Raw genomic sequence first — 491,530 nt, 5'->3', positions numbered from 1 at the left:
CCCACAGATGAGCTCTGGTATGTGCGCCAGTCCCCCCCAGGAATTAAGGGGACCTGGACCATTCCACAGATGAACCCTGGTCTGTAGGCCAGTGCCCCCAGGGATTTAGGGAACCTGGGGCAGCCCACAGAGGAGCCTTGGTCTGTAGGTCAGTCCCCCCAGGGATTTAGGGAAGCTGGGACATCCCACAGCTAATCCGTCGTTTGTAGGCCAGGCCCCCCCCAGGGTTTAGGGAACCTGGGATGTCCCACAGTTGAGCCTTGGTCTGTAGGCCCTCCCACCCTGTGATTTAGAGAACCTGGGACATCCCACAGATGAGCCCTGCTGTGTAGGCCAATCCCCCTGGGCTTTAGGGAACCTGGGACTTCCCACAGTTGAGCCTTGGTCTGTAGGCCAGTCCCCACCCCACCCCCCGACATGTAGAGAATCTGGAACATCCAATGGATGAGCCCTGGTCTGCATGCCAGTCACCTTGGGCAATATAGCAAGGACCCATCCGTACACACACACAGAAATTTATTTGGCTGTAGTGGCTCATGCCTGTAGTCCCAGCTACTTGGGAGGCTAGGATCGCTCCAGCGTGGAAGTTCAAGGTGGCAGTGATCTGTGTTCGTGCCACTGCACTCCCGCCTGGGTCACAGAGACCCTGTCCAAAACAATAACGGCAAGAAAAAGAGCTATATCTTGGGGTGGCATATTCTAGTCTTCTAGGCTGTCTTCCAGAGTGACTGTGTACCATTATGCATTCTCCCAGCAATGAATGAGATTGCTGCCTTGCCTCCAGCAGTGTTTGTTCTTTTTTTGTTTTCTTTTTTAAAGAGTTTAGCCGTTCTAGCAGGTGTGCTCTGGTATCTCATTGCTGCTGTAATCTGCTCTTGCCCTACGATATATGATGCGAGCATCTTTTTGTATGAATATCTGCCATCTATATATGTTCTTTGGTCACGTGTGTGTTGAGATCTGTACCCCTTTTTAATCGAGGAGTTGTCCTCTCATTGTTGAGTTTTAAGACATCTTTTTATATGTAGAATGTGAATTGTTTGTCCGGTATGTATTTGGACATATTTCTTATCATTCTGTGGCTTGTCTTTTGATTCTCTGAATTGGGTCTTTCACAGAGGATGGCTATTGAACGTTCTAACAGCCATGGTATTCTTTTTCTGTTGTGGATCAGATTCTTTTTGTTGTTGTGTGTTAAAACCCATCACCAAACCCAAGGCCACGTCAATTTTCTTTTTTGTTTCTTCCCCGAATCTTTAAAGTTTTGCACTGCAGTTGAAGTCTGAGGACGGTTTTGAATGAATTTTGATGTCCGTTGTAAAGTTTATAGCTACACTTATTTCATTATATATGCTTTCCCCTTAATTGTTCCCTCCCTCCCCGATTTTCTGAAAGACACAGGACAGTGAGCCCATCTGACTTTCCATTTCCAGATCCTGGCTGGGAAGACGCTGAACTCGGAGTGTCACTGGCTCTCCGGCAAGGCCAGGAGGGCGAGTTCGCCGCCGTCCCCGCCCCGATGAGCAGCGAGGGCTGCAGTGCCGGCGCGGGCCACCAGAGGGCGCAGCGCCCTTCATGTCCCGCGGCGGCTTTGCCTGCGGCGTGAGAGGACGCGGTGCCCCCACGTTAGCGTCGCCCCGCAGGCGCTGCAACCATGCCGCCTGCCGGCCTGGCCTCAGACCCGAAGCGACCGCGACCTCCTCGTCCGCCCTCAGACGCGAGGCCCCGAGGGTGAGTGCGACCTTCCCTTCCGAGCCCGCGGGCACCGCCTTCCCGTGCACAGCCGCCTGCTGAGGGGCGGCCGGTCCTCAGAGACCCGGGAGGGGCTCCGTGGGGACATGTGGAAACGGGGCACCCGCACTCTCCACCCCACCGAGGTCCCCCCCGCCCAGGACGTGGTGGCCCCGGGTGTGACGTCCACGCGGTGGCCTCTCCACCCCAATGGGGTAGCGGCCTCTGAGCTGGACGTGGGTCCGGCTCAGCCTCTGTGAGGGAGTTCGCTGTCCTCTCTGTGTCACTGGCAGGGCGTTCAGGTGGTTGCTCATGAACACAGTTTCCTTACAGCAATTTCGTCCTTCCCGGGAACGTGGCGTCGCCGCGCAAGGGCCTCTGTCTCCCGCCTTCAGAGTCTCCGGCGTCCTTGCCGTGTGAGGTCTGCTGCTTCACGGGGAGTCCTCCCGTGTGTTTCACCGTGTGTTTTGCAGCAGCCACACGCTCCCAGCTCATCACCGTTAACCCCAAATCAGGGGTTCCATTTTTTTTAAATAGTAGCCTTTCTAGTGTGTGTGAGAGGGTGTGTCATTGTCGTTGGAATTTGAATTTCGGACGACCTGTGACCTGGGCGTGGACTCTGAGCAGGTGCAGTTGCTTGTGTCAGGAGGACCTGTGACCCTGGCCGGGACTCTGAGCAGTGACAGTTGGTGGAGTCTGTGAGGACTCCCTGTGACCTGTGACCTTGGTGCAGAGTCTGCACAGGCACAGTTGCTGGTGTCTGTCAGGGAGTGACCAGGAGGAGGGGGTCCCCCTCTCAACCATGGGGTGTGCTCCCTTGCACATCCTGGGCCGCTCCCCTGCCCAGGCCGCCTGTAGCGACACAGGACTGTGTGCAGTTGGCACGGGCCTGGGGCTGGGTGCAGGTTGCTCTTGTGAATTCAAGTGAAGTTTGGGGAAGACCCTTCCCTACAAAACAGGAAAGGAGCCCTTCTACCTACAGTTTTGGAGGTTTTGAACGCAACTCACCTCCCTCAGTACAGAATAGGGTAGATGCAGCCACATTCCCGACGAACGAGCTCAGGGGAGCTCAGAGGAGTGAGACTTTAGGGTGGAAGACAGGAGCCTCTATGTGTCCAGAAATGACTGAGGTACACTGTGTGGGCAGGCAGAGCCAACCCCGGTGTCCTGCCGCCTTCCTCCTGCCTCCCACAGCTCCCGCTGGAACCGCCTCCTGGCCCACAGCAGCAGCAGGGGCTCCGGCCATCACACACAGGCTCCACACCCGATAAGAAGGAAGAGACGGGTAACGGCTGCTCCTCCCTTCCAGGTCAGCCCAGGAATTCCAGCGGCCCTCTGCTCATCACTTAGTCCTGTCCCGACCCTGGGATGTGCAGGAACCAGGGAGAAAAAGCCTTCTTAGATGCCCTGCCCAGCGAGATCCTGATCTCTGCCAGAAAAGGAAGAAAGACATGCATTAAGGTAACCTAAGTGGCTGTCACAGTCTCCCACACATTGGGGCTCCTGGGAGAGTCCCCAGAAGATCTGTGGTCTGTAGCCCAGGCACCCCAGGTATTTAGGCAACCTGGGACATCCCACACATGAGCCCCGGTCCGTGGGCCAGTTCTGCCAGGGTGATTTAGGAGACCTGTTACATCCCACAGATGAGCTCTGGTCTGTAGGCCAGTCCCCCCGGGGATTTCGGGAACCTGGGACAGCCCACAGAGGAGCCCTGGTCTGTAGACAGTCCCACAGTGATTTCAGCAACCTGGGCCACCCGACAGAGGAGCTCTGGTGTGTAGACAAGTCACCCCCAGGGATTTAGGGAACCTGGGACATCCCACAGAGGTGCCCTGATCGTAGGCCAGGCCCCCAGGGATTGTGGGGACCTGGAATAGCTGTAGTCTGTAGGGTAGTCCCCCAGAGATTTAGGGAACCTGGGACGTCCCTCAGGTGAGTCCTGGTATGTAGCCTAGTCTTCCCCAGGGAGTTTGGGCACTGGACCAGCCCACAGGTGAGCCCTGGTCTGTAAATTAGTCCCCAAGGTATTTGGGCAACTTGGGACATCCCACAGTTGAGCATTGTCTGTATGTCAGTCCCCCCTCTCCCCCGCCATTTAGGGAACCTGGGACGTCCCACAAATATGCCCTGGTTTATAGGCCTGTCCTCCCCAGATGTTTAGGGACTCTGGGACATCCCACAGATGAGCCCTGGGCTGTAGGCCAGTCCCCTCAGCGATTTGTGGGACCTGGGACAGCCCACAGAGGAGCCCCGGTTTTTAGGCCACTCCCCAACAGGGATTTAGGGAACCTGGGACAGGCCACAGCTGATCCCTGGTCTGTAGATGAGTCCCCCCAGGTATTTAAAGACCTGGGACAGCCCGAGGATGAGCCGTGGTCTGTACGCCAGTCCCCCTAGGGATGTAGGGAACATGGGACAGCCCACAGATGAGCTCTGGTATGTGCGCCAGTCCCCCCCAGGAATTAAGGGGACCTGGACCATTCCACAGATGAACCCTGGTCTGTAGGCCAGTGCCCCCCAGGGATTTAGGGAACCTGGGGCAGCCCACAGAGGAGCCTTGGTCTGTAGGTCAGTCCCCCCAGGGATTTAGGGAAGCTGGGACATCCCACAGCTAATCCGTCGTTTGTAGGCCAGGCCCCCCCCAGGGGTTTAGGGAACCTGGGATGTCCCACAGTTGAGCCTTGGTCTGTAGGCCCCTCCCACCCTGTGATTTAGAGAACCTGGGACATCCCACAGATGAGCCCTGCTGTGTAGGCCAATCCCCCCTGGGCTTTAGGGAACCTGGGACTTCCCACAGTTGAGCCTTGGTCTGTAGGCCAGTCCCCCACCCCACCCCCCGACATGTAGAGAATCTGGAACATCCAATGGATGAGCCCTGGTCTGCATGCCAGTCACCCTTGGGCAATATAGCAAGGACCCATCCGTACACACACACAGAAATTTATTTGGCTGTAGTGGCTCATGCCTGTAGTCCCAGCTACTTGGGAGGCTTAGGATCGCTCCAGCGTGGAAGTTCAAGGTGGCAGTGATCTGTGTTCGTGCCACTGCACTCCCGCCTGGGTCACAGAGACCCTGTCCAAAACAATAACGGCAAGAAAAAGAGCTATATCTTGGGGTGGCATATTCTAGTCTTCTAGGCTGTCTTCCAGAGTGACTGTGTACCATTATGCATTCTCCCAGCAATGAATGAGAATTGCTGCCTTGCCTCCAGCAGTGGTTTGTTCTTTTTTTGTTTTCTTTTTTAAAGAGTTTAGCCGTTCTAGCAGGTGTGCTCTGGTATCTCATTGCTGCTGTAATCTGCTCTTCCCTAACGATATATGATGCCGAGCATCTTTTTGTATGAATATCTGCCATCTATATATGTTCTTTGGTCACGTGTGTGTTGAGATCTGTACCCCTTTTTAATCGAGGAGTTTGTCCTCTCATTGTTGAGTTTTAAGACATCTTTTTATATGTAGAATGTGAATTGTTTGTCCGGTATGTATTTGGACATATTTCTTATCATTCTGTGGCTTGTCTTTTGATTCTCTGAATTGGGTCTTTCACAGAGGATGGCTATTGAACGTTCTAACAGCCATGGTATTCTTTTTCTGTTGTGGATCAGATTCTTTTTGTTGTTGTGTGTTAAAACCCATCACCAAACCCAAGGCCACGTCAATTTTCTTTTTTGTTTCTTCCCTGAATCTTTAAAGTTTTGCACTGCAGTTGAAGTCTGAGGACGGTTTTGAATGAATTTTGATGTCCGTTGTAAAGTTTATAGCTACACTTATTTCATTATATATGCTTTCCCCTTAATTGTTCCCTCCCTCCCCGATTTTCTGAAAGACACAGGACAGTGAGCCCATCTGACTTTCCATTTCCAGATCCTGGCTGGGAAGACGCTGAACTCGGAGTGTCACTGGCTCTCCGGCAAGGCCAGGAGGGCGAGTTCGCCGCCGTCCCCGCCCCGATGAGCAGCGAGGGCTGCAGTGCCGGCGCGGGCCACCAGAGGGCGCAGCGCCCTTCATGTCCCGCGGCGGCTTTGCCCGCGGCGTGAGAGGACGCGGTGCCCCCACGTTAGCGTCGCCCCGCAGGCGCTGCAACCATGCCGCCTGCCGGCCTGGCCTCAGACCCGAAGCGACCGCGACCTCCTCGTCCGCCCTCAGACGCGAGGCCCCGAGGGTGAGTGCGACCTTCCCTTCCGAGCCCGCGGGCACCGCCTTCCCGTGCACAGCCGCCTGCTGAGGGGCGGCCGGTCCTCAGAGACCCGGGAGGGGCTCCGTGGGGACATGTGGAAACGGGGCACCCGCACTCTCCACCCCACCGAGGTCCCCCCCGCCCAGGACGTGGTGGCCCCGGGTGTGACGTCCACGCGGTGGCCTCTCCACCCCAATGGGGTAGCGGCCTCTGAGCTGGACGTGGGTCCGGCTCAGCCTCTGTGAGGGAGTTCGCTGTCCTCTCTGTGTCACTGGCAGGGCGTTCAGGTGGTTGCTCATGAACACAGTTTCCTTACAGCAATTTCGTCCTTCCCGGGAACGTGGCGTTGCCGCGCAAGGGCCTCTGTCTCCCGCCTTCAGAGTCTCCGGCGTCCTTGCCGTGTGAGGTCTGCTGCTTCACGGGGAGTCCTCCCGTGTGTTTCACCGTGTGTTTTGCAGCAGCCACACGCTCCCAGCTCATCACCGTTAACCCCAAATCAGGGGTTCCATTTTTTTTAAATAGTAGCCTTTCTAGTGTGTGTGAGAGGGTGTGTCATTGTCGTTGGAATTTGAATTTCGGACGACCTGTGACCTGGGCGTGGACTCTGAGCAGGTGCAGTTGCTTGTGTCAGGAGGACCTGTGACCCTGGCCGGGACTCTGAGCAGTGACAGTTGGTGGAGTCTGTGAGGACTCCCTGTGACCTGTGACCTTGGTGCAGAGTCTGCACAGGCACAGTTGCTGGTGTCTGTCAGGGAGTGACCAGGAGGAGGGGGTCCCCCTCTCAACCATGGGGTGTGCTCCCTTGCACATCCTGGGCTGCTCCCCTGCCCAGGCCGCCTGTAGCGACACAGGACTGTGTGCGGTTGGCACGGGCCTGGGGCTGGGTGCAGGTTGCTCTTGTGAATTCAAGTGAAGTTTGGGGAAGACCCTTCCCTACAAAACAGGAAAGGAGCCCTTCTACCTACAGTTTTGGAGGTTTTGAACGCAACTCACCTCCCTCAGTACAGAATAGGGTAGATGCAGCCACATTCCCGACGAACGAGCTCAGGGGAGCTCAGAGGAGTGAGACTTTAGGGTGGAAGACAGGAGCCTCTATGTGTCCAGAAATGACTGAGGTACACTGTGTGGGCAGGCAGAGCCAACCCCGGTGTCCTGCCGCCTTCCTCCTGCCTCCCACAGCTCCCGCTGGAACCGCCTCCTGGCCCACAGCAGCAGCAGGGGCTCCGGCCATCACACACAGGCTCCACACCCGATAAGAAGGAAGAGACGGGTAACGGCTGCTCCTCCCTTCCAGGTCAGCCCAGGAATTCCAGCGGCCCTCTGCTCATCACTTAGTCCTGTCCCGACCCTGGGATGTGCAGGAACCAGGGAGAAAAAGCCTTCTTAGATGCCCTGCCCAGCGAGATCCTGATCTCTGCCAGAAAAGGAAGAAAGACATGCATTAAGGTAACCTAAGTGGCTGTCACAGTCTCCCACACATTGGGGCTCCTGGGAGAGTCCCCAGAAGATCTGTGGTCTGTAGCCCAGGCACCCCAGGTATTTAGGCAACCTGGGACATCCCACACATGAGCCCCGGTCCGTGGGCCAGTTCTGCCAGGGTGATTTAGGAGACCTGTTACATCCCACAGATGAGCTCTGGTCTGTAGGCCAGTCCTCCCGGGGATTTAGGGAACCTGGGACAGCCCACAGAGGAGCCCTGGTCTGTAGACAGTCCCACAGTGATTTCAGCAACCTGGGCCACCCGACAGAGGAGCTCTGGTGTGTAGACAAGTCACCCCCAGGGATTTAGGGAACCTGGGACATCCCACAGAGGTGCCCTGATCGTAGGCCAGGCCCCCAGGGATTGTGGGGACCTGGAATAGCTGTAGTCTGTAGGGTAGTCCCCCAGAGATTTAGGGAACCTGGGACGTCCCTCAGGTGAGTCCTGGTATGTAGCCTAGTCTTCCCGAGGGAGTTTGGGCACTGGACCAGCCCACAGGTGAGCCCTGGTCTGCAAATTAGTCCCCAAGGTATTTGGGCAACTTGGGACATCCCACAGTTGAGCCTTTGTCTGTATGTCAGTGCTCCCCCCCCCCTCGGCCCCCAGGATTTAGGGAACCTGGGCCATCCCACAAATAAGCCCTGGTTTATAGGCCTGTCCTTCCCAGATGTTTAGGGACTCTGGGACGTTCCACAGATGAGCCCTGGGCTGTATTCCAGTCCCTCCAGGGATTTAGGGCATCTGGGACGTCCCACAGATGAACCCTGGGGTGTAGACCAGTCCCCCAAGGGATTTAGGGAGCCTGGGACATCCCGCAATGAGCTCTGGTGTGTAGGCCCGTCCCCCCAGGGGGTTAGGGAACCTGGACAGCCCACAGAGGAGCCCTGGTCTGTAGACAGTCCCACAGTGATTTCAGCAACCTGGGCCACCCGACAGAGAAGCTTTGGTGTGTAGACAAGTCACCCCCGGGGATTTAGGGACCCTGGGACATCCCACAGAGGTGCCCTGGTTGTAGGCCAGGCCCCCAGGGATTGTGGGGACCAGGAATAGCCGTAGTCTGTAGGATAGTCCCCCAAGAGATTTAGGGAACCTGGGACATCCCTCAGGTGAGTCCTGGTATGTAGCCTAGTCTTCCCCAGGGAGTTTGGGCACTGGGCCGGCCCACAGGTGGGCCCTGGTCTGTAAATTAGTCCCCAAGGTATTTGGGCAACTTGGGACATCCCACAGTTGAGCATTGTCTGTATGTCAGTCCCCCCTCTCCCCCGCCATTTAGGGAACCTGGGACGTCCCACAAATATGCCCTGGTTTATAGGCCTGTCCTCCCCAGATGTTTAGGGACTCTGGGACATCCCACAGATGAGCCCTGGGCTGTAGGCCAGTCCCCTCAGCGATTTGTGGGACCTGGGACAGCCCACAGAGGAGCCCCGGTTTTTAGGCCACTCCCCAACAGGGATTTAGGGAACCTGGGACAGGCCACAGCTGATCCCTGGTCTGTAGATGAGTCCCCCCAGGTATTTAAAGACCTGGGACAGCCCGAGGATGAGCCGTGGTCTGTACGCCAGTCCCCCTAGGGATGTAGGGAACATGGGACAGCCCACAGATGAGCTCTGGTATGTGCGCCAGTCCCCCCCAGGAATTAAGGGGACCTGGACCATTCCACAGATGAACCCTGGTCTGTAGGCCAGTGCCCCCCAGGGATTTAGGGAACCTGGGGCAGCCCACAGAGGAGCCTTGGTCTGTAGGTCAGTCCCCCCAGGGATTTAGGGAAGCTGGGACATCCCACAGCTAATCCGTCGTTTGTAGGCCAGGCCCCCCCCAGGGGTTTAGGGAACCTGGGATGTCCCACAGTTGAGCCTTGGTCTGTAGGCCCCTCCCACCCTGTGATTTAGAGAACCTGGGACATCCCACAGATGAGCCCTGCTGTGTAGGCCAATCCCCCCTGGGCTTTAGGGAACCTGGGACTTCCCACAGTTGAGCCTTGGTCTGTAGGCCAGTCCCCCACCCCACCCCCCGACATGTAGAGAATCTGGAACATCCAATGGATGAGCCCTGGTCTGCATGCCAGTCACCCTTGGGCAATATAGCAAGGACCCATCCGTACACACACACAGAAATTTATTTGGCTGTAGTGGCTCATGCCTGTAGTCCCAGCTACTTGGGAGGCTTAGGATCGCTCCAGCGTGGAAGTTCAAGGTGGCAGTGATCTGTGTTCGTGCCACTGCACTCCCGCCTGGGTCACAGAGACCCTGTCCAAAACAATAACGGCAAGAAAAAGAGCTATATCTTGGGGTGGCATATTCTAGTCTTCTAGGCTGTCTTCCAGAGTGACTGTGTACCATTATGCATTCTCCCAGCAATGAATGAGAATTGCTGCCTTGCCTCCAGCAGTGGTTTGTTCTTTTTTTGTTTTCTTTTTTAAAGAGTTTAGCCGTTCTAGCAGGTGTGCTCTGGTATCTCATTGCTGCTGTAATCTGCTCTTCCCTAACGATATATGATGCCGAGCATCTTTTTGTATGAATATCTGCCATCTATATATGTTCTTTGGTCACGTGTGTGTTGAGATCTGTACCCCTTTTTAATCGAGGAGTTTGTCCTCTCATTGTTGAGTTTTAAGACATCTTTTTATATGTAGAATGTGAATTGTTTGTCCGGTATGTATTTGGACATATTTCTTATCATTCTGTGGCTTGTCTTTTGATTCTCTGAATTGGGTCTTTCACAGAGGATGGCTATTGAACGTTCTAACAGCCATGGTATTCTTTTTCTGTTGTGGATCAGATTCTTTTTGTTGTTGTGTGTTAAAACCCATCACCAAACCCAAGGCCACGTCAATTTTCTTTTTTGTTTCTTCCCCGAATCTTTAAAGTTTTGCACTGCAGTTGAAGTCTGAGGACGGTTTTGAATGAATTTTGATGTCCGTTGTAAAGTTTATAGCTACACTTATTTCATTATATATGCTTTCCCCTTAATTGTTCCCTCCCTCCCCGATTTTCTGAAAGACACAGGACAGTGAGCCCATCTGACTTTCCATTTCCAGATCCTGGCTGGGAAGACGCTGAACTCGGAGTGTCACTGGCTCTCCGGCAAGGCCAGGAGGGCGAGTTCGCCGCCGTCCCCGCCCCGATGAGCAGCGAGGGCTGCAGTGCCGGCGCGGGCCACCAGAGGGCGCAGCGCCCTTCATGTCCCGCGGCGGCTTTGCCTGCGGCGTGAGAGGACGCGGTGCCCCCACGTTAGCGTCGCCCCGCAGGCGCTGCAACCATGCCGCCTGCCGGCCTGGCCTCAGACCCGAAGCGACCGCGACCTCCTCGTCCGCCCTCAGACGCGAGGCCCCGAGGGTGAGTGCGACCTTCCCTTCCGAGCCCGCGGGCACCGCCTTCCCGTGCGCAGCCGCCTGCTGAGGGGCGGCCGGTCCTCAGAGACCCGGGAGGGGCTCCGTGGGGACATGTGGAAACGGGGCACCCGCACTCTCCACCCCACCGAGGTCCCCCCCGCCCAGGACGTGGTGGCCCCGGGTGTGACGTCCACGCGGTGGCCTCTCCGCCCCAATGGGGTAGCGGCCTCTGAGCTGGACGTGGGTCCGGCTCAGCCTCTGTGAGGGAGTTCGCTGTCCTCTCTGTGTCACTGGCAGGGCGTTCAGGTGGTTGCTCATGAACACAGTTTCCTTACAGCAATTTCGTCCTTCCCGGGAACGTGGCGTCGCCGCGCAAGGGCCTCTGTCTCCCGCCTTCAGAGTCTCCGGCGTCCTTGCCGTGTGAGGTCTGCTGCTTCACGGGGAGTCCTCCCGTGTGTTTCACCGTGTGTTTTGCAGCAGCCACACGCTCCCAGCTCATCACCGTTAACCCCAAATCAGGGGTTCCATTTTTTTTAAATAGTAGCCTTTCTAGTGTGTGTGAGAGGGTGTGTCATTGTCGTTGGAATTTGAATTTCGGACGACCTGTGACCTGGGCGTGGACTCTGAGCAGGTGCAGTTGCTTGTGTCAGGAGGACCTGTGACCCTGGCCGGGACTCTGAGCAGTGACAGTTGGTGGAGTCTGTGAGGACTCCCTGTGACCTGTGACCTTGGTGCAGAGTCTGCACAGGCACAGTTGCTGGTGTCTGTCAGGGAGTGACCAGGAGGAGGGGGTCCCCCTCTCAACCATGGGGTGTGCTCCCTTGCACATCCTGGGCCGCTCCCCTGCCCAGGCCGCCTGTAGCGACACAGGACTGTGTGCAGTTGGCACGGGCCTGGGGCTGGGTGCAGGTTGCTCTTGTGAATTCAAGTGAAGTTTGGGGAAGACCCTTCCCTACAAAACAGGAAAGGAGCCCTTCTACCTACAGTTTTGGAGGTTTTGAACGCAACTCACCTCCCTCAGTACAGAATAGGGTAGATGCAGCCACATTCCCGACGAACGAGCTCAGGGGAGCTCAGAGGAGTGAGACTTTAGGGTGGAAGACAGGAGCCTCTATGTGTCCAGAAATGACTGAGGTACACTGTGTGGGCAGGCAGAGCCAACCCCGGTGTCCTGCCGCCTTCCTCCTGCCTCCCACAGCTCCCGCTGGAACCGCCTCCTGGCCCACAGCAGCAGCAGGGGCTCCGGCCATCACACACAGGCTCCACACCCGATAAGAAGGAAGAGACGGGTAACGGCTGCTCCTCCCTTCCAGGTCAGCCCAGGAATTCCAGCGGCCCTCTGCTCATCACTTAGTCCTGTCCCGACCCTGGGATGTGCAGGAACCAGGGAGAAAAAGCCTTCTTAGATGCCCTGCCCAGCGAGATCCTGATCTCTGCCAGAAAAGGAAGAAAGACATGCATTAAGGTAACCTAAGTGGCTGTCACAGTCTCCCACACATTGGGGCTCCTGGGAGAGTCCCCAGAAGATCTGTGGTCTGTAGCCCAGGCACCCCAGGTATTTAGGCAACCTGGGACATCCCACACATGAGCCCCGGTCCGTGGGCCAGTTCTGCCAGGGTGATTTAGGAGACCTGTTACATCCCACAGATGAGCTCTGGTCTGTAGGCCAGTCCCCCCGGGGATTTCGGGAACCTGGGACAGCCCACAGAGGAGCCCTGGTCTGTAGACAGTCCCACAGTGATTTCAGCAACCTGGGCCACCCGACAGAGGAGCTCTGGTGTGTAGACAAGTCACCCCCAGGGATTTAGGGAACCTGGGACATCCCACAGAGGTGCCCTGATCGTAGGCCAGGCCCCCAGGGATTGTGGGGACCTGGAATAGCTGTAGTCTGTAGGGTAGTCCCCCAGAGATTTAGGGAACCTGGGACGTCCCTCAGGTGAGTCCTGGTATGTAGCCTAGTCTTCCCCAGGGAGTTTGGGCACTGGACCAGCCCACAGGTGAGCCCTGGTCTGTAAATTAGTCCCCAAGGTATTTGGGCAACTTGGGACATCCCACAGTTGAGCATTGTCTGTATGTCAGTCCCCCCTCTCCCCCGCCATTTAGGGAACCTGGGACGTCCCACAAATATGCCCTGGTTTATAGGCCTGTCCTCCCCAGATGTTTAGGGACTCTGGGACATCCCACAGATGAGCCCTGGGCTGTAGGCCAGTCTCCTCAGCGATTTGTGGGACCTGGGACAGCCCACAGAGGAGCCCCGGTTTTTAGGCCACTCCCCAACAGGGATTTAGGGAACCTGGGACAGGCCACAGCTGATCCCTGGTCTGTAGATGAGTCCCCCCAGGTATTTAAAGACCTGGGACAGCCCGAGGATGAGCCGTGGTCTGTACGCCAGTCCCCCTAGGGATGTAGGGAACATGGGACAGCCCACAGATGAGCTCTGGTATGTGCGCCAGTCCCCCCCAGGAATTAAGGGGACCTGGACCATTCCACAGATGAACCCTGGTCTGTAGGCCAGTGCCCCCCAGGGATTTAGGGAACCTGGGGCAGCCCACAGAGGAGCCTTGGTCTGTAGGTCAGTCCCCCCAGGGATTTAGGGAAGCTGGGACATCCCACAGCTAATCCGTCGTTTGTAGGCCAGGCCCCCCCCAGGGGTTTAGGGAACCTGGGATGTCCCACAGTTGAGCCTTGGTCTGTAGGCCCCTCCCACCCTGTGATTTAGAGAACCTGGGACATCCCACAGATGAGCCCTGCTGTGTAGGCCAATCCCCCCTGGGCTTTAGGGAACCTGGGACTTCCCACAGTTGAGCCTTGGTCTGTAGGCCAGTCCCCCACCCCACCCCCCGACATGTAGAGAATCTGGAACATCCAATGGATGAGCCCTGGTCTGCATGCCAGTCACCCTTGGGCAATATAGCAAGGACCCATCCGTACACACACACAGAAATTTATTTGGCTGTAGTGGCTCATGCCTGTAGTCCCAGCTACTTGGGAGGCTTAGGATCGCTCCAGCGTGGAAGTTCAAGGTGGCAGTGATCTGTGTTCGTGCCACTGCACTCCCGCCTGGGTCACAGAGACCCTGTCCAAAACAATAACGGCAAGAAAAAGAGCTATATCTTGGGGTGGCATATTCTAGTCTTCTAGGCTGTCTTCCAGAGTGACTGTGTACCATTATGCATTCTCCCAGCAATGAATGAGAATTGCTGCCTTGCCTCCAGCAGTGGTTTGTTCTTTTTTTGTTTTCTTTTTTAAAGAGTTTAGCCGTTCTAGCAGGTGTGCTCTGGTATCTCATTGCTGCTGTAATCTGCTCTTCCCTAACGATATATGATGCCGAGCATCTTTTTGTATGAATATCTGCCATCTATATATGTTCTTTGGTCACGTGTGTGTTGAGATCTGTACCCCTTTTTAATCGAGGAGTTTGTCCTCTCATTGTTGAGTTTTAAGACATCTTTTTATATGTAGAATGTGAATTGTTTGTCCGGTATGTATTTGGACATATTTCTTATCATTCTGTGGCTTGTCTTTTGATTCTCTGAATTGGGTCTTTCACAGAGGATGGCTATTGAACGTTCTAACAGCCATGGTATTCTTTTTCTGTTGTGGATCAGATTCTTTTTGTTGTTGTGTGTTAAAACCCATCACCAAACCCAAGGCCACGTCAATTTTCTTTTTTGTTTCTTCCCTGAATCTTTAAAGTTTTGCACTGCAGTTGAAGTCTGAGGACGGTTTTGAATGAATTTTGATGTCCGTTGTAAAGTTTATAGCTACACTTATTTCATTATATATGCTTTCCCCTTAATTGTTCCCTCCCTCCCCGATTTTCTGAAAGACACAGGACAGTGAGCCCATCTGACTTTCCATTTCCAGATCCTGGCTGGGAAGACGCTGAACTCGGAGTGTCACTGGCTCTCCGGCAAGGCCAGGAGGGCGAGTTCGCCGCCGTCCCCGCCCCGATGAGCAGCGAGGGCTGCAGTGCCGGCGCGGGCCACCAGAGGGCGCAGCGCCCTTCATGTCCCGCGGCGGCTTTGCCCGCGGCGTGAGAGGACGCGGTGCCCCCACGTTAGCGTCGCCCCGCAGGCGCTGCAACCATGCCGCCTGCCGGCCTGGCCTCAGACCCGAAGCGACCGCGACCTCCTCGTCCGCCCTCAGACGCGAGGCCCCGAGGGTGAGTGCGACCTTCCCTTCCGAGCCCGCGGGCACCGCCTTCCCGTGCACAGCCGCCTGCTGAGGGGCGGCCGGTCCTCAGAGACCCGGGAGGGGCTCCGTGGGGACATGTGGAAACGGGGCACCCGCACTCTCCACCCCACCGAGGTCCCCCCCGCCCAGGACGTGGTGGCCCCGGGTGTGACGTCCACGCGGTGGCCTCTCCACCCCAATGGGGTAGCGGCCTCTGAGCTGGACGTGGGTCCGGCTCAGCCTCTGTGAGGGAGTTCGCTGTCCTCTCTGTGTCACTGGCAGGGCGTTCAGGTGGTTGCTCATGAACACAGTTTCCTTACAGCAATTTCGTCCTTCCCGGGAACGTGGCGTTGCCGCGCAAGGGCCTCTGTCTCCCGCCTTCAGAGTCTCCGGCGTCCTTGCCGTGTGAGGTCCGCTGCTTCACGGGGAGTCCTCCCGTGTGTTTCACCGTGTGTTTTGCAGCAGCCACACGCTCCCAGCTCATCACCGTTAACCCCAAATCAGGGGTTCCATTTTTTTTAAATAGTAGCCTTTCTAGTGTGTGTGAGAGGGTGTGTCATTGTCGTTGGAATTTGAATTTCGGACGACCTGTGACCTGGGCGTGGACTCTGAGCAGGTGCAGTTGCTTGTGTCAGGAGGACCTGTGACCCTGGCCGGGACTCTGAGCAGTGACAGTTGGTGGAGTCTGTGAGGACTCCCTGTGACCTGTGACCTTGGTGCAGAGTCTGCACAGGCACAGTTGCTGGTGTCTGTCAGGGAGTGACCAGGAGGAGGGGGTCCCCCTCTCAACCATGGGGTGTGCTCCCTTGCACATCCTGGGCTGCTCCCCTGCCCAGGCCGCCTGTAGCGACACAGGACTGTGTGCGGTTGGCACGGGCCTGGGGCTGGGTGCAGGTTGCTCTTGTGAATTCAAGTGAAGTTTGGGGAAGACCCTTCCCTACAAAACAGGAAAGGAGCCCTTCTACCTACAGTTTTGGAGGTTTTGAACGCAACTCACCTCCCTCAGTACAGAATAGGGTAGATGCAGCCACATTCCCGACGAACGAGCTCAGGGGAGCTCAGAGGAGTGAGACTTTAGGGTGGAAGACAGGAGCCTCTATGTGTCCAGAAATGACTGAGGTACACTGTGTGGGCAGGCAGAGCCAACCCCGGTGTCCTGCCGCCTTCCTCCTGCCTCCCACAGCTCCCGCTGGAACCGCCTCCTGGCCCACAGCAGCAGCAGGGGCTCCGGCCATCACACACAGGCTCCACACCCGATAAGAAGGAAGAGACGGGTAACGGCTGCTCCTCCCTTCCAGGTCAGCCCAGGAATTCCAGCGGCCCTCTGCTCATCACTTAGTCCTGTCCCGACCCTGGGATGTGCAGGAACCAGGGAGAAAAAGCCTTCTTAGATGCCCTGCCCAGCGAGATCCTGATCTCTGCCAGAAAAGGAAGAAAGACATGCATTAAGGTAACCTAAGTGGCTGTCACAGTCTCCCACACATTGGGGCTCCTGGGAGAGTCCCCAGAAGATCTGTGGTCTGTAGCCCAGGCACCCCAGGTATTTAGGCAACCTGGGACATCCCACACATGAGCCCCGGTCCGTGGGCCAGTTCTGCCAGGGTGATTTAGGAGACCTGTTACATCCCACAGATGAGCTCTGGTCTGTAGGCCAGTCCTCCCGGGGATTTAGGGAACCTGGGACAGCCCACAGAGGAGCCCTGGTCTGTAGACAGTCCCACAGTGATTTCAGCAACCTGGGCCACCCGACAGAGGAGCTCTGGTGTGTAGACAAGTCACCCCCAGGGATTTAGGGAACCTGGGACATCCCACAGAGGTGCCCTGATCGTAGGCCAGGCCCCCAGGGATTGTGGGGACCTGGAATAGCTGTAGTCTGTAGGGTAGTCCCCCAGAGATTTAGGGAACCTGGGACGTCCCTCAGGTGAGTCCTGGTATGTAGCCTAGTCTTCCCGAGGGAGTTTGGGCACTGGACCAGCCCACAGGTGAGCCCTGGTCTGCAAATTAGTCCCCAAGGTATTTGGGCAACTTGGGACATCCCACAGTTGAGCCTTTGTCTGTATGTCAGTGCTCCCCCCCCCCTCGGCCCCCAGGATTTAGGGAACCTGGGCCATCCCACAAATAAGCCCTGGTTTATAGGCCTGTCCTTCCCAGATGTTTAGGGACTCTGGGACGTTCCACAGATGAGCCCTGGGCTGTATTCCAGTCCCTCCAGGGATTTAGGGCATCTGGGACGTCCCACAGATGAACCCTGGGGTGTAGACCAGTCCCCCAAGGGATTTAGGGAGCCTGGGACATCCCGCAATGAGCTCTGGTGTGTAGGCCCGTCCCCCCAGGGGGTTAGGGAACCTGGACAGCCCACAGAGGAGCCCTGGTCTGTAGACAGTCCCACAGTGATTTCAGCAACCTGGGCCACCCGACAGAGAAGCTTTGGTGTGTAGACAAGTCACCCCCGGGGATTTAGGGACCCTGGGACATCCCACAGAGGTGCCCTGGTTGTAGGCCAGGCCCCCAGGGATTGTGGGGACCAGGAATAGCCGTAGTCTGTAGGATAGTCCCCCAAGAGATTTAGGGAACCTGGGACATCCCTCAGGTGAGTCCTGGTATGTAGCCTAGTCTTCCCCAGGGAGTTTGGGCACTGGGCCGGCCCACAGGTGGGCCCTGGTCTGTAAATTAGTCCCCAAGGTATTTGGGCAACTTGGGACATCCCACAGTTGAGCATTGTCTGTATGTCAGTCCCCCCTCTCCCCCGCCATTTAGGGAACCTGGGACGTCCCACAAATATGCCCTGGTTTATAGGCCTGTCCTCCCCAGATGTTTAGGGACTCTGGGACATCCCACAGATGAGCCCTGGGCTGTAGGCCAGTCCCCTCAGCGATTTGTGGGACCTGGGACAGCCCACAGAGGAGCCCCGGTTTTTAGGCCACTCCCCAACAGGGATTTAGGGAACCTGGGACAGGCCACAGCTGATCCCTGGTCTGTAGATGAGTCCCCCCAGGTATTTAAAGACCTGGGACAGCCCGAGGATGAGCCGTGGTCTGTACGCCAGTCCCCCTAGGGATGTAGGGAACATGGGACAGCCCACAGATGAGCTCTGGTATGTGCGCCAGTCCCCCCCAGGAATTAAGGGGACCTGGACCATTCCACAGATGAACCCTGGTCTGTAGGCCAGTGCCCCCCAGGGATTTAGGGAACCTGGGGCAGCCCACAGAGGAGCCTTGGTCTGTAGGTCAGTCCCCCCAGGGATTTAGGGAAGCTGGGACATCCCACAGCTAATCCGTCGTTTGTAGGCCAGGCCCCCCCCAGGGGTTTAGGGAACCTGGGATGTCCCACAGTTGAGCCTTGGTCTGTAGGCCCCTCCCACCCTGTGATTTAGAGAACCTGGGACATCCCACAGATGAGCCCTGCTGTGTAGGCCAATCCCCCCTGGGCTTTAGGGAACCTGGGACTTCCCACAGTTGAGCCTTGGTCTGTAGGCCAGTCCCCCACCCCACCCCCCGACATGTAGAGAATCTGGAACATCCAATGGATGAGCCCTGGTCTGCATGCCAGTCACCCTTGGGCAATATAGCAAGGACCCATCCGTACACACACACAGAAATTTATTTGGCTGTAGTGGCTCATGCCTGTAGTCCCAGCTACTTGGGAGGCTTAGGATCGCTCCAGCGTGGAAGTTCAAGGTGGCAGTGATCTGTGTTCGTGCCACTGCACTCCCGCCTGGGTCACAGAGACCCTGTCCAAAACAATAACGGCAAGAAAAAGAGCTATATCTTGGGGTGGCATATTCTAGTCTTCTAGGCTGTCTTCCAGAGTGACTGTGTACCATTATGCATTCTCCCAGCAATGAATGAGAATTGCTGCCTTGCCTCCAGCAGTGGTTTGTTCTTTTTTTGTTTTCTTTTTTAAAGAGTTTAGCCGTTCTAGCAGGTGTGCTCTGGTATCTCATTGCTGCTGTAATCTGCTCTTCCCTAACGATATATGATGCCGAGCATCTTTTTGTATGAATATCTGCCATCTATATATGTTCTTTGGTCACGTGTGTGTTGAGATCTGTACCCCTTTTTAATCGAGGAGTTTGTCCTCTCATTGTTGAGTTTTAAGACATCTTTTTATATGTAGAATGTGAATTGTTTGTCCGGTATGTATTTGGACATATTTCTTATCATTCTGTGGCTTGTCTTTTGATTCTCTGAATTGGGTCTTTCACAGAGGATGGCTATTGAACGTTCTAACAGCCATGGTATTCTTTTTCTGTTGTGGATCAGATTCTTTTTGTTGTTGTGTGTTAAAACCCATCACCAAACCCAAGGCCACGTCAATTTTCTTTTTTGTTTCTTCCCCGAATCTTTAAAGTTTTGCACTGCAGTTGAAGTCTGAGGACGGTTTTGAATGAATTTTGATGTCCGTTGTAAAGTTTATAGCTACACTTATTTCATTATATATGCTTTCCCCTTAATTGTTCCCTCCCTCCCCGATTTTCTGAAAGACACAGGACAGTGAGCCCATCTGACTTTCCATTTCCAGATCCTGGCTGGGAAGACGCTGAACTCGGAGTGTCACTGGCTCTCCGGCAAGGCCAGGAGGGCGAGTTCGCCGCCGTCCCCGCCCCGATGAGCAGCGAGGGCTGCAGTGCCGGCGCGGGCCACCAGAGGGCGCAGCGCCCTTCATGTCCCGCGGCGGCTTTGCCTGCGGCGTGAGAGGACGCGGTGCCCCCACGTTAGCGTCGCCCCGCAGGCGCTGCAACCATGCCGCCTGCCGGCCTGGCCTCAGACCCGAAGCGACCGCGACCTCCTCGTCCGCCCTCAGACGCGAGGCCCCGAGGGTGAGTGCGACCTTCCCTTCCGAGCCCGCGGGCACCGCCTTCCCGTGCGCAGCCGCCTGCTGAGGGGCGGCCGGTCCTCAGAGACCCGGGAGGGGCTCCGTGGGGACATGTGGAAACGGGGCACCCGCACTCTCCACCCCACCGAGGTCCCCCCCGCCCAGGACGTGGTGGCCCCGGGTGTGACGTCCACGCGGTGGCCTCTCCGCCCCAATGGGGTAGCGGCCTCTGAGCTGGACGTGGGTCCGGCTCAGCCTCTGTGAGGGAGTTCGCTGTCCTCTCTGTGTCACTGGCAGGGCGTTCAGGTGGTTGCTCATGAACACAGTTTCCTTACAGCAATTTCGTCCTTCCCGGGAACGTGGCGTCGCCGCGCAAGGGCCTCTGTCTCCCGCCTTCAGAGTCTCCGGCGTCCTTGCCGTGTGAGGTCTGCTGCTTCACGGGGAGTCCTCCCGTGTGTTTCACCGTGTGTTTTGCAGCAGCCACACGCTCCCAGCTCATCACCGTTAACCCCAAATCAGGGGTTCCATTTTTTTTAAATAGTAGCCTTTCTAGTGTGTGTGAGAGGGTGTGTCATTGTCGTTGGAATTTGAATTTCGGACGACCTGTGACCTGGGCGTGGACTCTGAGCAGGTGCAGTTGCTTGTGTCAGGAGGACCTGTGACCCTGGCCGGGACTCTGAGCAGTGACAGTTGGTGGAGTCTGTGAGGACTCCCTGTGACCTGTGACCTTGGTGCAGAGTCTGCACAGGCACAGTTGCTGGTGTCTGTCAGGGAGTGACCAGGAGGAGGGGGTCCCCCTCTCAACCATGGGGTGTGCTCCCTTGCACATCCTGGGCCGCTCCCCTGCCCAGGCCGCCTGTAGCGACACAGGACTGTGTGCAGTTGGCACGGGCCTGGGGCTGGGTGCAGGTTGCTCTTGTGAATTCAAGTGAAGTTTGGGGAAGACCCTTCCCTACAAAACAGGAAAGGAGCCCTTCTACCTACAGTTTTGGAGGTTTTGAACGCAACTCACCTCCCTCAGTACAGAATAGGGTAGATGCAGCCACATTCCCGACGAACGAGCTCAGGGGAGCTCAGAGGAGTGAGACTTTAGGGTGGAAGACAGGAGCCTCTATGTGTCCAGAAATGACTGAGGTACACTGTGTGGGCAGGCAGAGCCAACCCCGGTGTCCTGCCGCCTTCCTCCTGCCTCCCACAGCTCCCGCTGGAACCGCCTCCTGGCCCACAGCAGCAGCAGGGGCTCCGGCCATCACACACAGGCTCCACACCCGATAAGAAGGAAGAGACGGGTAACGGCTGCTCCTCCCTTCCAGGTCAGCCCAGGAATTCCAGCGGCCCTCTGCTCATCACTTAGTCCTGTCCCGACCCTGGGATGTGCAGGAACCAGGGAGAAAAAGCCTTCTTAGATGCCCTGCCCAGCGAGATCCTGATCTCTGCCAGAAAAGGAAGAAAGACATGCATTAAGGTAACCTAAGTGGCTGTCACAGTCTCCCACACATTGGGGCTCCTGGGAGAGTCCCCAGAAGATCTGTGGTCTGTAGCCCAGGCACCCCAGGTATTTAGGCAACCTGGGACATCCCACACATGAGCCCCGGTCCGTGGGCCAGTTCTGCCAGGGTGATTTAGGAGACCTGTTACATCCCACAGATGAGCTCTGGTCTGTAGGCCAGTCCCCCCGGGGATTTCGGGAACCTGGGACAGCCCACAGAGGAGCCCTGGTCTGTAGACAGTCCCACAGTGATTTCAGCAACCTGGGCCACCCGACAGAGGAGCTCTGGTGTGTAGACAAGTCACCCCCAGGGATTTAGGGAACCTGGGACATCCCACAGAGGTGCCCTGATCGTAGGCCAGGCCCCCAGGGATTGTGGGGACCTGGAATAGCTGTAGTCTGTAGGGTAGTCCCCCAGAGATTTAGGGAACCTGGGACGTCCCTCAGGTGAGTCCTGGTATGTAGCCTAGTCTTCCCCAGGGAGTTTGGGCACTGGACCAGCCCACAGGTGAGCCCTGGTCTGTAAATTAGTCCCCAAGGTATTTGGGCAACTTGGGACATCCCACAGTTGAGCATTGTCTGTATGTCAGTCCCCCCTCTCCCCCGCCATTTAGGGAACCTGGGACGTCCCACAAATATGCCCTGGTTTATAGGCCTGTCCTCCCCAGATGTTTAGGGACTCTGGGACATCCCACAGATGAGCCCTGGGCTGTAGGCCAGTCTCCTCAGCGATTTGTGGGACCTGGGACAGCCCACAGAGGAGCCCCGGTTTTTAGGCCACTCCCCAACAGGGATTTAGGGAACCTGGGACAGGCCACAGCTGATCCCTGGTCTGTAGATGAGTCCCCCCAGGTATTTAAAGACCTGGGACAACCCGAGGATGAGCCGTGGTCTGTACGCCAGTCCCCCTAGGGATGTAGGGAACATGGGACAGCCCACAGATGAGCTCTGGTATGTGCGCCAGTCCCCCCCAGGAATTAAGGGGACCTGGACCATTCCACAGATGAACCCTGGTCTGTAGGCCAGTGCCCCCCAGGGATTTAGGGAACCTGGGGCAGCCCACAGAGGAGCCTTGGTCTGTAGGTCAGTCCCCCCAGGGATTTAGGGAAGCTGGGACATCCCACAGCTAATCCGTCGTTTGTAGGCCAGGCCCCCCCCAGGGGTTTAGGGAACCTGGGATGTCCCACAGTTGAGCCTTGGTCTGTAGGCCCCTCCCACCCTGTGATTTAGAGAACCTGGGACATCCCACAGATGAGCCCTGCTGTGTAGGCCAATCCCCCCTGGGCTTTAGGGAACCTGGGACTTCCCACAGTTGAGCCTTGGTCTGTAGGCCAGTCCCCCACCCCACCCCCCGACATGTAGAGAATCTGGAACATCCAATGGATGAGCCCTGGTCTGCATGCCAGTCACCCTTGGGCAATATAGCAAGGACCCATCCGTACACACACACAGAAATTTATTTGGCTGTAGTGGCTCATGCCTGTAGTCCCAGCTACTTGGGAGGCTTAGGATCGCTCCAGCGTGGAAGTTCAAGGTGGCAGTGATCTGTGTTCGTGCCACTGCACTCCCGCCTGGGTCACAGAGACCCTGTCCAAAACAATAACGGCAAGAAAAAGAGCTATATCTTGGGGTGGCATATTCTAGTCTTCTAGGCTGTCTTCCAGAGTGACTGTGTACCATTATGCATTCTCCCAGCAATGAATGAGAATTGCTGCCTTGCCTCCAGCAGTGGTTTGTTCTTTTTTTGTTTTCTTTTTTAAAGAGTTTAGCCGTTCTAGCAGGTGTGCTCTGGTATCTCATTGCTGCTGTAATCTGCTCTTCCCTAACGATATATGATGCCGAGCATCTTTTTGTATGAATATCTGCCATCTATATATGTTCTTTGGTCACGTGTGTGTTGAGATCTGTACCCCTTTTTAATCGAGGAGTTTGTCCTCTCATTGTTGAGTTTTAAGACATCTTTTTATATGTAGAATGTGAATTGTTTGTCCGGTATGTATTTGGACATATTTCTTATCATTCTGTGGCTTGTCTTTTGATTCTCTGAATTGGGTCTTTCACAGAGGATGGCTATTGAACGTTCTAACAGCCATGGTATTCTTTTTCTGTTGTGGATCAGATTCTTTTTGTTGTTGTGTGTTAAAACCCATCACCAAACCCAAGGCCACGTCAATTTTCTTTTTTGTTTCTTCCCTGAATCTTTAAAGTTTTGCACTGCAGTTGAAGTCTGAGGACGGTTTTGAATGAATTTTGATGTCCGTTGTAAAGTTTATAGCTACACTTATTTCATTATATATGCTTTCCCCTTAATTGTTCCCTCCCTCCCCGATTTTCTGAAAGACACAGGACAGTGAGCCCATCTGACTTTCCATTTCCAGATCCTGGCTGGGAAGACGCTGAACTCGGAGTGTCACTGGCTCTCCGGCAAGGCCAGGAGGGCGAGTTCGCCGCCGTCCCCGCCCCGATGAGCAGCGAGGGCTGCAGTGCCGGCGCGGGCCACCAGAGGGCGCAGCGCCCTTCATGTCCCGCGGCGGCTTTGCCCGCGGCGTGAGAGGACGCAGTGCCCCCACGTTAGCGTCGCCCCGCAGGCGCTGCAACCATGCCGCCTGCCGGCCTGGCCTCAGACCCGAAGCGACCGCGACCTCCTCGTCCGCCCTCAGACGCGAGGCCCCGAGGGTGAGTGCGACCTTCCCTTCCGAGCCCCGCGGGCACCGCCTTCCCGTGCGCAGCCGCCTGCTGAGGGGCGGCCGGTCCTCAGAGACCCGGGAGGGGCTCCGTGGGGACATGTGGAAACGGGGCACCCGCACTCTCCACCCCACCGAGGTCCCCCCCGCCCAGGACGTGGTGGCCCCGGGTGTGACGTCCACGCGGTGGCCTCTCCACCCCAATGGGGTAGCAGCCTCTGAGCTGGACGTGGGTCCGGCTCAGCCTCTGTGAGGGAGTTCGCTGTCCTCTCTGTGTCACTGGCAGGGCGTTCAGGTGGTTGCTCATGAACACAGTTTCCTTACAGCAATTTCGTCCTTCCCGGGAACGTGGCGTCGCCGCGCAAGGGCCTCTGTCTCCCGCCTTCAGAGTCTCCGGCGTCCTTGCCGTGTGAGGTCTGCTGCTTCACGGGGAGTCCTCCCGTGTGTTTCACCGTGTGTTTTCCAGCAGCCACACGCTCCCAGCTCATCACCGTTAACCCCAAATCAGGGGTTCCATTTTTTTTAAATAGTAGCCTTTCTAGTGTGTGTGAGAGGGTGTGTCATTGTCGTTGGAATTTGAATTTCGGACGACCTGTGACCTGGGCGTGGACTCTGAGCAGGTGCAGTTGCTTGTGTCAGGAGGACCTGTGACCCTGGCCGGGACTCTGAGCAGTGACAGTTGGTGGAGTCTGTGAGGACTCCCTGTGACCTGTGACCTTGGTGCAGAGTCTGCACAGGCACAGTTGCTGGTGTCTGTCAGGGAGTGACCAGGAGGAGGGGGTCCCCCTCTCAACCATGGGGTGTGCTCCCTTGCACCTCCTGGGCCGCTCCCCTGCCCAGGCCGCCTGTAGCGACACAGGACTGTGTGAGGTCGGCACGGGCCTGGGGCTGGGTGCAGGTTGCTCTTGTGAATTCAAGTGAAGTTTGGGGAAGACCCTTCCATACAAAGCAGGAAAGGAGCCCTTCTGCCTACAGTTTTTGAGGTTTTGAACGCAACTCACCTCCCTCAGTACAGAACATAGGGTAGATGGAGCCACATTCCTGACGAACGAGCTCAGGGGAGCTCAGAGGAGTGAGACTTTAGGGTGGAAGACAGGAGCCTCTATGTGTACAGAAATGACTGAGGTACACTGTGTGGGCAGGGAGCCCAACCCCGGTGTCCTGCGACCTTCCTCCTAGCTCCCAGAGCTCCCACTGGAAACGCCTCCTGGCCCACTGCAGCAGCAGGGGCTCCGGCCATCACACACAGGCTCCACACCTGATAACAAGGAAGAGACGGTAACGGCTGCTCCTCCCTTCCAGGTCATCCCAGGAATTCCAGCGGCCCTCTGCTCATGACTTAGTCCGGACCCCACCCTGGGATGTTCAGGAGCCAGGGAGAATAAGTCTTCTTAGATACCCTGCCCAGCGAGATCCTGATCTCTGACAGAAAAGGAAGAAAGACATACATTAAGGGAACCTAAGTGGCTATCACAGTCTCCCACAAATTGGGACTCCTGGGAGAGTCCCCGGAAGATCTGTGGTCTGTAGCCCAGGCACCCCAGGTATTTATACAACCTGGGACATGCCACACATGAGCCCCGGTCCATGGGCCAGTTCTATCAGGGTGACTTAGGAAACCTGATACATCCCACAGATGACCTCTGGTCTGTAGGCCAGTCCCCACAGGGATTTAGGGAACCTGGGACAGTCCACAAATGAACCTGTTCTTTAATCTGCCCCCCCCCCCCAGGGATTTAGGGAACTTCAGACAGACTAGAGATGAGTCCTGGTCTTTACACAGGTACCCCCAGGGATTTAGGGAAACTGGGACAGCCCACAGATGAACCCTGGCGTGTAAACCAGTCATCTAAGGGATTTAGGGAGCCTCAGACATCCAGCAGATGAGCTCTGGTGTGTTGGCTAGGCCCGTCAGGGATTTACAGAATCTGCAATAGCCCACAGAGGAGCCTTGGTCTGTAGACTGTCCCACAGTGATTTCAGGAACCTGGGCCACTCGACAGATAAGCTTTAGTGTGTACAAAAGTCACCCCCAGGGATTTAGGGAACCTGGGACATCCCACAGAGGTGCCCTGGTTGTAGGCCATGCCCCCAGGGATTGTGAGGACCTGGACTAGCTGTAGTCTGTAGGGTAGTCTCCCAAGAGATTTAGGGAACCTGGGACATCCCTCAGGTGAGTCCTGGTATGTAGCCTAGTCTTCCCCAGGGAGTTTGGGCACTGGGCCAGCCCACAAGTGAGCCCTGGTATGTAAATTAGTCCCCAAGGTATTTGGGCAACTTGGGGCATCCCACAGTTGAGCCTTTGTCTGTATGACTGTCCCCTCCCATCCCCCGTGATTTAGGGAACCTGGGACGTCCCACAAATAAGCCCTGGTTTCTAGGCCTGTCTTCCCCAGATGTTTTGGGAATCTGGGACCTCCCACAGATGATTGCTGGGCGGTAGGCCAGTCCCCTCAGCGATTTGTGGGACCTGGGACAGCCCACAGAGGAGCCCTAGTTTTTAGGCCACTCCCCAACAGGGATTTAGGGACCCTGGGACAGGCCACAGATGATCCCTGGTCTGTAGATGAGTCCCCCCAGGTATTTGAAGACCTGGGACATCGCAAGGATGAGCCGTGGTCTGTATGCCGTTCCCCCCGGGATGTAGGGAACATGGGACAGCCCACAGATGAGCTCTTGTATGTATGCCAGTCCCCCCCCCCCCGGAATTAAGGAAACCTGGACCATTCCACAGATGAACACTGGTCTGTAGCGCAGTAGTCCCCAGGGATTTGGGAACCTGGGACAGCCTCCAGAGTCACCCTGGTCTGCAGGCCTGTCTGACCCGCCAGGGATTTAGGTAACCTCCGACATCCCACAGAGGTGCCCTGGTTGTAGTCCAGTCCCCCAGGGATTTTGGGGACTTGGAATAGCTGTAGTCTGTAGGGTAATTCCCCAAGAGATTTAGGGAACCTGGGACATCCCTCAGGTGAGTCCTGGTATGTAGCCTAGTCTTCCCCAGGGAGTTTGGGCACTGGGCCAGCCCACAGGTGAGCCCTGGTATGTAAATTAGTCCCCAAGGTATTTGGGCAACTTGGGACATTCCACAGTTGAGCCTTTGTCTCTGTGCCATTCCCCCTGTCCCCTTCCCCATGATTTAGGGAACCTGGGACGTCCCACAAATAAGCCCTGGTTTATAGGCCTGTCCTCCCCAGATGTTTTGGGAATCTGGGACCTCCCACAGATGAGTGCTGGGCTGTAGGCCAGTCCCCTCAGCGATTTGTGGGACCTGGGACAGCCCACAGAGGAGCCCTAGTTTTTAGGCCACTCCCCATCAGGTATTTAGGGAACCTGAGACAGGCTACATATGATCCCTGGTCTGTAGATCAGTCCCCCCAGGCATTTAAAGACCTGGGACATCCCAAGTTTGAGCCCTGGTCTTTACGCCAGTCTCCCCAGGGATGTAGGGAACATGGGACATCCCAGAGGGAAGCCCTGGTGTGTATTCCAGTACCCAAGGGATTCAGGGAACCTGGGACATCCTACAGATGAGCCTTGGTCTGTTGGCCTGTGCCCTCAGTGACTTAGGGAACCTGGGACAGCTCTGATCTGTGGGCCAGTCCCCCCAGGAATTTAGGGAAACTTGGACATCCCACAGATGAACCCTGGTCTATAGACCAGTTTGCCCCAGGGATTTAGGGAGTTGGGCCAGCCCACAGGTGAACCCTGGTGTGTAAATCAGTCCTCAAGGGGTTTGTGCAAGCTTGGACAGGCCACACCTGAGCCCTGGCCTGTAGGCCTGTCCCCCCTTTGAATTTAGACAACCTGGAACAGCGCACAAATAACCCTGGTCTGTAGGCCTGTCCTCCCCAGTCATTTAGGGAACCTGGGACAGCCCACAGAGGATCCCTGGTTGTAGCCAGGCCCCCAGGGATTTTGGGAACCTGGGGCTGCCCAGAGATGAGCTCTGGTCTGTAGACCAGTCCCTTCCTGGGACTTAGAGAACCTGTGACAGTGCTCAGATTAGCCCTGTTTTGTTGCCCAGTCCCCCCCCCCACCGGACTTTAGGAAACGTGGGACAGCCATCAGATGAGACCTGGTCTGTAGGCCAGTTCCCCAAAGGATTTAGGGATCCTGGGACAGCATACAGATGAGCCCTATTCCGTTGGCTAGGCCCCCTGGCATTTAGGGAACCTGGGACATCCCACAGATGAACCCTGTTCTGGGGGCCTGTGCCCCCCCCCAGGGATTTAGGGAATCTGGGACATCCCAATAGTTGAGCCCTGGTCTGTAGGCCAGACCCCAAGGGATTTAGGGAACCTGATGTTGCCCAGAGATGAGCCCTGCCCTTTAGGCCATTCCCTTCCAGGGACTTAGGGAACCTTACAAACTCCAGGGATGAGCCCTGCTCTGTAGGCCAGTCCCCAATCCTGGGATTTAGAGAATGTTGGACAACGAACAGATGAGTCTTGTTGGGGCTGCCATGTCCTGCGTGAGAAGTGGGGACCAGTTCCCTGCATGAGGGGAGATGGGGCTAACGCATCCCACCCACTGTTAGAAGAGGCGGGGACACAACGCGCTGCTTGATTGGAGACAGGGACCCTTGCCCCGAGTGAGAGGAGGTTTAGCCAATGCACTCTCAACACCGTTAGAGTAGGCGGGGCTGCCGCGTCCTGCATGGGGGGAGGTGTGGTGGCCACGCCCTATGGGGCAGGAGGCGGGGCTCCTGAGCCATGCCTGGGAGGAACTGGGGCCCCCATGCCCGATGGGAGAGGAGCTGGTTCCTGGTACCCTGCATGAGGATGTGGGGACCCGAATCATGTGTGAGAGGAGGGGGAGCCATGTGCCCTGCATCAGAGGAGGCACGGCCCCTGCGAACTGGTTAGTATGAGGCGGCCCTCCCTGCCCTGCGTAAGAGGAGGAGGGGCCGTTGCGTCCCATACACTGTGAGAGGAGTTGGGGCCACAACGCTGTGTTTGAGAGGAGGCGGGGCTGCTTGCCCAGAGGGAGGGCGGTTTAGCCAATGCACCACCTCCACCGTTAGAGCAGGCGGGGCTGCCAGGCCCTGCATGAAGGGAGGTGGGATGGCCACATCATATGGGGGAGAAGCCGGGAATCCTGAGCCAATCCTGGGAGGAGGTGGAGCCTCCATGCCCAGCGAAAGAGGAGGTGGGGTCCCATAGTGTCTTTCCCATGATTCTCAGGTAGGCCCGCTGTGGACGCCTCAAACCAGGATACTATCAAACCTTACTTATACTATGATTTTTTCCTACACATACATGTTTATGATAAAGTTTAATTCATAGATTAGGCATAATAAGAGATTTACAACAATAATAATAAAATGGAAGAATTATAACAAAATACTATAACAAAAGTTATGTGAATGTGGGCTCTCTCTCTGTCAAAATAACTTACTGTACTGTACTTGCCTATTTTCAGACCTCACTTGACTGCTGGTGACTGAAACTAAGTATAAGTACATATATATGCCCACTGATAACGAGAGCAAGACATTTTAGCTGAAAGCTCTTCCTTCCAAACTCCTAGGAGAAAGGACAAGAGGGAAAATATGTGAGCATTATAAAAGTATGCTTATCACTGATACTGCCTTAAACCACAGGTGTACGGGATCTCCTCCCGTTAGATGTCAGATACAGACTGACTGACTTTGATAGACAACCTACTTGGAACGCAGATTTGGGGTGACCTTGCCAAATTGGTAACGGCTGGTCCTGTTCTTGTTGCAGTTCTGTTTGCATATGCACGGAATGGGAATGTAGCACCTGTCTGCAATTCCTCTTGACCACGGATTAAAAAGATATTAAAACCAGGTGGCCGGTTTTGTTGCCTGTAGAACCAGCGGCGCTAGGACCGCAGACGCCGGCTGCCGCCTTGGTGCCTGTGGGGACGGAGGGCGCCTGCGGCTGCGCAGGAACGTGCTGAAGCAGCTGCGGCAGCGGCGGGAGCCGGGCGGGAGCAGAGGTAGGAGCGCGTGCAGGGCTTCGGCGGGCACAGCCTATCCGGGCGGCCGGGCGGCAGGGAGGAGCGGCCCGTGGGGACGCCAACTTTCCCGGCGAGGGCACCTAACTTCCCGCCTGGCTGCGGCCACGGCTGGTGAGGACACACAGTAAGTGCCGGCTGCAGGGCCCCCGTGCCTCCCGGCCTCGCCCGGTGCGACCGCGGCGTCCTCTGAGGCGGCGGGCGGCCAACATGGCGCCCCCCGGCCCCGCGCCCGCCCGTCCCGGCTCAAGCCCCAGAGGCGCCGGGCGACGGGAACAGGCGGCTCCGGAGGGAGGGCCGGGCGCGGGGGCGGCGGAGCCGGAGAACAATGGCGGGGAAAGCCCGGGGGCGCGGGGCGGAGGCCGGGAGGACGGCGCGGGGCCTGCTCGGCCGGGAAGCCTCGGAGTCGCGTGAGCACGCCCGCCGGGCCCCGCGCCACCCACCCGGCCAGGCCCCCGGCCCTGCGCGGTGGGGCCGGCGGCAGCGCAGCCCGGCGTGCGGACGGCGGAGAGGAGAGGACGCTTCGCGGGCTCCGGGCGCCGTGGGCGGTGGGAGCCGCGGCGCAGGGTCGGGCGAGGCCAGGCGGGGGTCCGTGCGTGCCCGGGGGGGCTGCGGGCGACCCTGGGAGCGAGGCCGCCGCTGCCTCAACGGGTCCTCGCGGGCCTCCGGGACTGTCCTGCGGGGTCCGCCGCCTCCTCCCGCCGGAGCTCTGGGGAGAAGCTGCCGGGCCGCGCTGGGACGAGGGGCTCCTTGGGGGGGCCGGGCGGGAACTTTCCTTTGCTCTGTCCTGCCTGGCGCTTTTCTTCAGAGCCAGCTGTGGAGGCGCTTGCGGGGGGTGTGTGTGTGTGTGTGTGTGTGTGCGCGTGCGCGCGCTTTGCGGGGTGTGCACAGCACCTGGTGTTTTACACGGCGCCCTGTGTACTGTGTGTACACACTGCCCTTGTCACGCTGTGTATGCAAGTGCTACCTGTTGTCTCATACAGTGTATACGAAATACTTGGTGTCATAGACAACGGTGTATACATAGTACCGCATGTCATACATGGTGTGTAGGGAGTATTCTTGTCCTTAATCCCTTACCAACATTTTTACTAGGAATTTTCACAAGAAGTAAAAAGTAACTGATTTGAGTTCAATGTCTACTTGTATCTCTCACGTATTAACTTTGAGTTACTTACTTGCAGTCCCCTGTCACATTTCAAAACAAGTATAAATCTGCTTTGGCGTGGAGACTCTGTGCAGAGGGTGCACTGCAGGTTGTCAGTGTTTTGCCCCCCAGTAGTCTTGGTTTTTGAAATGTTTTGGTGTCTACGATTTTATAACACAGATGAGTTACAATAACATGTATTAATATCATGTATTGTCTGTCTACTGTATATCAGCCACTGTGCAATTATTTACAAACATTATCTCACTTAAAACCCTTACGTATTATCTTAAAAGCATAGCAGTCCTCCTTTAAGTTATAGAAGGTTCCCCTCCTTGTAGCACACCCCTCATCCCATCCCATTGCGTGACAAACAGGAAAACACACACAGAAGAGAAGTGGGTGAATCAGATGTTTTGAGAGAGAATGTGATCCGTGTCACATGAAAGTTTGAGAATCCCTGGAATAAGAGGTAAATGATAGAAATGAAGATAATGGGAGAGAGATAAGACTCTAAATCTAAATACTCAATAAAATAGTCTTTTTGAGTAATCATGGCTTAACTTTAATTTTTAAAACATATACAGAAATGAAGTATTGCTTTAAAGAAAGAGCTTATGTGTGCGTAGGTACCTGCTGTTATGTTTTTTTCTGTAGGAAATTCATAAAAAGTTACTTAGTTTGTATTGTGAAAATGCTATACGAGCTTTAATATCAAAATTAGTTACAAATGGAAAGAAATAGTCTATAACATAAAAATTATTTGGAGTTTTCTTAGTATTTGTATAATCCATTACATACTTTAGGAGGGAAACTTAGGAAATTAGATATTTAACTCAATTCAACAAATAATCTAATTAGATATTTAATCTTTCTTTTTTGTATATTTTCTATTTCAGAGTAGTATTCTGATTTTTAACTCAGGTTTCTTTTAAGGGAAATTTAGCATCTTGGAATATATTTTCACAATTAAGGTGCAGGGTAAGATCTTTTAAATGTGTTTGATCAGAAGCAGTAGAAATACCCTTATGTGCAAACACTGAAGCAATTTATTCACACTATTAAATCATTGTAAAGTTGCATTTGCACTGGGTATGTGGCAGATTTCACTTACAGTTGGTAACATCAGCAATTGTCCAGACTGTTTGCTCCATAAATGGCTAAAAGTTTGTCTACCTTTATGTAAAATTAAAAAGAGAAATGATGAAGGTAATAGAATACTGTTGCATCAGAGTTTTGAAGGAGTCATATAGACTGTTATCTATATGTTCTTCAGAAATGAGAGAGATACATTTCCAGATCACATTATCTTACATGTTAGTTGGAAAATGTGTGTTGCTGAAAACTTGTACACAAAGTTTTATTTTTTAAACTGAATAAGTATAGTAGGTAAGCTAGTTTTATTTTAAATAAATGCTTTTATAGTTCAAGTTACTTCATAATTAAATCTGTTTCATAAAATCACATTAAAATTGCATTTTTTGTACAAGTAGAATATATGCAATTTTAATGTCTTAACTTCATTTATTAATACATTGTTATTTATTGAAACTCTGCTATGTGCCATACACTTGCTAGGTGCTGAGGTGAACAAGATAAGAGAGTTCTTGCCATTGCGGAGTTTATAGTTCAGAGTAACCCAATTACAGAAGGAAGCACAATAAAGTGTAACAGAAGAGAGTAAGTCCAGGGTACTGTGGAACAGAAGCTGAATTAAGATACATCGTATTTGAGTTAAAATTACTTAGGAGGTGTTAGCACTGATGATTTAAAATTTATTCTAATTTGTAACTTTTTTACTGTATTAACCACCTGAGGGTTTTTAAAATCAACTTACTTTTTTTTTTTTGGCTACAGTGCCCTGGCATCAGCCTAGCTCACAGCACCCTCAAATTCCTGGCCTCAAGCAAACCTGCTGCTTTAGCCTCCTGAGTAGCTGGGACTACAGGTATGTGCCACCATGACCGGCTAATTTTTTCTATATATTTTTAGTTGTCCAGCTAATTTCTTTCTATTTTTAGTAGAGCCAGGGTCTCGCTCTTGCTCAGGCTGGTCTCGAACTCCTGACCTCTAGCAATCTGCCCATCTCAGCCTCCCAGAGTGCTAGGATTAAGGCATGAGCCACTACTCCTGGCCTAAAAGCAACTTTCTTATGTTAATTTTTTACAGTACTCTGTTAAAAAGTAGACCTGTATTAAATATCAAACATATACTATATTCTCCAGATATTATCTGGGCATTTAAGTGAAAGGTAGACCCATTTAAAAGTTTTCAGTGTTGGGTTTTTTTTTTTTTTTCCTTGTTTGGTCAGCTTGTATGTTAAGTAAATTTAAAATATAATTTAAAGAATGTAGGATCTTCTTTCTTAGGTTAAGCATTTATCATATGGACATAAAAGCAAGATATACAAATATTTTTCAATGGATTTCTGTTGAGAGCTTGTCACATTAATTCTCATAAGTGGGATTAAAAATACTACTTAAAAAAATTTAGTTAGATACTATGGTTTATAGTTAGAGAATCTGACTTACATACATTTTAATTTGACTATGCACATTAGATTACTTTGCAAGTCCACTTTGCAAGCAGTTTCTAGCAAGCTAGGTTTTATCACAAACAGTGCCTATGGCACTACCATTTTTTTTTTTAAGATGTCCATCATTGAGCATCTTCCATACTAGGCAGTGTACATTTTCCATTTAGTCTTCACAACAGCATCATGAGGGGAATGTTGTTATAACGATTTTATAATAAGGGAAGAGACACAGTTAAATTGCTGGTACCCAAGTTCACACAGACATAATCAAATTGGTTTCAATCCATGGGTATGACTACCAAACCTATGTTATGCTATTCTGTCTCCCTAAAACCCATCAACCTCTTGGGTCTTTGTACTGATATGCCTTCATGTTCCCAATGTACCTTTATAAGTCTACAAAAGTATGTAATATTAACAGAATATAAAAACTATGCTCATTCTACCTACAAAAGCAGGAAGTGGAAAGGCAGGGATATTAGGAAACTCCTGGTAATCAAAACATTCCATATATAAAGTTCTGGTTAATTCCAATTTCACTGGTGATGATTGATAGCTGGCAATCTAAGAACAAGTGTGGATAATTGGCTCATTTTCTTGCTGTCACTATGGTAGCTCACATTATAAAGATAACTTGAGGCAGGAGCAGTGGAGGTGGGGAGACCTATGATCTTTATTTTAATACTTATGTAATGGAGAAAAATGTTTGAAAACACTTGGAATTAACTCCAACATTAAAGCATTCTTGTCTTCAAAGGGGAAGTCATTGTCTTGAGGAATCTTTTAACATACCTTCTCCTGGATAACTTCAATTTACATTGAAATAGCTAATTTCTTGAAAGCTGTGGTAAATGCTAAGGCTTCAGAATTCCATTAGGTGTGCACTGTCATCTAAAATAAAATACCATTTCATGAGAAGCATGTGGTGAAGAGAGTAACAGATCGAGTGAGTTATAGCATCCACAGATCCAGATCATCCTGATAGCCATCCACAGTAATGTTCCAGTGGGTTATTAAATATGATTTTCTCATATTTGATAGCTATGGAAAGATTTTAGAAAAAAAATTTTTTAAGGAAGGCTAAGTATAGAGAAGCTCTCTCAGCTTGAAAGCTATTATGAATTTTTTAGTTTTCTCTTTTAGTAGATTCTTGATTTACCTGCTTATTGTTTTTCTATCTCAAAAGTGCATCTGAAAAATGCTGTTTGAGAGAGCAAGTCCTTAATTTTCAATTGAGTTTTGACATGGGGCCCTTCCCCAATTAATATAAAATATGCTTATTTTAACTGCCTGGTCAAAAAATAAGAATAATTTATTTTGGATTTCCATTGATGTCAAATTTAATAGGTTTTGGGAGGAGGTGTATTTACCATTAGAGATGTTATCTTTTTAAATTATAGACAATATAAAGTCTAAAGTAATTTTTTTCTACTGTACTTATAATTTATCATTTCTCTTTTATGTTTGGAAATATCAAGTTTAATATCATTTAATATCAACATACCTGAAACGTTTCTTTTGAAATACCTACTTATTTACCACTCTTCACATATATGTTCTACACAATCTTAAGAAGCCTCTTACTTGTGATTAATATTCACGTTGGTTTGTTTCAGGCAAGAAACTGCCATTTGAATCATTTGAAAGTTTTTATTGTTTTTAAGGACTATTCAAATAAAACTAGTTTTAGTCCCAGTTACTTTCAAGTGACTTAAAAGCCAAATGACGAGCAGTCTAATATAAAGTTGGATTTTCTCTTGGTTCATCTGCATTTTTAGACAAATGCTGATGAAAAATGTACTATTGTAAGGCTTAGTTACAGCAGTATTTGTACCATATTGTTTTAAATGAATTATTTGGGATTTTAGGTGATGGTGCTACACAAGTCACATTAGGAAGAAACAATATTTAGCATGCTGGTTCTCAATCATGAGTGAGCATCTAAATTGCTTTTTAAATTTTTAAAAAAACATTAAACCAGAATCTCTGGGGATGGATCTAAGCTCTAAGTTTTAAAAGTTACACTTTTTTAAATGTTTCACATTTCAAATTTCTTATTTTTCTAAGTGGTATTCATGCTTTCTTTTTAAATATTTCTTTTTGGAATAGATTATAGAAAATGGTGTACCCTGGGACCTTTAGCTCTAAATCTCAGAAATTCTCTTTCAAGAATCAGATCAATTAAGTTTCCTGGGGAAAAAAAGACGATAATCAAAACAATCTGGGGGAAAAAAACACAACCTGAAAAATAAATGCATCCTGGAAGAAAGCCTTGAGTCTTTTCAGGTTCCCCAGAAATGCTACCGTGTTGCTAGGTAAGATGGATATCAAAGGTACCATTGGCTGATGTTCCCCGGTAGGCTCAGATATAGCTATAATCACAGGTAAATATGTACCATATCTTGAGGTAGGTAATATTCAGGAGATAGGCTGACGTCCAGTTTGAATGTCTGGGCGTTCCAGTAACTGGACTGAAAAGCAGCAGCATGGTGTTCCTGCCCCTTCTGCCCTCAGAGCTCCGGATTTCTCATAATCCTGTAGGAAAATCAGAAAAGCTTGGAAGCCTTTCCCTAGGGCAGTCGGACTAACCATCTTGGGGTCACATCTGCACTCCGTGGTGAGACAACCTGAGAAAGTTTTCCGGGCTGTGCCCTGCTCTCTGGCTAGCGTCCTCTTTTCCCTGGCCTCTATCTGGGTTTCAGATGATTCTTCCTGTTCCTTCAGGTTGGGGGTGGCATTTCCACCTACAGGTTGTTCAGTGGGTATGGCCATCCAGAGGAGGAGATTCAAAGTCTTTCAGCTGAGTTCTAGAAGATTCTGACTTACTTCTTTTGCCCTGGGAAGAAGTCCTTGAGCTGCAAGACCCATCCACAGCAATAGACTCAAAGCCTTTGGGCTGAATATGAGGAGAGTGGGACTTAATTCCTTTGTTCTGGGAAGAAGTCCTTGAGCTGTAAGACTTACTGTGGCTTCAGCCACTATTGGACAATATCTGTGTTCACTCCTCGCTAACTGGATTTCTCACACAAGCATTTTGAGGCTTGATAGTGATCCTAGGACCTAGGCAGTTGTGATAATTTCCACAGGTTTCTTTAATTCCTCTGTAATATAGGTTCATAATTCTCCACCAGTTTCACAAAAGTCAAGGTGCGTGGCAGATTGGTTTTAAAGGAACAGGGACATGTAGAAAGTGACAGGAAAGCCTCCCTGGGCCTGGTACTGTTGACAGGGTGTTCAGCAGAGTCTGGTCCGTGTTCTTTATTTGCTTCTCCCACTGTGTGACACGGCCCTTCCCCAGGTGGCTGGATTCCCAGTGGTGTCAGTGTTCTGTCTTCTCAGTTTGTCTCGGGGGAGAACACACAAAGTTCTGTGTTTTTAAAGTGTGTTCAGTCAAATTTTCTAAATACACATAATTTTCTCAGTTTCAGATTATCCGATACAGTCAAGAATTATATTCTTAATTGCTGCTGTTAGAATTGCATTTTAAAGAGAATATTTTTATAAAATTTGATCTTGAACAGAGTAGAAAATGTTAGGTGGTTATACTATTGTGAGTCAGTATTCTTAAGTAGGTACCATTTCATACAATTATCCTAAATATTGTAAATAATACAAAAGGAAAAGAATCTGAAGTCTGAATCACAGAAAATAATTGCCTTTGAAAAATATGAATTATCTGAAAAAAGGCTAAACTGAAAATTGGCCACTTCAGTCTCTGGTCTCTGTCTCCACAGCTCAGTCCTCAGGCTCCTTTTGGAGTCTCCGTCCCTGCACTGTGGCCTGAGAACTGCTTCAAGGCAGTGAACTGGTGATATCTTAAACATAGGGTTTACATTTGGAAGAGCAACACACTAGTAAAGTATAACTAAATATATTCAGTTACCTTACATTTTAAATATCTGTACTCTACATTCTGGGTATGTTTTGGTGTATATGGGGATGGATTTTATACTTTATCAAGCCTCACACTTTAAGTAGACATTATATCACTTAGGAGAATGGCATTTTATCGTGAGAAAGGACAAAGGCTGAAACAGTCTAATGAAGTGCATTGTTTTCACTCTTCTTTCTCTTCCTTTTTTATGGAACACTGCTCCTTAGACGATGCAATGGTCACTAGTTACCTTGCCCATCCTATCTTCAAAGATAATGAAGGGGAATGTTTGAGATATGTCATTGTGAGTGAAGGAAATAGTTTGCCAGAATTCACCCAGAGTTAGCCTGAAAGCGTTACATGCCTGGCCCAGCACCATCCTGGCAGGTTTGAGTGATTAGCCATGCCTCAGGCTGTGACCTAGGTCTTGGCAATTTCAGGAAAATAATTTAGATTTAAAATACATGGCACATGTTAATAAACTATTGTAGCACAAAGGCTTATATAATTCTCTCTACTTTTGTAAGCTTGAAAAATGTCCATAACAGATACTTTTAAAAGTTAATAGTAACAGTAATGATGGAAACTTTCCTAGAGGGTGGGGGAAAGTCTCAAAGGAAGAGGAGACACACGGAAAAATCAGGAATCATTGAAAATTCTTTGTTAATTGATAATTTTACATAGAAGCTACAAAAATAATCCTCTGCTGCCTGCCTACTTGAACAAAGTGACATGTAAATTGGCTCCAGTGACTTTTTTCCATAAATATGATTCTGTGGCTTCTAGTCTATTTACAAGGTTTTGCAGCTGTTACTAGTATCTGCTTTTAGAACATTTTCACTGCCCCCAAAAGAAACCCCAGATGCAATATCAGTCGTCTCCCGTTCTCTTCTCATCCCAGCCCCTGGCATTCACTATTTTACTTTCTGTCTCTGGATTATCTATTCTGGACATTTCATATGTGTGAAATCATATGATATATGGCCATTTGTGTCTGGCTTCTTTTACTTAGAACGTTTTCCAGGTTCATCCATGTTGTAGCATGTGTCACTACTTCATTCCTTTTTATGGCTGAATAATGTTTCATTGTGTCAATAATATTCCATTGGGTGTAACACATTTTGTTTATCCATTGATCAGTTGATGGACATTTGAGTTTTTCCCAGTTTTTGGCTATTATGGATAATAATGCTGTGAATATATATATACCTGTTTCTGTGTGGACATATATTTTCAGTTCTTTTGGGCATATATGTAGAAGTGGAATTGCTGTGGTCATGTGGCAACTCTGTTTTCTTTTTGAAGAACTGCTGAACTGCTTTTGAAAGCAGTTGTACCATTTTACATTCCTACCAGCAAAGAATCAAAATACCAGTTTCTCTGCATCTTTGTCAGCCCTTGTTATTGTCCAGATTTCCTGACTACAGCTATCCTGGTGGTCGTGAAGCGGCATCTCATTGTGATTTTCATTTGCATTTCTCTAATGACTAGTGATGTTGAGCATCCTAGTGCTTATTGGCCGTTTGTTTATCTTCTTTGAATAAATGTATGTTCACATCCTTTGTCAATGTTTTAGTTGGGTTGTCTTTATATGGAGTTGTAAAAACCTTTTATGTGTTTTGAGTAGAAGTCTTTTATCAGATGTAGGATTTGCAGGTCTTTATGACCATTCTGTGGCTGTCACTTTCTTGATGGTGTCCTTTGAAGCATAAAAGTTTTTAATTTTGATGTTGTCCACTTTATCCATTAATATTTTTTCTTTGGTTGCCTTTTGACATGATATGATCCCTTTTTTCCAGTTTGCATTCCACTGTGTAGATGCCCTGCACTGTATTCCACCAGTTCCTTGTGGATTTACTATTACAAAGACTGCTATAAGACATGAATGTGTATGTACATCATTTTTGATTTTGCCAGTGGGATTGCTGGGTCAAAGAGAAAATGTAGATGTAATTTTGGTGGTTATTGCCACATTTCCCTCCATAAAGATTGAGACATTTTCTGTTCCCACCACTGCTGTATGAGAATCCCTGTTTCTGTACAGTTGTACAACAGAGTACATTGCCAGGCTTCTATAGTTTTGCGAGTCTGATAGGTATTAAATAGAAATGCTATATTAGATGTAGTTTAGAAATTGGTCTTCTCTAAGAGAAATTGTCTTTCCATAACTTGACCTTTTGTGTTGTGTTTTCTGTTTGTTCATATCTTTTGCTCAGTTTTCCCATTGAGTTTTTGGGGCTTTTTCTGAAATTTTAGAGGTTTCTTTTCTTTCTTTCTTTCTTTCTTTTTTTTTTTTTTTAACATATCGAGGATATTAACCAGCTTGAGCAACATAGCAAGACCCTGTCTGTATAAAAAGTAGAAAAATTAACTGGGTGGGGTGGCATGTGTCTGTGGTCTAAGCTACTTGAGAGGCTAAGGCAGGAGGATGGCTTGAGCCCAGGAGTTTGAGGTTGCAGTGAGCTATGATGATGTCACTGCACTCTAGCTCAGGCAAGAGTGCAAGACCCTGTCTCCAAAAACAAACAAACAAACAAAAAAAAAAAAACTGGAGTCTGTCTTCCCAAACCCTACCACTGCTTTATCAATTAAATTTATTAAATCCTTTGTTGTCATTTAAATGATGTTCACTGTATCTTCACCAGGAGTAGATTCTATTTCAAGAAATCACTTTCTTTGCTCATTCATAAGAAGCAACTTCTCATGTGTTAAAGTTTTATCCTGTGATTGTAGCAATTGAGTGACATCTTCATCTTCCACTTCTTTTTTTTTTTTGTTCAATGTAGAAGGCATTCACCCATGATTTTCTAGCTTCCACAGTTGCTACTGAGAAATCTGATACCAGTTTGTTTTATGACCTCTCCTGTCACCCACCCTGGGGAGCCTTTCACCTCCTCTTCTTACCACCAGTGTTTGACTTTCCAGGTGGATGTGCTTTGCACTTCCTTCCATTCATATGCTGGGCATTTCATGGTCTTTGTCCATTTGCAGATGCCAATTTTCATTGGTAGGTACTTTTCTTGAATAATTTTTCCCCTCTGTTTTCATTCTGTAACTCTTGTTATTCAGATATTGTATCACAAAGTTTTTTTCTCTTATCTCCTATTTGTGCATTTCTTGTCTTTTGTTTCTACTTTGTGCAAGATTGCCTCAACTTTATTTTCTAACCCTTTAATTGAATTTGTTTATCATATTTTAAAGTTTTTTTAATATTTCTATTTAGAGTATCCTATTTATGGTTTATAGGTGCGATTCCATTTCTTACTCTTCTATGATATCAATTATATATATTTTCTGTTTGCTCCATGTGACCTCTTTCTCTCTTTTGTGGAGAAGCCGATCTCAAATGTCTGGTGATTCCTGGCTGTCTGTTTGTATTTATGAGTGAGACATTGGGAAGCTAATTGGACATTCTTTGTGTGAGTTTTACTGTTGGGATGTCAGGTGGTCAGATGGCTGATTCTTTAGGTTCCTTCAGATGTCAGTGTCTGAAGATTCTTTCTCTGAGATCATTTAATTTCTCCAGAAAGGTACAGTTTGGTCTCTTGTCTGAGCCTGAGACCAGTCATCTGGAATTTGGTGGTAGAAAGGGACTTTACCTGTTCATGATTCATTAGGTAGCTTTTCCCTTTTTTTTTTTTTTTTTTTTTTTGAGACAGAGTCTCACTCTGTTGCCCAGGCTAGAGTGAGTGCCGTGGCGTCAGCCTAGCTCACAGCAACCTCAAACTCCTGGGCTCAAGCAATCCTCCTGTCTCAGCCTCCCGGGTAGCTGGGACTACAGGCATGCACCACCATGCCCGGCTAATTTTTTCTATATATTTTTAGCTGTCCATATAATTTCTTTCTATTTTTAGTAGAGATGGGGTCTCGCTCTTGCTCAGGCTGGTCTCGAACTCCTGAGCTCAAACGATCCGCCCACCTCGGCCTCCCAGAGAGCTAGGATTACAGGCGTGAGCCACCGCGCCCGGCCTAGCTTTTCCCTTAAAAGCCCTCCCATGTCCATCCCCCCCACTCCAGCTTAAAATATCCACCTTGCTCGCCTATGGGAATGGTATTGAGCCCAAGCTGCCCACAGTCTGCTTTCAATCCTGGGTGGCCTGATCTGAGTACAGCTCTCCACCTCCTTCATACGATTCTCCTTATTCACCACACTCCCGCCACTGTCCTTTCTCAGTTATGTCTTTGCATGTGTTTTCCCCTTGGTGTGCCTAGCTCTTTTTCGTCATTTAAATTTTACTTCATTTATGATCTCCTTAACTTTCTATGATAGGCAGGATTGGTTAGGTTGTGCTGTGAAACAAGCAACCTCAAACCTCAGTGGTTCAAAACAAAGGGTCTTGCTCATCATGGGTTAGTGGGAGCTCTGCCTCGAATGGTCCTCCTTCTGGTAGCAGGCTGACAGCAGCCACCATCGGGGCGTTGCCATTGCCTGTGGTATATAGAGAAAGCGTAGCAAATCAGAGTAAGATTCTTGAATCTTCAAATGGCAAGTGTCATAAGTCACTTTTTTAGGGCTATGCAGAAGTGTGACAACCCAAATACGTGGCCAGGCAAAGATCTCAATCAGTGGAGGGTTACGAAGCCAAAGTTCAAGGACAAACCACAGAAGCATCTGTGACCTGTGCTATCTGAAGAGGGATTTGGAAACTCAGTATTTAAAGAGTGAGGGCATATAGAAAGAGAAAAGGGGAGAGGGTGGGCCATGATGCAAATGGTTACATTTTTGTGAGATTTTAGTTAGTGCCAGGAAATCTGCATTTTACACAGGGTTAAGGAAAATGTTTGAAGAGAAAAGGGAGTAAAGGAAGAATCGGTTATGCAGATGTCCTTGGGTAGCTGGAAGAAAGAATGGTCTTGTCTCTGTTCTGCACTTGGGAAGATAAACTTGTAATCCACATTATCAGTGTGGAATCAAAGTGGCCTTTAGTTTTAGGAGCTAGACTTAGCCTGCAGACCCGGAAGTTACAATTTGCATGTCCTCATTGATGGGAGGCCAGCAAACAGTGTCCTTATGAATGATCTGTGGGAACTGTCTGTGTGGATGCCTGAAGCCATTTACCTTTCTGTGGCAATCTGGCCTGTAGTGTTAGTAACAGCTGTTCATTTGCAAGAGGGTGTTGCATGACTCAGCATCTAGGCTTGACCTTCCCTTTGGCATAAGGAGTTGGAGGGTCCTGAGATTTTTATTTTCCTTTACAAGTGCAATACTGCTGGTGCTTAGGACAACTAGAAGTATTTAGTGAACAACACTGATGACCACCATAGCAACCTTGACCACCCAATCTAAAGTGGCCCTCCCCATTGCCTGCTGTTTTTTTTCCTTTTCTTTTCTTTTTTTCACAGGACTTGTCACTATCTGAAATTGTCTTTTTGTTTTCACATTTATTGTCTGTTCCCCCAATACCCTCAAATATTAACAGTAAGCCATATAAGTATAGGAACCTTTCTGAATCATTCACGACTATATCCTGAGTACCTAGAGCAGTGCTCAGCAAATAGTAGGTGCTCAGAAACATTGGATGAATGATTCTAGGTTAATTTTTGAAATAAGTAAAATTTTATAACACTTCCCACTAAAGGGAATATGCACTTTTAATAGAACTGGGCACTTTTCCTATTTTCTTTAATGTCCATTAAACAAAATTAGGTGTGCTTTTGATATGAATTGCTATAGACAACTGAGAGTAATTTTTTTGATAGTAATAGAGTTAATTTTTAAGTATTCAAAAACATTTTAGGAAAAGTCATTAGAAATGACCATCATTAATCAATACAAACCAGAAAGTTATCACAAAAATACAATGTATTATGCTTATAATTCCATAAACTTCCAATTGCAGTATTGATTTAGATCACTGGTAAAAAACTTTGTTGGCCCAACAACGTGGAGTGCAAAATTATGCAAAATTAGTAGTGTTGTCTAACAGCAAATATTTTCAACTCTTACTATATTTTTATGAGAATATTTGTTTATCTTTGCTGAATAGGGAGACATTTATGTTATATTTAATCATAATTTTACATCACAAGATGTAAAAAAAGAAACACCTTTTAACCTCCTTCTAGTTCTTTCTGTCCCTGCAGAAATGAATACTCACTAATAATTATTACTCCCTTTTGCTTGCAAATGACATTCTTCCTTATGAAAGAGTTTTTCCTTTCTGTGAATAAAGAACTTTTTACATTTTGAAATTTTAGCTTTATATATTTATAGGCTGCCCTCTATTAGAAGTGTAAAATATTAGGGTTTTTAATGGAGGAAATTTGTGACTTAATATTTGTTAGGTTTGGACACATAACCCACTTTGGATAAAACCAAAATCATTTATAGCAAGTACAGAAACTAACAGCCTAGGTTTCATAATGTAGTTCTAAAATTTTTAGATTAAGGTGATATTCTCATTTTTTTATGTAGTAAATTGTTGATAAGCTATTATTCAAATCTCTTCCATAATTTATGATTTTTTGCAGACTTCCATTTTTATGGAGAAATGTGTAGACAGCAAAACTGTGCTTTAGGTCATTTTTGTATGTGATAGTGTCTTTGATGTGTTCAGAATGTAAAAATTTGGCTCACACCTGTAATCTTTGCACTCTGGGAGGCTGAGGTGGGAGAATTGTTTGAGGCCAGGAGTTCAAGACCATCCTGAGAAAGAGCAAGATCCTGTCTCTACAAAAAATAGAAAAAGTAGCCAGGTGTAGTAGCACACGCTTGTAGTCCCAGCGAGTCAGGAGGCTGAGGCAGGAGAATCGCTGGAGCCCAGTAGTCTGAGGTTGCAGTGGGCTGTGATGACACCACTGTACACTGGCCCAGGCCACAGAGTGAGACTATTTCAAAAAAAAAAAAAAAAAGAGAGAAAGAAAGCAAAAATTTGAATTATGCAATCAGCACCCAAAATTTCTGTTTATATAGATTTATTTACTTCCCCAGGATACAGTGTTGTACAGTGTTTTGGAATTATTAAATTCAGACTTTTCCATGTTAACCTATGGATCCCATGCTGAACAGTGTACGGTCTCTGTCCCACAGAATGTAAAGAAAGTGTCAAAACAAACTAACTCTTATGGGAACTGTGCTGTGCTCTGGCAGGTCCAGTGCAGGTTGTGTAGATACATAGGACATTTTTATGCATCAAATACTTGAAGCTAACAGAGAAGCCCTTTATAGTTTCCTGCTTTTTATGATTAAGCAGGAGAAAATTGAATACTTTCTTTTCACTATTCTTTTATATTGATTTCAATAATTTTATGGCATATCACTGAATTTCTATTTAGGAGAAGATAATTATTTTCCTTAGGATTCTTTAGATTTGTAAATATTAATAAATCTTTTCAAATGTGGCCAAAGTTGTTAATTTATATGTGATATACTTTTTTTGTTGTTATGAGAAAGTATGTTTTCTCTGGCTTGAATTTGATCTTCTGGCTTTAAAAAAAGTTTGTGTATGTCTTTTCTCTCTTACATAGTCAACCTCATTCTCTCTAGTGAATCTTTTTATAGGATCTCAAACATTTTGAAGTCTTTCGTATTTGAAACAAACCGTTCAAACCTGACCTTTGTTGGAACAAGATTAACTGAATGTGCATTCTTTCCTGAAACCTATCGAAATGAGCGTTATGGGTGTATGTGTGTGTGTGTGCATGTATGTATATCCATATATATAGACAAAAAGAATGAGATAGACTAGAGTGTAGAAAAGATGACATTTTGGAAACTGGAAAGAAAGTGGTGGAAGTGTCTTTTGATTTAGCAGGAAAGGTAAGTGCCTGAGAGGGAAGGTCAAGGAACATGCCAGTTTGAGCCTCAAAACCATGGAAATCTCAAGAATTAGAGGCACCAGGTCCCTCTGGGAGTGGAGAAGTGAAGGGGGCTGAGAATAGGGTGATCGCTCCCAGTCTGTGGTAATTACATGCACAGAGCCCTTCCCCAGCACCTGCAGCCAGCTCACTACCCTTTTCTATACTGCAAAAGCCTTGAGGTGTATTTTCTGAAAAGGGCAAATGAGAACAGTTCTCATTTAGAGTGTCTTGAAAGTGGGTGATGCCCTTCTAGAAACAGGGGTACTAGGAGACAGTCTAGACTTCTACTTCTGGCCAAGGCAGAGCAACTACTAATGGGCTTACATTCCCACCATCCATGATGAAACTGGGTAAAATACACGAGGCTATTGCTTTCCAGCACTGGGCAATAGGCGACTGCAGTCCCGAGAGGAAGTAAATAGAGGAGATGAGCCCACAGTTGCCCTGCTCTGTGTCTGGGGAAATGTCTGGGCTGGGTCTTGGGGAGCTGGAGATGTGATAAGAGTTCAGAGCAGTTGTGAGTGTCAGCACAGTGTCCTGGTAATTAAGACAGTGAATGCTGGTTCAACTAGAAAGTGGGGTATGACTTTATTGAGAAGATAAGAGGAAGGATAGTGTATGTGCGTTTGTGTTGGGGGTGGGTGTATATGGAAGAGATTAATTGACTTGAGGTAGGACGTCAGTAGGTAAGGGTGGGGCTTATAAATACAGAGGTAAGTACCAAAAAACAAAACTAAAATAGAGGGCAGGGGTTGCCGTAGGGTAGCAGCAATAGGGGACGGGGTTTGGGATTGTTTGATTTTTGAAAAATCATATGTACGTATTTTAATTAAAACGAGGATAAAATTTGCATAACTGTAGACCTTCCTGTGCCTTCTCATCTCTTTCCAGGTCCTTTCCCATCTGCCTCCTCCCTTTGTCCAGTCTGTCTTCTAGGAAGGGCTCTCTTTCTGTTTCAGTTTCTCCACCTGTCACTTCTTAACCCACCCTGATCTGGTTTGGAACAATATTATTTCAACAAAATAATATTACTCTTGCTAAAGTCACCAGTGACCAACAGTTTGCTAAATCTAGTGGACTTTTCAGTTCCTTTTGCTTTTTGACTTTTCAGTGATACTCTGCACTTTTTGAAATCCTATCTTCACTGGATTTCTATAGGATAGCTCTCCTGGATTTGGTCTTAGTTCTTGGGGCCTAGGTCTCTTTCTGCCATATTCTGTCCTGGGGAAGTCAAATCTGCATTTATGGTTTTGGTTACTATTACATGTCTCACAGATCTTCAGCATGTGCTCTCCTGAAGTCCTCAGCTGTATCTCCACATAGCTGCTTGGCATCTTCCCTGGATTTCTAAAAGGCATTTGAACTTAGTCTGCCCCAAACCAAACTCAGCACACACCACTGCCTTCTGCAAACTTAGTCTTCTTCCCACAGTCCTTACTTCAGTACCCTGTGTAAGACAGAAACGGAAGCTTTGTCCTTGAGATTTGCCTCTGCCTCATTCCCCATCCAAAATTAAGTCCTGGTGATGTTTTGTCTTCCTTTTGCACCCTGTAGCTGGAAGCAACTTAAAAAAAACTATCATTTTCCAAAACTGCAGTTAGTCTTCCATTCCTTGTCCTGCTTTTTCTCAACAACTCTCCTCTTCTTCCTCCTCCTCTCCCCTTCTTCCTCTTCCTCCTCCTCTTCTTCTTCCTCCTCCTCAATTCAAAATTTACTACAAAGCTACAGGAATCAAAACGGTGTGGCACTAGAATAAGGATAGACATATAGACTGATGAATTAGAATTTATTGTTCAGAAAAAACCCATAGATCTATATGGCCAGTAGATTTTTGACAAGGACACTGAATCCATTCAATTGGGAAAGAATAGTCTCATCAACAGATGGTGCTGGGATAACTTGATTTCCACATTGTAGAGAATGAAGTTGGACCTCCTACCTCACATCATATATAGAAATTAATTCAAAATGGATCAATGACCTAAATATAAAATCCAGAACCCTAAAACATTTAGAGGAAAACAGAAGTTAATCTTCAGACTTTTGATTTTGCAATGGATTCATAGGTATGACACCAAAAGCATGAGCAACAAGAGAAAAAATAGATGTTATAATTTATCAAAATTTAAAACTGCTATGCATCAAAGAACATTATCAAGGAAGTATAAGGACAACCTACAGAGTGGGATAAAATGTCTACCAAGCTTATGTCTGACATGGGATTAATATCCAGAATCTATGAAGAACACTTACAACTCAACAACAACCAAACAGGCAACCCAATTCGAAAATGGTCAAAGGATTTGAATAGACATTTCTCTAGAGAAGATAACAGATATCCAATAAGTACATGAAAAGATGCTCAACACCATTAGTCGTTAGGAAAATTGTGATCAAAACTACCATGTGATACTGCTTTACACCTACTAAGATGGCTGTTTTATTTTTTTTGAGGAAAAAAAAGAAAAAATGGGAAATGGCAAGTGTTGGTAATGTGGAGAAATTGGAACACTTGTACAGTGCTGGTAGGATTGTGAAATGGTACAGCTGCTGTAGAAAAGTGTTTGCTGATTCCTTAAAATGTTAATCATAGAATTACTATGTGAGCTAACAACTCCACTTCTGGGTATATACCCAAAGGAATTAAAAGCAGACTTCAGCAGATGCTTGTGTGCCAGTGTGTCCTGCAGCGCTATTCACAGTACCTGAAAGGTAGAAGCCACCCACGTGTCCAACAGAGGAATGGGTAAGCAGAGTATGATATCCCATACGGTGGAATATTATCCATCCATGAAAATAAATGAAGTTCTGACACAGGCTGCAACATGGATGAACCTTAAATTATTATGCTAAGTGAAATAAGCCAGACACAAAAGGACAAATAGTGTATGTTTCCACTCATGAAGTATCTAGAATAGGCGTATGCATAGAAACAGGAAGTAGCTTTGAGGATACCAGGGGCTGGGAAGAGGGGAGAATGAGAAATTAGTGTTTAATGGTTATAGAATTTCTGTTTGGGGTGACAAAAAGGTTTTGGAAAATAGTGATGGTTGCAAAACACTGAGAATGCACAGTAATTAATGCCAGCAAACTGTATACTCAAAAATGGTTAAGGTGGCAAATTTTATGATAACATATTTACCACAATTTAAAAAAATTAAAATCGAATCCCCGTCCCCATCAGCCTCTGCGGTGGGCGCAGGCGGCCCGCTTAGCTGTCCCCGCAGCGCCACCTGTGGGCCGCCACTGGCACAGCGGGTTCCGGTGTTCCGTAGGTGCCATGACCGGGGGCTTAAGAAAACATACAAGTTGTGTGATTCAACAAAGCTCACAATCCCTCCGCCTTAGGGATCTCTTTTTTTTCCTTTTTGAGACAGAGTCTCGCTCTGTCCCTCGGGCTAGAGTAGTGTCGTGGCGTCCTCACAGCTCGCTGCAGCCTCAGACTCCTGGGCTCCAGCGAGGCCCTGGCCTCCTGTGTCGGCCTCCGTGAGTGGCCGGGGCTGCAGGCGCCGCCGCGCCCAGCCGGCCTCGCTGACTCCAGGTGGGGACGGGCCTTGCCCGGCTCGGGCGGGTCTCGAACTGCTGGCCTCGGGCAACCTCCCGCCTCCGCCTAGAGCGCCAGGGTTCCAGGCGCGAGCCACCATGCACGGGCAGGGTTTCTTAATTTAGGACTGTGACGTTCGCTTTTCCTCAAAGTTTGTGTATGAATCAACATTTTTCTGATAAGAAAGCCGAAGTCTCGGCCCGGCGCGGTGGCTCCTGTGATCCAGCACTCTGGGAGGCCGAGGCGGTAAGATTGTTTGAGCTCAGCAGTTTGAGACCGGCCGGAGCGGGAGTGAGACCCTATCTCTACTAAAAAATAGGAGGAAACTTGGGCAGGCAACTAAAAATATTAAAAAAAAAATCAGCAGGGTATGGTGGCGCATGCCTATAGTCCCAGGTACTCGGGAGGCTGAGGCAGGAGGATCGCTTGAGCCCAGGAGTTTGAGGCTGCTATGAGCTAGGCTGGCGCCACGGCACTCTAGCCCAGGCAAAAAACAAACCAAGAAAAAAAGCCCAAGTCTTAAAAGTGCTCGTGACCCCCAGAGAAATAACTGTGTTTCAATATGTAGAGAATCTATTGCAAATAGTGGGCCAGGCTTCTCTTTTGAACAACTCTCTCAATGGACTTTGCAGAGGAGAAACTTGTATTTGGCCAAAGTTTCCCTTCTCCGCAAATTACCTCAGGGCAATTTTCTAGGGGTGATTGTGGGTATCTTTATGGCCTTCTCTCCCACCCTGACAACTGAACCTAAACATTTCTGAAGGAAGGATTCTCTTTGCCAGCAGGGAGCCTGGGGCCATCTATCAAAAGAATGCCTTTGTGGTTTTCCCTTTGGGGGCTGGAAAACTGATAGTGATCGCTAGACAAAGGCCTTGGAATTGAAGTGCCTGGGGACAGAACGCAGGAGAAGGAAGGGGATTTGGTTAAGTGTTGGTGTACACTATGTTTTATCCCTTTTTGAAAAGAAAAGAGTAGAATTTCTTTAAATTCTGGCTGTGAAACTGTGCTACTTATCCAGGCACATCTTAAAACAAGGCCAGGGAGGACCAGGCCTTGTAAGAGTTATTTTTGTGTTGCTAAAAATTTAGAAATGTGAGCTCCTGTGTCAGTCTTAGTTTGAATCCCAACTCTGCCACTTACTAATTGTGGGACTTCGGGTTGGTCACTTGGCCTCTCTGTACCTCAGTTTTCTTATCTGTAAAATAGGAATAGTAGTATCTATATCATAGGGTTGTTGGGAAGATTATGTGTGTTAATATGTGAAAAGTATCTTGAACAGTGAATGCTATATAGTATCACTCAATAAATGTTAACTCTTATTGTTCAAAGAAATTTTAGAATGGAGATTTGGGGATGAAAATGGGACTTTGAGCAGTATAAGTTATAATTATTAATAGTTTACAGTACTCTACTTAATTTGAATACAAAGAGCCTTGGAAACGTGAAAGAATGAGCTATCACAGTGTCTACATGCTAGAACTTTATAATCTCTTGTGGAAAATATTTAACAATTTGAGAGCAAGGCCTAGTTGGCAGTATCACACATTAAAAGCACAAATGCTAAGATTTCCCAAATAAGGTGTGATAACAAGAAAAGACTCACTGGTAGACAGAACTCAACCTGAAACTTCGATAAGGTTTTTGATATGAGAGAAAGGCATCCGAGGAAGGAAAGGCGTCCTCTGTATGGAACACAGAGTGAGAGGAGGATGTGACCATTAACAGCTAAAGATGCATATGCTCCCGTTTGAGGCAAATAAAAACAAAGGTACAATACTCCATCGGCTGTACTGGGGTTTTAAACTCAGGATTCTCATAGTATTATGTTTATTTATGAAATTTGTATAAAAATATCCATGTCTTTTGCCTGCATCTGGTGGTAATCATCGACTCAGAATGGGGTGGGCCAGGTAAGGCTCAGCAGAGTGACGTTCTTGCTTCACTTTCTCCAGCTGACTTTTTTGTAGCAATTTTTTGGTAACAATCTCTTTGTAGAATTGCTGTTTCCTAAATGGAATGGCAGTGGTAACAACTTACTGTTGTGGTTTTTAAAAAATATTTATTTATTTTTTACTTTGAGTTTTTGTTTTATAACTATTGTGTTTTTCCAGAGTTAGTTTCATCCTCTGCAACTCAGAGAACTAGGTAAAATTACATGGATAAATTGAGGTGAACTTTTGTCCTAAGTGGAGCTTGAATTCAGTTAATATTTCTGATTTGGTTAAAATCACAACATTTTTCTTTTAGGCCAACGTAAGTAAGTACATTTCCTACAATTGTTTTTTGTAATAGAAGGAAAAGCGCCTCTATTTTCTTTTTTCCTACTCACTTCCTAACCCATTCCAGCCTTGCTTCTATACTCATCACTGCTCTGAAGCAGCTTTTCATGGATGTAGTAGTTCTCACTTATCCTCAGGGGATATGTTCCAAGACCCCCAGTGGAGGCCTGAAACTTCAGATAGTACCAAACCCTATATTATGTTTTTCCTATACGTACATACCGATGATAAAGTTTCATTTATAAATTAAGTACAGTAAAACGATTAATAACAATAACTAACAATAAAATAGAACAATTATAACAATAGACTGTGCACAATTTCACAGATAAAAGATTTTTCTTACCGTAGATCTTAGCAACCTCAGCCTACTTTTTTTTTTCTTTCCTTATTTAGTTGAGAACTTTCACTTTTTCACTTAAAGGAAGCACTTTGTGGCTTTGGCATAGCTGAGTTGCCAGCATCATCACTCTTGAGCTTGGGGGCCATTATTAAGTGAAATAAGATTTAGTTGAACATAAGCACTGTGACACTGTGACAGTCAATCTGATAACTGACGTGGCTACTAAGTCACTAATGGGCAGGTAGCATATGCAGTGCAGAGGTGCTGGACAGGATGATTTCATTCTGCTACTCAGAATGGGAAAAGATGCATAGTTGATAACCTCAAGAGCATAGATAAGAGTAAAATGTAAAACTAAGAAGCGATGAGTTTTGAGTATTTATGATCTGTGTTTTTAATATAATTTAATTATAAGTTTACATAATTTAATGTTTAATAATGGCTATTTAAAACCTGTCTCGGCCGGGCGCGGTGGCTCACGCCTGTAATCCTAGCAGGCCGGGTGCGGTGGCTCACGCCTGTAATCCTAGCACTCTGGGAGGCTGAGGCGGGTGGATCGCTCAAGGTCAGGAGTTCGAGACCAGCCTGAGCAAGAGCGAGACCCCGTCTCTACTAAAAATAGAAAGAAAGTATATGGACAACTAAAAATATATATATAGAAAAATTAGCCGGGCATAGTGGCGCATGCCTGTAGTCCCAGCTACTAGGGAGGCTGAGGCAGGAGGATCGCTTGAGCCCAGGAGTTTGAGGTTGCTGTGAGCTAGGCTGACGCCACGGCACTCACTCTAGCCTGGGCAACAAAGTGAGACTCTGTCTCAAAAAAAAAAATAAAATAAAATAAAAAAAATAAATAAAAAAAAACCTGTCTCAAAATTTCTGAAAATTAAACTGTTGGCTCTCATGAGGCAGTGTCATCTGGCTCCAGCTTACATCACAGCATCCCATACTTCCTATCCAGCTCAGTAGTCACTTTCACAGGGAGCCTTTCTAAAACCTTCAGTGCACATCAATATCCTTATTATATGTTCTCAAGATACTATGTACCTCTTTTTTATCACAGGGTAATTTTTTATTTGACTGATTGATTAATTGATTAAGTGCCATGAGGGTAGGGACAGAGATTGTTTTACTTTTTCCTCTATCTCTTCCATTATGTAGCCCAGTGCTGGAAACAGCAGATGCAATATTTGTTGAATGACTGAGTAAATGATGAAAACAGGGGGCATGTATATATTTATGTATTCCAGAATATCTGTTCCTTTGAAAAAGGTGTCTTTTTCCCTATTATAAACAAACTATGTACAATGGAGTCTCCTCATATACAAATTTGGCTTATGCAAATTCAACTATATGAGCTTAGCCCCACAAAAATAAGAGAGGGAGAAAGCAACAGTCTAAATGGTGCATTATACTGCCTGACATTCCACTCAGTGAACCATAGGGTGAGCATGAGATGAAATGTGTAAACCTGCTTTTTCTTCACTGATCCCAGTTTCTGGGTGTCTCTGATATTATCATCTCACTAGATTAAGTGATTCTAAGAAGAGATACAATGTAGATTTTTCTTATGTTACCCAGTTGCTTTTCTGTTGCTCTATCTGGTACTCAACTGAAGAAACAGCAATAATTCCAATGGTAGACAGAAAATGGGTTGTATTGCAAAATTACCCTGAACATTTCTTCAATCACTATTGGACTTTCTGAGAGACAGCCCAGTTTAAGGGATGTTCAGGGTAATATTACATGAATGACTTTTGTTTTATGTGTTAGCTTGGTGCTGAATCTCCATGGAATATGAAACTACATTATTTTAATTTAAAAATTTGAAAATATAGAAAATTGGAAGAAAGTGTACATACTTAAAGCCATAAAAAAAAACCTAACTGTAAACTTGAACATACAGTGATAGAATATTTCCTTTTAGTTTCTTTTCTAAGTATTGTGTTTTGGGGTGTTCGTTTGTATATTGTGGTACATATGTAATTTTGTATTCTTATTTCTCCTATTATAACTGAGAAAGAAAAAAAACTACCCTTTTTATCTGAGAAATTCCAGCACTTTTAAACTATCAGGCCAGGAGAGGCATTTAAAATATAACAGCGGTCACTCTCACTCCCCCTTGAGCAAAATAATTACCTCTTGAAGCCACTTGCTGTGAGGCTCTAGACTAACCTGATGCCAAGCAGCCATAAAAATGCCATACACCCTATAGTTCAATAGTCTATAGCCAATCGCTAACCACTGTTGTATCTGTAAACCAATGAGAATTCCTGCTGAACAACTTTTGTAATTGTCCCCTCTCCTGATTTGTCCTTTTTTCTTTAAAATCTTGAACATTTCCTTGCTCCCTGGAAGACTCCTCAAGGCAACTTGAAAGTGTTTCCCAGGCTACTGTCCTCAACCTTGGCCCAAATAAACTCTCTATATTAATTTTTCATCAGCTTCTTACTTTTAGGTTGATATAACACAGAAATTTTTATATTATAATAAATTGAGTATAAATATATATGTTGAATTTCCCAAAAATGTATTATAGGTGCATTGTCTTCACATCATGTTCTAAAGATGACAGTTTATTAACTATTACTCTATATAAGAGTTAAACAAGGTTTATGGGAGGCCACTGTTTTGGACTAGCCACCTGCACTAGGCCCCAGTAGACCAGGCCAAACCGGAATGGGTTTGCTTGTGCTAAGTGCCACAATTAAATAGAACTTTGAAACAGACCAGTTTCCCAAAAAGCAGGTGAATACCAGTCAACCAACCTGAGTCGCATAGTAAGGAAGTCCCCTCTTTTTTAACCCTATAAGAAAAGTAACTTTGAAATGGCCAATCCATTTTTTGTGTTGTTTCTGCTTTCTGCAGCATTTTTTCTGCCTATAAAGCCAGACTTCTCTGCTCAGTTCATTGGAACACTCATTCTATTTTCACAGAGTGAGGTGTTGCCCAATTCTAGAAGCACAAATAAAAGCTAATTGAATCTTTAAATTTGTTGTAATTTTGTCTTTTGACATAAGTTAAACACCCTAATAACAAACAAAGGAATGAACAGATAATGCAGACAAGAGAAAACCAAGCCTGAATGGCTACAGACATATAAAAAGATGCCCAACCTCATTAGTAATTAGAAAAATTCAAATGAAAACCACAATTCCATATTGTTGTTGTTGGTTTTTTTTGGGGGGGGTGATGGAGTCTCGCTCTGTTGCCTGGGCTAGAGTGCCGTGGCATCAGCCTAGCTCACAGCAACCTCAAACTCCTGGGCTCAAGCAATCCTCCTGACTCAGCCTCCCGAGTACTTCTATATATATTTTTGGTTGTCCCTATAATTTCTTTCCATTTTTAGTGGAGATGGGGTCTCGCTCTTGCTCAAGCTGGTCTCAAACTCCTGAGCTCAAATGATACACCTGCCTCAGCTTCCCAGAGTGCTAGGATTAGAGGCGTGAGCCACCGCGCCCGGCCATAATTCCATATTCTTTGGATTGGTAAAACCTTAAACGTGTTGTGACATCAAGTGTGGTGTGGATTTGAGAAAGACAACTTGCTTGTTGTGGGAGAGCAAATCATTAAAATTCCTTTGCAGAGCAATTTGGCACAATTTGGTAAAGCTGAAGATGCACAATTATTTGACCCAGCAATTTTACTCCAGGATGTACATCCTAGGGCAGTGGATCTGAAAGTGTGGTCTTCAGGCCAGCAGCATCAACATCACTTAAAAACCTCTTTTAGAAAATGAATCAGAACCTCTGGGGGTGGGATTCAACAATCTACGTTTCAAAAAAACCCTCAGGGGATTCTGATGCATTCCAAAGTTTGAGAACCACCGGCCAAGATAAATGCTTGCAAATCAGTGTAAGGCATAGATTTGGTGTTCATTTTAGCATTGTTGGTAATAGGGTAGATGGGATAACAATTTAAATGCTCATGAATATGATACAGAATAAAAAATAATATATTTAAACCATGGAACACTACACAGCAGTTAAAACAAATGAATTAAAATTATGTGTATCAAGCTAACTAAATCTAAAACACTTGAGTGAGAAAAATAAGCTTGGAAGGATGTATATGGTATTATACAATTTCTGTAAAGTCAAATATCATGCCAAACAAGATTATATTTTGTTAAGAAATATACACTTGTGAAGCAAAAGTATAAATACTTAAAAGGGAATGACAGATACTATTAAGATAAATTAAGACAGATAAATTAAGAATATTGTCCTGGGAACACGTAGGGAGAAGAAGAGAGTCTGTTGTGTTTAGAAATGTTTTATTTTAGGCTGGGTAAGTGTTCATTATATTACATAATGTATTTCCTAGACTTTACTGTTTTTTTGTAAGGCAAGCATGGAAATGAGGTTTACTGAGGAGAGAAAGATGGGATTATAGGGCAAGAGCAAGATACAGGTTTACAGAGTGTGATGCATACACCACAGATGACGACCAGACCCATTGTCACAGCAGGAAAAGAGAGCTAGGCTTTTTTTTGCTTGACTTGTTTTATGATGAAATAAAATAAAAACCTTATATGAGTTAACTCCAGAAGAACTCTCTGATACATAATCCTCTTGGGATCGTTGTACTTTATTCTTGATCCTAATGTAAAAATATATGAAGAAAAGACCTTTTGGGACTTTTCTGGTCCCCCATGGCTCTTTAACAGTAAAATTTAGTATGTAATTAAAAAATAGAATCCAAGATTCATAGGTCTTAATATATTTAGTAACTCTTATTTATTTATCTTTATAAATTCTTACTTTGTGCATGACTTATTTCTTATTAGCTTCATGCTCTTATTTTATACTGATCTTGAATTAAATTGCTGAAGGGGATGTTACAATAGGGTTATTAAAAATATTTCAAAACTATTAAAGTGGAAATAATTAAACTCTGCAAAACAGTTTCAAGAATAGTACAAAGATATCCTGTGTTCCCTCAGCCTGATTTCCCAGTTGTTAGAAATTTACCACATCTGCCTTATCATTCTCTCTGTCTCTCTGTGTAGATACAAGCCATTTTTTTCTGAACCATTTGGCAGTAAGTCACAGACATGATGTCACAGGACCCCTCAATACTTCAATGTCTGTTTCCTAAAAAATAGACACTTTTCTACATGAATCACATTATGTCCATCAAAATCAGGAAATTAATACCATAGCACATTCTAATCCACAAACCTCATTCAAATTTTACTGGTTTTCTCCAATAAAGTCTTTTATAGACCCAGGATCCAACATAGGATCACACGTTGCATTTCACTGTCATGTCTCATTAGTTTCCTTCTATCTGGAGCAGTTCCGAGTCTCTCCTTCCTTTCATGACCTTGATATTTTGGAGAGGACAGGCCAATTACTTTGCGGAATGTCCATCAGTTTGTGTTTGTCTGATGTTTCCTCATGACTGGATTTAGGACATGCGTTTTGAAAGGCAGCTGTGCTCACCACTATACCAGCAATGTACTCAGGACAGGCGTTTTTGGCAGGAATACCACAGAGGTGATGCTGTGTTCTTCTCGATGCATCTATCAGAAGGCACATGATGTTGATTTGTCCCATTGCTGATGAAATTTACTTTTATCATTTGGTAAGTCTGCCAGACTTTGCAATGGAAAGTTAATGAATAAATATTGTCTGGAGGTATTTTGAGACTATGTAAAAATCCTGTTCCTGATCACACTTTCACCCATTTATATTAGTATCCAGTTTTGCTCCTTGACCAAAACAATTATTATAAGGGTTACCAAATGGTAACCATCCCTTCCATCATCCTTCTACATTTATTAGTTGACCTCCTATTGTAAGGGAAAGCTTTCCTGCCTCTGTATCCACCCCCCCATTTGTTTATTAATTGATATCACTATGGGCTCCTCAGTTCCTATTTTATTCAATGATTTATAAATGATTGCTCTCATCATATCATTTCTTTGATGTTCAAATTGTCCCAGATTTAGCCAGTGGGAGCCCCTTGGTTGGCTCCAGTGTCATTTTGATATGTCTCCATGATCGTTTGGGAATTTCCATACTTTATGGTACATAATGTTCTAGGCTTATTAAATACTTTCCCTGCCTGAGCCCTGAAATTAGCCATTTCTCTGGTTCCTTTTGAGGAGAATAGGATTTAGAAACCAAAGTCTGGATGTCTGGCATGCTCATTGCTGCTGGTATACTCATCTTTGTGTTTATGTGTGTATGCATGTATGTGTGTGCATGTATACATACATACATACATACATATAAGTTGTCCCTTGTTCCTTAGTGGGGGATTGGGTCCAGGACCTCCTACAGGTACCAAAATCCATGGATGCTCAAGTCCCTGATATAAAATGGTGTAGTATTTGCATATAACCTATGCACATCCTCTTATATACTTTAAATCATATCTAGATTACTTATAAGACCTATAATCCCTAATGTAATGTAAATGCTATGCAAATAGTTGTTACATAGTTTAGGGAATAATGACAAGAGAAGAAAGTCTGTACATGTCCAGTACAGATACAATTTTTTTCTCAAATATTTTTGATCTACAATTGGTTGAATCCATGGATGCAGAGCCCACAGATAGAGGCCTGACTGTGTATGTATCTATGTCTATACACAGATAGATGTTTTTCTATCATCTATCAATCAGAAACCAGGAGTTTTTACTGATTGTTCCAATTACAATCCAATCTTAGATGTTTCTAATTCTAGTCTTTCCCCCTTTTATATTTGTACCTGCCTTCCCTAAGAGTGAGGGTAGGCACTCAATGTATTGACATATTTGCTTAGTCCTTTTTTTTTTCTGTCTTTTTTTTTTTTTTTTTTTGAGTCAGAATATTGCTCTGTTGCCCAGGCTAGAGTACCATGGTGTCAGCTTAGCTCACAGCAACCTCAAACTCCTGGACTCAATCCATCCTCCTGTGTCAGCCTCCCGAGTAGCTGGGACTGCAGGCATGTGCCACCATGCCTGGCTAATTTTTCTATATATATTTTTAGCTGTTCATATAATTTCTTTCTATTTTTAGTAGAGGCAGGGTCTCGTTCTTGCTCAGCTTGGTCTCGAAATGCTGAGCTCAAACTATCTGTCCGCCTTGGCCTCCCAGAGTGCTAGGATTACAGGTGTGAGCCACTGCACCAGGCCTGCTTAGTCCTTTTACATGTAACCAATCGCCTGAGCATATGGCCGTCTCCTCCTCTTTGGCACTGCCAACTCAACTGTGGTGGCTGAGACTTCTTCTCCAGTCCAGCTATTGTTTTTTTTGTTTTCCAATCTAGGTTTGACTTAATTGCACATAGTGACAAATATGGCAATGAAACATTATTCTCTCAATTTAACTTGCAGGCAGCTGGAAACAGAACTAACTTTTTGGAGAGGCTACAGGAATTCTCTTACTTCATTTAATTTTTTAGAAGACCCTTTTAAATTTGGTATTACTTGAGTTTACCCCAAAACAGTTAAAGATATTGTCCAAGATAACTGGTTAGGCAAGACAATCCACTAGATGGACAAACTGCACTTCAGTGTTAGCTTTTTGGCTACTTTCTTTCTGATTGCATGAATGACAACTCCTTCCAGTGATGTAATAGGCCAGATGGGGAGGGCCTGTTTCATAAGCCACCTCCAGGAATCTGGATCAGAGAATCTGGTGGACATTGTCATGAGTGGCAACTCAGCATCTCCTTCCTTCCTTCCAATGAATACTTTTTGGGTGCTTATTCTTAATAAATAATGGTATATTAATTCAATGGAATACTATGCAGTTAAATGAGGCAGATATATTTGTAGTCAATAAAAAATATGCTGTTTTACACTTCTAAAAAAATTAAAAATGTTATATATAACAAGTACTAAATTGTATACTTCAAATAGTTAAATTGCATGGAGTGTGCATTATGCCTCAATGTAACTGTTTAAGAAATGAAAGATCAACAATTTCCCCACCCATCATTTTGTTTTATAAACTGCTATCCTGTCAAATCCCAAAGCCTGGAAACATACTTTTTGCTTTACTAGTTTAACTAAAAAAATAATTGAAACATTTTATAAAACCGAATAAAGTATTCAAAATGACCTGTTTTGCTATCAGGAACCTTGATCAATAAGTTGCATAGTGTTATTTCCTGTTCTTAATCTAATGTACTTTGATGCCAAAATAAATAAATAAACAAAAACCTACCAGGAAGTCTAATTTAAGTACTCTGCTTTGCTAACTGTCCACATTCAGTGCTTGCCACACTGACTGCTTGGAAGTTCTTGGAGAAATGTTATTGATAGTTATTCTTCTTAAAAAATGGCTGGTTACTGGATCTTATTGTTAAGGACTAACTTTATTTCTCCTCCCTTTATTTTTTCTTTCAGTTAGTTTTATTGTGGTAAAATACATGTAACAAAATTTATTATTTTAATTATTTGAAGTGTACAGTTGAGTGTATTTACATCATCTATAATGCGCGGTTCTCACCACCATCCACCTCAGTGGCGCTGCCGTTTGGTAACCCTGGAGCTCTGCACCCACTAAGCAGGAGCTTGCCCTCCCCTGCCCCGGCCGCCGGCAGCCACCCGCTCATTACTATCTCAGGGTTGGTTCGGGAGAGTATTCAATTGGTGAGTGTTTATTTAGTGTCCATTTAATGGTAAAAATTATTAGTGACATAAAGAATGTTGAAAGCATGGCATGCTTTAAAACACTGACAATATTGCTGGGCAGATAATACATATACGATAATTATATAGGAATGAATGAAAACATGGAATTATAATTGTAGCTTTTAAATATGTAGCTTGTATATGCAAGTTGTAATAAATTATGGGGTACTAATAAGAGACCAAACAGATCAAAGAAAGTAATGCCAGCATTGATAAGAATTTAATTACGATGCTGGGCAGTGGTGCACACCTGTAGTCCCCGTTGCTCCGAAGGATGAGGTGGGAGGACGACTTGAGCCTAGGAGTTCGAGTCCAGCTTGAGCAACATAGTGAGACCCTGTCTCTAAATAAAAAAGAGTTTAATATACGATTAGGAATGTATCACATTTTGTTGGAGAAGAAGGAAATCTTTCAGTAAATCATGCTACTTCAGTTGTTGCCTCTTTGGGAAAACACTGCATATTCTCATTTAATGTCATATAAAAAAGTAATTTCGTGGTTTCCAGTCTGGCATTTCAGGAGCTCCTAAGTCCCCACTTGATCCTAACAACAACTGGAAAGCTGAACAGTCAAGAAAACCCAACTCTTATCTCTTTTAGAGGAGTCAGACCACAGGACAAAGTGCTGCACCAAAAATGAAGAGACAGGCAGATACAAAGAATCCCAGCTCCTCACAGCAGAGGCCTGCAAGCAGAAACCTCTGCGGGAACCAGTGCTGGGGCCGGAAAACCTGAGCTGTAACTGGAGAGTTGCTGGACATTCTATGTGGACAACTCAGAGTTACAGACTTCAGAGGGCCTGAGTCACAGGGGAGGGCCTCCGTGCATTGCTGAGTTTTACCTCCAGGAGCTCAGCCAGAACCTCACAGTGAATACTGGAGAAAAACCCCTTTGTGCTTCTCACATGAGAAAGGAGAGACGAACCATTCTGATAGATGCTGGAGCACTCTGTTCTTCACGAGGCCTCCCCTCTGGAGAGGTGATTCTAGCAGAGCCTAACCTACCTAGGGGAAGGGAAGTACCCAACTCCAGCCCCCTCTATCATTCTACTGGGGGAAAGGGAAATAAACAACCTCAGCCTCCTCCAGCCGTCGTGCCCCACCCAAGGGGGGACTGTGAAGCACCAGTGAAGTTCACAGTGCAGGGCACAGGCTCACCAAAGACTGCAGTCTGATGACAGGGCTGGGAATGCCTCCCTCCCACACCTCACACTGCATTACTGAAGGCCTGGGTACCCTGGTTCCTTGTACCCAATACGTCATGTTTGCCTTTCAACAAAGAAGTGCAAGGCCTACTGAAAGGTAAAAAATAGTTTGAAGGGACTAAACAACCACAAGAATTAGAGTCAGATATGGCAGAAATGTTGGAATAATCAGACCAGGAATTATTAAAGGCCATGATTAAAATGGTAAGGACTTTAAGGCAAAAAATAAGCAACATGCAAGGTCAGATTTGTGATCTAAGCATAGAGGTAGAAATTCTAAGAAGAAACCAAAAAGAAGTGCTAGAGATAAAAAACACTATAGCAAAATGTACACTGCCTTTCATGGGCTCACAGGACAGGGCTGAGGATAGACTCTCACAGCTTGATGGTTGGAAACTTTCAAAACTGAAAAGCAAAGAGAAAAATGTTGGGCGTGGGGGAACCCAAACCCAGAATAGAATATTCTAGAACTGTGGGGCAGCTACAAAGAGTGTAACGTATGTGTAATGGGAATGCTGGAAGTGAAGAAAGAAAGGAACAGAAGCAATATTTGAAGCACTAGTGCCTGAGAATTTCACCAAATTAATGTCGACGCCACACCAATGATCCAGGAAGCTCAGAGAACATCAAGCAGAATAAATGCCAAAAATACCTAAGCATATGATATTCAAATGTCAGAAAATTAAAAAACCTTTCCTATAAAGGAGCAAAGTTAAGAACTATGTCTTTTTCCTCAGAAACTAAGCAAGAAGAGTGGAGTGAAAATATTGAACGTATTGAAAGAAAAAAAATCCACCCACCTAGAATTCTGTATCCAGCAAAGCTATATCTTCCATAAAAAGTAAAAATAGAGACTTTATAAGACAGACAAAATTGAGGGAATTTCTTGCCAGTTACCTGCCTTTTTAGAAATTTTAAATGAAGTTCTTCAGAGGAAAATTATATAGATTAGAAACCTGGATCTTCCTGAAGAATGGAAGACCATTCAAGAAGGAATAAGTGAATGCGAAAAAAATGATTCTAAAGTTTATATGCAGAGGCAGAAGACCTAGACTAGTCCACATAATTTTGAAGAATAACGAAGTTGGAGGACTGACAGTACCCGACTGCAAGACTCACGGTGATAAAGGGATACATAGCTAGATTTCAGTATAATTTTATTTAATGTTTCTTAAGAGGCAAAGAGAGAAAAGTATGAGTAATGTTAATATATGAAAAATTAACACATAAATGGGAAAATGGTATGAATAGATGAGGAATGAAAAATAATTTAAAATTGCTAGTAGACTTTTGGGGAAAGTTCAGACTTACCGAAGTAACAATGAAATGTACATCCAAAACAAATGGGATTAATTTTTTAATTTTATGTAATATTTGATGCAAATGTTTGAAAATATTTTTATATTCATTTTATGCAACATAAAAAAGCAAAAACTTCAACCCATTGCAAGTAAAACTCAGAACCTGTTTGATGGTGTGAATTCACATGTGGCTTCCCTGGCTCTTCCCTGTCCCCTCTCTGTCCCCTCGCTGCTCTCCTGCCTGTTGTGTTTATCATTCTCTTGCATTAAAGCAATTTTCACATACATGTATATCCCCAAGCAGATTGTTCAATTTTGCCCATTTTAAAGTTTTTCCTGACTTGCTTTCTCCTTTTCTCTCCTCTTTTCCCTGCTGTTTGTGTAAAGCTTGTGTGGGTGCAAAATACGACGCTGCTGTGATGGAGGGGCTGCGGTGAGCCTGCGTTTGTAGGGTGGAGAGTGTCAGTGTCGCCTGGGGCCTCATTAAAGTTACTCACAAGTTTTCTGTTTTTTATTTTTGAGGGTCACGAGCTACTTTTACTGAAAGGAGTCTGTTGTATTCCTCAAATGCATTTGAGCAAAAAAAAGATTGAGGACTATAGCAATGATCTCTGCAAGTCTTCCGGTCTTGGTCTTCCTTTTTGATGTCTCAGTCTTTGATAAAACAGAAATGAAGGCTTACTCTAGGATCTTGTTGTTTACATAACAGCTGAAAAAGTTGAGTTTAAAAATTTTGTATTGCAGATTTAACATGTTGAAACCTGTGCTAGGCACCTTGAAAGACATTAGATGTAAAAATAAACGACATGTCTTATCTTAGTTGAATTAAAAGAATTCTTTTGAGGAATATGTAGTTATGCGTACAGGCAATAAATTTGTGAGAGAGTTATAAACAAATTACTGTTAGAATACAAAAGACAATTGAGTTTGATTTAGTTTGGTCAGGGAAGATTGGATTAGAGTAAGTCCTAGAAAGGACAGTTTTTACTAATTAGTAATGGGGCAGGGGAGAACATTCCAGAAGAGAGAACTGCATAAACAAAGGGCTAGAGGTGTGAGGTTTGGGGGCATATTTGGGAATGTGAATAGTACAGTTTAATAGTGATAGAATACACATCCAGGTAAGAAGGGGCTGAAAAGTTGGTTTGGCCGCATCAACAAGGACCTTAAATGATCACCTGTCTACACATAGGATCTAATTTTCTTTTTATTGGTGAACACCCAAATTACAATTCTTTTCTTGTATCTAGTCACGTCATTAATCATATTTACTAGATTAGAGAAGGATTTTTGTCTCTTTGCTTATTGCTGTATCCTTAGAGCGTCGAAGAGCTCCTGGTGTTGTCACAGTCGAATGTGAATTATATGTTAAATCAAGGAATAAATTTAGATTTTGTAAGAAGAATGTCAGCGGTTATACTTTAAAGAGATCTTGTCTTAATAGGTCAAGCTGTTTTGGATACTTTTATAGTACGCCCCAAACTTCATTGTATTCACCTCACTTGGATTTGTCTTTCTCTTGCGTTCTTTGTCATGTTCTACTTGTCATGTTCTACATGTTCTTTTTTTTTTTTTTTAATACCTGTCATGAATTTAATGTAAATCACAATTACGAGCCTGTCACAATCTCAAGCCTTAAAATACTGAATACGTGTACAGTGTGACAACAGTAGGTAACTTGGGGCCCCCATTCGCTGGAGCCAGTCCCACATGGAAAGCGTGTGGTAGGAGTGAAGAACAGAGTGGCAACTGCTTGGTCCCACTGGACCTTTGGCTCGTCTTCAGGAAGGACACTCCGGGTTGGGGAGGCCACATCCCGGCCCAGCCAGTTGAAATCGTCAGCGTCGTTCCAGTGATTTTTGCTCCTGTCTAAACCAGAGCCCTCGAGGTCTCTGTCCATCCCCGGGTAGGTCCAGGTGGAAGGGGCGAACTGGATCCCACTGCGCCCCCCGCGATGGCCCTGCCGACCACCTGCAGGAAGACGCGGGTGTCTCCGGTGCCCTGATGCGGAGCTGTCGCGGGCCACGGCCAGCACACAGTCTCTGCGGTCCTCCAGGGACACGGAGGCGGACCCGGGCCGCAGAGCAGCCGGCAGCCGCGGGCCTTGGTCGGCCCAGGGTGCTGGGGTCGCCACGCGGCTCCACCGCGCATCGCTCGGTTCGGTCAGACGGGCTCGCGCTGGTGGCTCCTCGGCCTCGTCCCCGAGACTCGGGACTCCGGGCGGGAGAAGCCACAGCCCCAGCTGGAGCCGCAGCCTCCCTCCTCCTCCGAGGGCCGCCGGGGACGGGAGCCGCGTCCACTGCGCGGCGGAAGCGCCGTCCGGCTCCGGTTCTGGGAAGCGAAACGCGCCTCCGGCTGCAGCTCCCGCCGCTCGGCCAGGGCCGCCCGCACCGCGCCAGGTCCTCTGTCCCCGCCAGGTCCCCTGTCCCCGCGCAGGTCGCAGGCGGCCGGGAACAAACCGCGTCCTTGAGAAGTTCCTGCAGCCCCCGGAGCCGAGAGGCTGCCTCCTCCAGCCGTGGGGGCGACTCCCCGCCCTCCAGAAGCTTCCACGGCCGCTGGCTCCCACGAAGGCAGCGGTAAAAAAGTCGCTCTTCTCCTCCTCCACCTCCTGGCCCTGTCTCTTTTGCTTCCCTACTTGGGCTTCTAGTGCGAATGACCCTCCCCACAGGGCACCTGTATTGCGAGGTGTACCTGCTGTTTGTGTCTTGGTTCAGGCAGAGCTCACAAATCTTTGATTTTAACATTGCATCTCTTTTCCTGAGGTGTGTAGCATTGCCTCATTCTTTAATCTCGATTTTAATCATTTCTAGAAATATGTGACATCACTTTTAGCGTTTTTGCCTCTTGGTTCCCACTGTGTTCTTCTGCTTGTTATAGTCTATAAATAGTTGTGTTTCCTATTTTAATATTATTTAGAAATGTTAGCTTTGCTGCTTCATATTTGATAGTTCTGAATAAATTATTTATAATTTTATATATGTGTATTTTGAAAAAACTTACAAGTTTCATTATATATTAGCTATACCTATTTGTATTATTCCTTAGTGTTCTAGAAGTTACAATATGCATGCTTAATGTACCATAGTCTCCCATGAATTAATATTATTCATTTACAATATATAATATATAACATTGTAACATAATACCACTTCACAAAAAATGTAAGAGATTTGCAATAGTATCATTCTGTTTATTCCCCCTTTCCCATCTGTTTGCTGTGGTTCTCATGTATTTTACTTCTACATGCATTATAAACCTAATGACACCTACCAATTATTTTTATCTTTGCTTTAAGCAGCCAATTATCTTTTAAAGAAATTCACAAAGGAAAAGATTGGCTCTTATATTTTTCCATATATTTACCATTTTGCAGAAGACATCTCTTTCTTTCTGCTTAATTTTTACTGAAGCTAGAATTAATGTCTCGCCATCTGAATTTTCATATTGTGGACAATTTATATGTCATATATTACCGTACAATTCATAGTTCCATGCATATGCCAAATTTTCTCTACTGGTTTTAGGTTATTTTTTGGCAAGCATCAGTATTTTTTACTTTTTTTTTTTTTTTTAGACAGGATCTCATTCAGTCACCTATTCTAAAGTGCAGTGGTGTCATTACAACTCAAAGCAACCTCAAATTTCTGGGCTCAAGTGATCCTCCTGCCTCAGCCTCCTGAGTACCTGGGCATAAGCATGTGCCACCATGCTTGACTATAATTTTTTTTTTGTTTCCTAATTTTTATAGAGATGAGGTCTTACTTTTGCTCGGGCTGGTCTTGAACTGCTGTCCTCAAGCAATCTTCCTGCCTCGGCCTCCCAAAGTGCTAGGTTTACAGGCATGAGCCACCATGCCTGGCCATTATTTATACATTTTTAAATACTTCCTTATGTTTAGCACAGTGCTTTACACAAAGTGGGCAACTATGTATCTTTTCAAGTGTGTAAGAATGACTGAAATTTTGTTGTTTTGTCTGAGTCTTTGTATAATCTCACAGGGTTAAGTTGTATTATTACAGTTCACCATTAGATGTCACTTTCTAACATATGTTCTTACCACTGAATTCCTGCTGTACAGCTGATCAGATCCTGAAAGTTGGCACTCCTCTATGAGTGCACTTAAACTGAGAAGTTTCTGTCTTCTTTCGTCTTATAGTTTCTTTCATCTTAAAGTGATTACTCTAAAACAGAAGTGTTTCTTAATTGTAATTTTTATTATCTTTTAGTTTTACATCTAAGTTTGTACAGAACCAACTGATTTTCCTTAAGTTTTCTTTAAATTTGAATACTGGCATTATTTTTTATTTATTTTCTTGGAGCAAAGTCTGGAACTATTATAAGTAAAAGTGTGAAGAAGTAGGATATTCAAGAATACCTTTTAAAACATGTTCAACATGTATTCTGTCGGTAGTGTAATTCTGAAAACCATCTCATTCTAGGAGCCCCACTGACCCCAGACTGACTGGAAGTGAGTCTTCTCAGGATAAGCTTTGATAGCAGCTGTGGGGTTTACTTGGGTTTGTCAAGGAAAGGGAGAACTGAGGAGGCTGTGAAAAGAAGTGTGGACGTGGAGAAAGAGGAGATTCACAGGGCTCAGTTGGCAACCACGAAACACAGTGAAGTGCTGAGAATGAGCTTCCCTCGCTCATTCTCTTCCCTTACAGGACAGGAAAGGTCCGGGCAAGGAGATTTTAGGAATCCCAGAAGCTTTAACGTGTACTGTATTTTTAAGGCCTAGATTTTAAACTTAGCATTATAATCTGTAAGACTTAGAGATATGTTTCAGTTGTTGCCAAATGCTGGGATTCATGATCTAACACAAAGTTCGTGGTGAAGGTTTCATAGGCTCACTCTGTTCCTAACAGATGAGTCCCTCCAAGCTGAGTCAGGAGAGGCCTCTTTTGTAAAACCCGCAGTCACCAGACACCCAAGCTGTGGCCCCAGGGTTTTCCCCAGTCTTGCCAGGCACAGGTGGAAAATCATCTGGAGGTCGGGTGGCTATTTTCTTCAGTTACTCCAGAATACTGAAATGTGAATAAAATAGCAATGTTGTTTCTTAATAATGTAATAAATACCCCTGAAATTAACATCTATTCAAGAATATGATTGTTCCTAATAATTTGTGGCCCTCTGGTATCCTGTTTGCCAGCTTTTCCCATCTTACCCCAGAAGTAACTATTAATACTTTTTGGATTTTCTTTTTTTTTTTTTTTTTAATTTTATATATATTTTTTTTTTTTTGAGACAGAGTCTCACTCTGTTGCCCAGGCTAGAGTGAGTGCCGTGGCGTCAGCCTAGCTCACAGCAACCTCAAACTCCTGGGCTCAAGTGATCCTCCTGCCTCAGCCTCCCGAGTAGCTGGGACTACAGGCATGCACCACCATGCCCGGCTAATTTTTTCTATATATATTTTTAGCTGTCCATATAATTTCTTTCTATTTTTAGTAGAGATGGGGTCTCGCTCTTGCTCAGGCTGGTCTCGAACTCCTGAGCTCAAACGATCCGCCCACCTCGGCCTCCCAGAGTGCTAGGATTACAGGCGTGAGCCACCGCGCCCGGCCTGGATTTTCTGTTCATGGTTTTATTTTATTGAAATGCTTTCATTTATCAATATATGCATACAGAATTGGACTTTTTAAGCCATGATTATAATAAACCAAAGTACAAACAATTAGGGCATTTAAATTCCATTTTATATTGATCAAATTACAAACAATGCATCATTGATAAATGAAATTTTGTCTTGTAATATTTCTGTGCATTAGAATAAAACTTAAATTTATTTAATAAAACATGTTGGCAGAAGGTAGCCACTTGTCCTCTTTGGGAAAACCTTAACCCTTTCGTTTTTAGACTCTCACTTTTTGTGAAGTAATGAAGCAAATGGTAACCTGTATGAAGAAGGTGGTGAGGTGGATGGTAGGGAATGAGGCAGAAAGTTGGCAGTGCTACCTGCTACCTTGGTATGATCAGTAGTCAATAGGCACTGATGATGGTACTCACTTGTGTTGATAATAATTCAATTTGTAATGTTTTTTTCCCTTATGTTTTTATGTCTTACTACAGCTAAAGAAGTAAACAGGTCATGGCACGTTTAACAAAAAGATGACAGGCGGATACAAAAGCTATCCAGCATCTTTGGGCAGCCATTGAGATTACACGGAACCAGAAGCAAATTGCCAACATTGACCGTATTACAAAGTAAGTAAATTTAAACAAACGAACAAAAAAAATCCCTGTAAAATTTCATGTGAGACCTTGGGGGGAAAGTCCAAAAATACTTTATTATGCTAATCAACATACATTACAAAGGACTGAAGTCACTTACCTTGCAGGAGTATATAGTTGTTAGAAAAACAAATACAGAAACATACACAAGCAACTTGTGTTTATAAAATAAATATTAGATAAGTAAAATATCAGTATGTACTTTATATAATAGTTTTGCAGTTATCAGAATTTTTAACTCTTTAGGTCTTTCATTAAAATGCCTTTAGTTAATCATTTGCTTTTATGTAGTGAAGCTGTCAAAAAATAGTATACTATTCGTTACTCATTGTAATACAGGACAAGCATGGTATGTGCAGTAAGTAAATAACATCTTGCCTGTGTGCTCACGCTTGTAATCCTAGCACTTTGGGAGGCTGAGGCAGGAGGATATCACCTTAGCCCAGGAGTTGGAGGCTGCAGTGAGCTATGATGATGGCATTGTACTCTAACTGGGGCCACAGAGCCCCTCAAAGACCCTCTTAACAAAACAAAGCAAAATTGCATTAGGTCATAGCCCACTGACAGAATTTTTAATAATTTCATTCTATATTTTAGAAATTATTAAACAAACCACTCAGTTTTTAAAAAGAAAGTTCCTCCCCACCCTGGTTTCTAATGCTATTTATATTGTAGACAAAGATTCAGGATACAAAATAAAATCAAACTAATTTATGACTCTTCTATTTACTTGTTATATACTAATTATAAGGATGTCTTAAAGTAAGAACTTGGTTTTATTTTGTTTCTCTGGGTATTTTTAAAGGAATAAAGCCAAATTTATTCTAGCACTCTGGGAGGCTGAGGCGGGCAGATTGTTTGAGCTCAGGAGTTTGAGACCAGCCTGAGCAAGAGCGAGACCCATCTCTACTAAAAATAGAAAGAAATTATATGGACAACTAAAAATATATATAGAAAAAATTAGCCGGGCATGGTGGCGCGTGCCTGTAGTTCCCAGCTACTCAGGAGGCTGAGGCAGGAGGATTGCTTGAGTCCAGGAGTTTGTGGTTGCTGTGAGCGAGGCTGACACCACGGCACTCTAGCCCGGGGGACAGAGTGTGAGACTCTGTGTCAAAACAAAACAAAACAAAACAAAAGCCAAATTTATCCTTTTAAATGTTTGGAGGTTGGTTTTGTTGTTGTTGTTGTTGTTGTTATTGTTAATTTAGATAAAATTTCTTTATACCTATATCTCCATATTCTTTAAATGCTATGTGTAAAAATGGAAAACAGATAATTTACAAAAGCTCACTTAAATGCTTTTTTTTTTGGCCTTTGTTAATAAGTAACAAAATTGAATTACATATATTTTTGTCCCTTCCCTGTATTCTGGTGAAGAAGATCATAAAATTACCTGCAAGGGAAGGAACAGAAGATAGAGAAAGGGTTCAGGCTCTGTGTGGCTCTGACTCTACACTCACGCTCAGAATACTTTAAAGCTGACCATGCACAACTCTTAGCTCCTGTAGGTTAGTGGAAGGAACAAAATAATACTGTATGAAAAATAAGAATAAAAAGTACGTTGTTTTAATTATTATATTTTTAATTAAAGCAAATAATTTGAGGTGTGGTAGCTAAATACAAATTACAGAGAGGTGATGTTGATAACACAAACATTTAAAAAATCTCGAAGACTTAAAAGTAGTATTTTCTTATGGTTGAGACTTTTAACAAAACAGTTTTTGTATATCAAAATTGCTCACAGAAGGCTGCTGAAATGCAATACTGTTCTTTGGATTCGCTTTTAAAAATTAAAATCATGTAAGCTTGACTGAACCATTTCAGTTTTTCAGACTACTCCTTTTTCTCACGTGTGGAGACTTTCTAGATCTCACGTGTAGCATCCTTCTAGAAGCTCTAGGGATGTTCCCTAGGAAGCTGTCAGACTCTCCTAGTGAATGTTGCTGTTAGGTTGTGACCACCTGCCGTGTGGGAGTCAGAGAATTAACCCCACAGTGCCGGGTGCAGAGGTCTGTTGGATTATCACAGCACCTGTGTGTGCGCAAGTTAAACTGGGGCAAAAGATGCAAAGATTGTTAAACAGGATTGCACACGCCTTCTCCTTCTGTATTGCGGCTTGTCGGTAAGTGTTCCTTTCTCTCCTTGCTTCATCAGTGTAGCCTTAAATGATGCCAAGGGTTATCTTCCTTCATGTTCTGAGGTCCATAGCTCCTAAATTAAATATCAATAAATTTATTTTACCTAGTAAATAGTCTTAGTTTTATTAGTGTCATATAAAGATGGACGAAAAGAGAGGAAGAAAAACCGAGGTTAAGTGCTCAGGAGGGGTTCCCCGTGTGTCCTCTGCCTCGTCCCCTCTGAGAGCTGTGGGGTATTTCCTCCCATCACAGTGGCTCACGTCTGAGCGTTCTGTGCTTCTTTCCCAACCTCAGTCACAGTCTTGACTATCTCCCTGCTGGACAGTTGGCTCCAGGGGGGACTGTGCAGAGAACTGCCTGACCCAGTGCCTTTGCTTCTTGCCTGCTGTGCTTGCCTGAGGTCAGTTAGGAAGTGGCATGGGGCGAGGACAGGAAGTCCAATCTTTTGCTGTAAAGCCTGATATTCCTATTCTGTACTTTCAAGCTTTGGATTCATTTTAAGTCAAGTTGTTCTGCTTATTTACAGTTAAGTCTGAACATAGAGGTGACTTTTAAACTTCAGAAATGGCTGAAGTTACAGAAGGCTGCAGAAGAATTATTGTTAGGATTGCATATGTAGTCATTAAGTTTCACTCTTTATTTTGACTGGTGACTCCATTATAAAAAAAAATTGAAAGCTACATAGTTTGAATCGTGCATTCAAAATTATGGGGTTTGGTGTGACCACCTCTTAGGCAGTCCTGCATCCTGCGTCCTAAACATTATCATTTACTTTGGTATAATGGCTTCGTTCTGCTTGTTTCTGTTCTTTTGATCCGTGGATTTCTCATCCATCTTTTTTGTTGTGGCTTTCATTTGGGATTTATTGATTGGGGAAACTGGGTCATTTGGTTTCTCACAGTCTGGCTTTCGAGGATCGCAGCCCTGTGTTCCAGTTTGACCTGCTGCTCAGTCCCCTGTATTTCATGGAAATTGATGGTTGGTCCAGGGGCTGTGGGTGGGTCGAGGCTGCTGCACAGGCTACGGAGAGTTGTGTGTTCAGGAGGCACATGTGTCAGTCGTCTCGTTTTGTGATATATGTAGCTATTGATGCTAGATCCAGTAATTCACTAAGAATTGCAAAATGGTGGTAATCTAATTTTATCTTTCCTTTGCTAACTGGAATGCTTCTGCAAGGACATAGGCTTCCCATTATCTGCTATTTGGTCACGCTGTGGTATGGTTCACATGGGAAAAGTAGGAGAAGTGTTTAATTCCTTCTCTTCATGTATTTATCAGTTTTCAAAATAGCATCCTCCAGTGGTAACCAGCTAGGTTTTTTCTTTTAGTTGTCATTTGCAATCCATGGACTTAAATACACTTGAGATACTTGAGTCCGTTTTTGACAAAACCCTTACTGATGCTGAGGTTTTCCCAGCTTTGACCAGCGGGAGCCTCTGTGTTGGCTCCCGAAGTTCATTGCTGCTTTCTCGGGTGACAAGGTTTAAGGCCCATTTTGTACACATCCTAAACCACTAGTTTCTTCCAGGGGCTCTGGTTTCTTTAAGTTTGAAATTGTATTTCAACAGTACTTTCTGGCCACTCATGTTGCTACCGTGTTGTCTCTGTAGGCCTTGGAATGGACAGAGTTAGGAAGTCAATATACTTTTAAAAGATAAAAACACCTCATTAATTCATACTGATATTTTCCATTCAAATTTATGGCTACTGGGTTTTATGTATCTCTTCTATCTAAAATCTTACCTCTCCTCTGACATGGTGAGAATCGTGGATATCATGAACAATAAAATTTTAGAATATCATATAATTAGTCAATATTTTATTAAACATTATATACACAGCTATCTGAGAATAAGATACTTAAAATTATATATAGTTATGATTATTTTACTATTATATATATTTAGTTTTTATTATTTGAGGCCTGTCTTAGTGTGTTTAGTCTTCTTTTCCTGTCTTCTGTGTTTGTAATTTTCAATTGAATTCTTTTCATCTTTTTTCTTTTTGATTTTTAATTTTTTCATTCTTTGCAACTTCTGTTTATCTGATATTGTCTGCTGTATAATCACTCTTGTGTAGCTTCTAGTTTACACTTCACTTCTGAAGTGATTTCTTTTCCATTTACTTCAAATGTTTAACTCATTCCTGAGTTTGTCTAATTCTGATTTACAGCTTTCCTATTATATCATTTTCTTAATGTCTTTTCTCATTTCTTGAAACAGTGGACCCTGGTTTTCTTCTGTTTTGCAGGCGTATCTTTCTGACACGCTTTCATCATAAGGGTGTCACTCTGTCCTGTGAGCCACAGTCCTTCCTGTTGTCATTCTGGTGTGAAAATCTGTTTTCCCAAACCTGTAGCAGGGAGAAGTGGGTCTGAATCCTTTTACTAGATTCATGGCTCTAATGCTTTTCTTACGCCAGTTTTATGAAGTGCTAAAAATATGGCCTCATATTTCTTGAGATTTCCTAGGTTTTTCTCTATCTTTCCCCCATTTTTCCTTTAACCACCCTTTCTTATACTAAAGGTCTTTTTAACTGACTCCAGTAGTATTTGATACTTTAATTCCTCACACTTCTCTATGATATGTGGCTTTGTCCTGGAAGGGAGCTTTGCCTAATTTTGAGTGTCAGAGGGCTGTCATGCTCCAGCTCCTCGGGACTTTGCCGTGGATCCGTGCGTTACTGTGGATCGTCTCACGTGAGGGTGTCTCACCCTGTCCATTGCAGCTGCGAGTTTGGTCCTCCTGTGCTCAGCTCCCCTAGATTCCCCGCCGTGTCCCTCCTTGTCCTCCGTAGATGTCAGTACCGATTGCAACTGTAGCTCTTGCAGATTTGTCCTGACTGCTCAAATTTTGGGATTCACAGGACTCCTTATCGCTTAATTTTTTTGGTACTGTATATGTTGTCCCAGGGCCTTTTGCTTTGTTTTGTTTGCTACTCTTCCAGTAACTCTCTCTAGGAGGTTTGGGGGCGAGTTTAAAACTGTTACCTCCACCATCTTCCCAGCTGACAAAAATCTTGCGATTTTTCTTTAAAAAAAAAAAAAAAAAAGTTGTTTAGCACTCTGGGAGGCTGAGGCGGGTGGATCTCTCCAGGTCAGGAGTTTGAGGTCAGGAGTTCAAGACCAGCCTGAGCAAGAGTGAGACCCCGTCTCTACTAAAAGTAGAAAGAAATGATCTGGCCAACTAAAAATATATATAGAAAAAAAATTAGCCAGGCATGGTGGTGCATGCCTGTAGTCCCAGCTACTGGAGAGGCTGAGGCAGTAAGATTGCTTAAGCCCGGGAGTTTGAGGTTGCTGTGAGCTAGGCTGATGCCATGGCACTCACTCTAGCCCAGGCAACAGAGCAAGACTCTGTCTCAAAAAAAAAAAAAAAAAAAAGTTGTTGCTAAAGCACTGGATATTTTCTGAAGTTCAAAAGCAGAGCTAAAAGCAATAAAAAAAAAAATCACTTTTAGCAGAAACAAACCCAAGGCATGTTCTTTATGTTTGTATATAACACTGGACACCACAGAATCCACAGCAATATCACCATCAAATACAGGATCCTTAATGTAGTAAGACTGACGTTGCAATTTTAAAAGGAAATTCCACGAGTAGAATTTGTGGCCTTTTAAAACAGTTATGCCTCAGATCCTCATAATTGATTGAACTCTTAGCAACTAATAATAATCTTCTTATCTCAATAACAAAATAGGAGAATGTATCTGTGTTCATTCTAGATGTTTATTCCACCTAAGTATGATGATATCCACCATTCAGAGTTCATGGCGGTACCTGTCCATGACACCTCCCCAGGAAAGAGTGTTCTGAGTCCTTTTTACCACTTTCTTTTAATTTTCCTTTTTTAAAAGAACTGCTAGTGTATCCAAGAAAATAGGAAATGTGCTGTAAGTTACAGAATCACTGCTGAGATTTATTCAATAATTCAAATCTTTAAAAAAATATACCTAAGGGAAACTTCTTTCACAAGTTTTATTATTTTGCTATGGAAAGTATTTTTACTGAAAAGATCAATCTGAGCTCAAAATACATATCTGGGATAAAGTCTGATGTTTTGATTAACGGTGAAGCTGTCCCTCTGGTTTAAAGCTCATGTTTATAAATTAATAATAACATAAATTCTATAGATGACTTCATTTGGGAACTAAATAAGCACGAATTTTGGCCTCTCAGTAAAAACATTTTACATTTCTAGAAATGGAAGGATGTCTTCTAATGTTTACTCATCATAAAATTGAAACAGTTGAGTCATTTTATCATTAAAAAAGGAAATTGAGGGTTGTATGAAGATACGCCTAGGTAATCGTAGTCCTCTTTTCAGTTTAAATGTCTGTAACACTATAGTTGTCACATGAATTCGTCACTTTTATGTAATTTGGATAGGTGTCATTAAAGCTTTGAAATACTCGGTTACTTAATATTTCTATTAAATATTTATAAAATATTTTTATGCTTAAGATTATGTTAGCCCTTGTTTTACAGATTTCTAATCAAGATATAAAGGGTGAAGAATCATATAACAAAAAATCAGTAACAAGTGAAATTTAATCCTTCAATCATGCAGATTCCTAATGATTCATAACTCATTGTCATGTTATTTCCCTAAATACCATGTATAGTTTAATGTCCAATAAAATCAAGTTACATGTATCACTTCCTTTTCTTCTTTAATCCAAACAAATTATGCACATCTAATTTGGGTAGTTATAACATGGCATTAGAAAGTTATAATTATTTTAAGTAATAGTTATAGTTTAAAGACATGCTTTTGAAACAGATATGGATTTTTTACTAGTCTCTACTGGCATTATTACCTAGGCAGTGTGATGGGGGAGGTTAACTTATTTTTTATTGACTACTTGGAAAAAGCAATCAAAATAGTCAACCTATATGTTTCCTTTCTGTCTTGAGTAACTTTGACTTTGTGTTTCTAGAGGTGATCACATTGTGACTAGCATGATTAGACTAGCAGTGGATTGGTAGACTAGTCCCATTCATGTTAATGTCTCAGAATAAGGCATCATTTAATTACATGTATTGCTTACTTTAGGGTCAAACCCCAGTTAGAAAAATGTGTGACCTCTGACTTGTGACATGTTTGGCGTTGAAATTTCTGAGTTCTCCTGGAGTTCTTCCTGTCACTACAGATATACATAAGCCCAAACTGTAAGTCCTCTTCGTGTGTATGTTGACTTTGAAGTTGCAACTAGGTACATATTATTTCTTTTTTTATGTGTTATAATTTAACTCGTTGAAGCCCAATTTCCAGGAACAGTTTATTTAAGTTAAAGTTTGCTATGTCTCTCTGTCTTAGAATTATTAGAGAGGAGGAGAATGGCCATTCCTAAGTTACTTCTTTGTAAATAAGTTAGTTTGAAAAACTACCAGTTATTATCCTGCTTATGTAATTCCAAGGATTCTTCTTGGAATTACTCATTGTATTCTCCTTTCGATCTGTGGGAAGTTAGCTACACTCCCCGCAAAGAGGTTTTTTTTTTTTCTCTTTGTTCCGATCAGGTCTCTCAGGCAGGGGTCATCGCAAAGGATGAAAAATATAGTAGGAAACAGAAATAAAAGATAAAGTAATGGCAATAATAATACACAGAGCCAAAGATATAGTTTATAAAGTAAAGGTTTATGAAAATAAATAAATAAAGGAGTGTATCCGGATGGATATATTTTTACCCGCATCAAATATATCCCTGACTGAAACTCCACACAGGTATTTTATAGGGTACATACAGGCTCCCCGTTGCCAAGGGCAACAGGATTTGCATACTAACAGGCAGTTTGCTTTAGGGTCAAAGTCTCCTAAAAGGCTACTACAGATCCTTAAACTAACTCCAACTAGAGAACAATGAGTTATAAAATCGTCTTGGGGCAAACTTGTAAGTTTTATGATAAGGCTATTACTTTAGCAAAAAACAGGGACATCTTTGCTCCGGTGATTGTGTTCTTGGGGACAGAGATGATCCCAGAAGTCAACATGAGCTGTGCTTTGTGTTAATTACTTGAACCGCATGGTTCCATCTGGGCCCGGCTTGGGCATTAGTGTATCTATATGATCAGCTCTCATCTCTGGGGGTCTACCTGTCAGCTCCTGCAACCTTTTGGTTCTAAGGAAAAGGCATGCCTTGTCTTTCAAAACAGGTGAGAACCAAAGGCCCAGTTTACAGCTGTCTCTTTGAAGTGCAGCTTCTACTGACCAGCGAGATGCCCTCCTGAGATGAGGCAGCTTTTCAACTAACACATTTATTTTTTCTTTAAGGCAAAGCCTTATTTGACTTCTGAAATCAAATCTTGTCTCCAGAAATACAGGCAGCATTTCTATAACTCAGTATTCTTAGGCTCAACATCAATCTATATTGATTTATTCTTCTTACATATCTTATTATGAAAGTGGATTGGCAGGTATACTTTACCACTGTTACCATTACTATTTTATTTTACAAGATAGTGTTATACAAGAAGTAGCTAATTCTGAATAACCAAAGTCCATGGTGAGTTTTTTCCAGGATGCGAAAATCTTCTGACATTCATCTTGCCTTGGATTGTTGTCTAGGTGTTTTTGTGTGCTTGACATTTCTTTGCAGTTCTGTGAAGGAAACATACAGACAAGGCACATAGAAATGTAAACAGCTGTTAAAGAATGAGACAGTAGTACCTAGTAATAGAAGAGGGTCGTTACCACATGATGAGGGTTTATTAATTTACAACACTGGAGGCTTTGTTTGAGGGGAGAGACACCAGGAGAGCTCGGAAGGCCCTGTGGGTGGCATGGAATTAGTCAGGCCTCAGTGGTTGTATAGGGTTTGACGCGGCAGAGAGGAGAGTCCAAGTAGAGGGACTGTGGGGTTTAAGGAAAAGTGGATAAAAAGGCAGGGAGGGTCAGACTAGGAAGGCCTTGAGAATGCTGGCATTGACATTTTAATCCATAGGTAGAGGGGAATAGTGAGTGCTTTTTGAATAGGGAAATGGTAAAAAGTAGAACATACTCATTTTTTTTCCTCCCAGGCTAGACTGAATGGTCCCCTCAAATGTCTCTTGAGTCTATCTGCTCTTCCCTCTTCTGGGCTGGGTTTTCACTCTTGTGATTTCCTGCCTGTTTTTCCAACCCCTGTTTTTCCACAATGTCATCTCAGATCACTGTACAATCGCAGGCCTTTCTCTCTTGCCCTCGAAGACCCCATTCCTGTGCAAAGGTGTCGCTGTCTCGGCCTGTGTCTTCCACATCACCTCTGCTACCCCCCACTATGCTACGCTCCAGAAATCAGAAATCAGAGATACGCTGGGCTGGTCCTCAGGTCTGTGTCTCCCACATGCCACCTGGGATGACCTTCCCAGACTCCTCTTTCAAGTGTCATCTCCTGAGAAGTCTTTCCTGACACCGTTAAGTCAACTTAATTTTACCAGTTATTTTTCTAAATTTTAGGTCTGATTGTGTTCTTAAATCCTCTTTTGATTTCCCTATTGTGCATAAAGTCCAAATAATGGAGCAGGGCATTTGTATAAAGCTCTTCACAATTAGATCATGATATTTCTTTCTTCTTTTTACAGCTAGCCTTTCCCCTCTCAGTGTTCCATCTGATGAGACAAGTGTCAATGGCCTGAGCACTCTATGGCTTTTTTTTTTTTTTTTTTTTAAGAGATAGCATCTCACTAGGTTGCCCAGCCTGGACTCAGACTCTTGGATTCAAATGATCCTCCCACTTCACCCTCCTGAGTAGCTGGGATTACAAGCGTGTGCCATCATGCCTGGCTTAGATTTTTAATTTTGTATTTTTCCTTCATTAATGGACAAAATCATACCCAGGCTTTCAAGATCCAACTCAAATATTATCTCCTTTGAGATTTTGATACATTCCTCATTGTACCCAATCCTGTTCCTCTTTCTCTTTGTTCCCCTAGTAATGGATATAAAATTTGATTTTATTAGTTATTGAAGTCTCCTATGATCTTTGAAATATATTTCCATTTCTTTTATTGACTGTGAGAACCTTAAGAGTAGGGAATATGTCTTTTCTCTTTTTGTATATTAATGTGAAACAGTGATTGGGACATTAATAATAATATTCAGTTTCATTAACTGCAGAAGTGGTTTTAAGGAGGATTATAATTGGTAACATTAAATGAGCCATTATTTTCTGACAAGCACTGTGCTTTTTATAAGTATCTTATTTAATTTTCACAGCAACACAGGCATGTTGTTGTTACCCCCACACTGCTGAGAAGATGCTGTAGTAAGAAGGTGAAGTAGATTGCCCAAAGTCATCCAGGTTGTTGGTGGCAGAGCTAAAATTTGAATATAGGTCTATCTGATGTTGGAGTTCAAGCTACTAAACATTTAAAATTGTTTCTTCTGGTATTTAATGGGTTTATATTTATATCTTTGCAAACTTTGAAGTTTTCAAAACATGATCATCTCCATGGTACTTACATATTATCTCATTTCATACTCACAACTGTGAGTTAAAGTTAGTCCCACTTTACAGGTGAAGAATGCGGCTCTCAGAGTAAATTATTTGTCCCAGGTTAAGTGTTAGAATTAAGAAGAACCTAGTGCTTCAGAATATATTCTAGAATTTTAAAATTAACTCCATTGATGGAGGATCTATAAAGATGCTGTTTAGGTTTTAAAGTTTAACACTTTTTGTTCAATGCAATTTTAAAGTAAAATATTTGTTTGCCATGAAATATTCCATTTCTAAAAGTAACATAACCATATTATAGAATACTCGGAAAATAGAAAAACAGAAAAATAACCACCTATAATTTCTCTACCCAAATTCAAGTAAGGTACTCACTTTGATTTTCTTCTTTCTAGTCATTTTCTGTATAGGTGTGTGTTGTCTCAGCATGGCTGAGTCTTCTTCCATGTTGTTGCGTGGCCACCGCAACATGTGATGGTGGCAGGGGGCTCCCCATGGTGAGATGGCACCTTCACATGCCTGGGAGGGAGGAGAAGCGAGGGGAACGAACACTTGTTACGAGGTTCACATTATCTCATTTACCCTCAAATCAGCCACATGGCATTGGCTTTAACAATTCCACTCTATAGATGCGAAGATGGAGATGCGGGTGGGGTGAGGCTTGTCCCGCCTGCAGCAACGCGGGGAGCAGCCGCTGTGCACACAGGACCCGCGAGACTCCGGAGGCCTCGCCTCCCCCGGGCTCTCACGGTGCCGCCGCGTCTTCTATTTAGTTCTCGTAACAAAGCTCTGTGCTCCAGCTGCACAAATAAATAAACAGTGGGGTGAAAGCTTAGGGGGTAACCTATACCACGTAGCAGGAATTACTGTCGTAGAACTAAGGGCAAGGGACTGGGCATTTTCCGTGCATTACCTCGTCTGGCTCTGTCTACAACCCTAAGGGGAGTGTCCTCTGCCTTTTTCTTCGCCATGCTCTGTGTCTCCTCGCATCATACCCTTTCCCCGTGCTTTGGATTATTTCCCTACCGCGGACACTCAGGTGAATGTCTCCAGCTTCCCTCCGGCACAGAGGACTGTGCATTGCCCCAGCTCTTCACGGCCACTCACTGGGATGTACGTCCAGAGAGAATTCCTCCTTGGTGATACCGTATGCATATGGGTAATTAATTTGACTAAGCTCTTATGAAAGATGCCTCAGTCTACAAGTTCGGTAGCGCTGTGCACATTGGGTTTTGTTTTCCTGTACATCTGCATATACTTGATGTTCACTTGCCCAAATTTTGTCATTCAGAGGGATGTTTATTTTATTTTATTTTTTTTTGTTGTTGAGACAGAGTCTCACTTTGTTGCCCAGGCTAGAGTGAGTGCCGTGGCATCAGCTTAGCTCAAAGCAACCTCAAACTCCTGGGCTTAAGCGATCCTACTGCCTCAGCCTCCCGAGTAGCTGGGACTACAGGCATGCGCCACTATGCCCGGCTAATTTTTTCTGTATAGATTTTTAGTTGTCCATATAATGTCTTTCTATTTTTAGTAGAGACGGGGTCTCGCTCTTGCTCAGGCTGGTCTCGAACTCCTGACCTCGAGCGATCCACCCGCCTCGGCCTCCCAGAGTGCTAGGATTACAGGCGTGAGCCACCGCGCCCGGCCAGAGGGATGTTTTAATTTGCATTTCTGTATTTGGTTTAGGCAGCTCGTGGTGTTCCTATATGGTTCTGGGGTTCCTTTGCTGCGGGTGCCTGTTACTGCCTTCTGCCCATTTCCCACGGGGATTGTGTCTTTTCCTGTAGACTTGCAGAAGCTCTTGTTACACTGGACATTAGTTCCTTTACAGGTTTTATGCTTTGTAAATATCTTTTCTGTCATCTATTTATTAATTTTTTCCATAGTTTTCTTTATGAACAGAAAATTCTAATTTGGATGTGATCAAATTCAGTCTAGTTTGCCTACTGTTTTATGCTTTTGAAATTTTATTTAAGAAGTCCTTAAGGCAACAATATTCCCTACATTTTCCTTTACTAACTTTATGGTTTTACGTTTTATAGTTAGGTCTTTAAACCATTTGTAGTTATCTTTTTATGTGTTAGGTAAGGATCTACCTTACCTTATTGTTTGTTGTGACTCTATCTTCTTCTTTAAACTTTAAACTTAAAGGTCTTAAAAACTCTTGTGGGAGGTACTTTTAAAGGTCTTAAAAACTCTTGTGGGAGGTACTTTAGGGGCCCCTGTAGCAGACCATGTGGTTGAATTGCTTGTTGGCGGTGCCATAGCGTTCTTTGCCCTCTGCCGTAAAACCTGTTCCCACCACTGTGATCTCTGTGAGGTCGGGGTCTCTATTGCATGTGGCTGGCATGTGGCACTCACCCAGCAGTATTTGTTAAACGCTGGGTGAACGTGAGCTCTTTTCCTGCAGCCAGTTTGTCCTTCTGAGAGAAAGCTTGAAAATGTTAATAGACCGAGACTAATGCTAATATTGCTCTAGTATTAACTGGCTGTGTTTTCTCGAGGAAGTCGTTTTTCTTACTTCCTCTGTAAATCGGTGCCTCTGTGTCACCACCGTCTCAGTCAAAATACAGGAAGTTCCCTGTGCTCCTGTGTGCTCAGCTCACCCTGCCCTCCCGCCCCACTCCGTCACCGATTGGCTTTCTGTCACAGTGATGAGCTTTGCCTGCTTTGGAATTTTATATAAGTGGAATCATACAGTGTATTATATTCCACAATTGGCTTTTTTGGTCAGCATGTTTTGAGATTCATCTGCTTACAGATGTTGGTGGTTCATTCTTTTTCATTGCTGAGTAGTAGGCCATTGTGTGTATATATACCATGATTTTTTAAATCCATTTATGTGCTGGAGAGACTTTTGGGGGTTATCATGACATAAGATAGAGTGTGCTTTTATGTACAGGTGTAGGCGTGTATTTGGATAAATACCTAAGAGTGGAATTGCTAGGCCATATGATAAATGTATGTTTAACTTTATTAGAAACAGCACAACTGTTATCCAAAGTCAAGAGTTTACATTTCCACCAGCAGTATATGAGAATTCCAAGTTCTCCGCACCTGGTATTGTCCGTCTTGTAAAATTTGTGTCATTCCAGTGGGTTTGTTAGTGGCATCTCACGAAATTTAAGTTTGCATTTTCCTAAAGTTAGCATCTTTAATGTGCCTATCGATCAATGATATCTTCTTTCACAGAGTGTCCGTTCAGTTCCTTTGCCCATTTCTTACTGAATTGGTTTATTTCAGTATTCTTACTGAAGTGTCACAGAGTTCTTTATATATGCTGGATACGAGTTCACTAACAGATCTATATAGCTATGGGTCTAGAAGGAGATAATAGAGGAAATGAGGAAGAATCACTATTTATAGAGATACTGGGTAAAAGATACTAGTACTCAATCCAGCAAGCCCAGTGAAGAACAAATCAAAAAAGGTATCCACATTTAGCCATATTATAGTGAGAACTGCAGAATTTACTAGAGGGAAAGAGAAAACCTTAAATACAGTCAATAGATTTTTGAAAAGACATCATTTATAAAGGTGTGGTAGTTAGACTCACGACTGACTTCTTAACTGCAGCACCGGAGTTCAAATGACTGGAACAATAGCTTCAATATGTCTTGAGAGATAATAACTCTCAGCCTAGAATTACTTACTTTTCAAGGAAGAAATTGAAATAAAGGCTTTTTTAGACAAAGCCTGAGACAAAAGAAATTCTTAATGGTTTACGTTAGGAAGAAAAAAAAAGATCCCAAATGAAAGTTCTGAAATGTAAGAATGAATAAGGAACAAAGTTAATAAGTGTGGTTAAAATTAAAGCATGAACTATAAAATATAAAAATAACATTCAATTTGTGAAAAATAATCAGGCCAGAGGAACTGTAACACCAGGAGCAGAATACAGAAACATTACAAAGGGTCATTAGCAGCAGAACGGATAGTCGTATGTTTATATAACAGGCTATTGCACTACAATAAAAATAAACTGTCGCCTCACACATCAGTCTGGATTAATTGCAAAAATGTAATATCAAAGAAAGGAATCACATTACAAAAGAATACTTGCAGAATGATTCCATTTCTGTAAAGTTCAAAACCCGGCAGCACAGAGCAACGTGTTTTAAGGGATGCACATACACAGGACTGAAGGGTATGAAGACAAAAACGGGGAAACGGTTAACACAGAGTTAGGGACACTGGTGGTGGTGGCGGGAGCCGGCAGGAGGGGCCTATCCAAGGAGCTTCTGCTCTCTCTGAGCAGAGGTGGTGGTTTCTCTGGTGTTTCTAATTCTTCAAACTGCACATATTTTAAAATACTTCCTTGTATGAGTAATTTCTAAATGAAAAATTTTAAACAAAGAAGGAGTAAGTGGATGGCACCGAAGCCTGTTGGGGAACGTGGATGATAAACAGGGGTCGGGAGGTGGGATAGATATGTAACGAAAAAATGGATTATCCTCCCTGGTCGGATCACTGCTGTGTTGCCAGCAGAGCTTTCCTTCTGTTCCCAGACGTGCACGTCTCTGTCACTTTCAGGCATTGACAGCCCATTCGTTTTAGGGAACTGGTTCATTCAGTAGTAACCATCATCATTTAAGTCAACTGTTTCTTTTTAGCTATTTCTCCTTTCTTCCACTGGAAGACTTTTCTATGCCAGATTATCAAACTGAAAATGATATCCTAATTACATGGAAACTACATTATTTGAATGCTGTGTGTTTCTGAACACTTAGTACTATAGAAAGAAGTGTATTTGGCTGAGTGTTTTTGTGAATAGAATTCTATCAAGTGTTATCAAGAGGAATTTCATACAGAATTGAAAAAGAAGGCCTAGTATTTACCGTTAATTATTTTTCTCTGACAAATGGACAAAGCATATAATTTTATTGTGACCATTTTTTTTAGGTTTTTTTTTTTTTATTTCAATAGATTTAGGGGGTGCAAGTATTTTGGGTTACATGGATGAATTATAGCATGCTGAGGTTAGGGCTTTTTGGGTACAATGTACATTATTGTGATAATTTTTTATAATTGAGTTTAAAATGAAAATAGAAGTTTTAAAAATGTATATGATTTAGAAAGATGTAATTTTCTAATTTTTAATTACATAATTTATTTTGAAAGAAAACCCATTCAATAAAATTAGTAGGTTATACATCATAAACTTTGCTAATCATTGAAAGTTTGTCTTAGAGTTCTGTTAAAATAGATTGTGTACTAAATGTTGTACAAAATACAGTTAGATTTGGTTTAGGGCTAGTAAATGTATATAATAAGAAAAACAACAAATGTTTTCAGTGGTGGAATTGAGCTTTAATGTAACATTTTGAAACATCCCATTTCATTATAAGACGTTGATTAATTCCTATTCTCAACTGCTGAGGAATGGAGAAACAAGAGATAGGAATATTTGCTGCTGGCCAAGAGTGAGACGGGCGCTGTCACCAGTGCTGTCGGTGCAACATGCGAGCCACACAGTGCAGGAAGCAGGGTCCCCCATCATCCTGGAGAAAGAATAAAATTCGGTTGGCTTTTAATCTATGTGTGTGCATGTGTGCACATTGTCCTCATGTGTATCGATAAGTATACACGGTATATTTTATTAGAACTTCTTTTGTTCCAAAAATATTTTGAGGACAATTAGAAAAGAAGAAACAGAGTAAGGCTATATATATTAGAAGGGGATGAGAAGGATGATGAAAAGAGAAATGAAGTTTAGGATCTAAAATAGAGCCAGGAGGAAACCTAATACAAGAAAGTCTTCCGTGAATTCCTACAGCTTGTTAAGGATGTGTCACAAATTTGGCTTTTGGTATAAAAGGGCAGGCTCAACATTTTAGTGATGGCCATAAAGCAAATCGGTTGCCCAGGTGATCCGTAGCTATTGTTCACAGTACTAAGACTAGAAGGAAATTTATCCTGAGGGTTTTCAGAAAGGTAACCGTTTTCTAATTGATGGCAGAGTGTAGCCCTGTGTCTTGAGTAGTCAAGGTTGGGCTTTCGGGTATGATTTTGACTAAACTGTTACTGCTGTGTGATGAAGAGTGTCGCAGGACAGTCCTCTGCTGTTGCCTGTGCTTTTTTTCCCAACAACCAAGGAAATGGACTGTACAACTTACAGTATATTTTAGGCCTGGTGCAGTGGCTCATGCCTATAATCCTAACACTTTGGGAGGCCAAGGAGAGAGGATTGGTTGAGGCCAGGAGTTCGAGACCAGTCTGAGCAAGAGCGAGACCCCATCTCTACTAAAATGGGGGGAAGAGCCAGGCGTGGTGGCATGTGCCTGTAGTCCCAGCTACTGAGGCAGAAGGATCACTTGAGCCTAGGCATTTGAAGTTGCAGTGAGCTGTGGTAGTAACACTGTACTGTATTCCAGGTAACAGAGCAAGACCTTGTCTCCAAAAAAAGAAAAAAAAGACACCTCCCCCCCCCATTTACAATATATTTAATCTTTAGATATGAAACAAGTACATTATTCTTGAACCTATGGTGAGTTTTGCATAGTTACACAGATATGTCATTTTCATCAGTTGTGTCATTGTTATAGACTGGTAAGTTTTTAAGAAGTTGGTAAAACTTGGGGATAGGTCCATTTTAATTGTGTTAAAAGATTAGAGCAAGCTATAAAATGTACAATTCATCATTATTGAAATCATAACTTTGAATTAAAAAAAAACTCTCTTTTTATAAAATGGAACCAATATTAATAATGTAAGTAGTGTATGTGTCACAGTAAAAATGGTTTATTTCCCCCAAATGAAAACTTTGCCTGTTATGGAAGGGATAGTTAAGTCTCTAGTAGCTTTAAAATAAATAAATGTTTTACTTTTCTAATTTCAATTACTGTCACTGCATAAATAAGAGGTCAAAATCTAAGGTAATTATTTACAGTGTGACCTTTGGGACAGATTAATAGAGAAACTTTTTAAAGAGAAAGTATTTGTAATGCCTTCGCTATTCATGAAAGATATAATGGAAAGAAAAGGGGTTTTATTGGTTAGTTAATCCCCATAAAATCTATACAATCTTTCACATATATTTTTATTTCTCTTGGGTATACACCTAAGCGTGGGAATGCTGGGTCCTATGGGAGGTAAATGCTTAACATTTTAAGAACCTGCCCAACTGTTTTCCAAAGCGGTGGTTCCATTTAACATTGGTACCAGCGGTGTGTGAGAGCCCCACTTTCCCCCATCCTTGCTAACGTGTGGAGTCAAGACTGGCTATATAATTTGCTGGGTCTGGGGCAAAATGGAAACGCCGGGCTCCCTGTTCTAAGATCATTAAGGATTTCAAGATGAAAACAGGAGGGCATGAAACAAGGCTCAGGGCCCTCCGTGCAGGGGCTCTGTGTCGCCACACAGGTCACAGGCCCGCGAAGCCAGCCCTGCATGGCCCGCCAGTCTCTTTCTTTCAGCCATTCAGGTAGATGCGCAGCAATTCTCACTGTGGTGTAAGTCGCGTTTCCCCCACGACTAATGACATTGAGCATACTGACCTGTCTTCTGAGCATCTTCTTTGGTGAAGTATCTGGCCAAATTTTTTGCTGATTTTGTTATTGGGTTATTTATTTTTTATTACTGAGTTTGAGACCTATTTACATATTCTGGATAGAAGTGCTTTATCAGGTACAGGCTTTGCAAATATTTCCTGCCAGTCTATGGTTGGTATTTTCACGCTAACAGTGTCTTTGGAAGAATATAAGTTTAAAATCTTGATAAAATTCTGTGTGTTTTTTCAGAAAAATCATGCTTCAGGTGTTATATTTAAGACATCTTCGCCTAGCCCAAGATCACAAACATAGTCTATTTTCTTCTGGAAGTTTATAGTTTTACATTTATGTTTATGGCCCATTTTAAGTTAATTTTCATATATGTATGAGGTGTGGAATGAGTTAAAATTTTTTTTGACACATAAGTAGCCACACTTTCCAGCACAATTTATTGAAAAGACAATCCTTTTTCCACTACATGGCCTTTGCTCATCTGTAACACATTTGTTTTCCATGCATGAGTGAGTCTATTTCTTTTCCTTTTATTTTTATTTATGTATTTTTTTTTGAGACAGAGTCTTGTTCCATCACCTGGGCTAGAGTGACACGGTGTCTGCCTAGCTCACTGCAGCCTCTAGCTCCTGGGCTTGAATGATCCTCCTGCCTCCGCCTCCTCAGTAGCTGGGACTGCAGGTGCCACCACCACACCTGGCTAATTTTTTTTTTTTTTCCTATTTTTAGTAGAGACAGGGTCTCGCTCTTCCTCAGGCTGGTCTTGAACTCCTGACCTCGAGTGATCCTCCCTCCTCGGCCTCCCAGAGTGCTGGGATCACAGGAGTGAGCCACCGCACCCGGCCATGAATCTATTTCTGAACTCTCTATTTCATTCTATTGATCTATTTGTCTGTCTTTTACCACTGTCTTGATTACCATAGCTTTATAAAAAACCTTGAAATTGAGTGGTATTAGTCCTCCATCTTTGTTCTTTTTTTTTTCTGGAGGACTTATTCTACATCATTTGCATGTCCACATGAATATTAGAATCAGCTTGACAATTTCTACAACAGAGAACACTTAGATTTTGACTGGGCTTGTGCTGAATCTGCAGATCAATTTGGTCAGAATTGATGTCTGAGTGTTTTTCTGAGCTGCGAAGATGTATCTTTCCCTGTGCTGAGGTCTCCTTTATTTTTACTCTGCAATGTTTACAGTTTTTATAGTACAGGTCTTCTGTAGTTTTGTCAGATTTAACTGTAAATATTTCTTTTTAAATGCTATTGTAAATGGTATCATTCGTAATTTCAATTTCCAATCATTCATTGCTAGTATATTCAAATAGAATTTATTTTTGTATGTTTGTCTTATATCCCAGCAGTCCCCAACCTTTTTGGCACCAGGGATCGGTTTCACAGAAGAAAATTTTTCCACAGACCAGGGGAGGGGGGAAAGGTTTTGGGATGATTCAAGTGCATCAGGCCGGGCGCGGTGGCTCACGCCTGTAATCCTAGCACTCTGGGAGGCCGAGGCGGGTGGATCACTCGAGGACAGGAGTTTGAGGCCAGCCTGAACAAGAGCGAGACCCCGTCTCTACTAAAAAAAAAAAAACAGAAATAAATTATCTGGCCAACTAAAAGTATATATAGAAAAATATTAGCTGGGCATGGTGGCGCATGCCTGTAGTCCCAGCTACTCAGGAGGCTGAGGCAGTAGGATCACTTAAGCCCAGCTGTTTGAGGTTGCTGTGAGCTAGGCTGATGCCACGGCACTCACTCTAGCCAGGGCAACAAAGCGACACTCTGTCTCAAAAAAAAAAAAAAAAAAAAAAAAAAGCGCATCACATTCATTGTTCAGTCAAACCTCTCTGCTAACGGTAATCTGCATTTGCAGCCACTCCCCAGTGCTAGCATCCCGGCTTCCGCTCCACCTCAGACCATCCGGCATTAGATTCTCATAAGGAGCCACAACCTAGGTCCCTCCCACGCGCAGTTTACAGTCGGGTTCGAGATTCTATGAGAATCTAATGCCACCACTGGTCTGACAAGAGGTGGAGCCCAGGTGGCGATGTGAGCGACGGCTTCCTCCAGAGCAAATGTTCCAAGAGACAGACAGTGGAAGCTGCTGGTTTCATGAGTCCTGGGCCTGGAAGCTGGCACCATGTCATTTCCACCATGTTCCATTCACCAAACCCTCCTGTATGTGTTCCCTTCATCTCATCAGCCCTTTGCTCTGTTTTCTTTTATGACTTCTTTTGCATTGAGTATTTTTTCATTCTCATTGCCTTTGTGGCCCATTAGCTATAACTTTTTGTTTTACTGTTTTAGTTATTTAGCTTTAGCGCATGGTTTCTCAACCTGACATTTTGGGTTGGATAGTTCTTTGTGTGGGCAGCTGTCCTGTGCAGTGTAGGATATGTCACAATACCGTTGGTTTCTACCTTCTAGTGATACGACACCACTTTCTGTGCGGTGTAAGAGCCGTACAGCATGCTCCGTCCTTCCGTCGCTTCCCCTTGGGTCTCTGTGCTATTGTCATACGTGTTACTTACACATGTGTTATACGCCCCAATTTCATTATTGTTATTTTTGTTTAAACAGTCAATTATCTTTTAAAGACGTTTTAAAAAGAAAAAAAGTCACATACTACCCATTTGGTTACCATGGCCAGATCTCTAAACATAATCTCATCTGGTATCATTTTTCTCCTGCCTAAAGTACGTCTAACATTTCTTGCAGTTTAAGAGTCTGTTGCTAATTGATTCTTTCAGCTTTTGTGTATCTTAAAAAGTATTTTACTTTAAACCTATTTTTCCTGTGATACACACAATTTGCCACTGTAACCATTTGTAAGTGTAGTTCAGTGGCGTTAAGTACATTCACAATGTTGTGCAACCATCATCATTATATATTTCCAATTTTCTCATTATACCAACCGGAAGCTCTGTAACCATTAGGCGGTAACTCCCATTTCCCCCGCCCTCAGCCCCGGGTAACCTCTAATATACTTTGTCTCTGTGAATCTGCCTTATTCTAGATATTTCACAGAAGTGGAATCACATGGTATTTGTCCTTTTGTGCCTGGCTTATTTTATCATAATGTTTCCAAGATTCACCCATGCTGTAGCAGGTGTCATAACTCCATTCCTTTCCATGGCTGAGTAATATTCCTGTGTGTGTACTCGCCACATTTTCTTTATCCATTTATCTGTTGATGGACATTTGGGTTGTTTCTGCCTTTTGGTTAGCGTGAATACGGTTGCTATGAACATTAGTGTGCAAGTGTAAGTTTGAGTCTCTGTTCTGAATTCTTTTGGTTACACACCTGTAAGTGGACTTGCTGGGTCATACGGTAATTCTATGCTTAACCTTTTGAGGAACCACCAGAGTGTTTCAACAATAGCTGCATCATTTTTCACTCTCGTCAGCCATGTATGAGGGTTCCAGTTTCTCACAGGCGAGGGGGATGGAGGATGGGATGCCTGGGCTGGGAGTCGGTACCCAGTGTTCCCTCCTGGTCTTAGACCAGGCTCCTCAGCTTCTTGACCATCGGAGCAGGGCTGCTCCCCGTACCCACTGTGGCAGTCCCCTGGAGTCCCCCAGGCTTCACCAAGCAGCGCCCAGGTGACAGGTCCCCAACAACCCCCTTGGACACGCTCAGACACTGCGGGGCTCTGAACAATTAGAAGCCTGCCCTCTGCTGGCTGCTCAGTGACATAGACACCCCGCCCCAGGACCCGGCAACGGAAACAGGAACGCGCAGGCGCAGCTCTCACGCTGGGGCGGGGCCTCGCAGGGCGGAGCTTCCGCTCCAGGGCGGGCTGTGGCTGCGGCACTTCCGGCTTCTGAATTAAAGAGACCTAGGCTGGGGCTGAGCCCAGAGCCCAGAGCCCGGAGCCCCAGCGCTGGCTCGGCCTGAGGGCGGGCTCCGGTCCAGCCACTGCCGCACCCGGGGCAGAGGCTGCGCCCGAGGATCGGGCCGGCTCAGCCACGGTGAGGGAGCGAGGCCGGCCCAAGCCACTGCCCCCGCGTCCCCGCGTCCCCGCCGCTCCCTCGCTCCGGCGTCCCCTTCAGGCTCCTGCCTTCGCCCACAGCCCCTTATTGCCACCCGCTCGGTTTCCAGTTCCCCCTTCCCCGTGCAGCCCATTCACCTGCTGGGGTGAAGCCCTTTAGGTAGCACCCCCTTAATCTCCCTTCCTCCCTGTGACAGCCTTTTCCGCGTTCTCTTTGCCACCGTCTCTGCGTCCTTTAACCCTGACCCTTCCTTCTTTTTCTCTTCCATTTTATCTTTTTCTGTCTTGTGTGATCCTCACTCCTTTCTCCCTGTTTTGTTGCCCTTTCTTCTCACTCCCCTCACCATTTTATCTCCACTGACCCCTCCTCTCCATGTCCCTTCTCCCGTCTGTCCCCTCAGCCCCCTCAGCCAAATTTCCTCCCCCTTATTGGACGTCGTCCTCGCCCGCTGGCACAGCTGTCCCCATCTCCTTCTTCAGGCTTCAGGGGTCTAAGCAGGAACAATGTGAGGACCGTCTCTTCCCAGGAACTGTAGGGTGGGCAGATGGGGGTTTGTAGTTTTCTTCTTCCTTTTGTGTTTGGAGAAAGGGGAGCTTGGAGGTGTTGAAGAGAGTCTGGAAGCCTTGTTACCTACTGTCACGGCAAAACCTGAGAGATGGTGTGTTACAGCGTGATAAACTGAGGGCCAACATGCATGGTGACACCTTATGAAATATTTGCCTTTTTGACAAAAGCAGCTAAAAAATATTTTGATTTTTTTTTAATTTTGAGCATCTTTTAGTAGGGAGAAACAGCTTCAGAAATTTAAAAATATTTATTTACAGGCTTGACTATTATAACTTAGATAAAATGATTTGTGTTTTTTTTGGAGGCAGAGACCAACGGCATTTGAGGACTGACAATCACCTTGCTTGGCACTCGGATTGTGACAGCTTCTTTAATACCTTCCAAAGGGTTCATTTGTTTTGCCCTCTCTTTTTCAGTTGGGAAAAACTTCTATTTGCAAATTTTCCCCTTCCTGTTTCAAAATAGCTTGAGATTTCAGTTGGTTTTTTTTCATTGAGTTGAATTACACCTGGTTTGCAGTACATTTATTAAAAAACATTGCTCCAAAATATGCAACAGGCTAAATTTTGGTCTCCGAGAGGGACAGAAATTCTAGTCAAAACAAAATCCCAATAATCATATTCTCCTAGGATGTTAGTCATTTTCTATTTATGGAGATGGCTTCTTTACTTAAGCCTCATGCACCAACTGCTAGCTTCATCCTTTTCTTCTTCAGCTTCCTCACCTCTCTCAGTCTTCATGGAATTGAAGGGAGGAGCCTGCTTTAAATTAGATTTTGGCTTAAGGAATGTTGTAGCTGGGGTGATCTAGCCAGAGCACACAAACTTTCTCTGTATCAGCAATAAAGCTGTTTTGCTTTTTTGTCATTTATGTGTTCACTAGAGTGGCACTTTGGATTTCCTTGAAGAACTTGTCCTTTGCAGCCACAGCTGGGCTAACTGGTGTGGGGGGCCTAGCTTTCCCTGAGCTTTTGAAATGTCTTCCTCATTTTTTGTAGAGATGGTCTGTCTACGTTGCCCATGCTGGTCTCAAAACTCCTGGGCTCAAGTGATCCTTCTGCCTCAGCTTCCTGAAGTGCTGGGATTACAGGTGTGAGCCACGGTGCCCACTGGCCATGATTTTGACTGTATGTTCTTATTTATAAAATAAGCTAGCAAATACTAAATTGTTGGCATAAATAATTTGAGGCCTAAAATGATATTATTTTCTTCCAGAGAAGTCTTACTTTCATTTCTTCCAGGTGCCTGGCAGAACTCATAACCCAAGATCATCTCAATCTGATTTAGGGACTAAATTCTGAAGCTGAGTTACAGCCCTTCTGAGCAACATGTATTTCTAGGGTTCAAACTTGTTCTCCTCAAGTACAGCCCACTGGGGTCCGAACTCCCATGCTGAGAATTTACCAAGACTTGATCTGCGGGGAGTTAGCTATGTTCCCCACAAAGAGGTGTTTTTTTTTTTCTCTTTATTTCGATCATGGTCTCTAAGTTGACTATGCCAGTTTGCAGGGAGTTAGCTACACTCCCTGCAAAGAGGTTTTTTTCTTCAGAACAGGTCTCTCAGGCAGGGGTCATCGCAAAGGATGAAAAATATAGTAGGAAACAGAAATAAAAGATAAAGTAATGGCAATAATACACGGAGCCAAAGATATAGTTTATAAAGTAAAGGTTTATGAAAATAAATAAATAAAGGGATGTATCCGGATGGATATATTTTTTACCCGCATCAAATATATCCCTGACTGAAACTCCACACAGGTATTTTATAGGGTACTTACAGGCTCCCCCGTTGCCAAGGGCAACAGGATTTGCATACTAACAGGCAGTTTGCTTTAGGGTCAAAGTCTCCTAAAAGGCTACTACAGATCCTTAAACTAACTCCAACTACAGGAACAATGAGTTATAAAATCATCTTGGGGCAAACTTGTAAGTTTTATGATAAGGCTATTACTTTAGCAACAAACAGGGACATCTTTGCTCCGGTGATTGTGTTCTTGGGGACAGAGATGATCCTAGAAGTCAACATGGGCTGTGCTTTGTGTTAATTACTTGAACTGCATGGTTCCATCTGGGCCCGGCTTGGGCATTAGCGTATCTATATGATCAGCTCTCATCTCTGGGGGTCTACCTGTCAGCTCCTGCAACCTTTTGGTTCTAAGGAAAAGGCTTGCCTTGTCTTTCAAAACAGGTGAGAACCAAAGGCCCAGTTTACAGCTGTCTCTTTGAAGTGCAGCTTCTACTGATCAGGGAGATGCCCTCCTGAGATGAGGCAGCTTTTCAAATAACACATTTATCTTTTCTTTAAGGCAAAGCCTTATTTGACTTCTGAAATCAAATCTTGTCTCCAGAAATACAGACAGCATTTCTATAACTCAGTATTCTTAGGCTCAACATCTTCCCCTTTTTTATTTTTTGAAGAAAGTGGATGGAATCGGACAGCCATCACAGGGAGGCGTTGGTCTCCAGATTCTTGTCTTCTTTGGAGTTTTCTCCAGACTATAAATAAACACAAGCAAAGGATTAAAATAATGCCAAAAGTTACAACAGTGGAACTCCCATAGATCTTAAGATGATAAAGTGGATCAGCTGACTCTAAACCAGAAGAGATGTCATTAATAATGTCAGCTTCAGAGAGCAATTTAAGTTTGTGACTGAAGGTACTTAATATTTCTTGTTGTAAGTTTCCAATCTCTTCAGTCAGATTTGCTTGGTTAAGTAGATGTTTTCCCAAGGAAACCGAGTTTGATTATATATATGAGGTGTAACACAAAATTGAGTGATATTCCAATCGCAATGAAGTCTAAGTTGCTTTTGTAGACTTATAACCTGGTCTCCCAACAAGGTGACTGCTTGTGGTAAGTCAGCCACTTGAATAGCTAATTTAGAATCAATTTGATTTTGGGTAGACCATAATTGATTTAAATCGTGGTGCCAATTTTGAACAAATTCAGTGGTCTGAACGGTCTGATGCAGAGCCACACCTGCGGTGGCCACAGAAGCAGTGACAGCAATGATTCCCAAAATAGCTGCTATTAACAGACCAATAAATCTTTTTGTACATTTAAGAATGTGGTTAAGAAGTTTGTCCAAAAGGAACATTGCTGGTGTTTCTTGCCAGACTCTATTCATTTTAACAGGTAACCACAGTCCTGTTCTGGCTTTGAGAATATAAAATGTTTCTTTATAAGGAAGAACTTTATAGAATTGTTAATACAGGTATAATGAGAACAGTTGTCACAAGTCACTAGGAAAGAAGGTTCATTATAAACAGCATGTCCAATCATAAATAAGTAAGGCAGTCTAACACAAACTTGAATATAATGAGTAGAATTTAAATTCAAAGTCCATTCTCGGCTATTGTTTGGATCCAAAGTGTGTGTGCTAATCCAGGCCTGCAAAGGGTGCAAAGCAGCTGATATTTTCCACAACTGATCATGAATAGGGCCATCTAAAATATGAGGAGCTGAAGAGCTCATACCATCATTGAGCCGTGTAATATGACTTTTAAGGTCAGTGTCTTTTACAGACATCGAGGTGGCAGTTTTATTCCAATGAAGCTTTTTAAAATTGTGAGAGAAGGCAGGATGTCCATAGGGACTCCAGTCTAGGACAACACCATAAGATGTGGACCCAGCAAGAATGCGCCCCGTGTGAGCTCTACAATTGTCCCATTGTACCCAAGTTTTAGGGTCAGAAATTATTACTTTCCTACAAAGGGGTATATCTATGGGTGCAATTTTAGAATGCTCAATAGTGATGTGTCTGGTTGCCAGACACTCTTACCACCATGCTCACCACGCAGATCACGGCAAGAAAAAGATTTACAGATGTTTTAGGTACAGATGTCTGGTTCAATATCCCATCTGCTTCTTTGTATGTTCTCTTCAGCTGTCCCCACGTCATGGTCTGTGCCTGATGTGTCTTCCGCTTTTTCCCCTCGAGTTTCCACTCTGGGTTTGATTCTTCTGTTTGGAATCCAGACTGTTGGTCTGTCATCTGTCAAAACACAAGCAAAAACTCTCTGCCACACATTTGCACATCCTTTATTCCATTTATTTTCTACATCATCTTTCCACCAGATAGGCTGGTGAGGGAAAGAGTCTGATTTGGACTCCTATTCCAATGCTTTTCTAATGCTGTTAATTTATTTTCCTTATGAATATTCAAAAAATTTTAGGTAAATGAGGCTTGATTTATTCTATCTTTGGGAGACTGTGTACCTCCCCCTTTTTGTTTTAATAACATGTTTTTTTAAAGTTTGATGTGTACGTTCCATAATGCCTTGTCCTTGAGGATTATAAGGAATGCCAGTAACGTGTTTGATGTCCCATTTAATACAAAAAGCTGTAAAGGAATGACTAGTGTAAGCAGGGCCATTGTCAGTTTTAATGGTGGCTGGGACTCCCATGTATATAAAACAGGAGTGTAAGTGTGAGAACATATGTCTAACAGTTTCTCCAGAGGATGGAGTAGCCATAATAAGACCGGAATAAATATCTACAGTAACATGTACAACACCTAACTTGCCAAATTCAGGAATATGTGTAACATCCATTTGTCATAATTTATTTGGTGAGAGACCTCGAGGATTAACTCCTGCAGAAAATTTAGGCTGATTAATTAATTGACAAGTGGGACAATGAGAAACAATATGTTTGGCTTGATTATTGATTGTATAACTGCATTGACTTTTCTTAAATCAGTTAACATTTGTCATTTGCCAGATTTCTTTTTTAATAACAAATATAGGAGAATTTCACGGACTGGTGGACTCCTCTATATGTCCTGCTTGTAATTGTTCTTTTACTAATATTTGAAGAGCACCCAATTTTTGTTTTGTTTCGTTTTTTTGTTTTAGTGGCCACTGCTCTGTCCACATAGGCTTTTGTGATATCCAATTTAAAGCCAGAGCAGAATGGTGCTTTTCAGCAGCAGTGGCCGCAAAAGTATGTGCCTTTGGTGCCTCGAAAGTCTTAGCCCCTTGGCTCCTTTTACCCAAACCAAAACAAGGGTTATAATTCATATTTAGCATAACCTGTTTAGCAGATGTATTAGGTATATTGACGTATGCTCCCCACTTCTGTAACAAATCTCTTCCCCACAAATAACAGTGATGTTAGCCATGAAAGGTTTTAAAGTGGCTGTCTGTCCATCAGGGCCTCAACAATTTAAAATTTGTCGACTTTGAAATATGTCAGTCATCGTTCCTATTCCGGTAAGAACAGTAGGAACTTGTTGTAAAGGCCAAGCTTTTGGCCAAAAACTTTTAGAAATAATTGTAACATCAGCTCCAGTATCTGTAAGTCTAACAAAAGATTTGCCATTTAACTTAATTTCTAATTGAGGTCTTTGAGCATTAATAAAAGTTTGCCAATATTGAGCGGCGGATGTAAAAGCTGCTAACACTTTGAATTAGCATTATTAAAAGCCAATATATGTAACATTAAATTTTTCAAGTCAGGCGGACTAACCGTTTTTTGCACAACATCTTGTAGTTCATAAGTTTCATAATAAAACTTATGAAATCTGCATAAGTTTTATTAACATTTTCTTTAACATTTTACACAAGAAAACATAGACTGTTTAGGAGAAGCTATTTTCTCTTATGCTCTAATATAGCACTGTTGAATTTGAGCAATAACTTGATCATCTTTTTTAAGATCTTAGTTTTTTTTTGTTTTTTTTTTTATCAACCTCTCTCAAGGGTGGATCATGCTTCTGGGAATCGTTTACATTAGAAAGCAGTGGTTCCCAAGCTTAAAGCAGCTAGCATGAGCCATGCAGAGAGCTCTTGCTTAAAGTGAAAGTTTAACCCCCCCCTTTTTCCCTTTTTTAATTTTTGAACTAACACATTTATTTTTTCTTTAAGGCAAAGCCTTATTTGACTTATGAAATCAAGTCTTGTCTCCAGAAATACAGGGGGCATTTCTATAACTCAGTATTCTTAGGCTCAACACCCATGCCCCCAGCTGCAATGCTATGAAAATGGCCCATGCCCTCCTAGCTTCCGCTCTGCAAATAATACTGGGGGAAAAGTACCCCCCAAACACTGGTCATACTTTGAGACTCCTCTTTGTACCCTTATCCAGTAATTCATCATTATCTAGATAGCTCATCAGTGCCTTCAAGCAGTTTTTTTTTTTTTTTTTTTAATATTTATTCAGGTTTTCTAGTTGTTCTCAGTGGACGGTTGGCTTGAGTCATCTACACACCTATAACTGGAAACAGAAGTCTCACCTATGTTGTAAAAAGGTATTGTATATGTTCACTGGTGGTCATTTTAAAATATATAAGCAAATTCTTTGATATGCCTTTCTTTAAGAGGTGGGTTACATTTCCCTCCCCTTGAGTATGAGTTGCATGTAGTGACTTTCATCTAATAGAATGTGGCAAAATGATGGATTGTGATTCCTGAGGGTGGGTCAGAGCAGCTTCCACCTTGCTTTCTTGCTCAGGGGAGGCCAGCTGCCACAATGTAAAGGGATTCAAGGAGTCCTGTGGAGAGGCCCATGCAGTAAGGCATTGAGGCCTCTTGCCAACAGCCATGTGAATGAGCCGTCTTAGGAGACCCTCCAGGCTCAGTGTGGCCTCTGGGTGACTACGGTCCAGGCCAACTTCTTTACTGCAACATGAAAGACTCTGAACGCAAACTACCCACCTAAGCCAGCCTTGAATCTTAATCTGCAAACTGTGAGATGATGAATGTTAAACCAAGCAATTTTGGGGTAAATGGTTTTATATTAATAGTAATATGTTTGTTTTTAAATTTTATATTTTATTATTTTTAATTTAATATTCATTTTATGTGAGAAATGAAACCAATAGCTTAAAATTTTAAAGTAATATTTAAATAAAAAAGAATATGTTGTATGATCTCTGCTTCCAGTTAGGAATAAAAACAAGAGTTTTTCAGAATGGATGAAGTCATTTCCACAATAGTATTAACAGATAAGCCATTCAGAAACCCTTTAGGATTTATTCTTACTTCCTGAAGAGCTTCTATAATATGGTCTCTAGGCAAAGTGAAAACATACGCGAGCATTTGTCTTTCCCAAAGTAACACAATCTGACTATAGCTAAGTTATTGAATGGAACTATGCTTTTACATAAAAAGCTTAAAACCAATTAAAATATAATTTTAATTCTTACCTGCTGACTTCTGGATGTAGTTCAGCCAGTCACTTCATGATCTTGGTGAACGCAAGTTCAGAGTATTTGGAGGTATGAATCTAACAGGTGCATCAGGTAATAATTTAGCAGATTCAATTTGTTTACAATTCTTCACACCCTAAATAAGCATTTTAAAAGTTTTCTTAACACCAATACATAGTGATAATCCAGCTTATTCAATTAAAATAAATTTTAAAACTATAAATAAAATAAACTGCTCTGAAAATTTTACTTTAAGATTATTTATACCAAGTAAATTTACTTCAGTGGTGTTCAGGGCTATGTATTAAGAAAACATGCCCACATAATTTTTTATAGTAATGATAAAGTCTATGAGACTATGTCTAATTCAGCCTTTCTCAACTGGGATTCTTCCTCTGAACCACAGAACACAGCAAATGATGTAACTATTTTCTCAACCCTCCCAAAGACAGGACATAATCAGACCCATTCTAGATGCCAAGGAGAGGGGTTAACCCATTAAATAAAATGAATGTTTTAGGGTTAGGGTATTAAAGCTTAATTCTTTTAATCAACCCACCTGATAAAAGGCTGGTCTGAAGAGTAAATATAAATATTCTATATTTTATTTACTAAATATCATATGTAATGAACACAAACTACATGCCCAGAATTGTATCACAGGTTATGGGGGGGGGAAACTAGTAATATAAAGTGCAGCCTCCTTCACTTGTGAAAGATAAAATTAAAATGATCAATTAGTTACTATTAACCATGCAAATAGACTATAAATGGTGCAAAACCACTGTAAATCCTGTAAAAATTCAACAAAGGAAGGGCTCAGACTTTAAATCCTAGATGAAAAGTCAGGGTAAAATACATAAAATATTAGCTCTGTCACACCAGAATATTACATTTTACTTATTGCCATTATCTCTCCCACTAGATTTAAGCTTCATATAAAAGCACAGATTTTTGTCTATTTTGTTCACTGTTGCTTTCCCAGTTCCTAGAATAATGTACACAGTTGGTATGTAATAAATAACTCTTTGTTCAATAAATAAGTGAAAAGATTGGAATGTAATATTTAAAGTGATAGTTGAAACCACAGAAAAAATGAGCTCTCCAAGAAAAAGCCAAATTACTGGTATGTAACAGCAACGATAATAGCTGTACTTACTGAGTACATCCTCAGTACATTGTACTGAGAATTTTTCCATATTAAGCTCATTTTAACTTCTAAATATTTGAGGTAAGAACTATTATCCTCATTTTAAGACAAAAAGCTCAGAGAGTGAGGTAGCTCTCCCAGAGTTATAGGATGAGCAGGAGGCAGAGCAAACCTCCATCATTTTCCACATCGTGTTTAAAACCTCAGTGAGGTACAGATGAGGGCATAAAAAAATAAAATGACTACCTTTTATGGTTTTAATAATTATGAGATAACATTAGCTATAAAAAGTGGTGAAAGTATAATAATTAGTTACTTATAGAGTAGCACTATTCAAGAATAAAGAAGAAAAAAAAGACTGGAAAGCAGCAGGCCCCCACCTTTTTGGCAGCATTCATTTCCTTCACAGACATCTTTATATCACTGTTTTTTGTGGTTTTTTTTTTTTTTTTTTTTTTTGGAAAGCAAGAAATGCATATCTAAAATAGAAAAGCAGAAAACCAAAAGGTTTTTCATTGACTTTAAATTACCTCAAACTTAATTTTGTAATCACTGGCTCAAATATAGTTTTCACAATAATAAATGCTCTTATAAAGGTTGATATACTAACCTGGGCGAGGTAGCGCACGTCTGTAATCCTAGCACCCTGGGAGGCCAAGGCGGGTGGATCGCTCAAGGTCAGGAGTTCGAGACCAGCCTGAACGAGACCCCGTCTCTGCTAAAAAAAAATATATATAAAAAAATTAGCCAGGCATGGTGGCACATGCCTGTAGTCCCAGCTACTCGGGAGGCTGAGGCAGGAGGATCACTTGAGCCCAGGAGTCTGAGGTTGCTGTGAGCTAGGCTGATGCCATGGCACTCTAGCCCGGGCAACAGAGTGAGACTCTGTCAAAAAAAAAAAAAAAAAAAACCAAAAACAAAAGGTTGATATACTTAGCTTGAAATCAGGAAGACTGTTTATTTAGGATAACTAAATAAAAACCAAATTAAAGATGAGAAATAAAAGACACTAAGCATTTCTCATAAATTATCTCCTATTAATTTTATATTAAAATTTAATGTAAAACATTTGCAAAGCTGATATATGATAAAGTTGCAGAGATTAGCAATCTGGGGACTATTTATACTAAAAAAATTAAAATTAATTCCTATGTTCAAACATAACCTCCAGATGACTCAAAGGCTTGCAATGTGAAAGTCAAAATTTAAAACATTTACCAGAATATTTAAGAGAATATCTTTATGGCCTTGTTGTGGGGAAATATTTAGACCAAAAAACCAAAAAAAGTTGAAACATCGAATCAGAACTTTAACCATATAATTGAGAAAGTCAGGCAAGAGCTATTCCTATAAAAGCACCAGACCTAGAGAGTGTCAGTGGAAGGATACATACCAAATCTGAAAAGTGGTTGTTTTCAAATGATGGGACTATGGATAATTTTTTATAACCTCTTTGTATTTTTGCATTTAATTGTATTTTCTAAATTTCCACACAGTATGTATAATACTTAAGAAAAGAAAACCCCACAGTTTGTTTTAAGGATTCAACAAGATGCTAAAAGAATCTTTCACATCAGGTAATACTACTAGGTTTATAATACTACTTTAATGAACTGTATTAATACCACATTAATGAGTAAAATTTAGAAAGCATATACTCTTAGGTGACTCCATTAAATAAAATTAAACACCTATTTTTTAACAAATTTCAACCCCAACTACAAACAGGATTCTCTCTTTTTTTTTTTTTTTTTTTTTTTTGAGACAGAGTCTTGCTTTGTTGCCCTGGCTAGAATGAGTGCCGTGGCGTCAGCCTAGCTCACAGCAACCTCAAACTCCTGGGCTTAAGCGATCCTACTGCCTCAGCCTCCCGAGTAGCTGGGACTACAGGCATGCGCCACCATGCCCGGCTAATTTTTTTTTTCTATATATATATTTTAGTTGTCCATATAATTTCTTTCTATTTTTAGTAGAGACGGGGTCTCGCTCTTGCTCAGGCTGGTCTCGAACTCCTGACCTTGAGCGATCCACCCGCCTCGGCCTCCCAGAGTGCTAGGATTACAGGCGTGAGCCACCACGCCCGGCCAGGATTCTCTCTTAATTGATAAAGATTTTCATATCTGAAATGAACAGCCATCATTTTTTATCAGCAGACAGTAAAGGTATTTCCATCACCACTGTGATTTGAATGATCTGACAATGTCACAAAATAGAAAGTAGCAACATACAGATTGGAAGAGATTATATGTAGATGATGTAGCTATCTACCTAAAGTATAAAAGTGTCATCTAAAAAGTAATTAAACTCAGAAATAATAGAATACAATTTTCTGAGCATCTACTATGTGCCAGGCTTTACTCCTAGTTCTTTACAAACTTAACTCATAGTAGTTTCAAACAATGCTATGACAGTACTATCGACCTCACTTTATAGACAAACAGGAGGCTGAGGTACAAAAAGGTCAAGTAAATTGCCCAAATTTATTCATCAAGTTGCTGACAGACCTGGGAATTGAGCCAAAGTTATCTCTTTCTGGAGCCCATTCTCCTTAACTAAGGCTCTCTACATTCCCTGTGAAACAGTGCATAACAAGATAAAGTACACGGAAGTCAGTCAGTCTGCTACATACCACTAGTAACAAGCTACAAAGTATAATCCAAGAAAGATCTGATTAAGAACAGCACGAACCAATGACTGCAGCTATTTGTCTATAATGACTGCAACTATTTGTCTGCACCGCCCCCTATACTAGCCTGGGACCCTCCTGTGGGAATGGCCTTTGACTTTATCCCCACTGTGGCTGATGTCTGGTACAGAACCTCTAGTGAGCAGTGGGCACACAGTAATGCACATCGGACTGAATTTGGGAAACACACCTGTAGTTAGTAGAAGAATCATAAATTGAAATTTCAGAAACTAGGTATTTCTGGAAATGAGACCTTCAATCAGCCTAAAAAAAGAGAAATAATATGAAGTTCAAAAAGAAATCTTGGCATACCTCAGATACTGAAGGGCAGAGACCACCAACATGTACCAAATAACCTTTATCTCTTCGAAAGGGTTCAGCATACATTTCTGCTTGTAGAAAAACAGAATATACCACAGAAATGATCATCATTGTATTGAGATGTTTAAGAGAAAATGAAAACTTGCTAAATATTTCATGGTTTCTTTTTACTATCACAAAGCTTATCAAAAAGTTATCAACAAATATCAGCATGACCAGACTGAAGACCAAAAGCCTGGAGTACAATGTTAAGATTTCTGGGCCTTAATCATATCATCTTGAAAAATAAATGGGTATGGATTAGTTGATATTAAGTCTCTCATAGCTCAAATGAATAAATTACATCTAAACGGAGTAATCAGTTACAGCTGTCCTTTGGTATCCCTGGGGGACTGGTTCTAGGACTCCCTGTGGATACCAAGATCTGAGGATGCTCAAATCCCTTATATAAAATGGCACAGTATTTGCATATAATCCAAACACATCCTCCTATATACCTTAAATTACCTCTAGATTACTCACAATACCTAATACAATGTAAATTCTATGTAAATAGTTGTTATGCTGCATTGTTTAGGAAATAATGACAAGAAAGTTTGTTGAATCCTTGAATACAGAACCCATGGGCTGACTGTACATCACGACTAAAAAAGTCTGTCATTTGCCCCTGGTTGAGAGAAGTGCTATGAGAACACTGGATGTACACAGGATCTTAACTCCTTAGTGTTAGTGCTGGCTAGAGCTAGTGGTTTCAGAGACTTCTTTACATACATTCCTTTGTTTGGGAAATAACGTACCAAGAAAACCTTTCAATCAGACAAATGTCAACAGCAGGTATTATATAGCTTGTGATAATGTTAAGAGCACATAAGAAAAAAACAGACAAATTACTTGAGTTAGACAGCATGATTTTGGAAACCACAAATACTAGGATTATAGATAATTTTTTTTCTTGCTTGACAAAAAAATTCAAAATTCTTAGACTGTCATCTCATAGTCAATAATGTGAAGGGAACCTGGTCTGAAATCAAAGATTCACTAAATTGAGACTTGAATTACTAGCAAATCCTATACCTGGCACAGAGGGAGTACACAAATATTGTTGAATGAATCCATGAGTACTTTTACTTATGTTTTAATAATTTTTAAATACTAATGGGAGATTTGTAAATTTTATTGTGTTCATTAAGTAATAATAGTAACAAGAGTAGCCTAGCACTTATTGAATGCTCTGCTCCAGGCAACATGCTAAGCACTTTATATACACATCACCTCACATGATTCTCCCAACCACCCCGTGAGGGAGCTATTATTAATATTATTTACATTTTACAGATGATGATACTGAGGTCATAGGAGTTTAGGTCACAAATCTGTTAAGTATTGGTGCTAGAATTCAGACAGAGTCTTTCATCTTTAGGTAATCAATACCTAACCTTCTTCATTAACTTACTTCATTTAATTTGTTAATCTCTTTGGATTATAAATGTATTCTACAGAGAAAACAGTGAAACTACCTAACTTTACATTTTTATATTGCAGTGAAAAAGAAGTAAAGAGATATAGTACAGCAAAGGAGTCAGAAGGTATACATTACACCCATCACCTAACCCTTCACTAATTCGATACAAAATATCTACTGGATACCCCATGGGCTGCACGCTGTACTTGGCAGTGAACAAAATCCCTGATCTTGCTGAGCTAGTATGTAAGGGTGGGAAGACAGTGAACCAAGTAATCAATCAAGTATCAAGTAAGCAAAACACACAGTATTGTGACAAGTGATATGGTGGAAAATAATGCAAGGAAAGAAAAAAAGTTACAATTAAATCAGATGATATAATATTTTAAGTTGTGTATATGTATTAATATATGCATAAAGAAATGCATTGAAATGCTCACTAAAATATTCATAGTGGTTAGTGAAGGTTGGAGAAACTTCAGGTAATTTTAATTTTCTTATATTTTCATATTTTATTTAAAAATCTTAATAAGCCATTATTTATACAAGCAGAAAAAAATAAAACCATCGCTAATATGGAAAATTAAAAAACCCACAGAAACATACAGATAAAAATAAAGAGAGGTAGCATAACTATCACAAGAAATGATAGAATTTTCTCTAGTGCCTGTGATTATTCTAACTATTATAAGCATTTAAGGACTATCTAAAGATGAAAATACTCCTGAAATAGATGAAATTATTAAAGTGAGGGAAAGTAAATAGTTTCCATCACTAATACCGATTTGATAGATTAGTACTGGTTATCTGAGGAAAGCTGAGAAGTTGGTTTTGTTCCCCAGGTAACCACACCTGGAAAGTGTCCAGTTAGGGCTCAGTGGAAAAGAATGCAGCTTATCTACTTGCTAACTAAATCTTGGGTTTAAGCTTTTAGCAATTTTCTGTTCTTTAAAAAGTTGACCTCCAACTGGCCAATTTCTCGTTTTGTATAAAGAAAAGCCGCAAACAGGAATAAAATATTAAAACAGCTCAGGCACCCAACACAACCCAGAAGCAGGTAAATATTATTTTACAAATAGGTTAGGATTCCTCAGTAAATTGTTAAACCAACCTAGTGTAAACTTCAGATTCCATCTATCTTGTTCTATTTGATTTTCTTTCCTTCCTGAGAAGTCAAATCCTGTCAGGTTTTCTTTAGCATCAAACCAGTCTTCACTTATTTCTTGGTAATTTCTACAGTCTCATAAATTGAAAACAATGAGCTATGAATTACCTACAATGTTTAACCCTCTGAAAAGTTATCTAAAAAGCATGATGAATCACTATAATTACTTGTTTTATATACAAATCTAAAGATGAATATTAAGCAAAATAAGAGAACCAAGCATAAAGCTTCTGTGAGAAGGGATTTCAGCAGTCCCGAAATAAGAAATTCTTTTCAGTTTGAGTGATCAGCTTCCTAGTTTCCTTTAATTAATATTGATTCTCAGTTTATTAAAACTGTTACTATTCTGATTTTTCAATTGTTATTTATTGGAAAAAAGACATTATCTTTATATACAGAATAAGAGAAAACTTCTTTAAAAGGACTAACTAGTGCTGCAGCTCTTTATATCATTAAAATTAGTGATCTTTCGGAATGACCATAATCTCTTTTCATAGAGGAGAAAACTAAAAAAATGTACACAATTTACAGAGATACAATTAGACACAAGAAAGAAAGTTTTCAAATTGGAAACATGAAGCAGAAGAATAAAAGTCCATATTATTATTCAGCATTATCAGATATATTTGGTGACTTTAAAGACAAGTCAAGCAAAAATAAGAACATACTTAACATTCACAATCAGAATGATGCCATTGTAGTCAATTAAAAATATTTATTTTGACTTAATGAATAAAAACTGGAGATATTTTAAACCTTGACTGTTTTCTGGCAACTATGAAAGATAATATATTTTTATACTAACTTTTATCATCAACTTTCAGTTGATCAAAGTCTACATTTATATCACCATTTTTTAAACCGTCTTTCTTGGGTGACGTATTTTGTTTAGGATGACTACTGTCAGAAAACAAAGATATCTGAGGATTAAGATAATAAAAACAATAATAAGGACTAGCAATTTTTGCGCTCTTACTATGTGACAGGCACTCTTCACTGGCATTGTTTAGCCCGTACAATAATGAAGGCTATGAGAGTAAAACCATCAACCTGACTTCACAGATGAGAAAACTGAATCTAAGAAACTCATTGCGCCAAGTCACAGTTAACAAGAATTAGGATTTGAATCCAGTCTGTGTATAGTTACTATGTGCTAACACTAGTATTTTGGAAAGTGTGGCAGATACACACTAGAAGTACTTGTGATAACTTTGGGAGGTATATATAAATATTAATAACATTAACCTTTAACAGTTATGTATTTAATTTAGTGTATGCTTATGCATATCTTTTATTTATGGGAAGTAATATTTCTTTCTTATATGTAAGAGTGAACTATTCTTCACACTTAAATTTTTGTGAAAAGGAGAATCATTTAAAGAAAAATACAGAATAACATTACAGGTAACATAGGGCTATGGTAAATTGTGAATATGGTACATGAATAGCTGAAATTTAGAAATACTATACTACACTATACTGGCTTTCATGCATAACTAGTTAATTTAATGAGACAGGGACTAAAATGTGTAATCCCAACTTAAAATAGATATTGTTTTATAGCCAAAAGTATGATTATAAAAATTGTTACACCTACATCTTGTACTTTTAAAAATAATTTATTCTTCCTAAATATGCAGGTTATACCGTTGGTACCATTGCAATGAAAATAAAGCCCTTAAGAATTATAATATAGTACTAAATGTATAAATTGTTTAAGCAAAGTATTAATATGTAAGAAATTTAAGTACATGAAAATCTAGTTATGAATCTGTTAATTCTTTGTGGATAACTGAGTTTTTTAAAAAATGAATTTAACGATAGAACAATTTGTTAAAACAATTTACTTTTTATCATTCATGTTAGTAGAAAGGAACATATATTAATCAAGTATTTCACTTTGGACTTGGGAATCCATCTTGGGGGATTACCTAAGACCACTCAAAGAATGAAACCTTAAAGTTAAGACCAAAGTCAGAAAAGCAGAAATAAACTTCAGCTTTCCTATTGCATTGCCTCCTGGCTTGATAATGGAATGTAACTTATGTTACTATAACACTTTATAATTTGCAGGGTGTTCTTATATAGATTAAACCATCTTTTCTGATTGTCATCTGACCAAGATCTCCTTGGTGGAACAAGACAGAATGAGAAAATTTATGAGAGGCATTTAAAAACTATTTTCCTCATTTCAACAAAGGAGAAATTAAAACTTTGCTCTACCTAAAATAAATGGAACATTACTTTATTCTACCCCATGACATGAAGGTGCAAGATATTAGTTTTAACTACACTCATGCAACGTGATGGTGGCCATATATCATGGATTTGCCCTGGACAGTCCAGATTTATACCTATTGCTGTGGTGAATGATTAACATTACTATTACTCTCTTTCATCCTCAAAAGTCTAGTGATTTGGTGATAAACTATATGCTTACCCTACTCAACATATATTGCTGATATCTGTTTTATTAGGCTTAAATACACCATTATGTTCCTCCTAATTAAAGTAAGCTATAAAGTAAGCTAGTTGAGTGAAAAGAAGGATGTTGGAGTCTCTAAAAATTATAATTTTCTTAAGCCATAAAATTAAAGATTTGGGGCTGGGCGCTCTAAACTTCTGACTTCTGTCATCGACGGTTTGCAATGTGGGATATGCTCGCCTGAGGGAGGATCAAAATGATCTACTGGGAAGTTACAGGAAAATACTAGAACTTCCTTTTTCCTTTTTTTTTAGACAGAGTCTCACTCTGTTGCCTGGGTTAGAGTGCCCTGGCATCAGCCTAGCTCACAGCAACCTCAAACTCCTGGGCTCGAGCGATCCTCCTGCCTGAGCCTCCCAAGTAGCTGGGACTACAGGCATGTGCCACCATGCCTGGCTAATTTTATATATATATATATATATATATATATATATATATATATTTTAGCTGTCCATATAATTTCTTTCTATTTTTAGTAGAGATGGGGTCTGGCTCTTACTAAGGCTGGTCTCCAACTCCTGAACTCAAACAATCTGCCCACCTCAGCCTCTCAGAGTGCTAGGATTATAGGCGTGAGCCACCGAGAACTTCCATTTTTATTTTTCATCTTTTAAAAAATTAAGCTGTAATAATGATTATAGAGTGACAAAGATGCCTGGTGGCTACTATGTTATTTCTACAAGAGTTACTAGGAACAGAATAAGGAGAATGTGCCAAATTAGATTCATGCCTAACCATACTGGAAAATAAACATAAAAACAAAAGATGTTATAGTATATAATGTCTTAAATTAATCTGCTTCAATTTATCTAAATGTGCCTTTTTCTATACCTTGAAAGAACTGATTTTATGTTATAATATAAATGGAATTTGAACAAAAGTGTGGAAGACTTCAACTGGAGAATTTTAGTTTAAGAAATCTCTAATTTATGTGTATAATCTTGAGGTTCACAAGGTATTAGTCAAAAAAGTCAGGCTTACTGTTCACTCTCTCTTTTGGTTTTTCTTTTCTTTTTCTTTTTTTTTTTTTTTTTTAAGACAAGTGCAGTAGTGAGAAGACGGGAAAGAGCAGAACAAGGCGTTCAGTCTATAACTGACTATGAACAATCGAGATAACTGACTACCTCCAGACCAGCCTGTTCACTCTCATATTAAAATGTAAGACAATACAAGGCTAAACTTAAAGAAGCACGACTACATTCTTCCCCAATTGCTAAAGGTTTTAAAGTCTGAAGATACAAAATAATGGAACACTCAAACTGCTGGTGAGAATGTAAAAGAATAACATCAACTTTGAAACAATTTGCTCTTGCATGGTTAAGGTGAGCTCTTTAGACTTTAGAGCCAATAATTTCACTCCTAGGTATATACCCTAGAGCAGGGGTCCCCAACCCTTTTTTGCACCAGAGACCGGGTTCATGGAAGATAATTTTTCAGAGGGGGAGTGTGGGGAGCCATGAGGAATGGCTGTAAACACAGATGATGAAGTCGCTCATCTCTTGCCATGCAGCCCCCCAGTTCCCAAGTTTAATGGAAGACAATTTTTCCCACAGATTGGGTGGCAGGGGTCGCTATTCTGCCACCTGGTTGTGGGGGCACAGCCCTAGGGAAACTCATGCACATGTTCACCAGGCTACACACACACAAATGCATAAAAGAGCAATGTTCTTAATGGTCGCATTGGGTATCAACCTAGATTATAAAAAAACTATAATGGATAAATCTATTATGGTACAGCCATACAACAAGACAATAAAGAAAAATGAACATGAAATTTAGCTGCCTACATGAATATGGATCAATCTTATAAATAAATAAAATATTGAATTAAAGAAGAAAACACGAAGGATCGCCTCCAGTTATGACTCCATTTAAAGTCAAAATAGGCAAGCTAAATTGTATTGTTTAGGGATACATATATAGATGGTAAAAATCATGGAAGGAAGGAAGTACCATAAAAATCAGGGTAGCAGTTCCACCAGATGTTGGAACAGGAACGTATGTAATTGGAAAGGACACAGGAGGCTTCTGGGGTGCTGACAATGTCCTATTTCTTACCTTGAGTAATATTTGCTTCACAATACATTTGTTTCATAATTATATGTACATTTATGTGTAAATAAACCCTTTTAAATTATCAATTTTTTATATCATAATGATATTGTGGTTAAGTCTTTTTTTAGGGATACATATTGAAATAATTATGGATAAACTGATATGCCTCAGATTTGCCTTCAAAATTATAGAGGAAAGGAAGAGAGTGGATAGAATAAAGTAAAGATAAGAATTGAAATTGTTGAAGCTGAGAGATGGATACACGGGGCTCATCATACTACTGTCTACTTTTGAATATGTTTAAAAGTTTTCATTAGCACAAAGTTTTTTAAAAGCCTTTATGGAAATAACTAAACAATGAAGACATACACTAGCTTCATAAATAGGAATACTCACATCTATAGATTTAGTGCAAGTCTAATCCAAAGTCCAACAGGGCTTTTGGAAAACTTAATAAACTAATTTGAAAATTTACATGGCCATTCCATGTAAATATAATATATAAATATAAATAATATTTATATTCTGTATAAATATTTATACAGAGTGGCCATATAAATTTTAAGAATGGCCAAAACATTACAAAAGAAGAAGAAAAAGAAAGGGACCTGCCCTCCCAGGTATCAGGACACTATAAAGCAAACTTCAGAAGACACTGTGGAGTTGGCACGATGCTGAACCAGTGGGCTAATACAATCTATAATCGAACGCATCATGTATGGGAGCCTGATACACTATTCTATACTGCACACCAGTGGTGAAAGGAAAGACTACTCAGTAAGTAGTTGTGGAACAGAGGGTTCTCCATATAGAAAATAAATGCAATTAAATCCCTTCTTCAAAAATCAATTCCAGGCTTCTGTGTAAAAGGCAAGATTTTTTCAACTTTTACAAGTAAATCTGGATGAAATCTTTATTACCGAGTGTAAGAAAACATTCTTAAACACAAAAACATACGCCAAGAAGATGTTAGTTAAGTATGTTTTAACACATATAACCAACAAAGAATTTGTTTTCAGAACATAAAGGGAGGCTTAAGAAAAAACAGAAAAATGTGCAAAAGACATGAACAAGCATGTTTTTCACAGAAGAAACCATACCAAGCAATTAAGCACATAAAGAAATGCCTAACCTCTTAGCAATCAGAAAAGAACAAGTCCATGAAATCCCATTTTACCCATCAGATTAGCAAAAATTTAAATGTCGGAAAAAAAATCAAGCATTGATGAAGATGTGAAAGTGGAACTTACACACAGTGACATGGGAGCAATTATCACTTTGGAAAATCATGTGGCACTATCTTGTACAATTGGTCATGCCCACACCTCACAACTGAGAATTCTACTTCTAGATATATGTTAGAGAAACAAGGATACTAAAAGTCAGGGGGGTACTAAGATATAGGTACAAGAATTTACAGCATAGTTTGTAACAGAAAAAACTAAAAACTAGAAACTAAACTGTCCATCACTAGGACATCTGTGTTGGGAGGTGGCTTATACCTGTTTATTGGTGTGCATCATTACATAAGTTTTATTTTTTTTGTATAAAAGTTTCAAAAGGAATTAAATCTTTCCTTTTAAATATTATTGATTACTTTATCTGATGTCACATTTTAAGTAACTAAAAATTGCAACAACCTCATGTTTGCTAAGAAATGACTCGCTTTGGCTGGGTGCAGTGGCTCACTCCTGTAATCCTAGCACTCTGGGAGGCCCAGGCGGGAGGACTGCTTGAGCTCAGGAGTTCGAGACCAGCCTGAGCAAGAGCAAGATCCCATCTCTACTAAAAATAGAAATAAATTAGCCAAACAACTAAAAATAGAAAAAATTAGCCGGGCATGGTGGCACATGTCTGTAGTCCCAGCTACCCGAGAGACTGAGGCAGGAGGATCCCGTGAGTCCAGGAGTTGGAGGTTGCTGTGAGCTAGGCTGACACCACGGCACTCTAGTCCAGGCAGCAGAGTGAGATTGTCTCAAAACAAAACAAACAAACAAAAGACTTGCTTCATTTTGAGGTATGTAGTTTAAAAACTCCAATCTGAACTGAATAAAGATCAATTGAAGAAAAGCATTAAAGCAAAATTTCCCCTGACACTTACAAACCTACAAAGACATTATGATTTCAAAAAATAAAAGGCTTTCTACTAACTTCTTACCCCCTTCCCCATATTGAACTCACACTGAATGCTGTGGACATTAGATCACCAACGGACAGCTCCGAGCTGGTTAAGGACACAAACAACAGGGTGGGCACACCAAAACCTGCCTGCTCCACTGCTTTGCCAAGAGACTTTCTAGTTTGTTTTCAAGTACATATGGCCAAATTTGAACTTTCTTCACAGTTATATTAAAGGAGCTGCAGAGGTGTAATCCACAAGGAATACCATCTGCTACACCCCAAAGGGACTGTCTGCAACAAAACACGGTGGCCACTCCTAAGGCAGCAGAGACAGTTCCAGTATATTAAATGGCCTTTGGAACTTCTAGGTTTAACAGTACAGGTAAAACATTTCAATCGGTCCTCTAAGATGCCTTTCTAGAAAGTACGGTTCTTTTTCATTTCCCAACTGATAATTTTCTATTTTTATTAAGTGAACTCATTTATTTGTTTTGAGATGACTGGTTATAGAATGTGGTTTTGTGTGAAATTAAACAAATCAAGAACATGCACATTTGTGTTTTCAGAAAAAGAAAAAAGACATTTCTATTACACTCACGCCTCACTTAGGGTGTGGAACGTGGTTCCCGAAAGTGGAGGTGCTGAGCGAGCCTGCACCGTCCGGGGCACCTTCAGCACAGCGCTACAGAGACACAGCGCACTGACCAGTCGCTCCTCTGCTTTACACAAATCCCTGAAATCAGGGAACGGCCCCAGTTAGAGTGTCTCTGGCCACCTGTCATAGAATTGTTGGTTAATCCCCTCGGGCTGCACTAGTGGCTCTGATGTTTCCAGAATGTCTAATGGTCTTACAGCAACCCAGCTCTCTACTGATCTGTCCCCCTCCGTTTCCTCAGTCACTTCCCCTGAAGAAAACTCAAGCTGTCCACACAGTAAGCACAGTGCTCTTCCTTTGCTTCACCAGGGCAGGTCCTCCACCGGCACCAGCACACATTTGCACACCCCGTTATTATAGGTTAAAACTGTACAGCAGAACAATAAATGGCAGAAACAAAAGCCGCCACCAAGAATAAACAACCTTATTGCAGAACGTGCTCTACGCTCCATTCCAGACAGCTGAGGGGTCCCAGGGGGAGTGTGCGGAAGGAGCAAGGTGGCTCGCGTGGCCAGAGGGGACAGCGTGGCCAGTCAGTGCTGGTTCTCAGTCGGACGCATGGTGAGCCAACCACTAGAAAATGTGCATGTCCTTCCACTTCATTTTTAGTCAAAACCATTCAATGATAAAAAGAATAAAAACCAAAGACGTTCCATGACCTGGAAGGCCAAACATGAACTGCCTTTGGTCACCTCTCTGGCCTCACTCCCACCCCTGGCCCCGCGGCTCGCAGCCACTCTGCCTTCTTCAGTGTTCCTCTCCCACACACAGCTTGGCACTTCCTAATCCCTGATGAAAATGCTCCGCCCTCCGGAGCTTTGTGGCTGATGCCCTTAAACCCTTGCCTGTGTTTCACCTCACTGATGCCTTCCCTGAACACCTTATTTAAATTAACATCTCCATCTCTCCCACATTCTCTATCTTCCTTGTTTTCATTTCATTTCAGAATACTACAGGGGTACAGACGTTTTGGTCACATGGATGCTTTTGTCATTCTCTATCTTCTTTTCCCACAGAGCAGTTATCATCCCCTGATATCACATACACATTTGTACAGTAAACATCTTCTCCACTAGAGTGAGCGCCACGAGGGGAGAAATGATGTCTGTTTTATTATTATTTCATCAGTACCTGGCTCATTATAGAAATACCAGAGTGTTACTAATTGTACAAATGTATGGTAACTGCATATGTGTCTAAAATGATACATTTCAGAGACAAACAGTATCACAAAATATCAGTGCCATGTGGGGAAACATTAGATGGGAAGGCAGATAATATAAACAGAAAAGTGGCATTTTTTCCCCTGTAAATCAGTGTTCATTGCTTTTAAGCTCACCTTACAAGTTCACCGGCACTGTGATGCACAACAGTAAGTGGGTAAAGAATCCACTACAGTTCTGTAAACAGCTAACAGATCTTTCTCTTTTGTTTCAAACTAAATTGCAAGGCAGCAACCACCCAATTTAAAATCCATAACCTTTGCTGTATCTGGCAACAGCAACTCCAGCACTTACAGTCAGTTAAAAAGTTTCAGATTACCACGGCTCAAAACATTGGGACCTTATTATACTCTGTATTGTACTGTGTTAAAATGAAGGAGTAGGAAGAGAAAAATGATTCTTATGCTACTACTGAGAAAAATGCGTTCTATTTTCTTCCCAATATCGGGTTGTTCCTTTTTCACACATGGAATGTGCAAGAGCAGGGGTGATAAAAGAACAAGTGGGAGAATTGGCACGCAGCACTTTATTTCAATAAATACTTTAGAAAAGATAATTTCAGAGATGACCAAGCAGCTTTCAGATAAGGCAGTCTTGCTACAGTCCAGTAGAACATTAAGGATTTTTTTGCAGAATGTAAAGAGACATAAAATTATTAATGCTTTCTTTAAATCTGTTTCCTGATGCCAACAAGCAAGCTATTATTCCACTATGATGACCACAGGCCCTGCAGGCCAAAAGGTTAAGAAATCAGATGACCATGGAGTTTCTGTGGAATATTTCACATAAACATGTATTTATTAAACAACACAATGCTGACATGTTAAATATTGTATGCAAAAAAAAAAAAACCAAGTTGCAAATCCTCAGCAGAAAATGTATTTCTGATGTTTCATTCTTGCAACTCTAAGGCTTCATGTTCCTGTTACTTAAATTTCTAATCTGTGCCTTTCTACTTTAGCTATTGATAAGTATACATTTATAACATGCCTGAATAGAAGTCACTTTATTATAATGTGAATACTGGCAAGCAATCAATCAATCTTGAAAAAATATGGCAATCTGACTTCTGGTTTCTGATCTGTAAGGAGCTTAGAAGTCATCATTCCCATCCACAGAACAAGAAAAAGGCTGAACAAATGGAAAACCCAACATCTCAGATCCACTGGAGAAATGAGGGTACACAGAAAACTGCTGCTCCCCAAATGAGAGAGACAGGCAGGCAGACACAGAGAACCACAACTCAGCCAGAACAGAAACCCACAAGCAGAAACTCTGCAGGACCCAGTACCAGGACAGGAAAATCTAAACTGTAATTTACGACTAGCTGGAGGCTCAGCGTAGACAAGTTTAAGAGTTAAGGATGCCAGGGGTGCCTGGTCTTAGGCAGGCCCCCACACGTCTGTGGGTTTCACCTCCAGGAACTGTCCTACCAGGTTCCCACAGTGAAGGTCAGAGAAAGTCTCCTGTGCCTCAGCAAAGGGAGGGGAAGGCAGCCATGGTGCAACACACCAGAGCATTCTGTTCTCCTAGTAAGGCTGGCCCTGGAGAGAAACTTCACCGGAGCCTAACCAACCAGGTTTCACCAAAAACTAACCAAGTTGGGGGAGGGGAAATAAATATCCCATTCCAGTCTGCTCCAGCCTTTTTGTCTCACTTGGGGGTAGAAACAAAACAAAACTGAGAAGCACTTTTGTGTAGGTCACAGCCAGGGGCACAGACTCACTGAAAACCTGAGAACTAACCACAGCACTATCTAATGTCTCCCCTCCCCCCACACCTTGTCACACACCTACAGGGCTCCCACATAACAGGATGACAAAAGAAACAAGCACCTTATTAGTCTCAAACTCAAAGACAAGAGAGGACAAGCATAAGGGCACAAGAGGAAACTTTATCCTCCAACACCTAAAGCTAGTAAATAGTAAATAGTAAAAGTAAATAGTAAAACGGCCTAAACCCAACCAGATAAACATAAAACCTCACAGTAAATGCCTATTTACCATGGCTCATTTTACCCAGTATATCATCATGTTCAACAAAAAATTACAAGGCATACTTAATATGGCAATAGGACTCAAGTGTTCCACAATCTTTTAAAACGCTGTTGAAAATGTAATCTTTGATAACATGGTCGATTATAAAAAGTCAGGATAAGCAGGGATATTCAGCCAACACTAGCACTATTCAACATTATACTAGAGGTCTTAGTTAATTCAGTTAAGATTCCAAAAGGATAAACAGTTTAAATATCCGAAAACAACTAAAAAATGCCACTATGTGGAGATATTTGGAAGACAATAAGCATTTCAACTATCAAACTAACTGAAAACCAGGCCCAGCAGTGCATGCCTGTAGTCCCAGCTACTAGGGAGGCTGAGGACGGAGGATCACCTGCATCCAGGTGTTTGAAGACCAGCCTGGGCAACATAGCAAAATCCCATCACAAAAAAGAAAATGATAATAACAAAAATAAAATTTTAAAAACTGATTCAAGTGTTCAGTATGGTGTTTGGATTAAAAATTAGCATATAGGCCGGGTGCGGTGGCTCACACCTGTAATCCTAGCACTCTGGGAGGCCGAGGTGGGCGGATCGTTTGAGCTCAGGAGTTCGAGACCAGCCTGAGCAAGAGCAAGACCCCATCTCTACTAAAAAATATAAAAGAAATTATATGGACAGCTAAAATATATATATAGAAAAAATTAGCCGGGCATGGTGGTGCATGCCTGTAGTCCCAGCTACTCAGGAGGCTGAGACAGGAGGATCACTTGAGCCCAGGAGTTTGAGGTTGCTGTGAGCTAGGCTGACGCCACGGCACTCACTCTAGCCTGGGCAACAGAGTGAGACTCTGTCTCAAAAAAAAAAAAAAAAAATTAGCATATAAAAATTATTAGGTTCCTATATATTAATCAGTTAGGAAAATATAACAATAGGACTTCAAATAGAAAAAATAAATCCATAAAATACCTAGAACAAATCTAACAAGAAATATGCAAACTTACATAATAAAATTTTACAACTTTACTAAAAGAATATGAGACTGGGCGCTGTGGCTCATGCCTATAAACCTAGCACTTTGGAAGGCTAAGGCAAGAGGATTGCTTGCGGTCAGAAGTTCAAGACCAGCCTGAGCATGAGTGGAACCCTGTCTCTAGAAAAAAATAGAAAAATTAGCCGGGCATGGTGGTGCATGCCTGCAGTCTCGTATACTCAGGAGGTGAGGCAGGAGGATTGCTTGAGCCCAGGAGTCTGAGGTTGCTGTGAGCTAGGTTGATGCCACAGCACTCTAGCCCGGGCAACAGAGTGAGACTCTGTCTCAAAAATAAATAAATAAATAAATAAAAGAAGAAGTACCAATACCTGCTCAAATTCCTGACCTTCAAAAATGAGAGGTAAATTATTAATAAAAGAATTGCTCGTTAAAACCACTAAGTTCTAAGATAGTTTGTTACATGGCAATAGATAACAGGAACCCGTACATGATTATTTTCATTTAGTTTGTTTACACTTTTAACTAAAGATTTTCATGTTTTTGAGGAAATCTTTGTGTAACTAACCTTATTGGCCCAAATGAGGTCATCCAATTCCTACCAAGATTGCAAACTGTCATGGGCTTCTGTCCCAACAGAATCAACCCTGGGAAGGAAAAACCATAGAAGTAAATCCAGATTCCAGAACAGTAACAGCAGCAGCAACAAAAACAAACAGAAACTGCTGGAGATACCAGAAGCTGTACTGAACTTATCTGAGAGGAAACTGGTGACCATAAGCAAAAGGCAGCAGAGGTAGGAGTTAAAAGACAGATTAGCTAAAAGCTTTTTTGAATTCTGCCCTTGCCCCTCCTTGATTGTCCCTTCTCCACAGACATTAGCAGCAACAGCCTAGATGTCTTTGGCAGCAAGATATAATGCAGAAAACACAGAAGCGCTGTGGGGGAAAGCTGTGGAAACAGGTACAGCACCCTCGGCGCTCACCCTTCCTGCCCCCACTAGGGCTCCCACAGCAAGGGCCAGGGGTGCGCAGCCGAGAGGGAGTTATGATCTAAGGACACTGCCTCTTCCCGATATTACTCATTCTGAGAGTGCAAGAAGCAAACCCTCATCAGAAGTTGCCTGATGCAGCATCAGCCGAGAGGAGACTCAACAGCACTTCAGCGGGGCCAGGCGGCTGGCTGACCTGAGACTCAGGCCCTTCCTCTCCTTAAACTCACCTGGACTGACACAAATTCCAATAGACATTAGAGTAAGTAACTAATACCGCCCCCAAGGACATAGGCAAACTGATACATCTGGAGCATAAAACTACTGTAAAAGAAAGACAACACACTAAACAATTTATGCCATCTGAAGTAGAATTATTGGAATGGAGGATCTAAGAATACACCCCTAAGAAGTCAATGAGAGATGTAAGCACTATGAAACCAAAACAAGAAACAACGAAAAAGAATCAAGTAGAAATATTGAGCATGAAAAAGAGACAATATCCAGATAATCGGAGTTTCAGAAGGAGGGAAGAAATAAAACATTTCAAGAAATAATGAGGGTAACTTTCCCAGAATTAAAGATAAAAGAAGTCAATATTATAAGGGCTTAAAGAGCCAAATAACAGAGGAAACTATTCCTAGAAAATTTAAGTTCACCAAAGAAAAAATTCGAAAACACTGAAAGAAAAGAATAGACCAATGCCAAAGCAAAAGAATAAGATTAATATATATCGCAGTAGGTAACACTGGATACAAGATGGAGTAACCCAAATTCACAATCCATACTTCTTGAGGCAAGGGTTTTTTCAGAATTTAAAATTGCTATAGCTTGAATGTATCCTCCAAAAAGCATGTGTTGGAAACTCAATATCCAATGCAACAGTATTGGGACTAAGGATCAGTCCTCACGGACGGATTCATGCTGGCCCTGCACTGAGAGTGCGTCCATCAGGAAGGGTCCATTGCAAAGGGGTGAGTTCCCCGACTGCCCTTTCTCTCTCCCTGCTGCCCCAGTGAGATACCAGCCTCTCGCTCTTGGACTTCCTATCCTCCAGAACTGTCAGCCAATAAACTTCTGATTCATCATAAACTACCCAGTCTGTGGTATTCTGTTACAGACAGACAAAACAGACTAAGACAAGAACTTTTCAGATTTTACAAAAGTAATATGGTATATATCATATATTATGTAGCATCCAGAGCAGTGTCTAAGGCACTAACCCATAATTGAACTCATTAATATTTTGAAGCAAAATCTGTAAATACTCACACTAAATGAGCTGAATAAAAGCCATAAATACCCTCATGTCAGTTCAGGTTGGGTTCTTCTGCCAAATGAGCCAAAAATAGCCTCATGTCAGCTTGTTGGGTTTTGTTGCCAAATGAGTTACAAGAAGTCCTTTGGTTTTCAGATCTTTTTTTGATTTTGGAATTCCAGGTAAAGGATTGTTACCTCTATTTTAAAAGTCTTGAATTAAAAGAACTTTACATTTAGAATTTTCCATCCAGACAAAATATCATTCCAATATGTTAGGCAAAAATATTCTCAAGAACACAAAGCCTAGGCCGGGCGCGGTGGCTCACGCCTGTAATCCTAGCACTCTGGGAGGCCGAGGTGGGCGGATCGTTTGAGCTCAGGAGTTCGAGACCAGCCTGAGCAAGAGGGAGACCCCATCTCTACTAAAAATAGAAAGAAATTATATGGACAGCTAAAAATATATATAGAAAAAAAAAAATTAGCCGGGCATAGTGGTGCATGCCTGTAGTCCCAGTTATTTGGGAGGCTGAGACAGGAGGATCGCTTGAGCCCAGGAGTTTGAGGTTGCTGTGAGCTAGGCTGACGCCACGGCACTCACTCTAGCCTGGGCAACAGAGTGAGACTCTGTCAAAAAAAAAAAAAAAAAAAAAAACCACAAAGCCTCAGAATGTCATATAAAGCCCACTAAGCACAATCTTGGAGGAATATTGAAAAGAAAAAGAAAAAGGGAGAGACAAAGTAAAAGTAGTCAAATGCCTTGATATCGAACAAAACTCTGACCTAAAATACTAGCAATACAGTCACTGGGGACGGGGAGTCAGGACACACACCCAGAGAACATAAGAGTGCGCCAGAGTATCTGTCATATGTGGGGGAAGAAAAAGCTACTTTAAGTGTAACCAATATGCAGAAATAAACAGGAATGGGTCTAAAGGACAACCAGCATAAGAACAATAATAGAAAAAATACTCAATCTATGCAATGAAAGGAGGAAAGGGGGAAAGGACCAAAAGTAAGCCCAATTAGAGTAATTACAACAGGGGCCAAGGCAGGAGGATCATTTCAGGCCAGGAGTTCACGACCAGCTTGAGCTAGAACGAGACCCCATCTCTACAAAAAATAGAAAAATTAGCTGGGCAAGGTGGCAGGAATCTATAGTGCCAGCTACTCCAGAGCCTGTGGCAAGAGGACCACTTGAGCCCAGGAGTTGGAGGTTGCTGTGGGCTATGATGATGCCACGGCACTCTAGCCTGGGAGACAGAGCAGGACCCTGTCTCAAAAAAAAAAAAAAAAAAAAGAATTAAAATAATGTAAACAAGTTGAACTTGCCAATTTAAAAAGAAATTAGGCCAAAGATTTTATGGTGGGTTAAAAAATCATAAAGCAATATAGTCCCTACAAGAGACATATTTAAGAAAGGATACATCAGATGAGTATGAACCGGGCTAGAGTGCCGTGATGTCAGCCTCGCTTGCAGCAACCTCAGACTCCTGGGCTCAAGCAATCCTTCTGCCTCAGCCTCCCGAGTTGCTGGGACTACAGGCATGCACCAACATGCCCGGCTAATTTTTTTCTATATATTTTTAGTTGGCCAGATAATTTCTCTCTATTTTTAATAGAGACGGGGGTCTCGCTCTTGCTCAGGCTGGTCTCGAACGCCAACCTTGAGTGATCCACCTGCCTTGGCCTCCCAGAGTGCTAGGATTATAGCTGTGAGCCACAGCGCCCAGCCTAGAAAAGCCTTTCTGAGCCCATTCCTTTCAGCTGGGACTTACTTAGTCACACAGGTTTTAATTTTATGCAACTTAGTATATTTACCTGAAATGCTGATTTTTTAAAGCGAATTAGGAGTGGAAGGTGGGAGAATGATCTTTTCAAGTCACAGTGTTAATTTTTCCTCCCCACACCCAGGGTCTCATGTCATTCTGGTTCTCTTAAACCTATAATAAATCACTGAGTTTTAAGTTCCTGTATAGAATGGAATTCTGAACCTCTTACTTCAGCTGCAGTTGTCCTCTACCCTAGGGCCATAGAAAGTGGTTTGGAGTGCAGTTTCTGCCACTGGGAAGAACTACTGATCTCCCTAACAAGGATAACTTTGCACTGATACATAGCACTGTCAGGCTGCAGCCCGCTGCTAGGTGTGGCCTGCACTGTGTGCAGTGGCTTCCCTCGCCCCTTGTCAGGCACCACCACTGTTCTGCAGTTGGACGCGCAGGGCTGTTTCTCAAAATGCATTTTGAGACCCCCTGCTGAGGCAGAAGGATTGCTTGAGCCCAGGAGTCTGAGGTTGCTGTGAGCGAGGCTGACATCATGGCACTCTAGCCCGGGCAACAGAGTGAGACTCTGTCTCACAAGGAAAAAAAAATAAAGGCTTTTCTTTTTTTAAGAGACAGGGTTTTGCTCTGTTGCCCAGGCTGGACTGCAGTGGCACAATCATAGCTCACTGCAGTCTCAAACTCCTGGGTTCAAGCAATCCTCTTAGCTCAGCTGGGACTATAGGCATGCGCCATGATCCCAGCTATTTTTTTTTTTTTTTAAAGAAACAGGGTCTTGCTGTTGTCCAGGCTGTTCTCAAACTCCTGGGCTCAAGCGATCTTCCCACCTCCACCTCCCAAAGTGCTAAAATTACAGGTGTGAGCTACCATGTGTTGCCCCAAAAAGGCTTGTAGAAGTGACAGGCAGAGCTTTAGTGTACGAAAAGCACTCACCCTAACAATGGCCAGCTAATTAATTAAGGTCACCAACTCTATTTACATAAGCATATCCCCTTAGATGGCAATTATTTCCAGCTACCTCTAAACTGGACCATCAACTAAAAAACTGGAAATTTAGTATCAGTTTCCATTCCCTAAACTAGTATCAGACTTTAAAATATTTTCTATCTATAGGCCAGACATAGTGGCTCATGCCTATAATCCCAGCACTTTGGGAAGCCAAGACAGGAAGACTGCTTTGAGACCAGCCTGGGCTAAATAGTGAGACCTCATGTCCACAAAAAATTTAAAAATTACTTGGGAATGGTAGTGCATGCCTGTAGTCCTAGCTACTTGGAAGGCTGAGATTGGAGGATCGCTTGAACCCAGGAGTTCAAAGTTACAGTGTGTTATGATTGTACCACTATACTCCAGCCTGGATGACAGAGCAAGACCTTGTCTCTTAAAAATATATATATTTATATACATTTTTTTCTAGCTATAGATGAAGATTTTCACATTGGATCAAATTCCCAAAACTGAAGAGCTAATACCAATTATTCTATTCCCTGAAAGTTTCCCAAACTCCTTCTTTATAGATATTAACATTTAGAAAGGGAGAAACTCAGAGCCATTAAGGCTGATGTGTGAAAAAATATCCCATTGTATTTCTGGGTTTTAAAAAATTTCAATTTCTACAATGTGTACATTCTCTCACATTTGGTGAACAGATTATTCCTTTTGTCTCTGTGGGGGATGGGGGGCTCAATACCTAAATCCAACATATTGCTTCTAGTAGACTGGTACGCATAGCGAGACGCTATGAAGTCAGAAGGGGAAATCAGGATCAGAAGTCAGCCATATGACCACAAAACCAGGAAACTAAAACTGTTAATACTGCATAAATATTTTCTGAGTTTTTTCCATCTCTAAAATTGCTATATTCTGGCCGGGCGCGGTGGCTCACGCCTGTAATCCTAGCACTCTGGGAGGCCGAGGCGGGTGGATCGCTCGAGGTCAGGAGTTCGAGACCAGCCTGAGCAAGAGCGAGACCCCGTCTCTACTAAAAATAGAAAGAAATTATATGGACAACTAAAATATATATATACAAAAAATTAGCCGGGCATGGTGGCGCATGCCTGTAGTCCCAGCTACTCGGGAGGCTGAGACAGGAGGATCGCTTAAGCCCAGGAGTTTGAGGTTGCTGTGAGCTAGGCTGATGCCACGGCACTCACTCTAGCCCGGGCAACAGAGTGAGACTCTGTCTCAAAAAAAAAAAAAAAAAAAAAAAAATTGCTATATTCTTTTCCTATCACCAGTGAAAAAATAAGCTATCAAGATAACTCACTAATCAGATAATTACAAAAATTAACTTATTCAACAAATATTCACTGAGCTCCTACATATTAGGACCACATAGATATTTTAATAAAACATACATAAATTAAATATAAGTTAACATATTATAAAACTATATTTTTAAAAGCACAAAAATAAAATAAGCACTATATTCTTGAAACTACCATAGAAGCAAAATATTTGTAGATGACCAGAGATTAACTACAGTGCAGTTTAACAAAAGTAACTTTATTTTTAGTTTGTAGCAACTGCAACACAGTGACAATTAAACACTTTTTAAGATCATTTTATACACACTTTAAAATCTGGCCTATACAGATGTCAAAATTGAATTGACAATATTCAACATATACTTCTGATTTTAATAAGTCTTAACCAGCAAACCGATCTCTTTCACATTTATAAAGCACACTCAAAGGCAGACATAATGCTTAATCGTTTCTAGGACATAGGTGCATCTTAAAAAAGAAAAAAATGCTCTGTGTCAAAATATTATAAACATTCCAAAAATGTAAGCATTTAATGGAACATCAGAAGCATTAATTATTGAACAAGACAAGATGCTCCTTATAATCACAATGTTCTAGAAGTTCTAGCCAATGCAATAAACAATCTGGCTCCAGAGTCCATTCCTTTTAATTTTCTACATCTCTCTTTCAAAAGAATAATAGATTTGTGAAGACCACTTAAAATCTTTTAAAATCCTGAAGGAAAAATGAAAACAGGTAAAAAAAAAAAATACATCAAAAATGTTAAATCTCAATACCAATTAAAGAAATAAAAATGAAGAAAATAACAAATATTTCCTGCTCAAATGGGCAGACTTAAAAAATATTATAATTCTAAAGATTTCATGAGTTCAGTGAATAGTCCTAAGATTACAGACCAGAACTTCATAATTAAAGTTTAAAAGACTAAGGTGCCATCATCCTTACCCCTAGAATCCCAATCCCAGGAATCAAGTTTCAGAAAATACTCATGGATGTGCCCACACTGAACCTGGGAGTGGACACTGGGCTGCGATTACCCTTGCCATGTTTCTGACAGACAACACTGATAGAATTTTATTTTAGAAAATGTGGCATCAGAGATTTGTTTCAATTTTTTTAGCCCATCATGTAGCTGTCATATGTGATGGGTTAAAAGTGCATTTTAAAATTTTTCTTTCTTTTTCCCCGTACAGTAAGATTTCAAGACAGTCCCTTCTTCCCCCTTCCCTTCCTCTCTCACCATGTCCTCAAGAAAGTCCCTGCTGAAAAGAACAGTAACCCAGTGGGCAAGACATGACGCCTTCCGCACCGGCCCTGAGCAGCACAGCACAATCCACAGTCTCAACAGCGGTTAAGGGCACAGACCTCAGAGCCAAACGCTCTAGGTTACAACCTCAATTCTCCTATCTCCTAGCTGAATGAACCTTGATAAAGTCACTTAACCTCTCTAAATTTTCTCAAGTATATAAATGAATACAGTTTATTAAACAGGTAAGTTAAGATAATACAGAAAAGTACTTTACACAGAGCCTGGCATTTATTTAGTAGTTCAACTAATGTTAAGATATTATTATCTGTATTATTAGGAAAGAAAAAAAAAGCCACCTGTCCATTCCTTAAAAAAAAGATTGTCTTACCTGTTCGTGTTGTTATAACAGAATACTTGAGGCTGGGGAATTTATAAATCAAGGAAGTTTATTTGGCCCACAATTCTGGTGGCTATAAAGACCAAAAGCATGGCACCAGCACCAGCTCGGCTGCCGGTAAAGGCCTCAGCTGCACTAGCACGTGGAGAAACGGAAAGGCAAGCAGGCAGGTGTGAAGGGGGACCACACAGGAGAGGACCCTCACTTTACAGCACCCACTCTCGGGGAACTGATCCATTTCTTCCCACAAGGGAGAGAACATGCTCCCTAGGGAGGGCATTAGTCTCCTCAGGAGGGATCCACCTCCCTGACCAAACACCTGCCACCAGGCCCCACCTCCCAACACTGCCTCACTAACTTTTTTGGCAGGGACGAATCACATCAAAACCACAGCAGAGAAGTCACATTAAATACACAGTATGTACAGTCCACCCTCAGGATCCAGGGGTTCTGCATCCAGGGATTCAACCAAGCATGGATAGAAAACATCTCAGGGGGAAAAAATTCCACAAAGTTCCAAAAAGGAAACCTTGAATTTGTCACATGAATAAAGTGATATACAGGCATCATAATGGGTATCAGAAGTAACGATTTAAAGTATATGGGAGGATGTGTGTAAGTTATATGTAATTACAATGCTATTTTATATAAGGAACTTGAGCACCTGTGGTCCTGGAACCAATTTCTCACAGATAATGAGGGATGTCTACCAAATTAAACTTTCTAAAATATAAAAAGTTCTGCAATTTAAAAACACACGTGGGCCCCAAGATTTTGAATAGGTGATTGTGGTCCTGCACCTTTATAAACTCTCCTTATGAAAAAATAATTAATACTGACTTATTGTATTTACTTTTTTAAGTCAGCCAGATTCCAAGTTGCCAATAATTGTTTATTTTATGGTTCTAGAGGTGCCAAGCGTTCAGCAGGAGTCCCTGCCAAAGGGCCAATCACTGTAGATGAACACACGCTCCTTTTTTCTAGAACCCTAACTTCCGTTAATAAGAATACATTCACAGTAAGACTGTTCACATAACCTCACTCTCGTCGAGTTAACAACAAACTCCATTTCCAATGGCGTGGACTAAATATTTGTTTACCACCTTAGTCCTTGTATTTGGAACTGAAAACAAAATCAGTGAGTAGATTGCATTATCTGCTACCCGGCATAACTGTATTACAGGCTTACTTGCCTAATTCACAATTCAAGATTTAGTGAGTTGGCTGGGCGTGGTGACTCATGCCTGTAATCCCAGCACTCTGGGAGGCCGAGGTGGGTGAATCGCTGAAGGTCAGGAGTTTGAGACCAGCCTGAGCAAGAGCGAGACCCCATCTCTACTAAAAATAGAAAGAAATTATCTGGCCAACTAAAAATATATATAGAAAAAATTAGCCGGGCATCGTGGCACATGCCTGTAGTCCCAGCTACTAGGGAGGCTGAGGCAGGAGGATTGCTTAAGCCCAGGAGTTTGAGGTTGCTGTGAGCTGGGCTGATGCCACGGCACTCACTCTAGCCCGGGCAACAAAGTGAGACTCTGTCTCAAAAAAAAAAAAAAAAAAAAAAAGATTTAGTGAGTTACTTGAGCTCTTACTATAAAGGTATTTAATGAGTGATGAGAAGGATGTATCAGGACATTTTCACATACATGTAAGAGAAAAATCCAAAGCAAATTGGATTAAACAAGGTGTTTACTGACTCGTATAACTGACAGTGTAAAGGCACAGCACCTTCACGGAAGGCTTGAGCTGGCAGCTCAACTGAGGTGACCAGGGCATGGTTTTTCTCCACTCTGTTCCTTCAGTGTTGACTTCTTATTCAACTAGATTTCCTTTGATGGTCAGAAGATAACTGCCAGGAGTTCAGTGACTACGTTTTCAGGTTGAAATTCAGAAAAAAAGTGCCTTCATCCCAGCATTCCTAGCAAATGTCCTAAGATTCATTCTGACTCATCAGGCTTAAGTCACATGCCTGCTATGATTGGTTTAGGTAAGACACATGATCCATTCCTACAAATCCATCAAAACTTATATGAAACAAAGCACATTAAAGTTGACCTTAGTGATTTAAATTTCTTATATTACTAAACAATGATATTACTGCATTTAAACTGATAGGTAAAGCACATCATGTAACTTTCCCTATCTTCTTAAAAATTACTCTCCCAGATTTTCATCACAATCTATCAAGAAAAAAAAAATTAAAATTTTCCCTTAATGTAAATCACTTTTTGAAGGATTCAAAATGTACTACTAGATTACCTGGTAAAATCAAAACCACAAGTTCATGATTGTTCTTGTTAACATCACTGAAAGCAACATCATAGATTTTCAAGAAGAAAAAGAGGTCCTTACCCCATACTTTTTTGAGATTATAATAACAACTTAAAAGATAGAAGAGTACAGGAATATCTTGACTTTGGCAAAAAAGAAAGAAAGAAAGAAAAAAAAGAAGTGGTTTGCTTCATACAGCCTTAAAATATAAGCAACTAGATAATCCATCCTATGGCTCAAGACCCCTCTTACCATACTCACCACCACACCTCTTCTTTTGCCCCGCCCAAAACACGGGTCCTAGGAACACAGTGGGGGATGCGCACTTTAGGGAATCTTACTGTGAATGTGCACTCCAAAGCCAAACACAAATCATTCCTGAGCTATGTTTCCTAATGTTCACATCCCTCATTCTTACAATTAGCACAGAAAACACAAAGTTTATTCTCAGATTTTATAATGGAGAAGAAAGCAAAATTGCATTTGTTAGACTAAAAGCCAATACTCAAACATGTACAAGTATTCTGGTTCTGATGGTAAAGTTGCACAAAAACAAAAGGCAAAATCCAAGCAATATGTTTTAGAGTAGAACTAACCACCTGAACATATATTACACACTAGTCATCTTAAATAAAAAGTCAAACTTCACTAATAATCCTAGAGGGAAGTAGTGTGGTTAAAGAAAAGGACGTGAATTAGAAGAAAATCTCTATTCAATTCCGTGGACTGGTTTTTCAAATACTCCACCATTCAAATAATTCAGTTCAACAAATATGTACTTAGGAATTCACTAAGAAGAGCACACTAATGTCAGACACGATAGGGATATAAACATAGCCTTTGACTTCAAACATTCCTGAACAGCATAAAACATATTGAAGTAGAAATGCCTGAGACACTAAAAGATAGGGCTTTGGGTAATCAGAAAAGGAAGAAATCAAATGAATGTGGATGATTTCTATAGCAAATAACAGAAAATCTCAAGGCAAAACGACTTAAACAATAAAGCAATTCAGGTAGGGTGGCTGTAGGCACAGTAAACGGGGCTCCAGTTCTACTTTTCTGCAATCCTGTTGGTGCTGCCCTCCGTCATGGAGGCATCGCCTTCGAGCTACTAGAAAAACGGCTACAGCAGTCCCAGATGTCACATCCAGCTAAAACCAGCCCTGGACAGAAGAGGGACCATCTTTTTTCTTCCTTTTCTCAAATGCAAGAAAACCTTCCCCAGAAGCCTCTTGCAGAGTTCTCTTTTATCTCCCATCAGCCAAAACTGTCTCTCATATCCATTACTAGAACAGTCACTTCCAGAGAGAATGAGATCCACTACAACTAAGATTACCATGGATACCGGTAACGATCATGACCATCACTTCAGTGTTGGCTGAGTATTTCAAGAATATTTCTGGCCTTGGAATGAAGAAATAAAAAAGAAAAATACAGAAGCAAAGGAAGAGATGTGCCTAACTGGAAGAAGAAAGCCAAATTCTGAAATCATACATTAAATACACTGTTAGGGATAAAGAATTCTCTTAGACTGCACTGTTGTCTTTCCCAGTGATACAAAAATTAACTTACTGTTCATCAGTAAATGCTAAGAATGCAGAAGTCGTCCTATTTTTATAGAAAGGATTGAGGTTATTTAATTATCAGTGGGGACAATCAGACTATTACCCTCACTTAAATAAAAAGGAAAATAAAAATCACCCAGGGTAAGAACTTGCCATGCAGCAAATATGTGCCAGAGTTAGGGATCAAACTGAGGTGTGTCTAACTCCAAAGTCCATATTCTTTCTGCCACTTTATGGCACTTCCCAAGCTACTGACTCTGAAAAATCAGAAAGGACTTCAAACGTGAGTTCTGCCACTTACTGTGTGACTAGTTTCTAAGCTTCTTTAGAACAGTTTACAAAAACAAAATAAATGTAAAAAGAGGACGCTAAAAACTCACTGGAATGAAACTTTTTAAAAAATAATATTTTTTTAAAACAGCAAAATGTATGGAATAATTCTAAACACTTTTCTCGAATTTATCTCAAGATTCACTTTACCTTCCAACAAACAGAGACACCTGCATATCCATTCACAAACATAGAATGTGGATGAAAAACATTTTTTAATGACTACACTGCCAGTCTCTAAACAAGAAATACATCATTTCTCAGTAAAAAAAGTCCACAGTGACTACACTGCTTTTTATTCTTCTTTACCCTGTGAGAAGCGCTTTCCGCAACACACGCACCGTCCAGGATGTGGCATTGCGGGGTAAGAGAAATGGCCACTGAACAGAAAAAGACTACAAGAGCTTGCGAGCAAGCAGTAATACAACACAGAAAAGGGCATAGCTAAAAACAAGGCAAAACAGCAACAGCCTACTCTACCCTAGGCAACAGATATCACTGTGGCAAAGGAAAAAACATTTAAATTATAAAACCCTTAAAGGATCTTTGATTGGCTTTAAAAATTGCTACTTTAAGGCCCAGCACAGTGGCTGGTGCCTGTAATCCTAGCACTCTGGGAGGCCGAAGGAGGAGGATCCCTTCAGCTCAGGAGTTCAAGAACAGCTTGAGCAAGAGTGAGACCCCATCTCTACCAAAAACAGAAAAAATTAGTCAGGCATGGCGGCGCATGCCTGTCGTCCCAGCTACTCGGGAGGCTGAGGCAGGAGGATCGCTTGAGCCGAGGAGTAGGAGGTTGCAGTGAGATATGACGACTCCACTGGCACTCTAGCCCCAGCAACTGAGTAAGACCTGTCTCAAAAAAAAAAAAAAAACTGCTACCTTAAGGCCCAGACAATTACTTGACAAGATTGGGACTGGTAATTTCCAAGGATGCAATACACCAATACATCTCAGCAATTCTTCCACAAGAATTTTCACAGCCATAAAACAAAAGTCAAATCTAACATTAACATAAGAATTCTTACATGCTAAATTTTCTTTTTCTAAGAACTCCCTCACTCTGACACATAACAAGGGTAGCAATATCTAATAAAACTGCCATACTACACATAGAGGAAGGCTGTCAAAAAAACACATTTTTCTTCTAGAAGTATTTTAATATTAAGACATCAGTAGGACTTGGGCAGTCTAAAAAATATGAACGTATTTACAGGCCCATATTTCACCATAGGGCTATTTAAAATAATTCTACTTTACATAGATAGAGTCAGGAACGGTTTTTGTTAGCTAGTATAAAACAATCAGGCTATTGTACAATGGTGACAGAGCTCTTGAGAAAAAAATTACTGCTTAAGGAATTCTTGTCTCCAGTTGACTCTGCCACATTCTGCTCTCCATAAACACCATTGTTTTTAATCACAACTTTGCTGACAGCTTTGCCCTTGTCAAACAAAATTTTCACTTTCCAATAAGACCTTTTCAAACTGAAGTAATAAAAAGCAATGCTTATAGGATCATAATATTTGCTAAGGTAAAATGTTATAGAATACTATGTATAATAAGATCTTACTTTTGTGAAAAAGCATATATTCACTGATTTATCTGGAAGGACATTCATCAGAATAATACCAGTGGTTGGTTATCTTGCGGTGGTAGGAGTAAAGGTTTCTTCTTTAGCTTACATGTACTTTCTGATGCTCTACATTAAACACTTTTTTTTTCACATGTACATAAGAAAGAGAACAATTTGAGTTAAAGGATAGGAAACGTAGGTGTCATATTTTATAATAATTCAATACCATCCGTTCAAATCCACTTATTCAGAATTAACATAAAGCAAATGTTGCTCAAGAAATACCAATAAATTCCCCTGAGTCAACAAAGTTCAATTTTTAAATGATAAACTTTCTCAAATAAGAAAATGATGCCTGTAATTTCATGTCTCTTTACTGGAGACCTGGGGGGAGGGTTGGAAATGGGCTGGAATGTCCAGGTAACCATAGGAAAGATAATAGGAAAAAACTCGAGAAACAAGACAAAATCATTTCATTGATTTAGTGACATTTTATTTGTAGAAGAAATCATGGAGTAGCGGAAGTAAATGATCAGAAAATGTAAGCAAGCACTTTGAGACTAATAATGGGCAAAAGAAGAAAAAAGCCAGGAAAAAAAAAAAAAAAAAAAAAAGACCTGAACTCAGACATATTTATGTAAATCATAGGGGGGAAAAAAGGGTAGATAATGCTATATCACTAACTGAATCAGATCTGCTTTCTGGATGAGAAAAGGAACACCTTTCAAAAGGCTTATTTACTGCTCAGTAGCGAAACCAAGAACACTCTCAGAGGAATCTGAAGATCTTTTTTGCCTGCGTTGGAATAAGCTAAACTATTAGATGTACAGTTAAATAATTAACCTACAAACATATAAATAGCTAATTTTATGCATTAAATGAACCTCAAAGTAATCATCAGATGTGAAGGGAACATAATTTTGAAAAAGAAAGAAGGTAAAGCACTGAGGTAATTTCACTAACTCCTATGAAGAAATTATCTTTAAATCAAAACAGGTAACTCTACTAGGTTAAAACATAAGAAATTGCCAATAGTCAAGGAAACACCAGCAATTTCACATGGGCCCACCCAGTGGTCTCCTGATAAATATTGAACCACAACCTCTTTTGAAAAAAAGGGCCCTGATTTGTAGCTTTTGCCCATTCCCATGTCGGAACTGTCCCACCACGGCCAGTTTCAAGCTGCCAGATGATGGCACCGAGCGCGGAGTTGGAGCGAGAGGCGCAGGCACCTCACCAACTCCAGCACACCACTGGCTCCACGGAACACACTGAGGATCAGAGCAGGTCCCAAACTGTCTCACCCTGTTCTAAAACCAGGCTTTTGTCTGATTGATCCAGTTTCTGTCTTCCCTAGGTTAGAAGAAATATGCTCTTGACAGTTTAAAATACTAGTACACTGAAATCATTCATAACAAAGAACAAATGAGACTGGTACCTGGTTTCATCCATTCAACACTTTACTGCACACCTGTTTGGTGCCAGGTAGCATTCTGGGCATTGTGGACAGCAGGGAACAAGACAAAGGAGGTCCCTGCTCTCCTAAGAAATATATATAAAAATACATAATTTCAAGGACTGAGAAATGACCTGAAGAAATTAAAACAGTAATGGGGAAGCTATTTTAAACTGAGTGGTGAGTTAGGTGATATTTAAGCTGAGACCTTATAGTTAAGGGGCCAGGCTCAAGATCTGGGAAAGACCATTCAGACAAAGGAAACGACTAGCGTAAAAGTCCTAAGGCAAGACCAAGCATGGCATGTTTGAAAAAGTGAACAGACTAACTTGGATAGAGCCTAATGAGCAAAGGTGAGATTGTCTGAGAGGTCGTCAGAGGCAAGAAGATCTCCTGAGCCCAGGAATTCGAGACCAGCCTGGACAACACAGCAAGACCCCATCTCTAAAAAAAAAAAAAAATTCTGCTCAGCTGGGCACGGTGGTACATGGCTGTAGTCCCAGCTACTCAAGAAGCAATGGCAGGAGACTGCCAATGTAAAAACCTCCAATAGCAGTCTCATAGTTTTAGGGAGGGATTTTCAGTGTACAAGAATGTATTGGTATGCCTGTCCTCTTGGTACTGTGCCACCTATTTAGTCCCCCCTTAAAAAAGGAGAGGAGTATAAGTGCATTTATTATTTTGCACGGTAAACTAGCAGCTAGCTACAACAATCCCAAGAGTTATGATCACACCACTACACTCCAGCCTGGGCAACAGAGCAAAACCATGTCTCTTTAAAAAAAAGAAAAAACAGAAAACCGTGACTATAGCTGAAATAAACTTAGTGGTAGGACTACACACCAGCTCAGAAATAAGGATCTTATTAACCCAAGATGGTTACTTCATACGTGAAATGATAACATATGAATCCAAGTACGTCAATGTGGAATTCTAATGAAGATGACCTAATTAGTCTATAAAATAGATTCACTATGTTGTTCAGGCTAGGACCATTTCAAAACCATAGGCAAACACTTCTTGCGTGTCATCCAAAATCATTTTATTTGGTATGTAAATAGACTTTTTAAGAATTATAAAGGTCATGTTTATTTTAACATGAAAGAAGAATATAATACCAAATCTGATTTTTGTTCAAATTAGTGCTTAGGAGTTAAAGTAAAATATCAGCATATCAGTCTAAATTACATGTTCATGTTACAAAAACTGTAAAGAAATATACACACACATACACACCCACAATCCCTATAGCCATGAAAACCAAGTCCACATTATGGCCACATAAAAGTCCCACAAGTCAACAAAGACAAATTTTTGCATATTACACAAAAAAAGGAAACTGTGTAGACTGGTTTGAGGAGAATTTATACTTGCACATAAAATTATTTATTCATTCTGGAACTACTAAGCTACTCATTTCAACAATTTATCTAAAAGATTTTTCTTTTTAATCAACCAATAGGAAAGGAGACCTACAGCTCAGGGAAAAAAGGTTAAAAGAAAAAATCTTGTCTCAGCAGAATGAAATACTAAAAATCTGCATATCATTAATTCCCCTTACACTCTCATTTCCCAACTAAATATCAGTTAAACTCCATTTTTAGACTATGCATTTAAGTCTGTACAAGCATTTTTCTTTTTTTTTTTTTCATTTAAGAGCACAAATAAGCATATGCATTTAATACTACTCAATAAACTTGTGATTATTGTAGCTAGCTGCTAGTTTACCATGCAAAACAATAAATGTACCTATATTCCTATCCTTTTTTAAGGGGGGACTAAGTAGGCAGCACAGTACCAAGAGGACAGGCATTCCAATACATTTTTGTACACTGAAAATCCCTCCCTAAAACTATGAGACTTCTACTGGAGGTTTCTACAAAAAAAATAAAAACTGCTAAGAATACCATTAGGCTTTCTCAGTAATTTCTCCTTTTCTTTAACAAAAAGAGTTGAGCAAAACACAGAAGAACAATGAAGTTTTGGCTCCTGATCTCACCTGAGCCTACATCCCTGATAAAAACAAGGGTATAATATAGTCCAACTTGAAGTGTCTAGTCCATGAAAATCACCAACACTCAGAACTCGAGAAATGTAACTGAAAAGAAATATGGAGCAAGCCCAAAATAAATTTTTTACATGTTGTCACCCTATTTCCAAACCAGGTTTTCCTCTTCTTTATTTCATTTGCCTTAGCTCTCTTCATTCCTTTCCTATCTCCTCTGTCCCTTACCATTTCACTGTGTATTTTCACTTCCCATACACAAAAATTGACTTGAAACTTACTTTATATTCTTGCATCTAAATTTGTTTCTACTTAATTCTTACAGGACTATACGGTTTTAGGTGAAGTTCAAATACTTTTGTTATAGAAACATGCATATAGGCTGTAACCAGAATCAGGAGTAACAAGACAAGCAGCCATTCATGCAGGAACTGTGAGTGCCCATCAGGAACCAGCCTCGGTCCTGGGGATTCTGCAGTGAATAAAACAATACTCTATCCCTGAGGGCACGAAAGCAAGACTGCGCCTGGAGGATGCCTGGGGGCCAGAGTAGAGGAAGCCAAGGAGAAACCTGATTGTGTAGGACACAAAACCAGAGAGGCAGGAGGTACAGATCAATGGAGGCTCTTATAGGCACAGTAAATATTCTGGCTTTTACTCTCAAGGATATAGAAAGCCACTGAACGGTTTGAACACAGGAGTGAAATAACCAGACTTTCATGTTAAAAGGATCACCCTGGTTGCTGCCTTGAGAATAGAAAAGTGCAGAAGCAGCGGGGAGACTAGTGACTATGAAAATAACACAAGCAAGAGATTATGGTTGCTTACTGGGGTGGCAGCAAATTGTGGTTCCATTTATAGTTAAGGCAGCATTTAAAGTATATAAAGAATGTACTTTTGTGATAATTATTTGAATTAGATGTGGGAGTATCAGAAGGGAGTATCAAGATGTCTATGAGGTTTGGGGCCAGAGAAACTGAAAGAGGGAGTGGACATTTAAAAGATGAGGAAGAATGGAATGGAAACAATTATTGGAGGGGGTGGGAGAGAAGAAGGAGGCGACGAGTTTTCAGTTGTGACATGTTAAATTTGGGATCTAGATGTCTAGTTAAATTAGACATCTAGCTGAAAATGTTGAGTACGCAGATGAACATACAAGTCTGGACATTAGGAAAGAAATTCAGACTGAAGACAAAATTTTTAGTTAGAAATATATAATTCTAGCTAAATGAGATGAGATCATAAGGGACTAAATATAAATACAGAAGAGGTCTAAACATATATCCCTGGAACACTGCCTCATTTTTTAGAAGTTGGAGTGATGAAAAGGAACCAGCAAAAGAAACTGAAAATAAGCAGTAATATCCCAGAAGCAAAGGGAAGAAGGTTTCAAAGAAGAGAACATTATCAACCACATCAAATGCTGTTATTGCTGCTATATTCAATGACATTAGAATTCACCAAAGAGGTCACTAGTAACATCAAAAAAGAGCTGCTATGGTAGAATGGAAGAGAAAAAAAAAACCTCACTGTAGTGGATCCAAGAGAGGGAGGGAGTACTGAAGACCACAAATATCAACTTTTCTGGAGAGTAGTAACTAAAGAAAGATGTAGCGTGGAACAAGGTTTTTTAAACATGGGAGATATCAGTATCTATATGCTGCATATGTATCTATATGCTGACAGGAATGATCCAGTAAAAATAGGACACTGATGCATCTCGTTGGCACGCACGAGGGGATGGACATGGAAGCAACGCAGTGTCCTTGACAGGAGGAAGGGAGAGAACCCAGGGCAGCCATGGAGACCTGGGTGAAGAACAGCAGGAAATGCAAAGAGCATGGGCAGAGGCCTGAGGGACATGGAAATGCTTTCTGATCGCTTTCATTTTTCACACACAGGAAACACGTTATCAGATGAAAATGGAGAAAAGGTTAGAGGTTTGAGGAGAGAGGTGTAAAATAGTCACTTATGGGCCGGGCGCGGTGGCTCATGCCTGTAATCCTAGCACTCTGGGAGGCCGAGGCGGGTGGATCGCTCAAGGTCAGGAGTTGGAGACCAGCCTGAGCAAGAGCGAGACCCCGTCTCTACTAAAAAAATAGAAAGAAATTATCTGGCCAACTAAAATATATATAGAAAAAATTAGCCAGGCACGGTGGTGCATGCCTGTAGTCCCAGCTACTCGGGAGGCTGAGGCGGTAGGATCGCTTAAGCCCAGGAGTTTGAGGTTGCTGTGAGCTAGGCTGACGCCATGGCACTCACTCTAGCCTGGGCAACAAAGCGAGACTCTGTCTCAAAAAAAAAAAAAAGATAGTCATGGGAATGCTAAAGTGATTCAACCAGGGCAATGTACTAGGATTACACCACTGTCACCAACACAAAGGGCTTTCCTGAGGTCAGCGGTCAGGCACTGAACGGGGGACCCAGGTCAGCATGGGTGTGTTTTTCTCAGAGCACGGTCTACTGCCCAGGTGCAGGCTGAACCGGATGGAGAACTGCATATAAACGGTGTGGGGTGGAGGGCTGGCCAGGGGAGTGCAATGGAGGAGCGCCCTACATGGAACTGAGGGCATATGAAAGGGAGAGATTATAATGGTGGACCATGGATTCAAGGCAGGGAAAATATTCAAGTAAGGATGTGCAGGAAGGGGGACAGTACAGAGGTGGCAGAAGCAATGGACTGCAGGTCCCAAACAGACAGAAGTGCTGTCAAGGGGGGGGTTACAGTTGTCCCACGGGGGTTTGGTTCATGGAACCCCACCATACCAAAATCCCCAGATGCTCAAGTACCGGATATAAAATGGGTAGGTATTTGCATATAACCTATACATATCCATAGACTTTAAAGCATCTCTAGATTACTTATATGTAAATGCCATGTAAGTAGCTGTTATCCTGTAGTTTTTAAATTTGTATTTTGTTTTAGAGACAGGGTTTAGTATTTTTGATCCACAGTTGGTTGAATCCTCACATGTGGAACCCACAGGCACAGAGGGTCTACTGTATCTGACAGAAGTTGGAAATAGAGGATGCAGAGGCCCCAGTGGAATTATGCCAAATGAAATATCCTTAGTAAAGTATGGGCAGTTCTGGTTAAAATGTTATAGAACTACCTTAAACACTAAAGCAAAACGTCACCCTGGGCAAAGTGGGCCCGCAGATGAGGAAAGCTGGGAAGCGAAATTAAAGATAGAGAATTATATCACAGGAATAGTAGCTGAGGTTCCCAGACATAGAATTCTCAAGAAAACTATTTCCAGCAGTCCTAGGGCATCAGCTTTGAACAACCTGTCCAACTCAGAAGACAAAAATGCCAGATCACAATCAGATGAGCTAAAATAAACCATACCTTTCCCCTCAATCCCTTTTCTGCACGGAGCTGGACCCTGAGCAGGTGAGGACGTCATACTGAAGAGAATCTGGCAAAGTAACAAGAGAAATCCAGTAGGAATCTTCCTCCAAAGCAGGCTTCTAGGTCTGAAACAGTGGGAACCAAGGAAGAGTTCAGAATTGTGTGAGAGTCTCAACACTGATTATACTGAACTGCACCTTCTAATGACTAAAATAAGATTATGAATGACAAGTGACCACAAGAGTTATTACCTGAAAGTTACTGGAAAAGCTATCTGATCTTACTAAGAGCTCATCCAGAGGTAGAGACTGAATCTATGGAGGGTCTGAAGGCACAGTGAAAACTGTTTTCTGCTTAACCTTACCAAGTCCCATCCACTGAACATACTAGTTCCACAGATACCCATGAATTCCCACTACATGTAAGGCATAAAATATACCCAATGCTAGATGTAGTAAAAATTCATTTTTGCTTTACTAAGCAAAAAGTGAAAGCAAATTATTAAGTCAAATAAAACAAAAGTCGTTTTAGGTTTGAGTACAAGTACAAAATTTGATCACGGAAGATGTCACAAGAAATCTTAGCATGAGTTTCTAAGCGGGCAAGCAACAAAATAGAAACATCAGGGCTCACCATTTAGTCATTTTCAAAGTCACCTCTATTTAATGCGGACTTATCTAATGCATTCTAGGAAAAGGAGTGAGTATGTGTTACCATAATTTTGACTAAAATACATTTACAGGTATTTTATAGTGTCAAGATAAAGACAATTTATTACCAAGTCTTTTTGGCATTTCAATTCAGAAACCCCATCTGGATGCAGTCGCAGAGCAGTCTCAACTAAATTCTAGTCCATTCATAATTTGGTAGTATTACAGCAAGAGTCGAGCATACTTAAGCTTTGAACTGAGGCAGCAAGTCAATATTTAATATGCTAAATTCCAAGTTTTTCCAGGAAGTATGAAAAAAAATCAGAAAAAATGCTATCACCTAACTAGCAAGCAAGCATTAAGGATAAGCACATGTTTTACTGAGTTCCTCTCAAGAATACACAGGGAACCTACAATGCCCCATTCTGACACATTACTAACATTTAACATTCAATAAAATGTTAAAATATTTGTTTCATAAAAACTGAGATAAGAAAACACTAAAACAGGCCAGGTGGGGGGCTAGTACCTGTAATCCCAGCAGTTTGGGACACAGAGGCTAGGAGTTCCAGACCAGCTTCGGCAACATGGCAACACCTTGTGTCTACAAAAAATTTAAAAATTAGCCGGGCATGGCAGTGCAAGTATATTATCCCAGCTACTCGGGAGGCTGAGGTAGGAGCATTACTTGAGCCCAGGTGTCTGAGGTTGCAATGAGTGACAGTCATGCCACTGCACTCCAGCATGGGTGACAGAGTGAGACCCTGTCTCTGAAATAAAAAAAAAACAAACTAACAAAAAAAAGAAACACTACAATAAATCAAAACCAATAAGCATGTTTCATTGTGAGTGAAAAATCTTATAAAACCTTAAAAAAAATCCCAGATTCATCCTAAAACAGATGAGAAACCTAAACATTTTCATGTTTTTTAAAAAGACAACTGGGAATTAAAAACATAATAGCAACCTATACTAGACAATAAACGTCAGAAATCTGTTATATAGCATTTAAATAAAAATTTTAAAATTCAAAAATGTTTTCTACAAATGCTAATTAATAAACTCTCACAATCTACACAGGCAAACATGGGCACAGCTGCAAATGCCTTGTTAGCATCATTCTTCATCACTTGATTAATTACATCTGAGAGAAAAGAAATTCCTTCTAGATCACTCTGAAGGGCCTTACAAAAAAATGAACCACCCTCCCCAGCAGACACATCTACCTCGACGAAGAAAACACCAACATTTCAAATATTCCAACAATTACAAAATAGGATAATCCTGGAATTTACTCAGCCTCAAAACATTATGAACTACTCCAACACAGGAATAATACTTTAAAAACATTTACAGTGTTTTCTAAAGTACAAAAAATATTCATTATGAATCCTGATTTCTTGGAAAAAATTATTTTAACATGTCTCCATGCTGTTGATTGTCAAGAATTCTGATGATGTGCTTATCCAAAAAGAATGCCAGGCACTTTTTATTTAACATATCACAGCCTGCTTACATTGTTCTTTATCACCACTATTAGATTTCTTGTCAACACCAGACTGATAGTGGTAAATTGTCAAGAAATACACATTTCTTCCTCCAAGAAATACACGTTTAAAGAAAAACTATCACAACTCTCTACCACTAAAATTTGAGGGATTCCTTCCCTTATTATTCCTAGGAACAACAATCATAAAAAGCTAATAGCCAGTAAGTCTAAAATCTAAAACTTCTATTTGAATGTATACATTGTTTTCAACAATGTATAAACTATTATAAGCATTGACAAGTCAAAAGGGTCCACCAAAATTCAAAAGCTAACTGCAAAAAAATTAGTAATCTACATTATTTTGTAAAGATCAAGATTGGCTTTGGAGTACATTAACTAAGACTTCTGAAGAGGCCAAATATTGTTTTTAAACATATGTAAATAAGATAAAAATAGGCAATGCAACCTTACAATAAATGCAATACTAAAAATTTCATCTTCTTTTTAATAAGCACTTTTATCAGTTGTAAAACTACAGGTAAAGTTCATATATGGAACCACAAATTATTACTAATAAACCTTCCAATTTCAGCACTATCAACACTATCAACGAACTTTATGCTCGTTTTAAAAAAGGATTATTGTGAGTTTTGTTCGTCCCCAGAAACACCACTCAACACAGATCTCAGCACATGATAGATGTTTAATGAATATCTGTTGAGTAAATGGTAATGTTTAATTGTATTAGTGCAACATTAGTTTTTTTTCCTCCTTCAATTTACAGTTCTCCCTTTTTGGAAAAGACACTCAAGACCATAGCAGTCCCTCAAAAACACATAAACAACTTTATTCACAATGAAAAATAAAGCTGGGTCTCAAAATACAATCCCAGCGCCTCTTTATGTTCTCCATTATTTTTAAAGAAAATGAGAAATAAAGCCTGCTTTTAAGAAATAGATAATGTAGGCCGGGCGCGGTGGCTCACGCCTGTAATCCTAGCACTCTGGGAGGCCGAGGCGGGTGGATCGCTCGAGGTCAGGAGTTCAAGACCAGCCTGAGCAATGAGCGAGACCTCGTCTCTACTAAAAATAGAAAGAAATTATCTGGCCAACTAAAATATATATAGAAAAAAAAAAATTAGCCGGGCATGGTGGCGCATGCCTGTAGTCCCAGCTACTCGGGAGGCTGAGGCAGTAGGATTGCTTAAGCCCAGGCGTTTGAGGTTGCTGTGAGCTAGGCTGACGCCATGGCACTCACTCTAGCCTGGGCAACAAAGCGACACTCTGTCTCAAAAAAAAAAAAAAAAAAAAAAAAAAGAAATAGATAATGTATACCAACTTTCCTCAAAATAAAAAATTCACATTTCAAACTTATTTTCGATGTTAGTAGTACTGAGAGTAACAACTGATGGTTCCAAAGTATGCATATATTGGGTAAAAATCAAAAACAAGCATATAAACAAAACTACATGTTTTTTGCCAACGTTTTTCCCTTAATCTTAGTCAAAAGGGTATGTGCCTAAATTTTACTAGATGTGAGACCAGCTTTGTCTGATGTTTCCAGATTCATTCAACAAATATTTTAATGAGCATCTACTGTATTCCAAGCCCTTTAACGTTTACGTTTGCAAACTGCACACCACCACCGAATTCCGCTACGAAGCCTTATCATTTAAAATAATTGCAAGGTAATAAGGAATCTCAACACTGTTTCTTGTACACATTAAGCCAGTGGATTGGGGCGCTTTTTCAGCCGTTAAAGCGGCATCAGCGAGCCGCTACCGACCACACCCGGGACCAAAATCCCAACCAGGATCCACAGCCGGTGAAACCACCTGTGAGAGTCGCCCGCGCTCCTCCTCCGAGGAGGGGGCCGGGACTTCCGCTCCAGCCCAGCGAGACGCGCCGGGCGCCTCGGGCGACAGTCGGGGCTCCGGAGCCGGGTCCCCGCCCCACCCACCCTCACCTGGAGACCCCGGGCCGTCCCCATCCGCCCCTCGCGCCACCCTCGCGACCCCCAGACCCGCCAAGTGGGGGGAGGGGTCTGCGTTTCCGCTTTACCGCGGCGGGCGGTCGGCGCCTTGGTCGCCCGCCTGCCTGAAGGACGAAACCCAAAGGGAGGGTCCTCGGGGAAGGGACCTCGCCCGAACCTGGAAACGGAGCCGCTGGCTCGGCCCGGAGCCCGGAGCCCGCAGCCCGCAGCCCGCAGCCCGCAGCCCGCAGCCCGCAGCGCGTGGCGGCGCTGACCGCGGAGCCCTCGGGGACCGGGGTTCGGGGCTTCAGGCCGCCGCCCAAGGGCCCGAGAGGGCGAGGCGCGGGGCGGGCGCTGCACTCACCGTCGCCTTTGTCGCGGCCGCCCGCTCCCGCAGCGCCGCTCTCGGCCGGCTCCGCAGCTCCTGCCGCCCCGAAGCCCGCAGCTGCGCTCCCGGCTCCCTCCGCCCCGCCCAGACTCGTGCGCCGGCGCAGCCAGAGGCGTCGCGCGCTCCGCGAGCGGTGGGGGGCGGGGCTTCATCGCGCAACCGCCGCGGCCGCCACGCTGGCCCCGCCCCTGGGCCCGCCCCAGCCAAGGCCCGCCCCAGCCAGGCCCCGCCCCAGCCAGGCCCCGCCTCGGGATGGGCCGGCCGGCGGGCGGCACCACCCCCACCTTGGAGCCACGCAGGCTGGGCGGCCGCTGCTGTGGGGAACCGACCGCCCACAGCAGGGGGTGGAGCCTGCGCGGGAAAGCGCGCGCGGAAGATGGCGACCGAGCCTGCGCGGGAGCGCGCGGGAGCCTCTTCCCAGCCCGGCCCGCAGGCGGCTGCGGCTCGCGCCCGCCCGGCCGCGGAGGGGCGGCGTCTGCGCGCGGTGTGGGCCGCGGCCGCGCCCTGAGGAGGAAGCGGGGTGCCGAGCTGGCGGGGGGCGAGGTGTCTGTCGGTCGCAGTTGAGACCTCGAGGTCCTGAAACCCTCCGACCATTGTTTTTTTCAATGTCACAGTCAGAATCGTTTGTCATTCACTGGCTTCAGGCCCGGCACATCCAGCTGGCATTTGCAATGCGAAAACTGTTCGTGCCCCAGACCCCTGTGACTCCTCCCCCGGATCGCATACATCCCAGAAGTCGGGACACGTGACAGTGTCCCAGTCTAGCGGCCAGTACTCCACCAAAGGACCCGCCAAACTCTGCCTGTGGTCAAAGGGACAGAGAGAGCCAGGTGCTGGTGTCAGGGCATCCTTCCAGCTGCTCAGGCCACAGACTTTGGTGTCATCCTTGGTCCCTCTCACACTCTCATTTTCACTTCCAATCTGCCAAGAAAGCTCGTTGGTTCCACTTCCTAAATAAATCAGACTAGTTCTCACCTGCGTTACTTCCAGCATCTCAATTATACCTCAGGGACCTACTAAACTACAGGGCCTCCCTGCCCATCATCTACTCTGTTTACTGTCAAAACAGCCGGAATATCCTCTCACGAGGAAATGTCACTTAGTGTTGATACTTAGGCTGAGCCAGGTATTTAAAATTGCAACCGCCAGACACCAATTCTCGATCCTTCCTACCTCATTCTTTTTCTTTTCTTCCCATGACACTTCACACCTGGTAGCGATCTCTATGGTCAGCTTTCCGGATCTATGGTTAGGCATTCACAGATTCAACTAACCGCAGATCAAAAATAGTCAGGAAAAAAAAATTAAATAACACAAAAAATACAGTATAACAACTATTTATATAGCATTTACATTGCGTTTGGTATTGTAAGTAATCTAGAGATCATTTAAAGTATACAGGAGAATATATATAAGTTATACGCAAATATTATGCCATTTTATATAAGGGACTTGAGCATCCACAGATTTTGGTGTTGATGGGGATCCTGGAACCAATCCCCTAAAGATACTGAGGTATGACTGTATTTATTTTATATGTTTATCTTTTAGTGTCTTTCTGGTCTTCGCTGGTAGAAGCTGGGATTTTTGTCTGTTTTGTTCAACTGATGTACCCAAGTGCCTAGAATAAATGAAAAATTTTTAAATTCCCTTAGATAATAAAAAGTGTAAAGCAACAAAAAATGACCCGGTTTGTATTTTAAATTTCCTCTTGGTTTCAATTTCTATCAGTTAATTTGGTCAATATTATATTCATAACACTCTTTACATATTTAATGTAGCCTTTAAGATTTAAAATAAAACAATTTAAAGCCACAGATTATACAGTACAGTTTGGATTTTTTTTGTTTGTTTCTTTCTTTCTTTGAGACAGGGTCTTGCTCTGTCACCTGGGCTAGAGTGCAGTGGTGTCATAATAGCTCTCTGCAACCTCCAACTCCTGGGCTCCAGGGATACTCCTGCCTCAGCCTCCTGAGTAGCTGGGACTACAGGCACACACCACCACACCTGGCTAATTTTTCATTCTAGTTTTTGTCGAGACTGGGTCTCACTCTTGCTCAGGTTGGTCTCGAACTCCTGACCTCAAGTGATCCTCCTGCCTCGACCTCCTAGAGCGCTAAGATTACAGGCATGAGCCACAATACCGTGCCCCGGCCCCGCCCCCTCCCCTCCCCGTCCGCCCCCCGCCAGCCCCGCGCTGCGGCTCCGCTCGTCCCCCCCGCGGCCACACAGGGGCGCAGCCGGACAGCGAGCGAGGGCGGGGCGGGGCGGGAGGACCGGGATGGGGAGAGGACGGCGAGGGGCGGGGAAGGGGGCGCCGGGGAGGCGGGGGTCTGGCTGTGTTAAGGGGCAGTTTTCCCCTAAACTGATCTACAGACTAACCAGGATCCTTACTGAACCCTGGCAGCGCCTTTTTTTAGTGGAAATGACAAGCTGACCCTAACATGTGTATGGAAATTCAGAGCATCTAGACAATATACCAGCCAAAACAATTTTGAAAAAGGAACAAAATTGAAGAACTTACACAACCAGACATCCAATTTTACTGCAAAGCTATGGCAATAAAGACAGTGTGATGCTGACACAAAGATGGACCTACAGCCAAGTGGAACAGAATAGAGGTCCAGACTTAAACCTTTCATTTATGGTCGATCAATTTTAAACAAGGATATCAAGATAATTGGATGGGGAGAAATGACAGCTTCAACAAATGGGACTGTCTACAAAGGTCTGTTTGTATATCGTCCATAGTACCAAATTGGCTTATAAATAAATGAGTATTCGTAAATTGTGCAAATAAGCCCAGATGCTATTCAAATGCACAGGACTTAGTAATCTTTTGGCAGATGAGACTGGTCTAATATTGGTTTGATGGGAATGGCCAGGTCTTCAGCTAAATATGCATATATTTAACTTTAAGTTTCTTACTTTTATGATGCTTTCTTGGCATGAAAATTTAGCCTGGGATGATGGCTATATTTGTCTGATGTCTCATGAAATTTTCCAGGCATAATTGTTAAGAATGAATAAATTGGGTAGATGTGGCTAGGAAAAAAGTTTGTAAATAAATTTTTGATGATGGTTATATTTTGTAACATGTTTACTTGGGGAGGTTTCTCAAATATTTTAAGTAAATATACCCTTAGAGTTTTACTAAGTGAAGTTAAATGATGAATATTCATTGAATATATAGATATTATCTAAATAAGATAATTCTAAAACAGTAATTGAACATTAATTGAATAAGAGTTTAGACTCATATACTTTTGACTTCTTATTTCAAAGAAACAAAAGTTATCTGAGTCTGTTAGTGACCTCTGACTCTGTTTAGTGAAGTACCTCAAACCTTTTAACATCTTTGGCAGGTTTTCCTGGGATCAAAATCCTAAATTAAATCTTTTTGACCTAAAATTAACTTTGGTATTTTCCAGTTGGACCCCAGGAGAGCATCAAAGAATGTATATCTCTTCTTGTGGAGATATTAAACTATTAGGCTAATTTGGTAAATCGTATAGGAAGCATTGCCAAATAAGAAATGATATTTAACTTGGTCATATTTGTGTAAATGTGTTATTAAAATGTATTCCAAAAATACGTGATTCTGAAAATTCTAATGTGTTGTGTTATGTGCTATCAGTCATCGTGATTACTATGTTAAACTGTTATATGCCACAGAAATACCTAAATTTTCTTGCCAATTGTAAACTCTCATCAGACTTTTGACCATGGCTGTTCTGGGTTTCCACAGTTATTATTTTAAATTCTTTGATGGAGGCATTTTCAATCAGCTATAGTCCAAAATTGTTCATCAAGATTGAGAAAAACAATCTTGATTACATGAAACTAAGTAATTGATAACAATACTGCTTTTATGCCTTTATTTAAAATATTGATTCTTTACCTAAATGTTTTCCAGAGTCAAGGAAATTTTGTTTCATAAGCTCTGTATATGAAATTTGCAACAATTTCGTAAAGTATCCTATTGTGAACAAAGATGAAAGCATTTGCTTTTTCTCCCTACTCAATTCCTTCAAAATTCCAGAAGTATTTGTGAATATCCTTATCTTTATTTATATAAGTTCAATAAAAATATGCTGTCTCTTTACAAGCAGGATACAATTGGAAACACTGGCCATATTGGCAAGGATTTGACTGAAGTGTCATATTTAAGACTATGCATAAAATGCCAGTGTTCCCAGCCTTACAGTGAATGAGTAAAAATTGTCACTTCCTGGCAGGTCTGAGAACCTTAAGACTATAAGTAAAACCTAAAGCCTGCCTTGGTTTGGCTTCCTCCTCTCAAGAAGTTCTAAAATCTGAGATTCCTATATGATCAACATGGACAGAGAAAATCATGCTTCTAAGGAAAACGAAAGCACACCTGCTAGTAGATTGAAGCCCTGTGCACTGTGTTCAAGTCCTTGTTATCTACCTGTGGCCTGGAATGGATCCTAAATCCCCTGATTTCCTCCAATATTTGGCTACAACTAAATCCTGCTAAAGTCCCCGGGATCTCGCCCACCAGCAAAGCAGGGATACTCCAGGGCCATTCATGGAACACGACCCCTATCCAGATTAACCAACTAAGAGAATTAAATATTAAGATTGGAGAGGAGTTAGATATTAAGACTGGAGATGTGGGTGACACTGGGGCTACGCTGTCTATCCTTAGCCCCGGCACACTGTCTCTGTGCCCTCCCTGGGGTTCTGAATTCATCTAGATGGTTGCAGTGGCCAACGAATCTATGACAGTTCCTAAATCTCTACCTATCCTCCAACTAGGACCCCTCGTGACAGCCGTGGCCTTTTGCTTGTCCCGTCAGCCCCCATACATCTCCTGGACAGGGACTTCTTAAAAACCTACCAGGCCCATACGTCCTTCTCCCAACTAGGGGAAATAATGCTTGAGTTATTTTCACCAGGAGACTTTGCCACACAACGGCTTTTACCCAAATTCCCATCCATTCAGTTAGCCTCGCCACCACTACCCACCCTGCTCCGTAAGAGCTACGTGGGAGTCTGGGCACAATCCAACACCGAGGAAAACCCTCAGGTTGTCAAGATGACAGTTGTGTACACTCCCCAGAACGCGATTCACCCCAGGAGTCGACCCCAGTGAAGGAGCGAGATGGGGAAGGTTTCTGTGGTCCTGCGTTGGACGAGGTTCTGCTTGGGATGACCGTGTGGTCAGAAACCTTCCCCATGCCGTGAACAGAGCTGCCGAAGCCACCAGGGCGCAGCAGCGGTCCCCAGACGCCCTCGCGGGTCGTCGCAGCCCAGCCGCTGGGAGCGTTAGACCAGCCCCGCTGCGCAGGTTGCGTCGCTGCCGCTGCCCACACTCCCGCCGCACCTGGGTCACGTGACAAACCTAAGCTCTTGCAGCAGCGACGCTCTGACAGACGCGTCTTCAGAAAGCCTCCCGGCCCCGGCTCGACGGACTGGACTCAATTTCCCGCTCTCAGCTGTTTCCAGATCCCGTCCGCGCTCCACCCCTCGGGCCCTAATGAGCCTCCTCGCATCCGGGCTGGGCTCGGCGTCCTCCCCACCCTGCCTCAGCCGTTCTCACAGGCGTCTGCGGGAGGCCCCGGACCGCGCCAGGCGACTCTCCGAAGCTGGACCCGCAGCCGACGCGACCCAGAACCGATCCGTATTTCACAGGCGCTTGGGCGTTTCCCAGGCACAGGGCTGGTGGCGCTGCCCGGCCCCTCCACTGCCGCTGGGGTCCCGCATGGACTAGGGGGACCGGGCCGGCTGCAGCCGCTGCCCAGGACGGGTCGGCTCAGAGGCAGAATGCGGACAAATTTGTACCTGAAAGCCCATCCTTCAAGACGGACCCGAGCAGCCGAAGGGTCTGATTTTAACATGGAGCCCAGAGGTCATTTGCTGACTGGAGGCCACGCCCGCACCGCGCCCGCACCGCACTGGAGTTCCCCAGAAACCTGAGCCTCGGATCAGCTTTAGCACTTCTGGAGCTCAGCAGCACTGACCAATGAGACTCAGCCACACTGACCAATCAGACTCAGCTGCATTGACCAAACAGGATTCAGCCACGTTGACCAATCAGGACTCAGCTATATTGACCAATCAGATTCAGCCACACTGACTAATCAGGATTCAGCCACATTGACCATCAGGATTCAGCCACAATGACCACTGAGACACAGCCACACTGACAAATCAGACTCAGCCAAATTGACCAATCAGGACTCAGCCAAAATGTCCAATCAGACTCAGCCACATTGACCAATCAGGCCTCAACCTCACCGACCAATCAGACTCAACCGCATTGAGCAATCAGACACAGCCACGTTGACCAATAAGGACTCAGCCACACTGACCAATCAGATTCAGCCACACTGACTCATGAGGACTCAGCCACACTGACCAATCAGATTCAGCCACACTGACTTATGAGGACTCAGCCACAATGACCAATCAGATTCAGCCACACTGACTAATTAGGACGCAGCCACACTGACCAATCAGACTGAGCCACATTGACCAATCAGGACTCAGTCCACTGACCAATCAGATTCAGTCAAATTGACCAATCAGGATTCAGCCTCAGTGACCAAACAGACGCAGCCACACTGATGAATCAGACTCAGCCAAATTGACCATTCAGGAATCAGCCAAGTTGTCCAATCAGACGCAGGCACACTTACCAAACAGGCCTGAGTCGCATTACACAATCAGTCTCAGTGACGTTGACCTATCAGAACTCCGCAGCACTGACCAATCAGATTGAGCCAAACTGACATATCAGGACTCAACCACACTGACCAATCAGATTGAGCCACATTGACCAATCAGGACTCAGCCGCACTGACCAATCAGACGCAGCCACACTTAGGAAGCAGACTCAGTCAAATTGTCCAATCAGACCCAGCTACACTGACCAATGAGGAATCAGCCGCACAGACCAATCAGATTCAGCCGCACTCACCAATCAGATTCAGCCACAATGACTAGTCAGGACTCAGCCACACTAACTAATCCGACTCAGATACACTTACCAATGAGGAATCAGCCGCACTGACCAATCAGATTCAGCCACACGGACCAATCAGGTCTCAGCCTCACTGACCATTCAGACTCAGACAAATTGACAAATCAGATTCAGCCACGTTGACCAATCAGGACTCAGCAGCACTGACAAATCAGATTCCGCCACACTGACTAGTCAGGACTCAGCTACACTGACAAATCAGACGTAGCCACACTTTCGAAGCAGACTCAGCCAAATTAACCAGTCAGAATTCAGTCAAATTGCCCAATCATACTCAGCCGCACTGACTAATAAGGACTCAGCCACACTACCCAATCACATTCAGCCACACTGACCAATCAGGACTCAGCCTCACTGACCAATCAGACTGAGCCGCATTGAGCAGTCAGCCTCATCCACGTTGGCCAATCAGGACTCAGCAGCAATGACCAATCAGGTTCAGCCACACTGATTAGTTAGGACTCAGCCAACCTGAGCAATCAGATTCAGCCACATTAACAAATTAGGACTCAGCCACACTGACCAATCACACGCAGCCACACTGACGCAGCAGACTCTGCCAAATTGACCAATCAGAACTCAGCCAAATTGTCCAATCAGACTCACCCACACTGACCAATCAGGACTAAGCCTCACTGTCCAATGAGACTCAGCCACGTTGACCAATCAGGACTCAGCAGCACTGACCAATCAGATTCAGCCACACTGACCTATCAGGATTCAGCCACACTGACCAATGAGACTCAGCCACATTAACCAATTAGGACTCAGCCGCACTGACCAATCAGACGCAGGCACACTGACGAAGCAGACTCACCCAAATTGACCAATCAGGACTCATCCAGCTTGACCAATCCAACTCAGCTACACTGACCAATGAGGAATCAGCTGCCCTGACCAATCACATTCAGCTACACTGACCAATCAGTACGTAGCCACACTGACCAATCAGACTCAGCCTCATTGAGCAATCAGACTCATGCATGTTGACCAATCCGGACTCAGCCGCACTGACCAATCAGATTCAGGCATACTGACTAATCAGACTCAGCCGCATCGAGCAATCAGACTCAGCCACGTTGACCAATCAGATTCAGCCACACTGACTAATCATATTCAGCCAAACTCACTAATCAGGACTCAGCCACAGTGACCAATCAGATTCAGCCACACTGACTAATCTGGACTCGGCCACACTGACCAATGAGATTCTGCCAAATTGACCAATCAGTATTCAGCTGCACTGACCAATAAGACGCAGCCACATTGACGGAGCAGACTCAGCCATGTTGACCAATCAGGACTAGGCCAAATTGTTCAATCAGACCTAGCCACACTGACCAATCAGGACTCAGCCTCACTGACCAATCAAACTCAGCTGCACTGGCCAATCAGGACTCAGCCTCACCGGCCAATCCGACTCAGCTCACTGACCAATGAGGACTCAGGCACATTAACCAACAGACTCAGCTGCATTGAGCAATTAGAAGTAAGCCACAGTGACCAATCAGACTCAGCTGCATTGAACAATTAGAGGTAAGCCACAGTGACCAATCAGACTCAGCTGCATTGAGCAATTAGAAGTAAGCCACAGTGACCAATCAGACTCAGCTGCTTTGAACAAGCAGACTCAGCTGCATTGAGCAATTAGAAGTAAGCCACAGTGAACAATCAGACTCAGCTGCATGGAACAATCAGACTCATCTGTATTGACCAATCAGGACTCAGCTGCACTGATCAATCAGACCAAGCAGTGAATCCCTCATTTGTATAATGAACCTGACTGGAACCTGGGCGGGAACTTCCGCTGTGTGACCTGAGCCTTCCCTGTGCTCTCTGGAACGGCCACCCTATCACACGGAAGGCGGGGTCTCTGGAATGAGTCTCTTTCCTCCAGACTCCTTTTCAGAGAACTTCTGTTCCTGCCACACACCAGACCTTCCCCAGCTGTCCACACCCTCGGGCCCGCCCAGCCCCGCCCTGCACCCTCCCCAGAGCTCCCGCTCAGGCTGCAGCTCATCCTTGCCTGGGCCTCATGGGAGCTACTGGAGCCCCGAGGGCACGGACCTCACTCGCTCGGCAGTGGGCTGCATGGTCGCCCTGGCCGGCAGAGGCTGCCCAGCTCCCGCGCAACAAAGGGCCCATCCTCCGGGCGCTTGGGAAACTGGGGAGCCACCGCACCCCGGCTGAGAATCCTTGCTCAAGGCCAGGGACCCTGAGTCCCCACTGCGACCGCTGCTGGTGGCCTTTTGCGATCTAGCTTGAAAGCTGCCAGCTGTGCCAGCTTCCTCTGCCATGTGGCGCCCTGCCTGCAACCCGCACAGCTCCCCACTGCCTCCTGCTGGTGTCCTTGGCTGGACTTTGGAACGTCCCAGGGGCTACTTCCCCTTGCTCCCCAACACGTCTGCTGCTTCCCGCCAGGACCCTGCTTGGCCAGACCGGCGCCCTAGCATAGGTAGCTTCCTCTCCAGGGCCCTGGGCATCTTGAGGCTGGCAGGTGTCGGGCCAGCTCGCAGCCCCAGGCACATGGGGGGCTGTTGGCCTGCTGTGAGCCTACTGCATGTACTCGGAGCCTTCTGATGTAGAGGGTCAGCTGTCTGCCCTGCGGCCAGCCAATTCCCACTAAGTCCCCGCCTGCCAGGGTCAGAGGCCCCCACGTGTGTTTCAAGAATCTCCTGAATTTGGCTTTTGTGTCCCTGGTGGATTTTGAGGTGCTTTGCAAGGTGCTCACAAGTGCTCACAAGCAGGAGCTGTTGATCACTGCCATATTGCCTCAGCCCCCCAACCCCCAGCAGCTGCCCACTCCAAACAAAATGATGGGGCACGTTGGGGAGGCCCAGGAACACAGGCAGGGCTGGGACCAGGCAGGTGAGGTGCTGAGCTGCGTGGTTCTGTGCCCAAAACAGGAACCAGGTCGAGAGGCCCCTGTTCTGGCATCCGGCTGCTCGAGCCCCACGTGGCTCCAGTGAGAGGGCCCTAGCAGTGCTGCTTGAGGACAGAGCCTGCCCTGGGCCAGGTCCCCGGGAGGGGCTCAGCAGGCCCGAGGCTGCGGGCAGCCAAACTCCAGGGCCAGGGGCCAGGTGTCCTGTGGGCTGGGTGGTGTCTGATGGGGCTGGTCCTGCCTTGGCTCTGCGGAGGGGGAGGGTGAGAATGGTGCTGCTTCTCCAGGGAGAGGCTGAACAGACGTCCAGGCGTTGCTGAGGCCCAGCATGACCGACCGCCCACTGCCAGCAGCCCCAGGCCACCTGGAATGAAACTCCAAACCCCGGAGCTCCCCGGGTGGGAAGGTGGGGGAACGCTGAGGGGGGAGTCGAACCATGCAGGAGGGACAGAGAGGGGCCTGCAGGGCCCGGGGGATGAGCAGAAGCCCCTTATCCCCTGCACAGTCCTATACCTGTGGATTGGGCACAGGGAGCTGCCCAGGAGCCCTGTGTCCCCGAAACTTCTGCACCCCACAGCCACACCCCACCCCGCTGCCAAGTCAGTGTCCTGACACCCTCCTGGCCCAAAGCAGTAGCCCAGGGTCTGGTCAGCCAGAGAGCCTTCCAGGAGGGAGAGCTGCCCCCTCCCCACCCTACTGCTGCAGAGGGCGGAGGGGTAGGACAGGTGTGGACACAGGTCCCCCCGCTCCCCTCTCTGGGCTTCCCTGGGAGGCTTGGTCCCACCAGGGCCTGACCCACACCTGGCTGTGTAGATCCCGCTGGTTCAGGAAGGCCCTGGGACTTTCTACCAGGTTCACATGGTTGGGGAGGACAATGGGGCTCCGTGACCATCCTTTGGTAAAACCGAGTCAGTTCCATCCACGGAGCTCCAGGGCAGGTGGCACTCCCAAAATGTTATGTGGTGTCGCTGTGCCGCCCAGGTGGCCACACCTACTTGCCCCCTCCTTCCTCTGCGTGTGTGACCATCTCCGCCTCTTTGTCTCCCCTGCTCTCTGTTTCTCTCTGTCTGTCTCCCTCACTCTCCTGTCTCTGTCTCTCTCAGGAGGGGCAAGGCAGCCGCAGAGTCCAGAACCTGACAGGCAGGGAGTGGGCCTGGCCCAGCCAGCTCAGGTGTGAGCAGAGGGCAGGGGAATGGGCACCCTTGAGAGCCGGCCTCCTGCGGGGACCTCTGAGCTCCCAGCTGTGCACAGGGACCCTGGGCAGGGAGCTGAGCAGGGCCATTTGGGACCTGGCCCTCCGGTGAACACCCCTGGCAACTGCTCGTGCCGCTGGTACAGCTGGTGTGATAGCGCCCCCAAATTCGCATCCACCAGGAACCTCAGAATAGGAACTTATTTTAAAATAGGGTCTTTGTAGAAGTAATTAAGTTAAGGATCTTGAGATGGGGGCCCCTAAATCCAGTGACAGGTGTCCTTATAACACACCCCAGGAGGAGGCCCCATGAGGACAGAGCAGCATTATTCACGGTACCAAAAGGTGGAAGCAACACAAGTGTCCACTGACAGATGAGCAGATATATAAAACGTGGGCCATCCACACAGTGAACTACAATTCAGCCTTAAAAATGTGGAAATTCTGACATACGTAACAACATCGTGCTAAGATAAACAACCCAGGCACACAACGACAAATAGAGTGTGCTCTACTTATGAGGTAGCTGGAGTAGTTTCCAGGGGCTGGGGAAGAGAAAATACGAAGTGGATGTTTAACGAGTACAGGTTCCACTTGGGGAAGATGAAAGCAATTCTGGAGACGGATGGTGGTGATGGTTCCACAGCGATGTGCACGTGGTTCGAGCCACTGCAGTGTGCACTTAAGAACGGTGAATGCTGTGTATATTGAATCATACAGAAAAAAGGAATGAAGTACTGATGTATATCACAACACGGATGAACCTCGAAAACGTCCTAAGTGAAAGAAACCAGGCACAAAAGGCCACATATTATATGAGTCCATTTGTATGAAATGTCCAGAGCAGGCAAATCCACAGCGATGAAATACAGATTAGTGCTTGCCGGGGACTTGGGGGACAGGGAAACGAAAGTGACTTCGTAACGGGCTTCGAGTTTCCTTCAGAGGAAGAAGAAAAACATCTGGAACTATTAATAAATAGATGGTTGCACAACCCGGGCAATGTACGACACTCCATTGAATTATATATTCACAAGTGGTAAAAACGGTGAAATTTTAAAAGGTGCTTTCAGATATTTATATACGTTGTCATAATATGGACTAGGACTTTATCACTTAACTATATCGATTGGTGATGTAAACATCAGTGGGCAAACCTGAGATACCTTGCAACCGGTGTGCACACACATGGCTAGAGAATTACAGTAAGGTAACATGTGGTTCAGTAAATTCTTATGAAATTTCCATGATCAAGTGGGCCATTTGCCATTCATTTGGCAGTGAGATTTAATTTTTCTTTACTAATTATCTCAAATATGAACTCTGTGTTTAGCTACTATTTCCTTGGTTTATGTATAAATTGAAGGTGATTCTTGCACATGATATATCAGATAATAATTTGGGAGGGGCTGGGTGCGGTGGCTCAGGCCTGTAATCCTGCACTCTGGGAGGCCGAAGTGGGCGGATTGTTTGAGATCGGGAGTTCAAGACCAGCCTGAGCAAGAGTGAGACCCCATCTCTACTAAAAATAGAAAGAGACTAGCTGAACAACAAAAATATATAGAAAAAATTAGCCGGGTATGGTGGCGCATGCCTGTAGTCCCAGATACTTGGGAGGCTGAGGCAGGAGGACGGCTTGAGCCCAGGAGTTTGAGGTTGCCGTGAGCTAGGCTGATGCCACGGCATTCACTCTAGCCTGGGCAACAGAGTGAGACTCTGTCTCAAAAGAAAGAAAGAAAAAAAGAAATTCTTTGCCTTTTGAAAAATCACATCACCCACTTTTTCTACTGTTAGATATGACAAACTGCTGTGACTTTAAGTGTCTAGCTGGGCAAAGCCTTAGAAAATCTGCTAAGGGTGTCCACTGTGGGGACAGGTTGACAGAACCCGAATAAAAGCCCGGAGACACCAACAGCCTGCTGTGCAGCTGAAAATGACAGCAGAGTAGACTGCAGTCAGCTGGGGTAGAGCGACGGGAGAGGGCGGCAGGCAGGACCGCGGGGTCTGCAGACAGCTGAGGTAGAGCGATGGGAGAGGGCGGCAGGCAGGACCGCGGGGTCTGCAGACAGCTGAGGTAGAGCGACGGGAGAGGGCGGCAGGCAGGACCGCGGGGTCTGCAGACAGCTGAGGTAGAGCGATGGGAGAGGGCAGCAGGCAGGACCGCGCAGGGTCTGCAGGCCGTGGCCAGGCCTGTGTGCTCAGGAGGAAGCGCTGCCCACACCCGCCTTGGAGTCATCTCTGCCCTTTAGATCTGCCAAGGCGGGGAAACTGAGGGACAGTCTCAGAAACGGTTCCGGGAAAAGAAAACTGGAACCAAAGGGAAAGACACATTTTTCCCCCAGTTGGGGAAGGCGGAGAAGCGGGCCTGGGGGATGGGACGGTCGGGGACAATGGTGTATTTCCTGATTTGGGGTCAACGGTGACGACCTGGGAGCGTGTGCCTGCTGCAAAACACACGGTGAAACACACGGGAGGACTTACCGTGAAGCAGCGGACCTCACACGGCAAGGACGCCGGAGACTCTGAAGGCGGGACACAGAGGACCTTGCGCGGCGACGCCACGTTCCCTGGAAGGATGGAATTACAGTAAGGAAACTGTGTTCATGAGCAACCACCTGAACACCCTGCCAGTGACACAGAGAGGACAGCGACCTCCCTCACAGAGGCTGAGCCAGACCCACGTCCAGCTCAGAGGCTGCTACCCCATTGGGGTGGAGAGGCCACCGCGTGGACGTCACACCCGTGGCCACCACGTCCTGGGCGCGGGGGACCTCGGTGGGGTGGGGAGTGCGGGTGCCCCGTTTCCACACGTCCCCACGGAGCCCCTCCCGGGTCTCTGAGGACCGGCCGCCCCTCAGCAGGCGGCTGCGCACGGGAAGGCGGTGCCCGCGGGGCTCGGACGGGAAGGTCGCACTCACCCTCGGGGCCTCGCGTCTCAGGGCGGACGGGGAGGTCGTGGTCACTTCGGGTCTGAGGCCAGGCCGGCGGGCGGCATGGAGGCGGCGCCTGCGGGGCGACGCTAAGGTGGCGGCACCGCGTCCTCTCACGCCGCGGGCAAAGCCACCGGGGACACGAAGGGCGCTGCGCCCTCTGGTGGCCTGCGCCGGCACTGCAGCCCTCGCTGCTCATCGGGGCGGGGACGGCGGCGCCAGGGAGCCCTCCTGGCCTTGCCGGAGAACCAGTGAGACTCCCAGTTCAGCGTCTTCCCAGCCAGGATCTGGAAATGGAAAGTCAGATGGGCTCACTGTCCTGTGTCTTTCAGAAAAACGGGGCGGCCCCTGGGAGGGGCCTGTGCTGAAATGGCCCCACCTAAGATGGGTCTCACCTGGGGGGGGTCACCTTTAAGGGTCTCATCAGAAAGGAGCCTCGTGTAAAAGGGGCCTCGGCTGAAAGGGCCTCTCCTGAAACGGCCTTTCCTGCGAGGGCCCGAGGGGTCCTTGGCATCGCAGTCATCCGCGTGGCCGTGGCAGACGCAGCGGCCGCCGACGCCAACGTCCCTGATGCCGCGATAACACCGCCCTGCCGGCCCGAGCGCCAGGCCCAGACCCGCCCCCGAGTCCCAGGGCCTCGGGCCCAGGCTGCCCCCAGAGCCGGCTCCTGCCCCGTCCGCCAGGGGCTGCCCCGCACGCCAGACAGGGTGGGATCACCCGGCGCGTGACCGTGGGGTCCCGCAGCGCCTTGCCCGTGAGGTGACCCCGCAGCGTGTTGGTGCGCAGGAAACGCAAGCGGACGTTGGTGGCTTTGGTGAAGTTGCGCAGCAGCGGCGAGTGGGAGCAGTTCATGGTCCCCTGGGCGCCTGTTCCCCAGGGACACCACGGTCCGCAGACGGCGTGGGCGGCGAGGCCAGGTGTGGCCGCCAGGAGTAGACTGGCAGAACCGCCAGCACGCTGTCCCCGGCCCACCTCGCCGTTCTCCGGGTCGCGAGCGCGAGTGCTCAGTGGGGCAGATGGCGTCGTCATCCCGCGTGATGGGCGCCAGTGTCCGCGGCCCAGGTCGCTCCAGGCAGTCCCTCTTGGAGGCCGCAGGAAAGGGCGGACAGGGACGGCTGAGGCCACCAGAAAAGCCCGCAGGCCCAGAGGCGGGGCCCCTGGGCTCCCTGACTTCCCTGAGCCTGACCACCCGGAAGGCTGCCTCTGGGACGGGTCACCTGAGCCTGAGCCCGGCCACCTCATCTTGAGGTGGGAAAGCTGCGCCCTCGATGGGTCACCCAGCCAAGGCTCCACCCGCCAACAGGACTTGGGGCAGAGGTCACTGAACCCGGCTGAGGGAGGCGCTCCCGCCCCACTGGCCATGCTGGACGTGCACCGTGAGTGCCAGGACCCGGCTCTCCTGACAGGCATCTGAGCTGGCAGGAAGCGAGCTGGGAGCCGCCAGGGCCCTGTGTCACCACCACAGGGAGCTGTCGAACATGAAGCCAGCCCAGAGGGAGCCAGGAGATGGCACCGAGATTCCTGCCACCACCAGCCCCTGGGTCCAGCTGTGCCGGAAGTCAGGGGTGACCTGATGAATTTCCCTTTGCCTCCCGGTCCTCAGACAGACGATCCTGACCCGCACAGAGGTTGGGCATGAGGGCCGGGCTGGTGACCGAGACCTCAAGAAGCCATGGTCACAGCAGCCCCGCTGGGGACACCCCCCAGGCCCCACAGCTCCCGAGACTCACAGGCGAAGAACTGCCACAGCTGGTAGGTGTGGCCGAAGTCCCTGGACTGCTCCAGCACCCAGAGGTCTGGCCCGGGGTGGGGGGGGAGTTGGCAAACTTCATGAGCACATAGGCCACATGGAAAACCTGTGGGGACCTAGGGTGTCAGGGTGCCCCTGCCCATTGGGAGGGCCACAGCAGGTGACGCAAGACAAAGGTGCCCCACAGGGGCATCTGTGGGTTTGCTTGCCAGGGGCAGAAGGACGCAGGGGACGGGCCTGCACTGGGGACAGTGATGAAGATAGTTACCAGCCCTCTCAGAAACCCCCTCCTGAGCCTGGGGTGCCTTGGCTGGAAGCTCGGAGTCACATTGATCCTTCAGGCTCTGTGGCTGCAGACAGGGCTCACGGGGGGAGGTCCCAGGCAGTGGGCCTGACCAAGGTGGAGACAGGAGCACATTCCAGTGTCCCCACAGCATGATGTCCAGCCAGGACAGGTGGCCAGGCAGTGCCCCCACCACCAAGCAAGTCCAGCCCCCAGAACATCTGACAGTCAGTGCTGTCTCAGGACAGGCTCTGTCCTGTCATCCACTGACTGGCCCCCAGCCACTGAGTCCCGGGCCAGGTGGCATGGAGCGAGTTGGGACCCAGTGCTGCCATCAGAGCCCTGGGGGGAGACAGACTGGCAAATGGGCCCTTCTAGTGCTGAGCCAAGCTGGGAGGCCCCACTAGCCCTGGCCCAGGGCAAAGGGAAGCTGTTCCTCCAGGGGCACCTGGAACCCCCAGGCCCTGCCCAGGGGGTCCTGCACCGCCTCTCCTGCTTTCTCCCCAAGGCCCTGCCTGATCCCAGGGAGGTGCCCGTAGCCTCATTTCTCATTCTTCTGGCCAGAGGACCGCATCTTGGGCTGTCCCATGTGCCTGTGCCCCTGGGGCTTAGTAAGGCCCTTCCTCAGCCCAGCCTTCACAGGGCACTTTGGACACTGCCTCCGGGAAGCCCTCCCTGACTGCAGCCCATCCACCCCGCCCTTGGCCCTGGGCAGCCCCCCGCTGGTCATCACTGCTCCAACTGGACATCTGCACCCACCCATGATGGCCCTGCTGACCCCATGCCTGCACCCGGGGTGCACACGCGCCCATCAGCCCAACAGCGTATGCTGGGCCCAGCTCCTCAGGTCACCCAGGGCTGTTGGGACGAGCCCCTGAAGCAGCAGAGGCTCTTGGGGGCTGAGGGTCCTTCTGGGCTGGGGGCTGGAGGTGGGCTCATGCTGCCACAGGTGCCCCCAAAAGCCCCCAGGGACTTAGCACTGGGCAGCTCCACCCCCACCCTCCACAGGAGTGGCTCCCTGCGGGTGGGGGCCATAGTCCCCCAGGAGAGGTCTCTGGCCCCTAAAAACTGCCAATGGCGACAGGCTGACCATGGAGTGGGCGGGGAGGGGGCACAGAGATCCTCTCAGGAGAGGGCGAGTGCCCAGGTGGGACCCCACCGTCACACCCCCGGTGTGCATGTCCCATGCAGATGTCCCCATGTCCCATCCACCTGGGGGGCAGCCAGTCTCTAGGCTCAGCCCCCACATGACAATGGGGAGGGGGTGTAGTTTCCAGGGAGGGTGACAGCCCCCCACACACTGCAGTGCAGGAAACAAAGGGGAAAAGGCCCCGCCTGCCGGGAGGTCCCTCCATCTGCCCCCCATCTGCACGAGAACCCAGCTCCCAACAGGAGTGGGGGGCTCCAGACACAGGGCAGAGTCTCAGCTGGCGCGGACCCCTGCTCACAGGTGGGCTCTGAGCTGCCCGCCAGGCCTCTGAGGGTGGCTTCAGACCCCAGGGTCCCCTGGCACCTACTGCTCCAGGGGAAAAGAAGACATAATATCTCCTTTCTCTCTTCCATGTAGTTTTCATCACTTCCAATGCCCAGAAGATTCCAGAGAAGCCAGCTAGGCTGTGTGGGTCTAGAAAAGAGGATTCTGGACTAAATATGGCCCCGGGAAAAGGCAGTGGTTCTGCACAGAATGTTTTAGGGCATCCACTTGGCCAGGAGGGGTCCATTCGGTCAGCAGGTGGGGGAGGGGGACTTAAGATTTTAGTTTAGTTGACAGAGACACCAACAGTAAAATCACACCTGTGTGGCCAGAGACTGTACCTGCCCCTCACCGAGCAAATTTTGGCGACCCCAATGTAATCCTCTCCCTTAACTAACTCCTGGACCTTTGGAGTTTCCCAGAAAAGAAGGATTTTTTGCAAGACAAAGGATTTGAGATTCTGATCAGCCAGGGAGTTTTGACCTGCTCTGTTTCTGACCTGAACGGATTCACTCCTCCTTAGCCAACCTGGTGGTCGCCCGCTCCGGAGAGGTCACCATGTTGATGCCGAACTTACTGCGGACACCTGATGGGCACAGCGCGCCACAGCCCAGAAGTCCTGGGCTCCAGCGATCCTCCCGCCTCAGCCTCCGGGTAACTGGGACTGCAGGCGTCAGAGTTCCAGCCCCGGGGCTCGCCATCCGCCCACCTCCGTCGCCCCCGGGGCTCGCCGTCCCCCATCCCCACCTGCCCCGGGACTCACCGACACCCCCCCCACATCTGCCCTGGGACTCACGGACACCCCCCCACACCTGCCCTGGGACTTCCCACCCCCACAACCTGCCCCAGGAGTCGCCACCCCCCACACCTGCCCCGGCACTACCTCCCCCCTCCCACCTGCCCCGGGACTCGCCACCTGCCGGGCTCGCGTCCCCTCCCCGAGAGCCCGAGAGCTCCCCTAGCCGGAGACGGATTTGAGCAGCTGCTTTTCTCCAGGTCTGTCCAGTTAAAAATTCCTTCCTTCCTTGGCAACCCTCTCTCAATCATTGGATCTTTGTGCGAGAAGCACCTGGATCTAGGCGCAAACCCCCCGCAGTCTGGACAACAGGAAGACTCTTCCAGAAGGTGCCATTGACGCCAAGACCACCGAGAAACCGCAGGGCCTGCACAAGCAGACCCCAGGGCCAGGACTGTGCACCCCGCGGGTGACGGAAAGAGCCTACAGTTGGCGACAAAGGCCGGGGGACCACGGGAAGGGCCGAAGAGGTTTGGCGCAGAGAGCCGAAAGGCCTCAGCGAGGACCGAGTTAGGACAGAGAGGGCTGAGGATGGACGGAAACCACCGAGGGAGGAGGGAGAGAGCCGGACGGCGGATGTGCGGCGGGCGCTGCAGCCGAGGCTCCGAGGATACTCGGAAAGAACGGAGGGAGGAAAGGAGAGTGGCCGGGCGGCCAGCAGCGATGAGGGCGGGGCCGGGTGGCCCGGATTTGGGGGGAGCGGTAGGAAGGGAGGGGGCGGCAGGGGGTCCCGGAGGGGGTGGCTGGGCGGGGCCGGAGTGACCAGGTGTGCAGGGTTGTGGGGGGTGGCCCGCAGGGAGTGACTGGGTAGGGGCCTGGGGGAACCAGGTGTTCAGGGTGCGGGGAAGCTGTAGGGAGAGCTGGAGGTGGGTGGGAGGGAGTGACTGGGCAGGCGGTAGGGAGGAGCTCTAGGGAGGGCCGGAGGTGGGGGTTACGGGAGGTGGAGAAGCGATAGGGAAGGGGGGTGGCCCGGAGGGAGTGACCAGGAGGCAGAGAGCCCCACTCTCAGCCAGCGGGGTGCCCACGGTTTGCAAATTCCTGGCAGCTCCCTTGCCCAGGGCTCCCACAGCTACCCAGGACTGTGTGACTTTGGGAGGGGCCTGGGGCTGCCTGCAGGTTGCTCTTCTGAATTCAAGTGAAGTTTGGGGAAGACACTTTGATAGAAAACAGATGAGGAGCCTTTTTACCTACAGTTTTTGAGGTTTTTAACGCAACTCACCTCCCTCAGTACAGCACATAGGGTAGATGTAGCCACATTCCCGACGAACGAGCTCAGAGGAGTGAGACTTCAGGGTGGGAGACAGCAGCCTGGACGTGTCCAGAAATGACTGAGGCGCACTGTGTGGGCAGGGAGAGCCAACCCCGGTGTCCTGCCGCCTTCCTCCTGCCTCCCACAGCTCCCGCTGGAACCGCCTCCTGGCCCACAGCAGCAGCAGGGGCTCCGGCCATCACACACAGGCTCCACACCTGATCACAAGGAAGAGACGGGTAATGGCTGCTCCTCCCTTCCAGGTCAGCCCAGGAATTCCAGCGGCCTTCTGCTCATCACTTAGTCCTGTCCCCACCCTGGGATGTGCAGGAACCAGGGAGAAAAATCCTTCTTAGATGCCCTGCCCAGCGAGTTCCTGATCTCTTACAGAAAAGGAAGAAAGACATGCATTAAGGGAACCTAAGTGGCTGTCACAGTCGCCCACCCATTTGGACTCCTGGGAGAGTCCCCAGAAGATCTGTGCTCTGTAGGCCAGCCCCCCCCCCCAGGAATTTAGGCAACCTGGGACATCCCACACATGAGCCCTGGTCTGTAGGCCAGTCCCCCCTCCAGGTGATTTAGGGAACTTGGGACAGCCTGGAGATGAGCCCCGGTCTGTAAACCAGTCACCCCCATGGATTTAGGGAACCTGGGACAGCCCACAGATGAACCCTGGTCTGCAGTCCAGTCCCCCCAGAGATTTAGGGGACCTAGGACATCCCACACAAGAGCCCTGATCTGTAGGCCAGTCGCTTGCAGGGATTTAGGGAACCTGGAACATCTCACAGATGAGCCCTGGTGTGTAGGCCAGTCCCCTCTGGGATTTAGGGAACCTGGGACGTCCCACAGTTGAGCCTTGGTCTGTAGGCCAGTCCTCCCCTGTGATTTAGGGAACCTGGGACATCCCACAGATGATGCCTGGTTTATAGGCCTGTCCTCCCCAGATATTTAGGGAATCTGGGACGTCCCACAGATGAGCCTGGTCTGTAGGCCAGTCCCATGCAGGGATTTAGGGAACATTTCAACAAAGGAGAAATTAAAACTTTGCCCTGCCTAAAACAAATAGAACATTACTTTATTCTACCTCATGACATGAAGGTGCAAGATATTAGTTTTAACTGCACTCACGCAACATGATGGTGGCCATATATCATGGATCTGCCTGGGACAGTCCAGATTTATACCTACTGCTGTGGTGAATGATTAACATTACTATTACTCTCTTTCATCCTCAGAAGTCTACAGATTTGGTGATAAACTATATGCTTACTCTACTCAACACATATTGCTGATTTGTTTGAATAGGCTTAAATACACCATTATGTTCCTCCTAACTAAAGTAAGCTATAAAGTAAGCATATAAAGTAAGCTAGTTGAGTGAAAAGAAGGATGTCAGAGTCTCTGAAAATTATAATTTACTGAAGCCATAAAATTAAAGATTTATACAGATGAACTTTCTAAAAATCTTACTTCAGAGAGTGTCTTTTTTAGGTTCAAAGAAACATCAACATCCTGAGCACTTTGATCATCTAGTTCAGAATCTGCTCCTGAAAAGCTAAACAGATAAACACTTCAGAAAGAATAAGATCTAATGTTTGATAGCAGACTATAGTTAACAATATATTTTATATTTCAAAATAGCTAGAAGACAGGACTTGAAATGTTCCCAACACAGAAATAATAAATATTAAATATATGAAGTGATGGATGTCCTAAATACCCTGAACTTGATTATTACACATCCTATGCATGTAACAAAATATTACATGTACCCTATAAATATGTACAAATATTACATATCAGTAAAAAAGATAATAAACACTTCATTAAAGAATCCACCAATGTTTTCAATAGGGACCAAAACAGAAAATTTAAAGTTAACTGGATTAAGTGATTTCAAAGATGTAATGAGTTCTAAATTAGATGAAATCAACTCACACGTGTGATTCTTCTTCCATCAGCTGTAAAGACAGAAAAGAAAAATCTCTGTTTAAAATGTTTTCTGTCTAAATGAAGTAAAGTTTTTATTCCTAAAACACACACACATACCCGGGAAGCGAAAGCAGAGCAGGCGGATGGCGACCTTGATCCCACTGACGGGGGGCAGCTCTCCCAGTGCTGTGCCCTCGAGTGGTTTTTCTTTCAAACTCACATGTCTACGTCTCCCAAAAAGGACAGCAGTGCCGACCCTAATTCCTTCTTAGCAGAGTTACTTTGTAAATTCCTGTTCAAAATGTAAGTCCACAAAACGAAATTATTTCGGCCTAAGTCATCCATTGAACACTAATATTAATATAGTATACGCTTAGTGCTAACTCTCTAGATCTTAAATTTTTTTCTTTTAAATGGTGAGTAAAAGAAAGTGAACCACAATTAATGTGCTTTTCTAAGGGCAGCACAAACATCTCTCAATGGATAAATCAGAGAGAATGTGGTAGAATGTCATGCAAACCTCCCCTGACTTCATTCTTACTTGGACGTTACAGAAAGTTCAAATATATTACTTTTTCTAGGAAAAGTCCATTACCCCTAGGCCAGCTAAGAAGCCCAGTTACAATCTACCCCTCATTCTGCCCTTCACAAATGAAAATTAAGAAAAATTTCCAGAATAAACTTAAAGGCAGTGATACATTTCTTAAAAAATGCAGATTTAAAACCAATAAACACCTATTTAATCCCTCCCCATTTTCCATTACAAGTTTGTAAATATCACAACAATGATGATGACACGTCTGATGGTGAACATTTAAAAGGTGCAGCTCTGCTTTCGTGGCTCTCTGCATTATTTTCTGACAGCACACTGATGGCAAATTCTCCATCTCTTTAAAAAGTTGAAATTCCCTTTAAAATAAAAAAAAAAGATTAGGTTAAGATTCCAAACATTTTTCTATAGCAATGACAGGCCTGTAGAAACATTTTAAATTTCTTGCGTTTCTCTGTCAAGTTTAAATGGATTCTACTCAGGATAGAGAGGCTGTGGGAACACAAAACAGCTTCAGAAAACAAGGACATCAAGAATTATGACTAAATATATTCTTTCTAGAAGTCAAGGAAGTAAACAATTCTCAAATTCATACTTTCTTTTACCAAAAAAGGATTCCAATCTAAGGTAATAACTTTATCCATCATCAATGTATTTTTCAACCTAAATCAAACTTGGCCAAGATTTTTTTAAGTTGTAAGCACTTTGCATGGAAATTGTTCTTAAACATATTATCTTTTTAACAGAAAATAATTTACATTTTCCTTAACATAAGCAAATATTTTGCTGTGCTATTACAATATATCCATCGAAAAGCCCCAAGTCACTACATCTTTTTGAGTATTACTGTTATTGGAAGTCTTCCCTTGTTTCCAATTGCCACTTTCAGCTGTCCTCAATACTTCTGCTTCTGGAGTTGAGATGCCAGAATAAACTCATCAGAAGAATGAATGATGGAAGGAAAACGTAAATGACCTCAGAACATTATAACTAATTTGGCTTCTTAAACACCTCCCTGTTTCTCTACCTTCCCACTTCCTCATTCTTCATTGTGCTCTGAATTATAAGGGTATTTTAATAAATGCAAAGCAAATTATATAATAAATTAAAATCAAGATTAAAATGCACCAGTGAAAGTAGCTACTTCTTCAAATTTATGACATTTTCAAAAAACATTTTTTGCTTTTGTCTATAGGGGAATAAAATGAAAGAAAATGGAAAATTAAATCAGTATGAGTTTGGGTTGAACAGGTAAGATGCCAGGAGTTTCTGATGAAACCGAGACTGAAATCTCAATAAATGAAGAGCTTTAATATTCTATATTGTTTTATGTATTTGTTTGAAGGCAAATGGCTAAAGCAGATGATTTCTTAAGGTCCCTTTTAGCTATTATTCTGTATGGTTACATATGCTACACAGAAAACAAATACTATTTCAATTTCCCCTGACAGGTATCTGCAAGCTCATACATCTGACGTGCCTCTCAGGATGTTTCCTTAAGTCTGTGATATCAGATGTTTTTCTTAATTCCAGGGAATCCTGAAAACATGATTTTAAATTAAATTATAAATATATGATAAATAATACATGGTCTATCTGGAGTTCCAAACTAGTATTAATAAAATGTAAAATTCAACTTCTAATGCACTTTGTGGCAATAGCAGCCATGAGAGGATAGAGCTGGTAACAATCTATATACCCTTTTCCCTCTTCTAGCATTTTCTCACAAAAGCCTCAATATAATCAATGAACCAAAAACATTTGCTAGCATATACTGTCTCTTTATAAAGTCAAATAAAATTCTGTTATTAATCATATTGATTTTACCTTATTTAGAAAATTTCCATTAGGTTTTAAACTGTCAACTGAGGGAGATTTTCCTGATCCTTCTATCACAGCCGCCTGAGTATCTACACAATCTTGACCCTATGACCACTCTGTATTACAAGCCACACTTCTTTGTTGCTCAGGAAAACAAATTTTTAAAAAGACTCAGAAACAGGTGAACACAGAATCAACCACAGAGAGAACTGAAAAGGGTAAAGATATATCCTGTAAAAAGTCCTATCAAACTTTCTTTGAACAAAGAGAAATGGTGACAGGCAACCTTAAAAACTAAGCTGGGCAGGGTGGCATGTGCCTGTAGTCCCGGCTACCAGGGAGGCTGAGGTGGGAAGATCACTTGAGCCCAGGAGTTCGAAACTGTCACAAAAACAAAAACCCTAAAACAATAAATAAATAAAGCATTGAAGGGAGAAGGAAATAGCAATTTACATGGGTACGCATTTATATGTGTAAGGAGAAGAGGTTTTCACTTTTTCTTATTTATTTATTTGAGACAGGGTCTCACTCTGTTGCCTCGGCTAGAATGCAGTGGCGTCATCATAGCTCATTGTAACCTCAAACTCCTTGACTCAAGCAATCCTCCTGGCTCAGCCTCCCAAGTAGCTAGGACTACAGGTGCACATCACCACACCTAGCTAATTTTTTGCAGAGATGGGTCTCGCTTTGTTGCCCAGGCTGGTCTTGAATCTCTTGGTCTCAAGTGATCCTCCCACCCTGGCCTTCCAAAGTGCTGGAATTACAGGCATGAGCCACTGTGCCTAGCGAGGTTTGCACTTTAAACAAGGTAGTCAAGGAACACTTCTCTGATAAGGTCAGACTTGAACAAACTGAAGGAGAAAGAGAGTCACGTGGCTATCTAACCAGTCAGGAGGCTAGTGTAATAACCTAGGCAAGAGACAGTGATGGCCAGGACCACAGCGACTGCAGCAGAGGAGGTAAGAACTGATTAGATCCTGGATCTATTGAGGTTAGAACTTAAAGGATTTGTTTCTGTTGGTATAGATATGAATTCCGAGAAACACATTAATGCTGAGATACATATTAGACATTCAAATGGAGAGACAGAGGTCTGGAAATCAGTGAAGTTAACAAGAGCTGCACTGTCCGGTAGCCACATGTGGCTATTAAGCACTTGAAATGTGACTAATCTGAATTGAGATGTGCTGTAAATGTAAAACACACACCAGATTTCAAAGACTTAATACGACAAAAAATATAAAATCTCATTTTTATTTCATTACATGTTGAAATAATATTTGATATACTGGATTAAACAGAACATATTAAAATTAATTCTACCCATATCTTTTAACCTTTTTTGATGTGGCTACTAGAAAATATAAAGTCACATATATTGCTTATATTATATTTCCACTAGATAACACTGACCTAGTTAGTGATGTAAATCTGGGATTCATTAGAATGGAGATTTAAATCTATGAATTGAATATAATCACCTCCTGACTGCAGAAAGACAGAAGAGACTCAAGGATTAAGCACTGAGGCACTCCAAAGTCAAAAAAGGTTGAAGGGATGAAAAGGAACCAACAAAGGAGACTTAGAAGGAAGAATATGTGTAGCAGGGGAAAAACCAGTAGATGCAGATATGGAACAGTGGAGGACAACAGAAGAGGGTGTGTAAAGGAGGAGGGGATGGTGATTGCGGGGTAAGATGAAGACTGGAGGCCGGGCGCGGTGGCTCACGCCTGTAATCCTAGCACTCTGGGAGGTCGAGGTGGGCGGATCGTTTGAGCTCAGGAGTTCGAGACCAGCCTGAGCAAGAGCGAGACCCCATCTCTACTAAAAATAGAAAGAAATTATATGGACAGCTAAAAATATATATAGAAAAAATTAGCCGGGCATGGTGGTGCATGCCTGTAGTCCCAGCTACTCGGGAGGCTGAGACAGGAGGATCACTTGAGCTCAGGAGTTTGAGGTTGCTGTGAGCTAGGCTGACGCCACAGCACTCACTCTAGCCTGGGCAACAGAGTGAGACTCTGTCTCAAAAAAAAAAAAAAGACTGGAACTCGTCACGGAATTTGGCAGCACAGGGGTCAAACTGACTTGGTCAGATGATGGGAATGAATGCCTGTTGGGAGGAGATTCACAAGAACTGGAGACAGTGAGTGCACACAACCCATTCAAAATTTTTTGCTGTAAAGGAAAACAAAGAAATAAGGAGATGTGAAAGGGAGTTCAGGAACAATTTAAAAATTTCTTTGAAACAATTAGAACCAAGAATGAAATTAAACAAAATGCTAAACTAAGGAAAATTATTTCAAACAAGGAGGTAATAGACTTAATGCAGAAAGTGTTCCTGCACACTAGTAATATGCCAAAAATATATAAAAGCTGTGTTTGGACAACTTCTAGACTCGTAAGCTCAAATATATTTTTAAAAGATGTATAAACACATTACTATCAAAAATGCAAATTAAAATGGATGGATTTTTACCTATCAAATTGGCAAAGACTGATCTTATGTTGTATTATTAAGGGTGATGAAATGGACATTCATACATCATGAGAATTTAAATTCTCCCAACCCTTTTAAATATAATGGAATACCTATCATGCAGCTTATATAAACAAAAGAGATAGATCTTTCTTTACTGACATGGAACATGTTTATAAAATACTGAGAATTTTTAGAAGTAATTTCCTTCATGGGACTTCAGTTAAACCCGTGTTAGATCTTTTCAATATCCATCACATCTCTTTGCTTCTGTATTTTTCCATCCTTTTGTCTCCCCCATGCTTCAGTCTGGACAGTTTCTTATAACCTACCTTCCATTTCACAAATTCGTTCTACAGTTGTAACTAATTCTGATGTGAAATCCATCTATTAAGTTCCTAAGTTTGTTTACCTGAATTTTTCCGTTCTAGAATTTTACCCAGTTTTTTCCGAGTCTGTTATGCCATTTTTAATGTTGTCTAGTTTGTGGTAAATTTTTTAACGTTAGCTATTCTCTTCTAAAAGATAGTAAATATAGTTGTTTTACAGCCTGTATTTCATAATTCCAGTAAGTGGAATCCCTGTGGATCTGTTTGTACTGTCTATTGTTTTCTGGCTCATGATGTCATTTTGGGTTCCTGGTTATGTTTTGATTAAGTGCTAGACACTGAATTTGATAAGTTGTGCACATAAATAATTTGAACCCAAGGATGATGTCACTTTTCCTCAGAGAGAAATTTTGTTTGCTACTGCCAGGTGGCACAGGGAACTAGTTATGTAGAATCCCTTTATTCTGACCAAAATTTGAGATTTCTCTAGGCTACTCAGATAACTATAGTCTGAGGAAGGGCTGGTTTACTTTAATTCTAGGGCACAGCCCTTTGGGATCCCATCCTCGTAAGCACATTGGAAGGGGTACCTTACCTGCTCCCACCCTTGACAGACCAAGGACTCTGATTTTTGTCCTTTTATTGTCAGAAGGCTGTCAAAAGCATAGCCTACTCTCTGTTAGGCTATGCTTTTCAAGGCAAAATTGTTCCTAATGCTAGGCTTAATTCTCGGGGTTCCCATTCTTTCCTAGGTTGTGGCCTGGCAATTTCTTCTTATCTGGCCAGTTCTTAGGTGCTTTTAGGAAGATTTTAAAAATATTTTTTCTAGGTTTTTTAATTGTCTTCAATGGGTAGGAGGTCTAATTACTTAGCTTGCCATTATCTTTACTTTTAAAAATTTAAATACAGTTCCTATGTGACACAAGTATAATCTCTTGATTTAAAGATTAACTATTTATTTATTTTTTTTTTTTTTTTTTTAGACAGAGTCTCACTCTGTTGCCCGGGCTAGAGTGAGTGCCGTGGCGTCAGCCTAGCTCACAGCAACCTCAAACTCCTGGGCTTAAGCGATCCTACTGCCTCAGCCTCCCGAGTAGCTGGGACTACAGGCATGTGCCACCATGCCCGGCTAATTTTTTTGTATATATATATATTTTAGTTGTCCATATAATTTCTTTCTATTTTTAGTAGAGACGGGGTCTCACTCTTGCTCAGGCTGGTCACGAACTCCTGACCTCGAGCGATCCACCCGCCTTGGCCTCCCAGAGTGCTAGGATTACAGGCGTGAGCCACCGCGCCCGGCCTTAAAGATTAACTATTTAAATGATCTGTTTTTAGAATATTAAGTTCACTTATAAACAGAAATGGGCATTTTAGAGAATTTATGAAAATGATTTAACAACCTTACAAAATTGAGAAATATTAAAAAGTAGACATTACGGCAGCAACAGTGGGATTCAAAACTTTTTTTTGTTTGCTCCCCATAGTCCCCACCGCACTTTCAAAACTCCTTGCCGGGTGACTACTTCTGGGCAGAGCGCTCTGAGCAGAAGAAGTGTACGTTATTTTAAGGTTAAACCATAGAATAGCTTCATGGAGTTTTAACTACAAATATACACATTAGTATCTGTCAAGGATCAAGGGGGTCTCCCTGAAGATTTCTGGAGCTCTTTTTCTACATAATTCCCTTCTCTCAGGAACACCGCCCTACAATTTCTAACTGCCTTATCTTTTATGAACTCCAATCTCTGCCTTACTCAGGGAGACCTCTGCTTTGCTTGAAGTCTGTCCTTGCTCCATGGTCTGCAGGGTGCTTCCAAGCAGGAAGCCACACTGCCACAGGGCTAACGGTGGATGTTTCCTTTCTCTCAGAGATCACGGTCCTATACTGCCTGTTGTCTGGTGTGTTTATCATGGACAGAAGCCTCAATATGCTTGAGAGTATGTGCTCTAACTACAGTATAATTAAGAATAAAAAAGATAATAACTTCCCTAATATTTGGAAATTAAGCAACACACTTATAAATAATCCATGGGTGAAAGAATGTATCACAATGAAAGAAATTATTTTGAACTAAATGATTATGAAAATACTATATATCAAAATTTGTAGACTGCAGCTAAAACAGTGCTTAGAGGGTTTATAGCTTTAAATGCTTATATTAGAAAAGAAGAAAGGTTTAAAAATCAATGATCTTAGGTTCTATCTTAAGAAACTAGAAAAAGCAGAAAAATTAAGCCCAGAAAAGTAGGATGGGAACAGAAAAAGGAGAAGAACACAAAAGTATATGAATAGATGAAAATAAACAAAACCAAAAGTTGTTTCTTTAAAACGATTAATAAAATTTATAAACACTTCACAAAACTTATCTAAGAAAAAGAGAAAACACAAATTATGAATGTCATGAACAATAAAGGGAACATTACTACAGAACACATAGACATTAAAATAAGGGGGTATAATAAACAACTTCATCTGATAAATTCTATAACTCAGATGGACATAAGTTCATTGAAAACCACAACCTTCCAAAATGAATACAAGAAGAAATAAATCATATGAACAGTCCTGTCTCTTAAGGAAATTAAATCTGTAATTAAAAATTTCCCCCTCAAGGAAAATGGCAGGCATAGATGGTTTCATTGAATTCCATCTACCAATTAATGTAGAAATAAAGCAGGAATTCAATCTTTTTTTTTTTTTTTTTTTTTTTTTTTTGAGACAGAGTCTCACTCTGTTGCCCGGGCTAGAGTGAGTGCTGTGGCGTCAAGCCTAGCTCACAGCAACCTCAAACTCCTGGGCTCAAGCGATCCTCCTGCCTCAGCCTCCCGAGTAGCTGGGACTACAGGCATGCACCACTATGCCAGGCTAATTTTTTCTATATATATTTTTAGCTGTCCACATAATTTCTTTCTATTTTTAGTAGAGATGGGGTCTCGCTCTTGCTCAGGCTGGTCTCGAACTCCTGAGCTCAAACGATCCGCCCACCTCGGCCTCCCAGAGTGCTAGGATTACAGGCGTGAGCCACCGCGCCCGGCCAGGAATTCAATCTTAACTAACTCCATGAGTGAAGTGAGGAAGAGGGAAGACTTCTCAGTATGTTTGTTTCACAGGGCCAGCATAATGTTGATACCAAAACCTGAAAAGAACACTCCAAAAAAAAAAAAAAAAGCAATACCTTTTATACACAGACTATTATATGCTAATTTTTTTACAAAGCAAAAAAAGGCTAGTACGTCCAGATCAAGTGGAGTTTACCCCAGGAAGATGAGGGCAGTCCAAAATTTGTAAATCAATTGATGTTATTCACGACAGTAAAAGAATAATGGAGAAAAAAATCACATGATCATTTCAACAGATGGAGAAAAAGAATTTTGATAACATTTGTTAAAACTCAAAACCAATTCATGACAAAAAACTCTCAGCAAATCATGAATAGTAGGAAACTTCCTCAATCTAATGATGGCTATCTACAAGAAAAACCCCAAAACCTATAGCCAACATCACACTGGGTACTGAAATACTGAATAATTTCTGTCAAAAACAATAAATTTGTTCTCTTACCTCTTATATTTATTATATCAGAGGTCCTGGCCAGTGCAACAATGGAAAAGAGGTAAAACTGCCTTTATTCACAGGTCACATTATAATGTACAGAGAAAAAACGGAGACATACAAAGAAACTATTGGAACGAATAAGTCAATTTAGTAAGGATGAAGGATACAAAGGTCAATATACAAAAAAATCAACTATATTTCTATATTCTAGCAACAATTGTAAAATGAAAATGTAAAATAATACCTACCATTTATAAAAACATAAAATATTTGGTGATTAAAGGTAATAAAATATGTGCAAAACTTCTATATTAAAAATTATAAAACACTGATGAAATTAAGGAGGAACTAAAATAAATGAAGAGCTATATCATGTTCACAGACCAAGAGACTTAACATTGCTGAGATCTGTTCTCCGCAAATGGAGCTGTAGATTCAACACAGTTACAATCGAAATTGCAGAAGAATTTTTTTAGAAGTTGACAAATTTATTGCAAGTTAATACGGAAATGCAATGAACCTACAATAATGAAAACAATCTAGAAGTTAGATGACATATATTTCAAGAATTGTAAAGCTATAGCTATTGACAGTATAGTATGTCAGATTAAAAGATTAATGGAACAAATTATGAGTCCAGAAAGAGAGCTACATGTGTATGGTCACTTTGTTTTTGAGACGGTCACTATTTCAATTCAATGTGGAAAAGAAAGCATAAGGTATATTCAATAAATGGTACTGGCACACCTAGATTTTACAATGTAGTTTTTTTTTTTTCTAGAGGAAAATAAATGCCTAGACCTGTATCTCATACCACACCCAATAATAAAAGCAAGCTGAGTCATGTTTCTAAATGTGAAAAACAAACCTATCACATTTCTGAAAACATAGAAGAATATACTTATGATTTGGGGTGGGCAAAGATTTATCAGCTAGAACACTAAGGCATTAATTAAAAAGTTGTTGATTTCCCGCATTCAGTGGCTCACACCTGTAATCTCAGCACTTTGGGAAGCCCAGGTGGGAGTTCAAGACTAGCCTTTGCAACAGTGAGATCCCATCTTTACAAAAAGTTAAAAAAAAAATTAGCCAAGCATGGTTCAAGAAGTTCTAAAATCTGAGATTCCTATATGATCACGTGGACAGAGAAAATCATGCTTCTAAGGAAAACTAAAGCACACTTGCTAGTAGATTGAAGCCCTGTGCACTGTGTTCAAGTCCTTGTTATCTACCTGTGCCCTGGAATGGATCCTAAATCCCCTGATTTCCTCCAATATTTGGCTACAACTAAATCCTGCTAAAGTCCCCGGGACCTCTCCCAGCAGCAAAGCAGGGATACTCCAGGGCCATTCATGGAACACAACCCCTATCATGATTAACCAACTAACAGAATTAAATATTAAAATTGGAGGGGAGTTAGATATGAAGACTGGAGATGTGGGTGACACTGGGGCTACGTTGTCTATCCTTAGCCCCGGCACACTGTCTCTATGCCCTCCCTGGGGTTCTGAATTCATCCAGATGGTTGGAGTGGCCAACGAATCTATGACAGTTCCTAAATCTCTACCTATCCTCCAACTAGGACCCCTCGTGACAGCCGTGGCCTTTTGCTTGTCCCGTCAGCCCCCATACATCTCCCAGATAGGGAGTTCTTAAAAACCTACCAGGCCCATACGTCCTTCTCCCAACTAGGGGAAATAATGCTTGAGTTATTTTCACCAGGAGACTTTGCCACACAACGGCTTTTACCCAAATTCCCATCCATTCAGTTAGCCTCGCCACCACTACCCACCCTACTCCGTAAGAGCCATGTGGGAGTCTGGGCACAATCCAACACCGAGGAAAACCCTCAGGTTGTCAAGATGACAGTTGTGTACACTCCCCAGGACGCGATTCACCCCAGGAGTCGACCCCAGTGAAGAAGCGAGTTGGGGAAGGTTTCTGCGGTCCTGCGTTGGACGAGGTTCTGCTTGGGATGACCGTATGGTCAGAAACCTTTCCCATGCCGTGAACAGAGCTGCCGAAGCCACCAGGGCGTACCGGGGGTCTCCAGACGCCCTCGCGGGTCGTCACAGCCCAGCCGCTGCGAGCGTTAGACCAGCCCCGCCGCGCAGGTGGCGTCGCTGCCGCTGCCCACACTCCCGCCGCACCTGGGTCGCGTGACAAACCTAAGATCTTGCAGCGGCGACGCTCTGACAGACGCGTCTTCCGCTCTCAGTTGTTTCCAGGTCCCGTCTACGCCCCACCCCTCGGGCCCTAATGAGCCTCCTCGCATCAGGGCTGGGCTCGGCGTCCTCCCCACCCTGCCTCAGCCGTTGTCACAGGCCTCTGCGGGAGGCCCCAGACCGCGCCGGCTGACCCTCTGCAGCCCACCCGCAGCCAATGCGACCCGGAACCGATCTGTATTTCACAGGCACTTGGGCGCTTCCCAGGCACATGGCTGGTGGTGCTGGCCGGGCCCTGCGCTGCCGCTGGGGTCCCCAGTGGACTAGGGGAACAGGTCCGGCTCAGAAGGAGAATGGGGACAAATTTGTACCTGATAGCCCATCCTTCAAGATGGACCCCCAGCATCACAGAGTCTGATTTTAACATGGAGCCCCGAGGCCATTTGCTGACTGGAGGCCGCCCCCACGCCGCGCCTGCACCGCACTGGAGATTCCCAGAAACCTGAGCCTGGGATCAGTTTTAGCACGTCTGGAGCTCAGCTGAATTAAGGAATTAGAATGCAGCTGCACTGACCAATCAGACTCAACCACTGCCAATCACATTCAACTGCGTTAACCAATCAGACTCAGCTGCATTGACCAAACAGGGACTCAGCCACACTGACCAATCAGACTCAGCCACACTGACTAATCAGACGCAGCCTCATTGAGCATTCGGACTCAGCCATGTTGACCAATGAGGACTCAGCAGCACTGACCAGTCAGTTTGAGCCACACTGACTGGTAAGGACTCAGCCACACTGACAAATCAGATTCAGCGACACTGACTAATCAGACCAGCCACATTGACCAATCAGACTCAGCCACGTTGACGAATCAGGACTCACCTGCACTCACTTACTAGATTCAGCCACACTGACTAGTCAGGACTCAGCCACATTGACCAATCAGATTCAGCCACACTGACTAATCAGACTCAGCCAAACTGACGAAGCAGACTCAGCAAAATTGACCAATCAGGACTAAACCAAATTGTCCAATCAGACTCAGCCACACTGGCCAATCAGGACTCAACAGCACTGACCAATCAGCTTCAGCCACACTGATGAATCAGACTCAGCCAGTTGACCAATCAGGACTAAGCAGCACTGACCAATCAGAATCAGCCGCATTGGTAAAGCACGTTCAGCCGCACTGACCAATCAGATTCAGCCACACTGACCAATCAGATTCAGCCACACTGACTAATCAGACGCAGCCGCATTTAGCATTCAGACTCAGCCAGGTTGACCAATCAGGACTAAGCAGCACTGACCAATCAGATTCAGCCATGTTGACAAATCAGGACACAGCCACATTGACGAATCAGATTCAGCCACACTGACCAATCAGAATTCAGCAACACTGACCAATCAGACTCTGTCACATTCACGGAGCAGACTCAGCCAAATTGACCAATCAGGATTAAACAAAATTGTCCAATGAAACTCAGACACATTGACCAATCATGACTCAGAAACACTGACCAATCGGATTCAGCCGCATTGAGCTATCACGTTCAGCTGCCATGACCAATCAGATTCAGCCACACTGACTACTCAGGACTCAACCACACTGACCAATCAGATTCAGCCACACTGACTCATCAGCCGCAGCCGCATTGAGCATTCAGACTCAGCCACATTCACCAATGAGGACTCAGCAGCACTGACCAATCAGATTCAGCAACACTGACTCTTCAGGCCTCAGCCACACTGAGAAATCATATTCACCAACACTGACTAATCACAGGCAGCGGCATTGACCATTCAGACTCAGCCATGTTGACCAATCAGGACTCAGCAGCACTGCCCAATCAGACGCAGCCACATTGACTAGTCTGTGACTAGTGTGGCTGAATCTGAATGGGCAGTGCGGCTGAGTTCTCATTGGTCAACGTGGCTGAGTCTGATTGCTCAATGCGGCTGCGTCTGATTAGTCAGTGTGGTTGAGTGTGATTCATCAGTGCTGCTGAGTCCTCATTGGTCCACGTGGCTGAGTCGGAATGCTCAATGTGGCTGCGTCTGACTAGTCAGTGTGGCTGAATCTGATTGGTCAGTGTGGCTGAGTCCTGACTAGCCAGTGTGGTTGAGTGTGATTCGTCAGTGCTGCTGAGTCCTCATTGGTCCACGTGGCTGAGTCGGAATGCTCAATGGGGCTATGTCTGATTAGTCAGTGTGGCTGAATCTGACTGGTCAGTGTGGCAGAGTCCTCATTGGTCAACGTGGCTGAGCCAGAATGCTCAATGTGGCCGCTTCTGATTAGTTAGTGTCGCTGAATCTGATAGGTCAGTGTGATGGGTCCTGACTAGTCAGTGTGGCTGAATCTGATTGGTCAGTGCTGCTGAGGCTTCATTGGTCAACGTGGCTGAGTCTCAATGCTCAATGGGGCTGCGTCAGATTAGTCAGTGTGGCTGAATCTGATTGGTCACTGTGGCTGAGGCCTGATAAGTCAGTGTGGCTGAAACTGATTGGTCAGTGCGGCCGAACGTGCCTTACCAATGCGACTGAATCTTATTGGTCAGTGCTGCTGAGTCCTGATTGGTCAACGTAGCTGAGTCTGATTAGTCAGTGTGGCTGAATCTGATTGGTCACTGTGGCTGAGTCCTGACTAGTCAGTGTAGCTGAATCTGATTGGGCAGTGCTGCTGAGTCCTCATTGGTCAACGTGGCTGTGTCTGAATGTTGTGTGGCTGCCTGTGATTAGTCAGTGTTGCTGAATATGATTTGTCACTGTGGCTGAGTCCTGAAGAGTCAGTGTGGCTGAATCTGATTGGTCAGTGCTGCTGAGTCCTCATTGGTGAATGTGGCTGAGTCTGAATGCTTAATGCGGCTGCGGCTGAGTCAGTATGGTTAAATCTGATTGGTCAATGTGGCTGAGTTCTGACTGGTCAGTGTGGCTGAATCTGATTGAGCAGTGCTGCTGAATCCTCATTGGTCAACGTGGATGAGTCTGAATGCCCAATGCGGCTGTGTCTGGTTAGTCAATGTGGCTGAATCTGATTGGTCAGTGTGGCTGAGTCTTGACTCATCAGTGTGGCTGAATCTGATTGGTCAGAGCGGCTGAACGTGATTGCTCAATGCGGCTGAATCTGATTGGTCAGAGTTTCTGAGTCAGATTGGTCAACGTGGCTGAGTTTGATTGGACAATTTTGCTTAGTCTTGATTGGTCAATTTGGCTGAATCTGCTGAATGTGACTGAGTCTGATTGGTCAGTGTGGCTGAATTCTGATTGGTCAGTGGTGCTGAATCTGATTCGTCAATGTGGCTGAGTCCTGATTAGTCAGCGTGGCTGAATCTATTGGTCAGTGCTGCTTAGTCCTGATTGGTCAACCTGGCTGAGTCTGAATGCTCAATGTGGCTGCGTCTGATTAGTTAGTGTGGCTGAATCTGACTGGTCAGTGTGGCTGAATCTGATTGTTCAGTGCGGCTGAACGTGCTTTACCAATGCGCCTGAATTTGATTGGTCAGTGCTGCTGAGTCTTGTTTGGTCAACGTGGCTGAGTCTGATTAGTCAGTGTGGCTGAATCTGATTGGTCAGTGTGGCTGAGTCCTGACTAGTCAGTGTGGCTGAATCTCATTGGGCAGTGCTGCTGAGTCCTGATTGGTCAACGTGGCTGAATCTGAATGGTCAATGCGGCTGCCTGTGATTAGTCAGTGTGACTGAATCTGATTGGTCAGTGTGGATGAGTCCTGACTAGTCAGTGTGACTGAATCTGTGAGTCCCACACTGACCAATCAGATTCAGCCACACTGACTAATCCGACTCAGCTGCATTCAGCATTCAGACTCAGCCACGTTGAACAATCAGGACTCAGCAGCCCTGACCAATCAGATTCAGTCACACTGACTACCAGGACTCAGCCACACTAACCAATCAGATTCAGCCAAACTGACTAATCAGGATTCAGCCACATTGAGCAATCAAACACAGCCACCTTGACCAATCAGGACCCAGCTGCACTCACCAATCAGATTCATCCACAAGACCAGTTGGGACTCAGCGACACTGACCAATCAGATTCAGCCACAGTAAATAATCAGGACTCAGCCACACTGAGCAATCAGATTCAGCCACACTGAACAATCAGAACTCAGCCGCATTGACCAATCAGACTCAGCTACACCGATGGAGCAGACTCTACCAAATTGACCAATCAGGATTCAGCCAAATTGTCCAATCAGACTCAGTGCCACTGACCAATCAGGACTCAGCTGTTCTGACCAATCAGATTCAGCCAGACTAACCAATCAGGACTCAGCCCCACTGACCAATCAGCTTCAGCCACATTGATCAATCAGGATTCAGCCACACTGACTAACAGACTCAGGTGAACTGACCAATCAGAACTCAGCCTCACTGACCAATCAAACTCAGCTGCACTGGCCAATCAGGACTCAGCCTCACTGTCCAATCTGACACAGCTCATTGACTAATCAGGACTCAGCCACACTAACCAATCAGACTCAGCTGCATTGAGCAATTAGAAGTAAGCCACAGTGACCAATCAGACTCATCTGTATTGACCAATGAGGACTCAGCTGCACTAGTCTATCAGACCAAGCCAGTGAATCCCTCATTTGTATAATGAACCTGACTGGAGCCTGGGCGGGAACTTCCGCTGTGTGACCTGAGCCTTCCCTGTGCTCTCTGGTATGGCCACCCTATCACACAGAAGGCGGGGTCTCTGGAATAAGTCTCTTTTCTCCAGAATCCTTTTTAGAGAACTTCTGTTCCCGGAATGCAGGGGTCCCACAGACTTTCCCCCAGCTGTCCATACCCGCGGGCCCGCCCAGCCCCGCCCTGCACCCTCCCTAGACCTCCCGCTCAGGCTGCAGCTCATCCTTGCCCGGGCCCCACGGGAGCTACTGGAGCCCTGAGGGCACGGACCTCGCTCGCTCGGCAGTGGGCTGAATGGTCGCAGTGCCTGGCAGAGGCTGCCCAGCTCCCGCGCATCAAAGGGCCCATCCTCTGGCCGCCTGGGACACTGGGGAGCCACCGCACCCCGGCTGAGAATCCTTGCTGAAGTCCAGGGACCCTGAGTCCCCACTGGGACCCCTGCTGGTGGCCTTTTGCGATCTAGCTTGAAAGCTGCCAGCTGTGCCAGCTTCCTCTGCCACGTGGCGCCCTGCCTGCAACCCGCACAGCTCCCCACTGCCTCCTGCCGGTGTCCTTGGCTGGACTTTGGAATGTCCCAGGGGCCACTTCTCCTTGCTCCCCAACACCTCTGCTGCTTCCCGCCAGGACCCTGTTTGGACAGGCCGGCGCCCTAGCATAGGTAGCTTCCTCTCCAGGGCCCTGGGCATCTTGAGACTGGCAGGCGTCGGGCCAGCTCGCAGCCCCAGCACATGGGGGACTGTTGGCCTGCTGTGAGCCTACTGCATGTACTCGGTGCCTTCCGATGTCGAGGGTCAGCCGTCTGCCCTGCGGCCAGCCAATTCCCACTAAGTCCCCGCCTGCCAGAGTCAGAGGCCCCCACATGTGTCTCGAGCATCTCCTGAGTTTGGCTTTTGTGTCTCTGGTGGATTTTGAGGTACTTCGCAAGGTGCTCACAAGTGCTCACAAGCAGGAGCTGTTGATCACTGCCACATTACCTCAGCCTCCTGACCCCCAGCAGCTGCCCACTCCAAACAAAATGATGGGGCATGTTGGGGAGGCCCAGGAACACAGGTAGGGCTGGAACCAGGCAGGCGAGGCGCTGAGCTGCATGGTTCTGTGCCCAAAACAGGAACCAGGTCGAGAGGCCCCTGTTCTGGCATCCGGCTGCTCGATCCCCACGGGCTCCAGTGAGAGGGCCCTGGCACTGCCGCTTGAGGACAGAGCCTGCCCTGGGCCAGGTCCCCAGGAGGGGCTCAGCAGGCCCGAGGCTGCGGGCAGCCAAACCCCAGGGCCAGGGGCCAGGTGTGCTGTGGGCTTGGTGGTGTCCGACGGGGCTGGTCCTGCCTTGGCTCTGCGGAGGGGGAGGGTGTGAATGGTGCTGCCTCTCCAGGGAGAGGGTGAACAGATGTCCAGGCGTTGCTGTGGCCGAGCATGACCGAACGCCCACTGCCAGCAGCCCCAGGCCACCTGGAATGAAACTCCAAACCCCGGAGCTCCCCGGGTGGGGAGGGGGGTGAACGCTGAGGGGGGAGTCAGACCATGCAGGAGGGACAGAGAGGGGCCTGCAGGGCCCGGGGGGTGAGCAGAAGCCCCTTAGCTCCTGCACAGTCCCATACCTGTGGATTGGGCACAGGGAGCTGCCCAGGAGCCCTGTGTCCCCGAGACTCCTGCACCCCACAGCCACAACCCACCCCGCTGCCAAGTCAGCGTCCTGACACCCTCCTGGCCCAAAGCAGTAGCCCAATGCCCGGTCAGCCAGAGAGGCTTCCAGGAGGGAGAGCTGCCCCCTCCCCACCCCACTGATGCAGAGGGCGGAGGGGTAGGACAGGTGTGGACACAGGTCCCCCAGCTCCCCTCTCTGGGCTTCCCTGGGAGGCTTGGTCCCACCAGGGCCTGCCCCACACCTGGCTGTGTAGATCCCGCTGGTTCAGGAAGGCCCTGGGACTTTCTACCAGGTTCACATGGTTGGGGAGGACAGTGGGCCTCTGTGACCATCGTTTAGTAAAACTGAGTCCGTTCCATCCATGGAGCTCCAGGGCAGGTGGCACTCCCAAGATGTCATGTAGTGTCACTGTGCCACCCAGGTGGCCACACCTCCTACTTGCCCCCTCCCTCCTCTGCCTGTGTGTCCATCTCCGCCTCTTTGTCTCCCCTGCTCTCTTCTCTCTCTGTCTCTGTCTCTCTCACTCTCTTGTCTCTGTCTCTCTCAGGAGGGGCAAGGCCAGCCACAGAGTCCAGAACCTGACAGGCAGGGAGTGGGCACGGCCCAGCCAGCTCAGGTGTGAGCAGAGGGCAGGAGAATGGGCACCCTCGAGAGCCGGCCTCCTGCGGGGACCTCTGAGCTCCCAGCTGTGCACAGGGACCCTGGGCAGGGAGCTGAGCAGGGCAGTTGGGGACCTGGCCCTCCGGTGAACACCCCTGGCAACTGCTCGTGCCACTGGTAGAGCTGGTGTGATAGTGCCCCCCAAATTCGCATCCATAGGAACCTCAGAATAGGAACTTATATTAAAATAGGGTCTTTGTAGAAGTAATTAAGTTAAGGATCTTGAGATGGGGGCCCTAAATCCAGTGACAAGTGTCCTTATGGAGGAGGCTCCATGAGGACAGAGCAGAGGAAGAGCTGGCTGCCACAAGCCCAGGATGCAGGGAGACACCAGACGCTGGAGACAAGGAAGGGTCCTTCCCTGGAGCCTCCAGGGGGCACATGGCCCTGGATGTCTGGCCTGCTGGCCCGAAGACAGGAAGCTCCTGTTGTTTAAGCCACCCGGTTTTACAAACACAACTTCTGTGAAGAAGTTCGTTCACTGATGGCGAATCGGTCCTTAAAAAGTGGAAGGTAAATCCGTGGAAGTTGTCCAGGTCTTGTCAATGGACCAAGAGCCCAGAGCAGGGTCAAAGGGCGCACTGGTCCGGTGGCCATGGCTGGTGAAGGGCCACTAATTCCCAAACCAGGATCTAATTTTCCTAGCTGAGCAAGGCCCTATGCCACTATTTTAGGTGATTTTCTAAGTGCAGACTGAGCTGACTGCCTGCTAGGAAATGACACACCTGCCATCTAAAATCAATTCCGTTCGCAGACAGTCAGGACTGGTGTTTATGAGCTGGCTGCTCCTGGCGTGACACCGGGGCCCTGTCCGGGAGCGGGGCCGGGCTTTCTGGTGGTGTTGCACGGCCGGCCTGGTTCTCCTCTGGGCAGGGGACTCGCTTAGCTCCCTAGACGGCGACTGCCTGCCTGCCTGCCTGTCCTGGAATAATTCTGCTCCCGCAGCCGAGGCCACCTCTAGCTGTGATTCTATTGATAAAATCACTGAATTTATGTCAAGAGCATTTGTACTCATTTTGAAAAACGGACCACTGAGTCACCTTTTGACTAAAATGGTAAAAGGAACACAACCAGGGTGATCTTTTCACTACCTGGTTTATATTGTCAGTACTAACTTCCAGAAGGCAAGTGCCCAGGGCTCCGTGGGCCACAAAGAAAGCCCAGCCAGCCACAATGGATGTAAAAAGAAACTGAGTCACAGGACTGGCCCGGTGTGACACCACCCACTCGAGCTCTGCTGCTCTGTGCCTTGCCTGCGCTCTGGAGGGGACTTCTCAGAACAGCAAGAGTTAGGGTCAGTCTGGGCGGCGGCTGCAGAAGCGACCCCAGAGGGGCTGAGAGGAAGCTGAGGCCCGGCCACTGTGGGGTCCATGCTGCCCCCAGGTTCCCGAGGCATCAGTGCTGGTCCTCGCAGGTGGCACGGCCTGTTGGACACCAGCACCACTCACCCCTTCTCCAGTTCAGCATCCAATCGTCCTCTGCTGCCTTTGTGGGTCTCTGAGCGTGGGGTCCGGGGCTGCGGTGCCACCTGCAGACAGGTCTTCTTGCTCTCTCCCTGCTCCGTCCCATCTCTGTGGCCGCCTAGTGATGTAACTGGTGCTCCTGGGCATCCCCGGTGCCCGGGCATCTGTGGGCTGGATAACAGGCCAGTGAGGACAACCTTGGTGGGTGACTCGAGTGCTGGAAAGTTCCACCTTCCCATCCTGATGCTCCCTCGCAGGGACAGGGCATTGCCATGTGACCTGGCAGGGTCTCCTCTCGGCACCCACAACTTGAGAAGGAGCAGCTGTCCTCGCTTTCTCACCTTAGGTCTGAGCGCAGGTGGCTCCAGCGGTCACCCTTGATGTGAGCCTGTTCTCAGCCCCAAGTGCGGTTCCTGGGGACTGAGGGCGCCAGGCGGCTGGGTGCCAGGAGGCCTCTGTGGGCCAGGGAAGCCCTGCACATCCATATCTCCTTCCGAGGGGCTGGGGGTGGAAGATGGCCACCAGCCGCCCCTGCCGCAGGCCCTGCCTGCCTGCCTTCCTCAGTTTCCCTTCCTGGAAGGCTCCTTGCCCGGACTTCCCTCTCCCGCCTGTCCTGTCCTGTCCACTGCCCACCCCTGGTCTCCAAGCGGGTCCGAGGCCACACCTGGTTCTGGCGAGCAGTGGGGTCCCGGGGTGTGCTCCCTGGCAAGGGCTGTCCTTGGGCGTGTGCAGATGTCCTGGGGACACCTGCTCGGGGCACCAGCTCCGCCCTTCTCCTCTCACTTCCTCGGGAACAGTGAAGGAGACCTGCAGGGCTTCGTCCCTTCCAGCCTCCAGGTTGCCCGAACGAAGGGCAGGCACACCCGGCACCCTCGCGGGGCTGGGGCCTCACTGGGGTCAGAGACCCCGTCCCAGCGACCTTCTGGGCCAGCGAGCAGCCTGAGGCTGGGCCCCTGGGATGGGCTAGAGCTCAGCAGCCCTGCCGTGCCTGGCCCCTGGCTGGCCTGTGCCCGCAGGGTGCGGGGACAGCGCTGTGGCTCCTGCTGGGTGTGCAGGGGAAGCTCTCCCTGTCTGGGGCAGCGGCCGTAGCCACGACAAGTGGCCACTCACATGGAGTGTCCCGAGGAGAGGCGGAGGAGTGCCCTGCTGTGACTGGAAACACAAACAATGGCCCCAGGGCCACTGCACTCAGCTGGACTCAGACAGAAGAGCTGAGAACGCCCAGTGTGGGGAGCTTGGTGCCGCCCGGGGCGCCCACAGCCTCTGAACGGCCTTTGTCCACTGGGCCTGTTCACTCGGGCCCTGGGGACCCGGGAAGCGCTGGGCTCGGGGACGCAGCACGGGGAGGCGAGCTCTTCAGGGGCGCCAGCCACTTCCTCCCACCAAGGGCAGTAGGGAGCCTCCCTTCCCCGACTCCAGACTGCTGTGATCTTTCCATTCTACTGTCCCCAGGCCTCACTGTGACCACCAGGGGTCTCTAGAGCCCCGAGCAGCTGGGGCCCAAGCGCAAGTGCCTTGGTGAGCAGAAGGCCCTCCCCTTGCCCCGGGCCTGGCCTCCCTCTCGGGCGCTGCAGCTGGCTTTGGACTTAGCTGGGGGCTGTTCCCCTCCTGTCCCTGTCTCCTCTCCCTCGCCCCCTGTCAGCTTCCAGGCCCTGCCTTAAGCTGCCACCGCCCCGCAGGGGAAGTTGTGCCAGACCATCACCTTCAAGCAGTTCCAGGAGGCGCTGGAGAAGCTCCGCAAGAAGCGGTTCAAAGACAGGAGCACCCGGGAGGCGGTCCGCGAGGTGCACAGGCTGGTTGAGGGCAAGGCTCCGGTCATCGCAGGCGGGAGTGCAGTGGCACGAACACAGATCACTGCCACCTTGAACTTCCAGGCTGAAGTGATCCTCAGCCTCCCAAGTAGCTGGGACTACAGGCATGAGCCACCACTGCCAAATATTTTCGTATGTGTGTGTACAGATGGGTCCTCGTTATATTGCCCCGGCTAGCCTTGAAACTCTTGGGCTCCAGGGAGCCTCCTGCCTCGGCCTCCCAAAATGTTGGGATCATAGGCATGAGCCAACATGCCCAGCCCAGCATAAGGATTATTTTGAGCTGATTATTTTGAGACACTGCAGACAGGAGAAGCTCTGAAAACAGGCCAGAAGTTACCTTTTTGTCAGGGAAATTTATGTCTGTGAAGGAGACCTACTTCCATTTGTAAACGTGTCTCCCTCTCATAGCAACAAGAGAAGGATGACTAAATCCTGAGGGATTCTTAGCAATGCGGAAGGCACCACTTAAGTCTGAACAACAATGCTTGCTCTTGCTTACCTTGCTTTTCCTGGTTACCTCCCCACTACCGACCCCCACGACACCCATTTTTTCTTTGTTTCACCAGAAGATAGTATGTAAGCCTGAACTCAGAGCCACCTCTTGGAGATTTACTCATTTTTCCTGGCTGTTTCCTCCCATGCATACATAAAGAAAGCATTACTAAATTATACTAGTGAAAGCATGGTAATGTAAATTAAAATAAAACCCTAAGCCCCATGCCAACTGAATGGACCCCTCTTAGCCAAGCAAACCTCAGAGAAACCTTACAACTGAGTTCCAGGAGCTTAGATACAATTCACAAGTATCTCTGTTTAAAAACAAACAAACAAACAAAACAACCCCCCAGAGATCATAAGACTAACAAAACAGAATCCTTGTGACCATAAGATACTAAATTATTAACAGGACCCAATCCCAACTGTAACAGCAACCCTAACTCTGAAAACCCTAACCCCTAACCACAGCTTTTGCCACTAAGATCAGGGACAAAGCAAACATGCTCACTTTCACCTCTGCATGCAACATTATACTCAACAACAAATCTGGAGGTATGACATTACCTGACGTCAAATTATACTTCAAGGCTGTAGTAACCAAAACACCATGGTCCTGGTGTAAAAAACTGTGACTAATCCAAGGGAACAAAATAGAGAACCCAGACATAAAACCGTCTACCTAGCACCAACTGATTTTTGACAAAGCAGAAAACATACACTGAGGAAAGGAAGCCCTATTCAATTAATAGTGCTGGAAAAATTGGATATCCATATGAAGAAGAAAGAAACAGGATTGCTCTCTCACTAAATGCAAAAATGAATTCAAGATGGATTGAAGACTTAAATGAAAAGCATGAAACCATAAAAATTCTAGAAAAAAAGTAGGAAAAACATTTTAGACATCAGCCAAGTCAAAGAATTTATGACTAACACCCCAAAGACAAACATAGCAACAACAAAAATAAATCAATGGGACTTAATTAAATTAGAAAACTTCTGCACAGCAAGGGAAATAATCAACACAGTGAATACATAACCTACAGAATAGGACAAAGTATTTGCAACTATGCACCTGACAAAAGATGATATCCAGAATATGCAAAGACCCAAACAAATCAGCAAGAAAAGAATAACACCTTCATCAAAAAGTGGGCAAAAGACCAGAACAGAAGTTTCTGAGAAGAAGATAGACAAATTGCCAAAAAACATGAAAAACTGCTAAACATAGTTAATCACAGAGAAATGAAAATTAAAACTACAATAAGATACCATCTCACCCTAATCAGAATAGCCATTATTAAAAAGACAAAAAACAACAGATGCTGCCACAGAAGCATAGAGAAAGGAGCGCCGATACTCTGCTGGGTCTGCAAACTAGTAAAACCTCTATGGAAAACATTATGGGCAATCCTCAAAGAAAGAAATGTAGACCTACCATTCAATCCAGCAATCCCACTCCTGGGTAACTACCCAAAGGAAATGAGGTCATTTTATCCAAAAGACACCTGCACTAGAATGTTTAGCACAGCACACTTCACAATTGCAAAGATGTGGAATCAACCTAAGTGCCATTCAATTCATAAGGGGACAAAAATCTGTGTATGTGTGTGTGTGTGTGTGTGTGTAGACACATATATGTATAAATATCATGGTGTACTACTCAGCCATAAAAAGGAATGAAATACCAGCCTGAGCAAGAGCGAGACCTAGTCTCTAAAAAAATAAAAAAATTAGCCAGGCATGGTGGGACATACCTGTAGTCCCAGTTACTCAGAAGGCTGAGACAGGAGGATCACTTGAGCCCAGGGTGTGAGGTTGCAGTGAGCTATGATCATGCCACTGCCCTCTCTCTCGGCCACCAGAGGGAGACCCTGTCTCTAAAAACAAAAGGGAATGAAATAATGTCATTTGCAGCAATGTGGGGGGAACTGGAGACCATTACTCTAAGTGAACTATCTCAGGAATGGAGAACCAGACACCATATGTTCTCACAAATAAGTGGGAGCTACTACATGGATACACAGAGGCACATGGCAATATAAAGGACATGAAAACCTAGAAGGGGGAGGAATGGACAGTGGGTGTAGGATAAAAACTTGCCCACATGAACACTATATTCTGATGACGTGTAGAGCAGGAAGGAAAACAGGAGTAACTCCATGACAGACTGGACCTCTTAGGAAAGGCCTAAGTTTTGGTTTCCCCAACGCAGGCCCTCCCCCCCCCAGGAATGCCGCTGGTAACAACTGAGGGCCCTGGCTTGGAAACTGGCCAATTAGGAGCCAAAGCTCTGGCTTGGAAACTGGCCAATCAGGAGCCAAAGCTATCGGCCACTTTTGAGGGAACAAATGAACTAAAAGGGGGGTGGGGGGGGTGTGCCCGATACATGTAACCTATCGATAAGTATAAAAGCTTTGTTTCCACCCCAGGGCGAGGTCCGGGCTCGTGGAGAGACCACTGCGCTGGTGCTCTGAGCCTTGGACCCTAGCCTAGGCTAGAAAATAAACTCCTTTGTCTGTTGCAGCCTTGGTGACTCTGCCTATCTGTTCCTGGGACTGAGGGTAACCGGTTCTTACAGACGGACACACCAACACCTCTGACTTCAGCATGACACAAGATAGCCATGTAATAAAAATACTTGTACCACCTTAATAAGTATTTTGAAAGAAAAGAATAAGATTGCACTGAAAGTTCTAGACAGAACAATTAAAGAAGAACGGGAAATAAAAGGCATCCATATGTGAAAGGAAAGTAAATCTATTCACAGATTCCAAATCACATCACCTTAAATATAGAAAATCCCAAAGAATTCAAAAAAATTATTTGAACCAGCAAACAAAAATGGATAAGTAACAGAACAACATTTCAGTACACAGAAATCCATTTTATTCCTGTACTCTGGTAATCAAGAACGTGGAAATAAAATGAAGACAAAAATTCCATTTGAATTATATCAACAAAAGTAACCCACTCGGGAAAAAATTAACAAAGGTACAAGACCTGTACGTGGAAAATTCCAAAACATTATTGAAAAAAGCTAAAGAAAATCTAAACAAATATCAAGACACTTTACGTTCATCGACTGGAGACTTAATATGTTTCAAGATGGCCATACTACACAGGTGATCTCAGCTGAGGCCCCTTTTACACGAGGCTCCTTTCTGATGAGACCCTTAAAGGTGAACCCCCCCAGGTGAGACCCCTCTTAGGTGGGGCCATTTCAGCACAGGCCCCTCCCAGGGGCCGCCCCGTGTTTCTGAAAGACACAGGACAGTGAGCCCACCTGTCTTTCCGTTTCAAGATCCTGGCTCCCAAGACGCTGAACTCGGAGTGTCCCTGGTTCTCCGGTAAGGCCAGGAGGGCTCCCTGGCGCCGCCGTCCCCGCCCCGATGAGCAGCGAGGGCTGCAGTGCCGGCGCGGGCCACCAGAGGGCGCAGCGCCCTTCATGTCCCGCGGCGGCTGTGCCCGCGGCGTGAGAGGACGCGGTGCCGCCACGTTCGCGTCGTCCCGCGGGCGCCGCCTCCATGCCGCCTGCCGGCCTGGCCTCTGACCCCAAGCGACCGCGACCTCCTCCTCCGCCCTGAGACGCGAGGCCCCGAGGGTGAGTGCGACCTTCCCGTCCGAGCCCCGCGGGCACCGCCTTCCCGTGCGCAGCCGCCTGCTGAGGGGCGGCCGGTCCTCAGAGACCCGGGAGGGGCTCCGTGGGGACATGTGGAAACGGGGCACCCGCAGTCTCCACCCCACCAGGGTCCCCCACGCCCGGGACGTGGTGGCCACGGGTGTGACGTCCACGCGGTGGCCTCTCCACCCCAATGGGGTAGCGGAATCGGAGCTGGACGTGGGTCTGGCTCAGCCTCTGTGAGGGAGGTCGCTGTCCTCTCTGTGTCACTGGCAGGGCGTTCAGGTGGTTGCTCATGAACACAGTTTCCTTACAGCAATTTCGTCCTTCCCGGGAACGTGGCGTCGCCGCGCACCGTCCTCTGTGTCCCGCCTTCAGAGTCTCCGGCGTCCTTGCCGTGTGAGGTCTGCTGCTTCACGGTAAGTCCTCCCGTGTGTTTCACCGTGTGTTTGGCAGCAGCCACACGCTCCCAGGTCAGCACCGTTAACCCCAAATCAGGGGTTCCATTCTTTTTAACAGTAGCCTTTCTAGTGTGTGTGAGTGGGTGTGTCATTGCCATTGGAATTTGAATTTCGGACGACCTGTGACCTGGGCGTGGACACTGAGCAGGTGCAGTTGCTTGTGTCAGGACGACCTGTGACCCTGGCCGGGACTCTGAGCAGTCACAGTTGGTGGAGTCTGTGAGGACAACCTGTGACCTGCGACCTTGGTGCAGAGTCCGCACAGGCACAGTTGCTGGTGTCTGTCAGGGAGTGACCAGGAGGAGGGGGTCCCCCTCTCAACCATGGGGTGTGCTCCCTTGCACATCCTGGCCCGCTCCCCTGCCCAGGCCGCCTGTAGCGACACAGGACTGTGTGAGGTTGGCACGGGCCTGGGGCTGGGTGCAGGTCGCTCTTGTGAATTCAAGTGAAGTTTGGGGAAGACCCTTCCATACAAAACAGGAAAGGAGCCCTTCTACCTACAGTTTTGGAGGTTTTGAACGCAACTCACCTCCCTCAGTACAGAATAGGGTAGATGGAGCCACATTCCCGACGAACGAGCTCAGGGGAGCTCAGAGGAGTGAGACTTTAGGGTGGAAGACAGGAGCCTCTATGTGTCCAGAAATGACTGAGGTACACTGTGTGGGCAGGCAGAGCCAACCCCAGTGTCCTGCCGCCTTCCTCTTGCCTCCCACAGCTCCCGCTGGAACCGCCTCCTGGCCCACAGCAGCAGCAGGGGCTCCGGCCATCACACACAGGCTCCACACCTGATAACAAGGAAGAGACAGGTAACGGCTGCTCCTCCCTTCCAGGTCAGCCCAGGAATTCCAGTGGCCCTCTGCTCATCACTTAGTCCTGTCCCCACCCTCGGATGTGCAGGAGCCAGGGAGAAAAAGCCTTCTTAGATGCCCTGCCCAGCGAGTTCCTGATCACTGCCAGAAAAGGAAGAAAGACATGCATTAAGGTAACCTAAGTGGCTGTCACAGTCTCCCACAAATTGGGACTCCTGGGAGAGTCCCCAGAAGATCTGTGGTCTGTAGCCCAGGCACCCCAGGTATTTAGGCAACCTGGGACATCCCACACATGAGCCCCGGTCCGTGGGCCAGTTCTGCCAAGGTGATTTAGGAAACCTGATACATCCCACAGATGAGCTCTGGTCTGTAGTCCAGTCCCCCCAGGGATTTAGGGAACCTGGGACAGCCCACAGATGAACCCTGTTCTTTAATCTGGCCCCCCCCCAGGGATTTAGGGAACCTCGGACAGACTAGAGATGAGCCCTGGTCTGTACACAGGTACCCCCAGGGATTTAGGGAAACTGGGACAGCCTACAGATGAACCCTGGGGTGTAGACCAGTCCCCTAAGGGATTTAGGGAGCCTGGGACATCCCGCAATGAGCTCTGGTGTGTAGGCCAGTCCCCCCAGGGGGTTAGGGAACCTGGACAGCCCACAGAGGAGCCCTGGTGTGTAGACAGTCCCACAGTGATTTCAGCAACCTGGGCCACCCGACAGATAAGCTTTGGTGTGTAGACAAGTCACCCCCAGGGATTTAGGGAACCTGGGACATTCCACAGAGGTGCCCTGGTTGTAGGCCAGACTCTCAGGGATTTTGGGGACCTGGAATAGCTGTAGTCTGTAGGGTAGTCCCCCAAGAGATTTAGGGAACCTGGGACGTCCCTCAGGTGAGTCCTGGTATGTAGCCTAGTCTTCCCCAGGGAGTTTGGGGACTGGGCCAGCACACAGGTGAGCCCTGGTCTGTAAATTAGTCCCCAAGGTATTTGGGCAACTTGGGACATTCCACAGTTGAGCCTTTGTCTCTGTGCCATTCCCCCTGCCCCCTCCCCCGTGATTTATGGAACCTGGGACGTCCCACAAATAAGCCCTGGTTTATAGGCCTGTCCTCCCCAGATGTTTTGGGAATCTGGGACCTGCCACAGATGAGCCCTGGGCTGTAGGCCAGTCCTCTCAGCGATTTGTGGGACCTGGGACAGCCCACAGATGAGCCCTGGTCTTTAGGCCAGTCTGCCCCAGGGATTTAGGGAGCTGGGCCAGCCCACAGGTGAACCCTGGTGTGTAAATCAGTCCTCAAGGGGTTTGTGCAAGCTGGGGCAGGCCACACCTGATCCCTGGCCTGTAGGTCTGTCCCCACCTTGAATTTAGAAAACCTGGGACAGCACACAAATGACCCTGGTCTGTAGGCCTGTCCTCTCCAGTGATTTAGGGAACCTGGGACAGCCCACCGAGGATCCCTGGTTGTAGGCCAGGCCCCCAGGGATTTTGGGAACCTGGGGCTGCCCAGAGATGAGCTCTGGTCTGTAGACCAGTCCCTTCCCAGGACTTAGGGAACCTGGGACAGCACTCAGATGAGCCCTGCTTTGTTGCCCAGTCCCCCGTGCCAGAATTTAGGAAACGTGGGACAGCCATCAGATGAGACCTGGTCTGTAGGCCAGTCCCTCAAAGGATTTAGGGAACCTGGGACAGCATACAGATGAGCCCTACTCCGTTGGCCAGGCCCCCTGGCATTTAGGGAACCTGGGACATCCCACAGATGAACCCTGTTCTGGAGGCCTGTGCCCCACCCCTAGGGATTTAGGGAATCTGGGACATCCCAACAGTTGAGCCCTGGACTGTAGGCCAGACCCCAAGGGATTTAGGGAACCTGATGTAGCGCAGAGATGAGCCCTGCCCTGTAGGCCAGTCCCTTCCAGGGACTTAGGGAACCTGACACAGCCTACAGATGAGCCCTGCTCTGTAGGCCAGTCCCTTCCAGGGACTTAGGGAACCTTTCAAACTCCAGAGATGAGCCCTGCTCTGTAGGCCAGTCCCCAACCCTGGGATTTAGAGAATGTTGGACAACGAACAGATGAGCCTTGGTGAGGCTGCCATGTCCTGCGTGAGAAGTGGGGACCCGTTCCCTGCATGAGGGGAGATGGGTCTAACGCATCCCACCCACTGTTAGAAGAGGCGGGGACACAACGCGCTGCTTGAGAGGAGACAGGGACTCTTGCCCAGAGTGAGAGGAGGTTTAGCCAATGCACTCTCAACACCGTTAGAGCAGGCGGGGCTGCCGCGTCCTGCATGGGGGGAAGTGTGATGACCCCGCCCTATGGGCAGGAGGCGGGGCTCCTGAGCCATGCCTGGGAGGAATTGGGGCCCCCATGCCCGACGGGAGAGGAGGTGGTTCCCCGTACCCTGCCTGAGGATGTGGGGACCCAAATCATGTGTGAGAGTAGGGGGAGCCACGTGCCCTGCATCAGAGGCGGCACGGCACCTGCGAACTGGTTAATATGAGGCGGCCCTCCCTGCCCTGCGTGAGGGGAGGAGGGGTTGCTGTGTCCTGCGTGAGGCGAGGAGGGGCCAATGCGCCTGCCCACAGAAGAGGAGGGGCCCTGTGCCCTGCATCGGAGGAGGCGGTGCCGCCATCCCCTGCGTGACAGGAGGCTGGACACCTGCTCCGTGCTTGACAGGAGGTGGCCCTCTGTGTCCTGCTGAGGGGAGGAGGGGCCAATGCACCCCCGCCCCACAGAAGAGGAGGGGCCCCATGCCCTGCATCAGAGGAAACAGTGCTGCCATGCCTTGCCTGAGAGGAGGCGACGCACCTGCGCCCTGCTTGACAGGAGGTGGCCCTCTGTGCCCTGGGTGAGAGGAGCAGGGGCCAACGCGTCCCACCCACTGTTAGAAGGGGCAGGGTCACAACGCCTTGCTTGAGAGGAGGCGGGGCCCCTTGCCCAGAGTGATAGGAGGTTAAACCAAGGCACCCCCCGCCCCCCGCCATTAGAGCAGGCAGGGCTGTCTTGACCTGCATGAGGGGAGGTGGGATGGCCACGCCCAACGGGGGAGGAGCCAGGACTCCTCAGCCAATCGTGGGAGGAAGTGGGGCCGCATGCCCCACGGAAGAGGAGGTGGAGTCCCCTACCATATATGAGAGGAAGTGGGGTCCCGAATCCCCAGTGATAGGAGGTGGGGCTGCCGTGCCCTGCGTGAGAGGAGGGACCAAGCCGTCCCACGCACTGTTAGAGGAGGTGGAGCCACAACGCCCTGTTACAGAGGAGGCAGGGCCCCTTGTCCAGAGTGACAGGAGGTTTAGCCACTACATCCCCCCCACCGTTAGAGCAGGCGGGGCTTTTGCACCCTTCATGAATGGAGGTGGGATGGCCACGCCCTATGGGGGAGGAGTCAGGATTCCTAAGACAATCCTGCGAGGAAGTGGGGGCCCCCTTGCGCCACGGAAGAGGAAGTGGGGCTACGTACCCCAGATAAGAGGAGGTGGGGGCCGAATCCAGCGTGAGAGGGGTGTGCCTGCCATGCCCTGCGTCAGAGAAGGACGGGCCAATGCATCCCCCATGCTGGTAGAGGAAGTGGGGGTCACAGGGCCCTGTTTGAGAGGGGGCAGGGCCGCTTGGCCAGAGTGACAGGTTTAGCAATGCAATCCCACACCGTTAGACCAGGCGGGGCTGCCGTGCCCTGCGTGGGGGGAGGTGGGATGGCCACGCCCTATGGGGGAGGCTCAGGGACCCCTGATCCAATCCTGGGAGAAAGTGGGGTACCCATGCCCCGTGGAAGAAGAGGTGGGGTGCCCTACCCTATATGAGAGGAGGTGGGGGCCAGAATCCAGCGTGAGAGGAGCAGTGGCTGCCGTGCCCTGCGTGACAGGAGGAGGGGCCGCTGCGTCCCATACACTGTGAGAGGAGTTGGGGCCACAATGCTGTGTTTGAGAGGAGGCGGGGCCGCTTGCCCAGAGGGAGGGCGGTTTAGCCAATGCACCACCTCCACCCTTAGAGCAGGCGGGGCTGCCGTGCCCTGCGTGGGGGGAGGTGGGATGGCCACGTCCTATGGGGGAGAAGCCGGGAATCCTGAGCCAATCCTGGGAGGAGGTAGAGCCTCCATGCCCAGCGAAAGAGGAGGTGGGGTCCCGTAGTGTCTTTCCCATGATTCTCAGGTAGGCCCCCTGTGGACGCCTCAAACCAGGATACTATCAAACCTTACTTATGCTATGATTTTTTCCTACACATACATGTTTATGATAAAGTTTAATTCATAGATTAGGCATAATAAGAGATTTACAACAATAATAATAAAATGGAAGAATTATAACAAAATACTATAACAAAAGTTATGTGAATGTGGTCTCTCTCTCTCTCTCAAAACAACTTACTGTACTGTACTTGCCTACTTTCAGACCTCACTTGACTGCTGGTGACTGAAACTATGTATAAGTACATATGCTCACTGATAACGAGAGCAAGACATTTTAGCTGAAAGGTCTTCCTTCCAAACTCCTAGGAGAAAGGACAAGAGGGAAAATATGTGAGCATTATAAAAGTATGCTTATCGCTGATACTTCCTTAAACCACAGGTGTATGAGATCTCCTCCCGTTAGCTGTCAGATGCAGACTGACTTTGATAGGCAACCTACTTGGAACACAGATTTGGGGTGACCTTGCCAAATTGGTAACGGCTGGTACTGTTCTTGGTGCAGTTCTGTTTGCATATGCGCGGATGGGAACGTAGCACCTGTCTGTAATTCCTCTTGACCACGGATTAAAAAGATATTAAAACCAGGTGGCCGGTTTTGTTGCCTGCAGAACCAGCGGCGCTAGGACCGCGGAGGCCGGCTGCCGCCTTGGCGCGTGTGGGGACGGAGGGCGCCTGCGGCTGCGCGGAACGTGCTGAGGCGGCTGCGGCAGCGTCGCGGGAGCCGGGACGGAGCGGAGGTAGGAGCGGCGTGCAGGGCTCGGCGGGCACAGCCTATCCGGGCGGCCGGGCGGCAGGGAGGAGCGGCCCTCGGGGACGGCAACTTTCCCGGCGACGGCGCTTAACTTCCCGCCCTGCCGCGAGGTGAGGACACACAGTAAGTGCGGGCGGCGGGGCCCCCGCAGCGTCCTCTGAGGCGGCGGGCGGCCAACATGGCGCCCCCCGGGCCCGCCCGTCGCAGGCTCAGGCCCCAGAGGCGCCGGCGGCGGGAACAGGCGGCTCCGGCGGGAGGGCCGGTCGCGGGGCGGCGGAGCCGGAGAACAATGGTGGGGAAAGCCCGGGGGCGCGGGGCGGAGGCCGGGAGGACGGCGCGGGGCCTGCTCGGCCGGGAAGCCGCGGAGTCGCGTGAGCACGCCCACCCGGCCAGGCCTAGGGCCGTGCGCGGTGGGGCCACCGGCAGCGCGGGGCCCGGCGTGCGGAGCGCGGAGAGCAGAGGACGCTTCGCGGGCTCCGGGCGCCGTGGGCGGTGGGAGCCGCGGGGCAGGGTCAGCCGAGGCCAGGCGGGGTCCGTGCGTGTCCGGGGGGCTGTGGGCGACCCCGGAGCGAGGCCGCCGCTGCCTCAACGGGTCCTCGCGGGCCTCCGGGACTGTCCTGCGGGGTCCGCCGCCGCCTCCCGCCGGAGCTCTGGGGAGAAGCTGCCGGGCCGCGCCGGGACGAGGGGCTCCTTGGGGGCGGCCGGGCGCGAACTTTCCTTTGCTCTGTCCTGCCTCGCGCTTTTCTTCAGAGCCAGCTGTGGAGGCGCTTGCGGGGGGGGGGGGGGGGGGGGGGGTGTGTGTGTGTGTGTGTGTGTGTGCGTGCGCGCGCTTTGCGGGGTGTGCACAGCACCTGGTGTTTTACACGGCGCCCTATGTACTGTGTGTGCACACTGCCCTTGTCACGCTGTGTACGCAAGCGCTACCTGTTGTCTCATACAGTGTATACGAAATACTTGGTGTCATAGACAACGGTGTATACATAGTACCGCATGTCATACATGGTGTGTAGGGAGTATTCTTGTCCTTAATCCCTTACCAACATTTTTACTAGGAATTTTCACAAGAAGTAAAAAGTAACTGATTTGAGTTCAATGTCTACTTGTATCTCTCACGTATTAACTTTGAGTTACTTACTTGCAGTGCCACTGTCACATTTCAAAACAAGTATAAATCTGCTTTGGCGCAGAGACTCTGTGCAGAGGTTGCACTGCAGGTTGTCAGTGTTTTGCCCCCCAGTAGTCTTGGTTTTTGAAATGTTTTGGTGTTTACAATTTTATAACACAGATGAGTTACAATAATATGTATTAATACCATGTATTGTCTGTCTACTGTGTATCAGCCACTGTGCAATTATTTACAAACATTATCTCACTTAAAACCCTTACGTATTATCTTGAAAGCATAGCAGTCCTCCTTTAAGTTATAGAAGGTTCCCCTCCTTGTAGCACACCCCTCCTCACATCCCATTGCGTGACAAACAGAAAAACACACACACAAGAGAAGTGGGTGAATCAGATGTTTTGAGAGAGAATGTGATCCGTGTCACATGAAAGTTTGAGAATCCCTGGAATAAGAGGTAGATGATAGAAATGAAGATAATGAGAGAGAGATAAGACTCTAAATCTAAATACTCAATAAAATAGTCTTTTTGAGTAATCATGGCTTAACTTTAATTTTTGAAACATATACAGAAATGAAGTATTGCTTTAAAGAAAGAGCTTAGGTGTGTGTAGGTACCTGCTGTTATGTTTTTTTCTGTAGGAAATTCATAAAAAGTTACTTAGTTTGTATTGTGAAAATGCTATACGAGCTTTAATATCAAAATTAGTTACAAATGGAAAGAAATAGTCTATAACATAAAAATTATTTGGAGTTTTCTTAGTATTTGTATAATCCATTACATACTTTAGGAGGGAAACTTAGGAAATTAGATATTTAACTCAATTCAACAAATAATCTAATTAGATATTTAATCTTTCTTTTTTGTATACTTTCTATTTCAGAGTAGTATTCTGATTTTTAATTCAGGTTTCTTTTAAGGGAAATTTAGCATCTTGGAATATATTTTCACAATTAAGGTGCAGGGTAAGATCTTTTAAATGTGTTTGATCAGATAGCAATAGAAATACCCTTATGTGCAAACACTGAAGCAATTTATTCACACTATTAAATCATTGTAAAGTTGCATTTGCACTGGGTATGTGGCAGATTTCACTTAAAGTTGGTAACATCAGCAATTGTCCAGACTGTTTGCTCCATAAATGGCTAAAAGTTTGTCTACCTTTATGTAAAGTTAAAAAGAGAAATGATGAAGGTAATAGAATACTGTTGCATCAGAGTTTTGAAGGAGTCATATAGACTGTTCTCTATATGTTCTTCAGAAATGAGAGTGATACATTTCCAGATCACATTGTCTTATATGTTAGTTGGAAAATGTGTGTTGCTGAAAACTTGTACACAAAGTTTTATTTTTTAAACTGAATAATAAGTATAGTAGGTAAGCTAGTTTTATTTTAAATAAATGCTTTTATAGTTCAAGTTACTTCATAATTAAATCTGTTTCATAAAATCACATTAAAATTGCATTTTTTGTACAAGTAGAATATATGCAATTTTAATGTCTTAACTTCATTTATTAACACATTGTTATTTATTGAAACTCTGCTGTGTGCCATACACTTGCTAGGTGCTGAAGTGAACAAGATAAGAGAGTTCTTGCCATTGCAGAGTTTATAGTTCAGAGTAACACAATTACTGAAGGAAGCACAATAAAGTGTAACAGAAGAGAGTAAGTCCAGGGTACTGTGGGACAGAAGCTGAATTAAGATACATTGTATTTGAGTTAAAATTACTTGTGAGGTGTTAGCACTGATGATTTAAAATTTTATTCTAATTTGTAACTTTTTTACTGTAATAACCACCTGAGGGTTTTTAAAATCAACTTACTTTTTTTTTTTTTTTTTTTTTTGGCTAGAGTGCCCTGGCATTAGCCTAGCTCACAGCAACCTCAAATTCCTGGCCTCAAGCAAACCTGCTGCTTTAGCCTCCTGAGTAGCTGGGACTACAGGTATGTGCCACCATGCCCTGCTAATTTTTTCTATATATTTTTAGTTGTCCAGCTAATTTCTTTCTATTTTTAGTAGAGCCGGGGTCTTGCTCTTGCTCAGGCTGGTCTCAAACTCCTGACCTCTACCAATCTGCCCATCTCAGCCTCCCAGAGTGCTAGGATTAAGGCATGAGCCACCACTCCTGGCCTACAAGCAACTCTCTTATGTTAATTTTTTACAGTACTCTGTTAAAGAGTAGACCTGTATTAAATACCAAACATATATTATGTTCTCCAGATATTATCTGGGCATTTAAGTGAAAGGTAGACCCATTTAAAAGTTTTCAGTGTTGGTTTTGTTTTTTTTTTTTTTCCTGGTTTGGTCAGCTTGTATGTTAAGTAAATTTAAAATATAATTTAAAGAATGTAGGATCTTCTTTCTTAGTTTAAGCATTTATCATATGGACATAAAAGCAAGATATACAAATATTTTTCAATGGATTTCTGTTGAGAACTTGTCACGTTAATTCTCATAAGTGGGATTAAAAATACTACTTAAAAAATTTAGTTAGATACTATGGTTTATAGCAAGAGAATCTGACTTACATACATTTTAATTTGACTATGCACATTAGATCACTTTGCAAGTCCACTTTGCAAGCAGTTTCTAGCAAGCTAGGTTTATCACAAACAATGCCTGTGGCACTACCATTTTTTTTAAAGATGTCCATCATTGAGCATCTTCCATACTAGGCAGTGTACATTTTCCATTTAGTCTTCACAACAGCATCATGAGGGGAATGTTGTTATAACGATTTTATAATAAGGGAAGAGACACAGTTAAATTGCTGGTACCCAAGTTCACACAGACATAATCAAATTGGTTTCAATCCATGGGTATGACTACCAAACCTGTAGTATGTTATGCTATTCTGTCTCCCTAAAACCCATCAACCTCTTGGATCTTTGTACTGATATGCCTTCATGTTCCCAATGTACCTTTATAAGTCTCCAAAAGTATGTAATATTAACAGAATATAAAAACTATGCTCATTCTACCTACAAAAGCAGGAGGTGGAAAGGCAGGGATAGTAGGAAACTCCTGGTAATCAAAACATTCCATATATAAAGTTCTGGTTAATTCCAATTTCACTGGTGATGATAGCTGGCAATCTAAGAACAAGTGTGGATAATTGGCTCATTTTCTTGCTGTCACTATGGTAGCTCACGTTATAAAGATAACTTGAGGCGGGAGCAGTGGAGGTGGGGAGACCTATGATCTTTATTTTAATACTTATGTAATGGAGAAAAATGTTTGAAAACACTTGGAATTAACTCCAACATTAAAGCATTCTTGTCTTCAAAGGGGAAGTCATTGTCTTGAGGAATCTTTTAACATACCTTCTCCTGGATAAGTTCAATTTACATTGAAATAGCTAATTTCTTTTTTTTTTTTTTTTTTTTTTTTTGTTGAGACAGAGTCTCACTTTGTTGCCCAGGCTAGAGTGAGTGCCGTGGCGTCAGCTTAGCTCACAGCAACCTCAGACTCCTCGGCTTAAGCGATCCTCCTGTCTCAGCCTCCTGAGTAGCTGGGACTACAGGCATGCGCCACCATGCCCGGCTAATTTTTTCTATATAGATTTTTAGTTGTCCATATAATTTCTTTCTATTTTTAGTAGAGACGGGGTCTCACTCAGGCTGGTCTCAAACTCCTGACCTTGAGCGATCCACCCGCCTCGGCCTCCCAGAGTGCTAGGATTACAGGCGTGAGCCTCACGCCACCGCGCCCGGCCAAAATAGCTAATTTCTTGAAAGCTGCGGTAAATGCTAAGGCTTCAGAATTCCATTAGGTGTGCACTGTCATCTGAAATAAAATACCATTTCATGAGAAGCATGTGGTGAAGAGAGTAACAGATCGAGTGAGTTATAGCATCCACAGATCCAGATCATCCTGACAGCCATCCACAGTAATGTTCCAGTGGGTTATTAATATGATTTTCTCATATTTGATAGCTATGGAAAGATTTTAGAAAAAAAAAATTTTAAGGAAGGCTAAGTATAGAGAAGCTCTCTCAACTTGAAAGCTATTATGAATTTTTTAGTTTTCTCTTTTTGTAGATTCTTGATTTACCTGCTTATTGTTTGTTTTTCTATCTCAAAAGTGCATCTAGAAAATGCTGTTTGAGAGAGCAAGTCCTTAATTTTCAATTGAATTTTGACATGGGGCCCTTCCCCAATTAATGTAAAATATGCTTATTTTAACTGCCTGGTCAAAAAATCAGAATAATTTATTTGGGATTTCCATTGATGGCAAATTTAATAGGTTTTGGGAGGAGGTATATTTACCATTAGAGATGTTATCTTTTTAAATTATAGACAATATAAAGTCTAAAGTAATTTTTTTCTACTGTACTTATAATTTATCATTTCTCTTATATGTTTGGAAATATCAAGTTTAATATCATTTAATATCAACATACTTGAAACGTTTCTTTTGAAATACCTACTTATTTACCACTCTTCATATATATGTTCTACACAATCTTAAGAAGCCTCTTACTTGTGATTAATATTCATGTTGGTTTGTTTCAGGCAAGAAACTGCCATTTGAATCATTTGAAAGTTTTTATTGTTTTTAAGGACTATTCAAATAAAACTAGTTTTAGTCCCAGTTACTTTCAAGTGACTTAAAAGCCAAACGATGAGCAGTCTAATATAAAGTTGGACTTTCTCTTGGTTCACCTGCATTTTTAGACAAATGCTGATGAAAAATGTACTATTGTAAGCTTTAGTTACAGTAGTATTTGTACCATATAGTTTTAAATGAATTATTTGGGATTTTAGGTGACGGTGCTACACAAGTCACATTAGGAAGAAACAATATTTAGCATGCTGGTTCTCAATCATGAGTGAGCATCTAAATTGCTTTTTAAATTTTTAAAAAAACATTAAACCAGAATCTCTGGGGATGGATCTAAGCTCTAAGTTTTAAAAGTTACACTTTTTTAAATGTTTCACATTTCAAATTTTTTATTTTTCTAAGTGGTATTCATGCTTTCTTTTTAAATATTTCTTTTTGGAATAGATTATAGAAAATGATGTACCCTGGGACCTTTAGCTCTAAATCTCAGAAATTCTCTTTCAAGAATAAGATCAATTAAGTTTCCTGGGGAAAAAAAGACGATAATCAAAACAATCTGGGGGGGAAAAAAACACAACCTGAAAAATAAATGCATCCTGGAAGAAAGCCTTAAGTCTTTTCAGGTTCCTCAGAAATGCTACCGTGTTGCTAGGTAAGATGGATATCAAAGGTACCATTGGCTGATGTTCCCCGGTGGGCTCAGATATAGCTATAATCACAGGTGAATATGTACCATATCTTGAGGTAGGTAATATTCAGGAGATAGGCTGACATCCAGTTTGAATGTCTGGGCATTCCAGTAACTGGACTGAAAAGCAGCAGCATGGTGTTCCTGCCCCTTCTGCCCTCAGAGCTCAGGATTTCTCTTAATCCTGTAGGAAAATCAGAAAAGCTTGGAAGCCTTTCCCTAGGGCAGTCGGACCAACCGTCTGGGGGTCACATCTGCAGTCCGTGGTGAGACAACCTGAGAAAGTTTTCCGGGCTGTGCCCTGCTCTCTGGCTAGCGTCCTCTTTTCCCTGGCCTTTATCTGGGTTTCAGATGATTCTTCCTGTTCCTTCAGGTTGGGGGTGGCATTTCCACCTACAGGTTGTTCAGTGGGTATGGCCACCCAGAGGAGGAGATTCAGAGTCTTTCAGCTGAGTTCTAGAAGATTATGACTTACTTCCTTTGCCCTGGGAAGAAGTCCTTGAGCTGCGAGACCCATCCACAGCAATAGATTCAAGGCCTTTGGGCTGAGTATGAGGAGAGTAGGACTTAATTCCTTTGTTCTGGGAAGAAGTCCTTGAGCTGTAAGACTTACTGTGGCTTCAGCCACTACTGGACAATATCTGTGTTCACTTCTCGCTAACTGGATTTCTCACACAAGCATTTTGAGGCTTCATAGTGATCCTAGGACCTAGGCAGTTGTGATAATTTCCACAGGTTTCTTTAATTCCTCTGTAATATAGGTTCATAATTCTCCACCAGTTTCACAAAAGTCAAGGTGCGTGGCAGATTGGTTTTAAAGGAAGAGGGACATCTAGGAAGTGACAGGAAAGCCTCCCTGGGCCTGGTACTGTTGACGGGGTGTTCAGCAGAGTCTGGTCCATGTTCTTTATTTGCTTCTCCCACTGTGTGACATGGCCCTTCCCCAGGTGGCTGGATTCCCAGTGGTGTCAGTGTTCTGTCTTCTCAGTTTACCTCGGGGGAGAACACACAAAGTTCTGTGTTTTTAAAGTGTGTTCAGTCAAATTTTCTAAATACACATAGTTTTCTCAGTTTCAGATTATCCGATACAGTCAAGAATTACATTCTTTTTTTTTTTTTTTTTTTTTTTTTTGAGACAGAGTCTCACTTTGTTGCCCAGGCTAGAGTGAGTGCCATGGCATCAGCTCACAGCAACCTCAAACTCCTGAGCTCAAGCGATCCTCCTGTCTCAGCCTCCCGAGTAGCTGGGACTACAGGCATGCACCACCATGCCCGGCTAATTTTTTCTATATATATTTTTAGCTGTCCAGATAATTTCTTTCTATTTTTAGTAGAGATGGGGTCTCGCTCTTGCTCAGGCTGGTCTCGAACTCCTGAGCTCAAAGCATCCGCCCACCTCGGCCTCCCAGAGTGCTAGGATTACAGGCGTGAGCCACCGCGCCCGGCCAAGAATTACATTCTTAATTGCTGCTGTTAGAATTGCATTTTAAAGACAATATTTTTATAAAATTTGATCTTGAACAGAGTAGAAAATGTTAGGTAGTTATACTATTGTGAGTCAGTATTCTTAAGTAGGTACCATTTCATACAATTATCCTAAATATTGTAAATAATAGGAAAGGAAAAGAATCTGAAGTATGAATCACAGAAAATAATTGCCTTTGAAAAATATGACTTATCTGAAAAAAGGCTAAACTGAAAATTGGCCACTTCAGTCTCTGGTCTCTGTCTCCACAGCTCAGTCCTCAGGCTCCTTTTGGAGTCTCCATCCCTGCACTGTGGCCTGAGAACTGCTTCAAGGCAGTGAACTGGTGATATCTTAAACATAGAGTTTACATTTGGAAGAGCAACAAACTAGTAAAGTATAACTAAATATATTCAGTTACCTTACATTTTAAATATCTGTACTCTACATTCTGGGTATGTTTTGGTGTATATGGGGATGGATTTTATACTTTATCAAGCCTTACACTTTAAGTAGACATTATATCACTTAGGAGAATGGCACTTTTTTGTGAGAAAGGACAAAGGCTGACACAGTCTAATGACGTGCATTGTTTTCACTCTTCTTTCTCTTCCTTTTTTATGGAACCCTGCTCCTTAGATGATATAATGGTCACTAGTTACCTTGCCCATCCTATCTTCAAAGATAGTGAAGGGGAAAGTTTGAGAAATGTCATTGTGAGTGAAGGAAATAGTTTGCCAGAATTCACCCAGAGTTAGCCTGAAAGCGTTACATGACTGGCCCAGCACCATCCTGGCAGGTTTGAGTGATTAGCCCTGCCTCAGGCTGTGGCCTGGGTCTTGGCAATTTCAGGAAAATAATTTAGATTTAAAATACATGGCACATGTTAATAAACTATTGTAGCACAAAGGTTTATATAATTCTCTCTACTTTTGTATGCTTGAAAAATGTCCATAACAGATACTTTTAAAAGTTAATAGTAACAGTAATGATGGAAACTTTCCTAGAGGGTGGGGGAAAGTCTCAAAGGAAGAGGAGACACATGGAAAAAACAGGAATCATTGAAAATTCTTTGTAAATTGATAATTTTACATAGAAGCTGCAAAAATAATCCTCTGCTGACTCCCCACTTGAACAAAGTGACATGTAAATTGGCTCCAGTGACTTTTTTCCATAAATATGATTCTGTGATTTCTAGTCTATTTACAAGGTTTTGCAGCTGTTACTAGTATCTGATTTTAGAACATTTTCACTGCCCCCAAAAGAAACCGCAGATGCAATATCAGTCATCTATCATTCTCTTCTCATCCCAGCCCCTGGCATTCACTATTCTACTTTCTGTCTCTGGATTTGTCTATTCTGGACATTTCATATGTGTGAAATCATATAATATGTGGCCTTTTGTGTCTGGTTTCTTAGAACGTTTTCCAGGTTCATCCATGTTGTAGTATGTGTCACTACTTCATTCCTTTTTATGGCTGAATAATGTTTCATTGTGTCAATAATATTCCATTGGGTATAACACATTTTGTTTATCCATTGATCAGTTGATGGACATTTGAGTTTTCCCCACTTTTTGGCTATTATGAATAATAATGCTGTGAATATACATGTACCTGTTTCTGTGTGGACATATATTTTCAGTTCTTTTGGGCATGTATGTAGAAGTGGAATTGCTGTGGTCATGTGGTAACTCTGTTTTCTTTATGAGGAACTGCTGAACTGCTTTTGAAAGCAGCTGTACCATTTTACATTCCTACCAGCAATGTATGAAAATATCAGTTTCTCTGCATCTTTGTCAGCACTTGTTATTGTCCGGATTTCCTGACTATAGCTATCCTGGTGGTTGTGAAGCGGCATCTCATTGTGATTTTCATTTGCATTTCTCTAATGACTAGTGATGTTGAGCATCCTTGTGCTTATTGGCCATTTGTTTATCTTCTTTGAATAAATGTCTGTTCACATCCTTTGTCCATGTTTTAGTTGGGTTGTCTTTTTATTGAATTGTAAAAACCTTTTATGTGTTCTGAGTAGAAGTCTTTTATCAGATGTAGGATTTGCAGGTCTTTTTGACCATTCTGTGGCTGTCACTTTCTTGATGGTGTCCTTTGAAGCATAAAAGTTTTTAATTTTGACGTAGTCCACTTTATCCATTAATATTTTTTCTTCGGTTGCCTTTTGACATGATATGATCCCTTTTTTCTAGTTTGTTTGCATTCCACTGTGTAGATGCCCTGCACTGTATTCCACCAATTCCTTGCAGATTTACTATTACAAAGACTGCTATAAGACATGAATGTGTAGGTACATCATTTTTGATTTTGCCAGTGGGATTTGCTGGGTCAAAGAGAAAATGCATATGTAATTTTGGTGGTTATTGCCACATTCCCCTCCATAAAGATTGAGACATTTTCTGTTTCCACCACTGCTGTATGAGAATCCCTGTTTCTGTACAGTTGTACGGCAGAGTACATTGCCAGGCTTCTATAGTTTTGCGAGTCTGATAGGTATTAAATAGAAATGCTATATTAGATGTAGTTTAGAAATTGGTCTTCTCTAAGAGAAATTGTCTTTCCATAACTTGACCTTTTGTGTTGTGTTTTCTGTTTGTCCATATCTTTTGCTCAGTTTTTCCATTGGGTTTTTGGGGCTTTTTCTGAAATTTTAGAGGTTTCTTTTTTTTTTTTTTTTTTAAACATATCAAGGATATTAACCCTTAATTCATAATTTAATTTGTAAAAATTTCTTTTACTTTTACCTATTCCATTTGTCATTTATATTTTTACCTTGTTTATGGTGTACTTAGGACATGTAAAAGGTTTTAATTTTGCTTGTTTGCTTTAGGTTTTGTGGGGTCTTTTTGTGTTTTTGTGTGTATGTGGTGGTAGTCACATTTTTCAGCCTTTCACTTGCTTTGCTTCTGGATTTTGAGTCATAGGAAAGGCTCAGGCAGGAGGATCTCTTGAGGTCAGGAGTTTAAAACCAGCTTGAGCAACATAGCAAGACCCTGTCTCTATAAAAAGTAGAAAAATTAACTGGGTGGGGTGGCATGTGCCTGTAGTCTAAGCTACTTGAGAGGCTAAGGCAGGAGGATGGCTTGAGCCCAGGAGTTTGAGGTTGCAGTGAGCTATGATGCTGTCACTGCACTCTAGCTCAGGCAAAAGTGCAAGACCCTGTCTCCAAAAACAAAACAAAACAAAAAAACCTGGAGTCTGTCTTCCCAAACCCTGCCACTGCTTTATCAATTAAATTTATTAAACCCTTTGTTGTCATTTAAATGATGTTCACTGTATCTTCACCAGGAGTAGATTCTATTTCAAGAAACCACTTTCTTTGCTCATTCATAAGAAGCAACTTCTCATGTGTTAAAGTTTTATCCTGTGATTGTAGCAATTGAGTCACATCTTCATCTTCCACTTCTTTTTTTTTGTTCAATGTAGAAGGCATTCACCCATGATTTTCTAGCTTCCAGGTTGCTACTGAGAAATCTGATACCAGTTTGTTTTATGACCTCTCCTGTCACCTACCCTGCAGAGCCTTTCATCTCCTCTTCTTACCACCAGTGTTTGACTTTCCAGGTGGATGTGCTTTTCGCTTCCTTCCATTCATATGCTGGGCATTTCATGGTCTTTGTCCATTTGCAGATGCCAATTTTCATTGGCAGGTACTTTTCTTGAATAATTTTTCCCCTCTGTTTTCATTCTGTAACTCTTGTTATTCAGATATTGTATCACAAAGTTTTTTTCTCTTATCTCCTATTTGTGCATTTCTTGTCTTTTGTTTCTACTTTGTGCAAGATTGCCTCAACTTTATTTTCTAACCCTTTAATTGAATTTGTTTATCATATTTTAAAGTTTTTTGAATATTTCTATTTAGAGTCTCCTATATATGGTTTATAGGTGTGATTCCATTTCTTACTCTTCTATGATATCAATTATATGTATTTTCTGTTTGCTCCATGTGACCTCTTTCTCTCTTTTGTGGAGAAGCCGGTCTCAAATGTCTGGTGATTCCTGGCTGTCTGTTTGTATTTATGAGTGAGACATTGGGAAGCTAATTGGACATTCTTTGTGTGGGTTTTGCTGTTGGGATGTCAGGTGGTCAGATGGCTGATTCTTTAGGTTCCTTCAGATGTCAGTGTCTGAAGATTCTTTCTCTGGGATCATTTAATTTCTCCAGAAAGGTACAGTTTGGTCTCTTGTCTGAGCCCGAGACCAGTCATCTGGAATTTGGTGGTAGAAAGGGACTTTACCTGTTCATGATTCATTAGGTAGCTTTTCCCTTAAAAGCCCCCCCATGCCCATCCCACCCACTCCAGCTTAAAATCCCCACCTTGCTCGCCTATGGAAATCGTATTGAGCCCAAGCTGCCCACAGTCTGCTTTCAATCCTGCGTGTCCTGATCTGAGTACAGCTCTCCACCTCCTTTATATGATTCTCCTTATTCACCACACTCCCGCCACTGTCCTCTCTCAGTTATGTCTTTGCATGTGTTTTCCCCTTGGTGTGCCTAGCTCTTTTTCGTCATTTAAGTTTTACTTCATTTATGATCTCCTTAACTTTCTATGATAGGCAGGATTGGTTAGGTTGTGCTGTGAAAGAAGCAACCTCAAACCTCAGTGGTTCAAAACAACAGGTCTTGCTCATGCTACCCATCCATCATGGGTTAGTGGGAGCTCTGCCTCGAATGGTCCTCCTTCTGGTAGCAGGCTGACAGCAGCCACCATCAGGGCGTTGCCATTACCTGTGGTATATAGAAAAAGTGTAGCAAATCAGAGTAAGATTCTTGAATCTTCAAATGCCAAGTGTCATAAATCACTTTTTTAGGGCTATGGGGAAGTGTGACAACCCAAATAGGTGGCCAGGCAAAGATCTCAATCAGTGGAGGGTTACGAAGCCAAAGTTCAAGGACAAACCACAGAAGCATCTGTGATCTGTGCTATCTGAAGAGGGATTTGGAAACTCAGTATTTAAAGAGTGAGGGCATATAGAAAGAGAAAAGGGGAGAGGGTGGGCCATGATGCAAATGGTTACATTCTTGTGAGATTTTAGTTACTGCCAGGAAATCTGCATTTTACACAAGGTTAGGTAAATGTTTGAAGAGAAAAGGGAGTAAAGGAAGAATCGGTTATACAGATGTTCCTGGGTAGCTAGAAGAAAGAATGGTCTTGTCTCTGTTCTGCACTTGGGAAGATAAACTTGTAATCCACATTATTAGTGTGGAATCAAAGTGGACTTTAGTTTTAGGAGCTAGACTTAGCCTGCAGACCCGGAAGTTACAATTTGAATGTCCTCATTGATGGGAGGCCAGCAAACAGTGTCCTTATGAATGATCTGTGGGAACTGTCCATGTAGATGCCTGAAGCCATTTACCTTTCTGTGGCAATCTGGCCTGTAGTGTTAGTAACAGCTGTTCATTTGCAAGAGGTGTTGCATGACTCAGCATCTGGGCTTGACCTTCCCTTTGGCATAGGGAGTTGGAGGGTCCTGAGATTTTTATTTTCCTTTACAAGTGCAATACTGCTGGTGCTTAGGACAACTAGAAGTATTTAATGAACAACACTGATGACCACCATAGCAACCTTGACCACCCAATCTAAAGTGGTCCTCCCCATTGCCTGCTGATTTTTTCCTTTTCTTTTCTTTTTTTCACAGGACTTGTCACTATCTGAAATCATCTTTTTGTTTTCACATTTATTGTCTGTTCCCCCAATACCCTCAAATATTAACAGTAAGCCATATAAGTATAGGAACCTTTCTGAATCATTCACCACTATATCCTGAGTACCTAGAGCAGTGCTTAGCAAATATTAGGTGCTCAAAAACATTGGATGAATGATTCTAGGTTAATTTTTGAAATAAGCAAAATTTTACAACACTTCCCACTAAAGGGAATATGCAATTTTCCTATTTTCTTTAATGTCCATTAAACAAAATTAGGTGTGCTTTTGATATGAATTGCTATAGACAACTGAGTAATTTTCTTTAATAGTAATAGAGTTAATTTTTAAGCATTCAAAAATATTTTAGGAAAAGTCATTAGAAATGACCATCAATCAATACAAACTGGAAAGTTATCACAAAAATACAATGTATTATGTTTATAATTGCATAAACTTCCAATTGCAGTATTGATTTAGATCACTGGTAAAAAACTTTGTTGGCCCAACAACGTGGAGTGCAAAATTATGCAAAATTAGTAGTGTTGTCTAACAGCAAATATTTTCAACTCTTAGCTATATTTTAATGAGAATACTTGTTTATCTTTGCTGAATAGGGAGACATTTATGTTATATTTAATCATAATTTTACATGACAAGATGTAAAAAAAAAACAAAACCTTTTAACCTCCTTCTAGTTCTTTATGTCCCTGAAGAAATGAATAGTCACTAATAATTTTTACTCCCTTTTGCTTGCAAATGACATTCTTCCTTATGAAAGAGTTTTTCCTTTCTGTGAATAAAGAATTTTTTACAGTTTGAAATTTTAGCTTTATACATTTATAGGTTGTCTTCTATTAGAAGTGTAAAATATTAGGGTTTGTAATGGAGGAAATTTGTAATTTAATGTTTGTTAGGTTTGGACACATAACCCATTTTGGATAAAACCAAAATCATTTATAGCAAGTACAGAAACTAACAGCCTAGGTTTCATAATGTAGTTCTAAAATTTTTAGAGCAAGGTGATATACTCATTTTTTTATGTAATAAATTGTTGATAAGCTATTACAACTCAAATCTCTTCCATAATTTATGATTTTTTGCAGACTTCCATTTTTATGGAGAAATGTGTAGACAGCAAAACTGTGCTTTAGGTCATTTTTGTATGTGATAGTGTTTTTGATATGTTCAGAATGCAAAAATTTGGCTCACACCTGTAATCTTTGCACTCTGGGAGGCTGAGGTGGGAGAATTGTTTGAAGCCAAGAGTTCAAACACCCTGAGAAAGAGTGAGATCCTGTCTCTACAAAAAAAATAGAAAAATTAGCCAGGTGGAGTAGCACACACCTGTAGTCCCAGCGAGTCGGGAGGCTGAGGCAGGAGAATCGCTGGAGCCCAGTAGTCTGAGGTTGCAGTGGGCTGTGATGACACCACTGTACACTGGCCCAGGCCACAGAGTGAGACTCCATTTCAAAAAAAAAGAAAAAGAAAGAAAGAAAAAATTTGAATTATGCAATCAGCACTCAAAATTTCTGTTTATATAGATTTATTTACTTCCCCAGGATACAGTGTTGTACAGTGTTTTGGAATTATTAAATTCAGACTTTTCCATGTTAAGCTATGGATCCCATGCTGAACAGTGTACAGTCTCTGTCCCACAGAATGTAAAGAAAGTGTCAAAACAAACTAACTCTTACGGGAACTGTGCTGTGCTCTGGCAGGTCCAGTGCAGGTTGTGTAGATACATAGGACAGTTTTATGCATCAAATACTTGAGGCTAACAGAGAAGCCCTTTATAGTGCCCCACTTTTTATGATTAAGCAGGAGAAAATTGAATACTTTCTTTTCACTATTCTTTTATATTGATTTCAATAATTTTATGGCATATTGCTGAATTTCTATTTAGGAGAAGATAATTATTTTCCTTAGATTTATAAATATTAATAAATCTTTTCAAATATGGCCAAAGTTATTAATTTACATGTGATATACTTTTTTGTTCTTATTAAAAACTATGTTTTCTCTGGCTTGAATTTGATCTTCTGGCTTTAGAAAAAGTTTACGTATGTCTTTTCTCTCTTATATAGTCAACCTCATCCTCTCAAGTGAATCTTTTTATAGAATCTCAAACATTTTGAAGTCTTTCATATTTGAAACAAACCGTTCAAACCTGACCTTTGTTGGAACAAGGTTAACTGAATGTGCATTCTTTCCTGAAACCCTATCGAAATGAGCGTTGTTGTGTGTGTGTGTGTGTGTGTGTGTGCATGTGTGTGTGTGTGCATGTATGTATATCCATATATATAGACAAAAAGAATGAGATAGACTAGAGTGTAGAAAAGATGACATTTTGGAAACTGGAAAGAAAGTGGTGGAAGTGTCTTTTGATTTAGCAGGAAACGTAAGTGCCTGATAGGGAAGGTCAAGGAACATGCCAGTTTGAGCCTCAAAACCATGGAAATCTCAAGAATTAGAGGCACCAGGTCCCTCTGGGGGTGGGGAAGTGAAGGGAGCTGAGAATAGGGTGATCACTCCCAGTCTGTGGTAGTTACGTGCACACAGCCCTTCCCCAGCACCTGCAGCCAGCTCACTACCCTTTTCTATACTGCAAAAGCCTTGAGGTGTATTTTCTGAAAAGGACAAATGAGAACAGTTCTCATTTAGACTGTCTTGAAAGTGGGTGATGCTCTTCTAGAAACAGATACTAGGAGACAGTCTAGACTTCTGCTTCTGGCCATGGCAGAGCAACTACTAATGGACTTACATTCCCATCATCCATGATGAAACTGGGTAAAATACACGAGGCTATTGCTTTCCAGCACTGGGCAATAAGCAGTATAAGACTGCAGTCCCGAGAGGAAGTAAATAGAGGAGATGAGCCCACAGTTGCCCTGCTCTGTGTCTGGGAAAATGTCTGGACTGGGTCTTGGGGAGCTGGAGATGTGATAAGAGTTCAGAGCAGTTGTGAATGTCAGCACGTAGTCCTGGTAATTAAGACAGTGAATGCTGGTTTAACTAGAAAGTGGGGTATGACTTTATTGAGAAGATAAGAGGAAGGATAGTGTATGTGCGTTTTTGTTGGGGGTGGGTGTATGTGGAAGAGATTAATTGACTTGAGGTAGGACGTCAGTAGGTAAGGGTGGGGCTTATAAATACAGAGGTAAGTACCAAAAAACAAAACTAAAATAGAGGGCAGGGATTGCCATAGGGTAGCAGCAATAGGGGTACGGGGTTTGGGATTGTTTGATTTTTGAAAAATCATATGTACGTATTTTAATTAAAATGAGGATAAAATTTGCATAACCATAGACCTTCATGTGTCTTCTGATCTCTTTCCAGGTCCTTTCCCATCTGCCTCCTCCCTTTGTTCAGTCTGTCTTCTAGGAAGAGCTCTCTTTCTGTTTCAGTTTCTCCACCTGTCACTTCTTTTTTTTTTTTTTTTTTTTTTTGAGACAGAGTCTCACTCTGTTGCCCAGGCTAGAGTGAGTGCCGTGGCGTCAGCCTAGCTCACAGCAACCTCAAACTCCTGAGCTCAAGCGATCCTCCTGTCTCAGCCTCCCGAGTAGCTGGGACTACAGGCATGCACCACCATGCCCGGCTAATTTTTTGTGTATATATATTTTAGTTGTCCATATAATTTCTTTCTATTTTTAGTAGAGATGGGGTCTCACTCTTGCTCAGGCTGGTCTCGAACTCCTGACCTCGAGTGATCCACCCGCCTCGGCCTCCCAGAGTGCTAGGATTACAGGCGTGAGCCACCGCGCCCGGCCAAGGCCTAGATTTTAAACTTAGCATTATAATCTGTAAGATTTAGAGATATGTTTCAGTTGTTGCCAAATGCTGGGATTCATGATCTAACACAAAGTTCGTGGTGAAGGTTTCATAGGCTCACTCTGTTCCTAACAGATGAGTCCCTCCAAGCTGAGTCAGGAGAGGCCCTTTTTGTAAAATCCACAGTCACCAGACACCCAAGCTGTGGCCCCAGGGTTTTCCCCAGTCTTGCCAGGCACAGGTGGAAAATCATCTGGATGTTGGGTGGCTATTTTCTTCAGTTACTCCAGAATACTGAAATTTGAATAAAATAGCAATGTTGTTTCTTAATAATGTAATAAATACCCCTGAAATTAACATCTATTCAAGAATATGATTGTTCCTGATAATTTGTGGCCTTCTGGTATCCTGTTTGCCAGCTTTTCCCATCTTACCCCAGAAGTAACTATTAATACTTTTTGCATTTTCTGTTCATGGTTTTATTTTATTGAAATGCTTCCATTTATCAATATATGCATACAGAATTGGACTGTTTAAGCCATGATTATAATAAACCAAAGTACAAACAATTAGGGCATTTAAATTCCATTTTATATTGATCAAATTACAAACAATGCATTATTGATAAATGAAATTTTGTCTTGTAATATTTCTGTGCATTAGAATAAAACTTAAATTTATTTAATAAAACATGTTGGCAGAAGGTAGCCACTTGTCCTCTTTGGGAAAACCTTAACCCTTTCATTTTTAGACTCTGACTTTTTATGAAGTAATGAAGCAAATGGTAACTTGTATGAAGAAGGTGCTGAGGTGGACGGTAGGGAATGAGGCAAAAAGTTGGCAGTGCTACCTGCTACCTTGGTATGATCAGTAGTCAAGAGGCACTGATGATGTTACTCACTTGTGTTGATAATAATTCAATTTGTAATGTTTTTTTCCCTTATGTTTTTATGTCTTACTACAGCTAAAGAAGTAAACAGGTCATGGCACGTTTAACAAAAAGATGACAGGCGGATACAAAAGCTATCCAGCATCTTTGGGCAGCCATTGAGATTACACGGAACCAGAAGCAAATTGCCAACATTGACCGTATTACAAAGTAAGTAAATTTAAACAAACAAAAAAATCCCTGTAAAATTTCATGAGAGACCTTGGGGGGAAAGTCCAAAAATACTTTATTATGCTAATCAACATACATTACAAAGGACTGAAGTCACTTACCTTGTAGGAGTATATAGTTGTTAGAAAAACAAATACAGAAACATACACAAGCAACTTGTGTTTATAAAATAAATATTAGATAAGTAAAATATCAGTATGTACTATTTATAATAGTTTTGCAGTTATCAGAATTTTTAACTCTTTAGGTCTTTTATTAAAATGCCTTTTAGTTAATCATTTGCTTTTATGTAGTGAAGCTGTCAAAAAATAGTATACTGTTCGTTACTCATTGTAATACAGGACAAGCATGGTATGTGCAGTAAGTAAATAACATCTTGCGTGTGTGCTCACGCTTGTAATCCTAGCACTTTAGGAGGCTGAGGCAGGAGGATATCACCTTAGCCCAGGAGTTGGAGGCTGCAGTGAGCTATGATGATGGCATTGTACTCTAACTGGGGCCACAGAGCCCCTCAAAGACCCTCTTAACAAAACAAAGCAAAATTGCATTAGGTCATAGCCCACTGACAGAATTTTTAATAATTTCATTCTATATTTTAGAAATTATTAAACAAACCACTCAGTTTTTAAAAAGAAAGTTCCTCCCCACCCTGGTTTCTAATGCTATTTATAGTGGTAGACAAAGATTCAGGATACAAAATAAAATCAAACTAATTTATGACTCTTCTATTTACTTGTTATATACTAATTATAAGGATGTCTTAAAATAAGAACTTGGTTTTATTTTGTTTCTCTGAGTATTTTTAAAGGAATAAAGCCAAATTTATCCTAGCACTCTGGGAGGCCGAGGTGGGCAGATTGTTTGAGCTCAGGAGTTTGAGACCAGCCCGAGCAAGAGTGAGACCCGTCTCTACTAAAAATAGAAAGAAATTATATGGACACCTAAAAATATATACAGAAAAATTAGCCGGGCATGGTGGCGCATGCCTGTAGTCCCAGCTACTTTGGAGGCTGAGGCAGGAGGATTGCTTGAGCCCAGGAGTTTGCGGTTGCTGTGAGCTAGGCTGACACCATGGCACTCTAGCCCGGGGGACAGAGTGTGAGACTCTGTATCAAAACAAAACAAAACAAAAGCCAAATTTATCTTTTTAAATGTTTGGAGGTTGGTTTTGTTGTTGTTGTTGTTGTTGTTGTTAATTTAGATAAAATTTCTTGGCTGGGCGCGGTGGCTCATGCCTGTAATCCTAGCACTCTGGGAGGCTAAGGTGGGCGGATCGTTTGAGCTCAGGAGTTCAAGACCAGCCTGAGCAAGAGCGAGACCCCACCTCTACTAAAAATAGAAAGAAATTATATGGACAGCTAAAAATATATATAGAAAAAATTAGCCAGGCATGGTGGCGCATGCCTGTAGTCCCAGCTACTTGGGAGGCTGAGACAGGAGGATCGCTTGAGCTCAGGAGTTTGAGGTTGCTGTGAGCTAGGCTGATGCCACGGCACTCACTCTAGCCTGGGCAACAGAGTGAGACTCTGTCTCAAAAAAAAAAAAAAAAAAAAAAAAAAAAAATTTCTTTATACCTATGTCTCCATATTCTTTAAATGCTATGTGTAAAAATGGAAAACAGATAATTTACAAAAGTTCACTTAAATGCTTTTTTTTTGGCCTTTGTTAATAAGTAACAAAATTGAATTACATATATTTTTGTCCCTTCCCTGTATTCTGGTGAAGGAGATCATAAAATTACCTGCAAGGGAAGAAACAGAAGATAGAGAAAGGGTTCAGGCTCTGTGTGGCTCTGACTCTACACTCACGCTCAGAATACTTTAAAGCTGACCATGCACAACTCTTAGCTCCTGTAGGTTAGTGGAAGGAACAATAATATTGTATGAAAATTAAGAATAAAAAGTACGTGGTTTTAATTATTATATTTTTAATTAAAGAAAATAATTTGAGGTGTGGTAGCTAAATACAAATTACAGAGAGGTGATGTTGATAATACAAATATTTAAAAAATCTTGAAGACTTAAAAGTAGTATTTTCTTATGGTTGAGACTTTTAACAAAACAGTTTTTGTATATCAAAATTGGTCACAGAAGGCTGCTGAAATGCAATATTGTTCTTTGGATTCGTTTTTAAATATTAAAATCATGTAAGCTTCACTGAACCATTTCAGTTTTTCAGACTATTCCTTTTTCTCACGTGTGGCATCTTTCTAGATCTCACGTGTAGCATCCTTCTAGAAGCTCTAGGGATGTTCCCTAGGAAGCTGTCAGACTCTCCTAGTGAATGTTGCTGTTAGGTTGTGACCACCTGCCATGTGGGAGTCAGAGAATTAACCCCACAGTGCCGGGTGCAGAGGTCTGTTGGATTATCACAGCACCTGTGTGTGCACAAGTTAACCTGTGGCAAAAGATGCAAAGGTTGTTAAACAGGATTGCACACGCCTTCTCCTTCTGTATCGCGGCTTGTCGGTAAGTGTTCCTTTCTCTCTTTGCTTCATCAGTGTAGCCTCAAATGATGCCAAGGGTTATCTTCCTTCATGTTGTGAGTTCTATAGCTCCTAAATTAAATATCAATAAATTTATTTTACCTAGTAAATGGTCTTAGTTTTATTAGTGTCATATAAAGATGGACGAAAAGAAAGGAAGAAAACCCGAGGGTAAGTGCTCAGGAGGGGTTCCCCGTGTGTCCTCTGCCTTGTCCCCTCTGAGAGCTGTGCGGCATTTCCTCCCATCACAGTGGCTCACGTCCGAGCGTTCTGTCCTTCTTTCTCAGCATCAGTCACAGTCTTGACTATCTCCCTGCTGGACAGTTGGCTCCAGGGGGGACTGTGCAGAGAACTGCCTGACCCAGTGCCTTTGCTTCTTGCCTGCTGCGCTTGCCTGAGGTCAGTTAGGAAGTGGCAAGGGACGAGGACAGGAAGTCCCATCTTTTGCTGTAAAGCCTGATATTCCTATTCTGTACTTTCAAGCCTTGGATTCATTTTAAGTCAAGTTGTTCTGCTTATTTACAGTTAAGTCTGAACATAGAGGTGACTTTTAAACTTTAGAAATGGCTGAAGTTACAGAAGGCTGCAGAAGAATTATTGTTAGGATTGCATATGTTGTCGTTAAGTTTCGCTCTTTATTTTGACTGGTGACTCCATTATAAAAAAAATTGAAAGCTACATAGTTTGAGTCATGCATTCAAAGTTATGGGGTTTGGTGTGACTGCCTCTTAGGTAGTCCTGCATCCTGTGTCCTAAACATTATCGTTTACTTTGGTATAATGGCTTCATTCTGCTTGTTTCTGTTCTTTTGATCCGTGGATTTCTCATCCATCTTTTTTGTTGTGGCTTTCATTTGGGATTTATTGATTGGGGAAACTGGGTCATTTGGTTTCTCGCAGTCTGGCTTTCGAGGATCGCAGCCCTGTGGTCCAGTTTGACCTGCCGCTCAGTCCTCTGTATTTCATGGAAATTGATGGTTCATCCAGGGGCTGTGGGTGGGTCGAGGCTGCTGCACAGGCTACGGAGAGTTGTGTTTTCAGGAGGCACATGTGTCAGTCATCTCGTTTTGTGATATATGTAGCTATTGATGCTAGATCCAGTAATTCATTAGAATTGCAAAATGGTGGTAATCTAATTTTATCTTTCCTTTGCTAACTGGAATGCTTCTGTAAGGACATAGGCTTCCCATTATCTGCTATTTGGTCACGCTGTGGTATGGTTCACATGGGAAAAGTAGGAGAAGTGTTTAATTCCTTCTCTTCATGTATTTATCAGTTTTCAAAATAGCATCCTCCAGTGGTAACCAGCTAGGTTTTTTCTTTTAGTTGTCATTTGCAATCCATGGACTTAAATACACTTGAGATACTTGAGTCCGTTTTTGACAAAACCCTTACTGATGCTGAGGTTTTCCCAGCTTTGACCAGCGGGAGCCTCTGTATTGGCTCCTGAAGTTCATTGCTGCTTTCTCGGGTGACAAGATTTAAGGCCCATTTTGTACACGTCCTAAACCACTAGTTTCTTCCAGGGGCTCCGGTTTCTTTTAGTTTGAAATTGTATTTCAACAGTACTTTCTGGCCACTCCGTGTTGCTACTGTGTTGTCTCTGTAGGCCTTGGAATGGACAGAGTTAGGAAATCAATAGACTTTTTTTTTTTTATTTTATTTTTTTTTGAGACAGAGTCTCACTCTGTTGCCCAGGCTAGCGTGAGTGCTGTGGCGTCAGCCTAGCTCACAGCAACCTCAAACTCCTGGGCTCAAGCAATCCTCCTGCCTCAGCCTCCCTAGTAGCTGGGACTACAGGCATGCGCCACCATGCCCGGCTAGTTTTTTTCTACATATATATTTAGCTGTCTATATAATTTCTATTTTTAGTAGAGATGGGGTCTCGCTCTTGCTCAGGCTGATCTCGAACTCCTGAGCTCAAACGATCCGCCCACCTCGGCCTCCCAGAGTGCTAGGATTACAGATGTGAGCCACCGCGCCCGGCCATCAATAGACTTTTAAAAGATAAAAACACCTCATTAATTCATACTGATATTTTCCATTCAAATTTATGGCTACTGGGTTTTATGTATCTCTTCTATCTAAAATCTTACCTCTCCTCTGACATGGTGAGAATCGTGGATATCATGAACAATAAAGTTTTAGAATATCATATAATTAGTCACTGTTTTATGCAACATTATATACACAGCTATCTGAGAATAAGAAACTTAAAATTATAGATAGTTATGATTATATTACTATTATATATATTTAGTTTTTATTATTTGAGGCCTGTCTTAATGTGTTTAGTCTTCCCTTCCTGTCTTCTGTGTTTGTAATTTTCAATTGAATTCTTTTCATCTTTTTTCTTTTTGATTTTTAATTTTTTCGTTCTTTGCAACTTCTGTTTATCTGTTATTATCTGCTGTATAATCACTCTTGTGTAGCTTCTAGTTTAGACTTCACATTTGAAGTGATTTCTTTTCCATTTACTTCAAATGTTTAACTCATTCCTGAGTTTTTCTAATTCTGATTTACACCTTTCCTATTATATCATTTTCTTAATGTCTTTTCTCATTTCTTGAAACAGTGGACCCTGGTTTTCTTCTGTTTTGCAGGTATATCTTTCTGACACGCTTTCATCATAAGGGTGTCTCTCTGTCCTGTGAGCCGCAGTCCTTCCTGTTGTCATTCTGGTGTGAAAATCTGTTTTCCCAAACTTGTAGCAGAGAGAAGTGGGTCTGTATCCTTTTACTAGATTCATGGCTCTAATGCTCTTCTTATGCCAGTTTTATGAAGTGCTAAAAATATGGCCTCATATTTCTTGAGATTTCCTAGGTTTTTCTCTCTTTCCCCCATTTTTCCTTGAACCACCCTTTCTTATACTAAAGGTCTTTTTAACTGACTCTAGTAGTATTTGATACTTTAATTCCTCACACTTCTCTATGATATGTGGCTTTGTCATGGAAGGGAGCTTTGCCTAATTTTGAGTGTCAGAGGGCTGTCATGCTCCAGCTCCTCGGGACTTTGCCATGGATCCGTGCCTTACTGTGGATCGTCTCACGTGAGGGTGTCTCACCCTGTCCATTGCAGCTGCGAGTTTGGTCCTCCTGTGCTCAGCTCCCCTAGATTCCCCGCCGTGTCCCTCCTTGTCCTCTGTAGCTGTCAGTACCGATTGCAACTGTAGCTCTTGCAGATTTGTCCTGACTGCTCAAATTTTGGGATTCACAGGACTCCTTATGGCTTAATTTTTTTGGTACTGTATATGTTATCCCAGGGCCTTTTGCTTTGTTTTGTTTGCTACTCTTCCAGTAACTCTGTCTAGGAGGTTTTGGGGTGAGTTTAAAACTGTTACCTCCACCATCTTCCCAGCTGACAACAATCTTGTGATTTTTCTTTAAAAAAAAAAAAAGTTGTTTAGCACTCTGGGAGGCCGAGGCGGGTGGATCACTTGAGGTCAGGAGTTCGAGACCAGCCTGAGCAAGAGCGAGACCCCATCTCTACTAAAAATAGAAAGAAACAATCTGGCCAACTAAAAATATGTATAGAGAAAAATTAGCCGGGCATGGTGGCGCATGCCTGTAGTCCCAGCTACTGGGGAGGCTGAGGCAGTAGGATTGCTTAAGCCCAGGAGTTTGAGGTTGCTGTGAGCTAGGCTGATGCCATGGCACTCACTCTAGCCCAGGCAACAGAGCAAGACTCTGTCTCAAAAAAAAAGAGAAAAAAAAAAGTTGTTGCTAAAGGCACTGGATATTTTCTGAAGTTCAAAAGCAGAGCTAAAAGCAATAAAATAAAAATCCCTTTTAGCAGAAACAAACCCAAGGCATGTTCTTCATGTTTGTATATAACGCTGGACACCACAGAATCCACAGCAATATCACCATCAAATACAGGATCCTTAATGTAGTAAGACTGACGTTGCAATTTTAAAAGGAAATTCCACGAGTAGAATTTGTGGCCTTTTAAAGCAGTTATGCCTCAGATCGTCATAATTGATTGAACTCTTAGCAACTAATAATAATCTTCTTATCTCAATAACAAAATAGGAGAATGTATCTGTGTTCATTCTAGATGTTTACTCCACCTAAGTGTGATGATATCCAACATTCAGAGTTCATAGCAGTACCTGTCCATGACACCTCCCCAGGAAAGAGTGTTCTGAGTCCTTTTTACCACTTTCTTTTAATTTTCCTTTATTAAAAGAACTGCTAGTGTATCCAAGAAAGTAGGAAAGGTGCTGTAAGTTACAGAATCACTGCTGAGATTTATTCAATACTTCAAATCTTTAAAAAAATATACCTAAGGGAAACTTCTTTCACAAGTTTTATTATTTTGCTATGGAAAGTATTTTTACTGAAAAGATCAATCTGAGCTCAAAATACATATCTGGGATAAAGTCTGATGTTTTGATTAATGGTGAAGCTGTCCCTCTGATTTAAAGCTCATGTTTATAAATTAATGATAACATAAATTCTATAGATGACTTCATTTGGGAACTAAATAAGCACGAATTTTGGCCTCTCAGTAAAAATATTTTACATTTCTAGAAATGGAAGGATGTCTTCTAATGTTTATCATCATAAAATTGAAACAGTTGAGTCATTTTATCATTAAAAAAGGAAATACGGTAGTCAGTTGAGGGTTGTATGAAGATACGCATAGGTAATAGAAATCCTCTTTTCAGTTTAAATGTCTGTAACACTATAGTTGTCACATGAATTCATCACTTTTATGTAATTTGGATAGTGTCATTAAAGCTTTGAAATAGTTACTTAACATTTCTATTAAATATTTATAAAATATTTTTATGCTTAAGATGATGTTAGCCCTTGTTTCACAGATTTCTAATCAAGATATAAAGGATGAAGAATCATATAACAAAAATCAGTAACAAGTGAAATTTAAGCCTTCAATCATGCAGATTCCTAATGATCCATAACTCATTGTCATGTTATTTCCCTAAATACCATGTATAGTTTAATGTCCAATAAAATCAAGTTACATATATCACTTTCTTTTCTTCTTTAATCCAAACAAATTATGCACATCTAATTTGGGTAGTTATAACATGGCATTAAAAGTTTATAATTATTTTAAGTAATAGTTATAGTTTAAAGACATGCTTTTGAAACAGATACGGATTTTTTACTAGTCTCTACTGGCATTATTACCTAGGCAGTGTGATTGGGGAGGTTAACTTATTTTTTATTGACTACTTGGAAAAAGCAATCAAAATAGTCAACCTGTATGTTTCCTTTCTGTCTTGAGTAACTTTGACTTTGTGTTTCTAGAGGTGATCACATTGTGACTAGCATGATTAGACTAACAGTGGATTGGTAGACTAGTCCCATTCAAGTTAATGTTTCAGAATAAGGCATCAATTAATTACATGTATTGCTTACTTTAGGGTCAAACCCCAGTTAGAAAAATGTGACGTCTGACTTCTTGTGACATGTTTGGCATTGAAATTTCTGAGTTCTCCTGGAGTTCTTCCTGTCACTACAGATATACATAAGCCCAAACTGTAAGTCCTCTTCGTGTGTATGTTGACTTTGAAGTTGCAACTAGGTACATATTGTTTCTTTTTTTATGTATTATAATTTAACTCGTTGAAGCCCAATTTCCAGGAACAGTTTATTTAAGTTAAAGTTTGCTATGTCTCTCTGTCTTAGAATTATTAGAGAGGAGGAGAATGGCCATTCCTAAGTTACTTCTTTGTAAATAAGTTAGTTTGAAAAACTACCAGTTATTATCCTGCTTATGTAATTCCAAGGATTCTTCTTGGAATTACTCATTGTATTCTCCTTTCAATCTGCGGGGAGTTAGCTACACTCCTTGCAAAGAGGTTTTTTTTTTATCTTTGTTCTGATCAGGTCTCTCAGGCAGGGGTCATCGCAAAGGATGAAAAATATAGTAGGAAACAGAAATAAAAGATAAAGTAATGGCAATAATAATACACAGAGCCAAAGATATAGTTTATAAAGTAAAGGTTTATGAAAATAAATAAAGGAGTGTATCTGGATGGATATATTTTTACCCGCATCAAATATATCCCTGACTGAAACTCCACACAGGTATTTTATAGGGTACATACAGGCTCCCCGTTGCCAAGGGCAACAGGATTTGCATACTAACAAGCAGTTTGCTTTAGGGTCAAAGTCTCCTAAAAGGCTACTACAGATCCTTTAACTAACTCCAACTAGGGGAACAATAAGTTATAAAATCATCTTGGGGCAAACTTGTAAGTTTTATGATAAGGCTATTACTTTAGCAACAAACAGAGACATCTTGGCTCCGGTGATTGTGTTCTTGGGGACAGAGATGATCCCAGAAATCAACATGGGCTGTGCCTTGTGTTAATTACTTGAACTGCATGGTTCCATCTGGGCCTGGCTTGGGCATTAGCATATCTATCTGATCAGCTCTCATTTCTAGGGGTCTACCTGTCAGTTCCTGCAACCTTCTGGTTCTAAGGAAAAGGCATGCCTTGTCTTTCAAAACAGGTGAGAACCAAAGGCCCAGTTTACAGCTGTCTCTTTGAAGTGCAGCTTCTACTGACCAGCGAGATGCCCTCCTGAGAGGAGGTAGCTTTTCAAATAACACATTTATTTTTTCTTTAAGGCAAACCCTTATTTGACTTCTGAAATTAAATCTTGTCTCCAGAAATACAGGCAGCATTTCTATAACTCAGTATTCTTAGGCTCAACATCAATCTATATCGATTTATTCTCTTACATATCTTATTGTGAATGTGGATTGGCAGGTATACTTTACCACTGTTATCATTACTATTTTATTTTACAAGATAGTCTTATACAAGAAGTAGCTAATTCTGAATAACCAAAGTCCATGGTGAGTTTTTTCCAGGATGCCAAAATCTTCTGACATTCATCTTGCCTTGGATTGTTGTCTAGGTGTTTTCGTGTGCTTGACATTTCTTTGCAGTTCTGTGAAGGAAACATACAGACAAGGCACATAGAAATGTAAACAGCTGTTAAAGAATGAGACAGTAGCACCTAGTAATAGGAGAGGGTCATTACCACATGATGAGGGTTTATTAATTTACAACACTGGAGGCTTTGTTTGAGGGGAGAGACACCAGGAGAGCTAGGAAGGCCCTGTGGGTGGCGTGGAATTAGTCAGGCCTCAGTCATTGTATAGGGTTTGACGTGGCAGAGAGGAGAGTCCAAGTAGAGGGACTGTGGGGTTTAAGGAAAAGTGGATAAAAAGGCAGGGAGGGTCAGACTAGGAAGGCCTTGAGAATGCTAGCATTGACATTTTAATCTATAGGTAGAGGGGAATAGTGAGTGCTTTTTGAATAGGGAAATGGTAAAAAGTAGAACATACTCATTTTTTTCCCTCCCAGGCTAGACTGAATGGTCCCCTCAAATGTCTCTTGAATCTACCTGCTCTTCCCTCTTCTGGGCTGGGTTTTCACTCTTGTGATTTCCTGCCTGTTTCTCCAGCCCCTGTTTTTTCACAATGGCATCTCAGATTGCTCTACCATCGCAGGCCTTTCTCTCTTGCCCTCGAAGCCCCCATTCCTATGCAAAGGTGTCACTGTCTCGGCCCGTGTCTTCCACATCACCTCTGCCACCCCCCACTCTGCTACGCTCCAGAATTCGGAGATACGCTTGGCAGGTCCTCAGGTCTGTGTCTCCCACATGCCACCTGGGATGACCTTCCCAGACTCCTCTTTCAAGTGTCATCTCCTGAGAAGTCTTTCCTGACACCGTTAAGTCAACTTAATTTTACCAGTTATTTTTCTAAATTTTAGGTCTGATTGTGTTCTTAAATCCTCTTTTGATTTCCCTATTGTGCATAAAGTCCAAATAATGGAGCAGGGCATTTGTATAAAGCTCTTCACAATTAGATCATGATATTTCTTTCTTCTTTTTACAGCTAGCCTTTCCCCTCTCAGTGTTCCATCTGATGAGACAAGTGTCAATGGCCTGAGCACTCTATGGGTTTTTTCTTTTTTTTCTTTCTTTTTTTTTTTTTTTAAGAGATGGCATTTCGCTAGGTTGCCCAGCCTGGACTCAAACTCTTGGATTCAAATGATCCTCCCACTTCACCCTCCTGAATAGCTGCGATTACAAGCATGTGCCATCATGCCTGGCTTAGATTTTTAATTTTGTATTTTTCCTTCATTAATGGACAAAATCATACCCAGGCTTTCAAGATCCAACTCAAATATGATCTCCTTTGAGATTTTGATACATTCCTCATTGTACCCAATCCTGTTCCTCTTTCTCTTTGTTCCCCTAGTAATAGATATAAAATTTGATTTTATTAGTTATTGAAGTCTCCTATGATCTTTGAAATATATTTCCATTTCTTTTATTGACTGTGAGAACTTTAAGAGTAGGGAATATGTCTTTTCTCTTTTTGTATATTAATGTGAAACAGTGATTGGGACATTAATAATAATATTCAGTTTCATTAACTGCAGAAGTAGTTTTAAGGAGGATTATAATTGGTAACATTAAATGAGCCATTATTTTCTGACAAGCACTGTGCTTTATATAAGTAACTTATTTAATTTTCAGAGCAACACAGGCATGTTGTCATTACCCCCACACTGCTGAGAAGATGCTGTAGTAATAAGGTGAAGTAGATTGCCCAAAGTCATCCAGGTTGTTGGTGGCAGAGCTAAAATTTGAATATAGGTCTATCTTATATTGGAGTTCAAGCTACTAAACATTAAAATTTTTTTCTTCTGGTATTTAATGGGTTTATATTTATATCTTTGCAAACTCTGAAGTTTTCAAAACATGATCATCTCCATGGTACTTACATATTATCTCATTTCATCCTCACAACTGTGAGTTAAAGTTAGCCTCACTTTATAGGGGAAGAATGCAGCTCTCAGAGTAAATTATTTGTCCCAGGTTAAGTGTTAGAATTAAGAAGAACCTAGTGCTTCAGAATATATTCTAGAATTTTAAAATTAATTCCATTAATGGAGGATCTATAAAGATGCTGTTTAGGTTTTGAAGTTTAACACTTTTTGTTCAATGCAATTTTAAAGTAAAATATTTGTTTGCCATGAAATATTCCATTTCTAAAAGTAACGTAACCATATTATAGGATACTCAGAAAACAGAAAAATAACCACCTATAATTTGTCCACCCAAATTCAAGTAAGGTACTCACTTTGATTTTCTTCTTTCTAGTCATTTTCTGTATAGGTGTGTGTTGTCTCAGCATGGCTGAGTCTTCTTCCATGTTGTTGCGTGGCCACCGCAACATGTGATGGTGGCAGGGGGCTCCCCCTGGTGAGACGGCACCTTCACATACCTGGGAGGGAGGAGAATAGGAGAACGAACACGTGTTACGAGGTTTACATTATCTCATTTACCCTCAAATCAGCCACATGGCATTGGCTTTAACAATTCCACTCTATAGATGCGCAGATGGAGATGCGGGTGGGGTGAGGCTTGTCCTGCCGTGCAGCAGCGCGGGGAGCAGCCGCTGTGCACACAGGACCCGCGAGACTCCGGAGGCCTCGCCTCCCCCGGGCTCTCACGGTGCCGCCGCGTCTTCTATTGAGTTCTCGTAACAAAGCTCCGTGCTCCAGCTGCACAAATAAATGAACAGTGGGGTGGAAGCTTAGGGGGTGACCTATACCATGTAGCAGGAATTACTTTCGTAGGACTAAGGGCAAGGGACTGGGCACTTTCCGTGCATGACCTCGTCTGGCTCTGTCTACAACCCTAAGGGGAGTGTCCTCTGCCTTTTTCTTCGCCATGCCGTCACCGTCGCATGCTAGGATAACCTGGGTGTTTTCGCCATGCTCCGTGTCTCCTCGCATCATACCCTTTCCCTGTGCTTTGAATTATTTCCCTACCGTGGACACGCAGGTGAGTGTCTCCAGCTTCCCTCTGGCACGGATGACTGTGCGTTGCCCCAGCTCTTCACGGCCACTCACTGGGATGTACGTCCAGAAGGAATTCCTCCTTGGTGATGCCGTATGCATATGGGTAATTAATTTGACTAAGCTCTTATGAAAGATGCCTCAGTCTACAAGTTCGGTAGCGCTGTGCACATTGGGTTTTGTTTTCCTGTACATCTGCATATACTTGATGTTCACTTGCCCAAATTTTGTCATTCAGAGGGATGTTTTAATTTGCATTTCTGTATTTGGTTTAGGCAGCTCGTGGTGTTCTTATATGTTCTGGGGTTCCTTTGCTGCCGGTGCCTGTTACTGCCTTCTGCCCATTTCCCACGGGGATTGTGTCTTTTCCTGTTGACTTGCAGAAGCTCTTGTTACACTGGACATCAGTTCCTTTACAGGTTTTATGCTTTGTAAATATCTTTTCTGTCATCTATTTATTAATTTTTTCCATAGTTTTCTTTATGAACAGAAAATTCTAATTTGGATGTGATCAAATTCAGTCTAGTTTGCCTACTGTTTTATGCTTTTGAAATTTTATTTAAGAAGTCCTTAAGGCAACAATATTCCCTACATTTTCCTTTACTATCTTTATGGTTTTACATTTTATAGTTAGGTCTTTAAACCATCTGTAGTTATCTTTTTATGTGTTAGGTAAGGATCTACCTTACCTTATTGTTTGTTGTGACTCTATCTTCTTCTTTAGACTTTAAACTTAAAGGTCTTAAAAACTCTTGTGGGAGGTACTTTAGGGGCCCCTGTAGCAGACCATGTGGTTGAATTGCTTGTTGGCGGTGCCATAGCGTTCTTTGCCCTCTGCCGTAAAACCTGTTCCCACCACTGTGATCTCTGTGAGGTCTGGGTCTCTATTGCATGTGGCTGGCATGTGGCACTCACCCAGCAGTATTTGTTAAACGCTGGGTGAACGTGAGCTCTTTTCCTGCAGCCAGTTTGTCCTTCTGAGAGAAAGCTTGAAAATGTTAATAGACTGAGACTAATGCTAATATTGCTCTACTATTAACTGGCTGTGTTTTCTCGAGGAAGTCGTTTTTCTTACTTCATCTGTAAATGGGTGTCTCTGTGTCACCATCGTTTCAGTCAAGATACAGGAAGTTCCCTGTGCTCCTGTGTGCTCAGCCCACCCTGCCCTCCCGCCCCACTCCATAACCAATTTGCTTTCTGTCACAGTGATGAGCTTTGCCTGCTTTGGAATTTTATATAAGTGGAATCATACAGTGTATTATTTTCCACGATTGGCTTTTTTGGTCAGCATGTTTTGAGATTCATCTGCTTACAGATGTTGGTGGTTCATTCTTTTTCATTGTTGAGTAGTAGGCCATTGTGTGTATATATACCATGATTTTCTAAATCCATTTATCTGCTGGAGGGACATTTGGGTGTTATCATGACATAAGATAGAGTGTGGTTATCATGACATAAGATAGAGTGTGCTTTTATGTACAGGTATAGGCGTGTATTTGGATAAATACCTAAGAGTGGAATTGCTAGGCCATATGATAAATGTATGTTTAACTTTATTAGAAACAGCACAACTGTTATCCAAAGTCAAGAGTTTACATTTCCACCAGCAGTATATGAGAATTCCAAGTTCTCCGCACCTGGTATTGTCCGTCTTGTAAAATTTGTGTCATTCCAGTGGGTTTGTTAGTGGCATTTCACGAAATTTAAGTTTGCATTTTCCTGAAGTTAGCATCTTTAATGTGCCTATCAACCAATGATATCTTCCTTCACAAAGTGTCCGTTCAGTTCCTTTGCCCATTTCTTACTGAATTGGTTTATTTCAGTATTCTTACTGAAGTGTCACAGAGTTCTTTATATATGCTGGATACGAGTTCACTGACAGATCTATATAGCTATGGTTCTAGAAGGAGATAATAGAGGAAATGAGGAAGAATCACTATTTATAGAGATACTGGGTAAAAGATACTCGTACTCAATCCAGCAAGCCCAGTGAAGAACAAATCAAAAAAGGTATCCACATTTAGCCATATTATAGTGAGAACTGCAGAATTTACTAGAGGGAAAGAGAAAACCTTAAATACAGTCAATACATTTTTGAAAAGACGTCATTTATAAAGGTGTGGTAGTTAGACTCACGACTGACTTCTTAACTGCAGCACCGGAGTTCAAATGACTGGAACAATAGCTTCAATATGTCTTGAGAGATAATAACTCTCAGCCTAGAATTACTTACCTTTCAAGGAAGAAATTGAAATAAAGGTTTTTTTAGACAAAGTCTGAGACAAAAGAAATTCTTAATGATTTATGTTAGGAAGAAAAAAAAAGATCCCAAATGAAAGTTCTGAAATGTAAGAATGAATAAGGAACAAAGTTCATAAGTGTAGTTAAAATTAAAGCATGAACTATAAAATATAAAAATAACATTCAATTTGTGAAAAATAATCAGGCCAGAGGAACTGTGACACCAGCAGCAGAATACAGAAACATTACAAAGGGTCATTAGCAGCAGAATGGATAGTCATATGTTTATATAACAGGCTATTGCACTACAATAAAAATAAACTGTCGCCTCACACATCAGTCTGGATTAATTGCAAAAATGTAATATCAGGCCGGGCGCGGTGGCTCACGCCTGTAATCCTAGCACTCTGGGAGGCCGAGGTGGGTGGATCGTTTGAGCTCAGAAGTTCGAGACCAGCCTGAGCAAGAGCGAGACCCCATCTCTACTAAAAAAAATAGAAAGAAATTATATGGACAGCTAAAAATATATATAGGAAAAAAATTAGCCGGGCATGGTGGTGCATGCCTGTAGTCCCAGCTACTCGGGAGGCTGAGACAGGAGGATCGCTTGAGCTCAGGAGTTTGAGGTTGCTGTGAGCTAGGCTAACGCCACGGCACTCACTCTAGCCTGGGCAACAGAGTGAGACTCTGTCTCAAAAAAAAAAAAAAATGTAATATCAAAGAAAGGAATCACATTACAAAAGAATACTTGCAGACTGATTCCATTTCTGTAAAGTTCAAAACCCGGCAGCACAGAGCAACGTGGTTTAAGGGATGCACATACACAGGACTGAACGGTATGAAGACAAAAATGGGGAAACAGTTAACACAGAATTAGGGACACTGGTGGTGGTGGCAGGAGCCAGCAGGAGGGGCCTATCCAAGGAGCTTCTGCTCTCTCTGAGCAGAGGTGGTGGTTTCTCTGGTGTTTCTAATTCTTCAAACTGCACACATTTTAAAATACTTCCTTGTATGAGTAATTTCTAAATGAAAAATTTTAAAGAAGGAGTAAGTGGATGGCAATGAAGCCTGTTGGGGAACGTGGATGATAAACAGGGGTCGGGAGGTGGGATAGATATGTAATGAAAAAATGGATTATCCTCCCTGGTCGGATCACTGTTGTGTTGCCAGCAGAGCTTTCCTTCTGTTCCCAGACGTGCACGTCTCTGTCACTTTCAGGCATTGACAGCCCATTCCACTACGTTTTAGGGAACCGGTTCATTCAGTAGTAATCATCATCCTTTAAGTCAACTGTTTCTTTTTAGCTATTTCTCTTTTCTTCCACTGGAAGACTTTTCTATGCCAGATTATCAAACTGAAAATGATATCCTAATTACATGGAAAGTACATTATTTGAATGCTGTGTGTTTCTGAACACTTAGTACTATAGAAAGAAGTGTATTTGGCTGAGTGTTGTTGTGAATAGAATTCTATCAAGTGTTATCAAGAGGAATTTCATACAGAATTGAAAAAGAAGGCCTAGTATTTACCGTTAATTATTTTTCTCTGACAAATGGACAAAGCATATAATTTTATTGTGACCATTTTTTTTAGGTTTTTTTTTTTATTTCAATAGATTTAGGGGGTGCAAGTATTTTGGGTTACATGGATGAATTACAGCATGCTGAGGTTAGGGCTTTTTGGGTACAATGTACATTATTGTGATAATTTTTTATAATTGAGTTTAAAATGAAAATAGAAGTTTTAAAAATGTATATGATTTAGAAAGATGTAATTTTCTAATTTTTAATTACATAATTTATTTTGAAAGAAAATCCATTCAATAAAATTAGTAGGTTATACATCATAAACTTTGCTAATCGTTGAAAGTTTGTCTTAGAGTTCTGTTAAAATAGATTGTGTACTAAATGTTGTACAAAATACAGTTAGATTTGGTTTAGGGCTAGTAAATGTATATAATGAGAAAAACATAACAAATGTTTTCAGTGGTGGAACTGAGCTTCAATGTAACATTTTGAAACATCCCATTTCATTATAAGACGTTGATTAATTCCTATTCTCAACTGCTGAGGAATGGAGAAACAAGAGATGGGAATATTTGCTGCTGGCCAAGAGTGAGACGGGCACTGTCACCAGTGCTGTCGGTGCAACACGCGAGCCACACAGCGCAGAAAGCAGGGTCCCCCATCATCCTGGAGAAAGAATAAAATTCGATTGGCTTTTTTTTTTTTTTTTAGACAGAGTCTCACTCTGTTGCCCAGGCTAGAGTGAGTGCCATGGCGTCAGCCTAGCTCACAGCAACCTCAAACTCCTGGGCTTAAGCGATCCTCCTGTCTCAGCCTCCCGAGTAGCTGGGACTACAGGCATGTGCCACCATGCCCGGCTAATTTTTTCTATATATATTTTTAGCTGTCCATATAATTTCTTTCTATTTTTTAGTAGAGATGGGGTCTCGCTCTTGCTCAGGCTGGTCTCGAACTCCTGAGCTCAAACGATCCACCCACCTCGGCCTCCCAGAGAGCTAGGATTACAGGCGTGAGCCACCACACCCGGCCTTCGATTGGCTTTTAATCTATGTGTGTGCATGTGTGCACATTGTCCTCATGTGTATCGATAAGTATACACGGTATATTTTATTAGAACTTCTTTTGTTCCAAAAATATTTTGAGGACAATTGGAAAAGAAGAAACAGAGTAAGGCTATACATATTAGAAGGGATGAGAAGGATGATGAAAAGAGAAATGAAGTTTAGGATCTAAAATAGAGCCAGGAGGAAACCTAATACAAGAAAGTCTTCCGTGAATTCCTACAGCTTGTTAAGGATGTGTCACAAATTTGGCTTTTGGTATAAAAGGGCAGGCTCAACATTTTAATGATGGCCATAAAGCAAATCGGTTGCCCAGGTGAACCGTAGCTATTGTTCACAGTACTAAAACCAGAAGGAAATTTATCCTGAGGGTTTTCAGAAAGGTAACCATTTTCTAATTGATGGCAGAGTGTAGCCCTGTGTCTTGAGTAGTCAAAGTTGGGCTTTCGGGTATGATTTTGACTAAACTGTTACTGCTGTGTGATGAAGAGTGTCCCAGGACAGTCCTCTGCTGCTGCCTGTGCTCTTTTTCCCCACAACCAAGGAAATGGACTGTACAACTTACAGTATATTTTAGGCCTGGTGCAGTGGCTCGTGCCTATAATCCTAACACTTTGGGAGGCCAAGGAGGGAGCATTGGTTGAGGCCAGGAGTTCGAGACCCGTCTGAGCAAGAGTGAGACCCCATCTCTACTAAAATGGGGGGGAGAGCCAGTCGTGGTGGCGCATGCCTGTAGTCCCAGCTACTGTGGAGCCTGAGGCAGAAGGATCACTTGAGCCCAGGAGTTTGAAGTTGCAGTGAGCTGTGGTAGTAACACTGTACTGTATCCCAGGTAACCGAGCGAGACTTTGTCTCCAAAAAAAGAAAAAAAAAGACACCTCCCCCCCAAATTTACAATATATTTAATCTTCAGATATGAAACAAGTACATTATTCTTGAACCTATGGTGAGTTTTGCATCGTTACACAGATAGTCATTTTCATCAGTTGTGTCATTGTTATAGACTGGTAAGTTTGTAAGAAGTTGGTAAAATTGGGGATAGGTCCAAGTTAATTGTGTTAAAAGATAAGAGCAAGCTATAAAATGTACAATTCATCATTATTGAAATCACAACTTTGAATTTAAAAAAAAAAACTCTCTTTTTATAAAATGGAACCAATATTAATAATGTAAGTAGTGTATGTGTCACAGTAAAAATGGTTTATTTCCCCCAAATGAAAACTTTGCCTGTTATGGAAGGGATAGTTAAGTCTCTAGTAGCTTTAAAATAAATAAATGTTTTACTTTTCTAATTTTAATTACTGTCACTGCATAAATAAGAGGTCAAAATCTAAGGTAATTATTTACAGTGTGACCTTTGGGACAGATGAATAGAGAAACTTTTTATTTTATTTTATTTTTTATTTATTTATTTATTTTTTTTTGAGACAGAGTCTCACTTTGTTGCCCAGGCTGGAGTGAGTGCCGTGGCGTCAGCCTAGCTCACAGCAACCTCAAACTCCTGAGCTCAAGGAATCCTCCTGTCTCAGCCTCCCGAGTAGCTGGGACTACAGGCATGCACCATCATGCCCGGCTAATTTTTTCTATATATATTTTTAGCTGTCCATATCATTTCTTTCTATTTTAGTAGAGATGGGGTCTCGCTCTTGCTCAGGCTGGTCTCGAACTCCTGAGCTCAAACGATCCGCCCACCTCGGCCTCCCAGAGTGCTAGGATTACAGGCGTGAGCCACCGCGCCCGGCCTAGAGAAACTTTTTAAACAGAAAGTATTTGTAATGCCTTCACTATTCATGAAAGATATAATGGAAAGAAAAGGGGTTTTATTGGTTAGTTAATCCCCATAAAATCTATACAATCTTTCACATATATTTTTATTTCTCTTGGGTATACACCTAAGCGTGGGAATGCTGGGTCCTATGGAGGTAAATGCTTAGCTTTTTAAGAACCTGCCCAACTGTTTTCCAAAGCGGTGGTTCCATTTAACATTGCTACCAGCGGTGTGTGAGAGCTCCACTTTCCCCCATCCTTGCTAACGTGTGGAGTCGAGACTGGCTATATAATTTGCTGGGTCTGGGGCAAAATGAAAATGCCGGGCTCCGTGTTCTAAGATCATTAAGCATTTCCAGATGAAAACAGGAGGGCATGAAACAAGGTGCAGGGACTCTGTGTCGCCACACAGGCCACAGGCCCGCGAAGCCAGACCTGAGTGGCCTGCCAGTCTCTTTCTTTCAGCCATTCGGGTAGATGCGCAGCAATTCTCACTGTGGTGTAAGTCGCGTTTCCCCCATGACTAATGACATTGAGCATACTGACCTGTCTTCTGAGCATCTTTTTGGTGAAGTATCTGGCCAAATTTTTTGCTCATTTTGTTACTGGGTTATTTATTTTTTATTACTGAGTTTGAGACCTATTTACATATTCTGGATACAAGTCCTTTATCAGGTACAGGCTTTGCAAATATTTCCTGCCAGTCTATGGTTGGTATTTTCACGCTAACAGTGTCTTTGGAAGAATATAAGTTTCAAATCTTGATAAAATTCTGCGTGTTTTTTTCAGAAAATCATGCTTCAGGTGTTATATTTAAGACATCTTCACCTAGCCCAAGATCACAAACATTTTCTATTTTCTTCTGGAAGTTTATAGTTTTACATTTATATTTATGGCCCATTTTAAGTTAATTTTCATATATGTATGAGGTGTGGAATGAGTTAATTTTTTTTTGACACATAAGTAGCCACACTTTCCAGCACAATTTATTGAAAAGACAATCCTTTTTCCACTGTATGGCCTTTGCTCATCTGTAACACATTTGTTTTCCATGCATGAGTGAGTCTATTTCTTTTCCTTTTATTTTTATTTATTTATTTTTTTGGAGACAGAGTCTTGTTCTGTCACCTGGGCTAGAGTGACACGGTGTCTGCCTAGCTCACTGCAGCCTCTAGCTCCTGGGCTTGAGTGAACCTCCTGCCTCCACCTCCTGAGTAGCTGGGACTGCAGGTGCCACCACCACACCTGGCTAATTTTTTTTTTTTCCCTATTTTTAGTAGAGACGGGGTCTCGCTCTTGCTCAGGCTGGTATTGAACTCCTGACCTCGAGTGATCCTCCCTCCTCGGCCTCCCAGAGTGCTGGGATCACAGGAGTGAGCCACCGCACCCGGCCATGAATCTATTTCTGAACTCTCTATTTCATTCTATTGAGCTATTTGTCTGTCTTTTACCACTGTCTTGATTGCCATAGCTTTATAAAAAATCTTGAAATTGAATGGTATTAGTCCTCCAACTTTGTTCTTTTTTTTTCCGGAAGACTTATTCTACAGCATTTGCATGTCCCCATGAATATTAGAATCAGCTTGACAATTTCTACAACAGAGAACACTGAGATTTTTACTGGGCTTGTGCTGAATCTGCAGATCAATTTGGTCAGAATTGATGTCTGAGTGTTTTTCTGAGCTGTGAAGATGTATCTTTCCCTTTGCTGAGGTCTCCTTTATTTTTACTCTGCAATGTTTACAGTTTTTATAGTACAGGTCTTCTGTAGTTTTGTCAGATTTAACTGTAAATATTTCTTTTTAAATGCTATTGTAAATGGTATCATTCGTTATTTCAATTTCCAGTCATTCATTGCTAGTATATTCAAATAGAATTTATTTTTGTATGTTTGTCTTATATCCCAGCAGTCCCCAACCTTTTTGGCACCAGGGATCGGTTTCATGGAAGACAATTTTTCCAGAGACCAGGGGAGGGGGTAAAGGTTTTGGGATGATTCAAGTGCATCAGGCTGGGCGCGGTGGCTCACACCTGTAATCCTAGCACTCTGGGAGGCCGAGGCGGGTGGATCGCTCGAGGACAAGAGTTCGAGACCAGCCTGAACAAGAGCGAGACCCCGTCTCTACTAAAAAAAAAACAGAAAGAAATTATCTGGCCAACTAAAAATATATATAGAAAAATATTAGCCGGGCATGGTGGCGCATGCCTGTAGTCCCAGCTACTCGGGAGGCTGAGGCAGGAGGATCGCTTGAGCCCAGGAGTTTGAGGTTGCTGTGAGCTAGGCTGATGCCACAGCACTCACTCTAGCCAGGGCAACAAAGCGACACTCTGTCTCAAAAAAAAAAACCCAAAAAACACAAAAAAACAAAGCGCATCACATTCATTGTTCAGTCAAACCTCTCTGCTAACGGTAATCTGCATTTGCAGCCGCTCCCCAGCGCTAGCATCACGGCCTCCGCTCCACCTCAGACCATCCGGCATTAGATTCTCATCAGAAGTCTCAACCTAGGTCCCTCCACACGCAGTTTACAGTCGGGTTCGAGATTCTATGAGAATCTAATGCCACCACTGGTCTGACAAGAGGTGGAGCCCAGGTGGCGATGTGAGCGATGGCTTCCTCCAGAGCAAATGTTCCAAGAGACAGACAGTGGAAGCTGCTGGTTTCATGAGTCCTGGGCCTGGAAGCTGGCACCATGTCATTTCCACCATGTTCCATTCACCAAACCCTCCTGTATGTGTTCCCTTCATCTCATCAGCCCTTTGCTCTGTTTTCTTTTATGACTTCTTTTCCATTGAGTATTTTTTCATTCTTATTTCCTTTGTGGCCCATTAGCTATAACTTTTTGCTTTACTGTTTTAGTTATTTAGCTTTAGGGCATGGTTTCTCAACCTGACATTTTGGGTTGGATAGTTGTTTGTGTGGGAAGCTGTCCTGTGCAGCGTAGGATACGTCACAATACCGTTGGTTTCTACCTTCTAGTGATACGACACCACTTTCTGTGCAGCGTAAGAGCCGTACAGCATGCTCCGTCCTTCCGTCGCTTCCCCTTGGGTCTCTGTGCTATTGTCATACGTGTTACTTACACATGTGTTATACGCCCCAATTTCATTATTGTTATTTTTGTTTAAACAGTCAATTATCTTTTAAAGACGTTTTAAAAAGAAAAAAAGTCACATACTACCCATTTGGTTACCATGGCCAGATCTCTAAACATAATCTCATCTGGTATCATTTTTCTCCTGCCTAAAGTATGTCTAACATTTCTTGCAGTTTAAGAGTCTGTTGCTGATTGATTCTTTCAGCTTTTGTGTATCTTAAAAAGTATTTTGTTTTAAACCTATTTTTCTTGTGATACACACAATTTGCCACTGTAACCATTTGTAAGTGTAGTTCAAGTGTAGTGGCGTTAAGTACATTCACAATGTTGTGCAACCATCACCATTATATATTTCCAATTTTCTCATTATACCAACCGGAAGCTCTGTAACCATTAGGCGGTAACTCCCATTTCCCCCGCCCTCAGCCCCGGGTAACCTCTAACATACTTTATCTCTATGAATCTGCCTTATTCTAGATATTTCACAGAAGTAGAATCATATGGTGTTTGTCCTTTTGTGCCTGGCTTATTTTGTTTATCATAATGTTTCCAAGATTCACCCATGCTGTAGCAGGTGTCATCACTCCGTTCCTTTTCATGGCTGAGTAATATTCCTGTGTGTGTACTTGCCACATTTTCTTTATCCATTTATCTGTTGATGGACATTTGGGTTGTTTCTGCCTTTTGGTTAGCGTGAATACGGTTGCTATGAACATTAGTGTGCAAGTGTAGGTTTGAGTCTCTGTTCAGAATTCTTTTGGTTACACACCTGTAAGTGGACTTGCTGGGTCATACGGTAATTCTATGCTTAACCTTTTGAGGAACCACCAGAGTGTTTCAACAATAGCTGCACCATTTTTCACTCTCACCAGCAATGTATGAGGGTTCCAGTTTCTCATAGGCGAGGGGGATGGAGGATGGGATGCCTGGACTGGGAGTCGGTACCCAGTGTTCCCTCCTGGTCTTAGATCAGGCTCATCAGCTTCTTGGCCATCGGAGCAGGGCTGTTCCCTGTACCCACTGTGGCAGTCCCCTGGAGTCCCCCAGGCTTCACCAAGCAGCGCCCAGGTGACAGGTCCCCACAACCCCCTTGGACAGGCTCAGACACTGCGGGGCTCTGAACAATCAGAAGCCTGCCCTCTGCTGGCTGCTCAGTGACATAGACCCCCCGCCAGGACCCGGCAACGGAAACAGGAACGCGCAGGCGCGGCTCTCACGCTGGGGCGGGGCCTCTCAGGGCGGAGCTTCCGCTCCAGGGCGGGCTGTGGCTGCGGCACTTCCGGCTTCTGAATTAAAGAGGCCGAGGCTGGGGCGGAGCCCGGAACCTGGAGCCGCAGCGCAGGCTCGGCCTGGGGGCGGGCTCCGGTCCGGCCACCCTGGGCAGAGGCTGCGCCCGAGGATCGCGCCGGCTCAGCCACGGTGAGGGAGCGAGGCCGGCCAAGCCGCTGCCCTCGCGTCCCCGCCGCTCCCTCGCTCCGGCGTCCCCCTCAGGTTCCTGCCTTCGCCCACAGCCCCTTATTGCCACCCGCTCGGTTTCCAGGTCCCCCTTCCCCGTGCAGCCCATTCTCCTGCTGGGGTGAAGCCCTTTAGGTAGCACCCCCTTAATCTCCCTTCCTCCCAGTGACAGCCTTTTCCGCGTTCTCTGTGCCACCGTCTCTGCGTCCTTTAACCCTGACCCTTCCTTCTTTTTCTCTTCCATTTTATCTTTTTCTGTCTGTGTGATCCTCACTCCTTTCTCCCTGGTTTTTTGCTCTTTCTTCTCACCCCCCTCACCATTTTATCTCCACTGACCCCTCCTCTCCATGTCCCTTCTCCCATCTGTCCCCTCAGCCAAATTTCCTCCCCCTTATTGGACATCGTCCTCGCCCTCTGGCACAGCTGTCCCCATCTCCTCCTCCAGGCTTCAGGGGTCTAAGCAGGAACAATGTGAGGACAGTCTCTTCCCAGGAACTGTAGGGCGGGCAGATGGGGGTTTGTAGTTTTCTTCTTCCTTTTGTGTTTGGAGAAAGGGGAGCTTGGAGGTGTTGAAGAGAGTCTGGAAGCCTTGTTAGGTACTGTCACGGCAAAACCTGAGAGATGGTGTGTTACAGCGTGATAAACTGAGGGCCAAGATGCATAGTGACACCTTATGAAATATTTACCTTTCTGACAAAAGTAGCTAAAAAATATTTTGATTTTTTTTTTTAAATTTTGAGCATCTTTTAGTGGGGAGGAACAGCTTCAGAAATTTAAAAATATTTATTTACAGGCTTGACTACTATAACTTAGATAAAATGATTTGGTTTTTTTTGGAGGCAGAGACCAACGGCATTTGAGGTCTGACAATCACCTTGCTTGGCACTCAGATTGTGACAGCTTCTTTAATACCTTCCAAAGGGTTCATTTGTTTTGCCCTCTCTTTTTCAGTTGGGAAAAACTTCTATTTGCAAATTTTCCCCTTCCTGTTTCAAAATAGCTTGAGATTTCTGTTGGTTTTTTTCATTGAGTTGAATTACACCTGGTTTGCAGTACATTTATTAAAAAACATTGCTCCAAAATATGCAACAAGCTAAATTTTGGTCTCCGAGAGGGACAGAAATTCTAGTCAAAACAAAATCCCAATAATCATATTCTCCTAGGATGGTAGTCATTTTCTATTTATGGAGATGGCTTCTTTACTTAAGCCTCATGCACCAACTGCTAGCTTCATCCTTTTCTTCTTCAGCTTCCTCACCTCTCTCAGTCTTCATGGAATTCAAGAGAGGAACCTGCTTTAAATTAGATTTTGGCTTAAGGGAATGTTGTAGCTGGGGTGATCTATCCAGAGCACACAAACTTTCTCTGTATCCGCAATAAAGCTGTTTTGCTTTTTTGTCATTCATGTGTTCACTGGAGTGGCACTTTGCATTTCCTTGAAGAACTTGTCCTTTGCAGCCACAGCTGGGCTAACTGGTGTGGGGGGCCTAGCTTTCCCTGAGCTTTTGAAATGTCTTCCTCATTTTTTGTAGAGATGGAGTCTGTCTACGTTGCCCATGCTGGTCTCAAAACTCCTGGCCTCAAGTGATCCTTCTGCCTCAGCTTCCTGAAGCGCTGGGATTACAGGTGTGAGCCACGGTGCCCACTGGCCATGATTTTGACTGTATGTTCTTATTTATAAAATAAGCTAACAACTACTAAATTGTTGGCATAAATAATTTGAGGCCTAAAATGATATTATTTTCTTCCAGAGAAGTCTTACTTTCATTTCTTCCAGGTGCCTGGCAGAACTCATAACCCAAGATCATCTCAATCTGATTTAGGGACTAAATTCTGAAGCTGAGTTACAGCCCTTCTGGGGAACATGTATTTCTAGTTCAAACTTGTTCTCCTCAAGTACAGACCACTGGGGTCTGAACTCCCATGCTGAGAATTTACCAAGACACCATCTGCGGGGAGTTAGCTACGCTCCCCGCAAAGAGGATTTTTTTTCTCTTTATTTTGATCATGGTCTCTAAGTTGACAATGCCAGTTTGCAGGGAGTTAGCTACGCTCCCTGCAAAGAGGTTTTTTTCTTCAGATCAGGTCTCTCAGGCAGGGGTCATCTCAAAGGATGAAAAATATAGTAGGAAACAGAAATAAAAGATAAAGTAATGGCAATAATAATACACAGAGCCAAAGATATAGTTTATAAAGTAAAAGTTTATGAAAATAGATAAAGGAGGGTACCCGGATGGAAATATTTTACCTGCATAAAATATCTCCCCGACTGAAACTCCACACAGGTATTTTATAGGGTACATACAGGCTCCCCGTTGCCAAGGGCAACAGGATTTGCATACTAACAGGCAGTTGCTTTAGGGTCAAAGTCTCCTAAAAGGCTACTACAGATCCCTTAACTAACTCTAACTGGGGGAACAATGAGTTATAAAATCATCTTGGGGCAAACTTGTAAGTTTTATGATAAGGCTATTACTTTAGCAACAAACAGGGAATCTTGGCTCCGGTGATTGTGTTCTTGGAGACAGAGATGATCCCAGAAATCAACATGGGCTGTGCCTTGTGTTAATTACTTGAACCACATGGTTCCATCTGGGCCCGGCTTGGGCATTAGTGTATCTATATGATCAGCTCTCATCTCTGGGGGTCTACCTGTCAGCTCCAGCAACCTTTTGGTTCTAAGGAAAAGGCATGCCTTGTCTTTCAAAACAGGTGAGAACCAAAGGCCCAGTTTACAGCTGTCTCTTTGAAGTGCAGCTTCTACTGACCAGCGAGATGCCCTCCTGAGAGGAGGCAGCTTTTCAACTAACACATTTATCTTTTCTTTAAGGCAAAGCCTTATTTGACTTCTGAAATCAAATCTTGTCTCCAGAAATACAGGGGGCATTTCTGTAACTCAATATTCTTAGCTCAACATCTCCCCCTTTTTTATTTTTTGAAGAAAGTTGATGGAGTTGGACAGCCATCACAGCGAGGCATTGGTCTCCGGATTCTTGTCTTGTTTGGAGTTTTCTCCAGACTATAAATAAACACAAGCAAAGGATTAAAATAGTGCCAAAAGTTACAACAGTGGAACTCCCATAGATCTTAAGATGATAAAGTGGATCAGCTGACTCTAAACCAGAAGAGATGTCATTAATAATGTCAGCTTCAGAGAGCAATTTAAGTTTGTTACTGAAGGTACTTAATATTTCTTGTTGTAAGTTTCCAATCTCTTCAGTCAGATTTCCTTGGTTAAGTAGATGTTTTCCCAAGGAAACCAAGTTTGATTAAAAAATGAGGTGTAACACAAAATTGAGTGATATTCCAATCGCAATGAAGTCTAAGTTGCTTTTGTAGACTTATAACCTGGTCTCCCAACAAGGTGACTGCTTGTGGTAAGTCAGCCACTTGAATAGCTAATTTAGAATCAATTTGATTTTGGGTAGACCATAATTGATTTAAATTGTGGTGCCAATTTTGAACAAATTCAGTGGTCTGAACGGTCTGATGCAGAGCCACACCTGCGGTGGCCACAGAAGCAGTGACAGCAATGATTCCCAAAATAGCTGCTATTAAGAGACCAATAAATCTTTTTGTACATTTAAGAATGTGGTTAAGTAGTTTGTCCAAAAGGAACATTGCTGGTGTTTCTTGCCAGACTCTTCATTTTAACAGGTAACCATAGTCCTGTTCTGGCTTTGAGAATATAAAGTGTTTCTTTATAAGGATTGAACTTCATAGAATTGTTAACACAGGTATAATGAGAACAGTTGTCATAGGTCACTAGGAAAGAAGGTTCTTTATAAACAGCATGTCCAATCATAAATAAGTAAGGCAGTCTAACACAAACTTGAATATAATGAGTAGAATTTAAATTCAAAGTCCATTCTCGGCTATTGTTTGGATCCAAAGTGTGTGTAATCCAGGCCTGCAAAGGGTGCAAAGCAGCTGATATTTTCCACAATTGATCATGAATAGGGCCATCTAAAATACGAGGAGCTGAAGAGCTCATACCATCGAGCCATGTAATATGACTTTTAAGGTCAGTGTCTTTTACAGACATCAAGGTGGCAGTTTTATTCCAATGAAGCTTTTTAAAATTGTGAGAGAAGACAGGATGTCCATAGGGACTCCAGTCTAGGACAACACCATAAGATGTGGACCCAGCAAGAATGCGCCCCGTGTGAGCTCTATAACTGTCCCATTGTACCCAAGTTTTAGGATCAGAAATTATTACTTTCCTACAAAGGGGTATATCTATGGGTGCAATTTTAGAATGCTCAATAGTGATGTGTCTGGTTGCCAGACACTCTTACCACCATGCTCACCACGCAGATCACGGCAAGAAAAAGATTTACAGATGTTTAGGTACAGATGTCCGGTTCAATATCCCGTCTGCTTCTTCGTATGTTCTCTTCAGCTGTCCCCACGTCATGTCTGTGCCTGACGTGTCTTCCGCTTTTCCCCCCTCGAGTTTCCACTCTGGGTTTGATTCTTCTGTTTGGAATCCAGACTGTTGGTCTGTCATCTGTCAAAACACAAGAAAAACTCTCCACCACACCTTTGCACATCCTTTTTCCCATTTATTTTCTACATCATCTTTCCACCAGATAGGCTGGTGAGGGAAAGAGTCTGATTGTGGACTCCTATTCCAATGCTTTTCTATTGCTGTTATCTTCCTTACGAATATTCAAAAAATTTTAGGTAAATAAGGCTTGATTTATTCTATCTTTGGGAGACTGTACCTCCCCTTTTTTGTTTTAATAACATGTTGTTTTAAAGTTTGATGTGTACGTTCTATAATGCCTTGTCCTTGAGGATTATAAGGAATGCCAGTGATGTGTTTGATGTCCCATTTAATACAAAAAGCTGTAAAGGAATGACTAGTGTAAGCAGGGCCATTGTCAGTTTTAATGGTGGCTGGGACTCCCATGTATATAAAACAGGAGTGTAAGTGTGAGAACATATGTCTAACAGTTTCTCCAGAGGATGGAGTAGCCATAATAAGACCGGAATAAGTATCTACAGTAACATGTACAACACCTAACTTGCCAAATTCAGGAATATGTGTAACATCCATTTGTCATAATTTATTTGGTGAGAGACCTCGAGGATTAACTCCTGCAGAAAATTTAGGCTGATTAATTAATTGACAAGTGGGACAATGAGAAACAATATGTTTGGCTTGATTATTGATTGTATAATTGCACTGACTTTTCTTAAATCAGTTAACATTTGTCATTTGCCAGATTTCTTTTTTAATAACAAATATAGGAGAATTTCACGGACTGGTGGACTCCTCTATATGTCCTGCTTGTAATTGTTCTTTTACTAATATCTGAAGAGCACCCAATTTTTTTTTTGTTTGTTTTTTTGTTTTAGTGGCCACTGCTCTGTCCATATAGGCTTTTGTGATATCCAATTTAAAGCCAGAGCAGAATGGTGCTTTTCAGTAGCAGTGGCCGCTATCCAAAATTTGGATAGCCTAAACCATGCCAAGAAGTATGTACCTTTGGTGCCTCGAAAGTCTTAGCCCCTTGGCTCCTTTTACCCAAACCAAAGCAAGGGTTATAATTCATATTTAGCATAATCTGTTTAGCAGAGGCATTAGGTATATTGATGTATGCTCCCCACTGCTGTAACAAATCTCCTCCCCACAAATTAATAGTGATGTTAGCCACGTAAGGTTTTAAAGTGGCTGTCTGTCCATCAGGGCCTGAACAATTTAAAATTTGTCGACTTTGAAATATGTCAGTCATCGTTCCTATTCTGGTAAGAACAGTAGGAACTTGTTGTAAAGGCCAAGCTTTTGGCCAAAAACTTTTAGAAATAATTGTAACATCAGCTCCAGTATCTATAAGTCTAACAAAAGATTTGCCATTTAACTTAATTTCTAATTGAGGTCTTTGATCATTAATAAAAGTTTGCCAATATTGAGCAGCGGATGTAAAAGCCACTAACACTTTGAATTAGCATTATTAAAAGCCAATATATATAACATTAAATTTTTCAAGTCAGGCGGACTAACCGTTTTTTGCACATCTTGTGATTCATAAGTTTCATAATAAAACTTATGAAATCTGCATAAGTTTTATTAACATTTTCTTTAACATTTTACACAAGAAAACACAGACTGTTTAGGAGAAGCTATTTTCTCTTATGCTCTAATATAGCACTGTTGAATTTGAGCAATAACTTGATCATCTTTTTTAAGATCTTTGTTTGTTTTTTAATCAGCCTCTCTCAAGGGTGGATCATGCTTCTGGGAATCGTTTACATTAGAAAGCAGTGGTTTCCAAGCTTAAAGCAGCTGGCTTGAGCCACGCAGAGAGCTCTTGCTTAAAGTAAAAGTTTACCCCCCCCCTTTTTTTTTCTTTTTTCTTTTTTCTCTTTTTTAATTTTTGAACTAACACATTTATTTTTTCTTTAAGGCAAAGCCTTATTTGACTTCTGAAATCAAATCTTGTCTCCAGAAATACAGGGGGCATTTCTATAACTCAATATTCTTAGGCTCAACACCCATCCCCCTGGCTGCAATGCTATGAAAATGGCCCATGCCCTCCTAGCTTCCCCTCTGCAAATAATACTGGGGGGAAAGTACCCCCAAACACTGGGCATACTTTGAGACTCCTCTTTGTACCCTGATCCAGTAATTCATCATTATCTAGATAGCTCATCAGTGCCTTCAAGCAGATTTTTTTTTTTTTAATATTTATTCAGGTTTTCTAGTTGTTCTCAGTGGACGGTTGGCTTGAGTCATCTACACACCTATAACTGGAAACAGAAGTCTCACCTATGTTGTAAAAAGGTATTGTATATGTTCACTGGTAGTCATTTTAAAATATATAAACAAATTCTTTGATATGCCTTTCTTTAAGAGGTGGGGTTAAATTTCCCTCCCCTTGAGTATGAGTTGCATGTAGTGACCTTCATCTAATAGAATGTGGCAAAATGATGGATTGTGATTCCTGAGGGTGGGTCAGAGCAGCTTCCCCCTTGCTCTCTTGCTCAGGGGAGGCCAGCTGCCACAATGTAAAGGGATTCAAGGAGTCCTGTGGAGAGGCCCATGCAGTAAGGCATTGAGGCCTCTTGCCAACAGCCATGTGAATGAGCCCTCTTAGGAGACCCTCCAGGCTCAGTGTGGCCTCTGAATGACTACGGTCCAGGCCAACTTCTTTACTGCAACATGAAAGACTCTGAACGCAAACTACCCAGCTAAGCCAGCCTTGAATCTTAATCTGCAAACTGTGAGATGACGAATGTTAAACCAAGCAATTTTGGGGTAAATGGTTTTACATTAATAGTAATATGTTTGTTTTTAAATTTTATGTTTTATTATTTTTAATTTAATATTCATTTTATGTCAAAAAGGAAATCAATAGCTTAAAATTTTAAAGTAATATTTAATATATAGAAAAAATTAGCCGGGCATGGTGGTGCATGCCTGTAGTCCCAGCTACTCGGGAGGCTGAGACAGGAGGATCGCTCGAGCTCAGGAGTTTGAGGTTGCTGTGAGCTAGGCTGATGCCACGGCACTCACTCTAGCCTGGGCAACAGAGTGAGACTCTGTCTCAAAAAAAAAAAAATAAATAAATAAAGTAATATTTAAATAAAAAAGAATACGTTGTATGATCTCTGCTTCCAGTTAGGAATAAAAACAAGAGTTTTTCAGAACGGATGAAGTCATTTCCACAATAGTATTAACAGATAAGCCATTCAGAAACCCTTTAGGATTTATTCTTACTTCCTGAAGAGCTTCTATAATATGGTCTCTAGGCAAAGTGAAAACATACGCGAGCATTTGTCTTTTCCAAAGTAACACAATCTGACTATAGCTAAGTTATTGAATGGAACTATGCTTTTACATAAAAAGCTTAAAACCAATTAAAATATAATTTTAGTTCTTACCTGCTGACTTCTGGATGTAGTTCAGCCAGTCACTTCATGATCTTGGTGAACGCAAGTTCAGAGTATTTGGAGGTATGAATCTAACAGGTGCATCAGGTAATAATTTAGCAGATTCAATTTGTTTACAATTCTTCACACCCTAAATAAGCATTTTAAAAGTTTTCTTAACACCATTACATAGTGATAATCTAGCTTATTCAATTAAAATAAATTTTAAAATTATAAATAAAATAAACTGCTCTGAAAATTTTACTTTAAGATTATTTATACCAAGTAACTTTACTTCAGCGGTTCTCAGGGCTATGTATTAAGAAAACATGCCCAACATAATTTTTTATAGTAATGATAAAGTCTATGAGACTATGTCTAAATCAGCCTTCCTCAACTGGGATTCTTCCTCTGAACCCCAGAACACAGCAAATGGTGTAACTATTTTCTCAACCCTCCCAAAGACAGGACATAACCAACCCACCTGATAAAGGCTGGTCTGAAGAGTAATTATAAATATTCTATATTTTATTTACTAAATACTTTATGTAATGAACACAAACTACATGCCCAGAATTGTATCACAGGTTATGGGGGGGAGGGAAACTAGTAATATAAAGTGCAGCCTCCTTCACTTGTGAAAGATAAAATTAAAATGATCAGTTAGTTACTATTAACCATGCAAGTAGACTATAAATGGTGTGAAACCACTGTAAATCCTGTAAAAATTCAACAAAGGAAGGGCTCAGACTTTAAATCCTAGATGAAAAGTCAGGGCAAAATACATAAAATATTAGCTCCGTCACACTAGAATATTACTTTTACTTATTGCCATTATCTCTCCCACTAGATTTAAGCTTCATATAAAAGCACAGATTTTTGTCTATTTTGTTCACTGTTGCTTTCCCAGTTCCTAGAATAATGTACACAGTTGGTATGTAATAACTCTTTGTTCAGTAAATAAGTGAAAAGATTGGAATGTGATAGTTAAAAGTGATAGTTGAAACCACAGAAAAAATGAGCTCTCCAAGAAAAAGCCAAATTACTGGTATGTAATAGCAACGATAATAGCTGTACTTACTGAGTACATCCTCAGTACATTGTACTAAGAATTTTTCCATATTAAGCTCATTTAAACTTCTAAATATTTGAGGTAACTATTATCCTCATTTGAAGACAAAAAGCTCAGAGAGTGAGGTAGCTCTCGCAGAGTCACAGGATGAGCAGGAGGCAGAGCAAACCTCCATCATTTTCCACATCGTGTTTAAAACCTCAGTGAGGTACAGATGAGGGCATAAAGAAATAAAATGACTACCTTTTATGGTTTTAATAATTATGAGATAACACTAGCTATAAAAAGTGATGAAAGTATAATAATTAGTTACTTACAGAGTAGCACTATTCAAGAATAAAGAAGAAAAAAAAGACTGGAAAGCAGCAGGCCCCCACCTTTTTGGCACCATTCATTTCCTTCACAGCCATCTTTATATCACTGTTTCTTGTTTCGTTTTTTTGGAAAGCAAGAGTTTTATATCTAAAACAGAAAAGCAGAAAACCAAAAGGTTTTTCATTGACTTTACATTACCGCAAACTTAATTTTGTAATCACTGGCTCAAATATAGTTTTCACAATAATAAATGCTCTTATAAAGGTTGATATACTAAGCCGGGCGAGGTAGCTCACGCCTGTAATCCTAGCACCCTGGGAGGCCAAGGCAGGTGGATCGCTCAAGGTCAGGAGTTCGAGACCAGCCTGGACGAGACCCCATCTCTACTAAAAATAGAAAGAAATTATATAGACAGCTAAAAATATATATATAGAAAAAATTAGCCGGGCATGTTGGCACATGCCTGTAGTCCCAGCTACTCAGGAGGCTGAGGCAGGAGGATCCCTTGAGCCCAGGAGTCTGAGGTTGCTGTGAGCTAGGCTGACGCCACGGCACTCTAGCCCGGGCAACAGAGTGAGACTCTGTCAAAAAAAAAAGGTTGATATACTTAGTTTGAAATCAGGAAGAATGTTTATTTAGGATAACTAAATAAAAACCAAATTAAAGATGAGAAATAAAAGACACTAAGCATTTCTCATGAATTATCTCCTATTAATTTTATATTAAAATTTAATGTAAAACATTTGCAAAGCTGTTATATGATAAAGTTACAGAGATTAGCAATCTGGGGACTATTTATACTAAAAAAATTAAAATTAATTCCTATGTTCAAACATAACCTCCAGATGACTCAAAGGCTTGCAATGTGAAAGTCAAAATTTAAAACATTTACCAGAATATTTAAGAGAATATCTTTATGGCCTTGTTGTGGGGAAATATTTAGACCAAAAAAACAAGAAAAGTTGAAACACTGAATCAGAACTTTAACCATATAATTGAGAAAGTCAGGCAAGAGCTATTCCCATAAAAGCACCAGACCTAGAGAGTGTCAGTGGAAGGATACATACCAAATCTGAAAAGTGGTTGTTTTCAAATGATGGGACTATGGATAATTTTTTATAGCCTCCTTGTATTTTTGCGTTTAATTGTATTTTCTAAATTTCCACACAGTATGTATAATACTTAAGAAAAGAAAACCCCACAGCTTGTTTTAAGGATTCAACAAGATGCTAAAAGAATCTTTCACATCAGGTAAATACTACTAGGATTATAATACTACTTTAATGAACTGTATTAATACCACATTAATGAGTAAAATTTAGAAAGCATATACTCTTAGGTGACTCCATTAAATAAAATTAAACACCTATTTTCTAACAAATTTCAATCCCAACTACAAACAGGATTCTCTCTTAATTGATAAAGATTTTCATATCTGAAATGAACAGCCATCATTTTTTATCAGCAGACAGCAAAGTTATTTCCATCACCATTGTGATTTGAATGATCTGACAATGTCACAAAATAGAAAGTAGCAACAGACAGATTGGAAGAGATTATATATAGATGATGTAGCTATCCACCTAAAAAGTATAAAAGTGTCATCTAAAAAGTAATTAAAATCAGAAATAATAGAATACAATTTTCTGAGCATCTACTATGTGCCGGGCTTTACTCCTAGTGCTTTACAAACTTAACTCATAGTAGTTTCACAACATCGCTATGACAGTACTGTCGACCTCACTTTATAGACAAAGAGGAGGCTGAGGTACAAAAAGGTCAAGTAAATTGCCCAAATTTATTCATCAAGTTGCTGACAGACCTGGGAATTGAGCCGAAGTTATCTCTTTCTGGAGCCCGTTCTCCTTAACTAAGGCTCTCTACATTCCCTGTGAAACAGTGCGTAACAAGATAAAGCACACGGAAGTCAGTCAGTCTGCTACATACCACTAGTAACAAGCTACAAAGTATAATCCAAGAAAGATCTGATTAAGAACAGCACGAACTAATGACTGCAGCTATTTGTCTATAATGACTGCAACTATTTGTCTGCACAGCCCCCTATACTAGCCTGGGACCCTCCTGTGGGAATGGCCTTTGACCTTATCCCCACTGTGGCTGATGTCTGGTACAGAACCTCTAGTGAGCAGTGGGCACACAGTAATGCACATTGGACTGAATTTGGGAAACACACCTGTAGTTAGTAGAAGAATCATAAATTGAAATTTCAGAAACTAGGTATTTCTGGAAATGAGACCTTCAATCAGCCTAAAAAAAGAGAAATAATATGAAGTTCAAAAAGAAATCTTGGCATACCTCAGATACTGAAGGGCAGAGGCCACCAACATGTACCAAATAACCTTTATCTCTTCGTAAGGGTTCAGCATACATTTCTGCTTGTAGAAAAACAGAATATACCACAGAAATGATCATCATTGTATTGAGATGTTTAAGAGAAAATGAAAACTTGCTAAATATTTTGTGCTTTCTTTTTACTATCACAAAGCTTGTCAAAAAGTTATCAACAAATATCAGCATGACCAGACTGAAGACCAAAAGCCTGGAGTACAGTGTTAAGATTTCTGGGCCTTAATCGTATCATCTTGAAAAATAAACGGGTATGGATTAGTTGATATTAAGTCTCTCATAGCTCAAATGAATAAATTACATCTAAACGGAGTAATCAGTTACAGTTGTCCTTTGGTATCCCTGGGGGACTGGTTCTAGGACTCCCTGCAGACACGAAGATCTGAGGATGCTCAAATCCCTTATATAAAATGGCATAGTATTTGCATATAATCCACACACATCCTTCTATATACCTTCAATTATCTCTAGATTACTCATAATACCTAATAAAATGTAAATTATATGTAAATAGTTGTTATGCTGCATTGTTTAGGAAATAACAACAAGAAAGTTGGTTGAATCCATGAATACAGAACCCACGGGCTGACTGTACATCATGACTAAAAAAGTCTGTCATTTGTCCCTGGTTCAGAGAAGTGCTATGAGAACACTGGATGTACACAGGATCTTAACTCCATAGTGTTAGTGCTGGCTAGAGCTAGTGGTTTCAGAGACCTCTTTACACACATTCCTTTGTTCGGGAAATAATGTACCAAGAAAACCTTTCAATCAGACAAATATCAACAGCAGGTATTATATAGCTTGTGATAATGTTAAGAACACATAAGAAAAAAACAGACAAATTACTTGAGTTAGACAGCATGATCTTGGAAACCACAAATACTTGGATTATAGATAATTATTTTTCTTGCTTGACAAAAAAAATTCAAAATTCTTAGGCTGTCATCTCATAGTCAATATTGTGAAGGGAACCTGGTCTGAAATCAAAAATTCACTAAATTGAGACTTGAATTACTAGCAAATCCTATACCTGGCACAGAGGGAGTACACAAATATTGTTGAATGAATCCATGAGTACTTTTACTTATGTTTTACTAATTTTTAAATAATGGGAGATTTGTAAATTTTATTGTGTTCATTAAGTAACAATAGTAACAAGAGTAGCCTAGCACTTACTGAATGCTCTGCTCCAGGCAACGCGCTAAGCACTTTATATACACATCACCTCACATGATTCTCCCAACCACTCTGTGAGGGAGCTATTATTAATATTATTTCCATTTTACAGATGTTGATACTGAGGTCATAGGAGTTTAGGTCACAAATCTGTTAAGTATTGGTGCTAGAATTCAGGCAGAGTCTTTCATCTTTAGGTAATTAATACCTAACCTTCTTCATTAACTTACTTCATTTAATTTGTTAATCTCTTTGGATTATAAATGTATTCTACAGAGAAAATAGTGAAACTACCTAGCTTTACATTTTTATATTGCAGTGAAAAAGAAGTAAAGAGCTATAGTACACTAAAGGAGTCAGAAGGAATACATCACACCTATCACCTAACCCTTCACTAATTCAATACAAAATATCTACTAGATACCCTATGGGCTGCACGCTGTACTTGGCAGTGAACAAAAATCCCTGATCTTGCTGAGCTAGTATGTAAGGGTGGGAAGACAGTGAACCCAGTAATCAATCAAGTATCAAGTAAGCAAAACACACAGTATTGTGACAAGTGATATGGTGGAAAATAATGCAAGGAAAGAAAAAAAGTTACAATTAAATCAGATGATATAATATTTTAAGTTGTGTATATGTATTAATATATGCATAAAGAAATGCATTGAAATGATCACTAAAATATTCATAGTGGTTACTGAAGGTTGGAGAAACTTCAGGTAATTTTAATTTTCTTATATTTTCATATTTTATTTAAAAATCTTAATAAGCCATTATTTATACAAGCAGAAAAAAATAAAACCATCGCTAATATGGAAAATTTAAAAACCCACAGAAACATACAGATAAAAATAAAGAGAGATAGCGTAACTATCACAAGAAATGATAGAATTTTCTCTAGTGCCTGTGATTATTCTAACTATTATAAGCATTTAAGGACTATCTAAAGATGAAAATACTCCTGAAATAGATGAAATTATTAAAGTGAGGGAAAGCAAATAGTTTCCATCACTAATACCGATTTGATAGATTAGTACTGGTTACCTGAGGAAAACTGAGAAGTTGGTTTTGTTCACCAGGTAACCGCACCTGGAAAGTGTCCAGTGAGGGCTCAGTGGAAAAGAATGCAGCTTATCTACTTGCTAACCAAATCTTGGGTTTAAGCTTTTAGCAATTTTCTGCTCTTTAAAAAGTTGACCTCCAACTGGCCAATTTCTCATTTTGTATAAAGAAAAGCCGCAAACAGGAATAAAATATTAAAACAGCTCAGGCAGCCAACACAACCCAGAAGCAGGTAAGTATTATTTTACAAATAGGTTAGGATTCCTCAGTAAATTGTTAAACCAACCTAGTGTAAACTTCAGATTCCATCTATCTTGTTCTATTTGATTTTCTTGCCTTCCTGAGAAGTCACCTCCTGTCAGGTTTTCTTTAGCATCAAACCAGTCTTCACTTATTTCTTGGTAATTTCTACAGTCTCATAAATTGAAAACAATGAGCTATGAATTACCTACAGTGTTTAACCCTCTGAAAAGTTATCTAAAAAGCATGATGAATCACTATGATAATTACTTGTTTTATATACAAATCTATAGATGAATATTAAGCAAAATAAGAGAACCAAGCATAAGGTTTCTGTGAATAAGGGATTTCAGCAGTCCCGAAATAAAAAGTTCTTTTCAGTTTGAGTGATCAGCTTCCTAGTTTCCCTTTAATTAATATTGATTTCCAGTTTATTAAAACTGTTACTATTCTGATTTTTCAATTGTTATTTATTGGAAAAAAGACATTATCTTTATATACAGAATAAGAGAAAACTTCTTTAAAAGGACTAAGTAGTGCTGCAGCTCTTTATATCATTAAAATTAATGATCTTTTGGAATGACCATAATCTCTTTTCATAGATGAGAAAACTAAAAAAATGTACACAATTTACAGAGATACAATTAGACACAAGAAAGAAAGTTTTCAAATTGGAAACATGAAGCAGAATAAAAGTCCGTATTATTATTCAGCATTATCGGATATATTAGGTGACTTTAAAGACAAGTCAAGCAAAAATAAGAACATACTTAACATTCACAATCAGAATGATGCCATTGTAGTCAATTAAAAATATTTATTTTGATTTAATGAATAAACACTAGAGATATTTTAAACCTTGACTGTTTTCTGGCAACTATGAAAGATAATATATTTTTATACTAACTTTTATCATCAACTTTCAGTTGATCAAAGTCTACATTTATATCACCATTTTTTAAACCGTCTTTCTTGGGAGATGTATTTTGTTTAGGATGACTAGTGTCAGATAACAAAGATATCTGAGGATTAAGATAATAAAAACAGTAATAAGGACTAGCAATTATTGCGCTCTTACTATGTGACAGGCACTCTTCACTGGCATTATTTAGCCCGTACAATAACGAAGGCTATGAGAGTAAAACCATCAACCTGACTTCACAGATGAGAAAACTGAATCTAAGAAACTCATTGCGCCAAGTCACAGTTAACAAGAATTAGGGTTTGAATCCAGTCTGTGTATAGTTACTATGTGCTAACACTAGTATTTTGGAAAGTGTGGCAGATACACACTAGAAGTACTTGAGATAACTTTGGGAGGTATATATAAATATTAATAACATTAACCTTTAACAGTTATGTATTTAGTGTATGCTTATGTATATCTTTTATTTATGGGAAATAATATTTCTTTCTTATATGTAAGAGTGAATTATTCTTCACACTTAAATTTTTGTGAAAAGGAGAATCATTTAAAGAAAAATACAGAACAACATTACAGGTAACATAGGGCTATGGTAAATTGTGAAGATGGTACATGAATAGCTGAAATTTAGAAATACTATACTACACTATACTGGCTTTCATGCATAACTAGTTAATTTAATGAGACAGGGACTAAAACGTAATCCCAACTTAAAATAGATATTGTTTTATAGCCAAAAGTATGATTATAAAAATTGTTACATCTACATCTTGTACGTTTAAAAATAATTTATTCTTCCTAAATAAGCAGCTTATACCATTGGTACCATTGCAATGAAAATAAAGCCCTTAAGAATTATCATATAGTACTAAATGTATAAATTGTTTAAGCAAAGTATTAATACGTAAGAAATTTAAGTACATGAAAATCTAGTTATGAATCTGTTAATTCTTTGTGGATAACTGAGTTTTTTAAAAAATGAATTTAACGATAGAACAATTTGTTAAAACAATTTACTTTTTATCATTCATGTTAGTAGAAAGGAACATATATTAATCAAGTATTTCACTTTGGACTTGGGAATCCATCTTGGGGGATTACCTAAGGCCACTCAAAGAATGAAACCTTAAAGTTAAGACCAAAGTCAGAAAAGCAGAAATAAACTTCAGCTTTCCTATTCCATTGCCTCCTGGCCTGATAATGGAATGTAACTTATGTTACTATAACACTTTATAATTTGCAGGGTGTTCTTATATAGATTAAACCATCTTTCCTGATTGTCATCTGACCAAGATTCCCTTGGTGGAAAAAGACAGAATGAGAAAACTTATGAGGGGCATTTAAAAACTATTTTCCTCATTTCAACAAAGGAGAAATTAAAACTTTGCTCTACCTAAAATAAATGGAACATTACTTTATTCTACCTCATGACATGAAGGTGCAAGATATTAGTTTTAACTACACTCATGCAACACACGATGGTGGCCATATATCATGGATTTGCCCGGGACAGTCCAGATTTATACCTATTGCTGTGGTGAATGATTAACATTACTATTACTCTCTTTCATCCTCAAAAGTCTAGTGATTTGGTGATAAACTATATGCTTACCCTACTCAACATATATTGCTGATATCTGTTTCATTAGGCTTAAATACACCATTATGTTCCTCCTAATTAAAGTAAGCTATAAAGTAAGCTAGTTGAGTGAAAAGAAGGATGTCGGAGTCTCTAAAAATTATAATTTACTTACGCCATAAAATTAAAGATTTGGGGCTGGGCGCTCTAAACTTCTGACTTCTGTCATCAATGGTTTGCAATGTGGGATATGCTCGCCTGAGGGAGGATCAAAATGATCTACTGGGAAGTTAGAGGAAAATACTAGAACTTCCTTTTTCCTATATATTTTTTTTTTTTTTTTTTTTTGACAGAGTCTCACTCTGTTGCCCGGGCTAGAGTGCCATGGCGTCAGCCTAGTTCAAAGCAACCTCAAACTCCTGGGCTCGAGCGATCCTCCTGCCTCAGCCTCCCGAGTAGCTGGGACTGCTGCCACCATGCCTGGCTAATTTTTTCTCTATATACATATATTTTTTAGCTGTCCATATAATTTCTTTCTATTTTTAGTAGAGATGGGGTGTCGCTCTTGCTCAGCCTGGTCTCCAACTCCTGAGCTCAAACAATCTGCCCACCTCGGCCTCCCAGAGTGCTAGGATTACAGGCGTGAGCCACCGAGAACTTCCATTTTTATTTTTCATCTTTTAAAATGTTAAGCTGTAATAATGATTAGTATATAGAGTGACAAAGATGCCTGGTGGCTACTATGTTATTTCTACAAAAGTTACTAGGAACAGAATAAGGAGAATGTGTCAAATTAGATTCATGCCTAACCATACTGTAAAATAAACATAAAAACAAAAGATGTTATAGTATATAATGTCTTAAATTAATCTGCTTCAATTTATCTAAATGTGCCTTTTTCTATACCTTGAAAGAACTGATTTTATGTTATAATATAAATGGAATATGAACAAAAGTGTGGAAGACTTCAACTGGGGAATTTTAGTTTAAGAAATCTCTAATTTATGTGTATAATCTTGAGGTTCACAAGGTATTAGTCAAACAAGTCAGGCTTACTGTTCACTCTCTCTTTTGGTTTTTTTTTTTTTTTTAAGACAAGTGCAGTAGTGAGAAGAGGGGAAAGAGCAGAACAAGGCGTTCAGTCTATAACTGACGGTGAACAATCAATCTAGATAACTGACTACCTTCAGACCAGCCTGTTCAGTCTCATATTAAAATGTAAGACAATACAAGGCTAAACTTAAAGAACCGCTACTACATTCTTCCCCAATTGCTAAAGATTTTAAAGTCTGAAGATACGAAATAATGGAACACTCAAACTGCTGGTGAGAATGTCAAAGAATAACATCAACTTTGAAACAATTTGCTCTTGCTTGGTCAAGGTGAACTCTTTAGACTTTAGAGCCAATAATTTCACTCCTAGGTATATACCCTAGAGCAGGGGTCCCCAACCCTTTTTGGCACCAGAGACCGGGTTCATGGAAGATAATTTTTCAGAGGGAGGGTGTGGGGAGCCATGAGGAATGGCTGTAAACACAGATGATGAAGTCGCTCATCTCCTGCCATGCAGCCCCCCAGTTCCCAAGTTTAATGGAAGACAATTTTTCCCACAGACTGGGTTGCAGGGGGCGCTATTCTGCCACCTGGTCATGGGGGGCACAGCCCTAGGGAAACTCATGCACATGTTCACCAGGCCACACACACACACAAATGCATAAAAGAGCAATGTTCTTAATGGTCGGTCGCATTGGGTATCAACCCAGATTATAAAAAAACTATAATGGATAAATGTATTATGGTACCAGCCATACAACAAAACAATAAAGAAAAATGAACGTGAAATTTAGCTGCCTACATGAATATGGATCAATCTTATAAATAAATATAATATTGAATTAAAGAAGAAAACACGAAGGATCACCTCCAGTTATGACTCCATTTAAAGTCAAAATAGGCAAGCTAAACTGTATTGTTTAGGGATACATATATAGATGGTAAAAATCATGGAAGGAAGGAAGTACCATAAAAATCAGGATAGCAATTCCACCAGATGTTGGAACAGGAACGTATGTAATTGGAAAGGACACAGGAGGCTTCTGGGGTGCTGACAATGTCCTATTTCTTACCTTGAGTAATATTTGCTTCACAATACATTTGCTTCATAATTATCATATGTACATTTATGTGTAAATAAACCCTTTTAAATTATCAATTTTTTATATCATAATGGTATTGTGGTTAAGTCTTTTTTAGGGACACATATTGAAATAATTATGGATAAACTGATATGCCTCAGATTTGCTTTCAAAATTATAGTGGAAAGGAAGAGAGTGGATAGAATAAAGTAAAGAATTGAAATTGTTGAAGCTGAGAGATGGATACATGGGGCTCATTATACTACTGTCTACTTTTGAATATGTTTAAAAGTTTTCATTAGTACAAAGTTTTTTAAAAGCCTTTATGGAAATAACTAAACAATGAAGACATACACTAGCTTCATAAATAGGAATACTCTTATCTATAGATTTAGTGCGAGTCTAATCCAAAGTCCAACAGGGCTTTTGGAAAACTTAATAAACTAATTTGAAAATTTACATGGCCATTCCGTGTAAATATAATATATAAATATAAATATTTATATTCTGTATAAATATTTATACAGAGTGGCCATATACATTTTAAGAATGGCCAAAACATTACAAAAGAAGAAGAAAAAGAAAGGGACCTGCCCTCCCAGGTATCAGGACACTGTAAAGCAAACTGCAGAAGACACTGTGGAGTTGGCACGATGAAGAACCACTGGGCTAATGCAATCTATAATCGAACGCATCATGTATGGGAGCCTGATATACTATTCTATACTGCACACCAGTGGTGAAAGGAAAGACTACTCAGTAAGTAGTTGTGGAACAGAGGGTTCTCCACATAGAAAATAAATGCAATTAAATCCCTTCTTCAAAAATCAATTCCAGGCTTCTATGTAAAAGGCAAGATTTTTCAACTTTTACAAGTAAATCTGGATGAAATCTTTATTACCGAGTGTAAGAAAACATTCTTAACACAAAAACATACGCCGAGAAGATGTTAGTTAAGTATGTTTTAACACATATAACCAACAAAGAATTTGTGTTCAGAACATAAAGGGAGGCTTATGAAAAAAACAGAAAAATATGCAAAAGACGTGAACAAGCATGTCTTTCACAGAAGAAACCATACCAAGCAATTAAACACATAAAGAAATGCCTAACCTCTTAGCAATCAGAAAAGAACAAGTCCATGAAATCCTATTTTACCCATCAGATTAGCAAAAATTTTAATGTCGGAAAAAATCAAGCATTGATGAAGATGTGAAAGTGGAACTTACACACAGTCACGTGGGAGCAATTATCACTTTGGAAAATCATGTGGCACTATCTTGTACAATTGGTCATGCCCACACCTCACAACTGAGAATTCTACTTCTAGATATATGTTAGAGAAACAAGGATACTAAAAGTCAGGGGGGTACTAAGATATAGGTACAAGAATTTACAGCATAGTTTGTAACAGAAAAAACTAAAAACTAGAAACTACTCAACTGTCCACCACTAGGACATCTGTGTTGGGAGGTGGCTTATACCTGTTTATTGGTGTGCATCATTACGTAAGTTTTATTTTTTTTGTATAAAAGTTTCAAAAGGAATTAAATCTTTTCTTTTAAATATTATTGATTACTTTATCTGATGTCACATTTTAAGTAACTAAAAATTGCAACAACCTCATGTTTGCTAAGAAATGACTCGCTTTGGCCGGGCGCGGTGGCTCACTCCTGTAATCCTAGCACTCTGGGAGGCCCAGGCGGGAGGACTGCTTGAGCTCGGGAGTTTGAGACCAGCCTGAGCAAGAGCGAGACCCCATCTCTACTAAAAATAGAAAGAAATTAGCCAAACAACTAAAAATAGAAAAAATTAGCCAGGCATGGTGGCGCATGTCTGTAGTCCCAGCTACCCGGGAGACTGAGGCAGGAGGATCGCTTGAGCCCCGGAGTTGGAGGTTGCTTGAGCTAGGCTGATGCCATGACACTCTAGCCCAGGCAACAGAGTGAGACTGTCTCAAAACAAAACAAACAAACAAAAAGACTTGCTTCATTTTGAGGTATGTAGCTTAAAAACTCCAATCTGAACTGAATAAAGATCAATTTAAGAAAAGCATTAAAGCAAAATTTCCCCTGACACTTACAAACCTACAAAGACATTATGATTTCAAAAAATAAAAGGCTTTCTACTAACTTCTTACCCCCTTCCCCATATTGAACTCACACTGAATGCTGTGGACATTAGATCACAACGGACAGCTCCGAGCTGGTTAAGGACACAAACAACAGGGTGGGCACACCAAAACCTGCCTGCTCCACTGCTTTGCCAAGAGACTTTCTAGTTTGTTTTCAAGTACATATGGCCAAATTTGAACTTTCTTCACAGTTATATTAAAGGAGCTGCAGAGGTGTAATCCACAAGGAATACCATCTGCTACACCCCACAGGGACTGTCTGCAACAAAACACGGTGGCCACTCCTAAGGCAGCAGAGACAGTTCCAGTATATTAAATGGCCTTTGGAACTTCTAGGTTTAACAGTACAGGTAAAACATTTCAATCGGTCCTCTAAGATGCCTTTCTAGAAGGTACAGTTCTTTTTCATTTCTCAACTGATAATTTTCTATTTTTATTAAGTGAACTCATTTATTGTTTTGAGATGACTGGTTATAGAATGTGGTTTTGTGTGAAATTAAACAAATCAAGAACATGCACATTTGTGTTTTCAGAAAAAGAAAAAAGGACATTTCTATTACACTCACGCCTCATTTAGGGTGTGGAACGTGGTTCCCGAAAGTGGAGGTGCTGAGCGAGCCTGCGCCGTCCGGGGCGCCTTCAGCACAGCGCTACGGAGACACAGCGCACTGACCAGCCACTCCTCTGCTTTACACAAATCCCTGAAATCAGGGAACGGCCCCAGTTAGAGTGTCTCTGGCCACCTGTCATAGAATTGTTGGTTAATCCCCTTGGGCTGCACTAGTGGCTCTGATGTTTCCAGAATGTCTAATGGTCTTACAGCAACCCCCAGCTCTCTACTGATCCGTCCCCCTCCGTTTCCTCAGTCGCTTCCCCTGAAGAAAACTCGAGCTGTCCACACAGTAAGCACAGTGCTCTTCCTTTGCTTCACCAGGGCAGGTCCTCCACCGGCACCAGCACACATTTGCACACCCCATTATTATAGGTTAAAACTGTACAGCAGAACAATAAATGGCAGAAAGAAAAGCCACCACCAAGAATAAACAACCTTATTGCAGAACGTGCTCTACACTCCATTCCAGACAGCTGAGGAGTCCCGGGGGGAGTGAGCGGAAGGAGCAAGGTGGCTCGCGTGGCCAGAGGGGACAGCGTGGCCAGTCAGTGCTGGTTCTCAGTCGGACGCATGGTGAGCCAACCACTAGAAAAAGTGCATGTCCTTCCTCTTCATTTTTAGTCAAAACCATTCAATGATAAAAAGAATAAAAACCAAAGACGTTCCATGACCTGGAAGGCCAAACATGAACTGCCTTTGGTCACCTCTCTGGCCTCACTCCCACCCCTGGCCCCGCGGCTCGCAGCCACTCTGCCTTCTTCAGTGTTCCTCTCGCACACACAGCTTGGCACTTCCTAATCCCTGATGAAAATGCTCCGCCCTTCCGGAGCTTTGTGGCTGATGCCCTTAAACCCTTGCCTGTGTTTCCCTCACTGATGCCTTCCCTGAACACCCTGTTTAAATTAACATCTCCATTTCTCCCACATGATTCTCTATCTTCCTTGTTTTTATTTCATTTCAGAATATTACAGGGGTACAGACGTTTTGGTCACATGGATGCTTTTGTCATTCTCTATCTTCTTTTCCCACAGAGCAGTTATCATCCCCTGATATCACATACACATTTGTACAGTAAACATCTTCTCCACTAGAGTGAGAGCCATGAGGGGAGAAATGATGTCTGTTTTATTATTATTTCATCAATACCTGGCTCATTATAGAAATACCAGAGTGTTACTAATTGTACAAATGTATGGTAACTGCATATATGTCTAAAATGATACATTTCAGAGACAAACAGTATCACAAAATATCAGTGCCATGTGGGGAAACATTAGATGGGAAGGCAGATAATATAAACAGAAAAGTGGCATTTTTCCCCCTGTAAATCAGTGTTCATTGTTTTTAAGCTCACCTTACAAGTTCACCAGCACTGTGATGCACAACAGTAAGTGGGTAAAGAATCCACTACAGTTCTGTAAACAGCTAACAGATCTTTCTCTTTTGTTTTAAACTAAATTGCAAGGCAGCAACCACCCAATTTAAAATCCATAACCTTTGCTGCATCTGGCAACAGCAACTCCAGCACTTATAGTCAGTTAAAAAGTTTCAGATTACCACGGCTCAAAACATTGGGACCTTATTATACTCTGTATTGTACTTTATTAAAATGAAGGAGTAGGAAGAGAAAAATGATTCTTATGCTACTACTGAGAAAAATGGATTCTATTTTCTTCCCAATATCGGGTTGTTCCTTTTTCACACATGGAATGTGCAAGAGCAGGGTGATAAAAGAACAAGTGGGAGAATTGGCACGCAGCACTTTATTTCAGTAAATACTTTAGAAAGATAATTTCAGAGATGACCAAGCAGCTTTCAGATAAGGCAGTCTTGCTACAGTCCAGTAGAACATTAAGGATATTTTTGCAGAACGTAAAGAGACATAAAATTATTAATGCTTTCTTTAAATCTGTTTCCTGATGCCAACAAGCAAGCTATTATTCCACTATGATGACCACAGACCCTGCAGGCCAAAAAGGTTAAGAAATCAGATGTCCATGGAGTTTCTGTGTAATATTTCACATAAACATGTATTTATTAAACAACACAATGCTGACATGTTAAATACTGTATGCAAAAAAAACCAAGTTGCAAATCCTCAGCAGAAAATGTATTTCTGATGTTTCATTCTTGCAACTCTAAGGCTTCATGTTCCTGCTACTTAAATTTCTAATCTGTGCCTTTCTACTTTAGCTATTGATAAGTATATCTTTATAACATGCCTGAATAGAAGTCACTTTATTATAATGTGAATACTGGCAAGCAATCAATCAATCTTCAAAAAATATGGCAATCTGACTTCTGGTTTCCGATCTGTAAGGAGCTTAGAAGTCATCATTCCCATCCACAGAACAAGAAAAAGGCTGAACAAATGGAAAACCCAACATCTCAGATCCACTGGAGAAATGAGGGTACACAGAAAACTGCTGCTCCCCAAATGAGAGAGACAGGCAGGCAGACACAGAGAACCACAACTCAGCCAGAACAGAAACCCACAAGCAGAAACTCTGCAGGACCCAGTACCAGGGCAGGAAAATCTAAACTGTAATTTACGACTAGCTGGAGGCTCAGCGTAGACAAGTTTAAGAGTTAAGGACTCCAGGGGTGCCTGGTCTTAGGCAGGCCCCCACACGTCTGTGGGTTTCACCTCCAGGAAGCGTCCTACCAGGTTCCCACAGTGAAGGTCAGAGAAAGTCTCCTGTGCCTCAGCAAAGGGAGGGAAGGCAGCCATGGTGCGACACACCAGCGCATTCTGTTCTCCTAGTAAGGCTGGCCCTCGAGAGAAACTTTCACGGAGCCTAACCAACCGGGTTTCACCAAAAACTAACCTAGTTGGGGGAAGGGAAATAAATATCCCACTCCAGTCTGCTCCAGCCTTTTTGTCTCACTTAGGGGTAGAAACAAAACAAAACTGAGAAGCACTTTTGTGTAGGTCACAGACAGGGACACAGACTCACTGAAAACCTGAGAACTAACCACAGCACTATCTAATGTCTCCCCTCCCCCTACACCTTGTCACACACCTACAGGGCTCCCACATAACAGGATGACAAAAGAAACAAGCGCCTTATTAGTCTCAAACTCAAAGACAAGAGAGGACAAGCATAAGAGCACAAGAGGAAACTTTATCCTCCAACACCTAAAGCTAGTAAATAGTAAATAGTAAAAGTAAATAGTAAAACGGCCTAAACCCCAACCAGATAAACATAAAACCTCACAACAAATGCGTATTTACCATGGCTCCTTTTACCCAGTATATCATCATGTTCAACAAAAAATTACAAGGCATACTTAATATGGCAATAGGACTCAAGTGTTCCACAATCTTTTAAAACGCTGTTGAAAATGTAATCTTTGATAACATGGTCGATTATAAAAAGTCAGGATAAGCAGGGATATTCAGCCAACACTAGCACTATTCAACATTATACTAGAGGTCTTAGTTAATTCAGTTAAGTTCCAAAAGGATAAACAGCTTAAATATCAGAAAACAACTAAAAAATGCCACTATTTGGAGACTATTTGGAAGACAATAAGCATTTCAACTATCAAACTAACTGAAAACCAGGCCCAGCAGTGCATGCCTGTAGTCCCAGCTACTAGGGAGGCTGAGGACGGAGGATCACCTGCATCCAGGGGTTTGAAGACCAGCATGGGCAACATAGCAAAATCCCATCACAAAAAAGAAAATGATAATAACAAAAATAAAATTTAAAAAACTAATTCAAGTGTTCAGTATGGTGTTTGCATTAAAAATTAGCATATAAAAATTATTAGGTTCCTATATATTAATCAGTTAGGAAAATATAACAATAGGACTTCAAATAGAAAAAATAAATCCATAAAATACCTAGAACAAATCTAACAAGAAATATGCAAACTTACACAATAAAATTTTACAGCTTTACTAAAAGAATATGAGACTGGGCGCTGTGGCTCATGCCTATAAACCTAGCACTTTGGAAGGCTAAGGCAAGAGGATTGCTTGCGCTCAGAAGTTCAAGATCAGCCTGAGCATGAGTGGAACCCTGTCTCTAGAAAAAAATGGAAAAATTAGCCGGGCATGGTGGAGCATGCCTGTAGTCCCAGCTACTCGGGAGGCTGAGGCAGGAGGATCGCTTGAGCCCAGGAGTTTGAGGTTGCTGTGAGCCAGGCTGATGCCATGGCACTCTAGCTTGGGCAACAGAGTGAGACTCTGTCTCAAAAATAAATAAATAAATAAAAGAAGAAGTGCCAATACCTGCCCAAATTCCTGACCTTCAAAAATGAGAGGTAAATTATTAATAAAAGAATTGCTCGCTAAAACCACTAAGTTCTAAGATAGTTTATTATATGGCAATAGATAACAGGAACCCGTACATGATTATTTTCATTTAGTTTGTATATATTTTGTTTGCATACATTTTTTAACTAAAGATTTTCATGTTTCTTGAGGAAATCTTTGTGTAACTATCCTTATTGGCCAAAATGAGGTCATCCAATTCCTATCAAGATTGCAAACTGTCACAGGCTTCTGATCCCAACAGAATCAACCCTGGGAAGGAAAAAGCATAGAAGTAAATCCAGATTCCAGGAACAGTAACAGCAGCAGCAACAAAAACAAACAGAAACTGCTGGAGATACCAGAAGCTGTACTGAACTTATCTGAGAGGAAACTGGTGACCAGAAGCAAAGGGCAGCAGAGGTTGGAGTTAAAAGACAGATTAGCTGAAAGCTTTTTTGAATTCTGCCCTTGTCTCTCCTTTGATTGTCCCTTCACCACAGAAATTAGCAGCAACAGCCTAGATGTCTTTGGCAGCAAGATACAATGCAGACAGCACAGAAGCCCTGTGGGGAAGCTGTGGAAACAGGTACAGCACCCTCAGCGCTCAACCTTCCTGCCCCCACTCAGGCTCCCACAGCAAGGGCCAGGGGTGCGGAGCCGAGAGGGAGTTATGATCTAAGGACACTGCCTCTTCCCGATATTACTCATTCTGAGAGTGTACGAAGCAAACCCTCATCAGAAGTTGCCTGATGCAGCATCAGCCAAGAGGAGACTCAACAGCACTTCAGCGGCGCCAGGCGGCTGGCTGACCTGGACTCAAGCCCTTCCTCTCCTTAAACTCACCTGGACTGACACAAATTCCAATGAACATTAGAGTAAGTAACTAATACCCCCCCCAAGGGGCATAGACAAACAGATACATCTGGAGCATAAAACTACTGTAAAAGAAAGACAACACACTAAACAATTTATGCCATCTGGAGTAGAATTATTGGAATGGAGGATCCAAGAATACAGCCCTGAGAAGTCAGTGAGAGATGTAAGCACTACGAAACCAAAACAAGAAACAACGAAAAAGAATCAAGTAGAAATATTGAGCATGAAAAAGAGACAATATCCAGATAATCGGAGTTTCAGAAGGAGGGAAGAAATAAAGCATTTCAAGAAATAATGAGGGTGACTTTCCCAGAATTAAAGGTAAAAGAAGTCAATATTATAAGGGCTCAAAGAGCCAAATAACAGAGGAAACTATTCCTAGAAAATTTAAGTTCACCAAAAAAAAAATTCGAAAACACTGAAAGAAAAGAATAGACCAACGCCAAAGCAAAAGAATAAGATTAATATATATCGCAGTAAGTAACACTGGATACAAGATGGAGTAACCCAAATTCACAATCCATACTTTTTTTTTTTTTTTTTTTTGAGACAGAGTCTCACTTTGTTGCCCAGGCTAGAGTGAGTGCCGTGGCGTCAGCCTAGCTCACAGCAACCTCAAACTCCTGGGCTTAAGCGATCCTCCTGTCTCAGCCTCCCGAGTAGCTGGGACTACAGGCATGCACCACCATGCCCGGCTAATTTTTTGTGTATATATATTTTAGTTGTCCATATAATTTCTTTCTATTTTTAGTAGAGACAGGGTCTCACTCTTGCTCAGGCTGGTCTCGAACTCCTGACCTCGAGCGATCCACCCGTCTTGGCCTCCCAGAGTGCTAGGATTACAGGCGTGAGCCACCGCGCCCAGCCCACAATCCATACTTCTTGAGGCAAGGGTTTTTTCAGAATTTAAAATTGCTATAGCTTGAATGTATCCTCTAAAAAGCATGTGTTGGAAACTCAATATCCAATGCAACAGTATCGGGAGTAGCGATCAGCCCTCACGGACGGATTCATGCTGGCCCTGCACTGAGAGTGCGTCCATCAGGAAGGGTTCATTATAAAGGGGTGAGTTCCCCCACTGCCTCGCTTTCTCTGCCCAGCGAGATACCAGCCTCTCGCTCTTGGACTTCCTATCCTCCAGAACTGTCAGCCAATAAACTTCTGATTCATTATAAACTACCCAGTCTGTGGTATTCTGTTACAGACAGACAAAACAGACTAAGACAAGAATTTTTCAGATTTTACAAAATATGGTATATATCATATATTATGTAACATCCAGAGCAGTGTCTAAGGCACTGACCCATAATTGTACTCATTAATATTTTGAAGCAAAAATCTATAAATACACTAAATGAGATGAATAAAAGCCATAAATACCCTCATGTCAGTTAAGGTTGGGTTCTTCTGTCAAATGAGCCATAAACAGCCTCACGTCAGCTTGTTGGGTTTTGTTGCCAAATGAGTTACAAGAAGTCCTTTGGTTTTCAGATCTTTTTTTGATTTTGGAATTCCAGGTAAAGGATTGTTACCTCTATTTTAAAAGTCTTGAATTAAAAGAACTTTACATTTAGAATTTTCCATCCAGACAAAATATCATTCCAATATGTTAGGCAAAAATATTCTCAAGAACACAAAGCCTCAGAATGTCATATAAAGCCCACTAAGCACAATCTTGGAGGAATATTGAAAAGAAAAAGAAAAAGGGAGAGACAAAGTAAAAGTAGTCAAATGCCTTGATATCGAACAAAACTCTGACCTAAAATACTAGCAGTACATTCACTGGGGACGGGGAGTCAGGACACACACCCAGAGAATGTAAGAGTGCGCTAGAGTATCTGTCATATGTGGGGGAAGAAAAAGCTACTTTAAGTGTAATCAATATGCAGAAATAAACAAGAATGGGTCTAAAGGACAACAAGCATGAGAACAATAATAGAAAAAAAAAAAAAACCCAACCTATGCAATGAAAGGCAGGAAAGGGGGGAAAGGACCAAAAGTAAGCCCAATTAGAGTAATTACAACAGGGGCTGAGGCAGGAGGATCATTTCAGGCCAGGAGTTCACGACTAGCTTGAGCTACAATGAGACCCCGTCTCTACAAAAAATAGAAAAATTAGCTGCGCATGGTGGCATGAATCTATAGTCCCAGCTACTCCAGAGGCTGAGGCAGGAGGATCACTTGAGCCCAGGAGTTTGAGGTTGCTGTGAGCTATGATGATGCCACGGCACTCTAGCCTGGGAGACAGAGCAGGACCCTGTCTCAAAAAAAAAAAAAAGGAATTACAATAATGTTAATGAGTTAAACTTGCCAATTTAAAAACAAATTAGGCCAAAGATTTTATGGTGGGTTAAAAAATGATAAAGCAATATAGTCCCTACAAGAGACATATTTAAGAAAGGATACATCAGATGAGTATGAATCAAAATAAACCTACAGTAGCAATCATAATAAAATTTAAGGCAAAAAATATCATAAAGGACAAATTCAGATACTATATACTGATATAACAAAAATGTATTATCATCATGAACACATCCATAGAAAACAAGAAAGCTTCAATATACATAAGGAATAAATACCACAAATACAGGTGTAAAAATTCAAGTGTAGTTGAGAATTTTAACATCAATTCATCAAGAAGAGAACAATATAAGTAGAGATATTGACGATCCCAGCAAAAAAACTAGAGAATATCTATTATATTCATGAGCATACAGCATATACACACACTGGTCATATCATAGAAAAAGCATGCCTCAAAACACTTGAGAGGATCAATACCAGACAGACTGTATTCTCTTACAAAAATAGGATGAAATTAATGACAAAAAGATGGTTTTTAAAATCTCATGTTTGGAAACTACATAACTAGATAATTCAAATTAAAAGATAAAAACGTAAACATTTTTTAAAATACTTACTAGCACTTAATGGTAATGAAAATTCAAGGCTACCCTCTAACTGGATCAACTTGGCTGACTTGTCATTCCCAGACCAATCACTGCGGCCAAAGGAATGGTAAAAACCAATGGGTTCTTTAAACCACAAGACTAGGATTAGGCTGATTTGCTTAGGCCACAGGAATCCACAAGGATAGCAGAAGCAGCAGGGGCAGTGGGAAGAAATCTGGTATCGTATCTGGAAGAGCAAAGAGGAGATACATGGAAGAGAATGGAGGCAATGATGCCTACAGAGCTTTAATTCCAGTTCGGCCACAATTCCCTAAGGTTAATTACTGATCATGTAATTTGGGATGGGATCTCAGTTTTCTTAGGTGAAAAATGAAAACACTATCTAAGAGTCCTTTTAGCTCGAGGAGTTTGCAATTACATCATGATGTTTTGTTCAAGCTGTAACAGGGTCTGGCACATATTGGTATGTACGTACAGAATGAATGAGAAGTTTACCACATTCAATTTGAGAGATTCTTAGGACTATTACCTAAAACAACTAATGGATTTCCAATAGATAAATGGGAAAAGGATGTAAAATTTACAATCCACAGAGGAGAAGCTGGTAGGCTTCTTTTAAAATGTTCAAAGTTCCTAATTAAAGAAATTAAAATTAAAAACAAAAAATGCAACTGCCATTTCACATCTATGCAATGAATTTTAAAATGTGGTAATCAATAAAGGGAAAGAAGTAGAGAAACTACTAATTGCATACACACTGTCAGAAATTATTGAAAATGTTTACATTTAATGCATTAGTAACACTTCTGGAAATACAGAAATAATTCTGAGTAATCCAAAAGAAAGCAAAATACCTATATGGACAAAAATGTTTTATTGTAGTATTTCCTATTATAATAGGAGGGAAAACCCAGATGCAACATAATTGTATAAAAACCAGGTAATAATGAAATTATGCTTTAATGATAGATTATATAGTCACTGTCATAGTATTAGGAGAATATATTTAATAAATTGTATTATTTAGGAGAATCTATGGAGTCCAATAACCATGCAACATTCACATTAAAATTGCTATGACCATTTAATTTTTTTTTTTTGAGACAGAGTCTCACTCTGTTGCCCGGGCTAGAGTGAGTGCCGTGGCGTCAGCCTAGCTCACAGCAACCTCGAACTCCTGAGCTCAAGCGATCCTCCTGCCTCAGCCTCCTGAGTAGCTGGGACTACAGGCATGTGCCACCATGCCCGGCTAATTTTTTGTGTATATATATTTTAGTTGTCTATATAATTTCTATTTTTTTTTTTAGTAGAGACGGGGTCTCGCTCTTGCTCAGGCTGGTCTCGAACTCCTGACCTCGAGCGATCCACCCGCCTCGGCCTCCCAGAGTGCTAGGATTGCAGGCGTGAGCCACCACGCCCAGCCATGACCATTTAATTTTTAAAGTTATTAAAACCTCAAAGCTTGTGTTTAAAAATCTGACAAATTTGGTGCCCTGTGTTTTGAAAACGTCTAGACTTCACCAAGAATGGGCCAGTAATCATGACATTTTAGATATAATTCACAGAAATATTAACTTCCAAGAGTATTTTATTTTTATACTAAAAGAGAATGTAATATAGCTACTCTTATTGAGTGTGCAACTTATGACAGCTTTGGACTTTTTAAATAAAACGTGTGGAAAATTTTCAACTCCACTATGCCAAAGAAAGTATTGGTCTTAATTGTACTAAATGCTTTATATTTTATCTGTTTCATTGGCTCAGCTCCACATGAGACCAGAGCCTGCCTTGATTTCTGGAATGCTGCCCCCATGCTTTTCTCCTAGGCTTTGTTGCCAGGGTTGCAGCTGCACAACCAATTCTCATTAAAATGTGAGTCTATGAAATGCAGGTCTATGGAAACTGACATAAAGGATTTCATCATCTTCTCACAATTCACCATGAGGACTGAACTCCCACTCTTCCCAAGCCATACAACTACCTGAACCCTCCTCTACCAACTCACACACCAGATAGAATAAATGTAGCAGTTCAGTCTAAAATATCCAAATAAAAACAGTCATAAAGGAGAAAATGGCACAGTAACAAACCTTAAAGTCTGGTAAAAGTTATTTCAAAATGACTTCTAATACTCATGATGTAGTCATAGGTTATAGCTGGATACTCATACAGTGATGTGATTTTAGAAATAATACTTCTCAAGAATAAATACCTGCCAGAAAGAATGGACACTCTGCAATAACAGTTCCAGAATAACAATTTCAGGAACTTCAAGTGAGGAAAACAAAAACCACAAGGAATTTACTCAAAATGCAAAATACTGCATAAGCTATTAATTTTGTTGTAGAACACTCACACCCTAAAATTTTCTTGGAAATGGAGGAAAAAAATTTAAGGACAATTTATACTTCTTTTCCCTTTTTTACTAGAATCTTAGTATTTTCAATTAAAACTAAACAGCTCAAATTCTCTCATGCCAAGTAAAAAGGACAGTCAGTTTTTTATTAAAACATAATATTTTGAATGTTGGTATACCATTGGAATTCTTATAACATGTAGAACCTTAGAATTTTAACTATATTGGAGAAAAGAATTAAGGTGAGCAAAACATCTTGGGGTTAAGTACACACAGCTGAGTCTGTTCCCCGGGCAATTCCTTTACAGCTAACTAAATAAAAGAAAAAAATGGGGGAGGGGGAGAGTGAAGGGTATTATCCCTAGACAATCTGATTATACAACATGTACTTTAAATTACAGAAACAAAGCACACAGATAACAGTTCTAAAAAGTGACTATTAGTTGCATTTTTTAGGTAATCAAACTATAAAATCTTTAAGTGTACTTCATAACTTCATAAAGCTTTTTTAAAGTATATGAGAAATACATGATTTTTCTTTTAAGAGACGTGGTCTTCCTCTGGCACCCAGGCTGGAGTGCAACGGTGCCATCATAGCTCACTGAGAAATACATCAAAATGCTTGTTAAAAATATAGATTAGGATCCCCTCATGCCCCTTAGGATGGCTACTACCAAAAAAACAAAAAATAAGTGTTGGTGAGGATGTGAAGAAATCGGAAACCCTGTGCACTGTTGGAGAGACTGTAAAATGGTGCAGGTGCCACGGAAAACATGATTACAGGTCCTCGAAAAATTAAAAATAGAAATACCACATGATCCAGCAATCCCATTTCTGGGATAGAGTCAAAAGAATTGAAGGCAGGGTCTTGAAGAGATGTCCGTACGCCCATGATAATACCAGCACTATTCACAATAGCCAACCCAAACGTCCACCAAGGGATAAAGAGATAAACCAAATATGGTACATACACAATGGAGTATAATTCAGCCTTAAAAAAGAATGGAATTCTGCCATATGCTATAACATGAATGAGCCTTGTGGACATCATGTCAAGTGAAATAAGCCAGTCACGAATACTGCATGATTCCACTTAAATGAGGTCTCTAAAGTAGCCAAGTTCATAAAAACATAAAGTAGGTGGGTACCAGGGGATGGTGGTAGGGGGAAAAGGAAAGCTACTGTTTAATGGGTATAGAGTTTTAGTTTTACAAGATAAAAAAGTTTTGGAGATCTGTTTCACAGCAATGTAAATATGCTTAACGCTACTAAACCATACACTTAGAAATGATTACCATGATAAATCTCATGTTATGTGGAGTCTTTAAAAATTTATTCTTCAACTACACCAATGTTATGTGGTTTTTACCAGTACTATGGAAAAAATTTTTCCAAAGGAGATTCAGGGTGATTTCACCCTTGGAGATTCTGATAAGTTGATAAAGACGAAAATTTGGTGGAATTTTTTTTTTTTTGCTTTTACCAACTATCACTTTTTTTTCCCCCAGATAGGTCTTATATCACCATGGCACAAAACTCAAGATTCAAGATATTAATTATGAAAACTAAATTTCCTTCCCACCTTACTCCTAGCCACCCAGTTCTCCTCTAACACAGCCACTAATATTAGCTTCTTCTGTAGCCTTTCACAGGTAGTCAATATAGGTAAAAATATTTTTACATAGTATCATATATCATTGGCACCCTACCTTTTCACTTCATACTACATCTTGAAAATCAGGCAATAGCAATAACTTTTTAAAAACTACCTCCCTCAATTTTTTATTTATTTATTTATTTATTTATCTTTTGAGACAAAGTCTCACTCTGCTGCCTGGGCTAGAGTGCCATGGCGTCAGCCTCGCTCACAGCAACCTCAAACTCCTGGGCTCAAGCGATCCTCCTGCCTCAGCCTCCCAAGTAGCTGGGACTACAGGCATGCGCCACCACGCCCAGCTAATTTTTTCTATATATATTTTTAGTTGTGTGGCTAAATTCTTTCTATCTTTTAGTAGAGACAGGGTCTCGTTCTTGCTCAGGTTGGTCTCGAACTCCTGAGCTCAAACGATCTGCCCGCTTTGGCCTCCCAGAGTGCTGGGATTACAGGCATGAGCCACCACACCCGGCCCTCCCTCAGTTTTTAAAGGCTGCATTTTTATATCAGTAGAAATAGTCTCTGACAGATGGAAAAGTAAGTTGTTTCTAATATTTTTCTATTGTAAGAAATGTTGCAAAGAATAACCTGTATAGTCACACATGTGGAAATATGATGAAGTAAATCCAAACCTAAAGGATTTATCTGCAGGATAAATACCAAGAAGTGAAAATGATTAATCAAAGGACACATACATTTAAACTTTGGTAGGCATTTTTAAATTTTGGCAGACATTTCCCAAATCTCCTAAGAGAATGTACCAACCTATACGTCCTCTAACAATGCATCAGAGTACCTGTATTTTCTATCTTTCAAAAAATATTTTCTTAAAAGGCTTCCCTAATTTCAAATATAAAAAGGAAAAAAATCTGTATTCCTTCTCTCAAGGATCTGATTTTTTCCTGATGACTACCCAGCTGCCAAAAAAAAAAAAAAAAAAAATCCTTATCTCCTTTTCACACTGAAATGTGTCTTCATTATATTCTAAATTTCCATATGAATTTGGGACTACTTGTATTCTGTACCACTAATCTATCTAATCATATACCTGAATCATGGTGTTTTGATTACTGTAACTTTAGAATACACTTTTAATATCTGGGAGAACTAGTTCCTTTTTAAAAGTTCCCTTTTTAAAGAATTTCTCTGGATAATCTTATTTTTTCCTTACAAAATTTCAGATTCAGCTGGTCTAATCCTTAAAAATCCTGCTGGTATTTTTATTGGGATCATGCTATGTTATTGATTAAAGAAGAATAACATTTTTCACATATTGAATCATGATGGTGACTCTCTATATCATCTTTTAGGTTTTAGATGATTCTGCTATAGGTGACCTGCATTCTGAGAAACAGCCCTGCCCGTCCAACTGCAGAACAGTGGTGCATGACAGGGGGCGAGGGAAGCCACTGCACACAGTGCAGGCCGCGTCTAGCAGTGGGCTGCAGCCTACCAGTGCTATGTATCAGTGCAGTTATCCTTGTTAGGGAGATCAGTAGTTCTTCCCAGCGGCAGAAACTGCACTCCAAACCACTTTCTATGGCCCTAGGGTAGAGGACAACTGCAGCTGAAGTGGTTCAGAATTCCATTCTATACAGGAACTTAAAAATCAGTGGTTTATTATAGGTTTAAGAGAACCAGAATGACATGAGACCCTGGGTGTGGGAAGGAAAAATTAACACTGTGACTTGAAAAGATCATTCTCCCACCTTCCACTCCTAATTCACTTAAAAGATCAGCATTTCAGGTAAATACACTAAGTTGCATAAAATTAAAACCTATGTGACTAAGTAAGTCCCAGCTGAAAGGAATGGGCTCAAAAAGGCTTTTCTAGGCCGGGCGCTGTGGCTCACAGCTATAATCCTAGCACTCTGGGAGGCCAAGGCGGGTGGATCACTCGAGGTCAGGAGTTCGAGACCAGCCTGAGCAAGAGCGAGACCCCCCCCATCTCTATTAAAAATAGAGAGAAATTATCTGGCCAACTAAAAATATATAGAAAAAAATTAGCCGGGTGTGTTGGCACATGCCTGTAGTCCCAGCAACTTGGGAGGCTGAGGCAGAAGGATGGCTTGAGCCCAGGAGTCTGAGGTTGCTGTGAGCGAGGCTGACACCATGGCACTCTAGCCCGGGCAACAGAGTGAGACTCTGTCTCACAAGGAAAAAAAAAATAAAGGCTTTTCTTTTTTTAAGAGACAGGGTCTTGCTCTGTTGCCCAGGCTGGACTGCAGAGGCACAATCATAGCTCACTGCAGTCTCAAACTCCTGGGTTCAAGCAATCCTCTTAGCTCAGCTGGGACTATAGGCATGCGCCATGATCCCAGCTAATTTTTTTTTTTTTTTTTTTAAAGAAACAGGGTCTTGCTGTTGTCCAGGCTGTTCTCAAACTCCTGGGCTCAAGCGATCTTCCCACCTCCACCTCCCAAAGTGCTAAGATTACAGGTGTGAGCTACCATGTCTTGCCCCAAAAAGGCTTGTTGAAGTGCCAGGCAGAGCCTTGGTGTATGAAAAGCACTCACCCCAACAATGGCCAGCTAATTAATTAAGATCACCAATACTATTTACACAAGCATATTCCCTTAGATGGCAATTATTTCCAGATACTTCTAAACTGGACCATTAACTATAAAACTGGAAATTTAATATCAGTTTCCATTCCCTACACTTTAGTATCGGACTTTAAAATATTTTCTCTCTATAGGCCAGACATAGTGGCTCATGCCTATAATCCCAGCACTTTGGGAAGCCAAGGCAGGAAGATTGCTTCGACACCAGCCTGGGCTAAATAGTGAGACCTCATGTCCACAAAAAAATTTAAAAATTCGTTGGGAATGGTGGTGCATGCCTGTAGTCCTAGCTACTTGGAAGGCTGAGGTTGGAGGATAGCTTGAACCCAGGAGTTCAAAGTTACAGTGTGTTATGATTGTACCACTATACTCCAGCCTGGATGACAGAGCAAGACCTTGTCTCTTAAAAATATATATATTTATATACATTTTTTTCTAGCTATAGATGAAGATTTTCACATTGGATCAAATTCCCAAAACTGAAGAGCTAATACCAATCATTCTATTCCCTGAAAGTTTCCCAAACTCCTTCTTTCTAGATATTAACATTTAGAAAGGGAGAAACTCAGAGCCATTAAGGCTGATGTGTGAAAAAATATCCCATTGTATTTCTGGGTTTAAAAAAATTTCAATTTCTACAATGTGTACATTCTCTCACATTTGGTGAACAGATTATTCCTTTTGTCTCTGTGGGGGGCGGGGGCTCAATACCTAAATCCAACAGATTGCTTCTAGTAGACTGGTACGCATAGCAAGATGCTATGAAGTCAGAATGGGAAATCAGGATCAGAAGTCAGCCATATGACCACGAAACCAGGAAGTTTCTGAGTTTTTTCCATCTCTAAAATTGCTATATTCTTTTCCTATCACCAGTGAAAAAATAAGCTATCAAGATAACTCACTAATCAGATAATTACAAAAACTAAATTTATTCAACAAATATTCACTGAGCTCCTACATATTAGGACCACATAGATATTTTAATAAGACACATATAAATTAAATAAGTCAACATATTATAAAACTATATTTTTAAAAGCACAAAAATAAACACTATATTCTTGAAAAAACCATAGAAGCAAAATATTTGTAGACTACCAGAGATTAACTACAGTGCAGTTTAACTAGATAAAAGTAACTTTGTTTTTAGTTTGTAGCAACTGCAACACAGTGACAAACACTTTTTAAGATCATTTTAAACACATTTTAAAATCTGGCCTATACAGATGTCAAAATTGAATTGACAATATTCAACATATACTTCTGATTTTAAAAAGTCTTAACCAGCAAACCGATCTCTTTCACATTTATAAAGCACACTCAAAGGCAGACATAATGCTTAATCGTTCCTAGGACATAGGTGCATCTTAAAAAAGAAAAAAATGCTCTATGTCAAAATATTATAAACATTCCAAAAATGTAAGCATTTAATGGAACATAGAAGCATTAATTATTGAACAAGACAAGATGCTCATTATAATCACAATGTTCTAGAAGTTCTAGCCAATGCAATAAACAATCTGGCTCCAGAGTCCATTCCTTTTAATTTTCTACATCTCTCTTCAAAAAGAATAATAGATTTATGAAGACCACTTAAAATCTTTTAAAATCCTGAAGGAAAAATGAAAACAGGTAAAAAAAAAAAATACATAAAGTTAAATCTCAATACCAATTAAAGAAAAAAAAATGAAGAAAATAAGAAATATTTTCTGCTCAAATGGGCAGACTTAAAAAATATTATAATTCTAAAGATTTCATGAGTTCAGTGAATAGTCCTAGGATTACAGACCAGAACTTCATAATTAAAGTTTAAAAGACTAAATAACGTGCCGTTATCTTTACCCCTAGAATCCCAATCCCAGGAATCAAGTTTCAGAAAATACTCACGGATGTGCCCACACTGAACCTGGGAGTGGACACTGGGCTGTGATTACCCTTCCCATGTTTCTGATAGACAACACTGATAGAATTTTATTTTAGAAAATGTGGCATCAGAAATATGTTTCAATTTTTTTAGCCCATCATGTAGCTGTGATATGTGATGGGTTAAAAGTACATTTTAAAAATTTTCTTTTTCCCTGTACAGTAAGACTTCAAGACAGTCCCTTCTGCCCCCTTCCCTTCCTCTCTCACCATGTCCTCAAGAAAGTCCCTGCTGAAAAGAACAGTAACCCAGTGGGCAAGACATGACGCCTTCCGCACTGGCCCTGAGCAGCACAGCACAATCCACAGTCTCAACAGCGGTTAAGGGCACAGACCTCAGAGCCAAACGCTCTAGGTTACAACCTCAATTCTCCTATCTCCTAGCTGAATGAACCTTGATAAAGTCACTTAACCTCTCTAAATTTTCTCAAGTATATAAATGAATACAATTTATTAAACAGGTAAGTTAAGATAATACAGAAAAGTACTTGACACAGAGCCTGGCATTTATTTAGTAGTTCAACTAATGTTAAGATATTATTATCTGTATTATTACGAAAAAAAAAAAAGCCACCTGTCCATTCCTTAAAAAAAAAAGATTGTCTTACCTGTTCGTGTTGTTATAACAGAATACTTGAGGCTGGGTTAATTTATAAATAAAAGAAGTTTATTTGGCCCATAATTCCGGTGGCTATAAAGATCAAAAGCATGGCACCAGCATCAGCTCGGCTGCCGGTAAAGGCCTCAGCTGCACTAGCACATGGAGAGACGGAAAGGCAAGCAGGCATGTGTGAAGGGGGACCAAACAGGAGAGGACCCTCACTTTACAGCACCCACTCTCAGAGAACTGATCCATTCCTTCCCACAAGGGAGAAAACATGCTCCCTGGGGAGGGCATTAGTCTCCTCAGGAGGGATCCACCTCCCCGACCAAACACCTGCCACCAGGCCCCACCTCCCAACACTGCCTCACTGATTTTTTTGGCAGGGACGAATCACATCCAAACCACAGCAGAGAAGTCACATTAAATACACAGTATGTACAGTCCACCCTCAGGATCCAGGGGTTCTGCATCCAGGGATTCAACCAAGCATGGATAGAAAACATCTCAGGGAAAAAATTCCACAAAGTTCCAAAAAGCAAAACTTGAATTTGTCACATGAATAAAGTGATATACAGGCATCATAATGGGTATTAGAAGTAATGATTTAAAGTATATGGGAGGATGTGTGTGAGTTATATGTAATTACAATGCCATTTTATATAAGGAACTTGAGCACCTGTGGTCCTGGAACCAATTTCTCACAGATAATGAGGAATGTCTACCAAATTAAACTTTCTAAAATATAAAAAGTTGTGCAATTTAAAAACACATGTGGGCCCCAAGATTTTGAATAAGTGATTGTGGTCCTGCACCTTTATAAACTCTTCTTATGGAAAAATAATTAATAATGACTTATTGTATTTATTTTTTTAAGTCAGCCAGATTCCAAGTTGCCCATAATTGTTTATTTTACAGTTCTAGAGGTGCCAAGGGTTCAGCAGGAGTCCCTGCTAAAGGGCCAATCACTGTAGATGAACACATGCTCCTTTTTTCTAGAACCCTAACTTCCATTGATAAGAATACATTCATGGTAAGACTGTTCACATAACGTCAGTCTCGTCGAGTTAACAACAAACTCCATTTGCAATGGCGTGGACTACATATTTGTTTACCACCTTAGTCCTTGTATTTGGTACTGAAAAAAAAAATCAGTGAGTAGATTGCATTGTCTGCTACCCCGCATAACTGTATTAGAGGCTCACTTGCCTAACTCACAATTCAAGATTTAGCGAGTTACTTGAGCTCTTAATATAAAGGTATGGAATGAGTGATGAGAAGGATGTACCAGGACATTTTCACATACGTGTAAGAGAAAAATCCAAAGCAAATTGGATTAAACAAGGTGTTACTGACTCGTATAACTGACAGTGTAAAGGCACAGCACCTTCAAGGAAGGCTTGAGCTGGCAGCTCAACTGAGGTGACCAGGGCAGGGTTTTTCTCCACTCTGTTCCTTCAGTGTTGACTTCTTATTCAACTAGCTTTCCTTTGATGGTCAGAAGATAACTGCCAGGAGGTCAATGACTACACTTTCAGGTTGAAATTCAGAAAAAAAAAGTGCCTTCATCCCAGCATTCCTAGCAAATGTCCTAAGATTCATTCTGACTGATCAGGCTTAAGTCACATGCCTGCCGTGATTGGTTTAGGTAAGACACATGATCCATTCCTACAAACCCATCAAAACTTATATGAAACAAAGCACATTAAAGTTGACCTTAGTGATTTAAATTTCTCATATTACTAAAAAATGATATTACTGCATTGAAACTGATGGGTAAAGCACATCATATAACTTTCCCTATCTTCTTAAAAAGTTACTCTCCCAGATTTTCATCACAACCTATCAAGAAAAAAATTAAAATTTTCCCTTAACGTAAATCACTTTTTGAAGGATTCAAAATGTACTACTAGATTACCTGGTAAAATCAAAACCACAAGTTTATGATTGTTCTTAACATAACTGAAAGCAACACCATAGATTTTCAAGAAGAAAAAGAGCTCCTTACCCCATACTTTTTTGAGATTATAATAACAACTTAAAAGATAGAAGAGTACAGGAATATCTTGACTTTGGCAAAAAAGAAAGAAAGGAAAAAAAAAAAAGAAGTGGTTTGTTTCATACAGCCTTAAAATATAAGCAACTAGATAATCCATCCTATGGCTCAAGACCCCTCTTACCATACTCACCACCACACCTCTTCTCTTGCCCCGCCCAAAACACGGGTCCTAGGAACACAGTGGGGGATGCACACTTTAGGGAATCTTACTGTGAATGCGCACTCCAAAGCCAAATACAAATCATACCTGAACTATGTTTCCTACTGTTCACATCCCTCATTCTTACAATTAGCACAGAAAACACAAAGTTTATTCTCAGATTTTATAATGGAGAAGAAAGCAAAATTGCCTTTATTAGACTGAAAGCCAATACTCAAACATGTAGGAGTATTCTGGTTCTGATGGTAAAGTTGCACAAAAACAAAAGGCAAAATTCAAGCAATATGTTTTAGAGTAGAATTAACCACCTGAACATATATTACACACTAGTCATCTTAAATAAAAAGTCAAACTTCACTAATAATCCTAGAGGGAAGTAGTGTGGTTAAAGAAAAGGACGTGAATTAGAAGAAAATCTCTATTCAATTCTGTGGACTGGTTTTTCAAATACTCCACCATTCAAATAATTCAGTTCAACAAATATGCACTTAGGAATTCACTAAGAAGAGCGCATTAATGTCAGACACGATAGGGATATAAACATAGCCTTTGACTTCAAACATTCCTGAACAGCATAAAACATAATCAAGTAGAAATGCCTGAGACACTAAAAGATAGGGCTTTGGGTAATCAGAAAAGGAAGAAATCAAACGAATGTGGATGATTTCTATAGCAAATAACAGAAAATCTCAAGGCAAAACTACTTAAACAATAAAGCAATTCAGGTAGGGTGGCTCCAGGCACAGTAAACGGGGCTCCAGTTCTACTTTTCTGTGATCCTGTTGGTGCTGCCCTCCGTCATGGAGGCATCGCCTTCGAGCTACTAGAAAAACGGCTACAGCAGTCCCAGATGTCACATCCAGCTAAAACCAGCCCTGGACAGAAGAGGGACCATCTTTTTTCTTCCTTTTCTCAAATGCAAGAAAACCTTCCCCAGAAGCCCCTTGCAGATGTCTCTTTTATCTCCCATCAGCCAAAACTGTCTCTCGTATCCATTACTAGAACAGTCACTTCCAGAGGGACTGAGATCCACTACAACTAAGATTACCATGGATACCGGTAACCATCATGACCATCCCTTCAGTGTTGGCTGAGTATTTCAAGAATATTTCCGGCCTTGGAATGAAGAAGAAATAAAAAAGAAAAATACATAAGCAAAGGAAGAGATGTGCCTAACTGGAAGAAGAAAGCCAAATTCTGAAATCATACATTAAATACATTGTAGGGATAAAGAATTCTCTTAGACTGCACTGTTGTCTTTCCCAGTGATACGAAAATTAACTTACTGTTCATCAGTAAATGCTAAGAATGCAGAAGTCGTCCTATTTTTATGGAAAGGATTGAGGTTATTTAATTATCAGTGGGGACAATCAGACTTACCACTCCTCATCAGTGGAGCCACCCATTCAGCTATGTCTGGGCTTAGAACATTCCATATTATGCATCCAGATGACTCTGCAGACTCACTGCCAGTAGTTCTTCCTTGAAGGTTTCTTCTCATCTGGGGAAGAGGTTTCACTCAAAAATCCACACACTCCAAACCGGCCCTATCTGCAAATGAAAGCATGCAATTAGGAGGCAAAAAGCTGCAGGGAGCAATTCCTCCTCCCCCATCTATAATTAACTGATCCATATGAAAACTGAACTCAAACATCAGACTAAGCACCATGTTTAAACTAAGCAACCTACACTTCAACACTTGTAATGTGCTTATTATATGTGGTTACCACCCTTTTCCCATCATGTAAATCTGTTGTTGCTTCCACAGTATACTGGTACAACCCTACCAAACATTGTCAGTAAGCAGAATTCGGCAGACAGATATTTTTGTTGGACCCACGCAAGGTTGGTCTCCACAGTGTGTGGTTTTTTTTTTTTTTTTTTTTTAGACAGAGTGTCGCTTTGTTGCCCTGGCTAGAGTGAGTGCCGTGACATCAGCCTAGCTCACAGCAACCTCAAACACCTGGGCTCAAGCGATCCTGCCTCAGCCTCCCGAGTAGCTGGGACTACAGGCATGTGCCACCATGCCCGGCTAATTTTTTCTATATATATTTTAGTTGTCCAGATAATTTCTTTCTATTTTTTTAGTAGAGACGGGGTCTCGCTCTTGCTCAGGCTGGTCTCGAACTCCTGACCTTGAGCGATCCACCCGCCTCGGCCTCCCAGAGTGCTAGGATTACAGGCGTGAGCCACCGCGCCCGGCCCACAGTGTGTTAAAGGATAGCTACCTCCATTTATAAATCAGAAGACTTCACGTGAAAAATCAACATTTCTAGCTCTCTTGAAAAATCAGAAAATCTGGCACTACTGCACCCACGTTCCCACACGGTAATAATCTGCTGGAGCTGATTAACAGTTAACCCTCTAGGTGGGGCATGGACTTCGCCGTTCTCCAAAGACAACGCCACTCTTTCCTGTTACAACCTGGCTCACGGTTACCTGCCTGGACTCCACAGGCAGCTGAGCTTCCACTCTGCTACGTATTTCTAGTAGCTCCCAGGGAACATTTTATTATTGCCAAAGCCAGGCATGTTTTTCTGCCTTGAGGATATAATATAGCATAAGGGAATAACAACATGGGCTTAGTCAGAGCACCCAAGACCTGAGTTCTAATTCTGTAAATGACTACCTATGGGACCTTAGGCCTGTTTTTAACCTAAAATATATTTCTTCATTTACAAGCACCCAAATAAACCTATAAGCATTTAACACAGTAGGCAAACAGGCCTAAAATCTAACCTGTCTAAGTTAAATTGATAATGTTAAATCCACTGCTTCCTCATTTTTCCTCATCTCAATAAATCATACCATGATCCACATAGTTCTGCTCAAGCCACAAACATGAAAGTCCTTACCATATACTCTCCTTGTCCCCCAAAATCATCAGCAAGGTAATTGATTCGCCCTCCAAAATATATAATTTGAACAGATGGTTAGAATTCCAGCCTTGAAAACAAACAGCAATTCCTCCCTCAGAATCAAATACTTTGCTGAGATTGCCTATAAATTCAACTACTTAAATAATAGTAGCTTGAAATGTCAAGGTTCCATATTATGAGGAATATTAATATTTCATTAAAAGAAAAACAAAGACAAATAATGGGGTTGCTGCACATTACTCCTTGCAAGGTATTGCTATCACAATTCATAAGCTTACGCAATTCTCCAACTCTAAGCTGACAAGGAACTCAGAGGCTATGTTAAACCTTATAATGAAATTGGGAAAACCAAAAGACTACTGTTAGCAGAACTAACGTGATTTTAGGAACGTTGCAGGATACATGATCAATACTCAAAAACGAACTCTATTTCTATAAAACAACTGTTCAAAGAACAATCAGAAACTGACACTGTAAAAAAAAGTACATTTATAACATGAAAAATATGAATTATTAATCAATTATCAAATGATGTGCAAAGACAAATAGAGAGAGATACTATGTTCATAGATCAGTGCAATGGTGTTAACATGGCAATTCTCCCCAATTTAAGCAATAGAGTCAGTGCAATTCTAGTTAAAATTCCAGCAGACTTTTCTGTAGAAATTGACACATTGATTCTAAAATCACATAGAAATGCAAAAAAGATAGAATAGTGAAAATAACTTTGAAAAAGAATACCATTTGAAACCTTATACTATGTGAATTCAAGGTTTATGATAAAGCTATAAAAAGAAAATACTGATACAACAGGGATAAACCTTGAACATACTAAGTGAAAGAAGACAGTTACAAAAGGCCACATATTACCTACTCTGCTGACAGAAATGTAAAATTGTGCAGCTACTCTGGAAAACAGTCTAGCAGCTCCTCAAAATCTTAAACGTAGAATTACCATATGATCCAGCAATTCCACTCCTAGGTATATATCCAAGATAAATTAAAACATATCCACACAAAAAAACCTGTACGTGAATTTTCATAGCAGCGTTGTTCATCATAGGTGTTTGGGTTCACTCACTCACTATCTATTCATTAGTGAATAGATAAGTCAAATGTTGTATATCCTACAATGGAATAATATTTAGCCATAAAAGAAAATGATGTACCGATATACACTGTCCAGATCAAACTTGAAACATTATGCTAAATGAAAAAAAGCCAGTTGGCCACACAGCATATAATTCCATTTATATTACATGTCCAAAGAGGCAAATCTAAAAAGACAAAATATGTTAGTGGTTGCCAGGGGCTGAGGAGAGGGAAGAACGGGGAATGACTGCTAATTTCTTTTTTGGGGGGGGCGTGATGAAAATATTGTAAAATTAGACAGTGGCAAGGGCTGTGTAACACTGATGTATGTACTTGAAAAAGGTGTTTATGTTATATGAATAATCTCAATAAGGCTGTTACAACAAAAAAAATAATTTCTTCCCTCACTCCCACAAAACAGAAAAATGGGTTATTTCCTTGGGATGTACTCTCGGAAGTACTAAGTTCCGCTCTGTGACATGTGCCAAAGTGCTTCTGAAACAGGTTCCACAGACTTGTACTCCCTCCAGCACTGCATTCAGCACCTGTGTCACTGTGCGCATGTCTGAATCAGCATCTCTTAAATCTGATAAAAAATTTTTATTATCGGTTGAACACTTTCCCCTCCTATTTTCATCATATATTTCTTTCCAAAGGGTCAGTTCTTAGCCTATAAAATTTACCATCCTTATGGATACAGCACAAATGCTTCAAGTTCTCAGGAAATGTAGAAATAGTTACTTTCTTGCCATTTTCGTCAGCAATAATTAACTCATCCCAATGGGTTCCATTTCAGCTTTTAACAATAAAACCTGCCTTGAAGTCAAATATTTTGAACAGTTATAAGAACCACTCTGCTTCTCAGACAGGGAAATTAAGAAGGTCACTACAGTACGAGTCCACCTGGGTTACGTCTATTTCCAGTTTCCTGACTGCAATTCACTTTCAAGTGAAATGTCCAAGTGGCTCCCAAGATATTTTAAAACCATAAGGTGTAGCAGAAAGGAAATGAAACATTTATTAGCATCTTGTACAAGCCAAGTGCTTTACGTGTATTACTTCATTTAATCTTAATAAGCCTATTACCCTCACTTAAATGAAAAGGAAAATAAAAATCACCCAGGGTAAGAACTTGCCATGCAGCAAATATGTGCCAGAGTTAGGGATCAAACTGAGGTGTGTCTACCTCCAAAGTCCATATTCTTTCCGCCACTTTACAGGGCTTCCCAAGCTTACTGACTGAAAACTCAGAAAGGACTTCAAACGTGAGTTCTGCCACTTACTGTGTGACTAGTTTCTAAGCTTCTTTAGAACAGTTTACAAAAACAAAACAAATGTAAAAAGAGGAGGCTAAAAACTCACTGTGGAATGAAACTTTTTAAAAAATAACATTTTTTTAAAACAGCAAAATGTATGGAATAATTCTAAACACTTTTCTCGAATTTATCTCAATTTTCACTTTACCTTGCAACAGAGACACCTATATATCCATTCACAAACATAGAATGTGGATGAAAAACATTTTTTAGTGACTACACTGCCAGTCTCTAAACAAGAAATACATCATTTTCCAGTAAAAAAGTCCACGTTGACTACACTGCTTTTTATTCTTCTTTACCCTGTGAGAAGCGCTTTCCGCAACACACGCACCGTCCGGGATGTGGCATTGTGGGGTAAGAGAAATGGCCACTGAACAGAAAAAGACTACAAGAGCTTGCGAGCAAGCAGTAATACAGCACAGAAAAGGGCATAGCTAAAAACAAGGCAAAACAGCAACAGCCTACCCTACCCTAGGTAACAGGTACGTTTCCTGTGGCAAAGGAAAAAACATTTAAATTATAAAACCCTTAAAGGATCTTTGATTGGCTTTAAAAATTGCTACTTTAAGGCCCAGCACAGTGGCTGGTGCCATCCTAGCACTCTGTGAGGCCGAAGGAGGAGGATCCCTTCAGCTCAGGAGTTCAAGACCAGCTTGAGCAAGAGTGAGACCCCATCTCTACCAAAAACAGAAAAAATCAGCCAGGCATGGCGGCACATGCCTGTCATCGCAGCTACTCGGGAGGCTGAGGCAGGAGGATCACTTGAGCCCAGGAGTACGAGATTGCAGTGGGATATGTATGACGACTCCACCGGCACTCTAGCCGCAGCAACTAAGTAAGACCTGTCTCAAACAAAAATTGCTACCTTAAGACCCAAACAATTACTTGACAAGATTGGGACTGGTAATTTCCAAGGATGCAATACACCAATACATATCAGCAATTCTTCCACAAGAATTTTCACAGTCATAAAACAAAAGTCAAATCAAACATTAACATAAGAATTCTTACATGCTAAATTTTCTTTTTCTAAGAACTCCCTCACTCTGACACATAACAAGGGCAACAATATCTAATAAAACTGACATACTACACATAGATGAAAGCTGTCAAAAAAACATATTTTTCTTCTAGAAGTATTTTAATATTAAGACATCAGTAGGACTTGGGCAGTCTAAAAAATATGAATGTATTTACAGGCCCATATTTCACCATAGGGCTATTTAAAATAATTCTACTTTACATAGATAGAGTCAGGAATGGTTTTTGTTAGCTAGTATAAAACAATCAGGCTATTGTACAATGGTGACAGAGCTCTTGAGAAAAAAATTACTGCTTAAGCAATTCCTGTCTCCAGTTGACTCTGCCACATTCTGCTCTCCATAAACACCATTGTTTTTACTCACAACTTTGCTGACAGCTTTGCCCTTGTCAGACAAAATTTTCACTTTCCAAGAAGACCCTTTCAAACTGAAGTAATAAAAAGCAATGCTTATAGGATCATATTTGCTAAGGTAAAATGTTATAGAATAGTATGTATAATAAGATCTTTTGTGGAAAAGCATATATTCACTGATTTATCTGGAAGGACATTCATCAAAATATTACCAGTGATTGGTTATCTTGCTGTGGTAGGAGTAAAGGTTTCTTCTTTACCTTATATGTACTTTCTGATGCTCTATATTAAACACTTGTTTTTTCATATGTACATAAGAGAGAGAACAATTTGAGTTAGAGGATAGGAAACGTAGGTGTCATATTTTATAATAATTCAATACCACCAGTTCAAATCCACTTATTCAGAATTAACATACAGCAAATGTTGCTCAAGAAATACCAATAAATTCCCCTGAGCCAACAAAGTTCAATTTTTAAACAATAAACTTCCTCAGATAAGAAAATGATGCCTGTAATTTCATGTCTCTTTACTGGAGAGCTGGGGGGAGGGTTGGAAATGGGCTGGAATGTCCAGGTACTATAGGAAAGATAATAGGAAAAAACTCGAGAAACAAGACAGAATCATTTCATTGATTTAGTGACATTTATTCGTAGAAGAAATCATGGAGTAGCAGAAGTAAATGATCAGAAAATGTATGCAAGCACTTCGAGAGTAATAATGGGCAAAAGAAGAGAAAAGCCAGAAAAGAAAACCCCAAAGAACTGAACTCAGACATATTTATGTAAATCATTCTGGGGGAAAAAAGGGTAGATAATGCTGTATCACTAACTGAATCAGATCTGCTTTCTTGACAGAAAAGGTACACCTTTCAAAAGGCTTATTTACCACTCAGTAGCAAAACCAAGAACACTCTCAGAGGAATCTGAAGATCTTCTGTGCCTGCTTTGGAATAAGCTAAACTATTAGATGTACAGTTAAATAATCAACATACAAACATATAAATATCAAATTTTATGCATTAAATGAATCTCAAAGTAATCATCAGATGTGAAGGGAACATAATTTTGAAAAAGAAAGAAAGTAAAGCACTGAGGTAATTTCAGTAACTCCTACAAAGAAATTACCTGTAAACCAAAACAGGTAACTCTACTAGGTTAAAACATAAGAAATTGCCAATATTCGAGCAAAAACCAGCAATTTCACATGGGCCCACCCAGTGGTCTCCTGATAAATATTGAACCACAACCTCTTTTGAAAAAAAGAGCCCTGATTTGTAGCTTTTGCCCATTCCCATGTTGGAACTGTCCCACCACGGCCAGTTTCAAGCTGCCAGACGATGGCACCGAGCGCGGAGTTGGAGCGAGAGGCGCAGGCACTTCCCCAACTCCAGCACACCACTGGCTCCACGGAACACGCTGAGGATCAGAGTAGGTCCCAAACTGTCCCACCCTGTTCTAAAACCAGGCTTTTGTCTGATTGATCCAGTTTCTGTCTTCCCTAGGTTAGAAGAAATATGCTGTTGACAGTTTAAAATACTAGTACACTGAAATCATTCATAACAAAGAACAGATGAGACTGGTACCTGGTTTCATCCATTCAACACTTTACTGCACACCTGTTTGGTGCCAGGTAGCGTTCTGGGCATTGTGGACAGCAGGGAACAAGACAAAGGAGGTCCCTGCTCTCCTAAGAAATATATATAAAAATACATAATTTCAAGGACTGAGAAATGACCTGAAGAAATTAAAACAGTAATGGGGAAGCTATTTTAAACTGCATGGTGAGTTAGGTGATATTTAAGCTGAGACCTTATAGTTAAGGGGCCAGGCTCAAGATCTGGGAAAGACCATTCAGACAAAGGAAGCGACTAGTGTAAAAGTCCTAAGGCAAGACCAAGCATGGCATGTTTGAAAAAGTGAACAGACTAACTTGGATAGAGCCTAATGAGCAAAGGTGAGATTGTCTGAGAGGTTGTCAGAGGCAGGAAGATCTCCTGAGCCCAGGAATTCAAGACCAGCCTGGGCAACACAGCAAGACCCCATCTCAAAAAAAAAAAAAAAAAAATTCTGCTCCGCTGAGCACAGTGGTACACGGCTGTAGTCCCAGCTACTCAAGAAGCAATGGCAGGAGATTGCCAATGTAAAAACCTCCAATAGAAGTCTCATAGTTTTAGGGAGGGATTTTCAGTGTACAAGAATGTATTGGTATGCCTGTCCTCTTGGTACCGTGCCGCCTATTTAGTCCCCCCTTAAAAAAGGAGAGGAATATAAGTACATTTATTGTTTTGTACGGTAAACTAGCAGCTAGCCACGACAATCCCAGGAGTTATGATCACATCGCTATACTCCAGCCTGGCCAACAGAGCAAAACCATGTCTCTTTAAAAAAAAAAAACCACAAAAAAACCCGTGACTATAGCTGAAATAAACTTAGTGGTAGGACTACACACCAGCTCAGAAATAAGGATCTTATTAACCCAAGATGGTTACTTCATATGTGAAATGCTAACATATGAATTCAAGTACATCAATGTTGAATTCTAATGAAGATGACCTAATTAGTCTATAAAATAGATTCACTATGTTGTTCAGGCTAGGACTATTTCAAAACCATAGGCAAACATTTCTAGTGGATCATCGAAAATCATTTTATTTGGTATGTAAATAGACTTTTTAAGAATTATAAAGGTCATGTTTATTTTAATGTGAAAGAAAAATATAATACCAAATCTGATTTTTGTTCAAATTACTGCTTAGGAGTTAAAGTAAAATATCAGCATATCAGTCTAAATTACATGTTCACATTACAAAAACTGTAAAGATATATACACACACATACTCACCCACACTCCCTATAGCCGTGAAAACCAAGTCCACATTATGGCCACATAAAAGTCCCAGAAGTCAATAAAGACAAATTTTTGCATATTACACACAAAAAAGGAAACTGTGTAGACTGCTTTAAGGAGAATTTATACTTGCACATAAAATTATTTATTCATTCAGGAACTACTACTCATTTCAACAATTTATCTAAAAGATTTTTCTTTTTAATCAACCAACAGGAAAGGAGACCTACAGCTCAGGGAAAAAAGGTTAAAAGAAAAAAAATATTGTCTCAGCAGAATGAAATACTAAAAATCTGCATATCATTAATTCCCCTTGCACTCTCATTTCCCAACTAAATATCAGCTAAACTGCATTTTAAAAAGGCGAAAGATTTATATGATCTGAAGAGAAACCAGAGTATAAAACTGCATTTTTAGACTATGCATTTAAGTCCGTACAAGCATTTTTCTTTTTTTTTATTTAAGAGCACAAATAAGTATACGCATTTAATACTACTCAAATAAACTTGTGAATATTGTAGCTAGCTGCTAGTTTACCGTGCAAAACAATAAATGTACTTATATTCCTCTCCTATTTAAAGGGGGGACTAAATAGGCGGCACGGTACCAAGAGGACAGGCATTCCAATACATTCTTGCACACTGAAAATCCCTCCCCAAAACTATGAGACTTCTATTGGAGGTTTCTACAAAAAAAGTAAAAACTTCTAAGAATACCATTAGGCTTTCTCAGTAATTTCTCCTTTTCTTTGTTTCTACTTAATTCTTACAGGACTATACGGTTTTAGGTGAAGTTCAAATACTTTTGTTATAGAAACATGCATATAGGCTGTAACCAGAATCAGGAGTAACAAGACAAGCAGCCATTCATGCAGGAACTGTGAGTGCCCATCAGGAGCCAGCCAGGGTCCTGGGGACTCTGCAGTGAATAAAACAATGCTCTATCCCTGAGGGCACGAAAGCAAGACTGCGCCTGGAGGATGCCTGGGGGCCAGAGTAGAGGAAGCCAAGGAGAAACCTGATTGTGTAGGACACAAAACCAGAGAGGCAGGAGGTACAGATCAACGGAGGCGCTTATAGGCACAGTAAATATTCTGGCTTTTACTCTCAAGGACATAAAAAGCCACTGAACGGTTTGAACACAGGAGTGAAATAATCAGACTTTCATGTTAAAAGGATCACCCTGGTTGCTGGGTTGAGAATAGAAAAGTGCAGAAGCAGCGGGGAGACTAGTGACTATGAAAATAACACAAGCAAGAGGTTACGGTTGCTTACAGGGTGGCAGCAAATTGTCGTTCCATTTATAGTTAAGGCAGCATTTAAAGTATATAAAGAATGTACTTTCATAATTATTTGATTAGATGTGGGAGTATCAGAAGGGAGTATCAAGATGTCTATGTGGTTTGGGGCCAGAGAAACTGAAAGAGGGAGTGGACATTTAAAAGATGAGGAAGAATGGAATGGAAACAATTATTGGAGGAGGTGGGAGAGAAGGAGGAGGCGACAAGTTGTTCAGTTGTGACATGTTAAATTTGGGATCTAGATGTCTAGTTAAATTAGACATCTAGCTGAAAATGTTGAGTACGCAGATGAACATACAAGTCTGGAGATTAGGAAAGAAATTCAGACCAAAGATAAAATTTTTAGTTAGAAATATATAATTCTAGCTAGATAAGATGAGATCACAAGGGACTAAATATAAATACAGAAGAGGTCTAAACATATATCCCTGGAACACTGCCTCATTTTTTAGAAGTTGGAGTGATGAAAAGGAACCAGCAAAAGAAACTGAAAATAAGCAGTAATATCCCAGAAGCAAAGGGAAGAAGGTTTCAAAGAAGAGAACATTATCAACCACATCAAAGGCTGTGACTGCTGCTATATTCACTGACATTAGAATTCACCAAAGAGGTCACTAGTAACATCAAAAATGAGCTGCCATGGTAGAATGGAAGAGAAAAAAAAAAAAAACCTCACTGTAGTGGATCCAAGAGAGAGAAGGAGTACTAAAGACCACAAATATCAACTTTTCTGGAGAGTAGTAACTAAAGAAAGATGTGGTGTTGAACAAGGTTTTTTAAAGATGGGAGATATCAGTATCTGTATGCTGACAGGAATGATCCGGTAAAAACAGCACACTGACTCATCTCGTTGGCACGCACGAGGGGATGGACACAGAAGCAACGCAGTGTCCTTGACGGGAGGAAGGCAGAGAACCCAGGGCAGCCGTGGAGACCGGGGTGAAGAACAGCAGGAAATGCAAAGAGCATGGGCAGAGGCCTGAGGGACATGGAAACGCTTTCTGATCGCTTTCATTTTTCACACACGGGAAACACGTTATCAGATGAAAATTTAGAAAAGGTTAGAGGTTTGAGGAGAGAGGTGTAAATAGTCATTTAGGGGAATGCTAAAGTGATTCAACCAGGGAACTGTCCTGGGATTACACCACTGTCAGCAACACAAAGGGCCTTCCTGAGGTCAGCGGTCAGGCACTGAACGGGAGACCCGGGTCAGCATGGCTGTGTTTTCCTCAGAGCACGGTCTACTGCCCAGGTGCAGGCTGAACCGGACAGAGAACTGCATGTAAACGGTGTGGGGTGGAGGGCTGGCCAGGGGAGTGCAACGGAGGAGCGCCCTACATGGAACTGAGGGCGCATGAAAGGGAGAGATTATAATAGTGGACCATGGCTTCAAGGCAGGGAAAATATTCAAGTAAGGATGTGCAGGAAGGGGGACAGTACAGAGGTGGCAGAAGCAATGGACTGCAGGTCCCAAACAGACAGAAGTGCTGTCAAGGGGGGGTTACAGTTGTCCCACGGGGGTTTGGTTCATGGAACCCCACCATACCAAAATCCCCAGATGCTCAAGTACCAGACATAAAATGGGTAGGTGTTCGCATATAACCTATACATATCCATAGACTTTAAAGCATCTCTAGATTATTTATATGTAAATGCCACATAAGTAGCTGTTATACTATGGTTTTTAAATTTGTATTTTGTTTTAGAAACAGGGTTTAGTATTTTTGACCCACAGTTGGTTGAAGCCTCACATGTGGAACCCACAGACACAGAGGGTCTACTGTATCTGACAGAAGTTGGAAATAGAGGATGCGGAGGCCCCAGTGGAATTATGCCAAATGAAATATCCTTAGTAAAGTATGGGCAGTTGTGGTTAAAATGTTATAGAACTACCTTAAACACTAAAGCAAAATGTCACCCTAGGCAAAGTGGGCCCGCAGATGAGGAAAGCTGGGAAGCAAAATTAAAGATAGAGAATTATGTCACAGGAATTGTAGCTGGGGGTCCCAGACATAGAATTCTCAAGAAAACTATTTCCAGCAGTCCTAGGGCGTCAGCTTTGAACAACCTGTCCAACCCAGAAGGCAAAAATGCCAGATCACAATCAGATCAGCTAAAATAAACCATACCTTTCCCCTCGATCCCTTTTCCGCATGGAGCTGGACCCTGAGCAGGTGAGGACGTCATATTGAAGAGAATGTAGCAAAGTAAAATGAGAAATCAAGTAGGAATCTTCCTCCAAAGCAGGCTTCTAGGTCTGAAACAGTGGGAACCAAAGAAGAGTTCAGAATTGTGTGAGAGTCTGAACACTGATTATACTGAACTGCACCTTCTAATGACTAAAATAAGATTACGAATGACAAGTAACCACAAGAGTTTTTATTACCTGAAAATTACTGGAAAAGCTATCTGATCTTACTAAGAGCTCATGCAGATGTAGAGACTGAATCTATAGAGGGTCTGAAGGCACAGTGAAAACTGTTTTCTGCTTAAACCTTACCAAGTCCCATCCACTGAACATACTAGTTCCACAGATACCCATAAATTCCCACTACATGTAAGGTATAAAATATACACAATGCTAGATGTAGTAAAAATTCATTTTTGCTTTACTAAGCAAAAAGTGAAAGTCAATTATTAAGTCAAATAAAACAAAAGTCATTTTATGTTTGCGTACAACTACAAAATTTGATCATGGAAGATATCATAAGAAATCTTAGCATGAGTTTCTAAGCGGGCAAGCAACAAAACAGAGATATCAGGGCTCACCATTTAGTCATTTTCAAAGTCACCTCTATTTAATGTGGACTTATCTAATGCATTCTAGGAAAAGGAGTATGTGTTACTATAATTTTGACTGAAATACATTTACAGGTATTTTACAGTGTCAAGATAAAGACAATTTATTACCAAGTCTTTTTGGCATTTCAATTCAGAAACCCCATCTGGATGCAGTCACAGAGCAGTCTCAACTAAATTCTAGTCCATTCATAATTTGGTAGTATTACAGCAAGAGTCAAGCATACTTAAGCTTTGAACTGAGGCAGCAAGTCAATATTTAATATACTAAATTCCAAGATTTTCCAGGAAGTATGAAAAAAAAAATCAGAAAAAATGCTATCACCTAACTAGCAAGCAAGCGTTAAGGATAAGCACATGTTTTACTCAGTTCCTCTCAAGAATACACAGGGAACCTACAATGCCCCATTCTGACACAGACCTAAAACATTACTAACATTTAACATTCAATAAAATGTTAAAATATTTGTTTCATAAAAACTGAGATAAGAAAACACTAAAACAGGCCAGGTGGGGTGGCCAGTACCTGTAATCCCAGCAGTTTGGGACGCAGAGGCTAGGAGTTCCAGACCAGCCTCGGCAACATAGCAACACCTCGTCTCTACAAAAAATTTGAAAATTAGCCGGGCATGGCAGTGCAAGCTTATTATCCCAGCTACTCGGGAGGCTGAGGTGGGAGCACTGCTTGAGCCCAGGTTTCTGAGGTTGCAGTGAGTGACAGTCACGCCACTGCACTCCAGCATGGGTGACAGAGTGAGACCCTGTCTCTAAAATTTAAAAAAAAAAAAAAAAAACCTACAATAAATCAAAACCAATAAGCATGTTTCATTGTAAGTGAAAAATCTTATAAAACCTTTAAAAAGTCCCAGATTCATCCTAAAACAGATGAGAAACCTAAACGTTTTCATGTCTTTGAAAAAGACAACTGGGAATGAAAAACATAATAGCAACCTATACTAGACAATAAACCTGAGAAATTTGTTATATAGCATTTAAATAAAAAGTTTAAAATTCAAAAATGTTTTCTACAAATGCTAATAAACTCTCACAATCTACACAAACATGGGCACAGCTGCAAATGCCTTCTTAGCATCATTCTTCATCACTTGATTAATTACATCTGAGAGAAAAGAAATTCCTTCTAGATCACTCTGAAGGGTCTTACAAAAAAATAAACCACCCCCCCCAGCAGCCACATCTACCTCGATGAAGAAAACACCAACATTTCAAATATTCCAACAATTACAAAATAGGATAATCCTGGAATTTACTCAGCCTCAAAACATTATGAACTACTCCAACACAGGAATAATACTTTAAAAACATTTACAGTGTTTTCTAAAGTACAAAAAATATGCATTATGAATCCTGATTTCTTGGAAAAATTATTTGAACATGTCTCAATGCTGTCGATTGTCAAGAATTCTGATGATGTGCTTATCCAAAAAAAAAAAAAAAAAAAATGCCAGGCACTTTTTATTTAACATATCATAGCCTGCTTACATTGTTCTTTATCATCACTATTAGATTTCTTATCAACACCAGACTGATAGTGATAAATTGTCAAGAAATACACATTTCTTCCTCCAAGAAATACACATTTAAAGAAAAACTATCACAACTCTTTACCACTAAAATTTGAGGGATTCCTTCCCTTACTATTCCTAGGAACAACAATCACAAAGAGCTAATAACCAGTAAGTTTAAAATCTAAAACTTCTATTTGAATGTATACATTATTTTCAACAATGTATAAACTATTATAAGCATTGACAAGTCAAAAGGGTCCACCAAAATTCAAAAGCTAACTGCAAAAAAATTAGTAATCTACATTATTTTGTAAAGATCATGATTGGCTTTGGAGTACATTAACTCAGACTTCTGAAGAGGCCAAATATAGTTTTTAAACATATACTGTATTTGTTTGTTAATAGTAAAGAAAAGGACAAAATAAAATTCCTGAAATGGTGCTTTACTTAAAAACGTTTCTTATGGAAAAGAAATCCAATGTTTATCATCAGTGATTTTTAAAAATAGAAAATATTGTTGTTGCAAAGATTTACAGAACACAGAACCAGAAGTCCATGACCTCTCAATAAATACACTGTACTAAAATCTTCTTGTAAGAGAGAGATAATAAAAACACCAGTCTGTTAAAGCTCTTCCTCCCTTCTTTTTAAAATGTAGATAGATTTTACTAAACTGACAATATGAAAGTGGAACCCAATAATCTTAGCCCTCTTAAGTTACTTATTAACTTTTAAATAGACTGTTATGAATTTACAGTTCCTGCAGTTCACCTGCCACCTTTCCCAACTTAAAGCAGGCGCTAGGGGTTAAAGACAGTCTCCACTTGCAACATCGATTATAAGAAAGAACTTTATGCTCATTTTAAAAAAGGATTATTGTGAGTTTTGTTCGTCCCCAGAAACACCACTCAACACAGATCTCAGCACATAATAGATGTTTAATGAATACCTGTTGAATAAATGGTAATGTTTAATTGTATTAGTGGAACATTAGTTTTTTTTCTTCCTTCAATTTACAGTTCTCCCTTTTTGGAAAAGACACTCAAGACCATAGCAGTCCCTCAAAAACACATAAACAACTTTATTCACAATGAAAAATAAAGCTGGGTCTCAAAATACAATCCCAGCGCCTCTTTATGTTCCCCATTATTTTTAAAGAAAATGAGAAATAAAGCCTGTTTTTAAGAAATAGATAATGTATACCAACTTTTCTCAAAATAAAAAAATTCACATTTCAAATTTATTTTCTGTTAGTAGTATTGAGAGTCACAACTGATTGTTCCAAAATATGCATATATTGGGTAAAAATCAAAAACAAGCATATAAAAAAAACTACGTTTTTTGCCAACGTTTTTTCCTTAATCTTAGTCAAAAGGGTATGTGCCTAAATTTTACTAGATGTGAGACCAGCTTTGTCTGATGCTTCCAGATTCATTCGTTCAACAAATATTTTAATGAGCATCTACTGTATTCCAAGCCCTTTAACGTTTGCGTTTGCAAACTGCACACCACCACCGAATGCCTCTACGAAGCCTTGTCATTTAAAATAATTGCAAGGTAATAAGGAATCTCAACACTGTTTCTTGCACACATTAAGTCAGTGGATTGGGGCGCTTTTTCAGCCGTTAAAGCGGCATCAGCGAGCCGCTACCAACCACACCCGGGACCAAAATCCCAACCAGCAGCCACAGCCGGTGAAACCACCTGTGAGAGTCGCCCGCGCTCCTCCTCCGAGGAGGCGGCCGGGACTTCTGCTCCAGCCCAGCGAGCTCCGCTGCGGGACCGCGGGCGGGACGCGCCGGGCGCCTCGGGCGACAGTCGGGGCTCCGGAGCCGGGTCCCCGCCCCGCCAACCCTCACCTGGAGACCCCGGGCCGTCCCCGCCCGCCCCTCGCGCCACCCTCGCGACCGCCAGACCCGCCAAGTTGGGGGGAGGGGTCTGCGTTTCCGCTTTACCGCGGCGGGGGGTCGGCGCCTCGGTCGCCCGCCTGCCTGAATCCGAGCTGAGCTCGGGTCCCTTCCTCAGAGGGAAGGGACGACACCCAAAGGGCGGGTCCTCGGGGAAGGGACCTCGCCCGAACCTGGAAACGGAGCCGCAGGCGCAGCCCTCAGCCCACAGCCCGCAGCCCGCAGCCCGCAGCCCGCGCTCACCGCGGAGCCCTCGGGGACCGGGGTTTGAGGCTTCAGGCCGCCGCCCAAGGGCCCGAGAGGGCGAGGCGCGGGGCCGGCGCTGCACTCACCGTCGCCTTTGTCTCGGCCGCCCGCTCCCGCAGCGCCGCTCTCGGCCGGCTCCACAGCTCCTGCCGCCCCGCCCAGACTCGTGCGCCGGCGCAGCCAGAGGCCTCGCGCGCTCCGAGAGCGGCGGGGGGCGGGGCTTCGTCGCGCACCGCCCCAGCCAGGCCCCGCCCCCGGGCCCGCCCCAGCCAGGCCCCGCCTCGAGATGGGCCGGCCGGCGGGCGGCGCCACCCCCGCCTTGGAGCCGCGCAGGCTGGGCGGCCGCTGCTGTGGGGAACCGACCGCCCACAGCAGGGGGTGGAGCCTGCGCGGGAAAGCGCGCGCGGAAGATGGCGACCGAGCCTGCGCGGGAGCGCGCGGGAGCCTCTTCCCAGCCCGGCCCGCAGGCGGCTGCGGCTCGCGCCCGCCCGGCCGCGGAGGGGCGGCGTCTGCGCGCGGTGTGGGCCGCGGCCGCGCCCTGAGGAGGAAGCGGGGTGCCGCGCTGGCGGGGGGGAGGTGTCTGTCGGTCGCAGTTGAGACCTCGAGGTCCTGAAACTCTCGGACCATTGTTTTTTTCTATGTCACCGTCAGAATCGTTTGTCATTCACTGGCTTCAGGCCCGGCACATCCAGCTGGCATTTGCAATGCGAAAACTGTTCGTGCCCCAGACCCCTGTGACTCCTGCCCCGGCTCGCATACGTCCCAGAAGTCGGGACACGTGACAGTGTCCCAGTCTAGCGGCCAGCACTCCACCAAAGGACCCGCCAAACTCTGCCTGTGGTCACAGGGACAGAGAGAGCCAGGTGCCGGTGTCAGGGCATCCTTCCAGCTGCTCAGGCCACAGACTTTGGCGTCATCCTTGGTCCCCTCACACTCTCATTTCACTTCCAATCTGCCAAGAAAGCTCGTTGGTTCCACTTCCAAAATAAATCAGACTAGTTCTCACCTGCGTTACTTCCAGCATCTCAATTATACCTCAGGGACCTACTAAACGGCAGGGCCTCCCTGCCCATCATCTACTCCGTTTACTGTCAAAACAGCCGGAATATCCTCTCACGAGGAAATGTCACTTAGCGTTGATACTTAGCCTGAGCCAGGTATTTAAAATTGCAACTGCCAGACACCAATTCTCGATCCTTCCTACTTCATTCTTTTTCTTTTCTTCCCATGACACTTCACACCTGGTAGCGATCTCTATGGTCAGCTTTCCGGATCTATGGTTAGGCATTCACAGATTCAACTAACCGCAGATCAAAAATAGTCAGGAAAAAAATTTAAATAACACAAAAAATACAGTATAACAACTATTTATATAGCATTTACATTGCATTTGGTATTGTAAGTAATCTAGAGATCATTTAAAGTATACAGGAGGATATATATAAGTTATGCACAAATATTATGCCATTTTATATAAGGGACTTGAGCATCCACAGATTTTGGTATTGGTGGGGATCCTGGAACCAATCCCCTAAAGATACTGAGGTATGACTGTATTTATTTTACATGTTTATCTTTTAGTGTCTCTCTTGTCTTCACCGGTAGAAGCTGGGATTTTTGTCTGTTTTGTTCAACTGATGTATCCCAAGTGCCTAGAATAAATGAAAAATTTTTATTTTTATTTTATTTATTTATTTTTTTTTTTTTTGAGACAGAGTGTCGCTTTGTTGCCCAGGCTAGAGTGAGTGCCGTGGCGTCAGCCTAGCTCACAGCAACCTCAAACTCCTGGGCTTAAGCGATCCTACTGCCTCAGCCTCCCGAGTAGCTGGGACTTACAGGCATGCGCCACCATGCCCGGCTAATTTTTTTTTCTATATATGTTTTAGTTGGCCATATAATTTCTTTCTATTTTTAGTAGAGACGAGGTCTCGCTCTTGCTCAGGCTGGTCTCGAACTCCTGACCTTGAGCAATCCACCCGCCTCGGCCTCCCAGAGTGCTAGGATTACAGGCGTGAGCCACCGCGCCCGGCCGAAAAATTTTTAAATTCCCTGAGATAATAAAAAGTGTAAAGCAACAAAAAATGACCCGTTTTGTATTTTAAATTTCCTCTTGCTTTCAATTTCTATCAGTTAATTTGGTCACTATTATATTCATAACACTCTCTTTACATATTTAATTTAGCCTTTAAGATTTAAAACAAAACAATTTAAAGCCACAGATTATACAGTACAGTTTGGATTTTTTTGTTTGTTTGTTTCTTTCTTTCTTTGAGACAGGGTCTTGCTCTGTCACCTGGGCTAGAGTGCAGTGGCGTCATAATAGCTCTCTGCAACCTCCAACTCCTGGGCTCCAGGGATCCTCCTGCCTCAGCCTTCTGAGTAGCTGGGACTACAGGCACACGCCACCACACCTGGCTAATTTTTCTTTCCAGTTTTTGTGGAGACTGCCTCTCACTCTTGCTCAGGTTGGTCTCGAACTCCTGACCTCAAGCGATCCTCCTGCCTCAGCCTCCTAGAGTGCTAAGATTACAGGCATGAGCCACCATACCATGCCCCGACCCCGCCTCCCACTCCCCTCCCTGGTCCGCCCCGGGCCCCGCCTCCGTCCCCGCTCTCCACTCCCCTCCCCTGTCCCCCGGCCCCGCCCCTACCCCTCCCCATCTGTCCCCCGCCAGCCCCGCGCCCCGGCTCCGCTCGTCCCCCCGCGGCCACACGGGGGCGCAGCCGGACAGCGGGCGAGGGCGGGGCGGGGCGGGAGGACCGGGGTGGGGAGAGGACGGGGAGGGGCGGGAAGGGGGCGCCGGGGAGGCGGGGGTCTGGCGTGTGGAGGGGCAGGTGGGGGATGGGAGGGGTGAGGGGTGGGCGGGCAGGTGGAGGATGGGGCGGGAGGAGGGCCCAGGAGGTCGGGCCTCGGGCGGAACTTGGGGGGAAGCCCTGAGGGGTCCCGGGGAGCGAAGCCTTCGCCCGCGGCCTTACCCTCCCAGGTCTGGGGGTGCGCTGGGCCCCACGGCCCCCTGGAAGGGGTGCGGGGTCTCGGGAGAGCCGGGCGTGCAGCTGGGGGCGCCGGGCCCACCTGGGAAAGCCCAGGCAGCGCTGGAAAGCGGGAGGCGGGGCCTGTCCCCTCCTCCGTGTTTAAGGCTTCAGGTGGCGCTGTGGCCTGGCGGGCGGTGGAAGGCGGAGGAGGAGGCAGCACAGCAAGGGAGGGTCGAGGCCAGGGGCACGATGGCAGTTCACCGTGCACGAGCCCTTGCTCCGCGAACCTCAGCAGAGGGGTGCAGCTGCAGGAACACCCGGGCCACCTTGCCTGGGCCCAGGCCGGTGGCCCACCATGGGCAGGTGCATGTTCTCGGTCCAGCGTGCTGTGTGGCTGCTGCCGCTGGCTGCCCCGTGCAAGGGGGTCCCAGAGCCCACAGCTGGGGAGCAGCTTCTGTCCAGCCAGCTCTGCACCCAAGGACCCTTCCCCTGCATCCAGCCGAGCCTGTGGCCCTGGGAGCTGGGGAGGCCTCCCCAGAAGCAACAGGACAAGGGCCCTTCTGCATGTCCGGGTGGGGACAGCGGCCTTTTGGGGGGCATTCTGCATTCGCAGGGCATGGCTGCATGTCAGAGCTCAGGCGGGGATGCACCTCGGCCACCTGGGTCACCAGCAGGAGCCTGAGTGACGCTCATGCGGTGGGGTGAGAGGGCAGGAAAGTGCCACACACACCACACACACTGTACACGTGACCACAGGTACACACAACATACAAGCACACACACTACACACAACACACACTGTACACAACACACACTGTACACATGACCACAGATACACAGCTACACACAACATACAAACACACTGTACACACTATGCACACATACCACATGAAAACACACTACACACAACACACGCAATACACATGAACACATACACCTGCACACACCTACGCACACAAACACGCACACACATTGGGAGATTTAAAATACTCACAGTTAAACTAGTAACCACATTCTAGAAAGTTTACAAAATACCGGGGAGGGTAGCAATCACCTCTGACACCCCACATTAACAAACAGCCTGTCTAGCTTTATTGTTGTGTATGGTAAATTGTGGAACTATCTCATTCGGTTCTTAAACATTTGGTTCTTAAACTGGGCAGATAAATCAAGCGTTCTATTTTGACTTCTGGGAAACGTTTCAAAAACAGGACAGAACAGAAAGTTTTTATTTGCAAACACAATTAACCATTTCCTGCTCAACGTCAGAAGCAGCTGAGAACCGGGCTGCTGCCTGCTGGCCACCAAGCCCTCGCCCAGGGCGGCCGCGGCGGACGTCGCTGGTGCCCTCCGCCTGCGCTGCCCTGCGCTGCGGCAGCGGTTTCCAGATGATCCTTCTGCACAACACACATGCACAGCCCACAACACACACACATACACAACCCCCAACACACACAACCCCCAACACACACAACCCCCAGCACACACACACACAACCCCCAACACACACGCACAGCCCACAACACACACATACACCACCCCAACACACACAACCCCCAACACACACTATCCCCAACACACACACAACACACACGCACAGCCCACAACACACACATATGCACAACCCCCAACACATACAACCCCCAACACACACTATCCCCAACACACACACAACACACATGCACAGCCCACAACACACACACATACACAACCCCCAACACACACAACCCCCAGCACACACACACAACCCCCAACACACACAACCCCCAGCACACACACACACAACCCCCAACACACATGCACAGCCCACAACACACACATACACCACCCCAACACACACAACCCCCAACACACACTATCCCCAACACACACACAACACACACGCACAACCCCCAACACACACAACCCCCAATACACACAATCCCCGACACACACACAACCCCAACACACACGCACAGCCCACAACACACATACATACACAACCCCCAACACACACAAGCCCTAGCACACACAATCCCAAACAGACATGCACAGCCCACAATACACACACACACAATCCCCAACACACACAAGCCCCAACACACACACACAATCCCCAACACACAAACAATCTCCACTACACACACAACCCCCAACACACACACAATCTCCACTACACACACACAATACCCAACACAAACACACAATCCCCACTACACACACACCTGCAACACACACTCTCTTTTTTTTTTTTTTTGAGACAGAGTCTCACTCTGTTGCCCAGGCTAGAGTGAGTGCCGTGGCGTCAGCCTAGCTCACAGCAACCTCAAACTCCTGAGCTCAAGCGATCCTCCTGTCTCAGCCTCCTGAGTAGCTGGGACTACAGGCATGCACCACCATGCCCGGCTAATTTTTTTTTTCTATATATATTTTTAGCTGTCCATATAATTTCTTTCTATTTTTAGTAGAGATGGGGTCTCGCTCTTGCTCAGGCTGGTCTCGAACTTCTGAGCTCAAACGATCCGCCCACCTCGGCCTCCCAGAGTGCTAGGATTACAGGCGTGAGCCACCGCGCCCGGCCTCAACACACACTCTCTATCCTTCAACAAGCGGGGCCTCAGGTGTCCCTCTCCCGTCTTCCACCGCCAGGAGGAAATGAAGGGGCTGCACGGGGTGGGGGCACCTCGGCCGCGGGGCCTCCCGCCCTGCCCGGCTCCTTCCTCACCGGCCATGAGGGGGTGGCAGCCGTCCCAGCGGGGCTGCGGGACCCTGCTCTCCCCCTGCCCCTCCTTCCTCCCAGCGGCCGGGCTGGGGCAGGGTCTGCACCGCAGGGAAGGGCTGCTTATGCTGTGATCCAGTGTTGTGCTGTTTACAGTGAGGTGGCTGTGGATGTGCTTGCTGGAAATTTCACAGCTCTCCCCTTGCACGCGCCATCCGTGTCTCCCAGTGACAGCAGTTTGCAACACTGCAGGACAACGTCACAACCAGGCTGAGGATTGTCGTAAGTCCGCCCTGTGCTGCTGACCTGTGTCGAGGTGCGATTTCACCCGGCCCCTCCTGCACAGGCAGTGGCATTGCTGGACCTGGTCCTCAGAGGGCCACAGATGCCACAGCCCCGGCTGCAGGAGGCCTGGGGGGCTGTCAGGGACCTGCGAGTCTGAGGCATCCCCAGCCCAGCTGGCCGGTGACCCACCTCCAGAGAGCCCAGCAAGGAGACACCTGCGTCTGCCGCCCGACCCGTCTGGCCAGCAGGGGGCACTGCTGGGTCCCCCCCACCCCCGCTAAGCCCACCTGGCCGGCGGGTCCCCCCAGAGGCCCACCTGCGGGCCCACGCCCCTGTCTCCCTCCCTGTCCACTGGTCTCCCTCCCCTCCCCCAGCCCACCCCCAGCCCTGTGCCCTCCCCCCACCCACAGGGAGCCCCAGGAAGAGGGGGTGGGGGGAGGGGCGGGTGCCCTCCCTCCATCAGGACCTGGGGATCTGGGACAGTTTCCTTTCCGCGGCCACATCTGCCTGAGCAGCCCAGGAGGCGGCGGCAGCGGCGGGGGGGGGGGGTCGCAGGCTGGGACCCCACAGGCTCCCTGCCCCGTCCTGTGGGCCTTGCTGCAGCTGGTCTGGCGACCAGATTGGCTCCTAGGTACGTGGGGTCAGGGGTCAGCGGTCGAGGTCGGAGCGGGGCTCTGGTGGGACCTCCCGCCTTGGTCCCTGACAGCTGAGGAGGGTTCTGTGGGGCCAGCACCCAGGACAACCCAGCATAGCCACTTGTCCGGCAGCACTGTGTGGCTTTGTGAAGGTGAATTGCCCTCTCTGGACTCCAAATCCTCACCTGACAAGGGTCTTCTCTTTGCTCTGGGGCAGGCAGGACCTCTGTCCTGTCTCAGCTGGTCCTCAGCCTCCCGTGGGACGGGGCGAGCTGGTGTCCTCCTCTGTGGGACAGGGGGTCGGGCTGGCCAAAGCCCCACACCTTGGGCCCTGCGGCTCCGTGTCACAGTTCTGCCCACTGTCCTCACTTGTGTTTTCCTGTGCATGGGACCTGCCCCACATGGGGACTGAGCTTGGCTTTGTGACACCAAAGATTAGATGAGCTGGGGACATTTTCCTAATGTAGCAAAAGTGTAACCGCGAGTAAAGACTGCTCCCCTGCCCCCCAGCCTGCCCTCGTGGGCGGGGAACGTGCCCCTGGGGCTGCTGGCCGGGACGGCAGGTGCCCGATGCTGCAGCCAGACTCTCCCGCTGCCGCTTGTCCCTGCGGGATGCTCCAACGCAGTATGCCTCGGTGTCCCCACGGGCACTAGTCGGCACACGGCAGTTCAGCAGGGTGCAGCGTGTGTTGCTGGGGCCCTGTCCGTCCGGTCCCAGACTCGGCCTGCCCTGGCCGCGGGGATCTTTGTTCTGTGACACGGCCTTTTTCCTTCCGAATTTATTCACTGTGTTTATTCCTTTGTCCTTCCCATGGGCAACCCCCCTTCGAGTGCGCTTGTCACTGGTGTTTGCGGGGACGTCCCAAACCCCATAGTTTGCCAGGGCCTGTCCTTGTGCGTGAGGGTGAATGAGAGTACGGCCGCCCTGAGCTCAGGCTGCGGCTGCTCCCTCAGCTTGGTGACCTGTGGCCACCTCTGTGCTGTCTCCTCGCCGGCTTTGGGGACAATGACGCCGGCCTGGCAGGGCCCCAGAGTCAAACCGGATCATTCGCGGACACCGCCCAGCACAGCCCAGCACACGAGTGTTAAAGTCAGACTTTTTTATTGTTTTCAACCTACTGTTTTGAAAACGATCACAGGGAAAAGTTAACACGACCATGGGCATCCTTCACCCGGAACCTGCTTGGTAACACCGGCACGTGACTCTCAGTGTCAGTGGGCAGAAGCGGACGCATCCCTCACCCGGAACCTGCTTGGTAACACCGGCATGTGACTCTCAGTGTCAGTGGGCAGAAGCGGACACATCCCTCACCCGGAACCTACTTGGTAACACCGGCATGTGACTCTCAGGGTCAGTGGGCAGAAGCGGACGCGTCCCTCACCCGGAACCTGCTTGGTAACACCGGCACGTGACTCTCAGTGTCAGTGGGCAGAAGCGGACGCATCCCTCACCCGGAACCTGCTTGGTAACACCGGCACGTGACTCTCAGTGTCAGTGGGCAGAAGCGGACACATCCCTCACCCGGAACCTGCTTGGTAACACCGGCACGTGACTCTCAGGGTCAGTGGGCAGAAGCGGACGCATCCCTCACCCGGAACCTACTTGGTAACACCGGCATGTGACTCTCAGTGTCAGTGGGCAGAAGCGGACGCATCCCTCACCCGGAACCTGCTTGGTAACACCGGCACGTGACTCTCAGTGTCAGTGGGCAGAAGCGGACGCATCCCTCACCCGGAACCTGCTTGGTAACACCGGCATGTGACTCTCAGTGTCAGTGGGCAGAAGCGGACACATCCCTCACCCGGAACCTGCTTGGTAACACCGGCATGTGACTCTCAGTGTCAGTGGGCAGAAGTGTCCGCGGCCACGGCGTCGGCAGGTCTGTCCTCCCGGGGCTCTGGGGGCCGGGCTGCCGCAGGCCTCTCCCGGTGCTGGTTTTGCCGTCAGTCTTTGGCGTTCATGGTCTTGTGGAAGCGTCACCCCAGTCTCTGTCTTCGTCTTCACACGTGTGACTCTGCACAAACGTCCCCTGTCTACGGGACACCAGTCACACTGGATTAGGGCCCACCTACTCCGTGTGACCTGCTCTGAGCCAGTGCCGTCCGCAAGGCCCTGTTCCCAGCGGGGTCGATTCTGAGCCCGGGGCTGGGGGCCTCCCCGGGTGCCCACGGCACGTCCCGTCTGCCGCACACAGCTGACGCTGGGACCCACGTGCGCATCCGTCACAGACGCTGGGACACTCTGCTCCTCACACTCAGCCAGGTCTGCTGGGGACAGAGAGCTGCTCACGGCGCTCGCTCCCTCCGACCGCGGGGGGACCCGGGACTGTTGCCAGACCGGCTCCTGGCCCCTCAACACCCGTCTACCGGGCCAGGACCGGCCTCTGTCAGGGCCGTGAGTCCGCAGGTTCTTCCAGTCTAGACCGGGCCCTGCCTTCTCTGTCGCGGCCACTCCTGTGTCCGGAACAATCCAGGGATGTGTCCGGCATTTGCCCGAGGGGCGTCAGGCTTGCATGTTGGCCAGGAACACCACAGACGGGTGTCAGTCCCTCTTGGGGTGCCTGTCGGGGGACCCCATGATGGCGCCCTTTCCTCTGTGGTAGGTAATAGCCTGACAGTCTGACGGGCGGTGCTTTTGGCTCCCCAAGATGGCTCTGGCCTAAACGAGGTGCTAGGCGGTGCCTGGGGAGTGTGCTGTCCGCGAGGCCGACGGCAGCCCCCGGCTGACGGCAACCCCTCTGTGGAACCGGCACCCCTACTTCTAAGCTCGCCTCAAAGCCGGCCACGCTCACCCGCCCCCCCGTGTGGGGCACGGCCCTCTCCCACCCCTACGCGATCCCAGTGAGAAGCTTGAGGGAGACTGTGAAACCCCACAAATATGACCGCACCCAGCATCAGCCAGCGCTCATTTCAAAATATTTACCTTCTTGGTGGGACTCTAACAGCTAAGGCGTCCAGGAAGGCTCCCTGGAGGAGGTGGGAGGTGCCTTGGGTGGACGATCCGGGTGGGCTGGGCAGGAGCCAGATGGTCCCCCTCAGCCTTTCCATGCTGGGCCCCTGGGAGCAGGGGGTGCCGGGACAGGCTGGGGTGCGGAGTAGGGCGCGTGAGCTCCCGGGAAGTCCTGGCCCTCGCCCCACCTGGCAGTAGGCGGGGGTCCAGCAAGACTGGCTGCCCTGGGTGGGTCCAAAACCGATTCCGGCGGCGGGGAGCCAGGGCCGGGCCAGCGGGATCCCAGCAGAAGGGCCCCCTGGGACTCACACAGCCAGAAAGAGGTGGTCCCTGGACCCACCGCTGCAGGGAAGCAGACACTGCAAGGGTCCGTTCCACAGACAAGCACCTGACACTCCGTGTGCGGGGGAAAAAGAGCAGCCTCCCGCCAAGCTGGGCGCCCAGCAGCGCCGCGGCTTTGACCCGGCCCGGCCCTCTGAGCTCGCGGGTGACGCTTACCCCGCCCCCATTCTGGTGCCTAAAGTATCCTTTTGTGAACAAAGATGAAAGCTTTTGCTTTTTCTCTCTACTGGAGTCCTTCAAAATTCCGGAAGTATTTGTGAATATCCTTATCTTTATTTATATAAGTTCAATAAAAATATGCTGTCTCTTTACAAGCAGGATACAATTGGAAACACTGGCCATATTCCCAAGGATTTGACTGAAGTGTCATATTTAAGAATATGCATAAAATGCCAGTGTTCCTAGCCTTACAGTGAATGAGTAAAAATTGTCACTTCCTGGCAGGTCCGAGAACCTTAAGACTATAAGTAACACCTAAAGCCTGCCTTGGTTTGGCTTCCTCCTCTCAAGAAGTTCTAAAATCTGAGATTCCTATATGATCAACGTGGACAGAGAAAATCATGCTTCTAAGGAAAACTGAAGCACACCTGCTAGTAGATTGAAGCCCTGTGCACTGTGTTCAAGTCCTTGTTATCTACCTGTGGCCTGGAATGGATCCTAAATCCCCTGATTTCCTCCAATATTTGGCTACAACTAAATCCTGCTAAAGTCCCTGGGATCTCGCCCACCAGCAAAGCAGGGATACTCCAGGGCCATTCATGGAACACGACCCCTATCCAGATTAACCAACTAAGAGAATTAAATATTCAGATTGGAGAGGAGTTAGATATGAAGATTGGAGGTGTGGGTGACACTGGGGCTACGCTATCTATCCTTAGCCCCGACACACTCTCTCTGTGCCCTCCCTGGGGTTCTGAATTCATCTAGATGGTTGGAGTGGCCAACGAATCTATGACAGTTCCTAAATCTCTACCTATCCTCCAACTAGGACCCCTCGTGACAGCCCCCATATCTCCTGGATAGGGACTTCTTAAAAACCTACCAGGCCCATACTTCCTTCTCCCAACTAGGGGAAATAACGCTTGAGTTATTTTCACCAGGAGACTTTGCCACACAACGGCTTTTACCCAAATTCCCATCCAGTCAGTTAGCCTCGCCACCACTACCCACCCTGCTCCGTAAGAGCCACGTGGGAGTCTGGGCACAATCCAACACCGAGGAAAACCCTCAGGTTGTGAAGATGACAGTTGTGTACACTCCCGAGGACGCGATTCACCCCAGGAGTCGACCCCAGTGAAGGAGCGAGATGGGGAAGGTTTCTGCGGTCCTGCGTTGGACGAGGTTCTGCTTGGGATGACCGTGTGGTCAGAAACCTTTCCTATGCCGTGAACAGAGCTGCCGAAGCCACCAGGGCGCAGCGGGGTCCCCAGACGCCCTCGCCTGTCCTCGCAGCCCGGCCGCTGCGTGCGTTAGACCAGCCCCGCCGTGCAGGTGGCGTCGCTGCCGCTGCCCACACTCCCGCCGCACCTGGGTCACGTGACAAACCTAAGATCTTGCGGCGGCGACGCTCTGACAGACGCGTCTTCAGAAAGCCCCCGGCCCGGCCCGACGCACTGGACTCAATTTCCCGTTCTCAGCTGTTTCCAGGTCCCGTCCGCGCCCCACCCCTCAGGCCCTAATGAGCCTCCTCGCATCCAGGCTGGGCTCGGCGTCCTCCCCACCCTGCCTCAGCCGTTCTCACAGGCATCTGCCGGAAACCCCAGACCGCGCCGGCCAACTCTCCACAGCCGACCCGCAGCGGACGCGACCCGGCACCGATCCGTATTTCACAGGCGCTTGGGTGTTTCCCAGGCACACGGCTCGTGGCGCTGCCCGGCCCCTCCGCTGCCGTTGGGTTCCCCCCGTGGACTAGGGGGACCGGGCCGGCTGCAGCCGCTGCCCTGGACGGGTCTGGCTCAGAGGCAGAATGCGGACAAATTTGTACCTGAAAGCCCATCCTTCAAGACGACCCGAGCAGCCGCAGGGTCTGATTTTAACATGGAGCTCAGGGGCCATTTGCTGACTGGAGGCCGCGCTCAAGCCGCGCCTGCACCGCACTGGAGTTCCCCAGAACCTGAGCATTGGATCAGCTTTAGCACGTCTAGAGCTCAGCTGCATTAAGGAATTAGAACTCAGCTGCACTGAACAATCAGACTCAGCCACACTGACCAATCACATTGAACTGCATTAACCAATCAGACTCAGCTGCATTGCCCAAACAGGACTCAGCAACACTGACCAATCAGACTCAGCAGCATTGAGCAATTAGAAGTAAGCCACACTGAGCAATCATATTCAGCTGCACTGACCAATCAGACTCAGCTGCATTGACCAATCAGACTCAGCCACGTTGACCAATCAGGACACAACCACACTAACCAATCAGATTCAGCCACATTGACCAATCAGGACTCAGCCACACTGACCAATCACACTCAGCCGAATTGTCCAATCAGACTCAGCTGCATTGGCCAACCAGGACTCAGCCTCAATGTGCAATCAGACGCTGCCACACTGACCAATCAGGACTCAGCCGAATAGACCAATCAGACTCAGCTGCAGTGGCCAATCAGAACTCAGCTGCACTGACCAGTCAGACTCAGCCTCAGAGATCAATTAGTACTCAGCCGCATTTACCAATCAGATTCAGCCACACTGACCAATCAGATTCAGTCACACTGATTAGTCAGACGCAGCCACATTGACCATTCAGACTCAGTCACGTTGACCAATGAGGACTCAGCAGCACTGACCAATCAGATTCAGCCGCATTGACCAATCAGATTCAGCCACACTGATTAGTCAGACGCAGCCACATTGACCATTCAGAATCAGCCACGTTGACCAATGAGGACTCAGCAGCACTGACCAATCAGATTCAGCCACACTGATTAGTCAGGACTCAGCCACAATGACCAATCAGATTTAGCCACACTGACTAATCAGATACAGCCGCATTGACCAATCGGGTTCAGGCGCTGTGACCAAGCAGATTAGGCCACACTGACTTGTCAGACGCAGTCGCATTGACCATTCAGACTTAGCAGCACTGACCAATCAGATTCAGCAACACTGACTAGTCAGGACCCATCACACTGACCAATCAGGACTCATCAGAACTGAGCAATAAGACGCGGCCAAATTGACCAATCAGATTCAGCTTAACTGGCCAATCAGGACTTAGCCGAATAGACCAATCAGACTCAGCTGAACTGGACAATAGACGCAGCCACATTGAGAATTCAGACTCAGCCACTTTGACCAATTAGGACTCACTCTCACAGACCAATTAGGACTCAGCCGCAGAGACCAATCAGATTCAGCAACACTGACGATTCAGATTCAGCCACACTGACTAATCAGACGCAACTGCATTAAGCATTCAGACTAAGCCATGTTGACCAATAAGGACTCCGCAGCACTGACCAATGAGATTGAGCCACATTGACTAATCACACGCAGCCGCATTAAGCAATCAGACTCAGCGACTTTGACCAATTAGGACGCAGCAGCATTGATCAATCAGATTCAGCCACACTGACCAATCAGATTTAGCGACACTCACTAATCAGACGAAGCCACGTTGACCAATCAGGACTCTGCAGCCCTGACCAATCAGATTCAGCCGCATTGGTAAAGCACGTTCACCAGCATTGACCAATCAGATTCAGCCGCACTGACCAATCAGATTCAGCCACACTGACTAATTAGGACTCAGCCCCATTGACGAATCAGATTCATCCCGACTGACCAATCAGAATTCAGCAGCACTGACCAATGAGATTCAGCCACACTGACTAGTGAGGACTCCGCCAAATTGACCAATGAGGATTAAGAAAAATTGTCGGCCCGGCGCGCTGGCTCACGCCTGTAATCCTAGCACTCTGGGAGGCCGAGGTGGGCGGATCCTTTGAGCTCAGGAGTTCGAGACCAGCCTGAGCAAGAGCGAGACCCCACCTCTACTAAAAAAATAGAAAGAAATTATATGGACAGCTAAAAATATATATAGAAAAAATTAGCCGGGCATGGTGGTGCATGCCTGTAGTCCCAGCTACTCGGGAGGCTGAGACAGGGGATCGCTTGAGCTCAGGAGTTTGAGGTTGCTGTGAGCTAGGCTGACGCCACGGCACTCACTCTAGCCTGGGCAACAGAGTGAGACTCTGTCTCAAAAAAAAAAAAAAAGAAAAATTGTCCAATAAACTCAGCCAAGTTGACCAATCATGACTCAGAAACGCTGACCAATCACATTCAGCCACATTGACCAATCACGTTCAGCCACTCTGACCAATAATTCTCATCTAGGTTGACCAATCAGGACTCCGGAGCCATGGCCAATGAGATTCAGCCACACTAACTAATCATGAATCAGCCACACTGACCAATCAGATACCGCCACGCTGACTAATCAGAAGCAGGCACATTGAGCCTTCAGGCTCAGCCACTTTGACCAATGAGGACTCAGCAGCACTGACCAATCAATTTCAGCCGTATTGGTAAAGCAGGTTCAGCCGCGCTGACCAATCAGATTTAGCAACACTGAATAATCAGACGCAGCCTCATTCAGACATCAGTCTCAAACACGGTGACCAATGAGGACTCAGCCGCACTGACCACTCAGATTCAGCCACACTGACTTGTCAGGAATCAGCCAATCAGATTCAGCCACACTGACTAATCAGTCACAGCTGCATTCAGCATTCCACTCAGCCACGTTGACCAATGAGGATTCAGCAGCACTGACCAATCAGATTCAGCCACACTTAGTAGTCAGGACGCAGCCACACTGACCAATCAGATTCAACCACACTAATGAGAAGCAGCCACATTGAGCATTCAGGCTCAGCCACTTTGACCAATGAGGACTCAGCAACACAGACCATTCAGATTCAGCCACACTGACTAGTCTGGACTCAGACACACCTACCAATCAGATTCAGCCACACTAAATAATCAGCCGCAGCCACATTGAGCAATCCGACTCAGCCACATAGACCAATCAGGACTCACCCGTACTCACCAATCAGATTCAGCCACACTGACCAATGAGATTCAGCCACACTGACTAAGCAGACGCAGCCGCATTGAGCACTCAGACTCAGCCACGTTGACCAATGAGGTCTCCGCAGCACGGACCAATCAGATTCAGCCACCTTTACTTGTCAGGACTGAGCCACACTGACCAACGAGATTCAACGACACTCAGTAATCAGACGCAGCCACGTTGACCAATCAGGACTCATCCTAATTGACCAATCAGATTCAGCAACACTGACTTATCAGGACTCATCCAAATTCACTAATCAGACGCAGCCACATTGAGCATTCAGACTCACCCACGTTGACCAATGAGGACTGAGAAGCATTGTCCAATAAGTTTCAGCCACACTGACTAGTCAGGACTCAGTCACACTGACCAATCAGATTCTGCCACACTTATTAATGAGATGCAGCCGTATTCAGTATTCAGACTCAACCACGTTGACCAATGAGGAGTCAGCAGACCTGACCAATCAGATTCAGCCAACTGAGTAGTCAGGAATCAGCCAAACTGACCAATCAGAATCAGCCACACTGACTAATCAGACACAGCCGCATTGAGCACTCAGACTCAGCCACGTTGCCCAATGAGGACTGAGCATCACTGACCAATCAGATTCAGCCACACTGACTAGTCAGGACTCAGCTACACCGACCAATCAGATTGAGCCACACTGACTAATCACACGCAGCTCCATTGAGCATTCATACTCAGCCACTTTGACCAATGAGGACTCCGCAGCACTGACCAATCAGATTCTGCAACACTGACTAATCAGACGGAGCTGCATTGAGCATTCAGATTCAGCCACGTTGACTAATGAGTACTCCGCATCACGGACCAATCAGATTCAGCCACACTGACTAATGAGGACTCAGCTACATTGACCAAACAGATTCAGGCACGAAAACTAATCAGACGCAGCCGCATTGAGCATTCAGACACAGCCACGTTCGACGTTGACCAATCAGGACTCAGCAGCACGGACCAATCAGATTCAGCCACACTGACTAGTCAGGACTCAGCTACACCTACCAATAGATTCAGCCACATTGACTAATCAGACGCAGCCGCATTGAGCATTCAGATTCATCCACGGTCACCAGTCAGGACTCGGTAGCAATGACCAATCAGTTTCAGCCACACTGACTAGTCAGGACTCATCCACACTGACCAATCAGATTCAGCCACACTGACTAATCAGTCGCAGCCGCATTCAGCATTTAGACTCAACAACGTTGACCAATGAGGACTCAGCAGCACTGACCAATCAGATTCAGCCACACTGAGTAGTCAGGACCCAGCCACACTGACCAATCAGATTCAGCCTCACTGACTAATCAGAAGCCGCCACATTGAGCATTCAGGCTCAGCCACTTTGACCAATGAGGACTCAGCAATACTGACCAGTCAGATTCAGCCACACTGACTAGTCTGGACTCAGGCACACCTACCAATCAGATTCAGCCACACTAAATAATCAGACGCAGCCGCATTGAGCAATCCGACTCAGCCATGTAGACCAATGAGGACTCACCCGTACTCACCAATGAGATTCAGCCACACTGACTCATCAGTTTCAGCCGCACTCACCAATCAGATTCAGCCACACTGACTAGTCAGGACTCAGCCACACTGACCAATCAGGTTCAGCCACACTGGTTAATCAGATTCAGTGATACTCACTAATCAGACGCCCCACGTAGACCAATCAGGACTCATCGAAACTCACCAATCAGATTCAGCAACACTGACTAATCAAACGCAGCCGCATTGTGCATTCAGACTCAGACACATTGACCAATGAGGACTCGGCAGCATGGACCAATCAGATTCAGCCACACTGACTAATCAGGACTCAGCCACAATCACCAATCAGATTCAGCTGCATTGACCAATCAGACTCAGCTGCATTGAGCAATTAGAAGTAAGCCACAGTGACCAATCAGACTCAGCTGCATTGACCAATCAGACTCATCTGTATTGACCTATCAGGACTCAGCTGCACTAGTCTATCAGACCAAGCCAGTGAATCCCTCATTTGTATAATGAACCTGACTGGAGCCTGGGCGGGAACTTCCACTGTGTGACGTGAGCCTTCCCTGTGCTCTCTGGAATGAGTGTCTTTCCTCCAGACTCCTTTTTAGAGAACTTCTGTTCCTGACACGCAAGCGGGTCCTAGTCCCACACACCTTCCCCCAGCTGTCCATACCCACGGGCCCACCAGGCCCCGCCCTGCACCCTCCCCAGACCTCCTGCTCAGGCTGCAGCTCATCCTTGCCCGGGCCGCACCGGAGCTACTGGAGCCCTGAGGGCACGGACCTCTCTCGATCGGCAGTGGGCTGCAAGGTTGCGGTGCCCGGCAGAGGCTGCCCAGCTCCCGCTCATCAAAGGGCCCATCCTCTGGCCGCCTGGGACACTGGGGCGCCACCGCACCCCGGCTGAGAATCCTTGCTCAAGGCGAGAGACCCTGAGTCCCCACTGGGACCCCTGCTGGTGGCCTTTTGCGATGCAGCTTGAAAGCTGCCAGCTGTGCCAGCTTCCTCTGCCATGTGGTGCCCTGCCTGCAACCCGCACAGCTCCCCATTGCCTCCTGCTGGTGTCCTTGGCTGGACTTTGGAATGTCCCAGTGGCCACTTACCCTTGCTCCCTAACACCTCTGCTGCTTCCCGCCAGGACCCTGCTTGGCCAGGCCGGTGCTCTAGCATAGGTAGCTTCCTCTCCAGGGGCCTGGGCATCTTGAGGCTGGCAGGCGTCGCAGCCCCGGCACGTGGGGGACTGTTGGCCTGCTGTGAGTTTACTGCATGTACTTGGCGCCTTCTGATGTCGAGGGTCAATCGTCTGCCCTGCGGCCAGCCAATTCCCACTAAGTCCCCGCCTGCCAGGGTCAGAGGCCCCCACGAGTGTCTCGAGCGTCTCCTGAGTTTGGCTTTCGTGTCCCTGGTGGATTTTGAGGTGCTTCGCAAGGTGCTCACAAGCAGGAGCTTTGATCGCTGCCATATTGCCTCAGCCCCCCGAACCCCAGCAGCTGCCCACACCAAACAAAATGATGGGGCACGTTGGGGAGGCTCAGGAACAGGCAGGGCTGGGACCAGGCAGGCGAGGCGCTGAGCTGCGTGGTTCTGTGCCCAAAACAGGAACCAGGCCGAGAGGCCCCTGTTCTGGCATCCGGCTGCTCAAGCCCAACGTGGCTCCAGTGAGAGGGCCCTGGCACTGCCGCTTGAGGACAGAGCCTGCCCTGGGCCAGGTCCCCAGGAGGGGCTCAGCAGGCCCGAGGCTGCGGGCAGCCAAACCCCAGGGCCAGGGGCCAGGTGTGCTGTGGGCCGGGTGGTAACCCCAGGGCCAGGGGCCAGGTGTGCTGTGGGCCGGGTGGTGTCCGAGGGGCTGGTCCTGCCTTGGCTCTGCGGAGGGGGAGGGTGTGAATGGTGCTGCCTCTCCAGGGAGAGGCTGAACAGACGTCCAGGCGTTGCTGTGGCCGAGCATGACCGACCGCCCACTGCCAGCAGCCCCAGGCCACCTGGAATGAAACTCCAAACCCCGGAGCCCCCTGGTGGGGGAGGGGGGTGAAGGCTGAGGGAGGAGTCAGACCATGCAGGAGGGACAGAAAGGGGCCTCCAGGGCCCGGGGGGCGGGCAGAAGCCCCTTAGCCCCTGCACAGTCCCATACCTGTGGATTGGGCACAGGGAGCTGCCCAGGAGCCCTGTGTCCCCGAGACTCCTGCACCCCACAGCCACACCCCACCCCGCTGACAAGTCAGCGTCCTGACACCCTCCTGGCCCAAAGCAGTAGCCCAGGGCCTGGTCTGCCAGAGAGGCTTCCAGGAGGGAGAGCTGCCCCCTCCCCACCCCACTGCTGCAGAGGGCGGAGGGGTAGGACAGGTGTGGACACAGGTCCCCCAGCTCCCCTCTCTGGGCTTCCTGGGAGGCTTGGCCCTACCAGGGCCTGCCCCACACCTGGCTGTGTAGATCCTGCTGGTTCAGGAAGGCCCTGGGACTTTCTACGAGGTTCACATGGTTGGGGAGGACAGTGGGCCTCTGTGACCATCCTTTGGTAAAACTGAATCAGTTCCATCCACGGAGCTCCAGGGCAGGTGGCACTCCCAAGATGTTGTGTGGTGTCGCTGTGCCGCCCAGGTGGCCACACCTCCTACTTGCCCCCTCCCTCCTCTGCGTGTGTGTCCATCTCCGCCTCTTTGTCTCTCCTGCTCTCTGTCTCTCTCTGTCTCTGTCTCCCTCACTCTCTTGTATCTGTCTCTCTCAGGAGGGGCAAGGCCAGCCACAGAGTCCAGAAACTGACGGGCAGGGAGTGGGCCCGGCCCAGCCAGCTCAGGTGTGAGCAGAGGGCAGGGGAATGGGCACCCTCGAGAGCCGGCCTCCTGCGGGGACCTCTGAGCTCCCAGCTGTGCACAGGGACAGGGAGCTGAGCTGGGCAGTTGGGGACCTGGCCCTCCGGTGAACACCCCTGGCAACTACTCGTGCCGCTGGTAGAGCTGGTGTGATAGCGCCCCCCCCCCAAATTCGCGTCCACCAGGAACCTCAGAATAGGAACTTATTTTAAAATAGGGTCTTTGTAGAAGTAATTAAGTTAATGATCTTGAGATGGGGGCCCCTAAATCCAGTGACAAGTGTCCTTATAACAGACACCCCAGGTGGAGGCCCCATGAGCACAGAGCAGAGGAGGAGCTGGCAGCCACAAGCCCAGGATGCAGGGAGCCACCAGACGCTGGAGACAAGGAAGGGTCCTTCCCTGGAGCCTCAGGGGGCACATGGCCCTGGACGTCTGGCCTGCTGGCCCGAAGACAGGAAGCTCCTGTTGTTTAAGCCACCTGGTTTTACAAACACAACTCCTGTGAAGAAGTTCGTTCACTGATGGCGAATCAGTCCTTAAAAAGTGGAAGGTAAATCCGTGGACGTTGTCCAGGTCCTGTCAATGGACCAAGAGCCCAGAGCAGGGTCAAAGGGCGCACTGGTCAGGTGGCCATGGCTGGTGAAGGGCCACTAATTCCCAAACCAGGATCTAATTTTCCCAGCTGAGCAAGGCCCTATGCCACTATTTTAGGTGATTTTCTAAGTGCAGACTGAGCTGACTGCCTGCTAGGAAATGACACACCTGCCATCTAAAATCAATTCCGTTCGCAGACAGTCAGGACTGGTGTTTATGAGCTGGCTGCTCCTGGCAGGTGGCAGGTGGCACTGGGGCCCTGTCCGGAGCGGGGCCGGGCTTTCCAGGGGCGCTGCATGGCCAGTCTGGTTCTCCTCTGGGCAGGGGACTCGCTTAGCTCCCTGGACGGCGACTGCCTGCCTGTCCTGGATTAATTCTGCTCCCGAAGCCAAGGCCACCTCTAGCTGTGATTCTACTGATAAAATCACTGAATTTATGTCAAGAGCATTTGTACTCGTTTTGGAAAATGGACCAGTGAGTCACCTTTTGACTAAAATGGTAAAAGGAACACAACCAGGGTGAACTTTTCACTACCTGGTTTATATTGTCAATACTAACTTCCAGAAGGCAAGTGCCCAGGGCTCCATGGGCCACAAAGAAAGCGCAGCCAGCCACAATGGATGTAAAAAGAAACTGAGTCACAGGACTGGCCCGGTGTGACCCCACCCACACGCGCTCTCCTGCTCTGTGCCTTGCCTGTGCTCTGGAGGGGACTTCTCAGAACAGCAAGAGTTAGGGTCAGTCTGGGCGGCGGCTGCAGAGGAGACCCCAGAGGGGCTGAGAGGAAGCTGAGGCCCAGCCACTGTGGGGGCCACGCTGCCCCCAGGTTCCCGAGGCGTCAGTGCTGGTCCTCGCAGGAGGCAGGGCCTGTTGGACGCCAGCACCACTCACCTCTTCTCCGGTTCAGCATCCAATCGTCCTCTGCTGCCTTTGTGGGTCTCTGAGCATGGGGCCTGGGCTGTAGTGCCACCTGCAGACAGGTCTTCGCGCTCTCTTGCCGCTCCGTCCCCTCTCTGTGTCCAACTAGTGACGTTAACAGGTGCTCCTGGGCATCCCCGGTGTCCGGGCATCCGTGGGCTGGATAACAGGCCAGTGAGGACAGCCTTGGTGGGTGACTCGAGTGCTGGAATGTTCCACCTTCCCATCCTGATGCTCCCTCGCAGGGACAGGGCACTGCCATGTGACCTGGCAGGGTCTCCTCTCTGCCCCCACAACCTGAGAAGGAGCGGCTGTCCTCGCTTTCTTACCTTAGGTCTGGGTGCAGGTGGCTCCAGCGGTCACCCCTGCAGTGAGCCTGTTCTCAGCCCCAAGTGCGGTTCCTGGGGACTGAGGGCGCCAGGCGGCTGGGTGCTGGGGGGCCTCTGTGGGCCAGGGAAGCCCTGCGCATCCCTATCTCCTTCCGAGGGGCTGAGGGTGGAAGATGGCCACCAGCCGCCCCTGCCGCAGGCCCTGCCTTCCTGCTTTCCTCAGTTTCCCTTCCTGGAAGGCTCCTTGCCCAGACTCCCCTCTCCTACCTGTCCTGTCCCGTCCACTGCCCACCCCTGGTCTCCAAGAGAGTCCGAGGCCACACGTGGTTCTGGTGAGCAGTGGGGTCTCAGGGTGTGCTCCCTGGCAAGGGCTGTCCTTGGGAGTGTGCAGATGTCCTGGGGACACCTGCTCAGGACACCAGCTCCGCCCTTCTCCTCTCACTTCCGCGGGAACAATGAAGGAGACCTTCGGGGCTTCGTCCCTTCCAGCCTCCAGGTTGCCCGAACGAAGGGCAGGCACACCCGGCACCCTCACAGGGCTGGGGCCTCACTGGGGACCTGGCTTGGGCGAATGAGGTGTCTGAAGTGACCCCTCTTGCTTAGGAAGGAAATCAGAGATGTCTGGAAAGTGCTCACTCCTTCTGGGCCAGGGAGCAGCCTGAGGTGCGTGTTAGTGTGGCTGCAGGAGGCTGCCAGGGGGACGTGCAGCTGCGAGGGGTCTGGCCCCACGGTGCTGGGACGGGTGGTGCCATGTGGCTCAGACACGCAACGTCGGAATGAAGAAAGGGCTCCCCGAGGCCCTGCGGTGATCGTGTCGCCCCTGAGTGGGGTCAGAGAGCAGCCCCCAGCTCCACGGGGCAGAGGGCCTCGCCGCCAGTGGAGCCCCCGACGTGCTCCAGCCACCCCCAGCCCAGGCCTGGCCCCTCCTAGGCCACCATGGCCTCCCCAACACCCCCGTCCCTCCTGGTGGGTGTGACAGGCCGTGTGCAGAGTCACACGGCTGTGGGGACCCGCCCCCCACTGGCACAGCCGCCTGGGTCTTGCCCAGCCCCTCCACGGGGCCCTGGCTCAGGCTGCACCGCTGCATGCCCAGCGGGCACCAGGCGGGCTCCGCGGGAAGCCTGTGCGGCTGTGGCTGGGCCTCGGCTGGGGCGTGGGGAGCCCACGGTCCTTGCCCTCGTCCCGGGCAGGGCTGTGGCGGAGCCGCCCCAGGATCCTCCCTGGTCTCACCTCTCGCAGTCATCCAGCACTTTCCAGACATCTCTGATTTCCTTCCTAAGCAAGAGGGGTCACTTCAGACACCTCATTCGCCCAAGCCAGGTGCCCGGTGGGGACGGCCACGCGTCGGTCCTGGCCACACGCACCCTGGCGTGGCTCACTCGCCACTTGGGCCGGCCTGGCCACGGGCACTGGGGCTGGCTGCCCCCTGCCCCCTCGGAGCTGTGACTGCTCCGTGAGTGGTCCCCACGCTGCCCAGAGGCAGTAGAGGGACCGGTAGTAGCCCTGGCAGCTGCAGCCTCTTTCCTGTCACCACGCGCTGGGGGCCAAGCCCAGCCGGAGTCCCGGGTAAGGAGCCAAGAGAGCACAGCCGGGACTGACACCACAGGGCTGGGCCAGCACCTGGGGCCAGCGGGGGACAGGACTGGGGTGGACAGGAAGGTCACCTCGCTGCGCCGCGGGCAGGTGTCTCAGGTCTTGGTCTTGGTCGGTGCCTCCCCGGGAGGAGGCCGCTTTCCCAGGCGGCTGGGGGAGCCGGCGGGGCCACGGGGGCAGCGGGGTCTGCTCCGCTCTGACCGTCACTCCGACACCAGCACACACCAGGGCTCGGGTCTGCAGCAGCTTCAGCCTGCGCTTCCTCCTGCAACTCGGTTTCCCCACGTGTAAATCCGGGACCATGGCAGAGCCAGGTGCAGTGTGGGGGTGAAGCCGGCAGCTGTGGGCTCTTTGTCCCTCCCGGGACCCGCAGCTGTGGGCAGGAAACGCCACCGCTGGTCACATGGGCCGAGATGGGGGCTCCTCTTCTCCTGTGTGCCAGAGAGCACATGTGAGTAGGTGAGGGTAAGCGTGAAAGGGCGTGAGCACGCGTGGGCGGTGGGCATGTGTGTGTGTGAGCATGCGTGGGCGGTGTGCGTGTGTGTGTGTGAGCACGCGTGGGCGGTGTGCATGTGTGTGAGCACGCGTGTGTCCACGTGGCAGCGTCCTTGGCGGGAGAGCAGCCACCACCACATCCTCATGCAGGGGGTCGGGATCGTGAGGCCCCGTTGCCCTCGCAGGAGCGCGATGGCCCTGCTGAGGACTCCCATCCCCGGGGTCCCAGCTCTGAACTTGTCCTGAACGCAGGGCAGAGGCTGGGCCCTGAGCCTACCACGAGGACCCACTGCCTCCAGGCTGGGGTCTCCATTCAGGCCCCCGTCCGCCCCCCAGAGCAGAGCAGACGGGCCCAGGGCAGGGCACCTAAGGGGCAGGGCCCAGGTGGGCACTCCTCTGAGGATCAGGCCAGGTAACAGCTGTCACTGCATGGCTGGGGTCCCCCAAGGCCCTTCGGGTCAGGCAGAGGGTGGGGCAGGTAACCCTAGGGGAAGGGAGCCCCGCCCATGGGTGCCCCCGAGGACCCAGCCCCCGAGGACCTCGCCCCTAACCTTCGTCCTTTGTGCCCTTCCAGAGAGAGCTGCGGAATCTCCCACACCGCACCCCAGCGCCCGCCCAAGCCCGGGGGCCAGTTCCAAAGCCTGGTGGTCAGTGTCACCAGCGTCCTGGTGGGTGTCCTGGTGCTGCTGCTACTGGCCTGGGTCCTGACCGCTGCCTGCCCCAGGGCCCCTCGAGGTAACAGCTGCCACAGCCCTGCCTGAAGCATCAGTGCCCAGTGGTGGCGTAGGAGAACAGTGACGGGTGGCCCTGGAAGGAAGCACCTGCAGCCCTGTGTCCCCAGCATGGAGGGACAGACCAGGGACAGCAAGCCAGCCTGGAGCCTGCTGCTGCCGTTCTGGACCTGGGCGATGAGTTCACAGGGACAGATACCGTGAGATGGGAGGACCGTCAGGGACTCAACCCAGCAGCGCTCAGTGGCCGGGGGGTGGGGGTCCAGGTGAGGGTGGGCAGGCTGGCGTGGGGCCCGCTCCCCCTGGAGACGGAGAACAGCCCAGTCAGGGCGGCACACACTGATGTCAGGGTGTTTGGACATCGAAGAATAGATTTCCAGGACAAAGTTGATATATTATTTAGTTACTGTTAGTTGCAGTAAAACTGCCCCAAAATGTAGCCGCTTAAAACTACACCTGCTCATTCCTCAGCAGTTTGCGTAGTCAGGAGGCCAGCACCGCGGAATGGGGCCTTCCACACAGGGTCCCTCACGAGGCTTCCACCAGGTGCCGGTGCGGTCACCTTCTCACCTGCGGGCAGGGGTCTGAACCCGAGTCCCCACAAGGCGAGGGCCAGTGCAGGTCCTCATGGGCCGCTGGCCGGGCGCCACCTTCTCCTTCCACTCCGAGCCGCGGGGGCTCTCCTGGGGTGAGCGGCACCAGGACAACAGCCCATCAGAGGGAGCGAGCGGGAGGCCAGAGAGCTCCAGCCAGGACAGCGTGGTTGGTCTCCTGGGATACTCTTCCTCTAGTCCCAGCACCACCTCTGTGTCCTGTTCCTGGGGCTGCAGTAGCTAGGCCCAGCCCCCACTCCAGGGCGTGGGGCCACAAGGCCATAGCACCCAGGGTGGGCTGTTGGGAGTCACTGAAGCTTGGGGGACAGTCACCCCAGTGAGTCCTCAGCTCGACATGGTGAGGACCCAATCCCGTGGGACGGTGTGTGCCACCCCAGGTGTGTGCCCAGCAGAGGAGAAAACTCACTGGCTGAGTCGGGGAAACACAGGGTCTCCCAGTCGCTGGAGCCGGAGTGAGCGTCCAGTCACGCTGGGGGACAGTCGCCCGGCTCACCAGCGCTCTGGCCTCAGGTTCCTGCTGGAAGGTCTGCAGTTTTGCGGCTGTCTCTCACCCTCTGCCTAATCAGGTCAACACACTGACCGCCATGTGAATTGCATTTAACTCAGGCTAGTTTTGAGCCCAGGTCTGTGTGAAGCAAAACCCTGCAGCTGGTTCATGAAAATCTTGATGTTCTCATTGTTACAACTAATACTGACAATGTAATTCAAAAAATGTGGGTTGAGTTGCATATAACTCATGCACAGAAAACAATAAAAAATAAGAAATTAGAATGGATCGTTTAGTTTTAATAAAACACCATGGCCCCAGGGAAATTTTTTTTTAGTGTGGCAGTCAGGTGTTAAATGTTTCACATGGAACTTACCAGGCAGAGCACAGCATCCAGGAGGTTCCAGGGCGTGCTGACCATCTGGTTTTGATGGTATTTGTGCAAATCCAGGCACAAGAACGAATATTTTAAACAGAATATAAACAAGTGCAAGCTTACGTGCTCAAGCCATGACACAGGTTCTGAGGGGCTGTGGAAGAAATGAGAGCCCGGGAGTTAATCAAGACAGACAAATCAGGCCCAAGAACAAACCTTTGCAGAAACCCTCCAGGCCCAGGCTGAGCTGCTGGCCGGGCTGGGGCAGCCCAGGGCCACCTCCATCTGCTCCCTGAGCTGCAAATAGGCTTCCATGGGTGGCCCTCTTCACTATCTAGAAAAAATTATAAACCATCTGTTCTCACGTTCGTTGGTTTTTAGGGGAAGAAAAAAGTTTGGCTTCTCCAAGGAAGCACATGGCTGCAATAGGCACAGGCCCATTTTTACCAACATTGCTCCTTTATTGATAAACACGTCTCACACCCTGGGGTTCTTCTGCCCCCGCGGGACGCAAAGACCAACCTGGCGGCACTTTCCAGGGTCCAGACTCACCTCACGGGCCTGCGTCTGCTCTGCCACCAAACCCAGGGGGTCGGCCTGGACTGTGCTGTCCACACAGAGAGCCGAAGAGTGGGGCCAGGAGCACTGCTGGGGGGGGAGGAAGGAAGATTTGATGCGAGTGATGTCAGCCGGAGCCGGGAGGGGAGGGGAGGGCATCTGCAGCGGGCCACGTTTCGTGGGGCTGGAAGGCGTGGGGTCTGCGGGCGTCCTGGTGGAGAGTGGGCTGCTGGTGACGGTGGCGAGTCGCCGGGGTCCTGTGCAGAAGTTGGTCAAGTCTGCTCTTTGGGCTGCCCCGTCTGAAAGGCTGAGGTCCTGGGGAGAGAACAAAAAGTGCCTTAGGGAGGGGTCACTTTGCACGGCCGAGTGCACGAGCACCCGCAGGGGTGTGTGACCCGAGGACCCAGCGGTGTGGCCTCAGGCTGGTGGCAGCACCTGTGCAGCCGGCCCCACCCACACTCCTCTGTCCGCGCGTCCCCGGTGCACAGCACGGAGTGTCCAGACGTGAGGACCCCCCACCGGCTGCCCGGACCCTCGGACAGAGGGGGCCTTCCGAAGCTGCCCTCCAGTGCTGCCCCCCACACTGGCAATGCCCGTCAGGCGTGGCCCTGCATGGGGTGGCAGGCACAGAAGAGCCCCTGCCCCAGGCCGCCCGTGTGCCCACTTGCCTACACAGATCGCAGCCAGGCAGGGACCACAAGGCACTTGCACCCTGTCCTGGCCTCGAGGGGCCTCACGGGGCCGCATGGCGGGCAGAGCTGAGCTGTCGTGTGGGTGCTGTACACACGGTTGATGACCCTGCCCCGTCCTCCTTCCCCGTCTCGTGTCCAGGAAGTTGAGCACATTCGACTGTATCACCCAGAACAGCAGAAAAAGCAATTGGAGAGCAGCAGTGCACGTGGAGGAAGGACTTCACCAGGTGCTGCTGTCCCTCGGCCTCAAGTCTGTCAAGGGCTGGGGACCCCACAGCCACTGTCCTTTGCCTCCCTCCTGGTATGGCCCTAGGACTCTGTGATGTGTGTGCACCTGTCTCTGTGCGAGGCTGCGTGTGTGTCTGTCTGGTGTGTGTGGCGTGTGAGGTTACGTGTGTGGCTATAGCAGTTTGGTGTGTGCTCACAGGGAAGACTGAACGCTTCTCCTGGGACTGGGGACAGCGAGAGTGTGCCCTCCCACCACTTTTGATGTTGCACTAACGTTCCAGCCAGCACAACAGAGCAGGAAAAATGAAGGCATACAGAACACAAAGTAAAACTATGTTTATTTTCAGGCAATAAAATCCTGAAAAATAAATTTGAAAACTTGTTGAAATAATACATTAGATTAATAAGATGCAGGGCATAATATCATGATATAACACTTAGTCATTTCTATACACTGGCAATGAAAAATCTAAGTTCTATTTAAAAGCTGTTCTATTCATAATATTACCAAAAGAATAAATTTAACAGCATTGGTGGAAATATATACCCTCAAAGCTGTAAACCATGGCTAAGAGAAGTTGAAGACAGTCTATTAAATGGAAAGATCTACAGTATTCACAGATTGCAAAAAAATATTGTTAAGGAGCAGTTTTCCCCTAAACTGATCTACAGACTAACCAGGATCCTTACTGAACCCTGGCAGCGCCTTTTCTTAGTGGAAATGACAAGCTGATCCTAACATGTGTATGGAAATTCAGAGCATCTAGACAATATATCAGCCGAAACAATTTTGAAAAAGAACAAAATTGAAGAACTTACACAACCAGACATCCAATTTTACTGCAAAGCTATGGCAATAAAGACAGTGTGATGCTGACATAAAGATGGACCTACAGACAAGTGGAACAGAATAGAGGTCCAGACTTAAACCTTTCATTTATGGTCGATCAATTTTAAACAAGGATATCAAGATAATTGGATGGGGAGAAATGACAGCTTCAACAAATGGGACTATCTACAAAGGTCTGTTTGTATATCGTCTATAGTGCCAAATTGGCTTATAAATAAATGAGTATTCGTAAATTATGCAAATAAGCCCAGATGCTTTTCAAATGCACAGGACTTAGTAATCTTTCGGCAGATGCTACTGGTCTAATATTGGTTTGATGGGAATGGCCAGGTCTTCAGCTAAATATGCATATATTTAACTTTAAGTTTCTTACTTTTATGATGCTTTCTTGGCATGAAAATTTAGCCTGGGATGATGGCTATATTTGTCTGATGTCTCATGAAATTTTCCAGGCATAATTGTTAAGAATGAATAAATTGGGTAGATGTGGCTAGGGAAAAAGTTTGTAAATAAATTTTTGATAATGGTTATATTTTGTAATATGTTTACTTGGGGAGGTTTCTCAAATATTTTAAGTAAATATACCCTTAGAGTTTTACTAAGTGAAGTTAAATGATGAATATTCATTGAATATATAGATATTACCCAATTAAGATAATTCTAAAACAGTAATTGAACATTAATTGAATAAGAGTTTAGACTCATATACTTTTGACTTCTTATTTCAAAGAAACAAAAGTTATCTGAGTCTGTTAGTGACCTCTGACTCTGTTTAGTGAAGTACCTCAAACTTTTTAACATCTTTGGCAGGTTTTCCTGGGATCAAAATCCTAAATTAAATCTTTTTGACCTAAAATTAACTTTGGGATTTTCCAGTTGGACCCCAGGAGAGCATCAAAGAATGTATATCTCTTCTTGTGGAGATATTAAACTATTAGGCTAATTTGGTAAATCGTACAGGAAGCATTGCCAAATAAAAATGATATGTAACTTAGTCATATTTGTGTAAATGTGTTATTAAAATGTATTCCAAAAATATGTGATTCTGAAAATTCTAATGTGTTGTGTTATGTGCTATCAGTCATTATGATTACTATGTTAAACTGTTATATGCCACAGAAATACCTAAATTTTCTTGCCAATTGTAAACTCTCATTAGACTTTTGACCATGGCTGTTCTGGGTTTCCACAGTTATTATTTTAAATTCTTTGATGGAAGCATTTTCAATCAGCTATAGTCCAAAATTGTTAATCAAGATTGAGAAAAACAATCTTGATTACATGAAACTAAGTAATTGATAAGAATACTGCTTTTATGCCTTTATTTAAAATGTTGGTTCTTTACCTAAATGTTTTCCAGAGTCAAGAAAATTTTCTTTCATAAGCTCTGTATAGTTTGCAACAATTTCGTAAAGTATCCTTTTGTGAACAAAGATGAAAGCTTTTGCTTTTTCTCCCTACTCGATTCCTTCAAAATTCCGGAAGTATTTGTGAATATCCTTATCTTTATTTATATAAGTTCAATAAAAATATGCTGTCTCTTTACAAGCAGGATACAATTGGAAACACTGGCCATATTCCCAAGGATTTGACTGAAGTGTCATATTTAAGAATATGCATAAAATGCCAGTGTTCCCAGCCTTACAGTGAATGAGTAAAAATTTGTCACTTCCTAGCAGTGACAAACCTTAAGACTATAAGTAAAGAGAACTATAAGTAAAGAGACTATAAGTCCGAGAACCTTAAGACTATAAGTAACACCTAAAGCCTGCCTTGGTTTGGCTTCCTCCTCTCAAGAAGTTCTAAAATCTGAGATTCCTGTATGATCAACGTGGACAGAGAAAATCATGCTTCTAAGGAAAACTGAAGCACGCCTGCTAGTAGATTGAAGCCCTGTGCACTGTGTTCGAGTCCTTGTTATCTACCTGTAGCCTGGAATGGATCCTAAATCCCCTGATTTCCTCCAATATTTGGCTACAACTAAATCCTGCTAAAGTCCCCGGGATCTCGCCCACCAGCAAAGCAGGGATACTCCAGGGCCATTCATGGAACATGACCCCTGTCCAGATTAACCAACTAGGAGAATTAAATATTAAGATTGGAGAGGAGTTAGATATGAAGATTGGAGGTGTGGGTGACACTGGGGCTACGCTGTCTATCCTTAGCCCCGGCACACTGTCTCTGTGCCCTCCCTGGGGTTCTGAATTCATCCAGATGGTTGGAGTGGCCAACGAATCTATGACAGTTCCTAAATCTCTACCTATCCTCCAACTAGGACCCCTCATGACAGCCGTGGCCTTTTGCTTGTCCCGTCAGCCCCCATACATCTCCTGGACAGGGACTTCTTAAAAACCTACCAGGCCCATACTTCCTTCTCCCAACTAGGGGAAATAACGCTTGAGTTATTTTCACCAGGAGACTTTGCCACTCAATGGCTTTTACCCAAATTCCCATCCATTCAGTTAGCCTCGCCACCACTACCCACCCTGCTCGGTAAGAGCTACGTGGGAGTCTGGGCACAATCCAACACCGAGGAAAACCCTCAGGTTGTGAAGACGACAGTTGTGTACACTCCCGAGGACGCGATTCACCCCAGGAGTCGACCCCAGTGAAGGAGCGAGATGGGGAAGGTTTCTGCGGTCCTGCATTGGACGAGGTTCTGCTTGGGATGACCGTGTGGTCAGAAACCTTTCCCATGCCGTGAACAGAGCTGCCGCAGCCACCAGGGGGCAGCCGCGGTCCCCAGACTCCCTCGCGGGTCATCGCAGCCCGGCCGCTGCGTGCGTTAGACCAGCCCCGCCGCCAGGTGGCGTCGCTGCCGCCGCCCACACTCCCGCCGCACCTGGGTCACGTGACAAACCTAAGCTCTTGCGGCCGCGACGCTCTGACAGACGCGTCTTCAGAAAGCCCCCGGCCCGGCCCGACGCACTGGACTCAATTTCCCGTTCTCAGCTGTTTCCAGGTCCCGTCCGCGCTCCACCCCTTGGGCCCTAATGAGCCTCCTCGCATCCGGGCTGGGCTCGGCGTCCTCCCCACCCTGCCTCAGCCGTTCTCACAGGCGTCCGCGGGAGGCTCCGGACAGCGCCGGCCGACTCTCCACAGCTGACCCGCAGCCGACGCCACCCAGAACCGATCCGTATTTCACAGGCGCTTGGGCACTTCCCAGGCACACGGCTCGTGGCGCTCTCCGGCCCCTCCACTGCCGCGGGGGTCCCCCGTGGACTAGGGGGACCAGGCCGGCTGCAGCCGCTGCTCCGGACGGGTCCGGCTCAGAGGCAGAATGTGGACAAATTTGTACCTGAAAGCCCATCCTTCAAGACGGACCCCAAGCAGCTGCAGGGTCTGATTTTAACATGGAGCTCAGGGGCCATTTGCTGACTAGAGGCCGCGTCCGCTCTGTGCCCGCACCGCACTGGAGTTCCCCAGAAACCTGAGCCTGGGATCAGCTTTAGCATGTCTGGAGCTCAGCTGCACTGACCAATCAGACTCAGCCACACTGACCAATCACACTCAACTGCATTAACCAATCAGACTCAGCTGCATTGAGCAATAAGAAATAAGCCATACTGACCAATCAGACTCAGCTGCATTGACCAATCAGGACTCAGCTGCAAGGACAAATCAGGACTCAGCTCCATTGACCAATCGAACTGACCAATCATATTCAGCCACAATGACTAATCAGACGCAGCCACTTTGAGCAATCAGACTCAGCCACTTTGACCAATCAGGACTCAGCCGCACAGACCAATCAGATTCAGCTACATTGACCAATCACATTCAGCCACACATACTACTCAGGACTCAGCCACACTGACCAATAAGATTCAGCCACACTGACTAATCACGACACAGCTGCATTGAGCAATCAGACGCAGCCGGATTGACCAATCAGGTTCAGCCGCACTGACCAATCAGATTCAGCTACACTGACTAATCAGGACTCAGCTGCATTGAGCAATCAGACTGAGCCGGATGGACTAATCAGGTTCAGCTGCACTGACCAATGAGATTCAGCCACACTGACTAGTCAGGACTCAGCCACACTGACCAATCAGATTCAGCCACACTGATTACTCTGACTCAGCCTCATGGAGCAATCAGACTGAGCCACATTGACCAATCAAGACGCAGCCAGGTTGACCAATGAGATTCAGACACACTGACTAGTCAGGACACAGCCACACTGACCAATCAGATTCAGCAACACTGACTAATCAGGACTCAGTTGCGTTGAGCAATCAGACTCAGCCACATTGACCAAGATGATTTAGCCACACTGACCAATCAGAATTGAGCCGCACTGACCAATCAGACTCAGCCACACTGACAGAGCACACTCGGGCAATTTGACCTGTCAGAAGTAAGCCCAATTGTCCAATCAGACTCAGCCACACTGACCCATCAGGGCTCAGCCTCACTGACCAATCAGGACTCAGCCACCCTAACCAATCAGGTTTAGCTGCATTGAGCAATTAGAAGTAACCCAAAGTGACCAGCAGACTCAGCTGCATTGACCAATCAGACTCATCTGTATTGACCAATCAGACGCAGCCACACGGACCAATCAGCACTCAGCTTGACCAATCAGACTCAGCTGCATTATCCAATCAGACTCAGCGGCAATGACCAATGACACTCAGCCAAATTTACCAATCAGACTCAGCTGCCCTGGCCAGTCAGAACTCAGCTGCACTGACCAATCAGATTCAGCTGCACTGACCAATGAGACTCAGCTGCATTGACCAATCTTACTCAGCTGCATGGACCTATCAGGTCTCAGTTTCACCAATCAGACTCAGCTGCATTAACCAGTCAGACTCAGCTGCATTATCCAATCAGACTCAGCTGCACTGACCAATGAGGACTCAGCCACACTGACCAATCAGGACTCACCAGCACTGACCAATCAGATTGAGCCACACTGACTAATCAGACTCAGCAGTACTGAGCAATCAGATTCAACGACACTTACTACTCAGGACTCCGCCACACTGTCCAATCAGATTTAGCCTATCTAACTAATCAAGACTAAGCCACAATGACGAATCAGACTCAGCCACGTTGACCAATCAGGATTCAGCAGCGCTGACCAATCAGATTCAGCCATATTGTCCATTCAGGATTCAGCCACAGTGACCAATAAGATTCAGCCACATTGGTCAATCAGGTTCAGCTGCACTGACCAATCAGATTCAGCCACACTGACTAATCAGACACATCTGCATTGAGCATTCAGACTCAGCCACGTTGAGCAATCAGGACTCAGCAGCACTGACCAATCAGTTTGAGGCACACTGACTAGTCAGGATTCAGCCTCCCTGACCAATCAGATTCAGCCACACTCACTAGTCAGGACTCATCGACACTGACCAATCAGGTTCAGTCAAACTGACTAATCAGACACAGCCGCATTTACCATTCAGACACAGCCGCATTTACCATTCAGACTCAGCCACGTTGACCAATGAGGACTCAGCAGCACTGACCAATCAGATTCAGCCACACTCAGTAGTCCGGACTCAGTCACAATGACCAATCAGATTAAGCAAAATTCACTGATCAGACGCAGCCACGTTGACCAACCAGGACTCATCCAAAGTGACCAATCAGATTCAGCAACACTAACTAATCAGACGCAGCCGCATTGAGCACTCAGACTCAGCCACGTTGACCACTCAGGACTCACCCGCACTCACCAGTCAGATTCACCCAAACTGACTAGTCAAGACTCAGGCACACTGACCAATCAGATTCAGCCACACTAAGCACTCAGACTCAGCCACGTTGACCAATCAGGACTCACACGCACTCACCAATCAGATTCAGCCACACTGACTCATCAGGTTCAGCCGCACTCACGAATCAGATTCAGCCACACTGACTAGTCACGACTCGGCCACACTGACCAATCAGATTCAGCTGCATTGAGCAATCAGACTCAGCCACGTTGACCAATGAGGACTCACCCGCACTCACCAATCAGATTCAGCCACACTGAGTAATCAGACGTAGCCACTGAGCATACAGACTCAGCCACGTTGACCATTGAGGACTGAGCAGTACTGACCAATCAGATTCAGCCACACTGACTAGTCAGGACTCAGCCACACCTACCAATCAATTCAGCCACACTGACTAATCAGACGCAGCCGCATTGAGCTTTCAGACTCAGCCACTTTGACCAATCAGAACTCAGCAGCACTGACCAATCAGACTTAGCCAAATTGACGAATCAGCTTCAGCCTCACTGGCCAATCAGGACTTAGCCAAATAAACCAATCAGACTCAGCTGAACTAGCAAACCTGACAGACGCATGGAGCGCTCAGACTCAGCCACGTTGACCAATGAGGACTCAGTCTCACAGACCATTTAGAACTCCTTTGCAGTGACCAATCAGATTCAGCCACACTGACCAATCAGATTCAGCCACACTGACTAATCAGACACAGCCGCATTGCGCACGCAGACTCAGCCACGTTAACCAATGAGGACTCGGCAGCACTGAGCAATCAGATTTAGCCACACAGAGTAGTCAGGACTCAGCGACACAGACCAATCAATCAGATTCAGCCACACTGACTAATCTGACGCAGCCGCATTGAGCACTCAGACTCAGCCACGTTGACCAATGAGGACTCCGCAGCCCTGACCAATCAGATTCAGCCACATTTACTTGTCAGGACTGAGCCACACTGACAAATGAGATTCAACGACACTCACTAATCAGATGCAGCCACGTTGACCAATCAGGACTCATCCAAATTGACCAATCAGATTCAGCTACACTGACTTATCAGGACTCATCCAAATTGACCATCAGACACAGCCACATTGAGCATTCAGACTCACCCACGTTGACAAATGAGGACTGAGAAGCATTGTCCAATAAGATTCAGCCACACTGACTAGTCAGGACTCAGTCACACCGACCAATCAGATTCTGCCACACTGATTAATGAGACGAAGCCGTATTCAGTATTCAGATTCAGCCATGTTGACCAATAAGGAGTCAGCAGCGTTGACCAATCAGATTCAGCCACACTGAGTAGTCAGGAATCAGCCACACTGACCAATCAGAATCAGCCACACTGACTAATCAGACGCAGCCGCATTGAGCATGCAGACTCAGCCACGTTAACCAATGAGGACTCGGCATCACTGACCAATCAGATTCAGACACACTTACTTGTCAGGACTCAGCCGCACTGACCAATCAGATTCAGCCACACTCACTAATGAGATGCAGCTGCATTGAGCACTCAGACTCAGCCACGTTGACCAATGAGGACTGAGCATAACTGACCAATCAGATTCAGCCACACTGACTAGTCAGGACTCAGCTATACCGACCAATCAGATTCAGCCACACTGACTAATGAGACGCAGCAGCATTCAGCATTCAGACTCAGTCACGTTGACCAATGAGGACTCAGCAGCACTGACCAATCAGATTCAGCCACACTGACTAATGAGACGCAGCCGCATTAAGCATTCAGACTCAGCCACGTTCACCAAGGTGGAGTCGGCATCACTGACCAATCAGATTCGGCCACAGTGACTAATCAGAGGCAGCCGCACTGAACATTCAGACTCGCCACGTTAACCAATGAGGACTCGGCAGCACTGACCAATCAGATTCAGCCACACTGACCAATCAGATTCACCCTCACTGAATAATCAGACGCAGCCGCATTGAGCATTCAGATTCAGCCACCTTGACCAATGAGGACCTAGCAGCACTGACCAATCAGATTCAGCCACACTTAGTAGTCAGGATTCAGCCACACTGACCAATCAGCTTCAAAAACATTGACCAATCAGGATGCAGCCACACTGACCAATCAGACTCAGCTGCACTGATCAATCCGACCAAGCCAGTGAATCCCTGCTTTGTATAATGAACCTGATCGGAGCCTGGGCGGGAACTTCTGCTGTGTGACCTGAGCCTTCCCTGTGCTCTCTGGAACGGCCACCCTATCACACGGAAGGCAGGGTCTCTGGAATGAGTCTCTTTCCTCCAAACTCTTTTTTAGGGAACTTCTGTTCCCGACACGCAGGGGTCCCACAGGTTTTCCCCCAGCTGTCCATACCCGCGGGCCCGCCCAGCCCCGCTCTTCACCCTCCCTAGACCTCATGCTCAGGCTGCAGCTCATCCTTGCCCAGGCTGCACGGGAGCTACTGGAGCCCTGAGGGCACGGACCTCTCTCGCTCCGCAGTGGGCTGCATGGTCGCAGTGCCCGGCAGAGGCTGCTCAGCTCCCACTCATCAAAGGGCCCATCCTCTGGCCCCCTGGGACACTGGGGAGCCAACACACTCCAGCTGAGTATCCTTGCTGAAGGCCAGGGACCCTGAGTCCCCACTGGGACCCCTGCTGGTGGCCTTTTGCGATGCAGCTTGAAAGCTGCCAGCTGTGCCAGCTTCCTCTGCCATGTGGCGCCCTGCCTGCAACCCGCACAGCTCCCCACTGCCTCCTGCCTGTGTCCTTGGCTGGACTTTGGAACGTCCCAGTGGCCACTTCCCCTTGCTACCCAATACCTCTGCTGCTTCCCGCCAGGACCCTGCTTGGCCAGGCCAGCGCTCTAGCATAGGTAGCTTCCTCTCCAGGGCCCTGGGCATCTTGAGGCTGGCAGGTGTCGGGCCAGCTCGCAGCCCCAGCACGTGGGGGGCTGTTGGCCTGCTGTGAGCCTACTGCTTGTACTCTGAGCCTTTCAATGTTGAGGGTCAGCCGTCTGCCCTGCGGCCAGCCAATTCCCACTAAGTCCCCACCTGCCAGGGTCAGAGGCCGCCACGTGTGTCTCGAGCGTCTCCTGAGTTTGGCTTTTGTGTCCCTGGTGGATTCTGAGGTGCTTCGCAAGGTGCTCACAAGCAGGAGCTGTTGATCGCTGCCATATTGCCTCAGCCCCCCGACCCCCAGCAGCTGCCCACTCCAAACAAAATGATGGGGCACGTTGGGGAGGCCCAGGAACAGACACGGCTGGGACCAGGCAGGCGAGGCGCTGAGCTGGGTGGTTCTGTGCCCCAAACAGGAACCAGGTCGAGAGGCCCCTGTTCTGGCATCCGGCTGCTCGAGCCCCACGTGGCTCCAGTGAGAGGGCCCTGGCACTGCCGCTTGAGGACAGAACCTGCCCTGGGCCAGGTCCCCGGGAGGGGCTCAGCAGGCCCGAGGCTGCGGGCAGCCAAACCCCAGGGCCAGGAGCCAGGTGTGCTGTGGGCTGGGTGGTGTCCGATGGGCTGGTCCTGCCTTGGCTCTGCGGAGGGGGAGGGTGTGAATGGTGCTGCCTCTCCAGGGAGAGGCTGAACAGACGTCCAAGTGTTGCTGTGGCCGAGCATGACCGACCGCCCACTGCCAGCAGCCCCAGGCCACCTGCAATGAAACTCCAAACCCCGGAGCCCCCTGGCAGGGGAGGGGGTGAACACTGAGGGAGGAGTCGGACCATGCAGGAGGGACAGAGAGGGGCCTGCAGGGCCCATGGGACGGGCAGAAGCCCCTTAGCCCCTGCACAGTCCCATACCTGTGGATTGGGCACAGGGAGCTGCCGAGGAGCCCTGTGTCCCCGAGACTCCTGCACCCCACAGCCACACCCCACCCCGCTGCCAAGTCAGCGTCCTGACACCCTCCTGGCCCAAAGCAGTAGCGCAGGGCCTGGTCAGCCAGAGAGGCTTCCAGGAGGGAGAGCTGCCCCCCCCTTCCCCACCCCACTGCTGCAGAGGGCGGAGGGGTAGGACAGGTGTGGACACAGGTCCCCCCGCTCCCCTCTCTGGGCTTTTCTGGGAGGCTTGGTCCCACCAGGGCCTGCCCCACACCTGGCTGTGTAGATCCCGCTGGTTCAGGAAGGCCCTGGGACTTTCTACCAGGTTCACATGGTTGGGGAGGAGAGTGGGGCTCCGTGACCATCCTTTGGTAAAACTGAGTCAGTTCCATCCACGGAGCTCCAGGGCAGGTGGCACTCCCAAGATGTCATGTGGTGTCGCTGTGCCACCCAGGTGGCCACACCTCCTACTTGCCCCCTCCCTCCTCTGCGTGTGTGTCCATCTCCGCCTCTTTGTCTCCCCTGCTCTCTGTCTCTCTCTGTCTCTGTCTCCCTCACTCTCTTGTCTCTGTCTCTCTCAGGAGGGGCAAGGCCAGCCGCAGAGTCCAGAACCTGACAGGCAGGGAGTGGGCCCGGCCCAGCCAGCTCAGGTGTGAGCAGAGGGCAGGGGAATGGGCACCCTCGAGAGCCGGCCTCCTGCGGGGACCTCTGAGCTCCCAGCTGTGCACAGGGACCCTGGGCAGGGAGCTGAGCAGGGCAGTTGGGGACCTGGCCCTCCGGTGAACACCCCTGGCAACTACTCGTGCCACTGGTAGAGCTGGTGTGATAGCGCCCCCCCCCCAAATTCGCCTCCATAGGAACCTCAGAATAGGAACTTATTTTAAAATAGGGTCTTTGTAGAAGTAATTAAGTTAATGATCTTGAGATGGGGGCCCCTAAATCCAGTGAGAAGTGTCCTTTTAACAGACACCCCAGGAGGAGGCCCCATGAGGACAGAGCAGAGGAGGAGCTGGCAGCCACAAGCCCAGGATGCAGGGAGCCACCAGACGCTGGAGACAAGGAAGGGTCCTTCCCTGGAGCCTCAGGGGGCACGTGGCCCTGGACGTCTGGCCTGCTGGCCGGAAGACAGGAAGCTCCTGTTGTTTAAGCCACCCGGTTTTACAAACACAACTTCTGCGAAGAAGTTTGTTCACTGATGGCGAATCGGTCCTTAAAAACTGGAAGGTAAATCCGTGGACGTTGTCCAGGTCTTGTCAAAGGACCAAGAGCCCAGAGCAGGGTCAAAGGGCGCACTGGTCAGGTGGCCATGGCTGGTGAAGGGCCACTAATTCCCAAACCAGGATCTAATTTTCCTAGCTGAGCAAGGCCCTATGCCACTATTTTAGGTGATTTTCTAAGTGCAGACTGAGCTGACTGCCTGCTAGGAAATGACACACCTGCCATCTAAAATCAATTCCATTCGCAGACAGTCAGGAATGGTCTTCATGAGCTGGCTGCTCCTGGCATGACACCGGGGCCCTGTCTGGGAGCGGGGCCAGGCTTTCCCATGGCGCTGCATGGCCGCCCTGGTTCTCCTCTGGGCAGGGGACTCACTTAGCTCCCTGGACGGCGACTGTCTGCCTGCCCTGGAATAATTCTGCTCCCGAAGCTGAGGCCACCTCTAGCTGTGATTCTACTGATAAAATCACTGAATTTATGTCAAGAGCATTTGTACTCATTTTGAAAAACGGACCAGTGAGTCACCTTTTGACTAAAATGGTAAAAGAAACACAACCAGGGTGATCTTTTCACTGCCTGGTTTATATCGTCAATACTAACTTCCAGAAGGCAGGTGCCCAGGGCTCCGTGGGCCATAAAGAAAGCGCAGCCAGCCACAACAGATGTAAAAAGAAACTGAGTCACAGGACTGGCCCGGTGTGACCCCACCCGTGCGTGCGCTCCTGCTCTGTGCCTTGCCTGCGCTCTGGAGGGGACTTCTCAGAACAGCAAGAGTTAGGGTCAGTCTGGGCGGCGGCTGCAGAAGTGACCCCAGAGGGGCTGAGAGGAAGCTGGGGCCCAGCCACTGTGGTGGCCACGCTGCCCCAGGTTCCCGAGGTGTCAGTGCTGGTCCTCGCAGGCGGCACGGCCTGTTGGACGCCAGCACCCCTCACCCCTTCTCCGGTTCAGCATCCGATGTCCTCTGCTGCCTTTGTGGGGCTCGAGCGCGGGGCCTGGGGCGCGGTGCCACCTGCAGACAGGTCTTCTTGCTCTCTCCCTGCTCCGTCCCATCTCTGTGGCTGCCAATTGATGTTAACTGGTGCTCCTGGGCGTCCCCGGTGCCCGGGCATCTGTGGGCTGGATAACAGGCCAGTGAGGACAGCCTTGGCAGGCGACTCGAGTGCTGGAACGTTCCACCTTCCCATCCTGATGCTCCCTCGCAGGGACAGGGCACTGCCATGTGACCTGGCAGGGTCTCCTCTCGGCACCTACAACTTGAGAAGGAGCAGCTGTCCTCGTTTTCTCACCTTAGGTCTGGGTGCAGGTGGCTCCAGCGGTCACCCCTGCCGTGAGCCTGTTCTCAGCCCCAAGTGCGGTTCCTGGGGACTGAGGGCGCCAGGCGGCTGGGTGGGGGGAGGCCCCTGTGGGCCAGGGAAGCCCTGCGCATCCATATCTCCTTCCGAGGGGCTGGGGGTGGAAGATGGCCACCAGCCGCCCCTGCCGCAGGCCCTGCCTTCCTGCCTTCCTCAGTTTCCCTTCCTGGAGGGCTCTATGCCCGTACTCCCCTCTCCCGCCTGTCCTGTCCCGTCCACTGCCCACCCCTGGTCTCCAAGCGGGTCCGAGGCCACACCTGGTTCTGGCGAGCAGTGGGGTCCCGGGGTGTGCTCCCTGGCGAGGGCTGTCCTTGGGCATGTGCAGATGTCCTGGGGACACCTGCTCGGGACACCAGCTCCGCCCTTCTCCTCTCACTTCCTCGGGAAAGGTGAAGGAGACCTGCGGGGCTTCGTCCCTTCCAGCCTCCAGGTTGCCCGAAGGAAGGGCAGGCACACCCGGCACCCTCGCGGGGCTGGGGCCTCACTGGGGTCCGAGACCCCATCCCAGCGACCTTCTGGGCCAGCGAGCAGCCTGAGGCTGGGCCCCTGGGCTGGGCTAGAGCTCAGCAGCCCTGCCGTGCCTGGCCCCTGGCTGGCCTGTGCCCGCAGGGGACAGCGCTGTGGCTCCTGCTGGGTGTGCAGGGGAAGCTCTCCCTGTCTGGGGCAGCGGCCGTAGCCACGACAAGTGGCCACTCACATGGAGTGTCCCGAGGAGAGGCGGAGGAGTGCCCTGCTGTGACTGGAAACACAAACAATGGCCCCAGGGCCACTGCACTCAGCTGGACTCAGACAGAAGAGCTGAGAACGCCCAGTGTGGGGAGCTTGGTGCCGCCCGGGGCGCCCACAGCCTCTGAACGGCCTTTGTCCACTGGGCCTGTTCACTCGGGCCCTGGGGACCCGGGAAGCGCTGGGCTCGGGGACGCAGCACGGGGAGGCGAGCTCTTCAGGGGCGCCAGCCACTTCCTCCCACCAAGGGCAGTAGGGAGCCTCCCTTCCCCGACTCCAGACTGCTGTGATCTTTCCATTCTACTGTCCCCAGGCCTCACTGTGACCACCAGGGGTCTCTAGAGCCCCGAGCAGCTGGGGCCCAAGCGCAAGTGCCTTGGTGAGCAGAAGGCCCTCCCCTTGCCCCGGGCCCGGCCTCCCTCTCGGCGCTGCAGCTGGCTTTGGACTTAGCTGGGGGCTGTTCCCCTCCTGTCCCTGTCTCCTCTCCCTCGCCCCCTGTCAGCTTCCAGGCCCTGCCTTAAGCTGCCACCGCCCCGCAGGGGAAGTTGTGCCAGACCATCACCTTCAAGCAGTTCCAGGAGGCGCTGGAGAAGCTCCGCAAGAAGCGGTTCAAAGACAGGAGCACCCGGGAGGCGGTCCGCGAGGTGCACCGGCTGGTCGAGGGCAAGGCGCTGGTCATCACAGGCGGGAGTGCAGTGGCACGAACACAGATCACTGCCACCTTGAACTTCCAGGCTGAAGTGATCCTCAGCCTCCCAAGTAGCTGGGACTACAGGCATGAGCCACCACTGCCAAATATTTTCGTATGTGTGTGTACAGATGGGTCCTCGTTATATTGCCCCGGCTAGCCTTGAAACTCTTGGGCTCCAGGGAGCCTCCTGCCTCGGCCTCCCAAAATGTTGGGATCATAGGCATGAGCCAACATGCCCAGCCCAGCATAAGGATTATTTTGAGCTGATTATTTTGAGACACTGCAGACAGGAGAAGCTCTGAAAACAGGCCAGAAGTTACCTTTTTGTCAGGGAAATTTATGTCTGTGAAGGAGACCTACTTCCATTTGTAAACGTGTCTCCCTCTCATAGCAACAAGAGAAGGATGACTAAATCCTGAGGGATTCTTAGCAATGCGGAAGGCACCACTTAAGTCTGAACAACAATGCTTGCTCTTGCTTACCTTGCTTTTCCTGGTTACCTCCCCACTACCGACCCCCACGACACCCATTTTTTCTTTGTTTCACCAGAAGATAGTATGTAAGCCTGAACTCAGAGCCACCTCTTGGAGATTTACTCATTTTTCCTGGCTGTTTCCTCCCATGCATACATAAAGAAAGCATTACTAAATTATACTAGTGAAAGCATGGTAATGTAAATTAAAATAAAACCCTAAGCCCCATGCCAACTGAATGGACCCCTCTTAGCCAAGCAAACCTCAGAGAAACCTTACAACTGAGTTCCAGGAGCTTAGATACAATTCACAAGTATCTCTGTTTAAAAACAAACAAACAAACAAAACAACCCCCCAGAGATCATAAGACTAACAAAACAGAATCCTTGTGACCATAAGATACTAAATTATTAACAGGACCCAATCCCAACTGTAACAGCAACCCTAACTCTGAAAACCCTAACCCCTAACCACAGCTTTTGCCACTAAGATCAGGGACAAAGCAAACATGCTCACTTTCACCTCTGCATGCAACATTATACTCAACAACAAATCTGGAGGTATGACATTACCTGACGTCAAATTATACTTCAAGGCTGTAGTAACCAAAACACCATGGTCCTGGTGTAAAAAACTGTGACTAATCCAAGGGAACAAAATAGAGAACCCAGACATAAAACCGTCTACCTAGCACCAACTGATTTTTGACAAAGCAGAAAACATACACTGAGGAAAGGAAGCCCTATTCAATTAATAGTGCTGGAAAAATTGGATATCCATATGAAGAAGAAAGAAACAGGATTGCTCTCTCACTAAATGCAAAAATGAATTCAAGATGGATTGAAGACTTAAATGAAAAGCATGAAACCATAAAAATTCTAGAAAAAAAGTAGGAAAAACATTTTAGACATCAGCCAAGTCAAAGAATTTATGACTAACACCCCAAAGACAAACATAGCAACAACAAAAATAAATCAATGGGACTTAATTAAATTAGAAAACTTCTGCACAGCAAGGGAAATAATCAACACAGTGAATACATAACCTACAGAATAGGACAAAGTATTTGCAACTATGCACCTGACAAAAGATGATATCCAGAATATGCAAAGACCCAAACAAATCAGCAAGAAAAGAATAACACCTTCATCAAAAAGTGGGCAAAAGACCAGAACAGAAGTTTCTGAGAAGAAGATAGACAAATTGCCAAAAAACATGAAAAACTGCTAAACATAGTTAATCACAGAGAAATGAAAATTAAAACTACAATAAGATACCATCTCACCCTAATCAGAATAGCCATTATTAAAAAGACAAAAAACAACAGATGCTGCCACAGAAGCATAGAGAAAGGAGCGCCGATACTCTGCTGGGTCTGCAAACTAGTAAAACCTCTATGGAAAACATTATGGGCAATCCTCAAAGAAAGAAATGTAGACCTACCATTCAATCCAGCAATCCCACTCCTGGGTAACTACCCAAAGGAAATGAAGTCATTTTATCCAAAAGACACCTGCACTCGAATGTTTAGCACAGCACACTTCACAATTGCAAAGATGTGGAATCAACCTAAGTGCCATTCAATTCATAAGGGGAAAAAATCTGTGTGTGTGTGTGTGTGTGTGTGTGTGTAGACACATACATGTATAAATATCACGGTGTACTACTTGGCCATAAAAAGGAATGAAATACCAGCCTGAGCAAGAGCGAGACTCACTCTCTAAAAAAATAAAAAAATTAGCCAGGCATGGTGGCATATACCTGTAGTCCCAGCTACTCAGGAGGCTGAGACAGGAGGACCACTTGAGCCCAGAGTGTGAGGTTGGAGTGAGCTATGATCATGCCACTGCCCTCTATCCCGGCCACCAGAGGGAGACCCTGTCTCTAAAAACAAAAGGGAATGAAATAATGTCATTTGCAGCAATGTGGGGGGAACTAGAGACCATTTCCCTAAGTGAACTATCTCGGGAATGGAAAACCAAATACCCTATGTTCTCACAAATAAGTGGGAGCTACTACATGGATACACAGAGGCACATGGCAATATAAAGGACATGAAAACCTAGAAGGGGGAGGAATGGCCAGTGGGTGTGGGATAAAAACTTGCCCACATGAACACTATATTCTGATGACGGACACACCAACACCTCTGACTTCAGCACGACACAAGATAGCCATGTAACAAAAATACTTGTACCACCTTATTAGTATTTTGAAAGAAAAAAATAAGATTGCACTGAAAGTTCTATACAGAACAATTAGAGAAGAACGGGAAATAAAAGGCATCCATACGTGAAAGGAAAGCAAATCTATTCACAGATTCCAAATCACATCACCTTAAATATAGAAAATCCCAAAGAATTCAAAAAAATTATTTGAACCAGCAAACAACAATGGATAAGTAACAGAACAACATTTCAATACACAGAAATCCATTTTATTCCTGTACTCTGGTAATCAAGAACGTGGAAATAAAATGAAGACAAAAATTCCATTTGAATTATATCAACAAAAATAACCCACTCGGGAAAACAATTAACAAAGGTGCAAGACCTGTATGTGGAAAATTACAAAACATTATTGAAAAAAGCTAAAGCAAACCTAAACAAATGTCGAGACACTCCACGTTCATCGACTGGAGACTTAATATGTTTCAAGATGGCCATACTACACAGGTGATCTCCAACCCGATGCAATCCCTACAAAAATCCAACAAGGCCTCTCGGCAGAATATGGGCAAACTGATCCTAACATTCAGATGGAATTTTTTTTTTTAAGACAGCGTGTCACTTTGTTGCCCTGGCTTGCGTGAGTGAGTGCTGTGGCATCAGCCTAGCTCACAGCAACCTCAAACTCCTGGGCTCAAGCGATCCTACTGCCTCAGCCTCCCGAGTAGCTGGGACTACAGGCATGCGCCACCATGCCCGGCTAATTTTTTCTATATATATTTTAGATGGCCAGATAATTTCTTTCTATTTTTAGTAGAGACCGGGTCTCGCTCTTGCTCAGGCTGGTCTCGAACTCCTGACCTCGAGCGATCCACCCGCCTCGGCCTCCCAGAGTGCTAGGATTACAGGCGTGAGCCACCGTGCCCGGCCTTCAAATGGAATTTTAAGGGAACACAAATAACCAAAACCTTCTTGAAAAAGAAAGACAAACTTGGAAGTTCACACTTCCCAATTTTAAATCTTAAATTTTACTACAAAGCAACAACAATCAAAACAGAACGATACTGGCATGAAGGTAAACATATAGATCAACGAAGTTGAACTGAGGGTCCAGATATAAATTCATGCCTCTATGGTCAATTGATTGTGTGCCAGCCCCAAGGTCCCTAAATTCCACAAGTGACATCAGACAACTATCCACATGCACAGGAATGAAACTGTACCCTGACATCATACCACACAGAAAAAGTGAACTCAAAATGGTCCACAGGCCAAAATGTAAGAGGTAAAAACACAAACCCTAGAAGAAAACATGGAGAAAAACCTTCATAACATTGGGTGTAAGAATGGTTTCTTAGAACTGACACCATAAGCACAGCCAGTAAAGAAAATTTCCTCAAAATTAAAAACTTTTGGAAATCCAAAGACACCACCAAGAAGGTAAGATGACAACCCACAGAGGCACGTTATATATCCGATGAGGGTATGCTATCCAGAATATATAAGTAGCTTTGAAAACTGAACAGGAAAAAGACAAACAACCAAATAACAAAATGGATAAAGAGTTTAAAATACACACTACACACACACACACACACACACAAGCAATTGGCCAGCAAACACATAAGAAGATACTACACGTTATTAGTTATAATGGAAATTCAAATTCCAACCACAATGACATACCCACTCACACACACTAGAAAGACTATTGTTAAAAAAAAAAAAAAATTAAAGATATCTGTTGGCAAGGATACAGAAAACCTGGATACTCTTAAACACTGCTTGTAGAAATATAAAATGGTACAGGCTGTGTGTAAACTAGTTGAATCTTCCCTCAAAAATTTACATGCAGAATTACCATAGCTCAACAATTCCATTCCAAGGTATATACTCCAAAGATTAGAAAACAAGTGTTCAAACAAGATCTTGTACATGAACATCTATAGCAGCCATGTTCACAATAGCTGAAAGGTGCAATCAACCCAAACCTCTGTCAACAGATGGATGGATAAGCAAAATTACATATATCATAACCTGATATATTATTCAGCCATAAAAAGGAAAGAGAAAACTGAAATGGAGCAGTTGTTATGGAACACAATATGGCAGTACCTCAAAAATTAAGCATGGAATTCACTTACAACACAGTGATTCCACTCCTGGGTATATACTGAAAAGAACTGAAACCAGGGACTTGAACACCCACGTTCATGGCAGCATTACTCACTGTGCCAAAAGGTGGAAGCAACACAAGTGTCCACTGACAGATGAGTAGATAAATAAAATGTGGTCCATTCACACAGTGAAATATAATTCAGCCTTAAAAATGAGGAAATTCTGACATACGTAACAACATCGTGCTAAGTGAAACAACCCAGGCACACAAGGACAAATAGAGTACGCTCTACTTATGAGGTACCTGGAGTAGTTTCCAGGGGCTGGGAAAGAGAAAATACGAAGTGGGTGTTTAACAAGTACAGGGTTCCACTTGGGGAAGATGAAAGCAATTCTGGAGACGGATGGTGGTGATGGTTACACAAAAACGTGTATGTGGTTAATGCCACTAAAGTGTGCACTTAAAAATGGTTAAAATGGTGAATGCTGTATGTCTTTGATCATACAGAAAAAAGGTATGAAGTTGATGTATATTGCAACATGGATGAGCTTGAATACGTCCTAAGTGAAAGAAACCAGGCACAAAGGCCACATACTATATGAGTCCATTTGTATGAAATGTCCAGAGCAGGCAAATCCACGGCAATGAAAAATAGATTAGTGCTTGCCAGGGACTTGGGGGACCGGGAAAGGAGAGTGACTTTGTAATGGGCTCTGAGTTTCCTTCAGAGGAAGAAAAAAAACATCTGGTACTATTAATAAATAGATGGTTGCACAACACGGCCAATGTATGACATTCCATTGAATTATATACTTACAAATGGTAAAAATGGTGAAGTTTTAAAAGGTGGTTTCCAATATTTATATACATCGTCATAGTATGGACTAGGACTTTGTCACATTGATTGGTGATGTAAACATAAGTGTGCAAACCTGAGGTACCTCGCAACCGCTGGACACACATGTGCACACACACGGCTGGAGAACACAGCAAGGTAACGTGGTTCAGTAAATTCTTATGAAATTTCCATGACCAATTAGGCCACTTGCCTTTCATTTGGCAGTGAGATTTAATTTTTCTTTACTAATGATCTAAAATATAAACTGTTTTTAGCTACTGTTTCCTTGGTCTACATATAAATCGAAGCTGAGTCTCACAAATGATACACTAAATAATGGATTTTTTTGTCTTTTGAAAAAATCACATTATCAACTTCTCTACTGTTGGATACTACAAACTGCTGTGACTTTAAGGCTCTAGCTGGGCAAACCCTTGGAAAATTTGCTAAGGGTGTCCACTGGGTGGATGCGTTGAGGGAACCTGAATAAAAGCCCTGAGACACCAAAACCCAGCTGTGTCCCTGAAAGTGAGAGCAGGGTAGACAGCAGGCAGCTGGGGTAGCCCGCGTGGGAGAGGGGAGCAGGCAGGACCGCTCAGGGTCTGGAGACCATGGTCAGGCCTGTGTTGTCTCTCCAAGGCCAGTAGGAGACCACTGGCAAAGTTATAAATCAGGAGAGCGACATGACGAGACTTGAGTCTGTGAAGCGCTGTTTGCCTTTGGCAGGTTGGGACCCTCAGTGAGGGGGGACCTGCGCTCCCCCTGGGGGGCTGCGCTGAGAGAGCAGGGCATGAACAGTGGGTGCTCCTGCCGGGAATGTGGGGTCTGCGTCTGCTCAGGAGGAGGCGCCGCCCACACCCGCCTTGGAGTCAGCTCTGCTCTTTAGATCTGCCAAGGCGGGGAAACTGAGGGACAGTCTCAGAAACGGTTCCGGGAAAAGAAAACTGGAACCGAAGGGAAAGACACATTTTTCTCCCAGTTGAGGAAGGCGGAGAAGCGGGCCTGGGGGATGGGACGGTCGGGAGGAAGGTGTGTTTCCTGATTTGGGGTCAACGGTGACGACCTGGGAGCGTGTGGCTGCTGCAAAACACACGGTGAAACACACGGGAGGACTTACCGTGAAGCCGCAGACCTCACACAGCAATGGCTCTGGAGACTCTGAAGGCGGGACACAAAGGACTTTGCGCGGCGACGCCACGTTCCCTGGAAGGATGGAATTGCTGTAAGGACACCGTGTTCATGAGCAACCACCTGAACGCCCTGCCAGTGACACAGAGAGGACAGCGACCTCCCTCACCGAGGCTGAGCCAGACCCACGTCCAGCTCAGAGGCTGCTACCCCATTGGGGTGGAGAGGCCACCGCGTGGACGTCACACCCGTGGCCACCACGTCCCGGGCGTGGGGGACCTCGGTGGGGTGGAGAGTGCGGGTTCCCCGTTTCCACATGTCCCCACGGAGCCCCTCCCGGGTCTCTGAGGACCGGCCGCCCCCCAGCAGGCGGCTGCGCACGGGAAGGCGGTGCCCGCGGGGCTCGGACGGGAAGGTCGCACTCACCCTCGGGGCCTCAGGTCTGGGCACGGGAAGGTCGCAGTCACCCTCGGGGCCACAGGTCTGGGCACGGGAAGGTCACACTCACCCGCGGGGCCACAGGTCCGGGCACGGGAAGGTCGCAGTCACCCGCGGGGCCACAGGTCCGGGCACGGGAAGGTCGCACTCACCCTCGGGGCCACAGGTCTGGGCACGGGAAGGTCACACTCACCCTCGGGGCCACAGGTCTGGGCACGGGAAGGTCGCAGTCACCCTCGGGGCCTCAGGTCTGGGCACGGGAAGGTCGCAGTCACCCACGGGGCCACAGGTCTGGGAACGGGAAGGTCGCACTCACCCTCGGGGCCACAGGTCTGGGCACGGGAAGGTCACAGTCACCCTCGGGGCCACAGGTCTGGGCACGGGAAGGTCGCAGTCACCCGCGGGGCCACAGGTCTGGGCACGGGAAGGTCGCAGTCACCCGCGGGGCCACAGGTCTGGGCACGGGAAGGTCGCAGTCACCCGCGGGGCCACAGGTCTGGGCACGGGAAGGTCGCAGTCACCCTCGGGGCCACAGGTCTGGGCACGGGAAGGTCACAGTCACCCTCGGGGCCACAGGTCTGGGCACGGGAAGGTCGCAGTCACCCGCGGGGCCACAGGTCTGGGCACGGGAAGGTCGCAGTCACCCGCGGGGCCACAGGTCTGGGCACGGGAAGGTCGCAGTCACCCTCGGGGCCACAGGTCTGGGCACGGGAAGGTCGCAGTCACCCTCGGGGCCACAGGTCTGGGCACGGGAAGGTCGCACTCACCCACGGGGCCACAGGTCTGGGAACGGGAAGGTCGCACTCACCCGCGGGGCCACAGGTCTGGGCACGGGAAGGTCGCAGTCACCCTCGGGGCCACAGGTCTGGGCACGGGAAGGTCGCAGTCACCCGCGGGGCCACAGGTCTGGGCACGGGAAGGTCGCACTCACCCTCGGGGCCACAGGTCTGGGCACGGGAAGGTCGCAGTCACCCGCGGGGCCACAGGTCTGGGCACGGGAAGGTCGCAGTCACCCACGGGGCCACAGGTCTGGGAACGGGAAGGTCGCACTCACCCTCGGGGCCACAGGTCTGGGCACGGGAAGGTCACAGTCACCCTCGGGGCCACAGGTCTGGGCACGGGAAGGTCGCAGTCACCCGCGGGGCCACAGGTCTGGGCACGGGAAGGTCGCAGTCACCCGCGGGGCCACAGGTCTGGGCACGGGAAGGTCGCAGTCACCCGCGGGGCCACAGGTCTGGGCACGGGAAGGTCGCAGTCACCCTCGGGGCCACAGGTCTGGGCACGGGAAGGTCACAGTCACCCTCGGGGCCACAGGTCTGGGCACGGGAAGGTCGCAGTCACCCGCGGGGCCACAGGTCTGGGCACGGGAAGGTCGCAGTCACCCGCGGGGCCACAGGTCTGGGCACGGGAAGGTCGCAGTCACCCTCGGGGCCACAGGTCTGGGCACGGGAAGGTCGCAGTCACCCTCGGGGCCACAGGTCTGGGCACGGGAAGGTCGCACTCACCCACGGGGCCACAGGTCTGGGAACGGGAAGGTCGCACTCACCCGCGGGGCCACAGGTCTGGGCACGGGAAGGTCGCAGTCACCCTCGGGGCCACAGGTCTGGGCACGGGAAGGTCGCAGTCACCCGCGGGGCCACAGGTCTGGGCACGGGAAGGTCGCACTCACCCTCGGGGCCACAGGTCTGGGCACGGGAAGGTCGCAGTCACCCGCGGGGCCACAGGTCTGGGCACGGGAAGGTCGCACTCACCCTCGGGGCCACAGGTCCGGGCACGGGAAGGTCGCAGTCACCCGCGGGGCCACAGGTCTGGGAACGGGAAGGTCGCAGTCACCCGCGGGGCCACAGGTCTGGGCACGGGAAGGTCGCAGTCACCCTCGGGGCCACAGGTCTGGGCACGGGAAGGTCGCAGTCACCCTCGGGGCCACAGGTCTGGGCACGGGAAGGTCGCAGTCACCCTCGGGGCCACAGGTCTGGGAACGGGAAGGTCGCAGTCACCCTCGGGGCCACAGGTCTGGGCACGGGAAGGTCACACTCACCCTCGGGGCCACAGGTCTGGGCACGGGAAGGTCGCAGTCACCCTCGGGGCCTCAGGTCTGGGCACGGGAAGGTCGCAGTCACCCACGGGGCCACAGGTCTGGGCACGGGAAGGTCGCACTCACCCGCGGGGCCACAGGTCTGGGCACGGGAAGGTCGCAGTCACCCTCGGGGCCACAGGTCTGGGCACGGGAAGGTCGCAGTCACCCTCGGGGCCTCAGGTCTGGGCACGGGAAGGTCGCAGTCACCCTCGGGGCCACAGGTCTGGGCACGGGAAGGTCGCAGTCACCCTCGGGGCCTCAGGTCTGGGCACGGGAAGGTCACACTCACCCACGGGGCCACAGGTCTGGGCACGGGAAGGTCGCAGTCACCCTCGGGGCCACAGGTCTGGGCACGGGAAGGCCTCACTCACTGGCAGCCTCGTCCTCTCACACAGAGCGGGACGCCAGAGGGCAGGAGCAAACAGATGGTATATCTGATATACCATCAAAACAGAAAGTAAAATAACTTTTTCAGACCAAAAAATGAAAGAAATTACCACCACCAGATTCTCATTACCAAAAAAAAAAAAAATTAAAAGAAATTCTTCAAGCAAAAGAAAAATTAACCAGCTGGAAAGCTGGATCTGCACAAAACAACGAGGCTGACCAAGAACGATGCCCTGTCCCCATCCAGCGACCCTGCGTTTTCAGACCGACTCGCAGATTCCCAGAGGCGGGACCGGCTCGCCCACGCACGCAAACGCCCACCTCGGTGAAGGCTCCGCCTGGTCCCCACGACACGGGGCGACACAGACTCGGCAGTCGCGGGTCAAGGCAGGGGCGGCAGCTCTGCCCGGGCGCCTCAGCCCTTCCCACGGTCACGAGAGCACGACCTCCCCGGAGCCCAAGGGGAGTCAGAGCTTCACGGTGTGTCCCCACCCCCACGGGCCCCGGGCAAGGCCGGCTGAGCCGTAGCCGCCTCCTCCCGGGACACTCTGGCTGTGGCCCTCCGGGAAGCGACGCCACACCCGCCGTGTGCAGAGCGCGAGCGCAGAGCACCGTCCGGCCACGGCTCCCCCCACGCCAAGCAGAGAGGGAGACTGAGTCAGAAGCCAAGGAGGGCCTTGCTCACCCCTGGTCACTCAGCAAGAGGGGACAGCTCCAGGGCAGGGACCTGGTGGTCCAGCAGCTGAGGCCCCAGAGGCAACGCCCTCTGCCCCCCACCCTGGTGCCATCTGCCACCTCATGGCCAGGCCGCGGCATTCGGCCCCCCCACTGCCCGCCATCGGGCAGACGTCACCCGCACTGCAAGGAGGGCAGAGGAGACCACAGCCTCTCAGCAGCCACTGCCGGCCAGTCACACACAGCTGTCCCACGAGTCCCCCACCCCCATGCCACCTGTGCCCGAGGCCTCCAGACCAGAAAGCGGCCTCTCAGCTGAGCTGCAGGTTTGCTGTGCTGTTACCTTCAAATGCCAGGGAGAGGTTCACCGCCTCAGGTGCCTGTTTGTAAAGAGGAGTTTCCGCACACCTGGTGAGAAACTCCCCAGGTGACCCAGGAGTTCCCCCACAGGCTGCTCAGACCTGGGTGCGGGTCCCTTCTGCGTCCTCCTCCTCTACGGCCCAGGCGGGAGCTGACAGGCACCGGAAGCTGCTGTGTGGTCAGCACACGGCTGGGAGAAGCCCCTGGCACAGGAGCTGTCCAAGCCCTGGGACAGGCAGGGCCACACCAGGCATGCGTATTCAGGAGGATTCGGCCCGGGCAGGGGCAGGGCCAGGTGCTCTGTCCAGCCCTGGCTCCCGTCTGCCAGGACCCCCATCACAGTGTGGAGGGCAGCACCCGGCGCCCAGGGAGGGGAAGGAACCCACAGTGCAGCCGGCCAGGGTGGCCTCTGAGCACCGGGCTGAGGCATCAGCACCCAGGTGGGCTCTGGGGAGGCTGAGGGAGGATCCTGCCATACCCTGACCTTCGCCCCTATGTCACCGAGGCTGCAAAGGAAAGGAGCAGACACATGACGCCAGAGGTGAACAGGTGAGTCATCCTTCCAATGTCACAGAGCACATGATGGGGACTCCTGGGACTGCAGGACACGGTCTGCCATAAGTGTCCAGGATGACAGGGTCAGACATGGGGGGAAGGCATCTTATTTCCAAACGCCTTTTATTTCTGGGACCAGAGACCAGGCTGTCAACACCCTGACACGTTATTAAGAATGTGTCACCCCCACCAGGAGGCTGCCAGGGCCTTGAGAAGGGGTGGCAGGTCCTTCAGGCATGGGGAGGCGGCATGGGTGCCCATGTTGATGGCCCATTTGCTATTTTAAAAACTACCCATGAGGCCGGGCGTGGTGGCTCACGCCTGTAATCCTAGCACTCTGGGAGGCCGAGGCGGGTGGATCGCTCGAGCTCAGGAGTTCAAGACCAGCCTGAGCAAGAGTGAGACCCTGTCTCTACTAAAAATAGAAAGAAACTATATGGACAACTAAAATATGTATAGAAAAAATTAGCCGGGCATGGTGGCGCATGCCTGTAGTCCCAGCTACTCGGGAGGCTGAGGCAGGAGGATCGCTTGAGCTCAGGAGTTTGAGGTTGCTGTGAGCTGGGCTGACGCCACGGCACTCACTCTAGCCTGGGCAACAGAGTGAGACTCTGTCTCAAAAATAAAAAAAATAAAAAAAAATAAAAACTACCCATGAGAGGAGCCTCCACCGCAGAGCAGCATCCCTCCCGCCGCTCTCCTGCAGAGAGACTCGCCCAGGGCCCACGGGTGTCCGCAGGTGAGCCAGGGGCGGGGTCTGCCAGTCACCTCGCGCTGTCCTTGCAGGAACTGCTGCGGGACCCTGGTCCCCCTTCCCTGGGTGGGCTCTGGGTCTGGAAATCAGCTTGGGTTAGAACTGGGTGTGAAAAAGTCATTTTCCACTTGCCCCCACCAGGGCCACCTCGGGCAGAAGAGCGGTGACGTCCTTTGGCCTCAGATGTGGGCCCCAGGGTGCCCTCACTCTCCCCAGCACTGCACCACCTTTTCTTCCTTGTCCACGGCCGTATCGCCCTGAACGCGCCCGGCCTTGGCTGATCTCGGACGCTAGGCAGGGTCAGGCCTGGTTAGCGTTGGTGACCCCAGCAACCCCAGCCTGCTGTAAAGGCTGCAGTTGCCCCACCCCGTGGGCGGAAGTCCTGTGCCAACCCCACATCCACAACCCTCGCTGCGCTCCCTGACTGCACCTGGACACACACACGGCTGGTCCTGGGGCAGGACCCCAGGCACAGGCTCTCTGAATCACCTCTCGGTGTCTGGAATAGGTTCTCTGCTCCGACCTGCAGGGCATTCACACTCTGCTTCCCGAGGTCCTGGGTGCTCATTGCCCACAGGACTGGCAAATAGTGGCAAAATACTAAAATTGTCACCTACAGTTACATCTGTAGTCAAATGTAGGCGGTCAGTAGCTGCTTCTAAGCGTGTTGCAGAACTTGGGGGAACAGGGGAAAGCCCCCAGTTTAGCACCAAAGGTCCCAGGCAAACGGGGACAGTTGCCATGACAGATGGAGACTCTCCTCCAAGACCAGGGAAGCAGGCTGGGGGCGCCCGAGTCCCAGCCCCTCTTGGTCTCCTGCACAGAGGTGCAGAGTCTCCAGGCCCCGAGCAGCCCGGGGAAGGAAATCCCTGCACCTCCGCTGCGGCCAGGCCTCTGGCCCAGGGGGTGTGACCCTCAGTTCTCTTAGGCAACGGACCTCCAGCCAGCCTGTGGCAGGGAGCAGGCCAAAGCTCTGCCCACCCCGCTCCCCGCAAGGACTTATTTGGCCTCCGTCCCCCTCAGCGAACGCTGCAGATGGAGCAGCCCCTACCAACCAGGGTGGGCTGCACGCTCCCGGGAGGTGGGGGGCACTGTCCCAGGCCAGTGCCTGCCTCACCACCTGAATGACCGCAGGGCCAGCGTGGATCCCATCCCCAGGGTACAGGGCTACCAACCTGGCCCTGACTCCAGCCCTGCAACAGGCACACACGTGGTCATTTAGGGCTGCACTGGCTCTTGTCCCCAGCAGCGACAGACCCTGTGATCGAAGTTCTCGCCAGACGCGTCCAAGGCACCCAAAGCCCGGGCTCTGTCTCATGCTCTGGGTGGACTTGGCTGACCCTGAGCAGGCTGATCCCCCGTCACTAGGAAATTTACCTAAAATCAGGAACTTGCTCACCACTTTGAATCCCCTCAACGTTGGCTAAACTAATAGTAATTGCGTTTAAAAAACGTGTCTGCCTTTACTCTTACCTGAGACTTTGACATTCCAAGTGTCTGTCCGTTCAGTCGTCAATAGTAGTTATTGCTGCGTCACATTTAGGTGGGTCTAACCTGACATTCAGACCGGACGAGGGTCAGGCGAGGGCTGGGTGAGGGCTCAGGCCCAGCTTTGGTTTATGCTTTCCAGGCTTTGAGTCCCAGGCCTGCTTTGGCCTTTTCACTGGTTTCTGTGCCTCAGTTTCCCCACAAGGACGACCAGAATAGCCAGTGCATGTTAGTGCTGTCCCCGCGGACCACGGGCCCGCGCTGCATGATCTGTTTCAGCCAGCGACGTTCAGCGACTCATTACAACGACGGTCAGGATGCTGCTCGCGGGGAGTGTCAGGCTTCAGCCGAGTCGCCCATCGGGCGGAGAAGCCGGCAGCCCGCCCTGGACCGCTGGGTGTCCTGTCCCCGCCCGCACTCCCCTCCCGTGTCTGTCCCCCCGCCCCGCCCCACCGCCCTTTACCAATCATACTCAGCCACATTGACCAATCTGGACTCAGCCGCCCTGACCAATCAGATTCAGCCACACTGACCAATCAGGACTGAGCCACGTTGACCAGTCAGGACTCAGCCAGGTTGACCAAACAGGACTCCCCCGCCCTGACTAATCAGATTCAGCCACATTGACCAATGAGGACTCAACCGCACTCTCCAGATTCAGCCACACTGACCAATCAGGATTCAGCTTCACTGACACATCAGGACTCAGCTGCACTGACCCGTCAGATTAAGCTGCATTGACCAATCAAGACTCAGCCGCCCTGACCAATGAGATTCAGCCACACTGACCAATCAAAACTGAGCCACATTGATCAATCAGGACACAGCCGCCCTGACCAATCAGATTCAGCCACATTAACCAATCAGGATTCAGCAGCACTGACAAGATTCAGCCACACTGACCAATCAATATTCAGCTGCCCTGACAAATCAGCGTCAGCCACATTGATCAATCAGGACTCAGCCACGTTGACCAATCAGTATTCAGCAGCCATGACGAGTCAGATTCAGCCACACTGACCAATCAGGACTCAGCAGCACTTACCAGATTCAGCCACACTTACCAATCAGGATTCAGCTGCACTGACAAATGAGGACTCAGCCGCACTGACCAATAAGATTCAGCCGCAGTGACCAATCAGTCTCAGCCAAATTGACCAATGAATTTCAGCCAAATTCACCAATCAGACTCAGCTACGTTGACCAATCAGGACTCAGACACACTGATCAATCAGACTTAGCTGTGTTGACCTATCAGGACTCAGCCAGTCTGACCAATCACACTCAGCCATGTTGACCAATCAGGACTCAGCAGCCCTGACCAATCAAATTCAACCACACTGACTAATCAGGACCCAGCCACATTGAACAATCAGGACTCAGCCGCCCTGACCAATCAGATTCGGCCACAATGACCAATCAGAACTCAGGGGCGCTGACCAGATTCAGCCACAATAACCAATCAGGATACAGCTGCACTGACAAATCAGGACTCAGCCGCACTGACCAATCAGATTCAGCTGCATTGACCAATCAACACACAGCCGCATTGACCAATCAGCTTCAGCCATATTGACCAAACAGGATTCTGCCACACTGACCAATCAAGCTCAGCCAAATTGACCAGTCAGACTCTGCCGCGTTGACCAATCAGGACTCAGCCGCACTGAGCAATCAGACTCAGCTGCTTTGACCAACCGGGACTCAGCCGCCCTCACCAATAACAGTCAGTAACACTGACCAATCAGGACTCAGCCAAGTTGACCTAGCAGATTCAGCCACCCTTACCAATGAATATTCAGCAGCACTGTCCAGATTCCGCCACACTGAGCAATCAGGATTCAGCTGCACTGACAAATCTGGAGTCAGCCGCACTGACCAATCAGATTCAGCTGCATTGACCAATCAAGACTCAGCCACAGAGACCAATGAGGACTCAGCCACACTTACCAATCAGGACTCAGCCTCACTGACCAATGAGACTCAGCCGTATTGACGAATCAGGACTCAGCCGCACTGACTATTCAGGACGCAGCCTCACTGACCAATGAAACTCAGCTGCACTCCCCATTTAGGACTCAGTCACAGTGTGTAATCAGACTCAGCTGCACTGACCAATCAGGACTCAGCTGCACTGACCAATGAGGACGTAGCCTCACTGACCAATCAAACTGAGCTGCACTGGCCAATCAGGACTCAGCCTCACTGTTCAATCAGACTCAGCTGCATTGACCAATCAGGACTCAGCCATGCTAACCAATCAAACTCAACTGCATTGATCAATCAGAATCAGCTGCATTTAGCAATTAGAAGTAAGCCGCTGTGACCAATCAGACTCATCTGTATTGATCAATTAGGACTCAGCAGCACTGATCAATCAGACCAAGCCAGTGAATCCCTCATTTGTATAATGAACTTGACTGGAGCCTGGACGGGAACTTAGACTGTGTGACCTGAGCCTTCCCTGTGCTCTCTGGAATGGCCACCTTATCACATGGAAGGCGGGGGTCTCTGGAATGAGTCTCTTTCCTCCAGACTCCTTTTTAGAGAACTTCTGTTCCCCGCACGCGCGTCCCACAGACCTCCCCCCCAGCTGTCCATACCCGCGGGCCCGCCCGGCCCCGCCCTGCACCCTCCCCAGACCTCCCTCTCAGGCTCCAACTCATCCCTGCCTGGGCTGCACGGGAGGTGCTGGAACCCCGAGGGCACAGACCTCGCTCACTCAGCAGTGGGCTGCATGGTCGCGGTGCCCAGCAGAGGCTGCCCAGCTCCCGGGAATCAAAGAGCCCATCCTCCGGCCCCCTGGGACACTGGGGAGGCACCACTGAGAATCCTTGCTCAAGGCCAGGGACCCTGAGTTCCCACTGGGACAGCTGCTGGTGGCCTTTTGCGATGCAGCTTGAAAGCTGCCAGCTGTGCCAGCTTCCTCTGCCACATGGCGCCCTGCTGCAACCCGCACAGCTCCCTACTGCCTCCTGCCGGTGTCCTTGGCTGGACTTTGGAACATCCCAGTGGCCACTTACCCTTGCTCCCCAACACCTCTGCTGCTTCCCGCCAGGACCCTGCTTGGCCAGGCCGGCGCTCTAGCATAGGTAGCTTCCTCTCCAGGGGCCTGGGCATCTTGAGGCTGGCAGGCGTCGGGCCAGCTCGCAGCCCCGGGCATGTGGGGGGCTGTTGGCCTGCTGTGAGCCTACTGCATGTACTCTGCGCCTTCCGATGTCGAGGGTCAGCCGTCTGCCCTGCGGCCAGCCCATTCCCACTAAGTCCTCACCTGCCAGGGTCAGAGGCCCCCACGTGTGTCTCGAGCGTCTTCTGAGTTTGGCTTTCGTGTTCCTGGTGGAATTTGAGGTGCTTCGCAAGGTGCTCACAAGTGCCCACAAGCAGCAGCTATTGATCACTGCCATATTGCCTCAGCCCCCCGACCCCCAGCAGCTGCCCACTCCAAACAAAATGATGGGGCACGTTGGGGAGGTCCAGGAACACAGGCAGGTGAGGCGCTGAGCTGCGTGGTTCTGTGCCCAAAACAGGAACGAGGTCGAGAGGCCCCTGTTCTGGCATCCGGCTGCTCGAGCCCCACGTGGCTCCAGTGAGAGGGCCCTGGCACTGCCGCTTGAGGACAGAGCCTGCCCTGGGCCAGGTCCCTGGGAGGGGCTCAGCAGGCCCGAGGCTGCGGGCAGCCAAACCCCAGGGCCAGGGGCCAGGTGTGCTGTGGGCTTGGTGGTGTCCGAGGGGCTGGTCCTGCCTTGGCTCTGCGGAGAGGGAGGGTGTGAATGGTGCTGCCTCTCCAGGGAGAGGCTGAACAGACGTCCAGGAGTTGCTGTGGCCGAGCATGACCGACCGCCCACTGCCAGCAGCCCCAGGCCACCTGGAATGAAACTCCAAACCCCGGAGACCCCGGCGGGGGAGGGGGGTGAATGCTGAGGGAGGAGTCAGACCATGCAGGAGGGACAGAGAGGGGCCTGCAGGGCCCGGGGGGTGGGCAGGAGCCCCTTAGACCCTGCACAGTCCCATATCTGTGGATTGGGCACAGGGAGCTGCCCAGGAGCCCTGTGTCCCCGAGACTCCTGCACCCCACAGCCACACCCCACCCCGCTGTGAAGTCAGCGTCCTGACACCCTCCTGGCCCAAAGCAGTAGCCCAGTGCCCGGTCAGCCAGAGAGGCTTCCAGGAGGGAGAACTGCCCCCTCCTCACCCCACTGCTGCAGAGGGCGGAGGGGTAGGACAGGTGTGGACACAGGTCCCCCAGCTCCCCTCTCTGGGCTTCCCTGGGAGGCTTGGTCCCACCAGGGCCTGCCCCACACCTGGCTGTGTAGATCCCGCTGGTTCAGGAAGGCCCTGGGACTTTCTACCAGGTTCACATGGTTGGGGAGGAGAGTGGGGCTCCGTGACCATCCTTTGGTAAAACTGAGTCAGTTCCATCCACGGAGCTCCAGGGCAGGTGGCACTCCCAAGATGTTGTGTGGTGTCGCTGTGCCGCCCAGGTGGCCACACCTCCTACTTGCCCCCTCCCTCCTCTGCGTGTGTGTCCATCTCCACCTCTTTGTCTCCCCTGCTCTCTGTCTCTCTCTGTCTCTGTCTCCCTCACTCTCTTGTCTCTGTCTCTCTCAGGAGGGGCAAGGCCAGCCACAGAGTCCAGAAACTGACGGGCAGGGAGTGGGGCATGGCCCAGCCAGCTCAGGTGTGAGCAGAGGGCAGGGGAATGGGCACCCTCGAGAGCCGGCCTCCTGCGGGGACCTCTGAGCTCCCAGCTGTGCACAGGGACAGGGAGCTGAGCTGGGCAGTTGGGGACCTGGCCCTCCGGTGAACACCCCTGGCAACTACTCGTGCCGCTGGTAGAGCTGGTGTGATAGCGCCCCCCCCCCAAATTCATGTCCACCAGGAACCTCAGAATAGGAACTTATTTTAAAATACGGTCTTTGTAGCAGTAATTAAGTTAAGGATCTTGAGATGGGGGCCCCTAAATGCAGTGACAAGTGTCCTTATAACAGACACCCCAGGAGGAGGCCCCATGAGGACAGAGCAGAGGAGGAGCTGGCAGCCACAAGCCCAGGATGCAGGGAGCCACCAGACGCTGGAGACAAGGAAGGGTCCTTCCCTGGAGCCTCAGGGGGCACATGGCCCTGGACGTCTGGCCTGCTGGCCTGAAGACAGGAAGCTCCTGTTGTTTAAGCCACCGGGTTTTACAAACACAACTTCTGTGAAGAAGTTCGTTCACTGATGGCGAATCGGTCCTTAAAAACTGGAAGGTAAATCCGTGGACGTTGTCCAGGTCTTGTCAATGGACCAAGAGCCCAGAGCAGGGTCAAAGGGCGCACTGGTCAGGTGGCCATGGCTGGTGAAGGGCCACTAATTCCCAAACCAGGATCTAATTTTCCTAGCTGAGCAAGGCCCTATGCCACTATTTTAGGTGATTTTCTAAGTGCAGACTGAGCTGACTGCCTGCTAGGAAATGACACACCTGCCATCTAAAATCAATTCCATTCGCAGAGAGTCAGGACTGGTGTTTATGAGCTGGCTGCTCCTGGCAGGTGGCAGGTGGCACCGGGGCCCTGTCCGGGAGTGGGGTCAGGCTTTCCGGTGGTGCTGCATGGCCAGCCTGGTTCTCCTCTGGGCAGGGGACTCGCTTAGCTCCCTGGACGGCGACTGCCTGACTGCCTGTCCTGGAATAATTCTGCTCCCACAGCCGAGGCCACCTCTAGCTGTGATTCTATTGATAAAATCACTGAATTTATGTCAAGAGCATTTGTACTCATTTTGAAAAACGGACCAGTGAGCCACCTTTTGATTAAAATGGTAAAAGGAACACAACCAGGGTGATCTTTTCACTACCTGGTTTATATCGTCAGTACTAACTTCCAGAAGGCAAGTGCCCAGGGCTCCATAGGCCACAAAGAAAGCGTAGCCAGCCACAACAGACGTAAAAAGAAACTGAGTCCCAGGACTGGCCAGGTGCTACCCCACCCCGCACGCTCTCCTGCTCTGTGCCTTGCCTGCGCTCTGGAGGGGACTTCTCAGAACAGCAAGTTAGGGTCAGTCTCGGCGGCGGCTGCAGAAGCGACCCCAGAGGGGCTGAGAGGAAGCTGAGGCCCAGCCACTGTGGGGGCCACGCTGCCCCCAGGTTCCCGAGGCGTCAGTGCTGGTTGGACCCTCACCCCTTCTCCGGTTCAGCATCCGGTGTCCTCTGCTGCCTGTGGGGCTCCCTGGCCCGGCTGCACTCCCGGGAGCGGTGGGGTCCTGCGGCCAGGAGACAGGGGCAGCCGTGGGGCGGACTTGGGTCAGCTCCACCCGAACAACCGAACAACCGCAGCAAAGCCGGGAGTGACCTAAAGGTGACCTTTCCCCCCGGGGGAGGGGCTGCACCCCCCAGCAGCCTGGGGAGCCTCCTCCAGGGCGGGGGCCTGAGGCTGGAGGGGACCCTCTGCGCCCCAGGTTCCAGCACCAACACCATAATAGGTGCCTGTCACCAGCGCCCCAGCACCTGCGGAGCAACCCGCGGTGAAAGGCCGGGCGGGCCGGCGGGGGCGCGGACGGGCAGCAGGTGTCCCCGAGAGAGGACAGAGGGGAAAGGTGGCAGAGGCCGCAGCAGTGACGGCCTTCAGCCTCGGGGCGGGGCCGCTGCGGGACGCTGGGCGGGGTGGCCCAGACCTGCCCCCGGCCGCACCCTCCGCCGCCCCCCAAGGCCGCGGGCCCCGGAGAGCAGGACACGGGGGACGGTCGCCCGCGCACACCCGCCCGCCCCCAGGCGGCGGCCGCTCACGCATCCTCCCGCAGCGCTGCACACGCCCGCGCCTCCTGCGGGGCGCGGAGACCCAGGTCCCGCAGTCCCGGTGAGGTAGCAGGGCCAGCTGGGCGCGAGCTCCGCGGGACACCGGATCGCGCCGCCGAGTCGCGGAGGCGCCGCCACTGCGGTCGCTGCATCTCCGACGTACGCGCGCGTGGGGCTCGGTCCTGCGGGCGCGCGCCGGCCCCCACCCTGGGGCTGTGCCAGACACCCGCGCCGGGGCCGGGGACACGCGGCCCCCCGCTCCCGCGCCCGGAGACACGCGGCCCCCGCTCCCGCGCCCGGGGACACGCGGCCCCCCGCTCCCGCGCCCGGGGACACGCGGCCCCCTCTCCCGCGCCCGGGGACACGCGGCCCCCCGCTCCCCCGCCCGGGGACACGCGGCCCCCTCTCCCGCGCCCGGGGACACGCGGCCCCCCGCTCCCGCGCCCGGAGACACGCGGCCCCCTCTCCCGCGCCCGGGGACACGCGGCCCCCTCTCCCGCGCCCGGGGACACGCGGCCCCCGCTCCCGCGCCCGGGGACACGCGGCCCCCGCTCCCTCGCCCTGGGACACGCGGCCCCCGCTCCCGCGCCCTGGGACACGCGGCCCCCCGCTCCCGCGCCCGGGGACACGCGGCCCCCCGCTCCCGCGCCCGGGGACACGCGGCCCCCGCTCCCTCGCCCTGGGACACGCGGCCCCCGCTCCCGCGCCCTGGGACACGCGGCCCCCCGCTCCCGCGCCCTGGGACACGCGGCCCCCCGCTCCCGCGCCCGGGGACACGCGGCCCCCCGCTCCCGCGCCCTGGGACACGCGGCCCCCCCGCTCCCTCGCCCGGGGACACGCGGCCCCCCCGCTCCCGCGCCCTGGGACACGCGGCCCCCCGCTCCCGCGCCCTGGGACACGCGGCCCCCCGCTCCCGCGCCCTGGGACACGCGGTCCCCCGCTCCCGCGCCCGGGGCTGCCAGGCGGGGAGGCTGCGCTGGGGCGCGGGCGGGAGCAGCCGCCGGGGCGCAACAGACAGGTTTGTAATTGGGCCCTACTGTGGCGCTTTGGCCTTTCTGGGCGACAAAGGACGCCCCTTGCAGCCTCTTCCCTCCGGGCCTCCCCACGCCCGTTTACCGGTGCCCAGGCCTAGGGGAGCCGCCGCCAGTGTGAGGCAGGACATTTGGCCCCAGGGTTTGAAATGAAGCCCGTCTCCCACAGGCAGATTTGGGGAGCTCCACGGCCACAGAAAGGTCCCAGAATGAGCGTGACCCCCGGCAAGAGCTCGGATGCCCGTCTGGGGTCCGCAGCGCCACAGTCCTCGGAGTCAGAGCGTCACCCTCGGGCCGACGCGGAAGCTCCCGGGTGGAAGTCGGTCCCCACCGGGCCGAGAGCACCGAGAGCCACGAAAGCAGTGCTGCAGATTTTAAATGTTCACTATCAGATGTGTCACCGTCATTGTTGTGATATTTACAAACTTGTAATGGAAAATAGGGAGGGATTAAATAGGTGTCTGTTGCTCACCTGCTGACTGCAGAAAGACAGAAGGGACTCGAGGATTAAGCACGGAGGCATCCCAAAGTCGGAAAAGGTTGAAGAGATGAAAAGGAACCAACAAAGGAGACTGAGAAGGAAGAATACGTGTAGCAGGGAAAACCAGTAGATGCAGATATGGAACAGTGGAGGACAACAGGAGAGGGTGTGGAGAGGAGGAGGGGATGGTGACTGCGGGGACTCGTCACGGAACTTGGCGGCACAGGGGTCGTTATAACCCACAGAAACCGACTTGGTCAAATGATGGGAACGAACGCCTGTTGGGAGTAGATTCACAAGAACTGGAGACAGTGAGTGCACACAACCCATTCAAAATATTTTGCTGTAAAGGGAAACAAAGAAATAAGGAGAGGCCAGGTGGGGCGGCTCATGCCTGTAACCTAGCACTCCAGGAGGCCAAGGTAGGAGGATTAATTGAGCTCAGGAGTTCGAGACCAGCCTGAGCAAGAGAACCCCATCTCTACTAAACAACAAAATTAGCCAAGCATGGTGGCACCTGCCTGTAGTCTCAGCTACTCGGGAGGCTGAAGCAAGAGGATGGCTTGAGAAAAGGAATTTGAGGTTGCTGTGAACTATGATAACGCCACGGCACTCCCAGCAGCGGTGTCATTGTAGAAAAATACACAATGAAATATTCAAGGAGCAACTGCATGTTGTACGAGATGTATTTACAAATATTCAGGAATGTATGTGTATTTTCCGTGTGTGTGTGTGTGTGTGTGTGTGGAGACAGAGAGACAGAGACAGAGACAGAGACAGAGAAAGGGAAGGAGGGAGGGAGAGGGACAGAGAGGAGAGAGATCACCAATGGGTCAAAATGTTAAAAATAGGTAAAGGGTACACTGTTGTTTACCATCCATGCAACTTTTCTACAAGTTTAATTACTTTCAAATTTAATGCATTTTAAAAATGGACCATTGACTATATTGTCTTGAGTTTTACATACCTTTTGAGATTTTTGGCTTTGATTCCCACAGTTGCCACACCCAGACCCCAGCAGTGTGAAGCCAACTTTACAACAATGGTCTCGGCTTCTGTCCCAGGCAAGAACCTGGGATCCTCTTTCCACATTTGAAGCACGCTGACATTTCAATGCAGTTTTACAAAATACTGGAAAAGAGCACCCCTCCCAATTTTTAAAAATCACACACAATGTAAAACAAAAAAGGACCAGAATTTCAAAGGACCATACTTGTAGCAAGTAACCCACCTGCCGCTTGTCCTCTGGGGTCCCGCGGTGCGAACCGGGTTCAGGTGCTGTGTCCGCTTTGCTGAGGCCGCTTCCGGGGTTTCCATCTTCCAAAAACGTGTTGGCCTCGTCTGCTGTATCCTCTCCTGTCCCTGTCATCCTCCAGCACTTATTCTCTTTAAATCCTTCACTTTTTGAAGTTTTATTGAAATATAGTTCACATACCATATACTTCACCCACTGAATGTGTAAAATTCAATGATTTTTGGTATATCAGAGTTGCATAGCCATCACCAAAGTCAATTTTATAACATTTTCATGACTTCAAAAAAAAGAAACCCCATACTCTTTAGCTGTCACCCCTTCCACCCCTCATCCCCCCAGCCCTGAGCAACCACTAATCTGCTTTCTGTCACCGCCGACTTCCCCGTTCTGAACATTTCATAAGAATGGAATCATATATACTCATGTGCTTCTGGCTTCTCTTAGCATGTTTTCAAGGTTCATCCATGTTGTAGCATGTATTAATAATACTTTATTCTTCTAGGGCTGAATAATATTCCATTGTACGGATACAGCACATTCTGTTTATCCACTCATCAGTTGATGGACATTTGGGTCATTTTCACTATTAAGAATAATGCTGCTGTGGACATTTGTGGGCAAGTTTCTGTGTGGATATATGCTTTTCTTTCTCTTGGGCACATACCGGGGGGAGGCATTGCTGAGTTAGGTGCCAACCCTGTTTAACATTTGAGGAACTGCCAGACTGTTTTCCAAAACAGCCACACCATTTTACATTCCCATCAGCAGTGTATGAGGCTTCCAACTTCTCCACATTCTCCCAGACACTTACCCGACTTTTTAATTCTACCCATCCTAGTGGTCTTTCATACTGGTTTTGATTGTATTTCCCTGATGATTAATGATGTTGAGCATTTCTTCATATAATCCTTTGCTTTTCATGGCTTTTGGGGAAGGAGAGGAGATAAACAAGGATATTTGGTTTACTGTATTTAACTGAAAACACAATAACTAATTTTAAATGTGTGACAGGAAAAAATTTATTTTCTTCTAAGTATTTCAAAATATTTACATAGCAATCTCAAGTTTTTATCAACATGTAAGTTTTTGTACTTCTGTACTTTTTTCACGTTATACTTACTGTGTGAGTAGGGACTGCAATACTACGCACCGAGTTTGTTCTATAAAGATTACTGTTTGGGTGAAGTGGGAGGAGGAATTCGAACGGCATCTCAGGGCCGACAGAGCGCAGCTGATCGCCAAAGCCAGTGAAGCGCAGCGTGTTGCAGGGCTGATGCTGTGTGCGCCCGTTGTGGTCGGTGTGGCCCGTGTGGCATCAAAGGAGCGTGAGGGCACTGCCGGGCGCGGCACGTCTTCCAAGAGGCGGCGAGACGCCCCAGTGGACTCGTGCGCTGCTGTAGCGCAAAGGACGGGGAGCGTCACGCATGCAAATTGTGAAAGTCGGGCGTTGGGCACATGGGGAGTTACACTGTTACACCTGCTCTTGTGTATGTGTAAACATTTTTGTAATAAAAAACTTAAAAAAAAAATAAAAGATGTTGAGTGCCATGAGGAGAGGAGAGGGGGCAGTAAGGATGGCTGGCAAGGGTGGGTCAGTCCATCAAGACTTGCTTTTACGGCCAGGCATGGTGCTCGTGCCTGTAGTCCCAGGTACTCGGGAGGCCGAGGCAGGAGGATCGATTGAGCCCAGGAGTTGGAGGCTGCAGTGAGCTATGATGACGCCACTGCACTCCAGCCTGGGCAACAGAGCAAGACCCTGTCTCAAACAAACAATCAAACAAACAAACAAAAAGACTATGTTTTAACTATCTCCTAGTATAAAGGCAGTTCACAAAGTGTAATCCCTTTGAGGACAGAAACGTTGGAAGGAAATCTTTCTGTGTAACAAGAAGAAAGAAGGAAAGGAGAAATGGATACAGTTTTTTTTTGAAGGATTTTTGATGAAAACTCCCCACCTAGTGGCTTCTAGTTCCTCTGTGAATGGTGAGTCCAACACATCTGCTAAGCAAGTGGAGAGGGCCTGAGTTGAAGCAAAGTGCAGAAAGTTTGAAATAGATTTGACTAGCATGGCAGCGAGTGGACTAAAAATAAAGTGACCTAAGTTCTATTTGTTTTCTTTACTGTCAGTAAGCACCAGATAATTATTTTTGGAATGAATGAGTGAAATATTTCCAGATAGAGCTGGGGTTGACCATAAATTTTTTCATGGTGCCAGTAGACTTGTGGGATTTAATCCAACAGTGATCGGTTACTTTTAGAAAGGCATTTTTGGAAAAGGCAGAGAGATGAGATGCTGCCAAACAGGAGGGATTAAAGGGGATTGGATGAGGCCTGTTTGAAGTGGAGCTTTTTAAATATCGGGTGCCAAGTAGAGCCTGAAGTCTATCTTGATGAGGGAGGAAATGAAGACAAGAACTTGGGAGACAGCTGAGTAAGTAGAAAAATTAATGATCTGGAGTTGAAAACAATGACAGATTGATGGCGCGTGCCGGAGGAACGGGGCTGAGGTTGAAGGGCGGGATGCCGAGCTGCTCTACACAGATGGCAGAGATGCTCCTGATGACAAGTCCCAGGGGCCATGACTGAGCGGGCATGGAGGGAGAGAACCCCAAGGTGGGAGGACGGCGGGACCGAGAGGCCGGGTTATTGGCTGGTCTATCCACACGGATGTCGGGGTCCCTCCACTGACCCTCCACCTCTGCAGGTTCCTCACCCCGGGGCCCATCCCACCCCGTCCTTCCCAGGGCCGCCCCAGGCTCTGGATTCTGTCGGCAACCCCGAGCCCTGACACTGCAGGTCGATGGCGTAACTCTGGACAAGCAAACAGAGCTACAGCAGGGTGAGGGGCTGCATGGACATCTGTTTGTTGTTGTTTTGATACCTGTATTCACAAATCTTTCTAGAAAAACTGCCTCAAGTGCCCTCTAGGAAACTCACCCCATTTGAGTCCTGGTTTGTCCACGTGGAGTTGCCTTCTCTCCAGACCCCTGTTTAAGGGTGGATACACGTGCAGTCTTGGCCACCAAGAGCATTCTGTAAATGTCCACGGTGAGCCCCCAACATCTGCAACCCTGGGGCACGGTGCAGGGCTCTCCTGTGGGCCATAAGCTGCAGGTGTCCAGGGATCTCCACCGTGGCTCCACCAGGCCCCTGAAGAGCAAAGGCGAACTGTGCACACTGAGGGCAAGATCTCGCTTGCTGTCGTCAAGCAGAGAAGGAAGGGAGGCACTGAGGTCACCCTCCCTAAAGCGGCGCTGCCATGCCTGACAACAGCCCTGCAGACGCTGTTTTAGTGCCTGCAGAGCAGCCCCAGTGGCTTCCGTAAGCCCTGCAGTGCCCTGACCAGCCGCAAGGACCTGGTGCCTGGTCAGACTGGGAGGAGGGAGCAGGCCAGGGGCATGACCAGGGCACAGTGGGGCATGAGCACCTTTGTTCACCAGCAAGGGCTTCCTTCCCATCTTCATTTTATTTTGGTACTTTCCCACTCACTCTAAGACACTTTTCCTTCCTCTCAGCTTTGTTTTACCTGGGAGGGAAGTGTCTGCCTTGGCGACATTCCTTTCTCTGACAGCTGGGTGAGCCCTTGCCCTGCAAATGTCACCAATCCCGGCAGCCTGAAGAAACACCCAGGAGGGGAACCGCTTCCCCCAGGCAACTTGGCAGCGAGGAAACCACCGCGTCAGGTCCAAGTGCGCCTCCCCAGCACCTCAGCACACGCCACCTGACAGAAGCCTAGGCAGCGTCCGCCCTGTTCCTAGACCTTCCCCGGCCAGCCCAGGAGCCACTGCAGCGATAACCCCCCACCCGAGTGATCCTCTGGTCACTGAAAACTTCTTCTAGAAACTGATTAAGCCACTAGTTTCTGAAAAATATACCTGTCTTTGACCCTCTCTTCAGATTTGGAAGACCTATCTTCCTTACTGCTCCAAAGGCTACGAAACAGCCAATGAGGGGAAGGTGCAAGATAATGCCGTTAAGGCAAAGCTAAAAGGTAGGCAACAGAACCCATCTTCTCACACCTCCTCAGGGAGGGACGGGGCTTTTGGGGGCACATGATCTCCATTCCCCCACAAGAGCTCCAGGGCACTGGTCATATTTTAGAAGCCAAAATAGGCAATAGGAAGAGATGAAGTAACTCCAGCTTTCCCCTCGGTGCAGGCTCTAGGTCACCCAAACCTATGCCCCCAACACAGCACACAGAGAAGACACCACTCTTACTAGAACATTTGTTGAGGAGAATCAACATTCTCAACAAGGAATGAATTGTTTTGGGGGGAAATTTTCCTCCCTGGAAATGCTTGGGAATGGTTTTCTGTCTAGAGAGTCGAGGCAAATCTCTGGACACGGTGTTTTCAGCAGCGGTGGGGACGCCTGCCGGTGGGGCTCGCACGGGGGAGGGCGTGGATGAGGGATGCCCCTGCTGTCCTAGCTGGCACTTCAATGCCACACCTTTCTGGGGCTGTCCGTCCTTGTCTCTGATCTGTCTAATCCCTGTAAGAAAACTCTGGCCAGCAAAGGCAACTTTTTGGCAACCAGACTTGGTATGTGTCACTTTATCAGAGGGAGCCATGTTGTTGCAGGGGTGGCCATGGGTGGGCTCTGCCTGAACCCACAGTTCTGTTTTGTGGTAAGCTGGGGACATAGGGGGCTCTTTGGAGCCAGCAATATCTATTCCATGTCCATGCCGCAGTTTCTCCTCTAGGAACTTCCCAATGTACGTCATAACTTTCTGAGCTTCGGTAGCCCCCGCAAAGCCAGCTCTACTTTTACCCAGGCCTCCGCTCTGCACAGGTGACGACAGGGAGCTGCCCTTTTCCAGAGAAACTTGGGATGTCCCTAACCCTCCACCCCTCCGCCAATATCTCTTGCTTTGAGTCCCACAGGGCTTGCTGTCTCTGCGGCTGGCGGGAAATTCTCATCCTGGCACTTCCATGAGACATGCTTAGGGACACAGGGTCCTGCCTCTGCTCCACGCAGGTCCCTCTGTCCTCCAAGAGGACACGCTGCACCCGGGCAGCTGCAGGCTCCTGCCCAGGCCGTGGGTCAGGAAGGCCTTGGAAGTCAAGTTACCCGAGGGCAGGGCTGAGGCGGTGGATGGCTTTGAGCTTGGCTATGCTCCCTGTTCTCCAGTTTAAATTTTAATTCACCCAATAGCTGATTCTTAAGGTCTGATGATTTAGGATCTCAGGGAACTGATATTCTCGGTGGGGAACTTCCAGTGGTCTGGGTCGGTTCTACTTTACCTGCGTTTACGTTTGTCCCTGGGGGTCTGGGAAGGCGGTGGGCCACAAGCGGCCCCCAGCGTGCCGCTCCCGGGGAGTGCACGTTGCCGGCAGGTGCCCACCCACGGATGGCTCTTCTCAGAAGGACATTACGAAATCACAGAGAAGCAATGCAGGACACTCAGCGTGACAAAGGTGAGGGAAGATGCGTTCCACCTGATCGAGTGATCAGCAGAAGCACCCATGCGTGGGAAAGAGCAGGAGGGGAGCGCGCTGGGGCGCTGCACTCGCCCGCGGGCCCTGTGGCCAAGCTCCCTCCGCCACCACGGGACGGACGGGACCTGCCTGGAGTCTGTGCGGAATCAGTGCGCTGGAAACAGCCACAGTGCGGCCCTGGTGGCAGCCAGTCCTGGGTTTCTGCAGCTGATGCCATCCTGTGCGTTCAGGTGCCCGGCGCCAGGCTGGCTCGGCACTCAGCCCGCAGCAGTAGCCTTCGCGTCACCCCCACTGGGCTGCAGAGGGAGCAGACTGAGCCGCACCGGCCTGGGGGCCAAGCGCCCCTCCCTCCCGCACGGCAGGGTCTGAGCAGGGGAACCCACAGGGCTACAGACTGACCTGGGAAGCTTCAGGGGACTTCTTCAGTGGGTCCCGGGGGGCGGGGAGAACTCCGCAGTGTGATCCCTGAGCCTGTGACAGAGCGCACCCCCTCCCCGGCCCTGCCTCTGCCCTCCGGCTGGCATCAGCTCACTGCCGGCACAGCCCTGCTTCTGGCTCCACCCGTGTGTCCAGAGCTTCTGCCAGGCCCAGGACACCACCTCCAACATTCCAGCACTGCACCCAGACCCCAAGACGCCACCCCCGAGTGTCCACCACTGCTGCAGGGCTGGTGCAACTGCTCCGAGGTCCAGCGCCCAGCCAGGGAACCCCAGCCTCAAGCCACCATTATACCAAGAGCTAGTTTGAGCAAATGCCCACAGCCTGGGAACCCATGACCACTACCTAGATAGCCTCACCCAGCTGCCACTGTCACCTCTGCGGGGAGACCCCAGACAGAGCAACTCCCCACAATGCCAGCCTCCATGGAGAGGGTGTCACCCAGCTCACAACTCAAATGTCCTACACCTACCTGGGAAACAGCCCAACACCCAGCACAGAGATCACCCAGCACAGGCCTGTGCGGTGGCAACCACAGGGGGACAGGAAAGTCAGAACAGCCGCCATCACATGCCCCTCCCCTGCCACTCAACATTCCAGAGCAGGGAAAAGCACCATATAGGAAGCTCCCCTTTTTCTAATTAAGCAGGAGAGTTCCCAGCAAATAATAGGTGCCCTGCAAACCTATTAGCCCCGAGTCAAGAAACGTCAGGAAACGAGGTTTTAGGCCGGGCGCGGTGGCTCACGCCTGTAATCCTAGCACTCTGGGAGGCCGAGGCGGGTGGATCGCTCGAGGTCAGGAGTTCGAGACCAGCCTGAGCAAGAGTGAGACCCCATCTCTACTAAAAATAGAAAGAAATTATATGGACAACTAAAATATATATATACAAAAAATTAGCCGGGCATGGTGGCGCATGCCTGTAGTCCCAGCTACTCGGGAGGCTGAGGCAATAGGATCGCTTAAGCCCAGGAGTTTGAGGTTGCTGTGAGCTAGGCTGACGCCACGGCACTCACTCTAGCCCGGGCAACAGAGTGAGACTCTGTCTCAAAAAAAAAAAAAAAAAAAAAAGAAATGAGGTTTCAGATGACAAGAAACCATCAAAAGAACCCTGGCAACATGAAAAAACAAAACAGTTCAACACCCCCAAGGGATCACAATGTAACTACAGTGGTGGACTCCAACAACAAGGAAATTGCAAAAATTACATAAATGGAATTCAGAATCTGGATGGCAAATAAGATGAATGGAATTGAAGAAAAAGTTGAGAATCAACAAGAAAAAGCCAAAAAACATTATTTCAGGGAAATTAATGAAAAAGTCACTAAGGAGCTAGACAACATAAGAAAGGATATAATAGAACTTAAAGAAATGGAAGAGTCACATAGGAAATTTCAAAACACTGCAGAAAGCTTCAATCATAGACTAAACCAAGAAGAAAGAATCTCAGAGCTTGAAGACCAGGCCCTTGAGCTAACTGTGTCATTTAAAAAGGCAGAGAAGAGAACAAAAAAGGTTAAGCAATCACTTAGAGAGATATGGGACTATGCAAAATGAACTAACATGTTAATTATAGGTATCCATCAGGGAAAAGAAGAAAGAGCTAAAAGCATGGAAAATCTATTTGAGGGAATTATTGAAGAAATAGTCCTTGGTATCACCAGAGATCCAGACATCCACATACAAGATAGTCGTCGAACAGCAGAAGATTCATAGGACATCTCGAAGACACATAGTAATCAACCTGGTCAAAGTCAAAATGAAGGAGGAAATTCTACAAGCAGCTAGACATAAGCAACAATTGACCTAAAAAGGAAGACCTATAAGGCTAAAAGTAGACTTCTTAGTGGAAACCTTACAAGCCAGAAGGGAGTGAAGACCCATCTTCAATCTTAAATAGAATAATTGCCAGCCTAGAATTTTGAATCCTACAAAACTAAGTTTCACAGCTGATGGAGAAATTAAGTCTTTCCAGACAAGCAAAGACTGAGGGAATTTGCCATGACCAGACCCGCCCTGCAGGAAATACTCAGAACTGCATTATACGTGAATCAGCACAACAGACACCCACCAGTGTAAAGTCACCCAAAAAAGCTAAAGCTCACAACTCTTATAACACAATAGCACAAGAGGGAAAACAAAGCAATAAGGTATTACCCAACATGATGAACAGAACAGCATTCCACATATCAATTGTATCTCTCAACATGAATAGTTAAATACACCACTAAAAATAAATAGGTTGGCTGAAATTTTGAAAAAACACAACCCAAGTATCTGATGTCTCCAGGAAACATATCTAAACCATAAGGACTCAGACCAACGTGAAAGGATGGAAAAAAAATATTCCATGCAAATGGAAACCAAAAGAGAGCAGGTATAGCCATTCACATATCAGACAAAATTCACTTTAAATCAACAATGGTAAAGAAAGACAAAGATAGTCACTATATAATGGTAAAGGGAACAATTCAACAAGAAGACATAACAATCCTAAATATATATGCACCTGACACAGGACACATAAAACAAATTCTACTAGCGCTAAGCAAGGAAATACATAGTAGTATTGTAATTGCCAGGGACTTCAACACTCTACCACCCGAGCTGGACAGATCATCAAAGCAGGAAATAAACACTGGACTTAAATGAGACCCTAAAACAAATGGACCTAACAGACATTTACAGAACATTCTACCCCTGAACTACTGAATATACATTCTTCCCATCAGCACACAGGACATTCTCCAAGATTGATCATATCTTAGGCCACAAAACAAGACAAAACAAATTTTTTAAAATCAAAATCATACCATGTATCTTCTCAGACCATAGTGGAATAAAACTAGAAATCAATTTCAAGAGAAACACTCAATTATACACAAAGTTATGGAAACAACCTGCTGCTGAATTGAGTCAATAATCATTGATCCATAAAATTAAGATGGAAATCAAAAGATACCTTGACTTGAATGACAAAGGGGACACAGCTATCAAAATCTACAGGATTGGCTGGGCACGGTGGCTCATGCCTGTAATCCTAGCACTCTGGGAGGCCGAGGTAGGCGGATTGTTTGAGCTAAGGAGTTCGAGACCAGCCTGACCAAGAGCCAGACCCCGTCTCTACTAAAAATAGAAAGAAATTAGCTGGACAACTAAAAATATATATAGAAAAAATTAGCCTGGCATGGTGGTGCATGCCTGTAGTCTCAGCTACTCAGGAGGCTGAGGCAGAAGGATCACTTGAGCCCAGGAGTTTGAGGTTGCTGTGAGCTAGGCTAATGCCATGGCACTCTAACCTGCAACAGAGTGAGACACTGTCTTAAAAAAAAAAAAAAAAAAAAAAGTACAGGATTCAGCAAAAGCATCCCTAAGGGGAAAATTCATAGCCTTAAGTGCCCACATCCAAAAGTCAGAAAGACCACAAATTAACAACTTAATATTATATCTCAAGGAACTAGAAAAGGAAGAGCAAACCAAACCAAAAGCTAGCAGAAGAAAACAAATAACAAAGGTCAAAGCAGAAATAAATGAAATGGAACACATTTATCACTGGGGAGCTTTCCGACTAACTAGTTGTCAAGTCGTTACTAGATTGTTATTGAAGAGCATGAAGCTCCTCTGCCTTGAGTATCCCCCTGGACCTGTTGAGTATGGAAAAATGGTCCAAATTCTTCATCCTTTTGCCCTGAAGCCTTGCTGCTCCATCGTTGGAATTCATTTTCTCATCCCTTGGCTCATGTCCAGCCCCAGCTTGCCTTGTGGACAGCTTTGGCCTGTATCTATTGCTTAGTATAGACTGCTTCTGACTTGCTTTGTTTATGCTGCTGCGAGGGAGGGCCAGAAAAGTCTGTCTGCCATCCTCAGTTGTCTGGACGTTCTCTGTAAGCTCATGGCTGGTATCAGATGGTGATTGTCTTAAGGAGTCCTGTCCTCCTTTGCCCACAGGTGAGGTGGCAGGGAGGACATGATCCAGGCTGGGAACTGAATTTGTTGTTCTCATCTTTTCTTCATGAAAAGCTTTGGAGCTTCTTCTAAGGGGCCTGTAAACTCCATCTTTGGAATCCACCCCAGAAATAAGGTTGGTTGAAGAGGCAAAGTTAGGTAAAGACTCAAATGAGTCCTTCTTTGAGTTAAAGATTTGCATGGATTCGAGGACCTTGGGGGGAAGACCCCAAATCATCCTCATATGAAAACTTTTAACATGGGCTTCTGACATCTCTTGCTTGCTGGAGCCAAGGAAGCAAACCTCCTGGGAGGTATTCAGGTGTTGGTTCCCATCCACCAATGATGCCAAATTTCTGTGTTTTATTTGGCTGTGGGATTTCTTAGGAAGAGGCACTGTGTGCTTGATAGAATGACATGAATTATGCACAGTCCTAGAAATCTGACTCTCACTGGTTTCCTCAAATTTCTTGCTCAATTGTACTGTCAGGGCATTTTCCAGTTGTTTTGGACCTAGGCTCACATTTGAGGCCCTTGAATTATTCCCTGGAAGTCTCACCATGTGACTTTCTACATCTTTCACAGAGTGAGACCCTAGACCCTTATCTGAAGACCTCTCTGGGTCACTCAACAGATGATCTTTTGGGCCATTCTCTAGGCTATGTCCCTTATCCTTCCTCACATCCTTCTTTAATGAAAGCTTTTCTGAGCATCTCTCATGGAAGCTTCCAGATTGACTCAATGCAAAATTCTCTAGATCTTTACTGCCTTGACCTTTAAAGAAAGAGATCCATGAGAGTCCATAATGGCATTTTGACTCAGATGTCTCAGGAATTTTTCTCTGAGGATTTAGCAGTGACAAAGACTCGTAGATCCTGCGGGGCAGGCCCCACCGGTGTTGGATGAGCCTCTTTCGAAGGTGGTGCTCCAGTTTTTTCCGAAGCTTACTGCTGAGAGGAAAATCTCCAGGAAGGATAGAGATTGGAACATGAGCCTTGGAGGACTGGCTGACCAGTTGTTTAAGGTTGGGAGCAGGAGGACAAAAGTCTTTCTGAGATTTCTGGACCACAGAGGGTAAACCTCACACAATTTCCTGTTTTTTCTGCAACACGTTCCATTCTAGTTGATGAATTTCAGATGGCATAAGACTCTGTGCCTCCTTCTGGGGTTTATGAAAACATACTCCACAGATCCTAATTTGAGATAGAGAATCAGGTGATAGGATTGGGAATGGGGATTGAAGTTGGGCCGGGGATTGGACTTGAGTGAGGGGTAGGGAATGAGATGGAGGCAGGGTTTGAGGCAAAGCTTGAGACTGGGCCTCAGGCAAGGGCAAAGGTTGGGAATGAGGAAGTACTGGAGATTCTCGGGCTATGGAGGTATGTGAGATTCTCTTGAAGAACACAAAAGTTGAGCAACAGCCACCTGGGACGAGGATAGTAGACTGCAGTGACTCATTGTGCAAAGACGGGAGACTGCAGAAGAGCCGTATATATTTTTGCTCTAAATTGTCCTCAAAGGTCTTAGAATATAGAGGCTGCTGATGCACGTGCAGCTCCTCTGGTTTCTTTTTGCTGGTCCACAAAGGAAGGGAAACTGCTGAGACATGTTTATCAGCAGTTGACGATAACAGTTGGGCTGAAGAATTTAGTTGGTAGTCTGACTTAAGTTGCTTTGGAAAAGATCCCATTTTCTTTCCCTTTTCCTTCCACATCAGGAAATCACTCTTCTTTTTAACTTGTTTCTCCAAGAGTGCCAGAATATCAGGGTTGAAAAAAGAGAGGTTACCAGGTTCTACAAGGTTGGCTGCAGAGTCTCCCACAAAAGAGGCCTCAGAAGAGTAGGGGGCAGGAAGCTCTTGCTTGAAGTCACACGGTGCCAAGTTGGAGGGGAACAAGTCCTGGGCATAAGGCTGCCGCCAGGAGAATTCTAAAATTGCAAGGCTTAAAGGGTCAATGCCTCTGATTGTTGGGACATAAGTGGACAATTCATCAGTGCTATCTGGAGATGACATCTCCAGAACAGGCTTCGATAAGATGGAAATTGATTTAGACTGAGTCACAGTAAAGGTGCCGTCTGGCGGTGGTGAAGCAGACGGGGTTGGCGGTGCATGATGACGAGCATGGGCATCAGTGGGATCCATTGCCAGGGATGAATTTCGTAAGGGGCCAATGTCTTGGGAGACGATAGGGTCAAATGCAAAGATGGTCTTTACAGACAAAGTGGCCTCTGGTTGGAGAACAGGATCTGCTCCCTGAGTGTGATGTGGTGGGAGAGGGGGAAAAGCAAGTGGCTGGGGTGGAGAAGGATCCACCAGGGATTTGGAATTCGAGGGAGGAATGGGCTCTGGTGGCAGAGGGTCATCCAGTGGTGAGGGTGAAGGTAAGTCACGTAAGGGGGTCATCAGGTCAGGTGAGGGAATGGAGGCGAGAGGAGAAGGCTCAGGCAGAGGTGCTGGTATTAACTCTCCTGGAGGCTTTACTGACAGGGTGGAGGAGGAAGTATGTGATGACTCTGTCACAGAGAGTGGGTAAGCTAAAAGTGACACAGAGGGAGCAGCATCTTCCAGGGACTGTCAGAAGAGCACTTTCATGATCTCAGTAGCTGTGCTATTGCACACATTACAGAGCGGGTCTGGACATAACAGCTGACGAAAGCTCATGGTATCATGATCGTCACCCCAGGGGCTACAGAAGACAAGAGGTACAAAACTGCAGCCAGGACCAGAACAAGGAAAGGAGTGCCTGCTAGCCTAGGTGGGATGGGGCCAGCTGAAGCCTGCTACCCGCCTCACCTTGCCCCCACCCATGACTTCACAATATCCTCTCTAGCCTCTCCCCAAGGACTTCATTCATAAACCCGTTCCCATGGCTATCCCTGCCCATGACTATGGCAGGGTGCACTGAATCCCTGAAATGCATCGCACACACTTTAAAAAGGGACCAGGAAAGGGGAACAATTAATCACCTTATCAGAATAGAAAGCAGCTTCCTTTCCTCCTCTGCTTTGCGCTGGTGAGTTCTCTGACCTGGGAAACCAGGAGGTTAAGTCATATGTAAGGAAGGCAGAAGCGTAAGAATCATACAGGAGTCCCTTTGTGGGAGACCCTTGAGATAAACTCTGATGGCCCCAAAATCAGCAGACAAGGTCAAGTGGCTAACAATATTAACAAGGTTGACATGTGTACGTGGCCTCATTTATGAAGTACTTTCCCATACATTATCCCACATGATGCTGAAAACCACCACATGAAGCACATACATCAGTGGTTACCTAAAGAGGAACCTAAGCACCCAGGAAGTCAAAGTACCTATACAAAGTCAGGAGACAGACGTTCTGACTCCAGATCAACTGCTAGTCTTCCTTGACACCTCACATGGCCACCTCTTGGGGGACACCTTTGCCCAGGTCCATCACTGCTTCCTGCCCACAGATGGGCAGAGTGGGGACTCTGAGAAGTGCCTCAGGTCCCACTGCCTTCCTGTGAGCCCTCCTCTGAGGGCTCTGCTTTCCAGCAAGTGACGTCCTCAGAGATCACAGACCTGGGACCTCAGAGAAGGAACAGAAAGGCTCCCCCTTGGAGGGCTCAGGTCACACAGACAGAACGTTACCTTTCAATGTCCCACCTTTCCTTCTCCTCTTGGCCCGGCCCTGATGTTGAAAACAAAAAAAGAGTAAAAAGCTGGATTCACATCTCTCACTCCTCTTCTCTAGGAAGCTCAGATTTTCATTATCCATGAATAATATGACTCTCCATTTTAATTAACAGAAATGTGTTTCTTTTATCAATTTTTAAAAGTGATAAAATATTTCCAATTTTTCCTTCTTTGAAAATTTCCAAGAAGGATTTTTTTTTGTAAAATCCCCACTTGATGTTCTCAGAAGCCCTGTGCTCAAGGACACAGAATCGGAAGGCAACAGTCACTGCACCCTCAGCGGACCCTGTATCCTGGGGACAGAGCTCACAGGCTCTCAACATTGCTCTCCTGATCAGCCCAACATGAAGGAAGGCTTGGTCAAGTGACACCTGACATGGAAATGTGACTCGAGATCAAGTGTCAGGAGAGACTGTTCTCCTTCAGACAACCCACACTTTCTAAATAGGCTAACCCAGGACCATGACATCACCGTGTTTGGGGGTTTGTCCTGGAACCCTCCACCACACCCACACTGGGAGCTTGTGAGCCTGAGGTGGAAACCTGGGTCCTCCTGAATCCCGAGTCCTGCCCAACTTCTTTCTTTGTTCCATCACTCTCTAAGCCACCCAGACTCGTTCAGAAACGTGGGAACAGGAATGCAAAACAAGGAATCTCTCTTGGATGTTCCTTACCTTTCTGATGTCTTCATTTTCCCAGGTGGTTGATAAAAATGATTTCATTACCAGGTAGGACAGGTACAGAAACAGTAACCCCAATCCACTCAGTAAGACGAACTGGGGGTCCGTATCCAAAACAGTTGAGCTGAAGCTCTGCCATGGCTCTGTATGGCAGCTCGGGAAACAGAGAATGTTCTCCATTGTGTGAATGGCATGGCTGCCTGAAGCAACTGAGCGCTGAGGGTGCCCGCACTTGGCTACAGTCCCAGGCCTGAATCACAGAGCACAGCAGAGTCACAGAGGGTTTCTGAGGGTGGGGAGGGGACAACAGGAAGAGGGTGTGGCCACTGCCCCTCCCCCACCCGCCAGCCCAACAGATCCCTCCACCCCTCCTGGGCCCTCTGGGTCCCTCTGCCCTCCCGTCATCCCATTTTCCAACTCCACCCTTTCTTCATATCATATTTGCCTCAGTGAAATTTTGTTTCATTCGTAATCCAGATATTACCTCAGACCCCTGGTACCGTGTGGAGCCTTTGACTTCCACCTTGGAAGTCTGAATTGCTACCTGGAATTTCTGCTTGTACCCGGACATTCATCCTCTCAGGATCACATACCCTCAAATTCATGTTATCTACAGAACGTTTTTGCCTCACATCAACCCAGATATAAAACCTACCTAAAGTTCTTTTACATTTATTTTTATGCATGTTGAATAGTACGTTTTTTGTTTCAAAGTAAGCCTTTACTGTTTTGAATCAGAGGGGCTGACCCAAATAATTAAAACTAGTAATTCATTATTCAACATCCACAAAACTAAGTATAAAGTAAACATATATTAAACTTCAAGTGATCTTAAGGGCAAATTTGTAGTACTTATTCTTCTGAAGTCAGTGAAGCTTAAACTTGGGGTGCACATGACCCAGTGAGACACCAGCCATAGCAGCCAAGCGGTGCCTATGCCCCCTCCCCCAACTCCAGGCAGTGCAGCTCAGGGAGGGCCTTCGTCCATGTGGGGAAAGGGAAGGGAAGACTTCAGGGGACTTTGTTTTGCAATTTGGGTACCAGCTCAGCCACATTACTACCAAGCAGACTCCTGAGGGCCCTGGGCTAGGACTTAGTTCCTAGAAGACATTTCTGGACCCACCCTGGGCAGAAGGAAACATGCTGCCCTGAGAAGGACCCAGTCCTGGCAGGATTCACCACCTGCTGACTAAAGAGCCCTTGGGCTTCGAATAAACATCAGAGGCAGCCAGGCAATAGTCACCTCCGGCTCTGGGTGAGACTGGGCTGGGTTCAGGTATGACCTGGCGCTGGTGGCCATGAGGGAGTGGCCACGTCACTCCTCCCCAACTCTAGCAGCCCAGCACAGAGAGTGAGGGAAGAGAGTCAGAGACTTTGCCTGGTAATCCAGGGAATTCTCTTGTATCCTACCCAAGCTCACCAAGGCAGTACCACCAGGAGTCTGCAAGAGTCACAGCATTACTGGGCTTGGGGCACCCCCAGTGCTGATACAGCTGCAGTGACCAAAGCAAGAAGGATGGGTTCCAACAAACCCGACTGAGAAGATTAAAATAAATACCTAACTCTTCAATGACTAGACATTGATGAACATCCACAAGTATTGAAAACATCCAGGAAAACATGATCCCACCAAATGTACTAAATAAGGCACCAGTGACCAATCCTGGAGTGAAGGATATAGGTGATCTTTCAGATAAGGAATTCAAAAATAGCTGTCCTGAAGAAGCTCAATGAACTTTAAGACAACATAGAGAAGGAATTCAGAAGCCTGTTCGAGAAATTTAAGAAAGAGGCTGAAATAATTAAAAAAAAAAAAAAAAAAAGCAGAAATTCTAGACTTAAGAATTCAATTGACAAACTAAGAAAAGCATCAGAGTCTCTCAACAACAGAATTGACCAAACAGAAGAATGAGTGAGCTTGAAGATTAGCTATTTGAAAATACACAAAAGAGAAAAAAAGGAAAAGATTGAAACACACCTAAAAGATCTATAAAGTAGCCTCAAAAGAGCAAATCTAAGAGTTACTGGCCTTAAAGAGGAGGTAGAGAGAGAGACTGGGATAGAAAGCTTATTGAAAGAAATAATAAAAGAGAACTTTCCAAGCTAGAGAAAGATATCAATATTCAGGTACAAAAAGATCATAGAACACCAAGCAGATTTAACTCAAACAAGGCTATCTCAAGGCATTTAATAATCAAGCTCCCAAAGGTCATGGATAAAGAAAAGGTCCTAGAGGAAGCATGAAAAGAGGGAGAGAGAGAGAGAAAATAAATAAACAACATATAAAGGAGCTCCAATCTGGCAGCGGACTTCGCAGTGGAAACCTTACTGGCCAGGAGAGAGTGGCATGGCATATTCAAAGTGCTGAAGGAAAAGAACCTTAAACCTAGAATATTATATCCTGCAAAAATATCCTTTGAACATGGCAAAATACTTTTCCAGACAAACAAAAGCTGAGGGATTTCATCAACAGTAGACCTGTCCTATAAGAAATGCTAAAACGAGTTCTGCAATCTGAAGGAAAAGGACATTAATTAACAATCACAAATCTTGGGCAGGGCCAGGCGTAGTGGCTCACACCTATAATCCTAGCACTCTGAGAGGCGTAGGTGGGAGGATTGCTTGAGCTCAGGAGTTCAAGAGCAGCCTGAGCAAGAGTGAGACCCCCATTTCTATAAGAAATACACACATTAGACGGGTATGGTGCTGTGTGCCTGCAGTCCCAGCTACAGTAGGATTGCTTGAGCCCAGGAGTTTGAGGCTGCAGTGAGCTATGATGATGCCACTGCACTCTAGCCAGGATGACAGAGTGAGACTGTCTCCAAAAAGAAAAAAAGGTATCTTCTGAAGGTATACAAGTCGCCGGTAACAGTAAGGACTCAAATACAGAATACTCTATTGCTGTAATTGTGGTGTATAAACCACTTATATCTTGAGTAGGAGGACTAAAAGACAAATCTATCAAAAATAACTTTTTGAGAGACAGTATAAAAAGATAAGGCTGGAAACAACAGAAAGTTAAAGTGCAGGGGGAGGGAATGGAGTTAAAGGGCAGAATTTCTGTTAAAAATTTATCTTTCATTGTTTATTTACTTGTTTTTAAGTAGAGTTGTCATATGTTTAAAATACTTGGTTATAAAATGGTTTTTTGCAAGCCTCATGGTAACCTCAAATCAAAAAACATGGAACAGATACATAAAAAATGAAAAATAAGAAATTAAAATATACTACCAGAGAAAATCACTTTTAACAAAGGAAGACAGGAAGAAAGAAAAGAAAGAACCACAAAACAACCAGAAATCAAATACCATGGCAGTAGCAGGTCCTTACCTATCAATAACAACACTGACTGTGAATGGACTAAACTCTCCAATCAAAAGACATAGAGTGGCCGAATGGGTAAAAAAACAATAGCCACCCAAATGTTGTCTTCAAGAAACACACTTTGCCTATAAAGACACACATAGACTAAAAATAAAGGTATGGAAAAAGACATTCCATGCAAATGGAAACCAAAAAAGAGCAGGAGTAGCTATACTTCTATCAGATAAAATAGATTTCAAGATAAAACCTGTAAAAAGAGATAAAGAGGTCATTACATAGTGACAAAGGGGTCAATTCAGCAAAAGGATATGATTCTAAATACATATGCACCCAACACTGGAGCATCCAGATATACAGAGCAGATATTATCAGAGCTAAAGAGAGAGACTCCAATACAATAATGGTTGCAGAGCTCAACACTCTAATTTCAGCCGTGGACAGATCATCCAGACAGAAAATCAACAATGAAACACTGGACTTAATAACAAGCACCATAGACCAAATGAACCTAACAGGTATTTACAGAATGTTTCATCCAACAGCTGCAGAATTCACATTTTTCTCCTCAGTCTGTGGATCATCATTCTCAAGGATAGACCATACGTTAGGCCACAAAACCAGTCTCAAAAAATTCAAACAAATTGAAATTTTATACCAGGCATTTTCTCTGACCACAATGGAATAAAACTAGAATAACAAATAGAACATTGGAAAATATACAAACATGCGGAAATTAACCAATATGCTCCTGAATGACCAGTGAGTCAATAAAGAGATTAAGAAGAAAATGCAAAATTTTTTCAAAACAAATGAGAAACAAAACATATTGAAACCTTTGGCATACAGCAAGAGCAGTAATAAGAGGAAAGTTTATGGCAGTAAGTGCCTACATTAAAAAAGTAGAATAAACAACGTAACTATTGCATCTCAAAGAACTAGAACAACAAAAGCAAAACAAACCCAAAATTAGAAGAAGAAAATAAATCATAAAGATCAGAGCAGAAATAAGTGAAATTGAAACAAAAAAATATACAAAAAAATATACAAAAGATCAACAAAACAAAGTTGTTTTAAAAAGATAAACAAAATAAGAAGAAGAGAGAAGACACAAATAAAATCAGAGGTGAAAAAGGGGACGTTACAACTGATACTGCAGAAATTCAAATGCCCATTAGAGACTACGATGAGCAACTTTTCCCAATACTGCCACCTGAAGCAAAGGTCTAGGATGAACCGACAGGTGTGCACCAAAAAGGGTAAAGTCCTAAGGAAAAGACTCTGTGACAGGACTGATTTCGGACTGCAGGATTCAGGAGGACTTCTGGGTAACACGGGCACTTTTGTTGTTCCACTAACAACTCCAGTCGGCACAGATGAGAAAGGACAGCCATCGATCCACGATGTCATGCCTGTCCTACCCGATGGCATCATGGCCTAGAAAGAAAAGCTCCTTCTCAAGGTACCGCGGGAACTGACGGCAGCCGCTCCTCACGGCGCTTTCCCACCTGTGCTCACCGCACAGACCTGAGGTTTCTAAGACCGTACCCAGTGGTGTCAAGTGCTCCCAACTGGCATTTTCATAGGGATGCCAAAAAAACCCTTCTTGTTCAAAAATGCCTGGGAACCACTAAATTGAACCCGGAATAGTATCTCAATTCTGGTGCTACACCAGAATTCTGTGTGACACTAAATGTCTTTACAAAGAGGCTGGCATGATCTCAACGGCTGGGATTAAACCACCTTTAACATGCTAATGTGCACGGGTGAGATTTTCCACTTGGAGTGCCTAGTACACCACGTTTCCCTAACGTCACCACAGAACTCAGAGAAAATGCTGTTCCAGCTATAAAAACTAGTATGTTGAAAATAAGTGGAAATAGGAAATAATGGAATTTGGATATTGTATAACGAAAATTACACAAAAGGAAACACACATGAAGGTGCTGCTGACATGAAAGTCTGTTTTTAATTTGATTGATACACATTTGACAAAATATTTTAGAATAAAATAATCCATAAACAGGTACAAGATATTTACAGTAACAGAACTGTGAAAAACATAAAATTGATATATTTCTCAAACAGAAATAACTATAAAATTTTCTACTGTGAATCTGGAAGACTTTCAGTTCCTACTCATCACGCTGGTCTAAAGCCCCAACAGGTGACATGTAAGGCCCCAGGAGTAGGACAAACAAGCTTTGACACATTTGGCAATTAAGGATCACCTATTAGTGTGAGCTGGCAGGGAAATGAATGGCCGGCCAGATCTTAAAGATACAGAATGGAAGACTCCATTGAAAACCACAAATGACAAGAAAGGCCTAACTAAAATCACACTCCTCTTCCCTTAGTCTCCCACAGGAGAAGGCTGCAAACCAAAGTATTTTAAAGACTCACTCAATTTTCCTCATTAGCAAAAATCAGCAACCCTGAGACTCCAATTTTCCATGACGTAACAGCTAATAAACACCTAAAACTGTTTTAAGATTTATAAACTAATTTTACATGATCAAATAGAAAATAACTTTTATGATTTAAAAATACATTTAAAGGAAGGGAACAAAATTTTTCTCAAATTTATTTTTCATGCCTAATTCTTACACATTCCAATAATTTCTATTATCTGTAATTAGTTTCACACATACGGATATTTCAACTGGACGTCTTTAGTACAACTTGCTCTTCATTATTAAATGGAATGCCTACCCCTTCATATTATTTTTCAAATATACTTAAAAAAAGTTTTATCCATCTGGAATATACAGTAGAAATTTACTGATTTACAAGATAGCTACATAAAGAGAGACCATGAAAAATAACCAAATGCTCATTCTTTGTAACACAACTGAAACAAACACGGTACATCATACACACCAACATCTACTGACCCAACTAAGCTATTTAATAAGCTATACTTTCAAAGTACAGTTTCAGCAAACAACTTTGTATAGCAAATATTCACACTGTGTTTAAAAATCAAATCTGCTGCTCCTCCAGTGGTGCTTCAAGAGCTTCCATTAGCTTTTTATTTGCCTCCTCGTTATGCCGGCTTTGACAATGCGTTAAATGTTTCTTAAAGCCCCTTGGGAAATTTGATTCAAAATTACAACGTGGACATTTAAGTAAACTTTGCCCATGGGCTGCTACATGATTTTTAAGGAGAGATTCCAAGAGGAAAGCCTTTCCGCAGATTGTGCACTTGTAGGGGCTATGGACGTTATGCTTATTAACCAAATGATGCAAAACAGCACCTTTTTTCATAGCACGACAGCAACAAATTTTGCAATAATACTTTCCTTTCCCACGCTTCATGTATTTTGCAATCTCCTCTTCAGAGATAAAAGCTTCTTTTTCTTCAGTAAATTGTAGCACATTTTTGAACTGCTCTGGACTAGTCACGTCCACTTTGTTCTCTTTGCTAAAATCAATGGATTCGACATCAACTTGCTCTTGATCACTGCTTGATTCTTGACCTTTAATATCTACTGCATCCAAATCTGTTTTTATATACTCACTACTACTAAGCTCAGCATCCGAGTTCTCTTGGTTGTCTTTCTTGAGTTTCTTTGAGGAAGGAAATAAAGTGTCTTCTAAGAGTTTCTTAGGTGTACCTAGCTCTTCCTGAACCAAAATATCACACTTTTGATCATCTACAGCGTCTATTTGTAGTTCATCACCAAGCTCAACTGCCTTCTGAGATTCTGAGAATATGGCAGATTTGGGAAGTTCAGGGAAAAGCGTGTGCTTCCGGGGCTCTGGAAAAAGAGCACGTTTTCGTGGTTCGGGAGAAGCAGGAGGAGCTGTTTTGGTAGGCTCAGGAAACAGAGCGGGTTTTCTAGGTTCAGTATCGATAGAAAGAACCGGCTTCCAGATATCTGAGGCCGCTTTAGGGGACTCTGACAGCCCAGAAGGACCTGGTTTTCGGGTCTCAGGGAAGACAGTAGGTTTCTGAGGTTCAATAAAAAAGGAAGACTTCCAGAGATCTGGAGAACCACCACGGGAACTTTTCTGGGACTCAGGAAAATCAAGTGAAGCAGGAGAAGTTTTCCGCTGATCAGGAGAAAGCTTCCAAAGGTCTGGTGACCCTGAGGGTTTCCTGAGCTCTGGAGAGCCTGCTGGACTACGGATCTCTGGGGACAGTGGTGGGCCTGGTTTGCGAAGCTCAGGAGACACTGGGGGAACTGCCTTCCAATGTTCAGGTGACAATGTGGGTGCTGTCTTTCGCAGTTCTGGTGGGCCAGACTTCCAAGACTCAGGAGATGCGGGAGGAGATTTCCAGGAGCCAGGTGAGACTGACGAAGACTTCCAGGATGCAGGGGACACAGATGGAGTGGGTTTCCAAGGTCCAGGGGATACAGAAGGAATTGGTTTCCAAGGCCCAGGAGACACCGATGGAGCAGGTTTAGCTGGCTTCCAAGGTCCTGATGATGCTGCAGGACTGGACTTCCAAGGCCGAGGGGACCCAGGTGGCCCTGGCTTCCAAGAACCTGGTGACACCGCTGGGGCTGGTCTCCTGGGCTCTGGGGACACAGCAGGGAATGGCTTCCAAGGTTCAGGAGACTCTGATGGGGATGGCTTCCTTGGCTCAGGGGAGGTAGTCCGGGCTGACTTTCGAGATTCTGGAGATGCGGTTGGGGATGGCCCCCAAGGTTCAGGAGAAGCAGCTAGAACTGGTGACTCTGGAGATGAGGCTGAAGGTGGCCCCAATGTTTCTGGAAAATGAGAGTGTTTCTGGGACTTGGGATTACTAAGAGTAGCTTTTACTGGCTCAGGAGATACAGGGGCAAGTTTCTGTGGTTCTGGAGAAGGAACAGGGACAGCCTTCTGCAATTCAGAAACAGGGACTGGTTTTGGAAGTTCAGGAGAAGAAACAGGGGCAGGTTTTGAAAGCTCAGGAGAAGGAAGAGGAGGTGTCTGTAGCTCAGGAGAAACAACAGGGCCAGGTTTCTGAGGCTCCAGTGGACTAAGAGAAGTAGGTTTTGGTGATTCTGGAGACAAAACTGGGCCAAGTTTCTGTGTTTCTATGGAAAGGGTAGGCACAGGTTTCAGGAGTTCCGCTGAACTAGAGGGCATTTTCTGGTGTTCAGGAAAAGGGGGGCTTTTCACAGCATCTGCTTCTTTGTTCAACTGATGTTTCGGTTTGTCACTCCGTCTGTCTGTGGATGAGTGTTTGGACGTGATGTGGTAATACACATTAGAGTACATCTTGCTGGTGAAGAAGCATTTGTGGCAGTGAAATAACTTTGCACTTTTCTGGTAAAATATCATTTTACCTAACCCACCTGCATCCATTTCATCACAGAATTCCGGGTGGATGGTGCCCATGTGGATTTGCACATTTTCATAATCTGTGCCTCTGAAACCACAGTGGTCGCACTCCAGACGTGCTGATGGTTTGCGAAGCTCCTGGAATACGTCCATTCTTCCTACGACAACACACACGCTTACAGTCTTTAAAACTTTCAATATTGCTGCAATGAAGTAGAAATAAATTATTTTCATTAAACAATTTTTAATAAAATGCTGTCACTCTATTCTGCAACTTTTAAGTCTAGAATGGTGTGTCTTATTAGAAAATGTCTCTTATTTATAAAGGTTGTGAAGAGAACGACGATATGGAACTAATTTTTAACTGAGTCCCAGGTGCACTGCTAAGAGTTTTATATACATCATCTTGGTACTATGATTCGAGTATTATTTTCATTTGCAGATGAAGGAACTGAGGTCCAGAGAAGTGAAGCAACTTCTCTGGTCCAGGTTATAGGACTATTGGTGGCTGAAGGTTGATTCTAGAATCATCTCTCGTACGTGCTTTATATTTTGATTCTCAAACCCTGAATCCACAAGTCATCAATCAGCACACAAAGATGAGTAAATATCAAAATTAAATCTCAGCTATAGAAGGTAGAGCAAGAAACTTTAAACACTTCTGAGAAACTGGTTGGTAAACTAAATCCAGCTCTGAAAAGATGGCTTTTTTTCTTAACATGATGCTGGCTTGACTTTATGCCAATATATCTAGTAATGTTTTATCCATCCCAATATAAACTATTTTATTCATTCATTTAATAAATAGTTTTGTGTCCTGTCTGTTCTAAGCACTTAGGTTTAAAGCAATGCCCTGCGATGTGGTGTTTGTATGGGTTGTGGAGGCAAGAGTATGAAGAGCCACACAGAGAAGCTATCAGGAAAGGCCTCTCTGAGTCAGATACTCCGGCACAGATCCTGGGTGATGTGAAAGAACAGACCCAGCAAAGGGCAATTCAGAGAGGACACTCGAAGCTGGAACTTAGTTGCCAGAAAAGATGATTTTTAAAATTTTAAGCCAGTCTTCTTATGGTAAAAGTAACAGAAGCTCATAGTTAAAAATACACTCATTCACACAGTACCAGATACTCACATAGTATCAGTCCCCAGGGGTAGCCACTGTACTTATCTGTCACTGAAGAAATGTTCTAGGCATATACAAATCCACACACACATTTCACACAAATGGGATATTAAACATAATACTTGGCACTTGCTCTCATTTAAAAATTTACCTGGGACATTTTTACATAAGGAGTAAGCACTACATTTCCTTATACCCATCTTTGCTGGTGGGGGTATTTCTGCAGGGAAAAACTCCTGGAAGTGGATTACCTGGCTCAAAGGCCACTGGCATTTAACACAGACACATTTTACCAAATTCTCAAGAAGCTGTAGTACTACTACACACCAACAGTATAAACATAAGGGACAATTCCCTAACTCCCTCACCAACACTGAGTATAACTAAACTCCTAATGCTTGCTACTACCTGGGTGAAAGACGCTATATCTCACTATTGTTTTAATATGCTTTTTTTTAATGAGAAAGACTGAATACGTTCCCTTATTAGCCATGTGCCTCTTTTCCTATGAAGTGCTGGTTCATTTTCTTTATCCATTTTTATTAATGATTTGTAAATAGTCTTTGTATATAAAACAAATCAGCCCTTTTATTGAAAATATTTTCCCAGTTTATCATTTGTCTCAGCTTTGTTCATGGTAGCTCCTTTTGGCGGGGGTGTGTTTTTTTGTTTTAAACCACATTCAATTGGTTTACATAAAAATTAAAACCTTAAGACTGTTTTCCCTTATGACTCCAGGTTTTAAATCATGCTTTCCCACTTCATTATTTTTTTAATCACTTAGCAGTTTTTCCTGATTTTGATAATTTCATTTTTTTTTTTTTTTTTTTTTTTTGAGACAGAGTCTCACTCTGTTGCCCAGGCTAGAGTGAGTGCCGTGGTGTCAGCCTAGCTCACAGCAACCTCAAACTCCTGGGCTCAAGCGATCCTACTGCCTCAGCCTCCCGAGTAGTGGGGACTACAGGCATGAGCCACCATGACTGGCTTATTTTTTCTATATATATTTTAAGTTGGCCAGATAATTTCTTTATATTTTTAGTAGAGAGGGGGTCTCGCTCTTGCTCAGGCTGGTCTCGAACTCCTGACCTCGAGTGATCCACTCGCCTCGGCCTCCCAGAGGGCTAGGATTACAGGCGTGAGCCACCGCGCCCGGCCGATAATTTCATTCTTTTTTTAACATTTGTACCTTTAATCCAGGTAGTAAGAGTGAGGTAGGAATCCAGCCTATTTTTTCCACCCCAAATCAGTTGTCTCAACAACACTGACTCCACAACCCTTTTCTTCACGGCTGGGAAATGTTCTCTTTAGCACAGTCTAAATTTCACACACATGGACTCTACTCTGGACTCTCTGCTATTCTTCAACATTTCCATTCTATTTCCCACCAACTTCCCCCTCCTCCATCTCACATTTCAGGCATGCTATTCTCAGCCTGAGATCCAACAGATGATAAAACAGATTCGGTAACTAATATACATATTGAATTTACTCACCAAGTGGATCGCAAATTCTCGTTAAATTACACTCCATTTACCTAAAGTACCAACCACTTCTGAGAGCATGCAATGTGCTCTGTGCTAACAGTAAGAACTTGAGTAACGATATTTCCTCAAAGAATAGCATAGATCAGAAATACACTTAAACAATCTCCCTTTATTAATTACAAAAACATTAATTTAAAAAATTTAATAACATTTCTAATTTTGTCAACTTGTTTTTAAAGATGTTGTTACTGACAATATCGTCTCCTATCACCTGTATAAGTGTTATATCATTTGCCCCATCCCCCCCTTTTTTGCTCTAAAGCTTAAAAAGGTGACAGTTGAATAAACAAATGCTTTTTCTTCAGAAAGTATTAACTCCTGAGTTACCCAGTAGTTATCTTGTCTTTTAAAATACTGTTTTTAGGGCTGCAAGGACTATAACAAACGAAAAATAAGTATTTTAGTACTGAAGAAAAATCTCTAAAAACAATCTTTAACTTACAAACATAATGAAGAATACATGCAGAAATAATGCATCAACCATCCACCTCAGAGCCCAATATTCAGTAACACTAGAAGACTTTAAAGGAAAATGGAAAATGTGTTTCAATAAGCCCATCAGGCCACAGGTGGCAATAAATAGCCAAGCTCATACTAAAGAGGCCCCGTTATATATTGGATAGGCATTAGAACAGAGATTAAGAGCTCAGGCATTCGGGGTATGTATCATTCCCTACCCCTCCCACTGTCCTCTACCTACCACCAATTCTTCAGGCCAATCTCATACTTAAAAAAAAAAAAAAAAAAAATCTAAAAAGAATGCTACAGAATTTACTTCTCATATACCAAATCTCTCACAAATATGTACATCTAGCACACACTGATGTTACTATATATAGGCATGTATGCTTTTACAGAGAGTTTTTCTTCAAGAACTCCAGGCATTTTTCAAAAATGTTCTCACCATATTCTCCTAAGATCAGAAAATGAGAAATATTAAAAGCACACAAAAAGTACATGCAAACAGGCCTGGCACGGTGACTCACGCCTATAATCCTAGCACTCTGGGAGGCCAAGGGGGGGCGGATGGTTTGAGCTCAGGAGTTCGAGACCAGCCTGAGCAAGAGCGAGACCCCGTCTCTACTAAAAAAAAAAAAAAAAACAGAAAGAAATTAGATGGACAACTAAAACTATATAGAAAACAATTAGCCGGGCATGGTGGCGCATGCCTGTAGTCCCGGCTACTCGGGAGGCTGAGGCAGTAGGATCGCTTGAGCCCAGGAGTTTGAGGTTGCTGTGAGCTAGGCTGACGCCACGGCACTCACTCTAGCCTGGGCAATAGAGCGAGACTCTGTCTCAAAAAAAAAAAAGTACCTGCAAAGAAATGCTAGTGGAATAACACTTTGTAAGTTGAGGACTAATGCTTTTAAAGTGGGGAAGAAACAAAGAACATGCTTTCCCTACTAGACTTACCGGTTGTCTTACTAAACACCTTAGAAGAGGTCTTCAAAGGGCAGGCAGGCAGTCTACATGGCTTTTTGACGAAGGCACAGAAAACAGCCTACAGCATACGAAGAACAACAAACATGAGAAGTTGAACCTGAAAAAAACAAAGGGAAGATACACAAAACTACACCTCTGATAATTTGTGCCCCATAATAGAATTCTGTGTATTTCTCTCACCATCCCACCCCTCCAACGGTGAGAGGGTTCCAATGAAAGCCTGGATGCTCACTTTAATGAAATGACACCAAAGACTGCAACAGATACCAGCCCTGATACCATCCCTGTCTAACCTCCCTCTAATAATCCATACAGAATCACGCCCATGTACATAACCAACCCCAGCTCACACCGTCTCGGGACACTAACCTACATTTTTACTTCTCTGACGAGCACTGAGAAGACTACTGGTGTGACTACCGACTGTAACAACAGCTGACTTCTGTCAATTATCAATGTTACACAGCAGAGTAGCAAATTAACATGCAATGGCCAAAGAAATGACACAATCAACAGGACCAAGGTGCAAAAAAAAGGACTATGGGAGGGAGGGGACGGTGGTGTCCTGACACTGAGGAGGCATGGAGAGACCCGCTTCAGCGACTGCTCTGGCCTCTGCTCTTCCCGCATGCATGTCACAGAGAAGCACCATGGCCTGGGCAAGTTTGCTGACAAGAGCAGAATGGGATAAACTGGCCATGCACAAGCTAGACGACAGCTCACAATGCACTTCCGATAAGCTTCAGCACACTTACCTACCCCACCTCTATTCCCCACACCTCGTCGCTGCTTCAGTTCTGACATCTGATCTCCTTGCCGATTTCCCTTCCTTCCAACCCCTTTGTCACACTGCTACCAATGTCATCTTCCAAATGTAAAAGCCTAATTCGACTTGCCTGCTCACAATTCCTCAAAATACATACAGCATAAATTAGAAAATGGCACATAAAGCTCTCAGAGTCTGGCCCACAACCAGACCGCGTTCTCAAAACACTGACCCACATGTAATTCCCTGATTCTTCAAGCTTCTGGGTCTTTGCACAAGATATTTTCTCTGCTTTATGCTACCTGTCTCACCACGCAGCCACCAGGCAAACTCCATCCTTCAGGCAGGACATCTTTCTAAGTACAGTCGTCCTTGGGTACATGCAGGGTTGGCTCCAGGACCACCCAAGGACACCAAAGTCTGGGCATACTCAAGCCCCACGGTCTGTCCTGTGGAATCTGAATACACAGCGTCGGCCTCCGTAGATGCAGGTCTCAAGACTTGTGAATGATGGATTTTCCACCCTTGGGTGGACCCGCAAAGTTCAAACTTGCGTTGTTCAAGGGTCAACTGTACTGGCCAACTCCCTGCTCCCTCCCGTTCTCCCTTGGACCCCCAGCTGTGTACACCCTTCTGGTTTAGCAGTCGCCCGTCTGGCACCACAGCCTGACTCCACAACAGGCTATGTGCTCTCAGAGAGGAGAGGCCATCCATTTCTTCACGCCTGTAACCCCTGCACGGCCCTGGCACAGTATGTGCGCAGAGAGTATCCATCAATGCTAACACTCTCTCATGAAGACTGGAGACAACCTGACATTCACAGGATTTTAAAACCAGGGAACCTGAGCTACCACCTTTCTCAGAGTCATAGGATTTGGGGGCATGAGAAGACCTCAAGGACGATCTACTTTAAAACTTCAATTTATAGTTGAAGAAACTCAAGCTTGACATTAAGCAGTTTGTCAAAGATCAAGCAAATGATCAGCTTCTAATGACAGAAAAAGTTCTGCCTATCTGCCCAGGTTCTTTCTAAATATGAGTAAACTAATACAGTGGAATTTAGCGAGATCTTTAAAAGTCTGTATAGTAACTTGAAATCAACAAGTGAAACTGAAACATTTAGAACCCACACACTACTTGGATAAACACAGGACTACAGAGAACTGGATCCCATACTCCACACTGGGCAGAGTAACCCAGTGATCACTAGTCCAGCTCTGGGCAGGAAGGTTAGAGTCCCTAGCCAACCAGAGAATATACAAAAGCAAGCAAGCATGATGGCAGGCAGCCTTTAAAAACATGCCATTTATGAATACATTTAACTTCACAAGGGGAAGAATTAAGGATTATATGGAAGCTGTCCAAGAAGCAACAAGCGGAAGCCAGCAGCAAAACTGATTTCAGCTCCCACAGTTTTATAACCTGCTCCATCATGAACTTGAACAAGACACTTCGTCAGGTAGGAACAAGCCACGAATAGAAGCTGATAATCAATCAGTACAGGACTAGAAGGATCCTCAGAGGATTTGAATCAAACATCTTCACTTTACAACTGAAAAACTGATGCAGAGGGAGAGACCTGACTTGTCAAAGAACACAACAACAACGAAGTTGGAAGAAGCAACAGAAGACCACATTTTCCTGACTCTGGGTCTCTGTGTAATACAGTGCTCTCTTTCCCACAGTAGCTGCATGATCTGCAGGGATCTTACAGAATTGAGTTCCAGATTTCAGCTACACAGAACCTAGACAGCTGAGATACCTTTCAGCTTCTAAGATTCTAGCAAACTTGTTTCCTAAATTTCAGAGCTCCTACCCTAACTATAAAAGTAACTCTAAATTGTTCAGATTAATAAAAATTTCTCATTCTACTTTTTGCTTCTACAGACTGCATGTCTTCTCTAAAAACTTTAAGTTCTGACCACTGGTGCTCTGCCAGCCCATCACCCAGTATGCTCCAACTCAAACGCTATGTTATGTGGTTTATCACACCTATTTTCCATTTCCCATTCAATTTTGTTCCTTGAAGTCTAACACCATTGATTGTCTTTTAAAATACATTTGATGTACAGATTTTTAGATTAAAATTCAATACATAGAGCATGTTTAAAGCTAAATCGGTTCTATTAGTCTATATACACACTAGCATTGTTTTTCACTTTAGCTGATTTTTCTAAAAATACACATATTTTTGAGTAGTTTTAAAGAAAAATTGAACAGACAGTATACAAGAATTCCTATATATCTCCTTCCACCCTCTCCAAGAATTTCTCCTATTGCAGATTGAGCAACCCTAATCCAAAAATCCAAAATCCGAAATGCTCCAAAATCTGAAACTTTTCCAGTGCTGACATGACTTTCACTGGAGCATTTTGGTTTTTCAGATTAGGGATGCTCAACCAGTAACTATAAAGCACATATTTCAAAATCTGAAAAAAATTCAAAATCCAAGATACTTTTGGTCCAAAGCATTTCGGATAAACTATACTCAGCCTGTCTTAACATCTTGCATTAGTGTGCGATATCTGTTACAAATGATGAACTGATATTCATTTATTATTAACTCCATAGTTGACATGAGGATTCATTCTTCAGGTTGTAGTTTTATGGGTTTTCACAATGCATGTCACGTATCCACCATTACAGTGTGGTAAAGGATAATTTTACTGCCCCCCAAATTTCCCCAGGCTCCTCACAACCACTACTAATTCTTGACAGTGGTTTTGCCTTTCCATATTTTGTTTTTTTCTGAGGCAAAGAGTCTCACTTTGTCACCCAGGCTAGGATGCAGTGGCCTCATCATAGCTCACTGCAACCTCAAACTCCTAAGCTCAAGTGATCCTCCTGCCTTGGCCTCCCCAACTTGGCTAATTTTTTTTCTATTTTTTTATAGAGACAGGGTCTCTATAAAAAGACGGGGTCTTGCTCAGGCTAGTCCACTTAGCCATTTTTAAAAGCACCATTTAGTGACATTGTAAGTACATTAAAAATGTCACGTAACCATTACCACTACCAAGTTCTAGAACTTTTCATCACCCCAAACAGAAACTCTGTACCCATTCCACTCTGCCACCGGCTGGTAATCTCTATTCTACTTTCGGTGTCTGAGTGAGGTCATTCGGTATTTGTCCTTTTGTGTCTGATTTCACTTGATATGATGTTTTCACGGTTCATCTATGTTGTAGCGGGTGTAAGAATTTCATTCCTTTTTAAGGACGAGTAATATTCCGCCCTATGTGTGTACCACAACTTGTCTTCCATTCGTCTCCTGTCAGATGTGTGAACTGTGAATAACGCTGCCACGGGCATCTGCGAGCGAGTCTGGGATCCGGGGCGCAGCTCCGAGGGCGGCGAGCACCCACCGACCTGACCTGGTGTCCGCGGCGCCGAGGGCGGCGAGCACCCTCCGACCTGGTGTCCGCGGCTCCCAGGGCGCCGAGCACCCACCGACCTGGCGTCCGCACGGCGAGCACCCACCGACCTGGTGTCCGCGGCGCCGAGGGCGGCGAGCACCCACCGACCTGGCGTCCGCACGGCGAGCACCCACCGACCTGGCGTCCGCACGGCGAGCACCCACCGACCTGGCGTCCGCACGGCGAGCACCCACCGACCTGGCGTCCGCACGGCGAGCACCCACCGACCTGGCGTCCGCACGGCGAGCACCCTCCGACCTGGCGTCCGCACGGCGAGCACCCTCCGACCTGGCGTCCGCACGGCGAGCACCCACCGACCTGGCGTCCGCACGGCGAGCACCCACCGACCTGGCGTCCGCACGGCGAGCACCCTCCGACCTGACCTGGTGTCCGCTCTGCCTTCCCACCAGCGACGCGGCAGAGCCCTAACTTCTCCACACGCCGACACTATGTCCAATTCTCGGTTAGCGGCCACCCTACTGGGCGTCAGGGGTGTCTCACCGCGGTGTTCGTTTGCATTTTCCTCATGGCTAGTGATGCTCAGCATCTTGTCGCGCACTTAGTGACCGTTTGTGTGCCTTCTTTAGAGAAGAACCTATTCAAATCCTTTGCCCATTTTTTAATTGGGCTGCTTTTCGTTGTTGAGTTGCACCTCCTTCAACAGTGCAGATTTAACCCGTTATCGGACTTCAGACTTACAAATGTTTTCGCCCACCCTGTGGGCCGCCTGCCGTGTTTTTAAACCGTACTAATGGCAGAAGGCGACGCAGACCAGCGAAACCGCATCGGGGCCCGAAACAGAAAGAACGCCCTCCGAGGCGGGCCGTCCCAACTTCCCGGTGGGCTTTTAAACGGCATGTCCCGCGCCTCCGCCGCGGCTGACAGACACCGGCCGCCGCGACTCGCCAGCACAAAGGGGCCCTCCCGCGCCTCCCGCCCCGCCGCCGCCCGCCTCCGGGAGCCGGCCCTTCGGCCGCGCGGGTGGCACGCCAGCGGCCGGCGCGGGCCCCCGTGTCCCCGAGCCCACGGCCTGCTCCCGGGACCAACCGAGCCCGGCCGGGTCGGCGGCCGACACCCGCCCGCGTCCGCGGCGCCGACCACGCCCCTCCCCGGCCCCTCCCGCTCCTCACCGTCCCGGCCGCGACGGCGTCAAGGTGGGCGAAGGACGGCGGGGAGGCCCGGCTCGGGGTCGCGGGCGGGTCCGCGGAGCCCTGCGACGCGGCGGCCTTCCGAATGGCGACGGGACGCAGCAGCCGGGGTCCGGACACGCGAACGTGCGCGCGCCCGCGCGACAGACGGCGGGGGCTGACGGGAAGCGAGTTTGGCGCCGCGCGCCCTCCCGCGCGGACCAATCAGATCGCTGGTCGCACAGCGCGGCTGCGCCGAGAGTGCGCAGGGGCGACGGGCGGCTCGGGCCGGAAGTGCTGCGCGCCCGCCCCGCCGCCGCCGCCGCCGCGCGCCTGCGCAGCGAGCTCCGGAAGGGGCCTGCAGGGCTGGCGGGGGGCGCGGGGGGCGCGGGGGGCGGCGGGGGGCGCGGGGGGCGGCGGGGGGCGCGGGGGGCGGCGGGGGGCGCGGGGGGCGGCGGGGGGCGCGGGGGCCGGCGGGGGGCGGCGGGCGCGCTCTGGCCTGCGGCCTCCTGGCTGTCGTCTCTTGGTTTTGTTGCTTTTTTGTTTTGTTGCTACAAGAATGAATTTATTAGAAAAACCAAAAAGGTGGGACTCTGCCCCATACATTCTTTGTGGCCAGCATTGCCCTGCTGCCCCGGCCAGGCAAAGAATGACTTTGGACCCTTAGTTAACACCATAAGCAAAAATTTACTCAAAGCAGATCAAAGACCTAAATGTAAGATCTTTGCCTGGCCTTGGTATCGGCGTACTACTGGCACGTAGAATGAATTAGGATGTGTTCCTTCCTCTTTCATTTAAAAAAAAAAATTGAGTACAACGTGATTCTTCTCTTTAAGTTTTTGGAAAATTTTGAGAAAATTGGTATTAGTTCTTCTTTAAATGTTTGGTAGCATTTACCAGTAAAGCTATGAGACAAGGCTTTTCTTTGGAGATTTTTGGTTATTGATTTAATCTGCCTACTAGTTGTAAGTCTATTCAAGTACCCTATTTCTTTGTGAGTTAATCTTAGTAGGTTTTGTGTTTCTAGGAATTTGTCCATTTCATCTAGGTTAACAATTTTTTAGTTCATAGTTAGTTCCTAGTTAGTTCTAGTTAGTTGTTCATAGTGCTCTCTTATAATTTTTATTTCTGTAGAAATGGATATAAATATGCCCACGTTCATTTCTGATTTAGTAATTTGAGTCTTCTCTTTTTTTTTATTAGCCCATCTAGCTAAAGGTTTGTCAACTTTCTTGATATTTTCAAAGAACCAACTTTTGGTTTTATTGATTTTCTCTGTTTCTTACTACTCTCTATTTCATTTATATTGGCTTTAATCTTTATTATTTCCTTCCTTCTGCTAACTTTGGGCTTAGTTTTTTCTTCTTTTCCAGTTCCTTAAGTTGTAAAGTTAGGTTGTTGATTGGAGATTTTCCTGTTTTTTTAATGTATTTATGTAACCAGCCCTATGAACAAATTTCACTGACCTCTGTGTGTTTTTTATAATCCTCTTCCTCTCATGTTTTAGATTCTCAGGTTAGTAGGGCTTGATGACCAGAACTTTGTAACTTTTAACTAACTACTTGACCTTTTTTAGTTGTTTCCCAGAAATGATGGAATTTCTGCAAAGCAAAGGAGTTGAGATTCCCAAGGCCCCTGGGGTTGCGGTGGTTTCTTCCTGACACCAAGACTCACCATCCCTCACCAACCTGCCCCAATGCACACAGCCCCTCAGTAATTTCAAAGCAACCTGCCCCAGTGCATGTAACCCCTTGTTAAAAAGCCCACATTCTCTGGTAGTCAGGGAGATGCATTTACGGGCTGCTTCCCCATTCTCTCAACTGACATCTTTTGTATTAAAATTTTCTTTCTTCTTTCCTCAGCAATCCTCATTGTCTCAGCAATTGACTTTCTGTTCAGTAAGCAAGTAGATCTAGGCAAGACTCCTTTTGGGCTCAGTAACATTTACAGCTATAAACTTCCTCTTTAGCACTACTTTTGCTGCATCCCATAAATTTTGGTACTTTGTGTTTTCATTTTCATTCATCTTAGTATTTTCTAATTTTCCTTGTCATTTCTTTGCTGATCAATTTGTTGTTTCTGAGTATGTTGTTTAATTTCCACAAATTTGTGAATTTTCCAGTTTTGCTTTTGTTGTTGATTTATAACTTCATCCTATCATGGTCCGAGATGATACCTTGTATGATATTTAGCTTTTTAAATCTACTGAGACTTGTGATCTAATATATCTATCCAGGAAAATGTTCCATGTGCACTCGAGAAGAATGTGTATGCTGTTATTGTTGGGTAGAGTGTCCTATGTCTATTAGATCTAGTTGGTTTAGTATTATTATTATTATTAATCTATTTCCTTACCTTCTGTCTGCTAGTTCTATTCATAATTGAGACAACATTCCCCTTCAATAGTGTCTGTTTCTCCCTTTAATTCTGTGATTTTTTGCTTCATATATTTTTATGGTCTTCCATTAAGTTTGTAAATGTTTATAATTATTATATATTATTACTACCTTGAATCTTTTATTAATATATAATGTTCTTCTTTGTCTTCTGTAACCTTTTTTCATTTAATGTCTATTTTGTCTGATATTCATATAGCCACCCCTGCTCTCTTTTGGTTACTTTTTTCATGGAATATCTTTTTCCATCCTTTCACTTTCAATCTATTTGTGTCTTTGCATCTACAGTGAATCTCTTGTGGACAGTATGTAGTTGCATCACGCTTTACCCATCTGCCAGTCTCTGTATTTTAATTGGAATGTTTAATCCATTTATGTTTAAAGTAATTATTGATAAGGAGGGACTTCTGTCACTTTGCTATTTGTTTTCTATAAGCCATATAGCTTTGTTGTCCCTCATTTCTTGCAAAAAAAAAAAAAGAGTTTAGTAGATTTTTTGTAGTGAAATGTTTAAATTGCTTTCTCATGTTTTTTGTATATATCCTATAGCTATTTTCTTTGTGGTTACCAATAGAGATTATGTTTAAATGTTCTAAAATTATAACATTCTAGTTTGAATTCATACCACCTTAATTTTAGTAACATACAAAAACTTTGCTCATTTAACAGCTCAAATCCCACCCCTTTTGGTTGTTGATTTTATAAAATTACATATTTATATATTGTGTGCCCCGAAACATAAACTATTAATAATAACTCTTTGAAATGCATTAGCCTCTTATATAGAAAACAAAAAGTGGAGGTACAACTTGTAGTTATAATACTACTAGGTTTTATAATTTTATAATTGCCTATTCATTTACCTTTACAGAGATCATTATTTCCTCATTTGGCTTGAAGATACTGTCTAGTATCATTTCACCCTGCAGGACTCCCTTAAGCATTTCTTGCCGGGCAGGTCTAGTAATAATGAACTCTCCCAGCTTTTTTTTTTTTTTTTTAATCTGTAAGTGTCTTAATTTCTTCCTCATTTTTGAAAGATAGTTTTGCTAGATATAGGATTCTAAGTTGACAGGATTTTTTTCTTTTAGCGTTTTGAACAAATTGGGCTATTGCTTTTTTTGGCCTCCAGAGTTTCTGATGAGAAATCCAAAGATAATCTCATTAAAGATCCCTTGTAAGCGACAAGTCACTTTTCTCTTGCTGCCGTCAAGATTTTGTCTCTGGCTTTGGAAAGCTCGATTATAAGGTTTCAGTGTGGGTCTCTTTGACTTCGTATTACTTGAAGTTCTTTGAGGTTCTTGTTTGCTTACATTCAAATCTTACATCAAATGTGGGAAGTGTTCAGCCGTAATTTTTTCAGATATTCTCTCTATCCCTTTTGCTCTCTGCTCTCCTTCTGGCACTCCTGCGGAGCGTACGTTGATCCACTGGATGGGATCCCATGGGTCCCTGAGGCTCTGTCCACTTTCTTCCTTTTTTTCTTTCTATTCCTCAGAGACAATAATTTCAATTGTCCTATCTTCAAGTTCACTGACTCTTTCTTCTGACTGTTCAAATTTGCCTTTGAATCCCTCTACTGAATTTTTCATTTCAGTCATTGTAATTTTCAACTCCAGAATTTCTCTTGGGTGTCTTTTTAGGTTTTCTGTCTCTGTAATGATATTGCTACTTTGCTCATTCATCATTTTCTTGGCATTCTCCACATCTCCTTTTAGTTTTTGAAGTATATTTAAGACAGTTATTGTAAAGTGTTTGTTGAGTTCATCTGACCCTAGGCTGCCGGGAGGCAAGGCCAGTGCCCACGCGGTGCCCGCACTGGCAGGAGTGAGCCCCACTTTCTGGGAGGAGGTTGTCCTTTCTCAGACGGTGGGAACGCCCTGACCGCTGTGAAGATCCCAGCACCCCGAGCTGCCCGTGTGCCCCGAGTGTGGCCCGCCGTGGGGCTCCCAACGGGGGAAGACTGTCACCAAGCACGTGGGGACCACGTGCGATGCGTCGGGTGCCTGTCCCACGTAGGATCTGGGGTCGCCTCCGTCGGGGTGGCTGCCGCCCACTAGCAAGGCGGGAACCTGCAGTGCTGGCAGTCGGCTCCTCATCTTCGCTGTGTGCGCTTAGAACACCATTACTGAAACTGCCAACTGCTGAATAAAACCAAAGACTGGAATCCAAAGTGAGAAACAGAAAATGTGAGAAGAAAGTTTTGCTATGGAATCACTAAACATTGAAATGTGAGGCCAATCCCTACACAGCCCCTTGGTCACACTGAGAACCCGAGTCCCTCCTCACGTGGCCACATTAAGGATACCTTTTCCTCACCTTTTTTTTAAACCATTTCTTAGACATGCGATAAACTCAGTTTTGTGTTTTCTTTCATATTTGGCAGCAAAGTTTTACAAATATGTGAACAGCTTTGATCTTACCAGCCGCCAGCTGCCAGACATCTCTGAGTCTGTTCCTCACTTATGGAAAGATTACGAGTATCCTGCCGAATTTTGAAAGGGAGTCTAACCCTAAATTGGGAAAGGTAAATGAAAGTGTTTTTAAAACAAAATAAGCCATTATGAAATGTATTATTGTTTTAAACCAGTGGTCTCAAAGTGAGTTATAGACACCCCTGAGGATTCAGGGGCCTCTCCGGGTGTACAAGGTCAAAACTACTTTTAAGACTAGGACATTATTTGCATTTTTTTACTCTGAATTTCTGGTGAGCAAACAGTGGCGTTTCCAGAGGCTCCGTGATGCGTGGTGATGATGTCACTCTGCCAGCTAAATGGAAAGTGTGTTTGCAGATTGTGTGAGAGCATTTATTTTAATTCAAATACAGGAAACATCAATGAATTTAACCCACCTGATTAAAAAAATGCTCTTTGGGGCTGTCAATAACTTTTAAGAATGAAAAGGGATCTTGAGACCAGAAGGTACAGCCACTGTTCACCCGGCGCTTCCTAAAGAGCTCCAGGGAACGTGAGGCGCCAGGTGCCGCCGCGCCAGCGGCCGCCCACCCGGGAGGCAGGCTCGGCGACACAGCTGGTCCCGGACTCCGGGTCTGCGAGTCTGCAGGACCCAGGCAAACGTGCCATGAGGACCACAGCGGCCTCGACTGGGGAGAGCCGGCCTGGGCCACGTGTCCCCGCGTCCCTGCCGGACGGAGTCCTGCTGAGACTCGGCCACGTGCGTCAAAGGCGCCTTCTCACCGCCGCGCGGGGCGAGTGGTGGTGGCAGAGTCCGCGTGGCCTGCGAAGCCCCAGATGTCACACCCAGCCTTTCGGTTTGCCCTGCGTGGCGGGGCCTTGCTCAACCCCAGCAAGGCCTCTCTCCCGCTCCCGCGATTCGGGGACAGGGGTCGCGAGTGACAGCACAGCTGTGCCGCGGATCGATTCCACGTCCAACAGTCTCAGGCCTTTTATCGACAAGTGCTGAATTCTTAGGTTTTGATAAATACAAATATTTCACAACAACAAGGAATGGATACAATCAGCAACATAGTCAGGTAATTGAAGCCACATTTTAAAAGGCAACATTTTAGTACGTAAAATCCCACATAGGAAAAGTGCTATAACTTTAGGGCTTAAAATTCATAGCAACAAAATTTTTATTTAACAAACAGTTGAAAGCACAGTGCCAAAAATACAGTAACATTTAAAAATTTCACTGCGAAGAATATGCGTAACGTCCCATGCTACATAAGGCAGTTTCAGAAATCTACTTTAAATTATTTAAAAATAAAGTGCCCGAAGCTCAAAAAGGCAGATCCAAATGCTGCACCTCGGTTATTTCTTTCCCCAATAAAGGCGAATCCTGTCATCTCGGCACCCCTAAACCACCAGGGTCACGAATGAGGAGCACGTCCTCCAAGAGACGGAGAAAGTCTCCCCCGTCCGCAGCCGCCGAGCGCTGACAGCGCAGGGTGACAGAGGGCTGGCAGCGCAGGGTGACAGCGCAGGGTGACAACAGGCTGGCAGCGCAGGGTGACAACAGGCTGACAGCGCAGGGTGACAGAGGGCTGACAGCGCAGGGTGACAGAGGGCTGACAGCCCAGGGTGACAATAGGCTGACAGCGCAGGGTGACAGAGGGCTGACAGCGCAGGGTGACAACAGGCTGACAGCGCAGGGTGACAGAGGGCTGGCAGCCCAGGGTGACAATAGGCTGACAGCGCAGGGTGACAGAGGGCTGACAGCCCAGGGTGACAACAGGCTGACAGCGCAGGGTGACAGAGGGCTGGCAGCGCAGGGTGACAGCGCAGGGTGACAACAGGCTGGCAGCGCAGGGTGACAACAGGCTGACAGCGCAGGGTGACAATAAGCTGACAGCACAGGGTGACAGAGGGCTGACAGCGCAGGGTGACAGAGGGCTGACAGCCCAGGGTGACAATAGGCTGACAGCGCAGGGTGACAGAGGGCTGACAGCGCAGGGTGACAGAGGGCTGACAGCCCAGGGTGACAACAGGCTGGCAGCGCAGGGTGACGGAGGGCTGGCAGCGCAGGGTGACAGCGCAGGGTGACAGCGCAGGGTGACAGCGCAGGGTGACAGCCCAGGGTGACAATAGGCTGACAGCGCAGGGTGACAGAGGGCTGGCAGCGCAGGGTGACAGCGCAGGGTGACAGCGCAGGGTGACAACAGGCTGGCAGCGCAGGGTGACAGCGTGGTTCGCAGAAGTGGCCGAAGCACAGGGCTGTGACGGAAGCGCACCTGCTCTCTCCTCGACACTGTGGCTCACAAGGAAACGCAGACTCTGACAGACCATTTGCTCAAATCCGTGGTAAAACCCAAAGTGGATGCTGTTCTCACAACACACTGAACTGCTTCAGAATTCACACTAATACAATATTAATTCTCTTCCGTGTTTTATTTCCGTATTTTCCTACTTTCCAATGGAAATCGCTTCCTGTTTTAGCTAAATCATAAATACTAGTTTATACAAGAAATGGCAAAATCTATGAAAATTCTGCTCAATTTAAAAAAGATCACTTCTCTCTTAAGAAGGTTTCTAGAAGTTTCTATGTCACCCTCTACATTTCTGGCTCCTAGTTTCCTTCGAAGGAGTAAATTCACCTCTCAGCTTACGCTCCAGGGTAATTCACGCCCTTTCGGGCGGCCGTTCTCATCGCTCCCCGCATCACCGAGCAGGCACACAGGCTCACTCCGCCTCTTCCCCCTGCGCAGGACCAGCCCCCGCGGGGTCTTCCGCCCCGGTCTGCCCAGCACGTCCCTCCTCGGGGGCTCGGGGGCCAGCTCCCGGCTGGTGCGGCTGCAAGGCCGGCCGCTCCTGTGGGGGTGGACAGCAGGCGGTTACTCCCCCAGGGCCGGCCCCTCTCTGCACTTCTAGGGCCTCACGGCACCAAATGTCTAAAGAACATCAACCTGGCAGCTAAAAACCAGCCCTCTGCACAGCACCATCTCAGAAACCAGGCATCGTGAGGGGAAGAAAGCCACGAAAAGAAAACTAATATTTAAAAGAAGTTGGTTTTCTGGGACGCTGTTATTGCTCAAATGAAGAGCACTGTGGAAATCGTACGACCATGGTATTGTCCTCCCAGCTGGACTCAGTCCCTGAGTCTGAAACCGAGGCGTGGACCTCGGCCGTGAGGTCTGTGGGCTGAAACCAGCGGCATCAGTGAAGCAGTTTCCAGGTGGCTCATTCCTGCCCCCACCAACAGTGGGGGCTGCGGCTGTCCTTTCTTTAGCAAACACTAACCCGCCCTTTGATCAGACTCAGGAGCAACAGCCAGGGGAGCAGACGGTGACCCCGGGGTCAAGTCAACAGCAAGGCTGAGGACAGCTGCTCCCAGCACCAAAGGGGGCTGGCAGGGCAAATCCCAGCCCCAGGTCACCTGCCCGGCCGGCCAGGAGCAAGCTTCCTTCTCCGCCTCCGCCCCGCTCCCTCCACCCGCTGGGCAGCAGCCTTGGCCTCCCAAGGCCACCACGGGGAGCCCAGGCGTGAACTGCAAGGATGACTGATGTGGGCACACCCCACCCGCTCACCGGTACCCACTCCTGGACTCCTGGACCGAGTATGGCAGCCCCAGCAGGCCACTGCCAGGGGGTTTAACTTAATTTTCTTTTCCTTAAAATGGGAAGTCTGGGGGCAGGGCTCAGCAGCCCCAGCCGTCTGAACCTTTCCCCGCCTGCAGCCGACACACACAGCCCGGCTCCTCACCAAGCAACCAACACCTGTGTGTGGGGACGGAGCACAAACTCTGGTCCCACAAGGACACTGCACCCTGCCCGGGCTCGGCAGAAAGGAGCCATCGCACACAGAGCACCTCGGCTCCACCCGGTACTGTGGGATCTAACTGCGGGGGGGGGGGGGGGGGGGGGGCGGTGGAGCATCGTGCAGAATTCCCCACCTAGAGCTGTGCAAACACCCAAATCATTCACGGCTGCAGAAATACAAAGACAGTTGAAAAGCAAGTGCTCATGTGAACAATCCTCCCACGGGGTAGCGCATGGACCCCGAGGTTGCGGTATTAGCAACTGCGAGATCCCTGGAGTGCTGCGGGGAGGAGTCAAGGGCGAGGATGACAAGGCCGTTCCCTGCCTTTCCGCCTCACCGCAGCGTTTTAAAAATGAACATTACTGATACAGGAGGCTGAGGAGGAGGGCCAACCTCAACAGTCGCAGACGAAGTCCTCGGGCCCCAAAGCCACTCTCTCCGTGTACTTTATTCAGTCCTCATTTTTATTCCTGCACCTCTAGGAGCTACTGAAAGTGCGGGTTAGTGTTTTCTAAAAGGAAGACAGTTCGCGGTTCCCCACTGTTAGATGGAGGCAGGAATAATCCACATGGAAACTGCTTATTACTAACACTAATCATGGTTTTGGTTCACATAGAAAGCATTCTTGGAACGACAAAATCAGAGGTAGAGCGGACGGTGGCCGCCAGGGTCAGGGACGGGGACAGGGTGTGCGCTGGGCGCTGGGCAGCTCTCCGGGTGCGCAGGCGGCTCACCTGGCCCTGGGGGGCGAGGACATCACCTACGAGGCTGCTTTGGGAAAGTGTGATTCCAACAAAACTAACTTCAGGCTTCTGAAAGAAAAGCTGTTTTTTGGGCTAAGTGGGTTCACTGTGCAGAACTAACTTATGGGTGTTTAGGAGCCATTTGATTGTTCATTAATAATCAGAATGCTGCCAATAACATAAAAGAAAGCTCATTAGTATTTTCCTTACTGTCTTAAGGGTGAGTGAACTTACCTTATTCTCAGGCAAATGGTATAAATGTGCTAGTTTTACACTAAATAAAAACTTCCTTTCCCTGGTGAAAAATAACTGATTCTCTGGGAAAAAAACGATGGCTGGTTTCACTTTGGGATCTGACTTCCAGGAATAACTGCTCTGGCAAATACTGACAGTAGCTCCCCCTCACACCACAGGTGCAATCCCCGACACGACACCAGGACAGATTTTCCTTTCGGGTTAATAAAGACCTTATTTCCCAGCTGCTCCTTGCGGGGTGCCGGGCTGTCCTCACACCTCTGCCCTCTGCCCGGCCGCGCTTCGGCCTCCCCGGGGGCGCCGCCGTCCTGGCCGCCCTTCCTCCCTGCGTCCGGGGCAGGCCCTCTGCCCCACCTCAGCTCAGCGTCAGTCCTCCTGGGAGGCCTGCCTGGCTCGCAGTGAGCTCTGTGCTTTCTGGCATCCGCGTGGCACCTCTGCGCTTCCGGTTCTTTTTCTCGAGATCGTCTCTCCGTGTCCCTGTGCTCTCTGTCACTGTCATTTTGCGACCTGTGATTCAACACAAACGATCAGAGACCTGACGTAGCTGCTTATCGATGCCCGTCTTCCTCCCTAGGCTGTGCGCTCCCAAAAGGCAGGGAAGGCGCCAGCCGTGCCCAGGCTGCACACGGGTCTGCGCAGTGACGGCGCCTCGCAGGCTTTCAGCACAGAACCGTTGGAAAGACAATAAATCAGCAGCGATGGCGACAGCAACATCTGCCACTATACTTGAGTGACAGCCAAGCCTTACTGCTCAGGTACTTTATGTACCTATTTTTTTAATTCTCAATAACCTTCCAAAGTAAATATAACCCATCCCTCCTTTTTTTGACCGATGAAGTAAACAAGGCTAAAAGGGGCTGAGTGACTGTCCCCGGAGCGCAGGTCCGCCCGTCACGATGCATCCCTGGTACTGACAGCTTAACTTTCTGCTCCAAGCATGGCTACAGTTAACTGAAATTTAATAATGCTGGCTTAATTATATTCATGCACACGCTAAGATAGTACATGACTAGTAAATAAACAGCTGCTTAGCTCCTCTGGTTCCTAACGTCTTTCCCGCCACAGCTGTGGGTGACGCAGGGTGCACTCCCCCTGCGGGGCAGCTGCGCAAAGCAGGGGTTGCGCCGGGAACACGGCCACAGGCCCTGCTGTGTCGGCAATAACAAGAATGAAAACGCTTATAACATAAACACAGTGCTCTGAGGCCATGGGTTTGATAATCAGATGTAAATTAATTTTACAAAGAAACCGAATAAATCAAAACCCCCCAAAGAGGGAACAATATTTTCCCAACAAGGCAGTGAGGAAGGCGGTGAGAGCCCACTCAGGTCACTGTGACTCTGGCAAGTTGGTCGTGGGGACTCTGACCCCACGACCTCCGCGCCCGCCCTCCCAGCCAGAACCCAGCTCCAGCACCCCGGGAGCAAGGTGGCCCCGGCACCAGGACACTGAGGGTGCCGGCGCGAGGGGGCAGCACCCAGGTCAGAGGGCAGCTCTGACGGCCCTGCGGGCGCCCCCACCCCGCGCCGTCTGCCCGGCTCAGGGGTGAGCTCCCTCCAGAGACTTCCCCAGCAGCAAAGAGGGAGGAGAGACCCAAAGGAGCACGGGACCAGCACAGCCGGCCAGCGTGTGCACGTGTGTGTGTGCACAGCGTGAACAAAGAATGGCAGCGCTTAAACTTCTGTATCACAAAGGACTTGCCAGCCCTGAGAGACAGGATTCTCTGTGGACAAACTAAGGCCGCCGGAAGAGCAAACAGGCGAGCACCACACGGGGAAAACCGGCTTATCGGTGAAAATGGCAGACCAGGCAGCTGTGCCCGCGGACCCTGAGGGCCGGACGGCAGCAACAGGGTCCAGGAGGAAGGCCGAAGGGAGGAGGCAGCAGGAGGAGAGGACAACAGCTGAGCAAGTAACAGAAGGAAATTTCCCAGGTTTGAAGACTGGAAACCGCAGACTCAATAGGTTCCCCAGCTCCTGGCCAAACTCTCGGACTCTGAGATGAACGCGAGGTGCACACGCTCCCGCTGGCGACGGACACGCCACCGCCACTCGACGCCACCGCGCACGAGAACAAACGCTCACTTCGCCCCGAGCTCCTCCAGCCAGCTCTGCGCGGGCCTGGCTCTCGCCACTGCGCCTGTCTCCCGGCCTCCTGCTCCACAGGCCACGTCCCCTCCTCTTCCTCTGGGTTTCTCCGTGGTTGGCTCCTCTCCCTTTTCCGGTTTCTTAAGAAGCTGAGAAATTACAATGTTAGTAAAATATTGCCTCGAGCATATCATAAAAGAAGTTGCTGAACAAATAGTTAAACATAGAAACCAATATTGAGCCCAGAAGTTTGAACAGCAAAAGAATGTAAGCTAAAGGTCCAGAACCAAGGTCTTTGGTTTAATACACATGGAACATCCAGTCAAAATAATGTTTTGTCACAGAAAACCACACAGGATGGCCACTGTGATGAGAAGACGCTAGGCCCCAGTGACTCAAAGAGGCCACAAGGCAGAGCGTGCTCGGCGATTCCGCTCCTGCCCCTGCGTGGCGCACAGCGCTGTCCCGGGCCCTCGGCGCTGCACCTTCCGCGGCGCCCAGGTGCGGAGCTCGGATCCTGTTTCCTTTCAACTTCGGGGTCTAGTTTTTCTAAGATAAGCAAGTATTACTTTTGCAGTAAGGAAAAAAATAAACATTTTTTAAAAGGTTGCTTTATACCGATGACTTTCAGAATATAGCTTTCAAAAGGGAAGAAGTACCTCAGAGAATTCTGTTCTCACGCACGGACGTGGATGTCTTACATTACAGTGTAGCAAAACCACACACACACACAGCAGAGCGGGCGAGTCCGTCTGCGGAGGGGCACACGCCGCCAGCCGCGCGCTTCCCCGTCAGGCCCGCCCGCTGCTCCGCCCGCCTGCGCCTGCGCGGCACCTGGGGCCTGAAGGTTTCCCTTCAGGTCGTGTCCATCTTTCTTGTTTCCACACCAGTAACAGCTGCGACACACGCAAGCCACAGGGAGGTGCAGGAGTCTCTGTGTGGCCATTCGTTTAACAAACCATCCTGTGCACCGAGGAAGGGTTCTACCCACACGGCTGACCCAAACGCAGTGTCCTTCCTAACACTCCTGCACGCGACACCAGCTGGGTGTCCACATTCACCTCAGCTCGGACACCGCCCACCTGGAGCCAGCGTCAGACCTCACGGTGAGGGCTCAGCCCCCACTTCAGATGACAGTTCCAAGTCCAGCTGTCACCGGTACTTCTGAACAAGCAGTTCCCTTAACCTCCCCTCTGGCTTGATAACTGGCTAGGACGGCTCACGGAACTCAGGACGGCACTTACTTGTTATTGCCAGTTTGCTGTAAAGGCCGTAACTCACGAGCAGCCGCACGGAAGGGACGCGCAGGGCAGGGCAGGCGGCGCGGGGGCACTCGGAGACTCCAGGCCGAAACCCTCGCACCGTGGGGCGCTCACCAGCCCCGCAGCCCCGGCTCCTTGGCGTGTTCGCGGAGGCGTCATCATGTCAGCCCAATTGACTGAATCACCGGCCACCGGTGATCGCCTGATCTGCAGCCCCCTCCTCCGGGAGGCCGGTGGGCCTGCAAGTTCCAGCCCTCTGGTCCCGCCTCGGGCTTTCTGGCGGCCCCAGCCCCAGCAGAGAGGCCCCGGCCTGAAGCTGCCTCGCTGGCCGGCCAGACGCTCATCAGCTGCAGATGCCACAGGGCTGAGGGGCTGTGAGGCAGGAACCAGGGACCGAGACCCTGCACGGGGCCCGGGGAGCGTGGCTGTGCATGAGACAGACACACCCCTGCACTGTGGGACGGCAGGACGGACATCCTCGCTGAGGCAGCAGTGGGCACGTGGGAAGGGAAGGGTGTATACAGTGAAACAAATATTAAAAAGGAAACAAAGGAACGAGATGACCTCAGGTGGCACCAAACGCTGCTCACACCTGCTCACACGGGGTCCCGGGGCACAGGGATGGGGGCGAGGGGAGGGGACGGGTCTGGGAGAGCTTGTCGCGGAGGCCAGACAGACACCGAGACCGGACGGCGAGACGCGGCCACGTGTGTGGGGGGAAAGCTCCCGCGCAGGAAAACAGGCCGGCGGAGGTGGACTCGGCCCAGGGATGCAGGCGGGGAAAGCCGGCCCGGCAGCTGCACACCAGCGTCGGCCATCAGCCGCATGCAGCTCACCCACGCAACCCGCCACACACACACACCCTCGCCTGTGCTCACACGACACACGTAACCCGGTGACACACACACCCCTCGCCTGTGCTCGCATGACACACGTAACCTGGTGACACACGCACCCCTCGCCTGTGCTCACACGACACACACGTAACCCGGTGACACACGCACACCTCGCCTGTGCTCACACGACACACGTAACCCGGTGACACACGCACCCCCTCACCTGTGCTCACACGACACACACGTAACCCGGTGACACACACACCCTCACCTGTGCTCACACGACACACACGTAACCCGGTGACACACGCACACCTCGCCTGTGCTCACACGACACACACGTAACCCGGTGACACACACACCCTCACCTGTGCTCACACGACACACACGTAACCCGGTGACACACGCACACCCTCGCCTGTGCTCACACGACACACACGTAACCCGGTGACACACACACCCTCGCCTGTGCTCACACGACACACACGTAACCCGGTGACACAGGCACACCCTCGCCTGTGCTCACACGACACACACGTAACCCGGTGACACACACACACCCTCACCTGTGCTCACACGACACACACGTAACCCGGTGACACACACCCCCTCGCCTGTGCTCACACGACACACACGTAACCCGGTGACACAGGCACACCCTCGCCTGTGCTCACACGACACACACGTAACCCGGTGACACACGCACACCCTCGCCTGTGCTCACACGACACACGTAACCCGGTGACACACGCACACCCTCGCCTGTGCTCACACGACACACACGTAACCCGGTGACACACACACCCCCTCGCCTGTGCTCACACGACACACGTAACCCGGTGACACACGCACACCCTCACCTGTGCTCACACGACACACGTAACCCGGTGACACACACACCCTCGCCTGTGCTCACACGACACACACGTAACCCGGTGACACACACACCCCCTCGCCTGTGCTCACACGACACACGTAACCCGGTGACACACGCACACCCTCACCTGTGCTCACACGACACACGTAACCCGGTGACACACACACCCTCGCCTGTGCTCACACGACACACACGTAACCCGGTGACACACGCACACCTCGCCTGTGCTCACACGACACACACGTAACCCGGTGACACACACACCCTCGCCTGTGCTCACACGACACACACGTAACCCGGTGACACACACACCCCCTCGCCTGTGCTCACACGACACACACGTAACCCGGTGACACACACACCCCCTCGCCTGTGCTCACACGACACACACGTAACCCGGTGACACACACACCCCCTCGCCTGTGCTCACACGACACACGTAACCCGGTGACACACGCACACCCTCACCTGTGCTCACACGACACACGTAACCCGGTGACACACACACCCTCGCCTGTGCTCACACGACACACACGTAACCCGGTGACACACACACCCTCGCCTGTGCTCACACGACACACACGTAACCCGGTGACACACACACACCCTCGCCTGTGCTCACACGACACACACGTAACCCGGTGACACACACCCCCTCGCCTGTGCTCACACGACACACACGTAACCCGGTGACACAGGCACACCCTCGCCTGTGCTCACACGACACACACGTAACCCGGTGACACACGCACACCCTCGCCTGTGCTCACACGACACACGTAACCCGGTGACACACGCACACCCTCGCCTGTGCTCGCACGACACACACGTAACCCGGTGACACACACACACCCTCGCCTGTGCTCACACGACACACACGTAACCCGGTGACACACACACACCCTCGCCTGTGCTCACACGACACACACGTAACCCGGTGACACACACACCCCCTCGCCTGTGCTCACACGACACACACGTAACCCGGTGACACACGCACACCCTCGCCTGTGCTCGCACGACACACACGTAACCTGGTGACACACACACTCCCTCGCCTGTGCTCACACGACACACACGTAACCCGGTGACACACACACCCCCTCGCCTGTGCTCACACGACACACACGTAACCCGGTGACACACAAACACTTAAAAAGGCCGGGCGCGGTGGCTCACGCCTGTAATCCTAGCACTCTGGGAGGCCCAGGCGGGTGGATTGCTCAAGGTCAGGAGTTCGAGACCAGCCTGAGCAAGAGCGAGACCCCGTCTCTACTAAAAATAGAAAGAAATTATATGGACAACTAAAAATATATATAGAAAAATTAGCCGGGCATGGTGGCGCATGCCTGTAGTCCCAACTACTCGGGAGGCTGAGACAGGAGGATCGCTTAAGCCGAGGAGTCTGAGGTTGCTGTGAGCTAGGCTGACGCCACGGCACTCACTCTAGCCTGGGCAACAGAGTGAGACTCTGTCTCAGAAAAAAAAAAAAAAAAACCACTTAAAAAAAGCTTTATGTGGAAGATCACAGAATTTTCCTAGATAGTATCACCTACAGCCTACAATGCATATACTTGGAAATTTCATTTGTAACTTTGGTATCCTAACTTCGTATTTCAACTTGGGCCCACTGCTTAGCTGCGCAGCAAGTGCTGTATCACTCTTATTAACAAGGAGGGTGTCTCCTTGCCTTTCTGCCTTAGGCGGTTGATACAACTTCTTTTGGCATTTCTCACAGACTTTATTTTTCAGGGTTTTTAAAAGAAATTTCAATTCTCCGAATGATTTGTAAGTCAGAGGTCCCCACAGTAAGCACCTGGTGCTGGGTGACAGTGCAGGTAAACCTCCCCTGCACTGTCAGGCACCGTCCCGGCCCCGCCTCAGGGCGGACGCTGCAGTCACTCGTTGTCACTGGGCTCCATCTGCCACCAGGGGCTCGTTTGATCAGCTTTGGACAAGGCTAACCCTTCTCCTGCTGGTGTTTGTGTCCTGATTTCTGTTTTTTTATATGAAGGATCCCAAACTTACTTTTACTGACTGAAATTTGTTTTATTTCTTGGGCTTATTGTGGATTCTAATTGTATACGCAAAAGTATAAAAAAAAAGTGCTATATTCCAAATACTTTAAGTCCTACTAAAAACTATAGGCAACAAGTTTCCATGGTTCTTTCTGAAAAATTCTCAGTTTAAAAAGCAGCTGACAAAAGGGATTTTGAGAGAGCAAAGCACTGGGCATTGCTCTTCGTTAAAAAGGTAACTGAGAAGGTCAGACGACACTGGCACTCTCATGACCATAAAAAAAAATGTGCACCTATTTTGTCCCTGGTCATGACATGACAAAGATGAATTCCTACAATGACAGAAACCTGCCCTATGATAGGAAGGTATTACTTTATTAATCTTCATTTTGTTGTAGGGAATACATGTGCCACAATTTTGTCATGAAGAGATGTGTGTGCACGTGTAAACAACACGGACAGACAGAAACTGTTCGCAGAGTTTCCCGGGGAGGAGCTGGACTCCCCACTAGGTCCCTTCAGCTGGGGGGGCCGGGGGGTCATCTTTATTCAACAGGCTTGGCCGGTTCCCCTGTTTCATCCGTGTTACCAGAGTATGCAATTTTAAAACCATATAGATCTGCAGCCAATTCTTATCAAAGTCAACCTAAAAGAACCTACTTTGGATGACTGTTTTGGGGACAAAAGTTTTACCTATTCATCTTGCACACCTATTTTTTATCTTTGAAGCAAACGTGCTTGACAAACATTTCCCGGTTCCTGTCCCACACCTTTCATGAAGGTGTATTTCAAAAGAATGTCCTTATACTTTAAAAAGAGACCTTTCAAGAAACAGTCTTCAGAAACTGGGTTATTCATCACCCTGTTCATCAGGCATGTCAGGTTCTCCTTCAGGGGCACCTCTGCCCGTGGGAAATGAAGCAGGGCCACAGGACTCGTTTTGGCCAACGGCACACGGGCGGGACGGGCACGTCACCTCCACAGGGAAGCACCGAGAGCCCGTGTGCTCCAGCCGGCTGCGCGTCCTTTGCCCGCGGTCATACAGACCGTGGGAGCGAATGCCGGGACACAGCCTGCCAGCTGGGGGCACGGAACGGCTGCCCGGCACCGCTCTCCCTGCAAGTGCACCTCGGAGACACAGCGTCAACAACAAACGAGCTTCAGTTAAGCTAAACCAATGAGATTTTGAGACTGTTTGTTACTGCAGCACATTCTACCCAATCCTAACTGATACAAACGGTTGCAAGTTTTTACAGGGGTATTGTTTTTTGGTTCTGTGTGTGTGTGTGTGTTTTCGAGACAGAGTCTCACTCGTTGCCTGGGCTGGACTGCCGTGGCTTCATCATAGCTCACTGCAGCCTCAAATTCCTGGGCTCAAGTGATCCTCCTGCCTCAGCCTCCCAAGTAGCTGGGACTACAGGCATGTGCCACCATGCTCAGCTAATTTTTCTATTTTTAGTAGAGATGGGGTCTCACTCTTGCTCAGGCTGGTCTTGAACTCCTGAACTCAAGCGATCCTCCCGTCTTGGCCTCCCAGACTGCTAGGATTACAGTGTGAGCCACTGCGCCCAGCCTGTAGGGGTATTAAGAAATTGTAGGCCAGGCGTGGTGGCTCACGCCTATGATCCTAGCACTCTGGGAGGCTGAGGCGGGCGGATTGTTTGAGCTCAGTAGTTCGAGACCAGCCTGAGCAAGAGGGAGACCCAGTCTCTACTAAAAATAGAAAGAAATTATATGGACAGCTAAATATATATATAGAAAAAATTATCCGGGCATGGTGGCGCATGCCTGTAGTCCCAGCTACTCAGGAGGCTGAGGCAGGAGGACGGCTTGAGCCCACGAGTGTGAGGTTGCTGTGAGCTAGGCTGACGCCATGGCACTCCAGCCTGGGCAACAAAGTGAGACTCTGTCTCAAAACAAAACAAAACAAAACAACAAAAAAGAAATTGTTCTCTCCATTGCTAGTGAACCCCGTGGGAAAAATTATTTTAGAGCAAAGCCCTAGAAAAATCTTTGTTTTCCTTGAAGAACTAATATGTTTTCTCTTTGTAAAGCAAATTATGTTTCTGATCAACTTTTCTGTGTTTGACTGCCGAGAACATCAAAAACAAAGCTATAGTTCAATGATCTCTTTCCTACTCTTTCCTTTTCTAATCTGTCTTTCTCCAAGTCCTCATATTTTATTTTTCCTTATATTGTACGATTTTATTGAACCACTATAAGGTACCTTAAATCCTCCGTGGAGTGAGGTAAAATGCACATTAGGTTGAAATCTAGATTTAATAAGCTCATTTGAGCAGGGTATTAAGAAGCTAAGGGTTGATCCCAATTCTGGCCAATACCTTTTACACAGAGCAAAATTCCCTCTACGCTTCACAGCACGCTCATAAATAAAGGCACCTGTCACAGGAGCAAGTGGGCAAGAGGTAGAGAGCCCCATTGCTGCTGCCAAAAAATAAATGACACAACTCAGTTCTGTGAGTCAGCCGAGCCAGTGGGTTCTGAATGTGTATTTTTCAGTTAGGAAAATGCAAGCAGAAGCCCAGCAAATAGCAACGTGGGGCCCGCGGGCTGTGCCTGCTCCCCACAGCCCCGCTCCGCACCCTGCGGGGGCCGCCCACCCACCTGGGCCTCCCAACAGCACGTCCAGGAACTCCTAGGGCTCAGGGAACACAATCTGGAAACTACCATTGTAGTATGGAAAAAAAGGAACTATAACAAAGGATTAATCGAAAATGTTTTTAAAATTTTAAAGAGCTAAAATACCTAACAGGTTCAATTAGTATAGCACAACTATTTTTGGAAAAAGTAAATGAAACGTTTCCTCAAAATTACCTTAATCCTTATTTCTTTCTCAGTAGTCTTCTGTTTATCTGCCTCTTTCCTTTTACATCTTTCTTCTTCTCTTCTTTTTCTTTTTTCCTCTTCCCGCAAGCGTTTCTTCTCTAACTCCCTCCTCCTCCGCTCTTCTCGCTTCTCTTCTCGAATTCTCTAAGGATGTGGAAAAGTACGCGTAGGAACCGCCCGGGTGGACGTGGCAGAAGCAGGAGGGGTGTTCACCAGGAAAAGGCCAGGCCTACCTGCTTTTCTAATTTTCTGTTTTTAATATATTCCAAAAGAGGTGTGGTTCTTCTGGCTAAAACACAAAAATGGTAATGCAGTATTTAACTCCTAAAGTAAGATTTCTTTTCTTGTTTTCAATTTAATCCTTAAAATAATTAGGGGGACAATATTATTATTTTTTAAATTTACACAAGCAACAGTGTATCCAGGGAAGTTTTTATTTCACTACTACGAAGTTAAGTAATTTGAAGGTACCAGCAATTTTACACATAGTAGACATGTCATTCCTGATTCTTCAGGGAGTCTTAAAATATTACTTACAAGGACCATATACAAGTAAAATGAATACAATGCATTAAACTCCCCAAATGTTACGAGCATCTCTTCTTCACAGTTTTTCAGATACCTTATTGAGTCACTAAATAACATATTTATACGTTCACTTTGATTCAATACATATTCTATTTTTTCCTTTTCTACTTTCCAGACAATGATTTTTAGCAACTTGGATTCCTGTAATGTTGTATAATATATACTCCATAAAAATCAAGGTGACACAAAAACTCTGCAGTTTGGAAAGTGACCCTGCACGGCACTGTTCCTGTTCATCAAAACTGGTCCTGTTCATCAGAAAGGCACCACTACCAAGCAATCGACACTTCCACAGACTTGAACTTGACCCTCACCTTTCGTGCCCCGACCTCTGATCTGACCCGGACTCTGGGTGCCCAGTGAGCCGCAGGCCCGACGGTGCTGCCTCTGAGGGACCCAGGACCAGACGGGAGCCCAAGGTGGGGAGGGGGAAGCTGGTTTGGGTCTATTCTGAAGGTCTTTAAGAACTCAGATCAAATGGGGCTGGGAAAAATCTCTGGATGTGTCTGGAATTCCGAGGGTTAGGAACAGTCAGGAGTCACAGGAGAGCCCTGGGCCAGGGACCCCCACCTTGGAACTTTAAGGACCTCTGACAACACGTGTCAAACAGCGCCTGCTAAAGGAGCTCCGCCCCAGGCACGGGCTGTGGGGACGGTCCCCGTGGAGAACTCGCTCTCCCCCAGGTGGCTCCTGTGTTGACCATGGGCTCCGGCTCAGGGTGAGCAAAGCTGACTGGCCGAAGTCAAAGGTCGGCCTTTAGTAATGGGCAAATCATCTCAAATGAACCAGGGTTCCACTCTGCTCTGTGAAGGCCTGGACTTGTCAGCCAGGAAAAGTGCAAGACCACCCTGGATGACCTATGGCCTGTGTGGGTGGGGAGGCTGACCCTAGACTCCACTGCCTTCCTTCCTCTCCTACAAAACATCTGCTCTGGCCGGGCGCGGTGGCTCCCGCCTGTCATCCCAGCACTCTGGAAGGCCGAGGCAGGAGGATCGCTTGAGCCCGGGAGTTTGAGGTTGCTGCGAGCGAGGCTGATGCCACCGCACTCTAGTCTGTGAGTGAGACTCTGTCTCAAAAAACAACAACAACAAAAGAAACCCCGCTTTGAGCCACATATTAAATCAGCTGTTATAAAACATAAAAACTTCATTACTAAAGAAGAATATTAGTAAACTATTTCAATAACATTAACCTTTCCTACCAATTTATTCAACAAACATTTACTCCTTCCTAAACTCCTCTGTGCTACAATGCAAAGAAGAAAACACAGTCCCCCCCGGGGAAGTGGAGACGCGAGGCGAGAGAGGAGTTTCTAGGGAGGGAGATCAACAGATAAGAAGATAAACTATAAACGGTGTGACTGCCACGTCAGTAAGCCTCCACGGGTGAGCAGAGCGACAGAGCGGAGAGACACTGCCGGGTGTGTCGGGGACGAAAGCACGGCAGTCTGCCTGCCGACAGTGCGGTTTCCTGTCTGTGCTCCAATTTGGGGCATGGCTACGAGGAGACAACCGTTTCTAAAACACCACGTGCAGGTGCCGGGCTGAAGTCTGGACTCACACCGGGTTCTGCGCTCTGGTGGCTGCGCATACTCCCTCAGTTTGTGTGGCTTGCTCAGGGGGCTCGGAAATTTTTTTTGAACAGCAGCAGGGTGACCTCACACGTGAGCAGAGTCTCACTCTTCTGGCGTCCCAAGGCATCCTGGACACTGCTCTCTGCAAAGAGCCCTGACTGTGACTTCGGGGCACAACGCTCCTTCCCTGACACGGCAGGTGCGGAGAGCTCACCTGTCCTTGCCGCTGCTCATTCAGAAGCACCGTAACTCAAAACCACATGACCACAACTGGAAAAGCAGGTGCTCTCCCTCAACAAATGCTCAGAAATACTTCCCCAAACTGCTATCTTGCCATTCTTTTGTCAAAACTAGAAAATACTCTACATTTCTGCTAAGCCCATAACAAGTTTCAATTTTTGTCATAATCATGAAAAAGAAATAAATACATATTCTATAAACAAACATCTCAAGAAGGAAAAGGAAAGAAACGAGGGCACAGACCAACAAGCTCTCGCGTCTTTGCCTCCAGCTCTCCCAGCACAGCTTCAGGGTTGGCGCCGGCCTTCTCTTCCCCCACATAGTAAGTTTCCAAGAACTTCTTATACTCTGGATCTGTCATTTTAAAAAGTGAAAACGAAAATAAGCACAACCTTCCCCAACTACAGCAGGGAATTACACTGGACCAGTGCACTTAACTTGGAACTTGGACAGGGCTCACCATCTTCGATGCTTCCAGTCTTGGCATCTCTTCTCTTCAGCTTCTTCCTGGCTACCTTCTGGAACGGGGCGAACTCCACCACCGCAGGATACTCTAGGCCTTGAACAGGAAACACATTCCAAACCGTTCTGAAATTCCATTACATCCATTTCCGAAAATCATGATCCAGCTTGCTTAAGGGTTAGGTATACCGATGACGTGCTTTGCTACTGCTTAAACTACGATCTACTCATGCTTGCGAGCACCTGCAACCTCAGCACGTCAAACCCCAGATTTAAACAAAGTATGAACTGGTGGTAGGAGGAGCAATTATTTATTAAATGAAACAATTCATCATGTGGTGGTATATAACTGAATACACTCAAAATCCATCAAATTTTTCACTTTAAAAGGATGATTTTTACCATATGTAACTTACACCTCAATAAACCTGACCTCCCTACCCCCACAGCAAATGATTTAACACTGGATTACCTTTACATAATCAGGTTTCTTAGTTCCATCTTAAACTTTCTAAGAGGTTATCAATCTATTACGTAAGTTAAGGAAATTACTTTGCTCAGAAGAGACCCAGGGCTCAAGGAGGGGCTTCAAAGGGTACATATAATATTCAGGTAAAATTGGTTTCCAATGTAAAAGTTGAGAATGGAAGTCACTAGAAAGCGACTTTGTCATTATGTGGTGGGGAAACCAGCACAAGAGAAGCGTTCACTAAGAGAATCTGCTATCTGCTTAATCAACAAATGGAACCCTTCTACCCCAGTACTAAACCCACTGAGTAACCATTTTTAAACTTGTCAGTTGGGGTCAGGAGACCATGACACTGTAACTCCCATTTATCTGGAAGACATTTTTGTGTCAACCTCGACTGTCCAGAGGCAGGAGGCAAGCAGGGCACTGGACCGCAGCAAAGCGCCCGCTCACCGCTGCATCCACAATGCCTGGCACGTCGTAGACGCTCGCTGAATGGCAGGCAACACACTCCCTGGTTTCAAACTTCCTACAAAGCTACAGCGTTGAACACGGTGGTACTGGCATAAAGACAGACACACACACCAGTGGGACAGAATGGAGAACCCAGAAAAACCCTGTACACATGGCCAAATGATTCCAACAAGGGTCCCAGGACCATTCAATGAGGAAATGACAGTCTTTTCACAAACCGATATTGGGAAAACTAGATATGCACATGCAAAAACATGAATTTGGACCTTTACCTAATATCACATACAAAAATTAACTCAAAATGAATCAAACCTAAATGTAAGACTTAAAATTATAAGATGCTTAGAATAAAACATGGAAGAAAATCTCCATAATGTCAGCTTTGATAACGAGTTCTTGATATGACACCAAAAGCACACGCAACCGAAGTAAAAATAAATAAACTGAACTACATCGAAATTAAAAGCTGCCAGGCATCAAAAGACACAATCAACAGAGTGAAAAGGCAACCTATGGAATGGGTGGAAATATCTGCAAATCATACATCTGATAACAGGTTAATAGCCAGAATTACAGAGAACGCCTATAATTCAACGCCAAACAACCCAATTAAAAAATGGGCAAAGAACTTGAATGGATATTTCAAAGACTATATGCAAATGGCCAAGAAGCACATGAAAAGATGCTCAACATCAATAACGGGTAGAGAAATGCAAATGGAAACCACAATGAGATACCACCTTAAACCCAGGATGCTGGCGGATGTTAAAATCAGTGCTGAGGAGGATGTGGAGTGACTGGAACCCTTGTGTGCTCTGGTGGGAAGAGAGAATGGTGCAGTTGCTGTGGAAACCAGTGTGGCAGTAAATGGCACGCATATGTTGCCAATATTTTTTAAAACCAAAAAAAAGGCAACTGAATATGTTACTGAATAAATGAGCAATCAACAGAAATGTCAAATAGTTTAAGCACTGAACTTGATTTTCCTCACAGGAAATGTCTTGGCCCTCAACTTAGTCACTCTTTTGCAATCTCTTCTAGTTTGTTACCACTCAGTGGAGGAGAAGAAAACACTTCGGGGTCGGTGGGAAGAGGTTGGCTGGGGAGGGCAGGGGAGGGCACGAAACAGTTGCTGTGAGAGGCACACAGGCTTGACAGCAGCGAAAATGATGGTGAAGAGACAGGAAAAACATCAAAAGCAGAACCGCAGAAGCACAGGGAACTGGAAACACAGAGCAGAGGTAAACGTCGCTACTGAACAGTTGCCGGTGACCAAGGTTCACGGTTACATCCTCTTCCCCATGTTACCAAGAAATGGTACAATCATGAAGACAGATGTAAGTGTACAACACATTTTAGAGAATTCCTATCACACACGGGTAAAGTAATTTAGTTTTGGAACATAAAAAGATAAAGGTCATATCCAGAAAACTCATTTATATGAAAATATAAATATAATACATCAATAGGCTGTCACTATTACATAGAATTTCTGGAATTTTTTGGTTTATATATAATTTAAATTTTAATTATCAGCACATAATTACAGTAACATAATCAAAATTTATGATCTTGTTTTAGTCTCTGAGAACTTTTCTTTTTTTTTTTTTTGATATAGAGTTTCACTCTGTTGCCCAGGCTGGAGTGCTGTGGCGTCAGCCTAGCTCACAGCAACCTCCAACTCCTGGGCTCAAGCGATCCTCCTGCCTCAGCCTCCCGAGTAGCCGGGACTACAGGCATGCGCCACTGTGCCCAGATAATTTTATATATACATTTTTAGTCATCCAGATAATTTCTTTCTATTTTAGTAGAGACGGGGTCTCGCTCTTGCTCAGGCTGGTCTTGAACTCCTGACCTTGAGCGATCCTCCCACCTCGGCCTCCCAGAGTGCAAGGATTACAGGCGTGAGCCACTGCGCCCGGCCTCTGAGAACTTCTCAATTAAAACTCACAAATATTCCATCAAAACTTCATTAATATACTTACAGATTATAATAAAGAGTTTAAAAAAACAAATGATCCAACCTTTACTGTCAATGAAGATATATCCATCAAAACGATCTCTGAAAAGAAGGATGTCATCAGGGTTTCTAAAATTAATGTATGCTCTTGAGTAGAGATGAGGATGAAGACTAAAATAAGAGAGAACGGTGATGGTTAGTACGAGACACAACGCTCCTTTAACGTAGCCTTTTTTTTTTTCTTTTCTGGATACAACAACATTCACTTCAGGTAAAACGTTTATATTAAAGAATCATCTCCTAGTTAATTATAACAATTTGGATATTCTTTTTTTTTCTTTTTTTTTTTTTTGAGACAAAGTCTCGCTTTGTTGCCCGGGCTAGAGTGAGTGCCGTGGTGTCAGTCTAGCTCACAGCAACCTCAAACTCCTGGGCTTAAGCCATCCTCCTGCCTCAGCCTCCCGAGTAGCTGGGACTACAGGCATGCGCCACCATGCCCAGCTAATTTTTTCTATACATATTTTAGTTGGCCAGATAATTTCTTTCTATTTTTTTTTAGTAGAGACGGGGTCTCGCTCTTGCTCACGCTGGTCTCGAACTCCTGACCTCGAGCGATCCTCCCGCCTCGGCCTCCCAGAGTGCTAGGATTACAGGCGTCAGCCACTGCGCCCGGCCAATTTGGATATTCTTTAGCAAAAACAAACCCACCATTAACTGAGACCTTTTTAATTACTTGAGAGAAATAACTTAGGTTAGCTTCTCTGCACAGAGCTGGGGTGCGAGTACAGTGCTCAGAGGTTGAAAACTCAAACAAAGGTTATTCAAGGGTCATTCCTAATCATGGTGACCGGAACGCAATGCTAGCCATGACTTGCTCATAGGTGCTTTAAAGCAGTATTTACTGTGGCACAGGCGTGGAGTCTGCGGAGAGCACTGAGCCTTCCTCCCCTCACCGCCCCCAATTTCCCTTCAGGCAGGAACTTTCACTCCCACTTCACAGACCAGAGCCCAGGTCGGAGAAACCGGCCCTTGCGGAGGGTGCAGGCAGTAACGAGGCGGGATGCAACTCCAATCCAGGTCACCCTGTACCTGTTTTTCTAAACTCCAGTCATCTGAAAATAATCTGTAAGGTTTTTTATAACCATATCTATGTTTACTAATTAGTGATATTACTTTCAATGGACTGACATGTTTGTTGAAACATATTTATTCTAAAAGAACGTTGGGGCGCGGTGGCTCCCGCCTGTAATCCCAGCACTGGGAGGCCGAGGCGGGAGGATCGCTCGAGGTCTGGAGTTCGAGACCAGCCTGAGCAAGAGCGAGACCCTCCCCCATTTAATTTAAAGAGTTAAAATAAAAATAATGAAATAAAAAACCCGAAAGTTTATACAACCACCATGAATGGAAATCATGACACTGAAGACAAGGATAACAAACGACAACGAAGATAATACAAATGAACGCTGCGAGACGGCCCCTGCGACAGTCTGAGCTGGGGGACCTGTCAGTGAAGGGCACGTCCTCGCAGTCACTGTGTCACCAGCCGCGGAAGGGCAGGGACCAGGCCCCGCCCCGGTGCAAGGGGCTGCTGAAACTCGCCGGGGGACACCTCTGTGACTCCGCTGTCGTCACATGGTCTTCGACCGACTGCAAGCTCCAGGGCTAAGGCATGGACACCCAGGACACGAGAACGGAGCCCCGCGCGGAGCGCTGGGCCGGGGCACACTCCCTCGCGCGCTCCGCGGCGCCCGCCCCCAGGCCACCTGCAGGCTCGGGTCCGCGCCCCCCGCGGCGCCCACCCCGAGGCCACCTGCAGGTCCGGGTCCGCGCCCCCCGCGGCGCCCGCCCCCGAGGCCACCTGCAGGCCCGGGTCCGCGCCCCCCGCGGCGCCCGCCCCCGAGGCCACCTGCAGGCTCGGGTCCGCGCCCCCCGCGGCGCCCGCCCCCCGCGCACCTGAGGTCGGCCGCGAAGAACTCGAAGTAGTCGTGCGCGGGCAGCGGGCGCAGCTGCTCCTCCAGCTGCTCCTGGGTGAGGCCGGGGGGCAGTCGCCGGACGACCACCTGCGGAGAGCCAGGCCGCCGCGTCCGCGTTGGCCACGCCCCTCCAGCCGCTCCGCCCCGCCCACCACCCGCCCCGCCCCTCCACGCGGGCCCAGGCCGCCCCTCCCCTGCCCCCGCCCCTCCGATGCCCCGCCTCCCCACGCCGGCGCAGACGGTCTCCTGCCCAGCCCTAGGCCCCGCCCCTCGCGGTCCGTTAGCCTCTCCCCTCCTTAAGCCCTGTCCTCGTCCCGCCCATTTGCTCGCGGCCCCGCCCCACCTCGCTCCAGACCGCACTCTTCTCCTCGCGACGTTTCCCACACCGCCCCCACCTTGCTCAGGGCCGTGGTCTTCTCCTCGCGATGTTTGCCCACGCCACCCCCACAGCCCGAAGACGAGGCTGGTGGGGTCTCGGGCTCTTGCCGCGGCGACTCATGGCGGAACTGGCCCTCTAGAGCCGGCGGCTTTTCCCTCCCGCTCGGGCCCCGAGCAGCAGCAGCCGTCCCCGGGCCGCCAACCCCCTCCTGAGACCGCATCCCGCGTCCGCCGCGTAGCCGTTGCCGCCAGCGCGCGGCTGAAACCTCGCGAGAACTCGGCGGCCGTTGCTCCTCCCCCGCCGCGTTCGGACGCCGGCCCGCCCCCGCCCCCGCCCCCGCCGGCAGGCCAGGACGCAGTCGCCGTGCGGGCCTGGGGCATGCGGCGGGGCCAGGGTCGCGACCTCGAGCCCGGGGCTCCCAGGTCCGGCGGGCCACTCATGGTCTCTCAGTGCATTATTGCATCAAACTCCAACGGAGAACCTGACCTTCGCCACCATGAGCTGAGACAGAGCGCAGGGTCTGAATCCAGCCTGGGACAGTCACCCCACCCCACGGCTCAGATTTCTCATCTGTGTCCGGGGAAATGAAGCCTTCCTCAAAAGACTTACTAGAGTTAACATGTGGAGGCCCTCAAGAAATGAGAGCTATTATTGTTCTGCTTAGGAAGGTAGAAATATATAGAACACATTTTAGATAGGTTAAGATAAAAAGTTTTGTTGATTAAGGGAGCATTTCAGTTGCCTGGAAAATTCATTTTTATATACTATCTTATTTGTTAATGATGCTGTGAATAAGTGTTTTGTAATAACTATACAACATTTTTTTCTATGAAAAAGTAGGATAATGTGTCCTTTGAAGTTAGGACTAGAAGTTTGAAAGAAAGGATTTTCAACAAATGAAGCACAAAATCCTGTCTCATTAGAATAAGAGAGTAGGGAATGTTCCCTGCTAATACAATTACCATCTAGGAATTATAGCAAGATGCTTTTGCTAATTTCAGTGAAGAGGTAAAAAAAAAGTTTAAATACTAGAGATTTAGTAAAATTAAAATACAAGCTTTTTCAAAAGTAAAAATTTTAACATGCCTTTTCTCAAATCACTAGCCAAATGTGTAAAATTGCGTAAGAACTTTTCTTTCTTGACCTCAACAAATGGGGTATTTCCGTCGGTCCTGCCATGACTGATTTCAGATGCTCCCATAAAGTACTTAATCTGGCCACGACGTAGGAACAGTGATACATCATTACTGCTAATCACCTGCTTGTATCACATGGATTTTAAATCTTATTGCTATGTGAGAAAAGTATAAAAGATGCTAAAATGATTGAATAAAAACTGGCCAAGAGCCCGTAACATTTACCAGCAGTTTAGAAAGGATGTGTCATCAAATTCGCATGTGAGAAAGTAGGTAAAACTCAAAATTCTTCATCTTATACACGATAGGGTGTAGAATTTATAAAGAATAGTAAATCACACTTATTTTGCAGAATAAAATTGTAATTTAGCATCAATATCTGTTCAATTCTTTTGGTTTTTTAAAGCATCACAAAACGTACTTGCCAGTTAGGTGAGATTGTTAGCTTAAATACTATTACGATCTTTGAAAACTCTAATTTTGTTAAGAACTGTAAATAATTTTATGTGACTCTCTTAACATCTACCACAGTAATACTCACAGATCTAGCTATAGTTTTAAAAGACAGGAGTGATGTCACAGAAAGCAGCATAGCAGGAAGCTCCATGGATTGTTTTCTCCACCAAAATCACCATTAAGCTGGAAAATAATTTACCAGAATCAACTATTTTGTAACTCGGTAACCTAATCAGATGCTTCAAGCAAGTAAGGGAAGGCCTGGTGCTGGAGCGGCTGCAGCCCCTTGGTAAGAGGTGGTGTGTGTGGACCCCCCACCCGCCGCAGCCTGTTCTCAGCGAGGACCTGTCCCTGAGAACTGCCATCGTGCACTGTGGTCAGGCTGGCAGTTCCCTGAGGGACCAGCACAATCTCCCCAGCAGCACAGTCAGAAAATTTAGAGACATACACACTTGTTTAATATTTAGGAAAAGATCCAGACATTTAAGGCAATCTCTGTCGGGTCACAGGCTGACCACAGAGACAGCAGAACAGGAACTTCAGTTCCCGCACAGAAAGGAACACAGACTCTGCAGAAGTAACTCAGAAACTTCACCATGCAAATGGACAACCGTAGCCCACAGCAAGTAACCACCAGTCCCTGAGGGCGAATCTGATTTCCAGAGCTACCACATTAGGATGCTCAAAGTGTGCAGTCCTCGATACGAAATTACAAAGCATACAAACTAGAAAATACGGATAAATCACAGGAAAAAAAGAATTTGACAGAAACTGTCACTGAGGAAGCCCGATGTTGGATCGACTAGTCAAAGATGTGAATCGGTTATATTAAATATGCTGAAAAGGGCTAACAGAAACCAGGGGCCAAGGACGAAAGGAACCAGGCAAGTGATATATGAATAAAGAACGTCAATACAGAGATAGAAATGATAAAACTGAAAAATACAATAGCTGAAATTAAAAATTTCACTGGAAAGTATCAGCAGCAGATTTGAGGCAGGACAAAGATCAGCAAACTTGAAGACAGGCAATTGAAGTTATTTGGTCTGAGCACAAATAAAGAAAAATGAACAGAACTTAAGGGACCTGTGGGGCACCACAAACACAACAGACACATACAGGAAGCCCAAGAGGAGAAGAGAGAGCAAGAGGGGCTGAAAAAACATCTGAAGAAATAATGGCCCAAACGTGAGGAAGGCACGTTGAAAGCAAGATGGGCAGAACCCTAGGCCTCTTGCCCGGTTAGCCGAGTTGTGAATGCAAAGAAGTTCTTGAAGGAAATTAAAAGTGCTTTCTCTCCAGTAAACACACAGACGATATGGAAGCAAACAGCCTATTGCTGATGGGAAGAAAGTTTGAGTGAAGATCAACCAGTCACAACATTCCCTTAAGCCAAGGCCTCATCCAGAGCAAGGTCTTAACTCTCTTCAGTTCTCTTAAGGCTGAGAGAGGTGAGGAAGCTGCAGAGGTTGGTTCCTGAGGCTTAAGGAAAGAAGCCGTCTCCACAGCATAAAGGTGAAGGTAAAGCAGCAAGGGCTGATAGGGAAGCTGCAGCCAGTTATCCAGAACTGCAGCCCCCCAGGCCCGGGCTGCGGACCACCACCAGTCCAGGGCCTGGGCTGCCTGAGCTCCACAGGCCCCCCACATCCTGGCCGTGGAAAAATTATCTTCCATAAAGCTGGGGAACTGGGCCGCACAGCAGGAGGTGAGTGGCGGGTGAGCAAAGCTTCCTCTGTGTTCACAGCCACTCCCGTCACTCACTCACCGCCTCAGCTCCACCCCCTCATCCAGGGAAAAATTACCCTCCATGAGACCGGTTCCTGGTGCCAAAAAGGCAGGGGAGCACTGATCTAGATCAGGCTAAGATCATTGATGAAGGCGGCTACACTAACAACAGATTTTCAGCGCAGATGAAACAGCTTTCTAGGGGAAGGAGGTGCCATCCAGGACTCTCGTAGCTGCAGACATCGATGCTGGCTGCAGGCTTCGCAGGGAAGGCTGACTCCCAGGGGCCAGGGCAGCTGGCGACCTTGAGTCGAAGCCAGTGCTCACTGACCATGCTCACAATCCCAGGGCCCTTCAGAGTTACGCTCTATCTGCTCTGTGTGTGCTCTGTAAATGGAATAGCAAATAAGAAAGCCCGTATGTGATGAGAAAGGTGCTTCACTTCTGTGGTATTTTATTCCATGATCCCAGTTCAACCACGAGGAATGCATCAGACAGACTCACACTGAGGGACACTCTACAGACTGCCCAGCCAACTTTGACTCCTCACCACTGTCAAGGTCATGAAAACCAAGGGAAGTGTCAGAAACTGTCGCAAACAGGGGAACGCAAAGGAGACTAGATGCAGCACGTACCTGGGCTGGACCCCGGACAAACTGGTGAAATCCAAGTGGAGTCTGGCGTCTGGGTAACAGTAGCTACGAATGTTGGTTTCCCGCTCACGACGCACGTTCCACGGTAACGTGAGACGTTAGCAGTGGGGAGCCGGGGCACAGGCACACGGCTCTTTGTACTACCCCAGCAATTTTTCTGTAAATCTAAAATTAGTCCAAAATAAAACTTTACTGAAAAATAAAAAAGACATAAGAGATGGTTTACCTTCTTTATTCCACTACATACAATTATTTTGTGGGTTCAGAGAATGAGAACTTGTCTGTTGCAAAGGCGTGTGACAGGTCTCTGTTCCTACACGCAGGGATGTAGTTTGGGTTCCTGTTAGGAAGGGGATCCCTAGGCCTGGCAAGGGGGTGAGGGAACACTGACCACAGGGGACACACGGCAGGCCCACTGTCTGGAGTCATGTGCTATGGTCTGACATGGATGTCTCTAACATCATGTCACTTTCGTTCATTTCGATTTCAAAGGTTTCTTCCAAGGAAGGTCTGGAATCTGGAGTTTTCCTTGCGGTTTCCAATGGTGTAAGCCCCGTTTCTTCTGCAGTCTGTTTTTCTACTTCAAATTCCCTGAAATCCCAGGGAGGTGAAATAATGTTTTTTAGTGTCTTCATTGTATGCACATCAAAGTCATAACATTTTAATTTGTCTTTAATGTCTGCTCCTAAAAAGAAACACCATAATTAGAATAAAATGAGCAATTCCATAGTGTAGCTGTCATTTCCATCATCACATAACACTGTCTCTATCATTTAAGTCAAACTGTACTTTTAAGAGCACAGCAGAGATCAGAAGGAAAACAGTGCTCCACCTTCTTCGCCGCCGTTTTCAGGGGAGGAGCCAGACACTCCAGAGGCCCGTGTGGCCGCAGCCCTGGTGCGGTGCCAGTCACCTGCTCCTGACGCCCGGGGGCAACATGTTTCTCAGCTGTTGCACGCAAGTGTCTGTGGTATGCCTGTCAGGTATAGCCACTCATCTTTATGCATAAAGAAGCCATAATGAAAAAAATACATTTTCCACATATTAAACCTCAAGAATGTGTATCTGAACAGATCTGAACAGATGTATTAGGTTCAATCATTTCTGACATAAGCAAAATGACAATTTTACACAGTTCAAATTAACAGCTCTCCGTAATAGGTATTTTGGCAGATTATGACATGCAAACCTCCTAAAAATAAAACACATAATGAACGGCAAATTTGGAAGTCTCCCTCTGCACGGACAGGGAAAACGTCTGTCTTGCTCGTTACTGCGTCCCCAGTCCTCACTTAGCTGCACACAAACTCCCATTTACGCCGCACAACTTCCTGAACAAGTGAGGAAACTGAGGCCCAGACCTGCCCTGAGTCACAAAGGCTGCTGCACAGCAGAGCTGAGGGGTCAACAGGGTCGTCCGAGCGCCAGGGCTCAAGTTGTTTTTGTTTTTGACTGAACTACGACAAATAAGGAGCACAGTGTGCTTCCTCCTCGAGTGCACGGCAGACGAATTCCTACACACGTAACTCACACAGCCCCCGCCAGGCAGAAACACAGAACGCTGCCCCTGTGTCCCTGCCTGGCCAGTGCTTGGGTTCTTGTCCCTTAGAACCCTGAGACCACCATGCTATGGAGCAGCCTAGGACAACAGCCCCACGGAAAGGCCAGATCCCAGCTGGGCTTCCCCACCTGCGAGTGAGGCATCTGCTGACCACATGGTAAACCTGGCAAGACCCTCGAACCAGCCGCTGGACTGACCCCAGAGGCCTGGAGTGGCTCACTGGGCAGTAACAGATAACTGATGCCACAGGCTTATTTCACCTTAGGACGTACATTGAACAGCTTTCTAAAGAGGTTTAACCCTCCTATAACGCCACCAAGCATCAATAACATACGGGACTTCCAGTTGCTCCACATCATCACCAACACCAGGTACTATGAGTATTTTTAATTTTTAGCCATTCTGGTGGGTGTGCAGCGGTATCTCACTATGGTTTGGTTTTGTTTTTTTTTTTTTTTTGAGACAGAGTCTCACTCTGTTGCCCAGGCTAGAGTGAATGCTGTGGCGTCAGCCTAGCTCACAGCAACCTCAAACTCCTGAGCTCAAGCGATCCTCCTGCCTCAGCCTCCTGAGTAGCTGGGACTACAGGCATGCGCCACCATGCCCAGCTAATTTTTCTACATATTTTTAGTTGTCCAGCTAATTTCTTTCTAGTTTTAGTAGAGACAGGGTCTCGCTCTTGCTCAGGCTGGTCTCGAACTCCTGAGCTCAAAACATCCACCTGCCTCGGCCTCCCAGAGTGCTAGGATTACAGGCGTGAGCCTCTGCGTCCGGCCTCACTATGGTTTTAATTTCATTTCCCTTATAAGGAATGAAGTTGAACACATTTATTTGGCTCATGACTCACCTGGATATCCTCTCTTGTGATGTTCCTCAAGTATTTTGCCCATTTTCTTACTGACTTGCAGGACTTTCTGTATTCTATGCAGGAGTTCTCTGACGAGTCTAAATACCGAGTCACCTCTCCTAGTCTATGACATGCCCTTCACCCTCTTAATAGTGTTTTTGATAAACAGAAGTTCTCAGTATTATTGAAGTCCAATTTATCGTTTTTGTCCTCTTACGGGTTTCACATCCTGTCAAAGAAATCTCTGCTGACTGCCAAGTCCAGATCTCAAGCTTTAACCTCAGCCTACCTGCCTTACTGCTTGTTTGTACCTGAATGACGCCCAAGAAGAGCGATTCCATCAAACTCACCCGATCGCTTATTTAAAACATTTCACCATTGCCTATTACTATGATGTGAATATGAGGCATCTTAACACCCCACTGAAGTGTGAAGACTGATACCGTGTTATGCTCTGCATTATGAAATACGGCCAGAGCCCCTTCAATTAGAAAAGCGTTGCTGAGATTTCTTTCCATCATACAATTAGAACGATTCTTCCATAAATACGTGCTCTGCACGTATGCTATAACGGTACTTTGCACGTAGCGAGACCTCAACTTTAAGCTGAGTAGACACTTGATTGCGTGCCAACTCCCGCAGCATTAGGCCACCCAAACGGAGTCCCCTGACACCAGTGCAGTTAGGATGGTTAGAAAGACAAACTCAGAATCTTAGATGAGAATGTGAGAAACCTAAACAGAAATATACAACCGAAAAAACTGAACACATTATCAATAAGAATAATTATAATCTTACCAATATAAGCTTCAGAATCACCAATGTACATCTCGATGCAATGGCCAAGCATTGTAACAGAAAACGTATCATCTCGCCTAAGACCAAGGGCCTGCCAGAAAAGATTCAGCATGGTTATTAAATGTATTTCTTTCCCTTTCATTTAAAAACATTCCCACATTGATTCACTTCAAAGTGGTCCAGGGTGCCCGGGGTAAGGGGGGTGACAGCTACCAGACTGGCCACGAGCTGGTGACTGCAGCCGGGTGACGGCCCCACGTGGAGGCTCATCACAGTTTTCTTGTGCTTAAAATCTGCCCCCACAAAAGGTTAAAAAACTGTATCTCATGCAGAGATGAGACTTCTGTGTTAATCACGTCACAGAAGAGAGGTAAATTACACAATATCCAAATATGTGTACTTAAAAGATCGTGCAAGACTAGAAAATTTGCTTAGTTCAAACTCCTAACTAGCTCAGTACTCTGGTTACCATAGTGACACCTTCATGAATTCATCTAGTCTGAAAATCTTTAATTAACCTTTGAAAATTAGTTATTGTGAACGTGTTACTCATGAATCTGTCTTTGAAATGTTACATTTCCCCATATTTCATCTCCTTCTCCAAATACCATTAGTTCGTCAACTCTGAGACCCACATTTTCTCAAATTCTGATGTCTGACAGCTCCTCGTTTCCTGCTCCGGCTGCACCGGCGGATTTCTCGCTGTGCGCTGTCACGGCCCAGACAGCGGCAGCCCGGACATCCCGCCCGGCCCTGCAGAGCTGGCGGTCACGCCGGCAGCGCGGACCGGACGACAAGCCACGCGAGGAGCATTTGAGGAAGACAGTGAACTGTGGTGTCTAAAAACCCAGGGACACTCTCGCAGGCTGAGAGGGACTTGGGAGGATTTGCAAAGCAGGTGTCTGCGGCCCGGAGGAAACCCAAGCCAACAGCTGGGTGTGTGCACTGGACCAGGGTCCTTTTTTTTGGAAAACAAGGATACTGACACCCTGGGCTGAATATCACACCCATTTATTTCACTTATATATTCTTTTTTGTGCATGTACTAGAGTGATAGAAATCTATGTCTGCGTATGTTCAAGAGTACTTTCTCTAAGTACAAAATAATGAAGTGACAGGAAAAAATTATGTTCAAGTTTAATTGCCAGCACTTTTCTTCTTTGTGGCTTCTCGCTTACTAACGGTGTCCTAAGTTTGATGAACTGTGGCACATGGATCAAGGAAAGACTTCCCTTGTGATGAACACAGACTGTTGCGCTCACTGCTGCAGCCATGTAAGGGAGCGAAGATGGGGGGCGGCCCGGGGTTCCGTCATCTAAGGGAGCGAAGACAGGGGCTGCCCGGGGCTCCGTCATCTAAGGGAGCGAAGACGGGGGGCTGCCCGGGGCTCTGTCCTCTAAGGGAGCGAAGACGGGGGGCCGCCCGGGGCTCCGTCATCTAAGGGAGCGAAGACGGGGGGCCGCCCGGGGTTCCGTCATCTAAGGGAGCGAAGACAGGGGCTGCCCGGGGCTCCGTCCTCTAAGGGAGCAAAGACGGGGGGCTGCCCGGGGCTCCGTCCTCTAAGGGAGCGAAGACGGGGGGCCGCCCGGGGTTCCGTCATCTAAGGGAGCGAAGACGGGGGCCGCCCGGGGCTCCGTCCTCTAAGGGAGCGAAGACGGGGGGCCGCCCGGGGCTCCGTCCTCTAAGGGAGCGAAGACGGGGGGCCGCCCGGGGCTCCGTCATCTGAGGGAGCGAAGACGGGGGGCGGCCCGGGGCTCCGTCATCTGAGGGAGCGAAGACGGGGGGCCGCCCGGGGCTCCGTCATCTGAGGGAGCGAAGACGGGGGGCCGCCCGGGGCTCCGTCATCTGAGGGAGCGAAGACGGGGGGCCGCCCGGGGCTCCGTCATCTGAGGGAGCGAAGACGGGGGGCCGCCCGGGGCTCCGTCATCTGAGGGAGCGAAGACGGGGGGCCGCCCGGGGCTCCGTCATCTAAGGGAGCGAAGACGGGGCTCCGTCATCTAAGGGAGCGAAGACGGGGGGCTGCCCGGGGCTCCGTCATCTAAGGGAGCGAAGACAGGGGCGGCCCGGGGCTCCGTCATCTAAGGGAGCGAAGACAGGGGCGGCCCGGGGCTCCGTCATCTAAGGGAGCGAAGACGGGGGGCTGCCCGGGGCTCCGTCATCTAAGGGAGCGAAGACAGGGGCTGCCCGGGGCTCCGTCATCTAAGGGAGCGAAGACAGGGGCGGCCCGGGGCTCCGTCATCTAAGGGAGCGAAGACAGGGGCGGCCCGGGGCTCCGTCATCTAAGGGAGCGAAGACGGGGGGCTGCCCGGGGCTCCGTCATCTAAGGGAGCGAAGACAGGGGCTGCCCGGGGCTCCGTCATCTAAGGGAGCGAAGACAGGGGCTGCCCGGGGCTCCGTCATCTAAGGGAGCGAAGACAGGGGCGGCCCGGGGCTCTGTCATCTGAGGGAGCGAAGACGGGGGCGGGGGGGCTGCCCGGGGCTCTCTGAGCAGACACGTCTGTGCTCCCTGCCTAGACGGCGCCCAGACTGGCCACCGACGAGCCCGCGGGCACCTGCAGGCCTCGCTGCAGACCCTGAGGACGCCCCACATCTGTTCTAACTGCACGAGTACTGCACAACATACACGTTTCTCTGCAGAGACAATGAAACATAATGTTGCCTAAAGAATTTTTAAGCAGTAAAGAAATAAACATTGCCTAGAAAAGATATTTTCAGAAACAGCAGTGGTCAGTGTGAACCAGACTTCACGCCAGGCACAGACAGAGGACGTACCGTGTGGAAATAGTCCACGGCGTTCTCAAAGCTGCCCATCAGGCTGTGGATGTAGCCGATGGCGGAGTAGGTGGACGCGTTCTGAGGAATCAGCACCAAGGCCTGGCGGTGGTAGTCCAGGGCCTCGTCGTACTTTCTGTGGGGGCACGAGGCAGAGAAGGGGGAAAAAGAGAGAAAACGATGACTGGGTGCAGGAAGAGCACTGATTCCTAAGTCTGAGCCGAGTGTCCGTCTGTGCAAACGCGTGGGAAACCCTCCCCTACGGCAGAGTGTGAGTCCAGACCGGCAGCTGTCCTCCGCCCCCACCTTCGCGGTCTCAGCACCTCCCCAAGGTCCCTCTTCCCAGCAGCGCCCCAGCCGCGGGGCCCTCCTCACGGACTCGCTGCGCTCCTGTCCACGCTCAGCGGGACGCTGAGCCACAACCCAGTCCCCAGCCTGTGCCCTCATTACACCACCTTTGTATGTGATGGTGAACTTCCCACACCAGGAGTCTAAAGGCAGCCAAGGAATTTGGCTTTAAGGTCCAAAAAAGTTAGAAGTGTTCCCCAAAGTTCTCTGGAACACCTGCCCTGTGAAGTCTTTTGTAAAAAAAAATAATAAGGTTTTATGCTCAATTAAAGTTTGGGAAATGCTACAGCTCCTAATGCATAGTAATGACTCAAAGAAACCCTGCAATGGCAAAACTTGTTAAATCCTGAGTAACTTAGAGTTTCTTCTTTAACCAAAGAACCCATTTTCAACTGTCATCTGTGTGTCACACCACAAAACCTCTAGCAGAAAACAGTTAGGATATGGATATGGTTTTAATTAGATCCTACTCTCCCAATTCTTCTAAATTATTAATAATTCTGAACACTAAAAATTTTAATCTAAAAAAAGTTACTATAATTCTCTATGTTTCTAAAATAAAATTATGCCAACAGAAATAGATAATAAAAACAGTAATTTTGATGTTTCTTATCTGCACAGTCACATGGAAGAAAACTGGAGGATCTCATGAAATGAAAACATGCAAAAGGCTAATTAAAATTAAGTAAACTTTCAGTCACAAAGTATATTTCTGAAAATGCTCTGCTTCACTTACTTAAGTTTTCTGCAGACATGCCCCAAGTTGTTCAACAAAGGTTCCCATTTGTCAACTGTCACCTAAAACACAGCAACATCAAGCCCACGAGTTACACAGGTCACTGTTCAGCCTGATGTGTCTGCACAGCATCACTGCGCGTCCCCCTGGTGGCTGTCTGCACCGCAGCAGGAGGCGGGAGCACTGCCGGCTGATCGGGCTGATCCGCCTTTCTTTCCTACTTTCCTTCTTTACACTTCCTGAGGACTCTGCGGTCATCAGCACGATTTTGTCAAAGAGCCCGTCTGTGCTGGAGAAGTTCAAATTTTGTAGCTGAAGCTCAGAGACTTCTCTGAAACACCAGACCTTTACATCCGTCCGCCTACAAATATTTCTACTTAGAAATAAACAAGTGCTTCAGATTCCGTGAGCCGCGCACCAAGCCCATCTCTCTGCTGCCATTTCAGCTCGCCGATCCCAGCCCTGCTGAGCGCCTTCCCCGTCAGTAAACGGCACCCCAAGGCCCCTGGCCCTTCCCGGAAACACCACGGCTTGTTCCTTTTACCTCCTGGGCACGACCCCCACACATTCACTCTCACCCTCCCAGTCACAGCGTCTGACTGTCCCTTTCTTTTCTCTCTCCCCTCAGCGTAAGGTGCAAACTCTCTCACACCATTTCCAGGCCCTTCGTGACCCACATTTAACCCCCTGCCCCCTTTCTCGAAGTGCTCCGTCAACCCAAAACGCAAGCCACCCTGCACTGGCTCCGATCTTTGCACACAGCACTCTGCACGCCTCAAACACCCCCCCTTCACTGTCGCCTGGCCGGTGTCTGCCCCTCCAGGACTGAGGCGTGCACCGTCGCCGAAGCCTTCCTGGCACCCGCACACCTGCGAGCACTGCCCTTCCCGGCGAGCTCCTCCATGCCTCGGCGGCACTGTTTTCACTGCCAAGCCAGGTGCTGGCATCGCCCGCAAGATCGCAGGGCGGAAGTGGCCAGCTGCATCCCTGGCGCAGCCCAGCGCCTACCGCACAGGGTAGGAATGATCAGCGCAGTTAAACGTGTCAGCCGAACGGACGAGCAGACCCGAGCCACATTCTCTCGCTCTCCCGAGACCGCGCCTCAGAGGCGCAGCCCACGTGAGGGAAGACCCACCGTCTGGCGACTCCTAGGCAGGACAGCTTCTCCCTGACTGCTCTCACAGTTGCTGCAGTTGGTAACTGGTCTCCCACAGTACCCTCCCCCTTCACGTAACTTTCTATTGGGTATTTTGATACTTAAATAGTGGTGCACTTTCATACTTAAGATTATTACTTCAAATTTCGTCAGGACTGCAAAGTTCCTCTGAATCATCAAAGACTATAGCTTAAACTTTAAGTGCAGTTTAAGAAAGTGCTTCTTAAACTCTTCTGTGTGTGAGAATCCCTGGGGATCTCGCTGCCACCGCAGACTGTGGCTTGGCAGACCCGAGACTGTGCACTGCGACCAGCTTGCCGTGCCGCGGTGCTGCTGGCACAGGCCGAGAGCAAGTTCAGCGTGTGGAAAACTGACAGGCTGGCAAGTGGCAGCGTGACGTCACGAGGAACGAGAGCATGTGCACTATCCAGAAGCCCCCGATCTCAGCTGGGGGGGAGCCTGCTTTAAACACACACATGTGCAGACACACAGAAATACAGCGTTTGTAAGTTCAGAAGACAAATAAGGAGAGACCAAAAGGAACAAAGCCGTGTTGTGGGGACAGGCATGGCCACCGGGCGGGCAGGGCTGTGTCTGTAAGAGCAGAGCGGAGCCGACAGCGCAGGGAGAAGGCAGCTGTGGGCAAGGACGCACGGACAGGAACAGAGTGAAGCCGAGAAGTGAAACTCAGAATAGAATAAAACTAAACAGGTATGAAGAAAAAGAATCAGGAATTAGAAGAGTGGAAACATGTAAGTCCCTTGTCTACAGAAGTTTATGGTATCTAAAAGTGTTCTTTTTTCTTTTCTTTTATTTTTTTGTGAGACAGAGTCTTGCTCTCTCACCCCAGCTAGAGTGCAGTGGCATCATCGTAACTCACAGCAACCTCAAGCTCCTGGGCTCAAGTGATCCTCCTGCCTCAGCCTCCCGAGTAGCTGGGACTACAGGTGCCACCACGCCCAGCTAATTGTTTCTATTTTTGGTAGAGACCTGTTCTCGCTCTCGCTCAGGCTGGTCTCTAACTCCTGACCTCAAGAGATCCTCCAGTCTCAGCGTCCCAGAGTGCTAGGATTACAGGCGTGAGCCACTGTGTCCACCCTCTTTTTTTTTTGTTTTGAGATAGTTTCTCGCTGTGTTGCCCTGGCTAGAGTACAGTGGCACAATCATATCTCACTACAGCCTCAAACTCCTAGGCTTCAAGCGATCCTCCTGCCTCAGCCTCCCAAGTAGCTGGGACTACAGGTGCATGCCACCATGCCCAGTTTTTTTCCCCCACTTTTTGTAGAGACAGGGTCTCTACAAAAGTGCTCTGTTGCCCAGGCTGGTCTTGAACTATAGGCCTCAAGCGATCCTCCCACCTTGGCCTCCCAAAGTGCTAGGATTACAGGCGTGAGCTACCAGGCCTGGCCAACTGTAACTATTTTTAAATAATACCAGCACACACGAATCCTTGCTAGTTGGAAGGCTAACTCATGAACACCAATTCATGGGTACATCTTCATACGACAGAACCTAGTCAAATATCCCAAACATCGAGAGTCTATTCATATACTCAGTACGCAGTAAGGAACGGCGACAAAAGGTCTGAATCTGAATGATGCCTGTCCCCATCCCTGCCCCTGCAGAAGAGGGATCAGCAGCTACCCTGTCCTTACGCTCCAGTCAAAGACGAGGCTCCCTGAAGCTCTAGAGTGTAAGTCAGACACCACAGTGCTCGCCACTTAATATTCCCAGTTTCAAAGAATCATCCAATACATTCTGATTATTTCCACATTTCAAATCTAGAGCCCTCTTAAGTGACACCTGCCATCTTAATTAGAAACAAACTTATTTTTTATCATGTGGTAAAATAGTTAACTGGCAAAGCAAACATCAATAAGCCATTTGTTAGGATAAATATTAGGTTATTATCGTCTAGGCTAGAGAGACCGTCCATGTTACTTTCCTCATTCAACAGTAAACACACTCAGTGGTGTGTCTGCGTATTTGCAGATATTACATAGAATACCTCATTCCCAATTGCTTTAATTTTTTCCAAAGCATCGAGAAACCATTTTTCTGCTGTTTTCCATCTAAAATAAAGGAAAAAGAGGTTGCAGATTATTCAAAATTAGCAAGCATAAACATTTAAGAAAAATTTGAATGTCTGTTTCTAGTAGTACTAAAATGAAATGGTTAAACTGCTGGAGATAACTATTGAAATTCCAAGTTAAATCGGGTAAATGACTGATTTCACGGCACTGACACCACACGAGTCCAAGACTGCAGGAGCTCTGAGGGCAGATTCTCGCCACCTGCAGCGCGTATGCTCTGGGCAGTCACTGCGAACACTGGCTTCGCAGATACTGACCCGCCGCTCCCAGGGCAGAGACCGCCAGGTTCTTTGCAAACCTCTGGTCACAACAATCTCATCACCTGGTCAACGCATAACCTTGTCTTATGTGTATTTCTGTTTAAAGACATCTGGTTTGATACGGAGTGTTGATTCACCGGCATTGAACTCGTGGCCAACCGCACTATGACTCGTGCCTGAATGAAGCTTCTCTAACACATGTATTTCCTCTGTAAGGCACATCGCAGCCTCCTGTGCTTGGAAAACACTAGACAGCACTTTGGCACTAAGCTGGGAGATTAAACAGGGAAAGGCACAAAAATATGGAAAACGTGGTACTAAACAGACCACGAAAGGAGACTGGTGTAGAGCATGAGCTGAGACAAAACGGCCTCCTGTGGCTTCGGCGAGGGACGTGGGTGTCGGGAGACTCAACGTCTCCCTGCCTGTGTCTGCCGACAACTGCGAAAGACCTCAGGTTCTGATTTTGGAGTTACAGATAGATTTTAGTGAGGAGACAATTCATAAATACAGAATTTGCAAATACTGACAACTGACTGTATTATATTGTCATTACTATGTATTTTTTTAAAGCTTTAAATTTTTTATATATACCTAGATAACCCAATTTTTAGAACACACACACACCACAAATAACACAGTAGTACTAATTTACTGTTTTAAAATTTATATATAATTGAATGCAAAGGATTATATTAATTGATATGTTTCTCTCTTGAGTATGACACTGAACCACTCATTCCATAAATAATCAAGGTTACATTAAAGCTTCAACTGACCAGGAGACTCAGAGATTGGGTCATTCTAACTAGCTTAATTTTCTGATTTACTAGTAACTAAATAGAAAACATTTTTGTTTCAAAAACTGTAGAAAATTGTTCTCAAATACACGAATCTAACTGCTAATCCACAGAGAAGACGAAGGTGCCGCAGGGCCTCCGGCCACGACGTGGGGTGCTGGGATCCGGCTGTCCACCCACGTGAGGAAACCGGTGCAGCTCAGATCAAAGGACAACCAGGACCCGGGTTTAGAATGTTTCAGGAAATCCAAGATAACAGTTTCTTTGCCTTTTTAAACTGTCTCCTCCTAAAATAGCACATTTAAAAATAAAAACCTCCTGAAGAGTCACTCTGATCAGCTAACCCCTAGTGACGGAGGTGTCACGCTGCCTACAGAGTGACAGAAGGACCTGTGGTCTCCCGTACTTACTCTCCATTCTGAAAGGCAACCACGCCAACCTCATGCATCACAAAAGGGTCTTCCGGTGCGATGCTCAGAGCTTGGCCGAAGAATCTTTCAGCAAGTTTTGAGTTGTTGGTCAAACCATATTCTAATCCGATATACAGCATTGGCAAATGACACCTAAACACATGGAAAATGTCACACATTCAATACCCGAAACTTTGTAATTCAGCAGAAACTAATTTGTCAACTTCAAAACTTCCCTGCAAAATAATTTAAACGTAGCCAAAACACAAGGTTTACTTTTTTCTAACTCTTAATTTACTAATATTTAATGAATGCTTAAAAGGCTTTTAGGCTAATCAGCCGCCACTTTTAGAATCAATCAACAACTTATTTACCTTTAATTTTCATTATTCCAGTCAAACCCCGACACCCTCTGAAGCAGAACGGTGCCTGGTTCCCGTGATGCTGACGCCAGGCCCCAGCCGCACCCGCCACCCCCACTCTCCAGCCCTGCTCATCTTCAAGACTGTGTTCGATCCCACTGCCCTTTAGGAAGCTTCCTCTGACTTTTTGAACCTAAAAACTCTCCTTTCGGTGAGTTCCCAGTAAAATCAGTTATTGCCAGTTCTGCGCAGGAGAGTTCTAAATAATGTCACATGTATTAATTCTATTTTCCCATCCTGAGAGAGTTCTAGGCACACAGTCAGCACTAACTGCTTTTTCAGTAAATTGCCATCTATCTGTTCACACTACTGCATCACTGATCACAGGAAAGCAAACGTAGAAAGATGATCCTTTGAAGATGATCTCAGACGTCAATAAGTAATGATTGATTGCTTGGCATGACCTCGGTTCTAATCTAGAATCATGACTCAGACTAAGATTCTTTTCAACATGGATTTTGGGGGGACAATAAAAAAAAAAGATTCTATCATCTACAGACAGGTCATGACAATCACTTAAAAATATTTATCTGGGGGAAGTACTTTTGAAATGGCAGAGTAAGGGCCTTCAAAACTCTATTCATCCATAGAAGCAACAAGAACACTGGCAAACATCGTCGAAAATCAACTTTTTCAGAACCTTGGAAGTTAAGCAAGGGCTTACATCAATTTGAGGAGGACACATCCAAGAGAAGCAGCCGGATCCCAGTGAGAGCAGCAAACTCCGGCGCTTCAGCCTGCCCCCCCCCCCCCCCCCCCCCCCCCCGCTCTCCCCAGCTTTGCACCAGCCTCACGGCCACAGTAGTTGAAGACTGTCAGCCTAGTGGCCGCCGGAGGGGCAGGATGAGCGCGGAGTCCCCACAGCACCCACAGAGAGCGGCACTGGTCGGCCGGCTCACGGCTGGTCTCCGTCTGACCTCAGAGCTCACTCCTGAGAAAGCTCCACCCCCAGGGCATCTGCTGAACAGCTGGCAGCTACCATCCCTTGGGGCAAGCGAGAGGCTGGCCAGAAAGGAAACGGGGAAGGGGATGTCACGGGGCCTTTTGAAGAGCTCCAGCGCATTCCTGGGCGTCGGGCCACGCACATGTGCAGGGCCCCACGCACGCCCAGCACAGGGCTGAGAAGGCCCTGAACTCTCACCCCGGGTCAGTCCTGAGGCCCTGTGGGGCGGGGGGAGGCGAGGGCTAAGGCAGGGGTGGGGCGGGGGGGAGGCGAGGGCTAAGGCAGGGGTGGGGCGGGGGGGAGGCGAGGGCTAAGGCAGGGGCGGCAGCTCCCAGGGCTGCAGGCCTGCCCAGCGCAGGAGCAGAGTCCTTGGACAAAGGGTGCAGGACTCGCTGGTCTGAGGGACCCCAAAGCCAGTGACAGGCTTCAGCGGCGCCACACGACACTGCATACAGTCGACAGAACGAGTTACGGAAAGTCACTTAACAAACAGGAACAGCAGCAAACCCTGGGATGGAAAATCTGATTTCCAGGATTTCCCCACTGTATTACTTTAAATGTCTACTTTCTTTTTTTTTTTTTTTTTTTTTTGAGACAGAGTCTCACTCTGTTGCCCAGGCTAGAATGAGTGCCGTGGCGTCAGCCTAGCTCACAGCAACCTCAGACTCCTGAGCTCAAGCGATCCTCCTGTCTCAGCCTCCCGAGTAGCTGGGACTACAGGCATGTGCCACCATGCCCGGCTAATTTTTTCTATATATATATTTTTAGCTGTCCATATCATTTCTTTCTATTTTTTTAGTAGAGATGGGGTCTCGCTCTTGCTCAGGCTGGTCTCGAACTCCTGAGCTCAAACAATCCGCCCACCTCGGCCTCCCAGAGTGCTAGGATTACAGGCGTGAGCCACCGCGCCCGGCCTAAATGTCTACTTTCAACAAAAAATAGACATGCAGAGGGACAGGAAAGTATGGCCCGTACACAGGAAATAAAGCAGTCAGTAGAAACCGTTCTGGGAAGAGCTCAGATGTTAGACTTACAAGACAATACCTTAAATAAGCTATTTTAAATATTCAAAGAACCAAAGGAAATTATCTCTACAAAAATAAAGTATGAGAATACTGTCTCACCAGAGAATGACAATAAAGAGATATAAATTATAAAAAAACCAACCAAATAGCAATTCTTGAGTTGAAAGGTATAATAACTGAAATAAAAAATGCACTAGAAGGGTTTAAGAGCAGATTGGAAGAGACAGAGGCATCACTGAACCTGAAGACAGGTCAATTGAGATCGTCCAGCCGGAGAAACAGAAGGAGGAAGAGTGAGTGGAGCCGCCCTCGAGCTCACCAGTACGCGCAGAGCAGGAGTCCCACAAGGAGAAGGAAGAAAGGGGCAGAAAGAATATTTGAAGGAATAGCAGCCAAAAGCTTTCCAAAACATCTCAAAGAACTCCAAGAACAAACTCAAAGAAATCCAGACCCAGGCAAATCACGGTCAAACCACTGAAAAAGACGAAACAAGAATCCTTAAAGCAGTGGCAGAAAAGCAGGTAATGACACACAGGGACCTTCAATAAGATCAGCGGCTGACTTCTCGTCCACTACCCCAGAGGCCAGCAGGCAGCTGGCTGACAAAGTGTGAAGGCCCGTCAACCAAGAACCCACACCCAGAAAAATTATCCTTTGAAAATGAAGGTGAAATTAAGACACTCTTTGGGGGAGCACATTTACTGCAGACACATCCTACAGGAAACACTAAAGATGTTCCATAGGCTGAAAGCAAAGTACCTCAGAGAGTAATGCAAATCCACAAGAAAAAACAGACTACTAGTAAAGATAATTATATAATTATAAAAGATAGTATAAATGTATGTCTTCTTTTTTCTCTTAACTGGTCGGAAATGCTTGGGACCAGAAATGTTTTGGGTTTCAGACTTTTTTTGGATTTTGGAATATTTGCATTATACTTATTGGTGAGCATCCTAGTCTGAAAATCCAAAATCTGAACTGCTCCAATGAGCATTTACTTTGAGTGTCATGACAGTGGTCAAAAACTTTCAGATTTCAAATTTTCAGATTAGGCAAACTCACTTGGAATTGCAATTTTGGGCCTATCATACGTAGAAATGTAAGGTTCACCAATAACAGAATAGGAAGGAGGTGAGAGCAAAGCTGCGTTAGAGTAAGAAAGTGACACCGAGCTCGGTGCGGTGGCACCTGTAGTCCCAGCTTCTTGGGAGGCTGAGGCAGGAGGATTGCGTGAGCCCAGGAATTAGAGGCTGCAGTGAGTCACGATTGTGCCAGTGGACTTCAGCCTGGGCGGCAGGGCAAGATCTCATCTCATTAAAAAAATAAAAGAAAAAGGAAAAAAAGAACGAAAGAAAGTGACACCAGAGGGTACCTCAAACCCATAGGGACAAATGAAGAAAATGAAAAATGATAAATAAGGTTGACAGAAGTATATACTTGGGGCCGAGTGCAGTGGTTCATGCCTGTAATCCTAGCACTCTGGGAGGCTGAGGCGGGAGGATCATTTGAACTCAGGAGTTCGAGACCAGCCTGAACAAGAGCGAGACCCCGTCTCTACTAAAAATAGAAAGAAATTACTTGGACGACTAAAAATATATATTTAAAAAATAAAAATTAGCCAGGCATGGTGGCACATGCCTGCAGTCCCAGCTACTAGGGAGGCTGAGGCAGGAGGATCGCTTGAGCCCAGGAGTTGGAGGTTGCTGTGAGCTAGGCTGACGCCACAGCACTCTAGCCCGGGCAACAGAACGAGACTCTGACTCAAAAGAAAAAAAAGAACAAAAACTGAGAAACAGACAACTGAACACTAAGAGTTGGAGACATCAATGCCAGACCTGCAACAGTGGAGAGAGTAACTAGGTAGAAGATCAACAGGCGAATAGAAGACTTCAGTAACACTATAAAAATTAGACCTAAAAGGTATCAACGGAACACTCCACACACAAAAAGAGCAGAATTCTCCAGTGAATCTGGAACAATCTCTACAACAGATCCTATGTTCACTCATGAAACAAGCCTCAATAAATTCAAAAGGGCTGACATCATGCAAAGTATGTTCTCCAACTAAACAGAATTAAGTCAGAAACCAATAACAGAAGGAAATTTGGGAAATTCACAAATACGTGGAAATTAAATATTAACATACTCTTAAATAACTAATGACTCAAAAAATAAATCACAAAGGAAACTTAAAAATATTTACCCAATTTCAAACATTTATCCAAACACAGGCAGGTTAAGAGGGTACAAAGCTGTTCTGACGGGGGTGTAAAACTGAGAGAAAATGATGCTTATCTTGATGAGCTGATGTGAGAATTCAATGATACAAAGTTTGTTACACTAGGAAACACTAAAGGTGTTTAATTAATTGTATCATTATCATTTTTTTTTCCTTGTGAGACAGGGTCTCACTCTATCACGTACAGGGGTGTGATCACAGCTCACTGCAACTTCCAACTCCCGGGCTCAGGCGAGCCTCCTGGCTCAGCCTCCTGAGTAGCTGGGACTACAGGCACAACCCACCATACACCGCTGATTATTTTTTTTTTTTGGTAGAAACAGGATCTGAACATGTTGCCCAGGCTGGTCTTGAACTCTTGGGCTCAAGCGAGTCTCCAGCCTCGGCCTCCCAAAGGGCAAGGATTGCAAGCATGAGCCACCACGCCCAGCCATTATCACTGATTTTCATTCTTAGCTAGGAACTAATAACTACTCTGTTTGTGAGCACCCAGAATACCCAACAAAAATTATCAGATTCTCGCGTGTTCATAAGAAACAACTCATAGGAAGTTATTTTTTTTCCTAACAAATTATCAGATAGATGAAGAGAAATAAGCAGATAACTGGAGCTGAGCGTGAGAAAAGCACGGGAAAGGGTGTCACATGCCTTGGTGGAAGGAGGGAGAGACCCGGACTCAGCACGAGGACCGTCTAGGCAGATCGATGACGGCTGGACAACTGCTACCTGGAGGGCGACTTCTAATCCCGTGCCAGGGCTGTGCACTGGCTGTATCCTCCCCACAGATGTGAACACTAAGCCCTACCCACAGTGCCTGTGCCTGGAGACAGGGCCTGTGAGGAGGTAATGAACAGTAAACGATCGTAAGAGTAAGACCCTCGTCCCCTAGTACGGTGTCCTTACAAGAAGAGGAAGAGATAGCAGAGCTTGCTCTCTGCCAGGTGAGGACACAGCGAGGCGGCCGTGTCTGCAGGCCGGAGGGGCCCTGGCCAGGACCTGCGTGGGCCAGCGCCCGGTCTCCCACGTCCCGTTCTTCAGAACTGTGAGAAAATAAATTCCTGTCCTTCCAGCCACCCAGTCTGTGGTATTTTGTCATGGCAGCCCTACTGACTAACACCGCTAGGGAGCGGTATCGTTCACAATATTTACAGGGACGATTTGCTATAAAAGCCATACTTATCTTTAATATGAGTATAAAAAGCTGCAGTTGGTAAGTAATTTGGATGCAGAACTGAGTGTCAAAAAGAGTTTGAATAGTTTGAAAAGGCAGATCAAATCTAATGAGATGAAATTCAACATAGATAAATATACGATCCCACCCCTGAACACTATGAGTAAACAAAGGTAGCTAACTTTGAGTGCTTCAGTAAGCCAATGAGCAACTTTTGCTGTTATTCCTATTTTTTAAGAGGCTGAGTGATTTGCCCAAGATCAGCTCTAAGTGGAAGAGCCTGGAAGCGAGTCCAGGCAGCACGAGCCCACGCCAGCCGTCTGGACCCCGAGCTCACACTACCTCTCTGCACGGACGGAGTCGTCACAGACGGGATCCACGTGAACGAACTCCGCCAGGTCCAACCAACGGTGAGACCAAAGAGTCAGCAGGAATAACAGCAGTACTCCCCCAAAGTAACATACTCTTAATGGTTAATTATTTCAGTATCAATAGAATTGATATGGATATAAATCTAGCATACTGGCAAATGCAGTCCTGCACTACCACTAAGCCACATCCAATACTTTTGGTAACAGACAAGATATGATAATTTTCACTCTTGCACGAGCAGGTGAAGAGCTTCTGTACTCATCTCTTCCCTTGGCCTCGCTCCCTAGTTTCCTCCTGCACTGGTTGAGATAAATTGCTAGGCAAATTCACTACGCCAGCTTCCCTCCTCCTCTATTTCCATAGTTATTTTACAATCACAAGCCGCTAGATAAGAAGTAAAATGTTTTTTAGTTTAACAATCAAATGGCAATAATATTAACAATAAAAATTTCACTTCTTTTTGTCAGCCAAGAATGCTCTCGTGGAGCGTGCTCCGCCGGCTGTGCCTACGTACCCTTTCATGAGCTGCGCTGCGGTGAAGTAGGCGGCCATGGCTTGGTCGTGCTCGCTCTCCACCGCAAAGGAATGCCCATAGGCGATCCACGCGGGCCCGTAGGTCTTCTCCAGCGTTGTGGCTTTGCTAAAACAAAAGAGGTCATTCAAGTAACATAATATTTGTTCCTAAATTGTTAATTTTATATCAGCAGACTGCATCAAAGACACTAACCTTCATTTAATAAATGAGTTGTCAATACATTGGAACACTGATGTAACATTTGTGTTCATTTGAACTAAAACAATATTTAATAGTATAAGCAAAATTTCAAGAAATTCCAGGAGGGAGGTCCACCACTTTCTAGGTACTGTCGCTGAACCCATCAGCATTCTGTAGAGAGCTTACAGATGTGACTTAGTCTGGCGCTCCATCCTGTAACCTGGTAGACAAAGGCAGCAGCAACAGCACCGACCATTAACTGAGGGTCTGCTTTGTGCCAGGCACCCGTCAGACGCCTGCTTTCATCCTGGCAGCTTGCCAGATGAACTAGTTTATAGTTTAAAGACAAGTACAGCAAGGCCCGAGAGTGCAGGTGATACCCTGCAGACGGTGGCAAGAGATTCACCCTGGTTACAGGAACTGGACTGGGCATGAACAGTCTTCAGTCAGTGAGCACGCTGTGATGACTAACCCACAGCAAGGAACAAAGGGAACAGATCAGAAAACACGGAAAACGTATGGGTGATCTCCTACTTCCCAGCATTTTATTTTCTAAGTTTTCTTTCCCCCAAACGGTCCCTGTTTTGTGCGAGTCCATTACTGAATCACACAGTAAATCAGGGAAGCACAGTTCAAAAGAAATTTTACAACACAAATCATCTTCCTTCTCACGAGTTTTTCTAAAATACTGAGCACACAACCAACCAGAGAGCGCCTTCTATCCCTTCCTAGTGCAGGGCCCTTTCGGGTCATCTTGTCAATTTTCCCAGCAATGCTGAGATGTAAATATTGTACCATCCCCCTTTGGAGAAGAGAGTCAGGGAAACTAACTTTCCCAAGGAGTTTCAGCTGGTAAGTCACAAAACCTGCACCAGAATTCGAGTCTGACTCCAAACTTCACCCTCTTTCCCTCAGAGGCCACTTTCTGCTAGTATTTTGTTTGCGTAGAGGGAAGCACGGGAATTATTACATTTAAAGCGCTTAAGTAATTCTTCATGTATTAGACATTTTCCTAGACTTGAGTAATGCTGGTTAAATGCTTGTTTGGGCTGTAATGGCTGCCCTGAAGCTAAAACCACGGCGGATCCTTACGGGAACCAACTCGCTCTGCCACGATTCTGTTTTATAGTCACATTTAGGGCCCCCAATCTCACGTGCTTTCACATAATTTCACAACTATTAGCAAAAGAAGTCCTAAAAGTAAAAGGGTAACAGAATACATGAAAAAAAGAGCCTTTCATACTACATCATGCTCTTTTGTTTCACATTTGTCTCATTTATCAATGAAATTAAAAACACATAAGCTCCCTGAGAACAAGGTCTAAACCACTGATTGCTTTTATCTCCCCTCATGGCATCTTATAAAGAGCAAAGTAAACAATTGATGCAACGGGACTGAATCTGTTGAGGAAACACCGACTCCCTCACGCTGCCCCAGAGCACTCTGTAACGACTGCACTGAAGCCCCTGAGCAAGAGGGCCCCTCCTGCAGTTCCCTACGGAGGGAGGAAGGAAATAAGGCCATACCTGAGATATCTTCTAGCATGTTCATTCTTATGACCAACCATGAGATAGTAACATCCCACTGCAAACCAAGACACCTAAAAAGTTCAAAATTTACCATGACCAAAGATTGCGTAACCTTGAATTGGAATCTCTAACAAATTAGGCTAGAAAGAAGATAGACTAGACCTTTCTGTATCACATATTCTAGTTCAGAAAAAATAAAATGTTTTTGTTTTAAGTTATTGCTTCAGTTTAATGGATTGAAACAGTTAATGCTGCTAAGCATCTTAAGCACTAGGAGATTCTGCTCTAACACTTTAAAATAAAACATTATTTGCTTGAACTTAAAAATAAGCTGCTGTCTAAATACTAAATATTTTCTTAAAGCTTAGCTAAGTAAAAAACACTGTAACAATAACAGATTTATATTACTTACAGGATTACTAGGATATAAATCCACCAGTTTGTGAGAAAGATAGAAAAGTTCTATATTAGGGAAAAAGAGAAAAAGGATACAATTATTCATACGAAATGCAATTTAAGATATGACTTAGTTACAGCTCTTCACAATCATACAAATTCTGTTCTCACAGAAATGACTGCGTACTTCTATTTCATTCTAGATACAAAATCCATTTACCTAGTAAGGTATAAAAACTCCACCGGGCAGACAGACCCAGTGCAGACCCACAGCGGGCACCGGGCACCTGCTGAGTGACTGCAAAGGTGACAGGAGACACGCGGTGGGAGACACGCGGTGGGCGAGGCGGGGGCAGCCGCCGCCCAGCAAAGCGCCCCCCTCCCCCCGTCCAGGGACTCAGGCCTCTCACGCCTCAGCCCCACTGTGGGCCATCTTAGCCCCCCGCGGGCAGATAGCGTGGGCCAAGCTTTCAAGTTTATCAAACCACTGAGGTTACGGTCCCTTAGGAAAAGTGTAAGCGCCAGTGTTCTGGGATGCCATCTCCCAGGTGCAGCCTGGGGCCGCTGGAGGCCACATTCCGACAGGCTCTCGCACCGCCGGCCCCCAGACCACTGTGAGCCGCAGGGACCAGGAGTCCCAGAGTTTGGCGATTTTTCCTCCTGACAGCTCACTATTCAGTTTTAAAAGACTGAAGGGCAAATACAGCCTAAACACAACCCAGTGTTTCTGAAATGTCAAAATACAGAAAACATGAGCGAAAAGTCTGTTCCCTTCCAATTTCTAAAGTTATTGACTCTTGCAAGTTTTCTTATGGAATTTATAGAAAAGGAGAAAAAAGGCAGAACCGACTCCCACCAATTTAAAGCTAGCATACCTTGACGCATAAATTACATTTGAGAAAAGGAAGCAGGGATAAAGAAATAAATTGTTCTGTTGGGAAAAAAGAATAGACCATCGGTCACTTAGATAAACATTTCTTCCCCAGTTGTTACTTTTATTGTGGAACTTATTATGTTGTTACCCGTAGTCTCAATTAGCCAGGACTTATGAGACAAAATTTCAAGAGTTACAGAAATTTATTTTTGTCTTAGAAATTATTTCAATTAAAAAAATGTCTTACCATTTGCTTTATTCAGCTCCACAAGCGTCCCTATGTGCACAGGCAAACAGTTTGCATGGAAAGGATCTTTTTCCATCACTCTGGAAGTTAAAGCCACACATCACCACCCAGAAACAGGTCGAGACAGCACTCAGGGCCATCAGCTCCACCCGCGCGGGCGGCACTGTGGGTTCTGACACTGCCCACCTCCCTCCCTCCACCATCTTCAGGTCGGTTCACTTAGGCAACGATTAGGTTATAAACGAAAGGAAAAATTCTAGTTTATTTGTAAGGATAAAAATAAACATTGCAACTTATACTTACCTTAAATTAAGAGAACTATAATGCATAAAATAAGTAATCCAATTAAAGGATCAAAAACCATATGAAATATTAAATAGATCACTAGTATTTCCCAATTAAAATTTCTGTGATTTCAAGGATTTTAAACAACTCAAAAGATCCACAAAAAACAGTAGATGTAACTTAGCTAAAGGACAAATTTAAACCGTACACCGGAAACCTGGCATGTGGGGCACGGCTCGGCCAGGGAGTGTGGCGGAGGGAGCAGCGCCTGCGGGACTGCATTAGACTCTAACACAGAAGGGGTTTTATAAAACCACGTGCCAAAACTGCAAATTTTCAAACCTGCAAATTATCAAGATTGGGAAGAGGAACATGTATATCCCTCCCAAGTCTCATGCAACTCCACTCCATTGATTTGATCATTCAATCTTTTGGTGCAACGAGTTCTTAGGGGGAAGATATTTCTGGAAGCTTTGTTAGGAATCACATATATAATATAGTAAACCTACAAATACGCATGCCCCTGTGTCCGTAAACTGCTCTTTTAAGGCAGCACCCTGCTCCGTACCCCGCAATGGCAGAGGGAAATCATCCAGTTCGAGATTACACGGAGAGCATGTCCGTGAACTACTTAGCTAAGAAGGACTGCACTTCACGTTCCTACACAGAAATGGGTAGACATACTTACACAGAAGTGAGCTTGTAGCACATTTTAAAATCACAGTTATAATAATGTCTCTCAGCCAAAGACACTACCACATCCAGATTCTCTTGCAAGCCGTCTACTGACTCGGGGACGACAGTTTCACTAGGCTTATTATACTGAAACACAGAGAAATTTAAACATAAACTCAATGAACAATAACAAGTCAAAAGGCAGACTCAATTTATGTTTGACCCAAGTAGTTAAAAACATTTTCATTGGACATATGTGAGCCTCTGAAAACTTTTTTAACTTCATATTTTATCAGTACTCCTGTCAGTAAGTTTAATTTTGTTCTCAATTTCATCACAGAATTCTATGGTAGGAAGTGTTTCCCAAAGTAAAAGTTCAGGTAGCATAAGAAAATGCAACACCATTCCACTGATTTGATTATTCAACCTTTCAGTATAAGGAGTTCTTGGGAGGAAGATATTTCTGGAAGCTTTTTTAGGAATCATACATGTTTTACATAATCTAACTAGTCTCGCAAATGTACTAAATTAATGAAATTATTTTTAAAAATTTAATAAAAAACACAAGCCAAATTTATTAGAAGAAATAAAATATTTACATAAAGCAAATGCTATCTTTGTGTTTTTACTTACCTTTTTTAATTTGTTCTCAAACAGAAAACGTAGCAATTCCTGTTCTTCGGCACAGAGCTTGCTAAGAGGTAGCGATTCGAGAAGTTCTTTTTCTTAAAAATGGTGAGGAAAAAAAAAAAATCAGTGAATGTCCTCATAATATTTGCAGCGGGGGGAAAAAAAACCAGCAACTAAAAATATTCTCCTATAGTTCTTGGTCTAAGTAAATCAAACTCAAAAGAGAAAAATAACAAGATCAGAATGTACTACAGAAAGCTGACACTGTGGTCTCCAAGCCCAGGAGAGAATCATCTGGAAGACAGAGGCAGCTCTTCCACGGCTGGGCCAGGAGGCTTCCAGGGGGTTCTTGTCATCGGCCAGCTGGAGAGCCACCAGCCCCAGCACCACTGACACTCTGCGTGGGTCACTCTCTGGGGTGGGGTGTCCGGTGCATTACAGAATGCTCAGCAGGATCTCGGGCCTCTGCCCTACAGATACCAACACAACCTTCCAACCTGCCTACCTGCCCCCAAGTTGTGACACCGAAAAATGTCTCCAGACATTCCCAAATGTCCCTCGGGGGGCAAAATCACCCTGGCTGAGGATCACTGCACTAGGCTGAAATATGACGGAGGATGGTGGGCGCCGTGGCTCACACATGTAATCCTGGCACTTTGGGAAGTCAAGGCGGGAGGACTGCTTGAGCCTAGGAGTTCAAGACCAGCCTAAGCAACAGCGTGAGGCCCTGTCTCTACAAAAAAAAAAAAAATAAAAAAATAAAAATAAAAGGAAAAAGAAAACTTAGCTGAGTATGGGGTGGTGAGCACCTGTATTCCCAGCTATTCAGGATACTGAGGTGGGAGGATCACTTGAACCCAGGAGCCTGAGGTTGCAGTGAACTATGATGATGCCACTGCACTCCACCCTGGGCAACAGAGCTGGACTCTATCTCAAAAAAATAAATAAAATAAAATGTTTGACTCCCCTTAATTCAACCACCCTGTTCTCTGGTTCTCTTGTTTACTCACCTCACATCACCACGGATGCCAACACATCTGGACACTGTTCTTAGTCCCTGTGTTGTCAGGACCACCAGGGAGTTTTAAATCATCTGATGACAGGGCCCCACCCTGAAGGTTCTGACTGAACTGGTTTGACACTGATATTTTTTGGGGTTTTTTTTTTTTTTGAGACAGGGTCTTGCTCTGTCGCCCAGGCTAGAGTGCAGTGGCTTCATCACAGCTCGCTGCAACCTCAAGCTCCTGGGCTCAAGCAATCCCCCTGCCTCAGCCTCCTGAGTATCTGGAACTACAGGTGTCTGCCACCATGCCCAGCTAATTTTTCTTCTTTTTTTTTTATTTTATTTTTTGTAGAGACAGGTCTCCCTGTTGCTCAGGCTGGTCTCCAACTCCTGGGCTCAAGCAGTCCTCCTGCCTCACCCTCCCAGAGGGCTGGGATTACAGCTGTGAGCCACAGCTCCTCAGGGATTTAAAGTGCAGCCAGGTTGAGAATCACTGAGTCAGATATTCCAATCTCGGTTTATCCTACCTCAGTCACGTGCTGAAAGGATGGCTGCGTCACATCCCAGTTCCCACAGATGTGGGTGGCAAAGGCACAGCTCAACACTGCACTTGCAAGGTGCTCCATGTTTGTGAAGACATTAAGAGAGCTAGCAGGTCTATTTAAACCTAGCCCACATAGCCTGCTCTAGATTATTACATAGATTTCAGGGGAAAAAATCCTAACAATATTGATTTTGCTAAACACAAAACACCTGAGTTTCCAAACCTTCCTGTGCTGTCAACATGTGGTGTGATGTTAAAAGATCAAATGCCTCGAAACAGTAGACGTCGAGCTTCAGAGCTTCTTTGTAGCTGTAGGTCGCTAGAGTTCGATTATCTAGCGCGTCATAGATTTTCCCCCGTAGAAGACAAATAGAACTCTTTATCTGTTGAAAAAATGATGAGTCACACACTAATACTTTTAAACTTAATTTTTGATCAAAAATTATGTATTAGAATACTGAAAAGTTTTTCTTACATCTAAAAAGATTTGGCTCATCCCAACTGTCAAGACGTAAATTAACAGAAACATAAAAGTGTCTTCAGTCTACCTTCCCTGGGCTGCAGCGGATCTTTAGAACTAATGCACATGCACAGCTACTAACTCATCATTTGCTTTGCCCGAAACAGCGCGATGATTTAGAGACAGCAAAAGAAGTGTGTATAAAATCACACTTTGAGATAGAGGGTGGGATAGTAGCCCCCAGTGAAAGGCCCCAGTGACGACTGGGAACTGCCAGCGACGTAGCGCAGCAGTCACGTGCTCAGGAGCACGGCTCACTGCAGCCAGACAGGCCTGAGTTCAGACCCCAGCTCTGCCACTTACTGGGAACCTGGGACAAGTGACTGAACCTCTCTTGGCCTCAGTTTCCTTTCCTCATCTGTAAAAAGGGGAAAACACTATCCAGCTTAGAGAACTCTGTGTGGACCAGAGATACCAGCATCTCCGCGGTGCCAGCACATGGTAAGGCGCCCAACAGCCCGACATCTCGCTGCTACCAGTAACAAGAGGATGTGGAAACCTGACTCCTATTCCAGATCCCGAACCTCAAGAAACACATAACTGAGCATAAGGATGATCCAGAGATGGGCAGCCAAAATCATTAATGAAGGAGATTTATAAATCAAAATTTAAAAAACAGTCAACATTATGAGAGAATCTTACACCTAGCCAGTGTCCTATAAATTGTTTAAAAAAAAAATTTCATAAAATAAATAATGCATTAGAAATAAATCATGCATTTCTTAGCAGATAAGTTAATAGATAAGAGGTCCTAAAATAATAATGATAGTACCAAACACCCTCATAAATGTGTTGTATGCATTTATGCGAGAAAAAAAATTTTTTTTGAGACAGAGTCTTCGTCTGTCACCTTTTGGTTTTTGGTAGGCAAATTAAAGTTGGCAACATAATTAATATGGCAACACTCAAGTAAAGAGGTCATTTGTTTTTGCCATGTCATGTGGGCAGTTGTCAGTGCTGTCACTGAAGCAGGCTGACGGTGCTACTTACTGAGGACTCGGACATTTCCCAGTCACTGGAGGAGTCTTTCAAGCCACTTTCATCCTTTATGTGCTTCTCAAACAGTCTTTTGTTGATGGGCTCCTCCATGTCGAGAATGTCAAGGGCCTGCTGGTGCTCTTTCGCGGCATACTACGTAGAAATCAGAAATACCGCTGGTCACCCGTGACTTCCAACACTAAACAAACACATACTCCAGATTTTTAAAGGGCAATACATACTTTATCCATTAGTTAAATTTTAAAATGTCTATGGTAGAATTTTCTTTAGGCGTGCCCACTTTTAGTTAAAAAATGATCAATATTTTACAGCAAACAATACTAAAGAAAAGAACATTTCCTTATGAAATACTTTACTAACCGGCCAAGCTCCTCACACATAGATGAGGGAAGCATAACATTCACCCAACCAAACTCTCACCAAATAAAAATGAAACCGAGAGCACACTTACATGGCATCTAGCCGCAAGGTAACGGCACGCTTCATACAACTAGAAAGGAAATCAGTATATTTTAAAAGTGGCCAAAATAATATTTATCTTCACTTTAAAAGAAAACGGCAATGGAGTTATTTTCATAATTTCTCCTTTTACTCTTGCAGTTAAAAAAAAAATCCAGTCTTTTTAACCCACATGCATCACGAACCTACGGTTTACTGGGCACCAAGGACTCAGAACGGAGCAAGGACCTGCCTCAGGAGGTGGCCGTGGGGGGACACGAAGACAGCACAATGCAGTGAGCGCTACAAAAGGGTGTGAGAAGCACCAGCTGAAGAGGGAACATCTGCAGGGCAGCGGGTGAGCGCGCGGGGCCGGCGGCGCAGGAGTGCAGAGCGGGAGGGGCTGGCAGCGCAGGAGTGCTGAGCGTGCCTAACTGCTGCACGCTGAGGAACCGACCGCTCACCACCACTGCAGCGCATGGACGCATGCTGGTGGGTCAAACACAGAGTGGAGAGAAATCTAGGAGGGGCCTAGTGCCTACTGATGCATCTGACTTTATCCTGCAGCTAATGGAAAAATCACTGAGTGACTCTGTGGGTGATACAATCAGATCTGTGTTTTGGGAAGGGAGAAACTGTTACTGGACAAAAGAGACAAGAGAGGCTATAACAGAATAGACAAGAAATTAAAGGCCTGATACATACGAGTGGCAAGGAAAAGGAAAGGAATAGCCACGATTTCAGAGCTATTTAGAAAACAGATTTTTGAGGACTTAGTGACCAGATGTGGAACGGGAGAGGAAGGGAAAAACAAGGTGACTGAGATTAGGTATAAGACATTTTATCTTCACACTCAGCAAGAAAAATTTAATCCTTTTAAATAATTTTGACATGAATAGAATATACACCTAAACTAATAATCCAGTGACTTTGCTTTTTACAGCTTGGAAGAGCTCTGAAGTCCATGCAATTACTTACTTTGTCCAGCTTCCGGGACCGCAGTGCATGGGCTGCCCTGTGGTACTGAGCGGTCAGGTAGAGGCACTGAGCCAACCAATACACATCCTGGGGCTCCTCTGGAGGGAAAATTACACAGATGGTCAGAGGCATAAGTTGAAATAGAAAAAGTTCTAAAGATGAATCAGAAAAAAATCAGCATTTCGTCACTTACCATGAGAGAGTGAAGCTACTTTATCTGCCCAAAATAGAGCACTTTGATACTGTTGCTATAAAAAAAAAAAAAAAAAGTGGTTGACTGCTCTCTTGTTTCAACAGTTTTAAACAGACATCTGATATAATTAGAATGTTAGATAATAAATCAACGTCTCAATACAATAGTTTTTTTACATGTAATAGGGGCCCATCAAGCATCTATCTTACACCTCAGCTAGGGTGAATTTTAGTTTAATGGTACAATGAAAACAATATTATAAGATCTTTGTATATAAAATTCATGAAGGTAGTTTTTAAAAAACTCATATACTGCAAAAATGTATCAGCAAGTATCTAAAACAGCAGGTAATTCAAATGATTTATTTTGCAATATCTAGTCATTAGCACTTCTTGTGCTGATATTTATACATTGTCAATGAACTGTTAACGAATCCAAAGTGTAATTTAGTAGATAAAACACTCTATTCAAACACCTCATATAATACAGTTGTACCAAATTTAAAATACACACACACACACACACACACACACACAAACTAAGCTTCACTAACCATGGGGGAAACTCATCTCTAGCCAATTCACACAAAAATAAAGCAGATGACAATGGAAAGCCACTCACAAGTTTACCAGGGCTAGCTGTAGTCTCCGTTCTAGTTCTCAGCCTGTCTGCAATCTCTGCCTCAGCTCTCCTGAATGCAAACCAGGAACACTACTGCCAGGGGCAGCAGGAATGCTTACAGGATGGTTACAAACTGGCTTGATATAGGCTCCTGGAGTGTGGAAACCAGGCCTGTCATAATCCTCACTACATCCCAGTGCCAAAGAAAAAGTGATCAGAAAACACTGAATTCAGCTGACTTACAGTAAACAAAAATACAGCGCTCCAAGGTACTGCAAACATTTGGCCACATTATTTAGCATCCAATTCAGAATACTTTGCATTAAACGTGGCTCTTCCCTCCCTTCTGCCTTTCCAACTTACTGGGAGAGCAAGTATTTTAATAAAAACTAAACGACACCATAGATGAAACTGACGCTGATCGTGGAAGTCACTTCTTTCTTTAAACACTCTTTGCTATTCATTCAAGGGTAGTGCAGGAGATGCAGATGCAGTTAACAAGAATTTTTAAAAGTACTGACTTGAGACAACTTTGAACTTCATTCACTTAAATTCAGCCTCATAAGCATTACGACTAAACCTCTTGAAAACGTTCTATTGGCCTGCCGAATCCTAAGGCCACCCCGCAGCTGTCCTCCGAAACAATCCTGCAACTTCCACGCTGCGCTGTGTACTGCGCAGGTGCCCTGCGCCGGGCGCCAGGCCGGCTGCAGCTCGGCCCGGAGCCTCACGCCGGCCTCTCCGGTCCTCACCCTCCGGGCTGCACAGACCACGGGACGAGGCGGAGACAGGGAGCGCCCCAGGCAAAGGCCCACGGCCGCTGCCATCCAGCCTCACCGCCACCAGGCCCGCGGGGACCCGAGCCCCGCGGAAACGGCCCCGGGCGGCCCGGCCTCCGCAGCCCCGGGCCCCACGCTCCCCGGCCGGCGCCGCCCACCTGGTCGAGGTACTGCCGGACTCGCTTCCGCAGCTGCTCCAGGTTCATGGCCGCGCGGCCCGGGGCGGGGGCCAGCCTCACGCCTCCCGCAGCCGCACTCGCCGCCCCGCGCGCGCCTCGCGCCCGCCGTCCCGGGGTCGGCTGCCGGGAGCCCTCGCCCGCCGCCGCCCCGCGCCCAGCGACCCGGTCCCCGCCCAGACGCGCCAGAGGCCGCGCGCCGCCCGGGCGCTTCCGCTCCAGACGCGCCCCGCCCCGGAAGGCCGCTGCAAACGCGTCCCCCCTGGCGAGGGAAACACGCGCCGCGCCGGCCGCCGGTTCCGACGCGCCGCCGAGGCGCGCGGCTCGCGGAGCCGGAGGAGCCGAGGCCGTGCGGGCGCGGGCGCGGGCGCGGGCGCGGGCGCGGGCGCGGGCGCGGGCGCGGGCGCGGGCGCGGGCGCGGGCGCGGGCGCGGGCGCGGGCGCGGGCGCGGGCGCGGGGCGCGAGGCTCGCAGGGGAGCGGGCAGGGCCACCCCAGTGAAAATCCGGTGGCCTGTACGCGAGGGAGACGGACGTGACGTAAGCTGAACCGTTCTTTGTTGACAAAAGTAACGCATTCTCGTGACAAAAAAAGTAGCGTACGCAAACAGCCAGCGCAGTCAGGGATAAGCCAGGGGCAAATGTGAAGCCTACCACAGAATTGTAAGTTTTTAGACGTAGAGCCAGTATTTCCTGTAGATGCAGTAAGGCGACACGAAGACCCCAGTGGCTCGAGCTCTTGGCAAAAGACCTGAAAAGACAGTTCATTGGGAAAGAAATGCAAATGGATTTTAACATATGAAAAGAGGCCCAACTTAATTCATGATAAGAAAAATTAAAATGACGGTCGGGTACCATTTTTCACGTGTCAGTAAAGATCAAAAGGTTGATGGCCCTTTGTTAGCAAGACGGTGGGGAAACGGGCAGACTCGTTGTTTTTGTGAGTGGTATTGGTACACTCTGATGAGCAAGGTACCTTTCAGAACAAACCATTTCCATGCTCCAGTGATTCTAATTCTGGGAAATATACTATAGAGATGCATGTGTGCAAAGTGACCTGCATATAAGGACAGTCATCGAAGCACCATTCGCAATATTAGTAGCAAAAGGCTGCAGGCAATTTAAAGCCCCATCAGGTGAGGAACTGATTAAATGAGTCATGGTATACTCGTATAATGGAATAAATACTCGGTGGCTGTTTAAAAGAACAAGGCAGCTCTTGTATGGATGTGTGACAATCTCCAAGATACAGTGGAGAAAAGCAAGTATAGGATAGTGCATGTGCTTCCATGTGGGTAAACTAGAAAATTAACAAAAGATTGGGTAGAAGGACCCTTAACCTAGCCCTGGAAAGACAGGTGGGAAAACTGACATGGTGCAGTGCCTTCTGGGAGGAGTACTGGCAATAAGAGATAGTAGAAGTGGGAGAAATGCTTCCCTGGTTGATGTTTTGTGCTTTTTGAATTTCAATCCATGAACACATGTATTACCTTTTGTGAAATTAAATAATTCAAACTTAAAATAAATCAAACTTAAAGCTGTTAGAACTTTAACTTATCCTGAGCCTTAAAAGGAGTGTGGCTGTGCTCCCTGGGCCACACAGCACGCAGCCGCAGCTTCTGCCTTTTCTTCCGTCTTTTTCCTGTAAACAATTAGGACCAAATTGCACCAGAGACAAGACCCCCTCAGATCACTACCCCTCCTCAAGGAGTGGGGAAGTAATCTTCCTTGGAGTGTAGCAGTCTGTATGCAATCAAATCGCCATGGCATGTGCACCTGGTCTCCTGTGGAAAATGTCATCTCCTGTCTCCGCCCATGTAAGCGAAACCTTAACTTCCCCACTTTGCAATGTTGAGTCCGTTTGTTTGAAGTCAGTGCTTCCTCCCGTGGCTGTCTGCAAGCTTCACACTCAAACTCTATACTTAATCATGTTTTCCAAGTCTCATTACTTAAAGTTGACACTTTTAAAAGTAAATGTAACTTTTATAAATATAAAAATGTAAGAAATAAAACATAGAGCAGGCTGGTCCTTCAAATAAATGACTGTGGCAGAAATTTCAGTCAATGGAGGTTTATTAAGCCAAGATTTTTGAGGATGCATGGGGAAAAACACGAACCACGGACAAGCTATGGCTGTTTTTCTGAAGAGGAAGTTGGAACCTTCAGCATTTTAAAGACAGATGGAGAGAAGGAAAAAGGTGGTGGGGGGTGGGGGGCTGATAAGGCAAAGTGGTTGCATTCTTGTGAGACCCAAGAAATCTACATTTTACAAAAAAATACGGGAAAAAGGGAGTGGAGGAAGCATCAGTTATGTAGATGTCACTGGCTAGGTGGAAGAATGTCTGATTCTGTCTTGTCTCCAGTTCTGCTGACTGAGATAAACTTGTAATTCATCATTAGTGTGGAATCACATAGGCTTTAGTTTTAGGTGCTAGACTTAGGTACAATTGGCATGTCCTTGCTTGTGGGAGTTTGGCAAGGAATTTCCTGGATCAATGGTCTGTGGAGCCAGTTCTTCCACAGTCGTATTACTGAAGAAATTCAGTATTTGTCCCTGAGGCCAATCAGTGAGAATGAAGAATGAGGACAAGCGGAAAGAAGGAAAAGGAAAGAGAATTTTTTGTTAACTTGCTGGCAAAATGAGGAGGACAGTAGACTAACATCTCAAGAGACCACCAGCCTGTCTTTAAGCAGAAAAACAGGGCGTGTTAAAGGGGGCTTTTTGCAGCTGTGCTCAGGGCTACATGACCAGTGTCAGACGTGGCTTTGCACTATTGATGTTTAACCATAATTGGTGGTTTCCATTGACTTTATCTCTGTTGACTATGATCTTGTGACAATTCTCTTGAGCCATCTCCTGTGGTTTAAGACACTGTCATAGAAAACAAACTGCAAAGAACATTTTTCTGCCCCTTTGATTACTGGCCTCAGGAAGGAATGCAGGTTTTAATTCCCAGAACGGGTAGGGAGTTTTAAAGAGACAACACATGAAACACTTCTTTGCCCTTTTTCAGACCTTTACCTGTGTTATAGGTGCCTGAGGCTTTTACCTTCCCTTTTGCATAAGGGGTTGAGGGGTGGCCCTGAGACTTTGACTTTCTTTTTGTGAGCCAAAAGATATAAAACTTCCCCTAAAGAATCCCACCCACTCAAAATTTCTTCTCTCACCACTTCTGTGAGTGGTCTGCTATGTTCTTTTCTATGTATGTGTATACATATATGAGTGGGTAATATCTTGAAATTATATTTAAAAATTATCCCCCTGTATGTTTCCCGCTCCTTCTGCGCAAACGGCAGGTAATGGGCCCTGTGCTCATTAACTTGGGGCAGGTATGTGGCAAGGTATGTTTTAAGCCAAATTTCTAATTGCTTCTGTCATTTAATAATATTCCTATATACAGTAATCATTTGTGTATCACCTCTTCATGTTCTGTCTTTATTAAATGGAAAGGAAAATAAAAATCTCAGGACTCCCCCTGCCCCACCTCCTCATGCAGAAGGGAAGGGCCAGCAGGAGGCCGAGTCCTGTGACTCCCTCGTCCACGTGAACAGCTGTCACCAACACCGTGCAGTAGCCGGAGCCCGCCAGGAGCCAGGAGGTGAAAGGCCAGTTTAATAACACTTACCTTTCTCTCTACCTGATTTCTCCAGAATTTGGAAATTATTTGTAGTATTCTTCTTTTGTGGCAATATAATTATTTGTATGACTTCAATAAGAGTATGTCTTCTTTTGTCATAGGTACATTAGAGACACTGGTAATTTTACTAAAGCTTTGACAGGAATGGCATATTTTCAGATATGACCAGACTGCTTTGAGGAATTGAGGTTGACTTTATAGAACTGATAAAAAGCCTCTTGGAAAAACAGGCCTAACACACAGCTCCCTTTCAAGGTTCCTGACCTTGTGGTAAGTAAGGAACGCCACTTTCTGACAGGCCCAGGAACTCTAGACATTCTGGAACCTTGAGAAGAGGCATTCACCCAAGTCGCACGTGTATTGCAGTCTGCGGTGAATCTGGTCTTGGCTTCCTACCCTGAGGAGGCTTTGGAAAGTCTAATGTGAGATTCCTTATAAAAAAGTTCCAGCAAACCCGACTTAAAAGAGCCTATACGGCCATTCATTATTCTTGTTGCACTTTATGCAAATAATCAGGCCAAGTATAATACTAAAACTTACTTTGCAAGTCAATTGGTCCTACTAAGATTTATCTTTGCTAGAAAAGGGGAACTGGAGGGAGAATAATTATGTTTCAGAAGAAAACTGTAGCACACCTGCTGTTATATTCCAGCCCTGGACATTGTTTTTGAGTTTTTATTCTTCTACAATTTGGACTAAATTCTGAATTATTTCCTGGCTACAAATCTCTAAAGGAGCACCAGGCTTTAATTTTCTTCATGATATTTTTAACTGACTCACCAGTGGGACAGGGGTGTTTTCATCCTGGCATATAGTTTTTAAAAATTTTAATCCTTGGATTATATTTCTATGTATCTCTCACTGTTTTAATCTCTCACTGTTTTACTTCTTCTGAATAAACTAAACTCACAGTATTCTGAAGATTGGAAATGATTCAATAGGCAACAGCAGCTATATAAATCCGTGACTTGACTGAGGTCTCATTTCTGCCACCCTGTGATGCCATCCCAATACATCTTTTGGAGTGTGTTCCCCACTGAGACGCATCCTCTACCCCGTCTCCCCGACACGTGGGACAGGGCCATCCCGGAATGGCCTTCCTAGCAACATGGAACTAACTCCTGAGCACAAAAAGAACCAAAACTGCATGAGTTCATCCTTGATGTTGCTTGAAAGTTCTTGATGAAAAGGGGAGAAATGAGAAAAGAGAAATAGTGAGAGATATGAGTGTGAGACCTCAGTCACGCCCCCACCCCCACCCCATGGGGGGACAATGGTCAAAGGTATTTTGTTCTGGACTAGTTGCTTCACTTGTTATCATCATGTTCCTGGAATTTATGATATAAAAACAATGTATAGCCAATCAATAGCTTATGTTATTTTAATGTAAATTCTTGGTAAACAGTTTAGGACCTGCCTCTTCCTTTTCCCTTAAAATCCCACTTGTAACTGCTGCTAGTTGGAGTATATATTTAGGGCACCTCAGATCTGTCCTCCAGTGTGGCCATCCTGAAGCTTTGAGCTTAAATAAACTCTATACTTAGTCGCATTTTCTGAATCTCATTATTAATGTTGACAAGCCTAAGGAGCATCACTCTAAGATCAGTGAAGCTGATGTGGCTGCAGGTTGTAACAGGTTGAAGGGGAAAAGTGCAACAAGCTGAACCAAACATCTGCGGACCCCAGGCCATACTATTAAAGCATTTTGCTAAATTATTTATGATAATGCTTTTGTTTCATTATTCCCCTCTTTCTGATGACAGTGTGGGAAAAATATTTTATGGATGGTTATGATTTACTGTACTGTATTATGATACTGCATAACATAATAAAAGTTAAATAAAACCCATGAGGAATAACCCTTTAAAAAGGCAGTTTAATTTTTTTATATGAAAATTTTATTCTTTCCCTTAAAATGTAACTGTTGCTCTTTTACTAAATAAAACTCTTAATAAAATACAAATTTGTGCTGCTTCTTTAATTTCAATATACGTAAATTGATAAATGTGATTCAACACATAAATAGAAGCAAAAACAAAGATCATGTGATCATCTCAATAGATACAGAAAAAGCATTCAACAAAATTCAGAACCTTTTCATGATAAAAAAAAAAAAACCCTAAACAAACTAGGCATAGCAGGAACATATCTCAAAATTATAAAAGCCCTATGTGACAGTCCCATAGCCAACATCATACTGAATGGGGAAAAGTTGAAAACATTCCCACTAAGAACTAGAGCGAGACAAAGATGGCCAGTTGTCACCACTTGTATTCAACATAGTGCTGGAAGTCCTAGCCAGAGCAATCAGGCAAGAGAAAGAAATTAAGGGTATCCAAATTGGGAAAAGAAGCTCAAACTATGGATTTTGTCTGATTATATTATCTTATATCTAGAAAACCCCAAAGTTTCCATCAAGAGACTCCTAGAATTGTTAAATAAATTCAGCAAAGTCTCAGGTTACAATATCAGTGTACACAAATCAGTAGCATTCCTGTACACCAATAATAATCAAGCTGAGAATCAAATCAAACACTCAATACCATTCACAATAGCTACAAAGAAAATAAAATACCTAGGAATATACTTAATCAAGGAAGTAAAAGATCTCCACAAAGAGAATTACAAAACACTGAGGAAAGAAATCATAGATGATACAAACAAATGGAAAAACATATCATGCTCATGGATCGGTAGAATCAACATTGTTAAAATGTCCGTACTACCCAAAGTGATTTGTAGATTCAATGCAATCAAAATACCAACTTCATATTTCACAAATCTATAAAAAATAATTCTATGCTTTGTTCAGAACCAGAAAAGAGCCTGAATAGCCAAACTAATCTTAAGCAAAAGGAACAAATCTGGAGGCATCACATTACCACACTTCAAACTATACTGCAAGGCCATAGTAACCAAAACAGCATGGTATTAGCACAAAAATAGAGACATAGACCAATGGAACAGAACAGAAAACTCAGATATAAAACCATCCACATACTGATGCCAACTGATCTTTGACAAAGCAGACAATGAGAATACACTGGAGAAAAGAATCCCTATTCAATAAATGGTGCTGGGGAAATTGCAGAAGAATGAAACAGGATCCGTATCTATCACCACTCACAAAAATTAATTCAAGATGGATAAAAGACTTAAATGTGAGACATGAAACATTAAGAATTCTAGAAGACAATGTTGGAAAAACTCTTCTAGGTATCAGCCTAGGCAAAGAATTTATGAAGACCCCAATGGCAATCACAGCAACAACAAAAATAAGTAAATGGGACTTGATTAAATTTTAAAAACTTCTGCACAGCCAAGGAAATAATCAACAGAGCAAATAGACAACCTACAGAATGGGAGAAAATATTCACACACTATACATCCAATAAAGAGTTAATAACCAGAATCTATGAAGAACTCAAGAAAATCAGCAAAAAAAGATCAACCTCATCAAAAAGTGGGCAAAAGACATGAACAGAAAGTTTTCAAAAGAAGGTAGACAAATGGCCAATAAACATATGAAAAAATGCTCAACATCACTAATCATAAGGGAAATGCAAATTAAAACCACAATGAGCTATCACTTTACCTCTGTTTAAATGGATTTTGTCAAAAAATCCAAAAGCAATAGATGCTGGTGTGGATGCAAAAAGAAACGAATGCTTATACAGTATTGGTGGGACTGCAAATTAGTACAACCTGTATGGAAAAGAGTATGGAGATATGTCAAAGAACTAAAACTAGACCTACCATTTGATCTAGCAATCCCACTACTGGGTATTTACCCAGAGGAAAATAAATCATTTTATCTATAAGACTCCTGAACTTGAATGTTAATTACAGCACAATTCACAATTGCAAAGATGTGGAATCAACCCAAGTGCCCATCAGTTCATGAGTGGATTAACAAAATGTGGTGTATGTATAACACGGAGAACTACTCAGCCATGAAGAAGGATGACTTAATGCTTTTTGCAACAATATGGAAGGAACTGGAGACCATTATCCTAAGTGAAGTATCTAAAGAATGGAAAAACAAACACCACATGTACTCACTATTAAATTGGAACTAACAGATGAGCACACATGTGCACAGAGGGAAGTAAAACTCATAGGAAATCATGCAGGGGGGAGTGGGGAGGAGGGATGGGTAAAAACCTACCTAACAGGTACAGTGATCACTATCTGGGTGATCGGCACAATTATAATCATGACTCAAGCATTATAAAGGCAATCCATGTAACCAAAAATATTTGTACCCCTGTAATACTTTGAAATAAAAAAAAAGAAAGAAAGAAAACACTGGTATCAACAATCAAGTCGTGAATTATATTGAACAATATATTATCATCAAAGGCTTTCTAAATCTCTGACCTGACCCATGATTTTCCTAATGTAAGTAATCTGAAGTCAGCCAAATGCTGGGAAACACTACATTTTATGAATTTGAGTGTGTAAAAATCTCCGTTTTGCTGTTTTTAAAAGTCATTCTTTCCTTAAACTAGCCTGTGAAATACAGCCGGGAAAACAAGGCATGGCTTTTCAGTACGGCTAGAATATTAAACATCCCAGGTTGTTTCTCAAGAATGTAAATTACTCTGAAATGAAAGGAGAACAATAATCCTTCTCACTGGGTTGAGAGCAGTGTGACACTGTCACCACAGGAGAGCAATCCAAGAAGAGAATACCACTGGCTGAAATTGGTAAAATATTGAGGCTTTGAAAGGACAAAAACAATTATTAAGAAGTCCATGATTTGTAAACATCTTTGTTGTCATTTTATGACGACAATTCTATGAGTTTGGCATTAGCCTCTGTCCAAACATCAAATCTCTGTTTACTTCTGTTTATTTCTCCAGGCCCTGCTCTGCTAGCAGCAGCACTGCTGCCCGCGGGTCTGCGCCAAGCACGGCCTGGACACTGGCCCCGGGGCTGGCTGCGCCGTGAAGGCATCGAGCGAGCCCTCCCGCTGCCCGGATGCTGGTCCACAAGAAGGCTCTGCTGGTTAACCCAGGGACAAAAAGCTCTTAAAGGGAAAACAACATCTTCTAGGTTAATATCTTTCCTTTGAATTAACCTCTATCCAAAAAAAGTCTGATAAATGTTTGTTAATTAAAATTGAGGCTTTGTGTCGATTTAAAAATATTAAGCTTTCTTGCACTTACTGATACGGAAAATGAGTCCCAGCCAGGGTAACTTACCTATCAAGGACACAAGGCCACAACTGAAACCAAGACATTGAACAACAGTGGCCTCTTGGGTGTCAAACCCACTAGTGACTATGGCTGTGGGGTTTTAAGGCAAAAGCAGGCTCTGGGGAAAACATTCCGGGGCAAATAGCTATCGCAGACTCTCCACTGTCACCGACTGCTTTGCTTCTGGGACCATGTGCTCACTTGGAAGTTGGCGGCTTCGTTTTGCTGGCCCTCTCCCAGTCAGGAGAGGTATATTATTTCCATTGTATTTCCTTTATGGAAGACTGTTAGTTTATTTATTGATGTATTCAGTTGGTCAGAGTTAGGGGTCATGCGATCTGGGGCACACCCCGTTTCTGTGACAACGGGCATCAGGGCTTTGCACGTTTCTGTGACAACGGGCATCAGGGCCTTGCACAAGCTTCGGCAGTCGCCCCTCTATTGCTTGGGAGCTGCCCTGTGGGGCACTGGGTTTGAGGCTTGAGGACAGGAGCACCTTGTCGCACGGCATTCTTGCTGTGGGGTACCGAGGACAGGGGACAGCTGGGCTCTGCTCTGGGAAGGGGCAGCCCGTCCACTCTCCCTGCTGCTTCAGGACGATGCCCTCAGGGCGGCTGTGCTCTGCCTGTGCAGGGGAAGGTCTGCCCGGGCCAGGGAGGCCTAGAGAGGGGTCCGCCAGGCCCCGCGTACGCCCGGCCTCGCTCCTGACAGCGCAGCGCCAATACGGCCGCGAAGCCGCCCGTGGCCAGGCCGTCCGGCAAAGCACCCGGGTCTGGGGACGTTTTCTTGCCGGCAACCGGGGCATCTTGCCGCGTCGTCTGCAGGACGTGACAGTGCCCGGTCCCTGCACCCAGCTCCCGCGCCAGCCTCGCGAAGACTGCGGACACGGGCCGGGAGGTTCGTGTGAGGGCAGAAGCCGGTCCAGAAACGTGTTCTCCGGATGGTTGCCCGGTTAGCTAACTGTCCCAGATTAACCGAGTAATGCCTCGATTTTGTGCTGGGCGGACACAAGCCTCCTCCCCAGCCCGGAGGGTGGGCAGGGTCTCACTCCCGGAGTCAGATTCAGGAAGGCACCGCCGCCCTCACTGCTCATTCACGGGTTGTCCAGTCTCGGCGCCGTGCAGGGGGGAGGCGGGGGGAGCCGCGCAGTCTGCAGCCCTGAGCGCCGTGCAGGGGGAGGCGGGGGAGCCGCGCAGTCTGCAGCCCCGCGCGCCGTGCAGGGGGGAGGCGGGGGAGCCGCGCAGTCTGCAGCCCCGCGCTGTGCAGGGGGAGGCGGGGGGAGCCGCGCAGCCTGCAGCCCCGCGCGCCGTGCAGGGGGGAGGCGGGGAGGGGGGGAGCCGCGCAGCCTGCAGCCCCGCGCCGTGCAGGGGGAGGCGGGGGAGCCGCGCAGCCTGCAGCCCCGCGCTGTGCAGGGGGAGGCGGGGGGAGCCGCGCAGTCTGCAGCCCCGCGCTGTGCAGGGGGGAGGCGGGGGAGCCGCGCAGTCTGCGGCCCCCGCGCGCCGTGCAGGGGGGAGGCGGGGGGAGCCGCGCAGTCTGCAGCCCCGCGCTGTGCAGGGGGAGGCGGGGGAGCCGCGCAGCCTGCAGCCCCGCGCTGTGCAGGGGGAGGCGGGGGGAGCCGCGCAGTCTGCAGCCCCGCGCTGTGCAGGGGGAGGCGGGGGGAGCCGCGCAGTCTGCAGCCCCGCGCTGTGCAGGGGGGAGGCGGGGGGAGCCGCGCAGTCTGCAGCCCCGCGCTGTGCAGGGGGAGGCGGGGGAGCCGCGCAGTCTGCAGCCCCGCGCTGTGCAGGGGGGAGGCGGGGGGAGCCGCGCAGTCTGCAGCCCCGCGCTGTGCAGGGGGAGGCGGGGGAGCCGCGCAGTCTGCAGCCCCGCGCTGTGCAGGGGGGAGGCGGGGGAGCCGCGCAGTCCGCAGCCCCGCGCTGTGCAGGGGGAGGCGGGGGGAGCCGCGCAGTCTGCAGCCCCGCGCTGTGCAGGGGGAGGCGGGGGAGCCGCGCAGTCTGCAGCCCCGCGCTGTGCAGGGGGAGGCGGGGGAGCCGCGCAGTCCGCAGCCCGCAGGGCAGAGACGCCCCGGGAGGCCCGGGACAGGCAGCGCCTCTGCAGGCCAGCGTGGCGGTCGGAAAGGGACATGTAAATGGAAACCAGGCGGCTTGGCTCACTGACGCGGGGCCGAGCAAGCCCGGCTGTTCCCGGAATGGAAGGAAACGGCGCGAGGGAGCAGCCAGGGCCCTGCGGGAAGAAGGCCCGTTCCCGGCAGTCACGTGGCGCTGGCCCGGCAGAGGGATGTTCGCAGCTGTCGCCGGGGCTGAGAGAATTCTGTTCCCGCCCAGCTGGCCCGGGCCAAGGCACCCGTCAGTGTCACCAGTGTCACCACCATTCAAAGCCAGTGCCGAGGACGACTGTCCAGCTACAGCAGGTGTCGCTGAGAAAGGCACGAAACCATTTACAGTAGAAGTTACAGACACACCCCACACCCCACACACAGCACACACCACACACAGCACACACACCACACACCGCACACAGCACACACCACACACAGCACACACACCACACAGCACACACACCACACACACCACACACAGCACACACAGCACACAGCACACAGCACACACCACACACACAGCACACACCACACACAGCACACACACCACACACAGCACACAGCACACACACCACACAGCACACACAGCACACACAGCACACACCACACACAGCACACACCACACACAGCACACACAGCACACACAGCACACACACCACACACAGCACACACACCACACACAGCACACACCACACACAGCACACACCACACACAGCACACACCACACACACCACACACAGCACACACCACCTACCACACACAGCACACACCACACACAGCACACACACCACCTACCACACACAGCACACAGCACACACACCACACACACCACACACAGCACACACAGCACACACACCACACAGCACACACAGCACACACACCACACACAGCACACACCACACACAGCACACACCACACACACCACACACAGCACACACAGCACACACACCACACAGCACACACACCACACACACCACACACAGCACACACCACACACAGCACACACCACACACACCACACACAGCACACACCACCTACCACACACAGCACACACCACACACAGCACACACACCACCTACCACACACAGCACACACACCACACACACCACACACAGCACACACAGCACACACACCACACAGCACACACCACACACAGCACACACGCCACACAGCACACACCACACACAGCACACAGCACACACACCACACACAGCACACACACCACACACCACCTACCACACACAGCACACACCACACACAGCACACACACCACCTACCACACACAGCACACAGCACACACCACACACAGCACACACAGCACACACAACACACCACCTACCACACACAGCACACACACCACACACCACACAGCACACACACCACACAGCACACACACCACACACCACCTACCACACACAGCACACACACCACACACCACACACAGCACACACACCACACAGCACACACACCACACACCACCTACCACACACGCCACAAACCACCTACCACACACAGCACACATACCACCCACTACACCCACCACACACCCACCACACACTACCTACCACACACCACACACTGCCTACCACACACACCATACACCACCTACCACACACAGCACACACACAGCACACACAGCACACACCCATCACACCCTCCACACCATATACAGATACACACCACATACACCCCACACATACCACAAATACCACACCCCCCCCACACATACGCACCCTGTACATACCTATATGTGTATGATCATATCTCAGAAGGAAAACCTGGCAAAATTTACATGTACTGACTCTCTTGGGATATGACAAGATGGAGAAAAGCTAGTTCGTTAGCAGCAGAATTTCTCCTTCACCACGACTGGCCTCTCAGCTATTTTCTCATATTTATATATTTTTGGATGAATACTTTGATTAGCTACTCAGGGTACGATGGAAGTTCCGAAGGGGTCCTGTTTAGGAAGACAAAAGGATGGTTGCTGAACTGCTAAGAAGGGCAGTGGGTTCAGCTTTGCGGTCAGACTTTGGTTTTGCTGAGTGCGAGGTGCAAATTGAGAGCAGAGTGGAATTGCCCAGGGAAGTAGAAGGGGATTCTTAACAGTCCAGGAAAAGAAAGGAAGAGAGAAAGGAAGAGGCAGCTGGAACGCGAAGTGAAAAGTTAGGGGGAGGATGGAGACCTCAGGAGGCATTGTCAGGTTGCAGCGTGGGCCGGCCAGGCCAGTAGGTGTGAGGGTGGCGAGCCCGGCCTGCCCGGAGCAGAGAGCAGGACGTCCCGGGGAGGGCGGGCAGCTGGGTCCACCCTGTCGGGGAAGGGGAAGCCCGATGCTTTGAGCAGTGGAGCAGGAATTCAACAAAAACCAAAGGCCTTCGTGCTCCGGAGGAGGATGAGACGCGACAGTGGGCAGGGACTGTCAGTAGCTTCTGTGACCAATTGAATCCTGACCTTGAATATATAGAAAATTCACATCGTGCCAATGGTGCAACTTACCATGTAGATAAAGAACACCGGAAGGAGGAGGCACAATTTACTGGCTTGTTCTCCGCTGTCTGAATCCTCTTCTAACTGGCAGCGTCGCTTGTGAGCTGTGGTTCATGTGGAAATGCTGTTTTGTTTAGGTTTTAGGTAAGGACTGCACTGCAGTGCTTCTTAAACATGATTCTGCTAACATTCTTGAGAAATCTAATATTTTCCCAAATCGAATGTCATCACTTGGAGAATCTTATAAAACAGCCCCAATACAGCTGTGCTTAAGAACTGCTGGTGTCAGGTGTGAGCAAACGTGACTCTGAAGGAGCCAGTCCATCAGCGGGGCTCCCCAGCGGCTCACTGCGCCTAAATTTAAACTAGAGTCAGGTGCCCACACAGGTACTCTGAGTTCCCCCAACCACGCATCTTTTTAACTTTGGGACTGAATGGACCAATCAACGCTCAGCTGCATCCACCAATCAGAACTAGGCACATTTCAAGCCTTCATTTGCATAAGTGGAGCTGAGTGGGCACGAGCGCTATAAAATCCCCCCTCTTGGGCTCTGAGCACTTGCCTCTTATGTTGGGGTTTCCTTCCTCTGGCCTGTGAGCTGTTCCATGGAATTAATTCCCGTTCCTGCACGTTTCTTTTCGAGAACTTTCCTAGCGATGGGATACTTTCTTTCTGATCAGTCCTCAGTAATCTGGGTTACTTAGTTACTTAGTACTTTGTTGAGAATGATTATTTTGCTACAATTTACCATTTGATGAAAATGTTGGGGAAACACGAAGAGTGCCAGTCAAGAGAGGTGGCATTGTGGGCTCTTTAAAATTTCTCCTCAAACTTTCAGGAAGAATCTTCAAGCATCTGGTTAATTGCCTGGGCTCCTTGGTTCCCAGGTGGGCGACATCTCTCCGTGTGGCTGTGGGCCCTTCGCTCAGGTCTCAGACGCTGGCCTGCCGGCTGGGCCGCGCCACTGCTGTGCAGGCCACTGGCTCCCTGGTGGCGTCCTCATGGGAGTCGCAGGTGGAGTTCTGCACTCACTAGTGGGCACTATTTCTCCACACACCCCTGGGCTCCCTGCAGGGCCCTGGGTGCCGGTGGCCTGGGCATTTCATTTTCCTGGAAGTCCCTGACCAGACGTGCTCCCTGCAGGCTAGGGACACGGGAAGGTTGTCGCCAGATCATAGCCTCAGCCAATGAGAGTTTTGCTTCCCTGAGGGCCCCAGTTTAAGAGCTCCTAAGGTTCTTTCCGTTTTAGCCACTGTTTTGAGGGTCAGTTCCATTTGTGGTTTCTTGTCCTCTACTGGTGGGTTATACGAAAACTAACTTGGTCCTTAAAGAAGTACTTATTGTCTACAGTGTTTCATGACATCACAGTTAACATTGAGAAGGGACGGCAATTAAACAAATACCCGTACAAGAAAAACCCTGGTTGGTAAATGCCAAGAGCCATGGTGGTTATGTGACCACAATTAGGCCTCACCAGGTGGCTCAAGCCCATGTCATGTGGCCCACATCCGTCTTGAGACCCGAGAGCACAGACACAGTGAGCAGGTGACAGACACATCTGTTACCTTCGGAATTGCTGCTCTTGTCTCCTGCTGTTCAAGCCCATGTCACAGGTTTCTAGTTCTAATCATGTTTCATTTTGTGTTCTTCTACCAGTCCCAACCTATTGAACCCAGCTTTGGCTCACAGAGTTTGCTTTCCCTGCTAAGCAAGTCTAACCTCCAGGCTTGACGACCATTCCTGGAAGTGGAAAATTATAGCAGCACTTTGGCTCCGGGAGGGCCTGGACACCTCACCCAGCTGACCACATCTGCATTTCCAGAATATTCCCTCACATTTAAAACTCTATCCAGTTGGCAACCAGAGGGGCCTACATACACTCTAAGGCCAAATGACAGGAAATCACCCTCCTGTAGTGATCTCATGCTTCTCTGGGACAGAAAATGAGGTCCCGGAGTCCTGGGAATGGCCCCACGAGATCCTCTCGGGATCTCTGACTGATTTAGCAGCAAGCAAGAGGGTGGGTGATGTCAAACTTGACTGAATGGCTCCAAAAAGCACAGATTTCTGTGAGGCTCATGTCTCGCCGTCCTTGGGAAGATGGACAGTGGCCACTGTTTGGTCGACTCTGGCTTTGCCCCTGCAGGGTGGGGATGGGGGTGGGGACGGGGACGGGGGCGGGGGGAGGCACAGGAGGGGCCCAGGCCTCAAGGGCGGGAGCTCACCCAGGCCCCGGGCGCAGAGCTGGCCCTGCACACGCGAAGGCAGCTCCTCCTCTGCTCTGTGGCAGGCGTCCCTTTCCCCACCCAGGACCAGCCGGGTGACAGCACCCTGCATGGACGCCTGCCTGCGTGTTCTCTCCTGCTTCCCTCCTCCCTCTCCCTCCTCCCTCTCCCTCCTCCCTCTCCCTCCTCCCTCTCCCTCCTCCCCTCTCCCTCCTCCCTCTCCCTCCTCCCCTCTCCCTCCTCCCCTCTCCCTCCTCCCTCTCCCTCCTCCCCTCTCCCTCCTCCCTCTCCTCCTCCCCTCTCCCTCCTCCCCTCTCCCTCCTCCCTCTCCTCCTCCCCTCTCCCTCCTCCCCTCTCCCTCCTCCCTCTCCCTCCTCCCCTCTCCCTCCTCCCCTCTCCCTCCTCCCTCTCCCTCCTCCCTCTCCCTCCTCCCTCTCCCTCCTCCCCCTCCCTCCTCCCCCTCCCTCCTCCCCTCTCCCTCCTCCCTCTCCCTCCTCCCCCTCCCTCCTCCCTCTCCCTCCTCCCCCTTCCTCCTCCCTCTCCCTCCTCCCTCTCCTCCTCCTCCTCCCCTCAGGAGACACTGCTGTCACCCCTACCTGCCACCTGCAGAGGAAGGTGCAGAGATGACATTTGCAAACCAGGGATATAGTCTCTGCTGAGAGATCATCTTTCTATGGAATTTCCACCACAGACACAGACTGTTAGTAAAGGTGTTGTGCCCGGTGTGAGCTCGGATCACCTGGAGCGGGGTGTGACGGGCAGCTCCCGGGAGGAGGTGTCTCAGGCGGGCTCCAGCACCACCTGCCGTACAGGGAGGGGAGCTGAGTAGCGGCTCAAAGTCATGTAGCAAACGGGCGCAGAGCCACAGCTCCCATCCCAGCCTGTCTGCCTCCAGCATCCACAATTTCAACACCTCTGATGAAAAGGCCGCCAGGGAGGGGCAGTGAAGGACGTAGGTTGGCTGAATTCCGCCCAGAGGTCAGGAGCCTGAGGGGAGACTCACTATTGATCTTCAAGCAGATTTTGAAGGGTTTTGTGCATAAAGGAATGAAATTAGCTGCTGCTGCTTTTTTTTTTTTTTTTTTTTTAAGTTCAACCTGAATCAGGAGTATGGGTTAAGCATGGCGGAGAGCAATTAGATGCAGCAATTAGATGCAGCAATTAGATGCGTGGCATCGTGGAGCTCCGTGAGGCTGATTCTCTGAGCACCTTCCCCAGCTTTGAGTCCCAGACACGTTCGCAGGTCTTGTTGGATGCATAAACGGAGGTTTGCGTAAGTCTCTTAACTCACTGTTTGGAGGCATTAACTCTAGGTTAGATGTTCATTGCTGTAGAACAGCAGTTGAAACATGATCTTACCTGGGGCTGGTGGAGAAAACAACAGGTCTTCAGGGCTCAGACGGACCCTTAATTTCCCTCACCAAGACTCACTGGGTCCTTTTCATGTCTTAGGTTATGTTGGAGTCAGAGTCGAATTATAGCTTCATCATGTTGGGAAGTTTTAATCTGATTCATTGGGATATTTGTTAAAGCAACAGAGGGTTTTAAGGTAATTATGCAAAACCATCCAGGGAGGATGAGCAAAGCCACCATAGCTCCAAATACGGTAGCAGATACTAAGTATTAATAGAGGAAAAAGATCTAATGCAAAATCCCTGAACTCTGAATATTACTCTGCATAATTTGTTTTCCGTTATCAGCCTAAGCGGCACAAAAAATAGCTGTGCTGCATCATCTGGCCAAGAACATTGTCCAAACACACGGCGTTAGGCCACGAGCACCGCACAGCTGCTCTGGGCTGATAACGGCAGCCTGAGGAGGAGAGTGGGGGCGCTGGTCAGCATCGCCGTCGGGGAGCTCCTTGGTGGCCCTCCTGGTTTTCTCTGCCCCCATTTCGCTGGACGCCTGCCTCCCCAGCTCATGTTCTGAACCGTCCCCGCTTCTCTTTCAGGGCCCAGGCTTGGTGGTGCCCTGGCTAAATTTCAGTTTCAGTTCCTGTTGGATCAAAAATACATATTTGAAACAAACATTTTCCTTAAGAACAAAAATATACCAACTTACTAGAAGCATGGGAAATTGAGTATTCAATTCATTGACTTTTTTTTGAGATAGGGTCTTGCCCTGTCACCCAGGCTGGAGTGCAGTGGCATGATCACAGCTCACTGCAGCCTCCAACTCCTGGGCTCAAGCGATCCTCCTGCCTCAGCCTCCCAAAGTGCTGGGATTGCAGGCAAGAGCCACTGTGCCCAGCCCAACCACCAATTCTTTATTTGGAATTAAACATATAATTCTTTTTTTAATAACAGCTTTATTGAGATATAATTGTATGCCCTAAAATTTACCCCTTTAAAGTGCCTATTTTAGTGGGTTGGTATATTCACCACAATCTAATTTTAGTACATTTTCATCATCACCACGCCCCAAGTAAACCCCATACTCCTTAGCTATCTCTCCCCAATTCCCCTCCCCCAGCCCCTGACGACTGCTGGTCTACTTTCTGTCTCTATGGATCTGCCTGTACTGGATCATTTCACATAAAAGGAATCAGACAATAAGCGTCTTTCTGTGTCTGGCTCTTTGACAGAGCATCAAGTCTGTAAGCTTTACCTGCAATGTGGCATGTTTCAGAACTCGTTCTGTTTCGCGGTAGAGCGTATCACATTGCACGGTGTAACACATTATGTTTATGCATTCGTCAGCTGATGGGCACTTGGGTTGTTTGCACCTTTGGCTATTGTGAAGGATGCTGCTATGAACACAGACGTGTAAGGTTTTGTGCGAATGTGTGTGTTCCCAGTTCTCTGGAGTATACACCGAGAAGCGGAATGGCTAGGTCCTATGGTGACTTTCTGCTTAACTTTTTTGAGGAGCTACCAAACTGTTTTCCAAAGTGGTGAAGGAGCTCAGAAAATTTCACCCCAATATATGACTCCCAGGTATAAAGAGTATTTTGAATTGAAGGCCCTTGGAGATAAACACGCTTTGGACGGGGCTTTCTCTCTGCCTGCACAAGGCCAGACGGACCCATCAGAAAGAAGGGCCCTCCTTTCCCTCCCTGCTACCTCGCCCGCCGTGTCGCAGGGAAGGTCAAGGTGCAGCCAGACCCGGCCCACATCCTCTTACATATGACACCTGCCTCTCAGGCCAACGCAACTCGCACAGAGCCTGGTTTACAAGTCCTCCCGTCTGCCCCGTCCATTCATCCTCCCGAGTGGCCACTTACTGCCCCTAAACAGAGTGGCCTACGTCCCTCGTCTCCCGCCCCTCCACGAGGAGAGGCTGGAAACCCCGGACCCCACCGGGGGGGCCGGGTGATGGCTCTGTGATCCTCTCTGTGCGCACAGTGAATAAACCTCTTTCTCTTCCTACTCTGCCTTTCTGTGAGTTGATCTTTCAGCGAAACTTCCAGGGGAAAGGAGAGCGTCCCCTCGCCCCCCGGTGGCTGTGCCGCCCTGCGCTCCCTCCGGCAGTGTGTGGGGGTTCTCGTTTCTTCACCCCGCCCCGTACTTGGGGTGACCTGCCCTTTTGTTCTGGTCAGGACGGCGGGTGGGCAGAGGCACCTCCAGTGGGGTTGACTCGCATTTACCTGATGACCTTGAACAGCTTTTCATGCGCTTATTGGCCCTTGTGTATCTTGTTTGGAGAAATGCCCGTTCATGTAATCAGATAATTTTTTTGTTAATTCACTTTTGTTGTTGAATATCTTTCTTTTTTAAATATTTTTATTATTTTTTTTAGAGACAGGGCCTCACTCTGCCACCCAGGCTGGAGTGCAGTGGCGAGATCACAGCTCACTGCAGCCTCGAACTCCTGGGCTCCAGTGATCCTCCTGCCTCAGCCTCCTGGGTAGCTGGGACCACAGGTGTGCACTACACCTGGCTAAGTTTTTGTTCTTTACTTTCTGTAGACACAGGTCTTGCTATGTTGCCCAGGTTGGTCTCGAACTCCTGGCCTCAAGCGATCCTCCCGCCTTGGCCTCCCGAAGTGTCTGCTTTTCTTTTTACATGAATGCTCATTGCAGCTGTAATGGTGAAGAGAAAATCTTTCCCTTATCCCTCTGAAGGTTCGCTGAAAAATCAATTCACAAAAGCCAGACTAACTGGAGAAAAGTCCTACCAGTGTGTTTGGCTCCAGCTTTACAGGATCCTGGGAGCCCCGGGGGCTGCGGATGCTCGTGTGCCCTCCGAGGTCACAGAGAGCAGGGCGAGGGCCTGGCGCACAGGCTGCGGGGCGGGGAGAGCAGGGTTCTGTCGAGGGGCAGCAAAGGCCACCGGGGAGAAGTCCGTGGCTTGCAGAGCACACAGTGGTCTCAGGCAGAGTCTGCCGGGCCCACAGAACCGACGAGGGTTGGGACAAAGTCTGCCCAGGTCTGCGGCGCGACCTCCGTCTTCCTTCCTGCGTGTGGGTTCAGTTGACGGAAACTCGAGGAAGGAACCGGAGGTTACAGTTTTCTTCTTTGCGGGGTCCGGACTGGAGGCAGATGAGCGAACAGCAGAGAACAGCTTCACCCTGCGCTGTGGGGAGGGCAGCCGTGGGGAGGCCAGGGAGGCCTTGCGGCCTTATCCTCAGTCCCGTGTGTACAAGGCACCGCGTTTGGGGCACTGGAGTCTGAGCCTCGGCCGTCTTATTTCTGATCGCCGGAGGCTGGAAACCGCCTGAAAGCTCACCAGCAGGTGGACAGATGGACAGACTGGGATTGTGCTCGACGAGAAATGAACCCTCTGTCACATCGTCGTGCTGAGTGGAAGTCGGAGCAGACGCAGGGCCGGTGGCCCTGGGGAGCGCAAGCTCGTCCCCGGACACGGCAGAGGGCGGCGCCCGCGGGTGGCACAGGGACACTCGGGAGTGACGGACGCTAGTTATCTCGACTCCGGAGGGTTCCAGAGTGTGTCGTGTGCCAACCCCGTCACACTGCACCCTTTAAATGTGTGTTTGCCGCCTGCCGATCTATCTCAGCAAAGACACGAGAGTTCGCTCAGGAGGGAAAGTCCAGCTGCCGGCGCATAGTGGCGGCTTCTCCCGCAGCGCTGGCTGCCACTGGCTGGCTGGCCGGCTCGCTGCGGCTACGCCGTCTGCACCCACGAGGACGCGGTGTTCTGGAACCAGCCACGATTTCCCCGCACACAGACTGACACCCTTGAGAGCCGCGCCGAGTGTGGCCCCGGGCGCGACCTGGGCTCCGCCACTTCCCAGCCGCAACCTCGGCCGAGTTCTGTCACTCACCGCGCCTCAGTCTCCCCTTCTGCAGATGACATGCACAACAGCCCCGGCCTCCCTGCGCCACTGTCAGGGCTAGGAGTTACCCGACTCCGTGGGCCGCAACGGTGCCCGGCCACGGCAGGCACACGGCCACGCTCCGTGCCCCTTCTGTGGTGTGGGTCGGAACAGCCCGGGAGGCTCGAGTAAAACTCGGACCCATAAACCCCTGAGGAAGGGGGCTTCTCCGACACGGGGCTCCCCTGAGCGAGGCAGAAAGGCCTCCACTCCGTGTCCCCGCCCTGTGCCGGCCACGCCAGGGTGCAGGGCCCCCGGTACCTCCTGCGCGTGGAGTTGTGTCTGCTGTCCGTCTGTCCCCGGGTCCTCATGACACGGGCCACCTTCTCCAGCAGCAGGCGGTTGTCCCTGTCGATGACCGAGAGCCGCTCCTGCTCCAGCTGCGGACAGAGGAGGGGCCAGCAGGGACCGGCTGTGGCTGTGCACGGAGGGAGAGGGTCCCCCACGCTGGGCGCCCCGCGAGCTTTGCCGCCTGGGGCACCAGCAACGCCAGCGGGGTGCCGCAGCGCGTCTCAACCGTGACCGCCGGCCTGGGACACGTTAGGGCGGAGCAGCAAAGTGACAAAGTAACCGTGAGCAGAGACAGTGTCTTGTAAAATCAGGTCACCCTCTAAAACTAACATGTGGCAGTGACGTGAGGAAATCATTTTACATTTTAAGAGAGATAAAAGATATTTTGCACAGAATATTTGTGCCCAGAGGAAAAGAATATGTCTCTTGTTTTAAGTTTTTAAATGCATTGATCTCCCGATTGGCTCAAGACCGGTTACCTGGCTTTTTACTCATTGCCTGACAAGCACACCAGAGGCCTCTCGTTCTGGAGGCGTCACTGTGGAATTCTCACTGCATGTGCTGTAACCACGAAACTCTCACTCCACGTGACTTAAACTTCAACAAGTAAACATTCTGAGGTTGTCAAAAAATGGTTCAGTTTGAAGGAATACGCTAATGAATTATTGCAGAGCTGTGCTGTCTACGTTGCCGCTCTGACTCCCTCCCCCCACCCGCCCACACCCCAGACGTGAGGTTTCTGCTGCGACCCCCCCTCCCCCGGGGCAGGACAGGGCTGACTGGGGGCCTAGACGGCATTTCGTCTGTGACGAGAGACTTGTTTGTTTCTTGCTGAGCCTGGCTTTCCATTTTCCTGGGTTTTAAGCCTGTGTTCTACCGAGCTATTCCCTTAGCGGAGAGACGGGCTGAGGACGTACCTGCAGCCTCTTGAGTTTCAGCTGCAGGTGGAGGCAGGGTCGTGGGGCGCCGGTGTCCACCAGCGGCCGGGCGTCCTGGACCTGTGGCACAGAGCAGGCGGCGTGACCAGGACAGCCTGGCAAAAACTGGCGTGAGCTTAGACTGTGCCGCTGGGTCACCAGCACTGGGGACATCCGTGAACCGCTATTGGGGCACCGAAGACTCCAAACCAGCCTGTGGCAGAAAGTTCTGAAGGACGGTCGCGATGTGACAGAGACTCTGTGGGCTGGCAGGGTCAGAGATGGGCCCGTCACCCTGTCAAAGTAGAGAACCAAGTGGTCACAGGTGAGAGCTCACCGAGCGCCAGCCGGCAGGTGACGTTTCCACTCCGCACTCAAGGGCCAGGAGGCCTTTTCTACAGCGGACTGGTCCGGCCTCCCCCTCACCTTGACGTCTGAGCCTCCAACAGCATTTTCAAGGATGAGCCTCAAACATTAGTAACTGCAAAAGTCCCTGCTGAGATTTCTATTAGAAAGTGTGCAAATAAGGGGAAAATTATATTTTAAAATGTGACAGATTAAATGCACGAGGTCTACGTGTGTTCCTGCTTGCCATAAAAAGAAACCCCCTCGTATCCCAGCCACTTGCTCCCAGGCCATTGACTTCTGGGACCTGTCGGCTCATCTGGAGGTGACAGCTTTGGGAAGCCCCCAGCTGAGGAGTCAACCCGAAGCAGGTTGGAAGTGACAGCCGGTCTGGGGACACAAACCCACACGCAGGTGCCACGGCGCAGTGGCTGTGATGACGCAGCCAGGTGTCGGGAGACATGGCCGGGGCTGAGACAGAGACACCCAGGAGCTGGCCCCCGGCCCCCGCGGGGAAACAGGGGCAGGGCGGTGACGGGGTCACACACCCTTTCAGAGACTCCCCGTCACTGTGAGTGAAAGGAGATAGGGCGGAGCAGGGAGACCCATCCGAGGCTGCATGGCCATACGTGGAGGAGCTCGGGCCCAGGCGTGCCCAGCACCCGGGGTCCAAGGGAGGGAGACGGGCATAGTCCGGCTACCTGAGGTGTGTCTGTGGGGTGTGGGGAAGGCAGGGAGGGGGAGGGACACACCCTTCCAGTTTGGATACCTGGGGACCCGAGACAGAGTTCAGGCAATGAGCAGGTTTGGGGCATGGTCAGCCAATTCTGAGTTGGGCATGTTTAATATAAGGTTCCTATGCGGAGCTTTCTAGAAGCAAGTTTGTTTAGGCTCCAGACAGAGATTTGCAATTCATTACTGGGGTCTCACTCTTGCTCAGGCTGGTCTCGAACTCCTGAGCTCAAGGGAGCCTCCCGCCTCGGCCTCCCAGAGTGCTGGGATCACAGGCGTGAGCCACCACGCCCGGCCTAGAAGTGTATTGTTTTAATATCTGCAAGCTTTGGGATTTTCCAATTATCTTTCTGTATTAACTTCTAGTTTAATTTCACTGTGGTCTAAGAGTAGACGTTGTATTATTTCTATCCTGTTAAATTTGTTAACTCGGGCTTGTGAAAGGAGCCTCCCGTCTTTTTGTATCAGGGGGCTTTCCAGTCACTTTGGAGAAGGTCAGCACTGGGCAAACACACGCTGCCATCAGACGTGGCGTGGCCCTAAAACGCGGCACACGCCAACCACGGTCTGGTTAATGGGGTTTTGTTTATGGCAACACGTATGACAAACCTTGTTAGGAAATGTCATTCCAACGTCCTACCTCTGAAAAGAACATCACCTCTAGGTCCCCAGGGAAAGGGCGGGCCCGCGTGGCACTGCGCTGTGGCCTGCCTGCCATCGGGCCGGGCCCAGGGACGTCCCTACCTTTCTCCTGTGGTCCTGGTAGGCTTTCTCCCACGCGCGCTGCCGGGGCGCTCCCTGCATCTCAGCAAGGAAAGCCTCGGCTCCTCTCACAGAGAGGAGGCTGCGCCGGGCAGGGACGGCTGTGTTTGTGGATCACGAGGCAGTTGCCATGTCATCGAGCCCAGGCAGAAGAAAAGCAGCCAGGAGACAGCCTGTGGGCGTTTCCAACAACGAAGAGTAACAGACAGTGACTCCTCTGCTCCAATCGGTATCTTCTCAAGGTCTCTTGAAAAGCTAGTGTTGCGCTGTGACGACCACTGCTCAGATGCAGAGGAAGGAAATATGCAGAATCGGGTCAAAGCATTTCTCCCCCAGCTGCCGTCTCCCTCACTCCCTCCCTGCTCCCAGCCTCCTCCCTCCCTCTTCCCCTCCTTCCTCCCTCCTTCCTCCCTCCCTCCTCCCAGCCTCCTCCCTCCCTCTTCCCTCCCTCCTTCCCTCCCTCCTTCCCTCCCTCCCTCCTTCCTCCCTCCTTCCCTCCCTCCCTCCTCCCTCCCTCCTTCCCTCCCTCCCTCCTCCCTCCCTCCTTCCCTCCTCCCAGCCTCCTCCCTCCCTCTTCCCTCCCTCCTTCCCTCCCTCCCTCCTCCCTCCCTCCTTCCCTCCCTCCCTCCTTCCTCCCTCCCTCCTCCCAGCCTCCTCCCTCCCTCTTCCCTCCCTCCTTCCCTCCCTCCCTCCTCCCTCCCTCCTTCCCTCCCTCCCTCCTTCCTCCCTCCCTCCTCCCAGCCTCCTCCCTCCCTCTTCCCTCCCTCCTTCCCTCCCTCCCTCCTCCCTCCCTCCTTCCCTCCCTCCCTCCTTCCTCCCTCCTTCCCTCCTCCCAGCCTCCTCCCTCCCTCTTCCCCTCCTTCCTCCCTCCTTCCCTCCTCCCAGCCTCCTCCTCCCTCTTCCCCTCCTTCCTCCCTCCTTCCTCCCTCCCTCCTTCCCTCCCTCCTTCCCTCCCTCCCTCCTTCCTCCCTCCCTCCCTCCTCCCAGCCTCCTTCCCTCCTCCCAGCCTCCTCCCTCCCTCTTCCCCTCCTTCCTCCCTCCTTCCCTCCTCCCAGCCTCCTCCCTCCCTCTTCCCCTCCTTCCTCTCCCTCCCTCTTCCCCTCCACCCTCCCTCCTTCCCTCTTCCCACCCTCCCACCTTCCCACCCTCCCTCTTCTCTCCCTCCTCCCTCCCTCCTTCCCTCCTCCCTCCCTCCTCCTCTCCTGCTATCCTTCCTCCCTCCTCCCTTCTCCCCTTCCTCCCTCCCTCCCTCCTCCTCTCCTGCTATCCTTCCTCCCTCCTCCCTTCTCTCCCTCCTCCCTCCCTCCTTCCCACCCTCCCTCCTCTCTCCCTCCTCCCTCCTTCCCTCCCTTCCTCTCTCCCACTCTCCTTCCCTCTTCCCTTCCACCCTCCTCCCGCCCTCCTCCCCTCCTCCTCTCCCTCCTTCCCACCCTCCTTCCTCCCCTCTTTCCCTCCTCCCACCTTCCTTCTCCCCCTCCCCCCTCCCTCCAGTTCATTGTTGCTTCCTGCCTTCCTTCACGCCTTGCTTCCCGCCTTTCTCTCCTATCTTTGAATGATCCATAGTGATCTGGACGGCACCAAACCACGAGTACCCGCAGGTTAGGTGGGCGGTCTTCACTGCTGTTTCCAGGGCAGCGAGGACTAGCTGTGGGAAGGTTAATCCGGCTGTGGCGGGTTTTCCTGGGACACGTGAGGCAGGCATGGTGCCGGGACAGTCATGGGCCCATCTCACCCTGGCTGGAATAGACGCCCTGACCAGAGGGCTGGCCGGCTCCTCTCAGGGTTCTAGTCTTGGTTCCAGCGCAGGGCGAGCGCGTGGTGCCGAGTCCTCGGCGCGAGTGGACACGGGCCGATGGGAGTGTCCGCGTGTCAGCGTGGCGGCCGTCGGTCTGGAAGATCAGCCGCATTGCAGGAGTCAGACTGGGACTTAATGAGACGTGAGTAAACTCCGGGCCCGACCCTCTGTCACTGCCGGCGGCTGCTTCTGACGACCCTGAGAAGTTTGGTGGAGGGCTTTGTAGGCTGGTGGGATGGTTGATGTCCTGAAAATTTTAAAGTTGCCTAAGTTTTTGAAAGAAAAATTTATTTTCATCCACAGCTGTTCACAAGTATTGCCTTTTAGAAAAGTACACACATACAGTAGAGTTCAGACGTGAGAGTTACCGTCTGAAAACGCAGCCAGCACATTCAGGCAAGGCTTAACTAAGATTTTTGGCCTATGAAGTCTGTGTGTCACGTTCAGACAAATTCTCTTAAAGTAACTGATTTCCATCACTGTGTTACTGTCCTTGGTCAGACACAGCCAGAACCCGCCTGGGGCTCGGCAGCTCGTGCTGCGGAGATGCCTGCGGCTGGGCGGCGGGGACGGCGGCGGGGACGGCGGTGGGGACGGCGGTGGGGACGGCTGCGGGGACGGCACTGGCCGTGCCGAGTGGCAGCTGGGGTTCTGCCGGGACGGGCTCACCTGTTTGACCCGTGTCTCGGAGCAGGTGCGTCTGGCGACTGGGCCTGTTACAGACGTGTGCACACAAGGGCTCCCCGTCACGGCCTCCCGGCACCATCCGACGGGGGTTGACATACGTGATCTCTCCTGGTACCAGCAGCGTTCGCAGAACACAAGGAATTCTATTTGCCAGTAACTGGTGGGGATGAGCATGTAGCCTCGGTTACGCAATCGCGTCTCAAGAACACTAGCCCTGGAGAGGTTCACCCAGGTCTGTCTTCTTGCTCTGGGAATGTTCTGAAGAAACTGACCCCGCAGCGTGAGAAGCTGTGGGCGCAGACAGACGAATGTCAGCGTCATTTATTTCGCTGCCAGCGGAAAAGCAGCCACTGGAGCTGCGCCGCCGCTGGGGGAGCCTGGCCAGGCCTCGCGGGTGCCGCGACGGGCACAGCACAGCCGTTGCCACGACAACTGGAGAAACTGCAAACCCAGTAAGGCAAGGACAAAACTACTCCTCTCGCAAGTGAGAACCGGGGCCTGGAAGACACTCTGGAAAAGTTCATTGTTACTGGTGGGAAGGAAGTGATTTTAAAAATTTTTAAATATTTTATCATATTTGTGTGGGGGGTAATTTAAAAAAGAATCTCTTTGATGTGCAAATTAGGCCTGGGTCACACCATGTGCAGCTGCCGCCCCCTCCCTGGCCCCTCTGCCGTCCCCTGAGCTTGGATAATTCAGCGAAGGCTGCAAACCGTGCCCGCCCCCCCCAGACAGATTCTCAGCAGGGCCCCTCAGCCCCTGAGTCCGAGCAGGCCCGGCCGGGCTCCCACATCTTCTCCTGGCTGGGGCAGCTGTGACCACCCCAAGGACACATTTCAGTGACCCCTATGTGTCATTTGAATCATCCTCTCCCCTAAGTAACTGCTAGACCTTGGGAGCTGTTTCCCGGAAATGGTGGATTTTCTGCAGGACGAAGGCGCTGGGATTCTGAAGGGCCCTGGGCGGACCCTGGGCGGACTCGACACCCAGATCCACCGCCCCACAGCCCGCCCCGCAGCCCGCCCCGCAGCCCGCCCCGCAGCCCGCCCCGCGGCCGCCTTGAGGGCCCGGCACCCCCGTCAGCCGGGAGAGCTGGATTCCAGACAAGACGTCTGTCTTCTCCCTCGGCCGCCCTCCTTGTCTCAACGGGTCTCTGTGCGACAAGCAGACCCACCTAGGCCCCGGCCCCCTTGCGTTGCCACGGCACAATCTGCAGAGAGACCACCAGGGGAGAAAGCCGTGGCTGTTCCTTCCCTCCTCCAGGCCAGGCACAGGGACAGCTGCGCTGAGACCTCACGGTGCGGAGGGAACGCAGCAGCTCCACGCCCGCCGGCCGGGGCTGGGGCAGCCGCTTCCCACACTGTCCGCAAAAGCGCCACGTCCCGCCGGGGTCTGTACCTCAATTTCTTTTTCATCTGGCTGTAGAGCGCAGTAAGACTTTCAGAACTGAACAATAACAGCTTTTGTGCTATTTTTGTCCCCAGTTACTGGTCCTCAAGTCTGGCCCTGGGCAAAGCGCATGTCATCCGCAGGGCAGGTCCCTTCTGGGTGGGCTGGGACGGGACTGGCCCAGCAGAGCCGCGATTCCCAGATTTCTAATTGACCCCCTTCATTTTCTTTTACTCCCACAAAACCCGGGAACAATCTACAACGTATTCAAGCTTATGTTCCCACGTGAAGAATCTTAACGTGCCTTGGCCTTCCTGGACCGCGGGTGCTCTGCGGGGCTGGGTGGCTGTGGCCATCGCTCAGTTAGATCTGGAAACGGCAGCAGCCACCCAGGCAGAAGCCCAGTGACGCTGACGTGCAGCCACGTACAGTCACGCTGGTTCACATGGTCACGTGGGTTTTACAAACAGGACTCAGGTCTGTCCCAAGATCTCTCACACTAGGTCCTACTGGCCATCACTGCACTAATAGCAAGCTGATAAGTTCTCAAAGCTTGTTTCTTCCAGGACAAAAATACAGTTAAGTGTCAGAAAAGCACTCTGTAGTCTTCTTATCCTTGGACCACAGACGCTCTTGGGCTACTTTATTTTTTATATTTATTTGTTTATTTATTTATTTTTTTGAGACAGAGTCTCACTCTGTCACCCGGGCTAGAGTGCCGTGGTGTGGACCTAGCTCACAGCAGCCTCAAACTCCTGGACTCAAGCCATCCTCCCGCCTCAGCCTCCCGGAGTGCTGGGATTACAGGCAGGAGCCACCACAGTGCCCGGCCCACTTTATTTTTTAAAGGAGAAGTGGCCATTATCACTCTGCTCGCCCCAACAAGGTGGGCCCGGCTGGCCCCGCTGCACGGGGGTCAGGAGCAGAGACAGCGCTGCCACCCAGGTGTTTCGATTCTTGGTCCAGTGACACGTCCCTCGACAGAAACCCTTGTGTTTCCATGATCTTGGTGAATACACCCGTGGCATTTCATTGGTGGTAATTTAGTTCCTTCTGTAGACAACACAATAGATATGTTGGTTTCGAGGACATAAATGGTCTTCGGTGGAAGATGAATTGTTGCTTTCCCGCGGCAGAGACTCGCGGAAGGGCTTTCTCCCGTGTGTCACTCACAGCAGGCCTGGGGGGCCCTCAGCCCCCTCCTCTTCCAGCCACTCGGGTGCCCTGCTGGGTTCACTCCGGTGTTTCCAGCAGGTGGCACCTGCGGGTCGCTCCCGTCAGAACATTCAGTGAACTGGTGGTTGACTTAGGAACCGAAGCACCAGGTGTGGCGTATTTGCAAAGTGCTTGCAGCCGATCACGCCGTCCGCAGGGCTGCAGGGAAATTGCAGTCGGCGGGAATTTGCGCTGGGGGGGGGGGGGGGGGGCGTGATCGCAGAGCGCTCAGCTCCAGAAACGGGGAGGCTGGCAAGCAGATGCTTTTTGAGGGGAAAAAAGGATGGTTTTCTGAAATTCAGAACCTGTTTATTTAGCCACATTTTAGAATTTACTGTGCTTTGTAGGTGACACGCTCATGTGGTCCAGTCCTGATTAAAAATCTGTGAAATACCTTCACCGCAGCAGGGAGGAAGGTGAGATGATTCGGTGACATGCATGTGTGAGTGACCAGGAATGAATCGCTTGTTTTATTTCTTAGGGAGAAAATTTGAGACAAATTAAAGAGAATGGCCTTATACATTTGTATTGGGACCCTATTATTTCACAGTTGCCTTAAAATAAAAGCCATATGTTGTAGGTTATTTTCCACTACCTGAGAAGTGTTCCGCGTGACGCTGGCCTGTGATGAATTCCAGGAGCAGCCGTCTGTGGTCCCAGAGGACGAGTGTCTCTGAAAAAGCAGCAGAGAACAAGCGACTGTGGGACCTCTCCGTGCACCACCGCGAGTCGCGGCCAGCAGAACGCACCGGCCGGGCCACGCACCCGCAGAGGGAGCCCAGGGCCGCAGCGGCCTGTCTGGGCCGGGACGGAGCCGCGCGGGTCTCCCCTGAGCACCTGCCCCGGGGCTGCTTCCAGGGAGCCCCCAGCGGAGCTGCTCACGCCACCTCTCGCCATTCTGGAAGAAAAGTTGAAATTGGGATTAGCAGTAACTCGGGCCTTTCCCGGTTTTGAATTAACAGTATTGCAGCTCATCCTAGGAAGGTGCCCAGGAACTGGCGTCTCGGAACCAGTCTGGGCCTTGCCGGTTGGCTCGAGAGTCCCACGGAACAGTCGCGTTTTAACAGGCAATTATGACTGTGGTTGGAGCTTTAAAAAATTCTGTGAGTGCAAAGCCTTTAGACATCTGGACTATCTTAAGAGAGCCTCAAGCTAATATTTGCACAATTGTGCCTCTCAACACATTGTTTAAATGTTGGCATCTAGTTTAGAATCCCGGAGGGTGATCGGCAGGGGGCCTGTGCCCTCCTGCTCGCCCAGCTCCCGGCGTGGCCTCGGCCCAGGAGGCCCCACGGGCTCCGCAGGGCTCTCGGGCGGCTGCCTCCCGTCCCGTCCCCGTCCCCGTCCCCGTCCCTGTCCCCTCTCCAGGCTGCTGGAAGCTCCTGTCTCCGCAGCCCAACAGCCAGGCCGCCACCTCCTTCGCCCTCGCGACTGCGGCCAGAGGCGGACGGGGCAGCGGGCGGTCCCTGGGCGCCATGTCACTGCAGGTGCGCTGCGGTCGGAGGTTCCAAGCGGAGCACAGGCCCCACTGATGGCGTGGGCTCTGCTCACACCTGAGATGCAGGCGACAGAGCCGGGGAAGAAATAGCGGCCACGCTAAGCCTGTCCCTTTCAGTGTGCGGAGGAGGCCAGGCGGCGCCGGGAGAGGCCGGAGCCCCGGGCTGCCCCGCAGACCCTCGGTGCCCGCTCAGTCGCGACGCGGAGGGAGACGCACGGGGGCTCCCGGGGGTGGTGGCGGCGCCCTGGTCACCCCCGCGGAAACGCAGCTGCTCACAGGAGCACACGGCGGCGCGGGCGGGAGGTGGGTTATGAGTGAATCTGTCAAATTCCCCTTGACGCTGCTCCAACAGGCGTTGCAGGTGGTGACGCGGAAGCCGGCTTTGACGCTCGCGACGTCCCGCGTTTGTGGGGGCGGGAAGGACCCCGCCCGGCACCCGCTCGGCCTTGGCGGCCCCGGGTCAGGGCCTCAGGGCCGCGTTCCCAGCCCCCGCAAAGCTTTCCCAGTGACTTTGAAAGGGCAGATAGGACGTGCTGGAGGACAAGGCCCTGCCGGGGACGGCGGGGACAGCAGAGACCCAGGGGCGGGGCGGGCACTTGCTGGGTGCCCTGCGGTCCCTGTGCCCCGTCCTCCACGTGGTCCCGTCTGGGCGCCTGTGGGACGGGCGTGAGCGTTAAGGGACGGAGCTTTGCGCGGCGACGGCGCTGGGCCCAGACGCAGACGTGGGCTGCGCCCCGGCCGCAGCGCTGCCAGCCACGTGCCGCGCGGCTCCGGCCCTGCCTTGGGGTCTTCGGGAAGAAGCACGGTGGGCGGGCCGGGCGCTGCCTGGGTCGCGCGTTCGGGCTCGCGCGGTGTCCGGTGTCCGCAGCGTGTGCGGCAGGTGCCTGTCGGCCGACTGGGCGGTGCGGGGAGGCCAGCGTGTGGCGCTCGCCCGTCCCCGCGGCCTCACGTGAATACATCAGTTGGGAAGAGATGCGTGATATGATCCCAAGCACGGCGCGGTCACGCACAGCTCAACGCCTTTGTCTTCCGAGAAACTCCGACCGTGCGGCACAGCCCAGGCCGCAGACAGCGCGCGGCGCGCAGGCAGGTGTGACACCGCCGTGTCCCTGTGTCTGACGCCCAAGCCTAGAGAAGGTTCAGTGAGCTGCCTCGTTGTGGTCTTACGGGACCGCACACCGCATCCCCGCGTACCGGCGCCGCGGCTCCTCGGGGCGCGACTGTTTCCACCCGCGACGGACACGGCAGCCGCCGGAGCGCGTGTCTGTATAGTTCTGTAAACTCGGGGAGCGCATAGGATTTAATGTTAACACCGGCTCTGTGACGCACAGCTTGCAAAATTCCTGAAAGCTTAAGGATGGTCTCACGCACCACTCTGCAGCCCACGGGGCTCACTGTCTCACTGCGGTCCTGGAATTGATCTTTCAAGGTTAAATGAACCAGATTAGTCTGGGTGAAGCTAGAATAGGATATAAAATACCAGAATGCATCGTATCTAGTCAGAAAAAGCTGCTTCATAAATTTGTGTCTGCGGGTACCGGGCGTGACCTGAACTGCATTTACTTTTGTGGGTCTTCTACCTGGACATCCGAGCACCTCCGCAATCCTCGGGCTCCTTCTGTGCCCCGGCCGCGTGGGCAGCGGTGACCACGGTGACAGCAGGGCCAGGCCGCCGGGCTGCAGAAAGCCGAGGGGCACAGGCACGGACAGGCCCTGAGGTGGAGAAGGTTCTGGAAAAGGAGCCCTTTAGAGAACAGTGTCCCTCCCAGCTGCAGATCCGAGCCGGGCTGCAGGGCTGTGCCGCTTCCTGCCACCAACCTCGGGCAGATGCTCACAGGACTGGGGTTTCTTCCGACCTCAGCCTTCCGCCTGCCAGGGCTGTGCCCTCTCGGGTGAGTAAACAGCAGGTCGCGCCCTTCCTGTGTGACAGGCCTGCGCTCCCGCAGCTCAGCCGCAGGCGACGGGCCGGGCGGAGCCGCGGGGGGCGGTGAGCTGGCTGCCACAGCCCTACCGTGCTTTTCTAAAAACATTTTTATTTTGAGGTAATTGTACGTTCACACACAGTGTGGGGGATAACGCAGATCCCGGGTGTCCCCCACCCGGTTCCCCCAGCGTAACGTCTGGCAAAACTATGGCAGAGGCAGGAAATCACCGCTGATGGAACCCACCGACCCGCGGAGGTGGCACCACGGCAGGTGCAGGTGTGTCCGGACCGTGCGGCCCCTGTCAGCACCAGGGCAGGGTCTTGCCAAGACGCAGGACCGTCCCACAGGGTCCTCCTGCCACAGCCACCTCCCTGCCCTTCCCTGGCCCCTGACAGCCACTAATCTGTCCCCATCTCTGTAGCCTTGTCCCTTCAAGAGTGGTGTGAAAACAGACTCAGCGTTTGACCTTTGAGATTCTCTTTTCACTTAGCCTTGAGCCCGTCCAAGATGCTGCACGTGTCAGTGGCTGTTCCTTGTTATTGCCGAGCGATGTCCCTTGGCGGGGCGGGCATCTCGGGCGGGCATCGCGGGCGGGCATCTCGGGCGAGCATCGTGGGTGGGCGGCGGGAGCGGACCGCAGTTTAACCGTTTAGCTGTTGAAAGTCGTTGGCAGCTTTCGGCGCTCACTAATAAAGCTGCAGTGAGTGAACACCTGTGGCTTCGTTGGCATCGTGACTTCTGAAGGGCATCTTCTCCCTGCAGAGCGAGGACAGATCACGGCGCGACTGTGTCTCTTGGCGGGAAGGGAGCTCCGCCCCAGTGCAGAGGCCAGAGGGGCCGCCGTGGTGCGTGGGGGCGGTGAGCCCCAGGTGGCCGCCCTGCGTGCCAGGAGGGCGAGCCCAGAGCGGGCCCCACTCCCGGGGAGGGCGCCGGAGCAGCCTCTCCGTGGCCTGGTGTGGCGCTCCGCTCCGCGATGGTTCCCTCTGCAAACCTGCCTGGTGCTCCGCCGGGCGCGGAGGCTCAAGAGGGTGCGAGAGAGGAAAGCGTCGCCCTCGGGGAAAGTAACGGTGAGAAGTGCTGTGCGGACCGACTGCTGCGCTCTCGCCAGGCACCGTCCAGGCGCCAGCTCGGCCCCACGGGCCGCTGCCAGCCCGTCCCCCAGACAAAGAATTTGATCTGCGGAACAGCTATGTTCACGACAAATTATTTGAAGGAATACAAGGAAATTTAAGTGGCGTGTGGCGGACCACAGATGTGGCCAGAGCGTGTCAGTCGACTTGCTGTTAATTTGCAGGTTTGGGGGTCACGGACCAGGGCGTGCTGGCGGGGGGAGCATGGGCCACGCTCACTCTGCCTTCCCGCACCCCCCGGTCTGCGCCACCACGGTCCCCTCGCCGAAGGCTGGCGACTGGGCCTGCACGAGTGTGTGCTCCCCGACAGGCCACCACCAAGCCACTGTCCCGGAGCACCGCCGCCTGGGGACAGCGGTCGGCCTCTGTGTGGTGCGGCCCCTGGCCTCGGCACCTGCTTTGGGATTTTCTCTTCTGTGCGTGTCTCTGGCAGAAGGAAGAGGGGCAGGCTCTCCAGTGCACAGGTGACGTGCGTGTGGGGTCAGGTGTCCCTGGAAAGCCAGGCCGGCCCTGGCGGACAGACACAGCCTAAGGGTGTCAGATACTGAACTGGTAAACACAGCAAATGCTCGTTCAAGCTCGTTGCATGACCTCTGTATAAAGCTGTGATAAAACACAGGAGGAAAGGAGGAGAAATAAAAATACTTGGGTTATAGGTGGACACACAAGTGCATTTTTGCTCTTGTAAAGTTTTATTACTATTCTGTTGGGTCCCTCAATCTAATTTTTACAAAAGGAACAGCTCTTACTAGCCATCGATAAAATCTATTCTGCCTGATTTCAACAATGCTTAGGTAGTTGAGGCTTTTTTGCTGCATTTATTGCTGGGCCTCCAGTGTCTGATTCCTTTGACGGGAAACATGTGTGGCAGGTGCAGGACTTCCCACGGCTCCAGGGTCTCCCGTGGCAGGTGCAGGACTTCCCACGGCTCCAGGGTCTCCCGTGGCAGGTGCAGGACTTCCCAGGGCTCCGGGTCTCCCGTGGCAGGTGCAGGACTTCCCACGGCTCCAGGGTCTCCCGTGGCAGGTGCAGGACTTCCCAGGGCTCCAGGGTCTCCCGTGGCAGGTGCAGGACTTCCCAGGGCTCCAGGGTCTCCCGTGGCAGGTGCAGGACTTCCCAGGGCTCCAGGGTCTCCCGTGGCAGGTGCAGGACTTCCCAGGGCTCCAGGGTCTCCCGTGGCAGGTGCAGGACTTCCCAGGGCTCCAGGGTCTCCCGTGGCAGGTGCAGGACTTCCCAGGGCTCCAGGGTCTCCCGTGGCAGGTGCAGGACTTCCCAGGGCTCCAGGGTCTCCCGTGGCAGGTGCAGGACTTCCCAGGGCTCCAGGGTCTCGTGTGACCCTTCAGAGTTGTGTGAGGCTCTGCAGTGAGATTGAAGTGTCAGAACAGGGGCCTGACAGAGAATTCCCAGCCCAAATTATGTGAATCAGACACCTTCTCCTTTTAAACTCACTCTGGGATAATTTGATGATGATTTTAGGTGGAAAAAATATATACCTCTGCCATGGCTAAGAAGATAAGATTTAAACTCCAGTTAATTGCTCATTTCAGGAGTGTCTTCAAAAAGTACTAGGATATTTGGCAAATTAGGGTAAAAAATAATGAGTTAACTTCATTATGATCAAAAACAGTCATTTTGGGAGAATGTTCTTCACAGTTAGCAAACAAGTCATCGCACAAACTCACTCAACAGGGAAATCCATTTAAATATGTGGGGTTTTCTTTGACTTTTAACATAAATTGACAGAGGGTTGGGATTATTCCTATGTCCCATATAAATCAGTTAAGGCTCCTTGTTAGTGAGCAGAGGCTGGGCTTGGGCTCTGCCAGTGATTCTCAGGTTTTATTGGCTTCACACAATGTAAGTTTGTATCTCACTTTCATCTCCAGATGAAGCCTTCCGGGACGGCTGTCCCCTGGGGGTGACTCAGGGACCCAGGCTGCGTCTTCCCTCCCTGCACTGAGTCCTCTCAGCTGCCAGAGCAGGAAGAGGGACTGGGAATCCCACAGTGGCTGTTCTCAGCTCCCACCCAGGTGTGCAGTCACCTCCACTTGTGTTTCTGGGCACAGAGTTCTTGGCCTCGTGCCCAGGATGGGAGTGGGGTTCTGGGGCACACTAGTGAGGCCACCCGGCCTCCTGCTCTGTGTCCCTTTCCCAAGCACACAGGACACCTGGGCATCACGTGTCCAAAAGGAACCTGGTACAGACCTAGTCACTGTCCAATTTCTCTCCATTACGTGACCTAGGTAACTAATATTTGGGAGAGATTGTTCCGTGGCGCGCCAGATGCTCAAGTGTTTTCCCTTGTAGCTTGTCAGATGGCTAGAAAGCTACTTTCCTTGACTCCTAAGTGCCCGAGTAATTTTATCAGAGAATTAGGATTTAATGTTATATTTCCAACTTTTTTTGGTGAAACAATCTGGGAAGCCACCACATTCATTCAACAAATACTCGTCCTTGAGCATTTACTATGATATATCCCAGGCAGGGTAGTGAGTGTCATTTGACATTGAAAATGTCCTTCCCTAACTTGTGGAATACTCCTTTTGAAAAGAATTCCCTAAAAACTTTCTTGTATTGCCTTGTTGGCTAAAATATTGTCTTTTCTGAAAAACTGACACACTTTCATTAGATGAATGTCTTGTTCGAGACTCAACCTGGCCATCAGGAAGCCCAGAGCTGAGCTCCATGTGCCCTGCTGTGGCTGTGCCCACCTTAAATGTGTCAGCACGTCCACTAAAAAGACTTCCTTTAAAAGGAAAGAGGCTTTATTTCAGGGATAGTTTGCAAAGCAAGAGATGCTCTCAGAGAACAAAGAGAGGGTTTTCCTTTATACAGAGTATTATGACCTAACAATGCTGTTTTAGCAATAAATATTCTGTTGTTTGAGGGATCTCGACTTCTCAAGAAATTTTTTGGGCGGGGAGAAGAAGATTTTATCAAAGAGAACAAAATGTAATGCTGAGTAGTGAAAAAAGGAAATTGTGGAGACTTTCTGTTAAGTTGTCATCATTCTCCACAGTCCCTCAGTATGTCCCCTGTCTTTTATTGTCACAGCTGTAGGGCATCCTGGTTTAGAAAGCTAATGGCCAGTCCCCGTGTCTAGAACACAAATTTGGAACAGCTGCCGGTTGAGCAGTCCTGGGCACTGGGTTTTGTCAAGGAGGGGTCTTGGGTGTGCTCAGCCTCTGCGCTTCAGGGGGACAGGCAGCCGCTGTCACAGGCACCTTGGGTCTAATGTGTCTGGTTAAGCGCCGGGGACCGGTGCCAGGAACACCGTGGAGATGCACCCGGGCTCCAAGTGACCATCTGTGGGGCACTCTTAGGTCTTGGGCAATGTCCACTTACGCAGCACCAACTTTTCTCTGCCCTCCACCGGCATGGTTCTTGTGGCGTGGTAGGGATGACCCAGCCCCAAGGTCTGGGAGTGAGAGTGTGATCCTAGCCTGGCCTAGTAAGGTTCTGCGGAGGGGTTCAGGGATGGGCTGACCAGCAGTGTGCTCTCTCCGTACCTCGGGAGGGCAGTACTCAGTCGCTGGGGCTGATGCTGGCTGTGGATCTCAGCTGCCGGCAGGAGCCCAGAAAAGCTCTGCTCCAGCCCTGCAGACATCCTGGGCCTGGGCCACCAGCTGGTGCAGTGGAGCCTGGACCCCAGAGGTGCCATTCCCTTCCCATAATGGGTGACACAGCTCACGGTGGCCACCCACATCCCATGGCCAGGCGCGCCTTCTCTGCAGGGCCCAGGGGTGCAGACTACACCTCCTCCAGCTCCACCCATGTCCTTTCCAACCACAGCTCACTCTGATGCGGTAGCACCACGCCCACTGGGCCTTGGAGCTGCACGACTGAGACAGCAGGGCTGCTCGCACCCAGCCTGAGCCCTCTGCAGGGCTCTTTTCTGTTCTGGGACCCACCCAGAATGGCCGGTCCTCAGTCCCAGGGAGAAGGGCCAGAGAAGTGACTCCAAGTTTAGAATATGCCGCTTCCAGAACGCAAAGGCACCAGCCAGGGCTCAGGCCTCTTCCTCGTGTTGAGGAGTGTGAGATGCAATAACTTGTCCTGCACTGGGCAGGAATGTCCTGACCGCAGATCACTGGAGCCCTGAAAACTTCACTGATGTGGGGGCACTTGAATCTTTATATTTATTTCCTACCCTCTGAGCACGTGTGTCTTTGAGCACGTGACAAGGGAGGCTTGTCAAAGCCTCCAATGGACTGCCAACTTCTTGATCAGAAGTAGTGGTGTGATTTAGACAATGTCATCGACATAGCAAGTGACACTGACCACCTGCACACTGTCCAGATGGTCCTGGTCTCTTTGGAATATTTTATAACACAGGGCAGGACGCCCATAGCAGGGGCAAGACGGTGATGTGTGCTGGAGGCTGAGCCGGAGCCTGCAAACCTCTCCGACTCTCCCTGCCCACGGGCTGCCGAGGAGGCTGTGCCTCGGGGTAAAGGCTGTGCTGCTCTGTCCTGCCCCGCGGTGGCAACCAGGGCTTCTGCGTGGTTGACTGTGTGGTTGTCCCCTGTCACCCTCCAAAGTCGATCTGGCTTATCAGAAGCTGGACTGGCGAATTACATAACCCCTTGGGGTCTTTCAGGGCAGCATGGTCTCTGTCTCCCCCAGGATGTGTTATTGCATTTTTTTTTTTTTTTTTTTGAGACAGAGTCTTGCTTTGTCACCCAGGCTAGAGTGCTGTGGCATCATCATAGCTCACTGCAACCTCAAACTCCTGAGCTCAAGTGATCCTCTTGCCTCAGCCTCCCGAGTAGCTGGGACTACAGCCATGCGCCACCATGCCCGGCTAATTTTTCCTATATATTTTTAGTTGTCCAGCTAATTTCTTTCTTTTTTTTTTTTTTAGTAGAGACGGGGGGGGGGGGTCTCGCTCTTGCTCAGGCTGGTCTCGAACTCCTGAGCTCAAATGATCTGCCAGCCTCAGCCTCCCAGAGTGCTAGGATTACAGGCGTGATCCACCGCGCTGGCCGAGAATGGTTACTAACTCTTTCAACCCACCTAACCGTTTGTATTTTTAGGAAGTGAGGATGAAGCAGTGAAAAAAGATAGGCCTGTATCTTCATAAGCCTATACTCTAGCGCATGCCGTGTGTGTGCAGGGTCGAGGGCTACGCAGTTTCGCAAAGTAGAGGAGGGAAGTGGAGGCCTGGGCGTGGCCAGACAAGAGGTCAAGGAGAAGACCTTGGGCAGCGCGCAGAGCAGTAAACGAGGTGCGGCCGGAACCTGCAGGCAGCCGTGGTGTGCCCGCGCGGAACCGCACGGAGACAGCGGCGGCCCGGCCGCGAGGGCCACGGAGCTTGGGCGGGCGGTGCGGCCAGATCCCGCTTCCCCCCACTCCGGGCCCGGACCCCGGCCACTAGCCCCCCACCTCAGCGCCCGACCAGGCCTTTCCCCC

General features: G+C 46.4%; 4 protein-coding genes and 5 long non-coding RNA genes across 23 annotated transcripts; 3 read left to right on the top strand and 6 right to left on the bottom strand.

Annotated features, from left to right (window-relative positions):
- Nucleotides 1-32,874: 32,874 nt before the first annotated feature.
- LOC138383030 (uncharacterized) lies at nt 32,875-97,828 on the top strand. Its single transcript, XR_011233498.1, has 3 exons — nt 32,875-32,959; nt 68,589-68,723; nt 97,549-97,828. It is a non-coding gene; the product is annotated as an uncharacterized lncRNA (long non-coding RNA).
- LOC138383028 (uncharacterized) lies at nt 93,105-295,030 on the bottom strand. 7 transcript variants are annotated; one of them, XR_011233491.1, is made up of 8 exons: nt 294,966-295,030; nt 278,943-279,113; nt 117,419-117,497; nt 102,685-102,761; nt 100,297-100,404; nt 100,067-100,165; nt 98,534-98,672; nt 93,105-95,380 (listed from the first exon to the last, which is right to left on the bottom strand). It is a non-coding gene; the product is annotated as an uncharacterized lncRNA (long non-coding RNA). The 7 variants fall into 7 exon arrangements; XR_011233492.1 differs by lacking the exon at nt 100,297-100,404; XR_011233493.1 differs by lacking the exon at nt 102,685-102,761.
- On the bottom strand, nt 153,645-155,978 carry LOC138383033 (uncharacterized). The gene is made up of 3 exons (XR_011233502.1): nt 155,846-155,978; nt 155,409-155,494; nt 153,645-153,866 (listed from the first exon to the last, which is right to left on the bottom strand). It is a non-coding gene; the product is annotated as an uncharacterized lncRNA (long non-coding RNA).
- On the top strand, nt 197,786-254,484 carry LOC138383031 (uncharacterized). Of its 3 annotated transcripts, none has more exons than XR_011233500.1 (4): nt 197,786-197,871; nt 213,039-213,173; nt 243,391-243,478; nt 254,403-254,484. It is a non-coding gene; the product is annotated as an uncharacterized lncRNA (long non-coding RNA). The 3 variants fall into 3 exon arrangements; XR_011233501.1 differs by lacking the exon at nt 254,403-254,484 and adding an exon at nt 215,408-215,662 and having other exon boundaries at nt 243,391-243,958; XR_011233499.1 differs by lacking the exon at nt 254,403-254,484 and having other exon boundaries at nt 243,391-243,958.
- Nucleotides 240,720-246,013, bottom strand: LOC138383029 (uncharacterized). Its single transcript, XR_011233497.1, has 3 exons — nt 245,956-246,013; nt 244,579-244,717; nt 240,720-241,198 (listed from the first exon to the last, which is right to left on the bottom strand). It is a non-coding gene; the product is annotated as an uncharacterized lncRNA (long non-coding RNA).
- A 47,979-nt stretch (nt 295,031-343,009) lies between the features above and the next one.
- Nucleotides 343,010-346,689, top strand: LOC138382490 (uncharacterized). The gene is made up of 8 exons (XM_069466969.1): nt 343,010-343,036; nt 343,380-343,420; nt 343,708-343,846; nt 343,888-344,010; nt 344,134-344,338; nt 344,380-344,420; nt 344,872-345,101; nt 345,348-346,689. Exons 1-8 carry the CDS (start codon nt 343,010-343,012, stop codon nt 345,877-345,879), a joined length of 1,338 nt encoding a protein of 445 aa, XP_069323070.1. The 3' UTR covers nt 345,880-346,689.
- Nucleotides 346,690-378,693: 32,004 nt separating this feature from the next.
- On the bottom strand, nt 378,694-391,419 carry CHAMP1 (chromosome alignment maintaining phosphoprotein 1). Of its 2 annotated transcripts, XM_069467821.1 has the most exons (3): nt 391,335-391,419; nt 385,996-386,122; nt 378,694-382,118 (listed from the first exon to the last, which is right to left on the bottom strand). In XM_069467821.1, the coding sequence occupies exon 3, from the start codon at nt 382,066-382,068 to the stop codon at nt 379,624-379,626; it is 2,445 nt and encodes an 814-aa protein (XP_069323922.1). In that variant the 5' UTR covers nt 382,069-382,118; nt 385,996-386,122; nt 391,335-391,419; the 3' UTR covers nt 378,694-379,623. The 2 variants fall into 2 exon arrangements, with proteins under 2 accessions (XP_069323922.1, XP_069323924.1); XM_069467823.1 differs by lacking the exon at nt 391,335-391,419 and having other exon boundaries at nt 385,996-386,153.
- A 7,443-nt stretch (nt 391,420-398,862) lies between these two features.
- Nucleotides 398,863-419,245, bottom strand: UPF3A (UPF3A regulator of nonsense mediated mRNA decay). Of its 4 annotated transcripts, XM_069467818.1 has the most exons (10): nt 419,005-419,245; nt 418,590-418,696; nt 416,701-416,807; nt 413,732-413,830; nt 413,515-413,625; nt 411,104-411,159; nt 410,859-411,014; nt 403,028-403,179; nt 401,156-401,450; nt 398,863-398,997 (listed from the first exon to the last, which is right to left on the bottom strand). In XM_069467818.1, the coding sequence occupies exons 1-10, from the start codon at nt 419,206-419,208 to the stop codon at nt 398,869-398,871; spliced, it is 1,416 nt and encodes a 471-aa protein (XP_069323919.1). In that variant the 5' UTR covers nt 419,209-419,245; the 3' UTR covers nt 398,863-398,868. The 4 variants fall into 4 exon arrangements, 3 of the variants coding, with proteins under 3 accessions (XP_069323919.1, XP_069323920.1, XP_069323921.1); XM_069467819.1 differs by lacking the exon at nt 413,732-413,830 and having other exon boundaries at nt 419,005-419,227; XR_011233489.1 differs by lacking the exons at nt 398,863-398,997; nt 401,156-401,450; nt 411,104-411,159 and having other exon boundaries at nt 403,114-403,179; nt 419,005-419,227.
- A 3,884-nt stretch (nt 419,246-423,129) lies between these two features.
- CDC16 (cell division cycle 16) lies at nt 423,130-452,654 on the bottom strand. Of its 3 annotated transcripts, XM_069467815.1 has the most exons (18): nt 452,497-452,654; nt 450,939-450,993; nt 450,746-450,843; nt 449,781-449,819; nt 449,321-449,461; nt 448,034-448,193; nt 446,267-446,358; nt 445,647-445,780; nt 444,674-444,753; nt 443,569-443,618; nt 443,154-443,227; nt 441,426-441,551; nt 434,740-434,892; nt 433,185-433,248; nt 430,021-430,082; nt 428,937-429,072; nt 426,165-426,255; nt 423,130-423,643 (listed from the first exon to the last, which is right to left on the bottom strand). In XM_069467815.1, the coding sequence occupies exons 1-18, from the start codon at nt 452,542-452,544 to the stop codon at nt 423,384-423,386; spliced, it is 1,863 nt and encodes a 620-aa protein (XP_069323916.1). In that variant the 5' UTR covers nt 452,545-452,654; the 3' UTR covers nt 423,130-423,383. The 3 variants fall into 3 exon arrangements, with proteins under 3 accessions (XP_069323916.1, XP_069323918.1, XP_069323917.1); XM_069467817.1 differs by lacking the exon at nt 452,497-452,654 and having other exon boundaries at nt 450,746-450,838; nt 450,935-450,993; XM_069467816.1 differs by lacking the exon at nt 434,740-434,892 and having other exon boundaries at nt 423,184-423,643.
- Between the last annotated feature and the right edge of the window lie 38,876 nt (nt 452,655-491,530).

This window comes from Eulemur rufifrons, chromosome 4 (genome assembly GCF_041146395.1).
Source record: "Eulemur rufifrons isolate Redbay chromosome 4, OSU_ERuf_1, whole genome shotgun sequence".
Taxonomy (NCBI): domain Eukaryota; kingdom Metazoa; phylum Chordata; class Mammalia; order Primates; family Lemuridae; genus Eulemur; species Eulemur rufifrons.
Note: the sequence above shows the minus strand (reverse complement) of the source record. Positions and strands in the feature narration are given on the sequence as shown.

Bases quoted from the DNA above. Each gene is read 5' to 3' on its own strand.
- LOC138382490 (XM_069466969.1), top strand. From the start codon at position 343,010: ATGAGCAACCACCTGAACGCCCTGCCA. The intron at 343,037-343,379 runs GTGACACAGAGA...TCGGGGCCACAG, and splicing joins ACCACCTGAACGCCCTGCCA to GTCTGGGCACGGGAAGGTCA. The intron at 343,847-343,887 runs GTCGCAGTCACC...GGGCACGGGAAG, and splicing joins ACAGGTCTGGGCACGGGAAG to GTCACAGTCACCCTCGGGGC.
- CHAMP1 (XM_069467821.1), bottom strand. From the start codon at position 382,068: ATGGACGTATTCCAGGAGCTTCGCAAACCATCAGCACGTCTGGAGTGC.
- UPF3A (XM_069467818.1), bottom strand. From the start codon at position 419,208: ATGCGGTCTCAGGAGGGGGTTGGCGGCCCGGGGACGGCTGCTGCTGCT. The intron at 418,697-419,004 runs GTGGGGGCGGTG...GGCTCTCCGCAG, and splicing joins AGACCACGGCCCTGAGCAAG to GTGGTCGTCCGGCGACTGCC. The intron at 413,626-413,731 runs GTGAGCCCTGTC...TTAAAATGACAG, and splicing joins GACTGGAAGCATCGAAGATG to ATCCAGAGTATAAGAAGTTC.
- CDC16 (XM_069467815.1), bottom strand. From the start codon at position 452,544: ATGAACCTGGAGCAGCTGCGGAAGCGAGTCCGGCAGTACCTCGACCAG. The intron at 449,462-449,780 runs GTAAGTGTGCTC...ATTTCTACGTAG, and splicing joins ACCTTGCGGCTAGATGCCAT to TATGCCGCGAAAGAGCACCA. The intron at 441,552-443,153 runs GTATGGCCTTAT...CTTTTGTTTTAG, and splicing joins CATGCTAGAAGATATCTCAG to CAAAGCCACAACGCTGGAGA.